This window comes from Homo sapiens, chromosome 19 (assembly GCF_000001405.40).
Source record: "Homo sapiens chromosome 19, GRCh38.p14 Primary Assembly".
Taxonomy (NCBI): domain Eukaryota; kingdom Metazoa; phylum Chordata; class Mammalia; order Primates; family Hominidae; genus Homo; species Homo sapiens.
The window spans coordinates 52762930-53310167 of record NC_000019.10 but is presented as its reverse complement, the minus strand read 5'-3'; the positions used below and the strand labels follow the sequence as shown (position 1 = coordinate 53310167).

The 547238-nt window shown below is 44.8% G+C and overlaps 17 protein-coding genes, 6 long non-coding RNA genes and 10 pseudogenes across 219 annotated transcripts, besides 35 other annotated features; 21 read left to right on the top strand and 12 right to left on the bottom strand.

Moving 5' to 3' along the window:
- The first annotated feature begins 1589 nt into the window (after nucleotides 1-1589).
- On the top strand, nucleotides 1590-8145 carry LOC107987270 (uncharacterized). Its single transcript, XR_001753995.1, has 4 exons — nucleotides 1590-1671; nucleotides 6129-6233; nucleotides 7061-7233; nucleotides 7984-8145. It is a non-coding gene; the product is annotated as an uncharacterized LOC107987270 (long non-coding RNA).
- On the top strand, nucleotides 8042-11120 carry FAM90A28P (family with sequence similarity 90 member A28, pseudogene; annotated as a pseudogene).
- Nucleotides 14260-15459: an enhancer, noted in NCBI's record as "MED14-independent group 3 enhancer chr19:53797962-53799161 (GRCh37/hg19 assembly coordinates)". NCBI's record gives its function as "activates an origin of replication core promoter dependent on BRD2, BRD4, P300/CBP and CDK7 cofactors, and independent of MED14, by STARR-seq in HCT116 cells {active_cell/tissue: HCT116}" and the evidence as "EXISTENCE:reporter gene assay evidence [ECO:0000049][PMID:35650434]".
- Nucleotides 18734-20567, top strand: BIRC8 (baculoviral IAP repeat containing 8; annotated as a pseudogene). The gene has a single exon (NR_159880.1). The product of NR_159880.1 is annotated as a baculoviral IAP repeat containing 8 (transcript).
- A 5251-nt stretch (nucleotides 20568-25818) lies between these two features.
- On the bottom strand, nucleotides 25819-27878 carry FAM90A27P (family with sequence similarity 90 member A27, pseudogene; annotated as a pseudogene). Its single transcript, NR_046365.1, has 3 exons — nucleotides 27842-27878; nucleotides 27251-27359; nucleotides 25819-26168 (listed from the first exon to the last, which is right to left on the bottom strand). The product of NR_046365.1 is annotated as a family with sequence similarity 90 member A27, pseudogene (transcript).
- Nucleotides 40131-40793: an enhancer, noted in NCBI's record as "NANOG-H3K27ac hESC enhancer chr19:53772628-53773290 (GRCh37/hg19 assembly coordinates)". NCBI's record gives its function as "activates a minimal SCP1, AML or CMV promoter by ChIP-STARR-seq in primed H9 embryonic stem cells {active_cell/tissue: H9 hESC(primed)}" and the evidence as "EXISTENCE:reporter gene assay evidence [ECO:0000049][PMID:30033119]".
- On the top strand, nucleotides 42445-43492 carry VN1R4 (vomeronasal 1 receptor 4). The gene has a single exon (NM_173857.3). It carries the CDS (start codon nucleotides 42503-42505, stop codon nucleotides 43406-43408), a length of 906 nt encoding a protein of 301 aa, NP_776256.2. The 5' UTR covers nucleotides 42445-42502; the 3' UTR covers nucleotides 43409-43492.
- Nucleotides 43493-50565: 7073 nt separating this feature from the next.
- VN1R2 (vomeronasal 1 receptor 2) lies at nucleotides 50566-51876 on the bottom strand. Its single transcript, NM_173856.2, has one exon. The coding sequence runs from the start codon at nucleotides 51790-51792 to the stop codon at nucleotides 50605-50607; it is 1188 nt and encodes a 395-aa protein (NP_776255.2). The 5' UTR covers nucleotides 51793-51876; the 3' UTR covers nucleotides 50566-50604.
- A 3418-nt stretch (nucleotides 51877-55294) lies between these two features.
- Nucleotides 55295-74787, top strand: ZNF677 (zinc finger protein 677). 17 transcript variants are annotated; one of them, NR_169728.1, is made up of 6 exons: nucleotides 55345-55538; nucleotides 57012-57082; nucleotides 58563-58632; nucleotides 62849-63134; nucleotides 66271-66424; nucleotides 69623-71572. NR_169728.1 is itself a non-coding variant. In NM_182609.4 (5 exons), the coding sequence occupies exons 3-5, from the start codon at nucleotides 58618-58620 to the stop codon at nucleotides 73194-73196; spliced, it is 1755 nt and encodes a 584-aa protein (NP_872415.1). In that variant the 5' UTR covers nucleotides 55295-55334; nucleotides 57012-57082; nucleotides 58563-58617; the 3' UTR covers nucleotides 73197-74787. The 17 variants fall into 17 exon arrangements, 16 of the variants coding, with proteins under 16 accessions (NP_872415.1, NP_001372540.1, NP_001372547.1 ...); NM_182609.4 differs by lacking the exons at nucleotides 55345-55538; nucleotides 62849-63134; nucleotides 69623-71572 and adding exons at nucleotides 55295-55334; nucleotides 71611-74787; NM_001385611.1 differs by lacking the exons at nucleotides 55345-55538; nucleotides 62849-63134; nucleotides 69623-71572 and adding exons at nucleotides 55295-55334; nucleotides 71611-74787 and having other exon boundaries at nucleotides 66271-66458.
- NDUFV2P1 (NADH:ubiquinone oxidoreductase core subunit V2 pseudogene 1) lies at nucleotides 85289-86259 on the top strand (annotated as a pseudogene).
- On the bottom strand, nucleotides 94066-97220 carry ZNF818P (zinc finger protein 818, pseudogene; annotated as a pseudogene). The gene has a single exon (NR_073396.1). The product of NR_073396.1 is annotated as a zinc finger protein 818, pseudogene (transcript).
- On the bottom strand, nucleotides 97665-99188 carry LOC100419845 (zinc finger protein 415 pseudogene; annotated as a pseudogene).
- LOC124904792 (zinc finger protein 480-like) lies at nucleotides 99218-113067 on the bottom strand. Its single transcript, XM_047439805.1, has 5 exons — nucleotides 112906-113067; nucleotides 106026-106152; nucleotides 105088-105219; nucleotides 99361-99541; nucleotides 99218-99221 (listed from the first exon to the last, which is right to left on the bottom strand). Exons 1-5 carry the CDS (start codon nucleotides 112930-112932, stop codon nucleotides 99218-99220), a joined length of 471 nt encoding a protein of 156 aa, XP_047295761.1. The 5' UTR covers nucleotides 112933-113067.
- Nucleotides 113097-113166: a silencer, noted in NCBI's record as "silent region_11005". NCBI's record gives its function as "represses an Ori minimal core promoter by ATAC-STARR-seq in GM12878 lymphoblastoid cells {active_cell/tissue: GM12878}" and the evidence as "EXISTENCE:reporter gene assay evidence [ECO:0000049][PMID:35858748]".
- On the top strand, nucleotides 116810-147744 carry ZNF665 (zinc finger protein 665). 11 transcript variants are annotated; one of them, NM_001353458.2, is made up of 5 exons: nucleotides 116810-116856; nucleotides 127225-127284; nucleotides 130184-130487; nucleotides 134597-134723; nucleotides 143821-147744. In NM_001353458.2, exons 3-5 carry the CDS (start codon nucleotides 130389-130391, stop codon nucleotides 145713-145715), a joined length of 2121 nt encoding a protein of 706 aa, NP_001340387.1. In that variant the 5' UTR covers nucleotides 116810-116856; nucleotides 127225-127284; nucleotides 130184-130388; the 3' UTR covers nucleotides 145716-147744. The 11 variants fall into 11 exon arrangements, with proteins under 11 accessions (NP_001340387.1, NP_001340386.1, XP_047295403.1 ...); NM_001353457.2 differs by having other exon boundaries at nucleotides 130184-130561; XM_047439447.1 differs by having other exon boundaries at nucleotides 116810-116927; nucleotides 130184-130561.
- Nucleotides 116845-116994: an enhancer, noted in NCBI's record as "active region_15063". NCBI's record gives its function as "activates an Ori minimal core promoter by ATAC-STARR-seq in GM12878 lymphoblastoid cells {active_cell/tissue: GM12878}" and the evidence as "EXISTENCE:reporter gene assay evidence [ECO:0000049][PMID:35858748]".
- Nucleotides 127454-127970: an enhancer, noted in NCBI's record as "H3K4me1 hESC enhancer chr19:53685451-53685967 (GRCh37/hg19 assembly coordinates)". NCBI's record gives its function as "activates a minimal SCP1, AML or CMV promoter by ChIP-STARR-seq in naive H9 embryonic stem cells {active_cell/tissue: H9 hESC(naive)}" and the evidence as "EXISTENCE:reporter gene assay evidence [ECO:0000049][PMID:30033119]".
- Nucleotides 150918-151212: an enhancer, noted in NCBI's record as "tiled region #171; HepG2 Activating DNase unmatched - State 4:PromP, and K562 Activating DNase unmatched - State 1:Tss". NCBI's record gives its function as "activates a minimal TATA promoter and a strong SV40 promoter by Sharpr-MPRA in HepG2 and K562 cells {active_cell/tissue: HepG2 | K562}" and the evidence as "EXISTENCE:reporter gene assay evidence [ECO:0000049][PMID:27701403]".
- Nucleotides 150933-151182: a silencer, noted in NCBI's record as "silent region_11004". NCBI's record gives its function as "represses an Ori minimal core promoter by ATAC-STARR-seq in GM12878 lymphoblastoid cells {active_cell/tissue: GM12878}" and the evidence as "EXISTENCE:reporter gene assay evidence [ECO:0000049][PMID:35858748]".
- On the top strand, nucleotides 151115-175233 carry ZNF347 (zinc finger protein 347). 3 transcript variants are annotated; one of them, NM_032584.3, is made up of 5 exons: nucleotides 151115-151159; nucleotides 156375-156435; nucleotides 160801-160927; nucleotides 161359-161487; nucleotides 167612-175233. In NM_032584.3, the coding sequence occupies exons 2-5, from the start codon at nucleotides 156421-156423 to the stop codon at nucleotides 169858-169860; spliced, it is 2520 nt and encodes an 839-aa protein (NP_115973.2). In that variant the 5' UTR covers nucleotides 151115-151159; nucleotides 156375-156420; the 3' UTR covers nucleotides 169861-175233. The 3 variants fall into 3 exon arrangements, with proteins under 3 accessions (NP_115973.2, NP_001166146.1, NP_001166145.1); NM_001172675.2 differs by having other exon boundaries at nucleotides 161356-161487; NM_001172674.2 differs by having other exon boundaries at nucleotides 151115-151488; nucleotides 161356-161487.
- Nucleotides 162125-162325: a silencer, noted in NCBI's record as "peak3549 fragment used in MPRA reporter construct". NCBI's record gives its function as "represses an SCP1 promoter by STARR-seq MPRAs in K562 erythroleukemia cells {active_cell/tissue: K562}" and the evidence as "EXISTENCE:reporter gene assay evidence [ECO:0000049][PMID:32103011]".
- Nucleotides 162345-162545: a silencer, noted in NCBI's record as "peak3548 fragment used in MPRA reporter construct". NCBI's record gives its function as "represses an SCP1 promoter by STARR-seq MPRAs in K562 erythroleukemia cells {active_cell/tissue: K562}" and the evidence as "EXISTENCE:reporter gene assay evidence [ECO:0000049][PMID:32103011]".
- A 2024-nt stretch (nucleotides 175234-177257) lies between the features above and the next one.
- ZNF415 (zinc finger protein 415) lies at nucleotides 177258-202289 on the top strand. Of its 48 annotated transcripts, none has more exons than NM_001330766.2 (7): nucleotides 177258-177312; nucleotides 186513-186667; nucleotides 187425-187506; nucleotides 193735-193855; nucleotides 194357-194464; nucleotides 194861-194958; nucleotides 200260-202289. In NM_001330766.2, exons 4-7 carry the CDS (start codon nucleotides 193782-193784, stop codon nucleotides 201789-201791), a joined length of 1812 nt encoding a protein of 603 aa, NP_001317695.1. In that variant the 5' UTR covers nucleotides 177258-177312; nucleotides 186513-186667; nucleotides 187425-187506; nucleotides 193735-193781; the 3' UTR covers nucleotides 201792-202289. The 48 variants fall into 48 exon arrangements, with proteins under 48 accessions (NP_001317695.1, XP_024307367.1, XP_047295039.1 ...); XM_024451599.2 differs by having other exon boundaries at nucleotides 194836-194958; XM_047439083.1 differs by lacking the exon at nucleotides 187425-187506 and adding an exon at nucleotides 187552-187764 and having other exon boundaries at nucleotides 177258-177419.
- Nucleotides 206294-206703: a silencer, noted in NCBI's record as "silent region_11003". NCBI's record gives its function as "represses an Ori minimal core promoter by ATAC-STARR-seq in GM12878 lymphoblastoid cells {active_cell/tissue: GM12878}" and the evidence as "EXISTENCE:reporter gene assay evidence [ECO:0000049][PMID:35858748]".
- Nucleotides 206746-243554, top strand: ZNF160 (zinc finger protein 160). Of its 50 annotated transcripts, NM_001322139.2 has the most exons (9): nucleotides 206746-206903; nucleotides 218448-218531; nucleotides 218639-218755; nucleotides 223847-223906; nucleotides 224059-224155; nucleotides 224950-225005; nucleotides 234985-235111; nucleotides 235900-236028; nucleotides 239906-243554. In NM_001322139.2, exons 7-9 carry the CDS (start codon nucleotides 235078-235080, stop codon nucleotides 242089-242091), a joined length of 2349 nt encoding a protein of 782 aa, NP_001309068.1. In that variant the 5' UTR covers nucleotides 206746-206903; nucleotides 218448-218531; nucleotides 218639-218755; nucleotides 223847-223906; nucleotides 224059-224155; nucleotides 224950-225005; nucleotides 234985-235077; the 3' UTR covers nucleotides 242092-243554. The 50 variants fall into 50 exon arrangements, with proteins under 50 accessions (NP_001309068.1, XP_047295598.1, XP_047295592.1 ...); XM_047439642.1 differs by lacking the exons at nucleotides 218639-218755; nucleotides 224059-224155 and adding an exon at nucleotides 219503-219627; XM_047439636.1 differs by lacking the exon at nucleotides 218639-218755 and adding an exon at nucleotides 219503-219627 and having other exon boundaries at nucleotides 224059-225005.
- A 7393-nt stretch (nucleotides 243555-250947) lies between these two features.
- Nucleotides 250948-252770, top strand: LOC124904762 (uncharacterized). Its single transcript, XR_007067330.1, has 2 exons — nucleotides 250948-251842; nucleotides 252583-252770. It is a non-coding gene; the product is annotated as an uncharacterized LOC124904762 (long non-coding RNA).
- A 5717-nt stretch (nucleotides 252771-258487) lies between these two features.
- ERVV-2 (endogenous retrovirus group V member 2, envelope) lies at nucleotides 258488-265428 on the bottom strand. Its single transcript, NM_001191055.2, has 2 exons — nucleotides 265210-265428; nucleotides 258488-261301 (listed from the first exon to the last, which is right to left on the bottom strand). The coding sequence occupies exon 2, from the start codon at nucleotides 260914-260916 to the stop codon at nucleotides 259309-259311; it is 1608 nt and encodes a 535-aa protein (NP_001177984.1). The 5' UTR covers nucleotides 260917-261301; nucleotides 265210-265428; the 3' UTR covers nucleotides 258488-259308.
- Nucleotides 265429-272284: 6856 nt separating this feature from the next.
- On the top strand, nucleotides 272285-303608 carry LOC124904758 (uncharacterized). The gene is made up of 2 exons (XR_007067327.1): nucleotides 272285-272398; nucleotides 301517-303608. It is a non-coding gene; the product is annotated as an uncharacterized LOC124904758 (long non-coding RNA).
- Nucleotides 281392-281930: an enhancer, noted in NCBI's record as "NANOG hESC enhancer chr19:53531491-53532029 (GRCh37/hg19 assembly coordinates)". NCBI's record gives its function as "activates a minimal SCP1, AML or CMV promoter by ChIP-STARR-seq in naive H9 embryonic stem cells {active_cell/tissue: H9 hESC(naive)}" and the evidence as "EXISTENCE:reporter gene assay evidence [ECO:0000049][PMID:30033119]".
- Nucleotides 294045-296247, bottom strand: ERVV-1 (endogenous retrovirus group V member 1, envelope). The gene has a single exon (NM_152473.3). The coding sequence runs from the start codon at nucleotides 296075-296077 to the stop codon at nucleotides 294644-294646; it is 1434 nt and encodes a 477-aa protein (NP_689686.2). The 5' UTR covers nucleotides 296078-296247; the 3' UTR covers nucleotides 294045-294643.
- Nucleotides 304822-306225, bottom strand: ARPC1AP2 (ARPC1A pseudogene 2; annotated as a pseudogene).
- On the top strand, nucleotides 316637-341917 carry ZNF702P (zinc finger protein 702, pseudogene; annotated as a pseudogene). Its single transcript, NR_003578.1, has 4 exons — nucleotides 316637-316688; nucleotides 323322-323593; nucleotides 329196-329276; nucleotides 339326-341917. The product of NR_003578.1 is annotated as a zinc finger protein 702, pseudogene (transcript).
- Nucleotides 317307-317926: an enhancer, noted in NCBI's record as "H3K4me1 hESC enhancer chr19:53495495-53496114 (GRCh37/hg19 assembly coordinates)". NCBI's record gives its function as "activates a minimal SCP1, AML or CMV promoter by ChIP-STARR-seq in primed H9 embryonic stem cells {active_cell/tissue: H9 hESC(primed)}" and the evidence as "EXISTENCE:reporter gene assay evidence [ECO:0000049][PMID:30033119]".
- On the bottom strand, nucleotides 325165-327959 carry LOC105372453 (uncharacterized). The gene is made up of 2 exons (XR_936062.3): nucleotides 327873-327959; nucleotides 325165-325408 (listed from the first exon to the last, which is right to left on the bottom strand). It is a non-coding gene; the product is annotated as an uncharacterized LOC105372453 (long non-coding RNA).
- Nucleotides 347060-347259: a silencer, noted in NCBI's record as "silent region_11002". NCBI's record gives its function as "represses an Ori minimal core promoter by ATAC-STARR-seq in GM12878 lymphoblastoid cells {active_cell/tissue: GM12878}" and the evidence as "EXISTENCE:reporter gene assay evidence [ECO:0000049][PMID:35858748]".
- ZNF816 (zinc finger protein 816) lies at nucleotides 347287-360783 on the top strand. Of its 3 annotated transcripts, NM_001031665.4 has the most exons (5): nucleotides 347287-347441; nucleotides 349991-350141; nucleotides 354064-354141; nucleotides 357291-357417; nucleotides 358584-360783. In NM_001031665.4, the coding sequence occupies exons 3-5, from the start codon at nucleotides 354079-354081 to the stop codon at nucleotides 360347-360349; spliced, it is 1956 nt and encodes a 651-aa protein (NP_001026835.1). In that variant the 5' UTR covers nucleotides 347287-347441; nucleotides 349991-350141; nucleotides 354064-354078; the 3' UTR covers nucleotides 360350-360783. The 3 variants fall into 3 exon arrangements, with proteins under 3 accessions (NP_001026835.1, NP_001189386.1, NP_001189385.1); NM_001202457.3 differs by lacking the exon at nucleotides 349991-350141; NM_001202456.3 differs by lacking the exon at nucleotides 349991-350141 and having other exon boundaries at nucleotides 347287-347451.
- Nucleotides 347287-383033, top strand: ZNF816-ZNF321P (ZNF816-ZNF321P readthrough). The gene is made up of 4 exons (NM_001202473.2): nucleotides 347287-347451; nucleotides 354064-354141; nucleotides 357291-357417; nucleotides 380754-383033. The coding sequence occupies exons 2-4, from the start codon at nucleotides 354079-354081 to the stop codon at nucleotides 381263-381265; spliced, it is 702 nt and encodes a 233-aa protein (NP_001189402.1). The 5' UTR covers nucleotides 347287-347451; nucleotides 354064-354078; the 3' UTR covers nucleotides 381266-383033.
- Nucleotides 347320-347569: an enhancer, noted in NCBI's record as "active region_15062". NCBI's record gives its function as "activates an Ori minimal core promoter by ATAC-STARR-seq in GM12878 lymphoblastoid cells {active_cell/tissue: GM12878}" and the evidence as "EXISTENCE:reporter gene assay evidence [ECO:0000049][PMID:35858748]".
- LOC124904761 (uncharacterized) lies at nucleotides 362112-363440 on the bottom strand. The gene is made up of 2 exons (XR_007067329.1): nucleotides 363364-363440; nucleotides 362112-362723 (listed from the first exon to the last, which is right to left on the bottom strand). It is a non-coding gene; the product is annotated as an uncharacterized LOC124904761 (long non-coding RNA).
- Nucleotides 365153-365976: an enhancer, noted in NCBI's record as "H3K27ac hESC enhancer chr19:53447445-53448268 (GRCh37/hg19 assembly coordinates)". NCBI's record gives its function as "activates a minimal SCP1, AML or CMV promoter by ChIP-STARR-seq in primed H9 embryonic stem cells {active_cell/tissue: H9 hESC(primed)}" and the evidence as "EXISTENCE:reporter gene assay evidence [ECO:0000049][PMID:30033119]".
- Nucleotides 366802-367626: an enhancer, noted in NCBI's record as "H3K27ac-H3K4me1 hESC enhancer chr19:53445795-53446619 (GRCh37/hg19 assembly coordinates)". NCBI's record gives its function as "activates a minimal SCP1, AML or CMV promoter by ChIP-STARR-seq in primed H9 embryonic stem cells {active_cell/tissue: H9 hESC(primed)}" and the evidence as "EXISTENCE:reporter gene assay evidence [ECO:0000049][PMID:30033119]".
- Nucleotides 366878-367063: a silencer, noted in NCBI's record as "fragment chr19:53446358-53446543 (GRCh37/hg19 assembly coordinates)". NCBI's record gives its function as "represses an EF-1alpha promoter that drives an FKBP-Casp9 reporter gene in an ReSE screen in K562 erythroleukemia cells {active_cell/tissue: K562}" and the evidence as "EXISTENCE:reporter gene assay evidence [ECO:0000049][PMID:32094911]".
- Nucleotides 367403-367612: a silencer, noted in NCBI's record as "silent region_11001". NCBI's record gives its function as "represses an Ori minimal core promoter by ATAC-STARR-seq in GM12878 lymphoblastoid cells {active_cell/tissue: GM12878}" and the evidence as "EXISTENCE:reporter gene assay evidence [ECO:0000049][PMID:35858748]".
- ZNF321P (zinc finger protein 321, pseudogene) lies at nucleotides 367574-383033 on the top strand (annotated as a pseudogene). Its single transcript, NR_037805.1, has 2 exons — nucleotides 367574-367627; nucleotides 380754-383033. The product of NR_037805.1 is annotated as a zinc finger protein 321, pseudogene (transcript).
- Nucleotides 383034-386088: 3055 nt separating this feature from the next.
- Nucleotides 386089-386819, bottom strand: ZNF888-AS1 (ZNF888 antisense RNA 1). Its single transcript, NR_186336.1, has 2 exons — nucleotides 386704-386819; nucleotides 386089-386495 (listed from the first exon to the last, which is right to left on the bottom strand). It is a non-coding gene; the product is annotated as a ZNF888 antisense RNA 1 (long non-coding RNA).
- Nucleotides 386347-387078: an enhancer, noted in NCBI's record as "H3K27ac hESC enhancer chr19:53426343-53427074 (GRCh37/hg19 assembly coordinates)". NCBI's record gives its function as "activates a minimal SCP1, AML or CMV promoter by ChIP-STARR-seq in naive H9 embryonic stem cells {active_cell/tissue: H9 hESC(naive)}" and the evidence as "EXISTENCE:reporter gene assay evidence [ECO:0000049][PMID:30033119]".
- Nucleotides 386358-386527: an enhancer, noted in NCBI's record as "active region_15061". NCBI's record gives its function as "activates an Ori minimal core promoter by ATAC-STARR-seq in GM12878 lymphoblastoid cells {active_cell/tissue: GM12878}" and the evidence as "EXISTENCE:reporter gene assay evidence [ECO:0000049][PMID:35858748]".
- Nucleotides 386618-386667: a silencer, noted in NCBI's record as "silent region_11000". NCBI's record gives its function as "represses an Ori minimal core promoter by ATAC-STARR-seq in GM12878 lymphoblastoid cells {active_cell/tissue: GM12878}" and the evidence as "EXISTENCE:reporter gene assay evidence [ECO:0000049][PMID:35858748]".
- On the top strand, nucleotides 386740-405753 carry ZNF888 (zinc finger protein 888). 8 transcript variants are annotated; one of them, NM_001384654.1, is made up of 6 exons: nucleotides 386740-386799; nucleotides 391231-391349; nucleotides 392237-392309; nucleotides 392764-392946; nucleotides 394846-394972; nucleotides 401989-405753. In NM_001384654.1, the coding sequence occupies exons 5-6, from the start codon at nucleotides 394939-394941 to the stop codon at nucleotides 404001-404003; spliced, it is 2049 nt and encodes a 682-aa protein (NP_001371583.1). In that variant the 5' UTR covers nucleotides 386740-386799; nucleotides 391231-391349; nucleotides 392237-392309; nucleotides 392764-392946; nucleotides 394846-394938; the 3' UTR covers nucleotides 404004-405753. The 8 variants fall into 8 exon arrangements, with proteins under 8 accessions (NP_001371583.1, NP_001371584.1, NP_001371581.1 ...); NM_001384655.1 differs by lacking the exon at nucleotides 391231-391349; NM_001384652.1 differs by lacking the exons at nucleotides 391231-391349; nucleotides 392764-392946 and adding an exon at nucleotides 392464-392560 and having other exon boundaries at nucleotides 392171-392309.
- Nucleotides 386808-386857: an enhancer, noted in NCBI's record as "active region_15060". NCBI's record gives its function as "activates an Ori minimal core promoter by ATAC-STARR-seq in GM12878 lymphoblastoid cells {active_cell/tissue: GM12878}" and the evidence as "EXISTENCE:reporter gene assay evidence [ECO:0000049][PMID:35858748]".
- Nucleotides 387079-387812: an enhancer, noted in NCBI's record as "H3K27ac hESC enhancer chr19:53425609-53426342 (GRCh37/hg19 assembly coordinates)". NCBI's record gives its function as "activates a minimal SCP1, AML or CMV promoter by ChIP-STARR-seq in naive H9 embryonic stem cells {active_cell/tissue: H9 hESC(naive)}" and the evidence as "EXISTENCE:reporter gene assay evidence [ECO:0000049][PMID:30033119]".
- A 94-nt stretch (nucleotides 405754-405847) lies between the features above and the next one.
- ZNF320 (zinc finger protein 320) lies at nucleotides 405848-450677 on the top strand. Of its 28 annotated transcripts, none has more exons than XM_047438309.1 (8): nucleotides 412533-412648; nucleotides 416549-416784; nucleotides 418822-418939; nucleotides 419840-419927; nucleotides 421915-422041; nucleotides 436096-436176; nucleotides 446009-446135; nucleotides 447307-450677. In XM_047438309.1, the coding sequence occupies exons 4-8, from the start codon at nucleotides 419913-419915 to the stop codon at nucleotides 447725-447727; spliced, it is 771 nt and encodes a 256-aa protein (XP_047294265.1). In that variant the 5' UTR covers nucleotides 412533-412648; nucleotides 416549-416784; nucleotides 418822-418939; nucleotides 419840-419912; the 3' UTR covers nucleotides 447728-450677. The 28 variants fall into 28 exon arrangements, 27 of the variants coding, with proteins under 27 accessions (XP_047294261.1, XP_024307165.1, NP_001374499.1 ...); NM_001387572.1 differs by lacking the exons at nucleotides 416549-416784; nucleotides 436096-436176; nucleotides 446009-446135; nucleotides 447307-450677 and adding exons at nucleotides 414733-414829; nucleotides 415948-416042; nucleotides 416312-416389; nucleotides 428185-433988; XM_024451397.2 differs by lacking the exons at nucleotides 412533-412648; nucleotides 416549-416784 and adding an exon at nucleotides 412474-412520.
- Nucleotides 412519-412598: an enhancer, noted in NCBI's record as "active region_15059". NCBI's record gives its function as "activates an Ori minimal core promoter by ATAC-STARR-seq in GM12878 lymphoblastoid cells {active_cell/tissue: GM12878}" and the evidence as "EXISTENCE:reporter gene assay evidence [ECO:0000049][PMID:35858748]".
- Nucleotides 412799-412998: an enhancer, noted in NCBI's record as "active region_15058". NCBI's record gives its function as "activates an Ori minimal core promoter by ATAC-STARR-seq in GM12878 lymphoblastoid cells {active_cell/tissue: GM12878}" and the evidence as "EXISTENCE:reporter gene assay evidence [ECO:0000049][PMID:35858748]".
- Nucleotides 433365-433866: an enhancer, noted in NCBI's record as "H3K4me1 hESC enhancer chr19:53379555-53380056 (GRCh37/hg19 assembly coordinates)". NCBI's record gives its function as "activates a minimal SCP1, AML or CMV promoter by ChIP-STARR-seq in primed H9 embryonic stem cells {active_cell/tissue: H9 hESC(primed)}" and the evidence as "EXISTENCE:reporter gene assay evidence [ECO:0000049][PMID:30033119]".
- Nucleotides 450678-452548: 1871 nt separating the features above from the next.
- On the top strand, nucleotides 452549-472158 carry ZNF468 (zinc finger protein 468). Of its 7 annotated transcripts, none has more exons than NR_102300.2 (6): nucleotides 452549-452596; nucleotides 455823-455910; nucleotides 456061-456296; nucleotides 460955-461081; nucleotides 464872-464989; nucleotides 468017-472158. NR_102300.2 is itself a non-coding variant. In NM_001277120.2 (5 exons), the coding sequence occupies exons 2-5, from the start codon at nucleotides 455896-455898 to the stop codon at nucleotides 468138-468140; spliced, it is 384 nt and encodes a 127-aa protein (NP_001264049.1). In that variant the 5' UTR covers nucleotides 452549-452596; nucleotides 455823-455895; the 3' UTR covers nucleotides 468141-472158. The 7 variants fall into 7 exon arrangements, 4 of the variants coding, with proteins under 4 accessions (NP_001264049.1, NP_001008801.1, XP_047295570.1 ...); NR_102299.2 differs by having other exon boundaries at nucleotides 456042-456296; NR_102301.2 differs by lacking the exon at nucleotides 464872-464989 and having other exon boundaries at nucleotides 456042-456296.
- Nucleotides 452871-452950: an enhancer, noted in NCBI's record as "active region_15057". NCBI's record gives its function as "activates an Ori minimal core promoter by ATAC-STARR-seq in GM12878 lymphoblastoid cells {active_cell/tissue: GM12878}" and the evidence as "EXISTENCE:reporter gene assay evidence [ECO:0000049][PMID:35858748]".
- A 4364-nt stretch (nucleotides 472159-476522) lies between the features above and the next one.
- ZNF600 (zinc finger protein 600) lies at nucleotides 476523-546004 on the top strand. 17 transcript variants are annotated; one of them, XM_047438296.1, is made up of 7 exons: nucleotides 523377-523573; nucleotides 528704-528851; nucleotides 529244-529337; nucleotides 529445-529587; nucleotides 531261-531342; nucleotides 535467-535593; nucleotides 542396-545005. In XM_047438296.1, the coding sequence occupies exons 5-7, from the start codon at nucleotides 531280-531282 to the stop codon at nucleotides 544579-544581; spliced, it is 2376 nt and encodes a 791-aa protein (XP_047294252.1). In that variant the 5' UTR covers nucleotides 523377-523573; nucleotides 528704-528851; nucleotides 529244-529337; nucleotides 529445-529587; nucleotides 531261-531279; the 3' UTR covers nucleotides 544582-545005. The 17 variants fall into 17 exon arrangements, with proteins under 17 accessions (XP_047294247.1, XP_047294252.1, XP_016881879.1 ...); XM_017026390.2 differs by having other exon boundaries at nucleotides 529113-529337; XM_047438295.1 differs by lacking the exon at nucleotides 528704-528851 and adding an exon at nucleotides 526170-526473 and having other exon boundaries at nucleotides 529113-529337.
- Nucleotides 488089-488590: an enhancer, noted in NCBI's record as "H3K27ac hESC enhancer chr19:53324831-53325332 (GRCh37/hg19 assembly coordinates)". NCBI's record gives its function as "activates a minimal SCP1, AML or CMV promoter by ChIP-STARR-seq in naive H9 embryonic stem cells {active_cell/tissue: H9 hESC(naive)}" and the evidence as "EXISTENCE:reporter gene assay evidence [ECO:0000049][PMID:30033119]".
- On the top strand, nucleotides 488535-512760 carry ZNF28 (zinc finger protein 28). 10 transcript variants are annotated; one of them, NR_163139.1, is made up of 6 exons: nucleotides 488535-488582; nucleotides 492137-492224; nucleotides 499675-499921; nucleotides 502035-502161; nucleotides 504906-505023; nucleotides 508466-512760. NR_163139.1 is itself a non-coding variant. In NM_001369766.1 (5 exons), exons 2-5 carry the CDS (start codon nucleotides 492210-492212, stop codon nucleotides 508593-508595), a joined length of 348 nt encoding a protein of 115 aa, NP_001356695.1. In that variant the 5' UTR covers nucleotides 488535-488582; nucleotides 492137-492209; the 3' UTR covers nucleotides 508596-512760. The 10 variants fall into 10 exon arrangements, 9 of the variants coding, with proteins under 9 accessions (NP_001356695.1, NP_001356690.1, NP_001356694.1 ...); NM_001369766.1 differs by lacking the exon at nucleotides 499675-499921 and having other exon boundaries at nucleotides 508508-512760; NM_001369761.1 differs by lacking the exon at nucleotides 499675-499921.
- On the bottom strand, nucleotides 496142-500025 carry PABPN1P2 (PABPN1 pseudogene 2; annotated as a pseudogene).
- Nucleotides 518807-519336: an enhancer, noted in NCBI's record as "H3K27ac-H3K4me1 hESC enhancer chr19:53294085-53294614 (GRCh37/hg19 assembly coordinates)". NCBI's record gives its function as "activates a minimal SCP1, AML or CMV promoter by ChIP-STARR-seq in naive H9 embryonic stem cells {active_cell/tissue: H9 hESC(naive)}" and the evidence as "EXISTENCE:reporter gene assay evidence [ECO:0000049][PMID:30033119]".
- Nucleotides 519868-520398: an enhancer, noted in NCBI's record as "OCT4-NANOG-H3K27ac hESC enhancer chr19:53293023-53293553 (GRCh37/hg19 assembly coordinates)". NCBI's record gives its function as "activates a minimal SCP1, AML or CMV promoter by ChIP-STARR-seq in naive H9 embryonic stem cells {active_cell/tissue: H9 hESC(naive)}" and the evidence as "EXISTENCE:reporter gene assay evidence [ECO:0000049][PMID:30033119]".
- Nucleotides 522701-523558: an enhancer, noted in NCBI's record as "H3K27ac-H3K4me1 hESC enhancer chr19:53289863-53290720 (GRCh37/hg19 assembly coordinates)". NCBI's record gives its function as "activates a minimal SCP1, AML or CMV promoter by ChIP-STARR-seq in naive H9 embryonic stem cells {active_cell/tissue: H9 hESC(naive)}" and the evidence as "EXISTENCE:reporter gene assay evidence [ECO:0000049][PMID:30033119]".
- Nucleotides 523219-523368: a silencer, noted in NCBI's record as "silent region_10999". NCBI's record gives its function as "represses an Ori minimal core promoter by ATAC-STARR-seq in GM12878 lymphoblastoid cells {active_cell/tissue: GM12878}" and the evidence as "EXISTENCE:reporter gene assay evidence [ECO:0000049][PMID:35858748]".
- Nucleotides 523559-524417: an enhancer, noted in NCBI's record as "H3K27ac-H3K4me1 hESC enhancer chr19:53289004-53289862 (GRCh37/hg19 assembly coordinates)". NCBI's record gives its function as "activates a minimal SCP1, AML or CMV promoter by ChIP-STARR-seq in naive H9 embryonic stem cells {active_cell/tissue: H9 hESC(naive)}" and the evidence as "EXISTENCE:reporter gene assay evidence [ECO:0000049][PMID:30033119]".
- Nucleotides 526116-526292: a silencer, noted in NCBI's record as "fragment chr19:53287129-53287305 (GRCh37/hg19 assembly coordinates)". NCBI's record gives its function as "represses an EF-1alpha promoter that drives an FKBP-Casp9 reporter gene in an ReSE screen in phorbol 12-myristate 13-acetate-treated (for megakaryocytic differentiation) K562 erythroleukemia cells {active_cell/tissue: K562(+PMA)}" and the evidence as "EXISTENCE:reporter gene assay evidence [ECO:0000049][PMID:32094911]".
- Nucleotides 528013-528193: a silencer, noted in NCBI's record as "fragment chr19:53285228-53285408 (GRCh37/hg19 assembly coordinates)". NCBI's record gives its function as "represses an EF-1alpha promoter that drives an FKBP-Casp9 reporter gene in an ReSE screen in K562 erythroleukemia cells {active_cell/tissue: K562}" and the evidence as "EXISTENCE:reporter gene assay evidence [ECO:0000049][PMID:32094911]".
- Nucleotides 546005-547238: the final 1234 nt, after the last annotated feature.

Genomic DNA, 547238 nt, shown 5'->3' with positions numbered 1-547238 from the left:
CACTGCAACCTCCGCCTCTAGGGTTCAAGTGATTCATCAGCCTCAGCCTCCTGAGTAGCAGGGACTACAGGCGCCCACCACCATGCCCAGCTAATTTTTGTGTGTATGTTTTTTTGTTTGTTTTTGTTTTTGGGACAGAGTCTCGCTCTGTCGCCCAGGCTGGAGTACAATGGGGCGACCTCTGCTCACTGCAACTTCCGCCTCCTGGGTTCAAGCGATTCTTCTGCCTCAGCCTCCTGAGTAGCTGGGATTACAGGTGCGCACCACCACGCCTGGCTAATTTTTGTATTTTTTAGTAGAGGCGGGGTTTCACCATGTTGGTCATGCTGGTCTTGAATTCCTGACCTCCTGATCCGCCTGCCTTGGCCTCCCAAAGTGTTGGGATTACGGGCGAGAGCCACCGCAGCCGGTCATTTTTGTGTTTTTAGTAGACATGGGGTTTCACCATGTTGGCCAGGCTGGCCTCGAACTCCTGACCTCGTGATCCGCCCACTCCGGCCTCCCGAACTGCTGGGATTACAGGCGTGAGCCATCGTGCCCGGCCGAATGCACGTTACTTCTATGGTTGGATAATTGCTAAATTGCCTTCGCCAACGGCTGTAAAACCTAAATATCCCAACCAATGTGTGGCGCGGTTCTCCCACCTTTCTTTTTTTGATCTCTTTGCTCTTTCAGCGCATCAACTCGGACATTGCGGGACGTAAGGAATCTGGGAAACTCAGGTTGCAGGGGCGGGGATGAGAGGGACAGCTAACAGGATGAGCTCTGTCTTTAACGGCGCTTCTCGCGCACACCCGCACGTGGGTGCCAGACACAGGCCCAGACCTGCAGCCCTGGAGACCAGCCGTTAGGGCAACGCTTCCCACAGCGCCTGCACCGCACGAGGTCCCGCCCCAAACCCGCCCTGTGTATCTGTGTCCTACATGCATATGCAAAAATAAATGCTGTTCTAGAAATGCGGATATCGCTGAAAGCACACTCACTCATTTTCCAGTGTGCTTCTCCAGCCCCAGGAGCTGAAGTGCTGAGGAAATATTCAATGCATGACTTTGGAGTCAAGAAATTAAAAAAAATAATGACGGTTTCAAACTGGAGTGAAAGAGACAAAAATTTTTAACATTTATTGCATACTGGATATCATTCTAAATGCGTTTCACATATGAATGCATAAAATCACAAAAGATTATCTACATCTATCTTTGCTTTTCAAGTGAGCCCGCCACCTGGAATAAAACTTGTAAGTATTTTTTAAACTCTCAGGTATGAACATCAGAGGTAAAGAAAGGGTTTTCCATTTCTAAGAATGTGCTGGTGTTGAGTTCGCAGCCGTGGCTGCACTGCCTCCAGCTCTGGGAGTTCCAGCCCAAGGAGAAGAGGGGTAAACAGGGCGTCCAACCAGGGTCATGCACCGCCCACCCGCAGGAAATCGACCGGGTGCAAATCCACGCTGGGAAGCAGCCAGGAAGCCGCCGCTACAAACGCCGGGCAGGAGCGCCCTCTCCCGGAGCGAGAAGGAACCTCCTGGTCCCCGCGGGACTCCGCTCTCGGTGAAATGGGACTTGGTTAGAAATCCACCGAACTCCTCATTGGCGGCGCCTGGTGCAAGAAGTTGCTTAGGACATCTAAGCAGACCCGCGCTTCCAGAGCAGGGCTGTCGGTGCTCTGCAGGGGGTAAGTGCAGAGGATCTAAGTGGGGCTTTTGAAGTCACCGACCCCGTGCAGTCCACGCCACGTGGCTCAGTACTGCCGGGAGACGCCTCCAGAGGGCCCAGGCTGGGGAGCGCGCCTAGGAACCCACCGTGTTGTGCCCCATGGCACTGCAGGATGGCTATCGTTACCAATAACGCAGGGTTTCCAGTAGCTAGAGGGAGGAGAGGGAAAGTCCCCAACACAGAGACATGACGCAGGCTTGAGATGATGGACATGTTAATCACCCTAACCTAATCACCACGCATTAAACCTATCCTAAGGACGCCACGGACCCGTGAGTATGCATAAGAACTATTTGTCAATTAAAAGTAAATTAAATATACTTAATAAGAGACGCCTTAAAATCCTTTTTGAATCTATGAAATATTTGCAATAAAAAACAATCCACTGTAATTGGAAACATCTTTGTTTAAAAAAATACTCTTTTTCCCGTAATTGATAGTGCTAGACATGAGATTTTATTTTTGCGTAGGGTCACACAGTATGTAGTGTATGATTGGGGGTGAAAGAATTGGGTGCAGAAATCAGCTACTGGCCATTTTTCCATTTTCATTTGTGTGTGAATTTAAAAAACAAATTTAATTGATAAATAATAATTGTATATATTTATGGGGTGTATTGCACTAATTTGATAGATGTATATGCTGTGGAAATTTTAAGTCAATCAAATTAATATCTCAATTCCTGACATACTTTTTTGGTGAGGACAATTGAAATTCACTCTCTTTCTAATTTTGCATGTTAATAATATACCTTATTGTTAACCATAGTCACAATGCTATACCGTATCTCAAATAATTATTCCTCCCGTCTAACTGAATCATTGTATGTGGATTTTTAGTATAAATGTGGGGGAGGTAAATTATTAATGCAAATAAAAATGTGTCAGGAAACAAGTTTCAGCAGTTCTGCTTCATGTGGGTGAGAAACCCACCCGAATGGGATAGAGGGACCCCACATCCTGATATCGCTGTGAGAATTCTTGGGACCACTCCTGTATCAGCCTGTTCTTGCACTGCTATAAAGAAATACCGGAGGCTGGGTCATTTATAAAGAAAAGAGGATTAACTGGCTCACAGTTCGGCAGGCTGCACAGGAAGCATGGCAGCTTTTGCTTCTGAGAGGCCTCAGGAAGCTTTTACTCATGGTGGAAGGCAAAGAGGGATTAGACATTTCACATGGCAAAAGCAGGGACAAGAGAGTGAGGAGGCAGCTGCTGGACACCGTTAAATGACCAGATCTCAGGAGAACTCACTCACTCTGGAAAGGACACAACCACAGGGGAGGAGGCTAAACCATTCATGAGAAAACCGCCGCCACGATCCAATCATCTCCCACCAGGCCCCAGGTCTAACACTGGGGATGACAGTTCAACAGGAGATTAGGGGACACACATCCAAACTATATCAACTCCCACGTCCTGACTCAGCCCCCTCATCTAGCAGAGAGGTGAGTCTACACTCCACCCTCAATAACCAGGTGCTATCTAGACCTCAGGATCTCTTAATCCCACTCAGTTGCTGAGCTCCTGTCCACACCCTGGAGGCCTCCTTGCCTTCCTGTTCCCGTCAGGGATAAAAAGCAAGAGCCACTGACTTTCCAGGAGCTGTCGCTGAAACTGAGCTGTTGGCTTGTTACAGTTCTCCCCGTCTGAGACTTTGGGTGACCCATCCCCTACGGCCATACAGCACAACCTCATCTATTCCCCCGACACATAGTGAACCAGGCTGTTCTTAGACCACTTATCTTTGGCCCCACAAAGGCCAGAATCTCCAGTACACATTGCCACTGAGCTTCCTGCCATGGGGAGACCGAGCTGCCCACCTCGGTGCAAAACGCAGAATGAGGCAGCCAGGCTGTTGATGTATGCCTCAATATTTGAAACATGCAGAAAGTAGTTTGTGTTGTTCAAACCATATGCTTCTATGTTAAACTTTAAAATTTTATGAGATGAGCATACAGCAAATTATTTGTTTTAGATGTATACATCTGTGATAAAACAAAAGTGCTAGGAACAGGATCACCAAATAAATCAAGAGAGGGAGAGGTAATTAGATCATATCGCGATTAGGTTAGCCAGGGGGAGTGGCTGCGGGGCTCTGGAGCAGTATAAATGCCAGCAGAAGGGACCTTCCCCTCAGTGAGCTTTGTTTCCTTCACTGTGGAAGCCCCAGCGTAAGGAGTGAAGTTTGCCCTGGGTCCACTTACCTGAGTTGCTGCTGGTAGGCAAGAAGAACAGGTTAGTCCATTACTATTTCGGGCGTTCATTTATCCCAATGGGAGAAATAGAATAGTGGGAAAACTCTTTAGCGTGCGGTTTTAGATGTTGAGGTAAAGAATACTTAATTGTTTAACAGTATTTCTTTTTTCCTTTTGAGACAGAGTCTCGCTCTGTCACCCAGGCTGGAGTGCAGTGGCACAATCTCGGCTCACTGCAACCTCTGCCTTCCCGGTTCAAGTGATTCTCACGCCTCAGCCTCCGGAGTGGCTGGGATTACAGGCGTGAGCCACTGCGCCCAGCCATTTAACAGTATTTCTTAGGACATAGCCAGATTCAAAAAATATTTCAGAAATCCTAATGATTACATAAAGGTCAACATTTGCTAAGAATGATCACCCAGCACCCTGAATTGTGTGGGTGCTGGATGATCAGTTATGGAGACCTGGTGCCTTTGACGAAGAAGCTATTAGATAAGAGATTTCTTCACTTATCTTTTATTCCAGTATACTCATTGACCTTTGCTAGGAGCTAGTATAAATTCAGGGCCCTGAGCCTCTACCCAAAGATTAAGGCAAGCAAGACTTAAGCTGTGAGTGCCTAGTCTATAATGATGGTGTAAAGAATGATCCTACTTAAATATGTAGTTAAAAATGCTTCTTCACTTCTCAATTTTGATTTTGAAAAGGAACGCGCACTTTATTCTAGATTTCTCAAGTGCGTTTGCTCCAGATAGCATTCCTTGATCATTTTTTTTCTATTTTCATGGCATTATTGCCTTTTCTTTTCCCTGATATGATCTATTAAGATAAATTTTATTATCTTTCTGTGGTAACCCATGGTAATGTATCCTACTACTGCTCTCAAAGAAAGAGTACGTTTTCCTGCTGTATTCTATTTATTTTTTCATTAGCTCCAATTTATTGTTTGATTTACCATTTCCATCTTTTTATTTCTTTTGCAATCTTTCGTTGTTCTGTCTGTAAGCTGTCTCCATAGGCCTGAGTGCTTCCCCCAGATTTTATCTTTTTTCAATCATGTTGTTGTGGAAAAAAAAGAGGCCCGATCCAGACCCTGAGGGAGGGTTCTTGGATCTCATGCAGGAAGGAATTCCAGGCAAATTGCAGAGAGCAGTGTGAAGAGAGTTTATTGACAGCTACTATATTACAGAGTACGGTGACCTCAGAACGCAACCAGAAGAATGCACTGTCTTTAAGTTTTTCTGATATAGGGGTTTTGTCCACGTGAAGATTCAACTAAGCTGTGTCTACATGTGGTGGACTGACAGCATGACAATGTTTAGTATTCTGTTGATTTAAAGAAAACTCTCCTTGACATTCTAGTGTGTAGCTCAGGAAGCATAGCTATCATTATCTTGAAGGTATCTATTGCTTTGGATATGGGGCATCTGGACATTTTGCTTTCATAGGAGTCTGTCCATCCAGGCATTGCTAAGCTGCTTCCTCAGCCACAAACGTCTTAGGACCAGGGTGGTGACTGGCCAGGACTGTGCCTCACTAGTTTTCAGATGGAGTTGATTTCTAAATGGTGTCGCCCTCACTCTCCTATGCTCCTGTTTCCCTAGCACTGTGGTCATTTAGCCAAAGACATTTCCCCTGAACCCACATTTTGCACTGCTCATCAGTTTGGACATAAAAGTGCTTTATTTTGTATTTTCTTAGCACTTGATGGTTTCCCTTGAATATCTTGTTTGATCTCAAGGAGTCTGATTTCAGAAAGTTCAAGGAATGTGCTTCATAGTTTAAAACGTCCTTAATATTAGAAAGAACTTATAAAATGTAGGTATATCTAGTTTTGACAAGGAGGGTGTACAGATGATTAAAATATTCAGTTTTCTAATATATTGAATTTTCTTTGAGGCCAATTCCACGATCAATTTTTCCGGATGTTTGATGGTATACTATGAGAGTCTCCAGAGGAGGGACCTGCATTGCATACATATCAAACACGCTAAGTCCAGTGAACAATTCTTTTAATGGATCACCTGCTTTTCTCATTCACATTGGTGTCATGTCACTGGCAGAGGAAGGATGTGTCCCTGTAGTTTGAATGACAGGATGTGTGAGTTTACTCCTAGGGACACGGTGGGCACAGCAGAGAGATGGGGCTGACTGCATCCTGTGCCTGGGAGAGTCCAGGGATAGGAAGGAATCAGCGTCTCATTTTCTACCCTCCACAGGGAAAGAGAATCCCTCAGGCAGGACCAGCAGTGATGGACCCCAACACTCTCTCCATGGAACAGGGGAAGCAGTTCTTAAAGCAGTGCGGGATCCCACAAAGAGATGTGAGTACGGGAGCTGCGGGGTCACCTGGGAGGCAGGTGGAATGGGTGGAGTCCAAGCCTGGGGGAAGGCTGAAGCAGGCTCCCCGTCCATGACCGGCTCATATTCAGAGTTTCACACCCTCCATACACGGGCACTGACCCATTAAAATCGATACGTAATTCCTCAAAGGGACATGGGAAAATGCCACTGCCATGGCCCCTTAGTTCCCACCTGGGAACAGCAGCACTTCCCAATACCCTGGGCTGTCACTCTTGGTGCCATTTGAAGGTCATCAGCCAACTCCTCACCAGCTCTGGAGTAAAGAACTGTGAGATTGCCTTTGCATCCTCATAGCTTAGCTCCCGCACATGAGTGAGAACATAAGGTGTTTGGTTTTGCATTCGTGACTTATTCACAGAGAATAATAGTCCCCAATCCCATCCAGGTTGCTGCGAAGGCCATTAATTTCTTCCTTTTATGGCTGAGTAGTATTCCATCAGATAGATAGATAGATAGATAGATAGATAGATAGATAGATAGATAGATAGATAGATAGATAGATACACACACACCATAGTCCCTTTATCCACTCATTGATTAATGGGCATTTGGGCTGGTTCCATATTTTTGCAATTGCGAATTGTGCTGCTGTAAACATATGTGTGCAAGTATCTTTTTCACATAACGACTTCTTTAAAAAAAAAGAAAAAAAAAACAATGAAATGTGAGCCTGCCCAGCATTCCCTTTAAAATCTCAGGAAGATGGGAGTTCCTCCTCTCCTCTGCCAAGGCTTCCTCCTGCCTGCAGAACTCAGGTTGCCTCTCCATTCTCCTTTCTCTGCATTAGATTGACTTGATGACAGAGAAATGGGTTGTTCTCGCCTCTGTGGAGGTTCTTCTGCGATTTCCTCTGAAGCCAGGAGAGGATCCGACCGCCCGCTGTGTCTCGAATAAAAAATGCCAGGCTTCAGTGGACCAGCCACCCACAATTTCACAGAGACCTTGATACCAAGAGGAGAGGTAAGATAAGTATTAGGGAGTAAGGTAGGGACGGCATGGGAGACTCTGAAGCACAGTGTGGGCTCGAGGTTTCTGCTGAACACGCCTGGAGGCTTCCGTCTTGCGTGTCCCCCCATGACACGGCCAGTGATGTGTGCGAAGCCTGGCGTGAACACGCACATATGTGTCAGCGTCGCAGGATCCTCAGAGGGCTGGTCCTCACTTGGCTTTGTGCCTGCCTCTGTGTGAAGAGTGGCGTGTGGTCACAGGGGTCTCACGTGAAACGTCACGAGTGTCCATAGGTTGAATATGAAAACTTTGCAAAGCTTTGAGCTTCTGGTTGGTTTTCTGAGTGAGAAGCTATTCTATGAAAATAGTTGGTTTTCTGGAACTTGCTGGAAAAAAATCAGTAGTTGTTGGCTGTTCATGTCTTGGCTTTGATAAATATTGTCAGAGGGTTTCAGCTCTGAGGCACTGACTGCACACAAACCGAGAGCCCAGAAAACTTTTATGCAAGGCTGCAAATCTCACTTCGCCCTCTAGAAATCAAGCAGCCTTTGGTTTATAAAATCTGTGTCCTGTTCTGGGAGTAGGTCAGGATGGGAGAGAGTCACAAAATAGCACAACTGGGACCTGGGTTCAGAGAGGACCAAGTTACAGTGGGCGTGACTCAGTGGCCAGTGCATCCCTCCATCCCTACTTGGGTAGACAGGGGTAGGAGGGACTTTCGTCTGGTGTCTGTGTAATGTTTTCTCTTTTTCTTATGACTAGGAAATCCAACAACCACTTAATGAAGAAGAATGATCAGAAGTTCAAGGACCTGCCACAGATGGCCGGTCATCCCATCCATCATCAGGCTCAGGGGCCCCCCGGAGCCAAGAACCCACAGGAGCAGCAGAGGAGACCCATGGGGCAGACGACTCTCCCAGCAGAGCAGGAGGAATCCAGGGTCAGTGGGGGCTTGAAAATGTTGGTAACCTATGGACACCAGAGAGTGGGCTTGAACATGGGACTCGTGATTATGACTTAAGAGTTCCCACTGGTCTCAGTCTGACCACATCGGTCAGCCTCCTGTCTTGGCAGATTGGCCCATTCGGAGTCTCTGAGGAGCAGCCTCATTCTCTGTCCAGTGTCATGTCCAGCCTGGTGTTTGCCGAGTCCTCAACACCGGTTCATTATCTTCACTCTCAGACACAAGCGTCCTTCCTCCTGGGATCCCTGTTAAACGGGCTCTGGGGAGGACGATAATATCTTGAATTTCCTGGCAACCAACAGCCCATGGGCGTATGTCCCCCTCCTAAAATAATCCATCTCCAAAACCCAGGCCTTGTGTGAACCTTGCAGGTGCCTGTGATTGCTGTTGACTCACTGCTCTGTGTCCTCCTCCACCTGCAGGTGAAATGCAAGAACTGCGGGGCCTTTGGGCACTCAGCCAGGAACAAGACCTGCCCCATTAAGAGGTGGAGTGGGGCCCTTCCTCTGCAGGTCCTGGGCTCACACAAGGAGAAGGAGAACCTGAAACCAGCAAAGGCCCAGCTACCCTTTACGACTCCAGGGCCCTTTACGACGAATGACAGAGAAAAGGAGCGAAGTCCAAGGTAAGGATTTTGCAGGGTCAAGGAAGATCCGTGAGGTCGGCGCCTCAGGAGCTGGTGTCTCCCCTAGTCTTTCTGTGCAGCCTTCTCTAAGCACACAAGGAAAGCTCCAAATGGAGGTGGACGGAGGCCCCTGCCTTCCAGGGTCCGCACTCCGAGCTTATTCCAGCGCTGAGAGTCTCTAGAGGGCAGGGGCTGTGGGAGACCTGGGGATGTTACCCGAGGCAGGCAGAGCAGTTCCAGGGCCTGAATGAACTTAGAGAACCTGGGGCCATGGTGGGGGTGGGGGGCGGAGCTTCCTGGAAGTGGGGCTGCTTCTGAGATGAGAGAAGGGGCTGTCTTGGCAGAGTTCACAGAGGCCTGAACGCCTCCCTCACCCAAAGCAAGGGCTAGGGCTGGGTTCCGGGAGGGTGCTTGGTTCCCAGTCACTGGTGTGGACAAGGAGGGTCAGGCAGGTCCAGACAGTGAACGTGATTTCTTCTGCAGTCCCCAGCAGCAGCAGAACAGAGCTCCGAAGCAGACATTTCCCAGAACTCCCCAAGAGAAAACGCAGGAAGCCTGGAAGGAGCCAGCGGAAGCCTGTTCATTCCTGAGGGTGAGTCTCCCCCTGCCCCTGCTCTGTTTCTCCTCTAGGTCCCCTGATTCCTTCACTTCTGTGCCCTTCATGGGTGGGGGTCATGTTAAGACCTAGGCTGCCCTGCAGGAGAACTACGCTACCTGAGGACTTTGCATACTCCAGTTTCCAGCTTCTTTGTTAAAACATTGGTTTCTGTACCTTTATTTGCAAGTTGGCCAGCAAATGCTGCTGGGCGCATTTCAGTGCCCGTGGGGAGTGACTGATCAGATGCCTTCGGGATACTGGCTGCAGATAAGGCGTCTCCTTCATTTTTATGCATGATCTTACAACTGCTTTCAAAAGGAGCTGTGACATTTCCAGTCTCCACGTTGTTTGGGGAATTGATATTCCCTTGATATTAACAATAGAGAACATAAAGACGGTTTTAATTTTCATATGTGATAGTCGCAGCAAACAGAATGGTTGGCTATCTTTCCCCAACACTATTCCTGAAGTGACAATTCTGCATATATTCAGTGACCATGTGTACATCCTTTTCTGTGACGTTTAATTTCCTACGTCCTGTCTCTTTTGGAGGGTCTTCCCTATATTTGATCCTGATTTAGACGCAGTCCCAGTGCCTGTTATTCTCTGTTTCTCATGTCAGCCTGTCCATTTTCCTCTGTCCTAGCTTGCTTCTCATCTTCACACAGTGTCTGTTGTGATGTGGTTTTGCATGTGAGTTCCCTGCTTCAGAGTTTGGAAATTCTACTGCTGAGCTGTCTCATGTGGGATGTTTTCTCCCGTAGCATCCTACCATGCCACTGCCTGTCCACACCACCAAGAAGAGATCTGTCCTGGGCCCTGTGTCCACAGGTCCACCGCCTGTCAACAAACCCGAGATGAGATTACTCTGCCCTTCGGGTCACAACGATTGACCTCAACTGAGCACCTGTGGACCCACCAAGGGACATGGCGGGGACGTTACTGCCTCCCTGCTCCCTGTTCTGAAGAGCTCCCACCAGACCCCCACTCTCAGTGCCAGGCTGCCAGCCAACAGGCCTGACATGTCCTCCCATGGTGCTCTCCAGCCTGCCATGCAGGCGCTTGCCCTGGGTCCTGGCCTTAAATCCCAGGCAGAAATCAAACATCCCGTTGCAGATGCAAAGCCCAGACCACAGCAAGTCAGAAAACAGTGTGGCCAGGACTCCAGAACCCAGGCACCAGACAAGGAGCCTGGCCCCGTCCCCACCCAGACTTTCCAGAACCCCGCAAAGAAAGCAAGATTCAGCTCCTTCCAGACCCCTGCACTGAGAACTCAGCTCCCGGATGTGGGCGCTGTGCAGACACTCCAGCCTCCCCGCACTGCAACTGGACTTGGATCCAAACAGGCACCCGAGGCGACTGCACAGACAGCAGCCACCAAGACAGCAACCCTGCAGCCCAGAGTCAACCTCCAGCCCGCACCCAGCTCACCTTTCCTGGGCCCAGCCCAGGGCTGCCCCGTCCTCCAGCCTGGACCACCCATTCATGTTCCAGGGAGGCCCGGCAGTGTCACCTTCATGAGAGGGGACAAGGGACAGAAGAGCCCCAGGTTCAGAACGCCTCCCACATCCCGTCCTCCTGAAAACTCTGCTTCTGCTCAGAGCCCTCGCTTCTCAAGGCAGCCTGAGGGGCGGGGTCCCCAGGTCTCAACGAGTGTCCTCTATGAGGACCTTCTTGTCACTTCCTCCTCTGAGGACAGTGACAGTGACTGAGGCCCCCAAGGCAAGAAGACCCAGCTTCAAGCCCATGCGACTTGGAAGTGGCTGAAAGGCTGAGAAGGGGAGAGGCAGGAAGCAGCCCTGTGCGGGGTCAGCCCCTCCCTGGCAGCGGTGTCTGTTCAAACGTGGACCCCAGATACTATCGGGGATCAACGAACCTGCCTATTTACATTGTGTAAATTTAACCTGTATTAAAATGGGGCTGTTGAAAGTGTCCTATAGATTTCTTTTTCAATTACATACAATTATATGAGAAACTGAGTCAACATAAGCAAACAATGCTCCACTAGTAAAAGCTCTGAAACTCATCTAGGGAGGGAGCAAACCACTGAAATTTGAGTAATTCTGGGCAAAGGGCCCTTTGATGGTAGTGGAAAACGTCAGTGTCTCCTGACTCAAGAATATTTGACTGTGAAGGAGAGTTGTAGTGAGAAACGCTTAGCCTTGGAAAATGGGAAATTTTTTTTTCTTGGAAGAATGTGTTTTTTTTAAATCATTGAATTCAAACATTTAAGAAACTGTTCTTTTTTATATGGTATACATTTTTCCAGGACATCAAACAAGGGAAATACTCCATTTATTTTATGAAGCTACCTAGACTCTGATTTCCACTGTGGTAGAGAGGGCATCTCAGCTAGCGCATGTGTAAAGTTGAGGTACCAATATTCTCAGTGTTGGAGTTATTCAGTGGATTCAATAAGTTATGCAAAGCACGTCATGAATGGCACATGGTAAAATATATCTTACTATTATTATTATCATACCACAAGTAAACAATAGAGTAAATTCAAGTTTGTGAATGAATTTCATTTGTAATGATGTACTCTATTAGCCTTGGAACTTTTGTTATTAAAAGTCATTGTAAAATTCTGCTTGGTTAATTTCTTTCCATATGAATAAAATTCTCTGAACTATGACACGTTTTACAGGTGTTTTGAGTTTTCCTTTTCACCTCAGGCCAATTTCTTTACATTTCAATCATCGTGTTTCATTTACTTGAGCAAAGAGGACTGGGTGCCCAGAGTGTCACCTGCAGACCCGTAGCTTCTGAGAAACACAGACCCTCAGGCACAGCCCCACCCCCACCTGCTCAATCAGTAGCTGCAGCTTATATAGCAACCCCAGGTGTTTCACATGTGGGTTAAAGTGGGAGAAGCACAAACATAGACTGACTCTCAACTTGGTTGCACGTTGGAATCTCCTGGTGAGCTTCCCCCGCTGGCTGGGTCCCACCCTTGGAGAGAGTCATGTTCTAAGTCCCGTGTGAGGCTGGATATAGGGATGGGTGGACCCTTTGAGGTTAAGTCAAACATGGGTCAAGGTTAGGAAACACTGGAGGGAGAGGGCGAAGACAATGCTTCCCTAACCTGCCTCCTCCCGTTTTCACCTTGGGAGGAAACTCTCCTGAATCCAGAAAGATCAGAAGGCTCTGAGGGTGGGATTTCAGTCTCAGGAGATCGTCCCTGTCTCTCTAGGACCTGGTCCCTAAAAAGCAGTGGATGGAAGTCTCCAGGCTGCCTCTTGGATGGGGGCGGAAGCCATGAAATATAAAGAGTGATCTGGAAGCTCAGGTTGAACTCCTCCAGCGTGCTTTAGTAAGGTAATTTTTAAATATACGTTACGTGAGAGCCATCTCTTCAACTCCGGCCACCCAATTTGCTGTACAAACAGTTTCCCTGATAGAGAAATTACACTCTAGCAGGCTGCACCACAGGATCCCAGGCAGCCTGTGGGAAATGCGCGGGTGTAGATGGGGTGAGCATGGGGCCTGCCAGGGTAGAGGGAGGTTTCATCTTTTGTTTCTTCACCCTAAGTTCTGCGAAGCTTCCTTCTTCTGCTTGTACGTTCAGCAACCAGGGAGGGCCAGATACGGAGCCTTTCTTTTTCTGCCCACGCGTGCACCCATGACCCATGCTTATCCCCGGGGACTTTCAGCCTCCCCCGCACCTAGCCCACCCTCCCTGCAATGCACCACAGAGGCCAGAATGGAAACAGGGGCATGCATATCCAGCAGAGCTGTAGAAGTTTGAGTTCCCCACTTACAACAAATTCCAAGAATATTTAGTTTCTTCTTTAATGTTGACGAAGTCAGGATAGGGACAGAGGAAGAAACTGGGGTGCAGAGCAGGAGAGTGTCTGCGCTGGTAAGGAAGGCAGCAGCAAAGCTCGACCCTCCCAGTGCCACCTGCCTGCTGGCTGCTTAAGGCTCAAATACGGAAGCTAGAATGCTTTCAAGTCACCCTTGAATCTTCACTGTTCTGCCAGGAAAAGAATGAATAGTAAGCAAAGCACATTCAGTTGCTTGTTTAAATCCTTCTTCCCTTACATGAGCTTCACTAGCATGGAAGAGCAGGGAGGCTTCCTACTCCTCCTTGTTTCCAGCTTGATGAACACATGTACTCCATGACCACGTGCCTTCTCTTATCCCTCAACCCGTCCTTTCCTTTTCCAGAAAATCATTTTTCTCTCAGCATCCCACCATCATCAAGACTGTCATGAAATATGTAGGGCCTTCAAGCAGGAGGCAGAATCTTTGTTACATGGTCATGTCTGTCTTTTACCCCCAATGATGACAGTGTCAACATCTCTTAGAATGATTTCTTATACAACAATCCTTGAAAGGGTGCTTTGGAACAGGAGTGGACAAATGATGTCAAAAACATGAGGGCTACTCAAGGAAAATGACTCAAAAAGGTACACTCGGGCCGGGCGCGGTGGCTCACGCCTGTAATCCCAGCACTTTGGGAGGCCAAGGCAGGCAGATCACAGAACAGGCAGGACTATTACTTTCACTGGAAAGCTAAGGAACACGTAGATGGATAAAGCTACTGATTTGTCAAAATCCAAAATTTTAGAGCAAAGAGGGGGCTTGACCTTGGCAGGGTTGGTAAAGAGTGGTGGAGTTAAACTCTATGCAAGGGAGAATTTAACTGTCTTCTTCAAGTAATGCAGATGTATATAGAGTCATTTTAAGTCCTGTCCTCTTATTGTAGATTGGTGTTATTTTATTTTGTAACTTTGTAACAAGTTTACATTCATGGATAAAGATTTATAGAATATGCCAATACAAACTTCAAATAAAATTGAGATATCTTAACATAACATAGACGCAGAATGACCTTATAATTCTCTAGGAACTGCTCCATGACAAATCATATTTAAAGAATGCACAATTGCCTCTATCTTGAGATGGCAGCAGACATAAGATTTTGCTTTTATGCCAGAAATAAATTGGAACCTATCACAGAAATCACTGAACACTATGTCTTGCTCCAAACTATGGGAAATGAAACACCAATATGTGATAAAATCATACAAGGTAGAAACCTAATGTTAGTAATTTCAAATTATATACTTATCTCTATATTCATAATTGATACAAGTAAAAGTAATAGCAATAAAGCATGATTTCTGAAACATGTTAAGTGGAAGCCCCTTGTACAAATGGAATCTTTAACGTGTTAAATTTTGTGTATTTTACAAATCAAAATTGTACTGTGGAAATTAAAAGTTCCTCTTCAAAACTTCCCTTTTTGTTAATAATATTAAGTTCTAAGAATGATAGTCCCACTTAAAAGCTTCTTTCAAGTTTCCTTCATGTTTCATACTATTAACAAATCTTTTACCCTACTAATAACTCTTTGTTGTGCCCCGGGCAGTTGGTAAACACAGTAAAGAAATAAGTAATCCTATATCCCTGTACTGTAAACCAAGAGGCCTAACCCATATGTTTCCTGGCCTGTCCGGACAGGCCTAGACATGCCCAGGCATGTCCCAGCTTGCAGCCCAGGCTTCTTTCCTTATTTGGAAATGTTATTGTTTTCCTAGTTTCCTACAACCAACCCCATCCCTTTCTTTGTTCCCCATTGTGCCTTTACCTATTTAGTAAAGTTTTAAGTTTTTAGCCAATCGGTATCAGTCTAGATTGTGCAGTCCAGCTCCAGCCAACGGAGATAGGACGCAGCAGTAGGGGCCCAATGCGTTAGGAATAAGAATCCCTGCTTTCCTTTGTTTGGGGTGCTCTCATGGCAATCAGGCTTATAGGCAGCACCCTTCTGCAGAAGTAAAATTGCCTTGCTGAGAAATCTTTTGTTCAAGTACTCATTTTCTTTGCGACTCCCAGCTTTCATTTCCAGCAGTACACTGTGGGATTCATATGAGACTATGCTTAAACCAGAGAATACATCATTAGAAACTTTTGTGCCCAAGGGCTGCTCTCTGAAACCCAGTTTGTATGTTACCACTTCCTTAAATGCTGATTCTTTAACTAGAAGATGGAAAACAATCTGTCAGTATGAAGAGACTATGGATGTTTTCAGGAGGAGACAATCAGTTTCCACTAAGCATTCATGCACTAAGGATGAGAGAAAACATTCGTATTCCAGCAACTGCCATTTGGAGACACCCTTTCTGCACAGGATTAGGTGATTCCTCTTGACCTCTCCTATCTCTTTGAGAAGCATGGTGGTCTTGTAGTGCACTCTTAATAATTCTGAAAATTGAGTCTATAATTCTCCTAGGGTGGACTGAACAGTAGATTAATTTTGGAGCTAAAGTCCTTAAGCACATTACAAGTCAGTTTTCATTATCACTTGGATTAAACACCAACAATCAATGTCACTGCGGATTACACTAAATTGCATTATGTGACATCAGGGATTGGTGTAGGGTGTCCAAGGGAGAGAATAGAGTCCTGGGTTCTTAGTTTGTTTCTGGTTGGGCCAGTAAAGTCCCTTCCTCAACCCTCTTTTCTGCTTATCACTAGAGATGGGGTTTCACTGAATTAGCCAGGGTGGTCTTGATCTCCTGACCTTGTGATCTGCCCGCCTCGGCCTCCCAAAGTGCTGGGATTACAGGCACGAGCCACCATGCCCGGTCCATTATTTTATTTTATTTATTTTTTGCGACAGAGTCTCGCTCTATCGCCCAGGCTGGAGTACAGTGGTGCCACCTCAATTCACTACAGCCTTCGCCTCCCAGGCTCAACGGATTCTCCTGCCTCAGCCTCCCAAGTAATTGCGATTCCAGGTCAGTGCCCTCACACCCAGCTAATTTTGTATTTTTGGTAGAGATAGGATTTCACCATATTGGCCAGGCTGGTCTCAAACGCCTGGCCTCAAGTCATCCACACACCTCAGCCTTCCAAAGTGCTGGGATTATAGCCGTGAGCCACCGCACCCTGCCCCCACTATTTTAAAGTGGATCGCAAGAAAATCTTCCTAACTTTTGCCTCAGTGGAAGGCATTATCTTTGTTATATTGTTCAAATAATTTATCTATCTTGTAACGCCTATGAAGACAGTACCACCATCTTTCAAGGCTGTTTTTTACACAAAATCTTTAGAGAGTCTGGAGCAGAAGCTGATAAAAGACGTAGGAAACATAAGGAATGCATGGGGAAAATATCTCTAAACACAGTGGACTTCTCCCTTTAGAATATGAAAATAGGCCGGATGCAGTGGCTCATGCCTGTAATCCCAGGACTTTGGGAAGCCAAGGCAGGTGGATCACCTGAGGTCAAGAGTTCGAGACCAGCCTGACCAACATGGAAAAACCCCATCTCAACTGAAAATACAAAATTAGCCAGGCATGGTGGCGCATGCCTGTAATCCCAGCTATTCAGGAGAGTAGGTGGGATTATTTTGTTTTATTTTATTTTATTTGTAAAATGAATAAGCAGAAGAATCACTTGAACCTCGGGGGCGGTGTGGGGGAGGTTGTGGTGAGCCGAGACCACACCATTGCACTCCAGTCTGGGCAACAAGAGCAAAACTTTGTCTATATATATATATATATATATATATATATATATATATATATATATGAAAATAATTGATACTTTGAGAAAAAAGGCCCATTAAAGATTCTGGACACAAAGCTTTGTTTTGTAGTGCTGTGGGATTGCTAACATGTCCAGTAGGCAGGAAGAAGGGAGAGAATGACCACAAGGCTTCACAGAAATGTGAGCTCCAGTGGTGATGAGAGAAAGAGTAGAAACCGTAATGAAACATGATGGTTTCCATCCAGTAAAAGTCATGAGGCTTAACTGAACATAGTATCAATTGTTAGTGCAATGCAACAACTTAATTCTGAATGGATATCTGATTTAAATTGTAAAGATGACTAATGAAATTTTTAGAATAGATCAAAGGAGAACAAAATGATTTCTCACACAGCCCGAAAAGCATTAATGTGAAGTATAAAAGGAGAAATGACAATTCAGTTTATAAAAAATTTAAGAGCTGATATTAATAAAAAGATAAGAAAGATAGAACAAAAACCAAGGAATTACTTGTTTCCAGCATATATAGTGTACTCAAATCAATAAGAAAAAGAAAGGCAATACAACTGAAAAAAATATTATCTATCTATATGTATGCACACACATATATGCACACACACACACACACATATATCCAAAATATATAAGGAACTCATACAACTTGATACCAAAAACATGAATAACTCGTCCTAAAATGGGCAAAGGACCTAAATAGACACATCTCACAAGAAGAAATCCAAATAGTCAACAGACATGAAAAAGAGACAGCATCTCTAATCATCAGGAAAATGTAAAATAAAACTGTAATGAGCTACCACTTCACACTTGATAGGATGGCTATTATCAAAAAGACAAAGATAAGTGTCAGTGAGGATGTGGGAAATCCTTACACATTGTTGATGGGAATGTAAACTGGTATAGCCATTGTGGAAACTACTATGGAGGTATCTCAAAAAACATAAAAATAGAACTGCCATTTCATCCAACAATCACATGTCTGGGTAAATATCCAAAGGAGGCAGGGGGCGGTGGTTCACACCTGTAATCCCAGCACTTTGGGAGGCCGAGGCGGGCAGATCACTTGAGGTCAGGAGTTCGAGACCAGCCTGGCCAGCGTGGAGAAACCCCATCCCTACCCAAAATACAAAAATTAGCTGGGAGTGGTGCAGGCACCTGTAATCGCAGCTACTGGTGAGGCTGAGGCAGGAGAATTCCTTGAACCCGGGAGGTGGAGGTTGCAGTGAGCTGAGATCGTGCCACTGCACTCCAGCCTGGGTGACAGAGCAAGACTCTGCCCCCCCAAAAATATATGTATGTATAATATATATTTATTTAATATATATTTATAAAAATATATTTTATAACATTTGGTATAATTTATATAATTTTATAATTTATATAATTATATTTATATGAAAAAATATATATTTATACACACACATATATATAAAATCTCCAAAGGAATTTAAAACACAATCCCCAAAATATATCTTGAATTCCCATGTTTTTTGGAGCATTATACAGAATAACCAAGATACGGAAATAACCTCAATGTGCCCGAACAGATAAATGGATAAAGACTTTGTGAGATACACATACAACACACACACACTATATATACATATAGTGCCATGCAACCTACACACGTGTGTGTGCGCGTGTGTATAAAACACAGTGCACTAATACTCAGCCTTTAAAAAAAATGCCACTTGCAACAACGTAGATGGAGCTGGACGATATCATGCTAAAATTATGCAAAGTGAAACAAGCACAAAAAAGAACGAGACACGGGCGTGGGGCACGAGGTGCTCACTGCGCAAGCGCCCACTCCACCGCGTGGTTTCCAGCTGGAGGCTGGGAGCGTTCGTGGCTTCCTCTTTTCTTGCTGACCCTTCGGAGCTCTGGGAAGTGGCTGCACCTTGGCGGCTCCCCAGAGCGCGCGGTGCTAATCGTGGGTCGTCAGCCTGGGTGGCTGGGCCCGGCTTAGGGCAGGGTTTGGCATTTCCAATGGTAGGGGGCTCGGACCGTCCCTCCGCGGGACCCTCCCGTTGGGACAAGGCCGATCGCCTGGGCGGTTGGAGCCGCTATCCTGGCGCGAGACGGTGGACAAGTCCTATATTCAAGAGAAGATAACTTTGAACAGTTTCGAAGGATCTAAAACGTATGTGTCTGCAGACATCAATGAGGATGAAGAATTAGTAGAAGAGATTAATAGATCAAAAACGTTTGCTGGCTTTGCAGGTGGTGGGCCTGCCTGGGCATCGGCGCGTTGGAGGAGACGCCCTGGGGGGCCTTAGCTGCCCTGAAGCGGTAGACAGGTGGCAACGTGGGGGCTCAGGAGTTGACAAACACAAGAAAGCAGCGCCGAATTGCAGGTTTATCCGCAGCTTTTATTTTGAAGACAGTGCCACGAAACCTGCAAATCCTGGTGTCCCAAATAGTCAATACCAAGTTGAAAACCATCTGGGAGAGGAAAAGCGTTGTGCTTTAGACAGGCCGTCTGAGACTCGTGCAGACCGGCTTTTGAGAGCTGGACAGGTGGTGGATAGATCAGACTCCATACACCCGAGGAGCCCCGCCATGCATAGTGAAGAAGCTAGATAACAGTCGTTTCACAACTGGCCAGCCTCTGCCCACTTGACCCCGAGAGAGCTGGCCAGTGCTGGGCTGTACTACACAGGCACTGATGACCAAGTGCAGTGCTTCTGTTGTGGCGGAAAACTGAAAAACTGGGAACCTGGTGATCGTGCCTGGTCAGAACACAGGAGACATTTTCCTAATTGCTTCTTTATTTTGGGCCACAACGTTAATATTCGAGGTGAATCTGATGTTGCGAGTTCTGATAGGAATTTCTCAAATTCAACAAGTTCTCCAAGGAATCCATCCATGACGGGTTATGAAGCCCGGCTCATTACTTTTGGGACATGGATGTACTCCGTTAACAAAGAGCAGCTTGCAAGAGCTGGATTTTATGCTATAGGTCAAGAGGATAAAGTACAGTGCTTTCACTGTGGAGGAGGGCTAGCCAACTGGAAGCCCAAGGAAGATCCTTGGGAACAGCATGCTAAATGGTATCCAGGTTGCAAATATCTGCTAGAAGAGAAGGGACATGAATATATAAACAACATTCATTTAACCCGTTCACTTGAGGGAGCTCTGGTACAAACTACCAAGAAAACACCATCACTAACTAAAAGAATCAGTGATACCATCTTCCCTAATCCTATGCTACAAGAAGCTATACGAATGGGATTTGATTTCAAGGACGTTAAGAAAATAATGGAGGAAAGAATTCAAACATCTGGGAGCAACTATAAAACGCTTGAGGTTCTTGTTGCAGATCTAGTGAGCGCTCAGAAAGACACTACAGAAAATGAATTGAATCAGACTTCATTGCAGAGAGAAATCAGCCCTGAAGAGCCGCTAAGGCGTCTGCAAGAGGAGAAGCTTTGTAAAATCTGCATGGACAGACATATCGCTGTTGTTTTTATTCCTTGTGGACATCTGGTCACTTGTAAACAATGTGCTGAAGCAGTTGACAGATGTCCCATGTGCAGCGCGGTTATTGATTTCAAGCAAAGAGTTTTTATGTCTTAATGTAACTCTACAGTGGGTGTGCTATGTTCTTATTACCCTGATTAAATGTGTGATGTGACTCAACTTTAAGTAGTCAGCACTGAATTCCATCAGCATTTGCTGCCAAGTAGAAAAAAAAAATGCAAGCCAGGCGTGGTGGCTCACACTTGTAATCCCAGCACTTTGGGAGGCCGAGGTGGGATCATCCTGGCCAACATGGTGAAACCCCATCTCTACTAAAAATACAAAAATTAGCTGGGAGTGGTGGCACGTGCCTGTAGTCCCAGCTACTTGGGAGGCTGTAGCAGGAGAATCACTTGAACCCCGGAGGTGGAGGTTGCAGTGAGCCGAGTTTGCACCACTGCACTTGACAAGAGTGAGACTCCGTCTCAAAGCAAGTGTTTTAGTTGGCAAGCTAAAGTTTGAATTTTTGCATTTTTTCAGGGTATTAGCTGTAGTATTTATTCATTTTTTTCTGTTGTTTAATTGAAACCCTAGGCCAAGAAATATTGTATTATAACTGATCACAATATATATTTGTGGTATACTGACTTAGTTTCTAAGTGTAAGTGAATTAATCATCTGAATTTTTTATTCTTTTCAGAGAGGTTTAACAAATGGAGCATTCTGTATAAACATGGAGATTGGAGTTAATGCACCAATCATATAACTGATTTTGTGTGAAAAAGGAATGAACTGTTCCATACTGGTGGAAAGATACATGTTAAATTTAGATGTTTGTGTTTTAGGATTCTGTCCATTTTCTTTTAAAATTATAAACATGTACTTGCGTGAATGAATTTTTAAACGCGAAGAATAATTGTTTAGGCCAGGCTTGGTGGCTCACACCTATAATCCCAGCACTTTGAGAGGCTGAGTTGGGCAGATCACTTGAGCTCAGGAGTTCAAGACCAACCTGAGTAACATAGTGAAACACCTGTCTCTACTAAAAATACAAAACAAAACAAAAAAATTAGCCAGGTGTGGTAGCGCATGTCGGTGGTCCCAGCAACTGGAGAGGCTGAGATGGGAGGATCCCATGAGCCGGGGAGGTGAAGGCTGCAGTGAGCTGAGATTACAACACTGCACTCCAGCCTGGGTAACAGAGTGAGACCTTGCCTAAAAAAAATAAATAAATAAAATAAAAAAGAAGAGTTGTTTAAATACAATTAAAAAGAGTCAAAAATGGGTAAAACTGGAAGTTTAAAAATGCTTCATAGAACCCTCAGGGTTCACATTTCAAGATTCTCAAAACAGATGTATTGCAGATGTGAGTCACTACAGAGAACAGTTTGAAAGTCAAACTGCTAAAAATTATATTTTTGTTGTATTTTCTAACAGAAAGAGTATTTTTATGGTCTCCTAAACTCTGTTGATTACTAAGTAGTAACCAACAAAGTTGATGTAAATGAATAAGTAATACTCGTTTAAAGCACTGCAAATTTAAATGAGAGTTTTAAAAATTAAATTATAACTGCCTTGTTCCTATTTTACTATGCAAATCCTCAGCTCTTCACCTTAGCACTGTCTGCCACTTCAGTGTGGTTATATAAAATTGCATTTGACCTGTAATATTCAACATTTTAAAATCTTAATTTAAAGCACCCTACAAGGGAAGAAAAGAGTGACAATTTTTAAAATATGTTTTCCAGGGCACTTCAGCTCCAAGTCAGATCAGTAGTTCAATCTAGCTGTTAGCCAAGGAATGAATAATTGAATTGTTTTAACGTAAGTGTTTTCCTCTTTGGGGAACCTCCATTCGGTAAAATTTATTTTTTAAAAAGAGAAATACTGAATGATCTTACTTATGTATAGAATGCAAAATAGTCGCACTCATAGAATCAGAGAGTGGGATGGTGGTTGCCAGGAGCAGTAGGGGGGAGAAATGGGAGAAAGTTGGTCAAAGGATACAAAGAGTAATGTATGCAAGATTAATAATTGCTGGGCCGGGCGCGGTGGCTCACGCCTGTAATCCCAGCACTTTGGGAGGCCGAGGCGGGCGGATCACGAGGTCAGGAGATCGAGACCATCCCGGCTAAAACGGTGAAACCCCGTCTCTACTAAAAATACAAAAAATTAGCCGGGCGTGGTGGCGCGCGCCTGTAGTCCCAGCTACTCGGGAGGCTGAGGCAGGAGAATGGCGTGAACCCGGGAGGCGGAGCTTGCAGTGAGCCGAGATCACGCCGCTGCACTCCACCCTGGGCGACAGAGCGAGACTCCGTCTCAAAAAAAAAAAAAAAAAAAAAAAAAAAAAAAAAAGATTAATAATTGCTGGAGATCTAATGTACAGTTTAGGAATGACTGTTTAAAAATACTATATTGTTATGTGTGAAATTTTCCAAGAGGATAGATCTTAAATTTCATCTCCTCACCCCCCACACAAAGATGGTAATTATGTTGAGGTGATAGGTATGTTAATGAACTGGAATATAGTAATCATTCCACAATATACCCTATGAAAACATCAAGTTCTTCTTCTTCCGTATAGGCAGTTTTGTTCATCAATGATGTCTCAATAAAACTGTTCTAAAAAAATCATCTCCCAAATTGCAGGAAGTCATTTGTTTGAAGAACATCTAAAAAAAAATATTGTGGCTGGGTGTGGTGGCTCACGCGTGTAATCCCAGCACTCTGGGAGGCCAAGGCGGGCGGATTACTTAAGGTCAGGAGTTCGTGACCAGCCTGGCCAATATGGTGAAACCCCATCTCTACTAAAAATACAAAAAAAAAAAAAAAAAAAAAAAATTGAGCCAAGCATGGTGGCGTACGCCTGTAGTCCCAACTACTTGGGAGGCTGAGGCAAGAGAATTGCTTGAACTCAGGAAGCAGAGGTTGCACTGAGATGAGATCACGCCATTGCACTCCAGCCTGGGCGACAGAGCGAGACTCCTCAAAAACAAAGAAACAAACAAAAAAAAAACAGTGCAGTTTCTTCAGTTCAGATCAGCACGGAGCTCATAGACAAACCAGAGTGTACTAAACACAACGTGCTGGAGTGTAACTTCTGTATCTGGGAAACCCTTTGTACAGCAAATTGGTTGCCCAGTGTTGAAGAAATGACTCTGGTATAACACATTTTAAAAAATCACCCCCACTAAAGCACGCCGGAGGAGTTCAACCTGAGTTTCCAGATCACTCTTTATATTTCATGGCTTCCAGCCCCATCCACGAGGCAGCCTGGACAATTCCATCCACTGCTTTTTAGGGACCAGGTCCTAGGGAGACAGGGATGCTCTCCTGAGACTGAAATCCCACCCTCAGAGCCTTCTGATCTTTCTGAATTCAGGAGAGTTTCCTCAGGAGGCGGGTTAGGGAAGCATTGTCTTCGCCCTCTCCCTCCAGTGTTTCCTAACCTTGACCCATGTTTGACTTAACCTCAAAGGGTCCACCCATCCCTATATCCAGCCTCACACGGGACTTAGAACATGACTCTCTCCAAGGGTGGGACCCAGCCAGCGGGGGAAGCTCACCAGGAGATTCCAACGTGCAACCAAGTTGAGAGTCAGTCTATGTTCGTGCTTCTCCCACTTTAACCCACATGTGAAACACCTGGGGTTGTTATTCAACTGCAGCTACTGATTGAGCAGGTGGGGGTGGGGCTGTGCCTGAGGGTCTGTGTTTCTCAGAAGCTATGGGTCTGCGGGTGACACTCTGGGCACCCAGTCCTCTTTGCTCAAGTAAATGAAACACGATGATTGAAATGTAAAGAAATTGGCCTGAGGTGAAAAGGAAAACTCAAAACACCAGTAAGACGTGTCATAGTTCAGAGAATTTTATTCATATGGAAAGAAATTAACCAAACAGAATTTTACAATGACATTTAATAACAAAAGTTCCAAGGCTAGTAGAATACATCCTTATAAGTGAAATTCGTTTAAAAACTTCAAGTTACTCTATTGTTTACTTGTGGTATGATAATAATAATAGTAAAATATATTTTACCATGTGCCATTCATGACGTGCTTTGCATAACTTATTGAATCCACTGAATAACTCCAACATTGAGAATATTGGTACCTCAACTTTACACATGCGCTAGCTGAGATGCCCTCTCTACCACAGTGGAAATCAGAGTCTAGGTAGCTTCATAAAATAAATGGAGTATTTCCCTTGTTTTATATCCTGGAAAAATGTAGAGGGTATGAAGAACAGTTTATTACATATTTGAATGGACTGATAAAAAAAACTATAGGGTATGAAAAACAGTTTCTTAAATATTTGAATTCACTGATTTTTAAAAAAATTCTTGCAAGGCAAAAAAATATTTCCCATTTTCCAAGGCTAATCGTTTCTCACTACAACTCTCCTTCACAGTCAAATATTCTTGACTCAGGAGACACTGACGTTTTCCACTACCATTGAAGGGCCCTTTGCCCAGAATTACTCAAATTTCAGTGGTTTGCTCCCTCCCTCAGATGAGTTTCAGAGCTTTCTATTGACACTAGTGGAGCATTGTTTGCTTATGTTGACTCAGTTTCTCATATAATTATATGTAATTGAAAAAGAAATCTATAGGATACTTTCAACAGCCCCATTTTAATACAGGTTAAATTTATACAATGTAAATAGGCAGGTTCGTTGATCCCCGATAGTATCTGGGGTCCACGTTTGAACAGACACCGCTGCCAGGGAAGGGCTGACCCCGTACAGGGCTGCTTCCTGCCTCTCCCCTTCTCAGCCTTTCAGCCACTTCCAAGTCGCATGGGCTTGAAGCTGGGTCTTCTTGCCTTGGGGGCCTCAGTCACTGTCACTGTCCTCAGAGGAGGAAGTGACCAGAAGGTCCTCATAGAGGACACTCGTTGAGACCTGGGGACCCTGCCCCTCAGGCTGCCTTGAGAAGCGAGGGCTCTGAGCAGAAGCAGAGTTTTCAGGAGGACGGGATGTGGGAGGCATTCTGAACCTGGGGCTCTTCTGTCCCTTGTCCCCTCTCATGAAGGTGACACTGCCGGGCCTCCCTGGAACATGAATGGGTGGTCCAGGCTGGAGGACGGGGCAGCCCTGGGCTGGGCCCAGGAAAGGTGAGCTGGGTGCGGGCTGGAGGTTGACTCTGGGCTGCAGGGTTGCTGTCTTGGTGGCTGCTGTCTCTGCGGTCGCCTTGGGTGCCTCTTTGGATCCAAGTCCAGTTGCAGTGCGGGGAGGCTGGAGTGTCTGCACAGCGCCCACATCCGGGAGCTGAGTTCTCAGTGCAGGGGTCTGGAAGGAGCTGAATCTTGCTTTCTTTGCGGGGTTCTGGAAAGTCTGGGTGGGGACGGGGGCAGGCTCCTTGTCTGGTGCCTGGGTTCTGGAGTCCTGGCCACACTGTTTTCTGACTTGCTGTGGTCTGGGCTTTGCATCTGCGTCGGGATGTTTGATTTCTGCCTGGGATTTAAGGCCAGGACCCAGGGCAAGCGCCTGCATGGCAGGCTGGAGAGCACCATGGGAGGACATGTCAGGCCTGTTGGCTGGCAGCCTGGCACTGAGAGTGGGGGTCTGGTGGGAGCTCTTCAGAACAGGGAGCAGGGAGGCAGTAACGTCCCTGCCATGTCCTTTGGTGGGTCCACAGGTGCTCAGTTGAGGTGAATCGTTGTGACCCGAAGGGCAGAGTAATCTCATCTCGGGTTTGTTGACAGGCGGTGGACCTGTGGACACAGGGCCCAGGACAGATCTCTTCTTGGTGGTGTGGACAGGCAGTGGCATGGTAGGATGCTACGGGAGAAAACATCCCACATGAGACAGCTCAGCAGTAGAATTTCCAAACTCTGAAGCAGGGAACTCACATGCAAAACCACATCACAACAGACACTGTGTGAAGATGAGAAGCAAGCTAGGACAGAGGAAAATGGACAGGCTGACATGAGAAACAGAGAATAACAGGCACTGGGACTGCGTCTAAATCAGGATCAAATATAGGGAAGACCCTCCAAAAGAGACAGGACGTAGGAAATTAAACGTCACAGAAAAGGATGTACACATGGTCACTGAATATATGCAGAATTGTCACTTCAGGAATAGTGTTGGGGAAAGATAGCCAACCATTCTGTTTGCTGCGACTATCACATATGAAAATTAAAACTCTTTATGTTCTCTATTGTTAATATCAAGGGAATATCAATTCCCCACACAATGTGGAGACTGGAAATGGCACAGCTCCTTTTGAAAGCAGATGTAAGATCATGTACAAAAATGAAGGAGACGCCTTATCTGCAGCCAGTATCCCGAAGGCATCTGATCAGTCACTCCCCACGGGCACTGAAATGCGCCCAGCAGCATTTGCTGGCCAACTTGCAAATAAAGGTACAGAAACCAACTTTCAAATAAAGAACCTGAGGCCGGGCGCGGTGGCTCACGCCTGTAATCCCAGCACTTTGGAAGGCCGAGGCAGGTGGATCACGAGGTCAGGAGATCGAGACCATCCTGGCTAACACGGTGAAACCCCGTCTCTACCAAAAATACAAAAAATTAGCCGAGCGTGGTGGCGGGCACCTGTAGTCCCAGCTACTCAGGAGGCTGAGGCAGGAGAATGGCATGAACCCGGGAGGCGGAGCTTGCAGTGAGCCGAGATCGCACCACTGCACTCCAGCCTGGGTGACAGAGCGAGACTCCGTCTCAAAAAAAAAAAGAGAAGAAGAAAAAGAAGCTGGAAACTGGAGTATGGGAAGTCCTCGGGTAGCGCAGTTCTCCTGCAGGGCAGCCTAGGTCTTAACATGACCCCCATCCATGAGGGGCACAGAGTGAAGGAATCAGGGGACCTAGAGGAGAAACAGAGCAGGGGCCGGGGGAATACGCACCCTCAGGAACAAACAATCTTCTGCTGGCTCCTTCCAGGCTTCCTGCATTTTCTCTTGGGGAGTTCTGGGAAATGTCTGCGTCGGAGCTTCGCTCTGCTGCTGCTGGGGACTGCAGAAGAAATCACGTTCACTGTCTGGACCCGCCTGATCCTCCAACTCACACCAGTGACTGGGAACCAAGCACCCTCCCGGAACCCAGCCCTAGCCCTTGCTTTGGGTGAGGGAGGCGTTCAGGCCTCTGTGAACTTTGCCAAGACAGCCCCTTCTCTCATCTCAGAAGCAGCCCCACTTCCAGGAAGCTCCGCCCCCCACCCCCACCATGGCCCCAGGTTCTCTAAGTTCATTCAGGCCCTGGAACTGCTCTGCCTGCCTCGGGTAACATCCCCAGGTCTCCCACAGCCCCTGCCCTCTAGAGACTCTCAGCGCTGGAATAAGCTCGGAGTGCGGACCCTGGAAGGCAGGGGCCTCCATCCACCTCCATTTGGAGCTTTCCTTGTGTGCTTAGAGAAGGCTGCACAGAAAGACTAGGGGAGACACCAGCTCCTGAGGCGCCGACCTCACGGATCTTCCTTGACCCTGCAAAATCCTTACCTTGGACTTCGCTCCTTTTCTCTGTCATTCGTCGTAAAGGGCCCTGGAGTCGTAAAGGGTAGCTGGGCCTTTGCTGGTTTCAGGTTCTCCTTCTCCTTGTGTGAGCCCAGGGCCTGCAGAGGAAGGGCCCCACTCCACCTCTTAATGGGGCAGGTCTTGCTCCTGGCTGAGTGCCCAAAGGCCCCGCAGTTCTTGCATTTCACCTGCAGGTGGAGGAGGACACAGAGCAGTGAGTCAACAGCAATCACAGGCACCTGCAAGGTTCACACAAGGCCTGGGTTTTGGAGATGGATTATTTTAGGAGGGGGACATACGCCCATGGGCTGTTGGTTGCCAGGAAATTCAAGATATTATCGTCCTCCCCAGAGCCCGTTTAACAGGGATCCCAGGAGGAAGGACGCTTGTGTCTGAGAGTGAAGATAATGAACCGGTGTTGAGGACTCGGCAAACACCAGGCTGGACATGACACTGGACAGAGAATGAGGCTGCTCCTCAGAGACTCCGAATGGGCCAATCTGCCAAGACAGGAGGCTGACCGATGTGGTCAGACTGAGACCAGTGGGAACTCTTAAGTCATAATCACGAGTCCCATGTTCAAGCCCACTCTCTGGTGTCCATAGGTTACCAACATTTTCAAGCCCCCACTGACCCTGGATTCCTCCTGCTCTGCTGGGAGAGTCGTCTGCCCCATGGGTCTCCTCTGCTGCTCCTGTGGGTTTTTGGCTCTGGGGGGCCTCTGAGCCTGATGATGGACGGAATGACGGGCCATCTGTGGCAGGTCCTTGAACTTCCGATCATTCTTCTTCATTAAATGATGGTTGGATTTCCTAGTCATAAGAAAAAGAGAAAACATTACACAGACACCAGACGGAAGTCCCTCCTACCCCTATTTACCCAAGTAGGGATGGAGGGATGCACTGGCCACTGAGTCACGCCCACTGTAACTTGGTCCTCTCTGAACCCAGGTCCCAGTTGTGCTATTTTGTGACTCTCTCCCAGCCTGACCTACTCCCAGAACAGGACACAGATTTTATAAACCAAAGGCTGCTTGATTTCTAGAGGGCGAAGTGAGATTTGCAGCCTTGCATAAAAGTTTTCTGGGCTCTCGGTTTGTGTGCAGTCAGTGCCTCAGAGCTGAAACCCTCTGACAATACTTGTCAAAGCCAAGAGATGAACAGCCAACAACTATTGATATTTTTCCAGCTAGTTCCAGAAAACCCACTATTTTCATAGAATAGCTTCTCACTCAGAAAACCAACCAGAAGCTCAAAGCTTTGCAAAGTTTTCATATTCAACCTATGGACACTCGTGACGTTTCACGTGAGACCCCTGTGACCACACGCCACTCTTCACACAGAGGCAGGCACAAAGCCAAGCGAGGACCAGCCCTCTGAGGATCCTGCGATGCTGACACATATGTGCGTGTTCACGCCAGGCTTCGCACACATCACTGGCCGTGTCATGGGGGGACACGCAAGACGGAAGCCTCCAGGCGTGTTCAGCAGAAACCTTGAGCCCACAACAGGAATACAACAGGAAAACAGTGCTTGGGGAGTCCCCCAGGCTGTCCCTAGCTTATTCCCTAATACTTGTCTTACCACTTCTCTTGGTATCCACGTCTCTGTGAAATTGTGGTGGGCCAGTCCACTGAAGGTTGGCATTTTTTATTTGAGACATAGCGGGCGGTCGGATCCTCTCCTGGCTTCAGAGGAAATCGCAGAAGAACCTCCACAGAGGCGAGAACAACCCATTTCTCTGTCATCAAGTCAATCTAATGCAGAGAAAGGAGAATGGAGACGCAACCTGAGTTCTGCAGGCAGGAGGAAGCCTTGGCAGAGGAGAGGAGGAACTCCCATCTTCCTGAGATTTTAAAGGGAATGCTGGGCAGGCTCACATTTTGGTGTTTTGGTTTTTTTTTTCTTTTCTTTTTTTTAAAGAAGTCATTATGTGAAAAAGATACTTGTACACGCGTGTTTACAGCAGCACAATTCGCAATTGCAAAAATATGGAACCAGCCCAAATGCCCATCAATCAACCGGTGGATAAAGGAACTGTTATATATATACACACACACGATGGAATACTACTCAGCCATAAAAAGGAAGAAATTAATGGCCTTCACAGCAACCTGGATGGGATTGGAGACTATTATTCTCTGTGAATAAGTCACGAATGCAAAACCAAACACCTTATGTTCTCACTCATGTGTGGGAGCTAAGCTATGAGGATGCAAAGGCAATCTCACAGTTCTTTACTCCAGAGCTGGTGAGGAGTTGGCTGATGACCTTCAAATGGCGCCAAGAGTGAAAGCCCAGGGTATTGGGAAGTGCTGCTGTTCCCAGGTGGGAACTAAGGGGCAGTGGTGGTGTCATTTTCCCATGTCCCTTTGAGGAATTACATATCGATTTTAATGGGTCAGTGCCCGTGTATGGAGGGTGTGAAACTCTGAATATGAGCCGGTCATGGACGGGGAGCCTGCTTCAGCCTTCCCCCTCGACTTGGACTCCACCCATTCCACCTGCCTCCCAGGTGACCCCGCAGCTCCTGTACTCACATCTCTTTGTGGGATCCCGCACTGCTTTAAGAACTGCTTCCCCTGTTCCATGGAGAGAGTGTTGGGGTCCATCACTGCTGGTCCTGCCCGAGGGATTCTCTTTCCCTGTGGAGGGTAGAAAATGAGACGCTGATTCCTTCCTATCCCTGGACTCTCCCAGGCACAGGATGCAGTCAGCCCCATCTCTCTGCTGTGCCCACCGTGTCCCTAGGAGTAAACTCACACATCCTGTCATTCAAACTACACGGACGCATCCTTCCTCTGCCAGTGACATGACACCAATGTGAATGAGAAAAGCAGGTGATCCATTAAAAGAATTGTTCACTGGACTTAGCGTGTTTGATATGTATGCAATGCAGGTCCCTCCTCTAGAGACCCTCATAGTATACCATCAAACATCTGGAAAAATTGATCGTGGAATTGGCCTCAAAGAAAATTTAATATATTAGAAAACTGGATATCTTATCAATCTGTAGTCCCTGTTTGTCAAAATTAGATATACCTACATTTTATAAATTGTAAGAATGTTTTAAACTATGAAGCACAGTCTCTGAAATTTCTGCAATCAAAGTCCTTAAGTTCAAACAAGATATTCAAGTGGAAATCAGAAAGTGCAAAGAAAATACAGGTAAAGCCCTTTCATGTCCAAACTGATGAGCAAAGCAAAACCTGGGTTCAGGGGAAATGTCTTTGTCTAAATGACCACAGTGCTAGGGAAACAGGAACATAGGAGAGTGAGGGCAACACCATTTAGAAATCAACTCCTTCTTGAAACTAGCAAGGCACAGTCCTGGCCAGTCACCACCCTGGTTCTAAGATGTCTGTGGCTGAGGAAGCAGCTTAGCAATGCTTGCAAGACAGACTCCTATGAAAGCAAAATGTCCAGATGCCCAATATCCAAAGCAATAGATGCCTTCAACATAATGATAGCTATGCTTTCCTAAGCTACACACTGGAATGTCAAGGAGAGTTTTCTTTAAATCAACAGGATACTAAACATTGTCATGCTATCAGCCCACCGCATGTAGACACAGCTTAGTTAAATCTTCACATGGAAAAGACTCTATATCAGAACAACTTAAAAGGAAAAAAAAAGACGGTGCATTTTCCGGTCACATTCTGAGGTCGCCCTACTGTGTAATGCAGTAGCTTTCAGTAAACTCTCTCTTCTCACTGTTCTCTGCAACTCGCCTGGAATTCCTTCCTGTGTGAGAACAAAGAACCCTCTCCTGGGGTCTCAGTCGGGCATCTTTTTTTTGCCACAACATGATTGAAAAAAGATAAAATTTAGGGGAAGTGCTCAGGTCCATGGAGACAGCTTAGAGACAGAAAAACATGAGATTGCAAAAATGAAAAGATGGAAATGGCAAATCAAACAATAAGTTGGAGCAGATGAAAAAATAAATAGAATACAACAGGAAAACGTGTTCTTTATTTGAAAGCAGTAGTAGGATACATTACCATGGGTGCCCATAGAAAGATAATAAAATTTATCTGCATAGATCATATTAGGAAAAAGAGAAGACAATACCGCCATGAAAATAAAAAAAAAAAAAGATCAGGGAATGCTACATTGGGGACAAACACATTCGAAAATCTAGAATAAAGTGTGCTTTCCTCTTCAAAATCCAAATCGCCAAAATTGAGAGGTAAAGAAACATTTTTAACTACGTATTTAAGTAGAACCATTCTTTATACCACCATTATAGATTGGGTGCTCACAGCCTAAGTCTTGCTTGGCTTAATCTAGGTATAGAGGCTCAGGGCCCTGAATTTTTACCAGCTCCTAGCAAACGTCAATGAGTATACCGATACAAAAGATAAGTGAAGAAATCTCTTATTTAAAAGCCCTCCGTCAAAGGCACCAGGTCTCCATAACTGCTCATCCAGCACCCACACAATTCAGGGTGCTGGGTGAGCATTCCTTGCAAACGTTGATCTTTATATGATCATTAAAATTTTGTTTTTAATTTTTTTCGTTTTGTTTTTTGTTTTTCTTCTTTTTGTTTTTCTTAATATATATTTTTTCGATCATTACAATTTCTGAAACGTTTTTTGAGTCAGGCTCTGTCTTAAGAAACACTATTAAGCAATTAAGTAATCTTTACCTCGACATCTAAAACCACCCACTACAGAGTTTTCTCACTCTTCTATTTCTCCTGTGGGAATAAACCAAGTCCCAAAATTGTAATGTACCAACCTGTTGTCTTCCTTCCCTCTAGCAGTCGCTCAGGTAAGTGGACCCTCTGCAGACTCTACTCCTCACAGTGGGGCTTCTGCGATGAAGACAGCAAAGAACACTGAGGGGAAGATCCATTCTCCTGCTGGCATTTATACTGCCCCAGAGCCCCACAGTCACTCCCCCTGGCTAACCTAATCATGATGCAATCACATCTGATCTAATCACCTCTCCCTCTTTCTCCATTTCTTAGTTATTCTGTTGCTAGCACTTTCATTTTATCACACATGTGTACATCTGAAACAAATAATATAATTTGCTGTTTGCCCGTCCCATAATTTGTTTAACTTAACCTAGAACTATATATTTTGAACAACATACACTATTTTCTGCATGTTTAAAATGTTCATACATAAGCCCAGGCTGTTTCATTCTGTATCTCGAAAGGGGATGAGCAGCTCAGTCTCCCATGGCAGGGAGCTCAGTGGAAACCAGGACTGGAGATTCTGGCCCTTGTGGGACCAAGGATGAGTGAGGTCTAAGAACAGTCTGGCTCACTGTGAGTCCAGGAATGGACTAGAGTATGCAGTGTGGCTATGGGGGATGGGTCACCCAAACTCTCCATGTATCCATGGAATTTTTAAAAGCCCATGTCAGATGGGGAGAACTGCAAGAAGCCAACTCTCAGTTCCAGGGACAGCTCCTGGAAAGAGTCAGTGGCTCTGATGGGAACAGGAAGGCAGGCACAGCTCCAGGGTGTGGACAGGAGCTCAGCAACTCACCAGGATTTAAAGATCCTGAGGTCTGGGCAGCATTTGGGAATTAGGGCTGGAGTGAAGACTTGCCTCTCTGCAGAGACGAGATGGGAGTTGATATAGTTTGGATGTGTGTCCCCGCCCAAATCTCCTATTGAAATGTCATCCCCAGTGTTTGACCTGGGGCCTGGTGGGAGATGATTGGATTGTGGGGGCGGTTTTCTCATGAATGGTTTAGCCTCCTCCCCTGTGGTTGTGTCCTTTCCAGAGTAAGTGAGTTCTCATGAGATCTGGTCATTTAACAGTGTCCAGCACCTGCCTCCACACTCTCTTGTCCCTGCTTTTGCCATGTGAAATGCCTAATCCCTCTTTGCCTTCCACCATGAGTAAAAGCTTCCTGAGGCCTCCCTAGAGAAAGATGCTGCAATATTTCCCGTACAGCCTGCAGAACCATGAGCATGTTCATTCTCTTTTCTTTAATATGACCGAGCCTCATGTATTTCTTTACAGCAATGCAAGGAAGGACCTGATAAAGGAGTGTTCCCAAGAATTCTCACAGAGATATCAGGGTGTGGGGTCTGTCTGGCCTATTCAGGTGGGTTTGTCACCCACAGGCTTCCTGAACCTCTCCTGTGACAAAGGACAGAGGCAGAGGTTGCCCTTTCTCCATTTCAAGTTCCTTCTGCCCGTGGGTGCAGTGGTGGTGTGGGGAAGAGAAAACGAAGTTAAAAAGGCATATTTTCAAAATTCACGTGGGATTTCCCAAGATAATCTCATCTGAGGAAGAAGCTCTGGGAATAAGGAAGAGCAAGAGAAGGATTAGGAGATAGGAAAGGCATGTTCTCAGGTAAATGTCCTGTCCTGGGTCAATTGCTGTGTTCTCTCTCTGAAAACATCATGGTTTTGTTTTGTTTTGCCATCAATAAGAAATTCACTTGCTTTCAAAAAATCCAAATGCTCATATTGTCCAGAAAACTGAAACAGGTTAAATTACCATTTTTATGAAGCAGAACTGCTAAAACTTCTTCCCTGAAACATCTTTGCTTGCATTAATCCTTTGACCTCCACTGCATTTATCTTAAAAATTCATGCACAGTGAGAAAGGAGGAATAATTTTTTAAGATCTATGGCACCGGATGATGACTGTAGTTCATAATAATGCATACTGTAAATATACACAATTACTAAGAGAGTGAATTTCAAATGTTCTTGCCAAAAAAGTGATAGCTATGTCAATAATGGGTATAAAACTGATTGACTTCATCATTCCACAACATATACATATATCAAAGCATCACAATGTACTCCGTAAATATGTACAGTTGTTATTTGTCAATTAAGTTTATGTTTTAAAAAGTCGCATACCCTTTTAAAACAAAAAACTACCTGTAGCTGACTTCTGTACCCAATTCTTCCACCCTCAAGCATGTACTATGTACCTTTCGACCCCACGCAAAAATAAAATCTTAGGTTGAGTACTTTCGATGATGGAAAAAATAGTTTTTTTCTTAGAAAACGATGTTTCTAATCATACTGCATTCTTTTTATTGCATATGTGTAATAGATTCAAAAAGTTTTGGGGTGCCTACTGTTTATATTTAATTAATTTATTTTTAAATTGACAAACAGTAATAGTGCATATTCACGCATTCTTTTCAATGATAAAATATTATTGATTTCTTTACCCACTTCTTCCTCCCACAATCATATACTACAGACTGTCTGACCCCATGCAAAAATAAAATCTCACGTTCAGCATTATCAATTACAGGATAAAAGTATTGTTTTTTCAGCCACCTACACTCCCTGCAGCATTTCACAGCAGGAGACAGACAAGCACATGCGACTCTGTACAGGGGTAAACAGGAGCGATTCAGTGACATGCTTCATGCATACGTGCCAGGAAATAGGATGCGGTGTTTCCGAGAAGGAGGTATAGAAACATCTTCCACACTCATCACTGACTGGGTGAAGCAACACGAACAGTGACTCCAACATGAACATATATTTATATGAATTTTGAAGGAAGACAAAATGCCTTATAATGTATATGTGTATGTATATATACAAATAGACCTATCTATGTATATGTCCATCTATGCAAACATATATGTGTGTCTACATATTTATCTATATTTGTATCTATGTCTATCTCTATAGATCTATGTCTCTGTAACTCTACATTTAGATATAGATATGAAGATATAGATCTATATCTGTCTATATATAAGATCTTCATACATGTATCTCTCTCTCTATATATAGAGAGAGATGTATTTATAGAGCTATCAATATATAAAGGAGGATACATCTCAAACTGGTAACAATTGTTATGCCTGGGATCAGCCTTGTATCTTTGCTGCGGTATTTATAGCTCATTTTATTTAACTGTTTAAACATTTTGTCATTAAATTGGATCCTGTACTTATCAGTTTCCCATGACTCCACCATTACACAAATTCAGCGCCTTACAACAGCACCCATTTATTTTTTCCCCGTAGGTCAGAAGCCCACAGTGCTTGGCTGTGTCCTCCGCTCAGGGTCTCACAAGGTCTGAATCCCGGGGTCAGCTGCCTGGGCTTTTCTCTGCAAGCTTGGGAGAGAATCTGCTTCCACAGGGGAGAATCTCTGCTTCTACGATCATTTAGGTGGCTGACAAATCCCCTTTTCTTCTCATGATTTCCACCTGCCTATCGTCTTCAGAGCCAGCAACAGCCTGTGAAATCCCCCTCTTCCCTCCAAGCCATGACTTCCTCTTTGGCGGTGTCTCTAACTTCTTTGTCTGCTTTAAGAGCTCAGCTGATTACATTAGACTCGCCTAGATCATCCAGGATAATCTCCCGGGTTCATTTCAGCTGATTGTTAATTATACCACAAAGTCTCTTTTGCCTACGTGGAACTTAACATAACCACACGATAACACCAGGGGTTGGAGAACCAGCCAATGCATTTTTTGATGATAAAATATTATTGAAAAAATATTCTCAATGTATCAACAAAATGATTACCACTCTTCACCTCTTGTGATGGTTTCCAGTGACAGAAAAGCAAAAGGAAAGAGTGCTCAAATGTTGAATTCTGTATTTTATTTTCTTAATATGCTATATTTTAATGGCATATTACTATATGCTATTAATATGCATGTGCCATATTTTGGAAATACCACAATAAATAAAAGAAGCTCATACTTTTGAATTTGGGACACAAAATAAACTCAAGACATCCACAGAAGCAGGAAGGGGCCTTCTGACACCTCCTTCTATCACTGAGCACCAGGTGCCAGGAAACAGCCTCTCCTGCCGGACCCACTGCAGTCACATTCTGTACCTGGTGTCCTGAAGGAGAAGAGAAAATGCTGTGGCATGTTGCACATCCCAGATGCTCCCTGTGGCCCTCTACTGCATGTTAACTTTTAAGCATTCTTGGGGGTGTTTTACAGAATCATAATTTGCTCTTCACGAACTGGAACTAGAGTCTATCCATGACTCAGTTGTGAGTCCACTGTAAATGAGAGAGATGATGAATGGAGAATGAATTAGTGACCTCCAATCTTCCCCAGTGCCTTCCACGACCCCAACCTCCATGTAGTTCCTCCCTCCTCCTTCATCTCCCCTGTGGCCTCCCTCTCACCACCATTATGACCCTTAGTCACCACCCGGGCCTCCACATCAATCCACTCCCCCATCCTCCTGACAGCTTTAGACTTCTACGTTGGACCCCACCGCTATCTCATGCCCTTCTTGGCCTCCATGCCTCCAGCACCTCTGTATCATCCATTGTGGGGAAGTCAGGCAAGCCCTCCCCACCTCCCACTGCCCCCACACTCTCCACCTTCCATGTCCTCCTTCTCCTAAGCCCTAAATCAATCCACATTCCAATGATCTCAGCCCATATTCCATAATCTCCATGCCCTTCTCCTTCAAATGTCCCAGCAATCAACCTCCCGATGTCCTCAGCTTCCCCAGCCCTCCAACCCTTCTCCCAGAACTCTCTAGTCCCTGCCCTCTTCCCCCAAACCCATTGGCTGCTCATTCCCATGACCCTTCCAGTTCCTCTCATCACCCTGCTCTCATTTTCCTCCCAGGCCTACGACATATACGTAGTTCCTTCCACCATTCCCATCCCCGTCTCCACTTTGGGTCACTGACCACTCCCAGGACCTGTGCACCCCACCTGTTACTTCCCTTCCCCTCATTTTCTTTAACCTTCCATTGACATCAAGTCGCCGGTGTCTTGAACCCTGTCCTGCTGTTTACCCACTTTCCCTCATTATCTCTACCTCCCCATCGTCTCCTTTCATTCCATGACTCTGGCACCCCTTGTCCTCACAGCACCTAGTATCCCCCATATGCTTAGCTCCTTGCACGCTTTTCCCCTGTGCACCCTTAAAACCTACGGCATCTTCCACTGTCTGGAAATTAACCTCCTTGTCCCTTTTAAGCCTCTGTGCTCTGTCTCCTGTTCACCGTCAATCTACATTTACAGGTGCTCTGCCTCAATAGCGTCCTTTCCATGAGCCCCCAGATTTACCCTATGTCACAAACCTGTGCAATGTCACACTCTGTCACACACCCACGCAATATCAGACCCTCTGTCACACACCCATGCAATATCGACCCCAGTACTCCAACTTTTCTACTTAATGCCTTGGACCAAATTAGCAACGTGCACATCATTTTATACATTGCACATGGTGACGTCATCATCATGAGTGGTGCAAAGTGAGAAGAAGTATAAAGGCTGAATCACAATAGAGGCATGACCGCCGCTATTCTCCAGATAGGAACCTGGTATCAAGATACAAATGCGTGTGCTGACTCTGCGAGTGTGGTGTTTAAAGGTCAGTGGGACTGTGTGAGTCTGTGTGAGTGCTGGGCATAGTGAGTGTATTTGAATATGAGTGTGGGTTTGTGATAGGTGTGTGGGTGGGTGTGAGCCTGTGGTGGAATATGTATGTGAGGGCGAGTGTCTAGCTGTGTATATGTATGTGATGTTCCTTTGATTTGTGCTGCTGTGCACGTATGCATGTGTTTGCACCTGTGTGTGTACATCTATGTGTGAATATACGTCTTTGTGTACGGTAGGGGTTGTTCACCTTATGGCTCTAATCCCTGACATGGAAACTGAGATGCATTGAATGGAGGGCCTGAATAACATTTGTTTGTAGGAAAACCCAAAAGATTAACTTGAATTCACATTTTATATTTCTTAATTTATTACAAGAGCAATCAGTGATCATTACTGAACATTCAGAAACACACACACACATACAAATGTAGAGGACTGTGGCAACCATCCAATGCTCTTGAATCTAGTAAGCAGTATTTGCTTCCCAGGATTGATCAAAGCGTGACTTTTTAGCCACCTGATCCACATCATCTAGATTCCAAATTAATTGGCATTGAGCCGTTGGCATCCTGTTTGTCCTTTTACTTGTATCCCTTTGAAAATCCTTCTCAGGCACTCTGTCTGGGTTCACTTCTCTGCACATAATCTAATGATGCTGCAGCTGAGTGGCATGAAGATTAGGAAAGAGCTCGCTTTGGGGCAGAACCTCCCAGCAAAGCAGAGTATCCGGGGACACTCGTCCCTCACTGTGAGTGTGCCACAGGTCAGAACTCAGCGTTTCCTGCTCCCTCCATGTAAGACTGTGTCTCTCCAGGGAATGGAGACGAAAGAGCCTCTCCCAAACACTCCTCATAGTCTCTGAAGAGATGCTGGCCAGAAACTTGTCATTGCTTTTGGTGATTAGCAATTGGGAAGAAAAGTTGTTCTGAAACGTTCTCAGCTCCCCAAGGCTGCACTGTCGTTGCCACTGCAGGTGAAAAGATAATTGCAGTTCTGAGGGGAGGTGAGGTCACAGAACCACAAACCCATATCTCAGGGTCTGGCTGCTTCCCTCCCACATGATCCTGGCTGTGGCAACCTTCGCACTGAGCCCACCGTCCTAGCAGCAAGATGGAGCTGGGGAGAAAGTTTCTGTTTCAGTCTGTAGGGAAGGGTGCCTCCCAGGAGCCAGGGTAAGTTATCCTATTATAATAAGAAATTGTTCTAGATTGAAAACTAGTCCCTCTCCCTCTCCCTCTCCCTCTCCCTCTCCCTCTCCCTCTCCCTCTCCCTCTCCCTCTCCCTCTCCCCATGGTCTCCCTCTCCCCACGGTCTCCCTCTCCCTCTCTTTCCACGGTCTCCCTCTGATGCCGAGCCGAAGCTGGACTGTACTGCTGCCATCTCGGCTCACTGCAACCTCCCTGCCTGATTCTCCTGCCTCAGCCTGCCGAGTGCCTGCAATTGCAGGTGCGCGCCGCCACGCCTGACTGGTTTTCATATTTTTTTGGTGGAGACGGGGTTTCGCTGTGATGGCCAGGCTGGTCTCCAGCTCCTAGCCGCGAGTGATCCGCCAGCCTCGGCCTCCCGAGGTGCCGGGATTGCAGACGGAGTCGCGTTCACTCAGTGCTCAATGGTGCCCAGGCTGGAGTGCAGTGGCGTGATCTCGGCTCGCTACAACCTCCACCTCCCAGCCGCCTGCCTTGGCCTCCCAAAGAGCCGAGATTGCAGCCTCTGCCCGGCCGCCACCCCGTCTGGGAAGTGAGGAGCGTCTCTGCCTGGCCGCCCATCGTCTGGGATGTGAGGAGCCCCTCTGCCTGGCTGCCCAGTCTGGGAAGTGAGGAGCGTGTCTTCCCGGCCGCCATCACATCTAGGAAGTGAGGAGCGTCTCTGCCCGGCCGCCCATCGTCTGGGATGTGGGGAGCGTCTCTGCCCCGCCGCCCCATCTGGGAAGTGAGGAGCGCCTCTGCCCGGCCGCCCCGTCTGAGAAGAGAGGAGCCCCTCCGCCCGGCAGCCACCCCGTCCAGAAGGTGAGGGGCGCCTCTGCCCGGCCGCCCCTACTGGGAAGTGAGGAGCCCCTCTGCCCGGCCACCACCCCGTCTGGGAGGTGTGCCCAACAGCTCATTGAGAACGGGCCAGGATGACAATGGCGGTTTTGTGGAATAGAAAGGGGGGAAGCGTGGGGGAAAAGATTGAGAAATCGGATGGTTGCCGTGTCTGTGTAGAAAGAGGTAGACATGGGAGACTTTTCATTTTGTTCTGTACTAAGAAAAATTCTTCTGCCTTGGGATCCTGTTGATCTGTGACCTTACCCCCAACCCTGTGCTCTCTGAAACATGTGCTGTGTCCACTCAGGGTTAAATGGATTAAGGGCGGTGCAAGGTGTGCTTTGTTAAACAGATGCTTGAAGGCAGCATGCTCCTTAAGAGTCATCACCACTCCCTAATCTCAAGTACCCAGGGACACAAACACTGCGGAAGGCCGCAGGGTCCTCTGCCTAGGAAAACCAGAGACCTTTGTTCACTTGTTTATCTGCTGACCTTCCCTCCACCATTGTCCTATGACCCTGCCAAATCCCCCTCTGCGAGAAACACCCAAGAATGATCAATAAAAAAAAAAAAAAAAGAAAACTAGTCTAACCCCCAAGTCACCAAGAAAAGAGGAATGGTTGTGAGCCATGAGCTGAGCTACTAAAGAGAAATGGGGTCCTAGCCCCACACCAATCCTTGGGCGGTCCTGATGTGATTTAGGAGAATCCACACTGACCCGCACTGTTGGTTTTTCACCAAATAACAGTGAAACCTGACTATGTTCTTAAGGACTAACATTCTTAAATCAATCTGTCGTAATAATGAAAGCTGGTTGCATTCTTAAGGACTGTGGTACTAAAATCAATCTGCTGTTCCGCCTACCCAACAGGAATTATACACTAAAATTTCAGGATTGCTGAGGAAATGACTATAATATCACCATACTTGTAATGAATAGATTGACTCTACAGGAGTCATGTAATTCCTTACACAAACAGTGTATCTAATTAGTAGTTGCTGGAACGAAAATGTTTTCTCTAATTCTGAGAGTGTGCAGGGCTTAATGGGAGCATTAATTGTGTCTCTACTGAAAACTGCCATAGTCTGTTGATTATGGTGAGACTGTCTTTCCTCTTGATGTTAAGGAGGCAGCATTTAAGGAAAAGGTAACTTTATAATAATGAGCTAAAGAGAGCAGCTATCAGACTCAAATGTGTCCTCTGATGTGTTCTCTGCTTCAGATAGATTCTAACATCACCCAAACTCTCTAATTTCCGTTTACAAAGTATATATAATATACACCCACTAGAGTTTCCAATTTTCACGTTTGTCACATTTTAATTTAGTTATGCAAATATTGTCCTAAGGATAATAATTTATTTAACTCAGTTATTAATAGATCTAGATATGTCATCTAACATTTGTAAGAATTTGGTTATTACCTTACACTATTTTATCCCATATTGTTGTTTCATGTCCTATTGTTTTGGGTAAGACATGATTGTGGTAGGTGCCTTTATGCCTTTGTCCGTGGCACAAAAGCAAATGCTCACAATGTTTTTTACTCTCTTTCCATTCTAATATTGATCCATGCTTGCAGTCATTAAATCCAACTTGTCATGGTGCAGGTTTCTATAGTATCAAACTGTAATCCCTGCATCTACATTTTTTAAGATCTCTAAACCTTTATTTATTTGGATATTGACAAATAGAATACATTTTTACACATAATGTAAAATCATTACAACATACAGTAACCTACTACAAGACTGAAATATAATGACAAGGAATAAAAACAAAGGGGTGTGTGTGTGTATGTGTGTGTGTGTGTGTGTGTGTGTGTGTGTGTGTGTGTGTGTCTTATTCAAAGAACACAGCTATCTAGCTTTGTTAGTCAACTATAACGGCTAAATGCACTGTCTTTGCAATAAAACCAGGCAGGTTCAAGTTCGCATTTTGCCTGTAAGTAGGGTGGAAATGTTGCCAGCCACTTCACCTCTCTGTGTGTATGTCCTTCTCATATTTACAATGAAAGTAATAGTAATGCCTGCCTCATAGGTTTGTGAATAAAGAAGTTGCCGCACGTATGATCTGCACAGCAGTGATTCCCACATGGGAAGTGCTCTTTAAAGGTTACGCATTCAACTCTCAAAAGCCTCTTAAGAGAAGAGTGACTTTAAGTATTTCTAAGGGCAGAGCAATGGGAGGTGGAGAATGCTGGGTTGCAGGTGACACTATAAACGTAGCTCATGCCTCCTATTTCCATGCAGGACCTCCCAGCCCTGAAGACAAACATCAGTGACAGACATCAGTGGCAGAATGGCCTCCCGGTATGTGGCAGTGGGAATGATCTTATCACAGACCGTGGTGGGAGTCCTGGGGAGCTTCTCTGTTCTTCTCCATTATCTCTCCTTTTACTGCACTGGGTGCAGGTTAAGGTCCACAGATTTGATTGTTAAGCACCTGATTGTAGCCAACTTCTTAGCTCTCCGCTGTAAAGGAGTCCCCCAGACAATGGCAGCTTTTGGGGTTAGATATTTTCTCAATGCTCTTGGGTGCAAACTTGTTTTCTATCTCCATAGAGTGGGCAGGGGAGTGTCCATTGGCACCACCTGCCTCTTGAGTGTCTTCCAGGTGATCACGGTCAGCTCCAGGAAATCCAGGTGGGCAAAACTTAAAGAGAAAGCCCCCAAGCATGTTGGCTTTTCTGTTCTCCTGTGCTGGATCGTGTGCATGTTGGTAAACATCATCTTTCCCATGTATGTGACTGGCAAATGGAACTACACAAACATCACAGTGAACGAGGATTTGGGATACTGTTCTGGGGGAGGCAACAACAAAATCGCACAGACACTGCGTGCAATGTTGTTATCATTCCCTGATGTGTTGTGTCTGGGGCTCATGCTCTGGGTCAGCAGCTCCATGGTTTGCATACTGCACAGGCACAAGCAGCGGGTCCAGCACATTGATAGGAGCAATCTCTCCCCCAGAGCCTCCCCAGAGAACAGAGCTACGCAGAGCATCCTCATCCTGGTGAGCACCTTTGTGTCTTCTTACACTCTCTCCTGCCTTTTCCAAGTTTGTATGGCTCTTTTGGATAATCCCAATAGTTTACTGGTGAACACTTCAGCCTTAATGAGTGTATGTTTCCCAACTCTCAGCCCCTTTGTTCTCATGAGCTGTGACCCCAGTGTATACAGGTTTTGTTTTGCCTGGAAAAGATGACAAGATCTCCTAACCTCATCATAAACATGTACATTGTATATATTTGCTCATGGTTCAATTGATGACTTACTCTTCTGTGCCGCAATGTAATCTTAATTATGAACCTCTCCCAATTATGAGAAGGTGATGAACAAGACAGGGTGAACTTCCACCCCAATGATAAACAATAACTAGTAAGAACAATTGTAAATGAAATATGATGCAATTATTATGTAAATATTCATATTATCAAAGTTTTATTAAGGCCTGCAGTAGAGTCATTAAAGGTCTACGCAATTAAAAAAATTAGGTCCTGAATCAATCTGGCAATGATGGGGATCTCTTTGAGTGTGCAACCTTCGATCTGATATAATAAATCTATGCAGAAATTAAGTAAGCGTGAGATTGTTGAAAAAGTTACATGACAAGTAGCAGTGTGTGATATGACCATTCAGGAAAGTGAAGAAAAAAATGTTCTCCTGAAGTAATGAGGTTGCTTGGAGGCGAGGTTTTGGTTAATTCCAGATTTGGGTCCCAAGTTATAAAATCTGTACGTTACATCCTCAGACAGATAATAGTAATTTAAAATATAACTATATGGAGGGAAATCAGTATATTTAAATCATTTTCATGTAGAAATGGTTACACTGATCAAGAATGAGACAAAAAAATATATTTATGCCAAAATTAAAAACATCCTGTGAATGCTGACTATTAAAAAGCAGATGCTGACTGGGCGTGCTGGCTCATGCCTGTAGTCCCAGCATTCTGGGAGGCCAAGGCGGGAGGATGGCTTGAGCCCAGCAGTTCGAGACCATCCTGGGCAACGTGTCGGAACCTCATCTCTACTAAAAATATGAAAAAAATTACCTAGGCATGGTAGCACATGCCTGTAGACCCAGGTACTTGGGAGGCTGAGATGGAAGAATCACTTGAAGCCCAGGAAGTAGAGCTTGCAGTGAGCCGAGATCGCGCCACTGCACTCCAGCCTGGGCTAAGGGAGTGAGACCCGGCCTCAAAGCAAACAAACAAACAACAACAATAACAACAACAGAAAACCACACACACTCTGTGAGACTGCATAGATTTGAGGATCTAGACGAGTAGATGGTAGACTCTTTTTCTTTATCATGTGAAGATGCCAGTTGGCCATGTTGGAAAGAAAGAGATTTGGGGGTTGCGTTTTCCTACCTCTAAGGTGAGCAAGTGAGCACAGACATTCATTTCCTTCAAATTTACTTGAAATAGCAGAGAAATGGCTATATTGAGGGAGAAAGTATGAATCCACTGTGTTCGTGTGGAGATTATGACAGGTAGACTTCCAAAGGAGCAAAATGCTTATGCCCCAATTATAAGAAACAATCTAACATACTGAGTCTTTATTTTCATTATGAAGCTGATGCAAAGTATTAAAGATTCAATAGTTCATCGAACAAAAGAATTCGTTTGACTTAACGTATTGAACTTCATGAACGAAAATAAGGAAACATTTTTAACTTGTATGAGGCACTTAGGATTATGTACTGCACATTAGATCACAAAGCAAGATGGAACATACCTGTGTGTATGTTTATAGTAAGTGGCATTATGTTTGCTATCTACCAAGGAATATTAGAAATGTTTACATTAAGAAATGTAGAAAAATATTAATTATAATAGTGACAAGTTAAACCAACTATGAAGTCTATTTCATGTGTTATTTACATAGCCATGCTAGTTGTTTAATTGGTTAAAATTACATAGAATGTATTTTTCGTTATTGTATATTTTTCGTAATGTTTTATGTATCTGTCTAAAATATTCAATTAATTATAGTCAAACAATGTTACTATAACAAAAATTATTTGTCTGTTTCAGTTTAATGTAATAATGGATATATTCAGGATTATGTTTACCAATTTATTCTGTGTTCTTTACACTTTCCCTATTTTCTTATTCTTTCTATTTTAACTTCTGTGTTTTTAAAACATTTTTAAAGCAATTCTACATTTTGCACTTTTGTTTAGAAGGTTTTGTACTCACTATCTTCGTTTTACATTTTGAAATTACTTCTATAAAATAATCATAAAGTTATGTAAGACCTTTAACTTTCACCTTGGCAATATTGGCACATTAAAACCCTAACCTATTTACCATCTCCCAGTTCTCTAAATTGTAACCTATGTACCATCTCCCAGCTGTGTAAATGTGCACAGCTCTATGAAATTTTAAAACCTGAACGCATCTCCTATGCATCTTCTAGATGAAAAAACAGGCTATTCCTGGAACCCAAGGTGTCCCCATGCACTCCTTCCTGTCATGACTCCCAAGGATTCAGCACTATTCAGACATCTCATAGCATCGATCACTTTGATGTGTTTTGCACTTCCTGTAAGTGGAATCATACAAAATAACCTATTCTGTATCTGGCATCTTGTATTGTATATGTTGTTTGTGAATATGTCTGTATTTTTGCAGGTGGTTGTGGATCATTCACTAGCATTGCTGCATAGAATTCCATTGTGTAAATATCTATTAACTTAATCATTCCATTCTCGATGTACATGTGAGTAGTTTTCAGTTTGGGGCTATTATGAATAATGCTGGTATATACATTCTAGAACTTGTGTTTTGGTGACACATGTATGAATTTATTTGAGATATATATATATATATATCTCTCTTGTGGTTTGGTGACACACGTATGAGTTTATTTGAGAGAGATATGTATATATACAGTAGTAGAATTGTTAAGTTCTACTTAACATAATTTTGTGTCTGTTAAGCTGTTTCAGACACTGACAAATAGTTTTCCAACAGGTTTACACCAATTTTCACAACCCTCAGCAGTGTGAGATCATTAGTTTATTCACGTCATGGTCAACCCTTGGTATATTCTGTCATTTTCATTTTAGCCTTCTGGTTAGTGTATTTGAGTACTAGTTAGCGGTTTTATGTTTATTTCCCTGAATACTAAGGCAATTGAGCATATTTTCTTTGTTTATTAGACATTTGGTAACCCCTTTTTTCACTAATTTTTAATTTGTAATTGACACATAATAATAGTACATATTTATGGGGTATTATGTGATGTTTCAATACATGTATACATTGTATAATAATCATATGCTGGTAATTACCATGTTAATTGCTTTAAACATTTATCATTTCTTTGTAGTGTTAGGAATGCAAATTAGTGAAGCCATTATGGAAAGCAGTTTGGAGATTCTTCAAAAAATTAAAAATAGAACTACCATGTAATCCAGCAATCTTCTTACTGGATATACGTGCAAAGGAAATGAAATCAGTATGTCAAAGAGATATCTACAGTCCCATGTTTATTGCAGCACTATTCACAATAGTCCAGATATGAAATCAACCTAAATGCTCATACAAAGATGAACAAATAAAGAAATGTGGTATATATACACAATGAAATACTATTCAGCCATAAAACAAAATAAAATCCTGTCATTTGTGGCAACATGCATGAACTTGGAGGACATTATGTTACTGAAATAAGCCAGACATAGAAAGACAAATACTGCATGATCTCACTCATGTGAAATCTAAAAAAGTTGATTTCATAGAAGTAGAGGGTAGAATAGTGGTTACCAGAGGCCCAGGAGGGAAGGGGTGGGGGACTGCTGCTGGGAGATGTTCATCAATTGGTACAAAGTTAATTAGCCAAGAAGAATAGTTTCTACTACACAGTGAGATGACTATAGCAAATCACAATGTCATGTATATTTCAAGATAGCTAGAAGAGAAGACTTTGAGTGATAACCTCTTTTTTGAAGACTTTATTAGTTTACTTTGCAATTTTATTTTCTATTATGTGGTTTGTCCCATGCCAGAAAGCTCCCCCAAGCTTTCATGTCTGAATTTTTTATCAGAGTTTAATTACCTAGGCATGGTTGATTAATTCAACGGCCATGAGCTTGAACTCAATCTCTAGCCTCTTCCCTTTCCAGTGGTCTGGTGGCTGAAAGTTCTTCTAATTACATAATTGGTCTTTCTGGTGACCAGTCCTCATTGTAAAGCTATGTAGGGACCCGTGCCACGAGTCATCTCGTGAATATGACAAAGGCATTCATCATTCAGGAAATTCAAAAAGATTATGAAGCTCTAGGCCAGTCGCGGTGGCTCACACCTGTAATCCCAGCACTTCGGGAGGCCATGGCAGGTGGATCGCCGGAGGTCCAGAGTTTAAGACCAGGCTGGCCAACATGGCAAAACCCCGTCTCTACTAAAAATACAAAAATTAGCCAGGCGTGGTGCTGTGCACCTGTAATCCCAGCTACTTGGGAGGCTGAGGCAGGGGAATTGCTTGAACCCGGAAGGTGGAGGTTGCAGTGAGCCGAGATCACGCCACGGCACTCCAGCCTGGGCAACAGAGCAAAACTTCACCTCAAAAAAAAAAAAAAAGATTTTGAAGCTCTGTAACAGGAACCAGGATGAAGACCAGATATATATTTTTTATTATTCCACAACTTCCAGTGACCAAAGCTGCAAAAACTTAAGTAACAAAATTAATTCCTTAGCATTGAATTATATAACAAAATATAAATATCAATGAGTTCATGTTGATATGAATAAATAATTGAACAAACAAATAAATGAAGGAGAAAAGACATATCTTCCTTACAGAAGGATGGCAAATAATCTATGTGGATACCTCCCAGCAGGTGAAGGTTAATTCAATGCCCCTTTCACACAAACACACATACTCACTTTAAGTGTGTGTGATGGGCTTAGAAACTCCCTTCCAAAGATTAGAGTGTGGAAAGGAAAACACAGTAACCATATAGTGAAGAAACTTGACAAACACTATCTTAACTAACTGATCAAGATTAACATCACCAGAGATAACTCATCCAAATTTCCTTAGACTTCTGACAGTATATGATGTGACAAGTGTGGTTTTCTTCCCCAAAACCCATAAAACTAGTCTATCCATGAGATAAACAACAGACAAATTCAATTTTAGCGACATTCTAAAAGTAAAACAATGCTCTTCAAAGTTGTCAAGATCATGAAAAACAAAAACACAGAGCAAAACGGGCTGGGGAGGCAAGATGACTAAACGTAATGTGATGTCCTGGACTGGACCCTGAAAGAGAAGAAAGACTGTGTTAAAACCGGTGAAATATAAATAAAGTCAGTTAAGAGGAATGAACCAACGTTCATTTCCTAGTCTTGACAAATGTTTCATGGCAACATGTTTACATGAGGGACACTGGGTGACGGATATTTCAGAACTCTCTGTGTTATACTTGCAAATTTTCTTCAGATCTACAATTATTCTACAATAAAATGTTTAATTTAAAAAATTATAACCGTTTATAATTTACAGAGGATCATATTAAAATATTTCCTATGTTTGAATTAATATCCTTTTTATTATTTTTTGAGAGGGAGTCTCGCTGTGTTGCCCAGGCTGGAGTGCAGTGGCGCGATCTCCACTCACTGCAAGCTCCGCCTCCCGGGTTCACGCCATTCTCCTGTCTCAGCCTCCCCACTAGCTGGGACTACAGGCGCCTGCCACCATGCCTGGCTAATTTTTTGTATTTTTAGTAGAGAGTGGGTTTCACCGTGTTAGCCAGGATGGTCTCAATCTCCTGACCTTGTGCTCCACCCGCTTGGCCTCCCAAAGTGCTGGGATTACAGGTGTGAGCCACCGCGCCCGGCCTTATCCTTTTTATTTCTTTTGAAGGTGTTCATTTTGCTTTCTTGGTGACTTCAAAATCAATATAAAACTCTGCATTAGGCCAGACACAGTGGCTCACACCTGTAATCCCAGCACTTTGGGAGGCCTTGGCGGGCGGATCACTTGAGGTCAGGGGTTTGAGAGCAGCCTGGCCAACATGGTGAAACCCTGTCTCTACTAAAAATACAAAAATTAGCCAGGCATGGTGGTGCGCACCTATAATCCCAGCTATTCGGGAGGCTGAGGCAAGAGAATCACTTGAACCCAGGAAGCAAAGGTTGCCTGCCTCAGCGAGCTGAGATCGTGCCACTACACTCCAGCCTGGGTAACAGGGAGACTCTGTCTCAAAAAAAAAAAAAAAAAAAAAAAAAGTTCTGCATTAAACAAAACAAATTCATGTATTTTGGCTCCAAATTGTATTCATCTGCTGCTCCAAGGCTGAGGAAGTTTATTCCAAAAACTTGTCTCAAGTTGGAAATGAAAAAGTCCATCCTGAAACCTACTTCTTGCCACTATAGCCAGCTCTATCAAGGCTTACCCAGAACAATCTACCTTTTGAATATCTCAAAAATCCATTCAATTTCTTTCCCACCTGCCAAATCTCTATTTACTTGTTGTCTCCTATGTGCACCCTTTGTTTGTTTTTGAGACAGTCTCACTCTGTCACCCAGGCTGGGGTGCAGTGGTACGATCTTGGCTCACTGCAACCTCCACCTCCTGGGTTCAAGTGATTCTCCTGCCTTAGCCTTGCGAATAGCTGGGTTTACAGGTGCCCGCCATCATGCCAGGCTAAATTTTGTATTTTAGTACAGACAGGGTTTTGCCATGTTGGCCAGGCTGGTCTTGAACTCCTGACTTCAGGTGATCCGCCCACCTGAGCCTCCCAAAGTGCTGGGATTACAGGTGTGAGCCACCATGCCTGGCCCCATCTGCACCCTTTGTAAAAGTGAGCTGACACAGCTCCCTATATTCCTTTTTGTCTCTTATGGATCATTCTTCAAATGTTTACCTGGAAATATTTTAATATACTAATCTTTCTCAATAAACATTATCATATTTCAAATGTCCACAGTTTTTTTATGGGATGTAAGGCACAATTTCAAAATGAGATTTCAAGAGGTCAAATATCCAAACCATAACAACCACCCACATGCTATGCCCATTTAGGCAACTGCTATGCCCATTTATACAATTCCAAGCTCTAGTACGTCTTAGGAAAATTTAATATCTCAGATTGGACATCACACATTTAAAGATGCTTTCAGTATCTATACATTATTTCAGGACTATTTTATGGAATCTGAAGTTCTTCACTGCAATCATTAATAAAAAATACAACTATATAAGTACTCACATGTTAATTACATAAGATTTCATTTACTATGGCTATTATTATTTAGTATTTCACATTGGATAAGTCTCTGTCTTATTCACCCCTCTCTCTGCAGTGAAATTGGCTGATAATCATTCTTAAGATCCCTTGAGGTCTGAGTGCATCAGTGGCCGAACATAAACCAAGACAGCCAATTCACATTTTCCTGAAATCATGAAAGAATCGTCTATTTCTTCTGCAGCAGATACTGCAGAGCCTGGATCTGCTGGGGTCACGGCACATGAGAACAAAAGGGCTAATAGTTGGAAAACAGGCAATGATTAGTGCAGCAGTGTTCACTAGCCACCAACTGGAATTATCGAAGAGAGCTAAATAAACGTAGGTGATGAAGGAAAGGGCGTAACATAATGCAAAGGTGCTCACCAATGCAAGGATGCTTTGGATGGCTCTGTTCCCAGGAGAAGAGTTGGGGTAGAGATTGTTCCTACAGATGTGTTGTACCTGCTGTTTGTGCCTGTACAAGACCAAAACGATGGAGCTGCTGGCCCAGAGCATGAGCCCCAGACACAAAACATCATGGAAGGATGTCAATGCTGCATATACTGACTTTGTGACTTCATCACTAAGTGGGGCAGAACAATATCCCAAATCTCCTTTCTTTGTGATGTTGTTGTTGCTCCATTTGCCAGTTGTATAAATAGGAAAAATGGCATTTACCAGCATGTGGAAGGCCCAGCACAGGATATTGGAGAGACCAATGTATGTCGGGGCTTTTACTTTCATCTCTGCCCACCTGGAGTTCCTAGGGTTGATGGTGATCACCTGGAAGACACTCAAGAGGCAGGTGCTTCCAATGGACACACCCCTGCCTACCCTGTGTGCATACAAAAGAAATTTGCATCCAAAATAATTGTCAAAATGTTTCAACCCAAAAGTTGCCATGGTCTCTGGGATTCTTTTAGATAGGATAACCAAGGAGTCAGCTACAGTCAGGTGCCTGAGAATCAAATCTGTGGATCTTGGCTTGTATCCCCTAAAGTAAAGGAACATATAATAATATAAGAGTGAAAAATTCCCCAGGATTCCAACAACTACCTGGAATAGTGTAGGGTCCAGCCCCACAGGTTTGGTGGGTTTCTCTCCGTGTGCAGAGACAAGAGAGTGTAGAAATAAAGACACAAGACAAAGAGATGAAAGAAAAGACAGCTGTGTCTGGGGGACCACTACCACCAAGACGCGGAGACCGGTAGTGGCCCCGAATGCCAGGCTGCACTGATATTTATTGGATACAAAGCAGGAGACTGGTAGTGGCCCCAAATGCCAGGCTGCGCTGATATTTATTGGATACAAAGCAAAAGGGGTAGGGTAAAGAGTGTGAGTCATCTCCAATGATAGGTAAGGTCACGTGGGTCACGTGTCCACTGGACAGGGGGCCCTTCCCTGCCTGGCAGCCAAGGCAGAGAGAGAGAGAGGGAGAGAGAGAGACAGCTTATGCCATTATTTTTGCATATCAGAGACTTTTAGTACTTTCACTAATTTTACTACTGCTATCTAGAAGGCAGAGCCAGGTGTACAAGATGGAACATGAAGGCAGACCAGGAGCGTGACCACTGAAGCACAGCATCACAGGGAGACAGGCCTCTGGATAACTGCAGGTGGTACTGAGTCAGGCCCTCCACAAGAGGTGGAGGAGTAGAGTCTTCTCTAAACTCCCCCAGGGAAAGGGAGACTCCCTTTCCCGGTCTGCTAAATAGCGGGTGTTTTTCCCTGACACTAACGCTACCGCTAGACCACGGTCCACTTGGCAACGGGCGTCTTCCCACACGCTGGCGTTACCCCTAGACCAAGGAGCCCTCTGGTGGCCCTGTCTGGGCGTAACAGAAGGCTCGCGCTCTTGTCTTCTGGTCACTTTTCACTATGTCTCCTCAGCTCCTATCTCTGTATGGCCTGGCTTTTCCTAGGTTATGATTATAGAGCGAGGATTATTATAATATTGGAATAAGAGTAATTGCTACCAACTAATGATTAATGATATTCATATATAATCATGTCTATGATCTAGATCTAATATAACTCTTGTTGTTTTATATATTTTATTATGCTGGAACAGCTCGTGCCCTCGGTCTCTTGCCTCGGCAGCTGGGTGGCTTGCTGCCCACAAATAGGAAGATCATTCCAATTTTCAGGTCCACAGAGGCCATTCTGTCATTTTCCAGCACTCAATATTGAGTAAGCAGAAGGTTCTGCATGGCAACACGAGTTGTGGGCCACATTTTCATGGAAAATAACCTTTCACTTATGACGATTTCTTCCCCCTGAATATTAAAAGTGAAATATATAGAGAGATATATTGTTAACAAATTTCCCATTTCGTGTATTTCTTTTTACAGCACCTACAATGTATGAGTGACTTTTATAAATGCTGTACCTATTCTGACATTTAATATTCACAACTCCATGAGGTAGGAATTCATATTATTCTCCTTTCACCAACTCTAAAAGAGTTTAAGCACAAGGAGATTAGGTGACTCATTTAAATACCAGAAGAGTGAAGATTTGAACGTGAGTAGCCTGGTTGCAGTAACATTGGTGTTCACTACTACGCTATAATAGTTGCCTAGTTGTGTCCTTTATATATCTATACACACATATATATACATATACACACACACATACATACACGCACACCTACATATGTATAAATATTTGTCATGTTCACTTTATAAATTTGGTTTGATAATTTCCTATTTTTGTCAAAGTATTTATTCTACATATCAATATAACTTATGAGTGAATATTCATAGGTCTTGATAAGTTATAATAGGCACTAAATAATTTCATATGACCCAATGTATTTAATGTGAGTAGATGTTAAGATACCAGCAGAAACACTCATTTCACTGTCTGCAAAGACTAAAAATACTACGGCACCCATCACGGAAATTAATGTACAACATTAGGTAGAGTGTGCACTAAAATATGAGACATGAAACATAAAAGGTGATAAAGCATTTTAGGCTAGAAAACGAATCATTTTAAAGATTATGTAACTATATATTTATTATTTTAAAACAACTAACTGAAACTTGAATTAATATTTGATTTGGGAAACCTATGAAAATATAATAATTCTGCAAAATGGAATTTGAAAGTATGGAATCTTGTGCATTTAATACATTGAAAAGAGAAAGAGGCTGGGCGCTGTGGCTCACACCTGTAATCCCAGCACTTTGGGAGGCCAAGATGGGTGGGTCACAAGGTCAAAAGATCGAGACATCGTAGCTAATACGGTGAAACCCCGTCTGTACGGGTGAGACTCCGTCTCAAAAAAAAAAAATTTAAATACATATATGTATTTTTATATGTAAAATAAATAGAATTTTTATATGTGTATGTTTATATGTAAATAACATATATGTATTTTTATGCTAAAATGCACTCTCATTTTTTTTTCACCCTTCACCTGTTATCAGATGTAATTCCCAGTTACGAAAACAGAGACCCAAAGAGACAGTGGATAGACCTTGGTTTACTCAGATACCCCCATATGGGCTCATCTTCTCTTGGGGAGCCTCCAGTCAATAAGTTTCCTCTCTGGGCCCAAGAGAAATCAATTCAGTTGGCCAGGAGAATTGCCAAGCACATATTATGTTAAAAATACTCTTCCAAATAACTGAGAATAAAGACTTTACAGACTAAAGGCCAGGAGCGGTGGCTCACGCCTATAACCCCAGCACTTCATGAGGCCCAGGTGGGCGGATCACATGAGCTCAGGGGTCCCAGACCAACCTGGCTAACGTGGTGAAACCCCGTCTCTACTAAAAATGCAAAAATTAGCCAGGCATGGTGGCACACGCCTGTAGTCCCAGGTACTCGGGAGGCTGAGGCAGGAAAATCGCTTGACCCAGGAGGCGTAGGTTGCCGTGAGCCGAGATCGCGCCATTACAATCCAGCCTGGGAAACAGAGACTCCATCTCAAAATAATAATAAAAATAATAATAACGATAGTATATTAGTAATTAATAACTTAGACAAAACACAACATACCAACTCCAATAAATCCAGCACTTGGATTTGTAATTTATCTCAAGAAATGTGCATTAGGATAATAAAGGAAAATAAATTTAGATCGATACAAGCAGAACTTTGCGTTCTTTTAAAGCCAAGCCTCAGCCTTCCACCCCCCACCGCCCAGGGTCTGACCCCATAAATTCTCTGGAACTCAGCCCATGGTGCATCTCTGCCTCCTGGGTGACTGGGGAGCGGAAATAAAAATTACGTTCCAGTGAAAGTCAATATAAAATTGTACACTCCGCACAGGCACAAAAATGCATCTCATTCCAGTTTCCATCACCTACGCAGACAACTCCAGCTTTCGCTTAATTAAATACAAATTTTAATCGTCCGGATTTCAGAAGTTCCTGGATCCAAGAGCTTCCTTATACCGTCGCCCTCTCCCATCCACCAGGTCCCAGCGCTCCTCCCGCCTCGTCGCAGGACGCGCCTCCATCGCTCGCAGAAACGTTTTCAAGCAAACCTTTCCCATCTTAAGCTCCGATTCCAATATAAGGGGCCCACAGGTCTCTAATTTTTTACTTAGCTAGGCTCCAAAGGACACCATAGAGATTCAAGGGAATCCAAAAGTGAAGAATCGAGTACTGCTGGGCGACAAACAGGCCTAAAAAAGTCGCTGGGACGCGCCGAGGAGAGGTCCGGCAGTCCGACCCCTAGGCCCCGCCCATCCCGCCATTGTCCCCGCCCATCCCGCCATTGTCCCCGCCCATCCCCGCCATTTGCCCGCCCATCCCCACAGTTGTCCGCGCCCTGCCCCTGCCCTTGCCCCTTGCGCCGCCCCAGTGCACTCGCGTACGCGCAGGTTCCTGCCGACCCGGAAGCGGATCTCGCGGGGCTACTGGCGCTCTCGGGTGAGTCTCCGTCTTTCGGGTTCAAGCCTGCGCCTCGCGGGCCACAGGTTCCCACGCTCCGCTGTCGGGTTTTGGGGTCGCCCTGTAGGTTAAAACCCCGAACCTGCTCATTCCTCTCGCGGCGTGGCCCTAAGACGTTCCCAGTCCCGTCGCTCCGAGAGGGTCTAGAGATCTGCGTCCATTTCGGATTAAAATCGTTCTGAAGTGGGTACTGGCCCCGACCTTTTTGCTTTAGGTCAGTGTGGACACCGACCGCCCACCGCGTCGTTTCTCTGCTTAAAACTCTTCTCTGACTCCCTCTTCCCTCCCCCTGGTAAAGCCCTCACTCGGGGTGGATACACACCCTTCGCCCTTCTCCAGGGAGAACAGAGGGGAAGCAGAAATGGAGGATAAAGAGGGAGAAATGCGCGAAATTAGAGAGCCATCAGAAACAATAGCAGGGACTGAAAAAAAGGATGCTACCAGGATGGGGCCAAACACTCTGTCAGAGAAGGAGAGGAAGGGAAGCCAAATGAGCAGAAAGGGACAGGAAAACGCCGAAATGGGAAAAAGAAAAGGAAAGAAACAGAAGGTGGAAGAGAAACATTTATAGAGAGGGGGAAAAAAATCACATAATGGTGGAGAAAGGGGGGGGCACCCAAATCCATGTGAGTGTGGATTGATTTAATATGGAACATTAAGTTGTGAAGTACTGATGTATGGCTCTATAATTAATTTAAAATTTGCTTCATTGTTTGTGCAGAAGAGCATGAAAATTGCAAAACTACGGTGTGAGGCTTCTGCGTTTTCTAATTATTACATCAGAAGCAACCCTTATTCAGCCAGAGGGTTAACTGACTTAGCTCAGTTAATTCCAGCTCACCCTCTTCCCTTTCTCTGATCTTGAGGAGAGTCAAGAAATGGGAAGAAACTGTGACACCGTATGCTGCTTTTGCAAACAGACATTAACAATATTATTCCCTCCTTTTTTGTGTGTGGCTTGTGTCATTTTCTAAATTTGACGTGTATTCAACTTGTCTTAAATGTAATTCCATAATTTATTGGATTTAAAAAAAATTTTCAAAGTATTTTCTCTTAAATGTATTGTTCAGCTTATGAGGTTTAAATGCTTTCTTTTGCTTTCTTTTATTTATTTATTTATTTTTTTGAGACGGAGTCTCACTCTGTCACCCAGGCTGGAGTGCAGTGGCTTGATCTCGGCTCACTGCAACCTCCGCCTCCAGGGTTCAAGCGATTCTCCTGCCTTAGCCTCCCGAGTGGCTGGGATTAAAGGCATGCGCCACCATGCCCGGTGAATTTGTATTTTTAGCAGAGACGGGATTTTCACCTTGTTAGCCAGGCTGGTCTCGAACTCCTGACCTCAGGTGATCTGTCTCCGCCTCTCAAAGCACTGGGATTACAGGCGTGAGCCACCGCGCCTGGCCTAAATGCTTTCTACTTTTTATCATATATTGGAACTATTCTTTTATGTCTGGTACTTGATTTCACAGTGTTTCACTCTAAGGTGTTGATAATCTTTTACCACTTAAAATCTGGTTTAACCAGTTAGTTTAATACAGTTGACCTTGAACAACACCAGTTTGAGCTAAGCAGGTACAACTATACAGGGGATTTTCTTCTACCCCTGCCACTCCTGACACAGCAAAATGAACCTCTTCTCTTCCTTTTCCACTGCAGCCCACACAATATGACCTCGGGGAGGATGCGAGGAAGATGAACTGTGATGATCCACTTCTTCTTAATGAATGGTAAATATATTTTCCCTTCTTTATGATTTTCTTAATCACATTATCTTTTCTCTAGCTTACTTTTTTATAAGAATACAGTATATAATACATGTAACATACAAAATATGTGTTAATCAACTGTTTATGTTTTCAGTAGACTTCTGGTCAACAATGGGTTATCAGTAGTTAAGTTTTTGGGAAATCAAAAGTTATACCTGGATTTTTGACTGGAGGTGGGGTGCGATTAGCACCCCATCACTACTGGTGTTGCTCAAGGCTCAGCTGTATTCAGTTTCTTTACTCCCTTATGTCATCTAAAAGCCTCCCACTAAGTAGATGTTCCTCCAGGTCCCCTTTGTCCTTTCTCTGCAAGATGTTGAAGAATGGCCTGGATTGGTGTGGAATTTTGTTCCAACAGAGCCCGTCTGTTCATAATGAAGAGATTACTCAGCACTAATCTCCACAGCTGACCCCCTTTCATGCTTTCCAAGAGTAATAGCTATTTGTAATTTCATATTTTTGAATATTTTTCTGGAAAAGAGTTAAATCCTTGGGATCAATTAAACCCATGAAATAGAAGTTTCTACTCAGGAATGTGAATGGTGATCTGGAAATAAGGACAAACCTTTGCTACTGCCCTATCCAGGCCACCATTTCAACATTCATTTACAACTGAGTTCTGCTCACTCAACTCAGACCTTTTCCAGGTAACTTGGTGAAATATCTCCTCTCTCTGAGGCTCAGTGTGCCCACCTGTAACGTGGAGATGATGGGTATACCAGAAATTCTGAATCTGAGCCGATGGGATCCCTGAAATGATTTTCAGGATTGAGCATGTGTCTGCATGTGGCAATTTTTTGAGAGAGGGTGCCCAGTTACAGTTAGTCTTAAATGACTCTGAGACCTCCAAAAATGATGGAAACTACTAGGAAAGGGGTCGGGGCATAGGGTTAGAGATAGGAGAGCTGCTTCTCTCTCAGCTTTTTATTCTTTCTCCCTATCTCTACATCAGAAGTAAGTCTTAAGTTTTATTATGTCATCTCCTGGCGTTATATCTTTTTATGCTTTCCCCCTGCCTGTGGGACAAAAGTCTAAACTACTTAGTATGGCTACAGCAGGGATTCGTGGAGCTATGGTGGCTCTTCACCTGTTCCAATTTTAGGCTTTTATATCCTGCATTGACTGACAGTCATTGGATACTGGCCATGAACTTGGACACAACAGTTTTTCTTGGCTGAGTGTCAGGTGGACAAAGGACAATGCAATTGATGCAGAATGTGTGGGTTTCAGCAAGAAGGGAGAACTTTTTGAAGACATAGGTGGAATAACTCCTTAGTCTCTGTTTAGGAGTTAATTTTTTTCATGAGTTTATTTTCACTCTTGTTGCAATTGGAAGCTAAGGACCATCTTTTTTCTATATCAAGCCTCTTCCTGTGTGTGTGTGGTAGAGGCAGGGGGTGTGTTGATTTTAAGCATTAAACAACATATTTTTGACATACAGACTGACTTACCTGAGAAAGAAACTCAGAGGAAGAGGAAAGAAAGAAGAGGAGGGAATGGCTCTTTCTCAGGTAAAAGTTATATTCTTGGTTCACTGTTTTGTCCTCTCCTTCCTGAAATGCCATATTTTGGACTTGCTAATTTTATCTGACTCTGAAGTGTCCTGACTAATATGTATATTCACACCCAGGGCTTTCCCTCAATTCCATCTCCACATAGATTCCATCTCACTGTGACCCGGTAACACGGAACTTTGGAAAAGGCTCCGTTTAGATGATTGTTCTGGAAAGGGTTTTATGCCTAGGCATGGATTGGGTATGGGGGGCAGGCTCCATGGTGTCAGTGAGGTTGGGTGGTAGTGACTGTTTAGAGACTTCATTTGGATACCCTTTCATCTCTTTATAAACCAGGATTAAAGAAGCTGCATATGGAAGTGATATATTAATGTGCACAAATACCTGGAAAACTTTGAAAAAGAAGACTGTTGGGGGAAACTTGCTTAGCTTGAGTTTATAATACATTTGTAGCTAAACAATTGAATCAGTGTGTTTCTGGCTCTAAAATATTAATTTGAAATAGAATGGGAAGTTCAGAAGTAGACATTGGGGATGGAGAAGGTAGTCTTTTTTCATAATTGGTTTTAAAATATTAAATCAACATAGTTGTCTTAACAGCAGGAGGTTCTTTAAATTCTTCACAGTGCATCCATCTCATGAAGACTCTCCTGTTCATTTGGGAATTCTCATGCAGTGGGTGTTTAGATAAAAATGTCTGTAATTTATTATTTTTCTTAATTTTAGTCCAGGGGTAGGTTTGTTATATAGCTAAACTTGTGTCATGGGAGTTTGTTGGACAGATTATTTCATCATCCAGATATTAAACCTCGTACCCATTAGTTATTTTTCCTGATCCTCTCCCTCCTCCCACCCTCCATCCCTGATAGGCTCCAGTGTGTGTTGTTTCCCTCTATGTGTCCATGTGTTCTCATAATTTAGCTCCCACTTGTGAGAACATGCAGCATTTAGTTTTCTGTTCCTGTGTTAGTTTGCTAAAGATAGTGGGCTCAAGCTCTGTCCATGTCCCTGCAGAGGACATGATCTCTTTTTTTATGGCTACATAGTATTCCGTGGTGTATGTGTACCACATTTTCTTTATTCAGTCCACCATTGGTGGGCATTTAGGTTGATTCCATGTCTTCGCTATTGTGACTAGTGCTGCAGTGAACATATGCACGTATGTGTATGTTCATGCACGCATGATGGGATTGCTGGGTTGAATGGTAATTCTGTTTTTCGATCTTTGAGGAATCACCACACTGTCTTCCAGGATGGTTGAACTAATTTACACTTCCACCAATGGTGTGTAAGTGTTCCTTTTTCTCCACAACCTCACCAGCATCTGTTATTTTTTTGACTTTTTAATAATAGCTAAAAGGGGCTGGGTGCAGTGGCTCACACCTGTAATCCCAGCACTTTGGGAGGCTGAGACGGGTGGATCACCTGAGGTCAGGAGTTCGAGACCAGCCTGACCAACATGGTGAAATCCCGTCTCTACTAAAAATACAAAATTAGCTGGGCATGGTGGCACGTGCCTGTAATCCCAGCTACTCGAGAGGCTGAGGCAGGAGAATCGCTTGAACCCGGGAGGCAGAGGTTGCAGTGAACTAAGATTGTGCCGTTGCACTCCAGCCTGAGCAACAAGAGCAAAACTCCATCTCAAAAAAATAATAATAATAATTAAAAAATAATAGCCAAAAGATGGCTATAATATAGCTAAGACCTGTGAGCAGAACTTTCTGTCATCAGAGAGGCAGGAGCCAAATTCTGATTACACTACTTGTTAAATACTACATTTCTTTTGTAGTAAACATCACATGATATATATATTTTTTATGATAAAATGTCATGCAGTGATGCTTAGGGACTAAAAAGTAAAACATTATGTTGTCCAGTCCACCATCACCCACTATCTCCATCAGGAACTACTGATCATTCTTTTCAATGGAAGAGAAGTCGTAAAAATCATAATTTAATTTTAGAAAATGTTTAGTGAATATTTTGTTGTGATATTCTGTTTTGCAAAATTGTATATTTGTATACTGTATGTCTTTGTTTTGGTTTTTTGCTGGTAAACAGAGACAGCTTGAGTTTTTACTTTCTCATTGGAGCATTCTCTTACTGAAGACACATTGGTTGTTTACAGTTTTTCTCCATTACAAAGAATCCGCATTGGCTGCCTCTGAGCAGGCCAACTGTACTACAGCTGTGTGAGGATTCCTCCAGGTTGGGCAATTTGAAGCATGATTACTGGCTTAATGATGCTTCTGAGGAAGCTCAGACATTACACTTACTAAAAAATACTTTAAATCAACTATCTTAACCATGCTTAGAGAGCTGAAGTAAACGGTGGACAAAGAACTAAAGGAAAGTAGGACAACAGTGTTTCAACGAATATCAGTAAAAACATAGAAATTATTAAAAAGAAGTGAAATAGAAGTTTTGGAGCTGAAAAGTATAACGTGAAAATTTCAACTATAAAGTTTCAAGAGTAGAGTGACAGAATACAGAATCAGCTAACCTAAACTTTAGGTTAATTGAAATTATTTAATCTGAGCAGAAGAAAGGGAAGAAAAATACAATATAAGAAAGCTTTGGGACACCATGAAGCATATGTATGTATGCTTAATAAGAATTTTCCAAGAAAAGGAGAAAGCAAAAGGCAGAAAGAATATTTGAAGAAATAAGAACTGAAACCTCCCAAATATATAAAGAACATGAATCTGTATACCTAGGAAACTCAGTGAACTTTAATTGTGATAAACTTATAGAGATCCACAGCAAGACACATAATCAAACTGTGGAAGGAAAAGAGAATCATGATAGTAGCAACATAGAAATAATTTGTCATGTACAGTGACCCTCAAAAAGATTAAGAGCCAAATTCTCATCAGAAACTATGGAGGCTAGACATTAGTGGAATGACATATTCAAAGTTTGAAACGAAAGAACTATCCAGCAGGAATTCAGTATCAGGCAAATTATCCTTCAGAATTGACAGTGAAATTGAGATCCCCAGATAAACAAGAGCTGAGGGAGTTTGCATTAGTGGACTTACCCTGCATGAAATGTTAAGCAAAGTCTTTTAGGCTGAAGTAAAAGGACACCAGCAGTACCTTAAAGCCATAAAAACAAATTAATACAGGTAAAACACCTACGTAGGTACAAATACAAAAGCCAATATTACTGGTTTTTTAAAAACTTTTTTTCTATATGATTTAAAAATGTATAAAACAGTAATTGTAAATCTGTTACTGGCTATAAAATGCATAGAGAAGTAATTTTTGACATTATAAAGAGAACCAGCCAGAGCTATATAGAAACAGAAGTTGTTATGCAATTGAAGCCAACTTAGCATCGATTGAAACTTAATTATTATCAGCTTCTGATGGAAATTTTAATTCCCAGGGCAACCGTTAAGAAAATAACAAAAATGTAAAGAAGGGAACCGAAATGATATACACACACAAACTTATACACACAAAGAAGCAAGTAAGGGAATAATTACAAAACAAAAAAGATAGGCATGTGAAAAACAAGTAGCAAAATGGTAAAAGTGGTTCTTTTATCAGTAGTTACTTTAAATATAAGTGGATTAAATTCTCCTTTAAAAGGCACTTATTGGAGGAATAATTTTTTAAAACTATGATTTCACTATATAATGTTTATAAAAGACTTCCTTTAGAGCTAAACACAAATAGCCTGGAAAGTATAATAAAAGGATGTAAAAAGGTATTTCATGCAAATATTAAACCTAGCTGGATAGCTACATAGATAGCAGACCAAATAAACTTTAAGTCAAAAATTGATACCAGAGATGTTGAAGGACAGTAAATATTGGGGTTAATCCATCAAGAACATGTAACTGCTATAAAAAATATGGATCAAATATCAACACCCCAAATATTTTGGAACAAAAATTACAAGGAGATACAGTCCTGCTATAATAGTTGGAGAATTCTATGCTCTCTGTTTAATAATGGATAGAACAGCCAGACAGAAGATTAGTAAGGAAATAAAGGGCTTGAGCAACACTTTAAACCAAGATTATCTAACCCACGGACCACAGACTGCATGTGGCTCAGGATGGCTTTGAATGTGACACAACACAAATTTTTAAACTTTCTTAAAACATGAGATTTTTTTGTGATTTTTTTTTTTTTAAGGTCATCAGCTGTCATTAGTGTTAGTGTATTTTATGTGTGGCCCAAAACAATTCTTCCTCTTCCAGTGTGGCCCAGGGAAGCCAAAAGGTTGGACACTGCTGCTGTAAACTACACCAAACAAGCACGGAAAGAAAACTGCACCCAGCAAAAACGGAATCTGCACTCTTGTCTAGTGCACATAGCATATTCTCCAGGATGGACCACATGTCAGGCCACAGAACAAGTCTCAATACATTTTAAAAAGCTACAACTTATAAAACTATTCTCACACCACAATCGAGTGAAACTGGAAATCAATAAAAGGAAAACTGAAAAATTCAGTTTTAAATGAATTTTAACTTCCTTATTGAGGTATGATTGACATAAAAACCTATACATATGTAATGTATACAATTTGATGAGTTTGGAGATCAGTATATACCTCTGACACCACCACTACAATCTGTCATAAACATATCCATTGCCTCAGAAAGTTTTTTTCTTGCTGTCTTTATTATTTCATATTTTTATAAGAATACAACCTAAGAACTACTGTCTTAACAAATTTTTAAGTATACAATACAGGATTAACTATAAGCACTGTGTTATTCAGGAGATCTCTAAGACTTTTTCATCTTGTGTAACTGAAACTGATTACTACCTCACCATTTCCCCACTCAGCACCTAGCAACCACCATTCTATTCTCTGTTTCTATGAGTTTTACTGTTTTCAGTTCCTCATATAAGTGGAGTCATGTATTTGTTCTCTGTGTGGCCTATTTCACTTACATAACATACTCCATTTTCATTCAGGTAGTCTATAGCAAATAGGATTTCCTTCTTTTTAAAGGCTGAATAATATTCGTGTGTGTGAGTGTGTGTGTGTGTGTGTGTGTGTGTGTGTGTGTGTGTGTGTGTACATTTTCTTTATTCAGTCATTCCTTGATGGATATTTAGCCATGACTTGGCTATTAAGAATAAAGCTGCAATAGATATGGAAGTACCTATCTCTCTTCAAGATCCTGATTTTAATTCTTTTGGATATATACCCAGAAGTGGAATTACTAGATCATGGTCGCTTTTTTTTTGGGACGGAGTCTCGCTCTGTCACCCAGGCTGGAGTGCAGTGGCGCGATCTTGGCTCACTGCAAGCTCCGCCTCCTGGGTTCCCGCCATTCTCCTGCCTCAGCCTCCCAAGTAGCTAGGACTACAGGCGCCCGCCACCATGCCTGGCTAATTTTTTGTGTTTTTAGTAGAGACGGGGTTTCACCATGTTAGCCAGGATGGTCTCAATCTCCTGACCGTGTGATCCATCCGCCTTGGCCTTCTGAAGTGCTGGGATTACAGGCGTGAGCCACTGCACCCAGCCGGTCATTTTATTTTTATTTTTTCCTGAGATGGAGTCTTCCTCTGTTGCCCAGGCTGGAATGCAGTGGCACAATCTTGGCTCACTGCAACTGCTGCCTCCCCGGTTCAAACAATTCCCCTGTCTCAGCCTCCTGAGTAGCTGGGATTACAGGCGCCCACCACCACGTCTGGCTAATTTTTATGTTTTTAATAGAGATGAGGTTTCACCATGTTGGCCAGGCTGGTCTTGAACTTCTGATCTCATGATCTGCCCACCTCGGCCTCCCAAAGTGCTGGGATTACAGGTGTGAGCCACTGCGCCCGGCCTATTTTTAATTTTTGAGGAACCTCCGTACTGTTTCCATAGTGGCTGCACTAATTCATATTCTGACCAACATTGTACAACAGTTCCCTTTTCTCCACATCCTAGACATTGCTTGTCCTTTTTTTTCTTTAGTGGTCATCCTAATAGATGTGAGATCATATTATGTTGTTGATTTGCGTTTTCCTGGTGATTAGTGATATTGAGCACCTTTTCATGTACCTAATGGCCATTTTTATATTCTCTTTGGAAAAAATGTCTGTTCAGCTCTTTTGCCCATTTTTTATTGGGTAATTAGTTTTTTTGGCTCTTGAGTTGTAGGAGTTACTTATATTTTTTGGATATTAACCCCTTTTCAGATATATAGTTTGCAAATATTTTCCCATTCCATAAGTTGCCTTTTTGTTCTGTTGGTTGTTTCTTTTGGTATGCACAAGTGTTTTGGTTTGATGTAGTCCCACTGGTCTATTTTTCCTTTTCTTGCCTGTGCTTTTGGTGTTATATCCAAGAAATCATTGCCAAGATAATGTCAAGAACATTTTCCCTATGTTTTCTTCTAGGAGTTTTACAATTTCAGGTAAAACTAAAGACGCAAGGTAAATTGAGTAAATTTACCTTGAGTCTTTAGTCAGTTTTGAGTTTATTTTTATTTGTGGCATAAGATAAGCATCCAGTTTCATTCTTTTGCATTTGGGTGTACAGATTTCCCAGCACTATTTACTGAAGACAGCATCTTTTCTCCATTATGTATTCTTGACACACTTGTCAAATATCAGTTGATTGTATATGTGTGAGTTTATTTCTGGGCTTTGTATTCTAGTACTTTTGTTTTGTGTGTCTATTTTATGCCAGTACCATACTGTTTTGATTACCATACCTTTGTAATATACTTTGAAATCAGGAAGTGTGATACTCCAGCTTTGATATTCTTGCTCAAAATTGCTGTGGCTCTTTTGGGTCTTTATAGTTCTATATGAATTTTAGGATTATTTCTTATATTTTTGTAAAAAGTGTCACTGTGATTTTGATAGGGATTGCATTGACTGTAGATTGCTTTGGATAATATGGACATTTTCATAGTATTAATTTTCTAAGTTCTTGAACATAGGATATCTTTCCATTTATTTGTTTTGTCTGCTTTAATTTCCTTCATTAGTATTTCATAGTTTGCAGCATGCAAGTCACTTACCTATTTGGGTAAGCTTATTTCATGTTAAAGTCACATGGGGAGTGACTGCTTAATGGGTACGGCATTTCTTTTGGAGTTGATAAAAATGTTTTTGAACTAGACAGAGGTGGTGGTGTATAACTTTGTGAATGTACTAAATGCCACTGAATTGTACTTTAAAATGGCTAATTTATTTGTTTTATTTTGAGGTGAAGTCTTGCTCTGTCTCCCTGACTGGGGTGCAGTGACATGATCACTGCCCACTGCAGTCTCCACCTCCCAGGTGCAAGTGATCCTCCCACCTCAGCCTTCTGAGTAGCTGGGACTACAGGCCCATTCCAGTGTGCCCAGCTAATTTTTTAAATTTTTTAGTAGAGGTGGAGTCTCACTTCGTTGTCCAGACTGTTTCAAACTCCTGAGCTCAAGCAGTCCTCCCACCTCAGCCTCTCAAGGTGCTGAAATTACAGGTGTGAGCCACTGCACCCAGCCTCAAATAGCTAATTTTATGTTATGTAATTTCATCTCAGTTTAAAAAAAATAAAATTAGGGATATATAAGTTGCTTGCATTAACTCACATAAATCAGTGAATATGTACACCTCTTTTCTGCCATTTTGTGTGAAAATAAGAAATTTTCCTGTGTCCACTTGGTGAAGTGTGTTTTTATTTCAGGGACTGTTTACATTCAAGGATGTGGCCATAGAATTCTCTCAAGAGGAGTGGGAGTGCCTGGACCCTGCCCAGAGGGCCTTGTACAGGGACGTGATGTTGGAGAACTACAGGAACCTGCTTTCTCTCGATGAGGATAACATCCCTCCAGAAGATGGTAACCACCCTTGTACATCTTTACATTTTTCCTTGTGAGTCTCTTGGGAGGCCCTGATGTGCTTGTCTGAATCCGATCCCTGTTCTAAAAGGGGAGATTGAAACTTTTTGATTGAGAGTGGAAAGGCTTCATAATGTAGCATATAGACTTTAAACTTCCCCTTTCTTCAGAAGTTCTGCGCATAATCAGGTTTGACGAGTGGTGGTTCCAGAATATCAGTACTTACAAAACCTTATGGAAAACGTTTTAAAGTGTCTGGTATCATGGTTTTATCCCTGTGCCTTTGATTCAGTAGTTTTTTCAGAGTCTGCATATTTAAAATAATCCCTAAGCATTCAGAAGAAGGCAGTCCGTTGACTAATTTATGAAATTGTTTTGGGAAATAGTTTTGCAGACCCATGTGTAATGTCCTCTCTTCGTAGCTGAACAAAGGGCTGGGAATGTATCCAGGAAAAGCACAGCATACCATGTTCCTTTTTTTCTTTATAAGTTGAAATCTTTCCTGAGCTGAATATTGTGTTCATTTTGGAGCACAGGAAAGAGTCCTAGACTATGGAAAGTGAAGTGAAAATAGGGAAAAAATCAGGTAGGTCGGAATGTGAGCACAAATAAGCGCTCAGATGGCCACAGAGTAAGCTACTCCATTGAGTATTGTTTGGGAAACTCTGCAAATGGGAAAGATCAGTGGGAAAACAAAAGTTTATTTCTTATGAGCTCTCAAAGCAAGGTCCACACCCGCTCCTACTGTCCCCCAACATACTGTTATTCAAATGTGTAAAAGGTTGAACTCCCACTCTCCCGTGATGCCCCAACTCATACAGACACAAAAGCAAAGGTGCTATCATGACCTACAATACTGTTTGGCCCCTCTGACCATTTTGGTCTCTTGGTTTTGAGAGGGACCGAAATGGCTGTTTTTAAGGACTCTCTTTTAGTGTATATAATTTCATCTGATGTGTGGTTTTCAGTCTATACAGATCAGAGCTGGGGCCTTTGTAGCCCTGGCTCCAGAACCTATTCAATTTCTATTCCTATTTCTTATACCTGCAAGAACTTTTCAGGAAAATGGGAAAACAGTGGCTCCCCCAAAATGTATCTGGGGTTCCCTGAAATTTGAAAGACTGTCGGTCTCTCTACTTGTTCAAGCCCCTTGGCCATTCCTTCAGTTCTGCTTTTGCCACATGTGTCTAAAGGGGAATGGGCAGGCTTTTGAGATTGTTACTCAGCATTAATGTAAAGACTTGACAGAGAGATCCTCTTTTTGATTGCCATTCCAAAATGGGAATATATCTCATTCTTTTAGGTTCTCACCTTGCAGCCTGTGGACAGAGCACACTGCCTCTTCCTTAGAATCCTACAAAATCCGACCCTTTTATTTTACTCCCGTACCTTTTATTTCTCTCCCTTTTCTAGCTTTCTACTCTATCCGGGAACTTAGGGAGACCTTAGTCTTCCTGATTCCATATTCTTCTAAGATTTGCCTCTGAAAGTTGCTTTTGAAATACACATTCCGGATGGGCGTGGTGCCTCACGCCTATAATCCCAGCACTTTGGGAGGCCGAGGTGGGCAGATCACCTGAGGTCGGGAGTTCGAGACCAGCCTGACTAACATGGAAAAACCCCGTCTCTACTAAAAATACAAAAATTAGCCGGGTGTGTTGGCGCATGCCTGTAATACCAGCTGCTCGGGAGGCTGAGGCAGGAGAGTTGCTTGAACCCGAGAGGCAGAGGTTGTGGTGAGCCGAGATCACGCCATTGCACTCCAGCCTGGGCAACAAGAGCAAAACTCCATCTCGAAAAAAAAAAAAAGAAAAAGAAAAGTACACATTCCTAGAGTCTGAAATTTCCTCTCTTTCTGCTGTGATAACCCACCAATAGGCGATGGACAACTTTTGGTGGACTCTCCCATGGAAGAGGTTTCCTTGGTGACAGAACATTCTTGAAAGAGAACATTAATTAATCTGTCACAGTATCATTCTGCTACATAGAGGTGCCTCTTGAAGCCACTGAGTAGAGTAGCCTGCATGTCCCAGTATGCTGAGAGAGAATCAGGACAGCCGGAGGGATAAGTGCTTCTGACCTTCTGGTTTCTGTGGAGTTTCCAGTGTCTCCCAAGGGCAGTGTGACAACGCTGGTTAGATATATGCTGATCATCCTCTTGGAGCCAGCAGTACAAGGTGTAGGAGTTTCTCCTGGGAAGAGCATTCTCCAAGTTCTCAACCTCATATCTGCGAACATGTTGACCAAACTGTTGCTCATACCACATTATTCATCCCATACGTGCAGTTGTACATTTTTCTTCAGTATGATTTTTATGCCTTTATTGAGGGAGCTTACAAAGTTGAATTAGGCATACATTTTTAAAGTTCAGTATAATTTGGTTAAGCCACTGACACTTTCATTTTGCCAATGTCATTGGTATAAATGAACTTGTATGTATTTAATCAGCAGTTACATGTTTTCATGATACTCTTAGTGTTTTTTGTTTTATATCTACAGTGTGTGGGGCCATGAGATGAATGAATATTGTTTTATTATATATATTTTTTTCTGCTTCATATACTTTCATGATGTTTTATATGTTTTACCAGAAGATTTCTTCCTTGAGTATTTATGTCTGAGTATTAGTTTCCTCAAAACATATATAACCTCCAAAACTTTGTTAAAGGATAGTATTAGTTATTCCTTTTACTTCTGTTTCCTGTAACTTTATATCAACTCTTAGCTTATACTTTTTAAAAATAGACTTTCTATTTTTTAGCAATTTTATGTTCACAGCAAACTAGATTTCCTGTATACTCTGTTCCCCCACACGTGCACAGCGTCTTCCCCCATTATCACCATCCCCCATCACAGTGGTACATTTGTTAAAATTGATAAACCTACATTGACACATCATTATCACCCAAAGTCCATAGTCGATGTTGGGGTTCACTCTATGTATATGCTTTGGGTTTGGGCAAATATATAATAGACATATATCCTCCATAATAGTATCTTACAGAATAATTACACTGCCCTAAAAAATCTGTGCTCTGTCTGTTCATCTCTCCCTCCCCCCAGCACCTGGCAACCACTGATCTCTTTACTGTCTCCATAGATTTGCCTTTTTCAGAATGTCATATAGTTGGAACCATATAGTATATGGCCTTTTCAGATTGGCTTCTTTCACTTAATAATATGCATTTCAATTTCTAGGGCTGGGCGTGGTGGCTCACGCCTGTAATCCCAGCACTTTGGGAGGCCGAGGCCGGCGGATCACGAGGTCAGGAGATCAAGACGATCCTGGCTAACATGGTGAAACCCCGTCTCTACTAAAAATACAGAAAATAAGCCGGGCGTGGTGGCGGGCACCTGTAGTTCCAGCTACTCAGGAGGCTGAGGCAGGAGAATGGCGTGAACCTGGGAGGCAGAGGTTGTGATGAGCCGAGACCATGCCACTGCACTCCAGCCTGGGCAACAGAGCGAGACTCCATCTCAAAAAATAGATAAATAAAATAAATTTCTTCCATGTCTTTTTATAGCTTGACAGCTCATTTCTTTTTAGCACAGAATAACATCCCTTCATTGCACACACTGTGTAAAGAATGACTCCTGCTTATACACAGGACAGCTTACTCAGGACAGCAACATGATCTGGTCACTGTCTAAACAACTTGTGCAAGATAAGGTGACTTAAATGCTATCTGAGAGCAGTGGTGCTGTCACACTATAGGTGACACAGCTCAGGTCCCATAATCTGCCTTGAAACATTTCTTCCTACACTCCTCGTATTTGCTGTGATTTATAATCCGTGCTGCCCTGGGTGGCCAGTGGTGCTTAATGCTGTGAACATGGCATCTTAGCCCGCACACACAGGTTCAGATTCTGGCTTTCAGATGTGCTTTCTCTGTGAGTTAGGGATAGATATGTAAACCTCTTCAGCCCTTTGTTTTGGTATGAAAAGGTGCGATAATTTACCTCAAGAGGATTTACATCAATTAGTGCTGTTAGAGACCTTAGTAACTTGCATAGCATTTAGTATGCTTTGAAAAGTTACCTTTATGAATAAGATATGTCAAGTGTCTGTCATGTTTCTTATGAGATTGACCTTTGCCTTCATTATATCTTACATATTTTCTTTTTTGTAATTTTTTTTTTCATATCAACATTTCTCTGACTCTACATAATAAAATGTTAAAGCACACAGCTTTCATTATATGTATTTTTTGGCCATAGAACTGGAAAACTAGATGACATTTCCTAGTCAGGGAGTTTCTCTATATACTGCTGTCATATAACTGCAGGCATGAAATTATTTCAGACTCCCCTCCTAATTCTTCATCTTTATAGTAATGTGCATTTACCTGAAGCTGATATTTCAAAATTTAGTGATTCTCAACATATTATTTTTCCTATTGTGTGTCCCTTCTGTTTTTTCTGTAGTTCATAAGCAGTAATTCTTTAGAATTTCACTGACAATTTTGTGTAATTGTGGTTGTTCATTAACTTGCCTGTTAGATTTTCACAGGTTACTAAAGTGTTTTATTTATTTTTGTAATGATTTACAGATGATGGTTTTTCAGTATATATTATGCAATAGAACCACCATGCACAAATTGTTAATGCTGCAAAATGCACATTCTACATGGGTGTAAGTAGTTTTATAACAAGTACTCACATTTGCAATTTGTAAATATTCAAAATTTTATTAAATTCTTCCGAATTTTTTCTTTCAGTGTTTTGTTTGCAATTATGAATTGTCATTTTTAAATATTTTTTATTAGATAAGCTTGAGCTGTGCCTTACCTTTTGTGTGTAATAATTATGTACTAAATAATGCATTACTATTTGTTTATCTTCAAATATGAGACTACCATATAGCTATGCCAATTTACGTGTTCCTTGGAGTGGTGGTGGAAAAATACCTCTTCTTTCAGAGTTTATGTGGATTTACATAGTATGAGTGTTTTAGCTATAGGGTGTTTTAAACTGTGCTTAAAATAATTTGTTACATGTTTTGTTACTGTGTTACTTTATTGAGGACAGCTAGTCCCTTTGTGTTGTTAAACGTTTAAAGACAGTTGAGAAGCTTCATAACTCTGTTCATTGTAAATCTTAGCTTTCTTGTAATATGTATTTTAATAAAATATTTACCTTGCAACTCTATTTGATGGAAAGCCTGTGGTTTTTTTAATATCTTTCAGATATTTCTGTTGGATTTACAAGCAAGGGATTATCACCAAAGGAAAATAATAAAGAGGAATTATACCATCTGGTGATATTAGAAAGAAAGGAAAGCCATGGCATCAACAATTTTGACCTCAAGGAAGTCTGGGAAAATATGCCTAAGTTTGACAGCCTGTGGGACTATGATGTAAAAAATTACAAAGGAATGCCTTTGACCTGTAACAAAAATCTCACTCACAGAAAAGATCAACAACATAATAAATCCTCAATACATTTCTCTTTAAAGCAGAGTGTTTCTATAAGAGATAGTGCACACCAGTATTTCATCCATGACAAGCCATTTATAAGGAATTTGTTAAAACTGAAAAATAACATAAGGTATGCCGGAAACAAATACGTGAAGTGTTTTGAAAATAAAATTGGATTAAGCTTACAGGCACAGCTGGCTGAACTACAGAGATTTCAAACTGGGGAGAAAATGTATGAATGTAATCCAGTTGAGAAGTCTATCAATAGTTCCTCAGTTTCACCACTTCCTCCTTGTGTCAAAAACATTTGTAATAAATATAGGAAGATTTTGAAATACCCTTTATTACATACACAGTATGGGAGAACACACATTAGAGAAAAATCATACAAGTGTAATGACTGTGGAAAGGCTTTTAGCAAAAGTTCGAACCTCACTAATCATCAGAGAATTCACTCTGGACAGAGACCTTACAAATGTAACGAGTGTGGCAAAGCCTTTAACCAGTGTTCGAACCTCACTAGGCATCAGAGAGTCCATACAGGAGAGAAACCATATCAATGTAATATATGTGGCAAGGTCTGTAGTCAAAATTCAAATCTTGCAAGTCATCAGAGGATGCATACTGGAGAGAAACCTTACAAATGTAATGAATGTGGTAAGGCATTTATCCAGCGTTCACACCTTTGGGGTCATGAAAGAATTCATACTGGAGAGAAACCTTACAAATGTAATGAATGTGACAAAGCCTTTGCTGAACGTTCAAGCCTTACCCAACATAAGAGAATCCATACTGGAGAGAAGCCTTACATATGTAATGAGTGTGGCAAAGCTTTTAAGCAGTGCTCACATCTCACTAGGCATCAGAATATACATCCTGGAGAGAAACCACACAAATGTAATGTGTGTGGCAGGGCTTTTATCCAAAGTTCAAGTCTTGTGGAACATCAGAGAATTCACACTGGAGAAAAACCTTACAAATGTAATAAATGTGATAAAGCTTTTATCAAACGTTCACACCTTTGGGGTCATCAGAGAACTCATACTGGAGAGAAACCTTACAAATGTACTGAATGTGGCAAAGCCTTTACTGAACGTTCAAATCTTACTCAGCATAAGAAAATCCATACTGGAGAGAAACCTTACAAATGTACTGAATGTGGCAAAGCTTTTACCCAATTTGCAAACCTCACTAGACACCAGAAAATACACATTGAAAAGAAACATTGTAAACATAATATACATGGTAATGCTTTATTCCAAAGTTCAAACCTTGGAGATCATCAAAAAAGTTATAATAGAGAAAAACATATCAAATATAATGAGACAAAAATTAAGTATTCAAGCTGTACCTAGCATCAGGGGCTCCATTGTGAAAAGAAACCATATAAAACGAAAATGTGGTAAAGCCTTTAGCTATGGCTTATGTCTCACTTGATACCAGAATATACATCTTTGAGATAAACCACACAAAGATAACATGTATGGCAAGGCTTATCCAAAGTTCAAGCCTTGTGGAACATCATAGAATTCTTACTGTAGAGAAGCCTTACAAATATAATGAATGTGAACAGCTTTATAAAAATATTTACCCTATTATGGTTATAACAGAAGACATTCAGGATGGAAACCATACAAATGTGGCAAGTCCTTTAAGCAATGTTCTGACTTCAGGATACACCATTCATATTGGAGAGAAGCATTACAAGTGAAGGTGGTAAATTATTTTAAATTTCTCAATGGAAATTCATCCTTATATGCAAGCATTTTGTCATACAAAAATTCAGGCTAGAGGGAACTAAGTCTTTTTTCCTTCTTGAAGATTAAGTGATTGATGTTAAATTCACAGACAATTTTAAAAAGTCACAAACTCATGGTGTGTGTCAGAGGAGCAAGGACATCTGTGGAAAGATGTAACTTCAGTGTTAAAAATTTTTTATTCAGTTATTTCATATTTTTAAAAGTATGAAATCTGTTGCTGTTAAATCTTCATGGCATGCTTTTCATTTATCATGATTGTCTCAAGGAATGGATGTAAGATGGAAGGGACTACTTCCTTAGGTGTGGCTTCTTTATATTACTGAAACCTGGAAAAAGCAAGAACACTAATTTTTTCTTTTTTTGGAGACAGAGTCTTGCTCTGTCACCCAGGCTGGAGTGCAGTGGCACCATCTCAGCTCACTGCAACCTCTGTCTCCCGGGTTCAAGCAATTCTCCTGCCTCAGCCTCACGAGTAGCTGGGATTACAGGCATGCGCCATCATGCCTGGCTAGTTTTTTGTTTTTTTGTTTTTGTATTTTTAGTAGAGACAGAGTTTCGCCATGTTGGCCAGGCTGATCTTGAACTCCTGACCTCAGGTGATCCACCTGCCTTGGCCTCCCAAAGTGCTGGGATTACAGGCATGAGCCACCGTGCCCAGCCAAGAACACTAATATACAATATACTATAAGAGCATGGGGGTTTGTGCCAGAAGAGAGGTAAAACTATTGTCTAACATATATGCTTTATGTGGTCAGGACCCCTTAGAATTGTTGATGTGACTGGGGACCTTTGTCGATTATAGGAGAGATTGGTTACAGTACAAGATGACCATGAAACAAGAAGAGTAGGGTGGGACATTGAGAGATTTTCATGGAAGTGAAATGGTCGGTTACTAGAGACTGCATATGTGGTAGAAAGAAATGGAGGGGGAATGATAGTCACCCTCTCTTGAAAGGTAGTTACTGTTGCATATCACAGATTATTGAACATAGATAGGTCTTATTTTTGGAAACTGAAGAGAGAATGGTTACCATAGAGGACAGTTCCATCAAAAGAACCAGAGTAGTGTTCTTATAGGGGATTCACATTTGGCCCCTGAGATTGCATTTGATACCATTTTATTTAGAATATATTATACTTCTTATGTCTTAATTAGTAAAATATAATCATTTTTAGTAACCCTGAATGAATCGTGTGCCTTCCGTCAACCCAAGCATATCCCACCTCATTGGGACACTTAATATCAAACACTATAATACATCATTAGACTCTCAAGGTTGAATGTCATCTATAACAATTTCTATCCATGTTATGTTCAAACAGTATACAATTTAAGAAGTATATATTCATAATTTGCACTTGAAATATTTTCTCCACACTCTGCCCTAGATGACTTCTATGGCTATAATGAAAATGCCATGCCATAGTGGGACAATATCAGACCCCCTGAAACCTGTCTTCCTGTTCATGAATATGCACTGTGCAGTTATATTTCTACATGCCTTTTTTTCTACATAACTTTATTTCTGCATGCCTTTTACATGAGAGGAAAATAACAAATGTAAGCATATGAAAATTATTAGTAAATGAAATTTCTGAAATAATAACACAACTTCTTTTTTTGTACTTGGAGCACTCCGTGAAATAATTTGAAAAAAATCAGTGTTCATGAGTTTCCCCTTAATAATGAACATAAGCAATGGATTTTTTTTTTAAAGAAACTAGAAACCTCATGTATTTACCCCCAAAACATTTTTTTTTACTGATTTGCACTTGTCGCCACTCCACTGGAACAGGAGGGAACCCCGTGCAAAGTTTGGTTTAGATTTCAGGATTGGTGGTACTCTACATCAAAGTATTATAAGAATGTTTATTACAAAAGGCTTTCTGGAGAGAACAGGGTAGACTTCCCAAGCTGGTTAAAAAATGGCTAGAGAAGGCAGTGAAAGATGATTGACTTGGGGTGTTATGATGTTTATCTGGTGGGGCTGGAGTGAATACTCATCTGTGGTTTAAATTTTCAGCTAGCCGGCTGGGCAGGGAGGCTGACATCTGTAATGTCAGCACTTTGAGAGGCCCAGGCGAGGAGATTGCCTGAGCCCAGGAGTTTGAGACTAGCATAGGCAATATGTCAAGACCCTGTCTGCAAATTTAGAAGTTAGTTGGGCATGGTGGCACATTTCTATAGTGCCAGCTACTCAGGAGGCTGAAGCAGGAGAATTCCTTGAGCTCAGGAGTTGGAGGTTACAGTGAACTAGGATTATGCCACTGCACTCCAGCCTAGGTGACAGAGCAAGGCCCTGTCCAAAAAAAAAATCAATTTCTAGGCCAGGCACAGTGGCTCATGTCTGTAATTCTAACACTTTGGAAGGCCAAGATGGGCGGATCGCTTAAGCCCAGGAATTCGAGACTAGCCTGGGCAAACTGTCACTATAAAAAATACCACCCACCCAAAATTAACATTTGTTAGTACCTCATAACTTTTTTTTTTTTTTTTTTTGAGACAGAGTCTAACTCTGGTGCCTAGTCTGGAGTGCAGTGGCACAATCTCAGCTCACTGCAACCTCCACCTCCCAGGCTCAAGCGGTTCTCCTGCCTCAGCCTCTCGAGTAGCTGGGACTACAGGCATGCACCACCATGCCCAGCTAATTTTTGTATTTTTAATAGACACAAGGTTTCACCATATTGGCCAGGCTGATCTCGAACTCCTGACCTCAAGTGATCTGCCTGCCTAGGCCTCCCAAAGTGCTGGGATTACAGGTGTGAGCCACCATACCCAGCCTAATACCTCATCACTTTTTGTTGCTGAATAATATTCTACAGTTTGTCTGTCCATTCATTATTTGATGGAGATTTGAACTCTTTCTACTGTTTGAAATTAGGCTATTATGGGCCAGGTGCAGTGGCTGATGCCTGTAATCCCAGCACTTTGGGAGACCGAGATGGGCGGATCACGAGGTCAGGAGATCAAGGCCATCCTGGCTAACATGGCAAAACCCCGTCTCTACTAAAAATACAAAAAATTAGCTGGCCTGGTGGCGGGCATCTGTAGTCTCAGCTACTCGGAAGGCTGAGGCAGGAGAATGGCATGAATCCGGGAGGCGGAGCGTGCAGTGAGCCCAGATCACGCCACTGCACTCCAGCCTGGGCGACAGAGCGAGACTCTGTCTCAAAAAAAAAAGAAATTAGGCTATTATGGAAAATGCTGCTATGAACAACTTTTTACAAGATGTTTTTGCACATACATGTTTTCACTTCTCTTGGGTATGTCTGTAAACGTGGAATTTCTGGGTCATATAGTAATTATCAGTGATTATCTTTTTGTGGATTCACCAAACTGTTTTCGAAGGCAGCTGCACCATTTTACTTTTCTACCAGCGATGTTCCAGTGTTCCATTTTCTGCACTTCCTATCGATTATTGATGTTTGTAGTTGTTGGGTTCACAGTAGTAGTAGTATATAGCCTTCTAGTCACTTACAAGTGATATTTCATTGTGGTTGGATTTCCTTAATGATGAATGTTGAGCATCTGTTCCTATGCTTATTAGCCATGTGCATCTTCATTGGAGAAATGTCTACTCAGACATTTCTTTTAATGTTTTAAAAATTAGATTGTGTATTTTTGGTTCAGTTATGAGTTATTTTATATTCTGAATACTACACCCTTATGAGATTTGCCAGTACTTTTTCCACTTCTGTGTACTGTTTTTCCACTTTCTTGATAGCATTCTGGATTTCGGCAAAGTTGGCAATGTTCTATGGCTCATACCTGTAGTCTCAGCACTTTGAGAGGCTCAGGAGAGAGGACCACCTGTGTCCAGGAGTTCGAGGCTAGCCTGGGCAACATAGTGAGACCACATCTCTACAAAAAATAAAAAATTAGCTGGGTGTCATGGCATGCACCTGTAGTCCCAGCTACTCGGGAGGTTGAGGTGAAAGGATTGCTTGAGACAGGGAGGTTGAGGCTGCAGTGAGCCATGACTGACACTGCACTCAGCCTGAGTGACAGAGTGAGACTCAGGACCAATACAGTAATACAGATTGTGATGAATAAACTTTGAAAACATGGAATTAGCTTTATTCTGAATGATTGTATTAGTCTGTGTTTAGGAAAACGTATACAATTACTTCAAGAATAAGAATAGTTATATGTTAAGAATTTTTGCTGGGCGCGGTGGCTCACACCTGTAATCCCAGCACTTTGGGAGGCTGAGGTGGGCGGATCACGAGGTCAGGAGATCGAGACCATCCTGGCTAACACGATGAAACCCCGTCTCTACTAAAAATACAAAAAATTATCGGGGCGTGGTAGTGGGGGGCCTGCAGTCCCAGCTACTCAGGAGGCCGAGGCAGGAGAATGGCGTGAACCCAGGAGGCGGAGCTTGCAGTGAGCTGAGATCGTGCCACTGCACTCCAGCCTGGGCCACAGAGCGAGACTCCGTCTCAAAAAAAAAAAAATAAAATAAAAAGAATTTTGGAGGTGCTTGAGCAGTGAAAGGTGTGGAAGACTCCAGCAGGAATATCAAAGAAAAATAGTCACTGGCAGCTTCAGTGAGAAACCAGAGCTCATGGAGATGTCTTAGAAGTTACTGCTTCTGGCTGCTTGATTGGGATTAGAGATGGTGAGGTCTGTGCAGTATTCATCTGAGATTAATGGCTTAGTGCTTCACTTCTGCCTTTCCTATTCCATTCAGGTTTTCCTTTTTTTTTTTTTTTAACAGCATTTTAAATTTTTTTTTATTTTTAATTTATTATCTATTTATTTTGAGACCGGGTTAAGAGACGGGCTAATTTTTGTATTTTTGGTAGAGACAGGTTTTCGCCATGTTGCCCAGTCTGGTTTTGAACTCCTGACCTCAAGCAGTCCACCCACTTCAGCCTCCCATAGTGCTGGGATTACAGTTGTGAGCCACTGCGCCTGGCCCATTCAGGTTTTTCTCATTGGCAAAGTTTAGCAAGAACCATACAGGAAACGCCTTCTGGAAAACAGTTCTGAGCACCAGATTGCAGTGGTGGTACTGTTAAGTGGACAAAGGACATTGCAGTATAGAAAAGTAGCTGAGACATATTGACCTCAAAACTGGAGATGGTTTTAGAAACTTTGAGAGGGAATGCAAATGGTGCCTAATGTCTTTGTTCAGTTGTTTTGGGTACCTGCAGTATTATTCTTTTAGGAAATGGTGACTGGGTGCCATGTTCAAATGTATTCCCCAAAAGTTCATGTTGGAAATTGAATCCTCAAATCCATATGTTGATGGTATTTAGAGGTGGGAGCCTTTGGGAGGTAATTAGGGATAGATGAAGTTATGGGGGTGGCTCCCTATGTTGGGATTAGTAGCCTTATAAGAAGAGGAAAAGAGAGCTGAGCTGGCATGCTTCCTCCTTCTCACCATGTGATGACTTCTGTTATGATGCAGCAAGAAGGCCCTCACCACATGTAGCCGCTCAGCCTTGGACTTCCCAGCCTCCAGAGCTGGAAGAAATAAATTATATATATACACATACATAAATTATATACATACATATAAATTACCCAGGTCAGGTTTTCTGTTACAGCAACAAAAAATGGACTAAGACACAGGATAGGTTGGGGTTTGGGGGCTGTATTGTGAATATCTAAAAAAATTGGCAGTGGAAACATGACACAGTGATTGATAGCAATTTGATGAGCATCACTGAGAAGCAAATGATGTAGAAAGACAGACTTTATTGTCCTTTCCTTGCCCTTCAGGCCTAGATCTCTAACAGTTTGTCAAGAAAGAGGGTATTGCTAAAGCTGTCTAGGCTTTGCTTTTAAAAGTCTTGTAAGGAATGGCATGTCCTGTGGTGCCCGGAGATACAAAACCTTTTTTGTTAAATCCTGGAAGCTTACTGTATAAAATGAGTCTTTTCTGTCAATTGCACCACTGGGATAGTTGACCCTGTAGGGCAACTGATGCTTATGTGGTAACTCAGAGATGGAGGGGCTTCCATATTATGGTTTCTCTATCTCAAAAATGGGCCTCTGATTATTGCAAAGGAAACAAGCAAGAAGGTCACACTTAGTTTTAAGTGGTTTGGCCTGAAAGTGATACATTACACTTACACCCTGTTTGGCAAAACCGGTCTCATGGTTTTAACTTGAGGCAAGGTGGCTGAGAAATTAGGGGAATGTTGGCTATGTATGTGAAGCTGTTAAAAGAATGAGGAAAGTCAGGGCTGGGCGCGGTGGCTCATGCCTGTAATCCCAGCACTTTGGGAGGCGGAGGTGGGCAGATCACAACAAGGTCAGGAGTTCGAGACCAACCTGACCAACATGGTGAAATCCCGTCTCTACTAAAAATAGAAAAATTAGCTGGGCATGGTGGCGCATGCCTGTAATCCCAGCTACTCTGGTGGCTGAGGCAGGAGAATCGCTTGAACCCGGGAGGCAGAGGTTGCATGAGCCGAGATCGCGCCACTGCACTCCAGCCTGGGCAACGGAGTGAGACTCCATCTCAAAAAAAAAAAAAGAAAAAAAAAGAATGAGGAAAGTCATATTGGAGTGATCACCACCATACCTAAAAAACAAGGTATAGAATATCATATATGGTATTCTCTTTGTGATAAAAAAAATCTGAAATTAATACCTATCAAGAAACCTATTTAAGAAAATAAAAAGTTTGAGAAGGCAAAACAGAATAGGGATTTTCATATATTTGTAATATAATTTTGACTTTAGAGACAAAAATATTTTACATGTGGAAAAGCAACGAATAAAAAGGGAAACTAAACAAATTGAAAACTAAAACAAGATGGGATTATTCATTTTTTGGAACAAATATAGCCTTAAACATTTTAAATGTTCACCCTCAATTGAGTATATTCTATATATGCAAGGAAATCCTGTGAAGGTCTTTAATGCTTCATTGGAAATATAGGCTCCCTCTGAAAATCCCCAAGTTATGATATAACAGATTACCTTTCGGTTATAGTCTAATATGAAAATACATTTGGAAGTGTTTACCTCTCTCACTTTAAGGTAAGAGGGCATGAATTTTTTTTTAAATCTCAAATTCATTTTCCTACCTTGATAGTGGAATTAGAATATATTAAAACTTGGAGAAATATTTTTATTTAGATACAAATAGAGCTCAATAGAAGTAAATCTGTAAGTTAAAAAAAAACAGTAAGGACGTTTAATAATTTTTGTCTTTCTTTTTGAACACCCAAAAGACAGGCGATAGGCTATATATAATATTAGACTCTCAGGATAAAGAACAAAGTCAGTTAATGTAATCTGGCTCTTCCCAAAATTATGGTGACCACGTTGTCATTAATATAATTGGTAACAGGTATTTGGTCTGCAACATGTTTGTGGGTTTTGTTGTTGCTGTTGTTTGAGAAAGGGTGTCCCTCTGTCCAGCCCAGGCTGCAGTGCAGTAGTGTGATCACAGCTTGTTGTAGCCTCAACCTCCTGGGCTCAAATGATCCTCCCACCTCAGCCTCCCGAGTACCTGGGACCACAGGTGTTGCCACTACACCTGGCTAACTTTTTAATTTTTTTGTAGAGATGAGGTCTCACTGTGTTGCTCAGGCTGGTCTTGAACTCCTGTGCTCAAGCTCAAACGATCCTCCAACCTCAGCCTCCCAAAGTGCTGGGATTACAGGCATGAGCCACTGTTCCTGGCTTTCTAACTTAATTGTTTCTTTCTCTTCCTCTGTTTTTGATGTGTGAATATGAAATTTGAAAATCCCCGTTCTTCATTAAAATTACAGTAGCCATTTAACAGAATTAATATTCTTTGGGAAAAAAATATGGAAATATTGTTTTCAGGTAAACAAGACAAAGCCTCAAAATGAAAATGGTTTTGCCCCTTATCCTATACCCTTCTCAGTCATACACCAGCCATCTGCATTCTCCTCAAGGAGAAGGAAGGCTGAGTGCTGATGGAGGTAGAGTAGGCAGAATGGACTTCTCAAGAGGATCTGCCACATCCCAAACTGCAGCCTCCGGACTTGCTATTATGTGAGAAAGATAAACTTCCTACTTGTTTTTTAGTCCCTGTTTTTCAGATTGTCGTTACAAAAATTTTTCTACCTGACAAATAAGATTGTTATTTTTCACTGGGAATAGAATGCAGCATTTGAGAGTGAATCTTCCATTTTCATGGCTTAGAAAAACTTCATGAAAACCTTTTTCCACTGCTGAGGTGGATCTATTTAGTTCATGTTGCCTGAGATACAAAATGTGGGAATAAAAGTAGAATTATGACCTGCTAATCTACGAGCCTATGCATTGCAGTAACTTTCTTCTTTGCATCGAAAAAAATGCATTCGTTCATTCGTTCATTCATTCATTCAATACAAACGCACAGAGTCCCTGCTCTCAGGGATTATTCTAATCATTGATGATCTAGCAAGAAACTGAACCAGTTCCCTGCTCTCAAGTATCTTATGTTCTATACGGGTAAGTCAGCAATAATTATAATAGGAGGATAAGTTCAACAAAGTGTACATGTAGTGACAGAGTGACAGGATGTCCTAATTTAAACTGTTCAGGAAATACCCATAGGATAAGATGATATTTGAGCAAAATCAGTAATTGGACTCTGTCATATAGATACAAATGGGGAAAAATAATTGGGCAGAGGAAATGGAGAAAATTGTCAGGATGGGAACATGTTTATAATGATTGAGGAATATCCACAATCAGCGCGTGGCTTGGTGAGGTGTGTGATCATATCTGTTGGAGACATTTAAAATTTGAGACTTCTTATGGTTCACAATTTTTTTATTTCGGGGGACCTAAAAGTCAAAACACCTATATAAACTGTTTATATTTTTGCACGTTGATTCTTGTAACAATTCTTTTCCTAGAGGGGTTAAGATACAAGTGTGGATCCAGAATCATGATGACCTATTTGTGGAATGCACAGACAAATTTATTTACAGGAGCCTCTCAGCTGCTGGGGAGACGTGGGGGTAGGGTGAGGTAATGAGTTAATGAAAAGATAGTAAATACCATTTGTCAAAACTGTCTGAGAGATTTGATGATACCAGTTCTGCAAAGACTTGTTAGGATACACACCTCTGCCATCTACCCCTGGGGCCACTTAGGGGTATGTTGCTACTTCCTCTTATGAATGCATGTCAAGTAAAATTAGTGGAGTTTTTAAGCCCCAGTTTTTATCTTTACTGTCAATGTCATCAAAAATTATTTTCACATAAAATACCGTAGTTTCTTTCTTTCTTTTTTTTTTTTTTTTTTTTTTTTTTTTTTTTTTTTTTTTTTTTTTTTTTTTGAGATGGAGTTTCGCTCTTGTTGCCCATGCTGGAGTGCAGTGGTGCGATTTTGGCTCACCGCAACCTCCGCCTCCCAGGTTCAAGCAATTCTCTGAGTAGCTGTGGTTACAGGCATGCACCACCACGCCCGGCTAATTTTTTGTATTTTTAGTAGAAATGGGGTTTCCCCATGTTGGTTGGGCTGGTCTCGAACTCCTGACCTCAGGTGATCCACCCGCCTCGGCCTCCCAAAGTGCCAGGATTACAGGCCTGAGCCACTGCGCCCAGCCATTACTGTAGTTTCAAATCAAATAGCAACACAATCACGTATTTCCTATGTTTTCCCTGGTATAAGGGAAAAGACCTACCAGTTATTCTTTTCCAATTAGGAGAAACCTTGTGTTCCCCTTACACTGGATTACAAAACTGACTGTACGCTTTATTGCCCCAACTTTATTGTAATTCAGATATGTGATGAAAATATGACTCTCAGCCAGGCGCGGTGGCTCACGCCTGCAATCCCAGCACTTTGGGAGGCCGAGGCGGGTGGATCACCTGAGGTCAGGAGTTCGAGACTAGCCTGGCCAACATAGTGAAATCCCATGTCTACTAAAAATACAAAAATTAGCCGGGCGTTCTGGTGAGCACCCGTAATCCCAGCTACTCGGGAGGCTGAGGCAGGAGAATCACTTGAACCCAGGAGATGGAGGTTGCAGTGAGCCGAGATCACACCACTGCACTCCAGTCTGGGCGACAAAAGCAAGACTCGGTCTCAAAAGAAAAAAGAGAATATGACTCTACATGAGAAATCGACAAACTTTAAAGGGCCAAGTGGTATTTTATTCTTTGCAGGCTATACGGTTGCAAATACCCTACTCTGCCTTTAATGGATCAATAGTACCTACACGTGGGTTTGGCCATGTTCCAAGTAAACATTATTTAAAAACAGATGGTGATGATGCAGGGCAGGTGAGCCCCCAGACTGGGGATTCGCTCAGGAAATAATTCAAGGGTGAACTGGTAGTGGGTAGCACCTCCCCCCCACCCCCCCCCGAGACGGAGTTTTGCTCTTGTTGCCCAGCCTGGAGTGCAATGGCGCTACCTCAGCTCACTGCAACCTCTGCCTTCCAGGTTCAGGCGACTCTCCTGCTTCAGCCTCTTGAGTAGCTGGGATCACAGGCTTGTGCCACCACGCCCAGCTAATTTTTGCATATTTAGTAGAGATGGGGGCGGGCCTTCACCATGTTGGTCAGGCTGGTCTCAAACTCCTGACCTCAGGTGATCCACCCGCCCCAGCCTCCCAAAGTGGGGTAGCAACTTTTATTGGAGCGGCGGCAACAGCAGCAGCAGATGAACGGCTCCTTGCAGGGCACGGCTACCCCAAAAGGAGTGTGCTCAAAGTAGCAGCTCAGAGGCAGGTCTGCAGTCATATTTATGCCCACTTTTAATTACATGCAAACTAAGGGGCAGGTTATTCAGAAATTTCTAGAACGGGTGTGGTCACTTCCAGGTCATTGCGGTGGAAAGGGGTGGTCACTTCCAGGTGTTGCGATGGCAGTGGTAAACTGACATGGCAATGGGGGGCGTGTCTTATGGAGAGGTGCTTTTGCCTCTTCCCTGTTTCAGCTAGTTTTCAATCTGGTCTGGAGTCCAAGCCCTGCCTCCTCTCTCAGTAATTCATATTTGACTTGTGTTTCGTAACACATGATCTACACAAAAGAATGAGGAGTGCCAGAAATAGTAACCACATGGGTAATTTTTTTGTTTGTTTTGTTTTTGTTTTTGTTTTTCGTTTTTTGTTTTTGAGACGGAGTTTCGCTTTTGCTGCCCAGGCTGGAATGGAACGGTGCGATCTCGGCTCACCACAACCTCCGCCTCCCGGGTTCCAGCGATTCTCCTGCCTCAGCCTCCCGAGTAGCTGGGATTACAGGCCTGCGCCAGCATGCCCGGCTAATTTTGTATTTTTAGTAGAGACAGGGTTTCTCCTTGTTGGTCAGGCTGGTCTCGAACTCCTGACCTCACGTGATCCGCCCGCCTCGGCCTCCCAAAGTGCTGGGATTACAGGCGTGAGCCAACGCACCCGGCCCCACATGGGTAATTTTTAAACGTATTTCTTCCGTTTAAATCTCTTTAAAATGTAACTGTTTAGAAAATAACAATCTGCCTCGGGAGCATGATCCATGAGTTGCTGCCCTGGAGCCACTTGTAGGTTATCTAAAAGTTAGATGTATGATAATGACAGCACACACACCAACAGTTGTGAAATGAAAGTATACATGGGTAAGGATCTGATGCTTTACATGAAGTCGTATGGAATCACTGGAAGGTAGGCTGTGATAAGCTGTATAGTATAACCCCCCTAAAGCAAATGCTAAAAATTTGGTTATCGTTAACACTAAAGCCAAAAAAGGAATTGGAAGAGAGCCACTTAAAAACCCAAAGGCCTTCTCCGCGGCGCTCCGGGCCCGGGCCGCTGGCCTTACCGCCCACTGGGTAAGGAGGCTCAAGCTGAGCCCGGCGCTGCCGCCGCCCTTCTCTTGCTCTCCGTGTCTCCCTTAGTTTTGGGCGCAGGAGAGCCCTGGGCTCTACACGGGCCTGCAGGCGGCGGCAAGGACACTACGGCCTTAGCCCTCTTAGGGAGGCCGCTGCAGCCCCACCGGAAGACATGTGAGGAATTGCATAAGACAGCTATGCAAAATGGAGCTGGAGGAGCTTTATTTGTGCACAGAGATACTCCTGAGAATAACCCTGATACTCCATTTGATTTCACACCAGAAAACTATAAGAGGATAGAGGCAATTGTAAAAAACTATCCAGAAGGCCATAAAGCAGCAGCTGTTCTTCCAGTCCTGGATTTAGCCCAAAGGCAGAATGGGTGGTTGCCCATCTCTGCTATGAACAAGGTTGCAGAAGTTTTACAAGTACCTCCAATAAGAGTATATGAAGTAGCAACTTTTTATACAATGTATAATCGAAAGCCAGTTGAAAAGTATCACATTCAGGTCTGCACTACTACACCCTGCATGCTTCCAAACTCTGACAGCATACTGGAGGCCATTCAGAAAAAGCTTGGAATAAAGCTTGGGGAGACTACACCTGACAAACTTTTCACTCTTGTAGAAGTGGAATGTTTAGGGGCCTGTGTGAACGCACCAATGGTTCAAATAAATGACAATTACTATGAAGATTTGACAGCTAAGGATATTGAAGAAATTATTGATGAGCTCAAGGCTGGCAAAATCCCAAAACCTGGGCCAAGGAGTGGACGCTTCTCTTGTGAGCCAGCTGGAGGTCTTACCCCTTTGACTGAACCACCCAAGGGACCTGGATTTGGCATACAAGCAGGCCTTTAATTTATATTGAACTGTAAATATGTCACTAGAGAAATAAAATATGGACTTCCAGTCTACATAAACAAAACAAAACAAAACCCAAGGCAACGAAAGAAAAGAGAAGAAAGAACAAAGGCAAAAACAAAACCAATACCAAGATAGTTTAACCATATAATAATCACTTTAAAAGGAAGTGGTCTAAACACCCCAGTTGGAAGACATTTTCTGTTGCCGTATGACACATTGGGAAACAGCACCCTTGGATGAACGTCGGCAATTTTATTGTAACTCGCATTTAACACAAAGCCCCTAAGCCTAGAGGTTTTTTTTTTTATTTTTTTATTTTTATTTTTATTTTTTTTATTGATCATTCTTGGGTGTTCCTCGCAGAGGGGGATTTGTCAGGGTCATAGGACAATAGTGGAGGGAAGGTCAGCAGATAAACAAGTGAACAAAAGTCTCTGGTTTTCCTAGGCAGAGGACCCTGCGGCCTTCCGCAGTGTTTGTGTCCCTGGGTACCTGAGATTAGGGAGTGGTGATGACTCTTAAGGAGCATGCTGCCTTCAAGCATCTGTTCAACAAAGCACATCTTGCACCGCCCTTAATCCATTTAACCCTGAGTGGACACAGCACATGTTTCAGAGAGCACGGGGTTGGGGGTAAGGTTCCAGATCAACAGGATAAGAATTTTTCTCAGTACAGAACAAAATGAAAAGTCTCCCATGTCTACTTCTTTCTACACAGACACGGTAACCATCCGATTTCTCAATCTTTTCCCCACCTTTCCCCGCTTTCTATTCCACAAAACCGCCATTGTCATCATGGCCCGTTCTCAATGAGCTGTTGGGTACACCTCCCAGACGGGGTGGTGGCCGGGCAGAGGGGCTCCTCACTTCCCAGTAGGGGCGGCCGGGCAGAGGCGCCCCTCACCTCCCGGACAGGGCGGCTGGCCAGGCGGGGGGCTGACCCCCCCACCTCCTTCCCGGACGAGGTGGCTGCCAGGCGGAGACGCTCCTCACTTCCCAGACAGGTTGGCTGCCGGGCGGAGGGGCTCCTCACTTCTCAGACGGGGCGGCCGGGCAGAGACGCTCCTCACCTCCCAGACGGGGTCGCGGCCGGTTAGAGGTGCTCCTCACATCCCAGATGGGGCGGCGGGGCAGAGGCGCTCCCCACATCTCAGACGATGGGTGGCTGGGCAGAGACGCTCCTCACTTTCCAGACTGGACAGCCAGGCAGAGGGGCTCGTCATGTCCCAGACGATGGGCGGCCAGGCAGAGACGCTCCTCACTTCCCAGACGGGGTGGTGGCCGGGCAGAGGCTGCAGTCTCGGCACTTTGGGAGGCCAAGGCAGGCGGCTGGGAGGTGGAGGTTGTAGCGAGCCGAGATCACGCCACTGCACTCCAGCCTGGGCACCATTGAGCACTGAGTGAACCAGACTCCGTCTGCAATCCCGGCACCTCGGGAGGCGGAGGCTGGCGGATCACTCGCGGCTAGGAGCTGGAGACCAGCCCGGCCAACGCAGCGAAACCCCGTCTCCACCAAAAAAATACGAAAACCAGTCAGGCGTGGCGGCGCGCGCCTGCAATCGCAGGCACTGGGCAGGCTGAGGCAGGAGAATCAGGCAGGGAGGTTGCAGTGAGCTGAGATGGCAGCAGTACCGTCCAGCTTCAGCTCGGCATCAGAGGGAGACCATGGAAAGAGAGGGAGAGGGAGACCGTGGGGAGAGGGAGAGGGAGAAAGAGGGAGAGGGAGAGGGAGAGGGCTATTTTTTGTATTTTTAGTAGAGCTAGAGGTTTTTTTTAATTTGTTTGTTTGCTTGGGGTTTTCTTTTTGTTTTTGTTTTGTCATCAATGTGAACTTCCTGATTGTAAGGGGACCATAGTCAGTAACTGAGCATGTCTGATTCTGATGATTAGTAAGGTGAAGGAGGCAGGGTGAAAGAGGGCAAGTTTCTTGAAGATATTTACAAATATCTGATGATGATAAACCAATTGGGTAAAGTTATAAGTGAGAGAACAAATAGTTCATTGAGGGTGGTCACATAATAAAAGGTAATATATTTCTAGATGAATTAAAAATAAATGGTTTTTTTTTCTTTTTTTGAGACGGAGTCTCGCACTGTCACCCAGGGTGGAGTGCAATGGTGCCATCTTGGCTCACTGCAACCTCTGCTTCCCGGGTTCAAGTGATTCTTCTGCCCCAGCCTCCGGAGTAGCTGGGATTATAGGCGTGTGCCACCATGCCCAGCTAATTTTTTGTATCTTTAATAGAGACAGGGTTTCACCATGTTAGCCAGGCTGGTCTCAAACTCCTGACCTTGTAATCTGCCCGCCAAAGCACAAATCCAAAGCGCTGGGATTACAGGTGTGAGCCACTGCGCCCAGCCTAAAATAAATGGTTATTCTAATGGAAGTAAAACATATAAAACGGAAAGGAAGAAAGTAATCATATGAAGAAAATTCTCAAATGCAGATTTCAAAGTTCGTACAAGTAGTGGAGATAATGAGCTACTATCTGTAACTGTGGATTTGGAAGGTTAAGGTGAGTAAAGAAAAAACAGGTCATTGAAAGTGTACTTTCAGCTTTCTGGAAGTTGTAATGTGGTAGCAAATATCTTTGAATTCTCAGAGGCTTGCAAGAACAAACGTTTATTTCTTCCTCAGAACTATTATTATTCAGCACTTAGTTCCACAATGCGATGCTGGGATTCAGGGTAAGATTCAGTCTCTATCAGGACATACCATATTAGTAGCAGAGAAAAGAGAGGGTTAGAAGAAGCAAATGAAGCCTCTTCTAGCTTCCATTTAAATTCGAACAGGCAAGTTTCTCTCACCAGGCCTCGGGAGCATGATCCACGAGTTGCTGCCCTGGAGCCGCACAATTTTGTAGCTTTCTTGGCAGAACCAGGTACTCAAAGGGTTGCGCACAGCAGGGAGTAGAGATGACTCTTGAGTTTTCCCTGCCTAAGGATGGATGCATATAGCTGAGGGGTGCCAGCTGTCTGGGTAGAGCCTGCCCCCTGAGCAAGTGGGGCCCCAAGCTGACCTCACCCTCAATATGTGCAGCCTTTTATAGCACAGTCATGGGTCACCTAATGATGAGGATGTGTGCTGAGAAATTTGTTGATTTCATCATTGTGCTAACGTCATAGGGTGTACTTACACAAAGCTACATGGGATCGCCTACTACACACCTAGGCTAAACCATATAGACTTTTTACAATAATTTACAATAGACTCGGCTCACTGCAACCTCCACTTCCATGGTTCGATTCTCCTGCCTCAGCCTCCTGAGCAGCTGGGACTACAGGCACACACCACCATGCCCGACTAATTTTTGTATTTTTAGTAGAGACAGGGTTTCACCATATAGACTGTTGATCCTAGGCTACAAATGGGGACAGCATGTTATCATAGGCAATTGTAACACCATGGTATTTGTGTATCTAAACATGTCCAAACATGGAAATGGTATGGTAAAAATACAGTATTCTAATGGGACCACCATTATATATGCAGTCCTTTATTGACCAAAATATTGTTATGCGGTGCATAACTATGTATCAGCTGCATCTCAGTAAAACTGTTGAAAACAAAAACACTGTCCAGATGAATTCAGCTGGGCTTGATGCAGCCTGGGAATCTGCATTTTACCGATTTCCAAGTCATTCGAGAACTCTGGTGAGTCAACTGCCTTTGGGGGAGTTTTAGTTATTTTCTCTGAGCAAAGAATTTTATATCATTCCTGCAATAAGCCTAAGAATAAAGAAAAAAGCTACAAGAATGACATTGACCTACTTGAGGAAGGTGGCTTATATCAACCAAAGGACATACCCATGAGAAACAATTTTTTAAGGAGCTGAAAATAGTCTAAATGATTATAAATTAATTAGAGAAAATTGACACGGACAATCAACAAATAAGTTGACAGTTTCTCCAACTTATTGATAGTTTCTTATTTAAAAAAAAATATTTTTAAAAATTGAAACATGTCATCTCTACTCACACCAAATTGGCCAAGGAATTCACAAAGCCAAGCCTATCATAAATTGGGCAAGGAATTTCAATCCTTGACTTGAAGCATTGCCTCAAGTCAAGGGCCATGCCTGATATCAAAGGGCAGAGTTGTATAATTTCATAGGAGGGTGATAATTAATTGGGAATAATTGACAATATAGGACAGAGAGCTGCAAAACGTGTGAAACAAGTGATAGAACTGAAAGAAGGAAGACAATCTAGGTGGAGCACAGAGGATTTTGAGGACAGTAAAAGTACCTTATATGATACCATGATGGTGAATACATGGCTTCATACATTTGTCCAGACTCAGACTATACAACACAAAAGTGAACCTTAATGTAAACATGAACTTTGGGTGATAATGATACGTCAATGGAGGTTCATTGATTGTAACAAATGTACCACTCTGGTGGGTTGTTAATAATGGGGGAGGCTGTCCTTGCGTGGGGGTACAGTGTATATGGGAAATCTCTACCTTCCACTTAATTTTGTTGTAAACCTAAAACTGCTGTTTAAAAAGTCTATTAAAAATGAATTAGAAAAAGGCAAAGATATTTAAGAACATTTCACTGAAGCAGATCCACAAACCCAATAGGCAAATACAAAGATTTTCAGCATTACTGTCCATCAGGTGTTCAGACCTCAGCATTTTCTGCTTCCTCCATAAGAGCCACAGTCTGTCTTCACGGATCTTGGAAATAGAACGGCCTCTACATAACACTCCAAATATCTCTTTGGTGATGTTCATTAGGAACTTGAAGTTGTTTCTGATAATTGGTAATGAAAAGTTTTTCAGAAGCAAGCATGCACTCATGGTGAATTGACCATTGTAGTTCTATGAAAAGATGGTATCTCAAATGACAAACTCATAACTCAGAGACTGGCTGGCTCCCTCCCCCTACACACACTAGGACATCATACTAAGCCCAAAGTCCTGGCAGTAAGAAGAAATCAGATGAGTATTTTCTATTTTAGAATGTGAGGCAGAGTCTGTATGTAAGGGAAACAGGAGTATGCTGGGTCTCTGTGAGTGCTCACATCTGAAAAAGGAGATTCCTCTGGAGTAGAAACTATTCCTGTGGCAAAGATACAAAAGTAGGAGAAATAATTTCTGAGATACAGACTGAGTCTGTGGAGACAGACTAGAGGTCCTATCCCCCACACCAATCCCTGATGGTGACTATTGATATTTTATCTATGTAGCATTCAATGTGAGATTAAACTTTTCTGTGGTTTTAAACTCTGATTTAGCTGCCATACAAGAGTCCCTGATATTATTTTCAGGATAATAGAGTAATTATTGTAAAACCTCTATGCATACAATGACGTTAAAAATGGAATACAGTGATCTCATTATTACAGAAACTATGTGTCTGGGTGAACGTGGCTAGAATATGCGTCTTTTCTCCAATGCTGGCCTTACCATGTGCTAAACGGAGACAATAATTGCATTTAAACAGGACATCTCTATTGTCTGGTGACTACAGTGAGAGTAACTTCCCTCCGGAGTTCACAAAAGAAACATTTTAGAAAACGTTAATGTCACCAGTGTGGCTTTCATACCAATATAACTTCGGCAGTTTACACATTCAAATATATCATGTGATATTTTTCTTTTTTTTTGTTAAAAAATATCTTTTCGGGGGCAGCTGATAGAAATGTTCTAAGATTTGAATGTGGGGATGGTTTCACAACTTATAGCAAGTGTATTAAAAGTCAATGAATTATATACTTAAAATGAAACAATTTTATGGATATAAATTAGATCTCAACAAACCTGTTTTTTAAATTCCAGTGTTAACTCTGAACTCACTACAAATCTAACTATATCAATTTACTTAATGAACACATTTCCGTATCTTCCAGGTACAATTTTACATCTTTTGAGTATATTTCAATTATTACATTAATTATAATAAAGTTGCTGTTAATAGCCATCCATTAATGAACAAATAATTATATTATCTAAAATCAATAATTTAGTCTGTACGCTAAAATTTTTTTTTTTTTTACTTATTTATTTTTTGAGATGGAGTCTCACTCTGTTGCCCAGCCTGGAGTGCAGTGGCACAATCTTGGCTTATTGCAAACTCTGCCTCCCAGATTCAAGTGATTCTCCCACCTCGGCCTTGTGAATAGCTGGGACTACAGGCATGTGCCACCATACCCAGATAATTTTTTGTATTTTTAGTAGAGAGGGGGTTTCACCGTGTTAGCCAGGATGGTCTCGATCTCCTGACCTTGTGATCCACCCACCTTGGCCTCCCAAAGTGCTGGGATTACAGGCTTGAGCCACCACGCCTGGCCAATGTTTTATGTCTTACATTTCAGATTCTATAGCTTAGCTCACAATATTGTGCAATTATTTCAACAGCTGGTATTTGAATCTTGTTCCTTGCTTGAGGAAAATCTCTCTCCATCATAAATTGTGAACCATTCTTGGGTCAATAAATGCAATTTCATCTTGGACAATCTTTCTTCTGGGATTATGTGGTAATCAGTGTATTTATATCTTATTTAAGTATGTATTTATAGTAATTTGGCCCATGAAATAAAAATATAGATGTAATACTTACTACAGTCACAATTATGTGTAAAGATAAACCACTATGACAAAAGATACTAACAAAATTAAGTCAAGATGTCAAGTACATGAAAGATAGAAATAACTAGCCATGCTGGGCATGGTGGCTCACACCTGTAATCCCAGCACTTTGGGAGGCCGAGGCGGGTGGATCATCTGAGGTCAGAAGTTCAAGACCAGCCTGACCAACATGGTGAAACCCCATCTCTATTAAAAATACAAAATTAGCCGGGCTTGGTGGTGCACACCTGTAATCCCAGCTGCTCAGGAGGCTGAGGCAGGAGAATTGCTTGAACCCAGGAGGCAGAAGTTGCAGTGAGTCAAGGTCGCACCATTGCACTCCAGCCTGGGCAACAAGAGCGAAACTCCATCTCAAAAAAAAAAAAAAAAAAAGAAAGAAAAGAAAACTAGCCATGTTAGTGGATCGCCATGGTTAACACATTCATTGTATTGGTCCATTCTTGCACTGCTATGAAGAAATACCTGATATTGGGTAAATACCTGATATTGGGTAATTTATGAAGAAAAGAGGTTTAATTGGCCACAGTTCTGCATGCTGTACAGGAAGTATGATGCTGGCATCTGCTCAGCTCCTGAGTAGGCCTCAGGAAACTTAGAATGATTGCGGAAGGCAAAGTGGGAGCAGGCACTTCACATGACCAGAGCAGAAGGAAGAGAGAGAGGGGGAGGTGCCACACACTTTTACACAACCAGATCTCATGAGAACTCACCATCACAAGAACGGCACCACAGGGGAATCTGCCCCCATGATCCAATCACCTCCCATCAGGTCCCACCTCCAACACTGGGGATTACCATTTGACAGGAAATCTGGGCAGGGACACAGATCCAAACTATATCACTCATCTTTGCAGCCAAACGTGAATCCTGATTCACCCACTTACAGGGATGTGGATGAGTCCTTAAAGCATCTTGGCCCTAAGTTTCCTCGTTTGTGATATGTGAATAACATCAGTACTTATCTCACAGGTTGTTATTACACATAAAGCACTAATAACAGTGACTCTTACTTAAAGTGTAATGTAAAGGAAAAAGTAAGTGCAAACTTGAAAAATCACTTATTAAAGAAAAACAGATGGATTAGTTTTGGATGAGAACAAATTAAAGGGGAGGATACTGGATGTCAGTTGCCACAGTTAAAGCACAAACCTCATGTTCCCCTGCAAGACTCCTTCAACCTAGAGAGCCTAATGGTGCACTATTACTATCTGTTATGAAATACCCAACTGAGGTGAGATAAAACTGTGGTGGCAGAAGAAACATGATTCATTAGAAGTTATGATTAAATTTTATTAAAGCATAAAACTTGTGATACATTGTAAATAAAACAGTAGCAAAACATAATGCCAGTTGTGAAACGTCTGTGTATATGTGCACATGCTATTCTGGTTCTTTGGTTTGGTTTGGTTTTTTTTTGAGGCAGAGTCTCACTCTGTTGCCCAGGCTGGCGAGCAGTGGTGCGATCTCAGCTCACTGCAACCTCCGTCTCCCGGGTTCAAGTGATTTTCCCCTCGGTCTCCTGAATATCTGAGATTACAGGCATCTACCACGATGTCCGGCTAATTTTTGTATTTTTTGTAGAGACACGGTTTTGCCATGTTGGTCAGGCTGGTCTCGAACTCCTGGCCTCAAGAGATCCATCTGCCTTGGCCTCCCAAAGTACAGGGATTACAGAACGTGAGCCACCACACCCAGCCCTGGTTCTTTTACTTGAACTACCCTCTATGATAACCATTCTTTCTTCAATTTACAAGAATAACTAATTTTTCATTTATCATTGATATACAACAGCTATTGCTTTTAAAAAAAGATAATCGCCATTTCCCCTACATTACTTCTACCACATAATGAGGTCCTAGTAATCTGTCACTCTCATAAAAAGCCCAGTGTCGGCCGGGCACACTGGCTCACGCCTGTAATCCCAGCACTTTGGAAGGCGGAGGCGGGCGGATCATGAGGTCAAGAGATTGAGACCATCCTGGCTAACATGGTGAAACCCTGTCTCTACTAAAAATACAAAAGTTAGCTGGGGGTGGTGGCACACGCCTGTAGTCCCAGCTACTCGGGAGGCTGAGGCAGGAGAATCACTTGAACCCGGGAGGCGGAGTTTGCAGTGAGCCGAGATCGCACCACTGTACTCCTGCCTGTCAAGAGAGCGAGACTCCATCTCAAAAAAAAAAAAAAAACGAAACAAAACTCCAGTGTCTTAATGTCCTGGCGTGCCATCTCCTGGTCAACTGGTAGAGCAGCAATCCTTTCCTATAAGCCAGTGGCCCTCTGGAGAAGGGCACACTGAACACAATAAGCATGACTTTTAGTTTTGTATTTTTCTCCACCTCTCCCTGATGCTAATTCATACAATATTAAATTTCAAAATTCAGCATTCTTGTTCTTCCAGGGAGCATGAATAGGAATGAACCACACCTAATGAAGTAGGCCCTATCATTTTATTGATTCCTTCCCAAAGATCATAATGAAAGGCCTGTAAGAAAAGCATAAAATCAACAGATCTCAAACATCAGACGGAAACCAGTAATAGTAGTGTAGCCTTTCCAAGAAACTTCACATAAATGAATATTTTATACACTGAAGATAATGTGTCATTTCCACATGTCCTTTTTTCCTTTGATATACATCATGTTATGAATTTAACATATTTTGGCCTGGAATTATTCTGCAGTTTGTAATATTTCCAGTTAACTTTGGAAATTTAGAGACTTTGTGATTCCTGGTATGAGTTCTATGGTGTGTAGACTCTTATGGGAGTTCATTTAAAAAACTACCACCTTCATCACATCACTGTTGCTTAAAGGTCTTTCCATGTTTAGTACATTTTTAATAGATTCTGTATGAATTTTCTCATGACCCCAAAGACAAGGACATTTGATAAAAAGCCTTACCACTTTCATTACATTTGTGAGGTTGCTCTCCAGTATAAATCCTGTGTTGTGCCAGTTTTGACCACTGGGTAAAAGACTTAGCATGGGCTGGGCGCAGGAGCTCAAGCCTGTAATCCCAGCACTTTGGGAGGCTGAGGCAGGCAGATCACGAGGTCAGGAGTTCGAGACCAGCCTGGCCGATATGGTGAAACCCCGTATCTACTAAAAAATACAAAAAATTAACCGGGTGTGGTGGCACGCGCCTGTAGTCCCAGCTACTTGGGAGGCTGAGGCAGAATTGCTGGAATCCAGGAGGCGGAGGTTGTGGTGAGCCAAGATCGGGCCAATGCACTCCAACCTGGGCGACAGTGCAAGACTCCATCTCAAAAAAAAAAAAAAAAAAGCTTTAGCATGCATGTTACTTTGATTTCTCTAAAAGATGTATACTCTGTTTTTTTGTTTTGTTTTGTTTTTTGAGACGGAGTCTTCCTCTGTCGCCCAGGCTGGCGTGCAGTGGCATGATCTCAGCTCACTGCAACCTCCATCTCCCAGGTTCAAGCAATTCTCGTGCCTCAGCCTCCTGAGTAGCTGGGATTACAGGCACCTACCACCACGCCCAGCTAATTTTTGTATTTTTAATAGAGACAGCGTTTCGCCATGTTGGCCAGGGTGGTTTCAAACTCCTGACCTCAGGTGATCCACCCACCTCAGCCTCCCGAAAGTGCTGGGATTACAGGTGTGAGCCACCGCGCCCGGCAAAAGATGTATACTCTGATGTCCAGTGCACTGTGAAACCTGAAAAGAGCCTCTGCCACATACCTTATATTTACATGGTTTCTCTTCAATATGAACTCTCTGATGTCTTGTAGTACTTGAACTCATGGTAAAGTTTTTCCCATGCTCATTGGATTTCTAAGGTTTCTCCCCAGTACGAATTATTCTGTTCCCCAACTTTTGATCCTCAGATAAAATCCTTGTCACAGACATTGCATTTGTGTGCCTTTGCCCCAAGATATATTAGATACTCTTATCTAATGAGTAGCAAGCACTACTTTAAAACACTGCTACATTCATTGCATTTACAAGTATGATCTATTTGGTGAGTCCTGAGTTTAGGGCCATTCTTAAAAGCCTTGCTACATTCAGTACATTTGGAAAGTTCTCTCCAGTATGAACTATCTGATGATTAATGAAGCGTGAGCCTTGAGTAAAGGCTTTGCCACATTCATGACATCTGTAGGATTTCTCTCCAGTATGAATTCTCTGATGATTTACAAGGTGTGAATTTTGACTGAGGACCTTGCCACACACATTTGTAAGGCTTCTCTTCAGTACAAATCCTATGATAACTTTTGAAATGTGAATTTTGACTGAAGACTTTGCCATATATGTCATATTCATATGGTTTCTCTCCAGTATGGATAATCTGATGTATAGTGAGGTGAGAGGCCTGGGTAAAGGTTTTTCCACACTCATCATACTTGTGAGGTTTCTCTCCAGCATAGATTTTTTGGTGAATCCTGATGTCCGCCCATTGTCTAAAGGCCTTGCTGCATTTGGTACATTTGTATGGCTTCTCTCCAGTTTGAATACTCTCATGATGTCTAAGGTGGGACCACTTCACATAAGCCTTTCCACACTCATTACATTTGTAAGGTTTCTCTCCAGTATGAATTACCTGATGGTTAGTTAGGCTTGAATGCCCAATAAAGGTTTTACCACACTCATTACACTTGTAAGGTTTCTCTCCAGTGTGAGTTCTCTGATGGTCCACCAGACTTGAATTTTGAATAAATGCCTTACTACATTCATTACTTTTGTTTTGTTTCTCTCCAGAATGAATCCTGTGATGTTTTACAATTTTGAACTCTGAAAAAAAAGCCTTGTCCCACTCATTACATTTATAAGGTCTCTCTCCATTATGGATGACCTGATGTTTAGTTAGGTTTGAGCGCACGCTAAAGGCTTTGCCACACTAATTACAACTTGTAAGTTTTCTCTCCAGTGTGAATTCTCTGATGATTTTCAAGGTATGAATTTTGACTGAAACTTTTGCCACATATATCACATTTATATGGTTTCTGTCCAGTATGGATTCTCTGATGTCTAGTAAGGTGGAACATCCTATTGAAGGTCTTGCCACACTCATTACATCTGTAAGGTTTCTCTCCAGTATGAATTCTATGATGACTTGCTAGGTTTCCAATTTGCCTGAAACCTTTGCCACATATATCACATTTATATGTTTTCTGTCCAGTATGGATTCTCTGATGTGTAGTAAGGTTGGTCATCTTATTAAAGGTCTTGCCACACTCATTACATCTGTAAGATTTCTCTCTAGTGTGAATTCTCTGATGATTTTCAAGGTATGAATTTTGACTGAAATCTTTGCCACATGTATCACATTTATACGGTTTCTGTCCAGTATGGATTCTCTGATGTCTTGTAAGGTGGGACCTGTAATTAAAGGTCTTGCCACAATCACTACATTTGTAAGGTTTCTCTCCAGTATGAATTCTATGATGACTTGCTAGGTTTGCAATTTGCCTGAAACCTTTGCCACATATATCACATTTATATGGTTTCTGTCCAGTATGGATTCTCTGATGTCTAGTAAGGTGGAACATCCTGTTAAAGGTCTTGCCACACTCGTTACATCTGTAAGGTTTCTCTCCAGTATGAATTCTATGATGACTTGCTAGGTTTCCAATTTGCCTGAAACCTTTGCCACATCTATCACATTTATATGGTTTCTGTCCAGTATGGATTCTCTGATGTGTAGTAAGGTTGAACGTCTGATTGAAGGTCTTGCCACACTCATTACATCTGTAAGGTTTCTCTCCAGTATGAATTCTATGATGACTTGCTAGGTTTGCAATTCGCCTGAAACCTTTGCCACATATGTCACATTTATGTGGTTTCTGTCCAGTATGGATTCTCTGATGTGTAGTAAGGTTGGACCTCTGATTAAAGGCCTTGCCACAATCACTACATTTGTAAGGTTTTTCCCTAATGTATGCTTTCTGGTCTTGTGTGAGTAATGAAGGATGCATAAAATCATTCCTGTATATATTAGAAATGCTGGTGTTGACACAAGGAAGATTTGTTTGAAGTAATGAAACTGAGGACCCACGGGTGACAGACTTCTCAATTTGATTACATTCATAAATTTTCCTTTCAATTTGAAATCCCTGCAGTTCAGCCAGATGCAACCAAAAGCTTAGTTCAAGCTGATTTTCAACTGGCTTATTTCCTGCATTCCTTCCATCACCTTGATCTCTTCTTCCAGTGATGTTTTTAATTTTAATTGCAGGTATTTCTCTGTAATTTCTCTCATCATTGTGACACTGACACTCAAAGTCATGAATATTTTGCTGCATTTCTCTGAAGTAAAAATCTTGGATGTCATGGATTTCATGTCTTTCCAACATCACTGCTTGGAATACTTTTCCTGTGCTATTGTTCTCTTTTGGTGGTAATTCCTTGATCATATGTGTAGGAGAGACATCTACAAGATATTTAAAAAACAGGTTTTCTATTAACTACAGTTGGCAAATCAGTAGTTCATATTGAAAAATATATCGGCCGGGTGCAGTGGCTCACGCCTGTAATCCCAGCACTTTGGGAGGCCAAGACAGGCAGATCACCTGAGGTTAGGAGTTCCAGACCAGGTGGCCAACATGGTGAAACCTCATCTCCATTAAAAATGCAAAAATTAGGGATTTGCTGGCAAGATGGCCAAATAGGAACAGCTCTGGCCTGCGGCTCCCAGCGAGATCGACACAGAAGGCAGGTGATTTCTGCATTTCCAACTGAGGTACCCACTTCATCTCACTGGAATTGGTTGGATAGTGGGTGCAGCCTACAGAGTGCAAGAGAAAGCAGGGTGGGGCGTCACCTCACCAGGGAAGTGCAAGGGGTTGGGGGATTTCCCTCCCTAGCCAAGGGAAGCTGTGAGGGACTGTGCCATGAGGAACGGTGCACTCTGGCCCAGATACTGTGCTTTTCCCACAGTCTTCACAACCGGCAGACCAGGAGATTCCCTCCAGTGCCTACGCCACCAGGGCCCTGGGTTTCAAGCACAAAACTGGGTGGACGTTTAGGCAGACACCGAGCTAGCTGCAGGAGTTTTTTTTTCATACCCCCGTGGCACCTGGAACACCCGTAAGACGGAACTGTTCACTCCCCTGGAAAGGGGGCTGAAGCCAGGGAGCCAAGTGGTCTGGCTTGGGGGGTCCCACCCCCACGGAGCCCACCAAGCTAAGATCCATGGACTTGAAATTCTCACTGCCAGCACAGCAGTCTGAGGTCGACCTGGGACACTTGAGCTTGGTGGGGGGAGGGGCATCCGCCATTGCTGAGGCTTGAGTAGGCGGTTTTACCCTCACAATGTAAACAAAGCTGCCGGAAAGTCTGAACTGGGCAGAGCCCACCACAGCTCAGCAAGGCCACTGCGGCCAGACTGCCTCTCTAGATTCCTCCTCTCTAGGCTGGGCATCTCTGAAAAAAAGGCAGCAGCCCCAATCAGGGACTTATAGATAAAACCCCCATCTCCCTGGGACAGAGCACCTGGGGGAAGAGGCGGCTGTGGGAGCAGCTTCAGCAGACTTAACCGTCCCTGCCTGATAGCTCTGAAGACAGCAGCGGATCTCCCAGCACGGCGTTTGAGCTCTGATAAAGGACAGACTGCCTCCTCAAGTGGGTCTTTGGCCCCCCATGTATCCTCACTGAGAGATACCTCCCAGTAGGGGGCCGACAGACACCTCGTACAGGAGAGCTCTGGCTGGCACCTGGCGGGTGCCCCTCTGGGATGAAGCTTCCAGAGGAAGGAACAGGCAGCAATCTTTGCTGTTCTGCAGTCTCTGCTGGTGATACCCAGGCAAACAGGGTCTGGAGTAGACCCCCAGCAAACTCCAGCAGACGTGGAGCAGAGGGGCCTGACTGTTAGAAGGAAAACTAACAAACAGGAATAGTATCAACATCAACTAAAAGGACATCCACTCAGAGACCCCATCTGAAGGTCACCAATATCAAAGACCAAAGGTAGATAAATCCACAAAGATGGGGAGAAACCAGCACAAAAAGAACCAGAATGCCTCTTCTGTTCCAAAGAATCACAACTCCTCACCAGCAAGGGAACAAAACTAGGAGAATGAGTTTGACGAATTGACAGAAGTAGGCCTCAGAAGGTGGGTAATAACAAACTCCTCTGAGCTAAAGGAGCATGTTCTAACCCAATGCAAGGAAGAAAAGAACCTTGAAAAAAGGTTAAATGAATTGCTAACTAGAATAACCACTTTAGAGAAGAACATAAATGACCTGATGGAGCTGAAAAACGCAGCATGAGAACTCCATGAGGCATACATAAGTATCAATAACTGAATTGATCAAGCAGCAGAAAGGATATCAGAGATTGAAGATCAACTTAATGAAATAAAGTGAGAAGACAAGATTAGAGAAGAAAGAGTGAAAAGAAATGAACAAAGCCTCCAAGATATATGGGACTGTGTGAAAAGACCAAATCTACATTTGATTGGTGTACCTGAAAGTGATGGGGAGAATGGAACCAAGTTGGAAAATACCCTTCAGGATATTATTATAGGAGAACTTATCCAACCTAGCAAGACAGGCCAACATTCAAATTCAGGAAATACAGACAACACCACAAAGATACTCCTCAAGGAGAGCAACCCCAAGATACATAATCGTCAGATTCACCAAGGTTGAAATGAAGGAAAAAATGTTAATGGCAGCCAGAGAGAAAGGTCAGGTTACCCACAAAGGGAAGCCCTAAGACTAACAGCAGATCTCTTGGCAGAAACTCTACAAGCCAGAAGAGGGTGGGGGCCAATATTCAACATTCTTAAAGAAAAGAATTTTCAGCCCAGAGTTTCATATCCAGCCAAACTAAGCTTCATAAGTGAAGGAGAAATCAAATCCTTTACAGACAAGCTAATGCTGAGATATTTTGTCACCACCAGGCCTGCCTTATAAGGAAGGAAGCACTAAACATGGAAAGGAACAACTGGTACCAGCCACTGCAAAAACATACCATATTGTAAAGACCATCGACACTATGAAGAAACTGCATCAACTAATGAGCAAAATAACCAGCTAGCATCATAATGACAGGATCAAATTCACACGTAACAATATTAACCTTAAATGTAAATGGGCTAAATGCCCCAATTAAAAGACACAGACTGGCAAATTGGATAAAGAGTCAAGACCCATCGGTGTGCTGTATTCAGGAGACCCATCTCACATGCAAAGACACACATATACTCAAAATAAAGGGATGGAGGAATATCTACCAAGCAAATGGAAAGCAAAAAAAGCAGGGGTTGCAATCCTAGTCTCTGATAGAACAGACTTTAAACCAACAAAGATCAAAAGAGACAAAGAGGGGCATTACATGATGGTAAAGGATCAATGCAACCAGAAGAGCTAACTATACTAAATATATATGCACCCAATACAGGAGCACCCACATTCATAAAGCAAGTTCTTGGAGACCTACAAAGAGACTTAGACTCCCACACAATAATAGTGGGAGACTTTAACACCCCACTGTCAATATTAAACAGATCAATGAGACAGAAAACTAACAAGGATATCCAGGACTTGAACTCAACTCTGGACCAAGCAGGCCTAATAGACATCTACAGAACTCTCCACCCCAAATCAACAGAATATACATTCTTCTCAGCACCACATCGCACTTATTCTAAAATTGACCACATAATTGGAAGTAAAACACTTCTCAGCAAATGCAAAAGAATGGAAATCATAACAAACCGTCTCTCAGACCACAGTGCAATCAAATTAGAACTCAGGATTAAGAAACTCATTCAAAACTGCACAACTACATGGAAACTGAACAACCTTCTCCTGAATGACTACTGGGTAAATAATGAAATGAAGGCAGTCTTTGAAACCAATGAGAACAAAGACACAACATACCAGAATCTCTGGGACACATTAAAAGCAATGTGTAGAGGGAAATTTATAGCACTAACTGCCCACAAGAGAAAGCGTGAAAGATCTAAAATCAACACCCTAACATCACAATTAAAAGAACTAGAGAAGCAAGAGCAAATAAATTCAAAAGCTAGCAGAAGACAAGAAGTAACTAAGATCAGCGCAGAAGTGAAGGAGATAGAGGCACGAAAAATCCATCAAAAAATAGACGAATCCAGAAGCTGGTTTTCTGAAAAGATCAACAAAATAGATAGACCACTAGCCAGACTAATACAGAAGAAAAGAGAGAAGAATCAAATAGATGCAATAAAAATTATAAAGGGGATATCACCACCAATCCCACAGAAATACAAACTACCATCAGAGAATACTATAAACACCTCTACACAAATAAACTAGAAAATCCAGAAGAAATGGATAAATTCCTGGATACATACACCCTCCCAAGACTAAACCAGGAAGAAGTCGAATCCCTGAATAGACCAATAACAAGTTCTGAAATTGAGGCGGTAATTAATAGCCTACCAACCAAAAAAAGTCCAGGACCAGACAGATTCACAGCCGAATTCTACCAGAGGTACAAAGAGGAGCTGGTACCATTCCTTCTGAAACTATTCCAAACAGAAAAAGAGGGAATCCTCCCTAATTCATTTTAATGAGGCCAGCATCATCCTGATACCAAAACCTGGCAGACACACAACAAAAAAAGAAAATTTCAGGCCAATATCCCTCATGAACATCTATGCGAAGGATATGAACAGACACTTCTCAAAAGAAGACATTTATGTGGCCAAGAAACATATGAAAAAAAGCTCATCATCACTGGTCATTAGAGAAACACAAATCAAAACCACAATGAGAAAGCATCTCATGCCAGTTAGAATGCTGATCATTAAAATGTCAGGAAACAACAGATGCTGGAGAGGATGTGGAGAAATAGGAATGCTTTTACACTGTTGGTGGGAGTGTAAATTAGTTTAACCATTGTGGAAGACAGTGTGGCAATTCCTCAAGGATGTAGAACTAGAAATACCATTTGACCCAGCAATCCCATTACTGGGTATATACCCAAAGGATTATAAATCATTCTACTACAAAGACACATGCACACGTATGTTTATTGTGGCACTATTCACAACAGCAAAGACTTGGAACCAACCCAAATGCCCATTATCCAGAAATATTAGTTTCTGGATAATGAAAATATGGCACATATACACCATGGAATACTATGCAGCCATAAAGAAGGATAAGTCCATGTCCTTTGCAGGGACATGGATGAAGCTGGAAACCATCATTCTCAGCAAACTAACACAACAGAAAACCAAACACTGCATGTTCTCACTCATAAGTGGGAGTTGAACAATGAGAACACATGGACACAGGGAGGGGGAACATCACATACCAGGGCCTGTGGAGGGGATGGGGAGGTAGGGGAGGGATAGCATTAGGAGAAATACCTAATATAGATGACGGGTTGATGGGTGCAGCAAACCTCCATGGCACACGTATACCTATGTAACAAACCTGCACGTTCTGCACATGTATGCCAAAACTTAAAGTATAATAATTTTTAAAAAAATACAAAAATTAGCCAGGTGTGGTGACATGTGCCTGTAGTTCCAGCTACTCAGGAGGCTGAGGGAAGAGAATTACTTGAACCTGGGAGGCAGAGGTTCCAGTGAGTTGAGATCTCACCACTGCATCACAGCCTGGGCAAGAGAGCCAGACTCTGTCTCGAAGAAAAAAAAAAAGAGGACCTCTCTGTCTAGTGCCATTCCAGACCTGAGTAAACAATCTCAGAAAACCCCGTGTACTCCCCTGTGGCGCACACTGCAATCTGTGGCAAAAGCAGAACAGAAGAAATGACTGAGGCTGAAAGACTTTGACAGACAGACAGGGCTGGAGACAGCACCATGAGGTTTCCGGAGCCCCAGATGCAAAGGAGGAGCTGCCAATGTTTTCCCGTCACCTGATTAGGTCTCCCAAGTACAGGAAATGGGGCAAAACCTGAATAGGTCAAGGGGGCAGGTCCATGGAGGCCTCAGCTCTGATCTGTATAGACAGAGAACTGAGCATCAGACGCAGTCAGGTACAGGAGAGATCACAGGAGACCTCTTGGACACAACCCTCCCTGTGCCCCTCAGAGTGAAGAAACCAAAGAGGTCACAGAAGCCACATGACAGGGTGTTGTCCATCATGATAAAGACTTTGCCTTTGTCACTGTTGGAGCTGTAGCGCCATGGGAGTGTGAAAGGATAAACTACTACACGTCAGAAGAGCAGAGGGATAAATGAGGGCAAAGAAAGGTTTCCATTGAGAGCTCACAGGATTTAAACCCTTTTTGTTCCACAGAACTCTTCAACTCGGAAGGAGTTACCTGAATACTAATGGTGCAGCTTCCTCTCTGTCCATTTGAGCTCTTACCTGTGTTCACACCTTTGATGCATTCCCAACCACTTGATGTTTTTGTTATTTTCACTTCACTCTCCACAGTCCAGGGCTCTTTCCCTTGCCCCAACATGGAGGTAATACTCATTTCAGAAAGAGAGATTCCTGCTTAGAAAAAGAAAGGCATGTAATGTGCTGTGGCTTTTACAGAATCCCAGCCCTTTGTTTAGAGGAGGAAAGAGGACATTACAAATGGATCTAGAAAAATATTTCACAAATTCACCCACTGAATGCCTCCTTCTGAATGTTTAGGGAACATGGTAAAATACGAACATCGAACTGTCCTCTAGGAAGTACTGAATCACAAGCAAAGGGGCAGAAAAGAGCAAAGTGGATTTTTTTACTTTTTCTTTTTCTTTTTTTTTTTTTTTTGAGATGGAGTTTCGCTCTTGCTGCCCAGGCTGGAGTGCAGTGGCGCGATCTCGGTTTACTGCAACCTCCGCCTCCCGGGTTCAAGTGATTCTCCTGCCTTGGCCTCCCAAGTAGCTGGGATTACAAGCGCTCGGCACCACGCCTGGCTAATTTTTTGTATTTTTAGTAGAGATGGGGTTTCACCATGTTGGCCAGGCTAGTCTCAAACTCCTGACCTCAGGTGACCCACCCGCCTTGGCCTCCCAAAGTGCTGGGATTACAGGCGTGAGCCACCACGCTGGCCCAAAGTAGATATTTTTAAAGTCTACCATAGGGTTTATTTCTACTTAAGCTCTGGAACCACCAATGATATATCTTGAAGGAGGTAGATCATTTGAAAATGGGATAATTAAGTCCAGATGCTGCACTATTAAGCTTTTCATCTGAGAATTAACATAGCTTCAGTCTTAATTGAGCAATGCAGGGGCTCCCAAGAGGCACACAGGGAACATGCAGAGATACAGCAGAGCAGATCCCAGCTTCTGGAGGGGCATTATCCTCACCCAGGGAGACCAGGTTCCTGTAGTTCTCCAACATCACGTCCCTGTACAAAGCCCTCTGAGCAGGGTCCAGGCATTTCCACTCCTCCTGAGAGAATTCGATGGCCACGTCCCTGAATGTCAACCTTCCCTGATATGAAAAAACACATTTCACCAAGAAGTCATGGGGAGAGCTATTATCTTCACACAAAATGACAAAAAGAGAGGTATAAGTCAATTTAGTTTAAATGAACGTTCTGGGAAATCCATGGAAAGGTATTTTCAGGCAAACCGTGTCTGAAAAACACATTTTACCAAGCACATGGGGGAGAGTTATCATCTTTACATAAAATGAGAAAAAGAGAGAATTGTATTGATTTACTGAAGGGAGAGTTCTGGCAGATCCATGCTAAGGTATTTTGGGGCATTTAGGGACGTTAGGAAGAACATTAGGTATGTCTCCCTAATTGCATTTTATTATACTCTTCTGTAAGAGCTTATGATATCTTCTAAATAAGTGTGGATTTCTCTTTCTGTAGACAATGGAAGAAACGTAGAAATAAATAGTCAACACACAGCTATCTCTATAGAAGTGCTAGATATTATGTTTGACACACAAAGTGATATTCAGTATCTGGAGGAGCTGGAAGAAGTGTGTTGTCTTCAGAGATGACAATGTCCATGGTGTCTTTAAAGAAAGAAAGGTCAGAATCTAAAAAGTGTGGCCGGGCGTGGTGGCTCACGTCTGTAATCCCAGCACGTTGGGAGGCCAAGGCTGGTGATCATGAGGTCAAGAGATTGATATCATACTGGCCAACATGGTGAAACCCCGTCTCTACTAAAAATACGAAAATTAGCTGGGCGTGGTGGTGCACACCTGTAATCTCAGGTACTCGGGAGGCTGAGGCAGGAGAATCACTTGAACCAGGAGGTAGAGGTTGCAGTGAGCCGAGATCGCACCACTGCACTCCAGCCTGGGAAACAAAGTAAGACTCCGTCTCAAAAAAATAAATAAATAAAATAAAATAAAAAAATAAAAATACGGAACTGATTTATGAAATGGTGATGTGTCGTCTATAAACGCCATAGGATAGTTCATCCATACATTCATGCACACATATATACACGAATGTAAATTAACAAAGAGAAAACATGCCTCTCAATGACATACTTTTTATGACTTTTTCATTATCATTTTTCCTCATGTGCATTTCAGCATCTTGGGGACAGTAAAGTGTATAAGTTGTATTTAACTTAGTTTGTCAACATTATGTTATATAATGCCAATAAAAGAATGGTAAAAACATGAAAAAAATATTTAAAACTTTAACTCCAATCCCTATGAAATAGTTATAGTCAAACTACAAATAAAATTCTATCCATTTAAATTTAAATATTTAGGCTGGGCGCAGTGGCTCACGCCTGTAATCCCAGCACTTTGGGAGGCTGAGGCGGGAGGATCACCTGAGGTCAAGAGTTCGAGACCAGCCTGGGCAACGTGGTGAAATGGCGGGCACCTGTAGTCCCAGCTACTCGGGAGGCTGAGGCAGGAAAATCACTTGAACCCGGGAGGCAGAGGCTGCAGTGAGCCAAGATCGCACCACTGTACTCCAGCCTGGGTAACAAAAAAAACAAAAAACAAAAACAAACAACAAAAAAAAAGAAAAATGAATTAAAAGCCTCAACATATGACCTAACATGATAAAACTCCTAGAAGAAAGTGTAGGAGAAAAGGTTTGCGAAACTGAATTTTGCAGTCATTTCTAAGATATGACACCAAAGACACAGGCAAGAAAAGCAAAAATATACAAATGGGACTACATCAAACTTACAAACATCTCTGCATCAAAAGAAAGAATCAAGAGGCTGAAAAGCAACCTCCAAGAGAAGGATGTGCTGAAAATGACGTAAAGAATCTCCTTCTGTTAGAGATTTAGATTGTTTTCTGGCCGGGTGCGGTGGCTCACACCTGTAATCCCAGCACTTTGGGAGGCCAAGGCAGGTGGATCACCTCAGGTCAGGAGTTCAAGACCAGCCTGGCCAACATGGTAAAACCCCATCTCTACTAAAAATACAAAAATTAGCCCGGTGTGGTGGCAAGCACCTGTAATCCCAGCTACTCAGGGGGCCCAGGCAGGAGAATCACTTGAACCCAGGAGACGGAAGTTGCAGTGAGCCAACATCGCACCATCGCACTCCAGCCTAGGGGACAAGAGTGAGACTTTGTCTCAAAAAAAAAAAAAGAGATTTAGATTGATTTCATATTTTAAAATTGGTGGAGCCAGGCGTGGTGGCTCACGCCGGTAATCCCAGCACTTTGGAAGGACGAGGCGGATGGATCACCTGAGTTTGGGAGTTTGAGACCAGCCTGACCAACATGGAGAAACCCCGTCTCTCCTAAAAATACAAAATTAGCCGGGCATGGTGACACATGCCTGTAATCCCAGCTACTCGGGAGGCTGAGGCAGGATAATCGCTTGAACCTGGGAGGCGGAGGTTACAGTGAGCAAAGATCACACCATCGCACTCTAACCCAGGCAACAAGAGCGAAACTCCATCTCAAAAAAGAGAACAAATCAGTGCTAGAATAAAACACCCTCCCCTCACTAAGGTGTTTCTGAACTTTCCATTCCATTCCAAATCATAACAATTCTGGAGCCAAAAACATACAGATTCATGTATTTATCTTCGAATGTATTCTTAAATCAGACAAACAATGTGCCAGAATTCCCCTCATCAGCCTCCTTTTCTGGAATTACCAGGTACTTGTGCGCATTAGTACATGACTTCCATGTGCAGCTTCTCTACTCCTGGTCCACAGAGACCTCACAGTGCATCCAGATGTGGCCGCTAAACAATCCCTCTTGCCTAACAGTCCTAACACTACGGGGCTCACATGCCGTGTCCATCCATGTATGGGTGTGAGCCCTTCCCAGGACCATGCCCAGTGGGGCCTCGTCCCAAGTTCACATCAGTGGGTCACAGGCAATGGAATCTAAGTGAAATGAGAGGGACTGAGGGAAGGCACGGGTGAGTGCGAACAAACGTGTCAGGCAGGATGCTTCAGACTCAAAGAAGATTTGCAACTCCAAAGAATGAAATTTCAGAAAGGAAAGAGAAACAGAACAAGCTGGGCACGGTGGCTCTCGCCTGTAATCCCAGCAGTTTGGGAGGCCGAGGCGGGTGAATCATGAGGTCAGGAGTTGGAGACCAGCTTGGCCAACATAGTGAAACCCTGTCTCTACTAAAAATACAAAAAATTAGCTGGGCATGGTGGCGGGCACCTGTAATTGCAGCTACTTGGGAAGCTGAGGTAGGAGACTCGCTTGAACCCAGGAGGTGGAGGTTGCAGTGAGCCAAGATCACACCACTGCACTTCAGCCCAGGCGATAGTGCAAGACTCTGTCTCCAAAAAAAAAAAAAAAGGGGGAAACAGAACAATCCACCAAGAATATCACTTTACTTGAGAAAGAGCCATCCCTGTCTCCTCTTTCTTCTCTTCTGGACTTCTTCCTCAGGCCACATGAGTCTTTAAAGGTTAATCTGGAATGTGAAAAAGAAGTTATTTAATGCCTAGAATTAACACACCCCCTTCCTGTGCCACGACCACACACACAGGGAAGACACCCGTGCAAAGACAGTCCTCTGCCACCGACTGCACCAGGAGGAAAAAGAAACTTGTAGGAAGAAGAAACTTGTAGGAAAAAGAAACTTGTAGGAAGACCAACAGGTGAGTCTGTAACCCCTTTCTTCAGAACCCACTCTCCTCCTAGAGAGGCCCACACGCACGCTGCAGCGGTGGGGAGCTGGGCTGGACTGAGCTCCCCTTCAGGGTGCACACCTGGCCTTGAGCAAACCTCATGCAGAGCACAGCCGCCCTCACATCCCTATGGATCCCAGGCTGAGCTGAGGCCTCAGAAATGGAGGAAACAGTCTGTAATCCCAGCACTTTGGGAGGCCGAGATAGGCGGATTACCTGAAGTCAGGAGTTCGATACCAGCCTGGCCAACATGGTGAAACCCCGTTTCTACTAAAAATACAAAAATTAGCCGGGTATGGTGGTACGTGCCTGTAGTCCCAGCTACTAGGGAGGCTGAGGCAGGAGAATCGCTTGAACCCAGGAGGCAGAGGTTGCAGCGAGCCGAGATTGCCCCATTGCACTCCAGGCTGGGTGACAGAGTGAGACTCCATCTAAAAAATTTTAAAAAAAGAAATGGAGGACACAGAGCCTCAGTATCAATGCTGGACAGATTAGAATCAGCTGGGGTAACATCACTACTGTCAAGGCTGGACTCCAACCCCATTACATGAATGGAAAACTCAGGTAAAGAGGCACAAGAGTTTTATTTGCAAAACGACTCAGTACTCTCAAGTCAAACCAGGATTGAGCTCCACTCAGAGGGAGTGTGAAATAACAAGAAATATATTTTTGGTCTCTGCCCCTGGTTCCTGGGATATAGATCCTAAACCCCTCACAGAAAGGGGTGTTAGGAGAATCTTTGGTTCTCATATTTGGTCTTTGACCCCGGGTCCTTGCACAAAGCTCCTAAATCCCTTGGAATTTCCTACGTGATAGGAGTGTTTTTGTTCTAATGAGGCAAGTCTTGGGCTCCTGGATAGAGCCAGTTGCCAGAAAGAGTAAGCCATGATTAGAAGCTTGGAGATTTCAGCTCCATCACTTATTTCCCAAAGAGTGGAGCATGCTGAAGACTGAGTTAATAATCTCTCATGCCTACAGGATGAAGCCTCGATAAAAGTTCCTGATCTATAGACTTCGGAGAGCTTTCTGGTTGATAAACACATCTGAATGCCAGGAGGGTGGGTGCACCCAAATCCACAAGGACAGAAGCTCCTGTGCTTAGAACATTCTCAGACCTCACCATACATATCTCTTCATCTGGCTGCTCATGGGTATCTTTTATGATATCCTTCATTAATACACCAAATCCTCACTTGATGTTATCAATAGATTCTTGGAAACCGGAACTTTAAGTGAAATGGCAACCTTTTTCCTCATCTACATAAAAAATGACATCGAATGGCCAAGTGCGGTGGCTCACACTGTAATCTCAGCACTTTGGGAGGCCAAGGTGGGCAGATCAAGAGGTCAGGAGATCGAGACCATCCTGGCCAACATGGTGAAACCCTGTCTCTACTACAAATACAAAAATTAGCTGGGCATGGCAGCACATGCCTGTAATGCCAGCTACTAAGGAGGCCGAGGCAGGAGAATCACTTGAACCTGGGAAGTGGAGGTTGCAACGAGCGGAGACAGCACCACTGCCCTCCAGCCTGGTGACAGAGCTAGACTCCATCTCAAAATAATAATAATAATAATAATGATAATGATGACATTGAACAAAACAACGTTATTCGAGGACCTGCTGTATATCATTTCATTCATGACCCGGTTTCCAAGAACCTGTAGAAAACATGAAGTGAGAAATGACTGCACAAAAAATCAGTAAACATAAGTAAGTGCTTCCAGCAGTCCTGTGAGCTGTCCTCACAAGTTAATCAAACCCAAAGAGGGAGTCATGGGAGCCCCAATATATAGGTCAGTTTTAAGGACAGGTGACAACCTATTACTTTTGACTGACGTCTGAAGTGGCGGCGGGGGGGCAGGGGGGTGGTCTTGTGGGACTAAGACCTTAACCTGTTGGATCTGACTCTAACTCCAGGCGCACAGTGTCAGAATTGAATTGAATTATAGGACACGCAACTGGTGTATACTGGAGAATTGCCTAGTGTGTGGGAAAAAAACTCCCACACATTTGCTGTCAGAAGTGTTATATGTTGGCTGGGCGCGGTGGCTCATGCCTGTAATCCCAGCCCTTTGGGAGGCCCAGGCGGGCGGATAACCTGAGGTCAGGGGTTGGAGACCAGCCTGGCCAACATGGTGGCCCCGACTCTACTGAAAATACAAAAATTAGCCGGGCGTGGTGGCACATGCCTGTAATCCGAGCTACTCCGGAGGCTGAGGCAGGAAAATCGCTTGAACCCGGGAGGTGGAGGTTGCAGTGAGCTGAGGTTGCGCCACTGCACTCCAGCCTGGGTAACAGAGGGGGAGACTCATTCTCAAAAAAAAAAAAAAAAAAAAGCATACTGGGTGTCACCGAACAGGCCTAGGTCACCTCCTCCACCATGAGTGTCACAGGACAAGCCCAGCTCACCTTCCCACCATGGGAGGTGACTGCCTAGAGGGGCTTGGGAGCTGAAGGCCCTTCCTGAGAAAGATTTCGGGTGAGAAAGACAAAGGTGGCACCTTAGGACAGGGGTGGGGTCTGCAGAATCCCAGAACCAAGTAAGGACGCGGCCCCTCCGGACTGAGGCTGCAGCGCTGCGCACCAGGGGCCGACAAGGGCAGGTCTTGGAGAACCGGATAGACCTGAATCCACCTTGCAGGTGAGGGCTCTAAAAAGTGCTCTCCCGGCCGGGCGCGGTGGCTCACGCCTGTAATCTCAGCACTTTGGGAGGCCGAGGCGGGCGGATCACGAGGTCAGGAGATGGAGACCATCCTGGCAAACACGGGTGAAACCCCGTCTCTACTAAAAAAAATACAACAAAATTAGCTGGGCGTGGTGGCGGGCGCCTGTAGTCCCAGCTACTTGGAAGGCTGAGGCAGGAAAATGGCGTGAACCCGGGAAGCAGAGCTTGCAGTGAGCCGAGATCGCGCCACTGCGCTCCAGCCTGGGCGACACAGCGAGACTCCGTCTTAAAAAAAAAAGTGCCCTCCCGCGTGGCGGGAAGAAAAATCGGTAAAGGATTTTAGGCAGCAAAAGACACGAAAGGCCATGTTTACCTAGCGCAAAGCAGAAAGACCAGATTCAGGAAGTAGGCTTAGAGCGACTTTAACCCAAAGGGAAAGCGATCTCCGCATTCTCACAGCAACGTCAGAATTTACCTGGGGTGGAGGGCGCGGTGTGGTCATTTTAAGATCTGTAGGGACCCCTCCAGACCCGGGGGATGGAAGAAGGGGGACTGCGAAGCGCAGATTTAATCTAGAGAGAGCGAAACTCAGGCTCGGCGGCGCAGCCTTCACTCCCCGCGATCCGCTTCCGGGTCTACAGAAAACCGCTCGCAGCGGAGACTGGGCGGTCTGGGGGCGGGGAAGGGGCGGGGCCTGGCCAGGGAGAGACCGGCAGGGGGCGGGGCCGGAGGGGACTGAGGTGGCCTAGGGGCGGGGCCTAGGCGGGGCGTGACCGGCACAGGGAGTGGGCTGGGGAGAAAACGCGAAGGGTGGGGCGGGGCCTGGACAGGCAGGGGGCGGGGCCGGGAGGGACCTAAGGAAGGCGGGTGGGAGCCTGCGTTTCCAGCCACCTGGTACCCAGAGCGTCCCTATTTTCTGGGTTTGGGAACACAAGTCTATTTCGTGTCCTGCGGAGCAGTTTTGCTTTCTGCTTATTTTAAGTTAATGTCTCAATTTTAAGGTAAACCCTTAGAGTTATGTGGGCCATCTCTGTTGGAAAGTAAGATGTTTTCCTAAGTTGCAAACTTAAGTTGCTCAACTATTTTTAAAAAGTTACTGCTTTTTCTAAAGCAAGAGTTAATATCACCGGTATTAGCCCTCCTCGCTCCACACCCCAGGTATTTACCATATGAAAATCTCTGCAACTGTGCACAGGGCTGACTCTCTCCCTCCATGGTGAATGGGTGTAGAATGTGGAGGGGATTGCATTAAGTTCTGTTGAGAGGTGACTTGAAATTACTTACACATTCTGCCCAGGCAGAGTTTTGCATTTCACATTCTAGTTTGCATACCCTTCACAGACATTTTCAGGGCTTTTTAGTTAAGTTGCTTAAATTAATTCAAATTGCAGAAACTTTCCTGGATTCAATCTACCCCAAACCGACACCCCCAGAGATGCCAGATCCCCACCCAGAGTTGCTTCAGTCTCACTAGCAGCTCTTCTGTCCTACCTGCTGGCAGTAATAACCATTTCAACGTGAACCATTTCAACTTCTGTCCCATTCGCTGGCAAAAATACCTTTTAACGTATTTTAACGTATTAACGTATAAGTTTAACCATTTCAACTTTCTTTTGCCCAAGATTCCTATTCCCATGGTCAGGTTGGGATCTACCCTCAATAATAACTACGGTGGCCCAGGGCGTTGTAATCTGTGTGCAGCATTGAGCACCAAGGCTCTGTGTTCTGCGTTTCTGATTACATTTTTCAGCTCTAAAATTTCTCTGTTTTTCCTTTATAGCTTCTGTCTCTCTATTGATAGTCTCATTTTGCTCATATCTTGTTTTCCTGATTTCCTGTGGTTGTCTATGTGTGCTCTCCTCTTAATTCATTGACCATCTTGTGACTCTTATTTTCAATTCTTTGTCTGATAATTCACACATCTTCATTTCTTTAGTGTCAGTTTGTGGTGGTTTCATTTGTTCCTTTGTGTGGATCATGTTTCCTTTTCTCCTTGAATGTCTTGTTATCTTGGCACCTCAGCATTTCACTAATCAACCAGTCCTACTTTTTTATTTCTGGCTTCCTTCAGGGAGGACCTTCTCTATTCAGCCTGACTAGAGATTCTGGAAACCTCTGAAGCCTTTTCTGGGAATGTGTCGTCTCTGGGCTTTTGCTTGTAGTTACCTGAGAAGGTTTGCCAGTTTTTCTTCAGGAGAGCTCCTGTTGACAGTCTGCAATTCTGCAGTCCCTGTGTTTTCATGGTAAGCTGTGGTCTGGTTCTCCACCTAGTGTCTGCCTGCGTTACTGCAGACTCTCGTTTATGTTGCTTGCCTTTGTTCTCAATGGTTTCCCTGACCTGGCATCCTGTCACTTTTGATGGTACTTCTGTTACTTAACTGATTCTTTAGGTTTAATTGTAATTGTTGAGGGGTTTTTTGTTTTTGTTTTGTCTTTATTTTGTTGAGATGGGGTTTCACTATATTGCCCAGGCTGGTCTTGAACTCCTGGGCTCAAGCACCCCTCCTGCCTCAGGCTCTCAAAGTGCTGGGATTACAGGTGTGAGCCACTGCTCTCAGCCTAACTGTAATTCTTAGATGCCTGGGTTCGGGGCTTGCTCTGTCATTTCTAGCTCTTGGACCTTAGGCCAGTTTCTTAGCGTATCTGTGACAGTTTCTTTCTTTTTCTTTTTTTTGAGACGGAGTCTTGCTCTCGCCCAGGCTGGAGTGCAGGGGCGCCATCTCGGCTCACTGCAAGCTCCGCCTCCCGGGTTCACGCCATTCTCCTGCCTCAGCCTCCCGAGTAGAGTAGCTGGGACTACAGGCGCCCGCCACCACGCCCGGCTAATTTTTTTGTATTATCATTAGAGACGGGGTTTCACCGTGTTAGCCAGGATGGTCTCCTGGTGACCATCGTGATCCGCCCGGCTCGTGATCCGGTCCTGACCTCGTGATCCGCCCAGCTCGGCCTCCCAAAGTGCTGGGATTACAGGCGTGAGCCACAGCGCCCGGCCGACACAGTTGTTTCCTAGTAAGATAGGAAAAGATCTTTTTCTCATGGGCTATTATGTTGTTATTTGAGTTAATACAGGTAAAGTATTCCGAATAATGCCTTGCACATAGTGTTCAGAAAAGTCAGTCATTGCTATTGCCATTATCATCACAGTTTTTACTTCTGGCCAGTGTTTCTGTAAAGCCACTGTGGACCTTGTCACCTCAGAAGACATCATTCGTGCTTTAGCTTATCTAGATACGGAGTATCACTTAGTGTGTTGAAAATAATATCTAACACTTCTATAGAGATCAGCTTGTGTTTGGGTTTTTATTTGTCTATTTATTGTATTGTCCACAAAACTGAAAACTCCACACAGATTTAGAGGCTATTATAACTACTTAGGGAAAAGTACAATAAAACAGAATTAGGGAGACATAACTTGCTCAAAAATGCCTTCACGCTGGGGCGGTGGCTCAGTGAGCCGAGATCATGCCATTGCATTCCAGCCTGGGCGACAAGAGCAAGACTCTTGTCTAAAAAAAAAAAAAAAAAAAAAAAAACAACAACAAACCTCACATATTCGTATTTAAGAATATAGGAAACACTGATTCAGTTTCTTCTACTGTTCTCTCACAACACAGAATGCTACAGTTAGCCCAGAGGTACTGGGTTTTCCCACACACACCAAGCAAGCAATCCTGCCACAGACACCAGGTGCGTGTTCTCTCATTCCGTTCCATTTTGCCGGGACATGGCATCAGATCCCACACGTTGAGGGCTCAGTCCCACAATAGTGCACACATTTCAATGCCAGTCTCAAGCAGAGGTTGTGACTTGTGCTTACAGATCAGATATAAATCCAGGAGTCCCTTGACCCCCTCCTCAGGTTCAACGAATTTGCTAGAGTGGCTCACAAAATACAGGGAAACACTTTACATAGATTTACGTATTATAAAGGATATTACAAAGTTGACAGAAGAACAGCCAGATGGAAGGGATCAGTGAGGTGAGGCATGGGAGAAGGGGCGTTGAGCCTTGGTGCCCTCCCTGGGTGCACCACGCTGCAGGAGCCTCCCAGTGTTCACCTATCCAGAAGCTCCGCTGAATCCTCTCCTTTTGGGTTGTTATGGCGCCTTCATTACATATGCATGATTGCTTATATTACTGGCCATTGGTTAAACTTTTAGATAGCCTAAGTTTTGTTTTTTTTTTTTTTTGGGAGAGACGAAGTCTCACTCTGTCACCCAGGCTGGAGTGCAATGGCGCGATATCGGCTCATTGCAACCTCCGCCTCCAGGGTTCAGGCCCCGCCCCGGCCCCGCCCACCCTATGCTCTCAGTCCCTCCCAACGCCTGGCCTTTCCCCACCGCAACCCGCCCCTTTGCCTACTGCGCGGGCAGTTTCTTGCAAACCCGGAAGCAGATCTCTTGGAGTGAAGGCTGTTAGTCGCCGCGTGAGTTTCCCTCTATCTAGATTAAACCTGCGTTTCGGAGTCCCCTGCTCCTCCGTACCCGATGTCCGGGGGTTCGTATAGCCCTTAAAGTCCCCGCACGGCTCCCTCCATTCCATGTAAATTCAGACTTTGCCGCGAGACTCTGGGGGTCGCATCGCTTTGGGTTAAAATCACACAGGCTGGTCCTGCCCGCGGTCTTTCGGCCTTCAGACCATGCAGACACCTCCTTTCCTGCGCCGTTTCCTGCTTAAAACCCTTTACTGACCTGCGCCCTGTGAAGTCCTCATCTGCGAAGTGGGTGCAGGATTTTACCGTCCCCTAACCTCGCCCTAGTCAGCTACTGGAGCGTTAGCGCCGCAGCCCCAGTCCCGGGGAGGCCGCGCCTCTGCCTGGTCCTGGGATCCTGCATACCCCACCCCTCTCCTAAGGCGCCGTCGCCCCCCACCTCCCTCCTCCTCGTGCCGGGCCCTGCTGCTCCCTAGGCCTCCCCTTCGCAGTCACCGTTTCCCCTGAGCCCGCGTTGGGGAGGTGCCCGGGCCTTGTCCTGTGATACCCGGTGTTCTTGCCTGCCCAGCTCCACCCGCTGGAAAATGTGCTCCTCCAGGATCCAGGTGTCTTACTCCAAACCCTCCCTGTGAATGTGTGGGCCAAGGGGATCAGGAGACAGAGAGGGGGGCTGAGAGAAAAGTAGAAAAACGGAGACAGAGGAAAGAATGAGGGAAACCAGTAAACATGGCAAAGTAGAGGATGGGTCAGGATTTACAAAGAGACAGTAAGGGTGAAAGAAGTCGCTGAGAAAGTAACAGGATGGAGAAACAACTGGAGAAATGTAGAGAAAAGCTCGCTGTCTAGAGAGATGAAGGACAGCAAGGTAGGGAGAGGGGCAGCTCCTCAGACGGAGAGTTAGGGAGAGGAGGGGGTATTTGGAGCCAGGATAGACAGAGCAGCGTGGTGCTGGGACAGCAAGAAGGGGCAGCTGGTGACAAGGAGAGCAGAGGGAGAACCACAGCAGGGGGAGACCTGGGATCTGGGGGTGCCAAAGAGTGGGGACAAGGAAGTGAAACAGGGAAGAGGGGATTTAACAGGGAGAGCAGAGATAAGGGAAGAAAGAGGCAGAAATAGATGGAGATTGGGGACAACCAAAAGACGGGTGAAAGAGGAATAAGAGGTGAAACAAGTTGCAAGAATGGAACAGAACAAGTGGAAGAGAAGGATAGAGGGAAGGAGAAACAGCAGGAGAAGAGAGGGGCTCAAAATGAGGAGCAGAGACCCAGGCTGAAACACAGAAAAGAAACAAGGAGAGAGAAGAAGAGAATGAGAGAGATGTACAGAATGAGGGAGGGAAACACACAGGAAGGAAGAAAGAGGGGGACTATGGCCCAGATGCATGGTGGTTTCATTGGATATGGATAATTACATCGTGATATATTGATTTCTGTATCCATAATCTAACAAATTTTTTTTTTCTTAAGACAGAATCTCACTCTATTTCCCAGACTGGCGTGCAATGGCACGATCTCGACTCACTGTAACTCCGCCTCCTGGGTTCAAGCGATTCTCTTGCCTCAGCCTCCCGAGTAGCTGGGATTACAGGCATGCACCACCACACCTGGCTAACTTTTGTATTTTTAGTAGAGACGGGGTTTCACTATGTTGACCAGGCTGGTCTCGAACTCCTGACCTCAGGTGATCTACCCACCTCAGCGTCCCAAAATGCTGGGATTACAGGCATGAGCCACTGTGCCCAGCCCCTAATAATCTAACAAATTTTATATGTATATATTTTGTTTCTGTTATGGAGATGCTGGTGAGAATCACAAAAGTTTTGTCTATAAGACATGTGCATTTTATAATTCCTGGCATCAGAGGTTAGCTTCTATTTGCAATCTCTGTTCTAAGAGAGCAGTGACTTGACTCATTCAGTTATGGGTCACCCTCTTTCCTTTTCCTAGGATGGGGTAATGTGTAGGCAAGTGTATGAGTGAGGAGGAAAAACCAAAGTGTTTTTCCCACTCTCATAATCAAGTAATGAACGCTCAACAAAGAATGCATCGCCTCTCATCACCAAAACGTGTGGGGTGGGGATTTCTCCTCACCAACACGCAGTTCTTGAACAAACACTACCTGACTGTCCAATAATTTAATTCAATTCGGACACTGTCTACCCAGAGTTAGCATTAGATCCCACTAGTTGAGGGTTCCCTCTTCAGATACCAGCCCCAAGTCCCAGATTCGGAGCTTCGGATCCATTGAGTATAAATTTGGGATTCTCCTCATCCCTTCCTGAGGTGCTATTAATTTGCCAGAGCAGCTCATAGAACTCAGGGAAACATTTTCCTTGGTTTACCCAATTGTTTTTTGTTTGCCGGTCTGTTTTTGAGACGGAGTCTTGCTCTGTCACCCAGGCTGGAGTGCAATGGCACGATCTTGGCTCACTGCAACCTCCGCTTCCTGGGCTCAAGCAATTCTCCTGCCTCAGCCTCCCAAGTAGCTGGGATTACAGGCGTCCGCCACCACACCCAGATAATTTTTGTGTTTTTAGTAGAGAAGGGGGTTCACCATGTTGGCCAGGCTGGTCTTGAACTCCTGATCTCAGGTAATCCACCCACCTTGGCCTCCCAAAGTGCCGGGATTACAGGCATGAGCTACCGCACCCGGCCTACCTAATTGTTATAAAGGATACTACGAAGCATACAGATGAATGGTTTTAGCAAGTTAATTGAATCCAAGGAAGGGGTTAAGAGAATCACGGTATTTATCTGGTGAGAGTGTAGCCAACAGCTACTAGTAGCATGTAGCACACTGAGATCTTCACCTGGGAGAACTGACAGTGTCAGAGTGGAGTGAAATTGTAGGACCCACCACTGGGAGTGCACTGCAGAACTGGTCATTGTGGGAAAAACTGCACACATTTTGGTGACTACAAGTGAAGTATTCTGGGTTGAGTGTGACAATAGTATGAACAGTTTAATTTTTTCCTGTCTCAAACAGTAAAGGGAAGAGCTCTCCAACGGGCCCACCCACCTGTCTTAAGGCCTGCAATCTCAACTCAGGAGGTACTGGGAATGGTCTGTCCCTGCTCCGGGCTGTTGCTGGCTGTGGGCGGCATGCCACCCAGGTGCCAAGGCAAGAGACAGAGAACACGAGCTGTTCCAGTATAATAAAATATAAAACAAGAATAGTTATACCAGATATAGATCTTAGATATGATTATATATGAATATCATTAATCATTAGTTTGTAGCAATTACTTTTTATTCCAATATTATAATAATCCTCGCTCTATAATCATAGCCTAGGAAAAACCAGGCCATACAGAGATAGGAGCTGAGGGGACATAGTGAGGTGTGACCAGAAGACAAGAGTGCGAGCCTTCTGTTATGCCCGGACAGGGCCACCGGAGGGCTCCTTGGTCTAGTGGTGACGCCAGCGTCTGGGAAGATGCCCGTTGCCAGGCGGACCGTGGTCTAGGGGTAGCGTAAGTGTCAAATGAAAACACCCGCTACTTAGCAGACTGGGGAAGGGAGTCTCCCTTTCCCCGGGGGAGTTTAGAGAAGACTCTACTCCTCCACCTCTTGTGGAGGGCCTGACATCAGTCAGGCTCGCCCGCAGTTATCCGGAGGCCTAACCGTCTCCCTGTGATGCTGTGCTTCGGTGGTCACGCTCCTAGTCCGCCTTCATGTTCCATCCTGTACACCTGGCTCTGCCTTCTAGATAGCAGTAGTAAATTAGGGAAAGTACTAATAGTCCCTGATATGCAGAAATAATGGCGTAAGCTGTCTTTCTCTCTGTCTCCTCTCCCTCTCTGCCTCGGCTGCCAGGCAGGGAAGGGCCCCCTGTCCAGTGGACACATGACCCACGTGACCTTACCTATCATTGGAGGTGACTCACACTCTTTACCCTGCCCCTTCTGCCTTGTATCCAATAAATAACAGCGCAGCCAGACATTCGGGGCCACTACCGGTCTCCGTGCATTGGTGGTAGTGGTCCCCCGGGCGCAGCTGCCTTTTCTTTTATCTCTTTGTCTTGTGTCGTTATTTCTACACTCTCTCGTCGCTGCACACGGGGAGAGACCCACTGACCCTGTGGGGCTGGTCCCTACAGCTGGCTCTTCAGTTTTGCACCACAGTCTCAGGACGGTGTGGCTCCCTCCTCCACTGTGTCAACTTTTACTTCAAGGGAATTATTTTGATGAGCATATCCAGATTAGTGGTCTTGTCTATTCACACACACACACACACACACACACACACACACACAGAAAATAAAGCCTTTCTTTCTCATCTACTCTTTCAACTTTAAAACAAAAAATAAGGCTGGGCATGGTGGCTCACGCCTGCAATCCCAGCACTTTGGGAGGCTGAGGCAAGCAGATCACCTGAGGTGAGGAGTTCGAGACCAGCCTGGCCAACATGATGAAACGTCTTCTCTACTAAAAATACAAAAATTAGCTGGCCGTGGTGATGTGCACTTTTAATCCCAGTTACTTGGGAGGCTGAGGCAGGAGAATCGCTTGAACCCAGGAGGCAGAGCTTGCAGTGAGCTGAGATCACACCACTGCACTCCAGCCTGGGTGACACAGCTAGACTCCATCTCAAAAAAAACAAAAACCCGGTCAAAAATTTAATCTGGATTACCCAGCATCTCCTATAAGAAACAAAGGGGCCCTCTCCCTCTCCCTCTCCCTCTCCCTCTCCCTCTCCCTCCCCCTCCCTCTCCCTCTCCCTCTCCCTCTCCCTCCACGGTCTCCCTCTGATGCCGAGCCAAGGCTGGACGGTACTGCTGCCATCTCGGCTCACTGCAACCTCCCTGCCTGATTCTCCTGCCTCAGCCTGCCGAGTGCCTGCGATTGCAGGCGCGCACCGCCACGCCTGACTGGTTTTCGTTTTTTTTTTTGGTGGAGACGGGGTTTCGCTGTGTTGGCCGGGCTGGTCTCCAGCTCCTAGCCGCGAGTGATCCGCCAGCCTCGGCCTCCCGAGGTGCCGGGATTGCAGATGGAGTCTCGTTCACTCAGTGCTCAATGGTGCCCAGGCTGGAGTGCAGTGGCGTGATCTCGGCTCGCTGCAACCACCTCCCAGCCGCCTGCCTTGGCCTCCCGGAGAGCCGAGATTGCAGCCTCTGCCCGGCCCCCACCCCGTCTGGGAAGTGAGGAGCGTCTCTGCTTGGCCACCCATCGTCTGGGATGTGAGGAGCCCCTCTGCCTGGCTGCCCAGTCTGGAAAGTGAGGAGCGTCTCTGCCTGGCCGCCATCCCATCTGGGAAGCGAGGAGCGCCTCTTCCCCGCCGCCATCCCATCTAGGAAGTGAGGAGCGTCTCTGCCCGGCCGCCCATCGTCTGAGATGTGGGGAGCACCTCTGCCCCGCCGCCCTGTCTGGGATGTGAGGAGCGCCTCTGCTGGGCCGCAGCCCTGTCTGGGAGGTGGGGAGCGTCTCTGCCCGGCCGCTCCGTCTGAGAAGTGAGGAAACCCTCTGCCTGGCAACCGCCCCGTCTGAGAAGTGAGGAGCCCCTCCGTCCGGCAACCACCCCGTCTGGGAAGTGAGGAGCGTCTCCGCCCAGCAGCCACCCCGTCCGGGAGGGAGGTGGGGGGGGTCAGCCCCCCGCCCGGCCAGCCGCCCCGTCCGGGAGGTGAGGGGCTCCTCTGCCCGGCCGCCCCTACTGGGAAGTGAGGAGCCCCTCTGCCTGGCCAGCCGCCCCATCCGGGAGGGAGGCGGGGGGGGGGGTCGGCCAGCCGCCCCGTCCGGGAGGGAGGTGGGGGGGTCAGCCCCCCGCCCGGCCAGCCGCCCCGTCCGGGAGGTGAGGGGCTCCTCTGCCCGGCCGCCCCTACTGGGAAGTGAGGAGCCCCTCTGCCCGGCCAGACGCCCCGTCCAGGAGGGAGGTGGGGGGGTCAGCCCCCCGCCCGGCCAGCCGCCCAGTCCGGGAGGGAGGTGGGGGGTCAGCCCCCCGCCCGGCCAGCCGCCCCGTCTGGGAGGGAGTTGGGGGGATCAGCCCCCCGCCTGGCCAGCCGCCCCATCCGGGAGGTGAGGGGCGCCTCTGCCCGGCCGCCCCTACTGGGAAGTGAGGAGCCCCTCTGCCCGGCCAGCCGCCCCGCCCGGGAGGGAGGTGGGGGGGGTCAGCCCCCCGCCTGGCCAGCCGCCCCGTCCGGGAGGGGGGAGGGGGGGTCAGCCCCCTGCCCGGCCAGCCGCCCCGTCCGGGAGGGAGGTGGGGGGGGTCAGCCCCCCGCCTGGCCAGCCGCCCCGTCCGGGAGGGAGGTGGGGGGATCAGCCCCCCGCCTGGCCAGTCGCCCCGTCCGGGAGGTGAGGGGCGCCTCTGCCCGGCCGCCCCTACTGGAAAGTGAGGAGCCCCTCTGCCCGGCCAGCCGCCCCGTCCGGGAGGGAGGCGGGGGGGGGGGGGTCGGCCAGCCGCCCTGTCCGGGAGGGAGGTGGGGGGGGTCAGCCCCCCGCCTGGCCAGCCGCCCCGTCCGGGAGGGAGGTGGGGGGATCAGCCCCCCGCCTGGCCAGTCGCCCCGTCCGGGAGGTGAGGGGCGCCTCTGCCCGGCCGCCCCTACTGGGAAGTGAGGACCCCTCTGCCCGGCCAGCCGCCCCGTCCGGGAGGGAGGTGGGGGGGACAGCCCCCCCGCCCAGCCAGCCGCCCTATCCAGGAGGTGAGGGGCGCCTCTGCCCGGCCGTCCCTACTGGGAAGTGAGGAGCCCCTCTGCCTGGCCAGCCGCCCCGTCCGGGAGGGTGGTGGGGGGGTCAGCCCCCCGCCCGGCCAGCCGCCCCATCCGGGAGGTGAGGGGCGCTTCTGCCCGGCCGCCCCTACTGGGAAGTGAGGAGCCCCTCTGCCCGGCCACGACCCCGTCTGGGAGGTGTGCCCAGCGGCTCATTGGGGATGGGCCATGATGACAATGGCGGTTTTGTGGAATAGAAAGGCGGGAAGGGTGGGGAAAAAATTGAGAAATCGGATGGTTGCCGGGTCTCTGTGGATAGAAGTAGACATGGGAGACTTTTCATTTTGTTCTGTACTAAGAAAAATTCTTCTGCCTTGGGATCCTGTTGATCTGTGACCTTATCCCCAACCCTGTGCTCTCTGAAACATGTGCTGTGTCCACTCAGGGTTAAATGGATTAAGGGCGGTGCAAGATGTGCTTTGTTAAACAGATGCTTGAAGGCAGCATGCTCCTTAAGAGTCATCACCACTCCCTAATCTCAAGTACCCAGGGACACAAACACTGCGGAAGGCCGCAGGGACCTCTGCCTAGGAAAACCAGAGACCTTTGTTCACTTGTTTATCTGCTGACCTTCCCTCCACTATTGTCCTATGACCCTGCCAAATCCCCCTCTGCGAGAAACACCCAAGAATGATCAATAAAAAAAAAATAAATTAATTAAAAAAAAAAAAAAAAAAAAAAAAAAAACCCTTAACTACTTTTCCTTCTGTAGTAAGTTCCCCTCTTCTATGCTCTATTTAAGAGAATAGTACACAAAAACTTCTTTGTGTTCCTTTTTTTTCTTTTCTCACTTTCTCTTCTGTTTTCCTGGCTTTAAGGACATACCATTAACCTTTTTAAACTGTTTGTTTTCAAGTTTTTGATACCTCGCTGATCACGTCACGCTTTCCTCTTCTGGTGTCTCTTGATTTTTCTGTTCCCTAAATGTGGACTATGCACGGCTTACTCCCTGAGCTTCTTGGTTCCTGTCCACACCCAATGTGGGTGGCAAGCCACCCAGGTGCTGAGGCAAGAGACCAAGGACACGAGCTGTTTCAGTATAATAAAATATAAAACAAGAATAGTTATACCAGATATAGATCTTAGTTATGATTATATATGAATATCATTAATCATTTGTTTGTAGCAGTTACCCTTTATCCCAATATTATAATAATCCTCCCTCTGTAATCATAGCCTAGGAAAAGCCAGGCCATACAGAGATAGGAGCTGAGGGGACACAGTGAGAAGTGACCAGAAGACAAGAGTGCGAACCCTCTGTCATGCCCGGACAGGGCCACCGGAGGGCTCCTTGGTCTAGCGGTGACGCCAGCGTCTGGGAAGACGTCCGTTGCCAAGCGGACCGTGGTCTAGCGGTAGCGTAAGTGGCAAGGAACAACACCCGCTACTTAGCAGACTGGGGAAGGGAGTCTCCCTTTCCCCGGGGGAGTTTAGAGAAGACTCTGCTCCTCCACCTCTTGTGGAGGGCCTGACATCAGTCAGGCTCGCCCGCAGTTATCCGGAGGCCTAACCGTCTCCCTGTGATGCTGTGCTTCGGTGGTCACGCTCCTAGTCCGCCTTCATGTTCCATCCTGTACACCTGGCTCTGCCTTTAGATAGCAGTAGCAAATTAGGGAAAGTACAAAAAGTCTCTGATAAGCAGAAATAATAGTGTAAGCTGTTTCTCTCTTTCTCCTCTCTCTCTCTGCCTCGGCTGCCAGGCAGGGAAGGGCCCTCTGTCCAGTGGACACGTGACCCACGTGACCTTACCTATCATTGGAGATGGCTCACACTCCTTATCCTGCCCCTTTGTCTTGTATCCAATAAATATCAGCGCGGCCTGGCATTCGGGGCCACTACCGGTCTCCACGTCTTGGTGGTAGTGGTCCCCCGGGCCCAGCTGCCTTTTCTTTTATCTCTTTGTCTTGTGTCTTTATTTCTAAGCTCTCTCGTCTCCACACACGAGGAGAAAACCCACCAATCCTGTGGGGCCGGACCCTACAACCCATGCCCTTCCTTATCATCTCATCTCACAGCTTTAAACCCACCTACACGGCTCCCTGTTCCCTGCAGACTTCTCCCTTGAACACTGGAATCCTTTGTCCAGTTGTCTCCTCAACACTCTGCTGGGAGGTGGAACAGGCATCTCCACCTTCGTATGTCCAAAAGGGTCATCCTGAATTCCCCCAAAGGTGTTCCCCAGCAGACCCAGGGTGGATGGGGGCCACCCTGTACTTCTTGGGGCTTAGCTGAACATGTCAGCATGTATTTAAAATAGAGAAGATATGACATTATTTGCGAGTTAAAAATAAGATAAGTGGATTAAAGAAATCCAGTGTTTTAAAAATTATTTATTATTTCTTCTAGTCTTTTTTTTTGAGACAGGGTCTCGCTCTGTCGCCCATGCTGGACTGCAGTGGTGTGATCTTGGCTCACTGCAACCTCCACCTCCTGTCCTCAAGCCATCCTCCTACCTCAGCCTCCCAAGTAGCTGGGACTACAGGCACGTACCAACACACCTGACTAAATTTTGTACCTTTTTTACAGATGGGGTTTTGCCATGTTGCCCAGGCTGGTCTCAAACTCCTGAGCTCAAGCAGTCCACCCACCTCTGCCTCCCAAAGTGCTGAGATTACAGGCAAGAGCCACTGCGCCCAGCTTAAACATTCTTTGGAGGTGTGGGAGAAAAACTGTTTGAAGACCTCAGCCCTCCCTGACCTGCTCCCCCAGGACCTCTCTGACCTCGTCTCCTGCCTGTGCCTCCTTGCTCCCTCTGCTCCAGCCACTCAGGCCCCTTTCCTTTTCCGGGGTCCCCAAGTTGCTCCTGCCTCAGGGCCTTCACATGGGTGGTCCCTCTGCCTAGGACTCTGGCCCCTCAGGTGCAGGTGCAAACACCCTTCCTAACCCAGGTCTTTGTTCTGATATCACTTCCTCAGTGGGGACTTCCGTGACCCTCTCCCTGACCCCCGCTTCAGCATTCCATCCCCACCCCCACCCTCACCTCTTGTCTGTATTGGCTGTTCTGCGTGTTTCTCTGTGCTGCTTCACCTTCCACTGTCTGGATCCTGATGACAAGGCCCCCAGGGAAAGTACAGCCAGAAGGTGGGGGGGCTGTGCTGGGCTCGGCCCCTCTCAGTGGAGCTCAAGAATGCTGAGGCATTTTGCAAATACATCTCTTACGCCCCCTTAGCAGAGATTTTCATTCAGATAAGTTGCAGCCCAGCTTCAGTGACATTTAAGATTTGTTCTGTTCTGTTATTCTGTATCTACTATTGAGCACCAGGGCACTGCTGATCATTTCTGAAGGCTGAGATCAGCCTATGACTCACAGAGGGGAGAGGGACTGTGCTCAGCATGGGGTTTGGTCAGGGCTGGGTCTGTGCCCCGAACAGAAGCTCATTCCAGCCCAGCTCCCCACTGCTGCAGCCTGTGTGGGGGCTTCTCCAGGAGGGGAGTGGGTTCTAAAGAAAGAGGTCAGAAACTCACTTGTTTTTCCTGTAGGAGTTTCTCATCCCTGCATCTTTTCTGGTGCAGTGGGCAGCAGAGGACCATCTTCCCTGTGTATAAGGTCTTCCCTGTGTATAAGGTTATGGCCCAGGGAGGGGGTGTGTTGATTCTAACCAACAAACAGCGTATTTTTGACATTCAGGATTGAATTCTAAAGTCTCTTTCATGTTACCCAAGGTAGAACCCTGGAAGAAGAGGAAGAGGAAGGCAAAGGAGTCAGGGATGGCTCTTCCTCAGGTGAGATGATATTCTCGGTGGATTGTTCTGTCTCCTTCCTTTCAGAAACCTTGGACCTTGGAGTTGGGAATCTTCTCTGAGTCTGAAGCATCCTGCCTGACAGGTTTGCTCGCACTCACTCGTGCCTTCCCTCAGTCCCTCTCATCTCACTTAGATTCCATCTCTGGTGACCCAGTGACATGAACTTGGGAAGAGGCTGCACGGGGCATGGACCTGGGAAGGGCTCACACCCCGACATGGATGGAGACGGGGTGAGGGTCCCGTGGTGTCAGTGCTGTTGGGCAACAGGGATTGTTCAGGACATATTTGAATATATTGACAGCTCTGTGTAAACTGTGATAAGAGAAGCTGGTTATGAAGTCAGATGTTAGTGTGTACAAGCACCCACGAAATGCTGTAAAATGAGACGACTGTGGGGAAAGCTTTGTCACCTCATTTATATTTGCATTTGATGCCGAACAAGTGAGTCACTGTGTTTCTGACTCCAAACTCCTTTTTTTTGTTGTTTTTGTTGAGACAGAGTCTCGCTCTGTCGCCTAGGCTGGAGTGCAGTGACGCGATCTCAGCTCACTGCAACCTCCGCCTCCTGGGCTCAAGTGATTCTCTGGCCATGGCCCCCTGCGTAGCTGGGACTACAGGCATGCATCACCATGCCCGGCTATTTTTTTTTGTATTTTTAATAGAGATGGTGTTTCACCGTGTTGCCCAGGCCGGTCTCCAATTCGTGAGCTCAAGCGATCCACCCGCCTCGGCCTCCCAAAGTGCTGGGATTACAGGCGTGAACTACCGCGCCCGGCCTTCATTACTTATATTCAACCAAGAGAGAAACTTATCCCTCAGGCAGCGCCCTGAAAAGACAGAATATTGGATGAATGTTTTCATACTTTTCCTCTCCCAGGAGAAATGGGAAATTGGTGTTTTTCTTGCAGTGACACTGCATCATGCCAGGGTAAGGCCTCTGGGAGCAGATGTCCTGTATTTTCCTACTAGACTTCTGTTAAGAGTTCCAACCTCTTAAATGACCACTGGGTTTCTCACAAAGCAATTGGTTCATATATTGCTACTACATTTGTGTCTCCGTGGTGGAGGTAGTGTTTGGGAGTTCTAGTCCTCTATTTTATTGACATCATCACTTTAGTACAGTCTTATAATTTCTTTAAATAGGTCTGGAAACGTATTTTAATAGGTAGCATTGTATAATTCCTAATGTACTCGTGAGATGCATTGTGTGTTTGTGTCTAATGAGAGCTGCTAAAGAAAGAATGAAGATTGTTTTCACAGTATTGTTATTAGTTCTTAAACTTCAATGCATTCTTCTCCTGGGTTGTGAGTATGTCATCTGTTAGTTTTAACAGATCCAGCTCCTACTTTACCTTTTTCTTGGTCTCAGCTCAGGCATGCTCTGAAGTGGGCTTTAGCTGGAGCCTTGGTGAGCCCCCATTTTCTCCTTTTTTTTTTTTTCTGATACAAGGTCCGGCCCTGTCGCCCAGTCTGGAGTGCAGTGGTGCAATCTCGGCTCACTGCAACCTCCACCTCCTGGGCTCAAGCCAGCCTCCCATCTCAGCCTCTCAAGTAGCTGGGACTACACGTGCATGCCACCACACCCAGCTAATTTTTATATTTTTTGTAAAGATGGGGGTCTCACTATTTTGCCAAGGATCGTCTCGAATTCCTGAGCTCAAGCAATCCACCCGCCTTGGCCTCCCAAGGTGTTAGGATTACAGGCATGAGCCATCATGCCCAGCCCATTTTCTCCATTTTAATTTAGATCAAATGCATCCAGCATTTACTGCTTGATTATGATGTTTGGTGAAATTTTCTTGTTTAATATTAGCTTTTGGGTGTTTTTCAAATTTCCTTTTTGGACTGATTTTTAATTATCCAATAATTTCTTTGAGTAAGTATTGTTGCAATATGTACTTCTGAAATCTATTCATGTATGATATTAAAAAATGTCCTAATCTTAGGATTTCATGAGTAAAATAAACTAAAACCTCCATTGGGCTTTTGTTAATGCCTAAATATCTAAATTTAACTGGAAAAAAATGGTATCTGTACTTTTAATATTTGTATTTAATACCAATTGGAGTACAAGTTCTTACATATTTTTGTTTTAGCGTTTTTACAGCTTAATTTACAAAAATGTTTGTAAACTAAATCAAGTACAATTCATGCATTTCAGTTGTCCCAGACTTTCTGAAAAGCACATGAGCAAAAAAGACAACTAAAGATGTCATAAAAAAAAATACATCATTGAGACACATCTCCTTATTTCACTTAATTTAACTGGTATATGTGATGTGCACACATGAATATGTAGATGCATACACCCATGGTTTTATAAAAGACATACCATCATTTAAATAAATTGTATGTGTTTTATCATTTGAAATCATATTTTAAATATTTTCTGTGGCCTTAAATTTGTTCTCCACTGTCTTTTTTTTTTTTGAGATGGAGTTTCACTCTTTTGCCCAGGCTGGAGTGAAGGGGCGCAATCTCGGCTCACTGCAACCTCTGCTTCCTAGGTTCAAGCAATTCTCCTGCCTCAGCCTCCCGAGTAGCTGGGATTACAGGTGTCTGCCATCACACCTGGCTAATTTTTGTATTTTTAGTAGAGACGGGGTTTTACCATGTTAGCCAGGCTGGTCTCGAACTCCTGACCTCAGGTGATCCATCTAACTCGGCCTCCCAAAGTGCTGAGATTACAGGTGTGAGCCACCACACCCAGCCTGTTCTCTATTATCTATTAATGAACTAATAGGATAGTAATATATGGACATAAATGCGTTTGTGTATATAATGACCTTTGGTGAAATTCCATATTGTTAGCCTTGAACTTGTTTCAGTTTTTCTCAGTTAGGTGACCTCATGTTAATTTACTTTTGGTGCTGTTTAGGAAAAACAACTCAAAAACCATGTTTTCCTCTGCTCTCACACCAACACCACAATCCACACAGAAGACTTCTGTGGCCAAATGCGAGGGGTTTCTCCCCACCAACAAACAGCAAGCAACCAACTGGCTGTCCTCCAGTTCAGTTCCAACACTGTCTGCATGAAGATAGTGTCAGATCTCACAGATTGATGGCTCAGTTCCCAGTTGCATGTCCAGGCCTCTGAAACTTCTGACCGACCAACTTCAAGTTGAAGTTCCCATGAACCCTTCTTTGGGTTGGATTTATTTGCTGGAGCAACTCTTAGAGGTCAGAGAAACACTCAGTTTTACTGGTTGATTATAAATACTATTACAGAAGATACCAGTGAAGAGATGCATAAGGTGAGGTATGGGGAAAGGGGCGCAGAGCTTCCCTGCCCTCCCTGGGTATGCCGTCCTCCAGGAACCTCCACATGTCAGCCCTCTGGAAGCTCCCTGAACCCACTGCACTCCAGCCTGGGTGACAAAGCAAAACTCCATCTCAAAAAAAAAAACAAAAAAAAGAAATAAATTTACATATTTATACAAAACTCATAAACTCATAGCCACTTTTTTTTTTTTTTTTTTTTTTGAGACGGAATCTCGCTCTGTGTCACCCAGGCTGGAGTGCAGTGGTGCGATCTCGGCTCACTGCAAGCCCCGCCTCCCAGGTTCATGCCATTCTCCTGCCTCAGCCTCCCGACCAGCTGGGACTACAGGCGTCCGCCACCACGCCTGGCTAATTTATTTTTGTATTTTTAGTAGAGACGGGGTTTCACCGTGTTAGCCAGGATGGTCTCGATCTCCTGACCTCGTGATCCACCCGCCTCGGCCTCCCAAAGTGCTGGGATTACAGGCATGAGCCACTGTGCTCAGCCAAAACTCATAGCCACTTTTATCTTTGTTTTCTCTTTTGATTCTACCCAAATTTCCAGTGAGAAAGTCCTGAATTCAGTGCTGAAATTAGGTTTTTACATGTGCTTTTTTCTATAAGTGTGACCTTGTAATAAAGGAAGTGGTTTGTTGTCCTTGATAATCTCATTTGGCTCCTGTGTAGTTCTTTGAGATAATTCCCCTGCCAGCTGGTTGTCTTCCAAATGCGTGCAAACTATATTATACTACTTTATGCAAACTATATTATACTACTTTATGCAAAGAGACAGACACTACTTTTTACTGTATCTTTCTAGGACTTTTTATTCTGTTTTCAGTTTAAATTTGCTTACCCCTGAGATTTTAAAGTCTCTTTCTTCATAAAACACTATTTGAACTTGAATATATTAACACATTCTGTGGCCAGTTTTGCTCGACATCATTTTACCCTTCATTCTCCAACATTCTCTCATTTCTTGTACTTCTTTATTTGTTTGTATTTATTTATTTTTACTTTTAATAATTTTTACTTTTTTGTAGAAACAAGGTCTTGCTATGTTGCCCAGGCTGGTCTCAAACTCCTGGGTTCAAACAATCTGCCTGCCTTGGCCTCCCAAAGTGCTGGGACTACAGGCATGAGCCACCATGCCTGGCCAATTTCTTTATTTTGTAAACCTCATTTTCACAGTAGTTCAGAGGATTTCAGCCACAGTGTAGCATCTAAAAGACTGGGAAAGTTCTTTTCTAACCAGTTTAATGACCAAGAAACTATTCAGACCAATCTACATGTCAGTCATTCACAGTAGAACGTGAGCAGCTGCTGATAGATGTTGCACAAAAGGATGTTGGGAATCTATTAGACATTGGTACACGTCGTTACATAAATGAATTCTTCCAAAATGACCACCCTTTCAGAACCTTGGACAGATACATTGACTCCTTTGTACTGATCTCAGACACTGAGATTCTAAAATGAAAACTCTGAAGGCTCTTCTTGACTATGTAGCCTTCCTTAATGCTTTAGCATTCCAAACCGCCTACTTACCCTCTTTGGAAGATTATTCAGGGCATTGCGAGCTGCTCTTTCAGGTAGCTTGCCTGTTGCTTAACTGATTGCTTAGGTTTAATTTTAATTCCTAGACACCTGGGTACAGGTACTTGCTCTGTCATTTTTAGTCCTTTGACCTGAGACAGGTTTCTCAGTGTGTCTGTGAAACAGTTGTCCCCACAGTAAAATGGGAGCAGATCTTTCTCTCATGGGCTACAGTGTTGTATGTGTTAGTACACGTAAAGGATTTAAAATACTACCTTGCATATGGGCATTGTTCTTAAATCCCTGTCATTGCTATTGCTCTCATCATAGTTTTAAGGCTCTGACTTGTTTTTTCTTCAAAGCCACTGTGGATATTATCATCGTTGAAGACACCACTCATTCTCTAGGTCATCTAGATGCTGAATATTGCTTGATGTGTCCGACATAATATCTATCTAACACTGGTAGAGATAAACTTGTGCTGGGTTTTTTTGTTTTGTTTTGTTTTGTTTTGTTTTGTTTTGTTTGTCTCCCTGTTGCCCAGGCTGGAGTGCAGTGGCACAATCTTGGCTCACTGCAACCTCTGCCTCCCAGGTTCAAGCAATTTCCGGCTAATTTTTGTATTTTTAGTAGAGACAGCGTTTCACTGTGTTGGCCAGGTTGGTCTCGAACTCCTGACCTCAAGTGATTACCCCACCTTGGCCTCCCAAAGTGCTAGGATTACAGGCATGAGCCACTGAGCCCAGCTGATTTTGTATCTGTATATTTATTTATTGTCCACAAAACAAATCCACACTAATTTAGAGGATATCATAACCTCTTAGGGAAAAGAATAATGAAACAGGATTAAACAGACATAACTTGCTCAAATAAATTTTAGTGTGTGAGAATATAGGGAAAAACTGGTTCAGTTTTTTGTTTGTTTGTTTGTTTTTGTTTTTGTTTGAGATAGAATCTCGCTCTGTTGCCCAGGCTGGAGTGCAATGGTGTGATCTCAGCTCACCACAACCTCCACCTCCCGGCTTCAAATGATTCTCCGGCTTCAGCTTCCCAAGTAACTGGGATCACAGGTGCCTGCCACCACACCTGGCTATTTTTGTATTTTTAGTAGAGACGGGGTTTTGCCATGTTGGCCAGGCTCGTCTCGAACTCCTGACCTCAGGTGATCCACCCGCCTTGGCCTCCCAAAGTGCTGGGATTACAGGCGTGAGCCACCATGCCCAGCCAGATTCAGTTTCTTCTACTGTACTCTTGCAACACAGAATGCTTCCGTTCTCCCAGATGTGTTGGGTTTTCCATCACATCAATCAAGCAGTTCTGCCGTGGATATATGACCTGGGTGTCCTCCCATTCAGTTCAGTTCTTACACTGTCTGGATATGGCATCACATCCCACAGGTGTAGGGCTCAGTCCCACAAGGGTGCAGCCACCTCATTGCCATTCACAAACACAGATTGTGGCTTGGGTTTCTCACTAACTGGCTTAAGTTGTAAATTCTCATCACCTTTTCGTTGGGATCAATTAATTTGTTAGAGTGGCTCACAGAATTCAGGGGAAGACTTGATTCATATTGATTCATTTATTGCTGAGGATATAACAAAGAATGCAGGTGGAAGCGATCTATTGGGTGAGATAGGGAGAAGGGGCTCTGAGCTTCCATGCCCTCTGTGGGTGCACCACTCAAGGAGCCTCCATGTTATCATCTGTCCCAGATGCTCCTCAGAACCTTAATTTTTTGCATTTTTGTGGAAGGTTCATTACATAGGCATAACTGTTTACATTATTGGCCATGGATGTTCAACTGAACCTTCAGCCCTTCTTCCCTTTTGCAGTGTTGGAGATTGAGCCTGGAAGTCCCAACCCTGTAATCTTTTATTTATTTTTATTCTTATTTATTTATTTTGAGACAGAGTCTCACTCTGTCACCCAGGCTGCAGTGTGGTGCTGTGATCTCGGCTCACTGCAACCTCTGCCTCCCAGGTTCAAGTGATTCTGCTGCCTCAGCCTCCTGAGTAGCTGGGATTGCAGGTACGCACCACCATGCCCGGCTAATTTTTGTATTTTTAGTAGAGACAGGGTTTCACTGTGTTGGCCAGGCTTGTCTCAAACTCCTGACCTCAAGTGATCCACTGGCCTTGGCCTCCCAAAGTGCTGGGATTACAGGCATGAGCAATGGCTCCCAGCCTAACCCTGTAATCTTGCCTTGGTCTTTCCAGTGTCCAGCCCACACCCTGAAGCTATCTAGCAGCCTTCAGCCACCAGTTAGCCTCACTGACATACAAAAAGATACTTATCACCTCACAGATTTCAAGTGAGCCCTTTTCAGGAAAAGGGGAGGAAGATCAAATCTGTATGTACCGTGATCACAGCCTGGATGTGTCAGTCTGCTTACGTGAATTGAACCTATTCTTACAGCTCTCTCCTCTTCTTGTTTTATGTGAAGATTCAAATTTTCCTCATAGTCACTTGGTGAAATGTGTTTTTCATTTTAGGGACAGTTGACATTCAAGGATGTGGCCATAGAATTCTCTCAGGAGGAGTGGACATGCCTGGACCCTGCTCAGAAGACTTTGTACAGGGACGTCATGTTGGAGAATTATAGGAACCTGGTCTCCCTGGGTGAGGATGACTTTCTTTTAGAAGTCAGGGTCTGTTCTCGTGTATGTTTTCATTTTCCCTTGTGAGTCTCTTGAGAGCCCCTGCATTGCTTGATGAGGATTGATGTCCTGTTGACTCATAAATGAAAAGCCTAATCATGCAGGATCTGGACTTTAATCTTGCTGTTTCTCGAGATGGTCTGCCCACTTTGTGGAGAGTTTTAGAGTTTTGTATGCATAATACCTTGTACCAGACTTTTAAAATGTTTGATTTTCTGTTTTCTACTTCTGTGCTTTTGATTGAGTGGTTCATGGAAGAAAGCTAGATATCTGCGTAGTGTGGTGTTTCCTAACCACTCAGGAGGCATTCCGTGGATCAACTGTTGAAATGTTTTTCCAAATCCGTCTACAGTTTCCTCTCTTCTCATGTAAACCTAAGGGTACGATTCTGGAAAAGCCACAGCACATTATATTTCTTTTTTTTTTTCTTTCTTTCTTTTCTTTCTTTTTTTTTTTTTTTTGAGACGGAGTTTCACCCTTGTCACCCAGGCTGGAGTGCAATGGCACGATCTCGGATCACTGCAACCGCAACTACCGCCTCCTGAGTTCAAGCGATTCTCCTGCCTCAGCCTCCCGAGTAGCTGGGATTACAGGCTTTAGCCACCATGCCGAGCTAATTTTTGTATTTTTAATAGAGACAAGGTTTCACCATGTTGGCCAGGCTAGTCCCGAACTCCTGACCTCAGGTGATCTGCCCAACTCAGCCTCCCAGAGTGCTGGGATTACAGGCGTGAGCCACCATGCCTGGCCTTCTTTCTTCTCATAAGCAGGAATCTCTCCTTTTGATCTGAGTATTATCTCCTTGTTGGAACAAGGGAAGGAGCCCTGGAATGTGGAGAACCAAGAGACAATAGAAACTGGGAGTGGATCAGAGGTGGGATCACAGGTCAGAGTTCAGATGGGCAGGGAGAAAGCATCTCATTAGACAGTGTTTGAGAAACACCCTGCAAATGGGAGAGTTTTTTGGGAAAATAAAAGTTTATATCCTGTGATCACTGATAAGAATTTTTTTCCCTACCACTTAATACCCTGTTCTTTAGATGTGTAAAACTTCATCCTTCCAACCTGCAGTGGCGCTACAGCCCAAAGAGCAACACATGCAAAGTCTTGGTCATGATCTACAACCGTCTGTTACTGGCTTTCTATGAACTCTTAGTCCCTTTCAAAAGGGTTGCTCTCCTCCTTAGTCTCTCCTTCTGTGCTTGATTCAATCAAAAATCCTTATTTTTCTGTCCACAGAGACAGATGTGAGGACTCCATAGTTTTGGCAAGTGCCTCTATCCATACTTTATCCCATTTCATGAGCTTGGAAGACCTACTTCCAAGAGATGGAAAACACTGGCTGCTTCTCCTTTGCACCTGGGGCCCCGGAAACTTCACGGAACTGTCTTAAGCTTTCCTTGCCTGTTGAGGTCTCAGCTACTTCTTCTCTTCCACTTTGTGACAGTTTGTGGGTGTGGGTGACAAGGGGAGTGGGTTGGATCTTCTGAGATGGTTAGCCAAATTGTTAAGTACAGTGGACAGAAATGTCCTCTCTTTGATCCCAGTCCTACATCGGGCATGTATCCTGTTTTTTTCACACTTGAGCATGGGATTCATTGAACAAAACAAACCTGGAGGCATCACACTACCTTACTTCAAACTGTATTATGAAGATATAGTAATTAAAACAGGATAGTACTTCCTTAAAAATAGACACATCAACCAGTGGAACAGAATAAAAAGAGTAAAAAATGCTAGATGCGGTGGCTTTCCCCTGTAATCCCAGCAGTTTGGGAGGCTGAGGTGGGTGGATCACGAGCTCAGGAGTTTGAGACCAGCCTGTCCAATATGGTGAAATGCTGTCTCTACTAAAAATACAAAAATTAGCCAGGCATGGTGGTGCACACCTGTAGTCCCAGCTACTTGGGAGGCTGAGGCAGAAGAATCACTTGAACCCGGGAGGCAGAGGTTGCAGCGAGCTGAGATTGTGCCACTGCACTCCAGCCTGGCGACAGAACGAGACTCCATCTCAAAAAAAAAAAAAAAAAAAAAGAGTGAAAAAAAAAATGATGGATATATGGCCAGTTGCCTTTTGACAGAGGTACCAAGAACACACAATTAAAACAAGGACAGTTTTTTCAATAAGTATTGCTAGAAAAAAGCAATATCCACACACAGGAGAATGAAATGGATGTTAATCTCACACCAGATACCAAAATTGATTCAAAATGTATTAAATACTTAAACGTAAGACCTGATAATGTAAAACTACTAGAAGTAATCATAGGGGAAAACCTACATGACGTTATCAATGATTTTTTGGCCTTGAGCCCAGAAGCTTGTGCAACAAAAGCAAACAGATAAATGGGGTAGCATCTACTGAAAATGCTTCTGCACTGCAAAGGGAACAATTAACATAATGAAGAGACAACCTACGGATTGTGAGAAAGTATTTGCAATTTGTATATTTGACACCAATTTAATGTCCAAAATGTGTGAGAAATCGAAACTACTCAATAGCATGAAAACAAACCAATTTAAAAAATGGCCAAGGGATCTCAATATACATTTTATTTCCTTTTTTTTTTTTTTTTTTTTTTGAGACAGAATCTCGCTCTGTCACCCAGGCTGGAGTGCAGTGGCGTGATCTTGGCTCACTGCAATCTCCGCCTCCCAGGTTCAAGTGATTCTCCTGCCTCAGCCTCCCAAGTAGCTGGGACTACAGGCGTGCACCACCACGCCTGACTAATTTTTGCGTTTTTGGTAGAGACAGGGTTTCACCACATTGGCCAGGCTGGTCTCAAACCCCTGGTCTCACATGATCCATCCACCTTGGCCTCCCAAAGTGCTGAGATTACAGGTATGAGCCTCAATATACAGTTCTTGAAGGAAGGCAGACAAACAGCCAACATCACTACTTGCAGAGATAAAAATTTAAAGCAGCATAAAATATCACGTAGTTGTCAGAATGGCTACTGTCAGGAGGACAAAAGATATGTGTTAGCAAAGATATGGAGACTGGGGGTTCTCATACACTATTGGTTGAATGTAAATTAGTCCAGGCATTATGAAAAATTATGTGGAAATTTCTCAAAAAAATAAAAATAAAAGTACTATATTATCCAGCAATCCCACTTCTGGGTATACAGTTGGCCCTTGAACAGCACAGGTTTGAATTCCATGGGTCATCTTATATATGGGTTTTATTCCAGTAAATATATTGGAAATTTTTAAAGACATTTCCAACAATTTGAAAAAGCAGACAAATTGCATAACCTAAAAATATTATAAAAATTAAGAAAAAATTAGGTATGTCATGAATGCATAAATTATTACTCTATTATTTACCACCATAAAAAATACACAAATCTGGCCGGGTGTGGTGGCTCACACCTGTAATCCCAGCACTTTGGGAGGCCAAGGTGTGTGGATCACCTGAGGTCAGGAGTTCGAGACCAGCTGGCCAACATGGTGAAACCCTGTTTCTACTAAACATACAAAAAGTAGCTGGGTGTGGTGGCACATGCCTGTAATCCCAGCTAGGTGGGAGGCAGAGGCTGGAGAATCACTTGAACCAGGGAAACAGAAGTTGCAGTGAGCCGAGATCACACCACTGCCCTCTAGCTTGGGCATCAGAATGAGACTCTCTTTCAAAATAAAAACACAAATCTATCATAAAAAATTAAAACTTATACACACACTTACTGCATGTGACATACAGTACAAAAATCAGCTGGGCGTGGTGGCAGGCACCTGTAATCCCAGCTACTCGGGAGGCTGAGGCAGAGAATTGTTTGAACCTGGGAGGCGGAGGTTGCAGTGAGCCAAAATCACGCCACTGCACTCCAGCCTGGGTGACACAGTGAGACTCCGTCTAAAAAAAGAAAAAAAAAAAAAAAATATATATATATATATATATACACACACACACACACAAATGTAAAGATATAATAATCATAATTGTATAGAACTAATTTTAGTACATAGTGTACTGCCATACAATTTCATAGCCACCTCCTATTGCTATTACATGGAGCTCAAGTGTTGCAAGTATTTGCTTAATACACTCTGTAACGCTAATCATCTTTAAGTAGTTCATCTCTCCAGTAAATTGCATATCATAATAAAAAGTGATCTCTTGCCGCATGCGGTGGCTCAAGCCTGTAATCCCAGCATTTTGGGAGGCCAAGGTAGGCAGATCATGTGAGGCCAGGAGTTCGAGACCAGCCTGGCCAACATGGTGAAACCCCGTCTCTACTAAAAATATAAAAAATTAGCTGGGCCTAATGGTGGGCACCTGTAATCCCAGCTACTTGGGAGGCTGAGGCAGGAAAATTGCTTCAACCCGGGAGGTGGAGGTTGCAGTGAGGTGAGATTGTGCCACTGCACTCCAGCCTGGTGACAGAGCAAGACTCCGTCTCGAAAACAAACAAACAAACAAACAAAAAAGGAATACAGTATATAATACATATAACATAAAAAATACAAGATACATTCTAATCGACATTATATGTTTATTAGTAAAGCTTCCAGTCAATCGTAGGCTATTAGTGGTTAAGTTTTTGGGGAGTCAAAAGTTATACACAGATTTTCAACTGAGTGGAGGGTTGGCATTCTTAACCCCTACATTGTCCAAGGGTCAAGTATAGATCCAAAGGATTTAAATCAGCATATCTATGACGTATCTGCATTCCATGTTTAATGCAGCATTGTTCACAATAGTCGAGTTATGAAATCAAACTACGTGTTCATTAACAGATGAATGGATAAAGAAAATGATGGAACACTGTGTAGCCTTTAAAAGAAGGAAGTTCTGTCTGCCAGAACATGGATGGACCCCGAGGATATTTTGCTAAATGAAATAATCTAGGCACAGAAATACAAGTACTGCACCTTCTTACCTATATGTGGAATCCAAACCTCTTGAACTCATAGAAAGAAGAACGTTGGTTACAAGAGGGTGGGGTTGGGGAGATTAGGAAGATGTTTGTCGTTTCAACACAAAGGTTCAATTAAACAAGAGTAAATGACACATTTTTCACATGATGGATGTGGTAATAAGCGTGATTCCATCATTCCACATTCTATATATGCATCATGACATCATTTTTTCCCCATAAATATATACACCTGTAGTTTGCCATTATACAATAAAAGTTTTTTTTAAAAAAGTTATATTCCATTCCTCACACCAGTTAGAATGGCAATCATTAAAAAGTCAGGAAACAACAGGTGCTGGAGAGGATGTGGAGAAATAGGAACACTTTTACACTGTTGGTGGGACTGTAAACTAGTTCAACCATTGTGGAAGTCAGTGTGGCGATTCCTCAGGGATCTAGAACTAGAAATACCATTTGACCCAGCCATCCCATTACTGGGTTTATACCCAAAGGACTATAAATCATGCTGCTATAAAGACACACGCACACGTATGTTTATTGCGGCACTATTCACAATAGCAAAGACTTGGAACCAACCCAAATGTCCAACAATGATAGACTGGATTAAGAAAATGTGGCACATATACACCATGGAATACTATGCAGCCATAAAAAATGATGAGTTCATGTCCTTTGTAGGGACATGGATGAAATTGGAAATCATCATTCTCAGTAAACTATTGCAAGAACAAAAAACCAAACACCGCATATTCTCACTCATAGGTGGGAATTGAACAATAAGAACACATGGACACAGGAAGGGGAACATCACACTCTGGGGACTGTTGTGGGGTGGGGGGAAGGGGGAGGGATAGGCTTTAGGAGATACACCTAATGCTAAATGACAAGTTAATGGGTGCAGCACACCAGCATGGCACATGTATACATATGTAACTAACCTGCACATTATGCACATGTACCCTAAAACTTAAAGTATAGTAATAATAATAAAAAAAGAAATATTTCCATTAAAAAAATTTTTTTTAAAGCCATCCAACCTATTTTCCAAAGTGGTTGTAGCCTTTTACATTCCCACTACCAGTGTGTGAGAATTTTAGTTTTTTCACATCCTTGTTAACACTTGGTATTGCTAGTTTTAAATTCCAGCCTTTCTAATCAACATTTAGTAGTTTAATTTGTATTTTCCTAATGACTATGATGTTGAATATCTTTTAATGTGCTTATTATCTATATATATTAATATTTTCTTTTGTGCAGTGTATGTTCAAATCATTTTCCAATGTTTAAAATTGGGCTTTTTGTTTTCTTAATATTGAACTTTGAGAGTTCTTTGTATATTCCAGATACAAAGTCTTTATCAGATTTGTGCTTTGTGAATATTTTCCCTCAGTCCGAGTCTTCATTCTTTTAACAGTGTGTCTTTATAAATTAATTCTTTTTTTTCTTTTATGGATCATGATTGTGGTATCATATCTAGGAAATCTTTGCTTGATCCGAGGGCTCCACAGATTTTTCCTCATGTTGGTTTTCTAAAAGTTTTATGGTTTAGATTTTACATTAGGTTTTCATCTGATCTATTTGAGTATATTTTTCTATATGGAATGAGGTATAAACAAAAGGGTTTTTTTGCATATGAAGATCTAATTGTTTCAGCACCATTTTTTAAAAAGACTGTCTTTTCTCCATGGAATTGCCATTTATTCTTTGTCAAAAATCAGTTGTCTATATAACGTGAGTCTATTTCAGTATTCTCTATTTCATTCCATTGATCTATTTGATATTTGTCTAATCAACAATAATCACACTGTCTTGATGACTACACTTTTATAATGAAAGCAGGTAGTGATAGTGTTACAACTTTCTTCTTTATCAAAATTGTTTTAATTATGCTAGATCCTTTCCATTTTCCTATGAATTTTAGAAAGCCTGTTAATTTCTCAAAAAATACATGCTGGAATTTTGGTTGGGATTGTGTTGAATCAATAGGCTAAATGGGGAGTGTTGCTGTTTTAACAATATTGAGTCTTCTAAATGCTGAACAAGATATATTTAGCTTTTCATTTATTTAGGTCTTCTTTAATTCCTCTCTGCAATATTTTATAGTTTTTAGTGTATAGGTTCTTCATATCTGCTGTCGGACTTTTCTCTAAGTATTTAATGTTTTTAAAGCTATTGCAAACTGCATTTTAGAAAACTTTCTGATTATTCATTGCTAGTATATAGAAATAAAATTGATTCTTTGGGGTATTGATAATGTATTCTTCAACCTTGCTAAACTCACTAGTTCTAGCAGCATTTTTGTAGAGTATATTGAATTTTCTCAAGGATGATTATGTTATCTGCAAATAAAGACAGTTTTATTTCATAAAAAAAAATTATATTCCAGTTCTTATATCCTGTGCTGGTTCTGAAGTAGAACTCCTCTTTTCTTTCTTTCTTTCTTTTTTTTTTTTTTTTTTTTTTTTTTTGAGAGGGAGTCAGGCTGTGTCGCCCAGGCTGGAGTGCAATGGCACAATCTCGGCTCACTGCAAGCTCCACCTCCTGGATTCACGCCATTCTCCTGCCTCAGCCTCCCGAGTAGCTGGGACTGCAGGCGCCCGCCACAACGCATGGCGAATTTTTTGTATCTTTAGTAGAGACGGGGTTTCATCGTGTTAGCCAGGATGGTCTCGATCTCCTGACCTCGTGATCCACCCGCCTCGGCCTCCCAAAGTGCTGGGATTACAGGCGGGAGCCACCGGCGCCCGGCAGACTCCTCTTTTCTCAAGAGAAATTGTTGGCCAAGCACCCTGGCTTACGCCTGTAATCCCAGCACTTTAGGAGGCTGAGGTGGGTGGATCACGAGGTCAGGAAATCGAGACCATCCTGGCTAACACGGTGAAACCCCGTCTCTACTAAAAATACAAAAAATTAGCCGGGCGCGGTGGCGGGCGCCTGTAGTCCCAGCTACTCGGGAGGCTGAGGCAGGAGAATGGCGGGAACCCGGGAGGCGGAGCTTGCAGTGAGCCGAGATCGCGCCACTGCCTGGGTGACAAAGCGAGACTCTGTCTCCAAAAAAAAAGAGAGAGAAATTGTTGACAATCCACAGACTATAACTTCCTGTAAACACGGTTACTAATTCTTGCCTACTGCTTATATCCTGAGTTGCTAAAATATTTTCTTAATTTCGATTATTATTGATAGAGGATGGTTTTTTACCATTTGTAAGAAATACAACTGTTGGGGCTGGGCGCAGTGGCTCACTCCTGTAATACCAGCACTTTGGGAGGCTGAGGCGGGGGGATCACCTGAGGTCGGGAGTTCGAGACCAGCCTGACCAACATGGAGAAACCCTGTCTCTACTAAAAATACAAAATTAGTCTGGCCTGGTGGTGCATGCCTGTAATCCCAGCTACTCAGGAGGCTGAGGCAGGAGAATCGCTTGAACCTGGGAGGCGGAGGTTGCGGTGAGCCGAGATTGCACCACTCACTCCAGCCTGGGCAACAAGAGCAAAAGTCCTTCTCAAAAAAAAGAAAGAAAGAAAGAAAGAAATATAACTGTTATATACCACTTGTTAATGTTGCAAAATGTTTGCTCTGTGTGGGTATATAGGGGTATGTAGTTTTATAACAGGTATTCAGAAAAATAGTTTTTTCTGACATTTTAAAATTGAATTCCTCCTCGTTTTTTCAGTGCTATTATTGTTTTCCAATTCAAAATTACTAGTTCTTTAATTATTCATTACATATGTTTGCTGTGAGTTATTTGCCATTAGAGTATATCATGTTGTGCTTCAGCATTTACTTATGCATAACAAATATGCTTTAAATAGGCACAATCTAAGAATTATTTCTCTTGAATTCTGTGACAGCCATATAAAATATACTGCCAATTGGTAGCCTTGGGTCATGGTTGAAAAATACTCCTTTCAGGGCTAATATGGGTTTGCACAATATGAGTGTTTTGTTCACAGAATGTTTAAAACTAGGATCCCCTACTATTTGAATTACATGTTACCACCTTTTCTTTGATAAGGAATCCTGTTCCTTTTGTGTTCTGGAAAATTATGGTTCTGAAGAATCGTAAGTCTGTTCAACATAACTATTACTTTTGGTGTAACATTAGGTTTTTCAATGGGAAATAGTTATTTACCTACTATAGTTAACTGGAAATCTATGGTTGTTTATATCTTACAGATATCTCTTGTAAATGTGTAAACACGGATTTGCCACCAAAGGGGAAGAACAATATGGGAGAAGCGTTCTACACGGTGAAGTTGGAGAGACTTGAAAGCTGTGACACTGTAGGCTTGTCCTTCCAGGAAGTTCAGAAAAATACATACGACTTTGAGTGTCAGTGGAAAGATGATGAAGGAAATTATAAAACAGTACTTATGTTGCAAAAAGAAAATCTCCCTGGTAGAAGAGCTCAACGTGATAGAAGGGCTGCAGGAAACAGGCATATTGAAAATCAGCTTGGAGTAAGCTTTCAGTCACATCTCCCTGAACTGCAGCAATTTCAACATGAAGGGAAAATTTATGAATACAATCAAGTTGAGAAGTCTCCTAATAATCGAGGAAAACATTATAAATGTGATGAATGTGGCAAGGTCTTCAGTCAAAACTCACGGCTAACAAGTCATAAGAGAATTCATACTGGAGAGAAGCCTTACCAGTGTAATAAGTGTGGCAAAGCCTTTACTGTTCGTTCAAACCTAACAATCCATCAGGTCATCCATACTGGAGAAAAACCTTACAAATGTAATGAATGTGGAAAGGTCTTCAGTCAACCTTCAAACCTTGCAGGTCATCAGAGAATTCATACTGGAGAGAAACCTTACAAGTGTAATGAGTGTGGCAAAGCCTTTAGAGCACATTCAAAACTAACTACACATCAGGTCATCCATACTGGAGAAAAACCTTACAAATGTAAGGAATGTGGCAAGTGCTTCACTCAAAATTCACACCTTGCAAGTCATCGAAGAATTCATACTGGGGAGAAGCCTTACAAGTGTAATGAGTGTGGCAAAGCCTTTAGTGTTCGCTCAAGCCTGACTACCCATCAGACAATCCACACTGGAGAAAAACCTTACAAATGTAATGAATGTGGCAAGGTCTTCAGGCACAATTCATACCTTGCAAAGCATCGGCGAATTCATACTGGTGAGAAACCTTACAAGTGTAATGAGTGTGGGAAAGCCTTCAGTATGCATTCAAACTTAACTAAGCATCAGATCATCCATACCGGAGAAAAGCCTTTCAAATGTAATGAATGCGTCAAGGTTTTCACTCAGTATTCACACTTAGCAAATCATCGAAGAATTCATACTGGAGAGAAACCTTACAGGTGTGATGAGTGTGGCAAAGCCTTTAGTGTGCGATCAAGCCTAACTACCCATCAGGCAATTCATACTGGAGAAAAGCCTTACAAATGTAATGACTGCGGTAAGGTCTTCACACAAAATTCACACCTTGCAAGTCATCGGGGAATTCATTCTGGAGAGAAACCTTACAAGTGTGATGAATGTGGTAAAGCCTTCAGTCAAACATCACAACTTGCAAGGCATTGGAGAGTTCATACTGGAGAAAAACCTTACAAGTGTAATGAGTGTGGCAAAGCCTTTAGTGTTCATTCAAGCCTAACTATACATCAGACAATACATACTGGACAAAAACCATACAAATGTAATGATTGCGGCAAGGTCTTCAGACACAATTCGTACCTTGCAATTCATCAGAGAATTCACACTGGTGAGAAACCTTATAAGTGTAATGAGTGCGGCAAAGCATTTAGTGTACATTCAAACCTAGCTACCCATCAGGTCATCCATACTGGAGAAAAACCTTACAAATGTAATGAATGTGGCAAGGTCTTCACTCAAAATTCACATCTTGCAAATCATAGAAGAATTCACACTGGAGAAAAACCTTATAGGTGTAATGAGTGTGGGAAAGCCTTCAGTGTTCGTTCAACCCTAACTACCCATATGGCAGTCCATACTGGAGACAAACCTTACAAATGTAACCAATGTGGCAAGGTCTTTACTCAAAATTCAAACCTTGCAAAACATCGAAGAATTCATAGTGGATAGAAACCTTACAAAGGACGCCGGGCGTGGTGGCTCACGCCTGTAATCCCAGCACTTTGGGAGGCCGAGGCGGGGGGATCACCTGAGGTCTCGAGTTCGAGACCAGGCTGGCCAACACGGTGAAACGCTGTCTCTACTAAAAATACAAAAATTAGCTGGGTGTGGTGGTGCACGCCTGTAATCCCAGCTACTCGGGAGGCTGAGGCAGGAGAATCACTTGAACCTGGGAGGCGGAGGTTGCAGTGAGCGAGATCATGCCATTGCACTCCAGCCTGGGCAACAGGAGTGAAACTCCATCTCCAAAAAAAAAAAAAAAAAAAAAGTAACCTTACAAAGGAGTGCGGCCAGTTTTTCAGCCACAAATTCTTTCACAACATCAGAGAATTCATTCTTGAGACAATTCTTACAAATACAGTGACTGTGGCAAACTCCTGATGAGTTTAAGCATTAACAGACATCAGAGTTCAAATCCTGTGAATATACTATGTATGACAGAAGCTTTATCCAGGTCTCAGAGCTCAATACGCATCAAAAGATACATCTTTGATGAAGTCACACAAACGTAACATGCATGCTGAGACTATTACTCCTGGACCACAACTGTAGGTGAGGATTCATAGGAAGAGTAGAACTCAGTCTCTAGTTTCCTCATAACCCTCTGATATTATATACTTCAGCATAATCAGAAGTCCAAATGTGTTAAAACTCATTACATGATACATATCAAAGGTTGTAGGATGTTTGGAAATGGCCAATTACTTTCAGCTTATAAAATGTTTTGTTGAAGTATTTAAGATTTATTGAAAAGGCTACTATTTATAACTTCCAACCAGAACTTTGCAATGTGCTGATTTTATACATGATTATACGCCTAACATGGTGTTGTTCGGGAAAGAATCAAAGGATGGAAGGGCTCACTCACTTCATTAGGTGAGGATTATTTCTCTCCAAGCTCCTGAAGAAAAAAGACTCTGCCTTTTAAAATTAAATATAGTCTGAATTAGAGAGCACTTGGAAAGGGCAGAGGATGATGAACTATGATGTCACTCATCATCCTTATTGCACTGCAGGTGCCCTTCTTCTGACAGAAGAGCACTGTGGGTATGGGAAGAAATTCTCTACTGGCCGGGCACAGTGGCTCACGCCTGTAATGCCAGCACTTTGGGAGGCCAAGGTGGGTGGATCACCTGAGGTCGGGAGTTCGAGACCAGCCTGACCAACATGGAGAAACCCCATCTCTACTAAAAATACAAAATTAGCCAGGCATGGTGGCGCATGCCTGTAATCCCAGCTACTCAGGAGGCTGAGGCAGGAGACTCGCTTGAACCCGGGAGGCAGAGGTTGTGGTGAGCCGAGATCATGCCACTGCACTCCAGTCTGGGCAATAAGAGCGAAACTCTGACTCAAAAAAAGAAAGAAAGAAATTCTCTACCAGTAGACCATGAAATAGAGCCAGGAAGACACTCGGATTTTTATTAGAGGAGAGTAATAGCTTATTAGGGACTGATGTGTGGTACAAATAATGCAGAAAAGTGGAGGCTACCTTCTCCATCAAATGCCAATAGCTGTTGCATAGCAAAGATTGATTTTTTTTTTTTTTTTTGAGATGGAGTCTTGTTCTGTTGCCCAGGCTGGAGTGCAGTGATGCAATCTCAGCTCACCGCAACCTCCGCCTCCTGGGTTTTAGCGATTCTCCTGCCTCAGCCTCCCAAGTAGCTGGGATTACAGACATGCACCACCACGCCTGGCTAATGTTTGTATTTTTAGTAGAGATGGAGTTTCACTATGTTTGCCAGGCTGGTCTCGAACTCCTGACCTCATAATCCGCCCACCTTGGCCTGCCAAAGTGCTGGGATTACGGGCTGGAGCCACCGTGCCCGGCCGGCCGAGCATAAGAAGTTTAATCAAAGTAACCAGAATCCCATGTTTGTTACTAGGATTTACATTAACTGCTGGAATCACATTTTGCTACTATTTAAGAATGCATCATAGATTTAATGTTTTAACTAATAAAATTTGATGTATTTTATAAGTATGAATGAATCATTTCTTGCCAACATAGTTTTATCCTACCTCAGTAGCATACTTCATAACAGATAACAACACTGCACCATTAAGCTATCGAAGGATCTAGAACAATGATTTCCATTGTTGGATCAAACAACATATAATTTTCAGAAACTAAGTGTATTTTGGTTTTTTTGTTTGTTTGTTTGAGATGGAGTTTCATTCTGTCACCCAGGCTGGAGTGCAGTGGCGTGATCTCGGCTCACTGCAACCTCTGTCTCCCGGGTTCAAGCAATTCTCCTGCCTCAGCCTCCCAAGTAGCTGGGATTATAGGTGCCCGTTACCACACCCGGCTAGTTTTTGTATTTTTAGTAGAGACAGGGTTTCACTATGTTGGCCAGGCTGGTCTCGAACTCCTGACCTCAAGTGATCCACCTGCCTTGGCCCCCCCAAAGCTCTGGGATTACAGGTGTGAGCCACCATGCCCAGCCCAGAAACTAATTGTATTTTGTACTTGAATTATTCTCTCCACACTCTGCCTTGGGATACTTATGTGGTATAATGAAAATCCCACAGAAAGGATATTTCAGACTCTCACACCCTGAAGTCTGCATTGCTCTTCATGCATATGCACAGTATTATTATATTTTTGCATGTCTCTTTCTTGCATGCCAAATAACACCTATGGCATTTATCTTGATGTACCTGAAGTGAAAATACAAGTATAGTAAAAATATGACATATTAGGAAACAAAAAAACTGTGGGGAATATGGATAAAAACAACAACATCTCTTTTTTACCTTTGGAATGCTCAGTGGCAATTGGAAAAATTAATATATATAAATTTTCTTTTAAGAAAGAACATAACACATTCAGATTTTTTTTTTTCCTGGCAGATAAACGACAAAGTTTGTATGTTCACCCTCATAACATTTTGATCATTTGAACTTGTGACCTCTCTACTGGAACTGTATTGAACTTCACCTAAAGGTTGGTTGAGAAGTGTTATGAGACTGTTTATTACATAATGTGGGTTTCTGGGGAAAGCTGGGTAGACTTCCAAAGCTGGTCTAAAAATGGCTTGAGAGCCCAGATAAGCAACTTGCTTGGTGTGTTATGGTTGATAAGGTGTGGGGATGGGTTAGAGGAAGCTTTGTGTGGTTTGAACGTCCATCTAGTGACAAAGGAGGAAGCACTCAAGCATGACCAGTTTGACCAAATGGGCAGAACAGAAGTGCAGAGCTGTAAAAGCGTTAGTAGTACAACATCACAAAATGGAGACTGACGCTAGTACACTGAATTATTTACTCTGGAAAGTTCTGAATTCTTGGTTTGGGAAGACCCCAGTTTTCTTTTTTGTTTGTTTGTTTTGTTTTGTTTTTTGAGACGGAGGCTTGCTCTGTCACCGGGGCTGGAATGCAGTGGCGTGATCTCGGCTCACTGCAACCTCCACCTCCCAGGTTCAAGTGATTCTCCTGCCTCAGCCTCCCAAGTAGCTGGGACTACAGGCATGTGCCACCACGCCTGGCTAATTTTTGTATTTTTAGTAGAGACAGTTTCACCATGTTGGCCAGGCTGGTCTCGAACTCCTGACCTCAAGTGATCCACCCGCCTCTGCCTCCCAAAGTGCTGGGATTACAGGTGTGAGCCACCACGCCCTGCCCTAGTTTTCTTGATAGTAATATTCTACATTTATTCTTCCGCTGTACCCATAGGACTCATTAAAAATAACACAACTGTTGAAAATGTTTTTGAAATCCTGTTTAGTTATAATGCCTAAGATGTTTTTATACTAACTCAGTGAAAATCTGTGGAAAAGTTTCTTACATAATAAATATGATTAAGCAGTTTTACTGGAAGGGCATTTCTCCAAAGGCTATGGAAATGTTATTTTCAGTTTATGGTATTGAGCAATATATTTCATGGTTTATGTTCAATTGTAGTAAAATTACTTTTTATTTTTTAATATGATTTTCCCTTTTATTTTTTTCTTTCATATATTGTAACCCAGATGAAACGTTTAATATTTTGTTAAAGTGAAAACTATACGGTGTATATAAATAAGGGTGTTGTTTGGAGATAAAATTGTGTGACATGAAAATGTACATAAGACAATAGCAGGTATAAACTAGGTTCTCTATAAACATGAAAAAAGGGTATCCCTGTGAGTCTTTAGTTCAGTCAATGTACTGGGATGGTACGTTAGAAATACTGGAAAACTATTCTTTAGGCGAAAATAAATCCAATTGTCATGTGGTGACTATTTTCCACACTCTGTTATCCACATCTGATAGAACATTAAGAAACAGAAAACAAAAAAATAGACCCAATATAGATTACAATTTTAAAATAAAAAGTACTGTGTCAAGTTCCCTTCAGAATGCCCATAAAGTGAATTTGAAATTACATGATATTTAGAAATTATTGATTTAAGCATATTTTGATGCAAAGAAAGATTATGTCAAAGTTGTTTGTGGTTAAGTCATTTCAAGTGTGGAACGGAATAACGAATATAAGCAAAAATAATGCAGTTTATCTCTATTTTTTAAAAATTCACATGGTTTAAATCAGTAGTTGACTGGGCACAGTAGTTCACTCCTGTAATCCCAGCAATTTTGGAGGCCCAGGCAGGAGGATTGCTTGAGGTCAAGAGTTGGAGACCAGCCTGGGCCGAGACTCCCATCTTTACAAAAATATATGTTTTAAAGAACAATAAAGCAGCCCTTGGTGATCTAACTTATCGGCCTTAACCTTCCCATGAATTGAGCACAGGCTTGACTCTTCCACTGGGGAGAATGGGGATTTGAAATGTAAAGGAGGTTCTGTTGGGCTACTGCATTAAATTGCATATCCGTCCAGGTAGGATGCTGCATTTCCCATTCTACTTTGAATCATCCTCAGAGATAATTTCCAGACATTTTAGTTAAATTAAATACATTTTAATTGCAGGAATTGCTGGATCCAATCGCCGTGCCTCGTGGATCCTCCACTAAGATCCCAGTTCCCAGACCGAGATCCCCGATTCCCAGATCCCCGTTCCTGAGCTGCAGCAGACTCCCTAGCAGGACTGGGTCCAACCCGCCGGCAAACAATTTTAACATAAACCGTTTTCAACTTGGTAAGAGGAAATCATTTTGGTTTCTATCATAAGTGGTCCACGTAAGTCTATTCTTTCACCTTAAAACTGCTTCAAATTGGAACGGTGCTCCCGGGGACATAGTGAACACTCCAGCGTTTCTAAACCGGGAAAAATGAGACTGCGGGCTAGGCAGGCTGAGGGAAGCGCAGACCCCGCCCCAGCTCCGCCCCAGCGTTTCGTCCGCAGACCCCGCCTCTCCCCAGGCCCCGCCCCCAGAGTGCCCGGGCTCTTTTCCGCGCACGCGCAGTTTTCTGCAGTTCCGGAAGCGGATCGTGTTGGGTGCGGGTGACGCCGCCGAGCGTGAGTGTCCCTCAGTATGGATTAAACTTGCGAACCGCCGTGCCCCGTTTCCGCAGCCAGTTCCCGGGCTCGCTACAGACCTTTTTTTTTTTCTTTTTTTTTTTTTTTGGTGAGACGGAGATTTACTCTTGTTGTCCAGGCTGGAGTGCAATGGCGCGATTTCGGCTCACCGCATCCTCCGCCTCCCAGGTTCAAGCGATTCTCCTGCCTCAGCCTCCCGAGTAGCTGGGATTACAGGCATGTGCCACCACGCCCGGCTAATTTTGTATTTTTAGTAGAGACGGGGTTTCACCGTGTTGCCCAGGCTGATCTCGAACTCCTGACCTCAGGTAATCCGCCCGCCTCGGCCTCCCAAAGTGCTGGGGTTACAAGCGTGAGCCACTGCGCCCGGCAGCTACAGACCTTAAGATCCCCGCACCGCGCCCTCCACCCCAGCTGACTCGCGGTGTGGGTTCGGAGTCGCTTCTCTTTGGGTTGAAGTAGCTCTGAGGCTTCTCCCTGTCCCCGGCCTTTCGCGTCTTCCTCCCGCTTAAAACCCTTTCCTGACCCCTCCTCCCGCCCCGGGCTTTTTAAAGTCCTCGCCCGCGAGGTGGATTCCCGCCCTGGGTGCCTCCCAGCCTCGCCCTCGTCGGCCCCTGGAGCGCAGCTCCTCAGCCCCGGTACCGGCGAGGCCGCGTCCTCTGCCTGGTCCTGGCATCCTGCAGACCCCACCCCTCTTCTAAGGCGCCGTCGCCCCGCCACCTCCCTCCTCCTCGTGCCGGGCCCTGCTGCTCCCCAGGCCTCCCCTTCGCAGTCCCCGCTTCTCCTGAGCCCGCGCTGGGGAGGTGCCCGGGGCCTGTCCTGTGACACCCGGTGTTCTTGCCTGCCCAGCTCCAGCCCCTGGAAAATGCGCTCCTCCAAGATGCAGGCGTCTTAGTCCAAACCTTCCTGTGAATGTGTGGACCAAGGGGATTAGCAGGTAGAGAAAGGGGCAGAGACAGAGAGAGAAGTAGAAAAACTGAGAGGAAAGAGTGAGGGAAACCCGTAACCAGATGGCAAAGTAGAGGATGGGCGAGGGATTTGCAGATGGTAAGAGAAGGAGCTGAGAAGGCAGAAGGAGAAAAGCAACTGGGGAAATGTAGAGAAAAGCTCGATGTCCAGAGACATGAAGGACAGCAAGGTAGGGAGAGGGCCAGAAAGTGGGAGGCTCCTCAGACAGAGTCCGGGAGAGGAGGAGGGATTTGGAGCCAGGGCAGACAAGCAGCGTGGTGCTGGGACAGCAAGAGGGGACAGCCGGTGACGAGGAGAGCAGAAGGAGAACCACAGCAGGGGGAGGCCTGGGATCTGGGGGTGCCAGAGAGTGGGGCAAGAGGTGTAGAAGGGAAGAGGAGATTCAACAGAGGGAGCAGAGATGGGAGAAGAAAGAGGCAGAAATATATGGAGACTGGGGACAATGAAAAGACTGGGGAGAAAGAGGAATCAGAGTTGAAACAAGGCCCCAGAATGGGACAGAACAGGTGCAAGCGGAGGAAGAAGGGGAGAAATAGCAGGAGATGAGAGGGGCTCAGAACGACGCGCAAAGAACCAGGGGAAAAACACAGAAAATAAAAAATAAGCTAATGTGAGAATGAGAGCTATGTAGAGGATGAGGGAGGGAAACACACAGTATGGAAGCAAGAGAGGGACCCTGAGTCCAGGTGAGTGGTGCGTTGATTAGATGTGATGATGACATTGTGACATTGGTTTCTGGGTTTAAAATAATGCAACACATTTAAAATACGTTTACTTAAATTATGCAGTTGCAAATGAGAATGGAAGAAACTCCTTTATGTAAAATGCGTAACACGTGCATTTGACAATTATTAGTATTAGGGTATAGCTTCATTTGCAATCACTATTCAAACCAGAGGGCAGTGACTTCGCTCATTTAGTTTTGAGTCCACCCACTTCCCTTTTCCTGGAATAGGGTAGGGTGTGGGCGAGTGTATGAACTAAGAGGAAAAAATATTTTTCCTTTGATTTTCTTTCCTGTCACACTCAATACAACAGGGCACATTCTACACAGTGTCTCGCCTCCACTCACGAAAATGTGTGCGGATTTCTCCCACCAACAACCCGTTCTCTATCAGACACTAACTGAGTGTCGTATAGTTTAACTCAATTCTGAAACTCTCTACCTGGAGTTAGCATCAGATCCCACTGATTGAGGCTCAGTTCCACGAAATTGCCCCCGCATCAGGTGCCAGTTGTAAGTCTCCCGTTGGTACCTGAACTTCTGAGCGACCAGCTATACACTGGGGATTCCCTTGACATCCCCCTCCCCACCACCTCAGGTTCTATTAATTTGTGAGGGCGGCTCAAAGAACTCAGGGAAAACACTTCACTTAGTTTACACATTTGTTATGAAGGATATTACAGAAGATACAGATGAACAGTCAGAAGGAAGAGCTGTCCTAGAAAGTTAATCAAAGCCGAGGAGGGGTTAAGAGAACCACAGTATTTATCAGGTCACTCAAAAGTATAAGTGACAGTTACCACTGGCATACTGTGTCTGAAGTGAGGGGCAGTTTTAGACTGAGCTCTGAACCTGTAGCACCTCGTCATGCAGTCTTTTTTTTTTTTTCTTTTTGAAACAGTCTCGCTCTGTTGTCCAGGCTGGAGTGCAGTGGCGCAATCTTGGCTCAAGGCAGCCTCTGCCTCCCGAGTTCAAGCGATTCTCCTGCCTGCCTCAGCCTCCCAAGTAGCTGGGATTACAGGTGTGCACCACCACATCCAGCTAATTTTTGTATTTTTAGTAGAGACGAGGTTTTGCCATGTTGGCCATGCTGGTCTCTAACTCCTGGCCTCAAGTGATCCTCCTGCCTTGGCCTCCCAAAGTGCTGGGACTACAGGCATGAGCCACTGTGCCCGGCCCATGCTGTCTTGTAGATAATATCAGAGTTGAATGAAATTGTAGGACCCCCGCCTAACCCCCCCCCCCCCCCGAGCTGGGAGTCCCCTGGGAGTCCCCTGGTCATTGTGGGAAAAGCCACACACACATTTTGGTGACTAGAGGTGAAGTATTCTGTGTTTAGTGTGAGAGCAGAATGTAGAGTTGGGTTTTTTCCTATCTCAAAGACTAAAGGAAAAGACCTCCAAGTGGCCCACCCACCTGTCAGGACCTGTGATCTCTACTCAGTAGTGACTGGGAATGGCCTGTTCCTGCTTCTGGCTGCTGCTGGCCCTGCAATTGTGTACCATGTACCAGCCTCACTCACAGTCTCAGGACAATATGCGTGCCATCAATTTTAACTTTTTTTTTCCTTCACAATCTGTAAAGCTTTCAAAATTTTAACTTCAAGGGAATTCATCCCTGTACCTAGGGAGTGGTGTTCTCCATTAAGACACGTACACAGGGCTGGGCACAGCGGCTTACACCTGTAATCACAACACTTTCAGAGGCCAAGGTGGGAGGATTGCTTGAGTCCAGGAGTTCGAGACCAGCCTGGGCAACATAGCAAGACTCCGTCTCTACGAAAAATAGAAAAAAATAAGCTGGATGTGGTGGCTTGCACCTGCGCTCCCAGCTACTTGCAAGGCTGAGGTGAGAGAATCGCTTGAACACGAGAGCTTGAGGCTGCAGTAAGCCATGTTCATGCTGTCACACTCTAGCCTGGGCAACAGAGTGAGACCCTGTCTCAAAAACAAAAAACAAACACACACACACACACACACACACACACACACACACACACAGAATAAAGTCTTTTTTTCTTCTACGCTCCATCTTTAAAACAAAAAATACTCTAAATTGGCCAGGCACGGTGGCTGACGGCTGTAATCCCAGCACTTTGAGAGGCCAAGGCAGGTGGATCCCTTGAGGTCAGGAGTTCGAGACCAGCCTGGCCAACATGGTGAAACACTGTCTCTACTAAAAATACAAAAATTAGCCAGGCATAGTGGCACGCGCCTGTGATCCCAGCTACTCTGGAGGTTGAGGCAGGAGAATCGCTTGAACCTGGGAGGCGGAGGTTACGGTGAGCCGAGATCGCAACATTGCACTCCAGCCTGGGTGACAAGAGTGAGACTTCATCTCAAAAAAAAAAACAAAACAAAACTCTAAACTACCTTTCAGTCTGTAGTAAGTACTCTTCTATGCTCCGTTTAAGAGCACAATACACTACAATTTTTTTTTTTTTTACTTTATGTTCAATTCTTGCCTTCAGTCCTTGCTTGAACTCTTGCTTGAATCAAGCTCTCATACCCAACATTCCACTGATCCTTTCTTTTTCATTTACCAGTGATGGATCCATTTGAAATTCAATGTTTAATTTCCTGTCATCTTTCCATTCCTATCAGTAGCATGTGGCACAGTTGCTCACTTTCTCTTCTATTTTCTTGGCTTTTAGGACATCCCGTTAAGCTTTACACATCTATTTGTTGTAATTTTCTTGTTGCCTCCCTAATCACATTATGCTTTCCTCTTCTTGTGTCTCCAGAACTTTCTGTTCTCTGAACGTGGGCTTAGTCCTCCAGCCACTTTTTTCTCTGTCCGCACTCATTGCCTTTCCTTATCAACTCAGCTCATGGCTTTCAACCCCACCTGCACAGCTTCATGTCACCTGCAGGCCTCTCCTGTGAACTCTAGATCCAGCATCTAGGCCTCCCAAAGTGCTGAGGTTACAAGACGTGAGTGACCGTGCCTGGCTAAATTTATTACTTTTTTTTTTTAAGAGAAATGGGGTCTCACTATGTTGTTTAGGCTGGTCTTGAACTCCTGGCCTCAACTGATCTTTCTGCCTCAGCCTCCCAAAGTGCTAGGATTATAGTGTGAGCCACCACGTTCAGCCTCTACCTTTTGTTTCTGAGGCCTGAGATTGGCCTGCAATCCACAGAGAGGTGAGGGAGGCTGTTCTCTGCATGGGGTTTGGTCAGGGCTTGGTCTGTGCCCTGAATGGGGGAGCTCAGTCCAGCCCAGCTCCCAATTGCTGCAGCGTGTGTGTGGGCTTCTCCAGGAGGAGAGTGGGTTCTGAAGAAAGGGGTCAGAAACTCACTTATTGATCTTCCCATAGGAGCTTCTTGTCCCTGCATTGCCCTGGTGCAGTGGGCAGCTGAGACCATCTTTCCACAGGGTGAGGTCTTCCCTGTGTGTGTGTGTGATTGTGGCATAGGAAGGGGATGTGTTGATTCTGAGCAATAAACAGCACATTTTGGATATTCAATATTGACTTCTAAAGGCACTTTCCTGTTACCTAAGGAAGAACCCTTGAAGAAGAGGAAGAGGAAAGAAAGACAAGTCAGGCATGGCTCTCACCCAGGTAAGGTAATATTATCAGTGGATTGTTCTGTCTCTTATTTCTTCTTGAAATGTCATTCTTTGAAGTTGGGAATCTTCTCTGAGTCTGAAGCGTCCTGCCTGACAGGTTTGCTCGCACTTACGCGTGCCTTCCCTCAGTCCCTCTCATCTCACTTAGATTCCATCTCTCGTGACCCAGTGACATGAGCTTGGGAAGAGGCTGCACTGGGCATGGTCCTGGGAAGGGCTCACACCCAGACATGGATGGAGACGGGGTGAGGGTCCTGTGGTGTCAGTGCTGTTGGGCAGCAGGGATTGTTCAGGGGCCACATCTGGATGCACTGTCAGCTCTCTGTGGAGCAGGATTAGAGCAGCTGCACGTGGAAGTCACGTGTTAATGTGCACAAATACTTGCTAAATTATGTAAAATAAGGCTAATAAGGGGAAATTTTTCTGGCTCATTTACATTACATTTGAAGCTCACCAAGTGAGTCACTGTGTTTCTAACCCCAAACTCTTATTAATGACTGGGAATGGAATGGGAATTTTAGACTGACAGACATCAGTGACAGAGGGTTCTTTCATCCCATCATCTATTTTAATACATGAAATCAACCTAAATGGAAAATGCAGGAGAATCATTGAACTATTTTCAGAAAACCCATACAATGGAGACTGGTGTTTCTGCAGGGACCCTTGTGCAACTGGTGCTAGGTGAGAGTGGTTATTATTTTGTTCGGTTATAGGAGCAGAACTTCTTTCCCATTAGAGAGGGTAGAACCACGTTCTTGTTTTGCCAATTATTATTTTTATTTTATTTTTTTTGAGACGGAGTCTTGCTCTGTCGCCCAGGCTGGAGTGCAGTGGCATGATCTCAGCCCAATGCAAGCTCCGCCTCCTGCTTTCACGCCATTCTCCTGCCTCAGCCTCCCAAGTAACTGGGACTACAGGCGCCCGCCACCATGCCCGGCTAATTTTTTGTATTTTTAATAGAGACGGGGTTTCACTGTGTTAGCCAGGATGGTCTCGAACTCCTGACCTCGTGATCCACCTGCCTCGGCCTCCCAAAGTGCTGGGATTACAGGCGTGAGCCACTGCGCCCGGCCTGTTTTACCAATTATTAAATATTCTATTTATTGTATTTATTTATTTTGAGACAGAGTCTCACTCTGTTGCCCAGGCTGGAGTGGTGCAATCTCGGCTCACTGCAACCTCTACCTCCCGGATTCAAGCAATTCTTTCGCCTTAGCCTCCAAAGTAGCTGGGACTACAGTTGCATGCCACCATGCCCAGCTAGTTTTTATATTTTTAGTAGAGACAAGGTTTCACCATGTTGGCCAGGCTGGTCCCAAACTTTTGACCTGAAGTGATCAGCCCACCTTGGCCTCCCAAAACGCTGGGATTACAGGCGTGAGCCACCATGCCCGGCCCTTCAGTGAATGTTTTGTTGTGACATTTTAGCCTGCAAATTTTGAAAATTTACATGTTTTCATGTTAGGAAAGATGTATAGCTCATTCTACATCTTTATTGGAGCCTTCTCTGAATGAGGACAGAGTGGATGTTTTACCTTTTCACTGTTGTTATTACTAAACTGTGTATATGTGACGTGAGTGCGTGTTTTTTTATTAAGCACACATCATGATTTTTTTTTTTTTTTTTTTGAGACAGAGTCTCACTCTGTCACCCAGGCTGGAGTGCAGTGGTGCAATCTCGGCTCACTGCAATCTCTGCCTCCCGGGTTCAAGCGATTCTCCTGCCTCACCCTCCTGAGTAGCTGGAATTACAGATGTCCACCACCACACCCGGCTAATTTCTGTATTTTTAGTAGAGATGGTGTTTCACCATGTTGGTCAGGCTGGTCTCGAACTCCTGACCTCGTGATCCGCCCTCCTCGGCCTCCCGAAGTGCTGGGATTACAGGTGTGAGCCACTGCACCCAGCCCACACATCATGATTTTAAATAAGTTTTGTGTTTTTTAGCAATTCAAATTGTATCTTAAATATTTTCTGTGTCCTTAAATTTGTTCTCAGCTATCACATTAATGATTTAATAGTAAGAATAGTTACATATTATGGGCATAAATAGATGTGTGTATATATGTAATTACCTTTTATGAAGTTCCATGTTGTTATTCATGAACTTGTTTCAACTTTGCTCATTTAGATCCTTTTCATGTTCTTTTACTTAACTATTTGATTTTTTTTTTTTTTTTTTTTTTTAGACAGTCTTGCTCTGTCATCCAGGCTGGAGTGCAGTGGCACAGTCTCGGTTCACTGCAAGCTCCGCCTCCTGGGTTCATGCCATTCTCCTGCCTCAGCCTCCTGAGTAGCTGAGACTACAGGTGCCCGCCACCATGCCTGGCTAATTTTTTTGTATTTTTTTAGTAGAGACGGAGTTTCACCATGTTAGCCAGGATGGTCTTGATCTCCTGACCTCGTGATCTGCCTGCCTCGACCTTCCAAAGTGCTGGGATTATAGGCATGAGCCACCACGCCTGGCCAACTATTTGATTCTTTAGGTTTAATTCTTATTCCCAGACACCTGGATTCAGATGCTTGCTCTGACATTTTAGCTCTTTGTCTTGACGCAAGTTTCTTAGAGTGTCTGTCATATACATTTATCTGCTAGTAAGATGGGAACAGATCTTTCTCTCATGGGCTATCATATTCATATACAAGTTAGTACATGCAGGACATTTATTTAGAATAATGCCAGACTGAGCACAGTGGCTTGCGCCTGTAATCCCAGCACTTTAGGAGGCCAAGGCGGGTGGATCATCTGAGGTCAGGAGTTTGAGACTAGCCTGGTCAACATGGTGAAACCCCATCTCTACTAAAAATACAAAAATTAGCCGGGTGTGGTGGTGGGTGCTTGTAATTCCAGCTACTTGGGAGGCTGAGGCCGGAGAATCGCTTCAACCCAGGAGGCAGAGGTTGCAGTGAACTGAGATCATGCCACTGCACTCCAGCCTGGGTGATAGAGCGACTCTGTCTCAAAAAAATAAGTAAGTAAGTAAATAAATAAATAGAATAATGCCTTGCACTTGGGAAGTGCTCAGAAACATCTGTCATTGTTATTGCGATGATCACAGTTTTTAGATTCTGACCTTTCTTTAAAGTCACTGTACACATTTTCATCTCGTAAGACATCACTCATGCTCTAGATCATCTAAATACTGAATATCACTTGGTGTGTTAGACATAATATATAGCACTTCAATAAAGATAACCCGGTGTTGGTTTTTTATTTGTATATTTGTGTATTTTTTGTATTGTCTACAAAACTGAGAAATCAACACTGATTTAAAGACTATCATAACCTCTTATAGAAGAGTATAAGAAGACAGAATTAAGGAAACATTCTGCCCAAAAATACCTGTGTGTGTGAGGATGTGGTGAAAACAGACCCAGTTTCTCCTACTGTACTCTCACAACGGAAAACACATCTGTGATCCCAGATGTCCTGGGTTTTCCCACACACACCAAGGGAGCAATTCTGCACTGGACACCAGCTGAGTGACCTCCTATTCAGTTCAATTCTGACACTGTCTACCTGGACATAGCATCAGATCCCACAGGTTGAGGGCTCAATCCAACAAGAGTGTGCCCACTTCAATGCCAGTTGCAAACACAGATGGTCTCTGCTTCTCACTGACTGGCTTATACATCATGAATTCCCATGACCCCCTCCTCAGGTTTGATTAATTTGCTAGAATGGCTCAGAGAAATCAGGGAAACACTTTATTTATATTGACCCATTTATTATATAGGATATTACAGAGTATACAGATGAACAGCCAGATGTAAGCAGTCTATTGGGTAAGGTATGGGAGAAGGAGCATGGCGTGGTGGTGCATGCCTGTAATCCCAACTACTTGGGAGGCTGAGTGCTGTCTTTGGTGGGGGTCGGTGGGGGCGTCCTCAGAGCCTCCGTGTGTTTCCCTATCCTGAAGCTTGTTCAGGCCCTGTCCTTTCGGGTTATTATGGGGGCTTCATTAAGTGGGCACGATTGCTTACATCTTTGGCTACTGGTGATCAGCCGAGCCTTCAGCCCCCATCCCCTCAGGGTAAGTTGGGGGATGGGGCTCGAAGTCCCAACTCTGTAATCCAGCCTTGGTCTTTCTGGTGACCACCCCGCCATTCTGAAACTATCTTGGGGCCTCCAGCCACCAGTCATCTCATTAGCTTACAAAGGCACTTATCACTCCAGAGATTCCAAGTGAGATGTATGTCAGGAAAGGGGGATGAAGACCATATGTATATTTTATTATATCACAACTTGGATATCGGCCCACTTACTCCAGTTTAATCTATTCTGTCTTCTCATTTTATGTGAAGATTGGAGCTTTTCCTTATATCCCCCTGGTGGATGTGTTTTTCATTTTAGGGACAGGTGACATTCAGGGATGTGGCTATAGAATTCTCTCAGGAGGAGTGGACATGCCTGGACCCCGCTCAGAGGACTTTGTACAGGGACGTGATGTTGGAGAATTATAGGAACCTGGCCTCCCTGGGTGAGGATGACTTTCTTCCAGAAGTCAGGATCTGCCCCTGTGTATCTTTTCATTTTCCATGTGGCTCTCCTGGGAGCTCATGCATTGCTTGGCTGAGACTGAAGCTGTGTTGACTGAAAAATGAAAATCTCCATAATGTGGAAACTGGATTTTAATTTTCCTCTTCCTGATGTCACTGGAGGGTTTCAGGACTTTTAAAATATCCAATTCCCTGTTTTCTATCCCCATGCTTTGATTCAGTGGTTTTGGGATGAGAGCTATATATTTGCATATTATAGTGTTTCCTAACAATTTATAAAGAAGCATTTAGTGGATGAATTTTTGAAGTGTTTTTTTAGATACAGCTGTAAAGTCCTCCCTCCTCATGTAAACATAGGACTGGGACTCTGGAAAATCTACAGCCCATTGTTTTCCTTTCTTTTCATAAGCAGGAATCTCTTGTTTTGACCTCAGTATTATCTCTATGTTGGAGCAAGGGAAGGAGCCTTTCACTTTGGAGAGCCAAGTACAAATAGCAGGAAACCCAGATGGATGGGAATGGATCAAAGCTGTGATCACAGGTAAGAGTTCAGATGGGTAGAGAAAATGCCGTTTATTAAATAGTGTTTGGGAAACTCTATGCAAATCTGAGAGTTCTGTGGGAAAACAAGTTTGAATTCTGTGACCTCAGAACAGAAATCTTTATTTGCCCCCTTTTGTCTATCCTTTAGACTTGTACTAGTTTATCCTTTCACCTTCCAGTGGTGCTGCAGCTCAGACAAAGGCAAAGTCTTTATCATGATGGACAACACTGTTTTCTAGCTTCTGAGAACTCTGGTTCCTTGACTCCGTGTGGCACAGGGAGGGCTGTTACAAAAGGGTTATTTCATCTCCTTTGGTGTTTCCTTCTGTAGTTGATTCTATCTGATGCCCAGTTCTCAGTCTTACAGATCCAAATTCTATATAGTTAGCTAAATTTTAAGAGTGTTTTAGTGGAGTTGTTAGGTTTTTCTAAATATAAAATCATGTCATCTGCAAAGAAGTATATTTTGACTTCTTCCTTTTCAATCTGTATGCTTTTTATTTCTTTCTCTTGCCTAATTGCTTTGGCTAGAACATCAATGCTATGTTGAATAGAAGTAGTGAAAGTGGACATCCTTGTCTTTCAGATCTTAGCAGAAAGGCTTTCAGTTTTTTCTTATTTAGTACATTCCTGCTGGATTTGTCATATATGGCTTTTATCATGCTTAGGTATGTTTTTTCTGTACCCAAGTTGTTGAGACTTTTTATTAGGAAGAGATAATGATTTTATTGAGTCATTTCCCAGCATCTATTGAAATGATAATATGCTTCTTGTCTTTGATTCTGTTGATGTGATGAATCACATTAATTGATTTGTGTGTATTAAACTATCCTTGCATTCCTGGAATAGATCCCACTTGATCATGGTGAATGTCTTTTTAATGTGTTGTTGAATTCTATTTTGTCAAGGATTTTTGCATGTATATTCATCAGGGGTAGTGGCCTATAGTTTTCTTTTTGTTGTGGTGTCCTTGTCTGCTTTTTGGTATCAGGGTAATGCTGGTCTGATAAAATGAGTTTGGAAATATGTGCTGCCTTCAATTTTTGAAATGGTTTGAGTAGAATTAGTATTCTTTATTTTTTCTTTTCTTTCTTTATTATTATTATTATTATTATTTGAGATAGTCTCTCTCTCTCTATCTCACCCAGACTGGAGTTCAGTGGCACAATCATAGCTTACTGCAAACTCAGACTCTTGGGCTCAACTGACCCTCCCTCCACATCCTCCCCAGTAGCTGGGGTTACAGGCACACACTACCACGCCCAACTAATTGTGTTTTTTTGTTTGTTTGTTTGTTTGTTTTTGAGATGCAGTCTCGTTCTCTTGTCCAGGCTGGAATGCAGTGGCGTAATCTTGGCTCACTGCAACCTCTGCCTCCCAGGTTCAAATGATTCTCCTGCCTCTGCCTCCCAAGTAGCTGGGATTACAGGCGTGTGCCACCACACTTGGCTGATTTTTGTATTTTTAGTAGAGTTGGGGTTTCACCATGTTGGCCAGGCTGGTCTTGAACTCCTTACCTCAGGTGATCCACCTGCCTCAACCACCCAAAGTGCTGGGATTACAGGCGTGAGCCACCGTGCCTGGCCAAATCCTTTTTTATTTTTTAGTAGAGCCGAGGTCTTGCTGTGTTTCCCAGGCTGCTCTCAAACTTCTGGCATCAAGCAGTCCTCCCATCTTAGCCTCCCAAACTGTTGGGATTACAGGCGTGAGCTAACATGCCTAGCCAGTATTAGTTCTTCTTCAAGTGTTTGGTATAATTCAGCAGTGAATCCATTCAATCCTGGGCTTTTCTTCTACATGAAATTTTTTTTTTTTCAGCTTCAATTTTGTTATTAGTGTCTTCAGGTTTTCTATTTCTTCATGTTTCAATCTTGATAGGTTGTATGTGTCCAGAAATGTATCCCTTTCTTCTAGGTTTTTAAATTTGTATGTAGTTGTTCATAATTGTCCCTAATGGTCCTTTGTGTATCTATGGTATCAGTTCTAATGTTTTCTGTTTTGTCTCTGATTTTATTAATTTGGGTGTACCTCCCCCCACCTTTTATTTCAGTTTAGCTAAAAGTTTGTTGATGTTGCTTATCTTTTAGAAAAACCTACTTTTCAAGCTAGGCATGGTGCCTCATGCCTGTAATCCCAGGAACTTGGGAGACTGAGAAAGGAGAATTGCTTGAGGCGGGGAGTTCAAACCAGCCTGGGCAACATAGAAAGAGACCCCATCTCTAAAAATAAAACGAAAATTAGCCAAGCATGGTAGTGCGTTTCTGTAGTCCCAGCTACTTGGGAGGCTGAGGGAGGAGGATCAGTTAAACCCAGGAGTTCAAGGCTGCAGTGAGTTATGACTGGGCCACTGCACTCCAGCCTGTGTGAGAGAGATAGACCCCATCTCTAAAAAAAAATTTTTTTAGGCCGGGCACGGTGGCTCACACCTGTAATCCCAGCACTTTGGGAGACTAAGGTGGGTGGACCACCTGAGGTTGGGAATTCAAGACCGGCCTGACCAACATGGAGAAACCCCATCTCTACTAAAAATACAAAATTAGCCGGGCGTGGGGGCACATGCCTGTAATCCCAGCTACTCGGGAGGCTGAGGCAGGGGAATCTCTCGAACTTGGGAGGCAGAGGTTATGGTGAGCTGGTATCATGCCACTGCATTCCAGCCCAGGCAACAAGAGCAAAACTCCATCTCAAAAAAAAAAAAATTTTTTTTTAATCCTACTTTTCATTTTATTGATCTTAGATTTTTTTTTAGTCTTTATTTTGGTTAGTTCTACTGTGATCTTTATTATTCCTTTCCCTCTACTACTTTTGGGTTTGGTTTGTTCTTGCTTTTCTAGTTCCTTGAGTTGTATCATTAGGTGTTTTATTTGTTGACTTACTGTTTTTTTGATATAGGTGTTTATTGCTACAAACTTTCCTCTTTTTGCTGCTTTTTCTGTATCCTATAGATTGTGCTGTTTTGCATTTTAATTTGTTTCAGGAAATTTTTAGCCAGGCATGGTGGCTCATGCCTGGAATCCCAGCACCTTAGGAGGCTGAGGCAGGCGGATTGCTTGAGCTCAGGAGTTTGAGACCTGCCTGAGCAACATGTCCAAACTCTGTCTTGGTAAAATATACAAAAATTAGCTGGGCATGGTGGTGTGTGCCTGTGGTCTCTGCTACTTGGGGGGCTGAGGTGGGTGGATCACTTGAGCCCAGGAAGTGGAGGTTGCAGTGGGCTGAGATCACACCATTGCACTCCAGTGTAGGTGACAGAGCAAGACCCTATCTCAAAAAAAAAAAAAAAGAAATGTTTTATTTCCTTCTTAATTTCTTCATTAACTCAGTGGCTGTTCAGGAATATGTTGTCTAATTTCCATGTGTTTTTGTATCTTCTTTTTTTTTTTTTTTTCTAGACAGACTCTTGCTCTGTCACCCAGGCTGGAGTGCATGGCACAATCTTGGCTCACTGCATCCTCCACCTCCTGGGATCAAGCAATTCTCCTGCCTCAGCCTCCCGAGTAGCTAGGATTATAGGCGTGTGCCACCACGCCTGGCTAATTTTTGTGTTTTTAGTAGAAACAGGGTTTCACCATGTTGGCCAGGCTGGTCTTGAACTCCTGACGCCAGGTGATCTGCCCAACTTTGGCCTCCCTAAGTGCTGGGATTACAGGTGTGAGCCATCACGCCCAGCCATGTTTGTGTATCTTCTGAGGCTCTTCTTGTTGGTTTCTAGTGTTATTTTATTGTGGTCAGAAAAGATACTAGATACAATTTTGACTTTTTTGAATTTATTGAGACTTGTTTGGTGTCTTAACATATAATCTATCCTGAAGCATAATCCATGTGCTGATGAGAAGAATATGTATTTTGCAACAGCTGGATAAAATGGTCTGTAAACGTCTGTTAGGGCATGGAACATACCTGTAATTTTAGCTACTTGGGAGGCTGAGGAGAGAGGAATGCTTAAGGCCAGAAGTTCAAGGCTGCAGTGCACTGTGAACTCACCTGTGACTAGGCAATGGACCACAGCCTGGGCAACATAGGGAGATCCCATCTGTTTAAAATAGAAAAAAAATTTAAAAAGTCTTTTTTTAGGTCCATTTAGTCTGCAGTATATTTTAACTCTAATTTTTTTTTTATTGGTTTTCTGCCTGGATGACCTATTCATTACCAAAAATTGTGTTTTGAAGTCCCCTAATATTATTGTATTGCTACCTGTCTCTCCCTTTAGATTTATTAACATTAGCTTTACATATTTGGGTGTGTACTTATTTATTATGTCCTTTTGCTAAGTTGATCCTTTTCTCATTATATACTGACTTTGTCTCTTTTTACACTTATTGACTTAAAGTCTATTTTATCTAAGTATACCTACTACTGCTCTTTTTTGATTTCTAGTTCCATGAAATATCTTTTTCCATCCCCTCACTTTTTGTCTACATGTATCCTTATAGGTGAAGTGAGTTTGTTGTAGGCAACATATAGTTAGCTGTATGTTTTATAATCCATTCAGCAGGCCTCTCTCTTGTAATTGGAAAATTTAGTCCATTTCTATTTAATGTTATTATTGATAGGTAAGGACTTATACTACCAGAGAAATCACTTAAACACAAAGGAAGACAGTAAGAAAGAAAGCAAGAGAGAAGTTAGAAAACAATTAGAAAAGAAGTAACAAAACGGCAGTATGTTTTAATTCATTGCTTTTTATTATTAATATGTCTATTACAGGCTTTTACTTTGTGGTGACCATAAAATAAGGCTTACGTCTCACACCAGTTAGAATGGCGATCATTAAAAAGTCAGGAAACAACAGGTGCTGGAGAGGATGTGGAGAAATAGGAACACTTTTACACTGTTGGTGGGACTGTAAACTAGTTCAACCATTGTGGAAGTCAGTGTGGCGATTCCTCAGGGATCTAGAACTAGAAATACCACTTGACCCAGCAATCCCATTACTGGGTATATACCCAAAGGATTATAAATCATGCTGCTATAAAGACACATGCACACGTATGTTTATTGTGGCACTATTCACAATGGCAAAGACTTGGAACCAACCCAAATGTCCAACAATGATAGACTGGATTAAGAAAACGTGGCACATATACACCATGGAATACTATGCAGCCATAAAAAATGATGAGTTCATGTCCTTTTTAGGGACATGGATGAAGCTGGAAACCATCATTCTCAGCAAACTATCGCAAGGACAAAAAACCAAACACCGCATGTTCTCACTCACAGGTGGGAATTGAACAATGAGAACACATGGACACAGGAAGGGGAACATCACACTCTGGGGACTGTTGTGGGGTGGGGGGAGGGGGGAGGGATAGCATTAGGAGATATACCTAATGTTAAATGACGAGTTAATGGGTGCAGCACACCAACATGGCACATATATACATATGTAACTAACCTGCACATTGTGCACATGTACCCTAAAACTTAAAGTATAATAAAAAATAAATAAATAAATATAAAAACATCCTATAGCTTTTAACAATTTATCTCAAATCAATATCAACTAACTTTGATTGCAAAAAAAGAAACTAAAACCTCTGTGCATGTTCGTTCCCTTCTCACCCTGCATTTTGAATTTTTTATGTCGCAATTTATGTTGTGTACTGCCTATCACTTAACAAACTGTTGTGCTTATTTTTAATAGTTTTATCTTTTAGCCCTCTTAGTAAATATACAAATGGTTTGCACACCATGATTATGATATTAATATTAGTGTAACAGTTACATCGTGTCATTTTCTTTGGATTTGAAGAACTCCCTTTATCATTTCTTGTAAAACAGGTCTGATCATGGTAAATTCCCTTAGCTTTGTTTGTCTGGGGAAGACTTTCTCTCCTTTATGACTGAACGATTGCTTTGCTGGCTACAGTATTGTAGGTTGGGAACTAGGCTTCCATACTATTAATTTGAATTACATGGAATCAACTTTATTAAACAATCCTCTTTCCTTTGTGTTCCTAAAAATTGAATATTATTGTTCTGAAGTTTCATAAATCTGTTTAATATAAGAATTGCTTTTGGTTTAATATTGTTTTTCGGTGTAATATTGTTTTTCGGTGTAAAATACTTGTTTACGTACTACAATTAATTGGAAACCTATGGATCTTTATATCTTGTAGCTCTCTCTTCCGAATTTGTAATGAAAGATTTACTACACAAAGGGAAGAGTAATACAGGAGAAGTATTCCAAACAGTGATGTTGGAAAGACAGGAAAGCCAAGACATTGAAGGATGTTCCTTCAGGGAAGTCCAGAAAAATACACATGGCCTTGAGTATCAATGCAGAGATGCTGAAGGAAATTACAAAGGAGTGCTTTTGACCCAAGAAGGCAATCTCACTCATGGAAGAGATGAACATGATAAAAGAGATGCAAGAAACAAGCTTATTAAAAATCAGCTTGGATTAAGCCTTCAGTCACATCTGCCTGAACTGCAGCTTTTTCAATATGAAGGGAAAATTTATGAATGTAATCAGGTTGAGAAGTCTTTCAACAATAATTCCTCAGTTTCACCACCTCAACAAATGCCTTATAATGTCAAAACCCACATTTCTAAGAAATATCTCAAAGATTTTATCTCTTCTTTATTACTCACACAGGGGCAAAAAGCAAATAATTGGGGAAGCCCTTACAAATCTAATGGATGTGGCATGGTCTTTCCTCAAAATTCACACCTTGCAAGTCATCAGAGAAGTCATACTAAAGAGAAACCTTACAAATGTTATGAGTGTGGCAAAGCCTTTAGAACACGTTCAAACCTAACTACCCATCAGGTGATCCATACTGGCGAAAAACGTTACAAATGTAATGAGTGTGGTAAGGTCTTTAGTCGAAATTCACAACTCTCACAACATCAGAAAATTCACACTGGAGAGAAACCTTATAAATGTAACGAATGTGGCAAGGTCTTCACTCAGAATTCACACCTTGTAAGACATCGAGGAATTCATACTGGAGAGAAACCTTACAAGTGTAATGAGTGTGGGAAAGCCTTTAGAGCTCGTTCAAGCTTAGCTATCCATCAGGCAACCCACAGTGGAGAAAAACCTTACAAATGTAATGAATGTGGCAAGGTCTTCACTCAAAATTCACACCTTACAAATCACTGGAGAATTCACACTGGAGAGAAACCTTACAAGTGTAATGAGTGCGGCAAAGCCTTTGGTGTTCGTTCAAGCCTAGCTATTCATCTGGTAATTCACACCGGAGAAAAGCCTTACAAATGTCATGAATGCGGCAAGGTCTTTAGGCGTAATTCACACCTTGCAAGGCATCAGCTAATTCATACTGGAGAGAAACCTTATAAGTGTAATGAGTGTGGCAAAGCCTTTAGAGCACATTCAAACCTAACTACCCATCAGGTCATCCATACTGGAGAAAAGCCTTACAAATGTAATGAATGTGGCAAGGTCTTCACTCAAAATTCACACCTTGCAAATCATCAAAGAATTCATACTGGAGTGAAGCCTTATATGTGTAATGAGTGCGGCAAAGCCTTCAGTGTGTATTCAAGCCTAACTACCCATCAGGTCATCCATACTGGAGAAAAACCTTACAAATGTAATGAGTGTGGCAAGGTCTTCACTCAGAATTCACACCTTGCAAGACATCGGGGAATTCATACTGGAGAGAAACCTTATAAATGTAATGAATGTGGCAAGGTCTTTAGGCATAATTCATACCTTTCAAGGCATCAGCGAATTCATACTGGAGAGAAACCTTACAAGTATAATGAGTATGGCAAAGCCTTTAGTGAACATTCAAACCTAACTACCCATCAGGTCATCCATACTGGTGAAAAACCTTACAAATGTAATGAGTGTGGCAAGGTCTTCACTCAGAATTCACACCTTGCAAGACATCGGAGAGTTCATACTGGAGGTAAACCTTACCAGTGTAATGAATGTGGCAAAGCCTTTAGTCAAACATCAAAGCTTGCAAGGCATCAGAGAGTTCATACTGGAGAGAAACCATATGAGTGTAATCAGTGTGGGAAAGCCTTTAGTGTCCGTTCAAGCCTAACTACCCATCAGGCAATCCATACTGGAAAAAAACCTTACAAATGCAATGAGTGTGGGAAGGTCTTCACTCAGAATTCACACCTTGCAAGACATCGGGGAATTCATACTGGAGAGAAACCTTACAAGTGTAATGAGTGTGGCAAAGCCTTTAGTCAAACTTCAAAACTTGCAAGGCATCAGAGAATTCATACCGGAGAGAAACCATATGAGTGTGGGAAACCCTTTAGTATCTGTTCAAGCCTAACTACCCATCAGACAATCCATACTGGTGGGAAACCTTACAAATGTAACGTGTGGAAAGTTCTAAAGTCAGAGTTCAAACCTTGCAAGCCATCACAGAATTCATAGTGGAGAGAAACCTTACAAATGAAGGTGGTAACTTTTGCAGTTAGAATTCATTCCTTTGACAACGTCAGAGAATTTATGCCTGAGAGATTCCTTGAAAATGCAATGACTGGCTGGGTGCAGTGGCTCATGCCTGTAATCCCAACACTTTGGGAGTCCGAGGCAGGTGGATCACCTGAGGTCAGGAGTTCAAGACCAGCCTGACCAACATGGCGAAACCCCATTTCTACTAAAAGTACACAATTAGCTAGGCCTGGTGGCGTGCGCCTGTAATCCCAGCTATATAGGAGGCTGAGGCAGGAGAATCACTTGAACCCAGGAGGCGGAGGTTGCAGTGAGCCAAGATCGTGCCAATGCACTCCATCCTGGGCAAAAAGAGCAAAACTCCATCTTAAAGGAAAAAAAAAAAATGCAATGACTGTGGCAAACTCCTCATGAGTTCAAGTATTAATAGACATCCAAGAGTCCATAATAATGAGAAATCACATAAATGTACTGTGTGTGACAGAGGCTTTATTCAGGCCTCACAGCTTTGCAGGCATTAAAATCTACGTATTTGATGGAACCACACAAATGTAATGTGTAAGAGCATCCTGAAGCTCTTACTCTAAGACTGTAACTGTAGGTGAGGATTCATACAAAGAGTGACTCAGTCTCTAGTTCTTTGATTCACTTTTAAAATGATAAACTGCACAATAATTACACGTTCCAATATGGTAAAACTTAAGACATTATATATTTCAAAGGTCAAAGGACATTTGGAAATGGCTACTTACCTTCAGGTTATAAAATCTTTTATTCCATTGTTTGAGGTTTCTCAAAAAGGCTACTGTTTGTGACTTTCAACCTGAACTATGGATCTGTGGCTATTTTGCATCCTTAAGCACCTTTCGTGGTGCCTATCTGGGAAAGAACCACAGTATGGAAAGGCTTACTTCATTACATGAGGATCATTTTTATCCATGTTTATTGAAGAAGGAGGACTCTGCCTTGTAAAATTAAATATTCTCTCAATTGAGAGACCATGGTTTTGGGGCAGAAAATAATGTAAAACTATGATATCAATCATCATACTGATTGTGTTCAGGGTGCTTTTCTGAGAGAAAGACACCATGGGTTTTAGGGAAGTAAGGCTCTACCTGCATTGAGCAGGCCAAGACCTCAGGACACTGGAATTTTTATGAGAGGAGAGTAATAAGTTATTAGTGACTGATTATGTGATGGGAATAGTGCAGGGGAAATGGTTGCCACTTTCTCTACTGAATGGCAATAGCTGTTTTATAGCAGAGATTGATGAAAAATAGGCTTATTTTTGAAATTGAAGAGGTAACAGTTATTAGAGTGGAGAGCTTGGTCAGAAAAACCAGAATACCATGGTTTTTTTTGTTTTGTTTTGTTTTTAGTAGAATTCACACTAATTGCTGGAATTACATTTTGCTACAGTTTTATTAAGAATGTGTCACAGACATAATGTTTTGCTAAAAAAAATTCAACGTTTTCTTATAACTATAAACAAATCACATTCTTTGTACCAACATCATTTTATCCTACCTCAGTAGGATACTTCATAGCAGATAATAACAATACACTCAGTCTTTTAGGTTGGAGGATGTAGAACAATTTTTTTTTTCTTTGTGGAATCAACATACAATTTTGGGAAAATGTAATCATACTCTGCACTTGAATTATTCTCTCTACACTCTGCCTTAGAATATTTATATGGATATAATGAAAATCCCATAGAAAGTGCAGTTTTCATACTCTTACACTCTGAAAGCTGCCACAGTGTTGGTGAATATATACCATATTATATTTTTACATGCTTGTGTGCTAAATAACTATGGCATGCATCTTTATTTACATGAAGTGAAAATACAAATATAGAAAGTGTATGGGCTGGGTGTGGTGGTTCATGCCTGTAATCCTAGCACTTTGAGAGCCCAAGGCAGGGGGGTCACTTGAGTCCAGGAGTTTGAACCAGCCAGGACAACATGGCAAAACCCTGTCTCTACAAAAAAAATAGAAATATTACCCAGGCAGGGTGGCTCATGCCTGTAGTCCCAGCTCCTCAGGGAGACTGAGGCAGGTGGATCACTTGAGCCTGGAGGCAGAGGTTGCAGTGAGCCAAGATCGCGCCATTGCACTCCAGCCTGGGTGACAGAGCGAGACCCTGTCTCAAAAAAAACAATTGTATGAAAAATATTGGCTGGGTGTGGTGGCTCACACCTGTAATCCCAGCACTTAGGGAGGCCAAGGCGGGTGGATCATGGGGTCAGAAAATCGAGACCACCCTGGCCAACACAGTGAAACCCCATCTCTACTAAAAAATACCAAATATATATATATTGGTTGGATGTGGTGGCATGCGCCTGTAATCCCAGCTACTCGGGAGGCTGAGGCAGGAGAATCACTTGAACCCAGGAGGTGGAGGTTGCAGTGAGCCGAGATTGCCACTGCACTCCAGCCTGGGCGAGAAAGTGAGACTCCGTCTCAAAAAAAAAAATTATGAAATTATAAATAGTGCAGAATAACAAAAATAACACTAAGAATGCTATGCTCACATAATTTGACAAGACTAATATTCATGAGTTTCCTCTTAAAAATGAACATATATAATGGAAATTTTGTTTTTGTAGGTAAACTAGAAGTTTCATAAATTTAGCCTTATCATGTTTTTGGTAATGTTAATTTGTCACCTCTCCACAGGAAGTGTATTGAACTCCATTTACAGTTTGGTTTAGATATGGAAAATGAGGATGCTGAACAATGAAGTTTTAGGGAAATGTGTATTGCATAATGAGGCTTTCTGTGAGAAGCAGGATTGACTTCCCAAACTGGTCCAAAATGGCTTGAGAGAGCAGGGATAAATAACTTGCTTGGGGTGTTATGGTAATAACCTTTAATAAAAGGGTGGGTTGGGGTGAGGATCCCACACGTGATTTGAACTTCCATCTAGTGCCAAAGGAGGGAACACGGACATTATCAGCTTGGCCAGATGGGCAGAATAAGAAGAGGGAGTGCAGAGGTATAAATGGTGGTATAAGACAAAAATCACAAAATGGAAACTGACTGTAGTACAACACTGAATATTTACTCTTGCAACTTCTGATTTCTGGCCAGGCATGGCCAGAAATTACAGGCTCATGCCTGTAATCCCAGCACTTTGGGAGCCCGAGGCAGGTGGATCACCTTAGGTCAGGAGCTCAAGACGAGCCTGGCCAACATGGTGAAACCCCATCTCTACTAAAAATACAAAAATTAGCCAGGTGTGGTGGCGCACTCCTGTAGTCCTAGCTACCAGGGAGGCTGAGGCAGGAGAATCACTTGAACCCGGGAGACGGAGGTTGCAGTGAGCTGAGATCTCACCACTGCACTCCAGCCTGGGCAATAGAGTGAGACTCTCAAAAAAACAAAAGAAATTTCTAACTTCTTTGTTAGGGAAGACCTCCGCTTTCTTCATAATAGTAGATAATACTCTTCCTTTCTGCTGAACCCATAGGGCCCATTACACAACGTCATTCTTGAAAATATTTGTGAAATGCTGTTTAAATTGCCTAAAATATTTTTACAGTAGTTCAATGCAAATGAATTTGTGGAAAAGTTTATTACATAATATGATCAAGCAATTTTAGCCAAAGGGCATTTTTCCAAAGGCTGTGTTATATTCATGTCTTGTTCAGTTTATGGTATTGTGTAACATATTCTCCATAGCTTCTTTTCTTTTTTTTTTTCTTTTTCTTTTTAGACGTGGGGTCTCGCTATGTTGGCCAGGTTGGTCTTGAACTCTTGGCCTCAAGCATTCCTCCTGCCTCAGCTTCCCAAAGTGCTAGGATTACAGCCATGAGCCAATAGTAGTAAAATGACTTTTTGTTTTTGTATATGATTTTTACTTTAAGGATTTTTTCCTTCCATACATTTTAATCCAAATTATATGTTTACTGCATTTCTTCTCTGTGTTACTCCAGTGAACACTTAGAAAATACATAAATGAGGGTGTTGTTTAGAAATAAAATTTTGTGACATGAAAATGTATGTAAAACAATGGCAGGTACAGACTAGGTTCTCTGTAAATAGGAAAATGGAGTGTCCTTGTAAATCTTTAGTTCAATTAAAGTACAGGGATACTAGATGGTGAAATGAAGTCTCTTAATATGGAAGTTATCAAAGATCAGATGCTTGAAAATCAAGCGTGTGGAGGTTAACCAGCATCTGGAGAAGTAAATGAAAATACAGTTAATAAGAGAGTCCCCAAGATATTAATTATCATTTATGCAAAGGAGATAATTTCTCTCATTGAATCCCTGGAGGCAATTCAACTTCCTACTGTGGCTGGTATTTCTTTTCTGAGCCAGAGGATCTTACAGCAAAACATGATATTTGTGCAACTTTTGCAATGACAGCTGCCATTTAATATACTCCCCTTAGATTTGTTTCCATTTTAAAAAACTGATATATATTCTTTAATAAGTGATTTATCTTTGCATATATATTTTATATCAATCACATTTAGAGTAAGAATCACAGTTATTAATGCTTTATGTGTAACAACTGAATCATCAGCTCCTGAAATAAGTATTAATGATATTCTCATTTCAGAGGTGAGGAAACTTAGGACAGATAAGCAAAATAATCAAATTAGGCTGGGCACAGTGGCTCATGCCTGTAATCCCAGCACTTTGGGAGGCCGAGGCGGGGGGATCACCTGAGGTCAGGAATTCGAGACCAGCCTGATCAACATGGTGAAACCCCGTCTCTACTAAAAATACAAAAATTAGCTGGGTGTGATGGCGGGCGCCTGTAATCCCAGCTATTCGGGAGGCTGAGGCAGGAGAATTGCTTGAGCCTGGGAGGCGGATGTTGCAGTTAGCCGAGTTCCCACCATTGCACTCCAGTCTCAGTGACAGAGCGGGACTCCATCTCTCTCTCTCTCTCTCTCTCTCTTTCTCTCTCTCTCTCTCTCTCTCTCTCTCTATATATATATATATATATATATATATATATATATATATATTTAGAAAATGGGTAGAACTATGAAGAGACATTTCACTGAAGCAGTTATACTGAGATAAATAGGCACATAAAAAGATTTCCAACATCACCATCCATCAAATCTCAGATCTCAGCATATTCTGCTTTAAAAGACTCATCTTGTCACATTTCAGTAAGAGGCAGAATCGAGATTTGAATCCATGTTGTCTGGTTGCAAAGACAAAGCTTTTAATGATGATGCTACAGTAACAATGCTAGTTATTTTTGTCCTTTACTCACCATCTATACCTATTTTGTTAGTATCTCTTGTAATTTTTAAATGGTTTATCTTCATATATCATTGTGATTGTGGTAACTTTGTATTAAATCTATATTTTTATAGATCAATTAAGTCTATATTTTATAGATCACTATTGCGTATGCATCTTACCTAAATGAATGACAGAGACACTCATTACCACATAATCCTGTAAGAACGATTATCCAATCTTTCGAAGGAGGCATCCAGTACCTGAGGTGTTAGTTCTAGTGGTGGCCAGGCGCTGTAGCTCACCCCTGTAATCCCAGCACTTTGGGAGGCCAAGGGGGGTGGATCTCCTGAGGTCAGGAATTGGAGACCAGCCTGGCCAACATGGTGAAAACCCATCTCTACTAAAAATACAAAAAATAGCTGGGTGTGGTGGCGCGTGCGTGTGGTTGAAGCTACTCAAGAGGCTGAGGCAGGAGAATCGCTTGAGCCTGGGAGGTAGAGGTTACAGTAAGCTGAGATCACACCACCGCACTCCAGCCTGGGTGACAGAACAAGACTCTGTCTCAAAAAAAAAAAAAAATCACTAATAATGACAAAGTGCATATTTCTTGAGCTGAGAATATTTTTGTATCTGTGTTTCCATTGTTCGTTTCCAAAAACAATTACAGGTTGCTAATACACATCAACTGGACTGTTCAGTAGAAGCTCCTGTGTTTCTCATGATCTCTGACAGCATCCAGGGGTTCACATGGAGAAAGCAGAATATGCTGAGGTCTGAGATTTGATGGATGGTGATGTTGGAAATCTTTTTATGTGCCCATTTATCTCAGTATATCTGCTTCAGTGAAATGTCTCTTCATAGTTCTATCCATTTTCTAATTTGATTATTTTGCTTTTTTTTTAAGTCGTTCTAGGATTCTTTATACATTCCACATACCAGTTTTATGTCAGATATATGGTAGGCAAATATTTTCTATTATTCAGTACTGTATTAGTCCATTTTCACACTGCCTAAACCCTCCTGTGACAACCTGAGACTGGGTAATTTATAAACAAAAGAGGTTTAATTGACTCACAGTTCCGCATGGCTAGGGAGCCCTCAGGAAACTTACAATCATAGAGGAAGGCAAAGGCGAAGCAAGGCACGTCTTGCTTGCAGCAGGAGAGAGAGCGATCAAAGGAGGAACTATCACAGATTTTTAAACCATGAGATCTCCTGAGAGCTCACTATCATGAGAACGGCTTGGGGAAAACCACCCCCATGATCCAGTCACCTCCCACCAGGTCCCTCCCTCAACACCTGAGGTTTATACTTGAAAATGAGATTTGATGGGGACACTGAGCCAAACCATATCAAATACCTTTTCTTTCATCGTCTGAAGGTCTTTCACAGACCAAAAGTTTTTAATTTGGTAAATACCAGTTGATTTTTTTTTTCTTTAATGAATCATGCTTTTGCTGCTATGGCTAAGAATTTTTGAACAAGCTCTTGATTCTTACGATTTTATTGTGAGTAATTTTTTCTTTCAGTCTCCTACAGGATACCATTTTATGGTTTGATATTTTACATTTAGGCTATGGTCAATGTTGAACTAATGTCTGTACGGTTGTGAAGTTTGAGTAGAGATGACTTCTTTCCTGCTGTGGATATTAAGTTAGCCCCTCACCAGTTTTTAAAAATTCTTCATTCAATTCCCTTGGTAACTTTGTCAAAAATCAGTTGGAAGTACCTGTAGAGGCTATTTTTGTACTCTCTTACTGTATTGCATCAATCCATATGTCTTTTATTGCCCCAAAACCACACAGTTTTTATTACCTTTCCTATATTGGTAGTCTTGAAATCCAGTGGAGTGATTCCAGACACTTCATTTTTGTTTTTTGGTAACTTTTATGGATCCAATCACTGCTAGTTTTGGATTCCCCACCGAAATCCCAGTTCCCGGACTGCTAAGCTGCAGGAGACTCCCTAGCAGGATCGGGTCCAACCTGCAGGCAAAATAGTTTTAACATAAACCGTTTTCAACTTGGTAAGTGGAAAACATTTTGGTTTCCACCATAAGTGGCCCACACAACTCTGATTTTTTTACCTTAAAGCGGCGCAGACCCCGCCCACTCCAGCCATTCCTTCAGGCTGCCCGGGCTCTTCTCTCCGCGCATGCGCAGTTTCCTACAGGCCCGGAAACGGATCGCGTTGGGTGAAGGTGACGGCGTCGAGCGTGAGTGACCCTCTGTGTAGATTAAACCTGCGCTCCCTGTTTCCCATTTCCACAGCCGATGTCCAGGGTCGATACGGCCCTTAAAATCCCCGTACACTCCACCCCAGGTGAATACAGGCCTCGCAGTGTGGGTCCGGAGTCGCTTCCCTTTGGGTTGAAGTCGCTTTGAGGCTGCTCCCCGTCCCCGGCCTTTTGCTTCTTCCTCCCGCTTAAAACCTTTTCCTGACCCCCTCCCCCATCCCCGGGCTTTTTAAAGTCTTCACCCAAGAGGTGTATTCCCGTCCTGGGTGCCTCCCAGCCTTGCCCTCGTCGGCCCCTGGAGCGCAGCGCCGCAGCTGCAGCCGCAGTCCCGGGGAGCCTTGCGTCCTCTGCCTGGTCCTGGGATCCTGCAGACCCCACCCCTGTCTGAAGGCGCTGTCGCGCCCCACCTCCCTCCTCCTCGTGCCGGGCCCCGCTGCTCCCCAGGCCTCCCCTGAGCCCGCGCTGGGGAGGTGCTCAGGGCCTGTCCTGTGACACCCGATGTTCTTGCCTGCCCTCCTCCACCCCGTGGAAAATGCGCTCCTCCAGGATGCAGGCGTCTTACCCCAAACCGTCCTGTGAATGTGTGGGCCAAAGGGATCGAGGGACAGAGAGAGCAGTAGAAAACCTGAGACAGGAAGGAATGAGGCAAACCAATAAACAGATGGCAAAGTAGAGGATGGTTAGAGATTTTCAGAGACAGTAAGAGTGGAAGAAGAAGCCGAGAAAGTAGCAGGGAGAGAAAAGTAACTAGACACATTTCGAGAAAAAGCACAGTATCCAGAGAGATGAAGGACAGCCAGGTAGGGAGAGGGGCAGCAAAGGAGGAGGCTCCTCAGACAGAGAGTGGGGGAGAGCAGAAGGGATTTGGAGCCAGGGCAGACAGGGCAGTGTGGTACCGGGACAGCAAGAGGGGGCAGCCGATGACAAGGAGAAGCAGAGGGAGAACCACAGCACGGGGAGGCCTGGGATCTGGGGGTGCCAAAGAGTGGGGACAACGGTGTGTAACAGGGAAGAGGGAATTTAACAGGGAGTGCTGAAATGGGGAAGAAAGAGCCAGAAATATGTGGAGACTGGGACAATGAAAAGATTAGGAAGAAAGAGGAATTAAATACATTGCAAGAATGGAAAGAGCAAGTGGAAGAGAAAGAATAGAGGGAAGACGGGGAGGAGCAGCAGGAGAGGAGAGGGGCTCAAAATGAGCAGAATCCTAGGGAGAAAATAAAGGGGAAGGAAAGAGCTAGAGAAAGAAGGTGAGAATGAGAGCGATGTACGGAACGAGGGAGGGAAACACACCATAATGAGGAAAGAGGGGGACCCCAGGTCCAGGTGAGTTGTGAACTGACTGGATGTGATGACTACCTTTTGACCTGTTGATTTCTGTCTTTATAAGTTTAAAATGCACAGATGATGAGAATTGCAAAGCTCCTGTCTATTAAGGCTGGTGCATTTTATAATTATGGCATCAGAAGTTAGCTTCCACTTGCAATCCCTGTTAAGGCAGAGGGAAGTGACTTGACTCATTAATTCCACAGGTCATCCTCTTCCCCTTCCCTGGCGTTGGGGCAGGGGGAGGGGAAGGGGGAGTGGGAGAGTAAAGCTGGGCAGAAAGTGAAAGACTGTCACTACATAGTGTCTCTCTAAAGCAGGGGTGTCCAATCTTTTGGCTTCCCTGGGCCACATTGGAAGAAGAATTGTCTTGGGCCACACATAAAGTACACTAACACTAACAATAGCTGATGAGCTAAAAAAAAAAAAAAAAAAAAAAAAAAAAGTTGCAAGAAAATCTCAAAATGTTTTAAGGAAGTTTAGGAATTTGTGTTGGGCTGCATTCAAAGCCTTCCTGGGCTGCGGATTGGACAACGTTGCTCAAAAGGAACATTAAAAGTGTTGAGGCTGGGCATGGTGGCTCATGCCTGTAATCCCAGCACTTTGGGAGGCCGAGGTGGGTGAATCACAAGGTCAGTAGTTCAAGACCAGCCTGGCAAAGATGGTGAAACCCCATCTCTACTAAAAATACAAAACTTAGCCAGGTATGGTGACACGCATCTGTAATCCCAGCTACTCAGGAGGCTGAGGCAAAGCATTGTGTAAACCCGGGAGGCGGAGGTTGCAGTGAGCCAAGAGCCGAGATCCGGTGACAGAGCAAGACTGCGTCTGAAAAAAAAACAAAGAACAAACAAAAAAAGTGTTGTTGCTTTTTGTAATTGATTTGCTTTTTTTCTTACTAATTCCCTTTCATCTCATGTATAGTTCATTTTGCAACTTGAGATAGATCTTCATTAATTCAGTTTCTATTTTTCTGTATATAATTATTTCCAAAGTAACTTTGGTGGCATCCTATAATCAGCTCATGGCATTTTCTAAATATAATGTGTTTTCAATTTTTTTAGCTCCAAAATTCATCAGATATTTCTTAACAATTTCAAAATCTTTCCCTTTGAAATTAATTGTGTCCAGTTTTGATAGAGGTCTGCATGCTTTCTGCTCTTTATTATATAATAGAAGCATTATTTGTTGACTAGTAGGTAATTTTAGATTGTTTCAATGTGTACCTGATAAAGATGTCAATGATGTTTTTACCTTAACATGGAAACCTAGTTTAACTAGTCTATTATTCAATTTTCTTCTTTTGTGTAATTTGTTAAAATAGTAAGCTGTGAGCTGCATTTGGAACCAATGTGATAAAACCTTGAAGAAGTTTCTTTTGCTCAGATATGTGAAAGAGGGTCTGGGAATTTTCTTTTTTTCTTTTCTTTTTTTTTTTTTTTGTGAGCTGGAGTCTTGCTCTCTCACCCAGGCTGGAGTACAGTGGTGCAATCTCGGCTCACTGCAACCTCCGCCTCCCGGGTTCAAGCGATTCTCCTGCCTCAGCCTCCTGAGTAGCTGGGATTACAGGCACAGGCCACCACACCCGGCTAACTTTTGTGTTTTTTGATAGAGATGAGCTTTCATCATGTTGGCCAGGCTGGTCTCAAACTCCTGGCCTCAAGTAATCTCCCCTCCTTCAGCCTCGAAGTGCTGGGATTACAGGCACGAGCCAACATGCCTGGCCAGTCCTGGAATTTTCTAAGGGAGATGTGATAAAGGCAAACACAGCCCATTGGCCCTTCCAGGTCGTGACATCATAATTCAGCCACATCTCCTCCTTCTCACTCAACTCAGACCTCTCAGGATAACTTGGTGAAATGACTCCCTCTCTCAGCCTCAGTGAGCCCACCTGTAACAGAGATAAGGGACTAGACCAGAAAACCTCAATGTGAGCAACACTGACTCCTGAAATTTGGGGCAAAATTGGGTGTGCATTTGTGTTTGGCAGTTGTATGTGGGGGGACTAGCCAGTTGCAATTAAAATTTTTATTTGGATTTCTTCCTCTAAAAATGAAAACAAGAATGTGAAGCAGGGACTCAGACACAGAGACCATCTTCGGGGCCTTTCTCTGTATGAGGACATCACAGAGAAATCTAAAGCAGGTCACGTCAGTCCCTGGCAGGGAACCCTCCACCAGCTTCCTGTGTTCCCCAGGACAAAAGCCCAACTCCTCACTGTGGCTCCACAGCCCTGTGTCCAGGGCCCCTGCCAGTGTCCAGCCTCCTCCTGGGAGCTTGCCCTCATCTCATGACTCCCTCTGCACCAGTCACATTTGCTTTTCTCTTTTCCCAAATGTCAAAACCCTTCCTGTCACGGGTCGTTGTCCCTGCTTTTACCCTATGTCCCTAAATGATCGTGACCCTGTCCCTTTTTCCTCCTTCGGGTCTAGACTGAGAGATGTCTCCCGTGCCCTCCCACCCCCATCTGAAATTCTCTCTGCCCGTCACTCTCTATCACATTATTCAGGTTTCACTGTCTCCGCATCCATCACCACATCGGACACTCTTCTGCGTGGATTATTTTGAGTGTTTTGTGTCTCCCTCCATTGGAGGACACAGTCTCCATCTGGGCCACGGGATGACTGCAGCACCTGCTCCGGGGTTGTGGTTCAGATGCTGGGGCTGGGGTTGGGCTGAAGACTCCTCAGGGAAGACCAAAAGGACAGGGCGGGTAGTGAGGATGGTCTCATATTCTGGAAATTTCATCTGTAATTGGTCTAAACTTCCTGTGGCTATTTATTCCAGTCTATGTAAGAGCAGAAGGCCTCACTGAGGCCTGAAAAGCCCCGCAGACCCTGTGTCCTCAGCCAGTGCCGAGGCGTCCCCACCGCCTTACTCCAGCTCCCGGGTCTTCCACGCTCTACACATCAGCGGGGCCCAGTGGCCATCCTGGGCAGGGGCTTTGCCTTCCAGCAGGTGATGCGCTCACAGTCAGGGGTCCTGGATTCCCTTCAGGAAGGGTGGCGAGAAGTTCAGAAGCTAAACGGGCCATGAAGGAGGCACTCCCTAAACAGCGGGGGAATTTGGCAGGGGACTGTGAGTGGAGAGACAAGGGGACAATGGCAGCCTCCCTCATGAGATCTGGGGCCTCTCTTTTTCTTGGACATCCTCCGTCAGCTCAGTCCAGCCAATCTTCACCTGCCTTTAAACTGGATTCCATGGTGTCCCCAAATTGGGGGCAATTCCTTCCAGCATGGCCAACTTCTAGAATCTAGACTTGAGGCCCACTGTCCTGCAGATAGCAGTTTGTGTCCATTCCTGCTTTTGTCCAGAGGCCCTTTTGCCTTTCAGCCTAGTGTGCTCTTCATGCATGGAAGAGAAGTAGAAAAATGAGGGAAAGTGAAGAAGCATTCTTGGAGGTGTCACATAGGGGCATGGAAGCAAGGTGGGCCTCTAGATGAGCCGGGTGAATGATGTGTACACCTGTCCCACGCATGCTTGTGGGATCAAGGAGTGAGTAGAATTGTAAAGGAATGTCTCAGGTCTGGCTGTAGCACATGGACGTGGGTTTATGGGTGGTTATGGGACTGCATGGATTAGTTTGGAAAGCCCTAGTATCTTTTTCTTTTTCTTTTTCTTTTTTTTTTTTTTGAGACGGTGTCTCGCTCTGTTGGCAGGCTGGAGTGCAGTGGTGCGATCCTGGCCCACTGCAACCTCCACCTCCTAGGTTCAAGCGATTCGCGTGCCTCAGCCTCCCGAGTAGCTGGGGCTACAGGCACGCGCCACCACACCCAGCTAATTTTTGTATTTTTAGTAAAGACGGGGTTTCACCATGTTGGCCAGGATGGTCTCGATCTCCTGACTTCGTGATCTGCCTGCCTCAGCCTCCTAAAGTGCTGGGATTACAGGTGGGAGCCACCACGCCCGGCCGATCAGGAAGCTTTCAGATGCATTTTGAAAGATAGAAATAACAGTTTGGAGTGTTTTCTTGGAAGATATTAGGATCTCATTGGGGCACGTGCATCATTAGAGACATCTCTGTTTTATTGGTAGGCTTTGGTGGTACTTTTGTGTGGGGTGGAGTCACTATGAGTGGAAATAAATACATTGTCGTGGGTCAGTGAGACCCTAAGATATTTATGTGTATTATTTCATTGTTACTGGGACTTGCGAAATTTCGTAGCCGGGCTTCTATAAACCCTGTGTCCTCAGGCAGTGCCTGACCTTTATGGACTATCTGGGGAGTGCAAGACCCCATGGGAGTTTGTAAGCGTGTCTGAGTCCAGAGGGCAACGGGGATCCTAAGAATCAGGCGCAGATGGCTTTCATTAGGGAGGGTTTGTTGTGGGGGCGTCTGTGGGTGCAACTCAAGAGGGAGTGATTATCAGGGTCCCAGAGTAAGGGAAAGATTTCTCCAAGAATCAGAGTGAAACACAGCACACTGACCTGCGGCCCAAAGGCTTCCACTGGGACTGTCCTTGGGAAGATAAAGCTGCCACATTCTTGCAGCCAGGCCGGTGGCCTCTCCCTGTTTATTCCAAGATAACAGAGTCACAGAGTCACAAGGCAGCTGGGGAGCTGAGGGGCAAGGTCCTTGAAACCCGCTGTGGAACATGGACCTTTCTCCAGTGCAGAGGGGCCACGGGGCCCTGGGAAGGGAGTTGGAGGGTTACAGCCCTGGTCATGGCAGGGAGACGCAGGAACTGGAGGCAGGAAGAGCTGTGTTCATCCCCACAGGGTGCCCCTCCGCTCAGGAATTTGTGCAATAGAATGGGGTGAGCTAATGGGGTCACATTTAGGGAAAGGAGTCTTTCTGTCCACCCAACACACATCTCATCCTATGCACACGCTTCTCCCTTTCCCCATTGTCCTCTCTATGATGGGAAACTAATGCTTCCCTAGGCGGGTGATTGAGGGAGAGGAGGGGTTGGTCTGCTTGTGTCTCTCCTTTCTCCCCTCCCTCAAGTCTCCTGCCTGCCTTTCTGCTGCTCTGTTCAGACTCTCACTTCCTGCAGTTCTGCAGTCAGTTTGCCCCACGCAAGACCCAAGGATCTGGGTCTGTGAATAATATTCAAGCCAACATCATTGCCAAGTGAGAAATCTTAGACCCCAGGACCTTTTTTCCATGGAGGGGCCTGGGCACAGAGACAAACTCTTCTTTTTGCAGAATTTAGGGTCTTTTATTGGCCACGTGGGTCTGCTGAGCCTCAGACAGGGATCCCATAGTCAGCCAGATGTGTTTCTGGGTGGACTTGCGCTTGCCCTTCCACAGGTTGGTAAGCAGAGTGGTCTCCATGAAGGGCCCTTGGCTCTGCCCCTCAGCTGGTCCTGCTCAGGTCCCTTCTCACTCTCGGTGAAGACAATCCTCAGGTGAAACAGGACCCCTGCACACATCAGTCCCTCAAAGTGAACACCGTACCAGAGGGTGCACTAGTGTCACCCTGTATCATTCTGCTCATTTATTCAACAAATACTCCGTCATGTGCCAGGCTCTTTTTTTTTTTTTTTGTCTACACCAGGAATAATAATGGTAAAACAAAAGAATATGTGCCTCTACCATATCCAGTTTATTTTATTTTATTTTATTTTTTGAGATGGAGTCTCACTCTTGCCCAGGCTGTAGTGCAGTGGCGTGATCTTAGCTCACTGCAACCTCTGCCTCCCAGGTTCAAGCAATTCTCCTGCCCCAGCCTCCCAAGTAGCTGGGACTACAGGCGCGTGCCACCATGTCCGGCTAATTTTTGTATTTTTAGTAGAGATGGGGTTTCACCATGTTAATCAGGCTGGCCTCAAACTCCCGACCTCGTGATCTGCTTGGGCTCCCAAAGTGCTGGGATTACAGGCGTGAGCCACCGCGCCTGGCTCCAGTTTATTTTTAAAATGATAGTGATATGGCAGGCATGGTTGCTCACGCCTGTAATCCCAGCACTTTCAGAGGCTGAGACAGGACGCTCACTTGAGCCCAGTTTGAGACGAGCCTAGGTAACATAGTGACACCTTGTCTCTATAAAAAATTTAAAAATCAGCCAGATGTGGTGGCTCGTGCCTCTTGTAGTCCTAGCTACTCGAGAGGCTGAGGTGGGAGGATTGCTTCAGCACAGGAAGCCGAGGCTGCACTGAGCCAGCATCACATCACTGCACTCTAGCCTGGCCAACAGCAAGATCCTGTTTAAAAAAAAAAAAAAGGCCAGGCGCGGTGGCTCACACCTGTAATCCTATCACTTTGGGAGGCTGAGGCGGGCAGATCATGAGGTCAGGAGATCGAGACCATCCTGGCCAACATGGTGAAACCCCGTCTCTACTAAAAATACAGAAATTAGCCGGGCATGGTGGCATGTGCCTGTAATCCCAGCTACTCGGGAGGCTGAGGGAGGAGAATCACTTGAACCCGGGAGGCGGAGGTTGCAGTGAGCCGAGATCACGCCACTGCACTCCAACCTGGTGACAGAGTGAGACTCCGTCTCAAAAAAAAAAAAATTGGACATAAACAGACCCTTTCAGTTACTAGATGATTTGCAAGTCAAGTGCACTAAATCATTTGTTTCTCCCAGACATCCCCACATCCAGCTCCGTTACTCTGCTTCTGTCCCTGTGTAGCTGACCACAGCCTGGAGAAAACATACAGCCAGAATTCCTGGTGTCATTTAATTCCTGCCCCGCACCTCTTCCATTCTCCTATTTTTCTATTCTGCACCTTGTCTCTGGAGATTTTCTTTCTTCTTTTTGCTCATTTAAAGGCCTTGGTTTTTTTCACCGTTGAGTCCCTGGAAGCAAGGAAGAGATCTTTTCCAACTTACCCACCCACCTGTCTCAGGGCTTGGGATCCCTACTCAGTAGTGACTGGGAATGGTCTGTTCCTGCTCCTGGCTGCTACTAACCCTCCAATTGTGTACCACACGCCAGCCCCACTCATAGCCTCAGAATGTGCAATTGTTAGGATATGATTTGTTTTGCCCCACCAACTCTCATGTTGAAATGTGATTTCCAAAGTTGGAGGTAGGGCCTGGTGAGTGTCATGGGAGCAGATCTCTTGGGAATGGCTTGATGTCATTCTCTAGGGAGTGAGTTCTGACTCTTAGTTCCCCTGAGAGCTGGTTGTCAAAAAGCCTGACCTCTCTCTCTCTCTCTCTCTCGTCTCCTCTCTCACCATTTTGTCTGCCCTGCTGGCGCCCCTTCACCCTCCACCCTAAACGGAAGCTTCCTGAGGCCCTCATCAGAGGCAGATGCTGGCACTGTGTTTTGTACAGCCTGCAGAACCATGAGCCAAATAAACCTCTTTTTTTTTTTTGAGACGGAGTTTTTCTCTTGTTGCCCAGGCTGTAGCAGTGGCGCGATCTCGGCTCACCGCAACCTCTGCCCTCTGGGTTCAAGCGATTCTCCTGCCTCAGCCTACCAAGTGGCTGGGATTACCAGTGCCTACCACCATGCCCGGCTAATTTTTTTGTATTTTTAGTAGAGATGGGGTTTCACCACATTGGTCAGGTGGGTCTCGAACTCCTGACCTCAGGTGATCCACCTGCCTCGGCCTCCCAAAGTGGTGGGATTACAGGTGTGAGCCACTGCGCCTAGCCTTCTCCTCAACTTTCTGCTAGGACATGTAACAGGTATCTCCACTTTCAGGTGTCCAAAAGTGACTTCCTGACTCCCTAGATGCATTCCCCTGCAGTCCTGCACATCTCAGATGAGCGGGACCATGTATTTCGTGGGACTTTCAAATATATAAGATTTTACATTGTAAGTGGGTTAATTTATAAAGAAAATATTATATATTTAATTAAAATGGGTGAGGAAATACATCATTTCCAAAATTCTTTTGAGGTGTGGGAGAAAAATGTTTGACAGCATCTGCCCTGCCTGATCTGCCCTCCCAGGACCTCTCTGACCTCATCTCCTGCCTGTGTCCTCCTCGCTCCCTCTGCTCCAGCCAAGCATGCGTCCTTCCTGTTCCTGGGCCGAGCTTGCTCCTGCCTCAAGGCCTTCACGTGGGCTGTGCCTCTGCTGGAACTCGCTGGCCCCTCAGCTGCAGGTGCAAACACCCCTCCTTCCCCAGGTCTCGGTTCCAATATCACCTTCTCAGCGGGGACTTCTGTGACCCACTTCCCATTTCACACTCCAGCTACACCCTCACCCCCACCTCTGGTCCATATTACCTCCTCTGCATGCTTCTCTTGATTCTTTCTGCTTCCACTGTCTGGATCCTGATGACACCAAGGTCTCAAGGGGAGAATAGAGTCAGAAGGTGGGGGCTATGCTGGGCTGACCACATGTGAGTAGAGCTACCCCCTGGCTTCATATGAAAGTGCTGGGGTACTTTGCAGATATACCTCTTGTGCCCCCATCCCTGTCCCAGAGATTCCCATTCACACAGGTTGGGACCCACCCTCGATAATACAGTGCCCAACATGATTCTAATCTATATCCAGCCCTGAACACCAAGGCTCTGTGTCCTCTATTTCTGAGGGCTGAGCCCAGCCTGGGATCCAGAGAGGGAAAGGGGGCTGTGCTCTGCATGGGGTTTAATCAGGGCTGGGTCTCCTCCCCACTGCTGCAGCATGTGTGTGAGCTTCTCCAGGAGGGGAGGGAGTTCTGAAGAAAGGGGTCAGAAGACTCATGTATTGGTTTTCCTGTAGGAGTTTCTTGTCCCTGGGGCCACCCTGGTGTAGTGGGCGGCAGAGGACCGTCTTTGCACAGGGCGAGCTCCTCCCTGTGTATGTGTGTGCTTGTCACACAAGAGGGGGTGTGTTGTTTCTAAGCAATAAACAGCACTTGTTGTTGTTATTCAGCATTGACTTCCAAAGACTCCTGGCACATGAGGAAGAAACCCAGAAGAGGAGAGCAAAGGAGTCAGGAATGGCTTTTACTCAGGTAAAGAAAGATTCTGTGTGGATCATTCTGTCTCCCTCTTTTCAGAAAGGTGGGAGACAATGCCTTGGAGCTGCAAATCTTCTCTGAGTCTGAAGCATCCTGCCTGACGCGTTTGCTCACATTGACCCGTGCCTTCCCTCAGTCCTTCTCATCTCTACTGAGATTCCGTCTCACCCTGACCCTGTGACATGAACTTCTGAAGAGTCCACTGGGCATGGTCCTGGGAAGGGCTCACACCCAGACATGGATGGAGACGGGGTGAGGGTCCCGTGGTGTCAGTGCTGTTGGGCAGCAGGGATTGTTCAGGGGCCACATTTGGATGCACTGTCGGCTCTCCGTAGCCCAGGAATAGAGAAGCTGCCCATGGAAGTCATGTTTTTTGTTGTTTTTGTTTTTTGTTTGTTTGTTTGTTTTTGAGATGGAGTTTCATTCTTGTTGCCCAGGCTGGAGTGCAATGGCGCAATCTCGGCTCACTGAATCCTCTGCCTCCCGGGTTCAAGTGATTCTCCTGCCTCAGCGTCCCGAGTAGCTGGGATTACAGGCATGCACCACCACAACCAGCTAATTTTGTATTTTTAATAGAGACGGGGTTTCTCTATGTTGGTCAGGCTGGTCTCGAACTCCAGACCTCAGGTGATCCACCCACCTCGGCTTCCCAAAGTGCTGGGATTACAGGCATGAGACACCGTGCCTGGCCTAAAGTCAGGTGTTAATATAGACAAATACCTGGTAAATCCTGGAAAAGGCAGCCAATAAGGGGATATATTTTGTGCCTGATTTTGTAATCCAGATAAAACTAGTATATCAGTATGTCTCTGACTCCACACTGTTAATGACTTGGAATGGAATGTAAAGTTGAGATACAGACATCAGTACTAGAGGGCGTTTTATTCCTTTATTGACTTTGAAACATAAAGTCAACATAAAAGTGTAACTGTAAGGCCGAGCACGGTGGCTCAGGCCTATAATCCCAGCACTTTGGAGGCCGAGGTGAGCGGATCATTGTAGGTCAGGAGTTTGAGACCAGCAAACATGGTGAAACCCCGTCTTTACTAAAAATACAAAAATTAGCCAGGCGTGGTGGCGCACGCCTGTAATCCCAACTACTCAGGAGGCTGAGGTAGGAGAATCACTTGAACCTGGGAGGCAAAGGTTACAGTAAGTGGAGATCGCACCACTGCACTGCACTCCAGCCTGGGTGACAGGGCGAGACTCTGTGTCAACAACAACAACGACAAAAATAAAGTATAATTGTAGGACTTTTTTTTTTTTTTTTTGAGACGGAGTCTCAGTCTGTCGCCCATGCTGGAGTGCAGTGGCTCGATCTTGGCTCACTGCAACCTCCACCTCCCAGGTTCAAGTGATTCCTCTGCCTCAGCCTCCCAGGTAGCTGAGACTACAGGCACCCGCCACTATGCCTGGCTAATTTTTGTAGAGATGGGGTTTCACTATGTTGGCCAGGCTGGTCTTGAACTCCTGACCATATGATCTGCCTGCCTCGGCCTCCCAAAGTGCTGGGATTACGGGCGGGAGCCACTGTGCCCGGCCAGCTGTAGGACTTTTTTTTTTTTTTTTTTTTTTTTTGAGTCTTCCTCTGTCACCCAGGCTGGAGTGCAGTGGCGCGATCTCAGCTTACTGCAACCTCTGCCTCCCAGGTTCAAGCAATTCTCCTGCCTCAGCCTCCTGACTAGCTGGGATTACAGGCACGCGCCACCACACCTGGCTAATTTTTGTATTTTTAGTAGAGACGGGGTTTCACCGTGTAGGTCAGGCTGGTCTCCAACTCCTGACCTCGTGATCCATCCACCTCGGCCTCCCAAAGTGCTGGGATTAGAGGCATGAGCCACCGCGCCCAGCCAAGTTTTTAAACCATTCTCAGCACTTGCATACCACGGAGATGGTGCTATTCCTGCAGGGTCTCTTAGGCATCAGATATTTTAGGTAAAAATGGTAACAGTTTTGCTCAGACATCAGAGCAGAACTCCTTTTTCATTAAAGAGGATATATCCATATTCTTATTATATGTATTGTTATTAAGTATTATGCTGCTTTTATTTTAAACATCACATGATGTATATATTTGTTTTATGGTGAAACTCTCAATAGAGATATTTAGTGCTTAGATATAGAGTATCCCTTTTCCTGTCAAGCCTTACACCCTCACACAGGTCTCAGTGGTGAGCCACTATTGTCAGTTCTGTGAGAACAGACAGCTCAAGCCCTGTTGAAATGTGTTTAATCATTGTGAGATTTTAGAACAATATTGTCAGTAAATGTTTTGTTAGGGTATTCTATCCTGCAAGTTGTGAATATTTACACGTTTTCGTATTAAGGAACAAGGATAGCTTGCTCCTTTTTCAAGTTGATACATAATATTGGTTCATATTTAAGGGGCAGATGTGATATTTTGTTACGTGTGTCATAGAATGTGTAATGATCAAGTAATGGTATTTGAAGTGTCTATTACCTTGAGTATTTATCATTTTTATGTGTTGGGAATATAGCAAAATATTCAATTTGCTAGTATTTTGATGAGGATTTTTACATCTGTGTTCAGGAGGGATTTCGGCCTATAGTTTTCCTTTTTTTTTTCTTTTCTGGTTTGATATCGGGAATGCTGGCTTCATAGAATGAGTTAAGGAGAATTCCCTCCGTTTCAATTTTAGTTTGAGGAGAATCAGTCTTAGTTCTTCTTTGAAAGTTTGATAGAATTCGGCAGTGAAGCCATTTGGTCCCAGACTTTTCTTTGTTCAGAGACTTTTTATTCCTGATTAAATTTCATTATTGGTCTGTTAAGGTTTTCTGAATCTTCCTGATTCAGTCTTGGTGCTTCGTGTCCAGGATTTTATCCATTTCCTCTAGGTTTTCTAGTTTGTTAGTGTGTAGTTATTTATAATAGTCTCTGATGATCTTTTATATTTCTGTGTTATCAGTTGTAACGTATCCATTTTATTTCTGATTTTGTTTATTGGGTCTTCTTTTTGATTAATCTAGCTAGTAGTTTATAGATTATATTATCTTTTTTAAAAATAACCAACATTTCATTTTGTTGATCCTTTGTGTTTTTGTAGTATTTATTTTGTTTAGTTCTGCTCTGATCTTTGTTATTTTTTTCTTTCTACTAATTTTGGGTTTGATTTGTTCTTGCTTTCTTAGTTCCTTGAGGTGCATTGTTAGACTGTCTATTTAAATTTTTTTTTTTTTTTTTTTTTTTTTTGAGATGGAGTCTTGCTCTGTCACCCAGGCTGGAGTGCAGTGGTGCAATCTTGGCTCACTGCAACCTCCACCTCCCTGGTTCAAGCGATTCTCCCATCTCGGCCTCCAGAGTAGCTGGGATTACAGGCACATACCTGGCTAATTTTTGTATTTTCTTTTTTTTTGAGACGAAGTCTCCCTCTGTCGCCCAGGCTGGAGTGCAGTGGCTCGGTCTGGGCTCACTGCAAGCTCCGCCTCCTGGGTTCATGCCATTCTCCTGCCTCAGCCTCCCGAGTAGCTGGGACTACAGGCGCCCACCACCACACCCAGCTAATTTTTTTGTATTTTTTTAGTAGAAGCGGGGTTCACCATGTTAGCCAGGATGGTCTTGATCTCCTGACCTCGTGATCCGCCCGCCTTGGCCTCCTAAAGTGCTAGGACTACAGGCGTGAGCCACTGCGCCCGGCCTAATTTTTGTATTTTTAGTAGAGATGGGGTTTTACCATCTTCGCCAGGGTGGTCTTGAACTCCTGACCTCAGGTGATCCACCCACCTTGGCCTCCCAAAGTGCTGGGATTACAGGAGTGAGCCACCGTGCCTGGCTTATTTGAAATTTTTCTACTTTTTCCAAGTAGGTGTTTATTACTATAAACTTCCCTCTTAGCATTGCTTTTGTTGTATTCCATAGGTTTTGACATATTGTGTTTCCATTTTTACTTGTTTCAAGATTTTTTTTTTTTAATTTCCCCCTTAATTTCTTCCTAGACCCAGTGGTCATTTAGGAGCATGTTGTCTAATTTCCATGTATTTGCCAGTTTTCAAAGTTTCTCATGGTATTGATTTCTAATTTTATTCCATTGTTGTTCTAAGAAGATACTAAGATTTTGATATTTTAAAAATGTGTTGAGACTTGTTTTGTGTTCTAATATGTAGTCTGTCTTGGAGAATGTTCTATGCGCTGATGCAAAGAATGTGTATTCTGTACTTGTTGGATGAAATGTTCTGTAAATATCTCTTAGATCTGTTTAGTCTAAAGTGCAGTTTAAATTCAGTGTTTCTTTGTTAATTTTCTGTCTAAATCAGCTGTCTAATGCTGAAATCCCTAACTATTATTATTTTTGGATTGTGTCTCTCCCTTTAAATCTAATAATATTCGCCCTATATGTCTGGATGCTCCAGTGTTGGGTGCATATATGTTTAGAATTGTTATATTCCTCTTATTGAATTGATCTCTTTATTAGTATATAATGACCTTTTTCATCTCTTTTACTGTTTTTAACTTAAAATTCATTTTGTTAGATTGAAGTAGAGGTACTTCTGCTTGCTTTTGGTTTCATTTGCATATAATACCTTTTTTCATATTTTCACTTTGAGTCTATTTGTGTCTTTACATTGACATGAGTTTCTTAAAGGTAGCATATAGTTGGGTTACACGCTTGTATCAATTTAGCCAGTCTATATCTTTTATGTGGAAAGTTTAATCCATTTACATAAAGTTCATTATTGATATGCGAGGGCTTATTACTGTCACTTTATTAATTGATTTCTGGTTGTTTTGTATGTTTGCTCCTTTCTCTAATTGTTTTTCATTGTGGTTTGGTGGTTTTCTATAATAGTAACATTTACATTTGACTCCTTTCCTTACTTGCATGTTTGCTCTAACAGTGGGTTTTATAGTATTGTGTGTTTTCATGACGGCCAATATTGTCCTTTTGCTTCTAGATGTAGGGATCCCTTAAGCATTTCTTGTAGGGCCAGTCTAGTGGTGAAGAATTCCCTCAGGCTTTGCTTCTCTGGGAAAGACTATTTCTCCTTTTTATGAAGGATAATTTTGCTGAGTATAGTATCCTTGGCTGGCAGGGTTTTTTTTTCTTTCAGCACATTTAATGTATCATACCATTCTCTGTTGGCCTGTAAGGTTTCTATTGAGAAATTTCCTGTTTTATGGAGCACCCTTTATAAGTGACTAGATGCTTTTCTCTTGCTGTTTTTTTTTAGAATTCTCTTTCTTTCTTTTTTTTTTTTGAGACGGAATTTCGCCCTTGTTGCCCAGGCTGAAGTGCAATGGTGTGATCTCGGCTCACCGCAACCTCCACCTCCCAGATTCAAGCAATTCTCCTGCCTCAGCCTCCCGAGTAGCTGGGATTACAGGCATGCACCACCACGCTCGGCTAGTTTTGTATTTTTAGTAGAGATGGGGTTTCTCCATGTTGGTCAGACTGGTCTCGACCTCCCAACCTCAGGTGATCTGCCCACCTTGGCCTCCCAAAGTGCTGGGATTACAGGCGTGAGCCACCACGCCCAGCCGAATTCTCTTTCTTTTTCTTTGACTTTTGACAGTTTGACTATAATGTGCCAAGAAGACATTTTTGGATTGTATCTCTTTGAGAATCTATGAAATTCCTGTATCTAGATATCTAAACCTTTTACTATACTTAGGAAGTTTTTGGTTATTATTTTGTTAAATAGCTTTCTATCTTTTTTGATTTTCTCTCCACCTTCTGGGACACCAAAAATTCAAATATTTGGTCACCTTATGGTGCCTGCCCCATATGTCACATAGGCTGTGTTCATTCTTTTTTATTTCTTTCTTTATTTTTGTCTGACTCGTTTATTTCAAAAGACCTGTCTTCAAGTTCTGAAATTTTTTCTTTTGCTTGATCCCTAGTTCATTGTTGAAGTTTTCAAATGTACTTTGTACACACATGCCTATAGTCCAGCTACTTGGAAAGCTAAGGTTGGAGGGTCACTTGAACCTGGGAGATTGAGTCTGCAGTGAGCCATGATCATGCCACTGCACTTCAGCCTGGGCAGCAGAGCGAGACCTTGTCTCAAACCAAAAAAAAAAAAAAAGAGAGAAAAAAAACCACAATTAGGGAGAGATATGTACTCAAAAATACCTTAGTGTGGATTTATCAGAACACACACTTCAATTAAATCTATACTTAAATTCTCTTTTATTCTTATTTTGTGTGAAGATGGTAACTCCCTTCATAACCTCTTGGTGAAATGTGTTTATTATTTTACGGACAGTTGACATTCAGGGACGTGGCCATCGAATTCTCTCAAGATGAGTGGAAATGCCTGAACTCTACACAGAGGACTTTATACAGGGATGTGATGTTGGAGAACTACAGGAACCTGGTCTCCCTGGGTGAGGATAATTTTCTTCCAGAAGTCAAAATCTGCCCTTGGTATCTTTCCATTTTCCCTTGTGTGCCTCTTGGGAGCCCCTGCATTACCTGACTGAGTTTGAGGCCTTGTTGACTCTGAAATGAAAAGCTCCATAATGTGAACTCTGGAGTTTAACCATCCCCTTTTTCCAGATTTTCTGACCCCTTCATGATACAACAGTGGTGGTTCCAGAGCTGAAGTATCCATGAAAGCTTATGGTAGACTTCTGAAATACTCACTTCTTGTTTTCTGCCCCTGTGCTTTGATTCAGTAGTTCTTGGAAGGGAGCTAGATATTTGCATATTACAGTCTTCCCTAAGCATTCAGAGTTGGCATTCAGTGAAATAATTTGTGAAATATTTTCCTAGATCCATCTGTGATAGCCTCTCTTCTTATCCAAGCAAAGGGCTGAGATTCTTGAAAAGCCACAGCACATCATGTTCCATTCATTTTATAAGCGGGAAATTCTCTTCCTGACCAGAGTATTATCCTATGTGGGAGCACAGGAAAGAGCCCTGGACCATAGAAAGCCAAGTACGAGTAGCAAGAAAACCAAAAGGGTGGGAATGGATCAAAGGTGTGAAAACAGGTAAGACCTCAGATGAGGGGAGAGGAAGCCACACCATTACACTATGTTTGGAAACTCTTAGCAAGTGGGAGAGTTCTGTAGGAAAACAAATGTTTATATCCTGTGAGCTCTTAGAGGAAATTTTAAACTTCCCCTACTTCTCCCTCTGCTCTTGAGACGTGTCATAGTTGATCCTTTTGCTGTCCAGTGGGGGCTGCAGCTCAAACAGAGACAAATGGAAGTGCTCATCATGATGGACAGCATTGCCCTCTGACTTCCGTGAACTCTCTGGCTCCTTCACTCTGAGGGGTCCGGGAGGGGCCACATCACAAGGGTCTACTTCTCCCGTGGTCTCTCCTGTTATTTGTTGCTGTTGTTCTTTTTTTTTTGAGATGGAGTTTCGCTCTTATTGCCCAGGCTGGAGTGCAATGGTGCAATCTCGGCTCACTGCAACCTTCGCCTCCCGGATTCAAATGATTCTCCTGCCTCAGCCTCCCGAGTAGCTGGGATTACAGGTATGCACCACCATGCCTGGCTAATTTTGTATTTTTAGTAGAGACGGAGTTTCACCATGTTGGTCAGGCTGGTCTCAAACTCCTGACCTCAGGTGATCTGCCCGTCTCGGCCTCCCAGAGTGCTGGGATTACAGGCTTGAGCTGCCGCGCCCGGCCGGTCTCTCCTGTTCTTGATGCCACCTGATGCTCAGTTCGCTCTCCATATAGATCAGAGGGGAGGCCTCCACAGTCCTGATGCCTGGAGCTATCCATGCTCCACCCCATTTCTGGTGCTTGGAAGACCTGCCCACAAGATGGGAAACACTGGCTGCTCCTTCTTTGCATCTGAGGCCCCGGGGAGCTGCAAGGAGCTGTCTCAAGCCCTTTCTACCTGTTGTGGTCCCTCAGCCATTTCTTCTGTTCTGCTTTTGCCACAGTTCGTGGGTGTGTGGACCAGGGGAGGGAGTTGGTTCTTCTGGGATTGTTACTCTGCAGAACTGTAAGAACAGTTGACAGGTCTTCACTGGGATCCCCCGTCCTACACAGGGAGTACGTCTTAGTCTTTCAGGCTCTTAGCTTAGGATCCCTCTGTAGGCAGAGCAGACAATCCCATCTCAAGATCTTTCAAAATCTAGCCTCATATGTTGTATTTTTCTCTCTTTTCCGTTGGTCTCACTGCTATATGAATGTGGAAAAACCTTGGCTCTTCCTGATTTTGTTTTCTCTTAAGTTTGCATGATTTTTCCTCTGAAAACCAACTTTTGACCAGGTGCGGTGGCTCACGCCTGTAATTCCAGCACTCTGGGTGGCTGAGGTGGGCGGATCACCTGAGGTCAGGAGTTCAAGACCAACATGGTGAAACCCCGTCTCTACTAAAAATACAAAAGTTAGCCAGGTGTGGTGGCATGCACCTGTAATCCCAGCTACTCAGGAGGCCGAGGCAGGAGAATCACATGACCCCAGGAGGCGGAGGTTGCAGTGAGCTGAGATGGCACCGCTGCACTACAGCCTGAGTAACAGAGTGAGACTCCGTTTCAAAAAAAAACAAACCCAGCTTTTGATATACACACTCCTGGAGTCTGTCATTTCTCTATTCCTGCTATGATAACCAACCTATAGGTTATGCATACCTTCTCCTGGAGTCTCTTGTGGAGGGTGTTTATATGATAACAGAAAATTTATGAGGGAAAACTCTTTAATATAATTGAATAGCATCCTGCTACATGTAGAGATGCCCCTTAAAGCGTTCAGCAGAATTGTCAGCATGGCTCAGGATATAAGATACAAAATATCAGGCGAGCCTGACTGACAAGTGTGTCCAGATGTCCTTCTAGTTTTGAGGAGCCTCACAAAAGTGTACCTGGAGGGCACTGTGACAGCGCTGGACACATAAACTAATGATCATCTCCCCTAAGCCAGCAGTTGGTGTGGGAGTTTCTCCTAGCGATGACATTGTTCAAGTTCACAGCATCATATGTATGAGGCTCTTGACTAAACTATTGTTCACACCACATTTGTTCATTTTCCATCCTGTGTGCACCATTGTTCATTCTCATCAACAAACCTTTGTTCAGCCTGGGTTCAATTTGTTGTAGGTTCAAACCTCCCTCTTGTGGAGGGAGCTTGTGAAGCTGAATGATGCCTTGGTTTTTTTTCGTTTGTTCTTTTTTTGCTTTACACTGCTGTAATGCCTCGGTTTTTTTTTTTTTTTTTTTTTTTTTTTTGAGACGGAGTTTCGCTCTGTCGCCCAGGCTGGAGTGCAGTGGCGCGATCTCGACTCACTGCAAGCTCCGCCTCCCGGGTTCACGCCATTCTCCTGCCTCAGCCTCCCGTGTAGCTGGGACTACAGGCGTGCGCCACCATGCCCGGCTAATTTTTGTATTTTTAGTAGAGACGGGGTTTCACCGTGTTAGCCAGGATGGTCTCGATCTCCTGACCTCGTGATCCGCCCGTCTCGGCCTCCCAAAGTGCTGGGATTACAGGCGTGAGCCACCGCGCCCGGCCAATGCCTCGGTTTTTAAAGTCCAGTGTCATTTGTTTAAGCCACTACTAGTTTCATCTTGTACATTTACATGTGGTATAAATGAACATCTTTTTCATTTAGTCGTAAATTCTGTATTTTTTATGATACTTTTTTTTTTTTTAAGATGGAGTTTCGCTCTTGTTGCCCAGGCTGGAATACAATGGCACAATCTCAGCTCACCGCAACCTCCACCTCCCAGGTTCAAGCGATGCTCCTGCCTCAGCCTCCTGAGTAGCTGGGATTACAGGCATGCACCACCACACCTGGCTAATTTTGTATTTTTAGTAGAGACAGAGTTTCTCCATGTTGGTCAGGCTGGTCTTGAATTCTCGACCTCATGTGATCCACCCGCCTCGGCCTCCCAAAGTGCTGGGATTACAGGCGTGAGCCACCACGCCTGGCCCCAAGGTCAGAATTGTAACTGTCCTAGTGGAATTATATCCCACACATGTGCATGCAGATTTTCCTCTGACATGCCCATTACTCCCTCTCCTGTGCTCTTGCCCTTCCTCTCTCCTATCCTCACATGATACCTTGATCTGCATGGAATATACTGTTGCTTTTTAGCATATTGGTTTTGTATTCCTGAAAACCCCAATTGCCACAGGACTTCCTCACCCTCCACACTACTCTCACTATGCAAGACAAGACACTACTCAACCGCTTTATAAGTCAGGATCTGCCTAAATCAGTATGTGTAGGAAGTGATGACTCAGATACCATTATCCATGAGAGCTGACTGACTAGATGCATTGGTGGTGTAGTGGTGAGCATAGCTGCCTTCCATGAGAGCTGACTGAATAACACTATTATCAACACAGCCCAGCTCTTGTAGCTCCTTTTCTTCATATGCTCCTCGCCTGGGTGCATTCTTGCTGTGACTGATAGTTTTCCACACTGCACATGTCCACCCAGGTTTTCCACACTGCCTGTGGGTGGACATGTGCTTAAAAACACGTCTGATGGCCCGGCGTGGTTGCTCACGCCTGTAATCCGAGTACTTTTGGAGGCTGAGGTGGGCGGATCACTTGAGGTCAGGAGTTCGAAACCAGCCTGGCCAACATGGTTAAACCCCTTCTCTACTAAAAATACAAAAAAAGTAGCCGGGCATGGTGGCAGGTGCCTGTAATCTCAGCTACTCAGGAGGCTGAGCCAAGAGAATTGCTTGAACCTGGGAGGCGGAGGTTGCAGTGAGCCGAGATCACACCACTGCACCCCAGCCTGGGCAAAAGAGCGAGACTGTGTCTCCAAAAATAAAAATAAAAAAAAGTCTGAGCCTGCTGGCCCAGGATTTAGTCTTGTTTTTCTCTCTTATTTTCTGTGAAAATTTAGGTTAGATACATGAATACCATGGGCCTAATGTGTTTATTTGAAAAATAATAACAATTTACTTGAAAGTTTTTAAAACAAGGTGGTGGTGTGTGATTACTTGGAATATTGCATGTCTTACAGTAAAGTCCCAAAGTTTGTTTAATAAGATTGATCAGCCTTCTGTGATGATTGTGATGAGATTGTCCTTTTTCTGTCTTATATAACTCATCGTGCCATAAGAAATATCATAGGCGGGCCGGGCGCAGTGGCTCACGCCTGTAATCCCAGCACTTTGGGAGGCTGTGGTGGGCAGATCACCTGAGGTCAGAAGTTCGAGACCAGCCTGGCCAACATACTGAAACCCCATCTCTACTAAAAATATAAAAATTAGCCAGGCATGGTGGTAGGCACCTGTAATCCCAGCTACTTGGGAGACTGAGGCAGGAGAATCGCTTGAACCCAGGAAGCAGAGGTTGCAGTTAGCCGAGATTGCGCCATTGTACTCCAGCCTGGGTGACAAGAGAAACTGGGTCTCAAAAAAAAAAAAAAAAAAAAAGAAATATCATAGGCTAGGAGAACTAAACCACAGAAATTTATATCTCCCAGACCTGGAAGCTGGGAAGTCAAAATTAAGGAGCCAGGTGAATCAGTTCCTGGTACTGGCTCGCTGACTGTCCCACATGATGGAAAGGGCAAGAGAAAACAAGCTCTTATGTTTTGTCCTGTAAGGGCATTAATCCTATTTTTGACTAGTCCAACCTCATGACCTAATTATATCCCAAACGCGCCATCTGCAACAACATCACACTGGAGGATAGGACCTTAGCATACGAATTTTGGCCAACATATTCAGACCGTAGAGACTGCATTATATTTTGTTTGATTTTATTTTCAATTCGTTTTAAACATTGTGTTCTCTGATTTCAGTTAATAAATTTTCCAAGTACAAACTCTTATGTATATTGTGTGGCTGATGAACTAGGTCATGAAAGGGCAATGCATATGTAGGGAATTGCGTTATTGACTGGCTGTTTGTTACATAAGTGCAGGTGTGAAGTCATAATTGTGATTTCTGACTTTGTTCTTCAATTCTTCTTTATAATGCTATGTGTTTACCTGACCTCATGCATCAAATGTCAGAGATCTTAACATATATTCCAGTTCACAGGTTGTGTGCTGGTTCTGAAATAGTTCTTGCTTTTTTCTTAGGAGAGAATCATTTACAGGCTATAACTTTGTACAAGTGTAGTTACTAGTTTTTGGTTTGCATTTTTATCATGGGTTACTACAGTGTTTTATTAATTAATTGTTATGGTTTACAGATGATGGGTTTTTAGTAAGTTTCATGCAATATAACTGACATGCATCACTCATTAATGTCAAAAATGCCTGGTCTAGGTGGGTACAGATATTTTCATAACAGGTATTCAGAAAAATTAGCTATTTTTAACAGTGTTTTATTAGTTTTTGTCTCGTTTTCTCAGTGCTATTACTGTTTTGCAATTCAGAATTATCATTTATGTATCTTACTTATTCCGTAAGTTTGTTGTGGCTTAGTTACCATTATGATATATTGTGTAGTACTTTTTTCATTTATATGGGCACAGTAAATATGCTGTGGCTAGGTAAAATGTAATATTTATTTCAATAATGAGACAGCCATGTATTTTCTGCCAATTGGTGTGTACTTTGCTGTCAAGGTGAAAAAATACTCCTTTCAGGGCTAACGTAGGTTTGTACAATGTGTTTTGGTCATAGGATGTTTGAATCTGTCCTTCCCTAGAATTTATTTGAATGCCATGTAATCACCCTTTTTTTACTAAAGAATGTGATTCCTTTGTGTTCGTAAAAATTAAAGATCATGATTGGGAAGTTTTATAACTCTGTTGTATATAAATGTTGCTTTTTGTGTAATTCTGTTATTCAGTATGAAATATTTATATACTGTCTCTAATTAATTGGAAACCTATGGTTTTCATTTCTTATAGATCTGTCTCGTAACTGTGTAATCAAGGAACTAGCACCACAACAGGAAGGTAACCCAGGAGAAGTATTCCACACAGTGACATTGGAACAACATGAAAAACATGACATTGAAGAGTTTTGCTTCAGGGAAATCAAGAAAAAAATACACGACTTTGACTGTCAGTGGAGAGATGATGAAAGAAATTGCAACAAAGTGACTACGGCCCCAAAAGAAAATCTTACTTGTAGGAGAGACCAACGCGATAGAAGAGGTATAGGAAACAAGTCTATTAAACATCAGCTTGGATTAAGCTTTCTACCACATCCCCATGAACTGCAGCAGTTTCAAGCTGAAGGGAAAATTTATGAATGTAACCATGTTGAGAAGTCTGTCAACCATGGTTCCTCAGTTTCACCACCCCAAATAATTTCTTCTACCATCAAAACCCATGTTTCTAATAAATATGGGACTGATTTCATCTGTTCTTCATTACTCACACAAGAACAGAAATCATGCATTAGGGAAAAACCTTACAGATATATTGAGTGCGACAAAGCCTTGAATCATGGCTCACACATGACTGTACGTCAGGTAAGTCATTCTGGAGAGAAAGGATATAAATGTGATCTGTGTGGCAAGGTCTTTAGTCAAAAATCAAACCTTGCGCGTCATTGGAGAGTTCATACTGGAGAGAAACCATACAAATGTAATGAATGTGACAGAAGTTTCAGTCGCAACTCATGCCTTGCACTACATCGGAGAGTTCACACTGGAGAGAAACCTTACAAATGTTATGAGTGTGACAAGGTCTTCAGTCGAAATTCATGCCTTGCACTACATCAGAAAACTCATATTGGAGAGAAACCTTACACATGTAAAGAGTGTGGCAAAGCCTTTAGTGTGAGGTCAACACTTACCAACCATCAGGTAATTCATAGTGGCAAGAAACCTTACAAATGCAATGAATGTGGCAAGGTGTTCAGTCAGACTTCAAGCCTTGCAACTCATCAGAGAATTCACACTGGGGAGAAACCATACAAGTGTAATGAATGTGGTAAAGTCTTCAGTCAGACTTCAAGCCTTGCAAGGCATTGGAGAATTCATACTGGAGAGAAACCTTACAAATGCAATGAATGTGGTAAGGTTTTCAGTTACAATTCACACCTTGCGAGTCATCGGAGAGTTCATACTGGAGAGAAACCTTACAAGTGTAATGAGTGTGGGAAAGCCTTTAGTGTGCATTCGAACTTAACTACCCATCAGGTCATCCATACTGGAGAGAAGCCTTACAAATGTAATCAATGTGGCAAAGGCTTCAGTGTGCATTCAAGCCTAACTACCCATCAGGTCATCCATACTGGAGAAAAACCTTACAAATGTAATGAGTGTGGCAAATCCTTTAGTGTGCGCCCAAACCTCACTAGACATCAGATAATCCATACTGGAAAGAAACCTTACAAATGTAGTGATTGTGGGAAGTCCTTTAGTGTGCGCCCAAACCTCTTCAGACATCAAATTATCCATACTAAGGAGAAACCTTATAAAAGAAATTAATATGGCAAGGTCTTCAGTCAAAGTTTAAATCCTGTGAGTCATCAAAGAATTTATATCAGAGAGAAACCATACAAGTATAATAAATGTGGCAAGGTTTTCAGTCACAATTCACTCCTACACAGCATCAGAGAATTTCATTCTTGAGAGAATCCTTACGAGTACAGCAAACCCTTCATCACAAGTTCAAGCATTCATTGACATCAGAGTCCATGCTAAAGAGAAATCATATACACCTAACTGTGTGGCAGAGGCTTCATTTAGGTCTCACAACTCACTAGACATCAAAATGTGTAAACATCTTTGTATATTTTGTGCATGTTGAAGCTATTAACCAAGGATCAAAACTGTAACACATCCAAGGATTTATGTGAGGAATAATTCAGTCTAGTTGTGCTGATAAACTTTTCATATTACACATTGTAGAACAAATGCAAGCCCAAATATGTTAAAACTCACACAACATGATATATATTAAAGGTTGCAGGATGTTTGAAGTCACTGGTTGTCTCAGATTTTAAAATATTTTATTTATTTATTTTAGGTGTCTTGCAAGGCTACTACTTTATACTTTAGGATTTATGACTTTCAACCAAAACCTTGAAATGTGTTGATAGGCCTCCTTACCTGCCTTTCATGGCAATGTCTGGGAAAGAATCAGTAAGATGGAAGGGCTCACTGCATTAGATGAGGATCATTTCTATTCAGATTCTTTGAAGAATAAGGACTCTGCCTTGGCAAATTACCAAGCATGGGGGCAGGCAGAGAATAATGCAAAATGATGGTGTTGATCATCATCCTTATTGTGTTTAGGGTGTTCTCCTGATAGACGGCACTTTGGGTTACAGGAAAGAGATGACCTGCAACCTGACCATGAAACAGAGCAGACCACGACCGGGCGCAGTGGCTCACACCTGTAATCCCAGCACTTTGGGTGGCTGAGGTGGGTGGATCATGAGGTCAGGAGTTCAAGACCAGCCTGGCCAAGATGGTGAAACCCCGTCTCTACTAAAAATACAAAAATTAGCCGGGCGTGGTGGTGGGCGCCTGTAATCCCAGCTACTTGGGAGACTGAGGCAGGAGAATCGCTTGAACCCAGGAGGCGGAGGTTGCAGTGAGCCGAGATTGCACCACTGCACTCCAGCCTAGGTGACTGAGAGAGACTGTGCCTCAAAAAAAATCAGAGCAGATCAAGACCTTAGACACTGGGATTTGTGGGAGGAGTGTAATGGGTTATTAGTGACTGATTACATGGTGGAAATAATTCAGGGGAAAACGGTGGCCACCTTCTGCATGGAATGGCCATCGCTGTTATATAGCCAAGATTGAAACCACAATAGAAACCACAACCTCAGAGATGAACCACAATAGCATGTTATTGATTAGGATTCACATTTACTGCTGGTATTACATTTTGCTACTGTTTTATTCAGAATGTATCATAGATCTCGTGCTAATTAATCTGATTTTTGCATAACTATGAATGCATCATGTTCTCTCTGCCAACATAGTTTTATCCCACCTCAGTAGGTTACTTTGTAACAGACAATAACAACACACCATTAGACTCTTAAGGCTGAAAGATAGAACCATTTTTTTTTTTCTTGGAATTAAATAGAGTGTTGGGAACATACACTTACAGAGTGCACTTGAGTTGTTCTCCCCGCCCATACCCTGCCTCAGGATACTTATGTGAATATAATGAAAATCCCAAGAAAGTTATTTTACACCATGAAAGCTGTATCACTCTTTTTTTTAATTTTTATTTTTCGAGACGGAGTCTTGCTCTGTTGCCCAGGCTGGAGTGCAGTGGCACAATAGCTCACTGCAGCCTCCGCCTCCCGGGTTCAAGCGATTCTCCTGCCTCAGCCTCCAAGGTAGCTGGGATTACAGGCGCCCACCACCACGTTCGGCTAATTTGTGTATTTTTAGTAGAGAACGTTTCACCATGTTGGCCAGGCTGGTCTCAAACTCGTGATCTCAAGGGATCTGCCTGCCTCGGTCCCCCAAAATGCTGGGATTGCAGGTGTGAGCCACCATGCCCAGCTACAGACTTTTCTTTTTTGAGGTTTTTGATAACTAATTCACTTTATTAATTCATTCATTCATTCATTTATAGGATGGAGTCTCACTGTGTCGCCAGGCTGGAGTGCAGTGGTACGATCTCATCTCACTGCAACCTCTGCCTCCTGGTTTCAAGCAATTCTGCCTCAGCCTCCTGAGTAGCTGGGACTACAGGGACAGGCCACCACACCCAGCTAATTTTTGTGTTTTTAGTAGAAACGGGGTTTCACCATGTTGGTCAGGATGGTCTCGATCTCTTGACCTCGTGATCCACCCGCCTCAACCTCCCAAAGTGCTGGGATTACAGGTGTGAACCACCGCGCCCAGCCTTATTTATTTATTTGAGACAGAGTCTCGCTCTGTCACCCAAGCTGAAGTGCAGTGGCACAATCTCGGCTCACTGCAGCCTCTGCCTCCCTGGTTTAAGCAATTCTCCTGCCTCAGCCTCCTGAGTAGCTGGGATTACAGGTGTGCACCACCACGCCTGGCTAATTTTTGTTTTTAGTAGAGATGGGTTTTCGCCATGTTGACCAGGCTGGTCTCGAACTCCTGACCTCATGTGATCCACTCGCCTCAGCTTCCCAAAGTGCAAGGATTGCAGGCGTGAGCCACCATGCCCAACCCTCTGAACCATTCTTTGTCAGTGTAATTTGGAACAACTTTTCCTTAACAACAGCCAACAGCCCCTCCCAAGAGTAGGCTTTTTTTTTTTTTTTTGAAAGACAGGTTCTCACTCTGTTGCCCAGACTGGAGTGCAGTGTCAGGATCATAGCTAACTGCTGCCTCGAACTCCTGGGCTCAAGCAATCTTCCTGAGTAGCTGGGACTACAGGTGTGTGCCACCATGCCCAGCTAATTTTTAAAAATTTTCTGTAGAGATGGGAGTCTTGCTATGTTGCCCAAACTGGTCTTGAATTCCATGATGAGCCAGGCTCACATTTGTAATCCCAACACTTTGGGAGATCAGGGCGGGAGGATCAGTTGAGGCTAGAAGTTCAAGACTTGCCTGGGCAACATAGTGAGAATCCGCCTTTGCAAAAAGTAAAAAAATTAGTGGAGTGTGGCGGTGCAAACCCGTAGTCCCAGCCACTTGGGAGACTGAGGTAGGAGGATCACTTGATTCCAGAGTTGAAGGCTGCAGTGAGCTATGGTCTTGACACTGCACTCTAGCCTGGGCAACAGAGCAAGATGCTCTCTCAAAAAATAAATAGACCGGGCACGGTGGCTCACGCCTGTGATCCCAGCACTTTGGGAGGCCAAGGTGTGGGGGATCCCTCGAGCTCAGGAGTTCGAGTCTAGCCTGAGCAACATGGCGAAACCCCGTCTCTACAAAAAGTACAAAAATTAACTAGGCATGGTGACGTGTGCTTGTAGTCCCAGCTACTGGGGAGATTGAGGTGGGAGGATTGCCTGAGCCTGGTAGATGAAAAGTTGCAGTGAGCAGAGATGACGCCACTGCACTCCAGCCTGGGTGACAGAGCAAGACTCTCTCCAAGAAATATGTAACATTTTTAACATAACATAACATAACATAACAAACTTTCCCTGAATAACTGTAGTCATGCCAAGTGCTCATCCACAGCCTCATAACTTGTGCTTGTGCTTTCTAGCCTTGTTTACTCCTCCATATATGAAAAAAAGAAAAAAAAGCTTTTTAGTTTGTGTCTCTTGGACATTTTCAGATCTTGTGATTGGAACATTCTCTCTATTGCAATAGTCCTTTTGAATAAAATCTTCCTTCTCTAAGTCTGAATTTGTCATTTACAGTGGTAAATATCTTAATTGTTCTGAGATAAATTATGTATATTATCTTTTTGTGGCAAAGGACTTAATATATATTCAGTAGGTGAAAGTAGTTCCTGGGGCCAGGTATGGTGGCTCACGCCTGTAATCCCAGCACTTTGGGAGGCTGAGGCGGGTGGATCACTTGAGGTCAGGAATTCGAGACCAGCCTAGGCAACATGGTGAAACTTCATCTCCGCTAAAGAACGTGGTGGCGGGCGCCTGTAATCCTAGCTACTCGGGAGGCTGAGGCAGGAGCATTGCTTGAACCCGGGAGGCCGAGGTTGCAGTGAGCAGAGATCATGCCACTGCACCCCAGCCTGGACGACAGAGCGTGACTCCGGCTCAAAAAAAAAAAAAAAAAGTATAGGCGTTTGAGGTTGTCATCTCGCACGGAATAGAATAGTAAGTATAAAAAAGGACAATGCAATTTATATCTATTTTTTAAAAGTTACTGCTAATTTCAGGGCTTTTAAATTACTTAATTTTAATCGCAGAAACTTTTCCAGCATGCCATCACCGCTCCGTGTCAACCCATGTTCCCAGACTCCTGGGCTGCTTCAGCGTCAATAACATTACTGGGTAAACGCGCTAGCAAAAAATGCTTTCAACATAAACCGCCTCCATTCTAAGAGGAAAGCAGTTTGGTTTCCAAAATAACCTACACAACTGTGCTTTTAACTTGAAACCGTTTGAAACATCTACGCCGTTCCACAAGACACTACAGATGGCTCTGGGCGCTGGGCTGTGGGCATCACACGAAATCGCAGACCCTAACGTGTCCCGTCCAGCCCCGCCTCTCCCCCGGGTCCCTTCCTGGCGGTCCCTCTGCCTCCCTCCCCCGCGGTCCCTTCGCCTTCCTCCCCCGCGGTCCCTTCCCGCGGTTCCTCCCCGCCCTTCCCCGGCGGCTCCTCCCCGGCCCGCCCCCGGGTCCCTCCACTTGGTCACTCCCCACCCCTCCCCGGTGGCTCCTCCCCGTTCCTTCCCTGGGGTCCCTGCCTGGCGGCCCCTGCTTCAGCCCGGCTCTCTCAACGCCCCGCCCTTTTCCGGTTCCGCCCATCTCGGACCCCGCCCCGGGCCGCTCGGTCGCTTTCCTTCGCGCAGTTGCCCACAGACCCGGAAGTGGATCGTGCGGAGCAAGCATCACACCATGGCGTATGAGTGTTCCTCTGTGTAGACTCAACCTGCGCCTCGCCGTCCCCCATTCGCACACCCGATGCCCGGGGGTCGCTACGGACTTAAAATCTCCGCACCGCACCCTCCACCTCAGGTAAATAGGCCTTGCTGTGTGGGCCCGGAGACGCTTCCTTTTGGGTTAAAGTCGCCCTGAGGCTGGTCCCTGCCCCCGGTCTTTCTGCCTTGGGCCAAGTAAACACGGCCTTTCCCGGTTTTTTAAACGTTTAAGCAGGATTTTCCTGCTTAAAATCCTTTACTGACTCCTCCTCCCGCCCCGCATCGCTTAAAGTCCTCACCGCCTGCCCTGGGCGCCTCCCAGCCTCGCTCTCGTCGGCCCCTGGAGCGCAGCGCCGCCGACCCAGTCCCGGGGAGGCCGCGCCTCCGCCTGGTCCTGGGATCCTGCACATCCCACCCCTGTCCTAAGGCGCCGTCGCCCCCCACCTCCCTCCTCCTCGTGCCGGGCCCTGCTGCTCCCCAGGCCTCCCCTTCGCAGTCACCGCTTCCCTTGAGCCCTCGTTGGGGAGGTGCCCGGGGCCCGTCCTGTGACACCCGGTGTTTTTGCCTGCCCAGCTCCACCCCCTGGAAAATGTACTCCTCCAACATGCAGACATCTTACTACAAACCCTCCAGTGAATGTGTGGCCCAAGGGAATCAGGAGAAAGAGAGACAAAGAGCCACTGAGAGGAGATGGAAAAACCAAGAAAGAGAAAAGAAAAATGAGGGAGACCCATAAACAGATGGCAAAGTGGAGGATGGGTGAGAGATTTGCAGCGACAGAGTGAAAGAAGCAGTCAAGAAAGTAGCAGGGGCAGAAAAGCAATTGGCGAAATGTAGAGAAAAGCTCGATGTCCCGAGATGCAGGACAACAAGATAAGGAGAGGGACAGCAAAGAAGGAGCCTCCTCAGACAGAGAGTGGGGGAGAGGAGAAAGGATTTGGCCGAGGGCAGACAGAGCTGCGTGGTGCTGGGACAGCTGGAGGGGACAGCTGGTGACAAGGCGAGCAGAGGGAGCACCACAACACAGGGAGGCCTGGGATCTGGGAGTGCCAGAGAGTGGGGATAAGCGGGTGTAACAGGGAAGAGGGGATTTAACAGGGAGAGCAGAGGAGGCGCGGAGATGGGGTAAGAAAGAGGCAGAAATAGATGGAGATTGGGACGATGAAAAGATTGGAAAGAAAACGCCACAAGAGGTGAAACAAATTGGAAGAATGGAGTAGAACAGATATAAGGGGAAAAAACAAAGAAGGGAGAAACAGCAGAAGAAAAAAGAGGCACAACATCGTCAGAATCCTAGGGGGAAGATAAAAGGGGAAAAAGGCTGGAGAGACAAGGTGAAAGTGAGAGGCACAAAATGGGGGAGAGGAACACATAGTTATAAAGAAAGAGGGGCGCCCTGGGGCCAGGTGAGAGGTGAGTTGAGATTGGATATGACAATTTGATTTCTCTATTTATAATGTGTTACATTTAAATTGTAATCTAATTGTTTAAATTCTACATATAAGGATGAGAATTACAAAGCTCTGTGTAAAAGGCTTGTGCATTTTACAATTATGGCATAAGAGGCTAGCTTTCATTTGCCCATGCTGTTTAGCCATTGGGCAGTGACTTGCCTCATTCAGTTATGGGTCTCCCTCTTCCTGTTTCCGAGGATGGGGTAGGGTGGGGGCAGTGAAGAGAGGCAAGGAGTGACTGGCTGTGTCACTGCCTGGTGCCTTGTATTTACCTTTCATCTCACAGTTCATGCTGAAGGTTGAGATGAAGCTTATCTAATTCAGTCTCTTTTTCTATATGTAATTATTGCTGAAGTAAGCTTTTGTGGAATCCTGTATTGGCTCATGTCATTCTTTTCTAAATGTGATATATTTTCAATTTTTTCCCTTTGTAGAATTCCATATATAGTTAATATATCATATACATATTAAATAATATATATATTTTCAAAATGGTTTCCATTTGAAGTTAATTGTGTTGAGTTCAGATTGAGGTCTGCATGCTTTCTACTCTTTATCATATATTGGAAATACTCTTTGGTAGTCAGTAGGTAACTTTATTCATTTTTATTTATTTATTTATTTATTTTTGAGACAGTCTCGCTCTTTCACCCAGGCTGGAGGGCAGTGGCGTGATCTCAGCTCACTGCAACCTCTGTCTCCTGGGTTCAAGTGATTCTCCTGCCTCAGCCTTCCAACTAGCTGGGATTACAGGTGTGTGCCACCACGCCTGGCTAATTTTTTGTATTTTTAGTAGAGACGGGATTTCACCATGTTGGCTAGGCTGGTCTTGACCTCCTGACCTCAAGTGATCCACCTGTCTCGGCCTCCCAAATTTCTGGGATTACAGGCGTGAGCCACCGCTCCTGGCCCTTATTTATTTTTTTTGAGATGGAGGTACTCTGATGCCCAGGCTGTAGTGCACTCGTGTGACCTTGGCTCACTGCCACCTCCACCTCCCAGGTTCAAGTGATTCTCCTGCCTCAGCCTCCCAAGTAGCTGGGATTACAGGCACCTGCCACCACACCTGGCTAATTTTCGTATTTTTAGTAGAGATAGGGTTTCATTATATTGGCCAGGCTGGTCTTAAACTCCTGATCTCAAGTGATCCCTCCCAAAGTGCTGGGATTACAGGCGTGAGCCACTACGCCGGCCATCAGTAGGAATTTTAGATGGTATGAATGTGTATTTGGTAAAGATATCAGTGACGCTTTTTTTTTTAACGTTAACATAAGAACCTATTAACTAATTTTTTTTTGGAGACGGAGTCTCGCTCTGTCGCCCAGGCTGGAGTGCAGTGGTGCAATCTCGGCTCACTGCAAGCTCCGCCTCCCAGGTTCATGCCATTCTCCTGCCTCAGCCTCCCAAGTAGTTGGGACTACAGGCAGCCGCCACCACGCCCGGCAAATTTTTTGTATTTTTAGTAGAGATGGGGTTTCACCATGGTAGCCAGGATGGTCTCGATCTCCTGACCTCGTGATCCACCCGCCTCAGCCTCCCAAAGTGCTGGGATTACAGGCGTGAGCCACCACGCTCGGCCAACTTATTTGTTACTAGTCAGTTTTCTTCCCTTATGTCATCTCTTAAAATAGTGACCTGTGAACTACTAAGCAGATGTCCCCCTCAAGTCCCTTTTGTCAGTTCTATTTTCTGTAAATGTGGAAAGATGGGCTGGATTGACTCAAAACCTTATTCCAGCAGAGCTTATGTGTTCATGAAAAAATTTGCTGAGAGAGCTCATCTCTATAGCTGACAGTCTTTCACTGTTTTCAACACCAATAGCCATGTTTTCACAGTTCTGCGTTTCATTAGTATGTTGTGTTTTTCTGGAAAAGAGGAATTAAATGTTTGGGATCAATGTGATAAAGCCATGAAAGGGAAGTTTCTTTTGCCCAGGTATGTGAAAGAAGATCCTGGAATTTTCCAGGGGAGGCGTGAGAAAGTCTAGTGTTGCCCATTAGCCCTTCGAGGCCGTCATAGAGTCAGATACATCTTCTAATTCAACTTGGATGACTTAGTGAAACATCTCCCCGTCTAGCCCTCAGTAAATCCACCTGCAACGTGAAGGTGAGGGACTCAGTCAATATACCTCAGTCTGGGCAATACTAATCCCCTTAATGTTTGGCAGAATTGGGTGTACATCTGTGTTTTGCAGTTCTTCTAGGAATTGGGGAGTGCCCACTGCAATTAAAAATTTAAATGGGACTCAGTCCTTTAAAATTTAAAACAAAACAAAACCAAAACCACAAGGATGGAAGCTGGGGTGTAGACTCAGAGGCAGAGAGACCATCTTTGGAGGCCTTTCTCTGCATTAGAGTTATGGCTAAATCTAAAGCAGTCATGTCAGTCCCTGGTAGGGAACCCTCCACCGGCTTCCCGTGTTCCCCAGGACAAAAGCCCAACTCCTCACTGTGGCTCCACAGCCCTGCGTCCAGGGCCCCTGCCAGTGTCCAGCCTCCTCCTGGGAGCTTGCCCTCATCTCATGACTCCCTCTGCCCTAGTCACATTTGTTTTTCTCTTTTCCCAAACATCAAAACCTTTCCTGTCTCAGTCTTTGTCCCTCCTCTTACCCTATGTCCCCAAATCATCACAGCTCTGTCCCTTTCTTCTCCTTCGGGTCTAGCCTCAGAGCTGTCTTCCACCCTCTTGCACCCCCATCTGAAATTCTCTCTGCCTGTCAGTCTCTACCACGTTACTCAGGTTTCACTGTCTCCGCATCCATCACCACATCGGACACTCTTCTGCATGGATTATTTTGAGTGTTTTGTGTCTCCATCTTGGCCACGGGACGACTGCAGCACCTGCTCTGGGGTTGTGGTTCAGATGCTGGGGCTGGGGTCGGGCTGAGGAGTCCTCAGGGAAGACCAAAAGGATAGGGCGGGTAGTGAGGATGGTCTCATATTCTGGAAATTTCATCCGTAATTGGTCTAAACTTCCTGTGGCTATTTATTCCAGTCTATGTAAGAGCAGAAGGCCTCACTGAGGCCTGAAAAGCCCCGCAGACCCTGTGTCCTCAGCCAGTGCCGAGGCGTCCCCACCGCCTTACTCCAGCTCCCGGGTCTTCCGCGCTCTACACATCACCGGGGCCCGGTGGCCATCCTGGGCAGGGGCTTTGCCTTCCAGCAGGTGATGCGCTCGCAGTCAGGGGTCCTGGATTCCCTTCAGGAAGGGTGGCGAGAAGTTCAGAAGCTAAGTGGGCCATGAAGGAGGCACTCCCTAAACAGCGGGGGAATTTTGCAGGGGACTGTGAGTGGAGAGACAAGGGGACAATGGCAGCCTCCCTCATGAGATCTGGGGCCTCTCTTTTTCTTGGACATCCTCCGCCAGCTCAATCCGGCCAATCTTCACCTGCCTTTAAACTGGATTCCATGGTGTCCCCAAATTGGGGGCAATTCCTTCCAGCATGGCCAACTTCTAGAATCTAGACTTGAGGCCCACTGTCCTGCAGATAGCAGTTTGTGTCCATTCCTGCCGCATCGCTTGTGTCCAGAGGCCTTTCAATCCAGTGTGCTTCTCAGGCTGGAAGAGAAGTAGAAAAATGGGGACAGGTGAAGAAGTCCTTAGAGGTGTGGAGTGAGGCGTGGAAGCAATGCTGAGCCTCTAGAGGAGCTGGATGAATGCTGCATGCACCTGGCCCACAGGTGACTGTGGGCTCACGGGATGTGTGGCACACTTGGAAAGAAGTCTCAGGTCTGGCTGTAGCACCTGGAAGTGGGTTTTGGGGTGGTTGTGGGGCTGCAGGATCATTTTGTAATGCCCTGATGTCTCAGCTCAGGTTACCTGGGAAACAGATGCTGACACAGAGATTTGCATGCAGGAATTTAATTCGGAAACTCATCATCACAGTGAAGAGGACTGAAGGCAGTGGAATCAGGCAGAGAAAAACATCCCGAAGTGTACTTAGAACCAAGACCTAAGCTGAGCCCAGAGGGAGCTTCAGCAGCAGGAGGATGGGCGCCTTGGCCTGAGGGTGTGGATCCCAGAGCTGCTCCACAGCATCCGCTCCACGGGGTGATTTCTGTGGAGGCTTTGGGAAGTGCAAAAACCATCCTGAAACCCATAGAGGAAAGATAGGAAGAATCTCAGAGATTATTTTCTGGGTTGCCTTTGGCATTCGGGGTATTTTCAGTTGCAGATCAATAAGCTTTCAGTTGTGTTTTGGAAGATGAAATGATCATTTGGAGTGTTTCCTTTCCTGATGTTGGGGTCTAATTGCATCATTAGAGACATCTCTGTTTTATTGGTAGGTTTCAGTGGTATTCCCCTGTGGGGTGGAGTCACTATGAGTGGAAATACGTTGCCCTGGGTCAGTGAGTTCCTGGGGTGTTTGTGTATATTATTCCATGAGTTACTGGGGCTTGTGAGATTTCATAACAGGGCTTCTGGATCTTTATGAAGTATCTGGGGATTGTGGGATCTTTATGAAGTATATGGGGAGTGTGGGAGTTTGTAAGCGTGTCTGAGTCCAGAGGGCAACGGGGATCCTAAGAATCAGGCGCAGATGGCTTTCATTAGGGAGGGTTTGTTGTGGGGGCGTCTGTGGGTGCAACTCAAGAGGGAGTGATTATCAGGGTCCCAGAGTAAGGGAAAGATTTCTCCAAGAATCAGAGTGAAACACAGCACACTGACCTGCGGCCCAAAGGCTTCCACTGGGACTGTCCTTGGGAAGATAAAGCTGCCACATTCTTGCAGCCAGGCCGGTGGCCTCTCCCTGTTTATTCCAAGATAACAGAGTCACAGAGTCACAAGGCAGCTGGGGAGCTGAGGGGCAAGGTCCTTGAAACCCGCTGTGGAACATGGACCTTTCTCCAGTGCAGAGGGGCCACGGGGCCCTGGGAAGGGAGTTGGAGGGTTACAGCCCTGGTCATGGCAGGGAGACGCAGGAACTGGAGGCAGGAAGAGCTGTGTTCATCCCCACAGGGTGCCCCTCCGCTCAGGAATTTGTGCAATAGAATGGGGTGAGCTAATGGGGTCACATTTAGGGAAAGGAGTCTTTCTGTCCACCCAACACACATCTCATCCTATGCACACGCTTCTCCCTTTCCCCGTTGTCCTCTCTATGATGGGAAACTAATGCTTCCCCAGGCGGGTGATTGAGGGAGAGGACGGGTTGGTCTGTTTGTCTCTCTCCTTTCTCCCCTCCCTCAGGTCTCCTGCCTGCCTTTCTGCTGCTCTGTTCAGACTCTCACTTCCTGCAGTTCTGCAGTCAGTTTGCCCCACGCAAGACCCAAGGATCTGGGTCTGTGAATAATATTCAAGCCAACATCATTGCCAAGTGAGAAATCTTAGACCCCAGGACCTTTTTTCCATGGAGGGGCCTGGGCACAGAGACAAACTCTTCTTTTTGCAGAATTTAGGGTCTTTTATTGGCCACGTGGGTCTGCTGAGCCTCAGACAGGGATCCCATAGTCAGCCAGATGTGTTTCTGGGTGGACTTGCGCTTGCCCTTCCACAGGTTGGTAAGCAGAGTGGTCTCCATGAAGGGCCCTTGGCTCTGCCCCTCAGTTAGTCCTGCTCAGCTCCCTTCTCACGAAAAAGACCACCCCAAGGACAAACATGCAGTCCACCCCTGCATACATCAGTCTCCCAAAGTGAAGACCATAAAAATGGCCTAATATTTCATTCATTCATTCAGTTATTTATTTATTTTGAGACGGAGTCTCGTTCTGTCTCCCAGGCTGGAGTGCAGTGGTGCGATCTCAGCTCACTGCAACCTCTGTCTCCTGAGTTCAAGCAATTCTCCTGCCTCACCCTCTGGAGTAGCTGGGACTACAGGCATGTGCCACCACTCCTGGGTCATTTTTTTGTATTTTTAGTAGAGACAGGGTTTTACCATGTTGGTCAGCTGGTCTTGAACTCCTGACTTCATATGATCTGCCCACCTCGGCCTCCCAAAGTGCTGGGATTACAAGCATAAGTCACCGCACCTGACCATATATCATTTCCTTTTAATTATTTACTTATTTAATTTTTACTACACTCCCATTTTAGCAATACTAATATTTCATTTAATGTTGCTATTATTATTTACTGTTATTGAGACAGAAGCTTTGTGTTAGACGCTGATCTCATGTAACGTGACTCTTTTATAATTGTGCTTAGGATTCCACGGGAGATGAGTGAATAAACGACTGAACATTGTGCATAAACAGACAATTTATATATTCATAAGATTAAGACATTTTGTATTCCTCATCCGTTATGCAAAGCAAAGACTAGACACTCTGGAGTCATCTCTCATGAGAACAAACCTGCGGACAGCTGGGAAGCACACCAGCCACCAACTGGGAGTATTAAAAAGAGCAATCCAGTCTCCAAATCAAGGGGAGGGTTCAAATCATAGACAAGCTGCAGAGCCACCGGGTCTCAGAGTTTCCCGCGGAAACGCTGGGACTCGCTACCAATCCCATGAGCGCACCTGGGGATTTTAACGTCTGGTGGGATGGTGGATTCCGAGTGTGGTTGGACAGGGCTGGAGTGCCCTGAAAGGCCTGAATGCTCTCCTGCCGGTGAGAAAACTGGAAGCGGATTCTGGGAGGGAGCTGTCGCCAGCGAGAGGCGGGTCTTGGATAGTGGGGAGAGGCCAGGTGGGGAGGGTGGAAGCCACCGTGAGGTGGGGTCTGGGCAATGGGAAAGGGGTGCAAGAGGGTCGTGTGGGAGGGTGGAACTGCTGTGGGCGGGGCCTGGGCAGTGGGGAGGGGGCGGGGTGAGGAGGGTGAAAGTCGCCCTGGGGTGCGGTCTGGGCAATGGGAAAGGGGTGGAAGAGGGTGGGGTGGGAGGGTGGGACTACCGTGGGGGCGGGGCCTGGGCAGTGGGGAAGGGGTGGGGTGAGAAGGGTAAAAGTCGCCCTGGGCTGGGGTCTGGGCAACGGGAAAGGGCTGGAAGAGGGCGGCGGGATGGGAGGGTGGAAGCTGCTATGGTGCAGCCTGGGCTGTGGGAAGCGGGCAGGGCCGGGAAAGGAGCGGGCCTGGGCTCTCTACTCCTCTTGGCCCCAGGTCATTTTCTGCTATGTCAGCCTTTCTCTCCACTAGGACTGGATCAACAGCATTGCACTGCTAAAATAAAGTTTCAGCTAATTGAAATTAGCCGGGGATGCTTCCTGCTTATTTTCAGTTAATAAGCAGGGATGCTTCCGGCTTATTTTCAGTCCAGGGACGCTTCCTGCTTATTTTCAGTTAATCCAACATTTCAAACAATTTAAGGCAAAAGAACAGAATGGTACTGGGCCACTTAATTGAAGGCTAAGGTTTTTTTACTCTTACATTGAAAACGATTTAAGTGAAAAACTCATTTTGTTTGCAGGTGGAGACAGGCATCCTACCATTAAGAGGATCACAACTCATCTTAGCTCAGGGTACCAGGAGGGGTGCAGGGGCATCAGCGGATGGTCCCTGTGGGGCAGTGGTTTCATCCTGGAACTGGCAATTAGAACCGTTTAATTAATCCGGGACCTGATTTGTCTGTTTAGAGGATGAAACGAAGGTGAAATTTCTACTTGTGCTGTGTTCAGTTTCATAGTGACAACGATCGGAACATCGTTTCCATTTCTATTTGCCAGGCACCGGGATGGAAGAAAGAGAACTCTGGGCTTAGGTCCAGGGGCGTTTCAAGGACCCTGGACCAGGGTGTGTGGAGGAACGGTATCTGGTAATTTAGGTCGCCAACCATTCCCTTAAACATAAAGAATACTTTTTAAAATAGAGGAATTATAGGGAAAATCTCAGAGATAAATTTCTGGGTTACCTTTGGTATTTTGGAGTATTTTGTGTTGTAGATCAAGAAGCTTTCGGATGCATTTTGGAAGATAAAATAGTTTGGAGTGTTACCTTGTATGATATCGGGGTCTCATTGGAGCATGTGCATCACTAATGCCTTGTTTCCTTATCTTTCAATTGTTGATCTATTACACAATTGTAAGGGAATTTTAAATGTATATGGCTTTGAAATGAAGTTGGTGCATCTCATTTTTTCAATTAGCTGAAATTTTCCTTTAGCAGTTAATGATGTCTCTTATGTGTGACAGGAACATTCAGTACACCCACAGTGAAGGCTGAGTGCCCTTCAAAGCTTTTTTCTTCTGTTTTTTGTTTTTTGAGACAGGCTCTGTCACCCAGGCTGGAGTGGTGCGATCATAGCTCACTGCAATCTCACACTCACTTCAGCCTCCTGAATAGCTGGGACTATAGACATGCACCACCACACCTGGATAATTTCTAAATTTTTTTGTATAGATGGGGTCTTACTATGTTGCCCAGGCTGGATTCAGTGCCGAGTCTCAAAGGCCAAGGTACCAGGGCAAGTTCATTAGTTTTGAGTTTCACTTGGTGTTATGTGTTGACAATGTAGAAGCCGATTTTGACCCTGTAATCCTAGCAGATAGCAAAGGTTAAGCCTCCCCCTTCCATCCTTTCTTCTTTTTTTTTGTTTTTTTAGATGGAGTCCTGCTCTGTTGCCCAGGCTGGAGTGCAGTGGCACGATCTTGGCTCATTGCAGCCTCTGCCTCCCAGGTTCAAGTGATTCTCCTGCCTCAGCCTCCCTAGTAACTGGGATAACAGGCGCTGCCACCGCGCCTGGCTAATTTTTGTATTTTTAGTAGAGACAACGTTTCACCATGTTGGCCAGGCTTGTTTTGAACTCCTGACCTCAGGTGATCCACCTGCCTCGGCCTCCCAAAGTGAAGTGCTGGGATTACAGGCATGAACCACCGTGCCCGGCCAGAAATATCCTTTTTAAATCTCTTGTGAATATGTTGATTTTGCTTCAATGAAAATGTATAAGCATTTAAACTCTGCATATACAAAATGGATTCATGGCTTTCATCTATAATCAGATTCACCCCTACTATTCTCAATTTAATGAAAAGATCCAAAATCAAATCATTTCTTTGCTTGGGATCATGGAAGTCCATGCTGAAACTGCTTTCTTGTCAACATAGGTACTTAGCAATATTGCGTAACACAGAGCAGTCTACCTTGCAAAAGTCCCCAAATCTATCCCAGACACCATATCTTTTGAAACTGTAGATGTAGTTGTGAAATATGCTATTTTTCCTGTCTAAACAATTGTATTTTCAATTAATCACCACTTTTCCATTGATGAAATCTTCCACATGTGGGGATGTGAGAGGCAAACATACTTCAAAGTAGAGGTAAATTCACAGATGTTGCCATAAAATTATTGCTAGTAGATACGATGCCATTTAATATTTGATAATCTAGTTTTACTTTGTATAGGGTTCATATGAAGGAGAATATCCAGCCAGCATGGTAGCTCACGCCTGTAATCCCAGCACTCTGGGAGGCCAAAGCAGGTGGATCACTTGAGGTCAGGAGTTTGAGACCACCCTGGCCAATGTGGTGAAACTCCGTCTCTACTAAAAATACAAAAAAAATTAGCTGGGCCTAGTGGCGTGTGCCTGTAATCCCGGTTACTTGGGAGGCTGAGACAGGAGAATCGCTTGAACCCAGGAGGCAGAGGTTGCAATGAGCCAAGATTGCGCCATTGCACTCTAGCCTGAGCGACAGAGGGAGACTCTGTCTCAAAAGAAAAAAAAAATACCCTATCAAATACGCTTAAAATCTTGCAAAATTAATTACCCTTGAGGTGAATATAAATGTAAATGTTTTCTGAAGATGATTTTACAGGCTTTTTTTCTACAACAGATTAAAATAAGTACTTAGAAAACAATTTTTATTTAAATATTGTAATCTATGTTCTTTGGTTTCTCTTCCGTTTCTTCAAGTACTTTTGGAATGCATGTGAAGTGAATTTCAAATTACGCCATATGTAGAGATTATTGACATAAGCATATTACAATGACAAAGTTTATCTCAAAGGTATTTGAGGCCGTCATCTCAAGAGTGGAATGGGATAAAGGAAGAACAATGGAATTTATTTCTATTTGTAAAAAGTTACTGCTTTTTAAAAAGCAAGTTATTGACCTAACCAATACCTAGGCCTTAGCCCTGCTCTGGAACCGAGGTTGACGCTGTCCTTCCTGAGTGCGCGGGGAATAGAAATGGAAAGGAGGTTCTGCTGATCAGCATGAAATTGTACACTCCCTGCTAAGCTCAAATTTTGCATTTCACATTCTAGTTTGCATCTCATTCAGTTACAGCATTTCTTTAAATGCTTAATTTTAATTGCAGAAACGTTCCTGGATCCGAACACTGCCCCCTGACGACCTAGAGAGATCCCGGCTCCCAGCCCACTGAGTGGCTTCAGCCTCGCTGGTAGGTCTCTCCTCCAAAGCTCTGGAAACAGACTCCTGGGAGTGAGAGGGAGGGGAGCGCAGGCACCGCCCCCTTTCCCCAAGTCCCCCGCCCACTTCATCCCTCAGGCACCTCCCAACTCCTGGCCTCTCTGCACGAGGCGCCTGCCCCGGGCCCCGCCTACAGGGGACCCAGCTCTTCTTGCAGCCACTGGAAGCTGATCACCTGGAGTGAAGACCTCACACGTGAGTTTCCCTCTGTTTAGGTTAAACTTGGGCTTCCCAGGCTCCTGCACATCCAGACTCGATTTGCAGGAGTCCTCAGAGACATATGTGTATATATGAGTGATTGTAGTTCACTGCAGCCTGGACCTCCTGGGCTCAAGCGATCCTCCCACCTCAGCCTCCTGAGTAGCTGGGACCACCGGTGTGTACCACCACCACGTTTAAATAATTTTTTTTATATATATTTAGTAGAGAGGAAGTCTCACTGTGTTGCCTGAGCTGGTCTCGAATTTGTGGGCTCAAGTGATCCTCCCGCTTCGGCTGGGATTACAGCCCACGAAGTGCTGGGATTACAGGCATGAGCCGTCACTCCGGACCCTATAGACCTTAGTATCCCCTCATGGCTCTTTCATTCCCAAGTAAATTCAGAGGTGTCCATGAGAGGTCAGGGGTCACTTCCCATTGAACCACACAGACAGGTCCTGCTTGCAGTATTTCTGCCTTCAGCCCATGTAGAGAGCTTTCATGCCATTTCCTGCTTAAAACCCTTTACTCACTTCCCACCCTGTGCCTTGTAAGGTCCTCACCCGCGAGGTGCATTCACCCTTTGGGTCCCCTAAGCCTCGCCCTTCATTGCGTCTGCACAGCAGCACCGCAGCTCCGGTGCAAGAGAGTCCTCGCCCTGGTCCTGGGATTCCACAGATCCCACCCCTCCCCTGAGACACCCTCCCATCTTGCTCTCATTGAGCCTTGCCCTCTATCCTGCAGGCCTCCCCCTCATAAGCATGGCTTCCTCTGACCCAGCGTTGAAGGAGGTGACTTGGGCCTGTCTGTTCACCTCCAATGTTCTTTTGTCCCAGATTCCACTCCACTAGGAAAAGTGCTTTCAGTAGGTGGGCATCTTATTCCATCCCCTTCCCTGTAAATATGTGGCCACAGGGGATCAGGAGAAAGAGAGACAGGAGAAAGAGGAAATAGAAAAACTGAGAAGGAGTGAGAAGGACGGGTGAGAACCATGAACAGATGGCAACGCAGAGGATGGGTGGGGAATTTGCAGACAGACACTGAGAGTGAAAGACAAAGCTGAGAAAGTGTGGGGCAGGGAGCAACTGGAGAAATATAGAGAAAAGCTGGGTCTCCAGAGAGATGAAGGACAGCAAGATAGGGAGAGGGGCAGAAAGGGGGAGGCTCCTCAGACAGAGAGTGGGGGAGAGGAGGAGGAATTTGGAGTCAGGGCAGACAGCAATGTGGTGCTGGGACAGCAAGACGGGACAGCTGGTGACAAGGAGAGCAGAGGGAGAACCACAGTATGGGAAGGCTTTGGATCTGGGGGTGCCAGAGAGTGGGGACAAGGGGTGTAACAGGGAAGAGGGGATTTAATAGGGGGAGCAGAGGGGGAGCAAAGATGAGGGAAGAAAGAGGCAGAAATATGTGGAGATTGGGATTGGGACAATGAAAAGTTTGGGCAGAAAGGAATAAGAGGTGGAAGAAGTTGTAGGAATGGAGCAGAACAGGGGGAAGAGAAGGAATGGAGGGAAGAAGGGGAGAAAGAGCAGGAGAGGAGAGGGGCTCAAAATGAGGAGCAGAAACCTGGGGGGAAACATCGGAAAAAAAGAGCCAGGGAGGGAAGGTGAGGATGAGATATGTACAGAATGAGAGAGGGAAACACACAGGAAGGAAGAAGGAGGGGACCTTGGTTCAGGTGAGTGGTGAGTTGATTGAATATGGGTAATTTAGTTGTGACATGTTGATTTCTGTCTTTATAATCTAACAGATTTTAAATATGCTTAAAATACACAGATAAAGATGAGAATTGCAAAACTTGTCTATAAGGCTATGCATTTTATAATTATGGCATCAGAGGTTAGCTTCCACTTGTAACCTTTTCAGCCAGAGGGCAGTGACTTGACTCATTCATTTGTGGGCCACGCTCTTCCTCCATTTCCCTGGGATGGGGTTGGGTAGGGGCGAGAACATGAGTTAATGTAATACTGATTACATAATATTTAGTATTATATGATGCTGATTATAGTCAATATAATAGTGTACAGTCAATGTAATAGTGAACACTCCACACAGAAAACTCATCACCAAAATGTGGAGGAACTTCTTCCCACCAGCAATGCATTTTCCATCCGACACTAACTGGGTGAACTTATACTTCAACTCAATTCTGACACTGTCCAGCTAGAATTAGGATCAGATGCTGTTTACTGGTTGGTCAGTTCCACAGGGCTACCCCCACTTCAAATGCCGGTCACAAGTTGCAGGTTGGGACCTGAACTTCTGGGCGACCAACTGTAAATTGGGGATTCACTTGACCCCCCTCCTCAGGTTGTAGTAATTTGCCACGGTCATTCACCGAACTCAGGACAACACTTAGTTTACTCATTTATTATAAAGTATGTTGCAAAGGACACAGATGAACAGCCAGATGGAAAAGCTGTGCTAGCTAGTTATTCAAACCCAAGGAAAGTGTTAGGGAAGCACATTGACCAGGTCAGTCAGAGCGTACAGCATATGAAGTGAGGGCAGTCCTGTGCGACTGAACCCTCAAGCTGTGGTGTCTGATTCTGTTTTGTAGACGGTGTCAGAATTGAGTAAAACAGCAGGACTCCCTACCTGGGAGTCTGCTGGAGAAGCTGTCATTGTGGGGACAATGACACACATTTTGGTGACTAGAGGTGAAATATTCTGTGTTAGAGTGTCAGAGTAGTATGAACAATTTTTTTCCTCTCTGAACAGATCTCCAATGCATGATAAAGCCTTTTTTTCTTCTACTCTTCCATCTTTAAGACAAAAAAATACTTTCAACTACATTTCCCTCTGTAATAAGTACCTATTTGTGCTCTATTTAAGAGCATAATATTCTAAAAACTAGTTTTACTTTGTCTTCAATTCTTTTTTTTTTTTTAAATAAAAATATAGAGACAGGATCTTGCTGTGTTGGCCAGGCTGGTCTCAAACTCCTGGGCTCAAGTAGTCTTTCCACCTCAACCTCCCAAAGTACTGGGATTACAAGCGTGAGCCGTGTGCGGCCACTTTGTCTTCAATTATTGCTTAAACCTTTGAATTGTTGCTTGAATCTAGCTTTCACATCCAGCATTCCACTGATTCTTCCTTTTTCAGTCATCAGTGACCTCCCAATTCCTAAATGCCGTAATTCATGTCCTGTCCTCATCTTTTTCTTCCTGTCGGTAGCATGTAGCACAGCTGATCACTTCCTCTTCTGTTATCTTGGCTTTTATGACACCCCGTTAACCTTTACAAATCTATTCAATCTTCTTGCCACTCTGATCACTTTCTGCTTTCCTCTTCTGGTGTCTCCAGAACTTTCTTGTTCTCTGAATGTGCAAGTGCTCATGGCTCAGTCCTTACACCTCTTCTTGTCTCCGTCCACACCCACTGCCTTTCCGTACTTCTCATCTCATGGCTTTATGCCCCACCTGTTAATACTCAGCCCCATGTACCCTGCAGACCCTCCTCTGAGGTCTAGAATCCTGTGTCTAGTTGTCTCCAAAACTCTCTACAGGGATGTCCCAACAGGCATCTCCATTTTCATATGCCTAAAAGTGACTTCTTGGCTGGGCACAGTGGCTCATGCCTATAATCCCAGCACTTTGGGAGGCCGAGGCAGGCGGATCACCTGAGGCCAGGAGTTTGAGACCAGCCTGGCCAACATGGCGAAACCCTATCTCTACTAAAAATACAAAAAATTAGCCGGGCGTGGTGGCGGGCGCCTGTAATCCCAGCTACTCAGGAGGCTGAGGCAGGAGAATCGCTTGAACCCAGGAGGCGGAGGCTGCAGTGAGCCGAGATCACGCTACTGCACTCCAGCCTGGGCAACAAGAGTGAAACTCTCTCAAAAATTAATTAATTAATTATTTAAATAAAAGTGACTTCCCAAACTCCTCCAAACATATTCACCCCTGCAGTCTTGCACATCTCAGCTAAGGGCAACCCTGTACTTCCTGGGGCTCAGCTGAACTTCTTGTCATGTTTAAAATATGCAAGATACTATGTTGTAAGTGTGTTACTTTGTAAAATGAAGAAAAAATTAAGCATTTACTTAAAACAGGTGAGGAAATACATGGTTTCATAAATTTTTTTGACGTATGGGAGAAAGAATGTTTGAAGACCTCTCCCTGCGTGATCTGCACCCTCAGGACCTCTCAGACGCCATCTCCTTCCTGTGTCCTCCCAGCCCCCTCTGCTCCAGTCACACAGGCCCCTTTCCTTTTCCTGGAGCCAAGGTTGCTCCTGCCTCAAGGCTTCCATGTGGGCTGGCCCTCTGCCTAGAACTCCCTGGCCTCTCAGCTGCAAGTGACAAGCAGCCTTTCTTCCTGAGGTCTTTGTTCTGACATCACTTCCTCCGTGGAAACGTTTGTGATCTCCCACAGCCTCCTATTTGACATTGCAGGCCCACCTTCACCCCCACCTCTGGTCCATGTTGCCTGTTCTGTGTGATTCTTTTTGCTCCTTCAATATCCAGTCTGGATCCTGGTGAGAACAAGTCCCCAACAGGAGAGCAGAGCCAGAAGGTGGGGCTGTGCTGGGCTCACCCCCTCAGTGGAGCTCAACCCTGGCTTCATATTAGAGTGCCTAGGCGTTTTGCAGAAACATCTCTTGTGCCCCCTTGACGTATTTTCATTTCAGTGTTTTAGAGCCCAGCTGAGTAATATTTAAAGTTGACTCTATTCTGTAGCCAGCATAGTACCAATCACTGTCTTTTGTTTCTGAAGGCTGAGCTCAGCCTGGGATCCACAGAGAGGTGAGGGGGGCTGTGTTCTGCATGGGGTTTGGTCAGGGCTGGGTCTGTGTCCTAAAGGGGAGCTCAGTCCAGCCCAGCTCCCCACTGCTGCAGTGTGTGTGGGCTTCTCCAGGAGGAAGGTGGGTTCTGAAGAAAGGGGTCAGAAACTCACTTCTTCCTGTAGGAGTTTCTCGTCCCCGTATTCCCCCTGGTGCAGTGGGGCGCAGAGGACCATCTTTCCACAGGGTGAGATCTGTGCGTGTGACTGTGGCACATGAAGGGGATGTATAGATTCTCAGCCCTAAGCAGCATATTTTGGATATTCAGTATTGACTTCTAAAGACTCTTTTATGTTACCCAAGGAAGAAGTCTGGAAGAAGAGGAAGAGGAAAGAAAAGGAGTCAGGGATGGCCCTTACTCAGGTAAAGTGATACTCCTGGTGGATTGTTCTTTTATTTCTTCCTGAAATGCCTGGCATTGGCATTGCGAATCTTCTCTGAGTCTGAAGCGTCCTGCCTGACATGTTTGCTAGCACTCACCCGCGCCTTCCCTCAGTCCCTCTCATCTCGTTTAGATTCCATCTCCCGTGATCCAGTGACATGAACTTGGGAAGAGGCTGCACTGGGCATGGTCCTGGGAAGGGCTCACACCCAGACATGGATGGAGACGGGGTGAGGGTCCTGTGGTGTCAGTGCTGTTGGGCAGCAGGGATTGCTCAGGGGCCGCATCTGGATGCACTGTCAGCGCTGTGTAAACCATGATAACAGAAGCTGCCCATGAAGTCAGGTGCACACGTACCTGCTCACTGGCATAGAAAAGAACACTAAGGGGAAAGCTTTCCTGCCTCATTGGTAACTGCATTTGAAGCCGAACAAGTGAGTCATTGGATTTCCGACTCCAAACTCGTAAAGACTGGGAACAGAATGGAAAGTTTAGACACTGACATTGGAGATAGATGATTCTTTCATTCCATCATCCATTTTAATGTATGACGTCAACATAAATGTGTAACAAGATTCATTAAACTAGTCTCAGAAGCTCTATCCCATGGAGACTGTGATGTTCTTACAAGAACCTTTGTCCGTCGGGTATTGTAGGTGAGAATGGCATATAAGCAGAACAACCTTGCCATTAGAGAGAATGGAACTGTATTTTTGTTTTACCAGTTATGAGTCAACATTTTGTTTCTTTTATTTTGAACATGGCATCATGTATATATTTCTTTTATAGTGAAATGATACATTTATGTGCCAAGAGGTAAAGCATCCCTTTTCCTGTCCAGCCTTCCACCCTCCCTCACATCTTAGTGGGGAGCCACTGTTCTCAATTCTGTGGGAAGGGTCAGTGCAAGTCCTGTAGAAATGTATTTTGACATCATTATGAGATTTAAACAAATTCCTCAGTGAATGTTTGGTTGTGATATGTTAACCTGCAAGTTTTGAACATTGACATGTTTTCGTGTTAGGAAACAGGAGCTCACTTTTCTACATCCTTGTTGGAGCATGCTGGGAATGAAGACAGGTGGATCTTTTAACTTTCTCACTTCTATAAAGAATGCCACACAGGGTGCTGCATGGTGGCTCACACCTGTAATCCCAGCACTTGTGGAAGCCAAGGTGGGAGGATCATTTGAGCCCCAGAGATTGAGGCTGCAGTGAGCCATGATAGTGCCACTGCACTTCAGCCTGAGTGATAGAACAAGACCTTGTCTCAAAAAAAAAAAAAAAAAAGGTGCCACCCTGGCTGCCTGTGACCATGCCGACTTCACTATGGATCGTGGAGAGTTCCTCCAGGCTGGACGATTGGAAGAGTGATCTCTTCTAGGATGGCACATTTCCTGTGTTGCTAGATCTGGCAAGATTCTATCCCTACCCCAGGTGCAGAGGTGCCCTCTCCCACCAATGCCACGTCAGATTTCCCCCTCATTAAGCAAACTTGCCACTGTGTTCATTTTATATTATGAAAATGCGGGGATAATGCAACCCATTTTATTTTCATTTTCTTATTCCTTGTGAGTCTGAGTGGGTTGCATTACTTTGTGGATGTGTATATATGAAATGAATTTTTATACTTTGCTCCATTTTCTGTTCCTGGAATTCAGGAGCTGTGTTGTATTCTGCGGTTTATTTTCTTTTTAACTTTTACTACATTTTTTGAGACAGGGTCTCACCCTGTTGCTGGAGCGAGGCCGGAGCACGGCGGCTCTGTCACTGACATGCAGGTTCAGTTGCTCGCTGCTTGCAGAGTCCAGTTAACAAGAGCAAGGTCTGGTAGAAAGACAGTGACTTTTTATTCCAAAGCTAGCTTAGGGGAAGAAGTACAGGCTTCCTGCCGTAAGGTACTGCATTGCTTTTGGAGCAGAAAGCAGGCGCTTTTAAAAGGCGGGCTTGGCATGAATGGCACTAAGGAGAGGAAGCGAGCAGGTGGGTGTCCCCCTAACTTGCTTCTGTGCCTTACGTACCAGGGGGTTGAGCTGGCAGCCACTGGTGCCTTCGTGGGCAGAACTGGGTTGTAAAAGTGGCTGAAACTCTCCGGGTGGGAGAGAGTTTTGTAGCAGGACTTTGGGTTGTAGATTGATTGCTGTTTCTCGAGGTAACCTCCTGGCAAGTGAGATTCCCCTCTGGAGCTCGAAGCACATAGTTGGATGAACTTGCCCTGTAGAGAGTGTCTGCTGAAGGGGAGGTAAAAGGTTATAAGTGTATTTCTAAAGGGCTAAGTAGGAAGTAGGGAACAGGGGAAAATGGGGAAAGGAGAAAATAAGAGAAAAAAATAATAACTCACTCCCTTTTTCTTAGAAAAATGAGCGTACTTGGTTACAGTACAGTCATGGCTCACTGTAGCCTTGACCTCCTTGGCCTAAGCAATTGTCCCACCTCAGTCTCCTGAGTAGCTGGGACTACGGTTGTGTGCTGCCACACCCAGATAATTTTTTATGTTTTTGTTTTTTGTAGAGACAGGGTCTCACTATGTTGCCCAGGCTGGTCTCAAACTCCTGGGCCCAAGCCATCCTCCTGACTGTGCCTCCTAAAGTGCTGGGATTATAGGCATGAGCCATTGTGCCCGGCTTGGTTTAATTCTTTATATACGCACTGTTGTCTTCCTTTCGATTACACATTATTCTACTGTAAAAATAATCTTTCGTTGCTTACCCCTTTCTCAATTATTTGTTCAGTTTATCTTATTTTGGAAGGCCTTAACGAAATGAAATGGTATGCTTTATCTTTATCTACCAGTGGATTGTTCACATGGCCTTTGTCTTTGACCCAGTTCCTGGCATATACAGCTCCTAAAATCTATAGAGTTTCCTAAGTGTTGTCTTTTTGCATGCTGATGCATTGACTGATAGCTGGCAGCCTCCAACAAGCTTCAGGATGGGGCCTGAGTTGCCAGAATATCCAAGGCAAGATTGGAAGATTGGGGCTTTAAACTCCACTCCTCAGCTACCAGGGAGGGGGAGAGGCGACGAAGGTTAAGTTGATCACCAGTGGCCAATGGTTTAATCATGCCTACTTCATGAAGTTTCTATGAAAACACAAAAGCACATGGTTCAGAGAGCTTCAGTTTAGGTGAACACGTGGAGATTCCTGAGGGTGGCATACTCAGGGAGGGCATGGAAGTTCCAACCCCTTTTCCAATACTTCACTGTATGCATCTCTTCATATGTATTCATTGTAATATCCTTTATAATAAATGGGTAAATGTACATAAAGTGTCTCCCTGAGGTCTGTGAGGTCTAGCAAATTAATTGAACCCAATGAGGGAGTTACAGGAACCCTGATTAATAGTCAGTCTGTCAAAAGCACAGGAAAAACAACCTGGGGCTTGCTGTTGGCGCCCGAAGTGGGACTGAACCCTCAACCTGTGGGATTTGCCACTATCTCCAGGTAGATGGTATTGAAACTGAACTGGGGTTGGAGGATACCCAGGCGGTGTCTGCTGCACAATTGATTGCTTGCTGGCATAGGGGAAAACTATACATCTGTTTATTTATTATTTGTTTGTTTGTTTATTGTTTTGAGAGGCTCTTACTCTGTTGTCCAGGCTGGAGTCCAGTCGTGTGATCACAGCTGACTGCAGCCTTGATCTCTGGGGCTCAAGTGATCCTCCCACCTTAGCCTCTGGAGTAACTGAGACTATAGGCACGCACCACCATGCCCAGCTTGATTTTTTTGTAGAGATGAGGTTTCATTGTATTTCCCAGGCTGGTCTCTTGAGCTCAAGCAGTACTCCTGCCTTGGCCTCCTAAAGTGCTGGGATTATAGGCATGAGCCACTGCACCTGGCCACATCTGATTTTAGAAGCATTTTCTGAGATTATAGTAGGAAAAACAATTTCATTTTTCCACAGAATATGTCTCATGGATTTGAATTTTTTTGTGTACATTGGTACGTACTTTTATTTGATTCATTTTAAACTATTTATTTTAGATTCAGGGGGTACACGTGAGGTTTCTTACATGGGTATATTTTGTGATGTTGAGGTTTAGTCTTCCAAAGATCCCATCACCCAAGTAGTGAACATAGTACCCGATAGATAGTTTTTCAGCCCTTCCCCTCTTCCTTCCTCTTCCTTTTTGGAGTCGCCAGTGTCTGTTGTTCTCATCTTTGTGTTTGTGTGCACCCAGTGTTTAGCTGCCATTGTGAGAACATGCGGTATTTGTTCTTCTATTTGTGCATTAATTCGCTAGGGATAACGGCCTCCAGCTGCATCCATGTTGTTGCAAAGGACATGATTTTGTTTTTTTATGGCTGTATAATATTCCATAGGGTATATGTCTACTATATTTTCTTTATCCGATCCACTTGATGGTCACCAAGGTTGATTCCATGTCTTTGCTATTGTAAATGGTGCTGCAATAAACATATGAATATAGGTGTCTTTTTGATAGAACAATCTATTTTCCTTTGGGTACATATCCAGTAATGGGATTGCTGGGTTGAATTGTAATTCTATTTTTAGTCTTTGAGAAATCTCCAAACTGCTTTCCACAAGGTCTGAACAAATTTGCATTCCCATAAGTGTATGAGTGTAAAAGTGTTTCCTTTTTTCTGAAGCCTTGTCAATATTTGTTGTTTTTTTTTTACTTTTTAGTAATAGCCATTATGCCTGGTATGAAATGGTGTCTCATTATGGTTTTGATTTGCATTCTCTGATGATCGGGGTGTTGAGCATTTTTTCATACGCTTGTTGGCCAATAGTACGACTTCTTTTGAGAAGTGTCTGTTTATGCTATTTTCCCACTTTTTAGTGGGGTGATTTGTCTTCTTCTTGTTGATTTGCTTATGTTTCTTATAGATTCTGGATATTAGTTATTCGTCAGATGCGTAGTTTGCAAGTATTTTCTCCCATTCTGTAGATTGTTTACTCTGTTGATAGTTTGTTTTTCTGTGTACAAGCTCTTTAATTAAGTTCCACTTGTCTATTTTTTATTTTGCTGCATTTATTATGAGGTCTTCATAAATTCCTTTTATTTGCTGCATTTATTTTGCTGCATATATTATGAGGTCTTCATAAATTCCTTGCTTAGGCCAAAGTCTTAGAAGAGTATTTCCTAGGTTTGCTTTTAAGATTTTTATAGTTGGAGGTCTTATATTAAGTATTTAATCCATCTCAAGTTAATTTTTTTATATGGTGAGAGATAGGGATCCAGTTTCATTCTTCTGCATATGTTTAGCCAGTTTTCCCAGCACCACTTATTGAATAGGGTATCCTTTCCTCATTGTTTATTTTTGTTGATTTTCTTGAAGATCAGTTGGTTGGAGGTGTGGGCCTTTATTTTAGGGGTCTCTGTTCTATTCCATTGGTATATGTGTCTGTTTTTATACCAGTACCATGCTGTTTTGTTTACTGTAGCCTTGCAATATGGTTTGAAGTCAGGTAATGTGATGCATCCAGCTTTATTCCTTTTGCTTAGGATTGTCTTGGCTCTTTGAGCTCTTTTTTGCTTTCATATACATTTTAGAAGTTTTTTCTAATTCTGTGAAAAGTGATGTTGGTCATTTAATAGGAATACTGTTGAATCTATAGATTGCTTTGGGCAGTTTGGACATTTCATTGATATTGATTCTTTCAACCCATGAGCATGAAATGCTTTTCCATTTGTTCGTGTTGTCTGATTTCTTTCACTGGTATTTTGTAGTTCTCCTCATAGAGATAGTTCACAACCTTGGTTAGACATACTCCTAGTCATTTTTTGGGGGGTGTGGCTATTTTTAATAGGATTGCATTCTTGATGATGTGTTTCTCAGCTTGAACATTATTGGCGTTTAAGAGTACTGCTGACTGGGCCGGGCACAGTGGCTCACGCCTGTAATCCCAGCACTTTGGGAGGCCAAGGCAGGCGGATCACCTGAGGTCGGGAGTTCAAGACCAGCCTGACCAACATGGAGAAACCCAGTCTCTATTAAAAATACAAAATTAGCCGGGCGTGGTGGTGCATGCCTGTAATCCCAGCTACTTAGGAAGGCTGAGGCAGGAGAATTGCTTGAACCGGGGAGGCAGAGGTTGTGGTGAGCCAAGATCGCACTCCAGCCTGGGCAACAAGAGCGAAACTCCATCTCAAAAAAAAAAAAAAAAGTACTGCTGATTTTTGTACCTTGATTTTAAATCCTGAGACTTTGCTGAAGTCATTTATCAGGTCTAGGAGTCTTTTAGTGGAATCTTTAGGGTTTTTTAGATACAGAATCATATCCTTCTCAGAGAGATAATTTGACTTCCTCCTTTTCCTTTTCGTTTGTTGTTTTTGTTGTCGTTGCTAAAAAATAGAGACAGAGTCTCACTATGTTGCCCATGTTGGTCTCGAACTCCTGGACTCAAACTACCCTCTCACCTTGGCCTCCCACAGTGATGTGATTACAGGTGCAAACTACTGCATGCAGCCCTCTTTCTGTTTGAATGCCTTCTGTTTCTCTCGCCTGATTGCTCTGGCTAGGACTTGTCACAGGCATACTGTTTTACTCTTGGTAGCATCTGTTGATGCACAAAAGTTTTTCGGTTGGATGCAGTCCCTTTTTTTTTTTTTTTGCTGCTATTGTGTTTCCTTTTGGTGTCATAGCCAAGAAATCTTTGCCAAATCTAATATTCTGAAGTTTCCTTGATTTGTTGAGCCTATTTTTTTTTTTTTTTTTTTTTTTTAGATGGAGTTTTGCTCTTGTTGCTCAGGCTGGAGCGCAGTGCAGTGGCACAGTCTCACTGCAACCTCCGCCTCTCGGGTTCAAGAGATTCTCCTGCCTCAGCCATCCAAGTAGCCGGGATTACAGGCATGTGCAACCATGCCTGGCTAAATTTTTGTATTTAGTAGAGACGGGGTTTCTCCATGTTGGTCAGGCTGGTCTTGAACTCCTGACCTCAGGTGATCCACCTGCCTTGGCCTCCCAAAGTGCTGAGATTACAGGCGTGAGCCACCGTGCCCGAATTGTTGAGCATTTTTATCATGAACTATGTTGAATTTTGTCAAATAACTTTTTTTTGCACCGATTGAGATGAGCATGTGGTTTTGGTCCTTCACCATGTCAGTGTGGTGTATTACATTGACTTTCTTCTGTTGAACCACTCTTGTCTTCCCAGTGTGTAGTCCACTTGGTCATGGACTATAATCCTGTTAATGTCTTTACAATTTGGTTTCCTAGTATTTTGTTGAGGGCTTTTGCATCAGTGTTTATCACGAATAATATCTTACACTTTTGTTTCCTTGTCATATATTTGCTTGGGTGGTGTCAGACTAAGGGTGGTATCATACAATTGTTTTTTGTTGTTTCCTCTTCTTCACTTATTTGGAATTGTTTGAGAATTGTTAATTCTTCATTCAACATTGAGTAGAATTGTACAGTGCTTATGAGTTATGCATGTGTTCCTGGTCTTTGTTCTAGGATTTTTTTTTTTTTTGATTGCTGCTCCAGTTGCCTTACTACTTATGAGAGTATACAGATTTTTTCTTTCTCACTCAGACACAGTAGGTTAAGTTCTCTTATACTCCTTCTTCTTACTTTGACATTGGAGTTGACCACATGATGGTGTTCCACACTTCCCTTAGGCTATGTTCATTTGTTCATTTTTCTTTTCTTTTCTTTTCTTTTTTGACATGCAGTCTCACTCTGTCACCCAAAGCTGGAGTGCAGTGGTGTGATCTTGGCTCACTGCAACCTCTGCCTCCTGAGTTCAGCTGATTCTTCTGCCTCAGCCTCCTGAGTAGCTGGGATTACAGGCACACATCACCATGCCTGGCTATCTTCATCATTCTTCTATTTCATTTTCTCCTTTTATTTATTTTTTTTAGAGATGGGGTCTCACTTTGTAGCACAGGCTGGAATATGGTGGCATGATCATAGCTTACTGTACCTTCAACCTCCTAGGCTCAAATGATCCTCCTACCTCAGCCTCCTGAGTAGCTGGGACTACAGGCTCATGCCACTACACCCAGCTAATTTTGTGTATTTTTTTTTTCCCCTGAGGTGGCAACTCTTGTTTCCCAGGCTGGAGTGCAGTGGTGCGATCTCAGCTCATTGCAACCTCCATCTCCTGGGTCCAAGCGATTCTTCTGCCTCAGCCTCCCGAGTAGTTGGGATTACAGGTGCCCACCACCATGCCCAGCTAAGTTTTTGTATTTTTGTAGAGATGAGGTTTCATCATGTTGGCCAGGCTGGTCTCGAACTTCTGACCTCGTGATCCGCCCGCCTTAGCCTCCCAAAGTGCTGGGATTACAGGCGTGAGCCATCACGCCTGGCTCTAGTGTGTTTTTTAATTCAGTTATGTTTTTCAGCTCTAGAATTTCTGTTTCTTCTTCATAATTTTTATCTCTTTGTTGATAATCTCATATTTATTGTTTTTCTGATTTTCTGAAGTTGTTTATGAGTACTGTCTTAATACACTGAGCAACTTTAGGAGTCTTATTGTTATTTCTTTGATAATGTATATATATATATATCTGCTTCTTTAGTATTACTTTGTGGTGATTTAATATGTTGCTGCATATGGTCCATGTTTCTTTTTTTCTTTTGCTTTTTTTTTTTTTTTTTTGAGATGGAGTCTCACTCTGTCACCCAGGCTGGAGTGCAGTGGTGGGATCCCAGCTCACTGCAACCTCCACCTCCCGGGTTCAAGCGATTCTCTGTCTCAGCCTCCTGAGTAGCTGGGATTGCAGGCATCCGCCACCACGCCCGGCTAATTTTTGTATTTTTTGTAGAAACGGGATTTCACCATTTTGGCCAGGCTGGTCTCGAACTCCTGACCTCGTGATCCACCCGCCTCGGCTCCCAAAGTGCTGGGATTACAGGTGTGAGCCACCGTGCCTGGCTTCTTTTGATATCTCGTTATCTCCTGTTGGGACCACAGCATTTCACTAATCAGCCACTTGTAGTTTTTGATTCTGGCTTCCTTCAGGGAAGACATGCTACAGTCATCCTGACTAGAGGCTCTGGAGATCCCTCAAGCCTTTTCTAAGGATGCGTCCTCCGTGGACTTTTTGATTGTAGCTTAACTAAAGAGCTTGTGCCAGTTTGTATGCAGGAATGCCTCTGTTGTCTGCCGGCTGTTCCGCAGCCTCGCTGGTGTCCTAGTAAGCTGGGGGCTGCACCGCCACCTAATGTCTGCGTACGTTACTACAAGCTCTGGTTTATGACGGATGGCTTTGTTCTCAGTAGCTTCCTTACCTGGGGTCCTGTTACTTCAGTGTTTATATTCAGGCAAGACAGAAACTTGTCCCTTAGCAGTGCCCTGAAAAGTCAGAACGTTATGAGCCTTGTGTTGTGTTACAGGAAAAAAGAGAAAAAAAAAGTCAGAATGTTAGATGGATATTCCCATACTTTCTCTCCCCAGGAGAAAATGGAAGTGTGGTTTTCTCACAGTGATACTACATCATGGCAGGATAGGGCCTCAGGTGAGCAGGTGTTTCAAAAGAGTTCTGACCTCTGATGTGGTTGCCAGATTTCCCACAAAGACAATTTGGTCCATGTAGTGTTATTAAATCTGTGTCTCCATGGGTAGTGCTTGGGACTTCCTACTCCTCTGTCTTATAGACAGCATCACTTCAGTACAGTTTTCTTTTTTTGAGATGGAGTCTCACTCTGTCACCCAGGCTGGAGTGCAGTGGCGTGATCTCGGCTCACCGCAACTTCTACCTCCTGGGTTTAAGTGATTCTCCTGCCTTAGCCTCCCGAGTAGCTTGGATTACAGGCGCCTGCCACCACGCCTGGCTAATTTTTGTATTTTTAGTAGAGACAGGTTTCACCATGTTGGCCAGGCTGGTCTTGAACTCCTGACCTCAAGTAATCCACCCGCCTCGGCCTTTCAAAGTGCTGGATTACAGGCATGAGCCGCCACGCCCGGCCGCATTATCATTTCTTAAGATACCAGTTGTGCTTATTTAGTTCATGTAGTTATTGAATATCACTCAGTATGTCAAACATAATGTCTAACACTTCCATAGAGATAACCTTGTTTTCTGTTTTTTATTTGTATACTTATTGCCCATAAAACTGAGAAATCGACACTGATATAGAGGATATCACAACCTCTTAGGTAAAAGAATAATAAGACAGAATTAGGGAGACATAACTTGCTCAAAAGTCCTTAATGCGTAGGAAAATATGGGAAAAACAGACTCAGTTTCTCCTGCTTTGCTTCCATAATACAAATACTTCTGTGATTTTGGATGTATTGGGTTTTCCTCTACACATCAAATAAACAATTCTGCAACAGACACCAAATGGGTGTTCTCATATTTGATTCCATTCTGACACTGTCTATCTGGATATAGGGTCAGCTCCCATAGGCTGAGGGCTCAATCCCACAACAGCGCACACACATTAATGCCAGTCACAAACACAAGTTGTGGCCTGTGCTTCTCAATGACCAGCTGTGAATTGTGAATTCTGATGACCCCCTCCTTGAAATTGATTAGTTTGCTTGAGTGGCTCACATAACACAGGGAAACACTTATATTTACCCATTTATTATAGAAGATGCTACAAAGCACACAGATGAACATCTAGATGGAAGTGATCTATTAGTTGAGATATGGGAAAGGAGTGAGGAGCTGGGATGTATTCTCTCATGTATTCTGTCTTTTTTGAGTTTTCATGGAGGCCCCATTATGGAGGCCTTGCTTCCATTATTGGCATTGGTGATCAACTGAACTTTCATTCCCTCTGTCCTCCCGAGAGGACAGAGGCTTAGTCTAACCGAGCCTCAGCCTTTCCAGTGACCACCCACCGAGCCTTAGTTCCGGTGACCGCCCTCCATCCTGAAGCTACCTAGGTGCTCCAGACACCAATTATCCCATTAATGTACAAAAAGATACTTATCACTCCACTGATTTCAAGTGAGCTCTTATGTCAGGAGAGGGGGATGAAGACCAAATCTGTATGTCACATTGTCACAATCTGGATCTGTCAGCTCACCCACTTCAATTTAACCTATTCTCACATTTTTCTCCTCTTCTCCTTTTATGTGAAATTTTGAACTCTCCCCTTAGCCACTTGGTGAAATGTGTTTTTCATTTTAGGTACGGTTGACATTTAGGGATGTGGCCATAGAATTCTCTCAGGAGGAGTGGAAATGCCTGGACCCTGCTCAGAGGATCTTATACAGGGACGTGATGTTGGAGAACTACTGGAACCTTGTTTCTCTGGGTGAGGATGACTTTCTTCCAGAAGTCAAGATCTGTTCTTGTCTATTGTTGCATTTTCCCTTACGAGTCCCTGGAGAGCCCCTGCATTGCTTGACTGAGATTGAAGTCCTGTTGACTCTGAAATGGAAAGCTTAATCATGGGAAACCTGGACTTTAATCTTCCCCTTTCTCAGATGTTCTGCCTCCTTTGTACTTCATCATTTGAGGTTTCAGAGCTTTTGTATGCATAATACATTGTGTTAGACTTTTGAAATGTCAGATTTCCTGTTTTCTACCTCTCTGCTTTGGATTAAGTTGTTGGTGGAATAGAGCCTTCTATCAGCATGTACCATGTTTCCTGGGTATTCAGAAGGAGGCATTCAGTGGATGATTTTTTTTTTTTTTTTTTGAGGCGGAGTCTCGCTCTGTCGCCCGGGCTGGAGTGCAGTGGCGTGATCTAGGCTCCCTGCAAGCTCTGCCTCCCAGGTTCATGCCATTCTCCTGCCTTAGCCTCCCGAGTAGCTGGGACCACAGGCGCCCGCCACCACACCTGGATAATTTTTTTTTATGTTTTTAGTAGAGACAGGGTTTCACCATGTTAGCCATCATGATCTCCATCTCCTGACCTTGTGATCCACCCACCTCAGCTTCCCAAAATGCTGGGATTACAGGCATGAGCCACCGCGCCTGGCCCAGTGGATGAATTTTTGAAGTTTTCTTAGATCCACATATAATGTCCTCTCATGTAAACATAGGGCTGGGATTCTGGAAAAGCCCCGGCACATTGTGATCCTTTCTTTTTATAAACAGGACTGTGTCATTTTGATATGAATATTATCTCCATGTTGGAGGAAGGGAAAGAGCCCTGGACTGTGAAGAGCTGTGTGAAAATAGCAAGAAAACCAAGAACGCCGGAATGTGTCAAAGGCGTGGTCACAGGTAAGAGCTCAGATGGGCAGAGAGAAGGCCACTCATTAACTAGAGTGTGGGAGGGGGCACAGTAGCTCACGCCTGTAATCTCAACACTTAGGGAGGCCAAGGTGGGCAGATCACTTGAGGTCAGGAGTTCGAGACCAGCCTGACCAACATTGTGAAACCCTATCTCTACTAAAAATACAAAAAAAAATTAGCCGGGCATGGTGGCGTGTGCCTGTAGTCCCAGCTACTCAGGAGGCTGAGGCAAGAGAATTGCTTGAACCCGGGAGGTGGAGGTTGCAGTGAGCCAAGATCATGCCACTGCACTCCAGCCTGGGTGGACAGAACAAAACTCCGTCTCAAAATAAATAAATAAATAAAGTGGGAAACTCTCTGCAGATGAGAGAGTTCTTTGGGAAAATAAGTTGCCTTAGAGATAGAGGCAAAGTCTTTATCATGATGGACAACACCCTGTCATTTGAACTCTATGGTTCCTTCTGAAGAAACTGCTTTCTTTCTTGGTCTCTCCCTCTGTATTTAATTCCATATGGTGCTCAGTTCTTAGTCCATATGGGTCAGAGGGGAAGCCTCCATAGTCCTTAGTCCTGACGTCTAGACCTGTTTATGTTCCACCCCATTTCCTGTGCGTGGAAGACCTGCTCAGGAGATGGAAACATTGGCTGCTGCTCCTTGGCATCTGCTGCCCCAAACCTCATGGAAGAGTCTCCAGCCGTCTCCGCCTGTCGAGGTCCCTCGGCCATTTCTTCCATTCTGCTTTTGCCACTTTCATGGGGGTGTGTGATAAGCGAGTGGGTTCTATCTTCTAAGATTGTTCTCAGCATAACCGTAAAGACACCTAACAAAATCCTTCTGTCATTGATCCTCAGTCTTACATGGGGTGCGTATTCTGTTTTTCCAGGCTTCAGCACAGAAATACAAGTACTGCATGTTGTCACTTACATTTGGAATCTAAACCAATAAAACTAATAGCAGCAAAGAGTAGAATGTGGGTTACCACAGGTTGGGGACTGGAGGGAATAGGGAGATGTTGGTCACTGGGTGAAAACATTAGGAGTAAATGATAGGTTTTTGAGATGACTTATATGGTAATAGGCTTGTTTCCATCAGTCCATATTGTATACCTATAACAGAATATCAGTTTGTTTCCTGTAAATATATATAACTATAATTTGTCAATATAGAATTTTTTTAAAAATCATATTCCAGTTCTTATTGTGTTGGTTCTAAATAAAAATGCTTCTTTCTCTTAAGACAAAACTGTTTATTATTCCACGGACAATAATTTTTTTTTTAAATGAAGTTTCGCTCTTGTTGCCCAGGCTGGAGTGCAATGGTGCGATCTCGGCTCACCGCAACTTCTGCCTCCTGGGTTCGAGAGATTCTCCTGTCTCAGCCTCCCGAGTAGCTGGGATTACAGGCATGCGCCACCATGCCTGGTTAATTGTGTATTTTTAGTAGAGATCGGGTTTCTCCATGTTGGTCAGGCTGGTCTCGAACTCTCGACTTCAGGTGATCCACCTGCTGCAGCCTCCCAAAGTGCTGGGATTACAGACATGAGCCACTGCACCTGGCCAATAATTTTTTTTTTAAGTTTCCACACATGGCCTTAAACAAGAACATTTTATATATGCAGTTATTCCTCTCAATTCATTTTATCATAGGCTGCTAGAATATCTTATTAGTTGATTTTCATAAAATGAATACATTATGGTTTTCAGCAGGTATTGTGAAATATAACTGTCAGGCCAGGTATAGAGGCTCACGCCTATAATCCCAGCACTTGGGGAGGCAGAGGCAGGCAGATAACAAGGTCAGGAGTTCGAGACCGGCCCGACCAACATGGTGAAATCCTGTCTTTACTAAAAATACAAAAATTAGCCAGGCATGATGGCACATGCCTGCAGTCCCAGCTATTCGGGAGACTGAGGCAGGAGAATCACTTGAACCCTGGAGGCGGGGGTTGCAGCAAGCCAAGATCGCAGCACTACACTCCAGCCTGGGGAGCAGAGCAAGACTCTGTCTAAAAAAAAAAAAAAAGAAAGAAAGAAATATAACTGTCATGTACCACTTACTAATGCTGCAAAATTATCTGCTCTGTGTGGATATAGATAGTTATATAACAAGTATTTCAACACATTTTTTTCTGACATAGTTTTATTGAATGTTCATTTTCCTAGTGCTATGATGGTTTTGCAGTTCAAAATTCCCGCTTCTTAATTATGTTTCCTGTGAGCTCTTTGCCATTATAATATATTATGTTGTACTTTAGTATGTATTTGTACATAATGAATATGCTTTAAATGTGTATAACTTATTTTTCTTCAATTGAGATAGCCATATGTTTTTGGCCAATTGGTATGTGCCGTGAGGTCAGCGTGGAAAAATAATCCTCTGATGGCTAACATAGGATTCACAACGTGAGTGTTTTGGTCATAGGTAGTTTGAATCTAGGCTGCCCGATTTTTTTTTTATTTTTTTATTTTTTAAGACATCTCACTGTCTCTAAGGCTGTAGTGCAGTGGTACAATCATAGCTCACTGTAACCTTGAACTCTTGGGCTAAGGCAATCCTCATGCCTCAGCCTTTTTTTTTTTTTTTTTTTTGATGAGACGGAGTTTTGCTCTTGTTGCCCCAGGCTGGAGTGCAGTGGCGCAACCTCACCTCCTGAGTTCAAGCAATTCTCCTTCCTCAGCTTCCCAAGTTGCTGGGATTACAGGTGCCCATTACCACACCCAGCCAATTTTTTATATTTTTAGCAGAGACAGAGTTTTGCCATGTTGACCAGGCTGGTCTCGAACTCCTGACCTCAGGTGATCCACCCGCCTCGGCCTCCCAAAGTGTTGGGATTACAGGTGTGAGCCACCGCACCCAGCACCCTCAGCCTCTTGAGTATCCAGAATTGCAGGCACATGCCAGCATGCCAAACTAATTTTTTTATTTTTATTTTTTGACGGAGTCTTGCTTTGTCGCCCAGGTTGGAGTGCAGTGGCACGATCTCGGCTCACTGCAACCTCTGCCTCCCAGGTTCAAGCAATTCTCCTGCCTCAGCCTCCTGAGAAGCTGGGACTATAGGCGCATGCCACCACGCCTGACTAATTTTTGTATTTTTAGTAGAGATGGGGTTTCACCATGTTGGCCAAGCTGGACTCAATCTCCTGACCTCATGATCCACCCACCTTAGCCTCCCAAAGTGCTGGGATTACAGGCATAAGCCACCACACCTGGCCTAATTTTTAAATTATTTTGTTTTTGTAGAGATGGAGTCTTGCTGTGTTGCCCAGGCTGGTCTCAACCTCGTGGCCTCCTGTGATCCTCCCACCTTAGGCTCCCAAAGCATTGGGATTACAGGCATGAGCCACAACAGCCAGCCCTTCCCAAATATTTGAATTACATGTAACTGCATTTTCTTTGTTAAAAAATACTACTTTTGGCTGGGCACAGTGACTCACGCCTGTAATTCCAGCACTTTGGGAGGCCGAGGCAGGCGGCTCATGAGGTCAAGAGATCGAGACCATCCTGGCTAACATGGTGAAACCCCGTCTCTACTAAAAATACAAAAACAAAATTAGCCAGGCGTGGTGGCGGGCGCCTGTAGTCCCAGCTACTCAGGAGGCTGAGGCGGGAGAATGGTGTGAACCCGGGAGGCAGAGCTTGCAGTGAGCCAAGATCACACCACTGCACTCCAGCCTGGGCGACAGAGCGAGACTCCGTCTCAAAAAAAAAAAAACATTTTTGTTCCTAACAATTGAAATTCACAGTTCTGAAGTTCCAAAGTCTGTTCAATATAAGTATTACTTTTGGTGGAATATGTTTTCAATGTAAAATATTTATTTCTATACTGTAATTAATTGGAAATTATGTGGTTCTTTATATCTTGTAGATATCCCTCCTAAATGTACAATCAAGGATTTGCTACCAAAAGAGAAGAGCAGTACAGAAGCAGTATTCCACACAGTGGTGTTGGAAAGACACGAAAGCCCTGACATTGAAGACTTTTCCTTCAAGGAACCCCAGAAAAATGTGCATGATTTTGAGTGTCAATGGAGAGATGACACAGGAAATTACAAGGGAGTGCTTATGGCCCAGAAAGAAGGTAAAAGAGATCAACGCGACAGAAGAGACATAGAAAACAAGCTTATGAACAATCAGCTTGGAGTAAGCTTTCATTCTCATCTGCCTGAACTGCAGCTATTTCAAGGTGAGGGGAAAATGTATGAATGTAATCAAGTTGAGAAGTCTACCAACAATGGTTCCTCAGTGTCACCACTTCAACAAATTCCTTCTAGTGTCCAAACCCACAGGTCTAAAAAATATCATGAACTTAACCATTTTTCATTACTCACACAAAGACGAAAAGCAAACAGTTGTGGAAAACCTTATAAATGTAATGAATGTGGCAAGGCGTTCACTCAGAATTCGAACCTTACAAGTCATAGGAGAATTCATAGTGGAGAGAAGCCTTACAAATGCAGTGAGTGCGGCAAAACCTTTACTGTTCGTTCAAATCTAACTATTCATCAGGTCATCCATACTGGAGAAAAACCTTACAAATGTCATGAGTGTGGCAAGGTCTTCAGGCACAATTCATACCTTGCAACTCATCGGCGAATTCATACTGGAGAGAAACCTTACAAGTGTAATGAGTGTGGAAAAGCCTTTAGAGGACATTCAAACCTAACTACCCATCAGTTAATTCATACTGGAGAAAAACCGTTCAAATGTAATGAATGTGGCAAGCTCTTCACTCAAAATTCACACCTTATAAGTCATTGGAGAATTCACACTGGAGAGAAACCTTACAAGTGCAATGAGTGCGGCAAAGCCTTTAGTGTTCGTTCAAGCCTAGCAATCCATCAGACAATCCACACTGGAGAAAAACCTTACAAATGTAATGAATGTGGCAAAGTCTTTAGGTACAATTCATACCTCGGAAGGCATCGGAGAGTTCATACTGGTGAGAAACCTTACAAGTGTAATGAATGTGGCAAAGCCTTCAGTATGCATTCAAACCTAGCTACCCATCAGGTCATCCATACTGGAACAAAACCTTTCAAATGCAATGAATGCAGCAAGGTTTTCACTCAAAATTCACAACTTGCAAATCATCGAAGAATTCATACTGGAGAGAAACCTTACAAGTGTAATGAGTGTGGGAAAGCCTTCAGTGTTCGTTCAAGTCTGACTACCCATCAGGCAATCCATTCTGGAGAGAAACCTTACAAATGTATTGAATGTGGCAAGAGCTTCACTCAAAAATCACACCTTAGAAGTCATCGGGGAATTCATTCTGGAGAGAAACCTTACAAGTGTAATGAATGTGGTAAAGTCTTCGCTCAAACATCACAACTTGCAAGGCATTGGAGAGTTCATACTGGAGAAAAACCTTACAAGTGTAATGACTGTGGCAGAGCCTTTAGTGATCGTTCAAGCCTAACTTTTCATCAGGCAATACATACTGGAGAGAAACCTTACAAATGTCATGAATGCGGCAAGGTTTTTAGGCACAATTCATACCTTGCAACTCATCGGCGAATTCATACTGGAGAGAAACCTTACAAGTGTAATGAGTGTGGGAAAGCCTTTAGTATGCATTCAAACCTAACTACCCATAAGGTCATCCATACTGGAGAGAAGCCTTACAAATGTAATCAATGTGGCAAGGTCTTCACTCAGAACTCACACCTTGCAAATCATCAAAGGACTCACACCGGAGAGAAACCTTACCGATGCAATGAGTGTGGGAAAGCCTTCAGTGTTCGTTCAAGCCTAACCACCCATCAGGCAATCCATACTGGGAAAAAACCTTACAAATGTAATGAATGTGGCAAGGTCTTTACTCAAAATGCTCACCTGGCAAATCACCGAAGAATTCATACTGGGGAGAAACCTTACAGGTGTACAGAGTGTGGGAAAGCCTTTAGGGTAAGATCAAGTCTAACTACCCATATGGCAATCCACACTGGAGAAAAGCGTTACAAATGTAATGAGTGTGGCAAGGTCTTCAGGCAGAGTTCAAATCTTGCAAGTCATCACAGAATGCATACCGGAGAGAAACCTTACAAATGAGTGTGGTGAGGTCATTAGGTACAATTCACTCCTTTCACATCAGTTAATTTCATTCTTGACAGAATCCTTACAAATGTAGTGACAGTGGCCAATCCCTCATGAGTTGAAGCATTAATAGATATGAGAGGCCATAAGCAAGAGACATCATGTAAACATATGTGGCAGAGGGTCTATCCAGGCCTCGCAGGTTACTAGGCATCAAGATTTATATCTTTGATGAAACGAAACAAATGTAATATGCATCCTGAGGCCATTACCCAGTGACCGATGGTAAGTGAGGATTCCTAGGAGGAATAACAGTCTCTGGTTTCCCTGTTTGCCTTTGATATTATACACTGTAGAATACTCACAAGTCCAAATATGCTAAAAATTATATATTTTTAACTCACATACGAAAAGGTTGCAGGATATTTGTAGGCAGTCAGTTACCTTCACCTTATGAAATGTTTCACTGAGTTATTTGAGGTTTTTTGGAAAGCCTACTATTGCGTTTCAATGTGAACTTTGAAATCTTATTGTGCATCCTTACACACCTTCCATGGTGCTTTCTTGGAAAGATCATTGGGATGGAAGGATCATTGATTGGGTGAAGATCATTGATTAGGTGAAGGATTATTTCTATCCAATTTGTGAAGAAGGAGGACTTTGCTTTTAAAATTAAGTATCATCTGAATTAGCATTTGGGAGTGGCGAAAAACAATGTAAAACTATGATGTCACTCACCATTCTGATAATGTTCAGGGTGCCTTTCTCCTACCAGGAGAGTACTGTGGCTTAGAGGAAAGAAATGGTCTATCAACTGAACATGAAATGGAGCAGGCCAAGACCTTAGGACATTGGGATTTTTGTGGGAGGAGAGTAATAGGTAATTAGACACTGATTGTGTGGTAGAAATACTGCAGGGGAAAAGGTCGCCCTCTTATGCATCAAAGAGCAATACCTGTTGTTTAGCAAAGAGTGATGAAAAATTGATCTTGTTTTGAAATTGAAGAGAGAGGCCAGGCGCGGTGGCTCACACCTGTAATCCCAGCACTTTGGGAGGCTGAGGCAGGTGGATCACCTGAGGTCGGGAGTTCGAGACCAGCCTGACCAACATGGAGAAACCCCAATTGTACTAAAAATACAAAATTAGCCGGGCGTGGTGGCAGGTGCCTGTAATCCCAGCTACTTGGGAGGCTGAGGCAGGAGAGTGCTTGAACCCAGGAGGCGGAGGTTGTGGTGAGCCAAGATCATGCCACTGCACTCCAGCCTGGGCAACAAGAACAAAACTCCATCTAAAGAAGAAAAAGAAAAACTGAAGAGAGAGTAGTTGTCAGAGTGAAGAGTTTAATCAACAGAAGTAGAGTAACATATTCTTTAGTAGAACTCACATTATCTGCTTGAAGCACATTTTGCTAATGTTTTATTCAGAATGTATCATAGATATAATGTTTTAACTAATAAAATAGAATGGTTTTTCTCTATGAATGAATCACATTCTTTCTGCCAACATAGTTTTATCCTGTCTCAGTAGGATACTCCATAACACAATAGCAGTACACCACTAGGCTCTTAAACGATCAAGAACAATTTTTTTCATGGTGAAATCAAATAACGCAGTTTTGGAAACCTATAACCGCATTTTGTGCTTGAATTACGTGCCCCACACTGTGGCTTAGGATACTTATTGGGGTATAATGAAAATCTTACTGAAAGTTAATTTCACATTCTTACACCCCAAAATCTGCATTGCCATTGATGCATATGCACCACATTATTATATTTCCACATCAGTTTCTTGTGTGCCAAATAAGACCCATGCTTTGCATCTTGGTTTCCATGAAGTGAAAATACATAGTAAGAATGCGAGAAATATAAATCAGGCCAGGCACGGTGGCTCACACCTGTAATCCCAGTACTTTGGGAGGCCAAGGCAAGCAGATCACCTGAAGTCAGGAGAGACCAGCCTGGCCAGCATAGTGAAACCCCATCTCTACTAAAAATACAAACTTAGCTGGGCTTAGTGGTGCATGCCTGTAGTCTCAGCTACTTGGGAGGCTGAGGCAGGAGAATTGCTTGAATCCAAGAGGCAGAGGTTCTATTAATGGAGATCATTCCATTACACTCCAGCCTGGGCACCAGGAACGAAACTCGTTCTCAAAAAACAAAACAAAAAAAAAAAAAACGTTGGCTGGGCATGGTGGCTCACGCCTGTAATCCCAACAATTTGGGAGGCTGAGGCAGGTGGATTACTTAAGGTCAGGAGTTCAAGACCAGACTGGCCAACATGGTGAAACCCTGTCTCTACTAAAAATGCAAAAACATTAGCTGGGTGTGGTGGTGCATGCCTGTAAATCCCAGCTACTTGGGAGGCTGAGGCAGGAGAATGGCTTGAACCCAGGTGGTGGAGGCTGCAGTGAGCTGAGATCACGCCATCGCACTCCAGCCTGGGCAACAAGAGCAAAACTCCATCTCAAAAAAAAAAAAAAAAAAAGTGGAGAATAATAAAACCTCCTTCATGATGTTCTTGGAATATTGATATAATTTGAAAAGATTAATGTTCATGAGTTTCCTCTTAAGAGTGAATATAGAAAATGAGAATTTTATTTTGTTCTGGTAGATAAACTAGGAACATGTATGTTTGCTTATCACACACGCATGACTCTCCCATAACCTATTGAGTATGTTTACTTAATATCCAACATATTGCTATTCAGTATAAATTCCTGCCGCAACTTTCCTCCTCTGAACTGCCTGTGTTGTTTCTGGTAGAGACCATGCTTCCCAGCCTGCAGGCTGCAACCCTGTGTAAGAAATAAAGGTCTCCTTACTAGACATTTTTTGACCTTTGGTCAGTGCTGGTTAGGGTTTCTTGGTGGACACTCTGCAGCATCCTGAAGCAATGTAGCACATCATTGTGAGAGCACTGAGTATGCTGTTTGCTCAGGTCTCTCTTCTTCCTATAAAACCACCACTTCTGCTCCCATGATAACACAGTCCATTAATCTGTGCATGGATTGATTCATTCATGACAGCAGAGCTCTCATGATCCAATGACCTCTTAAAGGCCCCACTTCTCAATATGGCCACACCGGGGATCAAGTTTCCAAATGAGTTTTGTTGGGGATATTCAAACCAGAGGAGTATTGTATTTTATTTTCAATTTCCATGTATTAATTGCTAGTATATAGAAATAAAGTAGTTTTTGTATGTTAATTTGGTAGTCTATTTCCTTAAAATCTCGTTCTCCAGATTTTTTAGATTTCTTAGGGTTTTCTACATAAACTTAATTTCCCATTGCTGCTGTAACAATTACCACAAAGTGAGTGGCTTAAAACAACACAAATTTAGGCTGGGCATGGTGGCTCACGCCTGTAATCCCAGTACTTTGGGAGGCCGAGGCAGGTGGATCATGAGGTCAGGAGTTTGAGACCAGCCTGGCCAAGATGGCGAAACCCCATCTCTACTAAAACTACAGAAATTAGCTGGGTGCGGTGGCGCGTGCCTGTAATCCCAGCTACTCAGGAGGCTGAGGCTGGAGAATTGCTTGAGGCGGAGGTTTCAGTGAGCCAAGTTCATGCCACCGCACTCTAGTCTGGGCGACAGAGCAAGACTCTGTCTCAAAAAAAAAAAAAAAAAAAAACCCACAAATTTATGCTGTTAATGTGTGGTGGTCAGAAGTCAGGTTTACAGAACTATGATCCTTCTTGACTCTCTAGGGGAGAGTTTATTTCTTTACCCCTGCTAGGTCCAGAGGCCACTTAGATCCTTTACCTCATGGTCTACGTCCCTCCGTTTTCACAGCCAGAAGGTAGTGTCATAAAATCTCTTTGTCTCTTTGCTATGCAAGCATTGTCAATTCTCTGTGATTCTAAGTCCATCTGTATTTTTCCTATATGGACTCTTGTGATTATGTTGCTTCAACCAGATAATCCTGGATATTCTGCCATCTCAAGATCCTCAGCCAGATCACATCTGCAAACTCTGATTTGAGATACCATGTAATACAGGGTATAGGGCTATTGATACGGAAATCCTTTGTGTGTGTATCTTTGGGGGTGGGGGTCATTAGCTTACCACAACCATCTCATCGTGTACAGTATTATGCCTTCCTTTTTGGTCTCTATTATTTTTCTTATTTCAATTACTAGTATTATTATTTTCTAGATGGGGTCTTGCTTTGTTACCCAGGCTGGAGTGCAGTGGTGCAGTCAGACCTTACTGCAGTCTTGAACATTTGGGTTCAAGGGATCCTCCTGCCTCAGCTTTCCAAAGTGCTTAAATTACAGGCGTGAGCCACCTCGCCCAGCCACCAGCCAATTTTCAATTTTTTTTTTTTGTAGAGATAGATAGGGTCTCCCCATCTTGCCCAGTCTGGTCTCAAATTCCTGGACTCAATCAGTCCTCCTGCCTCAGCCTCCCAAAGTGTTGGGATTACAGACATGAGCCACTACCCTCAGCCAAGAATTGCTAACACTATGTGGAATAGAAGTGGTAAGAGTGTACGTCTTTGCCTTGTCCCCAACCCTGGGAAGGAAACTTTCACTTTTTGACCATGATATATGATGTTTGCTGTAAGGTTTTGTAGGCACCATATTGAGGAAGTTTTCCAACATACTGTTTTCCATAGTGGGTGTGCCATTGTGCATTCCCACTGCCAAGCGTAGGAGGATTACAGACTCTCCTTGCCTGTGAAGTAGGTTCACTTCGCACTGGTTACCGAATGTCTGACTCCAGTGAGACAGAACCCATGCACACAAGTTCAATAAAGTGAGTTGACTACTGACAGGCAACAAGGGGCAGTAGAAGCCTAGGACTGATTCATTGCAAGCTGGTCCCCCAAGGCTCAGGAAAACTGCTTGGGGAAGATGGAGTCTCATCTACTGGTGTCCCACCGGCACTGATGCTGAGGGACCCCAGAGAGCACCCACCCTAGGTTTTATGGCACATGGCCTCGTGATGAGCCGCCCTAAAGCACTGAAGGACATCCTGTTCTTTGAAAGGGGGGCAGGGGGCTCTGGAATGGAGCCCGGCTGCTTTGGCCAGTTTCTTCATATTTCAGGGTGTTACCTTCAGAATAACATTCTGAAGTTATTCTTGAGAACTACAAGCAAGGAAGGGGAGAAAAATAAGGTTGTTCCTTTAATGTATACATCCCACGGTACCTTACTTCTACAAAACCAAAAGACAGCTCAGGAAGCCTTATCAAATTTGCTGTCTCCACATCTCCTGTTGGAACTTTCAAGTGCCAATTAACAGTATCAAGTTAATTAAGAAGAGAATGGATGGGGGAAAATAGTTGAGATTCAAAGGACTTCTCCTCATGAAGGTGGAAATTTTAAAATCGTCATTAAGAAAAAAGGTGAATAAAGCAAGCATTCACAGGCTGGGTATGGTGACTCACACCTGCAATCCCAGCACTTTGGGAGGCCGAGGCGGGTGGATCCCTTGAGGTCAGGAGGTCGAGACCAGCTTGGCCTACACAGTGAAACCCTGTCTCTACTAAAAATACAAAACAATTAGCTGGGTGTGGTGGCGCACACCTGTAATCCCAGCTACTCTGGAGGCTGAGGCAGGAGAATGGCTTGAACCTGGAATGGGGAGCTTGCAGTGAGCCAAGATCGTGCCACTGCACTCCTCCAGTCTGGGCGACAGAGCGAGACTCCGTCTCAAAAAAAAAAAAAAGCATTCATAAAATGAAACTAAGCGGGGAAAGGTAGGGGAGAGTCATGGCTCTCCTCCCAGCAGAGTGGAAATCTTTAGATGGTAATTAAGAAATGGGATGACCAGCCTGGGCAACATGGCGAAACCCTGTTTTACAAAAAAATACAAAAATTAGTCAGGTGTGGTGGTGAACTTCTGTGGGCCCAGCTAACTCAGGAGGCCAGGATGGGAGGATCACTTGAGCCCAGGAGTTTGAGGCTGCAGTGAGCAGTGATTGGACAACTGCACTCCAACCTGGGTGAGAGAGCGAGAGCCTGTCTCAAAAAAAAAAAAAAAAAAAACGGGATGAGTAAAATGGAAATGGAAATTGATGAAGTTGAAACAAAGGTCTTAATACAACAGTTTCGAAGATTGGGTGAACCAAAGGAGCCCCTGGCTGTCCTGCAGCATTAAAGGGTTCCACACAAGTCTGCATGGCTCATGAGTCATGAAAATGTGATGAGATATGGTGGTGGACGTGGCCTGCAGGGCCATTACCAATGCATGCAGTTTGGCTAATTAGGCAGAATGTCTATGTCTAGTCTTAGTCAAGAATGGCCATCCACTGGCTGAATGGCCATTCACTGGGTCAAAGAATGGCCATCCACTGGGCTGAAGCCCAGTAGACCCTGTGTGTTTATTGTTTTGCAGAGACATCAGTAAACCATGCCATACACTTGGTGGGCATATATGTGAATCTTGGGTCCCAGGTAGCCACAAGAGGAGCCAGAGGATCCTTTAAGGACTGTTTGACCCCTTCTTGTAAGCTACCCATTTGTTCATGGAGTATACTGGTCCCTTGAGGTTCTGCTGTGCCTCATCTTGAATATGCCAGTTCCATTTTATAGTTGAGCTCTATTGAGCCTGTCCAATTTTATCGATAAGGTTTGTGAGCACCCGAGTGAGAATGGGCAGTTCATGTTACAGGGTGACACAGAGCTCTGGCTATAAGATGCACCGTTCCCACCAGTGTCCAACAGCAAGCAAGGAGTTACGTTGAAGAGGTATATATGTGGTGGGTAGCTCAGGTAACTTACATGTCCAAAACCCAACGAGGTTGATTCACGCACTGTGTTTTCGGGCTTTAAGTAGCCAGGGGTGTGGCCCAGCCAAAACAGGGAAGGGGGTGATGGAGTGTCTCCTAGGTAGCTTGCTCCCAGGAGGTAGGGAGCTGCAGTAGCTCAGTTGGGAAATGGTGGACAGGTGTGAGCCACTGCACCTGGTCTACATGAGCTCTTTATTTTTTCCTCCTCTTTTTTTTTTTTTTCTTTTTTTTTTTTGGTAGAGATGGGGTTTCATCATGTTGCCCAGGCTGGTCTTGAACTCCTGAGCTCAAGTAATCCATCTGCCTTGGCCTCCCGAAGTGCTGGGATTACAAGCATGAGCCAACATACCCGGCCATACACAAGCTCTTTCTATGGAACGGTACAGGGCCGGGTGAGGTGGCTCATGCCTGTAATCCCAGCAATTTGGGAGGCCAAGGCAGGTGGATCATTTGAGGCCAGGAGTTCGAGACCAGCCTGACCAACATGATGAAACCCCGTCTCTACTAAATACAAAAAAAATTAGCCGGGCGTTGTGGCACATGCCTGTAATCCCAGCTACTTGGGACGCTGAGGCAGGAGAATCACTTGAACCAAAGAGGTGGAGGTTGCAGTGAGCCGAGATTGCACAAGTGCACTTCAGCCTGGGCAACAGAGTGAACCTTTGTCTCAAAAAATAATAATAATAAAAAAATAAAGGAATAGTGCAGCTGTGTGAACTCCAGGTAGCTTAGGAGAATTTTAACAGAAGACGAAACATGGCTTTACCAGTACAATGCTGAAAAAACCACAATCAAAGCAATGGTTACCAAGAGGTGGAAATAGTCCAGTCAAAGCAAAAGGCTGACCAGTGAACCTTGGCTCTGTGGCACACACCTGTAATCCCAGCATTCTGGGAGATGGAGGCAGAATGATTGCTTGAGCCTAGGAGTTCAAGACCAGCCTAGGTAACATAAGGAGACTCTGTATCTACAAAAAATTATAAAACAATTAGCCAGGCATGGTGTTGTGTGCCTGTGGTTCCAGCTACTTGAGAGGCTGAGGTAGGAGGATCACTTAAGCCCAGGAGGTAAAAGTTGTGGTGCACCATGATTGCGCCACTGCACTCCAGCCTGGGCAACAGAGTGAGACTCTTTCTCAATAATTAATTAATTAAAATAAGCTGAGCGGTGAAGAACAAAGTTCATGGCAATAGTTTTTTTTTTTTTTTTTTTTTTTTTTTTTGGCGGTGGGGGATGCACAAGGCATTTTGCTTGTCGACTTTCTAGAGGGACATAGAATAACACTTATTTATTTTTAGAGCATTTTTGAGAAAGTTACCCAAAGCTTTAGCAGAAAAATGTCCAGGGAAACTTCACCAGCGTCCCTCTCCACCATGACAATGTTCCTGGTCATTCCTCTAATTAAACAACGGCAGTTTTGCAACAGTGGGTTGCAATGAGAAATCATTAGGCATCCACCTTACAGACCTGATTTGGCTGCTTCTGACGTCTGTTTCCTAATCTTAAAAAGAAAAAAAAAAAAAAAGTGCCGGGCGCAGTGACTTACGCCTGTAATCCCAGCACTTTGGAAGGCTGAGGCGGGTGGAACACCTGAAGTTGGGGGTTCCAGACCAGCCTGTCCAACATGGAGAAACCCTGTCTCTACTAAAAATACAAAATAGCCAGGTGTGGTGGTCAGCTACTCGGGAGGCTGAGGCAGGAGAATCGCTTGAACCCGGGGGGCGGAGGTTGCAGTGAGCCGAGATCGCGCCATTGCACTCCAGCCTGGGCAACAACAGCGAAACTCAATCTCAAAAAAAAAAAAAAAAAAAAAGTTTAGATATTATCGATTTAAGCATAGTATGATTTAAAGAAAGTTTATCTCGGCCGGGCTCCTTGGCTGATGCCTGTCATCCCAGCACTTTGGGAGGCCGAGGTGGGCGCATCACTTGAGGTCAGGAGTTTGAGACCAGCTTGGCCAACATAGTGAAACCCCGTCTCCACTAAAAACAAAAATTAGCCGGGCGTGGTGGCACGCGCCTGTAATCCCAGCTAGTCCAGAGGCTGAGGCAGGAGAATCGCTTGAGCTTGGGAGGCAGAGGTTGCAGTGAACCGAGATCGCGCCATTGTATTCCAGGAGCCTGGGGGACAGAGCGAGACTCCATCTCAAAAAAAAAAAAAAAAAGTTTATCTCAAAGTTATTTGAGGTTTTGTCAACCGTGGAACCGAATAACAAGTATAAGGAAGAACAATACAATTCATATCTATTTTTTTTTAAAAGTTATTGCGTGTTTTAAAGCAGCAGTTGGTGATCTGGCTTACTGCGGGTTTTAGCCTTCCACGGTCCACAGCCCACGGTCCAGGTGTTGTCCTATAAAAGTCTCTGGAAGCACAGACTTGACTCTTCCCCTGAGATAGGTATGGGATAGAAATGGAAAGGAGGATCCTTTGGGCAATAGCATTACGTATCACATTTGTTCCGGGCAGTTTTGCATTTCACAGTCTAGTTTGCAACCCCTTCACAGATAATTTCAGGGCTTTTAAAGTAAGTTACTCCAATTAATTTGAATTGCAGGAACTTTCCTGGATCCAATCACTCACTGCTCCTCCTGGACCCCCCTCCCCCCACCGAATTCGCAGTTCCCAGACCGCTGAGCTGCAGGAGACTCCCTAGCAGGATCGGGTCCAACCTGCTGGCAAAAATAGTTTTGAGATAAACCGTTTTCATCTTGGTGGGAAGAAAACATTTTGCTTTCCAACAGAAGGGGCCCACACAACTCTATGCTTTTTACCTTACAACTGCACAGGCCCCGCCCCCGCGGTCCCTCTGCAGACCCCGCCTCTCCCCGGGCTCCGCCCCAGGCTACCCGGGCTCTGCGCGCACGTGCAGTTTCTTGGAGTCCCGGAAGCGGATCGCGGTGTGTGAAGGTGACACCGCCGAGCAAGAGTGTGCCTAGGTGTAGATTAAGCCTTCGATTCGCCGTCCCGCTTTTCCACACCCGCTCTGCTGACCTTAAAATCCCCGCATCGCGCCCTTCACCCGAGGTAAATACGGACCTCGCCATGTGGGTAAAACTCGCTCTGAGACCAGTCCCTGTCCCCTGCCATTCGCGTCTTCTTCCCGCATAAAACCCTTTCCTGACCCCTCCTCCCGCCCCGCGCTTTTTAAAGTCCTCACCTGCGAGGTGGATTCCCGTCCTGAGCGCCTCCCAGCCTCTCCGTCGTCGGCCCTGGAGCGCAGCGCCGCAGACCGCGTCCTCCGCCTGGTCCTAGGCTCCTGCAGACCCTACCCTGTCCTAAGGCGCCGTCGCCCCCCACCTCCCTCCTCCTCGTGCCGGGCCCTGCTGCTCCCCAGGCCTCCCCTTCGCAGTCACCGCTTCCCCTGCGCCCGCGTTGGGGAGGTGCCCGGGGCCTGTCCTGTGACACCCGGTGTTCTTGCCTGCCCAGCTCCACCCGCTGGAAAATGTGCTCCTCCAGGATCCAGGTGTCTTACTCCAAACCCTCCTGTGAATGTGTGGGCCAAAGGGATCAGGAAACAGAGAGGGGCTGAGAGTGAATTACAAAAACTGAGAGGAAAGAATGAAGGAAACCCATAAACACATGGCAAAGTAGAGGATGGGTCGGGATTCGCAGAGACGGGAAGAGCGAAAGAAGGATCCAGGCGCGGTGGCTCACGCCTGTAATCCCAGCACTTTGGGAGGCCGAGGCGGGTGGATCATTTGAGGTCAGGAGTTCGAGACCAGCGTGCCCAACATGGTGAAACCCCCGTCTCTACTAAAAATTAGCCGGATGTGGTGCTGCACGCCTGTAATCTCAGCTACTCTGAGGGTGAGGCAGGCAAATCGCTTGATCCCGAGAGAGGGAGGTTGCAGTCATCGGAGATCGCGCCACTGCACTCCAGCCTGGGCGAGAGAGCAAGACTCCACGTCAAAAATGTTTTTAATTAAAAAAAATAAAAATGTATTTCTCTTAATTTTCTTCTTGCCTCCCTGATCACTTTACACTTTTCTCTTCTAGTATGTCTTGAGCTCTGTTTTCTGAATGTGGAGTGACCCTCAGCTTACCCCTCGGACTTCTGATCTCTGCCCACACCCACTGCCCTTATCATCTCATCTCATGGCTTTAAACCCACCTACACGGCTCCATGTTCCCTGCAGACCTCTCCCCTGAACACTGGAATCCTGTGTCCAATTGTCTCTTCAACTCTCCTCTGGGAGTCCAGCAGGCATCTGGGGCATTTTGCAGGCACACCTCTGGTGCCCCCTTACCTGAAGTTTTCATTCAAATACATTGGGACGTGTCCTTAATAATATTTAAAGGTGATTCCATGGGTGTCCAGCATTGAGCACCCAGGCTCCGCCCTTTGTTTCTAAGGGCTGAAATCAGCCTGTGATCCACAGATGGGTGAGGGGGGCTGTGCTCTGCATGGGGTTTGGTCAGGGCTGGGTCTGTGTCCTGAAGAGAAGCTCAGTCCAGCCCAGCTTCCCACGGCTGCAGTGTGTGTGTGGGCTTCTCTGGGAGGGGAGCGGGTTCTGAAGAAATGGGCCCAAAACTCACCTGTTGGTCTTCCTGTAGGAGCCTGTCGTCCCTGTGTTCCATCTGGTGCAATGACTCCCAGAGAACTGGCTTTCCACAGTGAGGGCTTCCCTGAATGGGTGTTTGAGGCACAAAAATGAGGGTGTTGATTCCAGTCATTAAATGGCATATTTTAGACATTCAGGATCGACTTGTAAAGGCTTTTTCATGTTACCCAAGGAAGATGCCTAGAAGAGGAAGAAAAGGAAACAGGGATGGCTCTTACTCAGGTAAAGTAATAGTATCGGTTGATTTTTATTTCTCTTATTTCTGAAATTGTTACAGGTGGTGAATCCCTATCCGTACAGGTCTGCACCAACCTCAATTCTTGCCTCCTCAGAAGAAAAAATTCAACTGAGGGGCATAGGGCAGAAGGAGAGACTGAGGCAAGTTTTAGAGCAGGAATGAAAGCAAAAGTTTATTAAAAAGTTTTAGAGCAGGGCCGGGCGCGGTGTCTCATGCCTATAATCCTAGCACTTTGGGAGGCCAAGGCGGCAGATCATGTGAGGTCGAGAGTCCGAGACCAGCCTGACCTGAGGCGGCAGATCACTTGAGGTCTCGAGTTCGAGATCAGCCTGACCTGAGGCTGAGACAGAAGAATCGCTTGAACGTGGGAGGCGGAGGTTGTAGTGAGCCGAGATGGCGCCATTTCACTCCAGCCTAGGCAACAAGAGCAAAACTCCGTCTCAAAAATAAATGAATGAATGAATGAATGAATGAATGAATAAAAAGTTTTAGAGCAGAAATGGCCAGGCGCAGTGGCTCACACCTGTAATCTCAATGCTTTGGTAGGCTGAGATGGGCGTATCACTTGAGTCCAGCAGTTCAAAACCAGCCTGGGCAACATGGCAAAACCCCATCTCTACAAAAAAGATAAAAATTAGCCGGGTGTGGTGGTGCATGGCTGTAATCCCAGCTACTTGGGAGGCTGAGGCAGGAGAATCTTTTGAGCCCAGGATGTGGAGGTTGGCAGTGAGCCAAGATGATGTCATCGCACTCCAGCCTGAGTGACACAGCAAGGCCTTGTCTCAAAAAAAAAAAAAAAAAAAAAGAAAAGAAAAGAAAAGAAAAAAAGCTTTAGAGCAGAAATGAAAGGAAGGAAAGTACAGTTGGAAGACGGCCAAGTGCCAAGTGGGTGACTTGAAAGGCAAGTGTGCACTTCGACCTTTTGACTTGGGGTTTTATACATTGGTATACTTCCGGGGTCTTGCTTCCCTGATTCTTCCCTTGGGGTGGGCTGTCCGCATGTGCGTGCTTGAGTCCACTCGCCCAACTCCTGAGATCTCATGGGAAGCAGCAGATCACCAGTTTCAGGTGTTTTCTGTGTGTGAGGAGCCTGCCTTTCCCTGGTGCCAGCTGTGACTATTATTTTACATGTTTAACAACCACCTGACCATCATCTGATAGTTGCCTGACATTCCTGATGTGTGTGTATGGGGAGGGGGAGCCCTCTCCTGCCCTGCCCTGCTCTGCTCATACCAGAGGAGTTACCTACAATAACAAAATGTCATTCTTTGGAGTTGCAAGTCTTTGAGTCTGAAGCATCCTGCCTGACATATTTGCTCACTCACCCATGCGGTCCCTCAGTCCCTCTTATCTCACTTACATTCCATTGCCCGTGACCTAGTGACATGAACTTGGGAAGAAGCTCCACTGGGGCCTGGATTGGAGATGGGGTGTGGGCCCCCTAATATTATGTTGAGGACTTTTTCACCAATATTTTCAGGGATATTGGTCTAAGGTTTTGTTTTCTTGTCGTATATTTGTGTGGGTTGTATGCTGGGCAGCAGGGATTGTTTAGGGGCCACATCTGGATGCATGCCACCTCTTTGCAGAACAGGATTCAAGAAACTGCCCATGAAGTCAAATATTACTGTGCACAAGTTCCTGCTAAATGCTTTAAAATTAGAACACTAAGGGGAAAGCATTCCTGCCTCGTTTATGTTATGTTTGAAACTCTACAAGTGAGTCACTGTGTTTCTGATTCCAAATTCTTTTTTATTTTTATTTTTATTTTTTTGAGACGGAGTCTCGCTCTGTCACCCAGCCTGGAGTGCAGTGGCTCGATCTTGGCTCACTGCAAGCTCCGCCTCCCAGGTTCACGCCATTCTCCTGCCTCAGCCTCCCGAGTAGCTGGGATTACAGGTGCCCGCCACCACGCCTGGCTAATTTTTTGTATTTTTAGTAGAGACGGGGTTTCACCGTGCTAGCCAGGATGGTCTCAATCTTCTGACCTCGTGATTTGCCTGCCTCGGCCTCCCAAAGTGCTGGGATTACAGGCGTGAGCCACCGCGCCTGGTCTTCTGACTCCAAATTCTTCATGACTGGGAATGGAATGGAAAGCTGAGACACAGACATCAGTGATAAGATGCTTTCATCTCATTACCCATTTTAAGATATGAAGTCCATGTAAATGTCAAACAGCAAATGTTAAACTATTTGCAGATAGTCCAGAACACAGACCACAGTCTGTGTATTCCTGGAGGAGCGCCTGTGAAATGTGTTTTTGGTGAAAATGGTTATCATTGTTCTCAGACAGAGGATCAGAACTTCTTTGCCATCGGAGAGGATGGAACCATTTTTTAACCCAGTAATTATTAAATATTCGACTTATTTAAACATCACATGATTAATGTATTTGTTTTATAGTAAACCCCCAACATACGGCTTAGGCACCAAGATGTTTCTGTTCAGCTTTCCTTCCTCCTGCTCGTCGCAGCGGAGAACCATTGTTCTCAGTGTTAATTTGTTATTAAATGTTCAGTAGAATTATGCAGTGATTACAAATTACGTGTCTATACTTGGTCTCTTTTGTTGGGACATTTTCATTACTACTTTAGTGTTATTTATAGGCATGTACAGATTTTTACAATTTATTTTTGATTCAGTGATGGTAAGTTATATATTTCTTTTTTTTTTCTTTTTCTTTTTCTTTTCTTTTTTTGAGACAAAGTACCACTCTGTCGCCCACGCTGGAATGCAATGGCGTGATCTCGGCTCACTACAACCTCTGCCTTCCAGGTTCAAGCAATTCTCTTGCCTCAGCCTCCTAAGTTGCTGGGATTACAGGCACGCACCACCATCCCTGTCTAATTTTTGTATTTTTAGTAGAGACGGGGTTTCACCATGTTCGTCAGGCTGGTCTTGAACTCCTGATCTTGTGATCCACCCGCCTCAGCCTCCCAAAGTACTGGGATTACAGGCGTGAGCCACTGCGCCTGGCAGTAAGTTATATATTTCTAGAGATTTATTCATTCTGCATTATCTTACTTTATTGGCATATATATGCCAATAAAGCCTACTTGATCATGTTGGGTAAGCTTTTTGATGCGCTGCTATATTCAGTTTGCTAGTATTTGGTTGAGGATTTTTGTATCAGTGTTCATCAAGGATATCATCCCTGACATGCAAGGTTGGTTCAACCTACGCAAATCAATAAATGTGATTCATCACATGAACAGAACTAAGGACAAAACCCCCATGATTATCTCAATAGCTGCAGAAAAAACTTTTCAGGCTGGGTGCGGTGGCTCACGCCTGTAATCCCAGCACTTTGGGAGGCCGAGGCGGGCAGATCACCTGAGGTTGGGAGTTCAAGACCAGCCTGACCAACATGGAGAAACCCCATCTCTACTAAAAAAATACAAAATTAGCCAGGCGTGGTGGCAAATGCCTGTAATCCCAGCTACTCGGGAGGCTGAGGAAGGAGAATTGCTTGAACCTGGGAGGCGGAGGTTGTGGTGAGCCGAGATCACGCCATTGCACTCCAGCCTGGGCAACAAGAGCGAAACTCAGTCTCAAAAAAAGAAAGAAGGAAAATTATTCTATGGAATTTGTACCAATTGCAAAACTGAAAATAATAACAAACTATCAATTGTATACATACTTACATGAAACTACTTAATATTTCATTTAGTATTGCTATTACTATTTATTGTTACGGAGCAGAAGCTGAGTTTGTGTTCCATTACAAGGGAGTGGTGTCCCTTTCAAATTGTGCTGTCTTCACAGTGGGTGAGTTGAGAAATTTAGTAAATATTGTGAAAAACCACATAATTTATATATTTCTTTTTTTTTTTTTTTTTTTTTTTGAGACAGAGTCTTGCTCTGTCGCCCAGGCTGGAGTGCAGTGGCGCAATCTCAGCTCACTGCAAGTTCTGCCTCCCAGTTTCACGCCATTCTCCTGCCTCAGCCTCCTGAGTAGCTGGGACTACAGGCACTCGCCACTGTGCCCGGCTAATTTTTTGCATTTTTAGTAGAGACGGGGTTTCACCGTGTTAGCCAGGATGGTCTCAATCTCCTGACCTCGTGATCCACCCACCTCAGACTTCCAAAGTGCTGGGATTACAGGCATGAGCTACCGCACCCGACCAATTTATATATTTCTGATAAGATTAAGGTATTCCTCACCTACCAGGCAAAGCAAAGACCAGGTTCTCTGGAGTCATCTTTCATGAGAAAATAGATGCTGACTGCTTCGAAACATGTATTGATTAAGGTAGAGGCATTCACCAACCACTAACTGGGCTGGGATTATCAATTTATTGTTTTCCTTTGTGGAGAGGATTTCTGGGTGAGGAGAAAATTATTTTGCCTTTAATTATATTTTCCCAACGTTTAAGAAATAAAGAATATTTCTTGGACAGTTGAGTGCAGTTTGTATTTACTAGTTTATTTATTTAGCTATTTATTTATTTATTTATTTATTTGAGATGGAGTCTTGCTCTGTTGCCCAGGCTGGAGTATAGTGGTGCAATCTCAGCTCACTGCAACCTCCATCTCCCGGGTTCATGCAATTCTCCTGCCTCACCCCCTAGAGTAGCTGAGATTACAGGTGCCCGCCACCACGTTTGGCTAATATATGTATTTTTAATAGAGACGGGGTTTCACCATTTTGGCCAGGCTGGTCTCGAACTCCTGACCTCAGGTGATCCACCTGCCTTAGCCTCCCAAGGTGCTGGGATTACAGGTGTGAGCCACCACGCCCAGCCTGTATTTACTAGTTTAGATGCACTAAATCCTTCATAGACCTTTGGTTACCACGAGGGGTGGGGAATCCTTCAGTTCTTGGTCTTCCTCAAGGAAGGAATTCAGTCAGGAGACACACAGAAAGAGTTAAAGGGTTAAGTAAGCTTTATTTAAAAAGAGAGGACATCAGAAGAATGAGCCAGCTGCTAGTGCCTTAGTTTTTATGGGAGCTTTTAAAGTCATCAAAACAGTACACCCAGAAAGACAGAACAGGGCGGGCTGATCAAAAGGACGTGTCTACTCCTACTAATGGCTGGGCAGATGTTTTTATGAGAACCTTACATGATTTTTCATGAATGTGCCATTCAGAAGCGTTCTGAGTAGCCAGGCGCAGTGGCTCACGTCTATAATCCCAGCACTTTAGGAGGCCGAGGCGAGCGAATCACCTGAAGTCAGGAGTTTGAGACTAGCCTGACCAACATGGTGAAACCCCATCTCTACTAAAAATACAAAATTAGCCGGGCATGGCGGCACATGCCTGTAGTCCCAGCTACTGAGGAGGCTGAAACAGGAGAATCAATTGAACCTGGGAGGTGGAGGGTGCAGTGAGCCGAGATCGCACCATTGTACTCCAGCCTGGGAGACAGAGCAAGAACTTGTCTCAAAAAAAAAAAAAAAAAAAAAAAAAAAAGCAAAAGGCTGTTCTAGGATGGGTTATTAGAGAAGTGCTGACTGTCTGTGGGCAGCATCACCAAGGAAGCTATCAGTGGGCTGCGTTTCTAAAGATTCCTTTCCCAAGGGCTCTCTTGCCTGCTCATGCCTGCCTACCTGCCTACCCTAATATTTCCCTCCTCAAGAGATGGAGACCCTGAAAAGCTCTGGTTGTAAGGACGTCGTGGGTCTTCTGTAACTACTTCCTGCTGACATGGGGCGAAGAAGTCATCAGGGTCTCCCTCTCTTGCTCTGTCTCAGAGAGAAAATTCCTCCATAGTTTCCCGGAATCTTTGCCCACTGGCATCCAAGGGGGAGATGTGCTTATAGGTGCTGGGGCCTCCAATGACAGATAGCTGATATCTTTCCATTTGGGGGGACTTCATGTGAAATTGCTTTATCCTAGAAGAGACACACTTAATCAGTAAATTAAAGAAACAAGGGCCAAAGAGGAAAAGTAAGAGTATAACTGTTGCTGGTCCCAGTAAAGGGACAAACCAGTTGAGGGAGGGGAGGGCAGACTTCACAGCCTCCCAGATGGCCCTTGCTGAAGCACCTCCTTTTCCAAAGTCATGGAGCCACGTAGCCTCATCATAGATCTTTTTTATATCCTCCTCTATCGCCCCACTGTTATTGACATAAACGCAACAGGATTTATTGATCACTGCACAGACTCCACCCTGCTCTGCTAAGAGGTAATCTAAGGCCAATCTGTTGTCCATGACTACATTTGCTAGAGAATCTATGGAGGCCTTGAGTTTAGAGATGCTATCTCTGGTACTCTTAGCTATGTTGTCTATTTGTCTGGAGAGATTTCTGAGGGTGACATCATGATAAGTGAACCCTCCCCATGGGGCGATCATTCCTATGGCCGCACCCATCCCTGCCAGTATTAGACCCAGAGCTCTTTTCTGTCTGGGTTGGGTGGTGTTATAAATGGTCACACCTATCCCCCGTGGTCCCAAAAGTCCCACAGCACATTCTCCCGTATGTTGGATGTTATTAATGCAAGTGTAGAGGTTTGCCACAGGGGGGGTTGAATAGGTTATCTTAGGACTTCCATCAAAGGGCAGTTTATTTTTTTGTGGCCCACATAAAAATACATAGCCAGGAGGGGTACAGGCCCACCGGGGGATGTGGCTGTCGAACCACTTGTGTAACTGCGATTTCCACCCTGCTGGAATAGTTTGATTGCATGCAGGGGATAGAGGCCCTCCCAGGGGAACAGTAGATTTTGGCCATGTGGGGACAGTGTGTGCCTTGGGAAGCGAATATAGAACCCTCCATGTGATTAGCTCTTTTCCTTCCCAAGCTGCACAGCGGTTTTGGGGTGACTTGTCTCGATAATCGTTCATTTGTTTAGCTGGACACCAGTGAGTCAAGTTAGGGTGGCAGCCTGCTGGGGAGAAGCTCATGGGATGGATGGTGGGACTGGGGAATCCCTCCTCAGAGGTGTTCTTCCTGTCACAGTGTCCTTCAGGGCATGGACAACAGGTTTGGTTTAGAGAAGAGCAGTTGTAGAAATAGAAAGAAGTTTTAGAGCTTTGATTGAAAGGTGGAGTGAGATCCAGGCAGGGGACTTGGTGCGCTGAGTTAGCAAGCGAAACCTGGAGCGGAACAGATTTATGTTGGCCTTCAGGGATTCCTGAACCAAATGTTAGGTTTAAAGAAAAATTTCTTACCAAAATATATTGGTAAGATGAGGACCTGGTGATGAAGTTGTGGCAGATCCAACAGTTGCTTAGATGGTTTCCCGAAGCAATTATTTTGGAAAAACTGACAAGGGAATTTTCATTCCACTGTGCCTGTGAGAGTAGGGGCATGGGAAGGAGGGAAAGATAAAGGAAAAGGAATTTCTCTGTCATAGCTGATTCTCCCTTAAGCTTTGTGAAAGCAAAAGGAAAGTGCTGAAAATAGGAGAGACAAATAATGAAGTGGTTCGATGGAGTGTTTAGTGAGAAATCAGGCTGTTATCGGGACTTCAGGTGGCATGCCAGTTGGGTCAAAATAAGGAGAAGAACCAATGCCACCGCAACCAAGATTCCCCGTACTGAGATTGACTTTAGTTTTGGGTGAACAGAGAGAAGGCTTTACTTATCTTTTCACTTGAAGTGGAATTTTAAGTTCTCCAGTGGCTCACAAGAATGCTCAGGTGCTGAATTCTGTTGTTCTTCTGTGGTTCTTCGGGACCTTCCCACAGTTTCACTTGAGACTGATGTATCCAACTGGAGATGCCAGAAATGTTGATAGCTGTTGGGGTGGAAAGTAAGACAGTAAAGGGGTCTTTCCATAAGGGAGTTGAGACCCAGATGACCCATCTCTCCAGGTTTTTTGACCCTGGTTGGTATAATGGGTGTTGATTCCTGAAAGGGTCAAGAGCAGGCAGTACCTTTTGTCCAAACTCCTGAATGGCTTGTATTTTTTTTTTTTTTTTTTTTTTTGAGATGGAATTTTGCTCTTGTCGCCCAGGCTGGAGTGCAATGGCGGGATCTCGGCTCACCGCAACCTCCGCCTCCCAGGTTCAAGTGATTCACCTGCCTAAGCCTCCCGAGTAGCTGGGATTACAGGCATGTACCAGCATGCCCAGCTAATTTTGTATTTTTAGTAGACAAGGTTTCTCCACATTGGTCAGGCTGGTCTTGAACTCCTGACCTCAGATGATCTACCTGCTTCAGCCTCTCAAAGTACTGGGATTACAGGCATGAGCCACTGTGGCTGGCCTTTTTTTTGTTTGTTTTTTTGAGATGTAGTATTGCTCTTGTCTCCCAGGCTGGAGTGCAATGGTGCGATCTCAGCTCACTGCAACCTCCGCCTCCTGGGGTTCAAGTGATTCTCCTGCCTCAGCCTCTCGAGTAGCTGAGATTACAGGTGACCGCCACCATGCCCGGCTAATTTTTTTGTATTTTTAGTAGAGATGGGGTTTCACCATGTTGGCCAGGCTGGTCTCAAACTCCTGACCAGCCTGGTCACCTGGCCACCTGGTTACCTGACAGGTGATCAGCCCACCTTGGCCTCCCAAAGTGCTAGGATTACAGGCGTGAGCCACCGCCCTTGGCTGTTTCCTTTCCTTTTCTTTTTCTTTTGAGCCCGTTTTGCAGCCTTTACAAAAATCAGGGTTTTCCCACGAGATCATGAAGATTTTCACATAAGGGACTTCTGACCATTTGTGTTGGTGTTGGCAGTAAAGGTCAAGCTGGAATATGGTATTAACATTTAAGCTCCCCACCTTTGACCAAACTATATTGCAAAGGAAAATCAGTCTCTTGTTTTACAATCTGGGGATCAACCTTTTCCCAGATTCCAAGGGGATCCAGGAGGGGAATCCTGGGATATAAAGATCTGATTACCCATCTGAAAGACAAGACAAGAGAGAATGCAGGATAGAGGAAGTGTCCCTTTACCTATTTGGTGACTCATGAAGGTCAGGCATTCCAATCCTTGACCTAAATGAGGTGTCTCATGCCTCTCCCTGCAAGGGTGAAGTGTCCTTCACCTTGGAGCTCTGGAATTAGCCCTACTGTGTGCTCTGCTGTTTGCATTTCTTCCTATTGTTTTGCTCAGAAGGATTTCTTAGATTTCCTGGGATTGATGCCCAGCAGTGATGCCTTCCACTCTTCCGTGTTGGGTAAGGACGGGTGGAAGAATGTCTGCCATGAGAGTAGTTCTCTTCTCTTCTCTCATGTTCCCAGTGACCTTGGTTCTGCAGGAAGCCCAGTAGTTGTGCCCCTGCTGAATTCTGCAGAGAAGGGACTTCTAAAGTCCTTTTTTTTGAGACAGTTTCTCTCTTGTTGCCCAGGCTGGAGTGCAGTGGCGCTATCTTGGCTCACGGTAACCTCCGCCTCCTGGGTTCAAGCGATTCTTCTGCCTCAGCCTCCTGAGTAGCTGGGATTACTGGTGTCCACCACCATGCCCAGCTATTTTTGTATTTTTAGTAGAGACGGGGTTTCTTTTTTTTTTTGACATGGAGTCTCACTTTGTCACCCAGGCTGGAGTGCAGTGGCACGATCTCAGCTCACTGCAACCTCTGTGTCCAGGGTTCAAGAGATTCTTCTGCCTCAGCCGCCTGAATAGCTGGGATAACAGATCCATGCCACCAGGCCCGGCTAATTTTTTAGTAGAGACAGGGTTCCACCATATTGGCCAGGCTGGTCTCAAACTCCCGACCTCGTGATCTGCCCGCCTCAGCCTCCCAAAGTGCTGGGATTATAGGCATCAGCCACCGTGCCCAGCCGATACGGGGTTTCTCCATGTTGATCAGGCTGGTCTCGAACTCACAACCTCGGGTGACACGCCCGCCTTGGCCTCCGAAAGTGCTGGGATTACAAACGTGAGCCAATGCGCCCAGCCTAGGTCTTCTTAATACATAATGATATTGGGCTAATACTAATGATTACAGGAACGGAAAAGATGTGATATCTTCCCCCACTCTTAAAAGGTTCCTTGGGGTTTATACAGAAAAAAATGCTTGAAAAGCATAGAAGACCCCCTGGGGCTCAGAGTTAGTGAACTGGGCTGTTGATTCTGGTTTTTTAGTCCATTATATGATCACATAAACAGCAAGGGGAATGTGAGAAGCATTTTCTATCAGCTTATTCAACAAAAAGCAAAAAGGACCTGAGTACTTCACGGGTCTGTTACAATGGCCTAATGAGGTGGAGAAAGCAGTCTCCTGTGGCCCATTGGAAACCCTGGTTGTACAGAGAAACTAGGGAGTAAGGAAGTGGTCACAGGTGACCCTCTGGAAGAGCCAGGCAGTTCCATTGAGGAGTCACAGAATGAGGCATTCTTGAAGAGTAGGCAGGCGGAGAAGGACCCAATAATAAGTGAGGGATTTCTTTCTTTCTTTTTTTTTTTCAGACAGAGTTTCGCTCTTGTTGCCCAGGCTGGAGTGCAATGGTGCGATCTCGGCCCACTGCAATGGCCAGCTCCCGGGTTCAAGCGATTCTCCTGCCTCAGCCTCCCAAGTAGCTGGGATTACAAGCGTGTGCCACCACGCCCGGCTAATTTTTGTATATTTAGTAGAGATGGGGTTTCACCATGTTGGCCAGGCTGGTCTTGAACTCCTGCCCTCAGGTGATCCACCCCCCTCAACCTCTCAGAGTGCTGAGATTACAGGCATGAGCCACCGTGCCCGGCCAAAATGAGGGATTTCTTTAAGCAGGCATCCTCCCAGTGCCGGTCCCTCCAGTGAAACAGGAGGCAAGGGAAAGGACAAAGCTGAGTCTCATTTCTGAGGAAAAAAGTATAAACATCAGCATAGGCCCTCAAAGGACTCTGGCGCCTGAGTGAAGCAAACGCAGCAGGTCCTGGATAAACAGGCCCTGCAAGAGGCTTGCACCCGCAGGAAGAATTCATGAAATCCCTGCGGCGAGGAGAGGGACAGCAAAGAGTAAGCAGAGTGACCTGGGAGATTAATCAACGGTGGGGGCATATGGTGTTCAGGGGAGTGAACGGCCATGAATGGCAAGTATAAGAGCTGACTTAACACCGGATTGTAGTTTTAATTAAAAGATATGCGCCGGTCGCAGTGGCTCACGCCCGTAATCCCAGCAGTTTGGGAGGCCGAGGTGGGCGGATCACGAGGTCAGGAGTTCGAGACCAGCCTGGCCAATATGGTGAAACTCTGTCTCTACTAAAAATACAAAAATTAGCCGGGCATGGTGGCACACGCCTGTAGTCCCTGCTACTCGGGAGGCTGAGGCAGAAGAATCGCTTGAACCCGGGAGGTGGAGGTTGCAGTGAGCCGAGATCACACCACTGCGCTCCAGCCTGGGCGACAGAGTGAGACTCTGTCCTCCCCCCCACAAAAAAAAATATGAAGCTCCCCAGTCACTGCACAGCCAGGCGTATTCCCTGCCACCTTCACAAGCCTCCTGCAAGAAGGGTCACCATGTGTCTCAGATCTACTCACTGTGGAGTTTAAATCCTCCCTCCTCTGCTTATCACCCCTCAGGGTGAGCTGAGAAATCAGCCAGAGGGAGCAGAGTGACAGTGGCTGAAGGGAAATGGTACTGGGCAGTCGTTAGTGAACAGAGCCTGAGAGGAAAAACCCCTCCCCTTAAAGCTGCCAGATCTGCATTAGGGCAGGAGGTTCTTCAGTGCAGAAAGAAGCAGAGGTCGTCAACCAGAGAATCTGGCACCAGCTTTTTGGTACTTACCTGGATAACCAGGCGAGGTAACCAGGTAACCAGGTGAAAACACCAGATGTTACCCAGAGGGGTGTGGAAGTCCTCTGGTTCTTGGTCTTCTTGGATTCAGTCAAGAGATGCGCAGAAAGAGTTAAAGGGTAAATGCCCTTCATTTAAAGAGACAGGAGCTCAGAAAGAAGCGACACCCTGAACGACAGAACCGAGTGGGCTCCTGAAAAGAAGGAGTCTGTCCTTACTTATGCTGGCCTGACCCTTTTAATGAGAACCTGACATGATTATTCATGAAGGGGCCGTGCACAGCCATTATTAGTAAGCATGTTCTGGGAAGTCATTTGGGCAGGAATGTGCTGTGACTGTCCATGCACACATCACATATCTCCTTAGCATCTCAAATCTCCACCCAGGGGTGTGGCTTTTTTTTTTTTTTTTTTGAGACGGAGTCTCACTCTGTCGCCCAGGCTGGAGTGCGGTGGCGCTATCTCGGCTCACTGCAAGCTCCGCCTCCCGGGTTCACGCCATTCTCCTGCCTCAGCCTCCTGAGTAGCTGGGACCACAGGTGCCTGCCACCACGCCCAGCTAATTTTTTTTTTGTATTTTTAGTAGAGACGGGATTTCACCGTGTTAGCCAGGATGGTCTGGATCTCCTGACCTCGTGATCCACCTGCCTCGGCCTCCCAAAGTGCTGGGATTACAGGCATGAGCCACCGCACCCAGCCCTTATTTATTTTTTTCTAAAATCATATTTGAAAAAAGGGGATGTGTTTCTTAGTATTATAATGAGCAAAAGGCCATTCTAGGATGAATTATTAGAGGAGTGTGCACGCTCCTTAATAGGGAAAATCCCCTAGCTGGGTTATTTCTGGCTAGGGCCAGATAACTCCCTTCCTGGGCCAGACAAGTCCAGCCACAAGGACAGGTGTAGGCAATGTAGCCACTGTCCTGCTTTTGCTGTCAAAAGGGGATTGTCAGTGGGCTGTGTTTCTTAAGATTCCTTTCCCAGGGGCTCCTTTAACTGCTCATGCCTGGCTACCTACCTACTCCAAGCTGGTTTGTGGACAGAAATACTTTATTTATTTATTTTTTGTAAAGGTGTCTCACTCTGTCACCCAGGCTGGAGTGCAGTGGCGTGATCTCGGCTCACTGCAACCTCCAGCTCCCTGGTTCAAGCGATTCTCCTGCCTCACCCTCCCGAGTAGCTGGGATTATAGCCACATGCCACCACGCCCAGCTAGTTTTTGTATTTTTAGTAGAGATGGGGTTTCACCACTTTGGCCAGGATGGCCTTGATCTCCTGACCTCATGATCTGCCTGCCTCAGCCTCCTAAAGTGATGGGATTACAGGCATGAGCCACTGAGCCTGGCGCTAGAAAGACTTTTAAAGTAGTATCTAGTTCATCCACATTTGTATGTTTCTTCTATTCAATCTGAATGCAAATTTACCTGAAGGTTTTCCCCTGAGATCACAGAGAACAACTTTCTTCACCTTAATTTTATTTTCAGCTGGGCATGGTGGTGCACACCTGTAATCCCAACACACTGGGAGGCTGACACAGGCGGATCACTTGAGTTCAGAAGTTTGGGACCAGCCTGGGCAACGTGACAAAACCCTATGTCTACAAAAAATACAAAAAAATTAGCTGGGCATAGTGTCGTGACCCTCTAGTCCCAGCTATTGAGGAGGCTGAGCTGGGAGGATGGCTTGAGCCCAGGAGGTGGAGGGTACAGTGAGCTGTGATCATGCCACTGCACTCCAGCCTAGGGGACAGAGTGAGACCCTGTCTCAAAAACAAACAAAAAACAAAAAAACCCAATCAACATAAGTTTATTCTCATTAGGTTATTTCTCTGATCACAAGAGAAAATGTCTCTGAATTACCTTCCTTTGTCAGGGCTCAGCTGGTACCAAAAAGGATGTCAAGAAAATTTAGATTGAGGTCGGGCGCATGCCTGTAATCCCAGCACTTTGGGAGGCCAATGTGGGTGGATCACGAGGTCAGGAGATCGAGACCATCCTGGCTAACACGGTGAAACCCTGTCTCTACTAAATATACAAAAAATTAGCCGGGCGAGGTGGCAGGCGCCTGTAGTCCCAGCTACTCGGGAGGCTGAGGCAGGAGAATGGCGTGAACCTGGGAGGCGGAGCTTGCAGTGAGCCGAGATCGCGCCACTGCACTCCAGCCTGGGCAATGCAGCAAGACTCTGTCTCAAAAAAAAAAAAAAGAAAATTTAGATTAATATGAGAATGTGACATGGATCTGACATATAAATTAGTGTTTTTATTGTCAAATTGTGACCAAATAATTCATGAAGCTGTGAGAATATGTTTTCCCATGATCAGCAGAAAAATGTATAAGGGAACACTATTTTTCTTAATATGACCCTAGCTTTCTGCTTAATTCGACAGTTACAGAGACCCTTGAAGTTAGAAATGTAGAGCCATATCTTCCAACAAGAACTGATCAGTGTCTTGCATGTGATCGAAATGAATACCACACAGCCGAAATGCACATTGAGGACCCTTCAATGTCATTCAAAAACTGAGGTAAGGAGCAAAGTTTGCTATTGTTCTTATTACTTTTAGTTCTGTTTTTCAAGTAGAACACATGTATTTATTATTTTTTAAAATCTTTGTTTGGGCCGGGCGTGGTGGCTCACGCCTGTAATCCCAGCACTTTGGGAGGCTGAGGCGGGCAGATCACGAGGTCAGGAGATCGAAACCATCCTGGCTAACACGGTGAAACCCTGTCTCTACTACAAATACAAAAAATTAGCTGGGCGTGGTGGCATGCGCCTGTAGTCCCAGCTACTCGGGAGGCTGAGGCAGGAGGATGGCGTGAACCCAGGAGGCGGAGCTTGCAGTGAGCCGAGATTGCACCACTGCACTCCAGCCTGGGCAACAGAATGAGATTCTGTCTCAAAAAAAAAAAAAAAAAAAAAATTCCCTGAATAGGTCACAGCAGATGCTCATCCCCTGCCCTGTACCTGGTGCTTTCTAGCCTTGCTTCCTTCTTTAGAGAAAAGAAAAGCCCATTTCTTGTGACTCAAACATTTGCAGATCTTGTGGTTGGAGCATTCTCCCTACCACAATATACTTTTTGAATAGAATCTCTTCTAACCAATGTCCAAATTTGTTCTTTGACAGTAGTAAACATTTTCATTGTTCCATCTGTGTTAGAATATGTACATTCTCTTTTTTGTGTGTGACACAGGCTATAATATATACTCAAGAGATGAAAGTACTTCCTGGATGGGCTAAGTGGTTCATGCCTGTAATCCTGGCATTTTGGCAGGCTGAGGTGGGAGGATCACTTGAGACCAGGAGTTTGCGACTGGCCTGGGCAACATGGCAAAATCCTGTCTTTACAAGCAATACAAAAATTAGCCAGGCATGATGGTACATGCCTGTAGTCTCAGCTACCAGGAGGCTGAGGTGGGAGGATCACCTGAGGCTGCAATGAGCAATGATCATGCCATTGCACTCCAGTCTGGGTGACAGAATGAGATTCTGTCACACACACATACACACACACACACAAAGTAGTTCCTACTTTAACTTATTTGAAAAAAATCCATATTAATTTGCATTTCTCTTATAATGATATTACAAGGAGGTGTAATAGGAAAATAAATCTCAGACCCCAAAATCACTTAGCCAAGGGAAAAGTCAAGCTGGGAACTCTGTCAGGCAAATATGCCTCCCATTTTATTCCTTATTCCTAAATAAGATAGCTACAAAGATTTTTAAAAGCTACATACCTTCCTCAAAATTTACCTACAAGGAAATTCCTTGTGGACAAAGGACAGACAGAACTCAGTGTCATCCCTCTGCTCACATGAGACAAATGCGTATCTGATTTTTTCCTTTGTCCTATTGTTTCACTAAGCCAGACTAAGGCATAAGTGACTATTCCTGTAAATCACGAATTCAGTGAAAGCCTAATCTGAAACTCCAAAAGAATGCAACAGTTTGTCTGTTATCTACCTATGACCTAGAAGCTTCCTCCCTGATTGAGTTGTGTGACTTTCCAGACCAAGTCGATGGACATCTTTCATATATTTCTATTTTATTTTATTTTTTAAATTTGAGACAGAGTCTCACTCTGTCGCCCAGGCTGGAGTGCAATGGCCCTATCTCAGCTCACTGCAACCTCCACCTCTCAGGTTCAAGCAATTCTCCTGCCTCAGCCTCCCGAGTAGCTGAGATTACAGACACGTGCCACCACACCAGGCTAATTTTTGTATTTTTAGTACAGACAGGCTTTCACCATGTTGGCCAGGCTGGTCTCCAACTCCTGACGTTGTGATCCGCCCACCTTGGCCTCCAAATTGTTGGGATCACAGGCATGAGCCACTGCGCCTGGCCCACATCTTTCATATATTGATTAATGTCTCATGTCTCCCTAAAATGTGTAAAACCAAACTGTACTTAGACTACCTTGGGCACATGTCATCAGGATTTCCTGAGGCTGTGTCACAGGCATGTTGTTAACCTTGGCAATATAAACTTTCTAAATTGATTGAGACCTGTCTCAGGTACTCTTCGTTGACAAATTGGTGACCCAAGGAAGTAACTCTGAGTAGAGTGGGCCCTGACCTTTGACGATCTCCTATTGGTGCTTGGTACCAGATTGAGCTATCCTTATGGCTCAAACCAGTAGGACAATTGGCTGAGGCCTGGGAGCTCCCTCTCTAGAGAATCCCTGATCTATCAAAATTTGGTTGAGATCTTAACTTTATTTTGCTGTACATCTTTTTCTGGAGTTTTACTTGCTTCCAATAAGGAAGGCACGTTTTCCTGCTTCCATGACAGTAGAAGGCAGGTAACTCCTTTCTAAAGTTTAAGCTCGCTTCCAATTGGGAAGGTGAATTTCAGTTTTTTTCCTCCTCCTAGGATGGTATACCCATTCCTAGGTATGTAGGTGAATTTGGGGTTCTGTCTTGGCTAAAGTTAAGATTAATAACCAGCTGGTTTAAATTTCTCCTTACCATTAGAGCACTCAGTAATCATATTGTTTGGGGGTTTTGTGTTATTATTTGTGCGTTCTTTCTCCCATCAGATGTTTTAGGTTTTTGTTTTGTTTTGTTTTTCTTCAAGGAAGTTTCGATCTTGTCGCCAAGGCTGGAGTACAATGTCACAACCTTGGCTCACTGCAACCTCCGCCTCCCAGGTTCAAGTGATTCTTCTGCCTCAGCCTCCCAAGTAGCTGAGATTACAGGCATGCACCACCACACCCGGCTACTTTTTGTATTTTTAGTAGAGACAGGGTTTTGCCATGTTGGCCAGGCTGGTCTTGAACTCCTGACTTCAGGTGACCCACCTGCCTCAGCCTCCCAAAGTGCTGGGATTACAGGCATGAGCCACTGCACCCGGCCATTGCTTATTATTTAAAGCAAAAATCGGTGATCTAACATCACTGAACCTGAAACCACCTTTGCAAAAATCATGATAGTGAGAGAAATCTAACCTAATTGTTGCTTCTAACCTCACAAGCTGTGTTTGCTCATTACTGGGCATTGGCCCAGCTAACTATGGGTGGAATTCAGTTTATAGTTATGACTTTGAAGAAAGGATGATACTAGTCCCTCCCAAAGTGACCCTCTCAGGTGACTGAAACCAACTTTCTAAGACTAATGAAAGGCTAAATGTTAGGATTATGGGAGGTAACTGAATTCTGCTAAAATGTAGACAGAAACAATAACCAGTGATTTGTAATTTCTCAGTTGCTCCTGTAGATAACACTACTATTGTGAAAACCTAAGATTGGTCTTTGAGGTATTTTTCAGACTTTTACAATTGGGCAGAGTCATTCAGGCCACCTGGACGTCTTCTTCACTGGTACCAGAGAACTGGCACTGCCCGGTCCTGTGACCGTCACCCAGAAACTGACTCAGCTCCAGGAGGCCTGTTTTGAACCCTCTTATGATTTTCTCCACAACTAATGAGCCACACCAATTCCCTAGCCCCTTGCTCTCCGAATTATCCTCAAAACCCTAGTCTCCCAACTTTTCGGGCGACAGATTTGAGAACTAACTTCCCCCTCTCCCAACTTGTTCCACTTGGCTAGCCCTGCGATAATTAAACTCTTTGCTGCAAAACTCTCCTGTTTTCAGTGCACTGTCTCTTCTGGGCAGAGACAAGATGAATCCAGGGTGATGACAGACCTAGCTTTCCATGCTTAACACCCCAGGTGTTGCGTCTATGAAAGTCTCTGGAGGCCAGGCCCAGTGGCTCACGCCTGTAATCCCAGCACTTTGGGAAGCCAAGGCTGACAGATTTGAAACTACGTTTCCAAAAAAAAAAAAAAAACAAAGTCAGTCTTTGGAAACAAGTACAAGGTTGACTCTCTGGAGTAAATGGAGATTAGAAAATAAAAGGATTTCTAGGGCCAGGTGCGGTGGATCACGCCTGTAATCCCAGCACTTTGGGAGGCTGAGGCAGGCAGATCACGAGGTCAGGAGATCGAGACCATCCTGTCTAACACGGTGAAACCCCATCTCTACTAAAAATACAAAACATTAGCCGGGTGTGGTGGCGGGCGCCTGTAGTTCCAGCTACTTGGGAGGCTGAGGCAGGAAAATGGCGTGAACCCAGGAGGCAGAGCTTGCAGTGAGCCGAGATCGCACCACTGCACTCCAGCCTGGGTGACAGAGCAAGACTCAGTCTCAAAAAAATAAATAAATAAAAAATAAAAGGATTTCTATTTTGTTTTGTGGGACATCAGCATGGGATTGATCCATCCCCCCATGCAGAGTTTGCCTTTCACGTTCCAGTTTGCATCCCCTTCACAGACAATTCTGGGGCTTTTAAATTAAGTTGCTAAACTTTTTCAATAGCAGGAATTTTCCTGGATCCAATCACCAACGGTTTGCCCTGCCCCAGGGAGATCCTGCTGAGTTGCTTCAGCCTCACTGGTAAATGTTGCCTCCTAAACCCGAAAAATAGAGATGCCATGGGAGCCAGAAGAGGAAAGCATAGGCCCCCCCACTCCGCGGAGGCCCCGCCCCCTTCCTTCTTCCCTCCCGACGCCGTCGCTCGCGGGACCCGCCCAGGATTCCGCTCTGCGCTTAGTTTCCTGCAGACCCGGAAACAGATCGCGCGGAGTGAACCTGGTATGGCGGCGCGTGGATTTCCCTCTGTCTATTATTAAGATTAAACTTGGGCTTCGCAGTCCTCTCACCTCCATACCCCGGATTTGGAGGTTCGTACACGCCTGAAAATTCTCATACCGCTCCCCTCACTGCTAGTAAGTCACACATCGCTATGAGACTCTTGGGGTCGTTTCAGTGATTTGGGGTAAAATCATTCTGAGGCTGGTTCCGTCGCCGGTGTTTCTGCCTTCAGGTCATGTAGACATGTTCTTTCCTTAAATTTTTCCGTTCGAAACCCTGTACTGACCCCTCATCCTGCCCCGCACTTTTTCAAGTCCTCACCCGCGAGGTGGAGTCGCGTCCTGGGCGCCTCCCAGCCTCGCCCTCGTCGGCCCCGCAGCCCCAGTCCCAGGGAGGCTGCGTCCTCTGCCTGGCGGGATCCTGCAGACCCCACCCCTATCCTAAGGCGCCTTCGCCCCCACCTCCCTCCAACTCTTGCTGGGCCCTGCTGCTCCCCAGGCCTCTCGTTTGCAGTCCCCGCTTCCCCTGAGCCCGCGTTAGGGAGGTGCCCAGGGCCTGTCCTGTGACACCTGGTGTTCTTGCCTTCCCAGCTCCACCCCCTGGAAAAATGTGCTCCTGCGGGATGCAGGTGTCTTACCCTAAACCCTCCTGTGAATGTGTGGGCCAAGGGGATCTGGAAACAGGGACTGCGAGAGAAGTAGACAAACTGAGACAGAGAATGAGGGAAACCCATAAACAGATGGCAAAATGGAGGATGCGTGGGGGATTCGCGAAGAGACAGGAAGAGTCAAAGAAGAAGCTGAGAAAGTAACAGGATGGGGAAACAACTGGAGAAATGTAGAGAAAAGCTCCATGTCCAGAAAGGTGAAGGACAGCAAGGTAGGGAGAGGGGCAGCAGAGGGGAGGCTCCTCAGACAGAGAGTGAGGGAGAGGAGGAGGGATTTGGAGCCACGGCAGGCAGCAGCGTGGTGCTGGGACAGCAAGAAGGGGCAACTGGTGACAAGGAGAGCAGAAGAAGAACCACAGCAGGGTGCTCAGGGATTATTGGTTCAAATTCATTAAAAGCTATAGGCCTGTTCAGATTGTGTGTTTCTGTTTGAGTTTTGGTGCTGGAACAACTGGACATCCAAATGCAAAAAAGAAAAAAATCCAGACAAAAACCTCACGTTTTGTGCATAAATTAACTCAGAATGGATCATAGACCTCAGTGTAAGCCTAGGGATCTGAGGGTGCTAGAGACTGAGGACAAGGGGGTGTAAACAGGGAAGAGGGAATTTAACAGGGGAAGCAGAGATGGGGAAAGACAGAGGCAGAAATGTATGGACACTGGGGACAATCCAGTGATTGGGGAGAAAGAGGGACAGGAGGTGAAACAAGTTGTAAGACTGGAGCAGAACAGGTGGAAAAGATGGAATAGCAGGAAGAAGCGGAGAAACAGCAAGAGAGGAGAGAGGCTCAAAATGAGGAGCAGAAACCCAGGGGGAAACAGAAAAGAACCCAAGAGTTAGAGAAGATGAGAATGAGAGATATGTACGGAATAAGGGAGGGAAACACAGAATAATGAACAAGGTTGGGGGTGTTGATTGGATGAGTTGATTAAATTGTGACATATTGATTTCTCTGTTTATAATATAACACATATTAAATTTTAAATTTTTTTCTGGGTGTGGTGGCTCATGCCTGTAATCTCAGCACTTTCGGAGGCCGGGGCAGGCGGATCACCTGAGGTCAGGAGCTCAATACCAGCCTGGCTAAGATGGGGAAACCCCGTCTCTACTAAAAATACAAAAATTAGCCGAGCCTACTGGTGCACGCCTGTAGTCCCAGCTACTCGGGAGGCTGAGGCAGGAGAATCACTTGAACCCTGGAGGTGGAGGTTGTGGTGAGCCGAGATCACACCACTGCACTCCAGCCTGGGCGACAAAGTGAGACTTTGACTCAAAAAAAAAGAAAAAGCTTTAGAGCAGAACTGAAAGGAAGGAAAGTACACTTGGAAGAGGGCCAAGTGATCGACTTGAAAGGCAAGTGTGCAGTTTGACCTTTTGACTTAGGGTTTTATACGTTGGCATACTTCCGGGGTCTTGCTTCCTTGGGGTGGGCTGTTCTTGCCTTGGGGTGGGCTGTCCACATGCACATGCTTTAGTCCACTCGCCCAACTCCTGAGATCTCATGGGAAGAGGCTGATCACCAGTTTCAGGTGTTTTCTATCTATGCCTTTCCCTGGTGCCGGCTGTGACTAATTATTATTTTAGAGAGACAGTTAACAACCACCTGACCATCACCTGATGGTTGCCTGGCTCATTCCTGATGTGTGTGAATGGGGAGGGGGAGCCCTCTCCTTCTCATACCAGGTAAGCTACCTACTGTAACAAAATGTCATTGCAAATCTTTGAAACATCCTGCCTGACATGTTTGCTCACTCACGCATGCCTTCCCTCAGTCCCTCTCATCTCACTTAGATTCCATCCTGCATGACCTAGTGACATGAACTTCTGAAGAGGCTCTGCTGGGCATGGTCCTTGGAAGGGCTGACACCCAGACATGGATTGGAGATGGGGTGTGGGCCTTGTGGTTTCAGTGCTTCTGGGGAGCAGGGATTGTTTAGGAGCCACATTTGGATGTATGCCACCTCTTTGTAGACCAGGATTCAAGAAGTTGCCCATGACGTCAGGTATTAATATGCACAAGTTCCTGTTGAATGCTTTAAAATGAGAACACTATGGGGAAATCTTTCCTGCCTCGTTTTTATTATATTTGGAACTGAACAAGTGAGTCACTGTGTTTCTGAGTTCAAACTCTTAATGACTGGGAATGGAATGGAAAGTTTAGATGGAAACATCAGTGATAGGATTTTTTCATTCCTCACATTTTAATATATGAAGTCAACATAAATGTCAAACAGCAGGAGATACATTAAACTATTTTCAGACAGACCAGAACAGAGATGTTGTATTCCTGGAGGAACCCCTGTGAACTGTGTTTTAGGTGAGAATGGTTATCACTGTGCTCATACAGTGAATCACAGCTTCTTTGCCATTGGAGAGAATTGAACCATTTTTTTAACCCAATAATTATTAAATATTCTATTTTATTTTGAACATCACATGGTGAATGTTTTATAGTAAAACTCCAAACTTATAGCTTAGGCACTAAGATGTAACACATCGTCTTTTCTGTTCCGCTTCCTTCCTCGTGCTCAGTGGAGAACCACCATTCTCAGTTCATGGCAAGAGTCAGCACAAGATTTATAGTAACGTATTTATACATCGATATGAGATTTAAAACATGTTTTTCAGTGAATGTTTTATTGTGATATTTTAACCTGCAAGTTTTGAGATTTTACTTTTGTGTTGGGAAACAGGAGCTCGCTCTTCTACATCCTTGCTGGAGCATTCTCTTTTGATGCACAGAAGTTTTTCATTTAGATGTAGTTCCTTTCATCTGTTTTTGCTTTTCTGCCAGTGCTTTTCATATTGTATCCAAGAAATCACAGCTAAATCTCATGTTCTGGTATTTTCTTCTCTTTCTAGTTTAAATGGTTTTTTAAAATCATGAACAGTATTGGATTTTCTCAAATACTTTTTATGCATCAATTGAGCTGATCACGTGATTTTTGTCCTTCACTTTGTCAGTGCGGTGTACTACATTGACTTTTTTTCTGTTTTTTTTTTTTTCTTTTTGTCTAATTTTTAGTCACCTATATGTTCTTCCAGGCTTCAGCTTTGAAAAAAAAAACTTTTTTTCTTGGGGCTGGGCTTGGTGGCTCATTATTCCCAGCACTTTGGGAGGCCAAAGTGAGCAGATCACCTGAGGTCGGGAGTTCGAGACCAGCCTGACCAACATGGAGAAACCCCTTCTCTACTAAAAATACAAAATTAGCCAGGTGTGGTGGTGCATGCCTGTAATCCCAGCTACTTGGGAGGCTGAGGCAGGAGAATCACTTGAACCTGGGAGGCAGAGGTTGTGGTGAGCCGAGATCGTGCCACTGCACTCCAACCTGGGCAACAAAGGTGAACTCCATTTCAAAAAAAAAAAAAAAAAAGTTCAGCAGTCAGCTGGGCGCTGTGGCTCACACCTGTAATCCCAGCACTTTGGAAGGCCGAGGCGGGCGGATCACCTGGGGTCAGGAGTTCAAGATCAGCCTTGCCAACATGGTGAAACCCCATCTCTACTGAAAATACAAAAATTCAGCACTTTGGGAGGCCGAGGCGGGCAGATCACAAGATCAGGAGATCGAGACCATCTGGCTAACACGGTGAAACCCCATCTCTACTAAAAATACAAAAAATTAGCCAGGCGTGGTGGTGGGCACCTGTAGTCCCAGCTACTCGGGAGGCTGAGGCAGGAGAATGGTGTCATCCCAGGAGGTGGAGCTTGCAGTGAGCTGAGATCACACCACTGCACTCCAGCCTGGGTGACAGAGCGAGAATCCGTCTCAAAAAAACAGAGAAAAAACAAAAATTAGCTGGGCGTGGTAATGCACGCCTATAATCTCAGCTACTACTTGGGAGACCGAGGTGGGAGAATCACAGGAAAGGCAAATCCATATCTGGCCTAAGTGTCTATTCCAGCAAGGACAAACTGCTGCCCTTTCCATGATGGAAGACCTGCCACCAAGTACCTGGCTGATCACTCCCAAGGAATGGTGCCATATTGAGGGCTCAGTGTTGGTCTCTGCTCCTGGCAAATTGGGCACTCAGCGGTGGCCATAGCCAGGTCAGCCTTGGTGAATGGAAGTCCATATTGCTGAGCCCATGTGTAACCTCCATCCCTGCTACCATGGCCACTTTGTTCATGAGCCCATTGGGTGATGACAGGAGTGGCTGGGGAAAGAGGCTGAGTGGTATCCACAGAATGAGTTATCCTATCCATTTCATTATTAAAATCCTCCTCTGCTGAGGTCATCCTTTGGTGAACATTCATGTGGGACACAAATATCTTCACTGTTTTTGACCACTCGGGTCCATCAACATTTGGATGGAAGTTCTCCAGATTTTTCTGCCACCAATTTTCCAATCATGCTTCTTCCAAGTCCCTGACCATCCAGCCAAACCATTAGCTACAACTCATGAGTCAGTATAGAATCACACATCTGGCCATTTCTCCTTCAAACCGAAGTGCACAACCAGCTGTGCTGCTCAAAGTTCTGCCCACTGGGAAGATTTCCCTTCACCACTATTCTTCAGGGATGTCCTAGAAGGTGCTGCAGCTGTCTACTTTCAGGTGGTAACTGCATATCATGCAGAACCATCTGTAAACTGGGCCCTAGTCTTCTTTTGCTCTGTTAACTGATCATAGGGAACTCCCCATGAGGATGTTGATGCAGGCTGAGGGAGAGAAGGCAGGATGGCAGGAGTAGAGACCATAGGCATTTGAGCCACTTTCTCTTTTTTTTTTTTTTTTTTTTTTGAGATGGAGTCTCATTCTGTCACCCAGGCTGGAGTGCAGTGGCACAATCTCAGTTCACTGCAACCTCCACCTCCCGGGTTCAAGCGATTCTCCTGCCTCAGCCTCCTGAGTAGCTGGGATTACAGGCATGCACCACCACACCCGGCTAATTTTTGTATTTTTAGTAGAGATGGGGTTTTGCCTTGTTGACCAAGCTGGTCTCGAACCCCTGACCTCAAGCAATCCGCCCACCTTGGCCTCCCAAAGTGCTGGGATTGTAGGTGTGAGCCACCATGCCTGGCCATTTGAGCCACTTTCTCATGTAACTTCCTTGTGCCTTCAGGAACTGCTTGAGCCCAATCACATATATACCATTTCCATTTGATGATGGAATGCTGCTGGGCATGCACAGCTTTATGGCTCCATGAATCAGAAAATACCCAGTTCATGATAGGCAGATCAGGTCTCATTGTAACTTGGTGACCCATAGTCAAATATTCAGTTTCTACCAAGGCCCAGCAACAGGCTGGGAGCTGTCTTTCAAAAGGTGAGTAGTTATCTGCAGAGGATGGTAGGCCCTTGCTCCAAAATCCCAGAGGCCCCACTATGATTCACCTTTAGGGGCCTGACAAAGGCTCCAAACAGCATGCCTATCTGCCACTGACACTTCAAGTACCATTGGATCTGCTGGGTCATATGGCCCAGTGGCAGAGCAGCTTGCACAACAGCTTGGAGCTGTTGTGGAGTCTTCTGTTCTGGACCACACTCAACATTGGCAGCCTTTTGGATCACTTGATAAATGGGCTGGAGTAACACACCCAAATGAGAAATGTGTTGTCTCCAAATCCAAACAGGCCCACTAGGCGTTATGCCTCTTTCTTTGTTGTAGGAAGGGCCAAATGCAGCAACTTATCGTTCACCTTAGAAGGAAGATCTTGGCCGGACGCAGTGGCTCATGCCTGTAATCCCAGCACTTTGGGAGGCCGAGGCGGGCGGATCACCTGAAGTCAGGAGTTCAAGGCCAGTCTGACCAACATGGTGAAACCCCGTCTCTACTAAAAATACAAAAAGTTAGCCGGGTATGGTGGCGAATGCCTGTAATCCCAGCTACTCAGGAGGCTGAGGCAGGAGAATTGCTTGAACCTGGGAGGCAGAGGTTGCAGTGAGCCGAGATCGAGTCATTGCACTCCAGCCTGGGCAACAAGAGCAAAACTCCATTTAAAAAAAAAAAAAAAGAAAAGAAAAATATCTTGACCGGCCCCACACCACCGGACCCCTAGAAATTTCACTGAGGCGAAAGAATCCTGAATTTTACCCAGATTTATTTCTCATCCCCTGGCATACAAATGTCTCACCAATAAATTCAGTGTGGTTGCTACTTGTTGCTCACTGGGCCCACTCAGCATAACGTCATCAATGTAAAGGAGCAGTGTGATATCTTATGAAAGCGAACTGATCAAGATCTCTGTGAGCAAGATTATGACATAAAGCTGGAGAGCCCGTATTCCTCCAAGGCAGGACAGGGAAGGTATATTGCTGGTCTTGCCAGCTGAAGGCAGATTCCTTCTAGTGGGCCTTATGGACAGGAATGGAAGGAAAAAAAAGCAGTTAGCCAAATCAGTGGCTGCATACCAGTTACCAGGAGATGTGGTAATGTGCTCGAGCAGTGAAACCACATCTGGTACAGCAGCTGCCATTGGAGGCACCACTTGGTTGAGCTTATGATAATCCACTGTCATTCTCCAAGATCCACCTGCCTTCTGCACAGGCCAAATAAGAGAGCTGAGTGGAGATGTGGTGGGAATCACCACCCCTGGATCTTTCAAGTCCAGAGACATGATGTTGTTGTTTTTGTTCGTTTTTGAGATGGAGTCTTGCTTTAACGCCCAGGCTGGAGTGCAGCGCGATCTCAGCTCACTGCAACCTCCACCTCCTGGGTTCAAGCGATTCTCCTGCCTCAGCCTCCCAAGTAGTTGGGACTACAGGTGTGCGCCACCACGCCCAGCTAACTTTTGTGGGGTTTTTTTGTCTTTTTTTTTTTTTTTGAGACGGAGTCTTGCTCTGTCGCCGAGGCTGGAATGCATTGGCGCCGTCTCAGCTCACTCCAACTTTGACCTCCCAGATTCAAGCGATTCTCCTGCCTCTGCCTTTTGAGCAGCTGGGATCACAGGCACATGACACCATGCCCAGCTAATTTTTGTATTTTTAGTAGAGATGGGGTTTTACTGTTGGAGCTGGTCTCCAACTCCTGATCTCGTGATCTGACCACCTTGGCCTCCCAAAGTGCTGGGATTACATGCGTGAGCCACCGCGCCCAGCCTGTATTTTTATATTTTTAGTAGATACGGAGTTTCACCATATTGGTCAGGCTGGTCTTAAACTCCTGACCTCGTGATCCACCAGCCTCAACCTCCCAAAGTGATGGGATTATAGGTGTGAGCCACTGTACCTGGCCTGTGATGTTTTTTATTTGCAATTCTTCTAGATGGAGGCAGCTCTAGTGGCTTCCGTTTGGCCTTTCCCACCATAATAGCCCTCACTCTACTAGTCAGCAAGCTAATGCGGGGATTCTGCCTGCTGCTAAGTATGTCTATTCCATTTATGCATTTTGGCACCGGGGAAATGACCACAGGATGAGTCTGGGGACACACTGGACTCACTGTAAATCAGACCTGAGCTAAAACTCCATTAATTATCTGATCTCCCATAAACCCCTACTGTAACTGAGGACCAAAATGATGTTTTGGGTCCCCTGGAATCAATGTTAGCTCAGAGCCGGGTCCACTAGTCCCCAAAAGGTCTGATCATTCCACTTTCCTCAATGCATATTTACCCTGGTAAAAGGCCAGCGGTCTCCTTGGCAAAGGATGGGAGAAAGATTGACAGTATAAATTGTCGTGCAGTGAGATCTTTTCTTAAGGAAATCCAGCTTCCCTTTCATTCAAGGGATCCTGGGTCTGTAAACTGGCTCAAGTCTGGAAATTGAGGGGCCATAAGTCTCGCTAGTTGGTCCCTACCTCCTTAAGATCCAGTTATTCCCACTGCATTTAAGTTTTTCAATTGAGTGACTGGTTCCCATTGTAAGATCTGGCATACAGAGAAGATCAATCACAGAGCTCTCCAAGGATGCAGGTGCTCCCTTCACAAATCTATTTCACAAGTGAAGACTAAGCTCTGATTTTTTTTTTTTTTTTGAGATGGAGTCTTGCTCAGTTGCCCAGGCTGGAGTGCAGTGGCACGATCTCAGCTCACTGCAACCTCCACCTCCCGGGTTCAAGCGATTCTCCTGCCCCAGCCTCCTGAGTAGCTGAGATTACAGGCACGTGCCACCAAGCCCGGCTAATTTTTGTATTTTTAGTAGAGATGGAGTTTCACCATGTTGGTCAGCCTGGTCTCGAACTCCTGACCTCGTGATCCACCTGCCTTGGCCTCCCAAAGTGCTGGGATTACAGGCATGAGCCACCGCGCCAGGCTCAAGGGAATTATTTTCATCAGCATACTCCAATGATGGTCTTCTCCTTTAAAAGACACATAAACACACATGCACACATACAGAATAAAGCCATTTTTTCCCTTCTGCTCGCCCATCTTGTTGGGGGAAGAAAGATAGGTCAGACTGTTACTTTGTCTATGTAGAAAAAGGAAAACATAAGAAACTCCATTTTGATCTGTTCTAAGAAAAATTCTTCTGCCTTGAGATGCTGTTAATCTGTAACCCTAGCTCCAACCCTGTGCTCGCAGAAACATATGCTGTGTTGACTCAAGATTTAATGGATTTAGGGCTGTGCAGGATGTGCTTTGTTAAAATGTGTTTGCAGGCAGTATGCTTGGTAAAAGTCATCACCATTCTCCAGTCTCGAGTACCCGGGGACACAATGCACTGCGGAAGGCCGCAGGGACCTCTGCCTGAGAAAGCCTGGGCATTGTCCAAGGTTTCCCCCCCACTGACATAGCCTGAGATATGGCCTCATGGGAAGGGAAAGACCTGACCATCCCCCAGCCCAACACCCGTAAAGGGTATGTGCTGAGGAGGATTAGTGAAAGAGGACGGCCTCTTTGCAGTTGAGATAAGAGGAAAGCATCTGTCTCCTGCTCATCCCTGGGAATGGAATGTCTCGGTGTAAAACCTGATCATACATTCTATTTGCTGAGATAGGAGAAAACTGCCTTATGGCTGGAGGTGAGACATGCTGGGGGCAATACTGCTCTTTACTGCACTGAGATGCTTGTGTAAAGTCAAACATAAATCTGGTCTACATGCACATTGAGGCACAGCACCTTTCCTTAAACTTATTTATGACACAGAGTCCTTTGCTCACATGTTTTCCTGCTGACCCTCTCCCCACCATTACCTTATAGTCCTGCCACATCCCCCTTGCTGAGATAGTAGAGATAGTGATCAATAAATACTGAGGGAACTCAGAGACCAGTGCCGGTGCGGGTCCTTCGTATGCTGAGCGCCGGTCCCCTGGGCCCAAGGCTCCGTGTCTTATTTCTTTTCTCAGTCTCTCATCTCCACCTTGCGAGAAATACCCACAGGTGTGGAGGGGCAGGCCCCCTTCACCATCTTTAAAACAAAAATTAGTGGTAACTATATTTCCCTCTATGGTAATTCCCCTCTTCTGAGCCCCTTTGAGAATGTCATACTCGTGGCCAGGCACAGTGGTTTACGCCTGTAATCTCAGCACTTTGGGAGGCTAAGGCGGGTGGATCACCTGAGATCAGGAGTTTGAAACCAGACTGGCCAACATGGTGAAACCCTGTGTCTACTAAAAATACAAAAATTTGCCAGGCGTGGTGGCACATGCCTGTAATCACAGCTATTGGGAGGCTGAGGCGGGAGAATTGCTTGAACCTGGGAGGTGGAGGTTGCAGTGAGCTGAGATTGCACCATTGCACTCCAGCCTGGGCAACAAGAGTAAAACTCCATCTCAAAAAAAAAAAAAAAAGAAAAGAAAGAAAGAAAGAATGTCATACTCTGAAAGCTTGCTTTTACTTTCTCTTCAAGTCTTGCCTCCAACTTTTACTTGAACCCTTGAATTCTTGCTTGAATCAAACATTCACTTCCAGCATTCAACTGATCCCTTCTTTTTCAATCATCAGTGACTTCCCATTTCTTTCTTTCTTTTTTTTTTTTTTTTTTGAGACGGAGTCTCACTCTGTCATCCAGGCTGGAGTGCAGTGGCATGATCTCTGCTCACTGCAAACTCCGCCTCCCGGATTCAAGCAATTCTCCAGCGTCAGCCTCCTGAGTAGCTGGGATTACAGGCATGCACCACCACACCCAGCTAATTTTTGTATTTTTAGTAGAGGCGGGGCTTCACCATGTTAGCCAGGCTGGTCTCAAACTCCTGACCTAAGGTGATTGTGATTTGCCCACTTTGGCCTCCCAAAGTACTGGGATTACAGGTGTGAGTCACTGAGCCCAGCCAACCTCCCCATTTTTACACTTTTTTTTTTTTGTTTTTTGAGAGTTGCTCTGTCGCGCAGGCGGGAGTGCAGTGGTGCATCTCGGTTCACTGCAACCTCCGCCTCCCAGGTTCAAGCAATTCTCCTGCCTCAGCCTCCTGAGTAGCTGGAACTACAGGCACGCGCACCACGCCCAACTAATTTTTGTATTTTCAGTAGAGGTGGGGTTTCACCATGTTTGCCAGGACGGTCTCGATCTCTTGACCTCATGATCTGCCCGCCTTGGCCTCCCAAAGTGCTGGGATTACAAGCGTGAGTCGCCACACCTGGCCTACACTTTTTTTTGTCTTTTTTTTTTTTTTGCTTTTTGTGGAGAACAACGGGGTCTTGCTATATTGCCCAGGCGGGTCTCGAACTCCTGGGCTCTAGCTATCCTCTCGCCTCTGCCTCCCTGAGAGCTGGGATTACAGATGTGAGCCACTGCGCCCAGAGAACCTCCCCATTTTTAAATGCAATATTTAACTTCCTGTCCTCATCTTTCTCTTCCTTTTGGTAGTATGTGGTACAGTTGATCACTTTCTCTTCTACGAGAAAGAAAAAAGTTAAATGTTTACTTAAAACAGGTGAGGAAATAAATCATTTCCAATTTCTTTTGTGGTGTGGGAGAGAGTTGTTTGAAGACCTTGTCCCTATCTGATCTGCTTCCCCAGGACATCTCTGACCTTATCTCCTGCTAGTGAGCGCTCACTCCGTCTGTTCCAGCCACACAGGCGTCTTCCCTTTTCCTGTGCTCTGGGTTGTTTCTTTTTTCTGTCTTTTTTTTTTTTGGAGACATAGTCTCACTCTGTTGCCCAGGCTGGAGTGCAGTGGCACGATCTTGGCTCACTGCAACCACCGCCTCTCTCGGGTTCAAGCAATTCTCCTGCCTCTTCCTCCCGAGTGGCTGGGATTACAGGCGTGAGCCACCACGCGTGGCTAATTTTTGTATTTTTAGTAGAGACGGGGTTTCACCATGTTGGCCAAGCTGGTCTGGAACTCCTGACCTCAGGTGATCCACCAGGATTGGCCTCCCAAAGTGCTGGGATTATAGGTTTGAGCCATTGAGCTGGGCCATATGTCTTCTTTTGAAAAATGTTCATGTCCTTTGCCCACTTTTTAATGGGGTTGTTTTATTCTTATAATTTTGTGTAAGTTCCTCATAGATGCTGGATATTAGACTCGTCAGGTGCATAGTTTGCACAAAAGTTTCTCACATTCTGTACGGTTTTCTATTCATTGCGATAGTTTCTTTTGCTATGTGGAAGCTCTTTGGTGTAATTAGATCCCATTTGTCAATTTTTGCTTTTGTTGTAATTGCTTTTGGTGTCTTCGTTATGAAATCTTTGTCCATTTGTATGTCCAGGATGGTATTGCCTAGATTATCTTCCATGTGTTTTATAGTTTGGGATTTCTCATTTAAGTCTTTGATTCATCTTGACTTAATTTTTTGTGTGGTATAAGGAAGAGGTCCAGCTTCAGTCTTCTACATGTGGCTAGCCAGTTATCCCAGCATCATTTATTAAGTAGAGAGTGTTATCTCCATTGCTTGTTTTTGTCAGCTTCATCGAAGATCAGATAGTTGCAGGTTTGTGGCCTTATTTCTGGGTTCTCTGTTCTGTTCCATTGGTATCACAGACCAGAAGTTTTAACTTGACGAAGTTTCATTTATCATTTTTTTCCATGCTTTTGGTGTCATATCTATGAACTCTTTGGTGTGCTTGTTCCCAATTAGTTTACAGTATGTTTTTCTAATTCTTGATAGATTAACATTTGATGGTTTCTTTATTTTGCATTTCACAACATGGTCCTTTTTGAATGAGTGTCAAATTTAGGTGCAGATTGATCTTTTTTCATTGTGGATATTCATTTGGTCCAGCACCATTATTTGAAAGTCCTGCTTTCAATTGCTTTGGTATCTTTTTTTTTTTTAATTTTTTTTTTGAGATGGAGTCTCACTGCCGCCTGGCTGGAGTGCAGTGGCATGATCTCGGCTCACTGCAACCTCCGTCTCCTGGGTTCAAGTGATTCTCCTGCCTCAGCCTCCCGAGTAACTGGGATTGCAGGCACGTGTCACCACACCCAGCTAATTTTTGTATTTTTAGTAGAGACGGGGTTTCACCACATTGGCCAGGATGGTCTCAATTTCTTGACCTCGTGATCTGCCTGCCTCGGCCTCCCAAAGTGCTGGGATTACAGGCGTGAGCCACCATACCTGGCCTGCTTTGGTATCTTTATCAAATATCAGTTGAAAGGAAAATATTTGTGCATTCTCTATTCTGTTCCATGGATATATATATCACTCCCCACCAATGCCATGCAGTCTTTTTTTTTCATGCAGGGTCTCATTCTGTCACCCAGGCTGGAGTGCAGCGTTCATGATCTTGACTCACTCACTGCAACCTCCCTCTCCCAGGTTCACATGATCCTCTCATCTCAGTCTCCTGAATAGCTGGGACCAAAGGCATGTGCCACCATGCCTGGCTGATTTTTGTATTTTTTTGTAGAGATGGGGTCTCTCTATGTTGAGAGAAAAATAAGGTGCCCACATTCATAAATGCAAAAAAAATTGGCAGTATTTAACAGGAAATAATGTTACCTAAAAATAGTGAACTAGGAAGTGATATATCTTCATCAAATTGACAAACATCTGGGACATGTTACAGAAAGTCACACTAAAGTCAGAAATGACACTAAGGAGCTTCTAGTCTCCTCTTATCCAACATCATCTTGGAGGGAATAGCCAAGGAAATTTAAGAAGAAAGAGCAAGATGGGAGACAAGAATTGTCAATTATAGAGGTAAAAGTCATTCTGGAGCAAGTGATTCAATTTCTGTGTAATATATGGTTTTGAACGAATTTCTTAGTCTTGATTTCTGACTTGATTGCACTATGATCAAAGAGGTTGTTATGATTTCAGTTATTTTGCATTTGCTGAGGAGTATTTTACTTTCAATTATGTGATCTATTTAAGAGTGTGTGCCGGCCAGGTGCCGTGGCTCACGCCTGTAATCCCAGCACTTTGGGAGGCTGAGGTGGGTGAATCATGAGGTCAGAAGTTCAAGAGCAGTTTGGCCAAGATGGTGAAACCCCATCTCTACTAAAAATAACAAAAATTAGCCGGGCATCATGGCAGGTGCCTGTAATCCCAGCTACTTTGGAGGCTGAGGCAGAGAATTGCTTGTACCTGGGAGGCGGAGGTTGCAGTGAGCCGAGATCGTGCCACTGCACTCCAGCCTGGGGGACAGAGTGAGACTCCATCTCAAAAAAAAAAAAAAAAAAAAAAAAAGGAGTGTGTGCCATGTGACAATGGGGAGAATGTATATACTATTGTTTTTGAGTAGAGAGTTCCGTAGATGTCTGTCAGGTCCATTTGATCCAGTGCTGAATTCAAGTCCTGAATATTTTTGTTAATTTTCTGTGTGAATGATCTGTCTGATATTGCCAGTGGGGTGTTAAAGTCTCCCACTGTTATTATGTGGGAGTGTAAGTCTCTTTGAAAGTCTCTAAGAACCTGCATTTTGAGCAAGTTCCTGCATTAGGAATACAGGGTGCTCCTGTGTTGCGTACATATGTATTCAGGATAGTTAGCTCTTCTTGTCAAATTGAACCCTTTACCATTATGTAATGCCCTTCCTTGTCTTTTTAGAATCTTTGTTGGTTTAAAGTCTGTTTTGTTAGAAACTAGAATTGCAACCCCTGCTTTTTTTTTTCTTTTTCTTTCCTTTTTTTCTTTTTGAGTTGGAGTCTTGCTCTGTTGCCCAGGCTGGAGACCAGTGGTGCAATCTCAGTTCACTGCAACCTCCACCTCCGGTGTGCAAGTAATTCTCCTGCATCAGCTTCCCTAGTAGCTGGGATTACAGGCACAAGCCCCCATGCCCAGCTAATTTTTTGTATTTTTAGTAGAGACAGCATTTCACCATGTTGGCCAAGCTGGTCTTGAACTCCTGGCCTCAAGTGATCCTCCTGCCTCGGTCTCCCAAAGTCCTGGGATTATAGCCATGAGCCATTGCACCTGGCCCCCTGCTTTTTTTCTGTTTTCCATTTTCTTGGTAGATTTTTGTCCATTTATTTATTTTTTATTTTTTTATTTTAGGAGTTAGTTTATTAGGGGAGGAAGGATATTGTATTGTATAGACATGACCAGTCCTTCTTTTTTAAAGTTACCCCACCCTGAGCCTAAATATTCTAGTTTTTCATTTTCTTTACCTGCAAAAGAGGCATGATGGTATTTATTTTAAATATCATTATAAAGGCAAAATTTCATAAATTTTTTCACTAATTTTACATTCTATAATTACTCTGCTTTCCTAATAAGCAGGTTTTTTTTCTCTTTTTTTTATTATTATACTTTAAGTTTTAGGGTACACGTGCACAACATGCAGGTTTGTGACATATGTATACATGTGCCATGTTGGTGTGCTGCACCCATCAACTCATCATTTAGCATTAGGTGTATCTCCTAATGCTATCCCTCCCTCCCCCCACCCCACAACAGTTCCGGGTGTGTGATGTTCCCCTTCCTGTGTTCATGTGTTCTCATTCTTCAATTCCCACCTATGAGTGAGAACATGCGGTGTTTGGTTTTTTGTCCTTGCAATAGTTTGCTGAGAATGATGGTTTCCAGCTTCATCCATGTCCCTACAAAGGACATGAACTCATCATTTTTTATGGCTGCATAGTATTCCATGGTGTATATGTGCCACGTTTTCTTAATCGAGTCTATCATTGTTGGACATTTGTGTTGGGAAAACTGGCTAGCCATATGTAGAAAGCTGAAACTGGATCCCTTCCTTACACCTTATACAAAAATTAATTCAAGATGGATTAAAGACTTACATGCTAGACCTAAAACCATAAAAACCCTAGAAGAAAACCTAGGCAATACCATTCAGGACATAGGCATGGGCAAGGACTTCATGACTAAAACACCAAAAGCAATGGCAACAAAAGCCAAAATTGACAAATGGGATCTAATGAAACTAAGGAGCTTCTGCAAAGCAAAAGAAACCATCAGAGTGAATAGACAACCTACAGAATGGGAGAAAATTTTTGCAACCTACTCATCTGATAAAGGGCTAATATCCAGAATCTACAATGAACTCAAACAAATTTACAAGAAAAAGACAACCCCATCAAAAAGTGGGCGAAGGATATGAACAGACACTTCTCAAAAGAAGACATTTATGCAGCCAACAGACACATGAAAAAATGCTCATCATCACTGGCCATCAGAGAAATGCTAATCAAAACCACAATGAGATACCATCTCACACCAGTTAGAATGGCGATCATTAAAAAGTCAGGAAACAACAGGTGCTGGAGAGGATGTGGAGAAATAGGAACACTTTTACACTGTTGGTGGGACTGTAAACTAGTTCAACCATTGTGGAAGTCGGTGTGGCGATTCCTCAGGGATCTATAACTAGAAATACCATTTGACCCAGCCATCCTATTACTGGGTATATACCCAAAGGATTATAAATCATGCTGCTCTAAAGACACATGCACACGTATATTTATTGTGGCACTATTCACAATAGCAAAGACTTGGATTTTTGTCCATTTCTTTATTTTAAGCCTATGTGTGTCACTGCTTGTGAGATGGGTCTCTTGGAGACAGCATACCAGTGGGTTTTGGTTCTTTACCCACCTTGCCAGTCTGTCTCTTAATTGGGGCATTTAGGCCATTTACTTTTTTTTTTTTTTTTCCTGAGACAGAGTCTTGCTCTGTTGCCCAGGCTGGAGTGCAATGGCATAATCTCAGCTGACTGCAGCCTCCGCCTCTGGGGCTGAAGCGATTCTCCTGCCTCAGCCTCCTGAGTAGCTAGGACTATAGGCATGCACCACCATGCCCAGCTAATTTTTGTGTTTTTAGTAGAGATGGGGTTTCACCATGTTGGCCAGGCTGGTCTGAAACTCCTAATGTCATGATCCACCCACCTCCACCTCCCAAAGTGCTGGGGTTACAGGCATGAGCCACTGCATCCAGCTGGCTGCCCATTTACATTTAAGGTTAATATTGATATGTGTGGATTTGATCCGTTATCATGGTGTTAGGTGGTATAGTGTAACTGATCTATGTCCTTTAGTGTGTTTTTGTAGTGGTTGGTAATGGTCTTTCCATATTTAATGCTTTCTTCAGGAGCTCTTGTACTGCAGGTCTGATGGTAATGAATTCCCTCAGCATTTGCTTCTCTGAAAAGGATCTTATTTCTCTTTCGCTTATGAAGCTTACTTTGGCCAACTATGAAATTGTGGGTTGGAATTTCTTTTCTTTAAGAATGTTAAATATTGGCCCTCAATCTCTTCTAGCTTGTAGGCTTTCTGCTGAGATGTCTGCTCTTATGGGCTTTCCTTTGTAGGTGACCTGACCTTTCTCTCTAGCTTCCTTTAACATTTTTTCTTTCATTTTGACCTTGGAGAATCTGATGATTATGTGGCTTGGGTATGATCTTCTTGTGAAGTATCTTACTGGGGTTCTCTGCATTTCCTGAATTTGAATGTTGGCCTCTCTAGCTAGGTTGGGGAAGTTCTCATGGATAATATGCAAAAATATATTTTCCAAATTGGTTTCACTCTCTTTCAGGGACACCAGTGAATCATAGATTTGGCCTCTTTACATAATCCCATTGTTTTATGTGTTTGTTATCTTTCTTGGATTGGGTTTCAACATACTCCCATAGCTCAATGAACTTTGTCCTTATCCACATTTTGAGTTCTATTTCTGTTATTTCTGCCATCTCTGCATGGTGCAGAAACCTTGCTGGAAAGGTGATGCAGTTGTTTGGAAGAAAAAAGGCACTCTAGCTTTTTGAGTTTCCAGGGTTCTTGCACTGATTCTTTCTCATCTTTTTGGGCTTATCTACCTTCAGTCTTTGAGGTTGCTGACCTTTGGATGAGGATTGTTTTTTGTTTTTGTTTTTTACTTTTATCATAACTATTTGATGACCTTGAGGGTTTGATTGTGGATTGTGGTATAAGGTGGATTCAGCTGACTGGCTTCATTTCTGGAAGATTTTAGGGGGCCAGCACTTATCTGGACTGTGTGCTCTAACTTTAGGGGACTTGTATTGGGCCCCAGTGTTTTCCTCTGACTCCTCAAGAGCCAGAGTGCTAGAGGGCGCCAGAGTACCTGCCTCCATGCAAGTGTTCACCACAGTGGCAGAGACAATGCAGCTGGGTCAGGGGCTGGGGTCCCCTTCTGGAGATTGTGTGCATGGTTACACTAGAGGTGGTATTGGCTTGGGAGTGGGGTGCCAGTGGCCACCATTCTGGGTGCCTTCTCTGCCCTGTAAGCAAGAGTGGCACCAATCTTTTTTAAAAGACTGGTAGCAAACCTACCCTTAGTTTGAACTCACAAAGGAGAAGGAGGAATTACAGTTATGTTGCAGGTCTCCAAACAAACCCAGGGCCATAGGAGACAATCATGTCAGGGAAGGCTGGGGCAGCTCAGTGGCCTTGTTTTCTCCTTGGGTGCTTGATACAAGCATAATGCTGCCTGCTGCTCCATGTACCTCCCAGCATCTGGAGGATCCTGAGGCTCAGTGGCTTCTTCCTATGGGCCCCATATGTGCTTGGTCCCACAGGTCTTGGTGGTTTGAGACACTCCTACAAAGCATTTCTCCTCGGAAGGTGATTGGGGCACCTCTTACCAAGAGAGCTACAAAAGTTTGAATCTCTTTTTTCCTTTCAAATTTTTCAGGATACTCAGCTCTTCCTTAAGGTGATTGAGATTGGGATAGAGAGGGAAGGAAGAGTCAGGGGTAGAGAAGGAGAAGGTTTCTGAATGCCAGGAAGCAAGACATCATTGGCAGTAATTTTGAGCAGTTTGGTGGCTGCTCTGGTTTCAAGCAAGTGAAGTTTTAATGTTTCATATTTTAATGTTTCATATCCACCCTAAGTGCCCTAGCAGCTTTGGGGACCCTGTCCTTATTTCCTGCCAGGTGGGGGAGAATAAATGATAACCAAACACCATTAAGGTGGCTTTTTTCAATCCAAATTCCCAAAGCACAATTAGTAGGTAGGACAGTAGAGACTCTCACTCCCCTTCTCACTCATCACTTATGCCAAAGCATTTGTTACTGGTAGTCTTCCACACCCTGCTCATAAAAAGCCCTTGCACTTTTCTGTTTCAGAAACCATGTGTCTATCACAAGCTGATTAGTACGGAAGAAACTCAGATAGAAAAAATTGCTGGGCACGATGGCTCACGCCTGTAATCCCAGCACTTTGGGAAGCTGAGACGGGCAGATCACCTGAGGTCGGGAGTTCAAGACCAGCCTAACTAACATGGAGAAACCCCATCTCTACTAAAAATACAAAATTAGGCATGGTGGCACATGCCTGTAATCCCAGCTACTCAGGAGGCTGAGGCAGGAGAATCACTTGAACCCAGGAGGTGCAGGTTGTAGTGAGCTGAGATTGTGCCACTGCACTCCAGCCTGGACAACAAGAGTGAAACTCCATCTCAAAAAAAAAAGAAAAGAAAAGAAAAGAAAAAGAAAAAAAATTAAGCTGGTGTGGTGGCTCACACCTGCAATCCCAGCACTTTGGGAGGCCAAGGTGGGTGGATCACTTGTGGCCAGGAGTTCGAGACTAACCTGAGCAACATGGTGAAACCCTGTCTCTAGTAAAAATACAAAATTTAGCCAGGCATGGTGGTGTATGCCTGCAATCCCAGCTACTCAGGAGGCTGAGGCACGAGAATCACTTAAACCCATGAGGTAGAGATTGCATTGAGCCAAGATCATGCCACTGCACTCCAACTTGGGCAACAGAGCAAGTCTGAGTTCCACCATATTATTTAATAAACATTAATAGAGGAAATGCTCTTTTTAGATCCTAACTGTAAGGGTATATTCAATTACATTTTTAAAAGCTATATCTCTAACCCATGATGATTAAAGTAAATGAGTGAAAACTCCGTTGGGTGTGGTGGCTCATGCCTGTAATCCCAGCACCTTGGGAGACCAAGGCAGGCTGATCATCTGAGGTTGGGAGTTTGAGACCACTCTGGCCAACATAGTGAAATTTCATCTCTATGAAAAATACAAAAATTAGCCAAGCAAGGTGGTGTACACCTGCAATCCCAGCTACTCAGGAGACTGAGGCACAAGAGTTACTTGAACCCAGGAAGCGGAGGTTGCAGTAAGCTGAGGTCACCCCATGGCACTTTGGCCTGTGCGACAGAGCGGGACTGTCAGAAATAGAAAGAGAGAGAGAGAAAGATTTATTCTATGTAATTCCCACTTATTGTAAAACTGAAAATAACAATGAATTATCAGTTTTATACCTACTTACGTAAAATTACTTCATCTTTCAATTAGTATTGCTATTACTGTTTATGGTTATGGAGCAGAAGCTCAGTCTGTTTTAGTTGCAATACGAGAGGGTGGTGCCTCATTTTGTGCTATGACTCCACAGTGGATGAGTGGAGAAAATTAGTAAATATTGTGCAAAACCAAACAATTTATATGTTTCTGATAAGATTTAAAAATTCTGTATTCCTTGTCTAGAGGGCAAAGCAAAGACTAGATTCTGTGGAGTCACTTATGAGCAAAAAGAAGCTGACAGCTTCAAAACATGTATTGATTAAGGTAGAAGCATTCACCAGCCACCAACTGGGATTGTTTATTTATTTTTTTCCTTTTTGGTGAGGATTTCTGGGTTTGGCAAATATTATTTTGTCTTTAATTATATTTTTCCCAAGATATAAAAAATGGAGTAAAGAGTGTTTCTTCAATGATTTCTTGGATAATTGAGTACAGTTTGTATTTACTAGTTTAGATATACTAAATCCTCCATTGCTTCTTCAGGAGGGATTGCACAAAGACCTTTGTTACCAGGAGGGGTGTGGAGGTCCTTCAGTTTATCTTCCTGAAGGAAAGAATTCATCTAGGAGGCACACAGAAAGAGTTAAATCGTTAAGTAACCTTTATTTAAAGACAGGAGGTCAAGAAGAGACAGAACTGGCTGCTGCAGAGAGTGAGTCAGCTGCTAGTGACTTAGGAGGAATTCCCCGCCGCCCTCCCCAGATGGAGTCTCCTGTAGCCCAGGCTGGAGTGCAGTGGCGCAATCTTGGCTCACTGCAACCTCCGCCTCCTGGTTTCAAGTGATTCTCCTCCCTCAGCCTCCTGAGTAGCTGGGATTACAGGTGCGTGCCACCAGGCCCGGCTAATTTTTTTGTATTTTTAGTAGAGACGGGGTTTCGCCATGTTTGTCAGGCTGGTCTCAAACTCCTGAGCTGTGATCTGTCTGAGGATCCGCCCAAGGAAGTGCAGGGATTACAGGCCTGAGCCACCATGCCTGGCCTGGGAGGAATTTTTATGGGGGCTTTTAAATAAACAGTACACCCTGAAAGACAGAACAGGCTGGGCTGCTCAAATGAATGAGTCTGTCTCACCAATGCTGGGGAGACGCTTCTTTTTGTTTGTTCGTTTTTTGAGATGGAGTTCCCCTCTCGTTGCCCAGGCTGGAGTGGAATGGCACGATCTTGGCTCAACACAACCTCTGCCTCCCGGGTTCAAGCGATTCTCCTGCCTCAGCCTCCCAAGTAGCTGGGATTACAGGCATGCGCCACCACGCCCAGCTAATTTTGTATTTTTAGTAGAGACGGGGTTTCTCCATGTTGGTCAGGCTGGTCTCGCGCTCCCGACCTCAGGTGATCTGCCTGCCTCAGCCTCCCAAAGTGTTGGGATTACAGGCGTGAGCCACCACACCTGGCTGGGGAGATGCTTCTTATGAGAATTTTACATGATTATTCATGAAGGGGTCATGCAGGGGCGTTACTAGTAAGCATGTGTTGGGAACTGGTCTGGGCACACATGTGCCATGTCATTTGGATCTAAAGTCTAACAAGGAATTTCTGGTTAAAAAATAAAATCTCCACACAGGTGTGTGGTTTTTTTTATTATTTTAATGAACAAAATGGTATATTAGGGTGAATTATTAGAGAAGTATACATGCTTCTTAGTGGGGAATAGCTCCTACCTTGGTAACCTCTGGCTGGGCCTTGATAAGTTCCCTTCTGGAACAGAGGAATGCAGCCACAAGGCCAGGTGTAGCCAGTGTAGCCACGCTCCTCCTTTTGCTGACTCAGCGTGCAGCGTTTCCAAGGAGGCCATCAGCGGGCTGCATTTCTAAAGATTCCTTTCCCAGGGGCTTCCTTGCCTGCTCTTGTCTGGCTACCTGCCTACCCTAACAGTATTCCCCCTCAAGAGTTGGAGACCCTGAAAAGCTTTGGGCATAAGGACGTCGTGGGTCTTCTGTAACTACTTCCTGCTGACGTGGGACGAAGAAGTCATCAGGGTCTCCCTCTCTTGCTCTCTGTCAGGGAAGGAGCCCCTCCGTAGTTGCAGAATCTTTGCCCACTGGCATCCAAGGGAGATATGTACTTGTAGGTGCTGGGACCTCCAAGGAAGATTGGATGATCTCTTTCCATTTTTAGGGGCTCTGTGTGAAATTGCCATATCCTGGAAGAGACATATTTAATTAGTGAATTATAGAGACAAGGGCCAAAGAGGAGAAAGCAGGCTATTAAGTGCAGCTGGTCCCAGTAAAGGGACAAACCATGTGAGGGAGGGGAGGGCAGACTTCACAGCCTCCCAAATGGACCCTGCTGAATCACCTTTTCCAAAGTTATGGAGCCACGTAACCTCATCATAGATCTTTTTTATATCCTCCTCTATCGCCCCACTGTTATTGACATAAATGCAACAGGATTTACTGATCACTGCACAGACTCCACCCTGCTCTGCTAAGAGGTAATCTAAGGCCAATCTGTTGTTCATGACTACATTTGCTAGAGAATCTATGGAGGCCTTGAGTTTAGAGATGCTATCTCTGGTACTCTTAGCTATGTTGTCTATTTGTCTGGAGAGATTTCTGAGGGTGACATCATGATAAGTGAACCCTCCCCATGGGGCGATCATTCCTATGGCCGCACCCATCCCTGCCAGTATTAGACCCAGAGCTCTTTTCTGTCTGGGTTGGGTGGTGTTATAAATGGTCACACCTATCCCCCGTGGTCCCAAAAGTCCCACAGCACATTCTCCCGTATGTTGGATGTTATTAATGCAAGTGTAGAGGTTTGCCACAGGGGGGGTTGAATAAGTTATCTTAGGACTTCCATCAAAGGGCAGTTTATTTTTTTGTGGCCCACATAAAAATACATAGCCAGGAGGGGTACAGGCCCACCGGGGGATGTGGCTGTCGAACCACTTGTGTAACTGCGATTTCCACCCTGCTGGAATAGTTTGATTGCATGCAGGGGATAGAGGCCCTCCCAGGGGAACAGTAGATTTTGGCCATGTGGGGACAGTGTGTGCCTTGGGAAGCAAATATAGAACCCTCCATGTGATTAGCTCTTTTCCTTCCCAAGCTGCACAGCGGTTTTGGGGTGACTTGTCTCGATAATCGTTCATTTGTTTAGCTGGACACCAGTGAGTCAAGTTAGGGTGGCAGCCTGCTGGGGAGAAGCTCATGGGATGGATGGTGGGACTGGGGAATCCCTCCTCAGAGGTGTTCTTCCTGTCACAGTGTCCTTCAGGGCATGGACAACAGGTTTGGTTTAGAGAAGAGCAGTTGTAGAAATAGAAAGAAGTTTTAGAGCTTTGATTGAAAGGTGGAGTGAGATCCAGGCAGGGGACTTGGTGCGCTGAGTTAGCAAGCGAAACCTGGAGCGGAACAGATTTATGTTGGCCTTCAGGGATTCCTGAACCAAATGTTAGGTTTAAAGAAAAATTTCTTACCAAAATATATTGGTAAGATGAGGACCTGGTGATGAAGTTGTGGCAGATCCAACAGTTGCTTAGATGGTTTCCCGAAGCAATTATTTTGGAAAAACTGACAAGGGAATTTTCATTCCACTGTGCCTGTGAGAGTAGGGGCATGGGAAGGAGGGAAAGATAAAGGAAAAGGAATTTCTCTGTCATAGCTGATTCTCCCTTAAGCTTTGTGAAAGCAAAAGGAAAGTGCTGAAAATAGGAGAGACAAATAATGAAATGGTTCGATGGAGTGTTTAGTGAGAAATCAGGCTGTTATCGGGACTTCAGGTGGCATGCCAGTGTGGGTCAAAATAAGGAGAAGAACCGATGCCACCGCAACCAAGATTCCCCGTACTGAGAGACCTTTTTTTGAGGTGAAAGGAGAGAAGGCTTTACTTATCTTTTCACTTGAAGAGGAATTGGAAGCTCTCCAGTGGCTGGCTCATGAGACTACTCAGATGCTGATTCTGTTGTTGGTTCTTCGGGACCTTCTCACAGTTTTACTCAGGAGTGATGTATCCAACTAGAGATTCCAGAAACTTTGATAGCTGTCGGGGTAGAAAGTAATAAAGGGGCCTTTCCATAAAGGAGAGACCCAGGCTAGTTGAGACCTGGGTGACCCATCTCTCCAGGTTTTGATGAGGACTTGTGACCCTGGCTAGTATAAGGGTTGATTACTGGAGGGGTCAGTGGCAGGCAGTACCTTTTGCTCAAACTCCTGGATGGCTTGTTGAAATTGGGCCAGTGATGTTATGTATTTGATTAATTGGGTAACTTCTGGATCTAACATTAGGTCTGCATGTAGGAAGGCATAAGTAATATTAGGGGTCATGCTCAGAACAGTGCTACGGACAGGAGTTCTAACCATGGTGAGGAGGTTTCCTGGCACACTTTGTTCAGGGTCCTTTTAATAGTTTGATTAGTGCTTTCTACCTTGCCAGAGGAATGTGTTCTCCAGGAGTGCTAGGAGTACTTTATTTCTAGGGCTTTTGTCACTAATTAAAGGGTGCGTGAAATAAAAACTGGGCCGTTGTCACTTTGTAAACACAAACTAAACCCACACTGAGGGGTGATTTTTTTTTTCTTTTTGTTTTTGAGACGGAGTCTCGCTCTGTTGTCCAGGCTGGAGTGCAGTGGCACAATCTCAGCTCACCACAAGCTCCACCTCCCGGGTTCACACCATTCTTCTGCCTCAGCCTCCTGAGTAGCTGGGACTATAGGCGCCCGCTACCACACCCACCTAATTTTTTCTCTTTTTTAGTAGAGACAGGATTTCACTGTGTTAGCCAGGATGGTCTCAATTCTCTGACCTCGTGATCCGCCTGCCTCGGCCTCCCAAAGTGCTGAGATTACAGAAGTGAGCCACCACGCCCGGCCGGGATGATTTTTTTTTTTTTTTTAAGAAGTACCTTGGCTACTTCCTGGGCCTTTTCTGTTCTTGTAGGAAAGGCTTTAACCCACCCAATAAAGGTGTCCACAAACACCAGAAGGCATTTATAGCCTCTACAGGCTGGCAATTGAGTGAAATACATCCATCAGTCTTTCCCTGGGTAAGCTTCCCAATGCTGAACTGGCTCAACTAAGCAGGACAGGGAGCTGCATTGGCTCTGGCCGGTTGTCCTGGGTCACAAGGAGGCAAGGCTACGCGTTTGAGGCCAACCTGGGCAACATTGAACAAAAAAAAAAATTTGGCTGGGCACGGTGGCTCATGCCTGTAATCCCAGCACTTTGGGAGGCCGAGGCAGGCGGATTACCTGAGGTTGGGAGTTCAAGACCAGTCTGACCAGCATGGAGAAACCCCATCTCTACTAAAAATACCAAAAAAAAAAAAAAATTTTTTTTGGTCTTTTTTTGGTGGCACCTGCCTGTAATCCCAGCTACTCAGGAGGCTGAGGCAGGAGAATCGCTTGAACTTGGGAGGGAGAGATTGCGATGAGCTGAGATCACGCCGTTGCACTCCAGCCTGGGTACTAAGAGTGAAACTTTGACTCAAAAAAAAAAAAAAAAAAAAAAAAAAGCAGGGCAGCGTAGGGCCCTGGGGGCTATTACAGGCACAGGATGCACAGGTGTTAAAGACCTGACAAATAGTCTAGTAGAGCCCTTTCCTGGAAAAGAGGTTTTTGCACATGTGCTGGAGATGATGTCTCCCAAAGTGACATGACTCATGGAGTGCTCTCACAAGTTTTTACTGGAGGGCCTAGGAAAGTGGAGAATTCCTCCCACTGTATACCACACCTCAGGTTCTCGGGTAGATTCATATTTGATAGCCCATTCCTTTTCCTCTTGGGTTTTTGTGGGTGGGTAAGGTGTTGGGTAAAGATGGGTTAAGGGCCATGAGGAGTTCCCTACAGGGTAGTGGTCCTGGCTGTTTGATCCACCCTCCTGTTTTGCTGGGCATTTTCTCCCTGGTCCTTTGGTGTCCCTGGCCATGGACTACAGCTATTTCCTGTGATAGGTGTACAGCTTAGAGCAGGGCCAGGATCTGTGGTCCACATTCCTTAGGGGTATCTTTTGCTGGTAAAAATCCCTGTTCCTTCCAGATGGCCACATGAGCATGGAGTCCTGAGAGGGCATATTTTGAATCTGTATAAATTGTAGCTTTTGGGTTTTTCCCTATTTCTATGGCTCTAGTTAAGGAAATGAGCTCTGCTAGCTGTGCCAATGTTCTTGGAGGAAGGGATTTGGCTTCTATAATGTCAAATAGAGACACTATTGCATAACTGCATGTGTCACTCCATGTTGGATGAAACTGCCGCCATCAGAAAACCAGACTTAATCAGGGTTCAGTAGTGGAGAACCCTTTAAATGTTTTCTACCAGCAGAATAGATTTCCTGTGTTGCAGGGAGAGTTACAGACTTTAACAGGCCATGTCTAAGGAATGGGTTAATGATAGGCTCAAGTCCTTCTGTTGCCTCTGGCCATAGCGAGTATTGTTTCTTATGAAAGAAGTGGAAGGTTTTCTTAGCTGGATTTTGACTGGGACTGCAGTTATTGCCCTTCCTAGTGTATCAAAGCCCATATCTCAGGGTTATTTGTGATTCCAGATCAAGATAATTCAGCAATGTCATGGGTGAGTCTTCCAAAAAAAAAGAAAGCCTTTCAGGGAAGTTCAGGTAAATGTGAAGCGTGCCCCTAGTTTGGAGAGTATATCCCTGCCCTAAAGACGTATGGGACATTCAGACAGTATCAGGAACTCATGGGAAAAGATTAATTGGTCTTTTAACAATAAAGAAGGTGTAAATCTTAGGAAGAGATGCCATTTACCCTGATTACCTGACAGAGGAAAGTTGCCTAGAGAAGGGGGTCAGCACCGAGCAGGCTGCTCTCAAATCAAATAGAAAATGTATTGTCCTACCTGCTACATCCAGAGTTGCCCTGGGCTCCATCCCTTTGATGATGATGTCACATCTGGGAGCTGGCCAAGGCAGAGGGCACCCTCAGCTCAAAGCCATCATTGGCTCAGGGGCCCTTTTGGCTCTCGGGACAGTTCTCTTTCCAGTACCTGAGCTTACGGCAGAGGGGACAGGCCGTGCAGGGCTTTTCCCCCCTTGGCCCGTAGGGGCAGTTTGCCTTCCAATGGCCCGGCTTCCCGCACTGATAGCAGTTCCCTGGGAAGGTATCCTTAGGGCAACCTGGAGGGGGCTGGTGAACTTGCAAAGCAGCTAGTAATTGAGCCTGCCTCTCTTCTTTCTGTTTTTCCTTCCTCTCGGCCCTGTCCCTCTCATCCTGGTCTCGGTTATAAAACACTGAGGAAGCGAATTTGAGGATTTCTGACATGGGGGCTCTAGTTCCCAAAGCCAGCATTCGCAGTTTTCTCCTAATGTCTGGGGCAGCTTGTGTGAGGAAGTGATCCTTTAGGACTAGTTGTCCTTCTGGGGATCCCGGGTCTAGGTTGGTATGTTTGATAAGAGTTTCCTGGAGCCTTTCGAGAAAGGCCGTGGGATTCTCATGTGGCCCTTGGTCGATGGTTGCTAACTTATTATAATTGACAGGCTTGACTTGACTCCTTTTCATTCCCTCTATCAGGCATAGGAGCATATGATTTCTGGCGCAGATTCCTGCCGGGGTATCGTAGTCCCAGTTGGGGTCCTGCAGGGGGACAGCTGTAGCTCCCACGGGGTAGTTGGCATCTGCCAAGTGTAGCTCATCCCCGCATTGACGTGCTGCCTCCCAGATGGTCTGTCTTTCTTCCAGAGACAGGGTTTGTCCTAGGAGGATGGCGACATCCTTCCAGGTTAGTTCAAAAGTGAGGGTTAATTTACGGAAGCCCTCCAGGAATTTTCCCGGATTCTCTGAGAATTTTCCCAGGCCTTCCTTAACTTGGGACAAGTCCTGCATGGAAAAGGGGACCTGGACTTGGACTGGTCCTACTGGTCGGCTCACCACTGGTAGCAGGCAGATTCCAGAGCGGGGGCCTGAGGGCCTAGTGTAGGTTGAGGCTGACCCATGAAGGCTAAGAGTGCGATACAAGGAGGAAGGAGCTGGGGGTGCTTGCTCTTTCTCTTTGGTCTCAGGAAGAGGAGGTTGAGGTGGGTTGACCAGGAAATCATTGAAGCCTCCTGGTTGAGGTCTCTGGAGTGGACGACTGAGGATAGCTAAAAGGGCAGGATCTATCTTGCAGCCTTTACAAAAATCGGGGTTTTCCCTCAAGATCATGAAGGTTTGCACATAAGGGACCTCTGACCATTTGCGCTGCTGTCGGCAGTAGACGTCAAGCTGGAGTATGGTATTAACATTTAAGCTTCCCCCCACTGGCCAGGCTTCCTGCCCTTCTAGTTCATATTTTGGCCAAACTGTATTGCAAAGAAAAACCAATCTTTTTCGTTTCAATGCCTGGGGATCAAACTTATCCCAGTTTCTAAGGATGCATCCGAGAGGGGAATCCTGGGGTACGGAGCTCTGGTTACCCATCTGAAAGAGAAGACAGGAATGAATATAGGATAGAGAAGGCATCTCTCCACCTATTGGGTGCCTCAGGAAGGTGAGGCATTCCACACCTTGGCCTAGGTGAAGTGTCCATGCCTCTATTTACAGGGATGATTGGTTCTTCACCCTGGGGCTCCAGAATTAGCTAGCCTTAGCATTTGCACCATCCATTGTCTCCCTGTATCTCATTTTGCTCAGAAGCCTTTCTTAGATTTCCTAGGATTGATGCCTAGGAGGGACGCCTTTCTCACCTCTGTGTTGGGCCAGGAAGCATGTAAGAACGTCGGGCATGGGAGTAGTTCTCTTGTCTCTCATATTCCCAGTGACCTTGGTTCTGCAAGAAGTCCAGTAGTTCTGCCCCTGCTAAAGTCTGCAGAGAAGGGACTCCATGGTAAGGTCCCCTTAATGCATGATAATATTGGATTAATGCATACAGATGGTTAGAGGAATGGAGGTAAATTTGATATCTTCCCCTGGTCATAGTAGGTTCCTTGGGGATCATACAGAAAAAATGCTTAAACAGGCATGGAAGGCCCCTGGGGCTCAGAGTTAGTGGACTGGGCTGTTGATTCTGGTTTTTTACGTCCCTGATATGATCACATAAGCAGCAAGGGGAGTGCCGGGGGCATTTTCTGTCAGCTTTTTCAACATAATACAAAAAGCACCTGACTGCCGTACAGGTCTGTAACAATGGCTTGAGGAGGCGGATGAAGAACTTCCCATTGACCCACAGGAAACCCCGGTTGTAAAGAGAAACTGGGGTCTGAGAAAGAGGCCTATAAATGACCATCCGGAGGAACCAGACAGCTCGCTTGAGGAGCCACAGAATGAGGCATTCTTGAAGAGTAGTCGGGCGGAGAAGGACCCGATAGTAAACGAGGGATGCCTGTAAGCGAGCATCCTGCCAGTGCCGGTCCCTGCAGTGAGAAAGGAGGCAACTGAAAGGACGAAGCTGGGTCTCATCTCTAGGGAAAAAATAAGTATAAACTTCCTCACAGGCCCGGGCAGGCCTCCGGCGATTGGCAGTGAAGCAAACGCAGCAGGTCCCAGACAAGCAGGACAGACAAGGCACTTGTACACGAAGGAGGAATTCAAGGAAGCCCGGCGACGAGGACAGGGACAGCAAAGAGTAAGCAGAGTGACCTGGGGGATTATTCACCGGTGGCGGCATATTGTGTCCAGGAGAATGAACTGCCATGAACAGCAAGTAGAAGAGCCGACTCAACATGGAATAGTAGTTTTAGTTGAAGATATGAAGCTCCCCAGTCACTGCACAGCCAGGGTGGATTTTCTGCCACCTTCACAAGCCTCCTGCAGGGAGGGTCACCGTGTCTCAGATCTACTCACTGTGGAGTTTAAATCCTCCCTCCTCTGCTTGTCACCCCTCAGGGTGAGCTGAGAAGTCAGCCAGAGGGAGCAGAGTGACAGTGGCTGAAGGGAAATGGTACTGGGCAGTTGATAGTGAACAGAGCCCGAGAGGAAAAGCCCCTCCCCTTAAGGCTGCAAGATCTGCATTAGGGCAGGAGGTTCTTCAGTGCAGAAAGAAGCAGAGGTCGTCAACCAGAGGATCTGGCACCAGCTTTTTGGCACTTACCCAGAAGAACAGTTCACAGGCCACCAGGGGAAAACACCAGATGTTACCAGGAGGGGCGTGGAAGTCCTCTGGTTCTTGGTCTCCTTGAATTCAGTCAAGAGACACGCAGAAAGAGTTAAGCAGGTAAGTGCCCTTTATCTAAAGGCGTAGGAGCTCGGAAAGAAGAGATACCCTGAACAGTGGAGCAGGGTGGGCTCCTCAAAAGAATGAGCCTGTCCCTACTAGTGTTGGGCAGAGCCTTTTTGTGAGAATCTGACATGATTATTCATGAAGGGGCTGTGCAGGGATGTTCCTAGTAAGCACGTTCCAGGAAGTCCTCTGATCAGGAAAGCCCTGTGACGGTCCGTGCTGGTACACACGTCACATATCTCATTAGCATCTCAAATCTCCAGCCAGGGATGTGTGTTTCAGTATCATTTTGAGCAGAAGGCTCTTCTAGGGTGGGTTATTGCAGAAGTACACATGGTTGTTAATGGGGAAAATCCCCCATCTCGATTATGTCCAGCTAGCCCCTGATAAGTCCCCTTCTGGGCCAGAGGAGTGCAGCCACAAGGCCAGGTGGAGGCAATGTAGCCACTGATCTTTTCTTGCTGTCAGTGGGCAGCATCTTTAAGGAGACTCTCAGTGAGTTGCATTTCTTTTTTCTTTTTTCTTTTCTTTTTTTTTTTTTTTTGAGACAGAGTCTCGCTCTGTCACCCAGGCTGGAGTGCAGTGGCCCGATCTCGGCTCATTGCAAGCTCCGCCTCCCGGGTTCACGCCATTCTCCTGCCTCAGCCTCCTGAGTAGCTGGGACTACATGCGCCCACCACCAGGCCAGCTAAGTTTTTGTATTTTTAGTAGAGATGGAGTTTCACTGTGTTAGCCAGGATGGTCTTGATCTCCTGACCTCGTGATCCACCTGTCTCGGCCTCCCAAAGTGCTGGGATTACAGGCATGAGCCACTGTGCCTGGCCAGTGAGTTGCATTTCTAAATATTCCTTTCCAAAGTGTCAGAGACATTTGAACCAGAGCAATTCCATCTGGAATAGGGGCTGGAGAAAATAAGCCTGAGACCTGCTGGGTTACATTCCCAGTAAGTGAAGGCATTCTTAGTCATAGGATGAAACAGGAGGCTGCTCTGACTATGGAGTAGCCATACTTTATTCCTTTACTCTCTTAATAAACTTGCTTTCACTTTACTGTATGGATTCACCTTGAATTCTTCCTTGCGTGAGATCCAAGAACCCTCTCTTAGGTTCTGGATCAGGACCCCTTGCGGGTGACACAGAATCTCCTTACCTGCTCATGCCTCGCTATCTGCCTCCTGCAATACTTTCACCTGGTTTGTGGATAGAAAAACTTAATTACACCGAGTTCATCCACTTCTGTATGTTCTCTCTGTATAACCAATCTGAATGTAAATTCACCTTAAGCTTTTTCCCCCAGGTCACAGAAAAAAACAGAATTTTCACCTTCGTTGAGTTTATTCTCATCAACTTATTTCTCTGATAGAGAGAAAACTTCTATTAAGTGTCTTCATCAGGGCTCCACTGGTATAAAAAGGGATGTCAAGAAAATTTAGATGAATTTGAGATGTGACATGAATCTGACATATAAATTAGTGCTAGTATTTTCTTTTCTTTTTTCTTTTTTTTTGGGGGGGCGGTGGGGAGGGAGTCTCACTCTGTCACCCAGGCTGGAGTGTAGTGGTGCAATCTCGGCACACCGTAACCTCTGCCTCCCAGGTTCAAGGGATTCTCCTGCCTTAGCCTCCCAAGTAGCTGGGATTATGGGCGCCCGCCAGCATGCCCAGATAATTTTTTTTTTAATTTTTAGTAGAGATGGGTTTCACCATGTTGGCCAGGCTGGTCTCAAACTCCGGACCTCAGGTGATTTACCCACCTCAGCCTCCCAAAGTGCTCCCAAAGGTGTGAGCCACCATGCCCGGCCTCTTTTTTCCGCTTTCGTTGCCCAAGCTGGCATGCAGTGGCGCCATCTCGGCTCACTGCAACCTCCACCTCCTGGGTTCAAGCGATTCTTCTGCCTCAACCTCCCGAGTAACTGGGATTACAGGCATGCACCACTGTGCTTGGCTAATTTTGTATTTTTAGTAGAGATGGGGTTTCTCCATGTTGGTCAGGCTGGTCTCAAACTCCCCACCTCAGGTGATCCACCCGCCTTAGCCTCCCAAAGTGCTGGGATTACAGGCGTAAGCCACTGCACCCGACCTAAGTGCTTGTATTTTCTTTCTTTCTTTTTTTTTTTCCCACATTTAGTTCTTTTATTTAATTTTCTAGTGGACAATTTACATATCTCCCTCACCCTGTCTTTTAAGTTAGTGTGACAATTTTCCATAATAAACTACTTAAAGGGAAGCTTTGGTCAAGAATGGAATGAAATCGCAAAAAAAATAAAAAAATAAAAAAAAAAATACTGCTTTAAAAAAACCAGCATTTTCACCAATTTTATATTCAAACAAAACCACACAGCATTGGCCTGCTATGTGTTTTCAGTGTTTCCTTGGGTCTAGCTTCCTCGCCATCGTGCCACGGCACAGCTGCGGTTGGCCACAGTTTGTCATGCTAGATGGCGAAGGCTCACTCAGCTTCACATTATGTGGAGGACCTGGATGGAAGACTCGAGGGTCTTGAAATCCCAAATTGTCATGGCTCCATCAATGCCAGTAGTGCAAAATTTGCGACAACCTTGCTTGTCTACCTCATAAATAGAGACGTGAGTGATGCTATTCTGGTGCAGCCTCTCCAAGGCCATGTTGTGGTCCTCAATCGTGGCCCTCGTGTCCATGTTGCGGAAGTGTTCTATGGCAGACATGTTGCGTTGGATGCTCTGTTTTGGAATGTCTAACTTGGAGACGAAGGTCAGGCAGCCGCGGTCATCATAATTAAAGAGCATTGGGTAGCAGTCATGGCCAGCAGCCACGACACTGTTCTCTGAGACAAATGACACACTCAGGAGTGGTAGGAACTCTGTCTTCAGAATTGAGACCTGCACACTTTTTGAGGCATCAGCAACAGATAACGGTGCTGTCGTGGCTGACCCAGGCCAGGCGGCTCCCACTGGCAGAGAAGCTTACCCCGTGGACCCAGCCACCGGTGCCACTGCCACCAAACTCTGACATCAGCTGCCCAAAAGGCATCTTGGTGCCCCAGGGCATGCTGGCTGGCTTTTCATCCACTTCTTTAATGTAAGCAGAAAACACTCTGCATTTGAAGTCACATGATCCTGCTGCCAGCAAAACATTGTTGGGATGCCAATCCAAGCTGAGGACTGTGGAGCGAATCGGCTTTTTAATATGCTTGCTTACCCACCAGTCATTTTCAGACTCAAAGTAACAAACAAATGAGTCATGCTCCACTTCCCACAGCAAATTTGTTCTCTAGCGGGGACCACTTCACAAAAGTAGCTGCACGATTAATTCTAAGGATCACCAGGGTTGGCTTCCAGACACCATCTTTCTGACTCCAGACATAGGCATTGCAGTCTACCCCGCAAGTGACGATGCGGTCGCTCTTGGGAGCCCAGTGAATGCCTGTGATATGTCCATTGTGCTCACTGAGTTCACGAGCTTTCACTCGCTGGCTCCCATGCTTCTTATAGATGTGCGCTTCCTGATTATCAGGACTGAGGGCAATCTGGGTACGATCCCTGTTCCAGGCACGACAGGTGATTGGCTCTAGTAAAAACTGATGCAGTGATGTCATTCTTAGTGTTTTCAAAGGAGAGAAGGCTGGGATCGGGGAAGTCCGGACGGGCTCAGAGCAGAGGATTTGCGGACTCTGGGCTGTCGACGTGAACCAGTGCTTGCATTTTGTAATTGTTACCAAAGAATTGATAAAACTGTGAGAGTGTGTTTTTCCATGGTCAGCAGGAAAATGGAAAAGGAAACACCATTTTTCTTTTTCTTTTTCTTTTGGAGACAGAGTCTCGCTCTGTCACCCAGGTTGGAGTGCAGTGGTGTGATCTTGGCTCACTGCAACCTCTGCCTCCCAGGTAGGTTCAAGCAATTCTCCTGCCTCAGCCTCCCGATTAGCTGGGATTACAGGCTCACACCACCACGCCTGGCTAATTTTTTTGTATTTTTACTTGAGATAGGGTTTCACCATGTTGCTCAGGCTGGTCTCAAACTCCTGAGCTCAGGCAGTTCACCCGCCTCAGTTTCCCAAAGTACTAGGATTACAGGTGTGAGCCATCGCACCCAGCCCACTATTTGTCTTAATATATCTCTAGGTTTCTGTTCAATTTAACAGTTACACAGACCCCTGAATTTAGAGATTTAGAGCCATATCTTCCAATAATTACTAATGTCTCTTGTATGTGATAGGAATGAATAACACACAGCCAAAATGAACACTCAAGGCCCTTTCGTTCCATTCAAAAACTGAGGTATGGGGCAACATCGCTATTGTTCCTATTTTTAGTTCTATTTTTCAAATTCTACACATGTATTATTATTTTTTCTCTTGGAGACGGAGTTTCGCTCTTGTTGCCTAGGCTGGAGTACAATGGTGCAATCTCGGCTCACAGTAACCTCCGCCTCCTGGGTTCAAGCGATTCTCCTGCCTCAGCCTCCTGAGTAGTTGGGATTACAGGCATGCACCACCACACCTGGCTATTTTGTATATTTTTAGTAGAGACGGAGTTTCTTCATATTGGTGAGGCTGGTCTCGCTCCTGATCTCAGGTGATCCGCCTGCCTCGGCCTCCCAAAGTGCTGGGATTACAGGTGTGAGCCACTGCGCCTGGCCTATATTTATTATTTTTTAAATTTTGTTTTATGTTACGTGTGGTGACAGTGTTGAAGTTTATTACAACCCTGTAAACCTAGTAAAGGGTTGAAGAAATAGCAAAGATTGAAGAAACCACCAGAGGAGCACATGTTCCCCAGGCCTCTTGAGGCCTCTAGGGCAAAAGCAAAACAAAAACAAAAACAAAAACAAACAAACAAAAAAACAAATAAAACCCACCGGAAACCACTCCCCTGCCCAATCCCTTGTTTTTGTTTTCCCTAGAAACAGCTTACTTCAAAGCTTACCCTCTTTGTTTACATAAGAAAAAACTCCAAATTCCCACGGTTTGTCTCATCAAGGATTTCTCACTGATGGTGGAAACAATGCTTCTTAACTTACTCAAACCTTAGGCTTCCCTGTTTCTCCAAGCCCCTGACTGTTGGACTATTCTTGGCCATTGAAATTCAGAACAACCTCTATTTCTCTCTCTCTCTCTTTTTTTTTTTTTTTTTTTTTTTTTTTTGAGGCAGTTTCACTCTTGTTGCCCAGGCTGGAGTGCAATGGCATGATATCGGCTCACTGCAACCTCTGCCTCCCAGATTCAGGTGATTCTCCTGCCTCAGCCTCCCGAGTACCTGGGATTACAGGCATGCGCCACTGTGCCTGGCTAATTTTGTATTTTTAGTAGAGACAGGGTTTCTCCATGTTGGTCAGGCTGGTCTCGAACTCCTGACCTCAGGTGATCCACCTGCCTTGGCCTCTCAAAGTGCTGCGATTACAGGCATGAGCCGCCGTGCCCGGCTAACAACCTCTATTTCTTAACCACATATGGGCACTGTGATTGAGAACAACTTCTCTTTGTTTGTTTGTTTGTTTTAGAGATGGAGTCTTGGCTTACTGCAAGCTCTGCCTCCCGGGTTGAAGTGATTCTCCTGCCTCAAACTCCCCAGTAGCTGGGATTACAGACCTGTGCCACCACCCCCAGCTAATTTTTTTATTTTTAGTAGAGACAGGGTTTCACCATGTTGGCCAGGCTGGTCTTGAACTCCCGTCCTCAAGCGATCCACCCGCCTTGGTGTCCCAAAGTGCTAGGATTACAGGCATGAGCCATGGCGTCCAGCCCAACTTTGCCTTTTTAATGTCCCATCCCAAGAGTAAGCTGACCTTAGGATAAAATATTCACTGAATAGGTCACAGCAGATGCTTATCCACTGCCCTGTACCTGGCGCTTTCTAACCTTGCTTCCTTCTCCTTATAAAAGAGAAGCCCTTTTCTGTGCAACTCATATATTTGCAGATCTTGGGGTTGGAGCATTTTCCCTATTGCAATATACCTTTTGAATAAAATCTAACCAATATCTAAATTTGTTTTTTGACAGTAGTAAACATTTTCTTTTTAGTTTTCTTTTTTTTTTTTTTTTTGAGACGGAGTCTCTCTGTTTCGCCCAGGCCGGAGTGCAGTGGTGCAATCTCGGCTCACTGCAAGCTCCGCCTCCCGGGTTCACACCATTCTCTTGCCTCAGCCTCCTGAGTAGCTGGGACTACAGGTGCTCACCACCGCGCCCAGCTAATTTTTTGTATTTTTAGTAGAGATGGGGTTTCACCATGTTAGCCAGGATGGTCTCGATTTCCTGACCTTGTGATCCACCTGCCTCAGCCTCCCAAAGTGCTGGGATTACAGGCATGAGCCACCGCGCCCGGCCCAGTAGTAAACATTTTCATTGTTCCGTCTGTGTTAGAATATGCACATGCTTTTTCCTGTGACACTGGCTATAATATAAGCTCAATAGATGAAAGTAGTTTCAGGCATGGTGGCTCATGCCTGTAATCCCAGCACGTTTGAAAGCAAAGGCGGCCAGATGGCTTGAGCCCAGGAGTCAGAAACCAACCTGGGCAACTTGGCGAAACCCATCTCTACTAAAAAATACAAAAATTAGCTGGGCGTGGTGGCACGCCCTGTAGTCCCAGCTACTAGGGAGGCTGAGGTGGGAGGATCACCTGAACCAGAAAGGTTGAGGCTGCAGTGAGCTGAGATGGCACCACTGCACTCCAGCCTGAGTGACAGAGTGAGACCCTTTTTCAAAAAACAAGTAGTTTCTATTTTAACTTTTTGGAAACATCTAATTACTTTGCATTTCTCTTATAATGATATTACAAGGATGTATATGTCAAAATCTTTCTGTGATTAAGAAAATCCTTTTTTTTTTTTTTTTTTTTGAGATGGAGTTTCTCTCTTGTTGCCCAGGCTGGAGTGCAGTGGTGCTATCTCAGCTCACTGTAACCTCCGCCTCCCGGGTTCAAGTGATTCTCCTGCCTCCACCTCCTGAGTAGCTGGGATTAGAGCCATGTGCCACCACACCCGGCTAATTCTGTATTTTTAGTAGAGACGGAGTTTCTCCATGTTGGTCAGGCTGGTCTTGAACTACTGACCTCAGGTGATCCGCCCGACTTGGCCTCCCAAAGTGCTGGGATTACAGGTGTGGGCCACCACACCCGGCAGGAAATATTCTTTTAAATTTCTTGTGAATCAGTATGTCCATGTTGCTTCCTTGACATTTCTAGAAGCAACAAAACTTTACATATACAAAATGGAATCATGACTTTCCGCTACAATCAGCTTCTTGTCTACCGTTCTGAGGTTAACAAAAACTGTCACAATCAATTCTTTTTTTTTTTTTTTGCATGGAAGCATGGAAGTCCAGGCTCAGTGTTCTTTTTTGGCTACTTAGCAATATTGCATAATACAGAATTATAATGCTGTGACAGGAAAACATACTTCCATATTACATGTTAAGTTGGAGATTGCCATGGAATTATTGCCTGAAGAAATGAGGCTACTTGTAAACATTTAATAATTGAGTTGTCCTTTTTTTTTTTTTTTTTTTGCTCTGTCTCCAGGCCAGAATGCAGTGATGCAATCTTGGCTCACTGCAACCTCTGCCTCCCGGGTTCAAGCGATTCTCCTGCCTCAGCCTCCTGAGTAGCTGGGACTAGAGTGCGCACCACCACATCCAGCTAATTTTTAGTGGAAACGGGGTTTCACCGTGTTAGCCAGGATGGCCTCGACCTCTTGACCTCGTGATCCCCCTGCCTCTGCCTCCCAAAGTGCTGGGATTACAGGCATGAGCCAGTGCGCCTGGCCGAGTTGTCCTTTCTTGAGAGTTCCTATGAAAGAAAATAACTTGCCTGCCATTTATCTTTAGAAATATTGCAAAATTATTTTTTCTCTAAGGGAAAATAAATCTAAATGACTTCTGAAGAGTATTTTATTGGCTTTGCTATCCACACGTGACAGAACATTGAGAAACAGAAAACAAAGAAAATATCTAAAATACGTTACAATTTTAAAATGAAATTTGTCTTATTACAGAATGCACATGGTGAATTTGAAATTACAATATATTTAGAAATTAATGACATAGCAATATTAGTGTTGATGAAAAGAGTCAAACTCTGTAAAATACTGGAAAAGATTTATTCTGAGCCAAATATGAGTGAGCTGGCCCATGACACAGTCCTCAGGAGGTCCTGAGAACATGGGCCACAGGTGGTTGGGGGCACAGCTTGGTTTTGTACATTCTAGAGAGGCATGAAACATCAATGAGATACATTTAACAAATACATTGGTTTGGTCCAGAAAGGTGGGGCAACTCAAAGCGGGATGGGTTGGTTTCAGGCTATAGGTGAATTTAAACATTTTGCCAGTCATGGTGGCGTGTGCCTGTAATCCCAGATACTTAGGAGGCTGAGGCAGGAGAATCGCTTGAACCCGGGAGGCAGAGGCTGCAGTGAGCTGAGATTGCGCCACTGCACTCCAGCCTGAGCGACAGAGCAAGACTCTAAAAATAAATAAATAAATAAATAAATAAATAAAAATAAATTTTAAAAATGCTATCATTTATCTGTTGTCTACCTATAACCTGGAAGTCTCTGATTTTCATTACTCTGCCTTTCAAGACCAAACCAATGTACATCTTACATTTATTGATTTATGTCTCCTGTCTTCCTAAAATGTATAAAACCCAGCTGCATCTGGACCACATTGGCTGCAAAAAACACATCGTTAACCTTGGCAAAGTAAACTTTCTAAATTAATTGAGACCTATTAGATACTTTTGGTTCACAAGCTCATGAACACAGAAGAAATCAAGATAGAAAACAAACTAGATCTAATGAAAAACATAAAATAAGTTCATAAATCTGAACTCTTTCATATATATTGAACATAGAGGAAATGGTCTCAAACTGTGTGTGTTTATATTAGATCGCAGTTTTGAAAGATATTTCTAATATTTGATTAAAATAACCCATCCAATGTAGTTTTAGCCAATATAAAACTGAAAATAATAAATGATCAATTGTATACATACATTAAACTTCCTAATATTTTCCGTAGCATTGCTATTACTATTTATGTTATTGGAGTAGATGCTCAGTCTGTCTTTGATATATTACTAGAGTGGTGTCTTCCATAATGGTGCTGAGACTCTGTGGTGCATGAGTGGATACACTGTTAAGCAGGAACCTAGGAGAACCAGGATGTCAAAGCTCAAGTCCATTAAAACTAGGAAAACGTACTCCTTACTGCGCGAGTCAAAGTCATAAGATGTTAATGGTTAAGGAAAGCAGCTTAATGATATTTGCAAGGACAAACTCCTACAGAAACACAATGTCCACATGACCCAATATCTCATGACAATGTGTGCTTCTAAGATAATTACAGCCATGCTTTCAAGTACTTGCACACTAAAATACCAAGGATCGTTTTAAATCAACAAAGTAGTAAGTTTTGTCACACCATCAGCCCACCGGCAGTTAGCTTTTACGTAGGCCCCTATACAAGAAAAACTTGAAACAGGTGTTCCCCCTGCTTTCTGAGGAGCCCTGCTGTGTAACTGGTAGCTTTTCTTTTCTTTTTTTTTCTTAAGACGGAGTTTCGCTCTTGTTGCCCAGGCTAGAGTGCAATGTTGTGATCTGGGCTCACCACAACCTTCACCTCCCGAGTTCAAGCGATTCTCCTGCCTCCGCCTCCCGAGTAGCTGGGATTACAGGTGCCCACCACCAAGCCGGGCTAATTTTTGTATTTTTAGTAGAAACGGAGTTTCGCCATGTTGGCCAGGCTGGTCTCTAACTCTTTACCTCAGGTGATCCGCCCTCCTCGGCCTCCGAAAGTGCTGGAATTACCTGTTTTTCTTCTTAATTTGAAAATGGTTTAAATGCAAAGTGCCTTTTGTGAGCAGGTAAAGACGCCCGTCCTGCAGGCGGGGCGAGCTCCCCGCAGCCTGGGGTAGCTGGGGTAGGGGGAGGGCGAGGGGCAAGGACCTCGGTAAAAGGGTGGAGTGTGGCGCTGGTTGCAGCCAGGACTGAGAATTAGAACAGCTTAAGGGGCCGGGCGCGGTGGCTCACTCCTGTAATCCCAGCACTTTGGGAGGCCGAGGCGGGTGGATCACGAGTTCAGGAGATCGAGACCATCCTGGCTAACACGGTGAAACCCCGTCTCTGCTAAAAATATAAAAAATTAGCCGGGCATGGTGGCGGGCGCCTGTAGTCCCAGCTACTCAGGAGGCTGAGCCAGGAGAATGGCGTGAACCCGGGAGGCGGAGCTTGCAGCGAGCTGAGATCGCGCCACTGCACTCCAGCCTGGGCGACAGAGCAAGATTCCGTCTCAAACAAACAATCAAGCAAACAAAAAAACCCCAGAAAACGGCTTGTTTAAGCGAGGTCCTGTGTTGTTTGAGCGGATAATGGAACATGGAGGGTGACCTGCATGTGGAACTGCCTATTGCACACTGGAGGTGAAGGACAACTTTCCCTTCCTTTCTTTTCTCAGGACATTTATTTAGAAAATTTGTAACTGTATTTTCTCTTCTTCTTTTTTTTTTTGTTGTTGTTTTTTTGTTCGTTTGTTTTTAGACTGAGTTTGTTTGTTTTTAGACGTAGTCTCGCTCTATGGCTCTATCGCGTAGGCTGGAGTGTAGTGGGGCAATCTCTGCTCACTGCAACCTCCTCCTCCTGGGTTCAAGCGATTCTCCTGCCTCAGCCTCCCGAGTAGTTGGGACTACAGGCGCGCGCCACCACGGCCAGCTGATTTTTGTATTTTTAGTAGAGACGGGGTTTCACCATGATGGCCAGGCTGGTGTTGATCTCCTGACCTCGTGCATCCGCCCGCCTCGGCCTCCCAAAGTGCTGGGATTACAGGGTTGAGCCACCACGGCCCCTGTAATTCTTAAACTGGAAATTACCCAGATTGCTAATGTCAAATAATAACCTTAGATCACAAATTATGACAAGTTTGTTTACAAGCATGTATTCCATTACATTTACCCGGCTAATTTTGTAGTTTACCTAGATTATTTACACACACACACACACACGCACACACACCGTGTGATGGCTGATGTTTAAAGTTATTAAAGTTTTCTTTTTTGGCTGGGCGCGGCGGCTCACGCCTGTAATCCCAGCACTTTGGGAGGCCGAGGCGGGCGGATCACGAGGTCAGGAGATCGAAACACGGTGAAACCCCGTCTCTACTAAAAATACAAAAAATTAGCCGGGCGTGGTGGCAGGCCAGCCTGTAGTCCCACCTACTGGGGAGACTGAGGCAGGAGAATCGCTTGAATCCGGCAGGTGGAGGTTGCAGTGAGCCGAGATCTCGCCACTGCACCGCAGCCTGGGTGACAGAGCAAGACTCTGTCTCAAAAAAAAGAAAAAAAAAGTGTTTTTTTTTTTTGCAGGAACTCTGATGAAGCAGGCATTTTAGGTAAAAATGATTATAATTTTGTTCTGACGTCAGAGCAGAACTTATCATTAGAGAAGATGGAGCCATATTCTTCTTCTACCCATTATTAATTTTTTTAAATTTTAAAGACCACACAATGTATATATGTGTTGTGTAGTAAAAATTCAAAGAAAAGTTCACTTACGCATCCCCTTTCCTGTCCAGCCTTCCACCCGTTCCCATGGCTCAATGGGGAATCACTGCTGAGAGTTCTGTGGCAAGTCAGCGTAAGTCCTACAGAAATGTATTCAGACACCATTTTGAGATTTTAGAAAAAATTCTTTGATGAATGCGCCTGTCACCCAGACTGGAGCGCAGTGGAGCAATCTCAGCTCATTGCAGACTCCGCCCCCCAGGTTCAAGGGATTCTCATGCCTCAGCGTTCAGAGTAGTTGGGACTACAGGTGTGCACCACCAAGCCTGGCTGTTTGTTTATTTTTAGTAGAGATGGGGTTTCACCATATTGGCCAGGTGGTCTGGAACTCCTGGCCTCAAGTGATCCTCCCTCCTCAGACTCCCAAAGTGTTGGGATTTCAGGCGTGAGCCACTGAGCTCGGCATGATAAATGTTTTGTTGTGGTATTTTATCCTGCAAGTTTTGAAAATTTCCGTGTTTTGAAGGTAGGAAACACGATAGCTTGCTGTTTTCCTTTTTTTTTTTTTTTTTTTTTTGAGACGGAGTCTCGCTCTGTCGCCCAGGCTGGAGTGCAGTGGCGCAATCTCGGCTCTCTGCAAGCTCCGCCTCCCGGGTTCACGCCATTCTCCTGCCTCAGCCTCCCGAGTAGCTGGGATTACAGGCGCCCGCCGCCACGCTTGGCTAATTTTTTTGTATTTTTAGTAGAGACGGGGTTTCACCATGTTAGCCAGAATGGTCTCGATCTCCTGACCTAGTGATCCACCCGCCTCGGCCTCCCAAAGTGTTGGGATTACAGGCGTGAGCCACCGCGCCCGGCCGAAAAATCTTTCCAATGTAGTGAGAGTGGCAAAGCCTTTAATTGTAGCTCACTCTTAAGGAAACATCCGATAATCCATTTGGGAGAGGGAGAGAAACAATATGAAAGTGATGTATGTGGCAAAGTCTTTTATTATCGTGGTGGAGATGATATCTCATTTAGGGGAAGATTTTTTTTGTTTTCAATTATATTTTCTCAACATTTAAAAAGTGAAGTAAAGAGTATTTCTTGGCCAGGCGCGGTGGCTCACGCCTGTAATCCCAGCACTTTGGGAGGCCGAGTGGGGCAGATTACGAGGTCAGGAGTTCAAGAACAGCCTGGCCAACATAGTGAAACCTGGTCTCTACTTTTTAGTAGACAAAAAATTAGCCAGGCATGGTGGCAGGCGCCTGTATTCCTAGCTACTCGGGAGGCTGAGGCAGGAGAATCGCTTGAACCCGGGAGGCGTAAGTTGCAGCAAGCCAAGAACGCGCCACTGCACAGCAGCTGGGGTGACAATACGAGACTCCGTCTCAAAAAAGAAAGAAAGAAAAAGGGTATTTCTTGGGACAGGCACGGTAACTCACGCCTGTAAACTCAGTACTTTGGGAGGCTGAGGCAGGCAGATAACTTAAAGTCAGGAGTTCGAGACCAGCCTGGCCAACACTGTTAAACCTCGTCTCTACCAAAAAATACAAAACTTAGCCGGGCATGGGGGCGCACGCCTGTAATGCCAGCTATTCTGGAGGTTGAGGCAGGAGAATCGCTTCAACCCAGGAGGCAGAGTGTGCAGTGAGCTGAGATCTCGCCACTGCACTGCAGCCTGGGCGACAGACAAATACTCTGTCTCAAAAAAAATAAATAAATAAATAAAAAAGAAAAAGAAAAGAAAAAAGTAAGTGAAAAAAGAAAGTAATAGAGCTCTTCCACAAATGTGCTGGGACAAGTAACTGGATATCCACATGGAAAAAAATAATGTTGGATCCCTGTCTCACACCATAAAAAATTTTATTTACGAAAGTTTAAAAACAAAACAAAACAAAAAACAGAGAGAGAGTGACGAGGAAGGGAGTCCTGCGGGAGGGGGTGTTACTTTATCGCCCAGGCTGGCCTGGAGCCCCAGGCTCAGCGATCCTCCCGCCGCTGCTTCCTGAGTAGCTGGGAACTCAGGATCCCACCCCGCGCCCTCCCACGCCCCCTTGTGCGCCCGCATCTCTGCTGTGTTTAACCAGCAGGTGGTGACCTCACTCCTCCCTGGCCTGAGCACTCCATCCCGCATCCCAGGCGGTGGCTCTAGGGAAGTCTCTGAAGCTGACACAGGGTGGACTCTCCCTCTTGAGTGAGTGGAGAATAGAAAGGGAGAGGATTTCTATTCTGTTCTGTGGTCGTCAGCATGAAATAATACGTTCCGCCCAGGCAGGGCTTTGCATTTCACATTCTGGTTTGCATTCCCCTTCCAGACAGTTCCAGGGCTTTTGAATCATGCCTCAGCTTTCCTGGCAGGTCTCGTCTCCAAAACCCAAAAACACGCCGAGGCTGAGAGACTCACAGATCCCGCCCCGCCCTCTGCCGGTTCTATAGGGGAAGGTCTCTCCGCCTCGCGCCCCGCCCCCTGCCGGTTCTATAGGGGAAGGTCTCTCCGCCTCGCGCCCCGCCCCCTGCCGGTTCTATAGGGGAAGGTCTCTCCGCCTCGCGCCCCGCCCCCACCTCGCCCAGGCCCCGCCCACCCCCTGCCATGTCCCGCCGAGACCTGGCTTCTGTCCCGAGCGCCCAGTTTAGCGTAAACCGGGAAGCGGATCGCGTGGAGTGAAAGTCACCGCAGCGGTGAGTTTTGCTCTGTGTTGTGTTATGTCTGCGCTCCGCAGGTCCCTGGGACTTCTGTCCCAGGGGACGTGGGGTCCCCACATACCTGGAAATTTCTACCATTCTTCCTTCGCCCAGAGCAAATTTTTTTTTTTTTTTTTTTTTTTTTTTGAGACGGAGTCTCGCTCTGTCGCCAGGCTGGAGTGCAGTGGCTCGGTCTTGGCTCACTGCAACCTCCGCCTCCTGGGTTCAAGCGATTCTCCTGCCTCAGCCTCCTGAGTAGCTGGGATTACAGGCATGCGCCACCAGGCCCGGCTAATCCCCAGAGCAAAATTTGACGTCCCGGTGAGAGTCCAGAAGTCGCTTCCTTTTGGGTTTAAAGTCGCCCTGAGGCTAGACCCGTCCCCGGTCTTTCTGCTATAGGGCAACGTATACACTTCGTATCTCGTAGTTTTCCTGTTTGTAACTATTTTCTGACTCCCTCCACCCCGTGCTTTTTAAAGTCCTCACCCGAGAGGTGGATTCCCACCCTGGGCGCCTCCCACCCTCACCCTCGTCGGTCCCTGGAGCGCAGCGCCGCCTCCCCCGTCCCGAGGAGGCCGCATCCTCTGCCTGGTCCTGGGATCCTGCAGACCCCACCCTTGTCTTAAGGAGCCGTCGCCCCCTAACTCCCTCCTCGTGCCGGGCCCTGCTGCTCGCCAGGTCTCCCCTCAGCAGTCGCCGCTTCCTCTGAGTCCGCGTTGGGGAGGTGCCCAGGGCTTGTCCTGTGACAAGGGGTGTTCTTGCCTGCCCAGCCCCAGCCCCTGGAAAATGCACTCCTCTGGGATGCAGGCGTCTTACTCAAAACTCTCCTGTGATTGTGTGGGCCAAAGGAATCAGGAGACCGAGCAAGGGCAGTAGAAAACTCGAGACAGAGAATAGAACAATGAGAAAGGCCCATAACAGATGGCAAGGTGGAGGATGGGTGAGGGATTTGCCAAGAGACAGCAAGAGTGAAAAGAAAAAGTTAAGATAGCAGGAGGAGAAAACTGGAGAAATGTGGAGAGAAGCTAGATGTACAGAGAGATGAAGGACAGCAAGGTAGGGAGAGGGGCAGCAAAGAGGGGGACCTGGCTCATCAGAGTGAGGGAGAGGAGGAGGGATTTGGAGCCAGGGCAGACAGAGCAGAGTGGTGCTGGTGGCAAGAGGGAGAACCACAGCAGGGAGGACACCTGGAGGTCGGGGGTGCCAGAGAGTGGGGACAGGGGGTTTAACAGGGAAGAGAGAGTTTAACAGGGAGAGCAGAGGAGGCGCAGAGGTGGGAGAAGAGGTGGTAATGTATGGAGATTGAGGACGATCGAAAGACTGGGAAGAAGAAGCAACAAGAGGTTAAGTAAGTTGTGAGGATGGAGCAGAAGAGGTGGAAGAGAAGAAATAGACCAAAGAAGGGGATGGTGCGCACTTGTAATCCCAACTACTCTGGAGGCTGAGGCAGGAGGATCACTTGAGCCCAGGAGATCCAGGCTGCAGTGAGCCGAGATATGCCACTGCACTCCAACCTGGTCAACAGAGTGAGACCCTGTCTCAAAAGAATAAAAGGGGTGGGGACTTTGGGTTCAGATGAGTGGGTGAGTTCATTGGATATGATTAGTGTGACATGTTGACTTCTGTGTATATAATCTAATAACTAAAAACTTGTTTAAATTATACAGATGAGATTGAGAATTTTAAAATTCCTATCTATGAGTCATGTACATTCTATAAATCTTGGCATCAGAGGTCAGCTTCCACTTGGAATCCCTATTCAGCCAGAGGGCAGTGACTTATTCAGTTGTGAGTCACTCTCTTCCCTTTTCCCAGGGTGGCATAGGAAGTGGGGCAGTGAAGTGGGGAGACAAAAGCACTTTCTGTTATTACATGTGACTTTTAATTTAATTAATTAAATAATATTTTGAAACAGTGTCTGGCTCTATCACCCAGGCTGGAGTGCAGTGGCGTGATCTCTAACTGTAGCCTCGACCTCCTGGGCTCAAGCTGTCCTCCTACCTCAGCCTACCAAGTAGTTGGGACCACAGGCGTGAGCCACCAAGCCCGGCTAGTTTTGTTTTTTTTTGTTTTTTTGTTTTTGTTTTTTGTAGAAATGGGGTTTTACTGTGTTTCCCAGGCTGGTCTCAAAATCCCGGGCTTAAATGATCCTCCTGTTTGGACTCCCAAAGTACTGGGATTACAGGGATGAGCCACCACGCTTCTCCTACATAGTACTTTTTTTTTTTTTCAGACGGAGTTTCGCTTTTGTTTCCCACCCTGGAGTGCAATGGCGCAATCTCGGCTCACCACAACATCTACTTCCCCGGTTCAAGCGATTCTTTTGCCTTAGTCTCCCAAGTAGCTGGGATTAAAGGCATGCACCACCATGCCCAGCTAATTTTGTATTTTTAGCAGAGACAGGGTTTCTCTATGTTAGGCTGGTCTTGAACTTCCGACCTCAATTGACCCACCCGCCTTGGCCTTCCAAAGTGCTGGCATTACAGGTGTGAGCTACCACACCCAGCCCATAATACTTTTTAAAAGGGACATCAAAGCCGGACGTGGTGGCTCATGACTGTAATTCCAGCACTTTGGGAGACCGAAGTGAGCGAATCACCTAAAGTCAGGAGTTCAAAAGCACCCTGGTCAACATGGTGAAACCCTGTCTCTACTAAAAATACAAAAGTTAGCCAGGCGTGGTGGCGTGCATCTGTAGTTCCAGTTACTTGGGAGGCTGAGGCATGAGAATCACTTGATCCTAGGAGGTAGAGGTTGCAGTGAGCCAAAATTGTGCCACTGCACTGCAGCCTGGGTGGCAGAGTGAGTCTCCATCTCAAAAAAGCAAACAAACAAAAAATAAAAAACAAAAGGAATATCAAAAGCGCTTTTTTTCTCATTGTGTAATAGATTTCCTCTTTTTTCTTTCTGGTTCTTCTCCATTTCTCTCTTTTTTCATTTTCAGATGAAGTTGCGCTCTTGTTGCCCAGGCTGGAGTGCAGTGGCGTGATCTCAGCTCACTGCAACCTTTGCCTCCCGGGTTCAAGCGATTCTCCTGCCTTAGCCCCCTGAGTAGCTGGGATTACAGGTGCCTGCCACCATACCCGGCTAATTTTTGTATATTTAGTAGAGATGGGGTTTCACCATGTTGGCCAGGCTGGTCTTGAACCCACTCAGGTGATCCACCCGCCTCGGCCTCCCAAAGTGCTGGGATTACAGGCGTGAGTCACCGCGCCCAGCTTCTTTTTTTTTTTTTTTTGAGATGTATTTTCACTCTTGTTGCTCAGGCTGGAGTGCAATGGCGAGATCTCAGCTCACTGCAACTGCTGTCTCCCGGGTTCAAGCAATTGTCCTGCCTCAGCCTCCTGAATAGCTGGGATTACAGGTGCCCACCACCACTACCAGGTAATTTTTTGTATTTTTAGTAGAGATGCGGTTTCACCATGTTGGCCAGGTTGGTCTTGAACTCGTGACCCTAGGTGAGCCACCCACCTTGACCTCTGAAAGTGCTGGGATTACAGGCCTGAGCCACCATGCCTGGCCACCCATGTATTCTTGATTGAAAAAATTTGCTTATGTCTTAGCTCTACGGCTGAACTTCTTTCACTGTTTTCACAGTCAATAGCTGTGTGTTCACACTTCTGCAGTTTATAAATGTTACTGTGATTTTCTTGTAAGGAAGAATTAAATGTTGGGAGTCAGTGGCATCAGAACGTTGCAAAAGAAGTTTCTTTAGCCCAGGTATATGAAAGATGCTTCTCTAATTTTCAAGGATAGGGGTGATAAAGACCAACCCTTCCCATTAGCTCTTTCAGGCCTCCATGTAAGAATTCAGACACACCTTCTCACTCATCTCAGACCTTCTCAGGGTAACTTGGTGAAAATGTCCCCGCTCTGAGCCCCAGTGAGCCTCCCTGTGACTGATAAACCTGTGTGGCAGTGAATCAATGCCCCCTATCACAGAAGAAACTGACTCAACTCCATCAGCTGGTAAAAGAGCAACTGGATTCAGGACATACAGAGGAGTCAGCCCCTGGAATTCACCAGTATTTGTGATCCCAAAAAAGTCATGAAAATGGTGACTGCTTCATGATTTGAGAGCTATTAATGCACAGATTGAACCGATGGGTGCACTACAGCAAGGTCTACCATTCCCAACAGCCATTCCTAGAGATTGGCCTCTCGTAGTAATAGATCTTAAAGACTGCTTTTATACTATACCCTTACATGAGAAAGATAAGCCTCGATTTTCCTTCTCTGTGCCCTCTATTAATCATAGAGAGCCTGTCTCTCATTATCAATGGAAAGTTTTACCCCAGGGCATGCTCAACACCTACGTTAAGTCAGCATTTTGTAGGAAGAGCATTAAAGGACTCTCAGAATATGTTTCCCACTGCCTACATCGTTCATTATATGGATGATATTCTTTTGGCCGCTCCTACAGTTCAAATATTACACCAGTTATTCAGAGAAATAAAGCAGGCCTTAACTGAATGGAATCTCAAAATAGCTCCTGAAAAGGTACAAAGAACCGCCCCATACCAGTACTTAGGTACTATTTTTACTGAAAGAAATGTTCAGCCTCAAAAAGTAGCCGTCCATAGGGACAGGTTACAAACTCTGAACGGTTTCCAACAATTATTAGGGGATATTAATTGGCTGTGCACGATGCTAGGTATTGCTACTTACCAACTCATACACCTTTATCAAACCCTCCAAGGAGATTCTTCATTAGATTCCCCTTGGCAACTTACTAAAGAGGCAGAAGCTGAGTTACAGCTTGTAGAGCAGATGCTTCAACACGACAGGCCTTTCGGCTGAAATCACAAAAGCCTTTGCTTTTTTTATTCTTCCTACCCCTCATTGTCCAACAGGACTTTTAGGCCAATTCATAGAGAAATCCATAATGGTAATAGAATGGCTCTTTTTATCCAATCAGACAGTGAAAACTTTGTAAGTTTATCTTTCTTTAATTATACAACTTATGACAATAGGCAGGCATAGATCAGGAATGCTTACAGGATATGATCCTAATAAAATTATTGTTCCTTTGGATTCCTGACAGCAGGCTGCAGCTTGGGAGATGTTGACTGGTTGGCAAATCACTCTCGCAGATTTTGTGGGAATAATAGGTAACCATTATCCATCAGACAAAATCTTGCAATTTTAGGCCATGCTCAGTGGCTCACGCCTGTAATCCCAGCACTTTGGGAGGCTGAGGCAGGCAGATCGCCTGAGGTCAGGAGTTCGAGACCAGCCTGAAAAACATGGTGAAACCCCATCTCTACTAAAAATTAAAAAATTAGCCTGGTGTGGTGGCGGGCACCTTTAATCCCAGCTACTTGGGATGCTGAGGCAGGAGAATTGCTTGAACCTGGGAGACAGAGGTTGCCGTGAGCCAAGATCGTGCCATTGCACTCCAGCCTGGGTGACAAAAGCAATCAAAAAAAAAGAATCTCGCAATTTTCTAAAGTTCACCCTTTCATCCTTCCTGTGATTACTCATCACAGGCCTATTTCAGGTGGACAGACCTATGTTACTGATGGTTCCTCCAAATTTCACGCAGCTGTTTCTGGACCTAAACACACTCAAACAATAAAGACCTCTGCAGTTTCAGCTCAATGTTCAGAATTAATCGCAGTTATTCTGGTTTTAGAGCTTCCAGATTTATCTCCTATTAATATTGTCTGTGATTCAGCCTATGTTGTGAATGTAGCCAGTCACATTGAGACTGCCACTATTAAGAGTACCCTAGAACAAGAACTGCTTAACTTGTTTCTAAGACTCCAATAAGCTATTTGCTCTCATGCTTCCCCTTTTCATATTTCTCATATTCACTCTCACACACAACTCCCTGGACTACTATCTCTAGGTAATGATAGAGCAGATAAACTGATCGGTTCTATATTTCAACAAGCCCAAGCTTCTCATGCATTACTGCATCAAAACAACTCTGCACTTACTCGTATGTTTCATCTGCCTTGCAGCCAAGCTTAAGCTATTGTGCAAGCCTGCCCCACTTGCCAGTATGTCCCTGGTGTTGCCCGTGTAGAAGGATGCACCCCACGAGGTTTGGCTCCAGATGAAATCTGACAGATGGATGTTACCAATATAGCCACCTTTGGCAAACTCAGCTATGTCCATGTGACTATAGACTCCTACTCCCATATGCTGCATGCCACATGCCAAACAGGGGAAATAGCTGGTCATGCCTGGTGACATTGTTGTCATTTGCCCATATAGGGGGGTCCCTAAACAATTGAAAACTGACAATGAACTTGCTTATGCTAGTGATGCCTTTCAAAATTTTTTAGTTATGGGCAGTCACCCATAAAACAGGAATTCCTTACAATCCTCGAGGGCAAGGCCTTACTGAGTGGGTACATCAAACGGTACAACGTATGTTGAAAAAACAAAAAGGGGGAATAGGAGACCAACTACCACCTCAGGCAAAATTACATTAGCCTTGCTTACTTTAAACTTTTTGACTCCTGGTACAGACGGTAAGACTAGCAGAACGACATTGGCAAGTGTTAGAGGAAAAGAGGCAAGTTTACCCAAAGGTGTTATGGAAATCTCCAGATGAGGGACAGTGGAAAGGCCCGGTGGAATTGCTGATGTGGGGACGAGAGTATGCTTGTGTTTTTACAGGAGATGGACAAACCATGTGGGTGCCCTCCAGGTGTGTGCGACCATGAAATGGGAGACTAGCAGGACCCACGTTGGCCAACCGTGGACCTGGTCCCTCCAGTAGGAGTCGTGAGCCAGCTGAATTTGAATGCAAAGATGGAGCAAGGGCCGACTGGAGTCACACTGACATCCACCCCCATAACATGGGGACAGATCAAGAAAACAAAGCAGGAAGCTGAGAAAATGCTGGAGCATCCATGTGCTTGGCCATGTTAGCAGTAGTGTCCTGTGAGGTATGTTTCCCCTGTGTAGAGGCCAAAACATACTGGGCATATGTTCCTAATCACCCTGTAGTGTGACCTGTACTCTGGAGTGACATTCCTCCTGAGGTATATCATGATCAGGGAGCGTGGGCTCTAGGGCCCCTAACTCCCCCTGATATAGAGCAATTAAACTCTCACAACAATAGCATCAGTTATACCGCCCCATTGGAGGGACTCCCTTTATGCATCACCAAAGATATGTCACTCAACCACAGTTGTCTTGCAGTCCAACCCCAGGCATGGTTGAGTCACCATGGAAAAGTTATGTATTTATTAGGCCTTAGCTCTATTAATATAACTAGTGTGCTCATCAACCACTCCCGCCCCCATCACCAAAATTGTATTGATTATACAGAATGGGCTCCCTTTGATAGTTCTCACCACCCCCCTCCTTGGACCCAATGTCTTGGTCCTTTAGCTAGACAACAGTCTATGCTAATGGGAGACATTGGTGACTGGGGACCCCGTGGTTAATTAGATGGAAGAGATGAGAATCAGACCTCATGGCACAAACTTCGCTGGCACTGGTGGCAGACCTTCAACATCTCTTCACTACATCACACTGGGATTCAATCCCAGTCGGCTGTGCGGCTTGCTTGGCACAGAGCAGGCTTTAGCTCGCCTTTGCCTCAGTGGCAGCATCAAGGAAAGAGGGGCCCAATTCAGGAGTCGATATGGAAAGCAGCACTCCTATTTACGAACGGCAGCATCTGGGTTGGGACACTCTCCAATACTAATAATGTTACTTAACACAGTTTTAATGTTACCTTTGTAAGGAATATTACCACTCAATTTACAGTTTGTGTTTTTCTAAGAAGGTAAATGTCATTCTTGGATATGGGTCCCTGTCAATCTGTCTGAACCTTGGGCTGCTGCCCTGGCTTTACACTTTGTGAAACTCCTTCTCACTCAGCTCACTCATCATGCTCCTAGAGTCTTGGGTATGGTAATTTTTGCTATTGTTTCCTTAGTCACACTAATAACCTCTGTTGTGGTGTCCTCAGTAGCACTGCACAGCTCTGTTTAAACAGCCCAATATATGGAAAATTGGATGTGCACAGCCGACCAGGCATGGATGCTTCAAAATCAAATTAATACTGAATTACAAACTTAGGTGGCAATGTTAAAGACTACTGTTTTGTGGTTAGGGGAGCAAATACAGAGTTTACAATGGCAACAGCAATTGCACTGTCATTTTAACCATACTCACATTTGTGTAGCCAATTTGGAATATAACCAAATCGAATATCCATGGGACCTTGTAAAAGCCCATATTCAGGGGGCTTTTACATCCAATGTCGCTTTTGATATCAGTGAAATACAAAGTAAAATTCTTGACTTGAATAAGCAGACTCAAGAGTTTCAACCTTCTTTAGAAACTTGGACAGAATTCCAGCAGGGTTTAGAAAGTCTCAATCCTTAGACCTACGTTAAACATCACCTTAATGTCTCTTTTAGACTTATAGGAACAATGTTATTATGTCTCTGTTTTCTGTTTATAGTCTGTAAGACTGGGTGGACCACCAACTGGCAATTGAAAGTTGCACAGCCTGGAATTACCTTTATTCAATTAATGCAAAAACATAAAGGGGGAGATGTTGGACACTGAAGGAATGAGGGTTGTCAACTCAGTATACCATTGGAGGCTGTATGAGCAAACAGCAAACTGTTCTTGTGAAAGCAGTTGGCAAGGTGACAACTGAATCTGCCACCAGAAGGAATGCTGAGGGCAGTCACATCCCAGGTGCCATGTTCCTTGAAATTATCTACAGAAACATCTGGAGCCTGTTGAACAAAAAAGGCAATCACTTACACCTGTGTTAAATTAAATAGTTGACTGACAGTTACCCCTTCCTCTCTGTTTACTCTACCCAATAAATATGAAGGGCTGTAGAAGCTCAGGGCTCTTGTTCTCTAGAAGCAAAGAGCCCCCGATCCCTTCTTGCAAACAGATACTTTTGTCTTTGACTCCATACTCCATTCCCGTGTTCGTCCTCCTCCATTCAGTCCCAATGTAACAGCAACAGTTTGAGACCAGCCTGGCCAACATGGTGAAACCTCATCTGGACTAAAATACAGGTTAGCTGGGTGTGGTGGCTGGTGCCTGTAATCCCAGCTACTCAGGAGGGTGAGGCAGGAGAATCGCTTGAACCCAGGAGGCAGAGGCTGCAGTGAGCTGAGATCATGTCACTGCACTCCAGCCTGGGTGACAGAGCAAGACTCCATCTCAAAAACATAAAATAAATAACTACTTCTCAAATAAGCTTTGGTAGAATTTTATGAGCTCATATCATTTTTTTTTTTGAGATGGAGTCTCATTCTTTTGCCCAGGCTGGAGTGCAATGGCGCGATCTCGGCTCACTGCAACCTCCACCTCTCAGGTTCAAGTGATTCTCCTGCCTTAGCCTCCCGAGTAGCTGGGACTACAGGCCCCCGCCACCATGCCAGGCTAATTTTTGTATTTTTAGTAGAGACAGGGTTTCACCATATTGGCCAGGCTGGTCTCAAACTCCTGATCTTGTGATCTGCCAACCTTGGCCTCCCAAAGTGCTGGGATTACAGGCGTGAGCCACCACACCCAACCTCACATCATTGTTTTTATCTATGTGTTCAAAATTTTCTCCTTTGACCCCACATTTCATTAGATGTATATATTTTTAACCATTTTAATATAGTTTCTCTATGAAATTTATTGTGTCCAGTTTACATTGAAGACTGCATGCTTTCTAGTCTGTACCACATATTGGAAACACTTTCTAGTACCTGATAAATGATTTTAGGTTGTTTCAATGCATATTTGATAAAGATGTCAAGAATCTATTTTCTTTCTTTCTTTTTTTTTTTTTTTTGAGATGGAGTTTCACTCTTGTTGCCCAGGCTGGAGTGCAATGGCATGATCTCAGCTCACCGCAACTTCCGCCTCCAGGGTACAAGTGGTTCTCCTGCCTCAGCCTCCCAAATAGTTGGGATTACAGGCATGCACCACCACACCCAGCTAATTTTGTAATTTTAGTAGAGACAGGGTTTCTCCATGTTGGTCAGGCTGGTCTCGAATTCCTGACCTTAGGTGATCCACCTGCCCTGGCCTCCCAAAGTGCTGGGATTTCAGGTATGAGCCACCACGCCTGACCCTAGGACCTATTTTCTTTATGCTAACATAAAAATTTAGTTCAAGTAGCCTGTTACTCTACTTTCTTTCCTTATGTCATCTGATAAAATGGTGAACTGTGACCTTCTAAGTAAACATTCTCCTCAAGTTCCTCTGGTCCATAATATTCTTTGCAGATGTTGAAGGATGGGCTGGATTGACTTGGAACCTTGTTTCAGCAGAGCCCACGTGTTCATGAAGAAAACATTTGCTCACAGCTTATTTCTACCACTGCCTCTCTTTCAGTGTTTTAAAAACCTATAGCTATGTGTTCACAATTGTTTTTATTTTGAATGTATTACTGTCATTTTTCTGGGAAAATATTTACATGTTTAGGATTCGTGCCATCAGAATTTTGGACATTGAAAGAGACATTTCTTTTGCTTGGGGATATAAAAGATGGTCCTGGAATATTTTTCCTTTTTTTGAAATGGAGTGTTACTCTGTCACCCATGCTTAAGTACAGTGGCACGATCTTGGCTCACAGCAACCTCTGCCTCTGAGGCCCAAGTGATCCCCCCCAGTCAGCCTGCCAAATAGCTGGGACCACAGATGCACACCACCATGTCTGGCTAATTTTCTGTACTTTCGTTAGAGATGGAGTTTCACCATGTTGCCAGGTTTGTCTCAAACTCCTGGGCTCAACTGACCCACTTGCTTCAGCCTTCCAAAGTGCTGGAATTACAGGAGTGAGCCACCACATGTGGCCAGTCCTGGAATTTTATAGAGGAAGATGACCAACGCAGCCTGTTGACCCTTCCTGGCCATCACATGAAAATCAGCGACTCCTCCTTCTTACAAAACTCAGAGCTTCTCAGGATAACTTGGTGAAACGTCCCCCGCTGTGAACCTCACTGAGCCCACCTGTAATATACAGGTGAGGGAGAAGACCAGAAAAGCTCAGAGTGACACTGACCCCTGAAATGATGGGCACAATGGAGTGTGTGGCTTTTCCTTTAGGACAGGGAGGTGCTTAGCTGTAATTTGAATTTTAAATGGATTTCAGTCCTCCAAAAATGTAAAAAACAAAAGCACAAGAAGGAAAAAATGAGATTAGAATCAAATCACCTTGAACCTTATCATCTCACCGCTTTAGCCCACCTGTATGACTCCACGTCCCCTGCAGGCCTCGCCCCTGAGCTCCACAATTCTGTGTCCAGTTGTCTCTTCAGCTCTCTGCTGGGACATCAAACAGGCATCTCCACCTTCATGTGTCAAGAAGTCATAAGTGACTTCTTGAACCCCCAAACACATTCCCTTGCAGTCCTACACCTCTCAGATGAGGGCGACAGTGTACTTCTGGGAGCTTAGCTGAAACTGACAGCATGTATTTTAAATATGGGAAATAAATTCCACTATTTGTGAGTGTTGTAACTTACAATGTAAAGAGAAAGTTGCATGTATACATGAAAGGAGTGAGGAAATACATCATTTCCAAAATTCTTTTGAGGTGTGGGAGAAAAATGTTTCAAGACCTCGTCCCTAGGGATCTTCACTTCCAGGACCTCTCTGAGGTCATCTCCTGCCTGTGTCCTCCTCACTCCCTCTGCTCCAGCCACGCACACCTCTTTCCTTTTTCTGGGACTGAGGTTGCTTTTGTCTCAGTGCCTTCACCTGAGATGTCACTCTGCCCAGGACTCTCTGGCCCCTCAGCTACAAGTGACAAGCAGTGTTTCATCCCTAAGTCTTTGTTCTGACATTGCTTTCTCTATGGAAACGTTTGTGATCACCCACAGTCCCCCATTTGACATGGCAGCTCCACCTTCACCCCCACCTCTGGTCCATGTTGCCTGTTCTTTGTGATTCTTTTTGCTCCTTCGCTTTTCACTGGATCCTGGTGGGAACAAGTCCCGAAGTGGAGAGCAGAGCCAGAAGGTGGGGCTGTGCTGGGCTGGCGCTGTCTGAGTGGAGCTCAACCCTGGCTTCACATTAGGGTTCTCAGGCATTTTGCAAATACATCTTTTAAGCTGTTTTATCAGAGATTGCTATTATCATAGGATTAAACCCACCCTCAATAATTCTTACAATGGTGCAGGTGATTCTCATCTGTGTCCAGCATTGAAAATCAAGGCAGTTTCCTCCATGTTGAGAGCTGAGATCAGCCTGTGATCCACAGGGAGCTGAGGGGGCTGTGCTCTGCATGGGGTTTGGTTAGGGCCAGATCTGTGCCCTGAAGGTCTGTGTCCTGCTGCAGTGTGTGTGTGGACTTTTCCAGGAGGGGAGCAAGATCTGAAAACGGGTCAAAATTACACTTGTAGGTCTTCCTGTGGGGCTTTGTTATCTTGGCATGATCTCTGGTGTGGTGGGCAGCAGAGGACCATCTTCCTACTGGGTGAGGTCTCCCCTGTGTGTGTGTTTTGTCACAGGAAAGGAGTGAGTGGTTTCTAAACATTAAATCTCTTATTTTTTTTTTTTCACAAACAGGATTGATTTCCAAAAACTCCTGTTACATGAGGAAGACACCAAGAAGAGCAAAGAAAAGGAGCCAGGGTGGCTCTTCCTCAGGTGAAGTGGATATTTCTCGGTGGATTAATCTGTCTCTTTCCTTTCTGAAATGCCAGGTATTGTAGTAGTCAGTCTCCTGTGAGTCTGAAGCATCCTGCCTCACACATTTGCTTGCATTCACTTATGCCTTTTCTCAGTCCCTGTCATCTTCACTTAAATTCCATCTCTTATAACCTAGTGACATGAGCTTAGGAAGAGGCTGCACTGGGCATGGTCCTGGAAGGGCTCACACCAGACATGGATGGAGATGGGGTGTGGGCTCCGTGGTGTCAGTGATGCTGGGCAGCAAGGATTGTTCAGGGGCCACATCTGGATGGACGTTTAGCTCTTTGTGGACCAGATCAGAGAAACTGTATATGAAAGTCATACATTAATGTGCACTGGCATCAGGTAAATTCTGGAAATGGAGACAAATTAGGGGAGATATTTTGTGTCTGATTTTGTAATGCATTTGAAGCTACACTAGTGACTCAATATGTCTCTGACTTGAAAGTTTTCTTTTAAGAGACAGGGTGTCACTCCTGGGCCCAGTCTGGAGTGCAATGGAACAATTCTGGCTTACAGCAGCCTCAAGTTTGTGGGCTCAAGTGATACCCACATTAGCCTCCTAAGGAGCCAGGATGACAGGCAGGTGCTACCACACCTGGCTAATCCCAATTTCAGAGAAGGTGAGAATGAGAGCTATGTACAGAATGATGGAGGGAAGCAGTAATGAAGACGAAGGGGGACCCTGGGTGCAGATGAGCGGTGAGTTGATTGGATGTGACGATGAAGTGATGACATGTTGTTTTCTCTGTTTATAAGGTAACAAATTTAAAATTTGTTTAAATTATACAGATGAGAATGAGAGTTGCCAAACTCCTGTGTCTAAGTGTGGTGACTTTTATAATGATGGCGTCAGAGGCAGCTTCCCTCTGCAACCCCTCTTCAGCCAGAGGACAGTGACTTATCAGTTGTGGCCCCAGTGAGCCTCCCTGTAACTTGGAGATGAGGGGCTACACCAGAAAAGCTCAACCCGAGTGACCCTGGCCCCTGAAATGATTGGCAAAATAGAGTGCGTGTCTGGGCGTGGCTTTTCTTCTGTGAGAAAGGAGTGTTCAGTTGTAACTAGAATTTTAAATAGGTGCAGTACCCCAAAAATAAAACAAAAAAAGGCAGAATGAAAGAAACAGAGGTGTAGATTCAGTTAGACACAGAGACCATCTTCGAGGCCTTTCTCTGTATGAGGACATCACAGCGAAATCTAAAGTGGGTCATGTCAGTTCCTGGCATATTTTTGAGTCTCACTCTGTCATCCAGGCTGGAGTGCAGTGGCACGATCTCAGTTCACTGCAACCTCCACCTCCTGGGTTCAAGCGATTCTCCTGCATCAGCCTCCCGAGTAGCTGGGATTACAGACAGCCACCAAGCCTGGCTACTTTTTGTATTTTTAGTAGAGATGGGATTTAACCATGTTGGCTAGGGTGGTCTGGAACTCCTGACCTCAAGTGATCTGCTCGCCTTGGCCTTCCAGACCGCTAGAGTGCTAGAGTCCTAGGATTACAGACATGAGCCACCGCACCCGACCCAATTTCTGTATTTTTAGTACAGACAGGGTTTCACCATGTTGGCCAGGCTGGTCTCATGCTTGTGACCTCAGGTCATCTGCCTGCCTTGGCCTCCCAATGTGCTAAGATTACAGGCATGGGCCACCATGCCCAGGCAGAAACGCCCTTCTGCATGGATTATTTTGAGTGTTTTGTGTCTCCCCTTTGGAGGATGCACAGTTCTCATCTTGGCCACAGGACAACTGCAGCACCTACTCTGGAGTTGTGATTTAGATGCTGAGGTGTCCTCAGGGAAGACTGAGGGGCTGGGGCAAGTGTGAGGATGGTCCCATATTTCTTCTGGAAATTTCAACTCTAATTGATCTGAACTTTCTGTAACTATTTATTTCAGTCAAATTAAAAGGAGAAGACCTCACTAAAGCCAGAAAAGCCCTACAGACCAGACCCTGTGTCCTCAGGCAGTGCCGAGGCATCTGCATTTTTGTCATCTGTGTCAACTGCCTCACTCCAGCTCCCGGGTCTCCACGCTCTGCACATCACCAGGGCCCAGTTTGGCCATGATGGGCAGGGGCTTTGCCACCAGCAGGTGATGCACTCAGAGTGAGGGTCCTGGATTCCCTTCAGGAAGGGTGGGGAGAAGGTCAGGGACCTGAGGGGCATGAAGGACACACTCCTACACAACTAGTTCTGTTCTGGAGCAGCTGGAGGCTCCGTGACTTCAGGAAAGATTCTTCCAAGGATCAGAGTGCAAACAGCACCGTGAACTGCAGCCTGAGGGCCACCTCCTCCTGCCAGGCCAATGGCGATGACTCTCTACTGGCTTTTCCTTGCCTGTCACAACACATGAGTGTGTGCGCACGTGCACACACACACACAGTCACACACTCACACACATAGTCACACACTCACACACACACACAGTCACACACACACACCCACACACACAGTCAGAAGGCAGCTGGGGAGCCGAGGATCAAAATGTTATAATGTAAATGTGGGGCTGGGTGTGGTGGCTCACGCCTGTAATCCCAGCACTTTGGGAGGCTAAGGCAGGTGGATGATGAAGTCAAGACTTTGACACCAGCCTGGTCAACATAGTGAAACCCTGTCTCTACTAAAAATACAAAAAAAAAAAAAATTAGCTGAGTGTGGTGGTATGCACCTGTAATCCCAGCTACTCAGGAGGCTGAGGCAGGAGAATCACATGAACCCAGAAGACAGAGGTTTCTTCTTCTGTCTTCTGGATGGAAGCATCATTGCACCCCATCCGGGGCAACAGTGCAAGACTCTGTCTCAAATAAAAATAAAAATAAAAATAAAAGATGAAAAATGATGGCCGGGAATGGTAGTTTATGCCTGTATTCCCAGCACTTTGGGAGGCCAAGGCGGGCAGATCACAAGGTCAAGAGATCAAGACCATTCTGACCAACATGGTGAAACCCTGTCTGTATTGAAAAAATGCAAAAACTAGCTGGGCTTGGTAGCACACGCCTGTAGCCGCAGCTACTCAAGAGGCTGAGGCAGGAGAATCGCTTGAACTTAGGAGGCAGAGGTTGCAGTGAGCTGAGATCGTGCCACTGTATTCCAGCCTGGCAACTTAGTGAGACTCCATCTCAACATAAATAAATAAGTTAATAAATAAATAAGCTATAATCTAAATGTGGAGCACAGATATTTTTCCCACAGAGGGAACGCTGGGTCCTGGGAAGGGATTTTGAGGGTTACAGCACTAGTCATGGCCTGGAGATTCAGGAATTGGAGGAAGGAAAAGCCGTATTTATCCTCACAGGATGCCTCTGTGCTCAGCAGTTAGTAGAATAAATGGGCTGAGCTATTGGAGTCACATTTAGAAAAAGGGGTTTTTCTCTCCACCCAGCACACACCGTCACCTACCCTATGCACAGTCCTTCCTTTCCCGTTGTCTTCTCTAGAATGACAAAGTTGATGCTTCCCCAGGTGGGCGTCTGAGGGAGGGGAGTGGTTTCTTTGCCTGTCCTTGATCCCCTCCCTCAAGTCTTCCACCTTCCTGTCCGCTGTTCTGTTCTGACACTCATTGCCTGCAATTCTATCGGTTTGCACCATCCCAAGACCCAACTAAGACCCAAGGATTTGAGTCTGGGAATATTTAAGCCAATGTCATTGCCAAGTCAGAAGTCTTAGACCCCAGGAATTTTTCTTCATTGAGAGTCCGGGCAGCAAGGAAGCCTCTCCTCTTTCTGCGGAGTTTAGGGTCTTTAATTGCCAATGTAAGTTTGCTCAGGGTCAGGCAGTGACCCGTTGGATCAGCCAGATGTGTTTCTGAGTGAACATACACTTGTCCTTCTTACCGGTTGGGCAAGCAGAGTGGTCTGCATGAGGGACTCTGGGCTGTCCCGCTCAGCTGCTCCTGCTCAGCTCCCTCATCACGATGAAGACCATTCCAAGGTCAAATAGGACCCTGGCACACATGAGACCCCAGAGAAGACATACTAGTATCACTCAGTCATTCTCATTCATTCACTGACTCAGTAGCTATGGAGCCTGTGCTATAAGCCAGGGGGCACAAATAGAGGAGCTGTCTGTACCAGGGATCAAAATGGTAAACCAGCAGACTATCCTTCCCTGCTTTCTCCAGGTTATTTTTCAGTTTTATGCTGTGTTGTTGAAGTTGGTCTTGATCTCCTGGGCTCAAGAGGTCCTCTTTGGCCTCCTGAGTAGCTGGGATTATAGGCCCCAACCCCCATACCTAATTATTGGTTTTTATTTTTTAAATTTTAGCGTATGTGTGTCCTTAGGGCTAATATGAGTCTTCTGTGGACAACATGTAGTTGGTTCCTGTTGATTCAGCCAGTCTTTGCCTCCTGAATGCAGAGTTAAATATTTACATTTTAATAATTACTGATGGAGAAGACCTTACCGTTGCGTTTTTGTTACATATTATCTGTATTTCTTGTAGGTTTTTATTGTTGTTCTTCATTTCTCATTTCCTACTTTTTGTGTTTAATTACTTTTTTTCTGTAGACATGCTTTGACTCTCTTCTTATTTACTTTTTTTTGTGGTGAAGTCTCACTCTGTCACTCGGGCTACAGTGCAGTGGTGCGATCTTTCTAACCGTAGCCTCCACCTCCCGGGCTCAAACGATTCTTGTGTCCCAGCTTCTGAGTAGCTGTGACTACAGGCGCTCACCACCACGCCCAGCTAATTTTTGTGTTTTTAGTAGAGACGGGGTTTCATCACATTAGCCAGGATGTTCTCGAACTCCTGATCTCAAGTGATCCACCTGTCTCGGTTTCCCAAAGTACTGGCATTACAGGCGTGAGCCACCGTGCCCAGCCATTATTATTATTTTAAATAGTTTTGTCTTTTAGTTTTTAGTAAACATATAAGTGGCTTAAGCATGATTCCAATGTGAACATAACAACCACGTTAGTGTCCATTCCTTTCAATATGAAGAACCGAAGTGTGTTGTATAGATATTTAGGGGGAGGTTATTGTTGAAGGTGTGTTAAACATCTTGAAGTTATAGCATAATAACAAAACTTGAAATTTCCATTACCTGGCCAGGTGCAGTGGCTCACCCCTGTAATCTCAGCACATTGGGAGGCCAAGGTGGGCAAATCACCTGAAGTCAGGAGTTCAACACCAGCCTGGCTAACATGGCAAAACTCTGTCTCTACTGAAAATTCGAAGTGCAGTGGGCACCTGTAATCCCAGCTACTCAAGAGGCTGAAATCTTTGAATTCAAGAGGCAAAGATTGCAGGAGCCGAAACGGCACCATTACACTCCAGCCTGGGCGACAGAGCAAGACTCCGTCTCAAAAAAACAAAGAAAGAAACAAACAAAAATTTCCATAACCTGCAAAGACTACTTTCTCCACTAGAACTCTTTGTTATTTATGTCAGAATTATTTCTGTATATGTTGCATTTTCATTAACATATATGTACAGTGTTTTTTTTGTGCTTTTTTCTGCTAAATAATTGGAAAAAAAAGTTGAGTTATAAAGAAAAGATACACTTATACAGGTTTCTGTATCTGTCTATTTACTTACTTATTTATTTATTTATTTATTTATTTATTTCTGAGACAAAGTTTTGCTCCTGTCGCCCAGGCTGAAGTGCAATGACACAATCTCAGCTCACTGCAACCTCCGCCTCCCAGTTTCAAGTGATTCTTTTGCCACAGCCCCCCGAGTAGCTGGGATTACAGGCATGCACCATCATGCCCGGCTAATTTTGTATTTTTAGTAGAAACAAGGTTTCTCCTTGTTGGTCAAGCTGGTCTCGAACTCCCAAACTCAGGTGATCCACCTGCCTTGGCCTGCCAAAGTGCTGAGATTACGGGTGTGAACCAACTTTGATGGATGCGCGGCAACATAAGCTTATGTACAAGGCATTTGAGATTGAGGAATGGAAAATTACTGAGGCACTGTGTGTATGTTGTTTGTGTATGAGACTGTCACTCCTTGACCCTGAAATCAGGACAAGGAGTAGAATGTGTGATAAGAAACGCTGAAACAGTCTCCTGTGAATGTGGTCTGAGTGCTTTTACAAGGCCATAGTGCCTCACGACCCGACTGCAAAGAGCTCCATGGTGTATGTTTTTTGTTTGTCTGAAGTGTAGTTTAAACAAGCCCTTTTTTTTTTTTTTTTTTTTTTGAGACGGAGTCTCGCTCTGTCGCCCAGGCTGGAGTGCAGTGGTGCGATCTCGGCTCACTGCAAGCTCTGCCTCCCGGGTTCACACCATTCTCCTGCCTCAGCCTCCTGAGTAGCTGTGACTTCAGGCGCCCGCCACCACGCCCGGCTAATTTTTTTGTATTTTTAGTAGAGACGGGGTCTCACTGTGTTATCCAGGATGGTCTCGATCTCCTGACCTCGTGATCCGCCCGCCTCGGCCTCCCAAAGTGCTGGGATTACAGGCGTGAGCCACCGCGACCGGTCTAAACAAGCCCTTTCAATAAATACTTGGAGGACGGATTCTGGGGCAGCACTCTCTCAGAAGGTTTGCTCCCCGCCCCACTCAGCTGGAATTATCTGAGTACTTCATTCTTGGCGTTCACTGCAAGCTATAAGCTGCACCACTGCACTTGGCCTATCTGTCCTTTTATTTACCTTCACTGGAGAACTTTATATATATTTGTGGGTTGGAGTTACTCTTTAGCCTTCTTTCATTTCTTTTTCTTTCTTTCTTTCTTTCTTTTTTTTATTTCAAGATGGAGTCTCGGTCTGTCGCCCAGCCTGGAGCGTAGTGATGCGATCTTGGCTCACTGCAACCTCCACCTCCTGATTTTAAGGGATTCTCCTGCCTCAGCCTCCCAAGTAGCTGGGACTACAGGTGCGTGTCACCACACCCGGCTAATTTTTTGTATTTTTTTAGTAAAGACATGGTTTCACCGTGTTAGGCAGGATGGTCTCAATTTCCTGACCTCGTGATCCTCCCACCTCAGCCTCCCAAAGTGCTGGGATTACAGGCGCGAGCCACCATGCCCTGCTTGCCTTAAGGTTTTGAAAACTTGTTAGTGGTATTAGATGGCTTCAAGTATTGCAAGTTTTACAGTACAGACTGTTAACTTCCTTTGTTTAATAAGATTTGTAAGTCTTCTGTGAGGCTGATGATGAGATGCTCCTTTTCCTGTCTCAGGCATTTCACTGTCCTGTCAAAAATAGCTTAGACTGGTCGGCCCTGGTGTCTAATGCTTCTAACCCCAGCACTTTGGGAGGCCAAGGTGGGTGGATCGCTTGAGGTCAGGAGTTTGAGACCAGCCTGGCCAACATAGTGAAATGCCATCTCTACTAAAAATACAACAGATAGCTGGGCACAGTGGCAAGTGCCTGTTATCCCAAGTACTCAGGAGGCTGAGATAGGAGAATCACTTGAACCCCGGAGGCAGAGGTTGCAGTGGGCTGAGACTGTGCCACTGCACTCCAGCTTGGGCGTCAGAGTGATACTCCAGGCTGAGGCGGGAGAATCTCTTGAGGCAGGAGAATCATTGTGCCACTACATTGCAGCCTGGCTGATAGAGCATGACTGTCTCAAAAACAAACAAAAAAAGAAATAGCTTAAACTGGGAGGCTTCAGACACAGAAATTTATTTCTCATGAATTTGGAAAGTGGGAAATCCAAGAGCAAGGTGCCAGCCAAATTGGTTCCTGCTGAGAGCATTCTTCATGGTTTAGCCCAGCCATCTTCCTGCCATGTCCTGACATGGGGGAAAGAGGAACAGGCAATGAGCTCTTTAATGTCTCTTTATAAATGCACTTTTAGTATTCACAGGTAGTCAACACCCATGACTAAATTCTCTCCAAGTCTGCATCTGCAGGAACATCCTGTTAGAGAATACCACATCTACCAAAGCTTATTTGAGAAGTAGTTGAGTAGTTTGAGTCTCATCCTGTTGCCCAGGCTGGAGTGCAGTGGCATGATCTCAGCTCACTGACACCTCCACCTCCTGGATTCAAACGATTCCTGCCTCAGCCTCCCAAGTAGCTGGGATTACAGGCACCTTCCGCCATGCCCAGCTAATTTTTTTGTATTTTTAGTAGAGATGGGGTTTCAGCACGTTGGCCAGGCTGGTCTCGAACTCCTGACCTCGTGATCTGCCTGCCTCAGCCTCCCAAAGTGCTGGGATTACAGGCATGCACCACCACGCCTGGCAATTAGTCAATTCTTATTCGTTTAAATGCTGTGTACTTTTTTTTTTCTTTTTTTTTTTTTGTGAGAGACAGTCTCACTCTGTCACCCAGGCTGGAGTGCAGTGGCGCGATCTCTGCTCACTGCAAGCTCCACCTCCCGGGTCCACGCCATTCTCTTGCCTCAGCCTCCTGAGTAGCTGGGACTACAGGCATGTGCCACCACGCCCGGCTAACGTTTTGTATTTTTAGTAGAGACGGGGTTTCACCGTGTTAACCAGGTCTCGATCTCCTGACCTCGTGATCTGCCCGCATCGGCCTCCCAAAGTGCTGGGATTACAGGCATGAGCCACTGCGCCTGGCAATGCTGTGTATTTTCTTGACCTCATATATCAGAAGGTAGTGATCTTAACATGTAATTCAGTTCTTATATTGTGTGCTGGTGGTAAGTAGAAGTTTTGGCTTTTTTCTTAAGTGGAAATTGTTTACAATTCTGCAGGCTGTATAAATGTACATATTATTTTCTTGTTTTATCGTTGGTTACAATATTTTGTTAATTGAATTTTATGACTTTACATGTGAGTATTCAGTATGTGGCATGCAATATAACTGACACACTGCACTCATTAATGTCACAAAGTGCCACTGGGTGCAGTGGCTTATGCCCGTAATCCCAAATGGCCAACATGGTGAAATCCCATCTCTACTAAAAATACAAAAATTAGCCGGGCATGCTGGTGCTTGCCTGTAATCCAAGGTATTCAGGAGGCTGAGGCAAGACACTCACTGGAACCCAGGAGGTAAAGGTTGCAGTGAGCCAAGATCGTGCCATTGCACTCCAGCCTGGGTGACAGAGCAAGACTCCATCTCAAAAATATAAAAATAATAAACATTTTTTTAAAAAGTCACAAAGTGCCTGTTCCACATGGATATAGGAAATTTTTCACAGTTATTCAGAAAAATATGGTATTCACATTTTCTTTTTTGGGGGATGGAGTATCACTCTGTCGCCCAGGGTGGAGTGCAGTGGCACGATTTCAGCTTACCACAATCTTTGCCTCTCGGATTCAAGCAATTCTTCTGCCTCAGCCTCTCAGGTATCTGGGATTACAGGTGCCCACCACCATGCCTGGCTACCGGCTACTTTTTGTATTGAGGTAATCCACCTGCCTCTGCCTCCCAAACAAGTACTGGAGTTACAGGTGTGAGCCACCATGCCCTGCTTTTTTTTTTTTTTTTGAGATGGAGTCTCACTTTGTCATCCAGGCTGGAGTGCAGTGGTGCGATATTGACTCACTGCAGCCTTTGCCTCTTGGTGATTCTTGTGTCTCAGCCTCTCATGTAGTGGGATTACAGGCATGGGCCGCCATGCCTGGCTAATTTTTGTATTCTTTTCTTATCTTCTCAGTGCTGTGATTGTTTGACAATACAGAATTTCCATTGATTTTGATTATCCTTACAAGAGCTTGTTGTGGATTATTTACCAATATAGTACGTTATCCGGTCCTTTAGCATTTATTTGTATACTCTATGCTATAAATATGAAGAATATATATTTTTTCCTTCTTTGATGTGACAGTAATATGCTTTTTGCAAACTGTGATACATTTTAGGGTCACAGTGGAAAAACACTCCTTACTTTAGGCTTACACATGTTTGTGCCCTGTCAGTGTTTCGTCATGATATTGGGAATAGGCTTCTGTAGAAATGATTTAAAGGACTTGTAATCGCCCTTTATTTATTAAAGAACCTTACTCCTTTTGTGTTCTTAAACTTTGAAAATCATGTTTGGGAATTTCAAAATAAATATTGTTTTTTGTGTCCTAGTTACATATTTCAGTATTATTTACCATCTGCACTTAATTGGAAACCTATTGTTGTTTATATTTTGTAGCTATCTCTTCCAAATGCATGACAAGGAAGTTCTCATCAAGAAGGCAAGGCAATACAGAAGTGTTCCACACAGGGACATTGCAAAGACAAGCAAGTCATCACACTGGAGATTTTTCCTTCCAGGAAATTGAGAAAGATTTTCAGGACTTTGAGTTTCAGTGGCAAGAAGATGAAAGAAATGGCCATGAAGCACTCATGACAGAGATAAAAAAGTTGACAGGTAATACAGACTGATATGATCAAAGGCATGCTGGAAACAAACCTATTAAAGATCAGCTTGGATCAAGCTTTCATTCACATCTGCCTGAACTGCATATATTGCAGAGCAAAGGGAAAATTGATAGTCAAGATGAGAAGTCTGTCAATGATGCTTCCTCAGTTTCAGCATCCCAAAGAATTTCTTGTATTCCTAAAACCCATATTTCTAATAAGTATGGGAATAATTTCCTCCAGGAAGCACACATGAGAGAAAAATCTTTCCAATGTAATGAGAGTGGCAAAGCCTTTAATTGTAGCTCACTGTTAAAAAAATGTCAGATAATCCATTTAGGAGAGAAAAAATATAAATGTGATATATGTGGCAAGGTCTTTAATCAGAAGCGATACCTTGCATACCATCATAGATGTCACACTGGTGAGAAACCTTACAAGTGTAATCAGTGTGGCAAGACCTTCAGTTACAAGTCATCCCTTGTAATTCACAAGGCAATTCATACTGGAGAGAAACCTCACAAGTGTAATGAATGTGGCAAGGTTTTTAATCAAAAAGCATATCTTGCAAGTCATCATAGACTTCATACTGGAGAGAAACCTTACAAATGTGAAGAATGTGACAAAGTTTTTAGTCGCTAATCACACCTTGAAAGACATAGGAGAATTCATACTGGAGAGAAACCGTACAAATGTAAGGTTTGTGACAAGGCTTTCAGACGTGATTCACACCTGGCACAACATATTGTAATTCACACTGGAGAGAAACCTTACAAGTGTAATGAGTGTGGCAAGACCTTTGTTCAAAATTCATCTCTTGTAATGCATAAGGTCATTCATACTGGAGAGAAATGTTACAAGTGTAATGAATGTGGCAAGGTTTTTAATCACAAATCAAACCTTGCATGTCATCATAGACTTCATACTGGAGAGAAACCTTACAAGTGTAATGAATGTGGCAAGGTTTTTAATTGAAAATCAAACCTTGAACATCATCATAGAGTTCATATCGGAGAAAAACCTTACAAATGTGAAGAATGTGACAAAGTTTTCAATTTCAATTCACGCCTTGAAATACATAGGAGAGTTCATACTGGAGAGAAACCATAGAAATGTAAGGTTTGTGACAAGGCATTCGGGTGTGATTCACACCTGGCACAACATACTAGAATTCACACTGGAGAGAAACCGTGCAAGTGTGATGAGTGTGACAGAGCCTTCAGTGGTCAGTCAACACTTATTCACCATCAAGCAATCCATGTCATAGGGAAACTTTACTAATGTAATGATTGTCACAAAGTCCTCAGTAATGCTACAACCATTGCAAATTATTGGAGAATGCATAATGAAGTGAGAACTTACAAGTGTTATAAATGTGGCAAATTTTTCAGACTTCGTTCATACCTTGCAGTTTATCAGCGAACTCATACTGGAGAGAAACCTTACAAATGTGATGATTGTGGCAAGGTCTTCAGTCAAGCTTCATCTTATGCAAAACACAGGTGAATTCATACAAGAAAGAAACCTCACAAGGGTGATGATTGTGTCAAAGCCTTTATTTCAGGTTCATGCCTCATTACACATCAGAGAATCCATACTAGACAGAGATCTTACAAAAGTCATATGTGTGGCAAGATCTTTAGTCTGAGGTCACTCCTTGCAGGACATCAGGAAATTCATTTTTGAGGTAATAATTTCAAATGCAATGAGTATAGCAAACCATCAAGCACAATTGATGTTAGATTCAAATCAGCATTGAGTTCAGTTTGAGTTGACTTAACATTGAGTTCAAGTATTTGTTGAGATTAAAGTGTTTATGTTAAGAGGATTAGGCCAGGTGCGGTGGCTCACACCTGTAATCCCAGCACTTTGGGAGGCCAAGACAGGTAGATCACTTGAGATCAGGAGTTTGAGAGCAGCCTGGCCAACAGAGGTGAGCACCTTTCCCAGTCTGTTTTTTGTTTCTTCAACAAAAACTGATAGAGATTTTTATGGGTATTGTGTTGAATCAAAATCACATTGGGTTATGTAATCATTTAACAGTATTAATTTTTCCAAAACATCAATATGGGTTATATCTTTATATATGTTTTTAATCATTTTGATCAATGTTTGTAGATTTCAATGTATGAATTTCTCACTTCTTTCCATTTATTCCTATTTCTTACTTTAAGTTCTCTAGCAAATGGAAGTGTTTTTAAATTTTCATTTAAAATTGTTTATTGTTAATGTATGAAAATTCAACGAATTTTTGGTGCTGATATTGTATTGTGCAAATCTACTGATGTGTTTATTAGTCACAGTAGTATTTTGGTTGACTCTTTGTGATTTTCTACACAGAAGATCATGTCATCTACAAAAAATATAATTTTACTTTTTCTGATTTTGAGGCATTTCATTTCTTTTGCTAGTTCATTGCTCTGGCTAGGACTTCCAGTATTTATTGAATAGAAAAAGTGAGAACGTTCTTGCATCATGTGAGATCCTACGGGAAAAGGATTCTATTTTCCCTGCTTGGTTATCTCCACATTGGTCATTTCATCAATGGTCTTTCTATTGGTGAGGTAAATTTCCTTCTCCATCTATTTTGTTTAAGATTTCTATGATGATCAGATGCTGAATTTTGTGAAATGATTTTTCTCCATCTGTTGAGATGATGTGGTTTTCATCTTTCATTCTGTTCAAGTGGTATATCACATTGATTTGCTTGAATATGTTGAACCATCCTTGCATGCCAGAAGTAAATGGCACTTGCATATCTACAATCCTTTTATATATCCTCTTGAATACAGTTTTCTAGTACAAGTGGTCTTCAAGAAGCTCATGGAAAAATACATATTATGGAAAAATTGTGCATGAATTTCACAGTTTTTGCACCAAAATAAACTGATACAAATCTGTTATAACATGTCTGAACAGGCTCTAGTTTGAGGCACTGAGAAGGATAAGACATGAGTTTGAAAAGAGACTGTATCAAAGGAATACAAATTCTGCTAAAATTGAAACAAGAAGAAACATAAAATTTATGATGAGAACAGTTGCAGTGTCTCAGGTCTGTAATTCCAGTAATTTCAGAGGCCAAGACAGGTGGGTCACGTGAGCCCAGGCATTCAGGACCAGCCTGGGCAACATGGTGAAAACCCCTTCTATACAAAAAATACAGAAATTCACTGGGCAGGGTGGCACCTGACTGCAGGGCCAGCTACTGTGGAGTCTGTAGCATGAGGATGGCATGAGCCTGGGAGGTCGAGGCTGCAGTGAGCTGTGATCTTGCCACTGCACTCCAGCATGTCTCAAAAAAAGAATACTTATGGTAAAGTTTGGGTAGATGAATTATGATATCATTGATGCTTTATGAAAAGGTTATGGGGACGATGCCCAAAAGAAATCAACAGTTTGTAAATGGATAACTAATTTTGAGTTGGGAGAAGACAATGTTGAAGGTTACACGTGGAGCAGCAGGCAGACCATCCACATCAGTTTCAGAGAAAAACAATAATCTTGTTTGTGCCGTGATGAAGAGGACTGACAGCTAACAGCAGAAACAATAGTCAGGAGGTTGAGAACAGGCTGGTTAACATGGTGAAATGCCATCTCTATTAAAAATACAAAAATTAGCTAGGTATGGTCGCAGACACCTGTAATCCCAGCTCCTTGGGAGGCTGAGGTGGGAGAATCGCTTGAACCCAGGAGGTGGAAGTTGCAGTGAACCGATAGTGCCATTGCACTCCAGCCTGGGCAACAAGAGTGAAACTTTCTCTCAAAAAAAAAAAAAAAAAAAAAAAAAAAAAGATGTCAAGCCCCTTCTCTTCCTTTCTCCACCATCATGGTGTGTACTTGACTCTGCTTCTCACCAGATCTTCTCATAAGACTATCAGGATTAAGCAATTCCTGGCCAAGAAAAAAAGCAAAATTGTTCCATTCCCCAGTGGATTCAGATGAAAACTGGTAATAAAATCAGGTACAACTTTAAAAGGAGACATTGGAGAAGAACCAATCCGTGTCTATAAGGAATTGTACATGAGATGGCACACATTTTTATGCTGTCTGAGCATTACAATCACGTTACCATATCAAGCAGAAAATGTCACCATTATCTGGAGAGTTGGACATGTTTTATTGGGAATATATTTTTTCTCTCTGAATCTGTTATGAACATGTTGGTTGGCTGGGTTCAGTAATAAATATGTGAGGCTTTTCATTTCAAAAAAAAGTCAAATGATGTAATTCCATAGAGTACCTTAATTCCCGTATTGCTTTTTGGTTTTTTTTGAGATGGAGACTCCACTGGGTTCAGTGGATCACACTTGTGGTCCTCACACATTCGGAGGCTGAGGTGGGAGGATTGCTTGAGATCAGGAGTCTTCTGGGAATCTTCTCGCCTCCGCTAACCCAGTTCAGGATAGACCCTTGGACTTTACTGTTTTGGAAAATCTATATAAACCAATATCAGTGTGTCAAAGCATTATGTCTGTCAGAAGGTTGTGAAAGAAGCTTAAAAATTACTAAGCCAAAGAGAAAAGTCAGGCTGGGAACTGTGTCAGACAAACCTGCCTCCCATTTTATTCCTAAAAGAGACAGCTACAAGGATTTTTTACAAAGCTACATAGAGGCTGGGTATGGTGGCTCAGGCCTCTAATCCCAGCACTTTGGGAGGCTGCGGTGGGTGGATCGCCTGAGGTCGGGAGTTCGAGACCAGCCTGACTAACATGGAGGTACCCCGTCTCTAGTAAAAATAGAAAATTAGTCAGGCATGGTGGCATATGCCTGTAATACCTGCTACTCGGGAGGCTGAGGCAGGAGAGTCACGTGAACCCAGGAGACAGAGGTTGTAGTGAGCCGAGACCACACCATTTCACTCCAGCCTAAGCAATGAGAATGAAACTCCATCTCAAAGATGAATAAATGAATACATAGATACATAAATATTTAAAATATAAAGATGAGGTTTCACCATGTGCCTGGGCTGGTCTCCAACTTTTGGCCACTAGCTATCTTTCTGCTTCGGTCTCCCATCATGCTGGAATTACATGCACGAGCCACCATCCCTGGCCACATTATGCTTTTTTAAACTTGCTAATATTTTAGATATGCTAATTTCTTCCTAAACATAATTATGTTTTAGCTAATTACTAGTATTTGATAAATGAAACCTTCGATAACTAGGGATGTGAGTGAAAAATATAGTTCATAGTACATGTTAACTTACAGATATTGCCATAAAATTATTGCATGCAGAAATGCGGTGATGTAAAAGTTTATAATTTTTTTTTTCTTTTTTTGAGATGCAGTCTCACTCTGTTGCCCAGGCTGGAGTGCAATGGTGAGATGTCAGCTCACTGCAACCTCTGCTGCCTGGGCTCAAGCAATTCTCCTGCCTCAACCTCTTGAGTAGCTGAGATTACAGGCGCATGCCACCATGCCCAGCTAATTTTTGTATTTTTAGTACAGATGGGGTTTCGCTGTGTTGGCCAGGCTGATCTCAAACTCCTGACCTCAGGGTGATCCATTCGCCTAGGCCTGCCAAAGTGCTGGGATTACAGGTGTGAGCCATCACACCCAGCCAATTTTGTAATTTAGTTATATTTTCTTCAGGGCCCACGTAAAACAGAATAACCTGACTGCAATGTATCCTTAGTAATATCTCATAATTATTCTCTATATGAAAATAAATCCCAATGTTTGAAGACTGCCTATTTTACAGCCTTTGTTGTTCACACCTGATAGAACACTTAGGAGAGAACAACAAAGAAAACACCCAAAATAGATTACAATTGGATGGGTGTGGTAGCTCGCCTTTAATCCCAACACTTTGGGAAGCTAAGGTGGGAGGATTGTTTGAGTACAGGAGTTCAAGGCCAGCCTAAGCATCATAGTGGACCCCCGACTCTACAAAATATTAAAAAATTAGCCAGGCCTGGTGGTGAGGGCCTGTGGCCCCAGCTAGTTGGGAGGTGAGACGGGAGGATTGCTTGAGCCCCAGAGGTTGAGGTTGCAGTGGGCAGTGTTCCCACCACTGCATTCCATCCTGGGTGTCAGAACTAGGTCCTGTTTCTAGGGAAAAAAAAATTACAACTTGAAGATAAAAAGTACATTTTCTACTTATTTTCAGAAGGCACGTAAAGTGAATTTGATATTACAATACACTTAGGAATTATTTTTTAAAAAAAGAATTTGAGAATGAGGACCAAGGTCTAATTTTTTTCTCTTGCCCAAATTCCTATCTAAAGGGTCTGGGGAGTCATGCCCTACAAACCATAAATACTCATCAGATGGGTTTTATTTAGTCCTATATATCCTGTCTTACTTTCCAGTCTGACTCTGGAATAACGTGACAAAGAAGAAAGTCAAAATATTTTACCCCAAAACATGTTTCTGTGCCATATTTTGAAATGGTCCTGCAAAGCTGTTCTTTGTGAGGGGTACATGTGCATTTGTAAAGAATCTCTGTTAACATAGCTAGATCTTTTTCTTCTAGGCCCTACCAATCCTGAAGAGATTAAGTAAGAATCTCGCACTGTTTAAAGGTCTGAATAGAAAACACTTATCATCTATTATCTCTAAGGGCAGCCAATAGAAGACTTGAAAACAACATTGGTCTCCACAATCTTTTACCTTAACGTGAACATTTCCTCTCCGTTGATCCCAGGTATTTAGACAAACTCAACCAATTGTCAATCAGAAAATGTTTCAATTTACCTGTAGCCCAGAAGTCCCCGCTTTGAGTTGCCCCTCCTTTCTGAACCAAAGCAGCGTATTTCTTAAATGTATTTGATTGATGTCTAATGCCTCCCTAAAATGTCTAAGAACAAGCTGTTCCCCATCACCTTGGACACATGTTCTCAGGACCTCCTGAGGGTCATTCATATTTAGCTTAGAATAAATCTCTTAAGATATTTTACAGTTTGATTCTTTTCCACGACAAAAATAACTCATTTTAAGTGCAGCATGAAATAATAAACGTAAGAAACAACTGGGCAACTTATATGCACTGTTACAATGTCAGTGCTTTTTTTAAATCACTTTTTTGTTTATTGAGACGGAGGAGGGAGCTCTGGGATAGAGGGTCTTACTTTGTCGCCCAGGCTGGCCTGGAACTCCAGGCTCAGCGATCCTCTCGCCCCTGCTTCCTGAGTAGCGGGGACCCCAGACTCCTGCCACCCCGCCCGCATCCCTGCTGTGTTTAAGCACACTCCTCTGCTCCGCACCCCAGACGGTGGCCCTAGGGAAGTCTCAGGAGCTGAGCACAGTGTGGACTCTCCCACTCCAGTGAATGGAGAATTGAAAGGGAGAGGATTTCTATTCTGTTCTGTGGACCGTCAGCATGAAATTGTACCTTTCGCTCAGGCAAGGCTTTGCATTTCGCATTCTAGTTTGCATTCCTGCCGTAGACAACTTCCAGGCTTTGGAATTAAATTGCTAAAATAAATTTCAATAGCAAGGAACTTTCCCGGATCCAATTACCGCCACACGGCGACTTCTCAGGGAGGTACTATTTCCCTGACTGCTGAGCTGCTCCAGCCTCACTGGCGGGTTTCACCTCTAAAACCTTGAAAACAGAGGCGCGGAGAGCGAGATGGAGAAAAGCTCAGGCCCCGCCCCTTTCCCGCCCCCGCGGACTCCTCCCAGCCCAAGACTCTTCTCTTCCGCGCCGGGCCCCTTGTCCTTTGCACCCCGCCCCGGCCTCGCCCAGGCCCCGCCCACCTCTCGGGGATCTGGCCCAGGTCCCGCTTCTGTCCTGCGCCGATTGGCACAGACCCGGAAGCGGATGGCGTGGACTGAAAGTTGCACGGCGGCGTGTGCGTTTCCTAGTTGTCTGGTGCTGCTATATAGGGGACGTGGGGTCCCCACAGACCTGCAGGTTCCGGCCCCTCTTTTCTCAACCCAGAGCAAATTGAAACGTCCGGGTGAGAGTCCGTGAGTCGCTTCCTTTTGAGTTTAAAGTTGCCCTGAGGCTGGTCCCGTCCCCGGTCTTTCTGCAGTGGGGCCGTGCAGACACCTCCTGTCGCGAAACTTTCCTTAGCAAAACCCTTTCTGACGCGTCCTCCCGCCTCGCGCTGTTTCAAGTCCTCACCCGGAGCTGGATTCTTGCCCTGGGCAAGAGCGCTTCCCAGCCTCGCTCTAGTCGGCCCCTGGAGCGCAGCGTTGCAGCCCCGCAGCCCCAGGGTGGCCGGTGCTTTGTGGCCACTCCTGGGCTCTTTCCCTTTCCATCTGAGACGTGGTGGAAGTGGGAGGGCTACAGGGAGAGTACCCTTTGATCCTTTGTTACTACGGGTGGGGAGATGGGGTTATTCCTTTTGGTCTAGTTTTGCAAAGTTCACATTAATTGGCCTTAGATTCCCAGAGCCAGGACCCAGATTTTCACTTTTCTTCTTTGTTGTTGGAGATGGGTCTCTGTGCCTACAGACTAGTATAGCCTGTGCCTGGACTAGTATAGTATAGTATAGTCTCTGTGCCTGGACTAGTATAGTCCAGCGGGGGCCGTCCAGTCTCAATGAAATTCTGGATGAGCCTAGGCAGTCTGTAATTTAGAAAATTTACGTAATGAGTTCTTTTCAGTGTGGTTTAAGCCTCACCAAGTGACTGTCCTTGTTGTGCTGTTGTATACAACTTCTGTCCTAGACAATTGAGCTTTCTTACGGGGTTGCTGAAGTTTTTTCTTTCCTTAGCTACATAGTATTGTCTAATAACTGAGGTTTTTAGGACCTAGAAGTTGCTAGTTTGGGCCTTCTGAGCTGGAATTGTGTGAGGAACTGGATCAGTGGGCACCAACTCTCGGGCTTCCTGAGGCCATCGGTCTCCAACAGTAGTTCCTCCGCGTACATAACAAGAAGCAACATTGAGGGAATGAGCTACATTTTCCGTTAACTGGAGAAACAAGTTCCTTGTCTTTTTTGGAAGCTCTGGTGCTGGCAGATTTAGCTCATTATAAAAGGCTTGAAACACTGGTTTGGGAAAGGGCCTGGGGACCTCCCCTCGGACTAAAATGGCAACTTGGGGGGTTACCCTTGTCCTATTGACCGTCAGGATTACACCTTCTCTTTTTCTCTAACGGGGGTCTAGGGAATTAGTGATTATTAGTTCTAGTGGGTTACAGTGACTGCTAGCACAGGAGGGGTTGGCTTCTTTTTTTTGAAAGTGAACCGGGTCTTTTTTGTCATTTTTCTAAGTAGCCTAAATAACACATGGGCAACAGGCAAATTTTCACAGACCTCTGCCTCATGACAAACATTTATTTTCTACTGTGCAGCTCCTTTCTTAGTTAAGAGAGCCACATCTTAATCTGAGCTTGTTACTATTAATGGCTGCACAAGCATCAAATTTAAAGTTTCTTGTTTGGGGATTCTTTTTTCTTCTGTTCTAGTTATTATTTTACTTGTGTCACCTAGGAAAGGACCAGTTCTTAATCTTATTTGAAAAACGGTGGTTGCAGGAGGCTTAGATGGGTTATAACCCATAGTAGGTTTGTCATTTCCTGGGCTACGTACCTTGTATTGAGTGGAATTATACAAATAAGATCCTTTTAACGTGCCTGTACATTCATAATAACTATAGAACAGAAAGATTGTTTTAATTTGCTGTCCTATCTCAGTGACCTGATGAATACACTGGGAACAGTCCTTAGTTTGAGGAAGGTCAGTTGAAGCCTTTACTGTACAAGTCTAAAATTTAAGAAGAATGAGTCCCACGATGAGCTTCCTCATGCTTCCACTGTGCGTAGGACCAGTCAGCTTCCGGGTGTGACTGGAGCAGGGCTTGTCGTCTTCTTCAGGGTCACTTTGCAGGGGTTATCTGGGCTTGGCCTTGCCTCCCAGGTTTCAGGCGCTGCAGGTTTTATATGGCTGTGGTGGATCCAGGCCGGGATTCCTTCTACCTTCACAGCGGTGGGAGTGGTCAGGATGACGGTCTGGGGTACTTTCCAGTGGGGGCACACAGGGGCTACGTTCCAGTCCTTGATCCACACTCAATCACCCGGGGAGAAAGAGTGAACTGGGGAGAATAAGCTAATGGGGCATCTCTCATTTACCTGGGCTGAAATCATTTGTGTAATTTTTCCTAAGGCCTTAAGCTATTTTTGATAATCCGATTCATTCACTCCACCTTTCCAGAACTCTGAGGTCAGAAGGCAGCATGCAGTTTCCACGTGATCTTTAATACCTTTGCTGTCGTCTGTACTAAGTCAGCCACAAACTCCAGCCCGTTATCCGAGCTGATTCGTAAGGGCCGTCCAAATCTAGGAATAAGATCTCGAAGAAGCACATGAGCTTTCTCAGTTCGTGTGGGATAAGCCTCCACCTACCTAGAGTAGGTACACACGAGAACTAGTAAATACTTGTTACTTCTACACTTTGGCATTTCTGTGAAGTCCACCTGGAGATCTTCAAAGGGGGCTGCTTCATAAGCTTGTATGCCGGGCAGAATGGCTGAACCCTGCCTCGCATTGTGCTGTCGGCAGGTAACACACCGCTGTGCCACGGTTTTGGCGAGGGCTGACAATTGTGAGCTGTAGAAGTACCAGCCTAACAACTGTTCAAGTGACTCCTGACCTAGATGGGTGGTTTCATGCACCTCCAGTACAACTGTGGCTCCTAGCAGCTGTGGCACAGGTACTGTCCTATTTGGTGACCGGATCCTTCCTTCTTCCATCACCTGTCTTCCCTCTGCCTGGAGAAAGTCTTTTTCTTCTTTAGAATAAGTAGGTACAAGGTCAGGTGCTTGAGGGAGCAAGGGGGCTGTGACTGATGCCCAGTAGGGTGTGGATGTTGCTTTTCGAGCTTCTGAGTCAGCTCTGGAGTTCCCTAAGGCAACCGAGGTGGAAGCTCGCTGGTGTCCTCTGCAGTGCATGACTGCCACATTGTGGGGTTTCTATGCTGCTTCTAATAATTGCAAGATTTCTTGCTGATATTTTATGTCTTTTTCTCCAGAGTTCAACAGGCCCTTTTCTTTATATAATGCTTTATGCACTTGAAGGGTTAAAAAGGCATACCGAGAGTCAGTGTAAATATTTTCAGTCTTACCTTCACTGAGTTCTAAGGCCTGAATTAAAGCAATGAGCTCGGCTTTCTGGGCTGAAGTGCCCTGGGACAACGATCTGGCATCAATGGCAGTGTCCAGGGTTACTACCGCATATCCTGCACATCTCTCTCCTTGTGGGCTGTTGAAGCTGCTCCTGTCCACTTATAGCTCCCAGTCTACTGATGCCCAAGGCTGGTCTCAAAGGTCAAGCCTGCTAAAGTAAACTGAGTCCAACACCTCTACACAGTTATGCTCAACAGGGCTGTCTGATACCAAGAGTAAGGTGGCGGGGTTCAGGGTGTTACAAACTTCAATGGTTATGTGGGGATTTTCACAGAGCAAGCTTTGGTACTTGTTTAGTCTAGCATTCATTAGCCAATGATGTCTTTTGGTATTCATTAAAGTCACCACAGCATGGGGGGCCTTTATGTTCAGGTTTTGCCTAAGAGTTAGTTTATCTGCTTCTTCTGCCAGCAGGGCAGTTGCTGCCAAGGCCCTCAAACATGAGGGCTAACCTTTAGAATCCCCATTTAGTTTCTTAGAGAGGCAGGCCACTGGCCTCGGCCAGGGCCCCACAGTTTGGATCAAAACCCTAACTGCCGTATTTTCTCTCTCAGAAACATACAGCGTAAAAGGCTTTGTCAGGTCAGGTAACCCCAGGGCTGGGGCTGACATAAGATTTTCTTTTAACTCATGAAAGGCTTGCTGTTGTTGGGATCTCCGTTCAAAAGGTTCCTGGTCCTGCCCCTTTGTGACTCCGTACAGAGGCTTGGCCAGTACTACAAAGTTTGGGATCCACGGTCTGCAGAACCTCACAGCACCTAAGAATTCTTTCACCTGCTTTCTGGTCTTAGGCTTCAGTAGGTTGCAAAAAGCCTGCTTTCCTTCTGATCCCAGGCTGCGCTCCCCCTGTTGGATAGTAAATCCTAGGTAATGTACCTGCTGTCAGCAGATCTGGGCTTTCTTCTTGGACAACTTATACCTATAGTCCTCCAAGGGCCAGAGTAGGGCATCCTTTCCCTTGGCACACTCAACTGCCATGGGGTGTCCTAACAGAAGGTCATCAACGTACTGGAGCAATGCGCAGCCTAGGTCTCTGGTGGGAAACTTCTGGAGGTCCCGAGCCAGTGCTTCCCTGAAGATGGTGGGGGAGTTCTTGAACCCTTGCAGAAGCCGGGTCCAAGAGTACTGAGCAGTGACACCTGATCCCAGATCTTCCTACTGAAAGGCAAACAGCTTCTGGCTCTGAGGGGCTAGTCTAATGCTAAAGAAAGTGTCTTTCAGGTCTAAGCCAGAGAACCAGCTGTCCTCAGCTGGCAGCAACCTTAACGTGTACGGGTTAGGTACTGTTGGATGTAAAGTCACTGTAGCTTGATTGACTAAGTGCAAGTCCTGTACCGGCCTGTAGTCATTGGTCCCTGGCGTGGGAACAGGCAGGAGGGGAGTGTTCCAGGGAGACTGACAAGGGACTGTAATTCTAAAGGCTCTCAGGCTCTTGAGATGGACCTGGATACTTTCAAGATCTTCTCTGGGGACCAGGTACTGTTTTTGCCTGACTGGCTGGGCCCTACGCTTAACTTCTATAAGTACCAGGGCTTGGTTAACTGCCATCCCTGGAGGGTTGTCTTCTGTCTACACCCTTGGCCACCGCTTAGCCAGAGTTGGTCTTATCTCTTGGCCTGGCTCAGTTAAAAGAAGTCTCCATTCCTCTTCCTGGGGGACTGTAAGGGCCATAATGACTCCCGTTCTGGGTAACCTTAGCTGTAAAGAGCTGTGCTCTGTAGAAGAGACGGTGGCTCTCAGCTCGCTAAGCAAGTCCTTTCAAGTCCTTTCAAGTCAGGCATGTACAAGAACTGGTGAATCACTTTATGTCTTCCTACAGTACAAGTCTGGGGCAACAGAAAGCTTGCTTTGATAAAACTCCCATGGCTCCGATTATAACAATAGTCTTTTTGGAAAGGGGGGCAACCGGGGCGGTTACTACTGAATGTTCAGCACTGGTATCAATACGAAAATCAATGTCTTTGCCCCTAACTGTCATCTTGACCATGGGCTCCTTGGGGGCAGTTGAGCCTGGTCCTCCTCAGTTCAGTAACTCTTCTGCTATATTGAACAGGGCTCCTTCTGGGGCCTCCTGCTCTGAGCCACCTTGTTTTCCTTTTAGCTGAGGGCACTTGTCCTTCTAATATCCTATTTCTTTACAGTAAGCACACTGGTTACACTGCAAGTTCGGATGGCCAGGCTAAGTATCTTTCTGGGGCACATGCCTACCTGGTAGCACTCTCAGAATCCATGTCGCCCAAGCTGGCTGGAGTACCCAGCAGGGATGCTCCAAAGGGCAGGCCTAAGTCACCTAAGGGGTTGCCTCGACCTTCTGTTAATTACCTCGCTTCCAAGTCAGGGAACCAAGAAATGTAGCATGACGAGCCGCAGACAGTACCTCTCAGACAACGGATTAAAGAAGGAAGTGGCTTTATTCGGCCCAGCGCATCAGAGGACTCGTGTCTCAAGAACTGAGCTCCCTGAAAAAGAAATTCCTGGCCCTTTTAAGGGCTTACAGCTCTAAGGCATCCACGTGAAAGGGTCATGATAGATCAAGCAAGTGTGGGGAATGTGACTTGACACTACGTGCATCAGCTAACAGAACAGAAACTTTTGCAATGCTTCTTCATACAATGTCTAGAATTTACAGATAACATAAGTAGTTTAGGTCAGGGGTTGGTATTATTATTATTTTTAACCACCGGGGCCAGGTGGTAGCACCAAGGTCGTCTGGCTATTTATCTTACTTCTGTTTCTTTCTAACTTTTTGCTTTCTTCCTTTCCTCCTGTCTTATAAACTAGGCAAGGGGGAGGGAGGAAGGCAGCAGGAGAAGTGGTGGTCTGCTTCCTACCTCAGCCTCCAGAGTAGCTGGGACCACAGCTGCGTGCCACCACACCACACTAATTTTTGTGTTCTTCGTAGAGATGGGCTTTCGCCATGTTGCTCAGGCTGGTGTCCAACCCCAGAGCTGAAGGGATCCAGCTGCATCGGCCTCCCAAAATGCTGGGATTACAGGCATGCTGTTTTATCAGATTGCTATTATAATAGGATGGGACCCACACTCAATAATACTTACAATGGCACTGGTGATTCTTATCTGTGTCCAGCATTAAACATCAAGGAAGTTTCCTCCATGTTGAGAGCTGAGATCAGTCTGTGATCCACAGGGAGGTGAGGGGGCTGTGCTCTGCATGGAGTTTGGTTAGGGCTAGATCTGTGCCCTGAAGATCTGTGTCCTGCTGCAGCGTGTGTGTGGACTTTTCCAGGAGGGGAGCAAGATCTGAAAACGGGTCAAAATTACATTTGTAGGTCTTCCTGTGGAACTTTCTTATCTCTGCATGGTCTCTGGTGCAGTGGGTAGCAAAGGACCATCTTTCTCTCGGGTGAGGTTTCCCCTGTGTGTGTGTTTTGTCACAGGAAAGGAGTCAATGGTTTCTAAATATTAAATCTCTTGCTTTTTTAACATACAGGATTTCCAAAGACTCATGTTACGTGAGGAAGCCACCAAGAAGAGCAAAGAAAAGGAGCCAGGGATGGCTCTTCCTCAGGTAAGTGATATTCCTTGGTGGATTCTTCTGTCTCTTTCCTTTCTGAAGTGCCAGGTATTGTAGTAGCCAATCTTCTCTGAGTGTGAAGCATTCTACATCACACGTTTGCTCGCACTCACCCGTGTCTTTTCTCAGTCCCTCTCATCTTCACTTAAATTCCATCTCCTATAACCTAGTGACATGAGCTTGGGAAGAGGCTCCACTGGGCATGGTCCTGGGAAGGGCTCACACCAGACATGGATGGAGATGGGGTGTGGGCCCCATGGTGTCAGTGATGTTGGGCAGCAGGGATTGTTCAGGGGCCACATCTGGATGCATGTTTAGCTCTTTGTGGACCAGATCAGAGAAACTGTATATGAAAGTCATACATTAATGTTCACTGGTTAATCTGGTAAATTCTGGAAGAGGAGACAAACTAGGGGAGATATTTTGTGTCTGATTTTGTAATGCATTTGAAGCTACACTAGTGAGTCAATATGTCTCTGACGCCAAACTTTTGTTTTAAGAGACACGGTGTCACTCTGGGGCCCAGTCTGGAGTGCAATGGCACAATTCTAGTTTACAGCAGCCTCGAACTCCTGGGCTTAAGTGGCCCTCCCACCTGAGCTTCCCAAATTGCTGGGATTACAGGTGTGAGACAGCCCAGCAGGACTCTGCACTTTCAATGTCTTAGAATAGAATGGAAAGCGGATATAGATACCAGTAATAGAGTTAGCTTTATTCCATCATTGACTTCAAATTATGAAATCAATATAAATATCTAACTGCAGGGGATTCTTTAAATCATTCTCAGCACTTTGACCCCACAGAGACTTTTTTTTTGTTTTTTGTTTTGTTTTGTTTTTTTTACAGGGACTCTGATGAAGCAAACATTTTAGGTAAAAATGATTATAAGTTTGCTCTGACATAAGAGCACAACTTACGTCGTTAGAGAGGATGGAGCCATTCTTTTTCTACCCATTATTATTAAGTAATTCTTTTATTTTAAACATCACATGATGTATATATGTGTTGTGTAGTAAAAGTCCAAAGAAAAGTGCACTTATGCATCCCCTTTCCTGTCCAGCCTTCCACCCATTCCCATGTCTCAGTGGGGAATCGCTGTTGAGAGTTCTGTGGCAAGTCGGCGCAATCCTTTAGAAATGTATTCATATACCGTTATGAGATTTTAGAAAAAATTATTTGATGAATGGGGTTTTTTTTTTTTTTTTTTGCATGTTTTTTGAGACAGGGCCTCCCCGCCTGGAGTGTAGTGGCACATTGCAACCTCTGGCTCTCAGGTTCAAATGAGTCTTACGCTTCAGCCAACTGAGTAGCTGCATTTACAGATGCGTGCTACACTCCTGGCTAATTGTTGTGTTATTAGTACAGATGGGGTTTCACCATGTTGGCCAGGCTGGTCTCGAACTTTTGGCCTCAAGTGATCCTTCCACGTCGGCCTCCCTAAGTGCTGGGATTTCAGGTGTGAGCCCTGCTCCCGGTCTGATGAATGTTTGTTATGATATTTTATCCTGCAAGTTCTGAAAATTTTCATGTTTCCAAGGTAGAAAACAAGATAGCTCACTCTTTTAAATCCTCCTTGGAGCTTTCTCTGAATGAAGACTCATGAGTCCTTGACAGTTTTGTTTCATTTCTTTTTTGTTGTTGTTGTTTGTTTGTTTTTTTTGAGACGGAGTTTCATTCTTGTGGCCCAGGCTGGAGTGCAGTGGCACGATATCGGCTCACTGCAACTTCCACCTCCCAGGTTCAGTAGCTGGGAATATAGGCATGCGCCACCATTCCCAGCTAACTTTGTATTTTTAGTAGAGACAGAATTTGTCCATGTTCTTCAGGCTGGTGTCAAACTCCTGACTTTAGGTTATCCACCTGCCTGAGCCTCCCAAAGTGCTGGGATTACAGGTGTACCTACTGTGTGCAGCCAATCCCACGGTTTATGTAGAAAATACATTATTTGCAATATATATATACCTTTTTTTTTTTTTTTTTGAGAAAGAGTCTCAGTCTGTTGCTCAGGCAGGATTGCAATGGTGTGACCTTGGCTTACTGCAACCCCTGCTTCCAGAGTTCAGGCGATTTTCCTGTTTCAGCTTCCTGAATAGTTGGGATTACAGGCACCTCCCTACCATGCTCAGCCAATTTTTTTATTTTTAGTAGATACGGAGTTTTGCCATGTTGGAGAGGTTGGTCTCTAACTCCTGACCTTAAGTGATCCACCCACCTTGGTCTCCCAAAGTGATGGGATTACAGGTGTGAGCCACCATGTCTGGACTTATTTTATATATATATATAAAATATATATTATATATATTTAATATCTTTATTTAATAATATATTTATTATACAATATTATATATAATATATGATACAATATTGTAATATATATTATATATAATATTGTATCATATATATTTTATAAATACATATTATATATAATATTGTATTATATATTATATTTTATAAATACATATTATATATAATATTGTATTATATATTATATATTATAAATATATATTATATATAATTAAATATTAAAATATATATTATATATTTATATATAATATATATAAGTATATATTATATATATAAAACATATGTGTATGTGTGTATATATATATTTTTTTTCTTTTTTTTTTTGAGATGGAGTCCTACTCTGCAGCCCAAGCTGGAGTGCAATGGCACGATCTTGGCTCACTGCAACATTCGTCTCTTGTTCTCAAGTTATTCTCGTGCATCAGCCTCCCAGGTAGCTGGGACTAGAGGCGTGTGCCACCACACCTGGTTTTTTTTTTGTATTTTTAGTAGAGACGGGGTTACACCATATTGTCCTGGGCTCGAACTCCTGAGCTCAGGAGATCCACCTGCCTTGGTCTCACAAAGTGCTGGGATTTTAGGCATGAGCCACCATTCCTGGCCTTATATTGTCCATAAAACTGAGACTTCCACAGTGACTTAGGGGATTTTAAAAGCTATCATGAAAAAGTACAATAAAATGCAACTATACTGAAAAATTGTTCAAAAATACCTTAACATAAATTTGTCAGAACACAGTCTTGGATCAAATCAATACTTATTTTCTGTTTTCTCATTTCACGTGAGGGCAATAACTCACTCCTCCATAATGTTTTGTTGAAACGTGTTTTTTATTTTAGGGACGCTTGACTTTCAGGGATGTGGCTATAGAGTTCTCTTTGGAGGAGTGGAAATGCCTGAACCCTGCACAGAGGGCTTTATACAGGGCTGTGATGTTGGAGAACTACAGGAACCTGGAGTTTGTGGGTGAGGAAAATGTCCCTCCAGACATGAGGAATCTGCACTTGTCTATCTTGGCTCTTTCTGGTTTTATATTCTCTTTTGTGATTTTGCCCCATACATGCTTTTGATGTACATGTCATTGTTTTCTGCGGTGATGACCCTCCTATCTGTCATGGACAGCTTCTTAGAGACTCTTCTTTGGAGTGGTTTTACATAAAAACAGAAAATTCACGAACACTTTGACTAATACAATTGAACATCATCCTGCTCTAGGAAGAGATGTCCCTGGAAGCCCTGAGCAGAATGGTCAGCATGGCCCAGGATACGAGATAGAAAGCATGACACTGATTGACAAGTGTTTCCAGCTGTGCTTGTGGTTTTGTTTTCTTTTTGTTTGTTTGTTTTCAGACAGAGTCTCCCTCTGTTGAACAGACTGGAGTGCAGAGTCTTGATCTCATCTTATTGCAACCTCTGCATCCTGAGTTCAAGCAATTCTTGTACTTCAGCCTCTCAACCTAACTGGAATTACAGGCACATGCCTCCATACCTGGCAGATTTTCATATTTTTATTAGACATAGGGTATCACCATGTTGGCCAAGTTGGTCTTGAACTCCTGGCCTCAAGCAATTTGCCCACCTCAGCCTCGAAGTGTTGGGATTACAGGCGTGAGCCACCATGCTTGGCCTTTCATTCTGGTTTTTGAGAACCATCACAGAAGCATCTCTCACTAGCACTGTGACAGTGTTCATCACATAAACGAATGGTCATCTTCTCTAAGCAGTAGTCACTGCTGTAGAAATTCCTCTTAGGGAGGACATCATTCAGGCTCACTGCCTCATATATATGAGGCTCTTGACTGAACTCTTTTTTTTTTCTACACAGAATTTTGCTCTTGTTGCCCAGGCTGGAGTGCAATGTGGTGATCTCCGCATGCTGCAACCTCTGCCTCCTGGCTTCAAGCAATTCTGCTGCCTCAGCCTCCTGAGTAGCTGGGATTACAGGCACCCACCACCATGACTGGCTAATTTTTGTATGTTCAGTAGAGACAGTGTGTTCTTAAACTATGAAGATCACATTTGGGAAGTTTAAAATAAGTATTGCTTTTTGTGTAATTTTTACACATCTGAATATCAACTATTATTTACCATCTGTACTTAATTGGAAACCTATTGGTCTTTATATTTTTTAGATAGCTCTTTAAAATCCATGATGGAGTTCTCATCAACCAGGCACAGTATTACAGGAGAAGTGATCCACACAGGGACGTTGCAAAGACATAAAAGTCATCACATTGGAGATTTTTGCTTCCCAGAAATGAAGAAAGATATTCATCACTTTGAGTTTCAGTGGCAAGAAGTTGAAAGAAATGGCCATGAAGCACCCATGACAAAAATCAAAAAGTTGACTGGTAGTACAGACCGAAGTGATCACAGGCATGCTGGAAACAAGCCTATTAAAGATCAGCTTGGATTAAGCTTTCATTCGCATCTGCCTGAACTCCACATGTTTCAGACTAAAGGGAAAATTAGTAACCAATTGGACAAGTCTATCGGTGCTTCCTCAGCTTCAGAATCCCAAAGAATTTCTTGTAGGCTCAAAACTCATATTTCTAATAAGTATGGGAAGAATTTCCTCCATTCTTCATTCACACAAATACAGGAAATATGCATGAGAGAAAAACCTTGCCAAAGTAATGAGTGTGGCAAAGCCTTTAATTATAGCTCACTCTTAAGGAGACACCACATAACCCATTCAAGAGAGAGAGAATATAAATGTGATGTATGTGGCAAGATCTTTAATCAGAAGCAATACATTGTATATCATCATAGATGTCACACTGGTGAGAAAACTTACAAGTGTAATGAGTGTGGGAAGACCTTCACTCAGATGTCATCCCTTGTATGCCATCGTAGACTTCATACTGGAGAGAAACCTTACAAGTGTAATGAGTGTGGCAAGACCTTCAGTGAGAAGTCATCCCTTAGATGCCATCGTAGACTTCATACTGGAGAGAAACCTTACAAGTGTAATGAGTGTGGCAAGACTTTTGGTCGAAATTCAGCCCTTGTAATTCATAAGGCAATTCATACTGGAGAGAAACCTTACAAGTGTAATGAGTGTGGCAAGACCTTCAGTCAGAAATCATCCCTTCAATGCCATCATATACTTCACACTGGAGAGAAACCTTACAAATGTGAAGAATGTGACAATGTTTACATTCGCAGATCACACCTTGAAAGACATAGGAAGATTCATACTGGAGAGGGATCATACAAATGTAAGGTTTGTGACAAGGTTTTCCGGAGTGATTCATACCTTGCAGAACATCAGAGAGTTCATACTGGAGAGAAACCATACAAGTGTAATAAATGTGGCAGGAGTTTCAGTCGGAAGTCATCCCTTCAATACCATCATACACTTCACACTGGAGAGAAACCTTACACATGTAATGAATGTGGCAAGGTTTTTAGTCGAAGAGAAAACCTTGCACGTCATCATAGACTTCATGCTGGAGAGAAACCTTACAAATGTGAAGAATGTGACAAAGTTTTCAGTCGCAGATCACACCTTGAAAGACATAGGAGAATTCATACTGGGGAAAAACCATACAAATGTAAGGTTTGTGACAAGGCTTTCCGGAGTGATTCATGCCTTGCAAACCATACGAGAGTTCATACTGGAGAGAAACCTTACAAGTGTAATAAATGTGCGAAGGTTTTTAATCAAAAAGGAATCCTTGCACAACATCAGAGAGTTCATACTGGAGAGAAACCTTACAAGTGTAATGAATGTGGCAAGGTTTTTAATCAAAAAGCAAGCCTTGCAAAACATCAGAGAGTTCATACTGCAGAGAAACCTTACAAGTGTAATGAGTGTGGCAAAGCCTTTACTGGACAGTCAACACTTATTCACCATCAAGCAATCCATGGGTGTAGGGAAACTTTACAAATGTAATGATTGTCACAAAGTCTTCAGTAATGCTACAACCATTGCAAATCATTACAGAATCCATATTGAAGAGAGATCTACAAGTGTAATAAATGTGGCAAATTTTTCAGACGTCATTCATAACTTGTAGTTCATCAGTGAACTCATACTGGAGAGAAACCTTACAAATATCATGACTGTGACAAGGTCTTCAGTCAAGCTTCATCCTATGCAAAACATAGAATTCATACAGGAGAGAAACCTCACAAGTGTGATGATTGTGGCAAAGCCTTTACTTCATGTTCACACCTCATTAGACATCAGAGAATTCATACTGGACAGATGCCTTACAAATGTAAGGGTGGCAAGGTCTTCACTCTGTGGTCATTCCATGCAGAACATCAGAAAATTCATTTTTGAGATAATTGTTCCAAATAAAATGAATATAAAAAATCATAAAACTTTAATTGACATTAGAGTTGATTCAACATTGACTTGAGTTTGAGTTGACTTAACATTGAGTTCACGCATTAATTGACATAAAAAGTGTTAATGTTAAGAAGAATGGGTCAGGTGCAGTGGCTCATGCCTGTTTTCCCAGTACTTTGGGAGGCCAAGGCAGGTAGATCACTTGAGGTCAGCAGTTTGAGACCAGCCTGGCCAACAGACTTGAGCCACTTTACCCAGCCTGTTTTTTATTTTTATTTTTTGAGATGGAGTCTTGCTCTTGTCACTCAGGCTATAGTGCAATGACATGATCTCAGCTCACTGGAACCTTCACCTCCTGCATTCAAGCAATTCTCCTGCCTCAGCCTCCTGAGTAGCTGGGATTAGTGATGCATGCCACCACACCATGCTAATTTTTGTATTTTTATTTATTTTTTATTTTATTTTATTTTTTTGTTTTGAGATGGAGTCTTGCTCTTGTCACCCAGGCTGGAGTGCAGTGGTATGGTCTGGGCTCATTGCAACCTTTGCCTCCTGGGCTCAAGCAATTCTTCTGCCTCAGCCTCCTAAGTAGCTGGGATTACAGGTGCCCGCCACCAAGCCTGGCTAATTTTTGTATTTTTAGTAGAGAGGGTGTTTCTCCATGTTGGTCAGTCTGGTCTTGAAATCCTAACCTCAGCTGATCCACCCACCTCGGCCTCCCAAAGTGGTGGGATTACAGGCGTGAGCCACTGCAACTGGCTCTTTTAAATGTAATTTTATTTATTTATTTATTTTTGAGCCTGTTTTGCAGCCTTTACAAAAATCAGGGTTTTCCCACAAGATCATGAAGATTTTCATATAAGGGACCTCTGACCATTTGTGTTGGCGTTGGCAGTAAAGGTCAAGCAGGAATAAGGTAATAACATTCAAGCTCCCCACCTTTGGCCAGGTTCCTGCCTTTCTAGTTCATATTTTGGCCAAACCTAGCTACTCGCCAGGCTGAGGCAAGAGAATCACTTGAACCCGGGAGGCGGAGGTTGCAGCGAGCCAAGATCGCACCATTGCACTGCAGCCTGGGCAAAAAGAAAGAAACTTAGTCTAAAAAAAAGAAAAAATCAAGACCCTTCTCCTCTCTCCGTCATCGTAGTGTGTGCTTGACTTGGCTTCTTGCCATGTCTTCTCACAAGACTTTCAGGATTAAGAGAGTCCTGGCCAAGAAACAAAAGCAGAATTGTTCCATTCCCCAGTGGATTCGCATGAAAACTGATAATAAGGTCACAATCACGCAACCATATCAAGCTGAAAATGTCACCCCTATCTGGAGAGTTGGACATGTTTTATTGGGAATATATTTTTTATCTCTGACTCTGTTACGAACACATTGGTTGGCTAGGTTCGGTAATAAATATGTGAAACATTTTATTTAAAAAAAAAAAACGTCAATTGGGCGTGGTGGCTCACGCCTGTAATCCTAGCACTTTGGGAGTCCAAGGCAGGTGGATCACAAGGTCAGGAGATCGAGACCATCCTGGCTAACATGGTGAAACCCCGTCTCTACTAAAAATACAAAAAATTAGCCGGGCGTGGTGGCGGGCGCCTGTAGTCCCAGCTACTCGGGAGGCTGAGGCAGGAGAATGGCATGAACCCGGCAGGCGGAAGTTGCAGTGAGCTGAGATCGCGCCACTGCACTCCAGCCTGGGTTGACAGAGCAAGACTCCATCTCAGAAAAAAAATAAATAAATAAAAAATAAAAATAAAATAAGTCAAATGACGTAATTCGATAGAGTACCTTAACCTTTGTTTTGTTTTTTTGAGCTGGAGACTCCACTGTGTTCAGTGGATCACACCTGTGGTCCACGCACCTTGGGAGGCTGAGGTGGGAGGATTGCTTGAGACTGAGTCTCCTGGGAATCTTCTCGTCTCTTCTAACCCAGTTCATGACAGACCCTTGGACTTTATTGATGTGGAAAATCTATATAAAGCAATATCATTGTGTCAAAGCATTATGTCTGTCTGAGCTTGTGAAAGGATAATAAAAATTACCAAGCCAAAGAGAAAGGTCAAGCTGGGAATTGGGACAGAAAAACCTGCCTCCCATTTTATTCCTAAACAACATAGCTACAAAGACTAAAAAAAGCTACCTAGAGGCTGGGCGCAGTGGCTCACGCCTGTAATCCCAGCATGTTGGGAGGCCGAGGTGGGCAGATCACCTGAGATTGGGTTTTCCAGACCAGCATAACCAACATGGTGTAACCAACATTTTTAGTCTCTACTAAAAATACAAAATTAGCTGGGTGTAGTGGCGGGCGCCTGTAATTCCAGTTACTCAGGAGCCTGAGGCAGGAGAATCGCTTGAACCTAGTAGTCAGAGATTGTGGTGAGCCGAGATTTTGCCACCTGAAAGGGGGAGGACATGGGCTAAAACGATACAAACGCTGCAGAGCCACCGGGTCTGCGAGCTTCCCATGGCGAAGCTGGGACTCCCTGACAACTGCACAAACTCGCGTGGGGATTTCAACATCCCGACGCACCCAAATTCCTGGTATGGCTGGACTGGGGGCTGGGGTGCTGAGAAAGGCAGGTTTGAAGCAGAAAGACAAAAAATCACTCACCTGCGTCAGCCCCGGGCTCTCCGTGCAGAACAACCATGGGCTGGTCCTGGACCCTGTCTGGGAGGGTTCTGGACACTAAGCGGGGACAGGGCAGGAGAGAAAAGGTTGCTGAGCGGGCGGGGCCTGAACAGGTGCTGGGTCGGGGCGAGAGAGTGGAGGCCGCTGTGGGGGCGGGGCCTGGGGCGGGGCAAAAGGGAGAAGGCTGCCTGGGGGCCGGGCCGGACTGCGGGCAGGAGCCAGGCCAGAGGGTTGACGCCGTCTAGGGGGCGGGCTCTGGAAGGTGGGTTGTTCTAAAGGGCCAGGCCTGGAGGGGGCGGGTTCGGGCTTTCTCAGCTGGGCCGTGGATGTCTCCTGCTGTCATCCTCTCCCTCTAGGACTGGATCCTCCGAGTTCTGATTGGTGGATTCATTCTCTTGTGCCGTGATGTTACCCCTAATATCACATGGATGCTTCCTGCCCGTTTTAAGTTAACATTTCAAACAATCGAAGGTAAAACAACTTATTGTAGTAGACCACGTGTGCTGAACGCTGAATAGTTTCTCTTCTTAAATTGAAAATGGTTTTAATGCAAAGCGCCTTTTTGGAGCAGGTAGAGTCGTGCGTCCTGCAGGCGGGGCGAGCTCCCCTCAGTCTGGGGCAGGGCGGGGGAGAGGGGCAGGGACCTCGGTAAAGGGGTGGAGTGGGGCGCTGGTTGCAGCGGGAACTGACAGAACGGCTTATTAAACTAAGCAAGGTCCTGGGTTGTTTGAGTGGATAATGGAAACTGAAAAGTGACAAGCAAAACTGCCTATTACACACAGGAGGTGGAGGATAGGGGTTTCATATTTCATGGAAATAAAGTCAGGGCCCGGAGCGGTGGCTCACACCTGTAATCCCAGCACTTTGAGAGGCTGAGGCAGGAAGATTGCTTGAGCCCAGGAGTTCGAGATCAGCCGGGGCAACGTAGTGAGACATTGTCTGTACTAAAAATCAAAAAACGAGTCAGGTGTGGTGGTGTGCGCCTGTGGTCCCAGCTGCTCGGGGCGCTGAGGTGAAAGGATCACTTGAGCCAGGGATTTCACGGCTGCAGTGAGTTCTAATCTCTCCACCACGCTCCAGCCTGGGTGACAGAGCTAGACCCTGTCTCAAACAAACAAGGAAATAGAGGTATAATTCCTCCTTTGAAAAAAAAAAGATTTTTTTTTGCCTCTTTTCTTGGGACATTTATTTAGAAAATTTGTAAATGCATTTTCTCTGTCTTCTGTGTGGGGAAAAGAGAGATCAGACTTACTATGTCTATGTAGAAAAAGGAAGACATAAGAAACACCATTTTGATCTGTACTACGAAAAATTCTTCTGCTTTGAGATGCTGTTAATCTGTAACCCTAGCCCCAACCCTGTGCTCCAGAAACATGTGCTGTGTTGACTCAAGGTTTAATGGATTTAGGGCTGGGCAGGATGTGCTTTGTTAAAAATGTGTTTGCTGGCAGTATGCTTGGTAAAAGTCATCGCCATTCTCCATTCTCGGTTACCCAGGGACACAATGCACTGTGGAAGGCCGCAGGGACCTTTGCCTGAGAAAGCCTGGGTATTGTCCAGGTTTCCCCCCACTGAGACAGCCTGAGATATGGCCTTGTGGGAAAGGAAAGACCTTATATCCCCTAGCCCGACACCTGTAAACCGTGTGTGCTGAGGAGGATTAGTGAGAGATAAAGGCCTCTTTGCAGTTGAAATAAAAGGAAAGCGTCTGTCTCCTGCTCGTCCCTGGGAATGGAATGTCTCAGAGTAAAACCCGATCGTACATTATATTTACTGAGATAGGAGAAAACCATCTTATGGCTGGAGGCTAGACATCATGGTGGCAATACTGCTCTTTACTGCACTGACATGTTTGTGTAAACTCAAATATAAATCTGGCCTACGTGCACATCCAGGCACAGCACCTTTCCTTAAACTTATTTATGACAGAGTCCTTTGCTCTCATGTTTTCCTGCTGACCCTTCCCCACCATTACCGTATAGTCCTTCCACATCCCCCTCTCCGAGATGGTAGAGATAGTGATCAATAAATACTGAGGGAACTCAGAGACCAGTGCCGGCGCGGGTCCTCCGTATGCTGAGCACTGGTCCGCTGGGCCCACTTTTCTTCCTCTATACTTTGTCTCCGTGTCTTATTTCTTTTCTCAGTCTCTCATCTCCATCTTGCGAGAAATACCCACAGGTGTGTAGGGGCAGGCCCCCTTCACTTCTGAGGGTTTTTTTTTTTTTTTTTTTGAGACAGAGTTTTGCTCTTATTGCCAGTGCTGGAGTGCAATGATGCAATCTCAGCTCACCGCAATCTCTGTCTCCCAGTTTCAAACGATTATCCTGCCTCAGCCACCAGAGTAGCCGGGATTACAGGCATGCACCAGCATGCCCGGCTAATCCTGTATTTTCACAAGAGACGGGGTTTCTCCATGTTGGTCAGGCTGGTCTCGAACTCCTGATCTCAGGCGTTCTGCCTGCCTCGGTGGTTTGACACTGGGATTACAGGCATGAGCCACCGCTCCCGGCTTGAAGTGGTATTTTTTAGAAACAACCTAAACTTTTTTTCAGCTTAATAACCCATGGATGTATTTCTGAAGGACCTGGGGTCTCTCTTTGAAAGGCAAACAACAAGAGAGACGGTACCTGTAACTCAGTAGGAAATTAAACGTTTGAAATATCAAATAATTCCAATTTAAACAATTTAAAGGTATGGACCTTTAAATAATTCTGAGCCTTGAAAGGAATGTGGTCATGCAACCTGTGTCCTGTGGTATGCAGACGCAACTTCTTTTTTCTTTTTTCTTTTTGAGACGTAGTCTCACTATGTAACCCAGGCTGGAGTGCAGTGGCATGATCTCAGCTTACTGCAACCTCCGCCTCCTGGGTTCAAGCGATTCTCCTGCCTCAGCCTCCCAAGTAGCTGGGACTACATTCACGCACCACCACGCCTGGCTAATTTTTGTATTTTTTAGTAGAGACAGGATTTCACCGTATTGGCCAGGCTGGCATCAAACTCCTGACCTCGTGATCCGCCCGCCTCAGCCTCCTAAAGTGCTGGGATTACAGGCGTGAGCCACCGGCGCCCGGCTGCAGACGCAACTTCTAAGAGTTTTCCTGGCCAGACGCGGTGGCTAACTCCTGTAGTCCCAACACTTTGGGAGACCAAGGCGGGTGGATCACTTGAGGTCAGGAGTTCGAATCCAGCCCGGCCAACGTGATGAAACCCCAGTCTCTACTAAAAATACAAAACAATTAGCCAGGCTTGGTGGCGCGCATCTGTAATCCCAGCTAGTTGGGAAGCTGAGGCAAGAGAACTACCTTAATCCGGGAGGTGAATTTTGCAGTAAGGCGGAGATCTCGCCGCTGCACTCCAGCCTGTTCAACAGAGAAATACTCTGTCTCAAAAAAGGAAAGAAAAGAAAAAATGTAAATATAAAAATGAAAGTAATAGATCTCTTCCACAAATGTGCTGGGACAACTAACTGGATATCCACATGAAAAATAACAATGTTGGATCCCCATCTCACAAAATCAAAAATTTTATTTAAAAAAAAGTTAAAAAAAAAAAGAGAGAGAGACAAGGAAGGGAGCGCTGCGGGAGGCGGTGTTACTTTGTCGCCCAGGCTGGCTTGGACCCCCAGGCTCAGCATCCTCCCGCCGCTGCTTCCTGAGCAGCTGGGACCTCAGACTTCCGCCCCCGCGCCCGCATTCCTGCTGTGTTTAAGCAGCAGGTGGTGACCTCACTCCTCCCTGGCCTGAGCACTCGGTCCCGCATCCCAGGCGGAGGCCCTGGGGAAGTCTCTGAAGCTGAGCACAGGGTGGACTGTCCCTCCTGAGTGAATGGAAAATAGAAAGGGAGAGGATTTCTATTCTGTTCTGTGGGCCGTCAGCATGAAATCGTATGTTCCGCCCAGGCAGGGCTTTGCATTTCACATTCTAGTTTGCATCCCCTTCCAGACAATTCCAGGGCTTTTGAATCATGCCTCAGCCTTCCTGGCCGGTCTCGCCTCCAAAACCCGAAAAATTGAGGCTCTGGGAGCCAGGCTGAGAGACGCACAGGTCCCGCCCCGGCCCCGCCCCCGCCCCGCCCTCTGTCTGTTCTGAAGGGCAAGGTCTCTCCGCCTCGCGCCCCGCCCCTACCTCGCTCAGGCCCCGCCTACCTCCCCGCGGGTCCCGCCCAGGCCTGGCTTCTGTCCCCAGAGAGCAGATTCGCACAAACCCGGAAGCGGGTCGCGTGGAGTGACGGTCCCACCGCGGGGGTGAGTTTTGCTCTGTGTTGTGTTAAGTCTGCGCTTCCCGGGTCCCAGGCGCTTCTGTACCTGGGACGTGGGGTCCTCATAGACCTGGAAGTTCTCCTCCGTCTTTCTTTACCCAGAGCAAATTGAGAAGTCCCCGTGAGAGTCTGGGGGTCGCTTCCTTTTGGGTTTAAAGTCACCATAGACCGGTCCCGTCCCGAATCTTTCTGCTATAGGGTAACGTATACACTTCCCATCGCGTAGTTTTCCTGCTCAAAACTTTTTTCTGACTCCTCCCAACCCGCACTTTTTAAAGTCCTTACCGCGAGGCGGATTCCCGCCCTGGGCGCCTCCCAGTCTTGTCTTAAGGCGCCGTCGCCCCCCACCTCCCTCCTCGTGCCGGGCCCTTATGCTCCCCAGGTCTTCCCTCCGTAATCACCGTTTCTCCTGAGCCCGCGTTGGGGAGGTGCCCGGGGCTGTCCTATGACACCGTGTGTTCTTGCCTGCCCTGCACCAGCCTCTGGAAAATGCGCTCCTCCGGGATGCAGGCATCTTACTTCAAAGCCCTCCTGTGATTGTGTTGGCCAAAGGGATCGGGAGACTGAGAGAGAGAGCAGTAGAAAACCTGAGACAGAGAAAAGAAGAATGAGAAAGGCCATAACAGATGGTAGCGTAGAGGATGGGTGAAGGATTTGCCAAGAGACAGCAAAAGTGGAAAAAAAAAAAAAAAAAAAAAGGATAAGAAAAACAGGAGGAGAAAAGGAACTGGAGAAAAGTAGAGAAAAGCTTGATGTACAGAGAGATGAAGAAGAGCAAGGTAGGGAGGGGGCAGCAAAGAGGGAGGCTCATCAGAGTGAGGGAGAGGAGGAGGGGTTTGGAGCCAGGGCAGACAGAGCAGAGTGGTGCTGGTGGCAAGAACAGAGGGAGAAGCACAGCAGGGAGGACACCTGGGGATCTGGGGTGCTAGAGATTGGGGAAAGGGGGATTTAACAGGGAAGAGATAATTTAACAGGGAGAGCAGAGGAGGCGCAGAGATGGGAGAAGAGGCAGAAATATATGGAGATTGAGGATGATCGAAAGATTGGGGAGAAGGAGCAACAAGAGGTTAAAGAATTTGCGACGATGGAGCAGAAGAGGTGGAAGAGAAGTAATAGAGGGAAGAAGGGGATAAACAGCAGGAGAGGAGAGGGGTACAAAATGAAGAGCAGAATCCCAGGGAAAAAGAAAAGAAAACAAGAGCTAGAGAGAGAAGGGGAGAATGAGAGATATGTACAGAATTAGGGAGGGAAGCACAGTAATGAAGACAGAGGGGCTGGGCGCAGTGGCTCACGCCTGTAATCCCAGCACTTTAAGAGACTGAGGCAAGGGGATTGCTTGAGTCCAGGAGTTCGAGGCCAGCCTGGGCAACATAGTGAGACCCCCATCTCTGCCAAAAGAAAAAAAAAATTAACTGGATGTGATGGTACACACCTGTAATCCCAGCTACTCTGGAGGCTGAGGCAGGAGGATCACTTGAGCCCAGGAGGTCCAGCCTGCAGTGAGCCGAGATCATGCCACTGCACTCCAGCCTGGTCAACAGAGCAAGACCCTGTCTCAAAAGAAAAAAAGGGGCGGGGAACTTTGGGTTCAGATGAGTGGGTGAGTTCATTAGATATGATTCGTTGTGACATGCTGACTTCTATGTATGTAGTTTAATAACTTAAAACTTGTTTAAATTATACAGATGAGATTGAGAATTTTAAAATTCCTATCTATGAGACATGTACATTCTATAAATCTTGGCATCAGAGGTTAGCTTCCAGTTGGAATCCCTATTCAGCCAGAGGGTTGTGTCTTCATTCACTTGTTAGACACTCTCTTCCCTTTTCCCAGGATGGAATAGGAAGTGGGGCAGTGAAGTGGGAGAAAAAAATCACTTTCTGTTATCATATAATAGTATAAATTTAATTAATTAATTAATATTTTGAGACAGGGTCTGGCTGTATCGGCCAGGCTGGAGTGCAGTGGCATGATCTCCTCTAACTGCAGCCTCGACCTCCTAGGCTTAAGCGATCCTCCTACCTTAGCCACCCGAGTAGCTGGGACCACAGGCATGAGCCATCAAGCCTGGCTAGCTTTTGTATTTTTTTTTTTTTTTGTAGAAAAGGGGTTTCACTATGTTTCCCAGGCTGGTCTCAAAATTCTGGGCTCAAAGGATCCTTCTGCTTTGACCTCCCAAATTACTGGGATTACAGTTGGGATTACAGAGAGGAGCCACCGCACCTGGCCTACAGAGTCTTTTTTTTTTTTTTTTTTTTTTTTTTTTTTTTGAGGTGGAATCTTGCTCTCGTCTAGGATGGAGTGCAATGGCACAGTCTCGGCTCACCATAATTTCCACTTCCCGAGTTCAAACGATTCTACTGTCTCAGTCTCCCTAGTAGCTGGGATTACAGGCATGAGCCACCACGTTCAGCTAAATTTGTTTTTAGTAGAGATGGGGTTTCTCCATGTTGTTCAGGCTGCTCTCGAACTCCCGACCTCAGGTGATCGCTCACCTCAGTCTCCCAAATGCTGGGATTACAGGCGTGAGCCACCATGCCCATCCCATAGTACTTTTTAAAAGGGACATCAGGGTGCAGTGGCTCACGCCTGTAATCCCAGCACTTTGGGAGGCTGAGGCGGGTGGATCACAAAGATCACAAGGTCAGGAGTTTGAGACCAGCCTGACCAACATGGTGAAATCCTGTCTCCTAAAAATTCAAAAATTACCTGGGCATGTTGGCACGTGCCTGTAATTCCAGCTACTTAGGAGGCTGAGGCAGGAGAATCACTTGAAGGTGGAAGGTGGAGGTTGCAATGAGCCAAGATTGCGCCACTGCACTCCATCCTGGGCGAGAGTGAGACTCCATCTCAAAAAAGAAAAATGGAAAAAAAAAAAAAAAAGGCACATCAAACCTGGGCGTGGTGGCTCATGACTGTAATCCCAGCACTTTGGGAGCCAATCATCTAAGGTCAGGAATTCAAGACCATTCTGGCCAACATGGTGAAACCCCGTCTCTAGTAAAAACACTAAAAAGTAAAGTGGGCGTGGTGGCGTGCACCTGTAGTTCCAGCTGCTCGGGAGGCTGAAGCATGAGAATCACATGAACTTGGGAGGTAGAGGTTGCAGTGAACCGAAATGATACCACTGCACTGCAGCCTGGGGGGCAGAGCGAGGCTTCATCTCAAAAAAAAAAAAACAAAAAATTAAAAAACAAAAGGGACATCAAAAGTGCTTTTGTTCTCGTTGTGTAATAGATTTCCTTTTTTTCTTTCTGGTTCCTCTTCATTTCTTTCTTTTTTTTTTTCTTTCTTTTTTTTTTTTTGGAGTTTGAGATAAATGTTAATTTTAAAAATTCCTTTTTTAATCCATAATCACTTCTTCTGAAAGATGCCTTTGTGGCATCCTATAATCAGCTCACATCATTCCTTTCTGTACAAGTATATGTTCTAGTTATTTTCCCGTTGACATCTGAATTTGTTCGAGTTTTACAAAACAATTTCAAAGTAGTTTCTGTTTGAAATTAGTTGCGTCCGGTTCAGATCGAGGTCTGCATGCTTTCTACTCTTTATTATTTATTGGCAACCTTTGACATCAAAATGTGGTTTAACCAGTTAGTCTGTTTTTCAGTTTTCTTTCCTTATGTCATTGTTAAAATCTTGAGCTGTGAGCTATTAAGTGCATGTTTCCCTCAAGGCCCTCTGGTCCATGTGGACAAATGTTGAAAGCCCAACTCCTCACTGTGGCTCCATAGCCCTGTGTCCAGGGCCCCTGCCAGTGTCCAGCCTCCTCCTGGGAGCTTGCCCTCATCTCATGACTCCCTCTGCCCCAGTCACATTTGCTTATCTGTTTTCCCAAAAATTAAAATCCTGCCTGTCTCTGGTCATTGTCCCTGCTCTTACCCTATGTCCCTAAATTATCATGGCCCTTTCCCTATTTCCTCCTTCAGGTCTAGGCTCAGAGATGTCTCCCATGCCCTCCCACCCCCATCTGAAGTTCCCTCTGCCTGTCAGTCTCTATCACATTACTCAGATTTTATTATCTCTGCATCAGTCACATCAGAAATGCTCTTTTTATTTTTTTATTTTTTGAGACAGAGTCTCACTCTATCATCCAGGCTGTGAGTGCAGTCTCATGACATCTCTCCCTGCAACCTCTGTCTCCTGGGTTCAAGCGATTCTTGTGTCTCACCTCACAAGTAGCTGAGATTACAGGTGTGTGCCACCACACCTGGCTAATTTTTGTATTTTAATTCTAATTTAATTTTATTTTACTTTTGAGTCTCAATCTGTCACCCAGGCTGGAGTGCAGTGGCACGATCTTGGCTCACTGCAACCTCCACCTCCTAGGTTAAAGCGATTCTCCTGCCTCAGCCTCCCGAGTAGCTGGGATTACAGACACCCACCAAGCCCAGCTACTTTTTGTATTTTTAGTAGAGATGGGGTTTCACCATGTTGGCCAGGCTGGTCTCGAACTCCTAACCCCAAGTAATCCACCTGTCTCGGCCTCCCAGAGTGCTAGGATTACAGGCATGAGCCAACTCACCTGCTCCTATTTTTGTATTTTTAGTAGAGATAGGGTCTCACCATGTTGGCCAGGCTGGTCTTGAACTCGTGACCTCAGGTGATCTGTCTGCCTCGGCCTAGCAGTGTGCTGGGATTATAGGCGGGAGCCACCGTGCCCACCCAGAAACACCTTTCTGCATGGGTTATTTTGAAAATTTTGTGTCTCCCTTCACTGAAGGATGCACAGTTCTCATCTTGGCCACAGGACAACTGCAGCACCTACTCTGGGGTTATAGTTCAGATGCTGAGGCATCCTCAGGGAAGACTCAGGGCCTGGGGCAAGTGTGAGGATGGTCCCACATTTCTTCTTGAAATTTCAACTCTAATTGATCTGAACTTCCTGTGGCTATTTATTTCAGTCAAAATAAGAAGAGAAGGCCTCACTAGGGTCAGAAAAGCCTTACAGGCCAGACCCTGTGTCCTCAGGCAGTGCCGAGGCATCCCCACTTTTATCACCTGTGCCACTGCCTTACTCCAGCTCCTGGGTCTTCCGTGCTCTGCACATCACCAGGACCCAGTTTGGCCGTTATGGGCAGGGACTTTGCCACAAGCAGGTGATGAGCTCAGAGTCAGGGGTTCTGGATTCCCTTCAGGAAGGGTGGGGAGAAGGTCAGGGACCTGAGGGCATGAAGGACACACTCCTACACAACTAGTTCTGTTCCAGAGGAGCTGGAGGCTCCGTGACTTCAGGAAGATTCTTCCAAGGATCAAGAGTGCAAACAGCACAGTGAACTGCAGCCCAAGGGCAACCTCCTCCTACCAGGCCAGTGGCGATGATGCTCTAGTGGCTTTTTCTTGCCTGTCACAACACGCGAGCATGCACACACACACACACACACACACACACACCGAGTCACAAGGCAGCTGGGGAGCCGAAGGTCAAGATGCTATAATGTAAATGTGTAGCTGGGTGCAGTGGCTCACGCCCATAGTTCTACCACTTTGTGAAGGGGTCCTGTCCCTCCAACACCCATGGATATTTCTCACAAGGTGGAGGTGAGAGACTGAGAAAAGAGACAAAGTACAGAGGGAGAAAAGTGAGCCCAGAGGACCGGCGGTCAGCAAGTGAGGACCTGCACCGGCATTGGCCTCTGAGTTCCCTCAGTATTTATTGATCACTATCTTTACCATCTTGGAGAGGGGAATGTGGCAGGACTATAGGGTGATGGTGGGGAGAAGTTCAGCAGGAAAACATGTGAGCAAAAGACTCTGTGTCATAAATAAGTTTAAGGAAAGGTGTTGTGCCTGGATGTGCATGTAGGCCAGATTTATGTTTGACTTTACACAAACATCTCAGTGCAGTAAAGAGCAGTATTGCCGCCATGATGTCTCGCCTCCAGCCATAGGGCGGTTTTCTCCTATCTCAGAATAGAATGTCTGGTCGGTTTTACACTGAGTCATTCCATTCCCAGAGACGTGCAGGAGACAGATGCTTCCCCCTTATCTCAATGGCACAGAGGCCTTCCTCTTTCACTAATCCTCCTCAGCACAGACCGTTTACAGGTGTCAGGCTGGGGGACAGTCAGGTCTTTCCCTTCCCATGAGGCCATATCTCAAGCTGTCTCAGTCGGGGGAGACCTGTGCAATACCCAGGCTTTCTTGGGCAGGGTTTCCTGCGGCCTTCCGCAGTGTATTGTGTCTCTGGTTAATAGAGAATGGAGAATGGCAATGAATGGCAGTGGTAAACCAAGCATACTGCCTGCAAACACATTTTCACCAAGGCACACCCTGCACAGCCCTAGATCCATTACACCTTGAGTCAATACAGCACATGTTTCTGTGACACAGGGTTGGGACAAAAGTTAAAGATTAACAGCATCTTAAAGTAGAACAATTTTTCTTAGTACAGATCAAAGTGGAATTTCTTTTGTCTTCCTTTTTCTACGTAGACGCAGTAACAATCTGATCTCTCTTGCTTTTCCTCACGGTGCACCACAGAGCTCGGCTATTTTTTAATATTTTTAGTAGAGATGGGGTTTCACCATATTGGTCAGGCTGGTCTCGAATTCCTGACCTCGTGATTCGCCCGCCTCGGCCTTTCAAAATGCTAGGATTACAGGCGTGAGCCACCGTTCCCGGCAGTGCCTGGCTAATTTTTGTATCTTTAGTAGAGATGAACTTTCTACATATTGGTCAGGCTAGTCTCGAACTCCCAACCTCAAGTGATTCACCCGCCTGGTTTTTAAAAGTTAATGCTTTTAGATTGCTTCACATATTGGAAGTTTTATGGTACAGACTGTAAACTTTTTTTGTTTAATAAGATTTGTCAGCCTTCGGTGATGTTGGTGATGAGATGCCTCTTTTCCTGTCTCGCTCATTTCACTGTTCTGTCAGAAATAGCTTACACTAGCCAGCCGCGGTGACTCACACCTCTAATTCCAGCACTTTGAAAGGCCGAGGTGGGTAGATCGCTTGAGGTCAGGATTTTGAGACCAGTTGCACAAACATAATGAAACCTCAAATCTACTAAATGAAAATAAAATTGGCTGAGCGCAATGGCTCACCCTTGTAATCCCAGCATTTTGGGAGGCTGAGAAAGACAGATCACCTCAGGTCAGAAGTTCAAGACCAGCCTGGCCAACATGGTGAAACCCTGTCTCAACTAAAAATACAGAAATTAGCTGAGCTTGGTGCACCTGTAATCCCAGCTATTTGGGAGGCTGAGACAGGAGAATCACTTGAACCCGGGAGGCTATGCTGCAGTGAGCCATGATCGTGCCACTGCCCTCCAACCTGGGTGACAGTGGGAGACTCTGTCTCCCCCCCCCAACAAAAAAAATTAACCAGGCGTGGTGGCGTGTGCCTTAGTCCCAGCTACTCCAGAGGCTGAGGCGGGAGAATCTCCTCAGGCAGGAGAATCGTGCCACTACACCCCAGTCTGGGTGATGAAGCGTGACTCAGTCTCAAAAACAGACAAAAAAAGAAATAGTGTAAACTAGAAAGCTTCAGACACAGAAATTTATTTCTCATGAATCTGGAAAGTGGAAAATCTAAGAGCAAGATTTCAACCAGATTGGTTCCTGGTGAGATCCTTCTTCATGGTTTCGTCCAGCCATCTTCCTCCTGTGTCCTGACATGGTGTAAAGAGGAACAGGCAATGAACACTTTACTGTCTCTTTTTTATAAAAGCACTAGTCCTGGCCAGGCGCCGTGGCTCTTGCCTGTAATCCCAGCACTTTGGGAGGCCGAGGCAGCCGGATCACCTGAGGTCGGGAGTTCGAGACCAGACTGACCAACATGGAGAAACCACGTTTCTACTAAAACTACAAAATTAGCCGGACGTGGTGGCGCATGCCTGTAATCCCAGTTGCTCGGGAGGCTGAGGCAGGAGAATCGCTTGAACTGAGGAGACCGAGGTCGTGGTGATCCAAGATCATGCCATTGCACTCCAGCCTGGGCAACAAGAGCAAAATTCCGTCTCAAAAATCAGTAAATAAAGAAAAAATAAAAATAAAAGCATTAGTCCTATTCATGAACAGTCAACACAGAAGACCAAATTCTATAAAAGGCCTCATCTGCAGGAACATCCTATCGGAGAATAAGAAATCTGATAATGACTTTTAGCCAATACAAACATTTAGGCCAGATAGCCTGCATCATATTTTTTGTTTTTGCTGTGCAGTTTGTTTTCTACAAAGTTTTCTCTGACTCAGTTTATAAATTTTCCCAGTACACATTCTATGTTTTGCATTTTATGCATAGCAAACTATATAAGGGCAATGCATTGTGGGGAAAAGAAAGAGAGATCAGATTGTTACTGTGTCTATGTAGAAAAGGAAGACAAGAAATTCCATTTTGGTCCATATGAAGAAAAATTGTTTTGCTTTGAGATGCTGTTAATCTGTAACTTTAGCCCCAACCCTGTGCTCACAGAAAAGTGCTGTACTGAATCAAGGTTTAATGGATTTAGGGCTGTGCATGATGTGCCTTGTTTTTTTTTTTTTTTATTTTTTTTTATTTTTTAATTTTTGACACGGAGTCTCGCTCTGTCTCCCAGACTGGATTGCAGTGGCACAATCTTGGCTCACTGCAAGCTCCACCTCCTGGGTTCATGCCATTCTCCTGCCTCAGCCTCCTGAGTAGCCGGGACTACAGGTGCCCGCCACCATGCCGGACTAATTTGTTTTGTATTTTTAGTAGAGACGGGTTTCACCGTGTTAGCCAGGATGGTCTCGATATCGTGACCTCGTGATCTGTCTGCCTCGGCCTCCCAAAGTGCCGGGATTACAGGCATGAGCCACAGCGCCCTGCAGGATGTGCCTTGTTAACAATATGTTTGCAGGCAGTATGCCTGCTAAAAGTCATCGCCATTCTCCATTCTCGATTAACAAGGGGCACAATGTACTGTGGAAAGCCGCAGGGACCTCTGCCCAAGAAAGCCTGGGTATTGTCCAAGGTTTCCCCTCACTGAGACAGCCTGAGATATGGCCTCATGCGAAAGGAAAGACCTTACCATCCCCCAGCCTGACACCCATAAGGGGTCTGTGCTGAGGAGGAGTAGTGAAAGAGGAAGGCCTCTTTGCAGTTGAGAAAAGAGGAAGGCTTCTGTAGGCTGGGTGTGGTGGCTCACACCTGTAATCCCAGCACTTTGGGAGGCCAAGGCGGGTAGATCACGGGAAAAGGAGACCGAGACCATCCTGGCTAACACGGTGAAACTCCGTCTCTACTAAAAATCTAAAAAATTAGCCAAGTGTGGTGGCGGGTGCCTATAGTCCCAGCTACTTGGGAGGCTGAGGCAGGAGAATGGCGTGAACCTGGGAGGCAGAGCTTACAGTGAGTTGAGATCGTGCCACTGCACTCCAGCCTGGGCGACAGAGCGAGACTCCATCTCAAAAAAAAAAAAAAAAAAGGGAGAAAGGCTTCTGTCTCCTGCTCATCCGTGGGAATGGAATGTCACGGTGTAAAGCCGACCATTCCCATTCGTTCTCTTCTGAGACAGGAGAAAAGCGCCCCATGGCTGGAGGCGAGATATGCTGGCAGTAATACTGCTCTTTTACTCTTTCCTACACTGAGATGTTTGGGTGAAGAGAAACAAAAATCTAGCCTAATTGCACATCCAGGCACAGTATGTTTCCTTGAACTTATTCATGATACAGATTCCTCTGCTCACATGTTTCCCTGCTGACCTTCTCCCCACTTGTTCCCCTACTACACTCCCCTCGCTAAAATAGTAAAAATAATGATCAATAAATACTGAGGAAACTCATAGACTGGCGCCGATGCAGGTCCTTGCATGTTGAGTGTGCCGGTCCCCTGGGCCCACTGTTCTTTCTCTATACTTTGTCTCTGTGTCTTCTTTCTTTTCTGAGTCTCTCATCCCACCTGATGAGAAATACCCACAGGTGTGGAGGGTCAGGCCCCCTTCAATGCATATATATAGAACTTATAGGGTCCAGCACTATGGGGCTTAGCGGGTATTCACCCCGTGTGCAGAGACAAGAGATTGTAGTAAGTAAAGACACAAGACAAAAAGATAAAGAGAAAACAGCTGGGCTTGGGAGACAACTACCATCAAGTTGAGGAGACCGGTAGTGGCCCAGAAAGGCTGGGCTCGCTGGTATTTATTGCATACAAGACAAGGGGGCAGGGTAAGCAGGGTGAATCTTCTAAGTGATTGACAAGGTGAAGAAAGTCACGTGATCACGGGACAGGGGGCCCTTCCCTCTTAGGTAGCCGAAGCAGAGAGAGAAGGCAGCATACATCAGCATTTTCTTCTATGCACTTATAAGAAAGATCAAAGACTTTAAGACTTTCACTATTTCTTCTACCGCTATCTACTATGAACTTCAAAGAGGAGCCAGGAGTACGGGAGGAGCATGAAAGTGGACAAGGAGCTTGACCATTGAAGCACAGCACCACAGGGAGGGGTTTAGGCCTCGGGATGACTGCGGGCAGGCCTGGATAATATCCAGCCTTCCACGAGAAGCTGGTGGAGCAGAGTGTTCCCTGACTCCTCCAAGGAAAGGAGACTCCCTTTCGCGGTCAGCTAAGTAACAGGTGCCTTCCCAGACACTGGCGTTACCGCTTGACCAAGGACCCCTCAAGCGGCCCTTATGCGGGTGTGACAGAGGCCTCACCTCTTGCCTTCTAGGTCACTTCTCACCATGTCCCTTCAGCACCTGACCCTATACCCGCCAGTTATTCCTAGGTTATATTAGTAATGCCACAAAGAGTAATATTAAAAGCTAAAGATTTATACTGTTTATAATAATGATTGATAATTGTCCATGATCATCTCTGTATCTAATTTGTGTTGTGATTGTTCTTATTCTAACTATTTTCTTTATTATACTGAAATGGTTTGTGCCTTCAGTCTCTTGCCTCGGCACCCGGGTAATCCTCCACCCACAAGAACTGCCTCAGTCTCCCAAGTAGCTGGGATTACAGGTGCCCACCACCATGCCCAGCTGATTTTTTTGTGTTTTTAGTAGAGATGGGGTTTCCCCATGTTGGCCAGGCTGGTCTCAAACTCCTGACCTCATAATCCGCCAGCCTCAGCCTCCCAAAATGCTGGGATTACAGGTGTGAGCCACCGTGCCCGGCCGTTAGTCAATTCTTATTCCTTTTAATGCTATGTATTTTCTTTTCTTTTCTTTTCTTTCTTTCTTTCTTTTTTTTTTTTTTTTTTTTTTTTTGAGATAGAGTCTAGCTCTGTCCCCCAGGCTGGAGTGCAGTGGCGCCATCTCGGCTCACTGCAACCTCCCAGGTTCACACCATTCTCCTGTCTCATCTTTCTGAGTAGCTGGGCCTACAGGTGCCCACCACCACGCCCAGCTAACGTTTTGTATTTTTAGTAGAGGCAGGGTTTCACCATGTTAGCCAAGATGGTCTCGATCTCCTGACCTCGTGATCTGCCCGACTTGGCCTCTCAAAGTGCTGGGATTACAGGTGTGAGCCACCGTGCCCAGCATTGTTGTGTATTTTCTTGACCTCCTACATCAGAGGGTAGTGGGCTTTTTTTTTTTTTTGAGACGGAGTCTTGCTCTGCACCAGGCTGGAGTGCAGTAGTGCGATCTCGGCTCTCTGCAACCTCCACCTCCCGGGTTTAAGTGATTCTCCTGCCTCAGCCTCCCGAGTAGCTGGGATTACAGGCACACACCACCACACCCAGCTAATTTTTGTATTTTTAGTAGAGACGGCATTTCACCATGTTGGCCAGGATGGTCTCGATCTCTTGACCTTGTGATCCGCCTGCCTCGGTCTCCCAAAGTGCTGGGATTACAGGCGTGAGCCACCATGCCTGGTCTAGAAGGTAGTGATCTTAATATGTATTTCAGGTCTTATATGGTGTGCTGGTGGTTAAGTAGACATTGTGGACTTTTTCTTAAGAGAGAATTGCTTACAATTCTGCAGGCTATATAAATGTACTTATTTTCTTGCTGGTTTTATCATGGGTTACAATATATTATTAATTTTTCTGATTTTACATATGGCTTTTAAGTATCTGGTATGCAATATAACTGACACATTCCACTTGTTAATGTCACAAAGTGCCACCAGGCACAGAGGCTCACACCTGTAATCCCAGAACTTTGGGGAGCCAAGGCGTGTGGATTACTTGAGGTCAGGAGATTGAGACTTGCCTGGCCAACATGGTGAAACCCCATCTCTGCTAAAAATACAAAAATTAGCTGTGCATAGTGGCGTGTGCCTGTAATCCCAGCTACTCAGGAGGCTGAGGCAGGAGAATCACTTCAACCGTGGAGGCAAAGGTTGTAGTGAGCCGAGATCCTGCCATTGCACTCCAGCCTGGAGTGCAAGACTCTGTCTCAAAAAAATAAAACTACCAAATTTTTTTAAAGTCACAAAGTGCCTGTTCTGCATGGATAAAGGTAATTTTATGATATTTATCTAGAAAAATATTGTATTAACATTTTCTTTTATTGTTTTCTTTTTTTTTTGAAACAAAGTCTGACTTTGTCGCCCAGGCTTAATTGCAGTGGTGCGATCTCGGCTCACTGCAACTTCTCCCTCCCAGGTTCAAGCAATTCTTCTGCCTCAGCCTCCTGAGTAGCTGGGAATACAGGTGCCGGCCATGACACAAGGCTAAGTTTTGTAATCTTTTGTTATCTTCTCAGTGCTATGATTGTTTGACAATACAGAATTTCCATTGATTTTGATTATCCTTACATGAGCTTGTTGTGGATTATTTACCAATATAGTATATTGTATGGTCCTACAGCATTTATTTGTATACAGTAAATATGCTGTAAGTATGAAGAATACATTTTTTTCTTCTTTCATAGACAGTGATATGTTTTTTGCAAACTCTCATACACTTTAGGGTCACAGTGGAAAAACACTCCATACTTTAGGCTTACACATGTTTGTGCCCTGTCAGTGTTTTGTCATGATATTAGAAATAGGCTTCCATAGAAATGACTTGAAGTACATGCTATCACCCTTTATTTGTTATAGAATCTTACTCCTTTTGTGTTCCTAAACTTTGAAGCTCATGTTTGGAAAGTTTAAAATAAGAATTGTTTTTTTGGTTCATATTTACACATTTCAGTATTGTTTATCATCTGTACTTAATTAGAAACCTATTGGTGTTTATATTTTGTAGATATCTCTTCCAAATGCATGATGAAGGAGTTCTCATCCACAGCGCAAGGCAATACAGAAGTGATCCACACAGGGACATTGCAAAGACATGAAAGTCATCACATTAGAGATTTTTGCTTCCAGGAAATTGAGAAAGATATTCATAACTTTGAGTTTCAGTGGCAAGAAGAGGAAAGGAATGGTCACGAAGCACCCATGACAGAAATCAAAGAGTTGACTGGTAGTACAGACCGACATGATCAAAGGCATGCTGGAAACAAGCCTATTAAAGATCAGCTTGGATCCAGCTTTCATTCGCATCTGCCTGAACTCCACATATTTCAGCCTGAATGGAAAATTGGTAATCAAGTTGAGAAGTCTATCATCAATGCCTCCTTAATTTTGACATCCCAAAGAATTTCTTGTAGTCCCAAAACCCGTATTTCTAATAACTATGGGAATAATTCCCTCCATTCTTCATTACCCATACAAAAATTGGGAAGTACACATGAGAGAAAAATCTTTCCAATGTAATGAGAGTGGCAAATCCTTTAATTATAGCTAACTCTTAAGGAAATATCAGATAATCCATTTAGGATAGAAACAATATAAATGTGAGGTATGTGACAAGGTCTTTAATCAGAATTGATTCCTTGTATGCCATAATAGATGTCACACTGGTAAGAAACCTTACAGTTGTTATGAGTGTGGCAAGACCTTCAGTCAGACGTCATCCTTTACATGCTATCGTAGACTTCATACTGGAGGGAAACCTTACAAGTGTAGTGAGCATAACAAGACCTTTGGTTGAAATTCAGCCCTTGTAATTCATAAGGCAATTCATACTGGAGAGAATCCTTGCAAGTGTAATGAATGTGGCAAGGTTTTTAATCAGAAAGCACACCTTGCACGTCATCATAGACTTCATACTAGAGAGAAGCCTTACAAATGTGAAGAATGTGAAAAAGTTTTCAGTCGCAAATCACATCTTGAAAGACAAAACTTAAAAGAGGTGGCGTTGCCCTTGTTTTTGAGAATGCCCTACTGTGTAAGTGGTAGTGTTCTTTCTTTTTTTTTTTTTTTTAAGACGGAGTCTCACCTGAGCGAGCCTCTGCACTGGCCTTATTTATTATTGTTATTAATTTTTTGTTTTTGAGACGGAGTTTCACTCTTATTGCCCAGGCTGGAGTGCAATGGTGCAATCTTGGCTCACTGCACCCTCTGTCTGTTGGGCTCAAGCGTTTCTCTTGCCTCAGCCTCCCAAGTAGCTGGGACTACAGGTGCATGCCACCACGCCTGGTTAATTTTTGTATTTATAGTGGAGATGGGGTTTCTCCATATTGGTCAGGCTGGTCTTGAACCCTTGACCTCAGGTCATCCACCCGCCTCGGCCTTCCAAAACGCTGGATTTACAGGCTTGAGCCACGCGTCCGGCCTGAAGTGGTATTTTTTAGAAAGTAACTAAACCTTTTTTCAGTTTAATGACCCAGGGATGTATTTCTGAAGGACTTGGGAGCGATCCTTTTAAGGCAAACAAGGGAGATAGTACCTGTATCTTAGTAGGAAATTAAATAATTCAAACATCAAATGTTTCAAATTAAAAGCTACCGACCTTTAAATAATTCTGAGCCTTGAGAGGAACGTGGTCATGCAACAAGAGTCCAGTGGCATGCAGGCACAAGGTTTTTTCTTTTTTGTTTTTTGTTTTTTTTTGAGACAGTCTCGCTCTGTCGCCCAAGCTGAAGTGCAGTGGTGCGATCTCAGCTCACTGCAAGCTCCGCCTCCTGGGTTCACGTCATTTTCCTGTCTCAGCCTCCCCAGTAGCTGGGACTCCAGGCACCCACCACCACTCCCGGCTAATTTTTTGTATTTTTAGTACAGACAGGGTTTCACTGTGTTAGCCAGGATGGTCTTGATCTCCTGACCTTGTGATCCACCCACCTCAGCCTCCCAAAGTGCTGGGATTACAGGCATGAATGACCGCGCCCAGCCGCAGGCGCAACTTTTTTGAGTTTTCCTGGCCAGGCGCAGTGGCTCAAGCCTGTAATCCCAGCATTTTGGGAGGCCGAGGTGGGCGGATCACTTGAGGTCAGGAGTTAGAAACCAGCCTGGCCAACGTGGTGAAACCCCGTCTCCAGTAAACATACAAAGCCATTACAGGGCATGGTGGGGCACGCCTGTATTCCCAGCTACTTGGGAGGCTGAGGCAGGAGAACTGCTTGATCCGGGGAGGTGGAAGTTGCAGTGGGCCAAGATCATGCCACTGCACCCCAGCCTGGGCAACAGAGCAAGACTCCGTACCAAAAAAAAAAAAAAAAAAAAAAAAAAGCTATATAATTCAGTTTCCTAATATCAATTTAAAAAAGAAAAGTTTTGGCCAGGCAAAGAGGCTCACACCTGTAATCCCAGCATTTTGGGAGGCCAAGGCGGGAGCATCACGAAGTCAGGAGATGGAGACCATCCTGGCTAACACGGTGAGACCCCCGTCTCTACTAAAAATACCAAAAATTAGCCAGGCATGGTGGTGTGCACCTGTAGTCCCAGCTACTCAGGAGGCAGAGGCAGAAGAATTGCTTGAACCCAGGAGGCGGAGGTTGCAGTGAGCCAAGATCACACCACTGCACTCCAACCTGGGTGACAGAGCGAGACTGTCTCAAAAAAATAAAAAAAGAGGGCCGGGCGCGGTGGCTCACGCCTGTAATCCCAGCACTTTGGGAGGCTGAGGTGGGCAGATCACCTGAGGTCAGGAGTTCGAGACCAGCCTCAACATGGAGAAACCCCGTCTCTATTAAAAATACAAAATTAGCCAGGCGTAGTGATGCATGCCTGTAATCTTAGCTACTCGGGAGGCTGAGGCAGGAGAATTGCTTGAACCTGGGAGGCGGAGGCTGTGGTGAGCCGAGATAGTGCCATAGCACTCCAGCCTGGGCAACAAGAGCGAAACTCTGTCTCAAAAAAAAAAAGAAAAGAAAAAAACACAAAAGTTTTCCTGTAGATAATTAGGAAGACTGAGCAGCCCCAGAGACAAGACCTCTTGACATCATTGTCCCTCTTTTTTCTTTTTTTTTTTTTTTGAGACGGAGTCTCTCTCTGTCACCCAGGCTGGAGTGCAGGGGTGCAATCTCAGCTCACTGCAAGCTCCGCCTCCTGGGTTCACCCCATTCTCCTGCCTCAGCCTCCCAAGTAGCTGGTACTACAGACGCCCATGACCACACGCGGCTAATTTTTTGTATTTTTAGTAGAGATGGGTTTCACTGTGTTAGCCAGGATGGTCTCGATCTCCTGACCTTGTGATCTGCCCGCCTCACCTCCCAAAGTGCTGGGATTACAGGCGTGAGCCACCGCACCTGGCCGATTGTCCCTTCTTATGTAGTGATAAAGTAACCTTTCTTGAACTGTATCAATCCATCACCAGTCAAGTTGCTGCAACTTATCCACTGGTCTTGAATGGAAAATGTGTTGATTCTGGTAAAGCTTCTCTGTCTTTCCCTGTGTGTGAAACCTTAACATCTCTACTTGGGAACACAGACCCCCTTCATTTGGAGTTGATGTTTCCAGGTGGCTATCCTCAAGTTTTGTGTTCACATAAACTCTATACTTAATCATGTATTCTAAATTTTATTATTTACTGCTGATGTCGGTTTCTGTCGGATTGTAGGAGCCTCACTAGAGATGGCACCTGTCGCCATGTTGTAAAACTCACACTTGTCAAAAAGACATGGGTTAGCGTTTTCCCCCCTTCCTCAGGATGAAGCTAATTAGCTGACACAAATGGTCACCTCCATTACCAAGTAGAGCCAGGATGAACTATGTGTGACCAAGGGTATTGTCAAGTCCTCTTCCCTGAGGACTGATTAGTGTTTATCTTGAAAACATGTACTTAGGCTGGGCGCGGTGGCTCACGCCTGTAATCCCAGCACTTTGGGAGGCTGAGGTAGGTGGATCACCTGAGGTCAGGAGTTTGAGACCAGCCTGACCAAAAAGGTCAAACTCCGTCTCTACTAAAAATACAAAAATTAGCCCAGCATGGTAGCAGACGCCTGTAGTTCCAGCTATTCAGGAGGATGAGACAGGAGAATTGCTTGAACCCAGGAGGTGGAGGCTGCAGTAAGCTGAGATCTTGCCACTGCACTCTAGCCTGGGCAACAGAGTGAGACTCTTGTCTCCAAAAAAAAGAAAGAAAAAAGACAAAAGAAAACATGTACTTAATGGGTTGTATAGAACAGTGAAGTTTCTCTCTCTGTTTTCAACCTCTCAACTGTTTGCCTCTATTTCCCATTACATTCAGGTCTAAGGCTCTTTATTAATAAAATGGTTGTTATTTCCTTCTCTGTTATCATAGTGAAGATGATTTTTCATCTGGGGAAGATTTTTTAGTTTTCAATTGTATTTTCTCAACATTTAAAAAGTGAAGTAAAGAGTATTTCTTGGGCCCGGCACGGTGACTCACGCCTGTAATCCCAGCACTTCGGAAGGCCGAGGCAGGCGGATCACTTGAAGTCAGGAGTTTGAGACCAGCCTGGCCAACATGGTGAAACCCTGTCTCTACCAAAAGAACAAAAATTAGCCGGGCATGATGGCACGTGCCTGTAATACCAGCTACTATGCAGGCTGAGTCAGAAGAATTGCTTCAACCCAGAAGGCAGAGGCTGCAGTGAGCCGAGATCTTGCCAATGCACTCCAGCCTGGGTGACAGAGAAATACTCTGTCTCAAAAAAAAAAAAGAAAAAGAAAAAAAAGTAAATAAAAAAAAGAAACTAATAGATGTCATCCACAATTGTGCTGGGACAACTAACTGGATATCCACATGGAAAAGAATAAAGTTGGATCCCTATCTCACACAATGAAAATTTTATTTTAAAAATTAAAAAAAAAAGAGATGAGGAAGGGATCCCTGCGGCAGGGGGTGTTACTTTGTCACTCAGGCTGGCTTGGACCTCCGGGCTCAATGATCCTCCCGCCACTGCTTCCTGAGTAGCTGGACCTCAGGCTCCCGCCCCCACTTCCACATTTCTGCTGTGTTTAAGTAGCAGGTGGTGACCTCACTCCTCCCTGGCCTGAACACTCCCTCCGGCATCCCAGGCGGTGGCCCTAGGGAAGTCTCTGAAGCTGAGCACAGGGTGGACTCTCCCTCCGAAGCAAATGGAGAATAGAAAGGGAGAGATTTCTATTCTGTTCTGTGTACCATCAGCATGAGATCGTACTTTCTGCCTAGGCAGGGCTTTGCATTTCACGTTCTAGTTTGCATCCCTGTTCCAGACAATTCCAGGGCTTTTGAATCATGCCTCAGCCTTCCTGGCCACTCTTGCCTCCGGTGTAGCAGGACGAGCCACAGACAAAACCTCTCAGACACCGAGTTGTAGAAGGAAGGGCTTTATTCAGCTGGGAGCATCGGCAAGCTGCCTTAAAATCCGAGCTCCCCGGGTGCACAATTTCTGTCCCTTTTAAGGGCTCACAACACTAAAGATTTCACATAAAAGGGTCGTGATTGAGCAATCTAGGGGATACGTAACAGGGACTACAGTCCCAGATATATACACAGGGGTTTCGTGCACTGGTAGAGAGAAACAGAACAGGGCAGGGAGTTTCATAATGTTCTTCTATACAATGTCTGGAATCTATGAAAAACATTGGTTTCTAAGTTATGAGTTGATTTTTAACTATTGGGTTTAGGCCAGGCAGGCCCAGGCCTGGTTTTGGGCGTGGCGCAGGGCTGCCTGTCTTCGGTTTTACTTCCTTGTTGTTTTTTTTCTTAAAACAGGTACTGAGTATAAAACAATATAAAACAATATGAGAGGGTCTGTCTCTTCCCTCACCAAAACCCGAAAAACAGCGGCTAGGTACGCGGCTGAGAGAAGCACAGATCCGCCCCCGCCCCGCGTCTGCCGGTTCTACAGGGCAGGTCTCTCCGCCTGGCGCCCCGCCCCTACCTCGCCCAGGCCCCGCCCCTACCTCGCCCAGGCCCCGCCCACCTCGTTGGCTCCACGGAGGCCTGGCTTCTGTCCTGTGCTTGTAGATTCGCCCGGACCAGGAAGCGGATCGCGTGGACTGGAAGTCACACTGCGGCGGTGAGTTTTGCTCTGTGTTGTATTGAGGCTGTGCCTCCAGGTCCCCGGCAATTCTGTACCTGGGATGTGGGGTCTCCACAGACCTGGAAATTCTCGCCCTTCTTCCTTCAACAAGAGCAAATGGAGACATTCCCCTAGGAGTCCGGAAGTCACTTCCTTTTGGGTTTAAAGTCGCCCTGAGGCTGCCCTGTCCTCGGTCTTTTTGCTATAGGGCAATGTATACAGTTTGTATCGCGTAGTTTTCCCGTTCACAACCGTTTGTTGACTCCTCCCACCCCGCGCTTTTTAAAGTCCTCACCCGAGAGGTGGATCCCTGCTCTGGCGCTTCCCAGCCTCACCCTCGTCGGCCCCTGGAGCCCAGCGCTGACACCACAGTCCCAGGGAGGCCGCGTTCTCTGCCCGGTGGTGGGATCCTGCGGACCCCACCCTTGTCCGAAGGCGTCATCTCCCCCCCACCTCCCTCCTCATGCCGGGCCCTGTTGCTCCCCAAGTCTCCCCTCCGCAGTCACCGCTTTCCCTGAGCCCGCGTTGGGGAGGTACCCGGGGCCTGTCCTGTGACACGGGGTGTTCTTGCCTGCCCAGCTCCAGCCCCTGGAAAATGCGCTTCTCTGGGATGCAGGCGTCTTACTCCAAACCCTCCTGTGATTGTGTGGGCCAAAGGGATCAGGAGACAGAGAGAGGGAATCAGAGAGCAGTAGAAAACCTGAGACAGATAAAAGAAGAAGGAGAAAGACCCATAACAGATGGCAAAGTAGGGGATGGTCAGGGATTTGCCAAGAGACAGCAAAAGTGAAAAAACAAAAGATAACAAAGCAGGAGGAGAAAAGCAACTGGAGAAATGTAGAGAAAAGCTGGATGTACAGAGAGATGAAGGACAGACAGCAAGGTAGGGAGAGGGGCAGCAAACAGAAAGGCTCATGAGAATGAGGGAGAGGAGGAGGGATTTGGAGCCAGGGCAGACAGAGCAGAGTGGTGCTGGTGGCAAGGAGAACAGAGGGAGAACCACAGCAGGGAGGACACCTGGGAAATCTGGGGTGCCAGAGAGTGGGGCCAGGGGGGTATAACGGGGAAGAGAGAATTTAACAGGGAGAGCTCAGGAGAGATGGGAGAAGAGGTGGAAATCTATGGACATTGAGAACAATCTAAAGATTGGGGAAAAGGAGCAACAAGAGGTTAAATAAGCTGTGGATGGAGTCCAGCTAATTTTTGTATTTTTAGTAGAGACAGGATTTCACCATGTTGGCCAGGCTGGTCTCAAACTCCTGACTTCAGGTGATCCACCTGCCTCGACCTCCCAAAGTGCTGGGAATACAGGTGTGAGCCATCACACCTGGCCACCTATGTATTCTTGAATGAAAAAAGTTACTTCTGTCTTAGTTCAACAGCTGACTCTCTTTCCCTGTTTTCTTTTCTTTCTTTCTTTCTTTCTTTTCTTTTATGAGATGCAGTTTTGCTCTTGTTGCCCAGGCTGAAGTGCAATGGCACGATCTTGGCTCACTGCAATCGCCACCTCCCTGGTTCAAGTGATTCTCCTGCCTCAGCCTTGCTGAGTAGCTGGGATTACAGCCATTCGCCACCATGCCTGGATAATTTTTGTATTTTCAGTAGAAACGGGGTTCCTCCATGTAGGTCAGGCTGGTCTACAATTGCTGAACTCAGGTGATCCACCTACCTCGGCCTCCCTATTTTCAAGGTCAATAGCTGTGTGTTTACACTTTTGCATTTTGTAAATGTTACTGTAATTTTCTTGTAAGGAAAAATTAAATGTTAGGAATTAATGGCATCAGAACCTTGCAAAAGAAGTTTCTTTAGCCCAGGTATGTGAAAGATGCTTCTCTAATTTTCAAGGATGGGGTGATAAAGACCAACCCTTCCCATTAGCCCTTCCAGGCCCCCATGTAAGAATTCAGGCACATCTTCTTACTCATCTCAGACCTTCTCAGGGTAACTCGGTGAAAATGTTTTCACTGTGAGGACATCACAGCTAAATCTAAAGTAAGTCATGTCATTCCCTGGCAGGGAACCCTCCACTGGCTTCCTGTGTTCCCCAGGACAAAAGCCCATCTCCTCACTGTGGCTCCACAGCCCTGTGTCCAGGGCCCCTGCCAGTGTCCAGCCTCCTCCTGGGAGCTTGCCCCCATCTCATGAATCCCTCTGCCCCAGTCACATTTGCTTTTCTCTTTTCCCAGATATCAAAATACTTCCTGTCTCAGGTCATTGTCCTGCTCTTATCCTATGTCCCTAAATGGTGACAGCCCTGTCCCTTTCTCCTCCTTCAGATCTAGGCTCAGAGATATCTCCCATGTCCTCCCACTGCCATCTGAAGTTCCCTCTGCCCATCAGTCTCTATCACGTTACTCAGGTTTATTATCTCTGCATCAACCACATCAGAAATGAAGATTTTTTTTTTTTTTTTTTTTTTTTTTTTTTAATATTTGAAGAGATTTATTCTGAGCCAAACATGAGTGACCCTGACCTGTGACACAGCCTCAGGGGGTCCCAGGAACACATGCCCAAGGTGGTCGGGGCGCAGCTTGGTTTTATACATTTTAGGGAGACAGGAGACATCAATCAAATACATTAAAGAAAGACATTGTTTGGTCCAGAAGGGCGAGACAACTCAAAGGGGTGGTGGGCAGGCCTCCAGGCTATAGGTAAATTTAAACATTTTCTGGTTGACAATTGGTTGAGTTTGTCTAAAAACCTGGGATCCATAGAAAGGAAATGTTCAGGTTAAGAGAAAAGATTGTGGAGGCTAAAGTTTCTTTGAGGTCTTACAATGGCTGCCCTTAGAGAGACAGTAAGTGACAAATAATTCCTTTTTTTTTTTTTTTTCCTTTTCTTTTTTTTTCTTTTTTTTTTTTTTTTTTTTTTTTTTTGCCTTCAAGCATCTGTTTAACAAAGCACATCTTGCACCGCCCTTAATCCATTTAACCCTGAGTGGACACAGCACATGTTTCAGAGAGCACAGGGTTGGGGATAAGGTCACAGATCAACAGGATCCCAAGGCAGAAGAATTTTTCTTAGTACAGAACAAAATGAAAAGTCTCCCATGTCTACTTCCATCCACACAGACCCGGCAACCACCCGGCCTCTCAATTTTTTCCCCACCTTTCCCGCCTTTCTATTCCACAAAACCTCCATTGTCATCATGGCCCATCCCCAATGAGCCGCTGGGCACACGTCCCAGACGGGGTCGTGGCCGGGCAGAGGGGCTCCTCACTTCCCAGTAGGGGCGGCCGGGCAGAGGCGCCCCTCACCTCCTGGATAGGGCGGCTGGCCGGGCGGGGGGCTGACCCCCCAACCTCCCTCCCGGACGGGGCGGCTGGCCGGGCAGAGGGGTCCTCACTTCCCAGTAGGGGCGGCCGGGCAGAGGCGCCCCTCACCTCCCGGACGGGGCGGCTGGCCGGGCAGAGGGGCTCCTCACTTCCCAGACGGGGTGGCTGCCGGACGGAGGGGCTCCTCACTTCTCAGACGGGGCGGTTGCCAGGCAGAGGGTTTCCTCACTTCTCAGACGGGGCGGCCGGGCAGAGACGCTCCTCACCTCCCAGACAGGGTTGCGGCCCAGCAGAGGCGCTCCTCACATCCCAGACAGGGCGGCGGGGCAGAGGTGCTCCCCACATCTCAGACGATGGGTGGCCGGGCAGAGACACTCCTCACTTCCTAGATGGGATGGCGGCGGGGAAGAGGCGCTCCTCGCTTCCTAGATGGGATGGCGGCCGGGCAGAGACGCTCCTCACTTTCCAGACTGGGCAGCCAGGCAGAGACGCTCCTCACTTCCCAGATGGGGTGGCGGCTGGGCAGAGCCTGCAATCTCGGCACTTTGGGGGGCCAAGGCAGGCGGCTGGGAGGTGGAGGTTGTAGCGAGCGGAGATCACGCCACTGCACTCCAGCCTGGGCACCATTGAGCACTGAGTGAACGAGACTCCGTCTGCAATCCCGGCACCTCGGGAGGCCGAGGCTGGCGGTTAGGAGCTGGAGACCAGCCCGGCCAACACAGCGAAACCCCGTCTCCACCAAAAAAAACATGAAAACCAGTCAGGCGTGGCGGCGCGCGCCCGCAATCGCAGGCGCTCGGCAGGCTGAGGCAGGAGAATCAGGCAGGGAGGTTGCAGTGAGCCGAGATGGCAGCAGTATAGTCCAGCCTTGGCTCGGCATCAGAGGGAGACCGTGGAGGGAGAGGGAGAGGGAGAGCGAGAGGAGGGAGAGGGAGAGGGAGAGGGAGAGGGAGAGGGAGAGGGAGAGGGAGAGGGAGAGGGAGAGGGAGAGGGAGAGGGAGAGGGAGAGGGAGAGGGAGAGGGAGAGGGAGAGGGAGAGGGAGAGGGAGAGGGAGAGGGAGAGGGAGAGGGAGAGGGAGAGGGAGAGGGAGAGGGAGAGGGAGAGGGAGAGGGAGGGGGAGGGAGAGGGAGATTTTTTTTTTTTTTCAAACAGAGTCTCACTCTGTCCTCCAGGCTGTGAGTGCACTGTCATGATCTTGGCTCACTGCAACCTCTGTCTCCTGGGTTCAAGTGATTCTTGTGCCTCAACCTCCCAAGTAGCTGAGATTACAGGTGTGTGCCACGACACATGGCTAATTTTTGTATTTGTATTTGTATTTTATTTTATTTTAGAGTCTTATTCTGTCACTCACGCTGGAGTGCAATGGTGTGATCTTGGCTCACTGCAACCTTCACATCCCAGGTTCAAGTGATCCTCCAACCTCAGCCTCCTGGGTAGCTGGGATTACAGATGCCCACAAAGCCTGGCTACTTTTTGTATTTTTAGTAGAGATGAGGTTTCACCACGTTGGCCAGGATGGTCTTGAACGCTGACCTCAAGTAATCCACCCACCTTGGCCTTCCAGAGTGCTAGTATTACAGGCTTCAGCCATTGCACCTGACCCAATTTTTATATTTTTGGTACAGACAGGGTTTCACCATGTTTGCCAGGCTGGTCTCAAACTCCTGACCTCAAGTGATCCTTCCACCTCAGCTTCCTAAGTAGCTGGGGTGACAGAAACACAGATGTGCACCACCATACCTGGCTAAGTATTTGTATTTTTGATAGAGAAGGAGTTTCACCATGTTGCCCAGGCTGGTCTCAAACTTCTGAGCTCAAGCAATGTACCTACCTTGGTCTCCGAGAGTGCTGGGATGATAGGCATGAGCCACCGCACCCAGCCTCTGCAAGTGGTTTGGTCAGGTCTGGGTCTGTGCCTTGAAGGGGAGCTCATTCCAGCCCAGATCCCTACTGCTGCAGCGTGTGTGTGGGCTTCTCCAGAAGGGGAGTGGGAGTTTTCCTATAGGAGTTTATTGTCCCTGGTATGGTGGGCAGCAGAGTGGACCATATTTCCCAGGGTGAGGTCTCCTTTGTATGTGTCGTTGTTTTACAGGGAGGGGGTATGTTGACTCTGAGCAATAAACAACATATTTCTAACATTCATGATTGACTTCTAAAGACTCTGGGTATGTGAAGAAGAAACTCAGAAGAGGAAGAGGAAAGCAAAGGAGTCAGGGATGGCTCTTCCTCAGGTGAGATGATATTCTCTGTGGATTGTTCTGTCTCCTTCCTTTCAGAAATGCTGGGCCTTGGAGTTGGGAAACTTCTCTGAGTCTGAAGCATCCTGCGTGACAGGTTTGCTCACACTCACCCATGCCTTCCCTCAGTCCCTCTCATCTCACCTAGATTCCATCTCTCGTGACCCAATGACATGAACATGAGAAGAGGTTGCAGTAGGCATGGTCCTGGGAAGGGCTCACACACAGACATGGATGGAGACGGGGTGAGGGTCCTATGGTGTCAGTGGTGTTGGGCGGCAGGGATTGTTCAGGGCCGCATCTGGATGCACTGTCAGTTTTCTGTGGACCAAGATTAGAGTAGCTGCCAATGGAAGTCACATATTAATGTGCACAAAGAACATGGTAAATTCTAGAAAAGACCGATAAGAGGAAATGTTTTCTGCCTGATATTAAACTACATTTTTAGGTAATTGAGTGAGTCTGACCAACATGGAGAAACCCTGTCTCTAGCAAAAATACAAAATTAGCTGGGCATGGTGGTGTGTGCCTGCAATCCCTGCTACTCAGGAGACTGAGGCAGAAGAATGACTTGAAATCGGGAGGCGGAGGTTGCAGTGACCTGAGATTGCACCATTGCACTCCAGCCCAGGTAACAAGAGCAAAACTCTGTCTTAAATAAATAAATAAATATAATGGAAATGAATGATACATGAATGATTCCATCATTATGTTAAGAATATGGAATCAACATAAATAATAGCAGGAGATTCATTCAACCATTCTTAGCATATTACGCTCATGGAGACAGTGGTGTTACTATGGAGAGGCTCGTGAAACAGGCTTTTGGTAAAAATGATTACAATTTTTCTCAAATATGGGAGCAGTACTTTTTTTTTATTCTAGAGGATAAAGCTATATTCTCATTCCACCTATTATTATTATTTCTGTTGTTTGTTTCTGAAACGGAGTCTTGCTCTGTCACCCAGGCTGGAGTGCAGTGGCATGATCTTGGCTTACTGCAAACTTTGCCTCCCGGGTTCAAGTGATTCTTCATCCTCCAGGCCAGGCAGTTGAAAGGGTGATTGCTTCCTCTAGGATGGGGCATTTCCTGTTTTCTTAGATCTGACAAGATTCCCCCCAGCCCCCAGTTGTCAATGTGTCCTTTTCCGCCAAGGTGAGATTCCTCTTCACTTAAACAAAACTTGCTACTTTTTATATATTTAAAACCTATATATATATATATATATATATATATGTATATGTATATGTATGTATATAATACATATATATGTGTATGTATGTATATAATATATATACACACATCCCCACACATATACACACACATATATAGGTACACACACACATGTACATACACATATATATGTACACACACATATATATTTTGAAAATCTTTTATATTTTGAAAATCTGGGACAAATGACAACCCTTTGTATTAACATCTAGTTTTTTGTGAGTCTGTGTAGGTTTTATTATTTTGTGAACATTTAAAAAATGGATTTTGTACTTTGAGTAAGTTTGTTTTCATGTATTTTATTTTATTTTGAGACGGGGTCTCACTTTGTTGCCCAGGCTGGAGCACCCTGGCATGATCGTAGCTCACTGCAACCTCTACCCTCAGGGTCAAGCCATCCTCCCACCTCAGCCTTCAAAGTAATTGGAACCACAGGTGCCTGCCACCATGCCCGGCTGATTTTTTATTTTTAATTTTGAGACCTAGTTTCCGTTGCCCAGGCTGGAGTGCAGTGACGTGATCTGGGATCACTGCAACCTCTGCCTCCTGGGATCAAGCCATTCTCCTGCCTCAGCCTCCCACATAGCTGGGACTACAGGCATGTGTCACTGCACCTGGCTGATCTTTTACTGTGGACGTTGTCATCTGTGAAGACATCACTCATGCTCTGTCTCTTCGAGATACTGAATGTCACTTGGTGTGTCCATAAAAGTTTCAAACATTTCTATAGCAGGAACCCTGCACTGATTTTTTATTTATTTCTTATATTTTTTACAAACATAAGAAATTCATACTGACAGGGTGTCTTGACCTCTTCAAAAAGTATAATAAAGACGTCATGTGAGGCCGGGTATGGTGGCTCATGCCTGTAATCCCAGAACTTTGGGAGGCCGAGGTGGGCAGATCACGAGGTCAGGAGATCGAGACCATCCTGGCCAACATGGTGAAACCCCATCTCTACTAAAAATACAAAAAAATTAGCCAGGCATGGTGGCAGATGCCTGTAGTACTATCTACTTGGGAGGCTGAGGGAGGAGAATGGCATGAACCTGTGAGGTAGAGCTTGCAGTGAGCCGAGATCATGCCACTGCACTCCAGCCTGGGCGACAGGGCGACACTCCATCTCAAACAGAAAAAGAAGAAAAAAAATACATCATGTGGTGAAGAATCCCTTACTCGGATTTGTCAGAACATTCACTACAATTAAATCCATGCTTTCCCCTCTCTTCTTCTCATTTTCTGTAAAGATAAGATCTCCTCTCATAACCATTTGGTTAAAATGTGTTTTCATTTCAGGGTCTATTGACATTCAGGGATGTGGCCATAGAATTCTCTCAGGAGGAGTGGAAATGCCTGGACCCTGCTCAGAGGACTCTATACAGAGACGTGATGCTGGAGAATTATAGGAACCTGGTCTCCCTGGGTGAGGATAACTTCCTTCCTGGGGATGTTCCCTTGTGGATCTTTGCATTTTCTCTTGTTTCTCTTGGGAGTTGCATCCTTGCTTGACTAAAATGGAAGCTGTATTGATTTTGAAATGAAAAGCTTCATGATGTAGCATCTGGACTTTCACTGTCCCCTTTGTTTAGATGTTCTGCATTCTTCATGATACCTCAATGTGGGTTCCAGGACTAAAGTAGGCATAAAACTTTATGGCAGGCTGGGCATGGTGGCTCACGCCTGTCATCCCAGCACCTTGGGAGGTATGTGGATCACTTTAGATCAGGAGTTGGAGACCAGCCTGGCCAACATGGAGAAACTCAGTCTCTACTAAAAATACAAAAATTAGCCAGGGATGGTGGCACACACCTGTAATCCTAGCTCCTAGAAAGGCTGAGGAAAGAGAATCACTCAAACCCGGGAGGTGAAGGTTCTAGTGAGCCGAGAACACACCACTGCACTCCAGCCCAGATGGCAGAGCAAGACTCTGTCTCAAAAAACAAAAACAAAACCTTACTGCAGAGTTTAAAGATATCCAGTTCCCTGTTTGCTTCTCCTGTGCTTTCGATTCTGTAGTTCTTGGAAGAGAGCTCGATGTCCACATACTACATATTACAGTGCTCCCCAAGCATTCAGAATGAGGCAGTCAGTGGAGGAATTTGAGAAATATTTTCCTAGATCTATCTGCAATGTCTTCTTTCCTACTGAAACATAGGGCTGGGACTCTAGAAAAGCTCCAGCACTTCATGGTCCTTTCTTTTTATAAGTAGGAGTCTCTGACCTGTTATCTCCATGTTGGAGCAAGGGAAAGAGCCCTGGACTGTGGAGAGTGAAGTGAAAATAGCAAAAAAGTCCAGATGGGTGGGAATATATTACAGGTGTAAACGCAGGTAAGAGCTCAGATGGGCAGAGTGGAAGCTCCACCTTCAAATAGTGTGTGGGGAAACTCTCTGCAAGTGGGAGAATTCTGTGGGTAAAGGAAAGTTTCAATCCTGAGATCTTTGAAAGGACATCTTTCTTTGCCCTCACTTATCTCTCTGCTCTTTCTTTTCTTATGACAGAGTCTCACTCTGTCGCCAAGGCTACAGTGCAGTGGTGCAATTTTGGCTAATTGCAGCCTCCGCCTTTTGGGCTCAAAGGATTCTTGTGCCCCAGCTTTCTGGGTAGCTGGGACTGCAGGCTCTCACCACCATGCCCAACTAACTTTGTGTTTTTAGTAGAGATGGGGTTTCACCATGTTGGCCAGGCTGGTCTCAAACTCCTTATCTCAAGTGATTCACCTGCCTCAGCTTCCCAAAGGGCTGGGATTACAGGCGTGAGCCACCATGCCCAACCGTTATTATTTTAAATAGTTTTGTCTTTTAGTTCTTAGTAAACATATAAGTGGTTTAAGCATGATTCCAGTGTGAATATAACAACCACGTTAGTGTCCATTCCTTTCAGTACGCAGAAGTGAAGTGTGTCGTATAGATATATGGGCAGAGGTTATTGTTGCAGGTATGTTAAACATCTTAAACTTATAGTATAATAATGAAACTTAAAATTTCTGTAACCTGGCCGGGTACAGTGGCTCACGCCTATAATCCCAGGACTTTGGGAGGCTGAGCCGGGGGCGGATCACCTGAGGTCAGTTCAGAACCCGGCTAGCTAACATGCTGAAACTTCATCTGTAGTATAATTACAAAACTTAGCCAGGCACTGTGGTGGGCAGCTGTAATCCCAGCTACTCAGGAGGCTGATCCAGGAGAGTCACTTGAACCTGGGAGGTGGATGTTGCAGTGAGCCAGGATCGCACCATTGCACTCCAGGCTGGGTGACAGAGTGAGACTCCATCTCAAAAAAAAAAAAAAAAAAAAAAGAATCCATAACCTGCAAAAACTACTTCTTCTCCAGTAGAACTTTTTAAATTTATGCCAGAATTATTTCTGTATATGTTGCATTTTCATTAACATATATTTACAGTGTTTTTTCATGACTTTTAAATAATATGAAAAAAGTTTAGTTATGAAGAAAAGGTACACATATGCCAGTTTCTGTATCTGTCCTTTTATTAATTAATTTATGTGTTTATGAGACATAATTTTGCTCTCATCACTTAGGCTGAAATGTAATGTTGCGATCTTGGCTCACTACAACCTCCATCTCCCGGGTTCAAGCAATTCTCCTGCCTCAGCCTCCGGAGTAGCTGGGATTACAGGCATGCATCGCCACACCCGGCTAATTTTGTATTTTTAGTAGAGACAGGGTTTCTCCTTGTAGGTTAGGGTGGTCTCAAACTCCCGACCTCAGTTGATCTGCCTGGCTCATCCTCCCAAAGTGCTGGGATTACAGGCATGAGTCACCATGTCCGGCCTATCTGTTTTTTAATTTACCTTTACTGGAGAACTTTGTATATGCTTCTGGGTTGGAGTTACTCTTTAGCCTTCTTTCATTTATTTTTATTTTCTTTGAGACAGAGTCTCAGTCTGTCACCCAGGCTAAAGTGCAGTGGTGTGATCTCGGCCCACTGCAACCTCCACCTCCCAGGTTCAAGCGATTCTCCTGTCTCAGCCTCTCAAGTAGCTGGGACTGCAGGTGACTGCCAACATGCTGGGCTAATTTTTTTTTTTTTTTTTTTAGTAGAGATGGGGTTTCAGCTTGTTAGCCAGGACTGTCTCAATCTCCTGACCACGTGATCCTCCCACCTCAGCCTCCCAAAATACTGGGATTACTGGCATGAGACACCGTGCCCGGCCTGTCTCAATGTATTTAAAATATGTTATTGCTGGCCAGGCACGGTGGCTCATGCCTGTAATCCCAGCACTTTGGGAGGCCGAGGGGGGCGGATCACGAGGTCAGGAGATAGAGGCCATCCTGGCTAACATGGTGAAACCCCATCTCTACTAAAAATACAAAAAATTAGCCGGGCGCGGTGGCAGGTGCCTGTAGTCCCAGCTACTCGGGAGGCTGAGGCAGGAGAATGGCGCTAACCCGGGAGGCGGAGCTTGCAGTGAGCCGAGATCTTGCCACGACACTCCAGCCTGGGTGACAGAGCAAGATTCCGTCTCAAAAAAAAATAAAAATAAAGGCCGGGCACAGTGGCTCACTCCTGTGAGCCCAGCACTTTGGGAGGCCGAGGCGGGTGGATCACGAGGTCAGGAGATCGCGACCATCCTGACTAACACGGTGAAACCCCTTCTCTACTAAAAATACAAAAAATTAGGGTGTGGTGGCGGGTGCCTGTAGTCCCAGCAACCTGGGAGGCTGAGGCAGGAGAATGGCCTGAACCCAAGAGGCAGAGCTTGCAGTGAGCTGAGATTGCACCACTGTACTCCAGCCTGGGCGACAGAGTGAGACTCCATCTTAAAAAAATAAAAATAAATAAAATAAAATAAAATATGTTACTGCTATTAGATGACTTCATTTATTGCAAGTCTTACAGCACAGGCTCTTAACTTCCTTTGTTTAATAAGATTTGTCAGCCTTCGGTGATGTTGATGATAAGATGCTCTTTTTCCTGTTTCTGTCATTTCACTGTCCTGTTAGAAATAGCTTAGACTGATGCTGGGCACGGTGGCTCACGCCTGTAATCCCAGCACTTTGGGAGGCCAAGGTGGGAGGATCACGAGGTCAGGAGATCGAGACCATCCTGGCTGACATGGTGAAACCCCGTCTCTACTAAAAATACAAAAAATTAGCTGGGCATAGTGGCGGGCGCCTGTGGTCCCAGCTACTCAGGAGGCTGAGGCAGGAGAATGGCGTGAACCCGGGAGATGGAGGTTGCAGTGAGCTGAGATCATGCCACTGCACTCCAGCCTGGGCGACAGAGCAAGACTCCGTCTCAAAAAAAAAAAAAAGAAAAGAAAACAAAAAGAAATAGCTTAGACTGCTGGCTGTGGTGGCTCACTCCTCTAATCCCAGCACTTTCGGAGACCAAGGTGGGCAGATTGCTTGAGGTCAGGAGTTTGAGACCAGTCTGTACAACATGGTGAAACCTCAAATATACTAAATGCCAAAAATGGGCCAGGTGCAATTGCTCACACCTGTAATTCCAGCACTTTGGGAGGCTGAGACGGGCCAATCACTTGAGGTCAGGAGTTCGAGACAAGCCTGGCCAACATGGTGAAATCCCGTGTCTACTAAAAGTACAAAAATTAGCTGTTCATGGTGCTGTGCACCTGTAATCCCAGACTTGGGAGGTTGAAGCAGGAGAATCACTTGAACCCAGGAGGTGGAGGTTGCAGTGAGCTAAGATCACCCCACTGCACTCCAGCCCGGGTGACAGAGTGAGACTCTGGGCTGAGGAGGGAGAATCACTTGAGGTAGGAGAATCATGCCACTACACTTGAGCCTGGGTGATAGAGCATGACTCAATCTCAAAGACAAAAGAGGAAATAGCTTACACTGGGAGGCTTAAGAGACAGAAATTTATTTTTCATGAATTTGGGAAGGGAGAAATCCAAGAGCAAGGTGCCAGCCAAATAAGTTCCTGGTGAGAGGCTTCTTCATGGTTTAGCCCAGCCATCTTCCTGCCATGTCCTAACATGGTGGAAAGAGGAACAGGCAATGAGCTCTTTAATGTCTCTTTATAAATGCACTTTTAGTATTCACAGGTAGTCAACACCCATGGCTAAATTCTCTCCAAGTCTGCATCTGCAGCAACATCCTATTAGAGAATACCACATCTACCAAAGCTTATTTGAGAAGTAGTTATTTATCTTATTTTTTTGAGATGTAGTCGCATTCTCTCACCCAGGCTGGAGTGCAGTAGCATGGTCTCGGCTCACTGCATCCTCCGCCTCCCAGGTTCAAATGATTCCTGCTTCAGCCTCCCAAGTAGCTGGGATTAAAGGCACCCGCCACCATGCATAGCTAATTTTTTTTGTATTTTTAGTAGAGATGGGGTTTCACCATGTTGTCCAGGCTGGTCTTGAACTTATGACCTCATGATCCACCTGCCTCAGCCTCCAAAAGTGCTGGGATTACAGGCATGCACCACCGCGCCCTGGTGTTATTCAGTTCTTTTTTTTTTTTTTTTTTTTTTTTTTTTGAGACGAAGTCTCGCTCTAGTCCCCAAGGTTGGAGTGCGATGGTGCAGTCTATGCTCACTGCAACCTCCGCTTTCCAGGGTCGAGTGATTCTCCTGCCTCGGGTCCCCCAAGTAGTGGGGATTACACGCCCGGCTAATTTTTGTATTTTTAGTTGAGACGGGGTTTCACCATGTTGGCCAGGCTGTTCTAGAACTCCTGACCTTGGGTGATCCACCCGCCTTGGCCTCCCAAAGTCCTGGGATTACAGGCATGAGCCACCATGCCTGGCCATAGTCAATTCTTATTCCTTATAATGCTGTGTATTTTCTTGACCTCATATATTAGAAGGTAGTGATCTTAACATGTATTTCTGTTCTTATGTTGTGTACTGGTGGTAAGAACAAGTTGTGGTTTTTTTCTTAAGAGGGAATTGTTTAGAATTCTGCAGGCAGTATAAATCTACTTATTTTCTTGCTTGTTTTATCATGGGTTACAGTATTTTATTATTTGATTAATGAATTAATAATATATTTTATTAATTGATTTTATGATTTTACATGTGAGTTTTTGGTACGTGGTATGCAATATAACTGAGAGATTCCACTCATTAATGTCAAAAGTGCCCCCGGGCGCAGTGGCTCATGCCTGTAATCCCAGGATTTAGGAGGCTGAGACATGTGGGTCACCTGAGGTCAGGAGTTCGAGACGAGCCTTGCCAACGTGGTGAAACCCCATCTCTACTAAAAATTTAAAAATTAGCTGGGCATGGTGGTGTGTGCCTGTAATCCCAGGTACTCAAGAGGCTGAGGCAAGACACTCGCTTGAACCCAGGAGGTTGAGGTTACAGTGAGCCCAGATTGTGCCACTGCACTCCAGCCTGGGTGACAGAGCGAGACTCCATCTCAAAAAAAAAAAAATACAAAAATTTTTTTTAAAAAGTTACAAAGCGCCTGTTCCACATGGATATAGGTAATTTTGTAACAGTTATTCAGAAAAATATGGTATTAACATTTTCTTTTTTTTTTGAGATGGAGTCTCACTTTTTTGCTCAGGCTGGAGTGCAGTGGTGCGATCTCAGTTTACCACTATCTTCGCCTCCCGGGTTCAAGCAATTCTCCTGCCTCAGCCTCCCAAGTAGCTGGGATTACAGGCTCCCGCGACCACGCCCGGCTACTTTTTGTATTTTTAGTAGAGACGGGGTTTTGCCACGATGGCCAGGCTGGTCATACTCCTGATCTGAGGAGATCCACCTGCCTCGGCCTCCCAAAGTAGTGGGATTACTGGTGTGGGCCACCAAGCCCTGCCTTTTTTTTTTTTTTTTTTTTGACTCGAGTCTCACTTTGTCACCCAGGCTGTGGTGCAGTGGTGCGATGTTGGCTCACTGCAACCTTTGCCTCTTGGCTTAAAGTGATTCTTGTGCCTCAGCCTCCCGAGTACCTGGGATTACAGGCACGGGCCACAACACCTGGCTAATTTTTGTAATCTTTTATTATCTTCTCTGTGCTGTGATGGTTTGACAGTACAGGATTTCCATTGATTTTGGTTATCCTTACAAGAGCTTGTTGTTGATTATTTACCAATATAGTACATTGTCCGGTCCTTTAGCATTTATTTCTATACAGTAAATATGCTGTAAATATGAAGAATATATATTTTCTTCTTTTTGTTGTTACAGTGATAAATTTTTTGCAAACTGTGACACACTTTAAGGTCACAATGGAAAAATACTCCTTACTTTAGGCTTACACATGTTTGTGCCCTGTCAGTGTTTTGTCATGATATTAGAAATAGGCTTCCATAGAAATGATCTGAAGTACATGTAATCGCCCTTCATTTATTAAAGGATCTTCCTCCTTTTGTGTTCCTGAACTTTGAAGCTCATGTTTGAGATGTTTAAAATAAGTATTGTTTTTGGTGTCATATTTACACGTTTCAGTATTATATATTATCTGTACTGAATTGGAAAACTATTGGCGTTTATATTTTGTAGATATCTCTTCCAAATGCATGATGGAGTTCTCATCAATAGGGAAAGGCAATACAGAAGTGATCCACACAGGGACATTGCAAAGACTGGCAAGTCATCACATTGGAGAATGTTGCTTCCAGGAAATTGAGAAAGACATTCATGACTTTGTGTTTCAGTGGCAAGAAGATGAAACAAATGGCCATGAAGCACCCATGACAGAAATCAAAGAGTTGACGGGTAGTACAGACCAATATGATCAAAGGCATGCTGGAAACAAGCCTATTAAATATCAGCTTGGATCAAGCTTTCATTCACATCTGCCTGAACTGCACATATTTCAGCCCGAAGGGAAAATTGGTAATCAACTTGAGAAGTCTATCAACAATGCTTCCTCAGTTTCAACATCCCAAAGAATTTCTTGTAGGCCCAAAACCCATATTTCTAATAACTATGGGAATAATTTCTTCCATTCTTCATTACTCACACAGAAACAGGATGTACACAGGAAAGAAAAATCTTTCCAATTTAATGAGAGTGGCAAATCCTTTAATTGTAGCTCACTCTTTAAAAAACATCAGATAATTCATCTAGGAGAGAAACAATATAAATGTGATGTATGTGGCAAAGACTTTAATCAGAAGCGATACCTTGCACACCATCGTAGATGTCACACTGGTGAGAAACCTTACATGTGTAATAAATGTGGCAAGGTTTTTAATAAAAAAGCATACCTTGCACGTCATTATAGACGTCATACTGGAGAAAAACCTTACAAGTGTAATGAGTGTGGCAAGACGTTCAGTGACAAGTCAGCCCTCTTAGTTCACAAGACAATTCATACTGGAGAGAAACCTTACAAGTGTAATGAATGTGGCAAGGTTTTTAATCAACAATCAAACCTTGCACGTCATCATAGAGTTCATACTGGAGAGAAACCTTACCAATGTAAAGAATGTGACAAAGTTTTCAGTCGCAAATCATACCTTGAAAGACATAGGAGAATTCACACTGGTGAGAAACCATACAAATGTAAGGTTTGTGACAAGGCTTTCAGACATGATTCACACCTGGCACAGCATATTGTAATTCACACTAGAGAGAAACCTTACAAGTGTAATGAGTGTGGCAAAACGTTTGGTGAAAATTCAGCCCTCTTAGTTCACAAGACAATTCATACTGGAGAGAAACCTTACAAGTGTAATGAATGTGGCAAGGTTTTCAATCAACAATCAAACCTTGCACGTCATCATAGACTTCATACTGGAGAGAAACCTTACAAATGTAAAGAATGTGACAAAGTTTTCAGTCGCAAATCACACCTTGAAAGACATAGGAGAATTCACACTGGTGAGAAACCATACAAATGTAAGGTTTGTGACAAGGCTTTCAGACGTGATTCACACCTGGCACAACATACTGTAATTCACACTGGAGAGAAACCTTACAAGTGTAATGAGTGTGGCAAGACCTTCGTTCAAAATTCATCTCTTGTAATGCATAAGGTCATTCATACTGGAGAGAAACGTTACAAGTGTAATGAATGTGGCAAAAGTTTTAATCACAAATCAAGCCTTGCATATCATCATAGACTTCATACTGGAGAGAAACCTTACAAGTGTAATGAATGTGGCAAGGTTTTTAGGACACAGTCACAACTTGCATGTCATCATAGACTTCATACTGGAGAGAAACCTTACAAATGTGAAGAATGTGACAAAGTTTTCAATATCAAATCACACCTTGAAATACATAGGAGAGTTCATACTGGAGAGAAACCATACAAATGTAGGGTTTGCGACAAGGCTTTTGGGCGTGATTCATACCTTGCACAACATCAGAGAGTTCACACTGGAGAGAAACCATACAAATGTAAGGTTTGTGACAAGGCTTTCAAGTGTTACTCACACCTGGCACAACATACTAGAATTCATACTGGAGAGAAACCTTTCAAGTGTAGTGAGTGTGGCAAAGCCTTTCGTGCACAGTCAACACTTATTCACCATCAGGCAATCCATGGTGTAGGGAAACTTGACTAATGTAATGATTGTCACCAAGTCTTCAGTAACGCTACAACCATTGCAAATCATTGAAGAATCCATAATGAATAGAGATCTTACAAGTGTAGTAAATGTGGCAAATTTTTCAGACATCGTTCATACGCTGTAGTTCATGGGTGAACTCATACTGGAGAGAAACCTTACAAATGTCATGATTGAGGCAAGGTCTTCAGTCAAGCTTCATCCTATGCAAAACAGGAGAATTCATACAGGAGAGAAACCTCACAAGTGTGATGATTGTGAGCAAAGCCTTTACTTCACGTTCACACCTCATTAGACATCAAAGAATCCATACTGGACAGAAATCTTACAAATGTCATCAGTGTGGCAAGGTCTTCAGTCTGAGATCACTCCTTGCAGAATATCAGAAAATTTATTTTTGAGATAATAGTTCCGAATGCAATGAGTATAGCAAACCATCAAGCATTAATTGACACTAGAGTCAGTTCAGCATTGACTTGAGTTTGAGTTGACTTAACGTTGAGTTCAAGCATTAATTGACATTAAAGTGTTTATGTTAAGAGGATTAGGCTGAGTGCGGTGGCTCACACCTGTAATGCTAGCACTGTGGGAGGCCAAGGTGGGTGGATCTCTTGAGGTCAGGAGTTTGAGACTAGTGTGGCCAACAGGCGTGAGCCACTTTTCCCAGCCTGTTTTTTGTTTCTTTAACAAAAACAGATACAGATTTTTTTTTTTTTTAATCACCTGGGTGCAGGCAAGCTGAGTCCGAAAAGAGAGTCAGGGAAGGGAGATGGGGTGGGGCCGTTTTATAGGATTTGGGTAGGTAGTGGAAAGTTACAATCAAAGGGGGTTGTTCTCTGGCTGGCAGAGGTGGGGGTCACAAGGTGCTCAGTGGGGGAGTTTTTGAGCCAGGATGAGCCAGGAGAAGGAATTTCACAAGGTAATGTCATCAGTTAAGGCAGGGACCAGCCAATTTCACTTCTTTTGTGGTGGAATGTCAACTGATAGGCATTTTTATGGGTACCGTGTTGAATCTAAATCACATTGGGTTATATAATTACTTAACAATATTAATTTTTCCAAACTATCAATATGGGTTGTATCTCTATGTATGTTTTTAATCATTTTGATCAACATTTATAGATTTCAAGGTACAAACTTCTCAGCTTTGTACGTTTATTCCTAAGTATTTCTTACTTTAAGTTCTCTAGCAAATGGAAGTGTTTTTAAATTTTCTTTTAAAATTGTTTATTGTTAATGTGTGGAAATTCAAGTAATTTTTGGTGCCGATATTGTATTGTGCAAATCCACTGAATTTATTTAGTAGTTTTGAGGGAAGAGAGAGACCCTCTCATATTGTTTTATATTGTTTTATACTCAGTACCTGTTTTAGGAAAAAAACAAGGAAGTGAAATCAAAGACAGGCAGCCCGGCGCCAGGCCTGAAACCAGGCCTGGGCCTGCCTGGCCTAAACCCAGTAGTTAAAAATCAACTCATAACTTAGAAACTGATGTTATTCATAGATTCCAGACATTGTATAGAAGAACATTGTGAAACTCCCTGCTCTGTTCTTTTCCACTCTGAACACCGGTGCATGCAGCCCCTGTCACATACCCACTGCTTGCTCAAATCAATCACGACCGTTTCATGTGAAATCCTTAGTGTTGTGAGCCCTTAAAAAGGACAGAAATTGTGCATTAGGGGAGCTCAGATTTTAAGGCAGTAGCTTGCCGATGCTCCCAGCTGAATAAAGCCCTTCCTTCTGCAACTCAGTGTCTGAGAGGTTTTGTCTGAGGCTCATCCTGCTACTTTTCTTGGTTCCCTGACCTGAAAATGAGGTAACTGATGGATGGCCGAGGCAGCCCTTTAGGTGGCTTAGGCCTGCCCTGTGGAGCATCCCCGCGGGGGACTCTGGCCAGCCTGAGTGACACGATCCAAAGAGCGCTCCTGGGTAGGAAATTGCCCCAATGGAATGCCTCGCCAGAGCGGTGCATAGCAGGCCCCCACGGAGGATTAACGCAGTGGCTGAACACCAGGAAGGAACTGGCACTTGGAGTCCAGACATCTGAAACTTGGTAAGACTAATCTTTGGAACTTGCCCCACTCCACCTGAGTGGAAGCGTGGCCTGATCACCCACAGCATGCCTGTATTGGCACTTTTGTCCTGGTTTTGACTTGGCTTTACTTAGTAAGACTAGTCTTTGGAACTTGCCCCACTCCATCTGAGTGGAAGCGTGGCCTGATCACCCACAGCATGCCTGCATTGGCACTTTTGTTCTGGTTTTGACTTGATTTGAATTGTTAGATACTTTAGTTTTGGTTTTGACTTGGCTTGAATTTTTTAGTACTCAGATTTTGAATTTCATGATTTTGGTTTGGTATAAACGGTAAAAGTGCGTGTGTGTGCCCTCTTTACCCATTCTTGTGGTGAGTATGTGTGGTGTGAGCATGGCATTTTGTCTCAGAAGAAAAAAAAAACATAGTTCAGGCACAAAGTAAGCCCACCCCACTAAGAAATATGTTAAAGAATTTCAAGAAAGAATTTAAAGGAGATTATGGTGTAACTGTGACCCCAGGAAAACTTAGAACTTTGTGTGAAATAGACTGGCCAGCATTTGAGGTAGGTTAGCCATCAGAAGGAAGCCTGGATGGGTCCCTAGTTTCAAAGATATGGCACAAGGTAACCTGTAAGCCAAGGCACCCAGACCAGTTTCAGTACACAGACAGTTACACCTGGTTTTAGACCTCCTCCCCCCGCCCCCCACAGTAGTTAAAAGAACAGCAGCATAAGTGGCTGGCAGAGGCAAGAAAAGACCAGCAGAGAGAAAAAGAGGCCATCTATACCAATTCTAAGTTAATTTAGACTAAACAAGGTCTTATTAATAGCAAAGGATAATTGAAGTCCCAAACTTACAAGGTTTTCAACAAAAGTGAAGTTTGCTAAAAGTTAACAGCGTAGCATGTATTATAGTAACTTCTAATCTGGTAGCCTTAGACAGTCTAGTCCAAAGACATAAAGTTTGCTTTAAAAAATTTTTTTATGCAAAAAATGTATAATTTAAAAGTAATAAGGCCTCCTATTATTGAAGAAACAGTTTATGTACAAGGTGTATAAGAAAAGTAAAATATACCTATAGTAAAAAGATTATAAGGAGGCATAAGAATGTGGATTTTTACCTATATTAAAAAGTTAAAAAAATTATTGTTTGAAAGTTTAAGCAAGTTTTAAAACATTAATTGTAAAGAAAATTCTGTGTGTAAACATATTAGCTAAAGTTAAAAAGGTATCATCCAGTTTTTCTGTGAAACGGACATCAAAGTAAAAATGCAACAGGTTTTTTCTTAAAGCATCAACCTGCTCTTTAACAAAAATTACAAAAAGTTAAAAAGAGTCTACAAAATCTAACCTTATGGTCAAACATGAAAAATTAGATAAATATGTCTACAAAGTTTCATTAAAATTAAATTTAACATTAGTAACACACTAATATAAAAGTAAAATTTAGCTTATCTGGTATAAAAATCATACAAGAAGCATTATTAAATATAAAATGGTGTTCAGCTTTCTTTGGTCTAAAAACTAATAAAAATCGGTGCTAAAGGAAGCATTCATTTTACTAGAGGATGATAGAAGTTAAAGACTTAAAACAAACTTTGGCAATTGAGACAGCATACCAAGATGCAAATGCCTGGTTGAAATAGATCAAATATTCCATCTGCACATTAAACAAAAGCAATTGTTATGCTTGTGCACATGGCAGGCCAGAGGCCCTGATTGTCCCCCTTCCACTAAGGTGGTCCTGTAGTTGACCAGGTGTGGGCTGCATGGTAGCTCTTTTCCAGGATTCTACAGCCTGGAGTAACATATAGCTCTCTCTGCTATATCCCGAAGTCCCTGCGGATCAGCCCCCGAGGGCCTTCCAGCTTCCGTCTCCCAATACTAAGTTCACTTCTTGTATCTCACGGCAGAGAGGAGATTTAGCATTCCTTGGAGACCTGAAAGGATGCAGTGAGCTTAAGAATTTTCAAGAGCTTATCAATCGGTCAGCCCTTGTTCATCTCTGAGCAGATGTGTGGTGGTATTGTAGTAGACCTTTAGTAGGCACTCTGCCGAATAACTAGAGTGGCACTTATGGTTTAGTCCATTTCACCCTGGTATTTCATCAACCAGAAAAAAAAAAAAGAAAAACTCATGTCAGCCCCAGCCCTGAGGCTACCTGACCTGACAAAACTCTTTGCACTCTATGTGTCAGAAAGAAAAAAAAAAATGGCAGTTGAAGTTTTAACCCAGACTGTAAGGCCCTGGCCAAGGCCAGTAGCCTGACTCTCAAAACAACTAGACGAGGTTTCCCAAGGCTGGCCCCCATGTCCAAGGGCCCTGGCAGCAATGGCCCTGTTAGCACAAGAAGCAGATAAGCTAACTCTTAGGCAAAACATAAACATAAAGTCCCTTTAATAAATAACAAAAGACATCATTAGCTAATAAACGCTAGACTAACTAGATACCAAAGCTTGCTCTGTGAAAATCCCCACATAACCATTGAAGTTTGCAACACCCTAACCCCGCCACCTTACTCCTAGTATCAAAGAGCCCAGTTAAACATAACTGTTTAGAGGTGCTGGACTCAGTTTATTCTAGTGGGCCCAACCTCTGAGACCACCCTTAAACATCAGTAGACTAGGAGCTGTACGTAGATAAGAGCAGCTTCGCCAACCCCTGCAAAGTGACTCTGAAGAAGATGACAAGCCCTGCTGCAGTCACACCCGGAAGCTGACTGGTCCACGCACGACTGAAGCAGGAAGAAACTCATCGCAGGACTCATTTTCCTTAAAATTTAGACTTGTACAGTAAGGACTTCAACTGACCTTCCTCAGACAAAGAACTGTTTCCAGTATCTACATCAAGTCACTGAAGTTAGACAAAAGATTGCTACAGTCCTATTATTTTATAGTTATTATAAGTGTACCAGGATTCTAAAAGAAATTTGTTTGTATAATGCTATTCTATCCAAAGTATGTAGCCCAAGGAATAACCAACCTGATGTGTGTTATAACCCATTTTAAGCCTCCCATGATTACAGTTTTTAAAATAAAATTAAAGACTAGTCTTTTTCTAAGTGACACAAGTAAAATAATAGCTAGAACAGAAGAGGGGTCCCCAAAAATATAACCTTAAAATTTGATGCTTGTGCCACTATTGATAGTAAGCAGCATAGAATAAGATGCAGTTCTCTAAATTAGAAAAAAAGTTACACAGTTAAAAAAAAAAATAAGTATATCTGTCAAGAATCATATTTATGTGAGATGTGTCAATACTAGTCTTATGTCATTTGGGCTACTTAAAAAGAAGATAAAAATAATCCTGTTTAGCTCCAAAAAAGAAAAGTCAGCCCCTCTTGCATGAGTGGGGGCTGCAGCCTTTTAAAATTGATAATCACAAACCCATCAGACCCAAAGTACAATTAAAAAAAAAATGTAAATTAAGCATTGATGAAAAAAAACTAGATCCTAGCGTAAACATCCTAATAAAAAAAGAAGTTGAAAAATGCTCTCCAGAACCAGTATTTCAGGCTTTCTATGATGAAATAAATGTGCCAGTACCTAAGATTCCAGGAAAAACTAAAAATTTGTTTTTGCAATTAGCCTAACATGAGGCCCAGTCTCTACAAGTCACCTCATGTTATGTTTGTAGAAGAACTGTAACAAGAGATCAATGGCCATAGGAAGCCCGAGAATTAGTTCCTACAAACCCAGTTCCTGATGAATTCCCAGCCCAAAAGAACCACCCTGACAATTTTTAAGTTCTAAAAGTCTCAATTATTAGACGGTATTGCATAGCTAGAGAAAGAAAAAAATTCACTCATCATCCTGTAAGGCGGCTTAGTTGTCTTAGGCAAAAGTTGTATAATAGTACCACAAAAACAGTTACATACTAAAGTTCCAGTTACACAAAAAGAAATCCATTCAGTAAATTTCCAAAGTTGCAGACTGTTGAGGCCCACCCGGAATTCCACCAGGACTAGACGGCCCCCACCAGGTTATACCAGATACATAGACAGAGCTCATGCTAAGCTGCCTGATCAGTGGACAGGTAGCTGTGTAATTGGCACCAGTAAGCCATCTTTCCTCTTACTGCCCATAAATACAGGTGAACTTCTAGGCTTCCCAGTCTATGCTTCCTGTGAAAAACGAAGCATAGCCATAGGTAATTAGAAAGATGATAAATGACCTCCTAAAGAATTATATAATACTGTAAGCCTGCCACTTAGACACAAGACAGCTCATGAGGTTATCGAACCCCCATCTACATGCTCAACCGAATCATACAGTTGCAAGCTGTTTTAAAAATTATTACTAATAAAACCGGTCAAGCCTTGACTGTTCTTGCCCGGCAAGAGACTCTGATAAGAAATGCTATCTATCACCGGGCGCGGTGGCTCACGCCTGTAATCCCAGCACTTTGGGAGACTGAGGCGGGCAGATCACAAAGTCAGGAGATCAAGACCATCCTGGCTAACACAGTGAAACCCCGTCTCTACTAAAAATACAAAAAATTAGCCGGGTGCGGTGGCAGCACCTGTAGTCCCAGCTACTAGGGAGGCTGAGGCAGGAGAATGGCGTGAACCCGGGAGGTGGAGCTTGCAGTGAGCTGAGACTGCACCACTGCACTCCAGCCTGGGTGACAGAGCGAGACTCCATCACCAAAAAAAGAAAAAGAAATGCTATCTATCAAAATAGACTAGCTCTCGACTACTTGCTAGCAGCTGAAGGAAAAGTTTGTAGAAAATTTAACCTTACTAATTGTTGTCTACACATAGATCATCAGAGGAAAGTAGTTGAAGACATAGTTAAAAATATAACAAAACTGACACATGTACCCGTACAGGTGTGGCACGGACTCAATCCAGGAGCCATGTTTAAAAATTAGTTCCCAGCAATAGGAGGATTTAAAACTCTTATAATAAGAGTTATAATAGTAATAAAAAGCTGCTTACTGCTCTCTTGTTTGCTACCTGTACCTCTTCAAATGATAAAAAGCTTCATCGCTACCTTAGTTCACCAAAATGATTCAGCACAAGTGTACTATATGAATCACTATCAATCTATTACACAAAAAGACATAAGTAGCAAAAACAAGAGTAAGAACTCCCACTAATAAAAAGTGAGACTCTCAAAAAGAAGAAATAAAGGAAGACAGAGACCCTCTCATATTGTTTTATACTCAGTACCTGTTTTAAGAAAAAACAACAAGAAAGTAAAACCAAAGACAGGCAGCCCCGGGGCCAGGCCCGAAACCAGGCCTGGGCCTGCCTGGCCTAAACCCAGTAGTTAAAAATCAACTTATGGCTTAGAACCCAATGTTATTCATAGATTCCAGACATTGTATAGAAGAACATTGTAAAACTCCCCGCTCTGTTCTGTTTCTCTCTGACCACCGGTGCATGCATCCCCTGTCACGTACCGCCTGCTCGCTCAAATCAATCACGACCCTTTCATGTGAAATCTTTAGTGTTGTGAACCCTTAAAAAGGACAGAAATTGTGCATTCAGGGAGCTCGGATTTCAAGGCAGTAGATTGCTGACGCTCCCAGCTGAATAAAGCCCTTCCTTCTACAACTCAGTGTCTGAGAAGTTTTGTCTGCCGCTAGCCCTGCTACACACTGTTACAATGTCAATGCTTTTTTTAAAAATCCCTTTTTTTCTTATTGAGGCGGAGGAAGGAGCTCTGGGGTAGAGGGTCTTACTTTGTCGCCCACGCTGGCCTGGACCTCCGGGCTCAGCGGTCTTGCGGCTCCTGCTTCCTGAGTAGCCGGGACCCCAGACTCGCCACCTCGCCCACATCCCTGCTGTGTTTAAGCAGGAGGTGGTGACCTCACTCCTCCCTGGCCTGAGGCCTCCGCTCCGCACCCCAGGCGGTGGCCCTGAGGAAGTCTCTGGAGCTGAGCACAGGGTGGATTCTCCCACCCCAGTGAATGGAAAATAGAAAGGGAGAGGATTTGCTATTCTGTTCTGTGGGCCGTCAGCAGGAAATTGGAGGTTTCGCTGAGGCAGAGCTTTGTATTTCGCATTCTAGTTTGCATTCCTTCCCTTGACAACTTCCAGATTTTGGACATAAATTGCTAAAATTAATTTCAATAGCAAGGAACTTTCCTGGGTCCAATGACCGCCTCACGTTGACTTCTCAGGGAGGTACTATTTCAATGACTGCTGAGCTGCTCCAGCCTCACTGGCGGCTTTCGCCTCCAAAACCTGGAAAAAAGGCGCAGAGAGCGAGATGGAGGAAAGCTCAGGACCCACCCGCTTCTCGCCCCCGCCGACCCCTCATAGCCCAGGACTCTTCTCCCAGCCAGGCCCCTTGTTTCTCAACCCCGCCCCGGCCTTGTTCAGGCCCCGCCCACCTCTTCGCGTCTCATCCCGGCCTAGTCCAGGCCCCGCCTACCTTCTCGGGGGTCCCGCCCAGGCCTGGCCTCTGTCCTGCGCTGATTGGCATAGACCCGGAAGCGGATGGCAGGGACTGAAGGTCACACCACAGCGCGTGAGTTTCGCTCTGTTTTATGTGTGCTTCCCAGTCCTGTGGTGCTGCTATACCGGGGACGTTGAGTCCCCACAGACCTGGAAATTGCGGCCCCTCTTTCTCAACCCAGAGCAAATTGAGACGTCCGGGTGAGAGTCCGTGAGTCCCTTCGAGTTTAAAGTGGCCCTGAGGCAGGTCCCGTCCTCGGTCTTTCTGCAGTGGGGTCGTGCAGACACCTCCTATCGCGGAATTTTCCTTCTCAAAACCCTTCCTGACCTGTCCTCCCGCCTCGCGCTGTTTCAAGTCCTCACCCGCGAGCTGGATTCCAGCCCTAGGCGCCTCCCACCGTCGCTCTCGGCGGCTTCAGGAGCGCCGCGCCTCAACCCCGGTTCCCGGGAGGCCGCGTCCTCTGCCTGGTCCTAAGATCCTGCAGACGCCACCCCTGTCCGAAGGCTCCGTCGCTCCCCACCTCCCTCCTTGTGCGGTGTTGCTACCTAGTTCCAACTCCTGGAAAACGAATATATGCAATCAAGAAAGCACTCCACAGAGGGGAGTGGGCCCGAGCCAGCGTCTCCGGGGACCCGTTTAGAAAGTTTTAGGGGGTTAAAGTATTTATTTTGAGGTCCCTATGGGCTACCCCTTATCTGGATGAAGGATTTTTGGCCCTTGGCCAACGAAATGCTGAGGTGAATTGGCCCGAGGCCGGAGCAGATGGGTGCCCTATGCAGATGAAGGTGTGGCCGGTGCTTGGCCATGGCCACTCCTGGGCTCTTTCCCTTTCTGAGACGTGGTGGAAGGAGGAGGGCGGTAGGGACAGCGGCCTTTGATCCTTTGTTACTCCGGATGGGGAGATGGGGTTTTTCCTTTTTGTCTAGTTTTAGAAAGTTTGCCTTAATTGGCCTTAGATTCGCTGCCCCCAGACCCAGGACCCAGGTATTTCTTTTTTATTCTTTTTTATTGGAGATGGGGTCTCACTCTGTTGCCCAGGCGGGAGAGCGGTGACAGGATCACAGCTCACTGCATCATCAACATCCTATGCTCAAGCGATCCTGTCACCTCAGCCTGCAGAGTAGCTGGGACCACAGCCGCGCGCCACCACACCGCGCTAATTTTTGTGTACTTGGTAGAGACGGGCTTTTGCCTTGTTGCTCAGGCTGGTCTCCAACTCCAGGGCTCAAGCGATCCAGCTGTATCGCCCTCCCAAAATGCTGGAATTACAGGCATGAGCCACCATGCCCGCCTTGTTTCTTAATTAAAAAATAAATAAATAAAAATAAAGGCCGTGTGCAATGGCTCATGCCTGTAATCCCAGCACTTTGGGAGGCCAAGGCGGGCAGATCACCTGAGGTCAGGAGTTCGAGACCAGCCTAGTCAACATGGCGAAATCTCGTGTCGAATAAAATACAGAAATTAGCCAGGTGTGATGTCGGGCGCCTGTAATCCCAGCTACTCAGGAGGCTGAGGCAGCAGAATCCCTTGGACAGGGAGGGGGAGGTTGCAGTGAGCTGAGATCATGCCACTGCACTCCAGCCTGGGGTGACAGAGCGAGACTCCGTCTGAAAAAAGTAAGATAACTACTTTTCAAATAAGCTTTGGTAGAATCTTATGAGCTCACATCATTGTTTTCCAACTATGATATGAGTTCAAAATTTTCTTCTTTGACCCTACATTTTATTAGATATATACATTTTTAGATGTATATATTTTTAACCATTTTAAAAGTTTCTCTATGAAATTTGTTGTGTTCAGTTTACATAGAAGACTGCATGCTTTCTAGTCTGTATCATATATTGGAAGCATTTACTAGTACCTGATAAATGATTTTAGGTTGTTTCTTTTTTTCTTTCTTACTTTTTTTTGAGACAAAGTCTCCCTTCTACCCCCAGGCTGGAGTGTGATGGCACGATCTCGGCTCACTGCAACCTCCGTCTTTTGGGTTCAAGCTCTTCTCCTGCCTCAGCCCCCAAGTAGCTGGGATTACAGGCGCCTGCCACCACGCCTGGCTAATTTTTGTATTTCTAATGGAGACGGGGTTTCACCATGTTGGCCAGGCTGGTCTTGAACTCCTGACCTCAGGTGATCCGCCCACCTCAGCCTCAGAAAGTGCTGGGATTACAGGTGTGAGCCACCGTGCCTGGCCAATTTTAGGTTGTTTCAATGTGTACTTTATAAAGATATCAAGGACCTATTTTGTTTGTTTGTTTTGAGATGGAGTTTTGCTCTTATTGCCCAGGCTGGAGTGCAATGGCGCGATCTTGGCTCACCACAACCTCCGCCTCCTGGGTTCAAGTGATCTCCTGCCTCAGCCTCCCCAGTAGCCGGGATTACAGGCATGTGCCACTGCGCCAAGCTAATTTTGTATTTCTAGTGGAGATGGGGTTTCTCCATGTTTGTCAGGCTGGTCTCAAACTCCCAACCTCAGGTGATCCACCCACCTCGGCCTCCCAAAGTGCTGGGATTTAAGGTGTGAGCCACCACGCCCGGCCCCAGGACCTTTCTTCTTTACGCTAACATCAAAATTTGGTTCAAGTAGCCTATTCTATTTTCTTTCCTTATGTCATCTGATAAAATGGTGAGCTGTGAGCTTCTAAGTAAATGTCTCCCTCAAGTTCCTCTGGTTCATAATATTCCTTGCAGATGTTGAACGATGGGCTGGATTGTTTTGGAACCTTGTTCCAGCAGAGCCCATGTGTTCATGAAGAAAACATTTGCTTACAGCTTATGACTACCATTGCCTCTCTTTCAGTGTTTTTTGTTGTTGTTGTTGTTTTGGTTTTTGTTTTGTTTTGTTTTGTTTGAGAAGGAGTCTCACTCTGTCACCCAGGCTGGAGTGCAGTGGTGTGATCTTGGCTCACTGCAACCTCTGCCTCCCGGGTTCCAATGATTTTCCTGTCTCAGCCTCCCGAGTAGCTGGGATTACAGGCACACACCACCATGCCAGGCTAATTTTTGTATTTTTAGTAGAAACCGGGTTTTACCATGTGGACCAGGATGGTCTCAATCTCCTGAGCTCGTGATCCACCTGCCTCGGCCTCCCAAAGTGCTAGGATTACAGGCGTGAGCCACCGCGCCTGGCCTCTTTCAGTGTTTTAAACACCTATAGCTATGTGTTCACACTTGTGTTTATTTTGAACGTATTACTGTCATATTTCTGGGAAAATAATTACATGTTTAGGATTCATGCCATCAGAACCTTAGACATGGAGAGAGACATTCCTTTTGCTCAGGTGTATAAAAGATAGTCCTGGAATTTTCTTTCTTTGTTTTTTGGTTTTTTTTTTTTTTTTGAGACAGTCTTGCTCTGTCACCCAGGCTGGAGTACAGTGGGGCAATCCGGCTCACTGCAACCTCTGCCTTCCATGTTCAAGTGCTTCTCTTGACTCAGCCTCCAGAGTACCTGGGACTACAGGAGCCAGCCACCACACCCAGCTAATCTTTGTATTTTTAGTAGAGACAAGGTTTCACCATATTGGCCAGACTGTTCTCTGAACTCGACCTCAAGTGATCCACCCACCTCGGCCTCCCAGAGTCCTGGGATTACAGGTGTGAGCCACCTTGCCTGACCCCTCTTCACTAGTTTTTAATTTACATAATGAATTCTGATTTTGAACCCATGTATTGAGTTTTTCCATTTAGTTACTGTATTTTTATCCCGAGAGTTTCTGTGTAGTTCGTCATAATTTCTGTATGTTGGTTGTCCTTCTCATGTTCTTCATGCATTGCTTTTATGATTTCTTGAAGTTGTATCTTAATTCAGTGAGCTTCCAACTTTTTGGGGGGTGGAGGTGATGGAGTTTCGCTGTGTCCCCCAGGCTGGAGGGCAGTTGTGCGATCTTGATTCACTTCAACCTCTGCTCTCCGGGCTCAAGCAATTCTCCCACCTCAGCCTGGTGAGTAGCTTTGGTTGTGTCCTCTCCAGGTTTTTGCTTATACCTTCTGAACGCAAGTTAATTTAAGTGTGTGTGGATGTAATTTGAAGTATGTGCAGAAGTGCATTAATGGATAAGCCCATGATTTTTTTTTGAGACAGAGTCTCACTTTGTCGACAGGCTGGAGTGCACTGGTGCCATCTCAGCTCACTGCAACTTCTGACTCCCGAGTTCAAGTGATTCTTTTGCCTCAGTCTCCCAAGTAGCTGGGACAACAGGGGCGTGCCGAGAAGCCCAGCTAATTTTGTACTTGTAGTAGAGAGCGGGTTTCACCACGCTGGCCAAAATTGTCTCAACCTCTTGATCTCATGATCCACCGCCTCACCCTCCCAAAGTGCTGGGATTACAGGCATGAGGTAATGCGTGTGGCCAAGCCCATGGTTTACGTAGAAAACACAGCATTTGCAATATATATACATAATTATTATTGTTATTATTATTATTTTGAGAAAGTCTTGCTCTGTTGCCCAGGCCCGCATTGGGGAGGTGCCTGGGGCCTATATGGTGACACAAGGTGTTCTTCCCTGCCCAGTGCCAGCCCCTGGAAAATGGGCTCCTCTGACATGAAGGTGTCCAAACCCTCCTGTGATTGTGTGGGCCAAAGGGATCAGGAGACAGAGAGAGAGCAGTAAAAAACCTGAGACAGAGAAAAGAAGAATGAGAAAGGCCCATAACAGATGGCAAAGTAGAAGATGGGTGAGGGATTTGCCAAGAGACAGCAAAAGTGAAAAAAAAAATAAGAAAGCAGGAGGAGAAAAGCAACTGGAGAAATGTAGAGAAAAGCTAGATGTACAGAGAGATGAAGGACAGCAAGGTAGGGAGAGGGACAGCAAAGAGGGAGTCTCATCAGAGTGAGGGAGAGGAGGAGGGATTTGGAGCCAGGGCAGACAGAGCAGAGTGGTGCTGGTGGCAAGGAGAACAGAGGGAGAAGCACAGCAGGGAGGACACCTGGGGATCTGGGGTGCCAGAGAGTGGGGCCAGGGAGGTATAACAAGGAAGAGACAATTTAACAGGGAGAGCAGAGGATGCACAGAGATGGGAGAAGAGGTGGAAATCTATAGAGATTGAGGATGATCTAAAGATTGGGGAGAAGGAGCAGCAAGAGATTAAATGAGTTGTGGAGATGGAGCCTGGCTAATTTTTGTATTTTTAGTAGAGACAGGGTTTCACTGTGTTTGCCAGGTTGGTCTCGAACTCCTGACCTCAGGTGATCCACCTGCCTTGACCTCCCAAAGTGCTGGGATTACAGGCATGAGCCACTGTATCTGGCCACCCATGTTTTCTTGATTGAAAACATTTGCTTATATAGTAGTTCTACAGCTGACCCTCTTTCCCTATTTTCTTTTTTTGTTTGTTCGTTTGTTTGTTTTTTTGAGACACAGTTTCACTCTTGTTGCCCAGGCTGGAGTGCAATGGTGCAATCTCAGCTCACCGCAACCTCCGCCTCCGGGTTCAAGTGATTCTCCTGCCTCAACCTTCCTGAGTAGCTGGGATTACAACCATGAGCCACCATGCCTAGATAATTTTTGTATTTTTAGTAGAGACGGGGGTTTCTCCATATTGCTCAGGCTGGTCTCGAACTCCTGACCTCAGGTGATCTGCCTGCCTTGGCCTCCCAAAGTGCTGTGATTACAGGCCTCAGCCACCCTGCCTGGCCTCCCTGTTTTCAAGGTCAGTAGCTGTGTGTTTTCACTTCTGCATTTTATATATGTTACTATAATTTTCTTGTAAGAAGAATTAAATGTTGAAAGTCAATAGCATCAGAACGTTGCAAAAGAAGTTTCTTTAGCCCAGGTATGTGAAAGATGCTTCTCTAATTTTCAAAGAGAGGTGATAAGACCAACCCTTTCCATTAGCCCTTCTGGGCCCCCATGTAAGAATTCAGACACACCTTCTCACTCATCTCAGACCTTCTCAGGGTAACTCGGTGAATATGTCCCCACTCTGAGGATATCACAGCTAAATGTAAAGCAGGTCACATCAGTCCCTGGCAGGGAACCCTCCACCAGCTTCCCGTGTTCCCCAGGACAAAAGCCCAACTCATCAGTGTGGCTCCACAGCCCTGTGTCCAGGGCCCCTGCCAGTGTCCAGCCTCCTCCTGGGAGCTTGCCCTAATCTAATGACTCCCTCCGCCCCAGTCACATTTGCTTATCTCTTTCCCCAAACATCAAAACCCTTCCTGTCTCAGGTCATTTTCCCCGTTCTTACCCTATGTCCCTAAATGATCACAGCCATCTCCCTTTCTGCTCCTTCAGGTCTAGGCTCAGAGCTGTCTCCCATGCCCTCCCACCCCCATCTGAAATTCCCTCTGCCCATCAATCTCTATCATGTTACTCAGGTTTTATTATCTCTATCACATCAGAAACGCTTTTTTTTTTCTCTTCCTCAAACAGAGTCTCACTCTGTCCTTCAGGCTGTGAGTGCAGTCTCCTGATCTTGGCTCACTGCAACCTCTGTCTCCTGGGTTCAAGTGATTCTTGTGCCTCAGCCTACCAAGTAGCTGAGATACAGGTGCGTGCCACCCGCCACCATACCTGGCTAATTTTTGTATTTGTAGTTTTGTTTTATTTTATTTTATTTTGTTTTGTTTTATTTTTAAGTCTTACTCTGTCACCCAGGCTGGAGTGTAGTTGCACGATCTCGGCCCATTGCAACCTCCACTTCCCAGGTTCAAGTGATCCTCCAACCTCAGCTTCCCGAGTAGCTGGGATTACAGATGCCCACCAAGCCCAGCTACTTTTTGTATTTTTAGTAAGAGACAGGGTTTCACCATGTTGGCCAGGCTGGTCTAGAACTCCTGACCTCAAGTAATCCACCCACCTCGGCCTTCCAGAGTGCTAGTATTACAGGCATGAGCCACCGCGCCCGGCCCAATTTTTGTATTTTTAGTAGGGACAGGGTTTCACCATGTTGGCCAGGCTGGTCTCGAACTCTTGAGCACAAGTGATCCTCTCATCTCAGCTCCCTAAGTAGCTGGGACCACAGACACACAGAAGTGCACCACCATACCTTCCTAACTTTTTGTATTTTTGTAGAGATGGGGTTTCACCATGTTGCCTAGGCTAGTCACAAACTCCTGAGCTCAAGCGATCTACCCACCTCGGCCTCCTAGAGTGCTGGGGTGACAGGCATGAGCCACCACACCCAGCCTCTGTGTGGGGTTTGGTTAGGTCTGAGTCTGTGCCCTGAAGGGGAGCTCATCCCAGCCCAGCTCCCCACTGCTGCAGCGTGTGTGTGGACTCCTCCAGTAGGGTAGTGGGAGTTTTCCTGTAGGAGTTTATCATCCCTGGGGCAGTGGGCAGCAGAGGGGACCATATTTCCCAGGGTGAGGCCTCCTTTGTATGTGTCATTGTGTTATGGGGAGGGGGTGTGTTGATTCTCAGTGATAAACAACATATTTCTAACATTTAGGATTGACTTCTAAAGACTCTTGGTACCTGAGGAAGAAACCCAGAAGAGGAAGAGGAAAGCAAAGGAGTCGGGGATGGCTCTTTCTCAGGTGAGATGATATTCTCGGTGGATTGTTCTGTCTCCTTCCTTTCAGAAATGCTGGCGCCTGGAGTTGGGAATCTTCTCTTAGTCTGAAGCATCCTGCCTGACAGGTTTGCTCACAATCACCCATGCCTTCCCTCAGTCCCTCTTATCTCACTTAGATTTTATCTCCTGTGACCAAGTGACATGAAGTTGGGAAGAGGCTGCACTGGGCATGGTCCTGGGAAGGACTCACACCCAGACATGGATGGAGACGGGGTGAGGGTCCCATGGTGTCAGTGCTGTTGGGTAGCAGGGATTGTTCAGGGGCCACATCTGGATGCTCTGTCAGCTCTCCGTGGACCAGGATTAGAGCAGCTGCCAATGGAAGTCACATATTAATGTGCACAAAGTGCATGGTAAATTCTAGAAAGAGAGACCAATAATAGGAAATCTTTTCTGCCTGACATTATAGTACATTTTTAGGTAATTGAGTGACTTACTGTGTTTCTGACTCAAAAAATCTTACTAATTAGAATGGAAACTTCATACATAGATATGAATGATACAAGAATGATCCTATCATTATTTTAAGAATAGGAAATCAACCTAAATAATAGCAGGAGATTCGTTAGACCATTCTTAGCACATTACGCTCATGGAGACTGTGGGGTTCCTGTGGAGAGGCTTGTGAAACAGGTGTTTGTGGTAAAACTGGTTACAATTTTTCTCAAATATGGCAGCGGTACTTCTTTTTTATCCTAGAGGATAAAGCCATATTCTTATTCCACCTATAACTATTATTATTATTTTTTCTGAAATGGAGTCTTGCTCTGTCACCCACGCTGGAGTACAGTGGCATGATCTTGGCTTACTGCACCCTCTGCCTCCCGAATTCAAGCCATTCTCTGTCCTCCAGGCCAGGCAGTTAAAAGGGTAATTGATTCATCTAGGATGGGGCATTTCCTGTTTCCCTAGATCTGATGAGATTCCACCCACCAGCAGCTGCCAAAGTATCCTTTTCCAGCAAGATGAGATTCCTCTTCAGTTAAACAAAACTTGCTACTTTTTTTTTCTTTTTTTTTTGAGACGGAGTGTCACTCTGTCACCAGGCTGGAGTGCAATGGCGATTTCTCGGCTCACTGCAAACTCCGCCGCCCAGGTTCAAGTAATTCTCCTGCCTCAGCTTCCCCAGTAGCTGGGACTCCATGTGCGTGCCACCACGCCCAGCTAATTTTTGTATTTTTAGTTAAGATGTGGTTTCACCATGTTGGCCAGGCTAGTCTCAAACTGCTGACCTCATGATCCACCCGCCTCAGCCTCCCAAAGTGTTGGGATTACAGACGTGAGCCACTGCGCCCTGCAAAACTTGCTACTTTTTATATTTGTAAAACCTATATATGTATATGCATACACATCCCCACACACATACACACACATTTATACATACATACATATGTACACACACGTATATATTTTGAAAATCTTTTATATTTTGAAAATCTGGGACAAATGACAACCCTTTGTATTAACATCTAGTTTTTTTTCAGTCTGTGTAGGTTTTATTATTTTGTGAACATTTACAAAATGGATTTTTGTGCTTTGTGTAATTTTACTTTCATGTATTTTATTTTATTTTGAGAGAGAGTCTTGCTTTGTTGCCCAGGCTAGAATGCCTTGGTGCAATCGCAGCTCACTGAAACCTCCACCATCAAGGTCAAGCCGTCCTCCCACCTCAGCCTTCCAAGTAGTTGGGACAACAGATGCCTGCCACCATACCCGGCTAATTATTTATTTCTAACGTAAGCAATTCATACTGAGAGGGTATCCTGAGCTCTTCAGAAAGTATAATCAAACACCACTGGGAAGACATCATGTGGTGAAGAATCCCTTACTTGGATTTGTCGGAACATTCTCTGCAATTAAATCCATGCTTTCCCCTCTCCTCTTCTCATTTTCTGTAAAGATAAGATCTCCTCCCATAACCATTTGCTTAAAATGTGTTTTCCTTTCAGGGTCTACTGACATTCAGGGATGTGGCCATAGAATTCTCTCAGGAGGAGTGGAAATGCCTGGACCCTGCTCAGAGGACTCTATACAGAGACGTGATGCTGGAGAATTATAGGAACCTGGTCTCCCTGGGTGAGGATAACTTCCCTCCAGAAGTGGGGATGTGCCCTTGTGGATCTTTGTATTTTCTCTTGTTTCTCTTGGGAGTTGCATCCTTGCTTGACTAAAATGGAAGCTGTATTGATTTTGAAATGAAAAGCTTCATGATGTAGCATCTGGACTTTCACTGTCCCCTTTGTTTAGATGTTCTGCGTTCTTCATGATACCTCAATGTGGGTTCCAGAACTAAAGTAGGCATAAAACCTTATGGCAAGCTGGGCATGGTGGTTCATGCCTGTCATCCCAGAACCTTGGGAGACTGAGGTGTGTGGATCACTTCAGGTCAGGAGTTTGAGACCAGCCTGGCCAACATGGTGAAACCCTGTCTCTACTAAAAATACAAAAATTAGCCGGACGTCATGGTGCACACCTGCAATCCCAGCTCCTAGAAAGGCTGAGGAGAGAGAATTGCTTGAACCCAGGAGGCCAAGGTTGCAGTGAGCCGAGAACACACCGCTGCACTCCAGCCCAGACGACAGAGCAAGACTGTCTCAAAAAACAAAAACAAAACCTTATGGTAGACTTTAAACATATCCAGTTCCCTGTTTGCTTCTCCTGTGCTTTCAACTCATTAGTTCTTGGAAGATAGCCCGATGTCCACATATTACATATTACAGTGCTCCAACAGCATTCAGAATGAGGCAGTCAGTGGAGGAATTTGTGAAATATTTTCCTAGATCCACCTGTAATGTCTTCTTTCCTACAGAAATATAGGGCTGGGACTCTAGAAAAGCTCCAGCACATCATGGTCCTTTCTTTTTATAAGCACGAGTCTCTTTCTGACCTGTTATCTCCATGTTGGAGCAAGGGAAAGAGCCCTGGACTGTGGAGAGTTAAGTGAAAATAACAAAAAACTCCAGATGGGTGGGAATGTATTACAGGTGTAAACGCAGGTAAGAGCTCAGATGGGCAGAGTGGAAGCTCCACCTTCAAATAGTGTGTGGGGAAACTCTCTGCAAGTGGGAGAATTCTGTGGCAAAAGAAAAGTTTCAATCCTGAGATCTCTGAAGGGACATCTTTCTTTGCCCTCACTTATCCCTCTGCTCTTTCCTTATTTACTTCTTTTCTTTTCTTTTGTTTTGTTTTTTCTTTTCCTTCCTTCCTTCCTTCCTTCCTTCCTTCTTTCTTTCTTTTCTTTCTTTCTTTCTTCTTTTCTTTCTTTTTCTTTTGATAGTTTCACTCTTTCATCCAGGCTACAGTGCAGTGGAACGATCTTGGCTAACTGCAGCCTCTGCCTTTCAGGCTCAAAGGATTCTTGTGCCCCACCTTTCTTGGAGGCTGGGACTGCAGGCGCTCACCACCATGCCCAGCTCACTTTGTGTTTTTAGTAGAGATGGGGTTTCACCATGTTGTTCAGGCTGGTCTCAAACTCCTTATCTCAAGTGATTCACCTGCTTCGGCTTCCCAAAATGCTGGGATTACAGGCGCGAGCTGCCATGCCCAACCATGGTTATTCTTTTAAATAGTTTTGTCTTTTAGTTCTTAGTAAACATAAGTGGTTTAAACATGATTCCAGTGTGAATATAACAACCACATTAGTGTCCATTCCGTTCAGTACGCAGAAGTGAAGTGCGTTGTATTGATATATGGGGAGAGGTTATTGTTGCAGGTATGTTAAACATCTTAAACTTATAGCACAATAATGAAGCTTAAAATTTCCATAACCTGGCCAGGTGCAGTGGCTGACACCTGTTATTCCAGCACTGGGATGCCGAGGTGGGCAGATCGCCTGAGGTCAGGAGTTCAGAACCAGCCTGGGTAGCATGATGAAACTTCATCTGTACTAAATTTACAAAAATTAGCCAGGCACAGTGGTGGGCAGCTGTAATCCCAGCTACTCAGGAGGCTCAGGCAGGAGAGTCACTTGAACCTGGGAGGTGGAGGTTGCAGTGAGCCAAGATCGCACCATTGCACTCCAGCCTGGGAGACAGAGTGAGACTCCATGTCAAAAAAATAAAAATAAAAATAAAAAAATTCCATAACCTACAAAAACTACTTCTTCTCCAGTAGAACTTTTTTATTTTTGTCAGAGTTATTTTTGTGTATGTTGCATTTCTGTTAACATATATGTACAGTGTTTTTTCATACATTTTCATTTTTAATAATATGAAAAAAAGTTTAGTTATGAAGAAAAGGTATACGTATGCGAGTTTCTGTATCTGTCCTTTTATTAATTAATTAATTTATGTATTTATGAGACAGAGTTTTGCTCTTGTCACCCAGGCTGAAGTGCAGTGCTGCAATCTTGACACCACAACCTCCACCTCCCCGGTTCAACCAATTCTCCTGCCTCAGCCTGTCGAGTAGCTGGGATTACAGGCATGCGCCACCACACCCAGCTAATTTTGTATTTTTATTGTTTTATTTATTTATTTATTTTTTTGAGACAGAGTTTCACTCCTGTTTCCCAGGCTGGAGTGCAATGGTGCAATCTCAGCTCACTGCAACCTCCACCTCCCAGGTTCAAGCAGTTCTCCTGCCTCAGCCTCCTGAGTAGCTGGGACTACAGGTGCTGGCCACTATGCCTGGCTAATTTTTGGTATTTTTAGTTCAGACGGGGTTTCACTGTGTTAGCCAGGATGGTCTCGATCTCCTGACCTTGTGATCCACCCACCTCAGCCTCCCAAAGTGCTGGGATTACAGGCATGAGCCACCACGCCTGGCCTAATTTTGTATTTTTGGTAGAGACAGGGTTTACTCCTTGTTGTCCAGGCTGGTCTCGAACCCTTGACCCCAGGTGATCCGCCTGGCTTGCCCTCCCAAAGTGCTGGGATTATAGGCATGAACCACCATGCCCAGCCTACCCGTTTTTTTTATTTACCTTTACTGGAGAACTTTATATATGTTTGTGGGTTGGAGTTATTCTTTAGCCTTCTGTCATTTATTTATTTTTTCTTTGAGACACAGTCTCAGTCTCTCACCCAGGCTAAAGTGCAGTGGTGTGATCTTGGGTCACTGCAACCTCCACTTCCCAAATTCCAGTGATTCTCCTGCCTCAGCCTCTCAAGTAGCTGGGACTACAGGCGAGTGCCAACATGCCAGGCTAATTTTTTTGTATTTTTTTTTAGCAGAGATGGGGTTTTACCTTGTTAGCTGGGATGGTCTTGATCTCCTGACCTCAGGAATCTCCCACCTCATCCTCCCAAAATGCTGGGATTACCATGCCCTACATGTCTCAAGGTTTTTAAAACATGTTAGTGCTATTAGATGGCTTCAAGTATTGCAAGATTTATAGTAGAGACCCTAAACATCCTTTGTTTAATAAGATTTGTCAGCCTGTGGTGATGTTGATGATGAGATGCTCCTGTTCCTTTCTCTGTCATTTCACTGTTAGAAATAGCTTAGACTGACTGGCCACGGTGGCTCATGCCTCTAATCCTAGCACTTTCAAAGACCAAGGTGGGTAGATTGCTTGAGGTCAGGAGTTTGAAAACAGTCTGGCCAACATGGTGAAACCTGGAATGTACTAAATGCCAAAAATGGGCCAGGCGCAGTGGCTCACACCTAAAATCCCAGCACTTTGGGAGGCTGAGACAGGTTGATCACTTGAGGTCAGGAGTTCAAGACAAGCCTGGCCAATATGGTAAAACCCCATCTCTACTAAAACCACAAAAACCAGCTGTGCATGGTGACTTGCGCCTATAATCCCAGCTACTTGGGAGGCTGAGGCAGGAGAATCACTTGAACCCATGAGGTGGAGGTTGCAGGGAGCTGAGATCACGCCACTGCACTCCAGCCCGGGCAACAGAGTGAGACTCTGGGCTGAGGAGGGAGAATCAGTTGAGGTAGGAGAATCCTGCCAGTACACTCTAGCCTGGGTGATAAGAGCGTGACTCGATCTGAAGAATAAACGAAAAAGGAAGTAGCTTAAACTGGGAAGCTTAAGACACAGAAATTTATTTCTCATGAATTTGGAAAGTGGGAAATCCAAGAGCAAGGTGCCAGCCAAATTGATTCCTGGTGAGAGGCTTCTTCACGGTTTAGCCCAGCCATCTTCCTGCCATGTCCCAATATGGTAGAAAGAGGAACAGGCAATGAGCTCTTTAATGTCTCTATAAATGCACTAGTCCTATTCATGAGGAGTCAACACCCATGACTAAATTCTCTCAAAGTCTGCATCTGCAGGAACATCCTATTAGAGAATACCACATCTACCAAAGCTTATATGAGAAGTAGTTATTTATCTTATTTTATTTTTTTTGAGATGGAATCTCATCTTGTTGCCCAGGCTAGAGTGCAGTGGCACTATCTTGGCTCACTGCAACCTCCGCCTCCTGGGTTCAAATGATTCCTGCCTCAGATTCCCAAGTAGCTGGGATTACATGCACCTGCCACCACGTCCAGCTAATTTTTTTTGTATTTTTAATAGAGATGGGGTTTTACCATTTGTTCCAGGCTGGTCTCAAACTCCTGACCTCATGATCCACCCGACTCAGCCTACCAAAATGCTGGGATTACAGGTATGTGCCACCGTGGCCGGCCATTAGTCAATTCTTATTCCTTATAATTCTGTGTATTTTCTTCACCTCATACTTCAGAAGGTAGTGATTTTAACATGTATTTCAGTTCTTATGTTGTGTACGGGTGGTAACTACAAGTTATGGCCTTTTTCTTAAGAGGGAATTGTTTAGAATTCTGCAGGCAGTATAAATTGACTTATTATTTTCTTCCTTTTATGAGTTTTTGGTATGTGGTATTCAATATAACTGACACACTCCCTTCGTTAATGTCACAAACTGCCGCTGGGCACAGTGGCTCATGCCTGTAATCCCAGGACTTTGGGAGGCCGAGAAGTGTGGATCACCAGAGTTCGAGATCACAGGAGTTCACAGGAGTTCGAGACTAGCCTGGCCAACATGGTGAAAGCCCATCTCTATTAAAAGTATAAAAATTAGCTGGGCATAGTGGTGTGCGCCTGTAATCCCAGGTGCTCGGGAAGCTGAGGCAAGAGACTCGCTTGAACCCAGGAGGCGGAGGTTGCAGTGAACCAAGATTATGCCATTGCACTCCAGCCTGGGTGACAGAGTGAGACTCCATCTCAAAAAAATAAAAATACAAAATTTTTTTTTTAAGTTACAACATGCCTGTTCCACATGGATATAGGTAATTTTGTAACAGTTATTCAGAAAAATATGCTATTAACATTTTCTTTTTTTTTTGAGACGGAGTCTCACTCTGTCACCCAAGGTGGAGTGCAATGGTGTGATCTCAGCTCACCACAATCTTTGCCTCCCGAGTTCAAGTGATTTTCCTGCCTCATCCTTTCAGCTAGCTGGGATTACAGCTGCCCATGACCATGCCCGGCTACATTTTCTATTTTTAGCAGAGACAGGGCTTCGCCATGTTGGCCAGGTTGGTCAAACTCCTAACCTGAGGCGATGTGCCTGCCTCCGCCTTCCAAAGTACTGGGATCACAGGCGCGAGCCACCACCCCCTGCCTTTTTTTGTTTTCTGAGACAGAGTCTCACTTTGTCACCCAGGCTGGAGTGCAGTGGTGCGATGTGGGCTCACTGCAAACTTTGCATCTTGGCTTAAATCAATTCTTGTGCCTAAGCCTCCTGAGTAGCTGGGACGACAGGGTGGGCTACCACACCTGGCTAATTTTTGTAATCTTATCTTCTCAGTGCTATGATTGTTTGATAATACAGAATTTCCATTGATTTTGATTATCCTTACAAGAGCTTGTTGTGGATTATTTACCAATATAGTACATTGTCTGGTTTTTTAACATTTATTTCTGTATACTAAATATACTGTATATATGAAGAATACATATTTTTCTCTTCTTTGATGTGACAGTGATATATTTTTTGCACTGTGTGATACCCCTTAGGATTAAAGTGGAAAAATACTCCTTACTTTAGGCTTATGTGTGTTTGTGCCCTGTCAGTGTTTTGTCATGATATTGGAAATAGGCTTCTGTAAAAATGATTTGAAGTACATGTAATTGGCCTTTATTTATTAAAGAATCTTACTTGTTTTGTGTTCCTAAACTTTGAAGCTCATGTTTGGGAAGTTTAAAATAAGTATTTTTGTGTGTGTGTGATATTTATACATTTCAGTGTTTTATACCATCTGTACTTAATTGGAAACCTATTGGTGTTTATATTTTGTAGATATCTCTTCCAAATGCATGATGAATACATTGTCATCAACAGGGCAAGGCAATACAGAAGTGATCCACACAGGGACATTGCAGAGACAAGCAAGTTATCACATTGGAGCATTTTGCTCCCAGGAAATTGAGAAAGACATTCATGACTTTGTGTTTCAGTGGCAAGAAGATGAAACAAATGACCATGAAGCACCCATGACAGAAATAAAAAAGTTGACTAGTAGTACAGACCGATATGATCAAAGGCATGCTGGAAACAAGCCTATTAAAGGTCAGCTTGAATCAAGATTTCATTTGCATTTGCGAAGACATAGGAGAATTCATACTGGAGAGAAACCTTACAAATGTGAAGAATGTGAGAAAGTTTTCAGTTGCAAATCACATCTTGAAATACATAGGATAATTCATACTGGAGAGAAACCATACAAATGTAAGGTTTGCGACAAGGCTTTTAAGCATGATTCACACCTGGCAAAACATACTAGAATTCACAGGGGAGACAAACATTACACATGTAATGAATGTGGCAAGGTTTTTGATCAAAAAGCAACCCTTGCATGTCATCATAGAAGTCATACTGGAGAGAAACCTTATAAGTGTAATGAGTGTGGCAAGACCTTTAGTCAGACATCACACCTTGTGTACCATCATAGACTGCATACTGGAGAGAAACCTTACAAATGTAATGAGTGTGGCAAGACCTTCGCTCGAAATTCAGTCCTCGTAATTCATAAGGCAGTTCATACTGCAGAGAAACCCTATAAGTGTAATGAATGTGGCAAGGTTTTTAAGCAACGAGCAACTCTTGCAGGACATCGTAGAGTTCACACTGGAGAGAAACCTTACAGATGTGAAGAATGCGACAAAGTTTTCAGTCGCAAATCACATCTTGAAAGACATAGGAGGATTCATACTGGAGAGAAACCATACAAATGTAAGGTTTGTGACAAGGCTTTCCGGAGTGATTCACGTCTTGCAGAACATCAGAGAGTTCATACTGGAGAGAGACCTTACACATGTAATGAATGTGGCAAGGTTTTTAGTACAAAAGCGTACCTCGCATGTCATCAAAAACTTCATACTGGAGAGAAACTTTACGAATGTGAAGAATGTGACAAAGTTTACATTCGCAAATCACACCTTGAAAGACATAGGAGGATTCATACAGGAGAGAAACCTCACAAGTGTGGTGATTGTGGTAAAGCCTTTAATTCACCTTCACACCTTATTAGGCATCAGAGAATCCATACTGGACAGAAATCTTACAAATGTCATCAGTGTGGCAAGGTCTTTAGTCTGAGGTCACTCCTTGCAGAACATCAGAAAATTCCTTTTGGAGACAATTGTTTCAAGTGCAATGAGTATAGCAAACCATCAAGCATTAATTGACATCAGAGTCAAATCAGCATTGACCTGAGTTTGAGTTGACTTAACATTGATTTCAAGCATTAATCGACATTAAACTGTTTATGTTAAGAGGATTGGGCCAGGCGTGGTGTCTCACACCTGTAATCCCAGCACTTTGAGAGGCCAAGACAGGTAGGTCACTTGAGGTCATGAATTTGAGACCAGCCTGGCCAACAGACGGGAGCCACTTTTCCCAGCCTGTATGTTCTTTTATTTATTTATTTATTTTTAAGATGGAATCTTGCTCTGTCGCCCACGTTGGAGTGCAGTGATGTGATCTCGGTTCACTGCAACATTCACCTCCCAGGTTCATGCAATTCTCCTGCCTCAGTCTCCTGAGTAGCTGGGACTACAGGTGCGTGCCACCATGCCCGGGTAATTTTTTGTATTTTTAGTAGAGACTGGGTTTCACCGTGTTAGCTAGGATGGTCTCGATCTTCTGTCCTTAAAATCCACCTGCCTCCACCTGCCAAAGTGCTGAGATTACAGGCGTGAGCCACCACACCTGGCCTGTTTTTTGTTTCTTTAACAAAAAGTTATAGAAATTTCTCTGGGTATTGTGTTGAATCTACATCACATTCAGTTATAATCATTTAGCAATATTATTCCATTCAATATGGCTTGTATCTCTTATTTGCACATGTTTTTATCACTTTGATCAATGTTTGTAGATTTGAAGGTAGAAACTTCTCAACTTTTTTCATTTATTCCTAAGTATTTCTTACTTTAAGTTCTTTAGCAAATGAAAGTGTTTTTTTAATTTTCTTTTTAAATTGTTTATTGTTAATGTATGGAAATTCAACTAATTTTTGGTGCTGTTATTCTATTCTTCAAATCCACTGCATATGTTTTTTAGTTCCAGTTGCATTTTGGTTGACTCTTTGTGATTTTCTACACAGAAGATCATGTCATCTACAAAGAAATAGTTTTACTTCTTTCTTTCTGATTTGGATGAGTTTGATTTCTTTTGCTATTTCATTGCTCTAGCTAGGACAGCCAGTATTGATTGAATAGAAGGGGTGAGAGCATTCTTGCATCATGTGAGATCCTACAGGAAAAGCATTCCATTTTCCCTGACTGGTTATTTCTGCTGTGGTCATTTCATGGATGGTCTTTGTATTGTTGAGGTAAATTTCCTTCTCTTTCTATTTTGTTTAGGATTTCCATGATGACTGGATGTTGAATTTTGTGAAATGCTTTTTCTCCATGTATTGAGATGATGTGGTTTTCATCTTTCATTATGTTCAAGTGGTATATCACATTGATTTGCTTGACTATGTTGAACCATTTTGCATCCCAGAAATAAGTGGCACTTGCATATCAACAATCCTTTTTATAACCTCTTGAATACAGTTCGCTAGTACAAGGGGTCTTCAGGAAGTTCATGGAAAAATACATATTATGAGAAAATTGTGCATGATATCACATTTTTTGCACCAAGATAAACTGATACAAATCCGTTATAACATGTCTGAACAGGGTTTGGTTTGAGGCACTCAGATGGGTAAGACATGAGTTTGAAAAGAGACTCAATCAAGGCAATGTAAATTCTGCTAAAACTGAAACAAGAAGAAACATCAAATTTGCGATGAGACCAGATGCTGTGGCTCAGGCCTGTAATCCCATAATTTTCAGAGGCTGAGACAGTTGGGTCACGTGGGCCCCGGTACTCAAGACCAGCCTGGGCAGAATGGTGAAACCACCTTCTCTACAAAAAATACATAAATTAGCTGGGCATTGTGGCACATGTCTGCTGGTTCAGCTTCTGTGGAGTCTGCAGTGGGAGGATGGCTTGAGCCTAGGAGTTCGAGGCTGCAGGGAGCCATGATCATGCCATTGTACTCCAGCATGGGTGACAGAGACAGATAGTGTATCGAAAAATGAATCTGGTAAAGTTTGGGTAGAGGGACAATGAAATCATTGATGCTTTATGAAAAGGTTATGGGGACGATTCCCAAAATAAATCACCAGTTTGTAAATGGAAAACTTATTTTAAGTTGGGACAAGATGATGTTGAAAGTGATGCACAGGACAGGTGTGGTGGCTCACACCTGTAATCCCAGCACTTTGGGAGGCCGAGGCAAGAGCATCACGAGGTCAGGAGATCGAGAAAATCCTGGCTAACACGGTGAAACCCCATCTCTACTAAAAATACAAAAAATTAGCCAGGCGTGGTTGTGGGCGCCTGTAGTCCCAGCTACTCAGGAGGCTGAGGCAGGAGAATGGCATGAACCGAGGAGGTGGAGCTTGCCATGAGCAGAGATCATGCTACTGCACTCCAGCCTGGGTGACAGAGCGAGACTCCATCTCAAAAAAAAAAAAAAAAAAAAAAAAAAGAAAGTGATGCACAGAGTGGCAGGCAGACCATCCACATAAGTTTTATAGGTACAACTGTCAAAGACGACACTGGAGAAGAGCCAAGCTGGATCTATAAGGAATTGCATATGAGATGGCACACATATTCATGCTGTCTGAAGATTCAGTCACGTTACCATATCAAGCTGAAAATGTCACCACTATCTGGAGAGTTGGACATGTTTTATTGAGAATGTATTTTTTTTCTCTGGATCTGTTATGAACACCTTTGTTGGCTTGGTTCAGTAATAAATATGTGAGACTTTTCATTTAAAAAAAGTCAAATGACTTAATTCTGTATTTTAAATTCTGTTTTGTTTGTTTTGTTTTTTTGAGATGGAGTCTTCTGAAAATTTTCTCATCTTCTCTAACCCGGTTCATGACAGACCCTTGGACTTTACTGTTGTGGAAAAATCTATATAAAACAGTATCAGTGTGTCAAAGCATTATGGCTGTCACAAGCTTGTGAAAGGAAAATAAAAATTACTAAGCCAAAGAGAAAAGTCAATCTGGGAACTGCGTCAGACAAACCTGCCTTCCATTTTATTCCTAAACAAGATAGTTACAAAGATTTTTTAAAAAGCTACATATGCCCCTCCCAAACCGGGAACCTCAAGATCTCCACCCTAAAATAGTTCTGTTGAATTTCACCCTGGCGATGTAAACTGAGAGCTTATCTTCACAGATGTGGGAAAGAGCCCATCCCTCTGCACACCTGAGTCAAATGTCTATCTGATTGCTTCCCTTGCCCTATTTATGTAAAAATACAGGGTCCCTGAGCCAGCCTAAGGCATAAGTGACTTATCCCTCCTCCCTGCTCACATATAAATTGTGTATTTAGTGAAAGGCTGATCAAAGATTCAAAGAATGTTATTTGTTATCTACCTGTGACCCAGAAGGTCCCCAATTCCAGTTATTCCACCTTTCCAGACCGGACCAATGTATATATGTACTGATTGCTGTCTCGTGTGTCTGTAAAATGTGTGAAACCAAACTGCAGCCTCAACACCATGGACACACGTCATCAGGACCTCCTGAGGTTCGTGTTAATTGGCCTTAGACTCTCCCTGTCCCCAGACCCAGGACGCATGTGTTTCCTTTTTCTTCATTTCTATTAAAGATGGGTCTCATTCTGTTGGCCAGGCATGAGAGCGGTGACAGGATCAGCCCTCACTGAAGCTTCAATCTCCTGGGTTCAAGGGATCCTCCCACCTCAGCCTCCAAAGTTGCTAGGACCATAGCCAGGTGCCACCGCACCGGGCAAATTTTTGTGTTCCTAGTAGAGATGGGCTTTCACCATGTTGCCCGAGCTGGTCTTGAATTCCAGGGCTCAAGCGATCCAGCCGTATTGGCCTCCCAAGGTGCTGGGATTACAGCCATGAGCCACCATGACCAACGTGTTTCTTAATTTAAAAAAAAAAAAATAGACCAGGTGCTCTGGCTCATGCCTGTAATCCCAGCACTTTGGGAGGCCAAGGTGGGCAGATCACCTGAGATCAAGTATTTGAGAACAGCCTGGCTAACATGGCGAATCCTCGTTTTGACCAAAATATAGAAATTAGCCTGGTGTGGTGGCGAGTGCCTGTAATCCCAGCTATTCAGGAGGGTGAGGCAGAAGAATGGCTTGAATTCGGGAGGCGGAGGTTGCAGTGAGCTGAGATCCTGCAACTGCACTCTGGCTGGGCAAGAGCGAGACTCCATCTCTAAAATAAAATTAAAGTAATATAAAAAACTGCTTCTCATGAAAGCTTTGGTATAATCTTACGAGGTAACATCATTGTTTTGCAACTACGGTATGTGTTCAAAATGTTCTTCTTTGACCCCACATTTCATTAGATATATTTTTAAGCCATTTTAAAATTGTTTTTCTCTGAAATTTATTGTGTTTAGTTTACATTGAGGACTGCATGCTTTCTAGTCTGTATCATACATTGGAAACATTTTCTAGTACCTGATAAATGATTTTAGGTTGTTTCGATGTGTACTTGATAAAGATATCAAGGAACTTTTTCTTTATGCTAACATTAAAATTTAGTTGAAGTAGCCTATTATTCCATCTTCTTTCTTTATGTCATCTAATTAAATGGTGAGCTGTGAGCTGCTAAATAAGCTTTCCCCTCAAGTTCCTCTGGTCCATAATATTCTTTGCAGATGTTCAAGGATGGACAGGATTGGCCTGGAACCTTGTTCCAGCAGAGCCCATGTGTTCATGAAGAAAACATTTGCTCAGATCTCATTTGTACCACTGCCTCTCTTTCAGTGTTTTAAACACCTATAGCTAGGGATTCATAATTGTGTTTATTTTGAAGATATTACTATGATTTTTCTGGGAAAATAATTACATGTTTAGGATTCATGCCATCAGGACCTTAGACATTGAAAGAGACATTTCATTTGCTCAGGTGTATAAAATTGTCCTGGAATTTTTTTTTTTTCTTTTTTTGAGATGGAGTGTCACTCGGTCACCCATGCTTGAGTGCAGTGGCACCATCTTGACTCACTGCAACCTCTGCCTCCCAGGCCCAAAGATCCACCACAGTCAGCCCCTCAAATGGCTGAGACCACAGATGCACACCACCACGCCTGGCTAATTTTTTGTACTTTTGGTAGAGATGGAATTTCACTGAGCCCTGAAATACTTTGCCAAATAGTGTGTGGCTTTTCCTTTAGGAGAGGGTACTGCTCAGATGTAATTTGAATGTTAAATGGATTCCAGTCCTCCAAAAATGTAAAAATCACAAATACCAGAATGGAAAAACGGGATTAGACTCAAATCATCTTGAACCTATTCTTGTCTCTGTCCACACCCACTGCTTTTCCTTATCTCATCTCACAGCTTTAACCCACCTACCCATGTCCCCTGCAGGCCTCTCCACTGAGCTCTACAATCCTGTGTGCAGTTGTCTCCTCAGCTCTCTGCTGGGACATCAAACAGGCATCTCCACCTTCACGTGTCCATAAGTGACTTCCTAAACCCCCAAACACATTCCCTTACAGTCCTACATGTCTCAGATGAGGGTGACAGTGTATTTCTGGAAGCTTAGCCAAACTTGACAGCATGTATTTTAAGTATGGGAGATAAATTACATTATTTGTAAGTGTTGTCATTTATAATGTAAAGAGACATTTGCATGTATACATGAAAGGAGTGAGAAAATACATCGTTTCCAAAATTCCTTTGAGGTGTGGGAGAAAAATGTTTCAAGGCCTCATCCCTGCAGATCTGGGCTCCCAGGACCCCTCTGACTTCATCTCCTGCCTGTGTCCTCCTCGCTCCCTCTGCTCCAGCCACGCAGGCTTCTTTCCTTTTTCTGGGACTGAGGTTGCTCCTATCTCAGGGCCTTCACCTGGGCTGTCCCCCTACCTAGGACTCTCTGGCCCCTCAGCTGCAAGTGACAAGCAGCGTTTCTTCCCTAAGTCTTTGTTCTGACATCACTTTTTTCTATGGAAACTTTTGTGATCACCCACAGCCCCCATATGACATGACAGCCCCACCTTCACCCCCACCTCTGATCCATGTTGCCTGTTCTGTGTGATTCTTTTTGCTCCTTCGCTGTTCACTGGATCCTGGTGGGAAAAAGTCCCCAAGTGGAGAGCAGAGCCAGAAGGTGGGGCTGTGCTAGGCTGGCACCCACTGAGTGGAGCTCAACCCTGACTTCACATTAGGGTTCTCAGGCATTTTGCAAATACATCTTTTATGCTGTTTTATCAGAGATTGCTATTATCATAGATTTAAACCCACCCTCAGTAATATTTACTATGGCACTGGTGATCCTTATCTGTCTCCAGCATTGAAAATCAAGGCAGTTTCCTCCATGTTGAGAGCTGAGATCAGCCTGTGATCCACAGGGAGCTGAGGGGGCTGTGCTCTGCATGGGGTTTGGTTAGGGCCAGATCTGTGTCCTGAAGGTCTGTGTCCTGCTGCAGCGTGTGTGTGGACTTTTCCAGGAGGGGAGAAAGATCTGAAAATGGGTCAAAATTACCCTTGTAGGTCTTCCTGTGGCACCTTCTTATCTCCGCATAATCTCTGGTGTAGTGGGCAGCAGAGGGCTGTCTTTCTCCCAGGTGAGATCTCCCGTGTGTGTGTTTTGCCACAGAAAAGGAGGGAGTGATTTCTAAACATTAAATCTCTGATTTTTTTCACATACAGGATTGATTTCCAGAGACTTATGTTACTTGAGGAAGACACCAAGAAGGCAAAGAAAAGGAGCCAGGGATGGCTCTTCCTCAGGTGAAGTGATATTTCTCATTGGATTCTTCTGTCTCTTTCCTTTCTGAAATGCCAGGTATTGTAGTAGTCAGTCTCCTGTGAGTCTGAAGCGTCCTGCCTCACACGTTTGCTCACACTCACCCATGCCTTTTCTCAGTCCTTGTCATCTTCACTTAAATTCCATCTCCTATAACCTAGTGATGTGAGCTTGGGAAGAGGCTCCACTGGGCATGGTCCTGGGAAGGGCTCACACCAGGCATGGATGGAAATGGGGTGTGGGCCCCATGGTGTCAGTGATGTTGGGCAGCAGGGTTTGTTCAAGGGCCACATCTGGATGGACGTTTAGCTCTTTGTGGACCAGATCAGAGAAACTGTGTATGAAAGTCATACGTTGTGGGGGAATAAAAGAGAGATCAGATTGTTACTGTGTCTATGTAGAAAAGGAAGATATAAGAAACCCCATTTTGATCTGTACTAAGAAAAATTGTTCTGCTTTGAGATGCTGTTAATCTGTAACCTTAGCCCCAACCCTGTGCTCACAGAAACATGTGCTGTGTTGAATCAAGATTTAATGGATCTCGGGCTGTGCAGGATGTGCTTTGTTTAAAAAGTTCTTGCAGGCAATATGCTTTGTGAAAGGCATCGCCATTCTCCATTCTTGATTAACCAGGGACACAAATGCACTGCAGAAAGCTGCAGGGACCTCTGCCCAAGAAAGCCTGGGTATTGTCCAGGTTTCCCCCAATGGAGACAGCCTGAGATATGGCCTTATGGGAAGGGAAAGACCTTACAGGTCCCTCAGCCCGACAAGGGCCTGTGCTGAGGAGGATTAGCGAAAGAGAAAGGCCTCTTTGCAGTTGAGATAAGAGGAAGGCATCTGTCTCCTGCTCCTCCCTGGGAATGGAATGTCTCGGTGTAAAACCCGATTGTACATTCTATTTACTGAGATAGGAGAAAACCGCCCTATGGCTGGAGGTGAGACATGCTGGCAGCAATACTGCTCTTTACTGCACTGAGATGTTTGTGTAAAGTCAAACATAAACCTGGCCTACATGCACATCCAGGCAGAGCACATTTCCTTAAACTTATTTATGACACAGGGTCCTTTGCTCACGTGTTTTCCTGCTGACCCTCTCCTCACCATCACCCTATAGTCCTGCTACATTCCCCTCACCAAGATAGTAGAGATAGTGATCAATAAATACTGAGAGAGGCTGGGCGCGGTGGCTCACGCCTGTAATCCCAGCAATTTGGGAGGCCGAGGCAGGCAGATCACGAGGTCAGGAGATTGAGACCATCCTGGTTAACACGGTGAAACCCCGTCTCTACTAAAAATAGAAAAAATTAGCCGGGCCCGGTGGTGGGCACCTGTAGTTCCAGCTACTTGGGAGGCTGAGGCAGGAGAATGGCATGAACCCGGGAGGCGGAGGTTTCAGTGAGCCGAAACCATGCCACTGCACTCCACCTGCGTGACAGAGCAAAACTCTGTCTCAAATAAATAAATAAATAATAAATACTGAGGGAACTCAGAGGTCGATGCCGGTGCAGGTCCTCACTTGCTGAGCGCTGCTCCCCCGGACCCACTTTTCTCCCTCTATACTTTGTCCCTGTGTCTTATTTCTTTTCTCAGTCTCTTATCTCCACCTTCTGAGGAATACCCACAGGTGTGGAGGGGCAGGCCCCCTTCAGTACATTAATATACACTGGTATCTGGTAAATTCTGGAAAAGGAAACAAACTATGGGAGATATTTTGTGTCTGCTTTTGTAATGGATTTGAAGCTACACCAGTGAGTCAATATGTCTCTGACTCCAAACTTTCTTTTTTAAGAAAGAGGGTGTCACTTTGGGGCCCTTTCTGGAGTGCAATGGAACAATTCTAGTTTACAGCAGCCTCAAATTCGTGGGCTCAAGTGATACCCACATTAGCCTCTCAAGGAGCCAGGATGACAGGCAGGTGCTACCACACCTGGCTAATCCCAATTTCAGAGAAGGTGAGAATGAGAGCTATGTACAGAATGATGGAGGGAAACAGTAATGAAGACGAAGGGGGACCCTGGGTGCAGATGAGCGGTGAGTTGATTGGATGTGATGATGAAGTGATGACGTGTTGCTTCCTCTCTTTGTAACATAATTAATTTAAATCCCTCTGGTCCATAATATTCTCTGCAGATGTTGAAGGATGGGCTGGATTGACTTGGAACCTTGGTTTAGCAGAGCCCATGTGTTCATGAGAAAAGCATTTGCTCAGATCTCATTGCTACAGCTGCCTCTTTTTCAGTGTTTTAAGCACCTAGAGCTATGTGTGCACAATTTTTCAGTGTTTTAAACACCTGCAGCTATGTGTTCACAATGTGTACATTTTGAACATATTTCTGTGATTTTCTGGGAGTGAGTAATTACATGTTTGGGATTGATGCCATCAGAACCGTAGACCTCGAAAGAAGTTTCTTTTGCTCAGGAATATACAAGATGGTTTTGGAATTTTTTTTTTCCGAAGTGGAGTGTCACTCTGTCACTTAGGGTGGAATGCAGTGGTAAAGTCTTGGATCACTGTAACCTCTGTGTCCCAGGCTCAAGTGATCTTATTGCATCAGCCTCCCAAGTAGCTAGGACCATAGATGTGTGCCAGGATGCCTGGCTAATTTTTTGTATTTTTGGTAGAGATGGGGTTTCACCATGTTGGAGAGAGAGTGGGAGAAAATATCGCTCTGTGGCTTAGTTTTGGAGTACAATGGCACAATTTAGAGTTTACAGCAGCCTGAAACTCCTGGGCTCAATCAATCCCCACTTTAGCCTCCCAAAGAGCTTGAATGATAGGCATGTGTCACCACAAGCGGCTAATTGTTTTATTTATTTATTTATTTTGAGATGGAGTCTCGCTCTATTGCCCAAACTGGAGTGCAGTGACAGGCTGTCAGCTGACTGCAACATCTGCTTCCTGGGTTCAAGCAATTCTCCTGCCTCAGCCTCCCGAGTAGCTGGGATTACAGGCATGTGCCACCATGCCTGGCTAATTTTTTTGTATTCTTAGTAGAGATGGGATTTCACCATATTGGTCAGGCTGGTCGGGAAATCCTGACCTTGTGTTTTTTCACCTCAGCCTCCCAAAGTGCTGGGATTACAGGCCTGAGCCACCATGCCAGGCTAGACTCTGCATTTTTAATGACTTGGAATGGAATGGAAAGTGAAGATACACATCAGTGGTGTAGAATGCTTTATCACATCATTGATTGTATTTTATTTTTTTTAGTTGAGTCTCCCTCTGTTGCCCAGGCTGGAGTACAGTAGTGAGATTTAGGCTCACTGTAGCCTCTGCCTCCTGGATTACAGTGATTCTTTTGCCTGAGCACCTCGAGTAGCTGGGACTAGAGGTGTGCACCACCACACGTGTAATGGCATGATGTGATGTGTGTGCATAAATACATGGATGGATAAACCTATGGTTTATGTAGAAAACACAACATTTGCCATAAGTTTTATTTTTTATAATAATTGTAATGATCTTAAGTATTTTTCTTTTTTTTTTTTTTTTTTGAGACGGAGTCTGGCTCTGTTGCCCAGGCTGGAGTGTAGTGGCCCGATCTTGGCTCACTGCAAGCTCCGCCTCCAGGTTCACACCATTCTCCTGCCTCAGCCTCCTGAGTAGCTGTGACTACAGGTGCCTGCCACCATGCCCAGCTAATTTTTGTATTTTTAGTAGAGACGAGGTTTCACCGTGTTAGCCAGGATGGTCTTGATCTCCTGACCTCGTGATCCATCCACCTCGGCCTCACAAAGTGCTGGGTTTACAGGTGTGAGCCACCGCACCTGGCTATTTTAAGTATTTTTCATTGTCATCAACTATCACAATAATGAGTTAATAGTAAGAAGGGCCTGGGCATGGTGGCTGATGCCTGTAATCCCAGCACTTTGGGAGGCTGAGGCAGGTTCTCAGGAGTTCAAGACCAGCCTGATCAAAATGGTGAAACCCTGTCTCTACTAAAAATACAAAATTTAGGATGGGCGCTGTGGCTGACACCTGTAATCCCAGCACTTTGGGAGGCTGAGGCGGGTGGATCACGAGGTCAGGAGATCGAGACCATCCTGGCTAACACGGTGAAACCCCATCTCTAATGAAATACAAAAAACATTAGCCAGATGTGGTGGCGGGTGCCTGTAGTCCCAGCTACTCAGGAGGCTGAGGCAGGAGAATGGCGTGAAACCATTAGACGGAAGTTGCAGTGTGCCGAGATCGCACCATTGCATTCCAGCCTGGGTGAGAGAGGAAGACTCTGTCTCTATAAATACATAAATAAATAAATAGAAAATTTAGCCAGGCCCGGTGGCAGGCACCTGTTATCCCAGCTACTCAGGAGGCTGAGGCAAGAGAATTGCTTGAACCTGGGTGGCAGGGGTTGCAGTGAGCCGAGATCACACCACTACACTCCAGCCTGGGCAAAAGAGTGACACTCCATCTCAAAAAAAGAAAAAAAACCTGTCATTATTATTATTATTGTTATTACAGGCATGAGCCACTGCGCTCAGTCTGTCTCTGTTTTCACAAACACAGCTCTACCTACTCAGCCAGGGAATTCTTCACATCCATGGTCTCCTTCGCTGCTGCACTCCTCATAGACTTTACTCATTTTTTTCTGTGTGTATGAAATTCTGGAATCTATACTTGGTATATTGTTGTGTATACTCTTGAAACTAGGTATCAGAGGCCATTTAATTTAAGAGATGTAAAACTGCTTTCACCTTAGGCCACCATACTGCTGCTTTTTTGGATCTCTTTCATTCTTGTCCCTTGCCCATATTGTAATTTGCATATTTAACCTTGGGTCAATATTTTACCATTTGCTAAATTAGTTCCACTTTCTTCCAAGCTCAAGATTTGGTCTATCCTAGTGGAATTATATTCCCACAGAGGTGCATGCACAAAGTTCACTCCTACATGCCCATTACTTCCTGCTCTCCACCCTTGCCCTTCCTTTCCTGGCCTTGCCTCACATGATACATTGATCTGGATGCAAATACCAGCCTATTGACTTTGTAAAAGTGAACACCCCAATTTCCCCGTGAGCCCCTCCCCTCCAACACTACTCTCACTGAGTAAGTCAAGACCTTATTCATCCACTGGACAAAATTATTGGAGGCTGCCTAAATCAGTGTGTGCAGGGCATCATGACTCAGCACATGATCCATGAGGGATGGCTTCAGAACCACTGTCAGCAGCGCAGCTCAGCGCTTGTGTCCCAGCTCAGCCCTTGCTTGTATCCCCCTTGTAGTATTTCATTCTGTTCTCCTTGCAGCATTTTTTGTGACTGGTTGTTTTCTGTACTTTCTTGGTGGACTATTTTGCTTAGAAACATGTCGTGGGATCCTTCAGGCCAAGAATCAAGTTTGTCCCTCACTTACTGTATGTGCAAATTGGGGTCATGTACATGAACACTGTGGGCCTGCTGTACTTATTTGAGAACTTATTTGAGAAATAATGTTAATTTGCCTCCAGATTTTTTTTTTTTTTTGACAGAGTTTCGCTCTTCTTGCCCAGGCTGGACTACAGTGGCGCAATCCGAGCTCACCACAACCTCCGCCCCGGGGGTTCGAGCGATTCTCCTGCCTGAGGCTCCCAAGTAGCTGGGATTACAGGCATGTACCACCACACCCAGCTAATTTTGTATTTGAAGTAGAGACAGGGTTTTTCCATGTCAGTCAGACTGCTCTCGAACTCCCGACCTCAGGTGATCCACCCACCGCGGTCTTCCAAAGTGTTGGGATTACAAGCGTGAGCCACTGCGCCTGGATGCCTCCAGGTTTTTAAACAAGTTAGTGCTATTAGATGGCTTCACACATTGCAGCTTTTATATGACAGGCTGTAAACTGCCTTTGTGTAATAAGAGTTGTCAGCCTTCAGCAATGTTGATGATGACATGCTCCTTTTCCTGTCTCCGTCATTTCACTGTCCTGTCAGAAACGGCGTAGACTGGCTGGCCATGGTGGCTCACACCTCTAATCCCAGCACTTTGGGAGGCTGATGGGGGTAGATTGCTTGAGGTGAGGAGTTTGAGACCAGTCAGTCCAACATGCTGAATCCTTGAATCTACTGAACAAAAAAAATGGCCGGGTGCGGTGGCTCAAGCCTGTAATCCCAGTACTTTGGGCGGCCGAGACGGGCAGATCACCTGAGGTCAGGACTTCGAGACCAGCCTGGCCAACATGGTAAAACCTCATCTCAACTACAAATACAAAAATTAGCTGGGTGTGGTGGCACATGCCTGAAATCCCAGCTACACGGGAGGCTGATACAGGAGAATCACTTGAACCCAGGAGGCGGATGTTTCTGTGAGCCAAGATCAGGCCACTGCACTCTAGCAGGGGCAACAAGAGTGAAACTCTTTCTCAAAAATAAAGAAAGAAAAAAAATAAAAATAAAAGCACTGGTCCTATTCATGAGTAGTCAACACCCATGACCAAATTATCTCAAATGCCACATCTGCAGGAACATCCTGTTGGAGAATAAGAAATCCAAATATGGGCTGGGCACGGTGGCTCATGCCTGTAATCCCAGCACTTTGGGAGGCCAAGGCAAGTGGATCATGAGGTCAGGAGTTCAAGACCAGCCTGGCCAACATGGTGAAACCCCGTCTATACTAAAAATACAAATATTAGCTGGGGGTGGTGGCACGTACCGGTAATCCCAGCTACTTGGGAGGCTGAGGCAGGAGAATCACTTGAACCCAGGAGGCAGAGGTGGCAGTGAGCCGAGACCATGCCACTGCACTCCAGCCTGGCAACAGAGTGAGACTCCATCTCAAAAAATAAATACATAAATAAATAAATTAATTAATTAATTAATTAATTAAATCCAAACATGGCTTTTGGCCAATATGAACATCCAGACCAGGGAGCCTGCATCTTTTTTTATGTTTTTATTATACGATTTGTTTTATACTATGTTTTCTCTGATCCCAGTTTATCAATTTTCCCAGTACACATTCTATGTTTTATATCTTACGCATAGTGAACTAGATAACTAAGGGCAATATGTGTATATAGAATTGCCGTATTGCCTGACTGTTATTTAACTGTAGTCGTGACATCATAATTCAGCCGTCTGACACTGTTAGTCATTTCTTTTCTTTTTTTTTTTTTTTTTTTTTGTATGTTTTGTGAGACAGGTGTCTCACCCTGTCAACAGGCTGGAACTTACTAGCACATTGCAACCTCTGCTTCATGGGTTCAAATGATTTTCTAGCCTCGGCCAACTGAGTAGCTGCATTACAGGTATGTGCCATCATGCTTGGCTAATGGTTATATTTTTAGTAGAGATGGCGTTTCTCCATATTGGCCAGGCTGGTCTCAAACTCCTGGCCTCAAGTGATCCTCCCTCCTTGGCCTCCCAAAGTACTGGGATTACATGCGTGAGCCAAAGAGCTCGACATGATAAATGTTTTGTTCTGGTATTTTATCCTGCAAGTGTTAAAATGTTCCACATTTTCAAGGTAGGAAACAAGATAGTTTGCTGTTTTTCATCCTCCTTGGAGCATTTTCTGAATGAAGACGTGTGAGTCCTTCCCAGTTTTTCACCGTTACCAAGAATGCCACCCTGGCTGCCTCTGAGTGTGTTGACTTCACTACATGTATGTGGAGGGTTCCTGCAGGAGGGGTTTCACAGTTCTGACCTCAGGTGATCTGCCCACCTCGGCCTCCCAGATTGCTGGGATTACAGGCATGAGTCACTGCACCCAGCGCATGAGTAACTGCATCCAGCCTTATGATTTTATATATATATATATGTATAATCATATATATAAATATATGTATAATCATATATATAAATATATGTATAATCATATATATAAATATATGTATAATCATACATATATAAATATATGTATAATCATACATATATAAATATATGTATAATCATACATATATAAATATATGTATAATCATATATATAAATATATGTATAATCATATATATGTATAATCATATATATAAATATGTATAATATATAAATATATATGTATAATCATATATATAAATATATGTATAATATATAAATATATATGTATAATATATAAATATATGTGTATAATCATATATAAATATATGTGTATAATCATATATATAAATATATGTATAATATATAAATATATATGTATAATATATAAATATATGTGTATAATCATATATAAATATATGTGTATAATCATATATATAAATATATGTGTATAATCATATATATAAATATATGTGTATAATCATATATATAAATATATGTGTATAATCATATATATAAATATGTGTATAATCATATATAAATATATGTATAATATATATGTATAATCATATAATATATATGTATAATCATATATAAATATATATGTATAATCATATATAAATATATATGTATAATCTCATATATAAATATATGTATAATCATATAAATATATATGTATGATCATATAAATATATATGTATAATCATATATAAATATATATGTATAATATATAAATATATATGTATAATATATATGTATTATATATATATGTAATATATATATATGTATTACATATATATATATATATAAAGCCTGGACCCTGCACAGAACGCTTTATACAGGGCCGTGATTTGGGAGAACTACAGGAACCTGGAGTCTGTGGGTGAGGAAAATGTCCCTCCAGACCATATATATATATTTGAAATGGGGTACCGTTCTTCTCACCCAGTCTGGAGTCCAGTAGCACGATCTCAGCTTGCTGCAACCTCTGCCTTCTGGGTTCAAGCGATTCTTCTGCCTCAGGCTCCCCAGTAGCTGGGATTACAGGTGCCCACGACCACACCCAGCTCATTTTTGTATTTTTAGTAGCGACGTTGTTTCATCACTTTGACCAGGCTGGTCTCCAACTCCTGACCTCAGGTGATCTGCCCACCTCTGCCTCCCAAAGTGCCAGGATTGCAGGCATGAGCCACTGTGCCCCACCTTTTTAAAAATTTTATTTTTTATTTTTGAGAAGGAGTCTCGCTCTATCACCCAGGCTGGCGTGTAGTGGCCCGATCTCGGCTCACTGCAAGCTCTACCTCCCAGGTTCACACCATTCTTCTGCCTCAGCCTCCTGAGTAGCTGGGACTACAGGTGCCTGCCACCACGCCTGGCTAATTTTTTGTACTTTTAGTAGAGACGGGATTTCACTGTGTTAGCCAGGATGGTCTCGATCTCCTGACATCATGATCTGCCTGCCTCGGCCTCCCAAAGTGCTGAGATTGAAAGCGTGAGCCACCGCACCTGGCCAATTTTTATTTTTATTTTATTGAGATGGAGTGTCTCTCTGTTGCTCCAGCTATAGTGCACTGATGTTATCTTGGCTCACTGCATCCTCTGCCTCCTGGGAGAAGAGGAGTTTTCACCATGTTGTTCAGGCTGATCTCAAACTCTTGACCTTGTGATCTGCCTCCCTCCACTTCTCAACGTGCTGGGATTACACGCTTGAGCCACTATGGCTGGCCCTGACTTTCTTTTCTTTAGGCCACTGGACTTTGTCATCTCTGAGACTGCACTTGTATTTTAGCTCATCCAGATAATGAATATCAAGTGTTAGGCTGAACATAATATCTAACGTATTTATAGAGAAAACACTATATTTAGTTTTTATTTGTAAATTTTTTACTTAGGGGATCTTGAAATCTCTCATGGAAAAGTACAATAAAATGCAACGATAGAGAAAAGATGTTCAAAAATACCTTAATACGGGTTTGTCAGAACATATTCTTTGGCCCAATCGATACTTAATTTCCCATTTCTCATTTCGTGTGAAGGTGATAACGCCTCCATAATGTTTTATTTAAACGTGTTTCTCATTTTAGGGATACTTGACTTTCAGAGATGTGGCTATAGAGTTCTCTTTGCTGGAGTGGAAACGCCTGGACCCTGCACAGAACGCTTTATACAGGGCTGTGATGTGGGAGAACTACAGGAACCTGGAGTCTGTGGGTGAGGAAAATGTTCCTCCAGACATGAAGAATCTGTCCTTGTGTATCTTGGCTTTTCCTGGTTTTGTATTCTCTTTTGTGATTTTGCCCCATACGTGCTTTTGATGTACACAGCTGGGATTCCAGGCACGTGCCACCATGCCCAGCATGTTATTTTGTATCTTTAGTGGAGATAGGGTTTTGCCATGTTGGCCAGGCTCGTCTCGAACTCCTGACCTCCATACCCACCCGCCTCGGCCTCTAAAGTGCTGGGATTACAGGCTTGAGCCACCGCACCTGGCATTGTTCATTTTTAACAAGAAAAGCTTTGTTCAGTTTGTTGTGGGATCAACCCTGTAACAGTTACACTTTTCATCATTCTTATTGAGGGAGCTTGTGAGGTTGAATGAGATTCCCATATTTTAGTTCTTTTTTTTTTTTTTTCCTTTTTTGAGATGGAGTCTTGCTCTGTAGCCCAGGCTGGAGTGCAGTGGCACCATCTCGGCTCACTGCAACCTCTGCCTCCCAGGTCCCAGTTCAAGCAATTCTCCTGCCTCAGTCTCCTGAGTAGCTGGGATTGCAGGCACATGCCACCATGCCCAGCTAATTTTTGTATTTTTAGTAGAGACAGGTTTTCACCATGTTGGCCACAATGGTCTTGAACTCCTGACCTCGTGATCCACCTGCCTTGGACTTCCAAAGTGCTGGGATTACAGGTGTGAACCACCATGCCCGACCTTCCCATATTTTAGTTCTACTGTCATTTGTTTAAGACACAGAGGCTTTCAACTTATTCATTTCTATGTGTTATATATTTCATAGAAATACATATACTTCTATGTATTATATATTCATTTTTTTGCAGTAAGGAGTTCGAGACCAGTCTGGCCAGCATCACAAAACCCTGTCTCTACTAAAAATACAAAACTTAGCCAGGCATGGTGGTGTGCACCTGCAGTCCCAGCTACTCGAAAGGTTGAGGCAGGAGAATCGCTTGAGCCCAGGAGGCAGTTTGCAATGAGCCGAGTCACAGTGGCTTTCAACTTGTTTGTGTCTTTTCAGCAGTGCGATCTCAGCTCACTGCAATCTCTGCCTTGGGTTCAAGCAATTCCCCTGCCTCAGGGTCCAGAACAGCTGAGACTACAGGCGGAATCCACCATACCCAGCTAATTTGTTGTAATTTTGTTCACAAGGCAATTCATACTGGAGAGAAACCTTACAAATGTAAAGAATGTGACAACGTTTTCAGTTGCAGATCACACCTTGCAATGCATAGGAGAATTCACACTGGAGAAGCCATACAAATGTAAGGTTTGTGAAAAGGTTTTTGGGCTCAATTCACTCCTTGCAGAACATACTGAAATTCACACTGGAGAGAAACCTTACAAGTGTAATGAGTGTGGCAAAGCCTTTAGGGTGAGGGCATCGCCTATTCACCATCAAGCAATCCATGGTATAGTGAAAGCTCACAGATGTAATGACTGCCACAAAGTCTCCAGTAAAACTACAACACTTGCAAATCATTGGAGAACCTATAATGAAGAGAGATCTTACAAGTGTGATAAATGTGGCCAATTTTACAGTCATCATTCATACCTTGCAGTTCATCAGTGAACTCATACTGGAGAAAAACCTGTGACAAAGTTTTCAGTCGTAAATCACAGCTTGAAAGACATAGGTGAATTCATACTGGAGAGAAACCATACAAATGTAAGGTTTGTGATAAGGATTTTGGGTGTGATTCACACCTTGCAGGACATACTAGAATTCACCCTGGAGAGAAACCTTACAAGTGTAATGAGTGTGGCAAAGCCTTTAGTGGGCAATCACCACTTACTCACCATCCATCAGGCAATCCATGGTGTAGGGAAAGTTTACTAATGCAATGATTGTCACAATGCCTTTGGTAATGCTAGAACTGTTGCAAATCATTGGAGAATCCGTAATGAAGAGAGATCTTACAAGTGTTAATAAATGTGGCAAAGTTTTCAGACATCGTTCATAACTTGCAGTTCATCAGCGAACTCATACTGGAGAGAAACCTTACAAATGTCATGATTGAGGCAAGGTCTTCAGTCAAGCTTCATCCTAGGCAAAACATAGGAGAATTCATACAGGAGAGAAACCTCACAGGTGTGATAATTATGGCAAAGTCTTTACTTCACGTTCACAAGTCATTAGGCATCAGAGAATCCCTACTGGACAGAAATCTTACAAATGTCATAAGTGTGACAAGGTTTCAGTCTGAGGTCACTCCTTGCAGAACATCAGAAAATTCATTTTTGAGATAATTGATGCACAGGCAATGAGTATAGCAAACCATCAAGCATTAATTGTCATTAGAGTCAATTCAGCATTGACTTGAGTTTGAGTTGATTTAACATTGAGTTCAAGCATTAATTGATGTTAAAGTGTTTATGTTAAGAGGATTGGGCCAGGCACGGTGGCTCATGCCTGTAATCCCAGCACTTTGGGAGGCCAAGGCAGTTAGATCCCTTGAGGTCAGGAGTTTGAGATCAGCCTGGCCAACAGACGTGTGCCACTTTTCCCAGCCAGTTTTTTGTTTCTTTAACACAATCTGATAGGGATTTTTATGGGTACCGTGTTGAATCTAAATCACATTAGGTTATATAATCATTTAGCAATATTAATTTTTCCAATCCATCAATATGGGTTCTATCTCTATTTATATATGTTTTTAATCATTTTGATCAGTGTTTGTGGATTTCAAGGTACAAACGTCTCACCTCTTTACATTTATTCCTTAGTATTTCTTACTTAAATTTCTCTAGCAAATGGAACGGTTTTCTTAATTTTCTTTTAAAATTGTTTATTGTTAATGTATGGAAATTCAACTAATTTTTGCTGCTGATATTGTATTCTGCAAATCCACTGAATGTGTTTATTAGTTCCAGTAGTATTTTGGTTGACTCTTTGGATTTTTTCCACAGAAGATCATGTCATCTACAAACAAATACAATTTTATTTCTTTCTTTCTGATTTGGATGAGTTTTCGTTTTTGTTTTGTTTGTTTGTTTGTTTGTTTGTTTTTGACGGAATCTCACTCTGTCGCCCAGACTAAAGTGCAGTGACATGGTGTCAGTGCATTACAAAAGAGTGGTGTCTCCATAATTGTGCTTAGAACGCTGTGGTGCATGAGTGGAAAAACTGTTAAACAGGATCCTAGGAGAGCTAGAATGACAAAGTTTTAGTCTACTAAAACTAGCAAGACGTAGTCCTTACTGCTCACGCATGAGTCATGATCTTAAGATGTTTACAGTTAAGGAAAGCAGCTTAATAGTACCTGCAAGAACAAACTCCTACAGAAAAACAATGTCCAGATGACTCAATATCCCATGACAATCTATGCTTCTAAAATAATTACAGTCATGCTTTCAAGTACTTGCACACTAAAATACCAAGAATAGCTTTTTTTTCTTTTTCTTTTTTTTTTTTTGATGCCGTTTCACTCTTGTCATCCAGGCTGGAGTGCAATGGCACAATCTTGGCTCACTGCAACCCCCGCCTCCCAAGTTCAAGCGATTCTACTTCCTCAGCATCCTGAGGAGCTAGGATTACAGACATGTGCCCCCAGGCCTGGCTAATTGTTGCATTTTCAGTAAAGACTGGCTTTCACCATGTTGTCCAGACTGGTCTGGAACTCCTTACCTCAGGTGATCCCCCTGGTACAGCCTTTCAAATTGCTAGTATTGCAGGAGTGAGCCACCGGGACCGCCTAAGGATAGCTTTAAATCAACAAAATAATAAGTTTTGTTAGACTGTCAGCAGACCGGCAGGTAGACATATCTTAGTTTTTACCTAGGCGCCTATGTAAGAAAAACAGGCCAGGTGCAGTGGCTCACGCCTGTAATCCCAGCACTTTGGGAGGCCGAGGCGGGAGCATCACAAGGTCAGGAGATCGAGACCATCCTGGCTAACACGGTGAAACCCCGTCTCTACTAAAAATTCCAAAAATTAGCCGGGCGTGGTGGCGGGCGCCTGTAGTCCCAGCTACTCTGGAGGCTGAGGCAGGAGAATGGCGTGAACCCGGGAGGCGGAGCTTGCAGTGAGCGGATATTGCGCCACTGCATTCCAGCCTGGGTGACAGAGCGATACACCGTCTCAAAAAAAAAAAAAAAAGAAAGAAAAACTTAAAGAGGAGGCATTTCCTTTGTTTATGAGGACACCCTACTTTGTAACTGGTAGCGTGTAGTGCAATAAAATTTAGTTTCCTAATATCAATTTAAAAAAAAACAGTTTACCTGTAAGTAGGAAGACTACCCAGCCCCAGAGATAAGACCTTTTGGCATCATTGTCCCTTCTTACGGAGTGATAAAGTAACCTTCCTTGAAGTGTATCAATCCATCACCAGTCAAGCTGCCGCAGCCTATGCACTGGTCTTGAATGGAAAATGTGTTGATTCTGCTAAAGCTTCTCTGTCTTTCCCTGTGTGTGAAACCTTAACATCTCTACATGGGAACACGGGCCCCCTTCATTTGGAGTTGATGTTTCCAGATGGCTATCCTCAAACTTTGTGTTCCAATAAACTCTATAATTAATCGTGTATTCTGAATTTTATTATTTACTGCTGACGTCAGTTTCCGTCAGATTGTAGGAGCCTCACTAGAGAGGGCACCTGTCGCCATGTCGTAAAACTCACACTTGTCAAAAAGACGTGGGTTAATGTATTTCCCCTCCTTCTGCATGAAGCTAGTTAGCTGACACAGATGGTCACCTCCATTACCAAGTAGAGCCAGGATGAACTATGTGCGACCAAAGACTTGTCAAGTCCTCTTCCCTGAGGACTGATTAGTGTTTATCTTGAAAACATGTACTTAATGGGTTGTATAGAGCAGTGAAGTTTCTCTCTTTTCAACCTCTCAGCTCTTTGCCTGTATTTCCCAACACATTCTGGTCTAAGGCTTATTTACTAATAAAATGGTTTTTATTTCTTCCTGTTTTGTCATGAAGATGATTTCTCATTTTGGGGAAGATTTTTTAGTTTTCAATTGTATTTTTTCAACATTTAAAAAGCGAAGTAAAGAGTATTTCTTGGGCCAGGCACAGTGGCTCACGCCTGTAATCCCAGAACTTCGGGAGGCCGAGGCAGGCGGATCACTTGAAGTCAGGAGTTCGAGACCAGCCTGTCCAACATGATGAAACCCCGTCTGTACCCAAAATACAAAAATTAGCCGGGCATGGTGGGTGTGCCTGTAATGCCAGCTACTCCGGAGGCTGAGGCAGAAGAATCGCTTCAACCCAGGAGGCAGAGGCTGCAGTGAGCCGAGATGTCACCATTGTACTCCAGCCTGGGCGACAGAGAAATACTCAGTCTCAAAAAAAAAAAAAAAAAGAAGAAGAAGAAGAAAAAGAAAAAATGTAAATAAAAAGGAGAAAGTAACAGATCTCTTTTACAAATGTGCTGGGACAACTAACTGGATATCCATATGGAGAAGAGTAATGTTGTATTCCTATCTCACACAAGCAAATTTAGTTTGTTTATTTATTTTTAGAGAGGGAGTCTGGCTCTGTCGCCCAGGCTGGAGTGCAGTGGCTCGGTCTCGGCCCACTGCAAGCTCCACCTCCCATGTTCACCGCATTCTCCTGCCTCAGCCTCCTGAGTAGCTGGGACTACAGGCGCCCGCCACCACGCCCGGCTAATTTTTGTATTTTTAGTGGAGACGGGGTTTCATCGTGTAAGCCAGGATGGTCGCGATCTCCTGACCTCGTGATCCGCCCGCCTCAGCCTCCCAAAGTGCTGGGATTACAGGCGTGAGTCACCGTGCCCGGCCTAATAAAAATTTTATTTTAAAAATTTAAAAAAGAGAGAGACTGCGGGAGGGAATGTTACATTGTCGCGCAGGCTGTCCTGGACCCCCAGGCTGAGCGATCCTCCCGCCGCTGCTTCCTGAGTAGCTGGGACCTCAGGCTCCCACGCCCGCATCCCTGCTGTGTTTAAGCAGCAGGTGGTGACCTCACTCCTCCCTGGCCTGAGCACTCCGTCTGGCATCCCAGGCTGTGGCCCTAGGGATGTCTCTGAAGCTGAGCACTGGGTGGACTCTCCCTCCTGAGTGAATGGAGAATAGAAAGGGAGAAGATTTCTATACTGTCCTGTGGGCCATCAGCATGAAATCCTACGTTCCGCCCAGAAAGGGCTTTGCATTTTACATTCTAGTTTGCATCCTCCTTCCAGACTATTCCAGGGCTTTTGAATTATCCGTCTGCCTTCCTGGGGGCTCTCGCCGCCAAAACCCGGAGAACGGGTTGGGAGGAGGCTGAGAGATGCACAGGTCCCGCTCCGGCCCCGCCCTCTGCGGGTTCTAAAGGGCAAGGTCTCGCCGCTTCGCGCCCCGCCCACACCTCACCCGGGCCCCGCTCGCCTCCTCGTTGGCTCCACCCAGGCCTGGTTTCTGTCCTGCGCGCGCAGATTCGCGCAGACCAGGAAGTGGATCCCGTGGAATGACGGTCACGCCGCGGCGGGCGGTGAGTTTTGCTCTGTGTGGTGTTAAGTCTGAGCTTCCCAGGTCCCCGGCACTTCTGTACATGGGATGTGGGGTCCCCATAGACCTGGAAGTTCTCGCCTTTCTTCCTTCACTCAGAGCAAATGGAGATGTTCTACTGGGAGTCCGGAAGCCCCTTCTTTTTAGGTTTAAAGTCGCCCTGAGGCTGGTCCCGTCCCGGGTCTTTCTGCCATAGGGCAATGTATACGTTTCCTATCGCGTAGTTTTCCTGCTCAAAACCGTTTTTTGACTCCTTCCGCACGGCTCTTTTTAAAGTCCTCACCCTAGAGGTGTATTCCCACCCTGTGCGCCTCCCAGCCTTACTCTCCTGGGTTCCTGGAGCACAGCGCGGCGACCCCAGTCCCGGGAAGGCTGCGTTCTGTGGTCCTGGGATCCTGCGGATCCCACCCTTGTCCGAAGGCGTCGTCGCTCCCCACCTCCCTCCTCCTCTTGCTGGGCCCTGCTGCTCCCCAGATCTCCCCTCCGCAGTCACCGCGTCCCCTGAGCCCTCGTTGGAGAGGTGCCTGGGGCTTGTCCTGTGACGCGGGGTGTTCTTGCCCGCCCAGCTCCAGCACTTGGAAAATGCGCTTCTCCGAGATGCAGGCGTCTTACTCCAAACCCTCTTGTGATCGTGTGGGCCAAAGGGATCAGGAGACAGAGAGAGGGACTGAGAGAGCAGTAGAAAACCTGAGACAGAGAAAAGAAGAATGAGAAAGACCCATAACAGATGGCAAAGTAGAGGATGGGTGAGGGATTTGCCAAGAGACAGCAAAAGTGATAAAAGATAAGAAAGCAGGAGGAGAAAAGCAACTGGAGAAATGTAGAGAAAAGCTAGATGTACAGAGAGATGAAGGACAGCAAGGTAGGGAGAGGGGCAGAAATGTGGAGGCTCATCAGAGTGAGGGAGAGGAGGAGGGATGTGGAGCCGGGTCAGACAGAGCAGAGTGGTGCTGGTGGCAAGGAGAACAGAGGGAGAAGCACAGCGGGGAGGACACCTGGGGATCTGGGGTGCCAGATTGGGTCCAGGGGGTTATAACAGAGAAGAGAGAATTTAACAGGGAGAGCAGAGGAGGCGCATAGATGGGAGAAGAGGCAGAAATCTATGGAGATTGAGGACGATCTAAAGATTGGGGAGAAGGACCAACAGGAGGTTAAATAAGTTGCAAGGATGGAGCCCAGCTAATTTTTGTATTTCTAGTAGAGATAGGGTTTCACCATGTTGGCCAGGTTGGTCTCAAACTCCTGACCTCAGGTAATCCACCCACCTCCACCTCCCAAAGTGCTGGAATTACAGGTGTGAACCACCTCAGCTGTCCACCCATGTATTTCTTGATTGAAATAATTTGCTTATGTCTTGGTTCTACAGCTGACCCTGTTTCCCTGTTTTCAAGGTCAAGAGCTGTGTGTTTACACTGCTGCATTTTATAAATGTTAGTGTGATTTTCTTGTAAGGAAGAATTCAATGTTGGGAGTCAATTTCATCAGAACCTTTCAAAAGAATTTTCTTTAACCCAGGCATGTGAAAAATGCTTCTCTAATTTTAAGAATGGGATGATAAGACCAACCCATCCCATTAGCCCTTCCAGGCCCCCATGTAAGAATTCAGGCACACCTTCTCACTCATCTCAGACCTTCTCAGGGTAACTTCGTGAAAATGTTTCCAGCTCTGAGCCCCAGTGAACCTCCCTGCATCTTTGCGACGAAGGGCTAGACCAGAAAAGCTCAACCTGAGTGATCCTGACCCCTGAAATGATTGGCAAAATAGAGGCGGTGTCTGGGTGTGGCTTTTTTTCTGGTAGAGGAGAGTGCCCAGTTGTAATTAGAATTTTCAGTGGGATGCAGTACCCCAAAAATGAAAAAAAAAAAAGCAGAAGAATGGAAGAAACAGAGCGGTAGACTCAGAAACAGAGAGGATCTTTGGAGGCCTTTGTCTGTATTAGAATATCACAGCTACATCTAAAGCAGGTCATGTCAGTGCCTGGCAGGGAACCCTCCACCTGCTTCCCGTGTTCCCCAGGACAAAAGCCCGACTCTTCACTTTGGCTCCACAGCCCTGTGTTCAGGGTCCCTGCCAGTGTCCAGCCTCCTCCTGGGAGCTTACCCTCATCTGACTCCCTCTGCCCCAGTCACATTTGCTTTTCTCTTTTTTCAAACATCAAAATCCTTCCTGTCTCAGGTTGTTGTCCCTGCTCTTATTCAATGTTTCTAAATGAAGATGGCACTGTCCCTTTCTCCTTCAGGTCTAGGCTCAGAGCTGTCTCCCATGCCCTCCCACCCCCATCTGAAGTTCCCTCTACCCATCAGTGTCTATGGCATTACTCAAGTCTTCTTATCTCTGTGTCAATCCCATCAGAAATGCACTTTTTTTTTTTTTTTCAAACAGACTCTCACTCTGTCCTCCGGGCTGTGAGTGCAGTCTTGTGATCTTGGCTCACTGCAACCTGTATCTCCTGGGTTCAAGCAATTCTTGTGCCTCAGCCTCCCAAGTAGCTAAGATTACAGGTGTGTGCCACCACACCCTGCTAATTTTGTATTTGTATTTTATTTTATTTTTGAGTCTTACTCTGTCACCCAGGCAGGAGTGCAGTGGCGCGATCTCGGGTCGCGCAGGTTCAAGCAGTTCTCCTACCTCAGCCTCCCGAGTAGCTGGGATTAGAGATACCCACCAATCTCGGCTACTTTTTGTATTTTTAGTAGAGACAGGGTGTCACCATGTTGGCCAGGCTGCTCTTGAACTCCTGACCTCAAGTAATCCACCCACCTTGGCCTTTCAGAGTGCTAGTATTACAGGCATGAGCCAATGTGCCCGGCCCAATTTTTGTATTTTTAGTAGAGACAGGCTTTCACCATGTTGGCCAGGCTAGTCTCAAACTTTTGAGCTCAAATGATGCTTCCACATCAGCTTCCTAAGTAGCTGGGACCACAGACACACAGATGCGTACCACCATACCTGGCTAAGTTTTTGTATTTTTGGTAGAGATTTCCTGAAGGGGAGCTCATCCCAGCCCAGCTCCCCACTGCTGCAGCGTGTGTGTGGGCTTCTCCAGGAGGAGAGTGGGAGTTTTCCTGTAGGAATTTTTTGTTCATTGTGCAGTGGGCAGCAGAGGGGACCGTATTTCCCAGGGTGAGGTCTCCTATGTTTGTGTCATTGTGTTAAGGGAGGGGGTGTGTTGATTCTGAGTGATAAACAACATATTTTTAACATTCAGGATTGACTTCTAAAGACTGTTGGTACGTGAGAAAGAAACCCAGAAGAGGAAGAGGAAAGCAAAGGAGTCAGGGATGGCTCTTCCTCAGGTGAGATGATATCCTCGGTGGATTGTTCTGTCTCCTTCCTTTCAGATACCCTGGGCCTTGGAGTTGGGAATGTCTGGGTCTGAATGACCTGCCTGACATGTTTGCTCACCCTCACTTATGCCTTCCTTCAGTCCCTCTCATCTCGCTTAGGTTCCGTCTCTCGTGACCCAGTGTCATGAACTTGGGAAGAGGCTGCACTGGGCAGGTCCTGGGAAGGGCTCACACCCCGACATGGATGGACACGGGGTGAGGGTCCTGTGGTGTCAGTGCTCTTGGGCAGCAGGGATTGTTCAGGGGCCACATCTGGATGCACTGTCAGCTCACTGTGGACCAGGATTGGAGCAGCTGCCAATGGGAGTCACGTATTAATATGCACGAAGTACGTGGTAAGTTCTAGAAAAGGAGACCAATAAGGGAAAATCTTTTCTCCCTGATTTTATACCACATTTTTAGGTAATGGAGTGAGTTACTGTGTTTCTGACTCCAAAAATCTTACTAATTAGAATGGAAAGTTCATACATAGACATGAATAATTCATGAATCATTCCTTCATTATTATTATTTTTTGAGATGGAGTTTCGCTCTGTTACCCAGGCTGGAGTGCAATGGCGCGATCTCAACTCACCGCAACCTCCGCCTCCTGGGTTCAAGTGATTCTCCTGCCTCAGCCCACCTAGTAGCTGGGGTTATAGGTGTGCACCACCACGCCCAGCTAATTTTTTTGTATTTTTAGTAGAAACAGCGTTTCAGCATGCTGGCCAGGCTGGCCTCAACCTCCTAACCTCAGGTGGTCTGCCCGCCTCGGCCCCCCAGTGTGTTGGGATTACAAGCGCAAGCCATCATGCCCAGCCCCACCAGTTATTATTAAATATAAATGGTTATATTTCACCATCACATGATATATATATTTGTTTTGTGGTAAAACTCCAAGCAAAGCTGCAGCTTAGACCCTTGGCCATAAGACATCTCCTTTCCCTGTCACATCCTCCACCCTCCTTCCAGCCTCACTGGGGAGCCACTCCTGTCAGTTCTGTGTTAGCTGTCAGAGCAAGTCTCGTACACGTGTATTTCTGCATCGTTATGAGACTTTAAAAAAAATTCTGGGCCACGCGCGGTGGCTCACACCTGTAATCCCAGCACTTTGGGAGGCTGAGGTGGGTGGATCACAAGGTCAGGAGATCAAGATCATCCTGGCTAACATGGTGAAACCCTGTCTCTATTAAAAAATACAAAAAATTAGCCGGGTGTGGTGGTGGGCACCTGTAGTCCCAGCTACTTGGGAGGCTGAGGCAGGAGAATGACTTGAACCTCGGAGGCAGAGCTTGCAGTGAGCTGAGATTGCACCACTGCACTCCAGCCTGGGCAACAGAGGAAGACTCCATCTTAAAAAAAAAAATTCCATTGTAAATTAAAAAAAAATTTTATATATTTTTTTACTTTACTTTTGGGGCTATGTGTGAAGGCTTGTTACAGAGGTAAACTCACGTCATTGGAGTTTGTTGTACCAATTATTTCATCACTCCGGTATCAAGTCCAGTACCCAATAGTTATTTTTGTTTTATTTGCTTTATTTATTTTTTTTGAGATGGAGTCTCACTCTGTCACCCAGGCTGGAGTGCAGTGGTGTGATCTCGGCTCACTGCAACATCCGCCTCTTGGGTTCAAGCATTTCTCTGCCTCAGCCTCCTGAATAGCTGGGATTGCAGGCACCCGCCACCATGCCCAGCTAATTTTTTTTGTATTTTTACTAGAGACGGTGTTTCACCACCTTGGCCAGGTTGGTATTGAATGCCTGACCTCGTGATCCACCTGCCTCAACCTCCAAAAGTGTTGAGATTACAGGCGTGAGCCACCATGCCTGGCTGTTATTTTTGTAAAAATTTATTTTTTTGAGACTGAGTTTTGCTCTTGTTGCCCAGGTTGGAGTATAATGGCATGATCTCGGCTCACTGAAACCTCTGCCTCCTGGGTTCAAGTGAGTCTCCTGCCTCAGACTCTCAAGTAGCTGGGATTACAGGTGCCAGCCACCATGCCTGGCTAATTTTTGTATTTTTAGTAAAGACAGAGTTTCACCATGTTGGCCAGGCTGGTGTTGAATTCCTGTCCTCAGGTGATCCACCTGCCTCAGCCTCCCAAAGTGCTGAGATTACAAGTGTGAGCCACTGTGCCCGGGCCCGATAGTTATTTTTTCTGCTCCTCTCTTTCCTCCCACTGCCAAAGTATCCTTTCCCCCAAGGCGAGATTCCTCTTCAGTTAAACAAATCTTGCTACTTTTGTATTTTTAAAACCTTTATATATAAATAAATATATACATACATACATACACACACATCTATACATATACATGCATATATACAAACACATATATTTTGAAAATCTGGGGAAAATGACAACCCTTTTTCTTAACATCTAATTTCTTGTGAGTCTGTGTAGGTTTTATTATTTTTTGGGCATATATATACAAAACAGATTTTTGTACTTTGAGTAATTCTGTTTTCATATATTTTATTTCATTTTGAGAGAAGGTCTCACTCTGTTGCCCAGGCTGGAGTGCAGTGGCGTGATCTTAGCGCACTGCAACCTCCACCCTCAGGCTCAAGAAGCCATCCTGACCTCTGCCTCTGAGGTAGCAGGGACCACAGGTGGGTGCCACCATGCCTGATTAATTTTAATTTTTATTTTTTGAGCGAAATCTTGCTCTGCAGCCCAGGCTGGAGTTCAGTGGTGTTCTCGGCTCACTGCAACCTCTGCCTTCCCAGTTCAAGCAGTTTTCCTGCCTCAGGCTCCTGAGTAGCTGGGAATACAGGCGAGTGCCACCACACCTGAATAATTTTTTGGTATTTTCAGTAGCGACAGGGTTTCACCTTTTTAGCCAAGATGGTTTCCATTTCCTAACCTCGTGATATGCCCACCTCAGCCTCCTAAAGTGTTGAAAGTACAGGCGTGAGCCACCTCACCCAGCTTTTTTGTTTGTTTGTTTCTTTTTGAGACAAATTCTCAGTTGCCCAGGCTGGAGTGCAGTGGCACGATCTCAGATCACTGCAACCTCTGCCTCCCAAGTTCCAGTGATTCTCCTGTTTTAGCCTTTCAGGTAGCTGGGATTATAGTCACGTGCCATCACCCGTGGCTAATTTTTTTTGTATTTTTAGAAGAGACAGTGTTTCACCATTTTGGCCATGCTGGTCTTGAACTCCCGACCTCAGGTGATCTGTCTGCTTCAGTCGCACAGAATTCTGGGATTACAGACACGAGTCACCATACCCAGCCCCACCAATTATTATTAAATATATATTGTTATATTTATCATCACATGATGTGTGTGTGTATATATATATATATTTATTATTATTTTTATTTTCAAGACGGAGTCTCGCTCTGTCGCCCAGGCTGGAGTGCAGTGGCGCGATCTCGGCTCACTGCAAGCTCCACCTCCCGGGTTCACGCCATTCTCCTGCCTCAGCCTCCCGAGTAGCTGGGACTACAGGCGCCCGCCACCACGCCCGGCTAATTTTTTGTATTTTTAGTAGAGATGGGGTTTCACCGTGTTAGCCAGGATGGTCTCGATCTCCTGACCTCGTGATCCGCCCACCTCGGCCTCCCAAAGTGCTGGGATTACAGGCGTGAGCCACCGCGCCCGGCCCATAATAGTTATTTTTTGTGCTCCTCTCCTTCCTCCCCGCTCCACCCTCAAGTAGACTGCAGTGTCTGTTGTTTTCTTCTTTGTGTCCCAGTAAATATTTTACTTTGATATTTGATTTTGCTAATTGTGAATTTACATGTTGTCATGTTAGTGAACATGGCTAGCTTGCTTTTTGACATCTGCATTGGAAATTGGCTGAATGACAACACGTGGGTCCTTTGCGATTTTTCCCTGTATAAAGAGTGCCATAGTGGCTGCCTCTGTGCACACCCGCATTACTACAGATATCTGAAGATTCCTCCAGGTCAGGCAGTTGAAAGGGTGATTACTGCTTCTAGGATGGGGCATTTCCATATTCTTAGATCTGACAAGATTCCCCCTGCCCACAACTGCCAAAGTATCCTTTTCCAGCAAGATGAGATTCCTCTTTCATTAAACAAAACTTGCTACTTTTTATATTTTTAAAAACTTTATATATGTACATACACATCCCCACACACATGCACACACATATACATATAAATACATATATACACATATGTATATATTTTGAAAATCTTTTGTATTTTGAAAATCTGGGACAAATGACAACCCTTTGTATTCACATCTAGTGTTTTGTGAGTCTCTGTAGGTTTTATTATTTTGTGAACATATATATACACGATTGATTTTTGTACTTTGAGTAATTTTGTTTTCATTTATTTTATTTTATTTTGAGACGGGGTCTTGCTTTGTTGCCCAGGCTTGAGTGCCCTGGCGGGATTGCAGCTCACTGCAACCTCCACCCTCAGGGTCAAGCCATCCTACCTCTTTACCCTTCCAAGTAGCTGGGACCACAGGTGCTTGCCGTCACACCTGGCTAATTTTTTTTTTTTTTTTTTTGAGATGGAGTTTCTGTTGCCCAGGCTGGAGTGCAGTGATGCGATCTGGGATCACTGCAACCTGTGCCTTCCAGGATCAAGTGATTCTCCTGCCTCAGCTTCCTGCATAGCTGGGATTACAGACATGTGTCACTGTGCCCAGCCTATCTTTTACTGTGGACGTTGTCATCTTTTAAGATATCAGTTGTGCTCTGTCTCATCTAGATAATGAATGTCACTTGGTGTGTCTATAAAAGTTTCAAACATTTTTATAACAGGAACCCTACATTGATTTTTTATTTGTTTATTTCTGTTATTTTTCACAAACATAAGAAATTTATACTGAGAGTATGTCTTGATAATACTCAAAAAGTGTAATAAAATACATCTGGGGAGACATCATGTAGTGAGAAATCCCTTATTTGGATTTGTCAGAACATTCTCTACAGTTAAATCCATGCTTTCCCCTCTCTCCTCCTCTCATTTTTTGTAAAGATAAGATCTCCTCCCATAACCATTTGGTTAAAATGTGTTTTCATTTCAGGGTCTATTGACATTCAGGGACGTGGCCATAGAATTCTCTCAGGAGGAGTGGAAATGCCTGGACCCTGCTCAGAGGACTTTATACAGGGACGTGATGCTGGAGAATTATAGGAACCTCGTCTCCCTGGGTGAGGATAACTTCCCTCCTGGGGATGTGCCCTTGTGTATTTTTGCATTTTCTCTTATTGTCTCTTAGGAACCCCATTGTTCCTTGACTAAAATGGAAGCCATATTGATTTTGAAATGAAAAGCTTCATGATGTAGCATCTGGACTTTCACTGTCCCCTTTGTTTAGATGTTCTGCATTCTTCATGATAGCTCAGTGGGGGTTCCAGAAGTAAAGTAAGCATAAAACCTTATGGCAGCCTGGTCGTGGTGGCTCACACCTGTCATCCCAGTACCTTGGGAGGCCAAGGCATGTGGATCACTATGGGTGAGGAGTTCGAGACCAGCATGATCAACATGGAGAAACCCCTTCTCTACTAAAAATACAAAAATTAGCTGGGTGTGGTGGCACGTACGTGTAATCCCAGCTCCTAGAGAGGCTGAGTAAAGAGAATCACTTAAACCCAGGAGGCCAAGGTTGCAGTGAGTGGAGAACACACTGCTGCACTCCAGCCTGGGTGACAGAGCAAGACTCTGTCTCAAAAAACAAAAACAAAACCTTATGGCAGACTTTAAAGATATCCAGTTTCCTGTTTGCTTCTCCTATGCTTTTGACTCAGTATTCTTGGAAGAGAGCTTGATGTCCACATATTACATATTACAGTGCTCCCTCAGCATTCAGAAGGAGGCAGTAGGTGGAGCAATTTGTGAACTGTTTTCCTAGATCCTTTGGTAATGTCTTCTTTCCTACTGAAACCTAGGGCTGGGACTCTACGAAAGCTCCAGCACTTTATGGTCCTTGCTTTTTATAAGCAGGAGTCTCTTTCTGACCTGTTATCTCCATATTGGAGCAAAGGAAAAGCCCTGGACTGTGGAGAGTGAAGTGAAAATAGCAAAAAAAATCCAGATGGGTGGGAATGTATTACAGGTGTAAATGCAGGTAAGAGCTCAGATGGGCAGAGTGGAAGTTCCACCTTCAAATAGTGTGTGAGGAAACTCTGCAAGTGGGAGAATTCTGTGGGAAAAGGAAAGTTTAATTTTTCACATCTCTGAATGGACATCTTTCTGAAGGGCGCCAGCCCCTCCATACCTGTGGGTATTTCTCGTCAGGTGGGATGAGAAACTCAGAAAAGAAATAAGACACAGAGACAAAGTTTAGAGAAAGAACAGTGGGCCCATGGGGCTAGCACACTCAGCATGCGAGAACCTGCATCGGTGCCAGTCTCTTGAGTTCCCTCAGTATTTATTGATCATTATTTTTACTATCTTAGCAAGGGGAGTGTAGCAGGGCAACAGGTGGGGAGAAGGTCAGCAGGGAAACATGTGAGCAAAGGAATTTGTATCATGAATAAGTTCAAGGAAAGGTACTGTGTCTGGATGTGCACGTAGGCTAGATTTATGTTTCTCTTCACACAAACATCTCAGTGTAGGAAAGAGTAACAGAGCAGTATTGCTGCCAGCATATCTCGCCTCCAGCCATGGGGTGCTTTCCTCCTATCTCAGAAGAGAATGAATGGGAATGGTCGGCTTTACACCGAGACATTCCATTCCCAGGGATGAACAGGAGACAGAAGCCTTCCTTTTATCTCAACTGCAAAGAGGCCTCCCTCTTTCACTACTCCTCCTCAGCACAGGCTCTTTACAGGTGTCAGGCGGGGGGATGTAAGGTCTTTCCTTTCCCATGAGGCCATATCTCAGGCTGTCTCAGTGGGGGGAAACTTGGACAATACCCAGGCTTTCTAGGGCAGAGGTCCCTGCGGCTTTCCGCAGTGCATTGTGTCCCTGGTTAACTGAGAATGGAGAATGGCATGACTTTTACCAAGCATACTGCCTGCAAACATATTGTTAACAAGGCACACCCTGCACAGCCCTAAATCCATTAAACCTTGATTCAATACAGCACATGTTTCTGTGAGCACAGGGTTGGGGCTAAAGTTACAGGTTAACAGCATCTCAAAGCGAAACAATTTTTCTTAATATAGATCAAAATGGAGTTTCTTATGTCTTCCTTTTCTACATAGACACAGTAACAATCTGAACTCTCTTTTCCCCACACTTTCTTTGCACCCACTTATCTCTCTGCTCTTACTTTCTTTCTTTCTTTTTTTTATGACAGAGTCTCACTCTGTCACCCAGGCTACAGTGCAGTGATATGATCTTGGCTAACTGCAGCCTCCGCCTCCCGGGCTCAAAGGATTCTTGTTCCCCAGATTCCTGAGTAGCTGGAACTGCAGGCGCACACCACCATGCACAGCTAATTTTTGTGTTTTTAGTAGAGGGGGGTTTCACCATGTTGGTCAGGCTGGTCTCAAACTCCTCATCTCAAGTGATCCACCTGCCTCGGATTCCCAAAGTGCTGAGATTACAGATGTAAGCTGCCATGCCTAACCATTGTTACTATTTTAAATAGTTTGGTCTTTTAGTTCTTTGTAAACATATAAGTGGTTTAAGCATGATTCCAGTGTGAATATAACAACATTAGTGTCCATTCCTTTCAGTACGTAGAAGTGAAGTGTGTTGTACAGATATTTGGGCAGAGGTTATTGTTGCAGGTATGTTAAACATCTTAAAGTTATAGCATAATAACAAAACTTAAAATTTCCATAACCTGAACGTGTGCAGTGGCTGACACCTGTAATCCTAGCACTTTCGGAGGCCGAGTTGAGCAGATCACCTGAGGTCAGGATTTCAAAACCAGCCTGGCTAACATGTGAAAACTGCAACTCTACTAAAATTACAAAAGTTAGCCAGGTGCGGTGGTGGGTGGCTGTAATCCCAGCTTCTCAGGAGGCTGAGGCAGGATAGTCACTTGAATCCGGGAGGCAGAGGTTGCGGTGAGCTGATAACACACCATCGCACTCCAGCCTGGGAGACAGAAAAAAATAAAAATCCATAACCTGCAAAAACTACTTCTTCTCCACTAGAATTTTTTTATTTATGTCAGAATTATTTCTGTGTATGTTGCATTTCCGTTAACATATATGTACAGTGTTTTTCATGCCTTTTATTTCAAATAATATGAAAAAAGTTTAGTTATGAAGAAAAGGTATACATATGCCAGTTTCTGTATCTGTCCTTTTATTAATTAATTACCTTATGTATTTATGAGATAGAGTTTTGTTCTTGTCACCCAGGCTGAAGTACAATGCTGCGATCTCAGCTCACTCCAAACTCTGCGTCTCGGGTACAACTGATTCTCCTGCCTCAGCCTCCTGAGTAGCTGGGATTACAGGCATGCGCCACCACAGCCATCTAATTTTGTGTTTTAGTAGAGACAGGGTTTTTCCTTGTTGGCCAGGCTGATCTCGAACTCCCAACCTCAGGTTATCTGCCTGACTCATCCTCCCAAAGTGCTGGGATTACAGGAATGAACGACCACACCTAGACTGTTTTTTTATTTACCTTTACTGGAGAACTTTATTTATTTAGTTAGTTAGTTAGTTAGTTTTTTGAGATGGAGTCTCACTCTCTTGCCCGGGCTGGAGTGCAGTGGTGTGATCTCAGCTCACTGTAACCTCCACCTTCTGGGTTCAAGCAGTTCTCCTTCCTCAGCCTCTCCAGTAGCTGCGACTACAGGCCTGCACCACTATACCCAGCTAATTTTTGTATTTTTAGTAGAGATGGGGTTTCACCATGTTGGTTTGCCAGGATGGTCTCGATCTCCTGACCTGGTGATCCGCCCGCCTCAGCCTCCCAAAGTGCTGGGTTTACAGGCGTGAGCCACCGCACCCTGTCTGGAGAACTTTATATAGGCTTGTTGGTTGGAGTTACTCTTTAGCCTTCTTTCATTTCTTTTTTTTTTCTCTGAGACAGAGTTTTGGTCTGTCATCCCGGCTAAAGTACAGTGGTGTCATCTCCGCTCACTGCAACCTCCACTTCCCAGGTTCAAGCAATTCTCCTGCCTCAGCCTTCCAAGTACCTGGGACTACAGGTGAGTGCCAACATGCCAGGCTAATTTTTTGTATTTTTTTAGTAGAGACGGAGTTTCAGCTTGTTAGCCAGGATGGTCTCAATCTCCTGACCTGGTGATCCTCCCGCCTCAGCCTCCCAAAATGCTGGGATTACTGGCATGAGCCACCACACTTTGCCTGTCTCAAGGTTTTTAAAACATGTTAGTGCTAGTAGATGGCTTCAAGTATTGCAAGTTTTACAGTACAGACTCTTAACTTCCTTTGTTTAATAAGATTTGTCAGCCCTTGGTGATGTTGATGATGAGATGCTCCTGTTCCTGTCTCTGTCATTTCACTGTCCTGCTAGAAATAGCTTAGACTGGCTGGCCGCGGTGGCTCACCCCTCTAATCCCAGCACTTTGGGAGGCTGCAACAGGTTGATCACTTGAGGTCAGGAGTTAGAGACAAGCCTAGCCAACATGGTGAAACCCCATCTCTACTAAAAATGCAAAAATTAGCTGTGCATGGTGGTGTGCACCTGTAATCCCAGCTACTTGGGAGGTTGAAGCAGGAGAATCACTAGAACCCTGGAGGTGGAGGTTGCAGTGAGCCAAGATCATGCCACTGCACTCCAGACTTGGCAACAGAGTGAGACCCTGGGCTGAGGAGGGAGAATCACTTGAGGTAGGAGAATCATGCCACTACACTGCATCCTGGGTGATAGAGCGTGACTCCATCTCAAAAACAAACAAAAAAGGATGTAGCTTAAACTGGCAGGCTTAAGAGACAGAAATTTATTTCTAATGAATTTGGGAAGTGGGAAATCCAAGAGCAAGGTGCCAGCCAAATTGCTTCCTGGTGAGAGCATTCTTCATGGTTTAGCCCAGCCATCTTCCTGCTGTGTCCTAATACGGTGGAAAGAGGAACAGGCAAGGACCTCTTTAATGTCCCTTTATAAATGCACTAGTCCTATTCACGAGTAGTCAACACCCATGACTAAATTCTCTCAATGTCTGCATCTGCAGGGACATCCTCTTAGAGAATACCACATCTACCAAAGCTTATTTGAGAAGTAGTTATTTATCTTATTTTATTTCTTTGAGACAAAGTCTCATCCTGTCACTGAGGCTGGAGTGCAGTGGCATGATCTCGTCTCACTGCAACCTCCGCCTCCTGGGTTCAAATGTTTCCTGCCTCAGATTCCCAAGTAGCTGGGATTACAGGCGTCTTCCTTCATGCCTGGCTGATTTTTTTGTAGTTTTAGTAGAGATGGTGTGTCGCCATGTTGTCCAGGCTGGTCTTCAACTCCTGACTTCATGATTCACCCACCTCAGCCTACCAAAATGCTGGGATTACAGGCATGTGCCACTGCACCCGGCCGCTAGTCAATTCTTGTTCCTGGTAAAGCTGTGTATTTTCTTGACCTCATATATCAGAAGGTAGTGATCTTAACATCTATTTCAGTTCTTACACTGTGTGCTGGTGATAAGTACAAGTTTTGGCTTTTTTCTTAAGAGGGAATTGTTTAGAATTCTTCAGTCTGTATAAATGTACTTATTATTTTCTTGCTTGTTTTATCATGGGTTGCAATATTTGATTAATTGATTTTTATGAATTTATATATGAGTGTTCGGTATGTGGTATGCAATATAACGGACACACTCCCCCCATTAATGTCAGAAAGTGCCACAGGGTGCAGTGGCTCACACCTGTAATCCCAGGACTTTTGGAGGCCAAGACATGTGGATCACCTGAGGTCAGGAGTTCGAGACCAGCCTGGCCAACATGGTGAAACCTGATTTCTACTAAAAATACAAAAATTAGCTGGGCATGGTGGCACATGCCTGTAATCCCAGGTGCTCAGGACCTAAGGCAAGAGACTAGCATGAACCCAGGAGGTGGAGGTTGCAGTGAGCCAAGATCGTGCCATCGCATTCCAGCCTGGGTGACAGAGTGAGACTCTATCTCAAAAAAACAAAAATACAAAAAATTTTTTAAAAAGTCACAACATAACTGTTCCACATGGATATAGGTAATTTTGTAACAGTTATTCAGAAAAATATGGTATTAACATTTTCTTTTTTTTTTTTTTTTTTTTTGAGACAGAGTCTCACTCTGTTGTCCAGGGTGGAGCAAAGTGACACAATCTCAACTCACCACAATCTTTGCCTCCCGAGTTCAAGCGATTATCATACCTCAGCCTCCCAAGGAGCTGGGATTACAGGTGCCTGTGACCATACCAGCTACTTTTTGTGTCTTTAGTAGCGACGGGGTTTCACCACATTGGCCAGGCTGGTTGAACTCCTGACCTGAGGTGATCCACCTTCCTCGGCCTCCGGAGTTACTGGGATTAGAGTCACAAGCCACCATGCCATGTCTTTTTTTTTTTTTTTTTTTTTTTTTTTGAGATGGAGTCTCATTTTGCACCAAGGCTGGAGTGGAGTGATGCAATCTTAGCTAACTGCAACCTTTGCCTTTTAGCTTAATGCAATACTTGTGACGCAGCCTCTGGAGTAGCTGGGAGTACAGGTGCTGGCCACCACACCTGGCTAATTTTTGTAATCTTCTGTTATCTTGTCAGTGCTGTGATTGTTTGACAATAGAGAATTTCCACTAATTTTGGTTATTCTTACAAGAGCTTGTTGTGGATTATTTACCAATATAGTATATTGTGTGGTTCTTTAGCATTTATTTGTATACCCTAAATACGCTGTAAATATGGAGAATATATATTTTTCTCTGATGTGACAGTGATATGTATTTTGCACAGTGTGACACACTTTAGGGTCACAGTGGAAAAACACTCCTTTCTTTAGACTCACACGTGTTTGTGCCCTGTCAGTGTTTTGTCATGATATTGGAAATAGGCTTCCATAGAAATGATTTGAAGCACATGTAATCGCCCTTTATTTATTAAAGAATCTTACTCCTTTTGTGTTCCTAAACTTTGAAGCTCACGTTTGGGAAGTTGAAAATAAGTATTGTTTTTTTTCTGTGATATTTACACATTTCAGTATTATATACCGTCTGTACTTAATTGGAAACCTATTGGTGTTTAAATTTTGTAGATATCTCTTCCAAATGCATGTTGAAGACGTTGTCGTCAACAGGGCAAGGCAATACAGAAGTGATCCACACAGGGACATTGCACAGACAAGCAAGTCATCACATTGGAGAATTTTGTTTCCATGAAATTGAGAAAGACATTCATGGCTTCGAGTTTCAGTGGAAAGAAGATGAAACAAATGGCCATGCAGCACCCATGACAGAAATCAAAGAGTTGGCTGGTAGTACAGGCCAACATGATCAAAGGCATGCTGGAAACAAGCGTATTAAAGATCAGCTTGGATCAAGCTTTCATTTGCATCTGCCTGAACCGCACATATTTCAGTCTGAAGGGAAAATTGGTAATCAAGTTGAGAAGTCTATCAACAATGCTTCCTCAGTTTCAACATCCCAAAGAATTTGTTGTAGGCCCAAAACCCATATTTCTAATAAGTATGGAAATAATTCCCTCCATTCTTCATTACTCACACAAAAATGGGAAGTACACATGAGAGAAAAATCTTTTGAATGTATACAGAGCTTCAAATCCTTTAATTGCAGCTCACTCTTAAAAAAACATCAGATAATTCACTTAGAAGAGAAACAATGTAAATGTGATGTATGTGGCAAGGTCTTTAATCAGAAGCGATACCTTGCCTGCCATCGTAGATGTCACACTGGTGAGAAACCTTACAAGTGTAATGAGTGTGGCAAGACCTTTGGTCATAATTCATCCCTCTTCATTCACAAAGCGCTTCATACTGGAGAGAAACCTTATGAATGTGAAGAATGTGACAAAGTTTTCAGTCGCAAATCACACCTTGAAAGACATAAGAGGATTCATACTGGAGAGAAACCATACAAATGTAAGGTTTGTGATGAGGCTTTCGCATATAATTCATATCTGGCAAAACATACTATACTTCACACTGGAGAGAAACCTTACACATGTAATGAATGTGGCAAAGTTTTTAATCGACTATCAACCCTTGCACGCCATCATAGACTTCATACTGGAGAGAAACCTTACAAATGTGAAGAGTGTGACAAAGTTTTCAGTCGCAAATCACACCTTGAAAGACATAGGAGGATTCATAGTGGAGAGAAACCTTACAAATGTGAAGAATGTTGCAAAGTTTTCAGTCGCAAATCAAACCTGGAAAGACACAGGAGGATTCATACTGGAGAGAAACCATACAAATGTAAGGTTTGTGACAAGGCTTTCCAGAGGGATTCACACCTGGCACAACATCAGAGAGTTCATACTGGAGAGAAACCTTACAAGTGTAATGAGTGTGGCAAGACCTTCGGTCAGACATCATCGCTTATAATCCATCGTAGGCTTCATACTGGAGAGAAACCTTACAAGTGTAATGAGTGTGGCAAGACCTTCAGTCAGATGTCATCCCTTGTATACCATCATAGGCTTCATAGTGGAGAGAAGCCTTAATAGTGTAATGAGTGTGGCAAGACCTTCCATCACAATTCAACCCTGTAAGTCATAAGGCAATTCATACTGGAGAGAAACCTTACAAGCATAATGAATGTGGCAAGGTTTTTAATCAAAAAGCAACCTTTGCACATCACCATAGACTTCATACTGGAGAGAAACCTTACAAATGGGAGGAATGTGACAAAAGTTTTCAGTTGTAAATCAAACCTTAAAACACATAAGAAAATTCACATTGAAGAGAAACCATACAGAGGTAAGGTTTGTGACAAGGTTTTTGCATATAATGCATATCTGGCAAAACATACTAGAATTCACACTGGAGAGAAACTCATTATAAGTGTAATGAGTGTGGCAAGACCGTTGGTCAAAATTCACACCTTGTAATTAAAAGGTCAAAATTCACACCTTGTAATTCATAGTGGAGAGAAACCTTACAAGCACAATGAATGTGACATGGTTTTTAATCAACAATCACACCTTGCAAGTCATCATAGACTTCATACTGCATAGAAATCTTACAAACGTGAACAATGTGACAAAGTTTTCATTCACAAATCCAGCTTCAAATACATAGGAGAATTCACACTGGAGAAAAGCCATAGAAATGTAAGGTTTGTGACAAGGCTTTCGGGAATGATTCACACGTGGCACCCCATACTAGAATTCACACTGGAGAGAAACCTTACAAGTGCAATGAGTGTGGCAAACCCTTTAGTGGGCAGTCACCACTTATTCACCATCAAGCAATCCATGGTATAGGGAAACTTGACTAATGTAATGATTGTCACAAAGTTTTCAGTAATGCTACAACCATTGCACATCATTGGAGAATCCACAGTGAAGAGATCTTACAAGTGTAATAAATGTGGCAAATTTTTCAGACATCGTTCATGCCTTGCATTTCACTGGTGAACTCATGCTGGAGAGAAACCTTATAAATGTCATGATTGAGGCAAGGTCTTCAGTCAAGCTTCATCCTATGCAAAACATAGGAGGATTCATACAGGAGAGAAACCTCACAAGTGTGATGATTGTGGCAAAGCGTTTACTTCACATTCACACCTCATTAGACATCAGAGAATCCATGCTGGACAGAAATCTTACAAATGTCATCAGTGTGGAAGGGTCTTCAGTCCAAGGTCACTCCTTGCAGACCATCAGACAATTCCTTTTGGAGACAGTTGTTTCAAATGCAGTGAGTATAGCAAACCATCAAGCATTAATTGACATTAGAGTCAAATCAGCCTTGACCTGAGTTTGTTGATTTAACATTGATTTCAAGCATTAATTGCCATTAAACTGTTTATGTTAAGAGGATTGCACTGGGGGCCATGGCTCATGCCTGTAATTCCAGCACTTTGAGAGGCAAAGACAGGTAGGTCACTGGAGCTCACGAGTTTGAGAACAGCCTAGCCAACAGATGGGAGCTACTTTTCCCAGCCTTTATTTTCTTTTTCTTGTTTTTTTTTTGAGATGGAGTCTTGCTCTGTCGCCCAGGTTGGAGTGCAGTGGCACGATCTCAGCTCACTGCAACCTCCTCCTCCCAGGTTCAAGCAATTCTCCTGCCTCAGTCTCCCAAGTAGCTGACACTACAGTTGTGTGCCACCACACCTGGGTAATTTTTTGTGTTTTTAGTAGAGACTGGGTTTCACCGTGTTAGCCAGAATGGTCTCTATCTTCTGACTTTATGATCCACCCGACTCCACCTCCCAAAGTGCTGAGATTACAGGAGTGAGCCACTGTGCCTGGCCTGTTTTTTGTTTCTTTAACAAAAAGTTATAGAGACTTCTATGAGTATTGTACCGAATCTAAATCACAATTGAGTATATAATCATTGAGCGATATTCATTTTTCCAATCAGTATGGGATTTATATCTATTTATACATGTTTTTAATCATTTTGATCAATGTTTATAGATTTCAAGGTACAAACCTCACTTTTTATGTTTATTCCTAAATATTTCTTACTTTAAGTTCTTTAGCAAATGGAATTGGTTTTTAATTTTCTTTTAAAATTATTTATTGTTAATGTATGGAAATTCAACTAATTTTTGGTGCTGTTATTCTATTCTGCAAATAAACTGAATGTGTTTGTTAGTTCCAGTTGCATTTTGGCTGACTCTTTGTGATTTTCTTTACAGAAGGTCATGTCATCTACAAACAAATAAAATTTGACTTCTTTCTTTCTGATTTGGATGAGTTTGATTTCTTTTGCTATTTCATTGTTCTGGCTAGGACAGCCAGTATTGATTGAATAGAAGGGGTGAGAGCATTCTTGCATCATGTGAGATCCTACAGGAAAAGCATTCCGTTTTCCCTGATTGGTTATTTCTGCTGTGGTCATTTCATGGATGGTCTTTGTATTGCTGAGGTAAATTTTCTTCTGTATCTATTTTGTGTGGGATTTCTATGATGACTTGATGTTGACTTTTGTGAAATGCTTTTTCTCCATGTATTGAGATGATGTGGTTTTCATCTTTCATTGTGTTCAAGTGGTATATCACATTGATTTGCTTGACTATGTTGAACCATCCTTGCATCCCAGAAATAAGTGGCACTTGCATATCTACAATCCTTTTAATATCCTCTTGAATACAGTTCGCTAGTACAAGGGGTCTTCAAGAAGTTCATGAAAAAAATACATATTATGTGAAAATTGCACATGATGTCACATTTTCTGCACCAAAATAAACTGGCACAAATCTGTTATAACATGTCTGAACAGGGTCTAGTTTGAGGCACTCAGAAGGGGAAGACATGAGTTTGAAAAAAGAAAGCAGTGTAAATTTTGCTAAAATTGAAACAAGAAGAAACATCAAATTTATGATGAGAGCAGATGCAGTGGCTCAGGCCTGTAATCCAAGCACTTTCAGAGGCCGAGACAGGTGGGTCACGTGAGCCCCGGTATTCAAGACCAGCCTGGGCAGAATGTTGAAACCCCCTTCTCTACAAAAAATACATAAATTAGCTAGGCATGGTGGCACATGCCTGCTGGTTCAGCTTCTGTGGAGACTGCAGTGGGAGGATGGCTTGAGCCTGGGAGTTAGAGGCTGTAGGGAGCCGTGATCATGCCACTGTACTCCAGCATGGGTGACAGAGACAGACAGTGTCTCAAAAAATGAATATGGTGAAATTTGGGTAGAGGAACAATGAAATCATTAATGCTTTATGAAAAGGTTATGGGGGCGATGCCCCAAAGAAATCACTGTTTTGTAAATGCATAAGTCATTTTAAGTTGGGACAAGACAATGTTGACTAAAATGTAGGAATTAGCTTGGTGTGGCGAGTGCCTGTAACACAGCTACTCGGGAGGCTGGTAGAAGAATGGCTTTCATTTTGGAAGCAGAGGTTGCAGTGAGCCGAGATCGCACAACTGCAGTCCAGCTGGGCCACAGCAAGACTCTGTCTCAAATAAAATAAAAAAAATAAAATAAATAAAATACTGCTTCTCAAAAAAGCTTTGATATAATCTTATGAGGTAACATCATTGTTTTGCAACTATAATATGTGTTCAAAATATTCTTCTATGACCCCACATTTCATTAGATATATTTTTTAACCATTTTAAAACTGTTTTTCTCTGAAATTTATTGTGTTCAGTTTACATTGAGGACGGCATGCTTTCTAGTCTGTATCATACATTGGAAACATTTTCTGGTACCTGATAAATGATTTTAGTTTGTTTCAATGTGTACTTGATAAAGATATCAAGGAACTTTTTCTTTATGCTAACATCAAAATTTAGTTGAAGTAGCCTATTATTCCATTTTCTTTCTTTATGTCACCTGATAAAATGGTGAGCTGTGAGCTGCTAAGTAAACGTTCCCCTCAAGTTCCTCTGGTCCATAATATTTTTTGCAGATGTTCAAGGATGGGCAGAATTGACTTGGAACCTTGTTCCAGCAAAGCCCGTGTGTTCAAGAAGAAAACATTTGTTCAGATCTCATTTGTAATGCTGCTTCTCTTTCAGTGTTTTAAACACCTATAGCTAGGGGTTCACAGTTGTGTGTATTTTGAATGTACTACTGTCATTTTTCTGGGAAAATAATTACATGTTTAGGATTCATGCCATCAGGACCTTAGACATTGAAAGAGACATTTCATTTGCTCAGGTGTATAAAATTGTCCTGGAATGTTTTTTTTTCTTTCTTTTTTTGAGACAGGGTGTCACTCGGTCACCCATACTTGCATGCAGTGACACGATCTTGGCTTAACGCAACCTCTGCCTCCCAGGCCCAAATATCCACCCCAGTCAGTTCTTAAATGGCTGAGACCACAGATGCACACCACCACGCCTGGCTAATTTTTTGTACTTTTGGTGAAGTATCTCCTGCTCGAAACAACAGTGACTCAACCAGTAATGTACAGGTGAGGAATGAGACCAGAAAAGCTCAGTCAGAGTGACACTGACCCCTGAAATACTTTGTCAAATAGTTTGTGGCTTTTCCTTTAGGAGAGGGTGATGCTCAGGTGTAATTTGAATTTTTAATAGATTCCTGTCCTACAAAAATGTAAAAAACAAAAATACCGGAATGGAAAAAACAAGAGATTTGACTCAAATTGTCTTGAACCTATTCTTGTCTCTGTCCACACCCACTGCTTTTCCTTATCTCATCTCACAGCTTTAACCCACCTACCCATGTCCCCTGCAGGCCTCTCCACTGAGCTCTACAATCCTGTGTGCAGTTGTCTGCTCACCTCTCTGCTGGGACATCAAACAGGCATCTCCACCTTCACATGTCCAAAAGTGACTTCCTAAACCCCCAAACACATTCCCTTGCAGTCTGCACATCTCAGATGAGGGTGACTGTGTACGTCCGGAAACTTAGCCGAACTTGACAGCATGTATTTTAAATATGGGAAATAAATTACTTTATTTGTAAGTGTTGTAATTTGTAATGTAAAGAGAAATTTGCATGTATACATGAAAGGACTGAGAAGATACATCACTTCTGAAATTCTTTCTTTGTGTGTGTGTTGGAGTTTGGCTCTTCTCGCCCAGGCTGTAGTGCAGGGCTTTATCTCTGTGGGTGGAGGATCACCCAGCTGCTGAGGCAAGAGACTGAAGGCACAAACTGTTTCAGTATAATAGAGAAAATAGTTAGAATAAGAATAGTCATAATACAAATTAGATATAGAGATGATCATGGACAATTATCAATCATTATTATAAACATTATTAATCATTAGCTTTTAATATTACTCTTTGTTGCATTACTAATATAACCTAGGAATAACCGGCAGGTATAGGGTCAGGTGCTGAAGGGACATGGTGAGAAGTGACCTAGAAGGCAAGAGGTGAGGCCTCTGTCACGCCCGCATAAGGGCCGCTTGAGGGGTCCTTGGTCAAGCGGTAACGCCAGTGTCTGGGAAGGCACCTGTTACTTAGCTGACCACGAAAGGGGGTCTCCTTTCCTTGGAGGAGTCAGGGAACACTCTGCTCCACCAGCTTCTCGTGGAAGGCTGGATAGTATCCAGGCCTGCCCGCAGTCATCCGGAGGCCTAAACCCCTCCCTGTGGTGCTGTGCTTCAATGGTCATGCTCCTTGTCCACTTTCATGCTCCTCCCGTACTCCTGGCTCCTCTTTGAAGTTCGTAGTAGATAGCGGTAGAAGGAATAGTGAAAGTCTTGAAGTCTTTGATCTTTCTTATAAGTGCATAGAAGAAAACGCTGACGTATGCTGCCTTCTCTCTCTGCTTCGGCTACCTAAGAGGGAAGGGCCCCCTGTCCTGTGATCACATGATTTGCTTCACCTTATCAATCACTTAGAAGATTCACCCTCCTTACCCTGCCCCCTTGTCTTGTATGCAATAAATATCGGCGCGCCCAGCCATTTGGGGCCACTGCTGGTCTCCACGTCTTGATGGTAGTGGTCCCCCGGGCCCAGCTGTTTTCTCTTTATCTCTTTGTCTTCTGTCTTTATTTATTACAATCTCTTGTCTCTGCACATGGGGAGAACACCCACTAAGCCCCAAAGGGCTGGACCCTATAGATCTCGATTCACTGCAACCTCCTTCTCCCAGGTTCAAGCAGGGAGGTGACTTCCAGGTCACAGATAAATGAGGCACAGATGGTTGCAATCTTTTAAGTTTTTGTTTTGTTTTGTTTTGTTTTTTTGAGATGAAGTCTCATTTTGTTGCCCAGGCTGGAGTGCAGTGGTATGATCTCAGCTCACTGCATCAGCCTCCCACAGTGCTGGGATTACAGGCATGAGCCACTGTGCTGGGCCCTTCTTTTGAGTTTCTGATTAGCCTTTTGAAGGAGGCACTCAGACATGCATCTATATCAGGGAGCAGAGGGGTGACTTTGAATAGAAGGGGAGTCTGGTTCCCTAAGCAGTTCCCAGCTTGACTTTTGCCTTTTGCTTAATGATTTGGGGGCTCACAGATTTATTTCCTTTCACACAGCCCATCATTCACCCCACCTCTCGTCCACGTTGCCTGTTCTGTGTGATTATTTTTGTGCCTTTGTCATCCACTGTCTGGATCCTGGTGAGAACAAGGCCCCAAGGGGAGGGCAGAGCCAGAATGTGGGGCTGTGCTGGGCTCACCCCCTCTGAGTGGAGCTCAACCCTGGCTTCACATTAGAGTCTAGAGGCATTTTGCAAATAGAGCTTTTGTGCTGCTTTAGCAGGGATTCTTATTCTGATGGGATGGAACCCACCCTCAGTAATACCTGCAGTGGCGCAGTTGCTTGTCATCTGTGTGCAGCATTGAGCATCGAAGCTCTGAGTCCTCCATTTCTGGGGGCTGAGCTCAGCCTGTGATCCACAGAGAAGTGAGGGGTTGTCCTCTGGATGGGGTTTGATCAGGGATGAGTGTGTGCCCTGAAGAGGAGATCAGTCCAGCCCAGCTCCCCACTGCTGCCTCGTGTGTGGTGGCTTCTCCAGGAGGGGGGCGAGATCTGAAGACTGGGGTCAAACATACACTTGTAGGTCTTCCGGTGGGACTTTCTTATCTCTGCATGATCTCTGGTGCAGTGGGCCTCAGAGGACCATCTTTCTACAGGGTGACATCTCCCCTGTCTGTGTGTTTTTGTCACAGGAAGGGAGTGAGTCATTTCTACGTGAAGTTTCATACTTTTTTCACGTACAGGATTGATTTCTAAAGACTCATGTTACATGAGGAAGCAGCTCAGAAGAGGAAAGGAAAGGAGCCAGGCATGGCTCTTCCTCAGGTGAAGTGATATTCCTCTTTGGATTAATCTGTCTCTTTCCTTTCTGAAACACCAGGTATTTAGTAGCCAGTCATTTCTGAGTCTGAAGCATTTTGCCTGACAGGTTCACTCACACTCACCCATGCCTGCCCTCAGTTCCTCTCACCTGCTCTGAGATTCCATCTCCTGTGACCCAGTGACATGAACTTGAGAAGAGGTTCCACTGGGCATGGTCCTGGGAAGGCCTCACACCTAGACATGGATGGACACAGGGTGTGGGCCCCATGGTGTCAGTGCTGCTGGGCAACCTGGATTGTTCAAGGGTCATGTCTGGATGTCAGCTCTTCGTGGACCAGATCAGAGAAACTACATATGAAATACATACATTAATGTGCACAGATATCTGGTAAATTCTGGAAAAGGAGACCAATAAGGGGAGACATTTTGTATCCAATTTCTTAATGCATTTGAAGGCACACTAGTAGACAGGATGTTGGTCTGGGTGTGGTGGCTTATGCCTGTAATCCCAGCACTTTGGGAGCCAAGGCAGGTGGATCACTTGAGGTCAGGAGTTTGAGACCAGCCTGGCCCATGTGGTAAAACCTCATCTCTAATAAAAATACAAAAATTAGCTGGAAGTCGTGGCTCATGCCTGTAATCTCAGCCACTCAGGAGGCTGAGGCAGGAGAATCACTTGAATCCGGGAGGTGGAGGTTACAGTAAGCCAAGATTGTGCCACTGCACTCCAGCCTAGGCAACAGGGCAAGACTCCATCTCAAAAGAAAAAAAAGGAGAGAGAGAGAGAAAATGTCGCTCTGTAGCTTAGTTCTGGAGTACAATGGCACAATTTAGAGTTTACAGCAGCCTGAAACTCCTTGGCTCAAGTAATCCCCACTTCAGCCTCCCAAAGAGCTTGAATGATAGGCATGTGTCACCACAAGCGGCTAATTGTTTTATTTATTTATTTATTTTGAGATGGAGTCTCGCTCTATTGCCCAAGCTGGAGTGCAGTGATGGGATCTCAGCTGACTGCAACATCTGCCTCCTGGGTTCAAGCAATTCTTCTGCCTTAGCCTCCCGAGTGGCTGGGATTACAGGCATGTGCCACCTTGCCTGACTAATTTTTCTGTATTCTTAGTAGAGATGAGATTTCACCATATTGGTCAGGCTGGTCAGGAACTCCTGACCTTGTGTTTTTTCACCTTAGCCTCCCAAAGTGCTGGGATTACAAGCCTGAGCCACCGTGCCCGGCCTGTCTCTGCAGTTTTAATGACTCGGAAAGGAATGGAAAGTGAAGATACACATCAGTGGTACAGGATGCTTTATCACATCATTGATTTTACTTATTTTTTTGTTAGTTCAGTTTCAATCTGTCACTCAGGCTGGAGTGCAGTAGTGAGATATTTTCTCACTGTAGCCTCCGCTTCCTGGATTACAGCGATTCTTTTGCCTGAGCCTCTCGAGTAGCTGGGATTACACTGTGATGTGATGTGTGTGCATGAATACGTGGATGGATAAGCCCATGGTTTATGTAGAAAACACAACATTTGCATTGTTTTATTTTTTATAATAATTGTAATGATTTTAAGATTTTTCATTGTTGTCAACTATCACAATAATGAGTTAATAGTAAGAAGGGGCTGGGCATGGTGGCTTATGCCTGTAATCCCAGCACTTTGGGAGGCTGAGTCGGGTGCTCAGGAGTTCAAGACCAGCCTGACCAAAATGGGGAAACCCTGTATCTACTAAAAATACAAAATTTAGGATGGGAGCAGTGGCACATGCCTGTAATCCCAGCACTTTGGGAGGCCGAGGTGGGCAGATCATGAGGTCGGGAGATCGAGACCATCCTGGCTAACACGGTGAAACCCCATCTCTAATAAAAATACAAAAAAAATTAGCTGGGCGTGGTGGCGGGCACCTGTAGTCCCAGCTACTTGGGAGGCTGAGGCAGGAGAGTGGCGTGAATCTGGGAGGTGGAGCTTGCAGTGAGCCGAGATCGCACCATTGCACTCCAGCCTGGGAGACAGACCAAGACTCTGTCTCAAAAAAAAACAAAAAAACAAAAAAACAAAAATAAATACAAACTTTTAGCCAGGCCTGGTGGCAGGCGCCTGTTATCCCAGCTACTCGGGAGGCTGAGGCAAGAGAATTGCTTAAACCTGGGTGGCAGGGGTTGCAGTGAGCCGAGATCACACCACTGCACTCCAGCCTGAGCAATAGAGTGACACTCCATCTCAAAAAAAGAGAAAACAGAAAAAACCTGTCATTATTATTATGATTGTTATTACAGGCATGAGCCACTGCGCTCAGTCTGTCTCTGTTTCCACAGACACATCTCTACCTACTCAGCCAGGGAATTCTTCACATCCATGGTCTCCTTCATTGCTGCACTCCTCGTAGACTTTACTCATTTTGTGTGTGTGTATGAAATTCTGGAATCTATACAAGGCATATTGTTGAGTATATGCTTGAAACTAGGTATCAGAGGCCATTTAATTTAAGAGACGTAAAACTGCTTTCACCTCAGGTCACCATACTGCTGCTTTTTTGGATCTCGTTCATTCTTGTCCCTTGCCTGTATTGTAATTTGCATATTTAAGCTTGGGTCAATGTTTTACCATTTGCTAAATTAGTTCCACTTTCCTCCGAGCTCAAGATTTGGTCTATCCTGGTGGAATTATATTCCCACAGATGTGCATGCACAAAGTTCACTCCTACATGCCCATTACTTCCTGCTCTCCACCCTTGCCCTTCCTTTCCTGGCCTTGCCTCACATGATACATTGATCTGGATGCAAATACCAGCCTATTGACTTTGTAAAAGTGAACACCCCAATTTCCCCGTGAGCCCCTCCCCTCCAACACTACTCTCCCTGAGTAAGTCAAGACCTTATTCATCCACTGGACAAAATTATAGGAGGCTGCTTAAATCAGTGTGTGCAGGGCATCATGACTCAGCACATGATCCATGAGGGATGGCTTCAGAACCACTGTCAGCAGCGCAGCTCAGCGCTTGTGTCCCAGCTCAGTCCTTGTATCCCCCTTGATGTACTTCTTTCTGTTCTCCTTGTATTTTTTGTGACTGGTTGTTTTCTGTACTTTCTTGGTGGACTATTGTGCTTAGAAACATGTCGTGGGATCCTTCAGGCCCAGGATCAAGTTTGTCCCTCACTTACTGTATGTGCAAATTGGGGTCATGTACGTGAACACTGTGGGCCTGCTGTACTTATTTGAGAACTTATTTGAGAAATAATGTTAATTTTTCTCCAGATTTTTTGTTTGTTTGTTTTTTGAGATGGAGTTTCGCTCTTGTTGCCCACGCTGGACTGCAGTGGTGCAACCTCAGCTCACTCCAGCCTCTGCCCGCAGGTTCAAGCTATTCTCCTGCCTGAGGCTCCCAAGTAGCTGGGATTACAGGCATGCACCAACACACCCAGCTAATTTTGTATTTGAAGTAGAGACGGGGTTTTTCCATGTCAGTCAGACTGCTCTCAAACTCCCAACTTCAGGTGATCCACCCACTGCGGTCTTCCAAAGTGTTGGGATTACAAGCATGAGCCACCGTTCCCAGCTGCCTCCAGGTTTTTAAACAAGTTAGTGCTATTAGATGGCTTCACACATTGCAGCTTTTATATGACAGGCTGTAAACTGCCTTTGTGTAATAAGAGTTGTCAGCCTTCAGCGATGTTGATGATGACATGCTCCTTTTCCTGTCTCCGTCATTTCACTGTCCTGTCAGAAACAGCTTAGACTGGCTGGCCATGGTGGCTCACACCTCTAATCCCAGCACTTTGGGAGGCTGAGGGGGGTAGATCGCTTGAGGCGAGGAGTTTGAGACCAGTCAGTCCAACATGGTGAATCCTCGAATCTACTGAACACAAAACAATGGATGGCCGGGTGCGGTGGCTCAAGCCTGTAATCCCAGTACTTTGGGCGGCCGAGACGGGCAGATCACCTGAGGTCAGGAGTTCGAGACCAGCCTGGCCAACATGGTAAAACCCCATCTCTACTACAAATACAAAATTAGCTGAGTGTGGTGGCACATGCCTGAAATCCCAGCTACACAGGAGGCTGAGACAGGAGAATCACTTGAACCCAGGAGGCAGAGGTTACAGTGAGCCAAGATCAGGCCATTGCACTCTAGCCTGGGCAATAAGAGTGAAACTCTTTCTCAAAAATAAAGAAAAAAATAGGGGGGAGGGGGGAGGGATAGCATTGGGAGAGATACCTAATGCTAGATGACGAGTTAGTGGGTGCAGCGCACCAGCATGGCACATGTATACATATGTAACTAACCTGCACAATGTGCACATGTACCCTAAAACTTAAAGTAAAATAAAATAAAATAAAATAAAATAAAATAAAATAAAATAAAATAAAAAAAGAAAAAAATAAAAATAAGGCTGAGTGAGGTGGCTCACGCCTGTGATCCCAGCACTTTGGGAGGCCGAGGCGGGTGAATCACAAGGTCAGGAGATGAAGACCATCCTGGCTGGCATGGTGAAACCCCATCTCTACTAAAAATACAGAAACAAAATTAGCCAGGCGTGGTGGCAGGCGCCTGTGTTCCCAGCTACTCGGGAGTCTGAGGCAGGAGAATGGCGTGAATCTGGGAGGCAGAGCTTGCATTCAGCCGAGATCCTGCCACAGCATTCCAGCCTGGGTGACAGGGGGAGACCCCGTCTCAAAAAAATAAATAAAGAAATAAAAATAAAAATAAAGGCACTGGTCTTATTCATGAGTAGTCAACACCCATGATCAAATTATCTGAAAGGCCGAATCTGCAGGAACATCCTATTGGAGAATAAGAACTCTGAACATGGCTTTTGGCCAATACAAACATTCAGACCAGGGAGCCTGCATCATTTTTTTAATGTTTTTGTTGTACAATTTGTTTTATACAATGTTTTCTCTGATCCCAGTTTATCAATTTTCCCAGTACACATTCTATGTTTTATATCTTATGCATGGTGAACTAGATAACTAAGGGAAATGCGTATATATAGAATTGCTGTATGGCCTGGCTGTTATTTAACTGTAGTTGTAACATCGTAATTGAGCCCTCTGACACTGTTAGTCATTTCTTCTTTTCTTTTTTGAGAGAAAGTCTCTCCCTGTTACCCAGGCTGGAGTGCAATTGCATGATCTCGGCTCAGCGCAACTTCTGCCTCCCGGGTTCAAATGGCACTTCACTTGTTAATGTCACAAAGTGCCACCGGGTGCAGTGCCTCATGCCTGTAATCCTAGGACTTTGGGGGGTTGAGGTGGGTGGATCACTTGAGGTCAGGAGTTCGAGACCAGCCTGGCCTACATGGTGAAACCTTATCTCTACTAAAAATGCAACAATTAGCCATGCATGGTGGAGCATGCCTGTAATCCCAGCTACTCAGGAGGCTGAGGCAGGAGAATTGCTGGAACTCAGGAGGCGGAGGTTGCATTTAGGTGAGATCGCGCCATTTTACTCCAGCCTGGGTGACAGAGCAAGACTTTGTCTCAAAAAAATAAAAATACAGAAAATTAAAAAAAATCACAAAGTGCCTGTTTTGCATGGATATACTTGATATTCCTTGTGGATTATCCTGTCTCCTTTCTTTCTGAAAAGCCAGGTATTACAGTAGCCAGTCTTTTCTGAGTCTGAAGCGTCCTGCGTGACACGTTTGCTCGCACTCACCCATGCCTTCTGTCATTCCCTCTCATCTTCGCTTAAATTCCATCTTCTAGGCCGGGCGCGGTGGCTCACGCCTGTTATCCCAGCACTTTGGGAGGCTGAGGCGGGTGGATCATGAGGTCAGGAGATCGAGACCATCCTGGCTAACATGGTGAAACCCTGTCTCTACTAAAAATACAAAAAAATTAGCCAGGCGTGGTGGCGGGTGCCTGTAGTCCCAGCTACTCGGGAGGCTGAGGCAGAAAAATGGCATGAACCTGGGAGGCGGAACTTGCAGTGAGCAGACACCGCAAGACTCCATCTCAAAAAAAAAAAAAAATCCTTCTTCTATAACTCAGTGACGTGAATTTCCATAGAGGCTGCACTGGGCATGGTCTTGGGAAGGGCTCACACCAGACATGGATGGAGATGGGGTATGGGCCCCATGGTGTCAGTGCTGCGGGGCAGCTGGGATTGTTCAGGCACCACATTTGGATGCACGTTTAGCTCTTTGTGGACTGGATCCCAGAAACTACATATGAAAGCCATACATTAATGTGCACTGATATCTTGTGCATTCTGGAAAGGAGACCAATAAAGGGAGATATTTTGTTTCTGATTTTGTAATGCATTTGAAGCCAATTTTCTTTTTTTCTTTTTTTTTTTTTGTTTTTAGAGACAGGGTTTTGCTCTATGGCCCAGTCTGGAGTGCAATGGTACAATTCTAGTTTATAGCAGCCTCGAACTCCTGGTCTCAAGTGATCCACACATTACCCTCCCAAGGAGCTAGGATGACAGGCATGTGTCACCATATCTGGCTAAGTCTTTCATTTTTTATTATGTGGCTATGGGATCTTGCTATTTTGTCCAGGCAGGAGTACGGTGGTATAGTCAAAGCTCACTATAGCTTTGAGCTCCTGGCCTCAAGTGATCTTCCCATTTCAGCCTCCCATTTCAGCCTCCCAAATTGCTGAGATAACAGATATGAGACAGCCAGCCTGGCTGGACTCTGCACTTTTTTTTCTTTTTTAGGTGGGTGAGAATGGAGTCTTGCTCTGTCGCCAGGCTGGATGGCAGTGGCACAATATCTGTCAGCTCACTGCACCCTCCACCTCCTGGGTTCAAGCAGTTCTCCTGGCTCAGCCTCCCAAGTAGCTGGGACTACAGGTGTGCACCACCAGGCCCAGCTGAGTTTTTGTTTGTTTGTTTTTTGAGATGGAGCCTCATTCTGTCACCCAGGCTGGAGTGCATTGGTGTGGTCTCGGCTCACTGCAACCTCTGCCTCCCGGGTTCAAGCAATTCTCCTACCTCAACCTTCTGAGTAGCTGGGACTACAGGCATGCACCATCACACCCAGCTAATATTTGTATTTTTAGTAGAGATGGGGTTTTGCCTTGTTGGCCAGGCTGCTTTCAAAATCCTGACCTCATGATCTTTCCACCTCATCCTCCCAAAGTGCTGGGATTACAGGTGTGAGCCAGCCCACCCAGCGCTAAGTTTTGTACTTTTAGTAGAAACAGGGTTTCACCACATTGGTCAGGCTGGTCTCAGACCTCTGAACTCAGGTGATCCATCCATCTTGGACTCCCAAAATGCTGGGATTACAAGCATTTGCCGCAATTCCCAGTTTTGACTCTGCACTTTTAATGACTTAGAATGGAATGGAAAGTGGAGGTAACATCAGTGGTAGAGGATAATTTGTTCTATTATTGCTTTTAAAACAAGAAATCGGCCTCCCAAAGTGCTAGGATTACAGGCGTTGAGCAACCACTCCCGGACAAAGAAAGTTCACTTAGGCATCCCCTTTCCTGTCCAGCCTTCCACCAGTTCCCTTGGCTCAATGGGGAATCACTGCTGAGAGTACTGTGGCAAGTCAGCGTAAGTCCTACAGAAATGTATTCAGACACCATTATGAGATTTTAGATAAAATTATTTGATGAATGTGCCTGTCACCCAGACTGGAGCGCAGTGGCGCAATCTTGCCTCACTGCAGACTCTTTCCTCCAGGTTCAAGTGATTCTTGTGCCTCAGCCTCCTGAATACCTGGGACTAAAGGTGTGTGCCACTATGCCTGGATAAGTTTTTTGTATTTTTAATAGAGATGGAGTTTCACCATGTTGGCCAGGGTGGTCTGGCACTCCTGGCTTCTAGTGATCCATCCCCCTCAGCCTCCCGAAGTGCTGGGATTACAGGCATGAGCCACTGTGCCCGGCCAAATGATTTTTTTGTTGTTGTTTTTTGTTTTGTATGTTTTGTGAGACCGGTGTCTCACCCTGTCAACAGGCTGGAACTTACTAGCACATTGCAACCTCTGCTTCATGGGTTCAAATGATTCTCTAGCCTCAGCCAACTGAGTAGCTGTGTTACAGGTATGTGCCATCATGCTTGGCTAATTGTTATATTTTTAGTAGAGATGGAGTTTCTCCATATTGGCCAGGCTGGTCTTAGACTCCTGGCCTCAAGTGATCCTCCCTCCTCGGCCTCCCAAGTACTGGGATTACATGCGTGAGCCACTGAGCTCAACATGATAAATGTTTTGTTGTGGTATTTTATCCTGCAAGTCTTAAAATATTCCATGTTTTCAAGGTAGGAAGCAAGATAGCTTACTGTTTTTCATTCTCCTTGGAGCATTTTCTGAATGAAGACACGTGAGTCCTTCCCAGTTTGTCACTGTTACCAAGAATGCCACACTGGCTGCCTGTGAGTGTGCTGACTTCGCTACATGTATCTGGAGGGTTCCTGCAGGAGGGGCTATTGAGAAACTGATTGCTTCTTCTAGGACGTGGCATTTCCTCATTTCTTAGATCTGGGAAGATTCCATCCCTACCCCCAGGTGTAAAAGCGCCCTCTCTGAGAACATGAGAGAGCACCATGTGCCCTGCAGCCTCTGCATTTCAGGCTCAAGCAATCCTCCCATCTCAGCCTCCCAAGTAGCTGGAACTACAGGTGTGCACCACCGTGTCCAGCTAATTTTTGTATTTTTGGTAGAAACATGGTTTCAACATGTTGCCCAGGCTTATTTTGAATTTTTAGTCCCGTTATTTCTAAGTCTCTGTTTTATAAATTTGTGTATAATTTCTTGGGATCATCCACGTTATCTCTTTGTATATCTGGTTATGTTCTGTTGGAACTTCAGCAGTTCAGAAATCAGCCAGCTTTCACGGTTTTTGGTGTCTGACTTCAGTGAGGAAGAACACTCTCCAATCAGACTGGCTAGAGATTCCTGAGACCTCTCCAGATTTTTCTTTATTTTCGTCTTTAAAGTTAGTTATTTCTTTTTTTTGAGATGGAGTCTCTCTATGTCACCCAGGCTGGAGTGCAGTGGCACAATCTCAGCTCACTGCAACCTCTGCCTCCCAGGTTCAATTGATTCTTCTGTCTCATCCTCTTGAGTATCTGGGACTACAGGCGCGCACCACCACACCTCGCTAATTTTTGTATCTTTAGTAGAGATGGGGTTTTACCCTGTTGGCCAGGCTGGTTTCACAGTCCTGACCTCAGGTGATCTGCCCACCTCGGCCACCCAAAGTGCCGGGATTGCAGGCATGAGCCACCGCGACCAGTCATGGATAGCTTTAAATCAACAAAGTAATAAGTTGTGTTAGACTGTCAGCCAACCGGCAGGTAGACATATCTTTGTATTTACCTGGATGCCTATGTAAGAAAAACTTAAAGAGGAGGCATTTCCTTTGTTTTTGAGGACACCCTACTGTGGAACTGGTAATGTGTTTTTTTTGTTTTTTGTTTTGTTTTGTTTTATTTTGTTTTGAGACGGAGTCTCACTCAGGCATGAGCCACTGCGCCGGCCATATTTATTATTATTATTATTATTATTATTTATTTTTTGTTTTTGAGACGGAGTTTCACTGTTGTTGCCTGGGCTGGAGTGCAATGGCGTGATCTTGGCTCACCACAACCTCCGTGTCTCCTGGGCTCAAGCGATTCACCTCCCTCAGCCTCCCGAGTAGCTGGGAATAGAGGCACATGCCAACAGGCCAGGCTAATTTTTGTATTTATAGGAGAGATGGGGTTTCTCCATATTGGTCAGGCCGGTCTCCAACTTCCGACCTCAGGCCATCTGTCCTCCTCGGCCTTCCAAAACGCTGGGATTACAGGCTTGAACCACCGCGCCTGGCCTGAAGTGGTATTTTTTAGAAAGTAACTAAGCCTTTTTTCAGTTTAATGACCCAAGGATGTATTTCTGAAGGTCTTGGGAACGATCCTTGTAAGGCAAACTACAAGGGCGATAGTACCTATATCTCAGTAGGAAGTTAAATAATTCAAACATCAAATATTTCAAATTTAAAGCTACGGACATTTAAATAATTCTGAGCTTTGAGAGGAACGTGGTCATGCAACCTGAGTCCAGTGGTGTGCAGGCGCAACTTCTAAGAGTTTTACTGGCCAGGTGCGGTGGCGCACGCCTGTAGTCTCAGCACTTTGGGAGGCTAAGGTGGGTGGATCACTTGAGGTCAGGAATTAGAAACCAGCCTGGCCAACATGGTGAAACCCCGTGTCTACTGAAAATACAAAAGCATTAGCCAGGCATGGTGGCGTGTGCCTGTAATCCCAGCTACTCAGGAGGCTGAGGCAGGAGAGCTGCTTGAACCCGGGAGATGGAGGTCACAGTGAGCCAAGATTGCACCACTGCACTCCAGCCTGGGCAACAGAGCAAGACTCCGTACCAAAAACCAAACCAAAACAAAACAAAACAAAAAGTGCAATAAAATTTAGTTTCCTAATATAAATTTTAAAAAAAGTTTACCTGTAAATAATTAGGAAGACTAACCTGTTGGCATCATTGTCCCTTCTTATGGAGTGATAAAGTAACCTTCCTTGAAGTGTATCAATCCATAACCAATCAATTTGCTGCAGCCTATGCACTGGCCTTGAATGGAAAATGTGATTCTGGTAAAGCTTCTCTGTCTTTCCCTGTGTGTGAAACCTTAACGTCTCTACTTGGGAACACGGGCCCCCTTCATTTGGAGTTGACGTTTCCAGGTGGCTATCCTCAAGCTTTGTGTTCCAATAAACTCTATAGTTAATTATGTATTCTAAATTTTATTATTTACTGCTGACGTCAGTTTCTGTCGGACTGTAGCAGCCTCACTAGAGACGGCACCTGCCTCCATGTTGTAAAACTCACACTTGTCAAAAAGACGTGGGTTAAAGTAATTCCCCTCTCTCTGCATGAAGCTAACTAGCTGACACAGATAGTCACCTCCATTACCAAGTACAGCCAGGATGAACTATGTGCGACCAAGGCTGTTGTCAACTAATCTTCCCTGAGGACTGATTAGTGTTTATCTTGAAAACATGTACTTAACGGGTTGCATAGAACAATGAAGTTTCTTTCTCTCTTTTCAACCTCTTAGCTGTTTGCCTCTATTTCCCAACACATTCTGGTCTAAGGCTTATTCATTAATAGAATAGTTCTTATTTCTTCCTGTTTTGTCATGAAGATGATTTCTCATTTCGGGGAAGATTTTTTAGTTTTCAGTTGTATTTTCTCAACATTTAAAAAGCAAAGTAAAGAGTATTTCCTGGGCCAGGCACAGTGGCTCAGGCCTGTAATCCCAGCACTTGGGGAGGCCAAGGCAGTCGGATCACTTGAAGTCAGGAGTTCGAGACCAGCCTGTCCAACATGGCGAAATCCTGTCTCTACACAAAATACAAAAATTAACCGGGCATGGTGGGTGTGCCTGTAGTGCCAGCTACTCCGGAGGCTGAGGCAGAAGAATCGCTTCAACCCAGGAGGCAGAGGCTGCAGTGAGTCAAGATCTCGCCACTGCACTCCAGCCAGGGCGACAGAGAAATAGCCTCAAAAAAAAAAAAAAAAAAAAGGGAAAAAGAAAAGAAAAAAATGTAAATAAAAAGGAGAAAGTAATAGATCTCTTTTACAAATGTGCTGGGACAACTAACTGGATATCCACACGGAAAAGAGTAATGTTGTATCCCTGTCTCGCACAAGCAAATTTTTTTTTTATTATTTTTTTATTTTTTTATTTTTTTTTAGAGACGGAGTCTGGCTCTGTTGCCCAGGCTGGTGTGCAGTGGCTCGATCTCGGCCCAATGCAAGCTGTATCTCCCGGGTTCAAAAGCCTGAGAACATGGCCTGGGAGGAGGCTGAGACTCACAGGTCCCGCTCCGGCCCCGCCCTCTGCGGGTTCTAAAGGGCAAGGTCTCGCCGCTTCGCGCCCCGCCCACACCTCACCCGGGCCCCGCTCGCCTCCTCGTTGGCTCCACCCAGGCCTGGTTTCTGTCCTGCGCGCGCAGATTCGCGCAGACCAGGAAGCGGATCCCGTGGAATGACGGTGACGCCGCGGCGGGCGGTGAGTTTTGCTCTGTGTGGTGTTAAGTCTGAGCTTCCCAGGTCCCCGGCACTTCTGTACATGGGATGTGGGGTCCCCCTAGACCTGGAAGTTCTCCCCTTTCTTCGTTCACTCAGAGCAAATGGAGATGTTCTACTGGGAGTCCGGAAGCCCCTTCTTTTTAGGTTTAAAGTCGCCCTGAGGCTGGTCCCGTCCCGGGTCTTTCTGCTACAGGGCAATGTATACACTTCCTATCTCGTAGTTTTCCTGCTCAAAACCTTTTTTTGACTCCTTCCGCACGGCTCTTTTTAAAGTCCTCACCCTAGAGGTGTATTCCCACCCTGTGCGCCTCCCAGCCTCATCCTCCTGGGTTCCTGGAGCACAGCGCGGCGACCCCAGTCCCGGGAAGGCTGCGTTCTGTGGTCCTGGGATCCTGCGGATCCCACCCTTGTCCGAAGGCGTCGTCGCTCCCCACCTCCCTCCTCCTCTTGCTGGGCCCTGCTGCTCCCCAGATCTCCCCTCCGCAGTCACCGCTTCCCCTGAGCCCGCGTTGGAGAGGTGCCTGGGGCTTGTCCTGTGACGCGGGGTGTTCTTGCCCGCCCAGCTCCAGCTCTGGGAAAATGCGCTTCTCCGAGATGCAGGTGTCTTACTCCAAACCCTCGTGTGATCGTGTGGGCCAAAGGGATCAGGAGACAGAGAGAGGGACTAAGAGAGCAGTAGAAAACCTGAGACAGAGAAAAGAAGAATGAGAAAGACCCATAACAGATGGCAAAGTAGAGGATGGTGAGGGATTTGCCAAGAGACAGCAAAAGTGATAAAAGATAAGAAAGCAGGAGGAGAAAAGCAACTGGAGAAATGTAGAGAAAAGCTAGATGTACAGAGAGATGAAGGACAGACAGCAAGGTAGGGAGAGGGGCAGAAATGTGGAGGCTCATCAGAGTGAGGGAGAGGAGGAGGGATGTGGAGCCGGGTCAGACAGAGCAGAGTGGTGCTGGTGGCAAGGAGAACAGAGGGAGAAGCACAGCGGGGAGGACACCTGGGGATCTGGGGTGCCAGACTGGGTCCAGGGGGTTATAACAGAGAAGAGAGAATTTAACAGGGAGAGCAGAGAGGGGAGAAGAGGTGGAAATCTATGGAGATTGAGGACGATCTAAAGATTGGGGAGAAGGACCAACAAGAGGTTAAATAAGGGCCGGGCGCGGTGGCTCACGCCTGTAATCCCAGCACTTTGGGAGGCCGAGGCGGGTGGATCATGAGGTCAGGAGATCGAGACCATCCTGGCTAACAAGGTGAAACCCCGTCTCTACTAAAAATACAAAAAATTAGCCGGGCGCGGTGGCGGGCGCCTGTAGTCCCAGCTACTCGGGAGGCTGAGGCAGGAGAATGGCGTGAACCCGGGAAGCAGAGCTTGCAGTGAGCCGAGATTGCGCCACTGCAGTCCGCAGTCCGGCCTGGACGACAGAGCGAGACTCCGTCTCAAAAAAAAAAAAAAAAAAAAGAGGTTAAATAAGTTGCAAGGATGGAGCCCAGCTAATTTTTGTATTTCTAGTAGAGATAGGGTTTCACCATGTTGGCCAGGTTGGTCTCAAACTCCTGACCTCAGGTAATCCACCCACCTCCACCTCCCAAAGTGCTGGAATTACAGGTGTGAACCACCTCAGCTGTCCACCCATGTATTCTTGATTGAAATAATTTGCTTATGTCTTAGTTCTACAGTTGACCCTGTTTTCAAGGTCAAGAGCTGTGTGTTTACACTGCTGCATTTTATAAATGTTAGTGTGATTTTCTTGTAAGGAAGAATTCAATGTTGGGAGTCAATTTCATCAGAACCTTTCAAAAGAATTTTCTTTAACCCAGGCATGTGAAAGATGCTTCTCTAATTTTAAGGATGGGATGATAAGACCAGTCCATCCCATTAGCCCTTCCAGGCCCCCATGTAAGAATTCAGGCACACCTTCTCACTCATCTCAGACCTTCTCAGGGTAACTTCGTGAAAATGTTTCCAGCTCTGAGCCCCAGTGAGCCTCCCCTGCAACTTGGAGATGAGGGGCTAGACCAGAAAAGCTCAACCCGAGTGACCCTGGCCACTGAAATGATTGGCAAAATAGAGTGGGTGTCTGGGTGTGGCTTTTTTTCTGGTAGAGGGGAGTGCCCAGTTGTAATTAGAATTTTCAGTGGGATGCAGTACCCCAAAAATGAAAAAAAAAAGCAATAGAATGGAAGAAAGAGAGTGGTAGACTCAGAAAGAGAGACCATCTTCGGAGGACTTTGTCTGTATTAGAATATCACAGCTACATCTAAAGCAGGTCATGTCAGTGCCTGGCAGGGAACCCTCCACCTGCTTCCCGTGTTCCCCAGGACAAAAGCCCAACTCTTCACTTTGGCTCCACAGCCCTGTGTTCAGGGTCCCTGCCAGTGTCCAGCCTCCTCCTGGGAGCTTACCCTCATCTGACTCCCTCTGCCCCAGTCACATTTGCTTTTCTCTTTTTTCAAACATCAAAATCCTTCCTGTCTCAGGTTGTTGTCCCTGTTCTTATTCAATGTTTCTAAATGAAGATGGCACTGTCCCTTTCTCCTTCAGATCTAGGCTCAGAGCTGTCTCCCATGCCCTCCCACCCCCATCTGAAGTTCCCTCTGCCCATCAGTGTCTATCACATTACTCAAGTCTTCTTATCTCTGTGTCAGTCCCATCAGAAATGCACTTTTTTTTTTTTTTTTTTTCCCAAACAGACTCTCATTCTGTCCTCCAGGCTATGAGTGCAGTCTTGTGATCTTGGCTCACTGCAACCTGTATCTCCTGGGTTCAAGTGATTCTTGTGCCTCAGCCTCCCAAGTAGCTAAGATTACAGGTGTGTGCCACCACACCCTGCTAATTTTTGTATTTGTATTTGTATTTTTTTATTTTTGAGTCTTACTCTGTCACCCAGGCAGGAGTGGAGTGGCGCGATCTTGGGTCACTGCAACCTCCACCTTCCAGGTTCAAGCAATTCTACCTCAGCCTCCTGAGTAGCTGGGATTACAGATGCGCATCAAGCCCGGCTACTTTTTGTATTTTTAGTAGAGACAGGGTTTCACCATGTTGGCCAGGCTGCTCTTGAACTCCTGACCTCAAGTAATCCACCCACCTCGGCCTTTCAGAGTGTTGGTATTACAGGCATGAGCCACTGAGCCCAGCCCAATTTTTATATTTTTAGTAGAGAGAGGGTTTCTCCATGTTGGCCAGGCTGGTCTCGAACTTCTGAGCTCAAGTGATCCTTCCACCTCAGCTTCCTAAGTAGCTGGGACCACAGACACACAGATGCGCACCACCATATCTGGCTAAGTTTTTGTATTTATGGTAGAGATTTCCTGAAGGGGAGCTCATCCCAGCCCAGCTCCCCACTGCTGCAGCGTGTGTGTGGGCTTCTCCAGGAGTAGAGTGGGAGTTTTCCTGTAGGAATTTTTTGTTCGTGGTGCGGTAGGCAGCATAGGGGACCATATTTCCTCAAGGTGAAGTCTCCTTTGTATGTGTTGTTGTGTTACAGGGAGGGGATGTGTTGATTCTGAGCAATAAACAACATATTTTTAACATTCAGGATTGACTTCTAAAGAATCTTGGTACGTGAGGAAGAAACCCAGAAGAGGAAGAGGAAAGCAAAGGAGTCAGGGATGGCTCTTCCTCAGGTGAGATGGTATTCTCGGTGGATTGCTCTGTCTCCTTCCTTTCAGAAACGCTGGGCCTTGGAGTTGGGAGTCTTCTCTGAGTCTGAAGTGTCCTGCCTGATATGTTTGCTCACCCTCACCCATGCCTTCCTTCAGTTCATCTCATCTCGCTTAGATTCCATCTCTGGTGACCCAGTGACATGAACATGGGAGAGGCTGCACTGGGCATGGTCCTGGGAAGGTCTCACACCCAGACATGGATGGAGACGGGGTGAGGGTCCCGTGGTGTCAGTGCTGTTGGGCAGCAGGGTTTGTTCAGGGGCCACATCTGGATGCACTGTCAGCTCTCTGTGGACCAGGATTAGAGCAGCTGCCAATGGGAGTCAAGTATTAATGTGCACAAAGTACGTGGTCAATTCTAGAAAAGGAGACCAATAAGGGAAAATCTTTTCTCCCTGATTTTATACCACATTTTTAGGTAATTGAGTGAGTTCCTGTGTTTCTGACTCCAAAAATCTTACTAATTAGAATGGAATGTTCATACATAGATGAATAATACATTAATGATTCCTTCATTATTATTATTTTTTTTGAAGCGGAGTTTCACTCTTGTTATCCAGGCTGGAGTGCAATGGCGTGATCTCAGCTCACCGCAACCTCCGCCTCCTGGGTTCAAGAGATTCTCCTGCCTCAGCCTCCCGAGTAGCTGGCATTACAAGCATGCGCCACCATGCTCAGCTAATTTTGTATTTTTAGTAGAGACGAGGTTTCTCCATGTTGATCAGGCTGGTCTCAAACTCCCGACCTCAGGCGATCCGCCTACTTTGGCTTCCTAAAGTGCTGGGATTACAAGCGTGAGCCACCGTTCCTGGCCTATTCCTTCATTATTTTAAGAACATGAAATCAATGTAAATAATAGCAGGAGAGTCATTCAACCATTCTTAACACATCGAGCTCACGGAGACTATGGTGTTACTGTGGAGAGGCTTGTGAAACAGGTGTTTTTGGTAAAAGTGGTTGCAATTTTTCTCTAATATTGGAGAGTACTGCTTTTTTATCTAAGAGGATAAAGCTGTATTCTCATTCCACGTTTTATTATTATTATTATTATTATTATTATTATTATTATTTTCTGAAACGGAGTCTTGCTTTGTTGCCCAGGCTGCAGTGCAGTGGCATGATCTCAGCTTACTACAACCTCTGTCTCCCAGGTTGAAGCGATTCTCTGTCTCAACCCACCTAGTAGCTGGGATTATAGGTGCGCGCCACCATCCCCAACTAATTTTTTTTTTCTTTTTTTGAGATGATGTTTTCACTCTGTCACCCAGGGTGGAGTGCTTTGGTATGATCTTGGCTCACTGCAAGCTCTGCCTCCTGGGTTCATGCCATTCTCCTGCCTCAGCCTCCCAAGTAGCTGGGACTACAGGCACCCGCCACCATGCCTAGCTAATTTTTTGTGTTTTTAGTAGAGACGGGGTTTCACCGTGTTAGCCAGGATGGTCTCAATCTCCTGACCTCGTTATCCTCCCACCTCAGCCTCCCAAAGTGCTGGGATTACAGGCTTGAGCCACCGCGCCCGGCTTGCCTGGCTAATTTTTTTGTATTTTTAGTAGAAACAGGGTTTCACCATGTTGGCCAGGCTGGCCTCGAACTCCTAACCTCAGGTGGTCTGCCTGCCTCAGCCCCCAAGAGTGTTGGGATTACAGGTGCAAGCCACCATGCCCAGCCCCAACAATTATTATTGAATATAAATGGTTATATGTAAACATCACATGATGTATATATTTTGTGGTAAAACTCCAAGCAAAGCTGCAGCTTAGACCCTTTGCCATAAGGCATCTCCTTTCCCTGTCACATCCTCCACCCTCCTTCCAGCCTCACTGGCGAGCCACTATTGTCAGTTCTGTGTTAGCTGTCAGAGCGAGTCTCGTACACGTGTATTTCTGCATCATTATGAGACTTTAAAAAAAATTCTGTTGTAAATTAAAGAAAAATTTTTATGTATTTTTTTTTACTTTACGTTTGGGGCTACATGTGAAGGTTTGTTACAGAGGCAAACTCACGTCATTGGAGTTTGTTGTACCAATTATTTCATCACACCGTTGTCAAGGCCAGTACACGATAGTTATTTATTTTTTTTGAGATGGAGCCTCGCTCTGTCGCCCAGGCTGGAGTGCAGTGGTGCAATCTCGGCTCACTGCAAGCTCCGCCTCCTGGGTTCACACCATTCTCCTGCCTCAGCCTCCCGAGTAGCTGGGACCACAGGCACCTGCCACCACACCCAGCTAATTTTTTTGTATTTTTAGTAGAGATGGGGTTTCATTGTGGTAGCCAGGATGGTCTCGATCTCCTGACCTCATGATTCGCCCGCCTCGGCCTCCCAAAGTGCTGGGATTACAGGCGTGAGCCACCACGCCCAGACAGTTATTTTTTTTATTTATTTTTTTGAGACTGAGTTATGATCTTGTTGCCCAGACTGGAGTATTATGGCATGATCTCGGCTCACTGCAACCTCTACCTCCCGGGTTCAAGTGTGTCTCCTGCTTCAGACTCTCGAGTAGCTGGGACTACAGGTGCTTGCCACTATACCTGGCTAATTTTTGTATTTTTAATAGAGACAAGAGTTTCACCATGTTGGCCAGGCTGATGTTGAACTCCTGTCTTCAGGTGATCCAGCAGCCTCAGCCTCCCAAAGTGCTGAGATTACAGGTGTGAGCCACTGTGCCCGGGCCCAATAGTTATTTTTTCTGCTCCTCTCCTTCCTCCCACTGCCAAAGTATCCTTTCCACCAAGGCAAGATTCCTCTTCGGTTAAACAAATCTTGCTACTTTTTATATTTTAAAAACCTTTATATATATATATAAATATATATATACACACACATACACACATATCTATACATATACATACATATATACACACATGTATACTTTGAAAGTCTGGGGAAAATGACCACTTTGTTATTAACATCTAATTTCTTGTGAGTCTTTGAAGGTTTTATTATTTTTGGGGCATATATATGCAAAAAAAGATTTTCGTACTTTGAGTAATTCTGTTTTCATATATTTATTTTATTTTGAGACAAGGTCTGGCTCTGTTGCCCAGGCTGGAGCGCAGTGGTGTGATCTTGGCTCACTGTAGCCTCTGCCTTCCTGGTTCAAGCGAGTCTCCTGCCTCAGGCTCCTGAGTAACTGGGAATACAAGCGAGTGCCACCATGTCCAGATAATTTTTTGGTATTTTCAGTAGTGATGGGGTTTCACCTTTTTAGCCAGGATGGTTTTCATTTCCTAACCTCGTGATCTGCCCACCTCAGCCTCCCAAAGTTTTGAAATCACAGGCGTGAGCCACCTCGCCCAGCTTTTTTTTTTCTTTTTGAGACAAAGTCTCGGTTGTCCAGGCTGGAATGCAGTGGTGTGATGTCGGATCACTGCAGCCTCTGCCTCCCAGGTTCAAGTGATTCTCCTGTTTTAGCCTCCTAAGTAGCTGGGATTATAGTCACGTGCCATCACCCGTGGCTAATTTTTTTTGTATTTTTAGGAGAGACGGTGTTTCACCATTTTGGCCATGCTGGTCTTGAACTCCTGACCTCAGGTGATCCGCCTGCTTCAGCCTCACAGAATGCTGGGATTACAGACACGAGCCATCATGCCCAGCCCCACCAATTGTTATTAAATATATATGGTTATATTTAAACATCACACGATGTGTATATTTGTTTGGTGGTAACGCTCCAAGAAAGCTGCAGCTTAGACCCTTGGCCATAAAGCATCTCCTTTCCCTGTCACGTCCTCCATCCTCCTTCCAGCCTCCCTGGGGAGCCGTTACTGTCAGTTCTGTGCCAGGTGTCAGAGCAAGTCTTGTACACGTGTATTTCTGCAGCATTATGAGGCTTTAGAAGAAATTCTGTAGTAACTTAAAAAAGTTTTTTCTTTTTTGTAAAAGTCCAAACAATTTTTATTTTCAAAAACAACTTTATTCATGACACATATTAAAAAAAATTCCCACCCCTGGAAATGAGCTTAAAAAAATAAACAGAGTCCATCTCCCACCTCCCTGTTCCCACTTCCTCCTATTCCCTCCAAATAAAAGGGAAAAAAGGCAAAGGAAGACAAAACAAAACAAAAAACTGAAAAACAGAAACACCTCTAAACCCCCCAAAACAAGGTAGTGCATTTCCCCATGGGGAAGGGGAATTTACAGTGGAGCTGCTGGGAGCGGAACGGAGATCTTCTGGCTGCAGAAACCTGTAAACAAAGACACTCAACACAGAAAAAGAAACACAAAAGGAAACAAAATAGATCACCAGGCAATCTGGAGGGGCAGGGGGCCAGAGAAGAGGGGTGGGGTGGGTGGTAGACCTGGAGGGACAGGAGCAGGCAGGAGGGGACTGTGAAAGGTGAGGAGAAGACGGAGGGAAGGTGACAAGCCGAACAGTCTGGTGTCCTTCCAGAGCCCTGGGTAAAAAAAAAAACCTCCTACCACCCCCGCCCGCCTACCCTGGAGCAGCCCCTACGGGGGCGAAGTGGGGCAGGGAAACACGGGGAGCAGCTTGCACTGTTGAGACGTGTCCATGGCGAATCCCCAGAGTGAATAAGCCGCCCCCTGCCCCACTCCCTGGGCCTTCCCCTGCTCCCCAAAACAGGTCCCTCCTCAGCAGTTTGTTAGGGATTCTCTGTCCTTCCACAGTATGTCTTTTTTTTTTTTTTTTTTTTTTCACCATTCAAGTTTTTAATCTTCATAAATGCCAAGGTTTTAAAAGACTGCTGGGTAGTCCTAAATTGCTCCACTGAGCAGATAAGCAATTACTATGAGTAGCGTCATTTTAAATACATGCAAAAGTATTGGTATAGTGACAATAAAGCATTAACCAAGATTACCACAACTGGAGATTTAGGAAAATTTCATCTGAGTTGCATTGTTCTCTTTTCACAATGTATAAATTGCTTAAATTGGGTGATAGTTTAGTTTAACTTTATTACTAAGCATTAACCTCAAGGATTGAAGCTCAGATTGTGGAATTTCACCTGCTATCCAGTGAGCAGAGAGGGTATTCTTTGGACATAGGGACCTTTTAAGTAGCCTTAAAACTATAGTAATCAGGGTGATGCATTTCCTCAAAGGCTTGCCCAGTTTATGTCATCCAAGCATGCCACTCTCTACACAGCACACTTAAAACTTTTTTTTTTTTTTTTTTTTTTTTTATTGATCATTCTTGGGTGTTTCTCGCAGAGGGGGATTTGGCAGGGTCATAGGACAATAGTGGAGGGAAGGTCAGCAGATAAACAAGTGAACAAAGGTCTCTGGTTTTCCTAGGCAGAGGTCCCTGCGGCCTTCCGCAGTGTTTGTGTCCCTGGGTACTTGAGATTAGGGAGTGGTGATGACTCTTAAGGAGCATGCTGCCTTCAAGCATCTGTTTAACAAAGCACATCTTGCACCGCCCTTAATCCATTTAACCCTGAGTGGACACAGCACATGTTTCAGAGAGCACAGGGTTGGGGATAAGGTCACAGATCAACAGGATCCCAAGGCAGAAGTATTTTTCTTAGTACAGAACAAAATGAAAAGTCTCCCATGTCTACTTCTATCCACACAGACCCGGCAATCATCCGATTTCTCAATTTCTTCCCCACCCTTCCCGCCTTTCTATTCCACAAAACCGCCATTGTCATCATGGCCCGTTCTCAATGAGCCGCTGGGCACACCTCCCAGACGGGGTCGTGGCCGGGCAGAGGGGCTCCTCACTTCCCAGTAGGGGCGGCCGGGCAGAAGCGCCCCTCACCTCCCAGATGGGGCGGCTGGCCGGGCGGGGGGCTGACCCCCCCACCACCCTCCCGGACGGGGCGGCTGGCCAGGCAGAGGGGCTCCTCACTTCCCAGTAGGGGCGGCCGGGCAGAGGCGCCCCTCACCTCCTGGATAGGGCGGCTGGCCGGGCGGGGGGCTGTCCCCCCCACCTCCCTCCCGGACGGGGCGGCTGGCCAGGCAGAGGGGCTCCTCACTTCCCAGTAGGGGCGGCCGGGCAGAGGCGCCCCTCACCTCCTGGATAGGGCGGCTGGCCGGGCGGGGGGCTGTCCCCCCCACCTCCCTCCCGGACGGGGCGGCTGGCCGGGCAGAGGGGTCCTCACTTCCCAGTAGGGGCGGCCGGGCAGAGGAGCCCCTCACCTCCCGGACGGGGCGGCTGGCCGGGCGGGGGGCTGACCCCCCCGACCTCCCTCCCGGACGGGGCGGCTGCCGGGCGGAGACGCTCCTCACTTCCCAGACGGGGTGGTTGCCGGACGGAGGGGCTCCTCACTTCTCAGACGGGGCGGTTGCCAGGCAGAGGGTTTCCTCACTTCTCAGACGGGGCGGCCGGGCAGAGACGCTCCTCACCTCCCAGACAGGGTTGCGGCCCAGCAGAGGCGCTCCTCACATCCCAGACAGGGCGGTGGGGCAGAGGTGCTCCCCACATCTCAGACGATGGGCGGCCGGGCAGAGACGCTCCTCACTTCCTAGATGGGATGGCGGCGGGGAAGAGGCGCTCCTCGCTTCCTAGATGGGATGGCGGCCGGGCAGAGACGCTCCTCACTTTCCAGACTGGGCAGCCAGGCAGAGGGGCTCCTCACATCCCAGACAATGGGCGGCCAGGCAGAGTCGCTCCTCACTTCCCAGACGGGGTGGCGGCCGGGCAGAGGCTGCAATCTCGGCTCTTTGGGAGGCCAAGGCAGGCGGCTGGGAGGTGGAGGTTGTAGTGAGCCGAGATCACGCCGCTGCACTCCAGCCTGGGCACCATTGAGCACTGAGTGAACGAGACTCCATCTGCAATCCCGGCACCTCGGGAGGCCGAGGCTGGCGGATCACTCGTGGTTAGGAGCTGGAGACCAGCCCAGCCAACACAGCGAAACCCCGTCTCCACCAAAAAAAAAAACGAAAACCAGTCAGGCGTGGCGGCGCGTGCCTGCAATCGCAGGCACTCGGCAGGCTGAGGCAGGAGAATCAGGCAGGGAGGTTGCAGTGAGCCGAGATGGCAGCAGTACCGTCCAGCTTTGGCTCGGCATCAGAGGGAGACTGTGGAGGGAGAGGGAGAGGGAGGGGGAGGGGGAGGGGGAGGGGGAGGGGGAGGGGGAGGGGGAGAGGGAGAGGGAGAGGGACTCTTTTTTTAAAAATATATATATATTTTTTTCCATCAAGGTCATCTTCTGTTTTTTTTGGGTTTTTTTTTATTCTTTTTTTTTCCCCTTCTTTCCTCTTTTTTTCCTCTCTCTCCTAATACACATTTTTTTTAGTAAGGGGAATACCGTGATGTCGCTCTAGCCCGGCCCCTGTAGACGCGACCCCAGAGCCTGCTGTTAAAACCACTGTAGAATGGAGAGCAGGAACTGCTGTAGTTGGTGGTCGGGCGCGGTAGCGGGCTCGTGGAAGACCCCGGTCTGTTGTGCTGATGCCTGGTCTGTTGGTTCGCTTTGGGATCACCTTGATTTGCCTTCCTCTAAATAGGGACTCATCCAAGGCCAAGGAAGTCCTCACTGACTCTTTGAGAACTCTATATATGCAAACCCTTTGGGATGGCCACTAAATTTGTCACAGAGTATGGTAACGTGGTTGACTGAACCACAGCCATGAAAGTGAGCTTCCAGCTCTTCTGCTGTTGCACCGCAGTCCACATTGCCAGCATTGATGGAACGGGCATCAGCCTCCATCTTCTCCTCAATGGACGTGATCACTGGGCCAGCATTGCCTGGAGGTAGACTCATATTCCTCTGCTTCTCTACGTCGTTCTGTAGCTCCTTTAGCTTCTCAGCTTCTTCCTCCACCTCCCTGACTCCAGCTTCGATAGCTTCCAGCCCCGGGTCACCCTCGACCAGTCCCGGCTCCTCCCCCTCCTCTTGGCTGCCGGTGGCTCCTGAACGAGGCCCAGGTCCTGGAGCTCCCAGGCATGGGGCGCGGGGCTGGAGCGGCTCCTCTTCGGGCTCCGGCTCCAACAGCAGCTCCTCAGGCTCCAGTTCCTCAGACTCCAGGCCGTTCCCATCGTCCCCTGCGCCCCCCGGGGCAACCTCCCCGGCCTCCCCACCGGCCCCGGGCACAAGATGGCGCCGCCCCGGCCTGGATCCCGGACCGCCCGCAGGCCCAGTGCTACTGCCACCACCGCCACCGCCGCCGCCGCCGCCTTCGCCGCTCAGACTGGGCTCCTTTTTTTTCGCTCTGTCACCCAGGCTGCAGTGAAGTGGCATGATCTCAGCTCACTGCAACCCCCTCCTCCTGGGTTAAAGCGTTTTGCTGCCTCAGCCTCTCGAGTAGCTGAGATTACAGGCAGCCAACACCACGTCTGGCTATTTTTTGTATTTTTAGTAGAGAAGGGCTTTCATTATCTTGGCCATGCTGGTCTTGAACTCTTGACCTGGTTATTCACCCGCCTTGACCTCTTAAAGTGCTGGGATTACAGGCGTGAGCCACCGCGCCAGGCCCATAATAGTTATGTTTTCTGTTTCTCTCCTTCCTCCCACCCTCCACCCTCAAGTAGACGCCAGTGTCTATTTTCTTCTTTGTGTTCCAGTAAATATTTTAGTTCGATATTTCATCCTGCTAGTTGTGAATTTACATGTTGTCATGTTAGTAAACATGGCTAGCTTGCTCTTTGACATCTGCATTGGAAATTGGCTGAATGACAACACATGTGTCCTTTGCAACTTTTCCCTGTATAAAGAGTGCCATAGTGGCTGCCTCTGTGCACGTCCGCATTACTACAGATATCTGAACATTCCTCCAGGTCAGGCAGTTGAAAGGGTGATTGCTTCTTCTAGGATGGGGCATTTCCATTTTCTTAGATCTGACAAGATTCCCCCTGCCCGCAACTGCCCAAGTGTCCTTTTCCAGCAAGATGAGATTCCTCTTCAGTTAAACAAAACTTGCTACTTTTTATATTTTTTAAAACTTCATATATGTACATATATATCCCCACACACATGCACACACATATACATACAAATACATATATACACACATCTGTATATATTTTGAAAATCTTTTATATTTTGAAAATCTGGGACAAATGACAACCCTTTGTATTCACATCTAGTGTTTTGTGAGTCTCTAGGTTTTATTATTTTGTGAAAATTTAGAAACACAATTGATTTTTGTACTTTGAGTAATTTTGTTTTCACGTATTTTATTTTATTTTGAGATGGGGTCTCGGTTTGTTGCCCAGGCTTGAGTGCCCTGGTGGGATCACAGCTCACTGCAACCTCCACCCTCAGGGTCAAGCCATCCTCCCTCCTTAGCCTTCCAAGTAGCTGGGACCGCAGGTGCCTGCCACCAGGTCCAGCTAATGTTTTTTGTTTTTTTTTTTAATTTTTTTTTTTTTGAGATGGAGTTTCTGTTGCCCAGGCTGGAGTGCAGTGACACTGTCTGGGATCTCTGCAACCTCTGCCTCCCAGGATCAGGCAATTCTGCCTCAGCCTCCTGCGTAGCTGGGATTACAGACATGTGTCACTGTGCCCAGCCTGTCTCTTACTGTGGACATTGTCATCTTTTAAGACATCAGTCATGCTCTCTCTCATCTAGATAATGAATGTCACTTGGTGTGTCTATAAAAGTTTCAAACATTTTTATAACAGGAATCCAACACTGATTTTTTATTTATTTCTTGAATTTTTCACAAACTTAGGAATTTCATACTGAAAGTGTGTCTTGATCACTTCAAAAAGTATAATAAAAACATCATGTGGTGAAAAATCCGTCACTCGGATTTGTGAGAACATTCACTACAACTAAATCCATGCTTTCCCCCTCTCTTGTCATTTTCTGTAAAGATAAGAACTCCACCATAACCATTTGGTTAAAATGTGTTTCCATTTCAGGGTCTATTGACATTCAGGGACGTGGCCATAGAATTCTCTCAGGAGGAGTGGAAATGCCTGGACCCTGCTCAGAGGACTCTTTACAGGGATGTGATGCTGGAGAATTATAGGAACCTGGTCTCCCTGGGTGAGGATAACCTCCTGGGGATGTGCCCTTGTGTATCTTTGTATTTTCTCTTGTTGCCTCTTGGGAGCCACATCCTTACTTGACTAAAATGGAAGCCGTATTGATTTTGAAATGAAAAGCTTCATGATGTAGCATCTGGACTTTCACTGTCCCCTTTGTTTAGAGGTTCTGCATTCTTCATGATAGCTCAGTGGAGCTTCCAGAAGTAAAGTAGGCATAAAACTTTATGGCAGCCTGGTCGTGGTGGCTCACGCCTGTTATCCCAGCACCTTGGGAGGCCAAGGCGTGTGGATCGCTATGGGTGAGGAGTTCAAAACCAGCATGGCCAACATGCAGAAACCCTGTCTGTACTAAAAATACAAAAGTTAGCCGGGCATGGTGATGCATATGTGTAATCCCAGCTCCTAGAGAGGCTGAGGAAAGAGAATTACTTGAACCCAGGAGGCCAAGTTTTGCATTGAGCTGAGAACACACCACTGCACTCCAGCCCGGACGACAGAGCAAGACTCTGTCTCAAAAAACAAAGACAAAAACAAACCTTATGGCAGACTTTAAAGATATCCAGTTCCCTGTTTGCTTCTCCTGTGCTTTCGATTCTGTAGTTCTTGGAAGAGAGCTCGATGTCCACATACTACATATTACAGTGCTCCCCAAGCATTCAGAATGAGGCAGTCAGTGGAGGAATTTGTGAAATATTTTCCTAGATTCATCTGTAATGTCTTCTTTCCTACAGAAACATAGGGCTGGGACTCTAGAAAAGCTCCAGCATGTTATGGTCCTTTCTTTTTATAAGCAGGAGTCTCTTTCTGACCTGCTGTCTCCATGTTGGAGCAAGGGAAAGAGCCCTGGACTGTGGAGAGTTAAGTGAAAATAACAAAAAAATCCAGATGGGTGGGAATGTATTACAGGTGCAAACGCAGGTAAGAGCTCAGATGGGCAGAGTGGAAGCTCCACCTTCAAATAGTGTGTGGGGAAACTCTCTGCAAGTGGGAGAATTCTGTGGCAAAAGAAAAGTTTAAATCCTCACATCTCTGAAAAGATATCTTTCTTTGCCCCCGCTTATCTCTCTGCTCTTTCTTTCTATTCTTTCTTTCTCTCTTTTTTTATGACAGAGTCTCACTCTGTTGCCCAGGCTACAGTGCACTGGTACGATCTTGGCTAACTGCAGCCTCTGCCTCCTGGGCTCAAAGGATGCTTATGCCCCAGATTCCTGAGTAGCTGGAACTGCAGGCGCTCACCACCATGCCCAGCTAATTTTTGTGTTTTTAGTAGAGACAGTGTTTCACCATGTTGGCCAGGCTGGTTTCAAACTTCTGATCTCAAGTGACCCACTTGCCTCAGATTCCCAAAACACTGGGACCGTAGGCATGAGCTGCCATGCCTAACCATTGTTATTATTTTAAATAGTTTTGTCTTGTAGTTCTTTAGATATTTGGGCAGAGGTTATTGTTGCAGGTATGTTAAACATATTAAAGTTATAGCATAATAAAGAAACTTAAAATTACCATAACCTGGACGTGTGCAGTGGCTGACACCTGTAATCCCAGCACTTTGAGAGGCTGAGATGGGCATATCACCTGAAGTCAGGAGTTCAAAACTAGCCTGGTTAACATGTTGAAACTTCGTCTCTACTAAAGTTACAAAAATTAGCCAGGCGCCGTGGTGGGTGGCTGTAATCCAAGCTACTCAGGAGGCTGAGGCAGGAGAGCCACTTGAATCTGGAAGGCAGAGGTTGCAGTGAGCCGAGATCGCACCGTTGCACTCCAGCATGGGAGACAGAGTGAAACTCTGTTTCAAAAGAAGAAAAAAAAAATTCTGTAACCTGCAAAAATGACTTCTTCTTCTCCACTAGAACATTTTTTTATTTGTCAGAATTATTTCTGTGTATGTTGCATTTTTGTTAACATATATGTACAGTGTTTTTCATGCCTTTTATTTTAAATATGAAAAAAGTTTAGTTATGAAGGTATACATATGCCAGTTTCTGTATCTGTCCTTTTATTAATTAATTACTTTATGTATTTATGAGACTGAGTTTTGCTGTTGTCACCCAGGCTGAAGTACGATGCTGCGATCTCAGCTCACTGCAACCTCTGCCTCTCGGGTACAACCGATTCTCCTGCCTCAGGCCCCTGAGAAGCTGGGATTACAGATATGCACCACCACACCCATCTAATTTTGTATTTTTAGTAGAGACTGTTTCTTTTTGTTGGCCAGGCTGGACTCGAACTCCTGACCTCAGGTGATCTGCCCAGCTCATCCTCCCAAAGTGTTGGGATTACAGGCATGAACCACGATGCTTGGCCTATCTGTTTTTACTACCTTTACTGGAGAACTTTATTTATTTATTTATTTATTTATTTTTATTATTATTATTTTTGAGATGGAGTCTCACTCTGTCGCCCAGGCCGGAGTGCAGTGGTGTGATCTCTGCTCACTGCAACCTCCACCTTCTGGGTTCAAGCAATTCTCCTTCCTCAGCCTCCCGAGTAGCTGCAACTACAAGTGTGCACCACTACACCCAGCTAAGTTTTGTATTTTTAGTAGAGATGGGGTTCCACCATGTTGGTTGGCCAGGATAGTCTCAATCTCCTGACCTGGTGATCTGCCAGCCTCAGCCTCCCAAAGTGCTGGGATTATTGGCGTGAACCACCACACCAGGCCTGGAGAACTTTATATATGCTTGTGGGTTGGAGTTACTCTTTAGCCTTCTTTCATTTCTTTTTTTTTTTTCTTTGAGACAGATTTTCGGTCTGTCACCCAGGCTAAAGTGCAGTGGTGTCACCTCGGCTCACTGCAACCTCCACTTCCCAGGTTCAAGCAATTCTCCTGCCTCAGCCTTCCAAGTAGCTGGGACTACAGGTGAGTGCCAACACCGCGGGCTAATTTTTTGTATTTTTTTAGTAGAGACAGAATTTCAGCTTGTTAGGCAGGATGGTCTCAATCTCCTGACCTTGTGATCCTCCCACCTCAGCCTCCCAAAATGCTGGGATTACTGGCATGAGCCACCGCACCTGGCCTGTCTCAAGTTTTTTAAAACATGTTAGTGCTATTAGATGGCTTCAAGTATTGCAAGTTTTACAGTACAGACTCTTAACTTCCTTTGTTTAATAAGATTTGTCAGCCTTTGGTGATGTTGATGATGAGATGCTCTTTCTCCTGTCTCTGTCATTTCACTGTCCTGTTAGAAATAGCTTAGACTGGCCAGCTGTGATGTCTCACTTTTCTAATCCCAGCACTTTCAGAGACCAAGGTGGGTAGATCGCTTGAGGTCAGGAGTTTGAGACCAGTCTGGCCAACATGGTGAAACCTCGAATTTACTAAATGCCAAAAATGGGCTAGGTGCAGTGGCTCACACCTGTAATCCTGGCACTTTGGGAGACTGCGATCGGTTGATCACTTGAGGTCACGAGTTTGAGACAAGCCTGGCCAATATGGTGAAACCCTGTCTCTACTAAAAATGCAAAAATTAGCTGTGTATGGTGGCGTGCGCCTGTAATCCCAGCTACTTGGGAGGTTGAGGCAGGAGAATCACTGGAACCCAGGAGGTGGAGGTTGCAGTGCGCCAAGATCACGCTACTCTACTCCAGACCGGGAGACAGAGTAAGACTGGGCTGAGGAGGGAGAATCACTTGAGGTAGGAGAATCATGCCACTACACTCCAGCCTGGGTGATAGAGCATGACTCCATCTCAAAAACAAACAAAAAAGGAAATTGCTTAAACTGGGAGGCTTAAGACAAAGACATTGATTTCTCATGAATTTGGAAAGTGGGAAATCCAAGAGCAAGGTGCCAGCCAAATTGGTTCCTGGTGACAGCCTTCTTCATGCTTTAGACCAGCCATATTCCTGCTGTGTCCTAATACAGTGAAAAGAGGAACAGGCAACACGCTCTTTAATGTCTCTATAAATGCACTAGTCCTATTCATGAGTAGTCGACACCCATGCTAAATTCTCTCAAGGTCTGCATCTGCAGGAACATCCTATTAGAGAATACCACATCTACCAAAGCTTATTTGAGAAGTAGTTATTTATCTTATTTTATTTTTTTGAGATGGAGTCTCATCCTGTTGCCCAGGCTGGAATGCAGTGGCATGATCTCAGCTCACTGCAACCTTCACCTTCTGGGTACAAATGTTTTCTGCCTCAGACTACCAAGTACCTGGGATTACAGGCACCCTCCACCACACCCAGCTAATTTTTTTGTATTTTTAGTAGAGATGGGGTTTCACCATGTTGCCCAGGCTGGTCTCGAACTCCTGATTTACCTGCCTCAGCCTACCAAAGTGCTGGGATTACAGGCATGCGCCACCGTGCCTGGCTGTTAGTCAATTCTCATTCTTTATAATGCTGTATACTTTCTTGACCTCATATATCAGAAAGTAGTGATCTTAACATCTATTTCAGTTCTTATGTTGTGTGCTGGTGGTAAGTACAAGTTTTGGCTTTTTTCTTAAGAGGGAATTGTTTAGAATTCTTCAGTCTGTATAAATCTACTTGTTATTTTCTTGCTTGTTTTATCATGGGTTGCAATATTTGATTAATTGATTTTTATGACTTTATATGTGAGTTTTCGGTATGTGGTATGCAATATAACTGACACTCCCCTAGATAATGTCACAAAGTGCCACAGGGTGCAGTGGCTCATGCCTGTAATCCCAGGTCTTGGGAGGCTGAGATGTGTGGATCATCTGAGGTCAGGAGTTCGAGACCAGCCTGGCCAACAGGTTTCACCAAACCCCATCTCTACTAAAAATACAAAAATTAGCCGGGCACAGTGGCATGTGCCTGCATTCCCAGGTGCTCAGAACCTAAGGAAGAGACTCACATGAACCCCAAGGCAGAGGTTGCATTGAGCCAAGATCATACCATTGCACTCCAGCCTGGGTGACAGAGTGACACTGTATCTCAAAAAAATAAAAATACATAAAATTTTTTTTAAAAGTCGGCCGTGTGCGGTGGCTCATGCCTATAATCCCAGCACTTTGGGAGGCTGAGGCAAGGGGATCACAAGGTCAGGAGATCGAGACCATCCTGGCTAACACAGTGAAACCCTGTCTCTACTAAAAATACAAAAAAGTTAGCTGGACATGGCGGTGTGTGCCTGTAGTCCAAGCTGCTGGGGAGGCTGAGGCAGGAGAATGGCGTGAACCCGGGAGGTGGAGCTTGCAGTGAGCCGAGATCATGCCACTGCACTCCAGCCTGGGCGACAGAGCAAGATTTCGTCGCAAAAAAAAAAAAAAAAAGTCACAACGTGCCTGTTCCACATGGATATAGGTAATTTTGTAACAGTTATTTGGAAAAATATGGTATTAACATTTTCCTTTTTTTGAGATGGAGTCTCACTCTGTCATCCAGGGTGGAGTGCAGTGGTGCGATCTCAACTCACCACAATCTTTGCCTCCCAAGTTCAAGCGATTATCCTGACTCAGCCTCCCAAGTAGCTGGGATTACAGGCACCTGTGACCATGCCAGCTACTTTTTGTATTTTCAGTACAGATGGGGTTTTGCCACATTGGCCAGGCTGGTCAAACTCCTGACGTGAGGTGATCTGCCTGCCTTGCCCTCTAGAAGTACTGGGATTACAGGCATGAGCCACCATGCCCTGCCTTTTTTTGTTGTTTGTTTTTTTGTTTTTTTGAGATGGAGGCTCATTTTGTCACCTGGGCTGGAGTGCAGTGGTGTAATATTGGCTTACAGCAACCTTTGCCTTTGGCTTAACGCAATTCTTGTGACACAGCCTTCAGAGTAGCTGTGAGTACAGGCACGGGCCACCATACCTGGCTAATTTTTATAATCTTTTGTTATCTTGTCAGTGCTATGATTGTTTGACAATACAGAATTTCCATTGATTTTGGTTATCCTTACAACAGCTTGTTTTGGATTATTTACCAATATAGTATATTGTGTGGTTCTTTAGCATTTATTTGTATACACTAAATACGCTGTAAATATGAAGAATATATATTTTTCTTTTTTTGATGTGATAGTGATGTGTTTTTTGCAAAGTGTGATACACTTTAGGGTCACAGTGGAAAAACACTCCTTACTTTAGGCTCACACATGTTTGTGCCCTGTCAGTGTTTTGTCATGATATAGGAAATAGACTTTCATGGAATTGATTTGAAAGACATATAATCGCCCTTTATTTATTAAAGAATCTTACTCCTTTTGTGTTCTTAAACTTTGAAGATCATGTTTGGGAAGTTTAAAATAAGTATTGTTTTTTGTGTCATATTTACACATTTCAGTATTATACACCATCTGTACTTCATTGGAAACCTATTGGTGTTTATATTTTGTAGATATCTCTTCCAAATGCATGATGAAGACATTCTTCTCAACAGGGCAAGGCAATACAGAAGCGTTCCACACAGGGACATTGCAAAGACAAGCAAGTCATCACATTGGAGATTTTTGCTTCCAGAAAATTGAGAAAGACATTCATGGCTTCCAGTTTCAGTGGAAAGAAGATGAAACAAATGACCATGCAGCACCCATGACAGAAATCAAAGAGTTGACTGGTAGTACAGGCCAACATGATCAAAGGCATGCTGGAAACAAGCATATTAAAGATCAGCTTGGATTAAGCTTTCATTCGCATCTGCCTGAACTGCACATATTTCAGCCTGAAGGGAAAATTGGTAATCAAGTTGAGAAGTCTATCAACAATGCTTCCTCAGTTTCAACATCCCAAAGAATTTGTTGTAGGCCCAAAACCCATATTTCTAATAAGTATGGAAATAATTCCCTCCATTCTTCATTACTCACACAAAAACGGAATGTACACATGAGAGAAAAATCTTTCCAATGTATTGAGAGTGGCAAATCCTTTAATTGTAGCTCACTTTTAAAAAAACATCAGATAACCCACTTAGAAGAGAAACAATGTAAATGTGATGTATATGGCAAGGTATTTAATCAGAAGCGATACCTTGCATGCCATCGTAGATCTCACATTGATGAGAAACCTTACAAGTGTAATGAGTGTGGCAAGATCTTTGGTCACAATACATCCCTCTTCCTTCACAAGGCGCTTCATACTGCAGACAAACCTTATGAATGTGAAGAATGTGACAAAGTTTTCAGTCGCAAATCACACCTTGAAACACATAAGATAATTTATACTGGAGGGAAACCATACAAATGTAAGGTTTGTGACAAAGCTTTCACATGTAATTCATACCTAGCAAAACATACTATAATTCACACTGGAGAGAAACCTTACAAGTGTAATGAATGTGGCAAGGTTTTTAATCGACTGTCAACCCTTGCACGCCATCGTAGGCTTCATACTGGAGAGAAACCTTATGAATGTGAAGAATGTGAAAAAGTTTTCAGTCGCAAATCACATCTTGAAAGACATAAGAGGATTCATACTGGAGAGAAACCATACAAATGTAAGGTTTGTGACAAGGCTTTTGCATATAATTCATACCTGGCAAAACATAGTATAATTCACACTGGAGAGAAGCCTTACAAGTGTAATGAATGTGGCAAGGTTTTTAATCAACAATCAACTCTTGCACGCCATCATAGACTTCATACTGCAGAGAAACCATACAAATGTGAAGAATGTGACAAAGTTTTCAGGTGCAAATCACACCTTGAAAGACATAGGAGGATTCATACTGGAGAGAAACCATACAAATGTAAGGTTTGTGACAAGGCTTTCCGGAGTGATTCATGCCTTACAGAACATCAGAGAGTTCATACTGGAGAGAAACCATACATGTGTAATGAATGTGGCAAGGTTTTTAGTACAAAAGCAAACCTTGCATGTCATCATAAACTTCATACTGCAGAGAAACCGTACAAATGTGAAGAATGTGAGAAAGTTTTCAGTCGCAAATCACACATGGAAAGACATAGGAGGATTCATACTGGAGAGAAACCGTACAAATGTAAGGTTTGTGACAAGGCTTTCCGGAGGGATTCACACCTGGCACAACATCAGAGAGTTCATACTGGAGAGAAACCTTACAAGTGTAATGAGTGTGGCAAGACCTTCCGTCAGACATCATCGCTTATAATCCATCGTAGGCTTCATACTGGAGAGAAACCTTACAAGTGTAATGAGTGTGGCAAGACCTTCAGTCAGATGTCATCCCTCGTATACCATCATAGGCTTCATAGTGGAGAGAAACCTTACAAGTGTAATGAATGTGGCAAGGTTTTTAATCAACAAGCACACCTTGCACAGCATCAGAGAGTTCATACTGGAGAGAAACCTTACAAGTGTAATGAGTGTGGCAAGACCTTCAGTCAGATGTCAAACCTTGTATACCATCATAGACTTCATAGTGGAGAGAAACCTTGAAAGTGTAATGAGTGTGGCAAGACCTTCAGTCAGATGTCAAACCTTGTATACCATCATAGACTTCATAGTGGAGAGAAACCTTAAAAGTGTAATGAGTGTGGCAACACCTTCCATCACAATTCAACCCTTGTAAGTCACAAAGCCATTCATACTGGAGAGAAACTTTACAAGTGTAATGAATGTGGCAAGGTTTTTAATCAAAAAACAACCCTTGCACGTCATCATAGAATTCATACTGCAGAGAAACTTTACAAATAGGAAGAATGTGACAAAGTTTTCGGTTGCAAATCAAACCTTGAAACACATAAGAAAATGCATGCTGAAGAGAAACCACACAGATGTAAGGTTTATGACAAGATTTTTGAATATAATTCATACCTGGCAAAACATATTAGAATTCAAACTGGAGAGAAACCTTACAAATGTGATGAGTGTGGCAACACCTTTGGTCAAAATTCATACCTTGTAATTCAAAAGGCAATTCGTATTGGAGAGAAACCCTACAAGTGTAATGAATGTGGCATAGTTTTTAATCAACAGTCACACCTTGCAAGTCATCATAGTCTTCATACTGCAGAGAAATCTTACAAATGTGAAGACTGTGACAAAGTTGTCAGTCACAAATCACAGCTTGAAAGACAGGAGAATTCATACTGGAGAAAAAACATACAAATGTAAGGTTTGTAACAAGGCTTTTGGGAGTGATTCACACCTGGCACACCATACTAGAATTCACACTGGAGAGAAACCTTACAAGTGCAATGAGTGTGGCAAAGCCTTTAGTGGGCAGTCACCACTTATTCACCATCAAGCAATCCATAGTATAGGGAAACTTGACTAATATAATGATTGTCACAAAGTTTTCAGTAATGCTACAACCATTGCAAATCATTGGAGAATCCATAATGAGAGATCTTACAAGTGTAATAAATGTGACAGATTTTTCAGATATCGTTCATATATTGCTATTCATCATCGAACTCATGCTGGAGAGAAACCTTATAAATGTCATGATTGTGGCAAGGTCTTCAGTCAAGTTTCATCCTATGCAAAACATAGGAGGATTCATACAGGAGAGAAACTCACAAGTGTGATGATTGTGGCAAAGCGTTTACTTCACATTCACACCTCAATAGACATCAGAGAATCCATGCTGGACAGAAATCTTACAAATGTCATCAGTGTGGTAAGGTCTTCAGTCCGAGATCACTCCTTGCAGACCATCAGACAATTCCTTTTGGAGACAGTTGTTTCAAATGCCATTAGTATAGCAAGCCATCAAGCATTAATTGACATTACAGTTAAATGAGCACTGACCTGAGTTTGAGTTGACTTAACATTGAGTTTAAGCATTAATTGACATTAAACTGTTTATGTTAAGAGGACTGGGCTGGGCACTGTGGCTCACGCCTGCAATGCCAGCACTTTGAGAGGCCAAGACTGGTAGGTCACTGGAGGTTAAGAGTTTGAGAACAGCCTGGCCAACAGACGGGAGCCACTTTTCCCAGCCTGTGTTTTCATTTCTATTCTTTCTTTCTTTTTTCTTTTTTTTGTTTTTGTTTTTGAGATGGAGTCTCTTGCTCTGTCATCCAGGTTGGAGTGCAGTGGCATGATCTTGACTCACTACAACCTCCGCCTCCCAGGTTCAAGCGATCCTCCTGCCTCAGTCTCCTGACTAGCTGGGACTACAGGTGCATGCCACCACACCTGGATAATTTTTTGTATTTTTAGTAGAGACTGGGTTTCGCTGTGTTAGCCTGGATGGTCTCGATTTTCTGATCTTATGATTCACCCACCTCTACCTCCCGAAGTGCTGAGATTATGGGCGTGAGCCACCGTGACTGGCCTGTTTTTTGTTTCTTTAACAAAAAGTTATGGGGATTTCTATGAGTATTGTGTTGAATCTAAATCACATTCGGTTATATAATCATTGAGCAATACTAATTTTTCCAATCAGTATGGATTGTATGTGTATTTATATGTTTTTAATCATTTTGATCAATGTTTGTAGATTTCAAGGTACAAACTTCTCACCTTTATATGTTTATTCCTAAATATTTCTTACTTTAAGCTCTTTAGCAAATGGAAGTGGTTTTTAATTTTATTTTAAAATTATTTAATGTTAATGTATGGAAATTCAACTAATTTTTGGTGCTATTATTCTATTCTGCAAATACACTGAATATGTTTATTAGTTCCAGTTGTATTTTGGTTGACTGTGATTTTCTTCACAGATCATGTCATCTACAAACAAATAAAATTTGACTTCTTTCTTTCTGATTTGGATGAGTTCGATTTCTATTGCTATTTCATTGTTCTGGCTGGGACAGCCAGCATTGATTGAATAGAAAGGGTGAGAGCATTCTTGCATCATGTGAGATCCTACAGGAAAAGCATTCCATTTTCCCTGATTGTTTATTTCCACTGTGGTCGTTTCATGGATTGTCTTTGTACTGTTGAGGTAAATTTCCTTCTCTAACTATTTTTGGTAGGATTTCCATGATGATGTTGAATTTTGTGAAATGCTTTTTCTACATGTATTGAGATGATGTGGTTTTCATCTTTCATTATGTTCAAGTGGTATATCACATTGATTTGCTTGAATATGTTGAACCATCCTTGTATCTCAGAAATAAGTGGCACTTGCATATCTACAATCCTTTTTATATCCTCTTGAATACAGTTTGCTAGTACAAGGGGTCTTCACGAAGTTCATGAAAAAATACATGTTATGAGAAAATTGTGCATGATGTCACATTTTTTGCACCAAAATAAAATGGTACAAATCTGTTATAACATGTCTGAACAGGGTCTAGTTTGAGGCACTCAGAAGGGTAAAATCAGTTTGAAAAGAGACTCAATCAAAGCAATGTAAATTCTGCTAAAATTGAAACAAGAAGAAATATCAAATTTGCGATGAGACCAGATGCAGTGGCTCAGGCCTGTAATACCAGCACTTTCAGAGGTTGAGACAGCTGGGTCATGTGAGCCCCGGTATTCAAGACCAGCCTGGACAGAATGGTGAAACCCCTGTCTCCACAAAAAATACAAAAATTAGCTGGGCATGGTGGCACATGTCTGCTGGTTCAGCTTCTGTGGAGACTGCATTGGGAGGATGGCTTGAGCCTGGGAGGTAGAGGCTGCAGGGAGCCGTGATCATGCCACTGTACTCCAGTCTAAGACGTAAGTGACTATTCCTCCTCCCGCTCTCACATATAAATTGTGTATTTAGTGAAAGGCTGATCAAAGACTCAAAGAATGTGATCATTTGTTATCTACCTGTGACCCGGAAGCCCCCCAATTCCAGTTATTCCACCTTTCCAGACCGGAACAATGTATATGTTTTATGTATTGATTGCTGTCTCGTGTCCATAAAATGTGTGAAAGTAAACTGCAGCCTCAACACCTTGGGCACACATCGTCAGGACCTCCTGAGGTTCGTGTTAATTGGCCTTAGATTCCCCCTGTCCCCAGACCCAGGACGCATGTGTTTCCTCTTTTGTCATTTTTATTGGAGATGGGTCTCATTCTGTTGCCCAGGCATGAAAGCAGTGACAGCATCAGAGCTCACTGCAGCTTCAACCTCCTGGGTTCAAGGGATCCTCCCATTTCAGCCTCCAAAGTCACTGGGACCACAGCCATGCGCCATTGCACCCGGCAAATTTTTGTGTTCCTAGTAGAGATGGGCTTTCACCATGTTGCCCAAGCTGGTCTCGAACTCCAGGGCTGAGGCGATCCAGCTGCATCGGCCTCCCAAAGTGCTGGGATTACAGTCATGAGCCACCAAGCCCGGCTTGTTTCTTAATTAAAAAAAAAAAAAAAAGCCAGGTGCTGTGGCTCACACCTGTAATCCCAGCACTTTGGGAGGCCACAACAGGCGGATCACCAGAGGCAAGGTATTTGAGAACAGCCTGGGTAACATGGTGAATCCTCGTCTTGACTAAAATATAGAAATTAGCTTGGTTTGGTGGCGAGTGCCTGTAATCCCAGCTACTCAGGAGGCTGAGGCAGGAGAATCGCTTGAATCCAGGAGGCGGACATTGCAATGAGCTGAGATGGCGCACCTACACTCCAGCTGGGCTACAGGGTGAGACTCCATCTCAACAAAATAAAAATAAAGTAAATAACTGCTTCTCAAATAAGCTTTGGTATAATCTTACGAAGTCACATCATTGTTTTCCAACTATGATATGTATTGAAAAATTTCTTTGACCCCACATTTTATTATATATATATATATTTTTTTAACCACTGTAAATTGTTTTTCTCTGAAATTTATTGTGTTTAGTTTACATTGAGGACTGCATGCTTTCTAGTCTGTGTCATATATTGGAAACATTTTCTGGTACCTGATAAATGATTTTAGCTTGTTTCAATGTGTACTTGATAAAGATATCAAGGAACTTTTTCTTTATGCTAACATCAAAATTTAGTTCATGTAGCCTATTATTCCATTTTCTTTATGTCATCTGACTAAATAGTGAGCTGTGAGCTTTTAAGTAAATGTTCCCTTCAAGTTCCTCTGGTCCATAATATTCTTTGCAGATGTTGAAGGATGGGCTGGATTGACCTGGAACCTTGTTCCAGCAGAGCCCATATGTTCATGACGAAAACATTTGCTCAGATCTCATTTGTACCGCTGCTTCTTTTTCAATGTTTTAAACACTTATAGCTATGTGTTCAAAATTGTGTTTATTTTGAACGTATTACAATCATTTTTCTCAGAAAATAATTATGTTTAGGATTCATGCCATCAAAACCTTAGACATTGAAAGAGACATTTCATTTGCTCAGGTATATAGAATGGTCCTGAAACTTTTTTCTTCCTTTTTTGAGACAAGAGTGTCACTCTGTCACCCATACTTGAGTGCAGGGACACAATCTTGGCTCACTGCAACCTCCATCTCCCAGGCCCAGTGATCCACCCCAGTCCGCCTCCCAAATAGCTGAGACCACAGATGCACACCACCAGACCTGGCTAATTTTTTATACTTTTGGTAGAGACGCGGTTTCACCACGTCTCCCACGTTGGTTTCAAATTCCTGGGCTCAATGGTCTACCCACTTCAGCCTCCCAAAGTGCTGGGATTACAGGGTGAGCCGCCATGCCCGGCCCATCCTGGAATTTTCTAGAGAAGGAAGACCAACACAGCCTATTGGCGCTTCCAGACCATCACGTGGGAATCAGCCACACCTCCTTCTGACTCAACTCGGAGCTTCTCAGGATAACTTGGTGAAGTGTCTCCTGCTCGTAACAACAGTGACTCAACCAGTAATGTACAGGTGAGGAATAAGACCAGAAAAGCTCAGTCAGAGTGACGCTGACCCCTGAAATACTTTGCCAAATAAGTGTGTGGCTTTTCCTGTAGGAGAGGGTGATGCTCAGGTGTGATTTGAATTTTAAATGGATTCCTGTCCTCCAAAAATGTAAAAAAACCCACAAATACCGGAATGGAAAAACGGGATTAGACTCAAATCATCTTGAACTTATTCTTGTCTCTGTCCACACCCACTGCTTTTCCTTATCTCATCTCAGGGCTTTAACCCACCTACCCATGTCCCCTGCAGGCCTCTCCACTGAGCTCTACAATCCTGTGTCCAGTTGTCTCCTCAGCTCTCTGCTGGGACATCAAACAGGCATCTCCACCTTCACGTGTCCATAAGTGACTTCCTAAACCCCCAAACACATTCCCTTGCAGTCCTACACGTCTCAGATGAGGGTGACTGTGTACTTCTGGGGACTTAGCCAAACTTGACAGCATGTTTTTGAAATATGGGAGATAAATTCCTTTATTTGTAAATGTTGTAATTTATAATATAAAGAGAAAGTTACACGTATACATGAAATGACTGAGAAGATACATCACTTTTGTGTGTGTGTGTGTGTGTGTGTGTGTGTGTGTGTGTGTGTGTGTGTGTGTGTGGCAGAGTTTGGCTCTTCTCACCCAGGCTGGAGTTCAGTGGCTCAATCTTGATTCACTGCAACCTCCTTCTTCCGGGTTCAAGCGATGCTCCTACCTCTGCCCCCCGAGTAGCTGGGATCACAGTGGACTTTCAAAATGCTTTTGGGTTGTGGGAGAAAAATGTTTGAAGTCCTTAACCCTATGGATCTCTGTCCCCAGGACCTCTCTGACCTCATCTCCTACCTGTGCCCTTCTCTCTTCCACTGCTCCAGCCACACGGGCTGCTTTCCTTTGTTGGGAGGGTGATGTTGCTCCTGTCCCAGGGCCTTCACTTGAGCTGTCCCTCTGCCTGGGACTCTCTAGCCCCTCAGCTGCAAGTGATAAGCAGCCTTTCTGTCCCATTTGACATTGCAGCTTTGAACTGAGAAAATCTCAGACAGATCTCAGTTAATTTAGAAAGTGTATTTTGTGAAGGTTGAGGACGCATCTGTGACACAGCCTCAGGAAGTCCTGATGACATGTGCCCAAGGTGGACGGGGCACAGCTTAATTTTATACATTACATGGAGACGTGAGACATCAATCAGTATACGTAAGAAGTACATTTTGAGGTAATAGTTCAAAATGCACTGAGTATAGCAAACCATCAAGGCGTACATTACAGTCAACTCAGCATTGACCTGAGGATGAGTTGATTTAACATTGAGTTCGAGCATTAATTGACGTTAAAGTGTTTAAGAGGATTGGGCCGGGCCAGGTGCAGTGGCTCACGCCTGTAATCCCAGCACTTTGGGAGGCCGAGGTGGGTGGATCACGAGGTCAGGAGATCGAGACCATCCTGGCAAACACGGTGAAACCCTGTCTCTACTAACAATACAAAAAAAAAATTAGTTGGGCGTGGCGGTGGGCACCTGTAGTCCCAGCTACTCGGGAGGCTGAGGCAGGAGAATGGCATGAAGCTGGGAGGCGGAGCTTGCAGTGAGCCGAGATCCTAACACTGCACTCCAGCCTGGGCGACAGAGTGAAACTCCGTCTCAAAAATAAAATAAATAAATAAATAAATAAAAAGAGGATTGAGCCGGGCATGGTGGCTCACATACATTGGTTTGTTCTGGAAAGGCGGGACAACTTTAAACAAAGCCAGAAGGACTTGAAGCAGCGAGGGTGCTTCCAGGTCATAGATAAATGAGGCACAAATGGTTGCAATCTTTTGAGTTTCTTTTTTGTATTTTTTGAGATGAAGTCTCGTTTTGTCGCCCAGGCTGGAGTGCAGTGGCACGATCTCAGCTCACTGCATCAGCCTCCCACAGTGCTGGGATTACAGGCATGAACCACTGTGCTGGGTCCTTCTTTTGAGTTTCTGATTAGCCTTTTGGATGAGGCACTCAGACATGCATCTATGTCAGGGAGCAGAGGGGTGACTTTGAATAGAAGGGGAGTCTGGTTCCCTAAGCAGTTCCCAGCTTGACTTTTCCTTTTTGCTTAGTGATTTGGGGCTCAAAGATTTATTTCCTTTCACACAGCCCAACGCTCACCCTACCTCTGGTCCACATTGCCTGTTCTGTGTGATTATTTTTGCTCCTTTGCCATCCACTGTCTGGATCCTGGTGAGAAGAAGGCCCCAAGGGGAGGGCAGAGCCTGAACGTGGGGCTGTGCTGGGCTCACGCCCTCTGAGTGGAGCTCAACCCTGGCTTCACATTAGAGTCTAGAGGCATTTTTCAAATAGAGCTTTTGTGCCGCTTTAGCAGGGATTCTTATTCTGACGGGATGGAACCCACCCTCAGTAATACCTGCAGTGGCGCAGGTGCTTGTCATCTGTGTGCAGCATTGAGCATCGAAGCTCTGAGTCCTCCATTTCTGAGGGCTGAGCTCAGCCTGTGATCCACAGAGAGGTGAGGGGCTGTCCTCTGGATGGGGTTTGATCAGGGATGGGTCTGTGCCCTGAAGGGGAGATCAGTCCAGCCCAGCTCCCCACTGCTGCCTCGTGGGGGAGGCTCCTCCAGGAGGGGGGCGAGATCTGAAGACCAGGGTCAAACATACACTTGTAGGTCTTCCTGTGGGACTTTCTTATCTCTGCATGATCTCTGGTGCAGTGGGCAGCAAAGGACCATCTTTCCAGAGGGTGACGTCTCCCTTGTTTGTGTGTTTTTGTCACAGGAAGGGAGTGAGTCATTTCTGACATGAAGTCTTTTTTTTTTCACATTCAGGATTGATTTCTAAGGACTCATGTTGCATGAGGAAGCCACTCAGAAGAGGAAAGGAAAGGAGCCAGGCATGGCTCTTCCTCAGGTGAAGTGATATTCCTCTTTGGATTAATCTGTCTCTTTCATTTCTGAAATGCCAGGTATTGTAGCAGCCAGTCTTTTCTGAGTCTGAAGCATCTTGTCTGACACATTCACTTGCACTCACCCATGCCTGCCCTCAGTTCCTCTCAGCTGCTCTGAGATTCCATCTCCTGTGAGCCAGTGACATGAACTTGGGAAGAGGCTCCACTGGGCATGGTCCTGGGAAGGGCTCACACCCAGACATCAATGGACATGGGGTGTGGGCCCCGTGGTGTCAGTGCTGCTGCACAGCCTGCATTGTTCAGGGGCCATGTCTGGATGTCAGCTCTTTGTGGATGAGATCAGAGAAACCACATATGAAACATATACTTTAATATGCACAGATATCTGGTAAATTCTGGAAAAGGAGACCTATAAGGGGAGATAGTTTGTATCTGATTTGGTAGTGCATTTGAAGTCACACTAGTAGATCAACATGTCTCTGACTTCAAACTTTTTTTTTTAAAGAGACAGCATGTTGGTCTGGGTGTGGTGGCTCACACTTGTAATCCCAGCATTTTGGGAGTCCAAGGTGGGTGGATCACTTGAGGCCAGGGGTTTGAGACCAGCCTGTCCCACATGGTGAAACCTCATCTCTACTAAAAATATGAGTTGGGAGTGATGGCTCATGCCTGTAATCTCAGCTACTCAGGAGGCTGAGGCAGGAGAGTCACTTGAATCCGGGAAGTCGAGGTTACAGTAAGCCGAGATTGTGCCACTGCACTCCAGGCTGGGCAACAGAGCAAGACTCCATCTCAAAAAAAAAAAAAAAAAAAAAAGGAGAGAGAGAGAGATAATGTTGCTCTGTGGCTTAGTTTTAGAGTACAAAGGCACAATTTAGAGTTTACAGCAGCCTGAAACTCCTAGGTTCAAGTAATTCCGACTTTAGACTCCCAAAGAGCTTGAAAGATAGGCATGGGTCACCACATGTGGGTAATTGTTTTATTTATTTATTTATTTATTTTGAAATGGAGTCTCGCTCTGTTGCCCAAGCTGAAGTGCAGTGATGCGATCTCAACTCACTGCAACCTCTGCCTCCTGGGTTCAAGCGATTCTTCTGCCTCAGCCATCCAAGTAGCTGGGGCTAAAGGTGTGCACCACCACACCTGCAAAATTTTTGTATTTTTAGTAGAGATAGGGTTTCACCATGTTGGCCAGGCTGTTCTCAAACTCCTGACCTCATGATCTGCCCTTCTTGGCCTCCTAAAGTGCTGGAATTAAAGGCGTGGGGCACATGTATGTCAGGCCTCTGAGCCCAGGCCAGGCCATCGCATCCCCTGTGACTTGCACGTATACGCCCAGATGGCCTGAAGTAACTAAAGAATCACAAAAGAAGTGAATATGCCCTGCCCCACCTTAACTGATGACATTCCACCACAAAAGAAGTGTAAATGGCCGGTCCTTGCCTTAAGTGATGACATTACCTTGTGAAATTCCTTCTCCTGGCTCATCCTGGCTCAAAAAGCTCCCCCACTGAGCACCTTGTGACCCCCACTCCTACCCACCAGGGAACAAACCCCCTTTGACTGTAGTTTTCCTTTACCTACCCAAATCTTATAAAACGGCCCCACCCCTATCTCCCTTCACTGACTCTCTTTTTGGACTCAGCCCGCCTGCACCCAGGTGAAATAAACAGCCATGTTGCTCAAACAAAGGCTGTTTGGTGGTCTCTTCACACGAATGCTCATTAAAGTGTACGGCCGTATTTTTCATATTTTTTTTAATTTTGTTGTCCAGGCTGGAGTACAGTGCTGCAATCATACCTCACCATAGCCTTGATCTCCTGGCCTCAAGGGATCCTCCCATGTTGGCCTCCCAAATTGCTGGCATTCCAGGTGTGAGACAGCCTCCCTGGCTGGACTCTGTACTTTTTTGTGATAGAGTCTCGCTCCATTGCCCAGGATGGATTGCATTGGTGAAGAGGTGGGTTGCCCCTCCACACCTGTGGGCATTTCTCGTCAGGTGGAACGAGACACTTTGAAAAGAAAGAGACACAGAGACAAAGTATAGAAGAGAAAGTTACATGTATACATAAAATGAGTGAGAAAATACATTTCCAAAATTCTTTTGAGTTGAGATGTGAGAGAAAAATGTTTCAAGACCTCATCCCTAGATATCTGAGTCCCAGGAGCTCTGTGACATCAACTCCTGCCTCTGTCCTCCTCCCTACCTCTACTGTAACCATGCAGGCTTCTTTTCTTTTTCTGGGACTCAGGTTGCTCCTTTCTCAGGGCCTTCACCTGGGCTGTCCCTCTGCCTAGGACTCTCTGGCCACTCAGCTGCAAGTGACAAGCAGCCTTTCTTCCCTAAGTCTTTGTTCTGACATCACTTTTTCTATGAAAACTTTTGTGTTCTCCCACAGTCCCCCATTTGACATGACAGCCCCACCTTCACCCCCATCTCTGGCCCATGTTGCCTGTTCTGTGTGATCCTTTTTGCTCCTTCGCTGTTCACTGGATCCTGGTGGGAACAAGTCCCCAAGCGGAGAGCAGAGCCAGAAGGTGGGGCTCTGCGGGGCTGGTGCCCTGAGTGGAGCTCAAACTTGGCTTCACATTAGGGTTTTCAGGCATTTTGCAAATATAGCTTCTATGCTGTTTTATCAGAGATTGCTATTATCACAGTATGGGACCCACCCTCAATAATACCTACAATGGTGCAGGTGATTCTCATCTGTCTCCAGCATTGAACATCAAGGCAGTTTCCTCCATGTTGAGAGCTGAGATCAGCCTGTGATCCACAGGGAGGTGAGGGGGCTGTGCTCTGCATGGGGTTTGGTTAGGGCCAGATCTGTGCCCTGAAGATCTGTGTCCTGCTGCAGCGTGTGTGTGGACTTTTGCAGGAGGGAGCAAGACCTCAAAACAGGTCAAAATTGCCCTTGTAGGTCTTCCTGTGGCACCTTCTTATCTCCACATAATCTCTGGTGCAGTGGGCAGCAGAGAACCATCTTTATCCCTGGTGAGGTCTCCCCTGTGTGTGTGTTTTGTCACAGGAAAGGAGGGAGTGATTTCTAAAAATTAAATCTCGTATTTTTTTTTACATACAGGATTGATTTTCCAAAGACTCATGTTACGTGAGGAAGACACCAAGAGGAGCAAAGAAAAGGAGCCAGGGATGGCTCTTCCTCAGGTGGAGTAATATTCCTCGGTGGATTCTTCTGTCTCTTTCCTTTCTGAAATGCCAGGTATTGTAGTAGCCAGTCTTCTGTGAGTCTGAAGCATCCTGCCTCACACGTTTGCTCACACTAACCCATGCCTTTTCTCAGTCCTTGTCATCTTCACTTAAATTCCATCTTCTATAACCTAGTGACATGAGCTTGGGAAGAGGCTGCACTGGGCATGGTCCTGGGAAGGGCTCACACCAGAGATGGATGGAGATGGGGTGTGGACCCCAAGGTGTCAGTGATATTGGGCAGCAGGGATTGTTCAGGGGCCACATCTGGATGCACATTTAGCTCTTTGTGGATCAGATCAGAGAATCTATGTATGAAAGTCATACATTAATGTATGCACTGGTATCTGTGTACTGGTATCTGGTAAATTCTGGAAAAGGAGACAAACTAGGGGAGATATTTCTTTTTCTTTTTCTTTTTCTTTTTTTTTTTTGAGACGTAGCCTCGCTCTGTCGCCCAGGCTGGAGTGCAGTGGCACGATCTTGGCTCACTGCACGCTCCGCCTCCCGGGTTCACTCCATTCTCCTGTCTCAGCCTCCCTAGTAGCTGGGATTACAGGCACCCACCACCACGCTTGGCTAATTTTTTTGTATTTTTTAGTAGAGATGGGGTTTCACTGTGTTAGCCAGGATGGTCTCGATCTCCTGACCTCATGATCTGCCCGCCTCAGCCTCCCAAAGTGCTGAGATTACAGGTGTGAGCCAGCGCGCCCGGTCTTGTTTTTGTTTGGGTTAGGCGGGCTCCTGTAGTTCCAGTTACTCGAAAGGCTGAGGCAGGAGAAGGGCGTGAACCCGGGAGGCGGAGCTTGCAGTGAGCCAAAATCGTGCCACTGCACTCCAGCCTGGGCGACACAGCGAGACTCCGTCTCAAAAAAAAAAAAAAAAAAAAAAAGTAAAAGAGCGAGAGAGAGATCAGGAAGAGGACCCTGCAGTTAGGGGGTGTTACTTTGTCGCCCAGGATGGCCTGGACCCCCAGGTTCAGGGATTCTCCCGCCGCTGCTTCCTGAGTAGCTGGGACCTCAGGCTTCCGCCTCGTGCCCGCATCCCTGCTGTGTTTAGGCAGCAGGTGGTGACCTCACTCCTCCCTGGCCTGAGCTCTCCGTCCCGCATCCCAGGCGGAGGCCCTAGGGAACACTTTGAAGCTGAGCACGGGGTGGACCCTCCCTCCTGAGTGAATGGAGAATAGAAAGGGAGAGGATTTCTGTTCTGTTCTGTGGGCCATCAGCATGAAATCGTATGTTCCGCCCTGGCAGGGCTTTGCATTTCACATTCTAGTTTGCATTCCCGTTCCAGATAATTCCAGGGCTTTTGAATCATGCCTCAGCCTTCCTGGCCGCTGTCGCCTCCAAAAACTCGAAAAACAGAGGCGCTGAGTGCGAGGCTGAGAAGCACAGGTCCCGCCCCGGGCCCTCCCTCTGCCGGTTCTAAAGGGCAAGGTCTCTCCGCCTGGGGCCCCGCCTCTACCCCGCCCAGGTCCAGCCAACCTGCCCCGGCCTGGCTTCAGTCCTGGGCGCGCACAAACCCGGAAGCGGATCGCGTGGAGTGAAGGTCCTACCACGGCGCGTGAGTTTTGCTCTGCCTTGGATTAAGTCTGCACTTCCCAGGTCCCCGGCGCTTCTGCCCCTGGGACGTGGGATCCCCACGGACCTGGAAATTCTCGCCTGTCTTCCCTTCACCCAGAGCAAATTGAGACGTCCCGGTAAGAGTCTGGAAGTTGCTTGCTTTTGGGTTTGAAGTCGCTCGGAGGCTGGTCCCGTCCCCGGTCTTTCTGCTATAGGGCAATGTATACACTTCCTATCGCGTATTTTTCCTGCTCAAAACATTTTTCTGACTATTCCCGCCCCGTGCTTTTTAAAGTCCTCACCCGCGAGGTGGATTCCAGCCCTGGGCGCCTCCCAGCCTCGCCCCAGTTGGCACCTGGAGCGCGGCGCCCCGGCCCCAGCCCCGGGGAGGCTGCGTCCTCTGCCTGGTCCTGGGATCCTGCAGGTCCCACCTTTGTCTTAGGGTGCCGTCGCCCACCACGTCCCTCCTGGTGCCGGGCCCTGCTGCTCCCCAAGTCTTCGCTTCCCCTGAGCCAGGGTTGGGGTGGGTCGCAGGGGCTTGTCCTATGATACCAGGTGTTCTTTCCTGTCCAGCTCCACCCCCTGGAAAATGCGCTTCTACGGGATGCAGGCGTCTTACTCCAAACCCGCCTGTGATTACTCCAAACCCGCCTGGGCCAAAGGGATCAGGAGATAGAGAGAGGGACTGAGAGAGCAGTAGAAAACCAGAGACAGAGAAAAGAAGAATGAGAAAGGCCCATAACAGATGGCAAAGTAGAGGATGGGTTAGGAATTTGCCAAGAGACAGCAAAAGTGAAAGAAAAAAAACTAAGAAAGCAGGAGGAGAAAAGCAACTGGAGAAATGTAGAGAAAAGCTAGATGTACAGAAAGATGAAGGACAGCAAGGTAGGGAGAGGGGCAGCAAAGAGGGAGGCTCACCAGAGTGAGGGAGAGGAGGAGGGATTTGGAGCCAGGGCAGACAGAGCAGAGTGGTGCTGGTGGCAAGAACAGATGGAGAACCACAGCAGGGAGGACACCTGGGGATCTGAGGTGCTGGAGAGTGGGGACAGAGGGGTATAACAGGGAAGAGAGAATTTAATAGGGAGAGCAGAGGAGACGGAGAGATAAGAGAAGAGGCTGTAATATATAGACATTGAGGAAGATTGAAAGATTGGGGAGAAAGAACAACAAGAGGTTAAATAAGGACCGGGCGCTGTGGGTCATGCCTGTAATCCCAGCATTTTGGGAGGCTGAGGCGGGTGGATCACCTGAGGTCCGGAGTTCGAGACCAGCCTGATCAACAGGGAGAAACCCCGTCTCTATTAAAAATATAAAATTAGCTGGGAGCGGTTGCACATGCCTGTAATCCCAGCTACTAGGGAGGCTGAGGCAGGAGAAACCTTTGAACCTGGGAGGCAGAGGTTGCGGTGAGAGCCAAGATCGCACCGGTGCACTCCAGCCTGCACAACAAGAGTGAAACTCCATCTCAAAAAGGAAAAAAAAAAAAGAGGTTAAATAAGCTGTGAGAATGGAGCAGAAGAGGTGGAAGAGAAGTAATAGAGGGAAGAAGGGGATAAACAGCAGGAGAGGAGAGGGGTACAAAATGAGGAGCACAATCCCAGGGAAAAAGAAAAGAAAACAAGAGCTAGAGAGAGAAGGGGAGAATGAGAGATATGCACAGAATTAGGGAGGGAAGCACAGTAATGAAGAAAGAGGGGCTGGGCGCAGTGGCTCATGCCTGTAATCTCAGCACTTTAGGAGACTGAGGCAAAGGGATTGCTTGAGTCTAGGAGTTCAAGACCAGCCTGGGCAAAATAGTGAGGCTCCCCCCATCTCTGTCAAAAAAGGAAAAAAAAAATTTAACCGGGTGTGATAGTGTGCACCTGCAGTTTCAGCTTCTCTAGGCCGAAGCAGGAGGATCACTTGAGCCCAGGAGCTCCAGGCTGCTGTGAGCAGAGATCATGCCACTGTACTCCAGCCTGGTCAAAAGAGCAAGACCCTGTCTCAAAAGAAAAAAAGGGTGGGGGACTTTGGGTACAGATAAGTGGGTGAGTTCATTGGATATGATTAGTTGTGACATGTTGACTTCTGTGTATATCATCTAATACCTTGTTTAAATTATACAGATGAGATTTAGAATTTTAAAACTCCTGTCTATGAGACATGTACATTCTATAAATTTTGGTATCAGAGGTTAGCTTCTACTTGGAATCCCAGTTATTCAGTTGTGAGTCAGTCTCTTCCCTTTTCCCAGGGTGGGGTAGGAAGTGGGACAGTGATGTGGGGGAAAAAAAATCACTTTCTCTTATTACATAATACTTTTAATTTATTAATTAGTTTATATTTTGAGACAGGGTCTGGCTCTGTCACCCAGGCTGGATTACAATAGCGTTCTCTACTCTAACTGCAGCCTCGACCTCCTAGGCTCAAGCGATCCTCCTCCCTCAGTCTCTCTAGTAGCTGAGACCACAGGTGTGAGACACCAAGCCCAGCTAGTTGTTTTTTTTCTTTGTTTGTTTGTTTTTTTGTAGAAACAGGGTTTCAGTATGTTTCCCAGGCTGGTCTCAAGATCCTGGGCTCAAAGTTTCCTCCTGTCTTGGCCTTGCAAAGTACTGGGATTACAGGGATGAGCCGCCATGCCGGGCCTACCTACTAATTATTATTATTATTTTTTTTTGAGGTGGAGTTTTGCTCTTTTTGCCCAAGCTGGAGTGCACTGGCACGATCTTGGCTAATGACTATCTCTGCCTTTAGGGTTGAAGCGATTCTCTTGTGATACTTCCCCCGAGTAGCTGGGATTACTGGCATGCGCCACCACGCCCTGCTAATTTTGGATTAGGAGGCTGAGGCAGAAGAATCACTTGAACCCGGGAGGCAGAGGTTGTGGTGAGCTGAGATCGCACCATTGGACTTCAGCGTGGGCAACAAGAGCGAAACTCCGTCTAAAAAACAAACAAACAAACAAAAAACAAAAAAGAATGGAGCAAAACAGGAGAGGGGCATAAAATGAGCAGAAGTCCAGGGGGAAATGCAGAAAAGAAACAGATGGAGAGAGAAGGTGAGAAAGAGCTATGTATAGAATGCCGAAGGGAGGCCAGGTGCAGTGGCTCACGCTTGTAATCCCAGCACTTTGGGAGGCCGAGGCGGGCGGATCACTAGGTCAGGAGATTGAGACCGTCCTGGCTAACACGGTGAAACCCTGTCTCTACTAAGAAAACTAAAAATTAGCCGGGCGTGGTGGCGGGCGCCTGTAGTCCCGGCTGCTCCGGAGGCTGAGGCAGGAGAATGACATGAACCCGGGAGGCGGAGCTTGCAGTGAGCCGAGATCGCGCCACTGCCCTCCAGCCTGGGCGACAGAGCGAGACTCGGTCTCAAAACAAACAAACAAAAAAAGGAATGATGGAGGGGAAAAGTAATGAAGACGAAGGGGGACCCTGGGTGCAGATGAGTGGTGAGTTGATTGGATGTGATGATGAAGTGATGACATGTTGTTTTCTCTGTTTATAATGTAACAAATTTAAAATTAGTTTAAATTATACAGATGAGAATGAGAGTTGCCAAACTCCTGTGTCTAAGTGTGGTGCATTTTATAATGATGGCGTCAGAGGCAGCTTCCCTCTGCAACCCCTCTTCAGCCAGAGGACAGTGACTTGACTCATTCCTTGTGGATCACCCTCTTCCCTTTTCATGGATGGGGTGGGGAGTGAGGGAGAGAAGTAGAGTAAGAAGTGACTGAGTCTCTGTTACTATATGGAACGTGATGAAAGGAATATTAAAAGTGCTTTTGTTCTCTTTTTGTAATTTTTTTTTCTAGTTCCTCTCTTCATTAGTTTAGTTGGTTTTTTGTGTGATTATTTATTTATTTATTTTTTATTTTTGAGATGGAGTCTTTCTCTGTCATGCAGGCTGGAGTGCAGTGGAGCGATCTTTACTCACTGCAACCTCCGGCTCTCGGGTTCAAGCAGTGCTCTGTCTCAGCCTCCCGAGCAGCTGGGATTACAGCCAGCCGCCACCACACCTGTCCTGTCGATTTTTGTATTTTTAGTAGAGACAGGGTTTCACCATCTTGGCCAGGCTGGTCTTGAATTCATGACCTCGTAATCCACCCGCCTCGGCCTCCCGAAGTGTTGGGATTACAGGCGTGAGCCATCACACTGGGCCTCATTAGTTGTTATTTTTTAATTTTACTTTAAATTTACTTATTTTTGCTGTTGTCGGTTTTTTTTTTTTGGATGCAGTTTTGCTCTTGTTGCCCAGGCTGAAGTGCAATGGCGTGATGTTGGCTCATCACAAACTTCGCCTCTGGGGTTCAAGTGATTCTCCTGCCTCAGCCTCCTGAGTAGTTATGATTACAGGCACGCACCACCATGGCCGGCTAATTTTGTATTTTCAGTAGAAACGGGGTTTCTCCATCTTGGTCAGGCTGGTCTTGAACTCCTGACCTCAGGTGATCCTCCCGCCTCAGCTTCCCAAGGTGCTGTGATTACAGGCATGAGCTGCTGCGTCCAGCCTTTAATTTTTATTTTTTTGAGACACTCTTACTGCTGTCCAGGCTGGAGTGCAGTGGCAGGATCACAGCTCAGTGCAGCGGCAACCTCCTGGGCTCAAGTGATTTTCCCACCTCAGCCTCCGGAGTAGCTGGGACCACAGGCACGCCCCACGAGGCCTGGCTAATGTTTAGATATATATATTTATTTATTGAGACTCTCTGTCACCCAGGCTGGAGTGCAGTGGCACGATCTCGTCTCACTGCAAACTCCGCCTCCCGGGGTCAAGCGATTCTCCTGCCTCAGCATCCTGAATAGCTGGGATTACAGGCATACACCCCTACGCCTGGCTAATTTGTGTATTTTTAGTAGAGATGGGATGTTGCCATATTGGCCAGGTTGGTCTCGAGCTCCTGGCCTTGTGATCCACCCACTTCGGCCTCCCAAAGTGTTGAGATTACAGGTGTGAGCCACCTTGCCTGACCGCTGTTTTTTTTTTTTTTAAGATAGAGTGTCACCCTATCACCTAGGCTGGAATGCAGTGGAACAATCTTGGATCACTGCAACCTCTGCCTCCCAGGCTCAAGTGATCTTGCGTCAGCCTCCCAGGTAGCTGGGACCGCAGATGCATGCCATGATGCCTGGCTAATTTTTTGTATTTTTGGTAGAGATGGGGTTTATATGTTGCCCATGTTGGTCTCAAACTTCTCGGCTCCAGTGATCGGCCTGCCTCAACTACCCAAAGTGCTGGGATTACAAGGGTGAGCCACCAATCCTGGCTGGTCTTGGAATTTTCTAGAGGAGGAAGACCAAGGCAGCCTATTGGGCCTTCCAGGCAATCACATGGGAATCAGCCACACGTCCTTCCTCCTCACCTCAGAACATCTCAGAATAACTTGGTGAAATGTCTCCCACTGTGAGCCTCAGTGAGCCCACCTGTAACATAGAGGTGAGGAATAAGACCGGAAAAGCTCAGTCAGTGACACTGACCCCTGAAATGACTGACAAAATACAGTGTGTGACTTTTCTTCTGGGAGAGGGTAGTGCTCAGTTTTAACTCGAATTTTAAATGAATTCCAGTTCTCCAAATATTAAAAAAAAAAAAAAAGAAGCACAAGATGAACAAAAACGGGGTAATTAGACTCAAGTCACCTTGAACCTTATCATCTCACAGCTTTAACCCACCTACATGACTCCATGTCCCCTGCAGGCCTCGCCCCTGAGCTCTACAATCCTGTGTCCAGTTGTCTCCTCAGCTGTCTCCTGGGTCATCAAACAGGCATCCCCACCTTCAGGTGTCCACGAGTGGCTTTCTAAACCCCCAAACACATTTCCTTGCAGTCTGCACATCTCAGATGAGGGTGACTACGTACTTCCGGAAACGGCCGAACTTGACAGCATGTATTTTAAATTTGTGAAATAAATTACTTTATTTGTAAGTGTTGTAATTTATAATATAAAGAGAAACTTAGATGTATACGTGAAAAGAGTGAGAAGATACATCACTTCCAATTTTTGTTTGTTTGTTTGTTTTTTTGAGAGGAATTTTCACTCTTGTGGCTGAGGCTGGAGTGCAATGCCATGATATCAGCTCACTGCAACCTCTGACTCCTGGGATCAAGGGATTCTCCTTCCTCAGACTCCCGAGTAGCTGGGATCACAGTCGACTTTCAAAATTCTTTAAGGTTGTGGGAGAAACATGTTTGAAGACATGTTCCTATGGGTCTGTGCCCCCAGGACCTCTCTGACCTCATCTCCTACCTGTGCCCTCCTCTCTTCCACTGTTCCAGCCCCACTGGTCGCTTTCCTCTTCCTGGGGCTGAGGTTGCTCCTGTCTCAGGGCCCTCACTTGAGCTGTCCCTCTCTCTAGGACTCTCTTCCCCTCAGCTGCAAGTGACAAGCAGCCTTTCTTTCCTAGGTCCTTGTTCTGATATCATCTTCTCCGGGTTTCCTTTGTGATCTCCCACAGCCCTCATTTGACACTGCAGCTGTGAAACCAGAAAATCTTACAGAGATCTCAGTTAATTTAGAAAGTTTATTTTGCCCAGGGTGGTCGGCGCAGAGTTTAATTTTATACATTTTATGGAGACATGAGACATCAATCAATATATGTAAGAAGTACATTGATTTGGTCTGGGAAGGTGGGAGAACTTTAAACAAAGGCAGGAAGACTTGAAGCACGGAGTGGGCTTCCAGGTCACAGAGAAATGTGGCACAAACGGTTGCAATCTTTTGAGTTTCCTTTTTTTTGAGATGAAGTCTCCTTTTGTCACCCAGGCTGGAGTGCAGTGGCACAGTCTTGGCTCACTGCAACCTCTGCCTCCTGGGTTCAAGTGATTCTCCTGCCTGAGCTTCCCAAGTAGATGCCCGGATCAGTTTTGTATTTTTAGTAGACATGTGGTTTCACCATGTTGGCTGGCTGGTGTCCACCTCTTGACCCCAAGTGATCTACCTGTGTAATCCCACAGTGCTGGGATTACAGTCCTGAGCCACTGTGCTGGGTCCTTCTTTTGAGTTTCTGATTAGTCTTTCGAAGGAGGCACTCAGACATGCATCTATGTCAGGGAGCAGAGGGGTGACTTTGAATAGAAGGGGAGTCTGGCTCACTAAGCAGTTCCCAGCTTGACTTCTCCCTTTTGCTTAGTGAGTTGGGGCTCGAAGATTTATTTCCTTTCACACAGCCCATCATTCACCCCACCTCTGGTCCACGTTGCCTGTTCTGTGTGATTATTTTTGTGCCTTTGTCATCCACTCTCTGGATGCTGGTGAGAACAAGGCCCCAAGGGGAGGGCAGAGCCAGAACGTGGGGCTGTGCTGGGCTCGCCCCCTCTGAGTGGAGCTCAACCCTGGCTTCACATTAGAGTCTAGAGGCATTTTTCAAATAGAGCTTTTGTGCTGCTTTAGCAGGGATTCTTATTCTGATGGGATGGAACCCACCCTCAGTAATACCTGCAGTGGCGCAGGTGCTTGTCATCTGTGTGCAGCATTGAGCATCTTTGTCCTCCATTTCTGAGGGCTGAGCTCAGCCTGTGATCCACAGAGAGGTGAGGGGCTGTCCTCTGGATGGGGATTGATGAAGGATGGGTTTGTGCCCTGAAGGGGAGATCAGTCCAGCCCAGCTCCCCACTGCTGCCTAGTGTGTGGGGGCTTCTCCAGGAGGGGAGTGAGATCTGAAGACCGGGGTCAAACACACTTATAGGTCGTCCTGTGGGACTTTCTTATCTCTGCATGATCTCTGGTGCAGTGGGCGGTGGGGGACTTCTTTCTGCTGGGTGAGGTCTCCCCTGTTCATGTGGTTTTGTCACAGGATGGGAGTGAGTCATTTCTAACAAGAAGTCTCATTTTTTTTCACATACAGGATTGATTCCTAAAGACTCATGTTATGTGAAGAAGCAGCTCAGAAGAGGAAAGGAAAGGAGCCAGGCATGGCTCTTCCTCAGGTGAAGTGATATTCCTCTGTGGATTAATCTGTCTCTTTCCTTTCTGAAATGCCAGGTATTGTAGCAGCCAGTCTTTTCTGAGTTTGAAGAATTTTGCCTGACACGTTCACTCACACTCAGCCATGCCTGCCCTTAGTTCCTCTCAGCTGCTCCGAGATTCCATCTCCTGTGACCCAGTGATGTGAACTTGGGAAGAAGCTCCACTGGGCATGGTCCTGGGAAGGGCTCACACCTAGACATGGATAAACATGGGGTGTGGGCCCATTGATGTCAGTGCTGCTGGGCAGGCTGGATTGTTCAGGGGCCACATCTGGATGTCAGCTCTTTGTGGACCAGATCAGAGAAACTACATATGAAATACATATGTTAGTGTACACAGATATCTAGTAAATTCTGGAAAAGGAGACAAATAAGGGGAGGTATTTTGTATCTGATTTGGTAATGCATTTGAAGCCACACTAGTAGATCAAGATGTCTGTGATTCCAAACTTTTTTTTTTTTTAAGAGACAGGATGTTGGTTCAGGTGCTCACACCTGTAATACCAGCAATTTGTGAGGCCAAGGCAGGAAGACCACTTGAGGTCAAGAGTTCGAGACCAGCCTGGCCAACATGGTGAAACCCCACCTCTACTAAAAGTACAAAAATTAGCTTGGGGTGGTGGTGCATGCCTGTAATCTCATCTACTCAGGAGGCTGAGGCAGGATAATCACTTAAACCCAGGACGTGGAGGTTACTGTATGCCGAAATTATGCCACTGCACTCCAGCCTGGGAGACAGAGTGAGACTCTGTCTCAAAAGAAAAGAGAGAGAGAGGGAGAAGGTGTCGCTCTGTGGCTTAGTTCTGGAGTACAATGGTACAATTCAGAGTTTACAGCAGCCTCAAACTCCTGAGCTCAACTAATCCCTGCTTTAGCCTCCCAAAGAGCCTGAGTGATAGGCATGGGTCACCGTATGTATGTATATATGTATCTCTCTATCTATTTATTTACTTATTTTAAGATGGAGTCTCGCTCAGTCCCCAAAGGTGGAGTGCAATGGAATGATCTCGGCTCACTGCAACCTCCATCTCCCAGTTTCAAGCAATTCTTCTGCCTCAGCCTCCTGAGTTGCTGGGACTTCAGGATGCACCACCACACCCAGCTAATTTTTGTATTTTTATTTGAGACGGGGTTTCACCATGTTGGTTAGGCTGGTCTCGAACTCCTGACCTCATGATCTGCCTGTCTTGGACTCCCAAAGTGCTGGGATTAAAGGTGTGCACCACTGTGTCCGGCCTTATTTTTTATATCGTATTTTTATTTTGTTGTCCAGGCTGGAGTGCAGTGGTGCAATCATAGCTCACTATAGCCTTGATATCCTGGCCTCCAGTGATCCTCCCACCTTGGCCTCCCAAATTGCTGGCATTCCAGATGGGAGACAGCCAGCCCAGCTGGACTCTTTACTTTTTAGAGATGGAGTCTCGCTCCGTTGCCCAGGTTGGATTGCAGTGGTGGGATCTCAGCTCCCTGCCCCTCTGCCTTCTGGCTTCAAGCAATTCTTTTGCCTCAGCCTCCCGAGTATCTGGGATTACAGGCATTTGCTGCCTCGCCTGTTTAATTTTTTGTATTTTTAGTAGAGATGGGGTTTCACCGTATTGGTCAGGCTGGTCGAACTCCTGACCTTGTGATTCATCCACCTCAGCCTCCCATAGTGCTGGGATTACAGGCCTGAGCCACCACGCTTAGCCAAACTCTGCACTTTTAATGACTTGGGATGGAGTGGAAAGTGGAGATAGGCATCAGTGGTACAGGATGCTTTCTTACATCATTGATTTTACTTTATTTTTTAATTTGTTTTGAGTTGAGTCTCTGTTGTCCAGGCAGGAGTGCAGTGGGGTGATTTTGTTTCACTGTAGCCTCTGACTCCCAGATTACAGTGATTCTGTTGCCTCAGCCTCTCCAGTAGCTTGGATTAGAGGTGGGCCACCACGTGGGTAACGCCGTGATGTGATGTGTGTGCATGAATACATGGGTGGATAAGCCCATGGTTTATGTAGAAAACACAACATTTGCAATAAGTTATTTTTTATAATAATTGTAATGATTTTAAGTATTTTTCATTTGCAATAAGTTTTATTTTTTATAATAATTGTAATGATTTTAACTATTTTTCATTTGGAAGGCTGAGGCAGGTAGATCACGATGTCAGGAGTTCGAGACCAGCCTGGCTAAGATGGTGAAACCCTGTCTCTGCTAAATATACAAAAATTAGATGGACGCAGTGGCAGGTGCCTCAAATCCCAGCTCCTGGGGAGGCTGAGGCAAGAGAATTGCTTGAACCTGGGTGGCCGAGGTTGCAGTGAGCTGAGATTCTGCCACTGCACTCTAGCCTGTGCAATAGAGTGAGACTCCATCTCAAAAAAAAAAAAAGTAAGAAGTATTGGGAAGGATTATATGTATGCCTGTGTGTGTCCATTCAGCGACCTTGTAGGATGCTCCGTGTTCTTACCCTTGGACCTTTGTCACATTCTCTCCACTAGATAAACCCATGTCAGTTTAGTTTAAAGCTGTATCTGTTACTTCAGCGTTTATATTCAAATGTGAATCCCAGACATCTGGATTCAGTGCTTGTGTTGACATTTTTAGCTATTTGATTTGTGGTAATTTTCCTAGTATGTGTGATGCACTTGTCTCCAAGTACAGACCTTTCTTCATGGGACAGTATGTTATTTTATGGCTTAAGACATGGGAAGCACTTAGAACAGTGGGAAGCATTCAAAAATGTTAGTCATGGCTATTGCTGTCATCATAACAGTTTTTGGTTTTTGGTTTTTTTTTTTGGAGTCAGAGTATTGCTCTGTCACCCAGGCTGAAGTACAGTGGCATGATATTGGCACACTGCATCCTCCACCTCCCAGTTTCAAGCAATTCTCCAGCCTCAGCCTCCCGAGTATTGGGGATTACAGGCACCCACCATCACTCCCAGCTAATTTTTGTATTTTTAGTAGAGAAGGGGTTTCAGCATGTTCCCAAGCTGGTCTCAAACTCCTGACCTCGTGATCCACCTGCCTCGACCTCTCAAAGTACTGGAATTACAGGCATGAGCCACTGTGCCTGCGCAGTCATGACAGTTTTTAGATTCAGACTTTTCATTCAAAGCCGTTGGATTTTGTCCTCTCTGAAACACCACTTGTATCTTAGCTCATCTAGAGACTTAATATCACCTGGTATGTTGAACATAATATCTGACATGTCTGTAGAAAAAACCCTGTGTTTGTTTGTTTGTTTGTTTGTTTTTGAGATGGAGTCTTGCTCTGTTGCCAGGCTAAAGTGCAGTGGTGCGATCTTGGCTCACTGTAACCTCCACCTCTCGGATTCATGCGATCCTCCTGCCTCAGCCTCTTGAGTAGCTGGGAGTACAGGCCTGCACCACGACACCCAGCTAATTTTTGTATTTTTAGTAGAGACATGGTTTTGCCATGTTGACCAGGATGGTCTCAATCTCTTGACCACATTATCTGCCCGTCTTGGTCTCCCAAAGTGCTGGGATTACAGGTGACAGTCACTGCCCGGCATTGTTTTTTTGTTTTGTTTTGTTTTGTTTTTTGAGATGGAGTGTCAGTCTGTTGCCCAGGATGGAGTGCAGTGGTGCGATCTTGGCTCACTGTAGCCTCCATCTCCTGGGTTCAAGTGATTCTCCTGCCTCAGCCTCCTGTGTAGCTGGGATTACAGGTGCCTGCCACCATGCCTGACAAATTTTTATATTTTTAGTAGAGACAGGTTTTCACCATGTTGGCCAGGGTGGTCTCGAACTCTTGACATCAAATAATCTGCCCGCCTTGGCCTCCCGAAGTGTTAGGATTACAGGTGTGAACCACCATGCCTGGCCCTGTGTTTCCTTTTTATTTTTATACTTTTTATGTTGTCTATGAAATTGAGACTTCCATAGTGACTTATGGCATCTTAAAATCTTTCAAAGAAAAGTACAATAAAATGCAACTATAGGGAAAAAATATTCAAAATACCTTAACATTTTGTCAGAACACAGTCTTTGATCAAATACTTATTTTCTCTTTTCTCATTTCCCATGAAGGTGATAACTCAATCCTCCATAATGTTTTGTGGAAATGTGTGTTTCATTTTAGGGACGCTTGACTTTCAGGGATGTGGCTATAGAATTCTCATTGGCAGAGTGGAAATGCCTGAACCCTTCGCAGAGGGCTTTGTACAGGGAAGTGATGTTGGAGAACTACAGGAACCTGGAAGCTGTGGGTGAGGAAAATGATGTCCCCCAGACATGAGGAGTCTGCTCTTGTCTATCTTGGCCCTTCCTGGTTTTGTGTTCTCTTTTGTGATTTTGCCCCATGCATGGCTTTTTTTTTTTTTTTGGTTGTTTTTTTGTTTTGTTTTTTTGTTTGAGATGGATCTTCGCTCTTGTTACCCAGGCTGGAGAGCAATGGTATGATCTTGGCTCACCGCAACCTCTGCCTCCCAGGTTCAAGCAATTCTCCTGCCTCAGCCTCCTGGGTAGCTGGGATTACAGGCATGTGCCACCACACCCAGCTAATTTTGTATTTTCAGTAGAGACGGGGTTTCTCTATGTTGGTCAGACTCGTCTCTCACTCCTCACCTTACGTGATCCACCCACCTCGGCCTCCCAATGTGCTGGGATTACAGGCATGAGCCACAGCCCCTGGACCCATCCAAGTTTGTTTTTAAGGCTGAATAATATTCCATTGTATGTGTATACCACATTTTGTTCATATATTTATCTGTTGATGGACATCTGGGTTGGTTTCTTCTCTTTACTATTATAAATAATGCTGCCAGGCTGGGTGTAGTGGCACACGCCTGTAATCCCAGCACTTTGGAAGGCTGAGGTGGGTGAATCACCTGAGGTCAGGAGTTCAAGACCAGCCTGGCCAACATGGTGAAACCACATTTCTATTAAAGTTATAGTTTCTTCTTTTTTTTTTTAGATGGAGTATTGCTCTGTCACACAGGCTGGAGTGCAGTGGTGCAATCTCAGCTCACTGCAACCTCCACCTCCCAGGTTCAAGCAATCTCCTACCTCAGCCTTCTGAGTAGCTGGGATTACAGACATGCACCACCATGCCGGGCTAATATTTTATATTTTTTCAGTAGAGACAGTGTTTCACCATGCTGGCCTGGCTGGTCTCGAACTCCTGACCTTGTGATCCACCCATCCATCCTCCTAATGAGCTGAGATTACAGACGTGAGCCACTGCACTCAGCCTGGCTCTGTTTTCACAAACACATCTCTACCTACTCAGCCAGGGCATCCTTCTTCAACCCCATGGTCTCCTACATTGCTCTACTGTACTCTTCATAGGGTTTACTTATTTTTTTGTGTGTACACATTTCTGGAATCTACACAGGGGATTATTGTTGAGTATATGCTTGAAACTAGAAATCAGAGGCATTTAATTTAAGAGATGTAAAATTGCTTTCACCTCAGGCCACCATACTGCTGCTTTTTTGGATCTCTTTCATTCTTGTCCCTTGCCCATATTGTAATTTGAATATTTAACCTTGGGTCAATATTTTACCATTTGCTAAATTAGTTCCACTTTCTTCCAAGCTCAAGATTTGGTCTATCCTAGTGGAATTATATTCCCACAGACATGCATGCACAAAGTTCACTCCTACATGCCCATTACTTCCTGCTCTCCACCCTTGCCCTTCCTTTCCTGGCCTTGCCTCACATGATACATTGATCTGGATGCAAATACCAGCCTATTGACTTTGTAATAGTGAACACCCCAATTTCCCCGTGAGCCCCTCCCCTCCAACACTACTCTCACTGAGTAAGTCAAGACCTTGTTCATCCACTGGACAAAATTATAGGAGGCCGCTTAAATCAGTGTGTGCAGGGCATCATGACTCAGCACATGATCCATGAGGGATGGCTTCAGAACCACTGTCAGCAGCGCAGCTCAGCGCTTGTGTCCCAGCTCAGTCCTTGTATCCCCCTTGATGTACTTCTATCTGTTCTCCTTGTATTTTCTGTGTCTGGTCATTTCCTGTCCTGCCTGGGCTGACTATTGTGCCTAAGAACATGTCATGGGATCCTTCATGCCCAGGATCAAGTCTTGTCCCTCACTTACCGTACGTGCAAACTGGGGTCATGTCCATGAACACCGCGGGCCTGCTTTTGTTATTTGAGAAATAATGTTAATTTGCCTCCAGGGTTGGTTTTTGGTTTTTGTTTGTTTGTTTTTTGAGATGGAGTTTTGCTCCTGTTGCCCAGGCTTAAGTGCAATGGCACAATCTCAGTTCACCACAACCTCCACCTCCCGGGTTCAAGGGATTCTCCTTCTGCAGCCTCCCAAGTAGCTGGGATTACAGGCATGCACCACCACGCCTGGCTAATTTTTGTATTTTTAGTAGAGATGGGGTTTCACCATGTTGGCCAGGCTGGTCTCGAACTCCTGACCTCAAGTGATGTACCTGCCTGAGCCTCCCAAAGAGCTAGGATTACAGGCCTGAGCCACTGTGTCTGGCCTTTTTTGTTTTTTAAATGGAGTTTCCCTCTTCTTGCCCAGGCTGGAGTACATTGGTTCAATCTCAGCTCACCGCAACCTCCACTTCCTGGGTTCAAGTGATTGTCCAGCCTCAGGGTCCCAAGTAGCTGGGATTATGCCTGGTGCAAGTCTGGCTAATTTTTGTAATTTTAGTAGACATGGGGTTTCTCCATATTGGTCAGGCTGGTCTCAAACTCCCAACCTCAGGTGATTCGTCCACCTGCTTTTTAAAACAAGTGAATACTATTAGATGGCTTCATATAAGTTTTATAGTACACACTCAACTTCCTTTGTTTAATAAGATTTGTCAGCCTTCAGTGATGTTGATGATGAGATGCCTCTTTTCCTATCTCACTCTTTTCACTGTTCTGTCAGAAATAGCTTAGACTGGCCAGCCGCAGTGGCTTAGGCCTCTAATTCCAGCACTTTGAAAGGCTGAGGTGGGTAGATGGCTTGAGGTCAGGAGTTTGAGAGCAGTCGGGCAAACATAATGAAACCTTGAATCTACTAAATTAAAAAAAATTGGACGGGCGTGATGGCTCACGACTATAATCCCAAAAATTTGGGAGGCAAAGACGGGTGGATCACCTCAGGTCAGAATTTCAAGACCAGCCTGGCCAACATGGTGAAACCCCATCTCTGGTAAAAATACAAAAATTAGCTGGGTGTGTTGGTATACACCTGTAATCCCAGCTTCTTGTGAGGCTGAGACCTATAGGAGAATCATTTGAACCTGGGAGATGGATGTTGCAGTGAGCCATGATTGCGCCACTGCACTCCAGCCCGGGTGACAGAGTGAGACTCTGTTTCCAAAAAAAAAATTAGCCAGGCATGGTGGCATGTATCTGTAGTGCCAGCTACTCAAGAGGCTGAGGCATGAGAATCTCTTTAGGTAGGAGAGTCGTGCCACTGCACTCCAGCCTGGGTGATGAAGCATGACAGACAAAAAAAAAGAAATAGCTGAAACTTGAAAGCTTAAGACATAGAAATTTATTTCTCATGAATCTGGAAAATGGGAAATCCAAGAACAAGATGTCAGCTAGATTGGCTCCTGGTGAGAGCCTTCTTCGTGGTTTAGCCCAGCCACCTTCCTGCAGTGTCCTGACATGGGGGAAAGAGGAGCAGGCAATGAGCTCTTTACTGTCTCTTTTTATAAAAACAGTAGTCCTGGCCAGTCGTGGTGGCTTACACCTGTAATCCCAGCACTTTGGGAGGCTAAGACGGCCAAATCACATGAGGTCGGGAGATTGAAACGAGCCTGACCAACATGGAGAAACCATGTCTCTACTAAAAATACAAAATGAGCCAGGCATGATTGCACATGCCTGTAATCCCAGCTACTCGGGTGGCTGAGGCAGGAGAATCGCTTGAACCTGGGAGGTAGAGACTGTGGTGAACCTAGATCATGCTATTGCACTCCAGCCTGGGCAACAAGAGCGAAACTCTGTCTCAAAAGTAGATAAAGAAAGAAAAAATACAATTAAAAGCCCTAGTCCTATTCACAATTAGTCAACACCCATGACCAAATTCTCTAAAAGACCCCAACTGCAGGAACATCCTTATTGGAGAATAAGAAATCTGATAATGACTTTTAGCCAAGGTGAACATTCGGGCCAGGGAACATACATCATATTTTTTGTTCTTATTGTGCAATTTGTTTTATACAATATTTTCTCTGATCTGTTTATAAATTTTCCCAGTACACATTCTATGTTTTATATCTTACGCATAGTGAACTAGATAACTATGGGGAATGCACAAATGTAAAATTGCTGTATTGCCTGGCTGTTACATAAGTGTAGTTGTGACATCATAATTGTACTTTTCTACACTATTAGTCAATTATTTATTTATTTATTTGAGATGGAGTCTAGCCCTGTCAACCAGGCTGGAGTGCAATGGCACAATCTCGGCTCACTGTAACCTTTGCCTCCTGGGTTCAAATGATTCTTTTGCTTCAGCCTCCAGAGTAGCTGAGATTACAGGTGTCTGCCACCATACCCAGCTGTTTTTTTTGTATTCTTAGTAGAGATGGGGTTTCCCCATGTTGGCCAGGCTGTTCTCGAACTCCTGACCTCGTGCTCCACATGTCTCCACCTCCCAAAGTACTGGGATTACAGGTGTCAGCCACCGTTACCAGCCATTAGTCAATTCTTATTTCTTAAAATGCTGTGTATTTTCTTGACCTCATACATGAGAAGGTAGTGATCTTAACATGTATTTCAGTTCTTATATTGTGTGCTGGTGGTTAAGTAGATGTTGTGGCTTTTTTCTTAAGAGGGAATTGTTTAGAATTCTGCAGGCTGTATAAATGTACTTACTTGCTTGCTGGTTTTATCATGGGTTACAATATTTTATTAATTAATTTTTATAATTTTGCATATGGCTTTTCGGTATGTGGTATGCAATATAACTGCCACACTCCACTCATTAATGTCACAAAGTGCCACCAGGTACAGTGGCTCACACCTGTAATCCCAGAACTTTGGGAGGCTGAGGCGGGAAGATTACTTGAGGTCAGGAGTTTGAGACCAGCCTGGTCAACCTGGTGAAACCCCATCTCTGTAGGGACCAGCCCCACAGGGTCGGTGGGTTTTGCTCTCTCTATGCGGAGATGAGAGACTGTAGAAATAAATACACAAGACAAAGAGATAAAAGAAAAGACAGCTGGGCCCGGGGGACCACTGCCAGCAAGATGCAGAGATGGGTAGTGGCCCTGAATGCCAGGCTGCGCTGATATTTATTGGATACAAGACAAAGGGGCAGGGTAAGGAGTGTGAGCCATCTCCAGTGATAGGTAAGGTCACGTGGGTCACCTGTCCACTAGACAGGGGGCCCTTCCCTTCCTGGCAGCCGAGGCAGAGAGAGGGAGAGAGAGAGATAGCTTGCGCCATTATTTCTGCATATCAGACACTTTTAGTACTTTCACTCATTTTGCTACTGTTATCTAGAAGGCAGAGCCAGGTGTACAGGACGGAACACGAAGGTGGACTAGGAGCGTGACCACTGAAGCACAGCATCACAGGGAGACGGTTAGGCCTCCGGATAACTGCAGGTGGGCCTGACTGATGTCAGGCCCTCCGCAAGAGGTGGTGGAGGAGAGTGTTCTCTAAACTCCCCCGGGGAAAGGGAGACTCCCTTTCCCGGTCTGCTAAGTGGCGGGTGTTGTTCCTTGGCACTGATGCTACCACTAGACCATGGTCCGCTTGGCAACGGGCATCTTCCCAGACGCTGGCATCACTGCCAGACCAAGGAGTCCTCTGGTGGCCCTGTCTGGGCATAACAGAAGGCTCGCACTCTTGTCTTCTGGTCACTTCTCACTGTGTCCCCTCAGCTCCTATCTCTGTATGGCCTGGCTTTTCTTAGGTTATGATTATAGAGCGAGGATTATTATAATATTGGAATAAAGAGTAATTGCTACCAACTAATGATTAATGACATTCATATATAATCATGTCTATGATCTAGATCTAGTATAACTCTTGTTATTTTATATATTTTATTATATTGGAACAGCTTGTGCCCTCGAACTCTTGCCTTGGCACCTAGTTGGCTTGCTGCCCACACATCTCTACTAAAAACACAAAAATTACCCAGGCATAGTTGTGCATGCCTGTAACCCCAGGTACTCAGGAGGATGAGGCAGGAGGATCACTTCAACCCAGGAGGCAGAGGTTGCAGTGAGCTGAGATCATGCCATGGCACTCCAAGCTGGAGTGCAAGACTCCATCTCAAAAAAATAAAAATACAAAAATTTTTTGAAAAGTCATTAAGTGCCTGTCCTGTGTGGATATAGGTAATTTTATGACATTTATTGAGAAAAATATTGAATTAACTTTTTTTTTGCTTTTTTTTTTTTTTTGAGGTGGAGTCTCACTTTGTCACCCAGGCTGGAGTGCAGAGGTGCAATCTTGCCTCACCGCAACCTCTGCCTCCCAGGTTCAGGTGATTCTTATGCCTCAGCCTCCCAAGTTGCTGTGACTGTCAGGCACGGGCCAGCACACCTGGTTAATTTTTGTAATCTTCTCTTCTCGGTGCTATAATTGTTTGAAAATACAGAATTTCCATTGATTTTGGTTATCCTTACATGAGTTTGTGGATTATTTACCAATATAGTATATTGTGTGGGTTTCTTTGTTTTTTTTTTAGCATTTGTACACAGTAAATATGGTTTAAATATGAAAAATATATATTTTTCTCTTCATTGATGTGACAGTGATATGTTTTTTGCAAATTGTGATACACTTTAGGGTCACAGTGGAAAAATACTCCTTACCTTAGGCTTACACGTTTGTGCCCTGTCAGTGTTTTGTGATGACATAGGAAATAGACTTTCATAGAATTGATTTGAAGGACATGTAATTGCCCCTTGTTTATTAAAGAATCTTACTCCTTTTGTGTTCCTAAACTTTGAAGATGATATTTGGGAAGTTCAAAATAAGTATTGTTTTTTGTGTCATATTTACACACTTCAGTATGATTTACCATCTGTACTTAATTGGAAACCTATTGTTGTTTATATTTTGTAGATATCTCTTCCAAACGCATGATGAAGGAGGTCTTGTCAACAGGGCAAGGCAATACAGAAGTGATCCACACAGGGACATTGCAAAGATATCAAAGTTATCACATTGGAGATTTTTGCTTCCAGGAAATTGAGAAAGAAATTCATGATATTGAGTTTCAGTGTCAAGAAGATGAAAGAAATGGCCATGAAGCACCCATGACAAAAATAAAAAAGTTGACTGGTAGCACAGACCAACATGATCACAGGCATGCTGGAAACAAGCCTATTAAAGATCAGCTTGGATCAAGCTTTTATTCACATCTGCCTGAACTCCACATAATTCAGATCAAAGGTAAAATTGGTAATCAATTTGAGAAGTCTACCAGTGATGCTCCCTCGGTTTCAACATCCCAAAGAATTTCTCCTAGGCCCCAAATCCATATTTCTAATAACTATGGGAATAATTCCCCGAATTCTTCACTACTCCCACAAAAACAGGAAGTATACATGAGAGAAAAATCTTTCCAATGTAATGAGAGTGGCAAAGCCTTTAATTGTAGCTCACTCTTAAGGAAACACCAGATACCCCATTTAGGAGACAAACAATATAAATGTGATGTATGTGGCAAGCTCTTTAATCACAAGCAATACCTTACATGCCATTGTAGATGTCACACTGGAGAGAAACCTTACAAGTGTAATGAGTGTGGAAAGTCCTTCAGTCAGGTATCATCCCTTACATGCCATCGTAGACTTCACACTGCAGTAAAATCTCACAAGTGTAATGAGTGTGGCAAGATCTTTGGTCAAAATTCAGCCCTTGTAATTCATAAGGCAATTCATACTGGAGAAAAACCTTACAAGTGTAATGAATGTGACAAAGCTTTTAATCAGCAATCAAACCTTGCACGTCATCGTAGAATTCATACTGGAGAGAAACCTTACAAATGTGAAGAATGTGACAAAGTTTTCAGTCGGAAATCAACCCTTGAGTCACATAAGAGAATTCATACTGGAGAGAAACCATACAAATGTAAGGTTTGTGACACAGCTTTCACATGGAATTCTCAGCTGGCAAGACATAAAAGAATTCACACTGGAGAGAAAACTTACAAGTGTAATGAGTGTGGCAAGACCTTCAGTCACAAGTCATCCCTTGTATGCCATCATAGACTTCATGGTGGAGAGAAATCTTACAAATGTAAGGTCTGTGACAAGGCTTTTGCGTGGAATTCACACCTGGTAAGACATACTAGAATTCATAGTGGAGGAAAACCTTACAAGTGTAATGAATGTGGGAAGACCTTTGGTCAAAATTCAGATCTTCTAATTCATAAGTCAATTCATACTGGAGAGCAACCTTACAAATATGAAGAATGTGAAAAGGTTTTCAGTTGTGGATCAACCCTTGAGACACATAAGATAATTCACACCGGAGAGAAACCATACAAATGTAAGGTTTGTGACAAGGCTTTTGCGTGTCATTCCTATCTGGCAAAACATACTAGAATTCATAGTGGAGAGAAACCTTACAAGTGTAATGAGTGCAGCAAGACCTTCCGTCTGAGGTCATACCTTGCAAGCCATCGCAGAGTTCATAGTGGTGAGAAACCTTACAAGTGTAATGAGTGCAGCAAGACCTTCAGTCAGAGGTCATACCTTCATTGCCATCGTAGACTTCATAGTGGTGAGAAACCTTACAAGTGTAATGAGTGTGGCAAGACCTTCAGTCACAAGCCATCCCTTGTTCACCATCGTAGACTTCATACTGGAGAGAAATCTTACAAATGTACGGTTTGTGACAAGGCTTTCGTGCGTAATTCATACCTGGCAAGACATACCAGAATTCACACTGCAGAGAAACCTTACAAGTGTAATGAATGTGGGAAGGCTTTTAATCAACAATCACAACTTTCACTTCATCATAGAATTCATGCTGGGGAGAAACTTTACAAATGTGAAACATGTGACAAAGTTTTCAGTCGCAAATCACACCTTAAAAGACATAGGAGAATTCATCCTGGAAAGAAACCATACAAATGTAAGGTTTGTGACAAGACTTTTGGGAGTGATTCACACCTGAAACAACATACTGGACTTCACACTGGAGAGAAACCTTACAAGTGTAATGAGTGTGGCAAAGCCTTTAGCAAGCAGTCAACACTTATTCACCATCAGGCAGTTCATGGTGTAGGGAAACTTGACTAATGTAATGATTGTCACAAAGTCTTCAGTAACGCTACAACCATTGCAAATCATTGGAGAATCTATAATGAATAAAGATCTAACAAGTGTAATAAATGTGGCAAATTTTTCAGACATCATTCATACATTGCAGTTCATTGACACACTCATACTGGAGAGAAACCTTACAAATGTCATGACTGTGGCAAGGTCTTCAGTCAAGCTTCATCCTATGCAAAACATAGGAGAATTCATACAGGAGAGAAACCTCACATGTGTGATGATTGTGGCAAAGCCTTTACTTCATGTTCACACCTCATTAGACATCAGAGAATCCCTACTGGACAGAAATCTTACAAATGTCAGAAGTGTGGCAAGGTCTTGAGTCCGAGGTCACTCCTTGCAGAACATCAGAAAATTCATTTTTGAGATAACTGTTCCCAATGCAGTGAGTATAGCAAACCATCAAGCATTAATTGACACTAGAGTCAGTCCAGCATTGACTTGAGTTTGTGTTGACTTAACATTGAGTTCAACCCTTAATTGACATTCAAGTGTTTATGTTAAGAGGATTGGGCCAGGTGTGGTTTCTCACACCTGTAATTCCAGCACGGTTGGAGGCCAAGGCACATAGGTCACTTGAGGTCAGAAGTTTGAAACCAGCATGGCCAACAGATGTCAGCCACTTTTCCCAGCCTGTTTTTTGATTCTTATTTTCTATTTTTCTTTTTTGAGATAGTACTTTTTAAAGAGATAGTACTTTTTTGATATAGTACTTTATAAAAGGGAGATCAGGCCAGGCACGGAGGCTCATGTAAGTAATCCCAGCACTTTGGGAGGCCGAGACGGGCCCATGACAAGGTCAGGAGATCGAGACCGTCCTGGCTAACACGGTGAAACCCCATCTCTACTAAAAATATAAAATATTAGCCAGGCGTGGTGGCAGGTGCCTGTAGTCCTAGCTGCTTGGGAGGCTGAGGCAGGAGAATGGTGTGAATCCTGGAGACGGAGCTTGCAGGGAGCCAACATCGTGCCACTGCACTCCGGCCTGGGCGACAGTGAGAATCTGTCTCAAAAAAAAAAAAAAAAAAAGGATATCAAAGCTGGATGGTGGCTCATCCCTGCAATCACAACACTTTGGTAGACTGATGTGAGTGGATCACCTAAGGTCAGAAGTTCAAGAGCACCCTGGCTAACATGGTGAAACCCCATCTCTACTAAAAATACAAAAGTTAGCCGGGGGGTGGTGGTGTGCACCTTTAGTTCCAGCTACTTGAGAGGCTGAGGCACAAGAGTCGCTTAAACCTGGGAGGTAGAGGTTGCCGTGAGGCAAAATCGTGCCACTGCCCTCAGCCTGGGCAGTAGAGTCAGTCTCCATCTCAAAGAAACCAGCAAACAAAAAATATTAAAAAAAAACATTAAAAATGCTTTTGTTCTCATTGTTCAATAGACTTCCTTTTTTTTCCTTTCTGATTCCTCTTCATTTCTCTCTTTTTTTTTTTTTTGCAGTTTGAGTTTGAGATAAATCTTAGTTTTAAAAATTGTATTTCTTTCATAGTATATAATCACATCTGAAAGATGCCTTTGCAGCATCGTATAGTCAGCTCACATCATTCATTTCTGTACTTGTATATTCTCCTGTTCTTTTCCAGTTGACCCCAGAATTCATTAGATTAAAAAAAATAGTTGCTGTTTGAAATTAGTTGCATCCAGTTCAGATCGAAGTCTGCATGCTTTCTGGTCTTTGTTATTTATTGGAAGCGTTTCATACCCAATACTTAAGTTTGATTGTTTCAGTGTGTACTTGGTATAGATGTCAGTGACCTTTTAACTAAACATCAAAATGTAGTTTAACCAGTTAGTCTGTTTTTCAGTTTTCTTTCCTTATGTCATTTGTTAAAATCTTGAGCTGGGAGCTATTTATTGCGTGTTTCCCTCAAGGCCCTCTGGTCCATTCTGGAAAAATGTTGAAACATGGGCTGGATTGGCATGGAACTCTCCTCCAAAAGCACCCATGTATTCTTTTTCTTTTTTTTTCCTGAAATGGAGTCTTGCTCTGTCGCCTTGGATGGAGGGCAGTGGTGTGATCTCAGCTTACTGCAACCTCTGCCTCCCGGGATCAAGTGATTCTCCTGCCTCAGTCTCCTGAGTAGCTAGAATTACAGGCACCCACCAACATGCCTGGCTAATTTTTGTATTTTTAGTAGAGACAGGGTTTCACCATGTTTGTCAGGCTGGTCTCTAACTCTTGACCTTGTGATCCGCCCGACTCGGCCTCCCAATGTGCTGTGATTACAGACATGAGCCACCCCGCCTGGCCTCTGTTTTTTTTTTCTTTTTCTTTTTCTTTTTTGAGATGGAGTTTTGCTCTTGTTGCTCAGGCTGGACTGCAATGGTGCGATCTCGTGTCACTACAGCATCTGCCTCCCGGGTTCAAGCGATTCTCCTGCCTCAGCCTACCAAGTAAGTAGTTGGGATTACAGGTGCCTTCCACCACTCCTGGCTAATTTTTTGCATTTTTAGTAGAGACAGGGTTTCACCATGTTGACCAGACTGGTCTCGAACTCCTGACTTCAGGTGATCTGCCCACCTCGACCTCCCAAAAGTGCTAGGATTACAGGCGTGAGCCACCATGCCTGACCACTCATGTATTCTTGATTGAAACAATTTGCTTATTTCTT

What these genes read in the sequence shown, in the direction of transcription:
- VN1R4 (NM_173857.3), top strand. Translation starts at nt 42,503, where the DNA reads ATGGCCTCCCGGTATGTGGCAGTGGGAATGATCTTATCACAGACCGTG.
- VN1R2 (NM_173856.2), bottom strand. Translation starts at nt 51,792, where the DNA reads ATGACTCACACTCTTTACCCTACCCCTTTTGCTTTGTATCCAATAAAT.
- ZNF677 (NM_182609.4), top strand. An exon ending in TAACATCCCTCCAGAAGATG is followed by an intron (nt 66,425 to 71,610) that starts GTAACCACCCTT and finishes AATATCTTTCAG; the next exon opens with ATATTTCTGTTGGATTTACA.
- LOC124904792 (XM_047439805.1), bottom strand. Translation starts at nt 112,932, where the DNA reads ATGACCACACCGCGCCCTCCACCCCAG. An exon ending in CACCGCGCCCTCCACCCCAG is followed by an intron (nt 106,153 to 112,905) that starts GTAAATTCTGAC and finishes TTTTCATATCAG; the next exon opens with GGAAGGTTGACATTCAGGGA. An exon ending in CAGGAACCTGGTCTCCCTGG is followed by an intron (nt 105,220 to 106,025) that starts GTGAGGATAATG and finishes TCTTTTTCTAAG; the next exon opens with CAGGAATCTCTCTTTCTGAA.
- ZNF665 (NM_001353458.2), top strand. Translation starts at nt 130,389, where the DNA reads ATGTCCAGGCCTCTGAAACTTCTGACCGACCAACTTCAAGTTGAAGTT. An exon ending in TGCTGGAGCAACTCTTAGAG is followed by an intron (nt 130,488 to 134,596) that starts GTCAGAGAAACA and finishes TTTTCATTTTAG; the next exon opens with GGACAGTTGACATTCAAGGA. An exon ending in TAGGAACCTGGTCTCCCTGG is followed by an intron (nt 134,724 to 143,820) that starts GTGAGGATGACT and finishes TATATCTTACAG; the next exon opens with ATATCTCTTGTAAATGTGTA.
- ZNF347 (NM_001172675.2), top strand. An exon ending in TAGGAACCTGGCCTCCCTGG is followed by an intron (nt 160,928 to 161,355) that starts GTGAGGATGACT and finishes TCTTTTCATAAG; the next exon opens with CAGGAATCTCTTGTTTTGAC. An exon ending in GATCAAAGCTGTGATCACAG is followed by an intron (nt 161,488 to 167,611) that starts GTAAGAGTTCAG and finishes TATATCTTGTAG; the next exon opens with CTCTCTCTTCCGAATTTGTA.
- ZNF415 (XM_047439079.1), top strand. Translation starts at nt 180,519, where the DNA reads ATGACTCCCTCTCTCAGCCTCAGTGAGCCCACCTGTAACAGAGATAAG. An exon ending in CAGGAATGGCTTTTACTCAG is followed by an intron (nt 187,507 to 193,734) that starts GTAAAGAAAGAT and finishes TTTTACGGACAG; the next exon opens with TTGACATTCAGGGACGTGGC. An exon ending in CCGAGTAGCTGGGATTACAG is followed by an intron (nt 194,959 to 200,259) that starts GTATGCACCACC and finishes CATTTCTTATAG; the next exon opens with ATCTGTCTCGTAACTGTGTA.
- ZNF160 (XM_047439617.1), top strand. Translation starts at nt 223,835, where the DNA reads ATGTTACCCAAGGAAGAAGTCTGGAAGAAGAGGAAGAGGAAAGAAAAG. An exon ending in CTGGAACCTTGTTTCTCTGG is followed by an intron (nt 235,112 to 235,899) that starts GTGAGGATGACT and finishes TTTTATAAACAG; the next exon opens with GACTGTGTCATTTTGATATG. An exon ending in TGTCAAAGGCGTGGTCACAG is followed by an intron (nt 236,029 to 239,905) that starts GTAAGAGCTCAG and finishes TATATCTTGTAG; the next exon opens with ATATCCCTCCTAAATGTACA.
- ERVV-2 (NM_001191055.2), bottom strand. Translation starts at nt 260,916, where the DNA reads ATGACAGAGAAATTCCTTTTCCTTTATCTTTCCCTCCTTCCCATGCCC.
- ERVV-1 (NM_152473.3), bottom strand. Translation starts at nt 296,077, where the DNA reads ATGACAGAGAAATTCCTTTTCCTTTATCTTTCCCTCCTTCCCATGCCC.
- ZNF816 (NM_001202457.3), top strand. Translation starts at nt 354,079, where the DNA reads ATGTTACGTGAGGAAGCCACCAAGAAGAGCAAAGAAAAGGAGCCAGGG. An exon ending in CAGGGATGGCTCTTCCTCAG is followed by an intron (nt 354,142 to 357,290) that starts GTAAGTGATATT and finishes TTTTTATTTTAG; the next exon opens with GGACGCTTGACTTTCAGGGA. An exon ending in CAGGAACCTGGAGTTTGTGG is followed by an intron (nt 357,418 to 358,583) that starts GTGAGGAAAATG and finishes TATATTTTTTAG; the next exon opens with ATAGCTCTTTAAAATCCATG.
- ZNF816-ZNF321P (NM_001202473.2), top strand. Translation starts at nt 354,079, where the DNA reads ATGTTACGTGAGGAAGCCACCAAGAAGAGCAAAGAAAAGGAGCCAGGG. An exon ending in CAGGGATGGCTCTTCCTCAG is followed by an intron (nt 354,142 to 357,290) that starts GTAAGTGATATT and finishes TTTTTATTTTAG; the next exon opens with GGACGCTTGACTTTCAGGGA. An exon ending in CAGGAACCTGGAGTTTGTGG is followed by an intron (nt 357,418 to 380,753) that starts GTGAGGAAAATG and finishes TATATTTTGTAG; the next exon opens with ATATCTCTTCCAAATGCATG.
- ZNF888 (XM_047438803.1), top strand. Translation starts at nt 392,489, where the DNA reads ATGAACATGAGAAGAGGTTGCAGTAGGCATGGTCCTGGGAAGGGCTCA. An exon ending in CAGACATGGATGGAGACGGG is followed by an intron (nt 392,561 to 394,845) that starts GTGAGGGTCCTA and finishes TTTTCATTTCAG; the next exon opens with GGTCTATTGACATTCAGGGA. An exon ending in TAGGAACCTGGTCTCCCTGG is followed by an intron (nt 394,973 to 401,988) that starts GTGAGGATAACT and finishes TATATTTTGTAG; the next exon opens with ATATCTCTTCCAAATGCATG.
- ZNF320 (NM_001351773.2), top strand. An exon ending in TAGGAACCTGGTCTCCCTGG is followed by an intron (nt 422,042 to 428,184) that starts GTGAGGATAACT and finishes TATATTTTGTAG; the next exon opens with ATATCTCTTCCAAATGCATG.
- ZNF468 (XM_047439614.1), top strand. Translation starts at nt 456,218, where the DNA reads ATGCACTGTCAGCTCACTGTGGACCAGGATTGGAGCAGCTGCCAATGG. An exon ending in CACGTATTAATATGCACGAA is followed by an intron (nt 456,290 to 460,954) that starts GTACGTGGTAAG and finishes TTTTCATTTCAG; the next exon opens with GGTCTATTGACATTCAGGGA. An exon ending in TAGGAACCTCGTCTCCCTGG is followed by an intron (nt 461,082 to 468,016) that starts GTGAGGATAACT and finishes TAAATTTTGTAG; the next exon opens with ATATCTCTTCCAAATGCATG.
- ZNF28 (NM_006969.5), top strand. An exon ending in TAGGAACCTGGTCTCCCTGG is followed by an intron (nt 502,162 to 508,465) that starts GTGAGGATAACC and finishes TATATTTTGTAG; the next exon opens with ATATCTCTTCCAAATGCATG.
- ZNF600 (NM_001321867.3), top strand. Translation starts at nt 531,280, where the DNA reads ATGTTATGTGAAGAAGCAGCTCAGAAGAGGAAAGGAAAGGAGCCAGGC. An exon ending in CAGGCATGGCTCTTCCTCAG is followed by an intron (nt 531,343 to 535,466) that starts GTGAAGTGATAT and finishes GTTTCATTTTAG; the next exon opens with GGACGCTTGACTTTCAGGGA. An exon ending in CAGGAACCTGGAAGCTGTGG is followed by an intron (nt 535,594 to 542,395) that starts GTGAGGAAAATG and finishes TATATTTTGTAG; the next exon opens with ATATCTCTTCCAAACGCATG.